This window comes from Cricetulus griseus, assembly GCF_003668045.3.
Source record: "Cricetulus griseus strain 17A/GY chromosome 1 unlocalized genomic scaffold, alternate assembly CriGri-PICRH-1.0 chr1_1, whole genome shotgun sequence".
Lineage (NCBI taxonomy): Eukaryota > Metazoa > Chordata > Mammalia > Rodentia > Cricetidae > Cricetulus > Cricetulus griseus.
Window position 1 is genome coordinate 91,547,879 of NW_023276807.1, and position 576,716 is coordinate 92,124,594.

A 576,716-nucleotide genomic window follows, 5' to 3' on the forward strand; every position below is an offset into this window, starting at 1 on the left:
GAAGCTCTTTAAGTACAAGCATTAATAAAATCAAACATTTGAAAAACTGGTTTTAAAAAGAAATTTAAATTCCCTTAAGGTCTTTCTGTAATATATAGAAGCATTAACATTTTAAATCTTAACTGAAAAACTTGTTTCTAAGATGGTACCTCTAATTTCCATGCGGTCACCTTTAGTCAAGATGGCGGTTTAAGTATCCTTTTTTTAACTTCAGCAAAATGGCTACCAGGAAACAGAACATTTTAAAACAAGCATACATAAATTACTTGAGCAACTTTAGGATATGAGGCTTTCCCCATGCATTCCAGGCCTCCAAGCAGTGTTGAGTAAGATGTGTGGCCTTTTCCCCTGTCTAAGACTGGGAAAGCCATCTGTAATTTTCTCCACTCCTCTAATGGTAAAAAGGAGACGGTACCAAATTTTTGTTGTAACTCATATAATGGGGGTGCTGATGGAAGTACACCCGCTGGATTAACAGGCGATGGCCTCATATTTGCTTTCACTTTTGGCAGCCGATATCTATCAGGGTGGTGTCTGTCTTGCTCTAGCTCTGTTTCCTCGCTAGAGTCTAAAATCTCAGAGTCGGAGTTGCTCAGCTCCAAGGCCTCTAGTTTCACCGTAGGGTAGAGGCTAGGTTTTGAGTCTTTATTTCTCTTAAATTTACCGGGCTGTGACTGGTTATTCCTTATTTTCTCTCCCCCTTTTTTTGTATCCTGGGGAGGGCCTTTTTCCTTAGACATGTCTTTTCTTTTTTGAGCTCCTAATCTCTCATCTCGTTTGGTTTCTGATATATTATCCTGTACCTCTTTAAGCGTTTTTTGACTCTCTGCTACCATGGGACGGCAAGCCTTATCCTCTAGACAGTTTTTAATTAGGTCTCTCTGTTTTGAAGAGCCCATTATGCTGGAGGCTACCTGGGGTAAGCTTGGTCGCAAACTGGAACACCAGCCATGGTGGGCACAATATAAGACCAATGTGAACAAAAGAAGAATAAAGACTAGAATTAAGGCTTTTACTGATCCATCCCATAGTGGTGACAAATTAAAAACAAAGTCAAAAAAGAAGGTGTCAGAATAAAGCATACCTCTCCGAACTTACCACCCTGCAATTCTGAATCCGCCCCGTCCGAGGGGTCTCCGCAGTGCCGGCGATGTTAACAAGTTCCCGGGTTTCGGCACCAGATGTCCCGCGCAATAGTCTTACCGGCAAGAACCACACAGGACATTCGGATCCTTCTGCAGTAAAGCTTTAATGCGTCTTGAGAGGAGAGCATAAGCTTACCAGAGCGGAGACCCTGAGCCAAGAATCCCGTCCCCTAATAAAGGCTCACAAACTCTGAGCGATGTGTGTACAGCTGGGATAGGTGGATGACTCGTCACCCTATATGACGCCATGGAGTAGGCGGGGCTAGGCAGTGGAAAAACACTGAGCACATGGATACCAACGTTGTTTACTTGATCCGGCAACAGATGTCAGCGCCATCTTGTAATGGCAAATGTGAGTGCAGCTCCTCACACCCTCTCCCTCCCATCCCCCCATTCCCCACACTATCTCCCCATCCCACTCCCCATCCACTCCTCAGAGGGGTGAGGCCTCCCATGGGGGATCATAAAAGTGTCACATCATTTGGGGTATGATGGCATACAACTTTTGTCCCAACAGTCATGAAGCAGAGGCAAGCAGATCTCTGTGTGCTCGAGGCCAGCCTGTTCTACAGAGCTAGGTTCTGGACAGCCAGGGCTACAAAGAGAAACCCTGTCTCGAAAAACCAAAAAATGAAAGAAAAAAGAAATTCATATAGTGTCTTTTGATTATATCTACACACTTCAACTCCTCTCATATCCATTCCTTTTACTTATAACTGTCCTAATCATTTAACTTTGAGTTTTTTTAATTCCCATCTAGTCCAATTTTTTGTGGTTCAACTACTGTTGAGAGTGGTGCCAGTCCTGTAGTGTTGTTGACCTATCAGTGGAGCAACATAAAACTTCATGCCCATATTCTCCAACACTACTTGCTGATATTTTGTCTGGCTTTAGTTTGTGTGAATATCTGGTATCCTGTCACAATCCCTGTGAGTTCAAATGTTCAACTGTTCATTTTGTCTGAAAACCATGTTTTCTTGTGGTTACCCTCCAGTTCTGCCTCTTGCAATTTTTCTGCCAAGTCACATACAAAGGCATGCCTATGCAAATAACACCTGACTGCTCAATGGAAAACTTTAAAACTAGAAGGGCCTGGAGAGATGTTCTATAAGATTTGAAGTACCACATGTGCCAGATTAGAACTACTATAATCAGCAAAATTATCAGTCCTAATTGAAAGAGAAAATAAAAACTTTCTATGTTAAAAAATTAAGGAATTTATGTCCATGCCAGCTCTACAGAGGACACTAGAAGAGAATATTAAACAAAGCAAGAGGGATATATAATTAATGCCAGAATGGTTAAACAAAGGAAAATAAGAAAACAATGTCACAACAAGCTAGCAAGACTTTAATATAGATTTTAATGGCAGCTGTTGGGAAGGGAACTGGAAGAGGTTGAAGGACAGAGAGAGGGACAAATAAATGCTTATGGATAGTAGCATCCACTTGGGGATTTGAGACTCTCAATAGATTTCTTAAATAATGTTTAAAATACTGTATATGTCATCTCATTCTTCTGATGATTATGGTCCCACAGTGATAATTCTAAAACAATAATGTAGAACTCATGCCACTGTAAAATGTCACACGCTGGCAGATGTAAGGAAAATGTTAGGATCTTTGTAGTCACCCCTGTGATTTCAGACTTCATATGGGTGTTGACACCAAACCAGCTGCTTCCAAATTAACCAGACAGGCTACCCTCAGTGTACCATATCTTCAGGAGAGTCTTTATTTAAAACAAACAAACAAACAAACAAACAAACAAACAAAAAATACATTCTCCCTTCTCTCAGGTCCAAAACTCAATGTAACAGCAGTTCTTTATTTCTAACTTAAAGAAGTTCATAGACTCTACAGATAAAAGGAAATGAATTATGCCAACATCATATAAGCTAGGAAGTAGTCCCTGACTCTCAAAGAAGTTTGTAACCCCTCTCTGGTTCTTCACAACATTTTAAGCCTGACTAACCTGGCTGGGAAAGCAAGGCATGCTCTGTTATGACAACAAAAAGGGATAAATATAAGTATGCTTTAGTTAACCCTCTACCTAGGTTGTCATAATTAGTTACCTGGAAAAAGTATAGAATACTTCTTTGTCTTGTTTTTTACAAATTAAGAATTTTTAGAAGACATAATTTCTTTTCAGTTTAAATGATAAATTATTTCCAGGATCAGAAATGGATGGGTAATAGTTAGCACAAGGTCTCATAGACTCCAAAATTTTTCTTCTCTGTTGATGAAACTCTCTTCCCTCCCCATTTCCCTCATAGACTATTTCGACTGTCTCCAGAGTGCAATCCACTAGAATCCACATATTCTAACAATACAATTCAGGCAGTTTGGTCACACTTTTCACTTTAAGAGCATACAGCAAGAGCTCTACTTTGATTCATCAACATTTAGAAAAGTATAAGAAATGAATGTCAATACCTGGGATTTACCAAATTTATGTGAGCCATGGGGTTAGGGTACCTACTTATTTCCTCAGGCAATCTACAGGAAATGATGGTGGAGAGCTCACAGCTTCCTGTTTCAAACCCACCGGACACAACAAAATTCGCATTATGGATACTAAACCTGTTGGAATAAAACTTTTCACAAATTTAATTTTGTTTCTTCAAAATCAAGAACTGAATTACCTCATGAGTTTTATTACCTCATAGCTTTAAAACTTTAGTTCTCTTTAAAACATTTCTTTTAAGTAAGTGATATTTTCAATCATATGTAGTCTGATCATTTTCATGCTTTTTTATTTATCATTCTGAGCAATTCTGAGACTATGTTCTCTCTTTTCATTTGCCTCATTGTACTTGAAAGTTTTCTGCCAAGATACATTTTATTCTAATCTTTTCTCTTCAAAAATAAGCTACCATTAGGCAATGATATCAGCACAGAATGCAACTAGTTTTTCCCATTTATAGATGAGTTCTTGCTGCTATATAAACAATAATAGAATAATTTGCTGCCAAGCAGAACTGGGTTTGACTACTGAGGGGCTTGGGACTTAACCAGTAACTTGACTCTCAGCATATACTCCTACTTCTCACTCTTACTTTCCTCCTACCTAACGTGAAATAATAACAACTATCCTGCAGAGTGAATGAAGGATGGAAATGTTAATGTATAATTCATTTACTTCTGTTGATCCTTTGTTTGTTTGATTGAAAATTTTGAGAGATACAACCCTGTCAAAACAATACCCAGTGTTCAATGATTATTTAGTTACGAAATGAAGAAAGAAGAAGCCTTAGGATGCCATATTTCTCTCCTCACAATACTCACAGGTTAACTACAATCAGAAACATCTCTGCCTTCATTATGCCATAGTCCAAAAGTACTCTCACTGGTCCTAGGCTTTCACATTTCACAAATTCTTCTTACTTGTTTTGCCATTTTCTCATATGTACTCTGTATAACAACTCCCAAACTCATTTACAGCCATGCAGACTGTAGCTTCAACTTCTGGGCACTTCAGCCTGCTACTGTTCTGATAGTGATCACCTTTGTGGATATCATCTATCATCTATAAGTATTGCACTTCTTAGTGGTTTTAAACCAATGCTGGGTGCCTACTGTTCCCCTTTACCCATCCCTCCCCTTCTTTCTCCTTTCCACCACTATTCTAATCTTAGTTTCTAGGAGACAGTCTCTTTTTATATTGCTTATTCAAGGTCAGAGCATGAAGCAACTTTAGTAGACATATCAATCAGCTATGGACTTTCTGCACATACTCCCCAAGATCAAGGTTCAGCCAACTAACTGTTTATTAAGTCCTGAATTTTAATGTCACTTTCTGTCTGAGAACCCTGACCACTCAGAGATACTTGCTTACTTTACTCACTGGCTGGTCAACATGACCTTCCTAGCCTGAGAGAAACTGTTCATCAGTTTGGCTCTGTTTATTATTGTTTATTCAAGAAAATCTGTGTGCCCCTGAAAATGTGATTCATATTTGTCAATAGGTTTCGGCTGTGAGAAGAAGCAGGTGAGATGTAGGGGGAAGTCGGAGAGAAATGTGACAGAGAAATGTGTGTGTGTGTGTGTGTGTGTGTGTGTGTGTGTGTGTGTGTGTGTTGGTAGGAAGATGTAGCTAACTGTAAACAGAGATAAGTTTGAGGGAGGAGTAAGATAGATATGAGATGTGTGTGTGTGTGTGTGTGTGTGTGTGTGTGTGTGTGTGTGTGTGTGTGTGAATTTGCAGAGAGAGAGAATTGTGGAGAAAGAGCTGAGTGGGTAGAGAGATATAGAAGATGAAGCTGTACAGAAGAGAGATGTGTGTGCAGTAGAGATGATGTGAAGAAAGAAGTATGTGGCTGCGTGGAGAAAGATGTGCCTTTGTAACGATGAAGAAGTATGAAGGAATGTAGAAGTGTAAAGAATGTGACTGTGAAAATAGATGTAACTCTCTGTAGCTATGTGTGGCTGTGTAGAAGGTAGATGTAGCTGGGGAGAGAGATTTAACTGCGTGAAAAGAGATGTAACTTTATGTAAAGATGTACAGCTGTGTAGAAGAGAGATACATGTGTGTACAGAGAAACGTGCAAATGTGTGTAAGGTGATATAACTGTGTATGGAGTTGTGAAGAAAAATTACTCAAGATAAAGTGAAAGAGAAGGTTACCATCTGGAAAGCATTGCTTTTTCCCTTTTCTATAAGTTACCATCAGATAGCATGCGTTTCCTTATTTACCTTCAGTTAGAAAAAGTCTAGCTCTCAGATAGAGAAGAAATTTTCTTAAGTTCCTCACTGATCTGAGAAGGCTTTCTGTTCACTATTCGGAGTGCAGCCCTGGGAGCTGGCCTCCTGGGCTATAACACCTAAGAAAACACTGGTCAAGCAAGCAAAGGAAGTGGGTAGTTGATACTCAGATCTTCACATCCCCTATCTGCTCTAAATGCATTTCCCATTTCATTCCCATATCTGCAGCAGAACACTGCTGTGATTGTTCCTCCCTCTTAGCCTTCATTCAAAGAGGAATAAATAGATATTGGTGGCACACTGTGCTTCCCTCGCACCTATGTATCTGCTAATCCACTCTTATATCTAATTTCCATTCTTTTAGGGGGTGGGGGGGTTGCCACAGGGTTTCTTTTTGGCTTTGGAGGTTGTTCTGGAAGTAGATCTTGTAGAGCAGGCCTGTCTCAAACTCACAGATATCCACCTGCCTCTGCCTCCTGAGTGCTGGGATTAAAGATGTGCCCCACCACAACCCAGCTAAAAGTAACTGTTCTTATAGTATCTAGAAACACAAACTAACAAGACCCCCAGTGGGCACACTAGGAAGGACCCCAGAAGCATTTCCTTACCAGGCATCCCATAGTCACCACACTCTCCAAGAATCAGAGAGGGCAAAGTGAACCAAGAAACAAAAAATCAAGCCCAATAGACAAGATCTGTTATCAGCATCTAGAATTTCATTCGTATGAAACCCAGATGACTAAATGCCAGGCTAAACACACAATCAATAGCAACCATGACAATATGTCTACACTGAAGCCCAATAAACACACTACAGTAAGCACTGAGAAATTGAATATGCCTGAAGAACAAGAAATTACCCCAAAATAACCTTTAAGAATAAATATATTAGATAGATATTCTTACAGAGGAAGAGAATAAGTCTCTTGAATATAACTAGGAAAACAAAAACAAGCAGTGATATGAAAGAAAAAAACCAGTTAAAGACTTGCAAATGGACATAGAATAATGAAGAAAGACTTAAACTTAGGGATAATTATAAATGAAATATGTTTGTACTCTCAAACACAATACTCAGAGATAAACCTCATCAACAGAATCCAAAGATGGAAAAGATAATGTCAGGCATTGAAGACAAGATAGAAGAAATTGATACCTTGGTCAAGGAAGATATTAATCTTGATGTAGATTGATTCACAGTTTTCTGAGAAGCTGCCATATTTATTTCCAAAGTGGTTATGCAAATTTGTACTCCCATCAGCAATGGAAGAGTGTTCTCCTTGCTCTTCATCCTCTCCAGCATGAACTGTCATCTGTGGTTTTAACCTTAGCCATTCTGAGAGGTATAAGATGAAATCTCAAATTTGTTTTGATTTGTATTTGACTGATGGCTAAGGATGTTCAATATTTATTTAAGCATTTCTAGACCACTGGAGGTTCTTATGCTGAGAATTCTATGTTTCCATTTGTACCTCACTTTTAAAAACTTGGATTATTCGGTTTTATGTTGTCTAAGATTCTTGAGTTCTGTGTATATTTTAGAAATCCTCCTTCTGTCAGGTGAGGAGTTGGCAATCTTTCCCATTCTGTAGACTTCTGTTTTGCCTTATTGACAGGGCCCTTGCCTTACATAACTTTTTCAGTTTCATGCAATCCTATTTACTAGTTATAGATCTTAGTGTCTGTGCTACTGGTATCCTATCCAGGAGGATATATTCTGTGCCAATGATTTCAAACCTATTTCCGACTTTCTCTCTATCAGGTTCAGTGTGTCTGGATTTATGTTGAGCTCTTTGATTCACTTGGACTTGAGTTTTTGAAGTATGATATATATGTCTCTATTTACATTCTTCTACATACCAACATCCAGATATGTCAGAACAATTTGCTGAAGATGCTTTCCTTTCTCCATTGTATAATTTTGGCTTCTTTGTCAAAAACCATGTGTTCAAAGGTGTATTGATTTACATGTGGGTCTTCTATTAGATTCCTTTGATCAGATCTGTCCCTTTCCTCTTCTACAGGGGACCATGTATGTCTCTCTTAGGGTCCTCATTGTTTACTAGCTTCTCTGGCTGTGTGGGTTGTAGGCTGGATTTTAGACATAGGCAGGGGTGGTACATGCCTTTAATCAAAGTACTCGGGAGACATAGGCAGGCAAGCCTGGACTACAGAGTTTGAGGCCAGCCTGTAATACATAGTGAGTGCCAGGAGAGGCTTCAAAGGTACCTGGAGAAACCCTGTCTCAAAGAACAAACAAACAAAAAGCTTCAATTTAAGGCCAGATAAACTGAATATGAAGTGGGGAACAAAAAGACACTTTCAGAACAGAACATCAATATGCACAGGTGCTAAAATCAACAATTAGTGTATGGGACAGCATGAAACTAAATACTTTCTATAAGACAAAGGACACCATCTAGGAGAAAGTAGCATCTGGGAAAATTATCAACTACATATCCAATTTACAATACTATTCAAAATAAATAAAAAGCTTAAGGAAATGGGCATGAAAAATAACCCAATTTAAAAATGAGGTGCAGAGACATTGATATCTGAAATTAATTAATAGGACGTCCTGAAACTGAGAAGCTTCTGTAAAGCAAAGGACACAGTTAGTAAGACAAAATGACAGCCCACAGAATGGGAAAAGATCTTTACTAACCCCACATCTGAAAGAGGGCTGATTTCTGAAATATACAATGAACTCAAGAAGCTAGCCACCAAAACACCAAACAATGAAATTAAAAAGTGGGGTGCAGAACTAAATAGAGAATTCTTAACAGAGGAATCTAAAATGACTGAAAGACACTTAAGAATGTGCTCAAAATCCTTGGCCAGAGAAATGCAACTCAAAACAACTCTGAGATATCATTTTACACCGGCCAGAATGGCTAAAATAAAAAAAACACCTATGACAATCTATGCTGGAGAAGATGTGGACAAAAAGGAACACACTCCTCCATTGCTGGTGGGAGTGCAAACTTGTAAGACCACTTTGGAAATCAGTATGGTGGTTGCTCAAAAAAAAAAAATAGGAATCAGTCTACCTCAAGATCCAGCAAAAAATGTACTTTCATACAACAAGGACATAGGTTCCACCATGATCATATTTGTAATAGCCAGAACCTGGAAGCAACCTAGATGTCCCTCAACTGAAGAATGGATAGAGAAAATGTGGTAAATTTATACAATGGAGTACTACTCAGCAGAAAAAAGCAATGTAATCTTGAAATTTGCAGGCAAATGGATGGAACTAGAAGAAACCATCCTGAGTGAGGTAACCCACTCACAAAAAGACAAATATGGTATGTACTCACTAATATATGAATTTTAGACATAGAGCTAAGGATTGCCAGCTCTCAATCATCTTCACCAAAGAAACTAGAAATCAAGAAGGATTCTAATGGAAAAATGCATGGATTCCTGAGAATGGGAAGGGGCAGGATCTCCTGAGCTAATTGGGAGCATGAGGGTAGGGGAAAGGGAGCTGCCAGAATGAGAGCATGAGAAGAGGAGAGGAGGAAATGGAGTAGCAGAAATGTTGAGTTGGGCGAAGACTAGAGGAGAACAGGATGAGAGATACCATATCAGAGGGAGCCATTATAAGTCCTAGGAGAGACCTGGCACTAGGGAGATTTCCAGAGATCTATAAGTATGACAGTAACTGACAATCTAGGCAATGGTGGAGAGGATAGCCTAAATGCCCTTCCCCTATGAGGAGACTGATAACTACTTTTTATGCCATCCTAGAGCCCTCATCCAGTGGCTGATGGAAGCAGAAGCAGACACCCACAGATATGCACTGAACTGAACTCTGGATTCTAGTTGCAGAGAGGAGGGAATGAAGATCAAAGGGGTTGGTACCAGGCTGGTGAAACCCACAGAAACAGCTGGCCTGAACAAGGGGGAGCACTTCCTTCCACCCCAGACTGCTGTCTGGGAGGCCAGCACAGGACTGATCCAGACCCCTGAACATGGATGTCAATGACGAGGCCTCTGTACTCTAGAGGGCCCCTGGTAGTGGATTAGTATTTTCCCCTGTGTAAGAAGGGACTTTGAGAGCCCATCCCTTTTCTCAGCCTGGACACATAGGTGAGGGCCTATGCCTGGCCCAGGATGATGTTGTGGATTTTGGGGAGCCCCCCTCAAGGGCCCTACCCTGCCTGGGGAGTGGAGGAAGGATGGGGTGGGGTGCAGGTGGGAGGTTGGGGGAGTTTGGGGGATGAGGGGAGAGAAAGGGAGAAGGGATTGACATGTGAAGCAAGCTTGTTCCTAATTTGAACTAATTAAAAAATTACAAGGAAATGAGTTGCAGATCTGAATAGAAAATTTTAAAAGAGGAAAGTGAAATGCCTAAGAAACACATAAGAACTCATCAAAATCATTCATCATCACTGAAATGCAAATCAAAACTTCTTTGAGATTTCATCTTACATCAGACAGAATGGCCAAGATCAATAAACCAAATGACAGCTCATTCTTCGGAGGATGTGGAGTAATGGGAGCACGGGTCCATTATTGGCAGAAGTACATCCTTGAATAGGCACTATGGAAATCAGTGTGGTGGTTCCTCAGGAGGGTAGGAATCTACCTACCCTCAGATCCAGCTATGTTGCTCTTCTACTTACACTTCATTCTGCTAAGAGACACTTGCTCAACCATGTTCTTTGCTGCTTTGGTAATAATAGCCAGAAGTTGGAAACGACCCATATGTCCATCAATGGATTATGGATAAAAAAATCTGGTACCTTTACACATGGAATATTTATATTTAAAATATATTTACAGTGGACTATTACTCAGCCAAAATAAACAAAAAAGAAACAAATTAATAAAATTCACAGGTAAATGGATGGAACTGGTTAAAATCATTCTAAATGAGGTAACCTAGATCCAGAAATGGTTAATTTGGTATATATTTGCTTACATGCGAACTTTAGATGTTAAGTCATTGATAAGTAAGATATAATCTGTATAGCTTCAGAGGTGAAGTAGAGAGTAAGGTACTATTAGGGTGGAATTGATCACCCTAGAAAGGGAAAATGAATGTGGGTTTAATGCCAAGGTAGGATCAAATAGAAAAAGTGAGGGAAGAGGGTTGGAAAAGAAGGATAATGGGAGGGGCAAATAAAACTAAGGACCATTTGAGGAGTCATATGGAAACCTAATAAAGCAGAAGCTTCCTAAATTATGTACATATATGAATGCAATCAAATAATATTACCAAGTAGTGGGGGAGAGAGAGCCCTAATTAGGAATCTCTCATCACCAAATGAAGTGATACAGGTAATAAGAATGGATCACTTCTAATGGCATAATCAATAGCCTTGGAAATCCCCAAGCAACCCAAGCCATTTCCAAGGTGATTGATTGCTCTATACAAATTGACAATAAGGCCCTATCACTGAAGAATACACAATTCACTAAATATGGAGAGGCCATGCTATTAAACTTCCTAGAACCTTCACCCCTACGGACTACTGTTCATGCTATTGTAACATAACTCTGCAAACTAAAAAATGTAAAGCCAACCCAGCTACAATCCTTCAATCTACAATCATGACCTGTCTGCAATATTCACTTGTGAAGTAGTGGCACAAAGCTTGTGGGACTAGCAGAACAATATCTGATTGAATTTATGGCACACTTCATGATATAGGACCTATATCCAACAATGCTTTTTTGGCCAATAACATGAGGTTTGATAGGCCAGGGACCTAAGGAAAATCAAATACTACTGTTCTGCTGAAGGAACATATCAATAGAATGACTTCCATAAAATTTCTGCTACACTCACAGATGCATGCCTTGCTCAGTCATCATCTGAGATGTTTCCTCCTGATGTAGCTTGGAACAAATAGAGACCCAAAGAACATGAAGAAAGTGAGAAATAGAGACCTTGGAACACTCAGCTCTAAATGGGATGTCTTTCTAAATTTCTTCTCCTAGGGCTCAGGGAATTCTGCAGAAGAGGAGGAAGAAAGAGTGGAAGAGTTTGTTGCAGGGGTGGGGGACAGAAATCACCAAGGAAACAAGGCTATCTAAAAAAATATTCCTGGTGCACATATAAATTCATAGAGACTTTAGGAACATGCACAGGTCCTACAAAGGTCTGCACTAGGTGGAGTCCTAGACACTCATCTCAATCCCTAAACCAAAGACTATCTCCTATTGACAGTCACTTGCAAACAAAAGCTTGGTTTTCTACAAGGGAGTCTTAGTGGATAAACAAACCATTTTTAAAAGTAGGCCCATGCTAACACAAAATGAATTCCACCACATCTTTGGAGGTTCTTTGTTTCAGAATATTTAGTCTGTTTTCCTTCCTTCTTTCCTTTCTCCTTTCTTTTTTTTCTTTATTTCTTTTTTTCATTATTTCTGTCTCTTTGCTCTTTCTCTCTTCCTTCCTTCCTTATCTCCCTCCCTCCCTCTCTCCCTCCCTCCCTCCTTCCTTCTCTCTCTCTCTCTCTCTCTCTCCTCTCTTCTCTCTCTCTCTCTCTCTGTTTCTTTTTTCTTACTTTACAAGGGCCTTTCCATACAAATTATAGCTTCTAGTGTTTAGCCTTTCTGAAATTGTAATGTGTACAAATATATGTATTTATATTTGTTTCTTAGGTTTCTTCTGTTTCATTTGTCCTATTCTGAATTGTTTATTTTTGTTTTATAATACTTTATTTCATTATTATTCCTTAAATACCTGGGTAGTGTTTGTTTGTTTTGTTTTATTTTTTTCTAAGAGAGACCAAAGGAGGTAGATCTGGGTGGAAAGGGGGTGTTAAGGAACTGGGGGTACTGGTGAAAGGGAAACCATAATAAGAATTTTGGATAAAAATGATCTATTTCTACTATAAAGAATATGTAGAGCTATGTTTTGAAATATGTTTAAAGAAGAGTGACTTGATAAACATTGGAAGCAAAACATATACTTATTAAAACTTTTTGGTAAATAAATCCATTTACTTTACACCTATCACTGTTAACCTTAGACAAAGGCCAAGAATTTAATTAATTGAATTAATTTTAAAGTACAATACTTTGGAAAATCATTAATAATAATTGGTTCCTAAAGCAAGAGAAAAGTTATCAAGGACCACAGAAACTTTACCAGTGACTGAATTGTTCTAGGTCTGACCTCAGCCTTTTATGTCATTGCTCCTTTTGCACAGGGTTGTCATGATATGACACATACACCTTCAGATGCCAGCACTTCTCTGTATTCCCTAGAAACAGCACTTGGCCCTGAAGTGCCACTTGCACAGTATTGCCCTGAACCACCATGAGGTTGGCTTTCCCTGATCATGTACCGTACATAGGCTAGGACATTCCACTGACTAAAAGAAAAGGTCATTGGAGGACATAGGATCATATCACCTATGACAGAAATTTCTATCATATTTTCAGTGAGAAGCTTGAGCAAGGAGTTGATTAATCATCGTTCCATGTTCATTCAACAAACAAACTGCTGGATACAAACATGAGGTACTCAGACTGGGTTTTCCTTACTTGTTGTGTTTTTCTTGTTCTCTCTCATGAACATGGATGCCATATCTCAATCTAACACACTGGTTCTCAGACATGACCACTAGTACTGTTAACTACCAAGAGTGAGAGTAATGCTATGGTAGGTGACTACTACAGTTGTACTGCACTCATAAAGTTCAGCTTATAATTTTATAACAAAATAACTATATGTAATTGGAATTTGTAGTACTAAAAAACATAATTAAAGATATTTTATAGAATTTCTGAGTTTGTGGCTGAAAAATGACTGAAGTCATTTTTTTTTTAATTTCAGAGTTTTCTGATTCCAATATGATATTCCTGCTATAAAATATTAATGAGTCTTTAAAAATCACTCACAAATCCAATTAAAGAATAAAATTCCCAGCACAGCTAGTAAGGGAGGTAATTCTCAGAGAGAGAATAAAAGTAAATCTTTTTTTTAAACACAATTTTAATGGTAGATCTCAACCCAGAAGCTATAAATATCCAAAAGTTGGATATTTCTTTGTCTGTCTACCACCTCCCCTAAATTACCACAAAGGTGTACATTTTATAAGATGTGGACCCTGTCGATATATGTATTTCAGAAGTCTCAAAAACAATCACTTGATTCATTTTTTTTTTTTTTTTTTGCTTTTCACAACGCCATTGACATTTCCAGATTTTCTAAGATAGAGTTAAGTAAAATGTGAGCAGAATTGCTCTGACATTTGAAGTAATTAACACTGGATGAACTCTTGCAAACAAAGAAAATCATGTGAATTCCTTTTCTTTCTGTTTTTGTTTAAAAGCATCAAACTAGATTTTTTTTTCACAAGGGAAAGTTAAAAGATGTTCAAATTCTAGGACCCGGTGCTTTCTCTTTGTTGTCTATGAATTCATAACAACTCAAATGAATCAAACAAATGCTTTTCCTGAACTTGTTTACTGTCTCTGTGTAGCATGACGTGACATTCACTTCTAGAATTGCTAGAGAATAATGGACCTGGCTTAGTAGATTTACTAAAACAGTGAAATGGTTCAGTGTCTTTGCCCCAGGTGATTTTTGCACAAAGAATCTCACATATATAGCATGAATTTAGATGAAATAGAAATGGTTAATCATTGTTAAGTTGAACGCATTTTCTTTATATGAGTTATCATGATGCTTAAGTAGCAAGACTTTATAATGATACAGTTTTTTACCTATCATATAATCCATTCTACTTATTTAATATATGTAAGTTAATACTGTTTGACATGGATTTACATCCATGGAAATAGCAGCACATCTGCTACTCAGAATGTTTCCTTGTCCATTTTACCAATTCTTTCTGCTACATTACAAGGTCACTGTACTAGTAAGGGGTCTCTAGATGTACAGTACTGAGAGGATATATATATATATATATATATATATATATATATATATATATGGGATTAGAATGATTTATAGGCTAGTGTTTCACCTAGACCAACAATAACTACTTACCAGTCGAAAGTCCAACAATCAAGTCAACAAGTTTTTATTTTTCAGCTGGTCTTCAGTATATGTCAGAATACTGAAACAGCAGGTTCTTATGCCACTGAATGAAGGAACTTGCCAGGTGGAGTGAGGACAAACAGGCAAAGAGTACGAGCTTCCTTTTTTCAGTGTCCTTTATATAGACTGCCAGCAGATGATGAGGTACAGATTACAGGTGGATTTTCCCACCTCAAAATATGCATATTTAGGTTGGGTCTTCTCACTTCAAGTCATTTAATCAAGAAAAAAATCCCTCACAAGTATACCTAGTTGCTTTAGCTTTAGTTAATCCCAGATGTAGCCAAATGGACAACAAAAGCTAGCCATCACAGTCACCATAAATTAATTATTTAATTCTGTTACTGTATTTTGGTATAGTATATTATATTACATTTTAGTATAGCTAGTATTTTTGAAGGTTATATATATTTTAGTATTGCTTTTTTACTATTCTGCCTTGTGTACATATATCAACATGTTGATACATTTACATGCTAATGGGCATTTAGGATTGTTTACATGTTTCCTCAGTGTGGTTAATGCTGATATAGATATGTTTGTTCAAGTCAGTGAACTAATTTATGCTTTCATTTATCTTGAGTAAAATATCTTGGAGGGGAAAGCCTAGATAATCTTTTTGGTTAATAAGTAATGCTTTCAGACACAAGATATTTTTCCAAGGTATTTAACATTTGATATAACCATTTACAACATATACCTATTACAATCAATCCATTTTTATATTTTTGCTTATTCCATTGGATGTATGGTTTTATCTAACTGAAGCCTTAGTCCACATTTTAAAGAGGAACAGTGATCTTTTCAGGTTTTTAGATGCCATTTTTGCTCAAATATTTTCATAAACCTTATTTTCAATATTTTTGAATTTTGAGAACTTAGCATGTGTTCTAGGTACAGTCCTTGTCTGATTCTTGTTTTGCAACAATTTCTTCCATCCTACAATTTTAATTACTACATTTAAGTAAACTATGCTTTTAAAGATCAGAAGGCCTTAATTTGGATGCATTCCACATACAAGTCTGTCATCTTGAATCATGCTTCAGCTGTTATTGCTCAGAATTCTTTGCTTAATCTATGATCAGAGAGATTTTATTACTAAAATTTTATAGTTTTATGTTTTACATTTAGGTCTGTGACATTTATTAAGTTAATGTTTCTTCACCTTGCAAGGTATATATCAATTTATAAATGCATATGAAATTTTATACATAACTTGTAGAAAAAATCCTCTCTTTTCTGTGATGGATTACTTTATAACTTTGTAAAAAACAGTTCTACTAATGTGTTCATTCATTGTTTGCATTTTCTGTTTCATTGATTCAGTTTTATATTTTTTTCTAATGGGATATTCTTGATAATTGCATAATTATGTCTTGAAATAAGATTACCTTATTTATTCAAACTTGTTCTGATTTCACAAGTTGTACAGCTAACAAGAGTTCTTTTGTATTTCTATGGGTACTTGAACTAAGTTCCTAGGACTAAATTCTGTTGCTCTGTATATCATGAAAGCTGTGTATTAGTTTTGTGAGAATGGATGGTTTAGTTATTCTGAATCACATTCTTGCAAGCATGTGCTTCTCTGTCATTTATAGCTTGCACATTTCATTGAAATGTTTCCCTGTTAGCCTTTTCACTTTCTGCATTACAGAGCTTGCAGTTTATGTTCACAACCCTAAGTATTTCATAGTGTCATAGGAATGCAAATGACAAGAAAAATTCAGTAGTCAATTATTAAGTGTTAACATATTATAAAGCTGTGAAGGGGAAATCCTCAAAGGCCCCCATACCTAGGAAATAACTCCAAGGAAGCAATGATGGCTGAGAGTGAGATAATGACTTATTCCTAGGAATGAATCTCTTAATTAGTTATGTAATATATAATGATCAGACCTAAAATTATATACAGGTAAGTACAACTAACTGCACTCAGAATGCTCTACTAATTTGTAATTTGTGCATGTGTGTGTTTGTAACAAAAATAAATTAAGAAAAAAAACATGAATTTGAGAGTGAAAAAGGAAGTGATAGAAAGAATTGGAAGTGGGGAATGATGTGCTTATATTTATTTGTAAATGTTCCTGTGGACTTTAACATATTTAATTAATCATGGAAACTCAGGAGCAATTTGTCTATGAAGAAAAGCAGTTTCTCATTTTTTCATAGTGCTAATTTGAACAAAGGGAAATATATATATCCCAACATAAATGCTAGCTTAAGAGCTACCTTTTCCTTTAGCATAATTTTTTATTAATTCATTTTTATTAATTAATTTATATCCACACTGCAGCCTCTTCTCCCTCCTCTCTTCCCCCTTTTTCCCCTCCACCCCCCTCAATCCACCCCTCTTCCTCTGTAATCTCTCAGAAAGGAGCAGGCCTCACATGTGATCCAGCAAAGCATGACATATCAAGCTGCCATAATACCAAGCACCTCCCCCTGTATTCACTAACAAGTCATTCTAGCCTTAGGAGTAGGCTCCTAAGAGCCAGTCAAAGCACCAGGGGCAGACTTTGCATTCCATTGTTAGGAATCCCCCATATAGACTGGCTACACAACTGTCAAATGTGGGCAGGGAGCCTAGGTCTGTCCTATGCAGGCCCCCTGGTTGTTGATTTAGACTCTGTGAGTTAACATGAACCAGGCCTATAAGTTTTCCTGCATTGTTCCTGACCTCCCTGCTTCCTATCATCCCTCTGCCCTCTCCTCAACAGGACTCCCTAAGAGAGCCAAGCATGGCCCAATGCTTGGCTATGGGTCTCTGAGTCTGCATCCATCAGCAGAGCTTTCATCCATACAAACAAATGAAATAAAAATATTATTTTAGATCCCTGCAGAGCATCCTGCCACTACCTAAAGTCATCAATAATGTGCATGGGCTTGCAGCTCTTAACATAATAACCCTAGACCTAAGACTACAATGCTTAGGCATTGTTTTAGAATAGTTTAAATATTTGTGCAAGAGTGCCCTGTACACTGCATCTCAGAAGTGTTCATCAGAAATGCCCAGAGACACTCACTTTCTATATGGACCAAATATCCTGTGTATGCAACACACATCAACTGTGCTGGAATTTGCCCATCTCTGTGAATCACTCAAATGGACACTGAGCACCCTCATTCCTAATATGTTCTTATTGAGATTAATACATGACAGGACTAGCAATACATAATAACGGTGTTCAATATATGGACCTTCTGTTTCAGATTTCTAAGAGTATTGAACCAGCAATCAGTAGTTAACGTGGCCTCTTTTTTTAAAGCTGAGACTAAACTACAGTTTCTCATTTAAATTCTAGGCACAACATTTAGCTACTGCCAAGCATAAAATAATCTTTTTAAAAAAAAGGAAAGAAAAGCATCATAAATATGGCAGCAAAAGAGTGGTTATTGCCAGCATGAAAAGCCAAAAAGCAGACCCTGTGGTCCATAAACAAAAGCTCCCATCCAAGGTCGTGAGTACTTCAGGCTGTTTTGTGTGTATTTGTTGCCACAATTCAGAAGCTGACAGCCACATTCACTCGCATTTTTATTATGGCTCCTTTCATCTTGTTCACTGACTTCTATTTTTCAATACAAGAAGGGAAAGTATCCAGAAACATTTTTTAATTATTTTTCTTCCATAACACCAAGCAAAAAACAAGTTTGTTTTACCAACATGTATTGATTGGAATGTCCTTACACTTAAATTTTTCAGAAGTAAAGTAACTTAACATAGAGTAATGTCATGTCTTACTGAGCCACTTATTTTTCGTACATGTATGTAGACTTAAAGGAAGAACTACAGATAAACTCAGGGTGAAAACTACTTACATCTCCATTTCCCTGCAACTAAAATACACATGAGCATATTTCACTGTACTGTAACTACCCATCACACTTCATTACTTACATATATTTTCAGGAAATATTCATATCTTGTAATTAAAATATATTTAAAAGTTATTTTGGAACAGGACACCTTTAATATGGTACAAACACAATCTCTTAGAAATCAAAATTTTAAGATATAGATATACAAATCCTTTAAATATATGTATTTATTCAAGAACACATATGTATGTTAACAGATTTATGTGTAAATATATGTGTTTGTCATTGCATAATAAGTTAATGGTATATATAGTATTATATTGTGGCTATTGGATCATGAGTTAGACTTCTTACAATATTAGCAATTTTTACAAAGATGTATGGCATTCTATTTACAGAATTCCTTCATTTGTTAGCTGTTCCTATACAATTTAATATTGGTACAATATAACCATAGTTTTGAATTATGACTATGTACATTATTGGTATGTTTAGCATAAATCCTTTTATCTGACATTGCTACATTATGTTAACTTTGTTGAAAAAACTATTTTTCAGCTATCTTTATTATTGATGTCTATAAGTAAATGAGGGTAATGCTATTAGACCTCATAGTGATACTTTCTCTGAAGAGCAGAGAGCAGAAAAATGAAGAAGTGCTTACACCCCTACCTTCCTGTAATACTCTGACCTATCTTTGTGCTATAGCACAGATTAGTAAGCATGCAGATCACAGAAAATACCATCAACCATGTGACTGCAACAATAGAATGTACTTTTCACAAACTCAAGGCTGAAAAGTCTCCACATTGACATTTAGAAAGATTTTATTGCTGGCAAAAGATCTTCTAGCTTACAAACAGCAGGAACCTCCTCAGTCGCTGTAATCTGATGAAGATCCCACTCTCAGAGCCTCATTGAACCTTTTACTCTAATTTTGTTCTTTGTATATATGTTCTATATTTAGTAGATTTATGTGTACTTACATGTGATTTTCATTCTATAAAAGGCTGATGGTTTATACAATATGATCTTATATTTTAGGCATTGGAAAAAGTCTAAGTCATTTTAATATAATGAAGATACCACACTTAGAGACTCATTGAATTTTTTTCTCATTTTGTTCTTTGAGCATATGTTTTATATTTTGTGTTGTATGTGGCCACTGCATATGAGTGTATGAGCAGGAAGAACTGTGTATGCACATTTAGATGTCAGCGTAGGACTTGGAGTTTCTTCCTTTATGGTTCCTTTTTACTACCTTGTGATGGGGTCTTCAATTGAACTGAAAGCTCAATGTTTGGGCTAGCCTGGCTCATCAGAGAGCTCTCCAAAGTATCTCAGTGTTTTCCAACTTCAGAGATTACATCTACACACAGCCATGCCTGACCTTTTAATGTGGGTTCTAGAGATTTGAACACAAGTCCTCATGCTTTTAGAGCAAATCCTCAGTGAGCCATCTCCCACAACTCATTGGACTTGAAATATCTTTAAATGCTCTATTTATAGATACCTTTATTGTTTTAGCATTGAACAACATCTGCCTGTGAATCTATTGTGGTTTCAGCTACTGACTCTGGCTCTCCAATCACTGCCCCACTGCTCAGGCTGAGGCCTGGATGGACTTCTTCATCCCACTAGAACCATCTCTGTGACTTCATCTATATGTAGTTTGTAACTAAGTATTTTTCTATTTTACCAATAAAGATGTGGGAATCAGTTACTGGGGTGAAAACTTGCTAGGTCAGAGAGGCAGAGAAGCAACCAGCTGACCTTCCTCCTTAGCCAGCCACCCAGCCAGAGAGATCCAATTCCCCCATTGCAAACTAAAAAGGACCACTAAACTCAAATTACCTCCCTTCTACTTCTCTATCCATTTTCTGAACACCATATAACTCTCCATAGCTACTTCCTGTCAACTAGTTCCTGCCTCTGCCTCTTGGCTCAGGTTTTATTTGATTAACACAAACTCGGGGTTCACAGTGTGATCAAAACTCCTGCAACATACACTGAAGTAGAATAAATTTTTTCAAAAGACCAATTATTAGATACTTATTTATTGATTTATTTGGTGATTTATTTAAAGCACTATTTATGCTGCCTATTTGTCAAGAAGGATTCCATTTGCTTTCTGAAACAGAATGGCCTCGAGAAATAGCTAAAACAATGGGTTATTGCCCTTAACAATGCTCTGATTGCAATGTTTGATTCTGTAAAAACTTACTTGTTTGCCTTCCTCATCTTCTGCTTTTATAGTACAGAATGAGAATGAGAATACAAATTGGGTAAGCCTGAAGCCTTTCAGGAGCTATGCTTGCTTCCACGCTCCCTTCCATAAATATTGGAAAGTTTATTCCAGAAAAATTCTTGCAATGCTTCTGGAAGCCACAACAAGATCACTTTCACCAAGAACTGAGTTTAAACAGACAGACTACTGCTCCTGGGCCTCCCATCTTAGTGAAATTTCTAGAACTTGGAAGTGTACTTTCAGACAGTATTCCAGAGTCTCTTTCTGGTGACCAAAAGAACTTGATGAGAGTCTTTGAGTGAAAGAGGATGATCTAGGCTGGACATCCAGTTCAGGTAAGGACCCTGAAGCCTCAATGGAATGTGGAGTTAGCACTTGCCTCCAAGTAAAACTTTGAGGGGATATCAATGTTATGATAATTGTCTCCAGAGAAATAGAATAGAACTTTAAAAATGGGAGGGTTACTTCTGAATGTATGGTGAACAATTGTATAAACACTTGCAGTGGTACCACAGTTCTGATTATGGGATCTAATTGGGTCTCAACCTGATGTTCCTCTGAGATCATTTCACTTGAACAGGCACACATCTCCAATAACAGGAGGTTACAGTAAGACCTTTAAGTTATCATGAGGCAGCCAGAAAGCACCTGCTTGAGGGAAATGTTAGTCATCTCCATTCCACCCTAGACACAACATGGTATAAGCCACCTACAAACTCTCCCAACTCCTAGTTATGAAACTCTTCTCATCTTGGAGTCTTCGTGGTCCAGATAAGAGACCATGTTTGACAACTCTAAAAGAGAATTTACAACAGACAAAGGAGTAAAGATGGAGGCCTCTGAATGAAAGATTCCGTGAAATCATTGACCTTCCCTGTATGGCTTCTGGACATCTGAAGGAACTCTAGATTTGACCGTGGTGAAAAAGGGTCTCAGAAGTCTGTATGGGACCAACTGGTCACCCAAGCCAGTTACTATATATTTATCTATGTTGGCACAATCCTACAGAATGTATTTGCTACCAGAGCCTTCTCTGCTTCAGAACATATTGGTTATGAGGACTGTTAATCCTGAAACCAAAAAGTTCACCCTCATTAGCTTCCCCATAGGATGATATTTTGCTCATTATGCTGCCTCCCCACTGGCTCCAATGGAGTTTTCAGTATCACTTGATCCTGCTCCTCCAGGGGCATCTGCCCTAATTGCAATGATGATCAGCTTCATCTGGCTTGCCAGCTCTGCCAGACTCTCATCCACTGCATTTCAAGTATGAGCCCATTCCAATGTGTCAACTAATGGAAACATCACAATCTTTACTCATCTAAGAAGAGGGCAGCTAGGCTATCTGTCCAAATACTTGCTTGAAGAGGAGGGAAAGCTCCCTCATGATTGCACAGAAATTACAAAAGATGTTTACTTATGGTTATATTTAAAGGATGAGTCACTCTCCATTACTAATGGGAACTGAATTCAACAGGAAAATCAAGGCATTCAAGTAGAGATATGTTGATAAAGATGTCTGCTTATTTCAGAGGGCAAAGAAACTGAAACAGCATCCAAGTCCTCTAGATCCTGGAAGCTGTCTGGGGTCCTGACTGTAGCAGTAATGCTCTGCAAGGCTCACAAGAAGAGATCAAGTCAAACATGTCAGGAAAATTAATTGGAAGACCAGGCAGGCAAACAAGGTACCCTTGATGAAAACATACTTTGCAGTACCCTACATTACCCCAAGAAGGTATGTTTATACTGCCCATGTTCCCAGATCTTCTTCATATAAGCCATAAAAAGAAAAAGACCAACTTAAGAAGAGGCAACTAAAAATCAAGACAAGAGAAGTAATTACTACAGATTTGAAAACAATCACAGAGATGAGAACTCTCAGCCTAGTCCAGCTCATGAAGTAACCCTTCTGGGAAAAAATGCCCACATGAATTGTTACAAATATATTTGATGTTACTGAGTTTGCTAACACTGACAGAACATGCTAGAAAACCTGTCTCCATTGTGTTTGGAGCAATCTCAAGCAGATATGCAAGTCTCCCACACTACACAAAAACAGGAGTATTATGTATTTAGACATATAGAAGTCGTATGTACAGACAGTCAATGCAGCAAAGAGTACTGATACTTTCTGGGATTGAAGTGCACATTTCAGGGTAAGTAGAAGCTTTTCCCACTTACATAAACAAACACTTGCAACTTGTACACAGGGTACCACCTCAAATCTTCAGGCCTTGTTGAAAAGAATAAATAGGATTTTTAAAATAGCATTTAAAACACCACATTTTAAAATGGCCAAACTTTTCAAAGAAATAAACCTCCCTTCGTCAAAGTATCTGTTACTTGTACCATTTGGGGAACAATATATACCCCATAAATGTGGTTAGTCTCCTTTTGACGTTGTATTTGGCCACGCACCTACATTCACAAGACTCAGGGAACATTTTGAGAATATGGACACACCTGCCTCCAGGAATTCTTTAAACAATTGCTGGCACTGCACAGAAAATTGCTTGAGGTTGCAGGTATTAAACAATGGATAAACCATACCCACCTTAAGGCTGCCATGGACTTCAGCCAGGAATGGACTCACCTAGACTAGCCTCAGAAATTGACTATCTCAAAATGACCTCAGAATGGAGAAAACAGTTCAATTCCTACTCTGCACCCTCCTGATCCTATGAATGGATTCATGCATGCATTCAGTTCTCACTCATAATCTCTGACACTGTGACATAAATTAGTCTGGAGTGCAGAGTTGTTCCAGGGCAGCTCCTATTCCTATATGATCATCAATATAACTAACTGCACATGAAAAGAGATCTGCCTTATCTCCTTCGGGTGGGCATTCTACTGATAAACAGGCCAGCCACAGATCATCTCTCAGGACTCATCATGCTGCCATGAAACTGCCCACACTAAGAAAACAGCCTGTGATTCATTTCACAGATAGCTACAGATAATGATAGCCAGAGGAAAAATAGCAATTACCGTTTGTGTGGCAACACATTGGACTTATCTTAAATGCTGTTAATATGTGGACTTCACCAGGATAGTCTTGGAAAGGAACTCCAAAAAAAGGGACATGGAATTAAGGTCATAACTGGCCTTTGAATGGAGGGAATGGGAGGAGGGAATGGTATGAGAACTAATCCATAAAGAAGCCCTACATGTGAAAATGGCATATCTTAAAATTCTGGCTTTAGTAAATGCTAACCATGAGCTCATTCATCTTGGTTAGGATTGCTGAATGTGATTACATACAAACCAGTTTACTTACACTGGAGGAGGAATGACTAACCAAAATCTAACAAAAAAGAAACATGTTTAACTAGGCTTCCTGTTCAAGTGTTGGAACGATCTAATATGTGAGAGGGAAAAGGCTCTTTCCTACTAGATAAGAGTTGTAGTTCCCAAAGGTGCATACTTTGCCTGTCACAAAGGCATTTATACCTGCTGCTCAAATACAGTTGTAGACTGGAATTATTTGCTTCCATCTTAGATGTGTTCCCAGGAAGCAAGACACAACAGTATATACATTCCTTAGATGCACAGAATTATAGAACTCCTGTATTTTTACTAGTCTTGCTAAGAATGATCCTGACAAGGTAAATGAACACCAGTGCTACTGCAATAGCCATTCAATAAGTTCACCATAGCCAGCTCTCTACTTAGATCAAGAAAAAAATAATTATTGTTTAGGAAAATGTAGCCACTTTTGAAAATTAAAAAAAAAAAAAGATTCTTTGACAGCAATGGCCCTCCAAAATCCTACAGAATTAGACTTGATTGCTGCTAAATAGATATACAGAATTCTTTATAAAGAAGAGTTTTCTTTTAATGATAAAGTAAGCCATAAGAGAAAATGCCAAAATTTATTAAAAAGGATTAAGGCTAGAAGTGCAAGTGAGAGCCAATTGATGACAATGCAAAAACAAACAAACAAACAAAAAAAAACCCAAAAAACAGGAGTACTAGCCTATTTCTTCAAGATAGTCTTAAGTTGTTCTGAAGGGGGGTGGGTGGTGGAGGCACACGCCTTTAATCCCAACATTCAGGAGGCAGAGGTAGATGGATCTCTGTGAGTTTGAGACCAGCCTGTTCTACAAGAGCTAGTTCCAGGACATCTTCCAAAGCCATAGAAAAACCCTTTCTGGAAAAAGATGTTCTGAAGGTTTACAGGATAGAATGATAGAGAATGCTGTATGTAGTACAAGTTCTAATATGTCTTAATAATAAAAGCCTGAAGTCAGATATACAGGAAAATTGCTGAAAGATCAGAGAGATGAAGCAGTAAGCCACAGCCACACCTTACCTCACTAACTTCCCAGCTGAAAAGACACTGAGCGTCTTATCACTTCCACTCTCTGCCCAGCCATATCACTTCCTGTCTGTCTGCACATACCTCCAGACTTCTATGGTTAACTAGTGGCTATCTCTGATCTTCAGGCAAGCTTTATTTGTTATAGTATATGCAAGACATCACTACAATGGTAGAAAATATCACGGTAGAAAAAGTATTAGATACTAATATATTGATTTATTTAGTGATTTACTGAAAGGACTCCTTGTACTGTTAATTTGCCAAGAATTACTTCACTTGCTACCTAGAACACAATAACCAGGATAAATAGTTAAAACAATAGGTCTTTAACTTTAAAAACCTGCTGAATGCCACATCCATCTGTAAAATTTTGCTTGATGCGAGCCAAACCTTTTGGTTTTAGAGTATGATATGAGAGTACAAGCTGAATCTGGCACTGAAGCTCTTCAGGAGCTGTCTTGACTTCCGTCTACCAGTGATACATCGTCTCTTCCACTCTCATTGCTGGGAGTGCTTATTCCATGATGAATCCTAAAACAACATCTCACCATAGTAGCTAAGACTTCAATGTGGGAATTTTGAAGAGCACATATATCAGAATACAAATTCTTCCACTCATCTGAAAACTCAGGTCCTTTTTATAGGCAACACACTTTAATCATGGCATCAACTCGCTGCTTAAGTAAAAAAAAAATCTCATTGAAATATTATTCAAATTATATATGCATAGGATTCAGTAGAAATTGTCTTCTGATATGACCCTCAACAGGTAAGTTATGTATGTTCAAAATATAATGGTGTGACTTTCATAATAGGATATATAGCTCCCCTTCCAACTGGGATATTAGAAAGACGAGAGACATACTACGTGAACTAACACTGATAAATAAAATCATTTGTAGGTCAGTGTCTGGTATGGATGCATTAAGTTATTTTTTTTTTATTTAAAGACACTGCCACAGGGTGCCTGGCCCCATAGCCTTTGATTAAATGTGGCTTGTTAAATTTGAGACAATTGCTCTATCTTCTTTAGAGAAGAAAACCTAATGATAAACAACTAGCTATGACAGTCATTACTTTGCACAAAGAATAACACATGCTTCGGTAGAAGAACTCTATGATCTAGTCTTGCATGTGTTATTCTTTAAGTAAAGTAATGTCACCCAGAAAGAATTACAGAACTCTAGATATTGGAGATTTAAGTAAGATTTTGGTGAGACATATATGTGATATAGATATTTTTGTATTTTTGCTCTCTTCATCTCAAAAATTTGTTATTTGATCTCTCTCTCTCTCTCTCTCTCTGTGTGTGTGTGTGTGTGTGTGTGTGTGTGTGTGTGTGTGTGTGTGTAGTGGGACATGCAAGTGTCCGTGCACAACAGAAAAGTATGGAAGATCCTCTGTCTTTGTAGTCAAAGGAGCTAATGGACTACTTGATATAGGTGCTATGAACACAATTCTCGGCTCTTCTGAAAGAACAACAATAACTGCTAACTGTAGGGAAAGCTGTAGCCACGCCTTCTTAGGGGCTGGCTACAGGTGTGCCTGACCAGGCTTATGAGGGTGTGGTCAGAGTGACATAGTGGGACTGCGTTTTCGGTTTCGGTTTCTCTTTGCTTCTTGCTGTACAGACCTCTACCACGCCAGCTGGCTAGGTTGCTCTGTAAGTAAGGCTTTTCCCTATTAAATACCCTTATATTTCTACCTGACTCCGTATTGGTAATTTCTCACAATAGCTAACCACTGAGACATTGCTCCATTCCCTGTATCTTTCAATTGAAACCCACTATTGTTTTCTCAATTTCACCTCAATGACTAAGAACACAAGTCAGACTCAAATTATTATCCCCACTGCTCATAAAGTGTAGTTACAAAATAATAACTCATCAACAAATATCTCAAAATTGATAGCATCATACTCAGATACTATGAAGAAACTCACATGTGACAGTTACGAATTTTTTACCTAGTTATTCTATTTTTGAAGAAATAAACTTTGTTTTAGATTTCATGCACATATAGTTTCTTTTGGTAATTTTATTATCTACCTTTTTAGACATAAAAATTACATAATTAATTAGGGCACAGTTGAAATTTGTTTATTCCAGGATTTGTTCACTGCCACATGTAAACCATACCCTTTCTAAACTTAGAAACAAACTCAAGGAAATACAGAAATATAAATGATCCCATTTAATGAAAACTTTTAGTACTACTTTAGATTTAAGCATAATAAATTATGAAAAGTGTATTAAAATATTTGAATCATTTATTTGAGTCAGTTTTGTTTGGTTATAAAACCGAAAATTCTAGATTCTGAGATATAGTTCCCATGTGTCATGTAATCTCTGATTTCAGAGTTGTCTTAACTGCCTAAAGTTACTAATGAGCTGTTAATCAAAGGCTACTAGAGATCTTGATGAAACCTACAGAGGAGAAAATGTTTGTGTACACTTTTCTAGGAAGCTTCCTGGAATAATTACAGATAGTATTTTTGCTATGACTTGTATTGCTGAAACAAAACACCATTACCAAAGCAACTTGATGAAAAAAGGCTTTATGTGGATGACAGTTTAGCATCACTGTTAATCATTGAAGGAAGCCAGAACAGGAACTCAAAACAAGGCAGGAACCTGGATGCCAGATGTAAATTTTTCCATCAGCACAAAATTGGCACTTTGCATTACTGCTGTTTTAGCCAGAAAATGTGGCTCTGCAGTTACTGACTTTCTTCTCTGTCAGTGGCCCAGCCTCTGAGGCCATGGTATGGCAGAAATTCTGTTCCCACAGGTACGAGATATGTCACTGCTGTCACGTATACCTTTTTAATTAAATATCTATCATTCTATTTATTAATAAGAATGGGTAGTCAAAGGCTGTAGTGAAAACCAGCTAGCCCAGAGAGATTGAGTAGCAAGTAGCTGACCTCTCTGTTGGTGTCTCAAAAGAAAAAAGTGTGCTTCCACTCTGCCAAAACAAAGAACCCATGCTACACTAAGTCTATCCCTACTACCTCCTGTGAATCTCTCTAATGAGAAAGGTGTCTTACAGACACCTTATGACTCTCTGTGGTTACTTTCTGTCAACTAGTTGCTAACCCAGCCTCCTGACTCAAGGTTGATTTTATTTAATTAACACAAACACAACTCAGGGTTCGAATATGAATATCCCCCAATGGCAGGTGCAGATACAGGGGACATGGAGAGGTGCTGTTTACTGGCTTTCTTCCTATGGTTTCAGTACCCTGCTTTCTTATAGAACCCAGGATGATAAACCCGAGTATGGCATGAGTCATAATAGGATGGGCCTTCCCAGTTAATCACTAATTAAGAAAATGCCCTATAGACTTGACTGCAGCCTAATATTATGGAGGCATCTTCTTAATTTAGGTTTCTTCCTCTCTGGTGACTTTAGCTTCCTTCAGGTTGGCATAAAATATTCAGCACAGATGAAAAGACTGTCAGTGTTCTATGAAAATTTCTCCTACTGATAGAATGGTGGAACAGGAAGTATGTGGGGAAGTGCATGGCCTAGACAGACATTCTAAATCACATAAGAATTGATAGAAAACTAAGATTAATTAAAGTACTATAATTTATACCAGTCAACATCTTATGCCAAACACAGTAACTTGATGCTGTTTATAGTCCTATGGGCCAGCAACAGACCTCAACTGGGCCAGAGAGCCTATCTATATTTGTCTGTTGTAGAATAATGTTTTAATTAGGCAAAGAAATGTTACATTTGTTTACACTGTAGAATATTACTTTAATTATGTGAAGATGTGTTAAGTTTGTTTCTGCTGTATTTATTAATGATGTAAAGATGTGTTATATTTGTTTATGTTGTATTTGTTTCGTTATGTAAATATGCATTGTTGTTTCACCCTGCCTTCCTAAGGTACCTGATAGCTAGGCAGAGAAAGGCTAAGGGAGCTCAAGTGAAGACAGAATAAGTAGGAAGAGAAATCTAGGAAAATGAGGCAACTAAGGGAGAGGATTTGGGAGAAAAAGAGGGAGACACCCAAGGCTAAGCAGGCAACAGCCAGCCAACAGACAAAGAGGAAGACATACAAAAAGAAAGGAGAGGTTGGTAAACAAGGAGCACCCTAAGAGAGACATATATGATCCCCTGGAGAAGGGGAAAGGGACAAGATATCCTGAGAAAATTGGGAGCATGGGGGGAGGGGGATAGAATTAGGAGAAAGAGAAGGGGAGAGAGGAGAAATGAGGAGGACATGATGGGGCAAGGAGGTTGAGTTGGGGGAAGAACAGAAGACAGCAAGATAAGAGATAATATAGAGGGAGACATTATAAGTTTAAAGAGAAATCAGGCACTAGGGAAATGTCTGGAGAGCTACAAAGATGAAACCAACTAACAATCTAAGCAACAGAGGAGATACTACCTTAAATGCCTTCTCCTGATAATGAGATTGATTACTAATTCATATGCCATCACATAGCCCTCATCCAGCAGCTGGTGGAAGTAGAAGCAGACACCCACAGCTAAACCTTCAACTGAACTGAAATCCAGATGCTGAGAAGGAGGACTGATGAGCAAAGGTGTCCAGATCCCCTGAATATGGGTGTCAGTGTGGAGACCTTGGAAATCTATTGGGCCTCTTGTAGTGGATCAGTACTTAATTCTGCCATAGGAATGGACTTTAGGAGCCCATCCCACATGGAGGGATACTCCCTGAGCCTAGACACAGGGGGTTGGCCTAGGCCCTATGCCAAAGACTATAACAGACTTTGAAGACCCCCATATGGAAGGCCTCACCCTTCCTGGGGAACAGAGATGGAATAGGATGGGTAGGGAATTAGTTGGTGGGGCAGGAGAGGAGGGGAGGGAGAGGGACCTGGGATTGACATGTAAAATAATTTTCTTGCTAATAAAAATAAGAAAGGTAAAAAGCCCTAGGCAAAACAGATAGAGAAACAAATTAAAATAAGAGCTAAGATAAGGAAGAACATTCACAAGTAATACTAAGTCTCCATGTCATGATGTGGAAGATGATTGGCACCCCCTCTCCACAAAGAAGCCTGATACATTTCCTTTGTCAGCTAGCACACCAGTGGTTTGCTATCCTGAGACTACTTATAAGACTAGTCGTTTGTGAGGACAGTGGAAGAAGATGAATTCAAGCATCAAATGGGGCTGTTACCATGTGGTGAAAGATTTATTAAAGGCAACAAGTTAGAGCTCAAACCACAGCAAGAGGTATTTTATGTCTCTCTTGCATCACATTGGCTTACTTTCCATTGGGCAAAGTGAATCATTAATCCAAGCACAAATGCATTGTGGCATAGGAGGAAATAAGTCCCAGTGTCCTGGGTAGAGACTATGGGAAGGTGAGGATAGACATAATTGTGGTTTATAAAGACAATCTAGTGAACTGTGTTCTTTATGATGTATGTGTGGTTTCCTTAAAAAAAATTCTCATAATCATAAAGGGAAGAATATATTTTCCACGGAGTATGTAGTTGGTAAATTAATAGAAACAATATTACGATAAATTTGCAATAAATGAGTAACTAGCTGATTAAAATGTAAATTGATGATTTGTTCTAACGCTAGTCTACCTCAATGGCAGAAGGAAAGAATTGTGAAGGAGAGAAGGCTGGAAAGGAAGGGGCTAAGAGGATAGGAAAGAATGCAAAGGTAGGGAAATAGAGGGGAGGGAAGGAAGGAGGAGAGAAGAGAAAAGAACAGTTAAGCATTCTAGAAATCTATGTGATTAGATATGGATATCATGAGAAGAAGGTACAGTTTTAGTGGTACTTGGAACCAAACCCTTCAACGATAAATTTTAGCTTAGAACAGTTGATGATGATGCTGAATTTAAATCTTCAAGATGAAAAAAGAATAAAACTACTATAATCACCCATGTAAATCTTATGATTTACATAATAAAAACCTGTGACCAAAATGTTTCACTGATGTTAAATCAAATTATCCCTTTATTTCTATGAACTAAGTTAATTATAATAACCTGGCAGGAGTCACCATTTGTGTGTGTGTGTATGTGTGTGTGTGTGTGTGTCTGTGTACTAGATGAGAGTAATCTCAGTCCTATTCATTTATGTTTCAGATGAGATTATAAAACATAAATTAATATATATTGGAGGGCAGAGAATGCTTGATATACACTTTTTACATGAAGATGTGTGCCAAGTGGTCACAATTAAAATAGTAAGACAAAAGCAAACAAACCTGAATTACCCAAAGTAGTTAGTTGTGTAACCAGGATGTCATACTTATTCACAGTGCATGCTGGAAACTACAGGCCACACCAGAAAAATACAATTTAAATTATCTTTGTCTAAATTGCTCAACATCAACAAACAACTTCACTGAACAACCAATGTGAGTGGATGATACATCTGACAAAAGGGCTCAGCAATAGGTATGGAGGCAGATTCACTCTAGACATGGTGATTTATTTTCCAATAGACCATGGTTGATAATACATGGGCAGTCTCTCTTCCTCACAATGAGTCCCAAGGTCAGTGCAAAAGAGTAATCTCCATTCTTTTATTTATTTATTTATTTATTTATTTATTTATTTATTTATTTATTGGTTTTTCTTTTTTGGTTTTTCGAGACAGGTTTTCTCTGTATAGCTTTGCAGCCTATCATGGCACTTGCTTTGGAGATCAGGCTGGCTTGAACTCACAGAGATCTGCCTGCCTCTGCCTCCCAATTGCTGGGATTAAAGGCGTGAGCCACCAATACCAGGCAAGTCATCTCCATTCTTGACACCACATCTAGAAAACCAACATAAAGCATCTTGCCTCTGAATCTCAGCTTCTTTATTTTTATAAAGGTTGAAACAGGGATTTATCTCACTGTATTGATTGGAAAATTAAGTAGAATTTCCTGGAATGTACAGAGCCTGAAACATATAGAGAAAAACCCTATAAAATCTGGCTGGATTGAGTGCAATTATTTATGTTACTGTATGAATTTGTTATGTGGCCCCTTGAATCTGGGGGCACTGCCAAAGTATCTTAAATAGTAACATTTACAGGAGAGTATCTTCCTTGTAGTTAGAGCACACTTCTGAAATCCTGCCCTTGAATAAAAATGTAATATTTCTTTAAGTCAGATGTACAAATCAAAAGTTCTACATACTTTAATGAGCACTTTTGGTCCCTTGTGTACACAGCTGGGCTCATTATTGACTTATTTGCTGATATTCTTGGTATAAGATTTTCACAAGAGGGTTTCTTCTTCAGTTGCTCAAACAATTGGGCTCACAAGAAAACAGTAATCTTGACCTTGCTATTTGAATTTCCTTTTACGAATAAACTGTGTTGTGAGTCCTGTGTTTGTTTTTTTCTCCTTTCTGAGTGGGTGAAATCCCATTTGTCTTCAGATTTTGAGTTACAATCTACCTTGTTTCTTTTCTCATAAGATTTTGAGTAAAATGAAGTACATATTTAAACCAAGTCTTTAGTTTGATGGGACTTTTGGCCTCACAACACTTCACAGACCACCTTTCAAATATCCATATATACACACTTAAAGACTTGCTGGCTGATTCTAGAAAAACACATTTTCTTTCCTTCTTCCCTCCTCTCCCTTCCTTCCTTTAGACCCTGTGGAACTTTTACATAATTTAATGCTGTTGTTTTTCGATCCTCTTCTTACAATTTCATGTTGATAAATTAATCAGATTTCTCGACTTTATTCACTTGCATTTGACTGGTTGTTTCTTTGGGGACTTTGTATTTAAAACTACAAGAGTGAAGCAATCCAGTGGGAAGTCTAAATCAAGTTGTCAAGATAGTGTGCCATTTTTCTTGAGAGTGATTGTGCTAGAAACACACACACACACACACACACACAACATTTTCACAAGTATAGTTCTACAATAGAAGAATACTGAGTATCTATTTTATTGTCACTATTAATGTGAAGTAGACGACAGTCCAAGAATAACACTTATGAGTTGTCTCCTTCCTGTCTTCTTACCTCTATCCGTTCTTTCATAGGAAAATGTTGCTCAGTGACCTCTAATGCTGTGCAGAAGAAGCATTGTGGCCAGCATCTCTCTAGGTACCTAAGGAAAGCTGAAAACTAAGCCCTGACCACTGAAAGTAGGGAGTTCATCTCCTTCTATCACCGTCTAAAAATATCTGCAGTCCTCTTCTTCTATGCTTTTAACTATGATATATATATATATATTATATGATTATATATATGATATATGATATATATGATATATATGATATATATAATATATATGATATATATGATATATATGATATATGACATATGTGATATATGATATATATGACACATATGACATATATGATATATGATATATATATCATGATATATATATATATATATATCATGTATATATAATGTAAATCTGTTTGATTTACATTTAAAAGTGGACTGAAATTCAAGAACATCTAGGATGAAATTCTAATCTTAAATTTGCTACTGTTATTTTATGCAAGACTATATGAATTTGAAATACCAAGCATGGGTAGTGGGTGCAAACATGTGTGATGTCATCATTTGGGATATGGAGATAGGAGGAACACAATTTTGTGAGCACCTGACCCAGAGGAAAAGTAGATAAATTTAAGTAAATTAATACACTAAAATGAATTTGAAATATTTACAGAATGTATAGGATTATAGTGATAATTTAATGACCGCAAGAAAAAACCTACTTGGGGAAGTTAGAACTTTATCCATTAATAAAATAGTAATTTAGCTTGTTAAACTAGTAGTCATTTTGACTGTCAACATGGAATGTGACAATTTTTGATACTTATTCGTTAGCTATACATATTTTTAAAAACCAACCTTAAAGACAACTGTCCTTAAAAACTACGGTAATAGCATATTAATATGGAGAACATCCAAGGACACTCAATATCAAGGTGAAAAAAATTTCTATATCTTTAGGGGTGATTCTAAACTCACCTAGTACATTTTGGGTGGGTCCACTTTTATCCTTTGCACAAATCCAGCACAGTGGAACACTTCTATATAAGAAGTCACATGAAATACTGTTATTCCTTACAAGTGGAAGGCAAGCAACAGAAACCAAGAATTGACAAGCTGGTTTGACATCCAAAGCACAGTAAAGCTGATCAAGGTGGAAAGTCCTTTGCACCAGAGCTAGGGTGAATATCTGTGGTGAGAAGAACCCAGGCAAGTCCTATCTGTTCTTTATCTCAGCATGCTGCATTTCCAGCATAGTCTTCTTAAAGATATGTATTTTAGAGGTATGACTGATCTGTATGACATGCATTCCAGAGAGAACTAAGGATCACATTATAGATGACTGTGAGCCAGTATGTGGTTGCTTTCAATTGAACTCAGGATGTTTGGAAGAGGAGTCTGTGCTCTTAACTGATTAGACATTTCTCCATCCCCTTCCAGCACGTTCTATACTTGTTCATAAGAACTAAAAATAAGAAGCGAAAAACTGGTCCAGTCCGGGCTGTCTAAATGGCTTCTAATTAATACACAACCAGTTTTTGCCCTTATTTACAGCATTCTCTTTTTTTAACATTTATTGATTCTTTGTGGATTTCACATCATATGTTCTGATTTCACTTATTTCTCTCCTCACATCTTCGGTCTGTCCTTGCTATCTCCCACACAAAATCAAAACCAAATTTAAAAGAAAACCAAAAACCAAACCAAACAAACAAAAAAAGAAATAAATAAAAAGAAGAATCTTGTAGTGGCAGCTGTAATGTAGCCTGTTCAGTCACACAGTTTACCTTTTAGTCTATTCATCTTTAGTTGCAGGTGTTCATTGCTAGGAGTCATAGCTCTGGCTCTAGTCTGTTTTCTGCTACACCACTGATAGTGGGCTCTCACTGGTGGTTCATCTCAGATATCCTTTTGTCCTGTGTCTTAGAGATACTGCTGTTTTGGATCTGTAGGTTTGTCCCCTTCACGTACTCGAACAGTTCATAGATTCAGTGGATGTTTTAGTGGGCAACCCATTGCTCTGATTCTGTTCCTGGGAGACAGCTGGCTTGGTCATCTCACTAGCTTTCCCTCTTCATCACTACCTGGGTAAGTTCTCCAGTACTGCCTTGGCTAGATGACTCAATACAGCATACTGTAAGGAGTGGCACTCATATCCAGGTCTCCCTCACTCATATTATCAGGACCAACTCTACTGTTTTACCCAGGCAAGTTGCATGGTCTCCTCTCCTGATTGCTGTAGGAGAAATATGAAGCAGCATGGATACCTGAAGCCCACATGGTCCCAGGTAGCTAATCAGACCTTGAGGATCTGAAAGAGCCCTCAGTGGCAACTGGAGCCACAGAAACTACCCCAGACTCCAGCCTCTGCAGAAACAGACACAGACATGGCCCAAGTCAGTGGCCCATGCCATGATGTCTCCATGGATCCAGGTTGCAGCATCAGACACCCACACCAGTATGGCCCTAGGTAAATCAGGATCTTCAGATACCAGATTCCAGGCATCTGTGTAGTCTGTGGTGGCAAGATGGACCAGGTACATCAACACATACTATCTGCCCCAATCACAAGGAATGGTATGGAGCTGTTGCCTTTTCTCTTTCCTGTGCCCAGGACTAGAGACCTGCAGCTCTTGTTAGAATGGCACCTGATCACCTTGTGCCAGAGGCACTGAGCAGGATCCTGATTAATTGTGACTATCCCAAAAAGTCTGGGGAGGAGCAAAACCTGTGTCCTCTGACGATTCTGCTGCAATATTTTTTTTATCACTGATATTTTTGCTATTGTTTGTCATCTCTGAGTTATTTAATTTTTATATTGTTTTATTCATTTTTATGAATTATACTGTTCTGAAAGTCAGTGTGTCATTTTTGTAGGATTTCTAGAATATTTAGATTCTGGGGTTGAATGTAGTTATATATACTTACAAATGCCCACACATGTATTTGTTTATTTATTTACAGTGTGTCAAGACAGAAATTTTCTGTGTAGCAATGGATGTGGTGGAACTCACTCTGGTTTGGTACTCAGAGATAAATCTGCCTCAGCCTCCCAGGTCTTTAGATTTAAGGCATGTGCCACTACTACCCAGACTTATTTTTCTTTCTTTTATTTTTAAGGTTTCTGTGTGAAACTTTTGATTCACCATGATATAGGCTTTCTTTTTTAAGGTATAAAGAAGGTATTCATTGTCAAAACTATACATAGACCAGTGTGAGTGGTTTTTGCTTTTGTTTTGTTTATTTGTTGTTGATTTTTATTTTGTTCTTTGTTTATATTTTATGCATTCTCTTTTTTTCAACAGCCAAGCTCCACCCCCTGCCATATATTATTTTTATTTCTTTCATTTTGTTTTGTTTTGGTTTTGTTTTTTCGAGACAGCGTTTCTCTGTGTAGCTTTGGAGCCTATCCTGGCACTCGCTCTGGAGACCAGGCTGGCCTCAAACTCAAATAGATCCGCCTGCCTCTGTCTCTCAAGTGCTGGGATTAAAGGCATGCACCATCAATGCCCTACTATTTTTATTTCTTCAAGAGTTTTGTATAACAAGTTTTAACCATATTCTTCTCCCCCCCTTTATCCATTCAGCTTCTTGTCCTTTCTTTTTCTAAATTATATTATAACAACGTTTCTCCCCTTTTCTCTTTCCAAACACCCTCATGACCCTATTTTACTTTTACATATTCATCACCTCCTTTTCATTGGTATTGCATGTATATACATATATTTTCCTACTTATAACCTGTTCAGTCTGCATAATGTTACTGGTATCTATGTCTTCTGGGATCACCATTTGGTACTGGAAGATGAAGTGCTCTTCCCTAGTTTTTTAGTTTCCTCTAGTTACGTGTGTAGTGTTGGCGACTCATGGGCTTCCTCCATCTATTTTGGCTTAGCTATTGTCCTTTTCAACCCTTGTTTAGGCAGTAATGCTGGTGAGATTTTATGGATGGAGATTCTGACAATACTAAGAGACCCAGCCCAGCATGACCACAAACTTGCTGTTCCTTTGGCTCTTACAATCATTCTGCCCTCTCTTTCACTATGTTCCCTGAGCTGTATGTATAAGAGCTGCACTGTAGATGGATCCATTCAGGCTGAGTTCCCCAACTCTGCATTTTGATTGGTGCGTTTCATTTGTATGGGTCTCCATCTGTTGCAAATAGAAATTTCTCTGATGAGGAGCGAGGACCACAATTCCATGTGGGTGTATTCACAGATGTTAAGAGTATAGTCAAGAATTATGTTAGTATATTAAATTCATGGTTTTAATTTCTGCCACATGATAATTTTATCTAATAATTCATTCAATCTTCTTTCAAGTTTACCATCCTAACTGTGTTTTCTTGATATTCTTAGATATAGTTCAGTTAATTTTATAATTTTTAAAACTTTAAATTTCACAAAAGCACTCTAAGGCTCTTATAATTATGATAAAATAAAATTACTTAGAAAAAATATATATATCCATCAGCACCTTTTCCTCACACATTTAGTTAAAATCTGATGGCAGGTGTGCATCTCTAAAAAAAGAAATCTCAAAGTAATTTTAAATGATTTAAGTAAATGCTTAGAAAATATGTTTTTAAGAGAAGTTTCTATATGTCATAATATTGATTCCTTTGTTTGGTTTTGCTGCTGCCATAGCTTTCTGTTTTACTTCATAAATATCCTTAAAAAAAAAAACTACCAGTTGCTTGCAAATTCACTGCCTTATTACCCCAATTTCTTGGTCTTCTGAATTTAGTAAAAATATTTCTAAGTATAGAAAAAGTGATATACATAGTCATTCTTACCCTTTTTTTCTTACAATAAATTTTCATTATGCACTAATTTTCACATATAAAATAGTCCATGCACATTCCTTGTAGGCTAGAAAGACACTGGGAGGCACAGCGTGTTCTTTCTCTAAGATTGGGCATTTTCCATTTTCCATGATGTGATATGTAATCCTCCCTTGTAGCACCTTTCTTTTCTGTTCTGTTCTTTTCTTTCCTTTTTTTTTCAAGACAAGGTTTCTCTTTGGAGCTTTGGAGCCTATCCTGGCACTCGCTCTGGAGACCAGGCTGGCCTCGAACTCCCAGAGATCCACCTGCCTCTGCCTTCCGAGTGCTGGGATTAAAGGCGTGCGCCACAATGCCTTTTTTATTTTTCCATCTTTTTTATTTAAATTAGACACAAGATTGTTTTACATGTCAATCTCAGTTCCCACTCCCTCTCAGCCTCCCCTACCACCTCCCCCAACTAAAACCCAAACTATCACATATCCTTTCTCCTCCCCAGGGAGGGTGAGGCCTTCCATAGGGGGTCATCAGAGTCTTTCATATCCTTTGGGATAGGACCTAGGCACACCCCCATGTGTCTTGGCTCAGGGAGTATCCCTCTATGTGGATTGGGCTCCCAAAGTCCATACCTATGCTAGGGATAAGTACTGCACTACTACAGGCGGTCCCATAGATTTCCGATGTCTCCTCATTGAAACCCAAGTTCCTGGGGTCTGGATCAGTCCCATGCTGGTATCCTAGATATCTGTCTGGGGATCAAGAGCTTTTTCTCATCACTCTTCTTCTCTGCAACTGGATTCCAGTTCAGTTCAGTGATTAGCTGTGGTGCTTTGCTTCTACTTCCACAAGCTGTTGTATGAAGGCTAAAGGATGGCATATAAGACAGTCATCAATCTCATTATCAGGGGAGGTATTATCAGGGGATGCCTCTCCTCTGTTGATTAGATTGTTAGCTGGTATCATCTTTGTAGATCTCCAGATCTTTCCCTAGTGCCTAGTGATTTCTGTGTAAACCTAAAATGTCTCACTCTATTATGGTATCTCCTTTTTTGTTTTCTTCTGTTCTTCCTCCGACTCAAACTTTCTGTTCCCTGATGTCCTCCTCACCCCTTCTCTTCTCCCCTTCTCATTCTCCTACCTCCCTCACCCTCATCCCTTGCTGGAAATTTGCTCAGGAGATCTTGTCCCTTTCACCTTCTCCACCGAATGTCTGTCTATCTTAGGGTCCTCCTTGTTTATTAGCTTTTCTGGCAGTGTGGAGTGTAGGCTGGTAATCCCTTGCTCTATATCTAAAATCCACATATGAGTGAGTATATACCATATTTGGCTTTTTGTGATTGGGTTACCTCAATCAGAATGGTTTCTTCTGTCCCATCCACTTTCATGCAAATTTCAAGATTCCTTTTTTTTTTTTTTCTGCTGAGTAGTACTCCTTTGTGTAAATGTACCACATTTTCTCTATACATTCTTCAGTTGAGGTATATCTAGGTTGCTTCCAGGTTCAGGATATTGTAAGTAGTGCTGCTATGAACAGAGTTGAACAGATGTCCTTGTTGTATGAATGTGCTTCTTTTCAGTATATGCCTAAAAGTGGGATTGCTGGATCTTGTGGTAGACTGATTCCCATTTTTCCTGAGGAGTCCACATACTGATTTCCAAAGTGCTGTACAAGTTGGCACTCCCACCAACAGTGGAGGAGTGGTCCCCTTTCTCCACATCGTCTCCTGCATAAACTATCATTGGTGTTTTTGATTTTAGCCATTCTAACTGGAGTAAGATGGTAACTCAGAGTTGTTTTGATTTGCATTTCCCTGATGGCTAAGAATGTTGAACACTTCCTTATGAGTCTTTCATCCATTTTTGGTTCCTCTATTATTTGGTTCTTCTATATATTTCTGTACCCCAATTTTAATTGGATTGCTTGGTGTTTTGGAGACTGGCTTCGTGAGTTCTTTGAATATTTTGGAGATAAGCCCTCTGTCAGATGTGGGGGTGGTGAATAACTTTTCCCATTCTGTGGGCTGCTGTTTTGTCTTACAGACTGCATCTGAAGCTTCTCAATTAAAGGAGATACCATTTATTAATTGTTGATCTCAGTGTCTGTGCTACTGGTATAATGTTCCAGAATCAGTTTCCTGTACTAAGTAATTCAACTGTATTTCCTAATTTCTCTTCTAATAGGTTCAGTATCGCTGGATTGATGTTGAGGTCTTATATCCATTTGGACTTAAGTTTTCTGAATGGTGATAGACATGGATCTATGTGTAGTCTTCTAAATTGAAGCATCCAGTTATGCCATCATCATATGTTGTAGATGCTGTCTTTATTCCATTGTATATATTTAGCTTCTTTGTCAAAAATCAAGGGTTTGTATGTGTGTTGTTTAATATCAGGGTTTTTAACTGTCCCGCGCGATAGTCTTGCCGGCAAGAACCACACAGGACATTCGGATCCTTCTGCAGTAAAGCTTTAATGCGTCTTGAGAGGAGAGCATAAGCTTACCAGAGCGGAGACCCCGAGCCAAGAATCCTGTCCCCTAATAAAGGCTGGCAACCACCGCCTGGGACGTGTCACCCTCTTATTGGCTGCAGCTCATCGGATCATATGACGCCACGGAATAGGCAGAGATCAAGAAATGGAAAGTTACCCAGCACCTGCGTGCATTAACTTGTTTACATTCGGTGCCTGCTGGATGCAGGCGCCATCTTGTAATGGAGAATGCAGGGACGGCTCCCTACATCTCCCCCTTTTTTATTAATTAATGATAAGGCTTTATATTTTTACAAGCAAATAGGTCACCCAAATGTTGAGGGATAGAGGCAGAGGTTGTACCTTCCCAATCAAACATTAAGACTGTGTACAAGAGTCGCCATCAGGCTGTTAGCTTGACCCGAAGCGCTCTCGACCTGTCCTCTGCCGTTTTTCTGGGAAAGGGAGACTAGGGCAGGCAACCCTTATGCAGGACAACATGCCTCCCAGTGAAGCCTGCATACTGGGCAACTCTCTGTGTGATGCCTTGCTCAACATCCCTCATGGGCTGCTCAAGCCAGACATTCCACCCTGTGCAATGAGCCTAGGCTCCGGGTGTGCAAGAGCTGTCTGGCCGGCGGCCTATTGCTTAAGCATAGTTAGCCAAATATCAGTGGAAGCCCCTTGTTCCAAAGCTACAAGCGCTTGGGCGATAACCATTTTGTCTCTCTTAGTTTGAGCCCTGAGCCTACAGACCAGCCAGAGAAGCAACACCAATCCGCAGCAAACGGCTGCACCAAACAATCCCATCCCACCCATTCCTTAAAATAGGAGACAGCTGAAGCGATCCATGATGACAATCCCTCCGTCAAGGACAGGAGTTAATCTGGATAATAGTGGCTCTCAACTCCTGGGGAGAGGGTGGAGTTCCGACTTTTGAAGGTCCGAAGGGGCTCTTCGGGTGAGTCTTTCTGGGATCCACAGGGGATTCTCTTCATCCTGTGGAAAAACACATATAGCTCCCCTGGATCTTATGAGAATAGGATCCGGACCTCTCCAAAGACCAGTTAAGATATCTTTCCATTTTACCATTTCCTTTGGCCTTTCAGGTTCTGAGGTCTGGCACTCGGCCGCAGTATGGCCCTGAGCGTCAATGTTTAGAAAATTAAGGGTAAAGAGTGCCATGGATATTGCAACTCTTGGCACCGAGGGTAAGGATGCTCCCATTCCCTGCTTTTGTTTGGTTTTCCCCTGTCAAAGACTGGGAAAGCCATCTGTAGTTTCCTCTGCTCCTCTAATGGTAAAAAGGAGTCAGTAACAAATAATGGGGGTGCTGATGGAAGTACACCCGCTGCATTAACAGGCGATGGCCTCATATTTGCTTTCACTTTTGGCAGCCGATATCTATCAGGGTGGTGTCTGTCTTGCTCTAGCTCTGTTTCCTCGCTAGAGTCTAAAATCTCAGAGTCTGAGTTGCTCAGCTCCAAGGCCTCTAGTTTCACCGTAGGGTAGAGGCTAGGTTTTGAGTCTTTATTTCTCTTAAATTTACCGGGGTGTGACCGGTTATTCCTTATTTTCTCTCCCCCTTTTTTTTGTATCTTGGGGAGGGCCTTTTTCCTTAGACATGTCCTTTTTTGAGCTCCTAATCTCTCATCTCTTTCGGTTTTTGATATATTATCCTGTACCTCTTTAAGCGTTTTTTGACTCTCTGCTACCGTGGGACAGTAAGCCTCAATCTCTAGACAGTTTTTAATTAGGTCTCTCTGTTTTGAAGAGCCCATTATGCTGGAGGCTACCTGGGGTAAGCTTGGTCGCAAACTGGAACACCAGCCATGGTGGGCACAATATAAGACCAATGTAATAAAGACTAGAATTAAGGCTTTTATTGATCCATCCCATAGTGGTGACAAATTAAAAGCAAAGTCAAAAAAGAAGGTGTCAGAATAAAGCATACCTCTCTGAACTTACCACCCTCCAGTTCTGAATCTGCCCCGGCCGAGGGGTCTCCGCAGTGCCGGCGATGTTAACAAGTTCCCGGGTTTCGGCACCAGATGTCCCGCGCAATAGTCTTACCGGCAAGAACCACACAGGACATTCGGATCCTTCTGCAGTAAAGCTTTAATGCGTCTTGAGAGGAGAGCATAAGCTTACCAGAGCGGAGACCCCGAGCCAAGAATCCTGTCCCCTAATAAAGGCTGGCAACCACCGCCTGGGACGTGTCACCCTCTTATTGGCTGCAGCTCATCGGACCATATGACGCCACGGAATAGGCAGAGATCAAGGAATGGAAAGTTACCCAGCACCTGCGTGCATTAACTTGTTTACATTCGGTGCCTGCTGGATGCAGGCGCCATCTTGTAATGGAGAATGCATGGACGGCTCCCTACATTTAACTCTATTCCATTTGTCTACCTGTCTATTTTTGTGCCCATACCAAGCTGTTTTCAGGACTATAGCTCAGTAATAGAGCATGAAGTCACGGGAGGTGATGCCTCCAGAAGTTCCTTTATTGTACAGGGTTGTTTTGGCTATCCTGGGTCTTTTGTTTCTCCATGTAAAGTTGATAATTTTTTCTTTCAAGATCTGTGAAGAATTGTGTTGGGATTTTGATGGGGATTGCATTGAATCTGCAGATTGTTTTTGGCAAGATTGGCATTTTTACTATGTTGATCCTACTTATCCAAGAACATGGGAGATCCTTTCATTGTCTAGTATCTTCTTTAATTTTTTTCTTTACAGACTCAAAATTCTTACAATACAGGTCTTTCACTTTTTTGGTTAATGTTACCCCAAGGTATTTCATGTTGTTTGTGGCAATTGTTTTTTTTTTTTTTTATTTGAGTTACAAACATGATTGAATTACATGACAATCCAGTTCCCTTCTCCCTCCCTCCTCTCCTCCCCTACCATCCTGCCAACTAAAATCCGACCAATAGAATATCCTTCTTCTATACCTGACTCAAACTTTCTGCTCCCTTATGACCTCTGCCCTCATCCTCTTCTTCCCTTCTCATTCTTGTAGCTCCCTCCGCCCTCTTCCCATGCAATCAATTTGCTCAGGGGATCGTGACCCTTTCCTCTTCTCCAGGGGACAGTTTGTCTCTTTTAGGGTCCTCCTTGTTTACTAGTTTCTCTGGCAGTGTGTATTGTATGCTGGTAATCCCTTACTCTATGTTTAAAATCCACATATGAGTAAGTACATATGTTTGTCTTTTTTGTGATTAGGTTACCTCGCTCAGAATGGTTTCTTTGAGTTCCATCCATTTTCCTGCAAATTCCAAGATTGCATTGTTTTTTTTTTTTTTTCTGAATAGTATACCATTGTGTAAATGTACCACATTTTCTCTATCCATTCTTCAGTTGATGGGCATCTAGGCTCCTTTCAGTTTCTGGCTATTACAAATAGTGCTGCTATGAGCATTGTTGAACATATGTCCTAGTTGTATGAATGTGCTTCTTTTGGGTATGTGCCTAGGAGTGGAATTGCTGGATCTTTTGGTAGACTGACTCCCCTTTTCTTGAGGAGTCACCCTACTGATAACCAAAGTGGTTGCATATTTGGCACTCCCACCAGCAGTGGAGAAGTGTTCCCCTTTCTCCACATACTCTCCAACATGAACTGTCATTGATGGTTTTGATTTTGGCCATTCTGACTGGAGTAAGATGATATCTCAGAGTTATTTTGACTTGCATTTCCCTGATGGCTAAGGATGTTAAACACTTTCTTATGTGTCTTTCAGCCATTTTAGATTTCTCTATTGAGAACTGTCTATTTAGTTCTGTACCCCTCTTTTTAATTGGATAGTTGGTTTTTTGGAGACTAGCTTCTTCATTTCTTTGTATATTTTGGAGATCAGCCCTCTGTCAGATGTAGGGTTGGTGAATATCTTTTCCCAGTCTGTGGGCTGCCATTTTGTCTTGCTGACTGTGTTCTTTGCCTTATAGAAGCTTCTCAGTTTCAGGAGGTCCCATTTATTAATTGTTGATCTCAGTGTCTGTGCTACTGGTATTTTGTTCAGGAAGCAGTCTCCTATACCAAGTAATTCAAGTGTATTTCCTAATTTATCTTCTAATAGGTTCAGTGTGGCTGGGTTTATGTTGAGGTCTTTGATCCATTTTGACTTAAGTTTTGTGCAGAGCAAAATCCTTGGGTCTATCTGTAGTCTTCTACATGTTTGCATCCAGTTATGCCAGCACCATTTGTTGAAGATGCTCTCTTTGTTCCAGCGTATATATTTGGATTGTTTGTCAAAAATCAGGTGTTTGTAGGTGTGTGGGTTAATATCAGGGTTTTCAATTCTAATGCATTGGTCTACCTGTCTATTTTGCTCCAATACCAAGCTGTTTTCAGGACTATAGCTCCATAATAGAGCTTGAAGTCAGGGATGGTGATGCCTCCAGAAGTTTCTCTATTGTACAGGGTTGTTTTGGCTATCCTGGATCTTTTCTTTCTCCATATAAAGTTGAGGATTGTTCTTTCAAGGTCAGTGACTAATTGTGTTGGGATTTTGATGGGGATTGCATTGTATTTGTAGATTGCTTTTGGCAAGATTGGCATTTTTACTATGTTGATCCTGCCTTTCCAAGAGCATGGGAGATCTTTCCATTTTATGGTATCTTCTTCTTTTTCTTTCTTTAGAGACTCAATATTCTTATGTTACACCTCTTTCACTTTTTTGGTTAGTGTTACCCCAAGGTATTTATGTTGTTTTTGGCATTTGTAAAGGGTGATGTTTCTTTGATTTCTTTCTCCACCTATATGTCATCCATATATAGTAGGGCTACAGATTTTTTTGAGTTAATCTTGTATCCTGCCACTTTGATGAAGGTGTTTATCAGCTGTAGGAGTTCCCTGGTAGAGTTTTTTGGGTAACTTATGTAGACTATCATATCATCTGCATATAGTGAGAGTTTGACTTCTTCCTTTCTGATTTGTATTCCCTTAATCTCCTTTTGTTGTCTTATTGCTCTATCTAGAACTTCAAGGACAATACTGAAGAGGTATGGAGAGAGTGGACAGCCTTGCCTTGTTCCTGAATTTAGAGGAATTGCATTGAGTTTCTCACCATTTAATTTGATGTTGGCTGTTGGCTTGCTGTATATTGCTTTTATTATGTTGAGGTATGTTCCTGTTATCCCTGATTTCTCCAGGACCTTTATCATGAAGGGGTGAGATGATCATGTGATTTTTCCCTCAGTCTGTTTATATGGTGGATTACAATGATGGATTTTCATATGTTGAACCATCCTTGTATCCCTGGGATGAAGACTACTTCATCAGGATGGATGATTTCTCTGATGTGTTCTTGGATTCGATTTGTCAGTATTTTATTGAGAATTTTTGCTTCAATGTTCCTGAGGGATATTGATCTGTAGTTCTCTTTTTTACTTGTGTCCTTGTGTGGCTTAGTTATAAAGGATATTGAAGCCTCATAAAAAGAGTTTGGTAATGACCCTTCTGCTTCTATTGTGTGGAATACTTTGAGGAGAATTGGTATTAGCTGTACTTTGAATTTCTGGTAGAATTCTGCAATGAAGCCATATGGCCCTGGGCTTTTTGTGGTTGAGAGACTTCTGATGACTGCTTCAATTTCATTAGGGGTTATAGGTCTATTTAAGTTGCTTATCTTTTCTTGATTTAATTTTGGTAAATGAAATCTGTCCAGAAAATTGTCCATTTCCTGTAGATTTTTTGAATTTTGAGAAATATGTTTTCAAAGTGTGACCTGATGATTCTCTGGATTTCCTCTGTGACCGTTGTTATGTCCCCCTTTTCATTCCTGATTTTATTAATTTGCATGATCAATCTTTGTTGTTTGGTAACTTTAGATAAAGGTTTGTCTATCTTGTTGATTTTCACAATGAACCAACTCTTTGTTATATTGATTCTTTGTATTGTTCTCCTATTTTCCATTTTATTGATTTCAGCCCTCAATTTGATTATTTCCTGGTATCTGCTTCTCGGGGATTTATTGGCTTCTTTTTTTCTAAAGCTTTCAGTTGTGCTCTTAATTCTCTTGTGTGATTATTCTCCTGTTTCCTCATGTGTGCATACAGCGCTATTAACTTTCCTCTTAGCATCGCTTTCAAAGTATCTCATAGGTTTAGATATGTTGTGTCCACATTCTCATTGAATTTTAGGAAGTCTTTAATTTCTTTTTTATTTCTTCCTGGACCCATGTATTGTGCAATAATGTGTTACTTAATTTCCATGAGTTTGTAGGTTTTTTGGAGTTTGTGTTGTTTTGGAATTCTAATTTTAAAGCATGGTTGTCTGATTAGACACTGGGGGTTATTTCAATTTTTTTGTATCTGTTGAGGTTTGCTATATTGTCAAGTATGTGGTTGATTTTAGAGAAGGTTCCATGTGGCACTGAGAAGAAGGTAAATTGTTTTTTATTTGCATGGAATGTTCTATAGATATCTGTTAAGTACAACTGTGCCATAACTTCTATTATTTCTTTTGTTTCTTTGTTAAGTTTCTGTCTTGTGTTCCTGTCCAGTGGTGAGAGTGGGGTGTTAAAGTCTCCCACTATAAGTCTGAGTGGTTTTATGTGTGATTTGTGGTTTAGTAATGTTTCTTTTACAAATGTGGATGCCTTTGTATTTGGGGCATAAATGTTCAGAATTGAGAATTCATACTGACAGATTTCTCCTGTGATGAGTAGGAAGTGACCTTCTTCATCTCTTTTGATTGATTTTAGTTTAAAGTCCAAATTTGTTGGATATTAGGATTGCTACCCCCGCTTATTTCTTGGGTCCTTTTGATTGGAAAATCTTTTCCCACCCTTTAATTCTTAGGTACCGTCTGTCTTTGAAGTTGAGGTGTGTTTCTTGTATGCACCAGAAGGATGGATTCTGTCTTCTTTTTCATTCTGCTAATTTGCATCTTTTTATTGGGGAGCTAAGACCATTAATGTTGATGAATATTAATGACAATTGATTGCTAATTTTTGTTTGCTTTTGATTTGGTGATGGTGCAAGATTATTTGTGGGATTCTATCCCTTTTTCTTTTAGAATGTTGGTAAAGTGAGGTTATCTATTTTCCTATGTTTTTCTGATTGTAGTTAATTTCCTTTGGTTGTAGTTTTCCTTCCAGAACTTTCTGTAGGGCTGGATTGGTGGATATGTATTGTTTAAATCTGGTTTTGTCATGGAATATCTTGTTTTCTCCATCTATATTGATTGAAAGCTTTGCTGGGTATAGTAATCTGGGCTGGCATCCATGTTCTCTTGGTGTAGGTAGAATATCTATCCAGGACCTTCTGGATTTCAGAGTTTCCAAGGAAAAGTCAGGTGTGATTCTGATAGGTTTACCTTTATGGGTTACTTGGCATTTTCCTTTGCTGCTCTCAATATTTTCTCTTTGTTCTGTATGTTTGGTGTTTTGAGTTTTACGTGGCAAGGAGACCATTTTTTTTTTGTTCAGTCTATTTGGTGTTCTATAGGCTTGTTGTATTTTCATTGGCCTGTCTTTCTTAAGGTTGGGAAAGTTTTTGTCTATGATTTTGTTTAATATGTTTTCTGTACCTTTGAGTTGGATTTCTTCACCTTATTCTATGCCTATTCTTAGGTTTGGTCTTTTCACAGTATTCCATATTTCCTGGATAATTTGTGTTAAGGATTTTTTGGATTTCAGATTTTCTTTGGTTGATGAATCTATTTCTGCTAGAGTGTCTTCAACTCCTGAGAATCTTCCATCTCTTGTATTCTGTTGGTTATGTTTCTTACATCTGTAGTTCCTGATCATTTATCCAGCTTTTCTATTTCCAGCATTCCCTCAGATTGTGCTTTTTTACTATCTCTATTTCAGTTTTTAGGTCTTGAAGTGTTTCCTTGAAAGAGTTGTTGATATCTTATATTTTTTGGTTTGTTTATTCTTCCATTTCTTTAAGGGATTTTCTCATATCCTCTTTGAGACCCTCTATCATTTTCATGACGGTGTTTTTAGGTCATTATCTTCTGATTCATCTGCATTGTGATGTTCTGGTCTGGCTGGTGTATGGTCCCAATCTCCGGTGGCATCCTGTTGGTTTTTCTGTTGTTGAATGTGCTTCTATAGTGTCTTCTTCCCCTCCTTTCTTCCAGTGGATGAGGCAGGAATCTCTTCCTCTCCTGTTGGTATGGGACCAAGGTTCCCTTCTGGTACATGAGATGCAAACAGTTCCAATACTCTGATGTCTCTCCTCTTCTCCTGGATGGAGGCAGGACTGTTACCAGGGCCTTAGTTGTCTCTGGGTGTTCCTGAGCCTGCTGGCTGAGCTCAGATCCAATGAGAGGACCTCTGGGGTCAGTTGCCCCCAACAAGGGCATGTGAACCCTAAACAGAAGCCCATTTTTATCCTTTGTATGTAGAATTCCCCAAAGGTCTATGTCTTAAATACTTAGTCTCAATAGTGGCACTTTCAGAAGATGGCACAATGCTCAAGATGTGGAGAATTTTAAAAAAGATTCTCATGTCATAAACAGAGTAATTATTATGTTCAATTGTCAACTCAACAAGATCTAGATTCCCCTGGAAAATAGGCTTTTGTATATTTCAGCAGAGTAAAATCTTAATGGTGTTAATTTCAGGGAAGGCCTGCCTAGTTGCATGGGCAGGAGAATCCTATAATATCCTTGAACAGAGAAATCAAACAAAACAGTTGCATGTACCAATCCATTGTACTCTGCTTTTCATTGTGGACATAAGGTGATCAGTGTTGTCAAGCACCCCAACTGTGACTTCTCTGACATTATGGACCATGACCTGGAAATATGAGCCAAATAAACCATTTCTCTTTACAGTTGCTTTTTCTTTCCACAGCATTTTATCTAACAAAAATCGGAAAAAAAAAAACACCAGCAACATAAAATTAAGATATAGTTTTACATTCTGACTGATGAGAATCTCATACTCAATGATTGCATGAATGCCCTTACCAGGGGCTCAAAACATCACCAAACAATCATCAAGAAAAAAGAAACTTTTTACTTTATGAGTTAATTGTCTTAGATATGTTGCTGTAATAGCAGAAACACAATGAAAAGAAAAATTTGTGTAACAATTCTTTATCTATCTTAAAGGGATAACTTTCTTTTTTCCCATTTTTATTTGAATTGGAAACAAGATTGTTTTACATGGCAATCCCTGTTCCCTTCTCCCATCTGTCTTCCCCCAGCACCTGCCCCAACTAAAACCCTATCTATCACATAACCTATCTGCTCCCCCTGGGAAGGTGAGGCCTTCCATAGGTGGACTTCAGAGTCTGTCATATCCTTTCGGATAGAGCCTAGTGTGTCTTGGCTCAGAGAGTATCCATCTATGTGAAATGGGCTCCCAAAGTCCACACCTATGCTAGGGATAAGTACTGATCTACTACAGGAGACCCCATGGATGTGAGTGAGGAGACCTCGGAAAGGGGATAATTTTCAACTTCAGATCCTCCATCTCTTTTCAGCTGCTATGGACAATGTTAAAGTACATAAAATTTGTCCTGGTTACAGCCCTTTCCTGTTTGTGTCTTTCTTGTCTACAGTACATGTCTCATGCTTGCCTCAGCAAATTCCCTCTCTTGAAATCAAGCCACATAGTCCTAGAGCATATTATTATTCAGAACTCACATACCTCTCAGTTTTCCAAATAACTTCTTATACTTATTTGGTCATGTCAATAAAAATTCCTGAGACAAATTTAAGTGACTGTTGATAAAGAAATATTATCAATCCTTTGCTCAGTTGTAGCAAAGAAAATTCAGCTATTTTTCGGTCACATTTTCCTTAACTCCTGTGTTCTGTGGAAGCAAATTAACAAAGTTTCTAATCAGCAGCATGCAATTCATGGCATTGGGATATGTTGGCACTATGTCAACCTCCAAAAGACAGGAAAAGAAGCTACTGTTTCCCTTTAGAGGTTCATGGGTTAGAGCTGTGCTTTTCAAGAATCAGAGTGAATTGTGTTTATATTTACTTTAATGAAATAATACTGATACCAATTTATGATGGTCAGGTAGTCAGGTGTGCTCTTTGATTTTAACCTGCTGATTTTTCTTCCTGCTTGTGTTGCAATCTGTGAGTAGTGACACCAGTGTTATAATCGGCCACATAAGGGAAGAAAAGGTAATAGAATTGAAAAAGGAAACAGCAGAGAGCTCAATTCATTCTTTGGTAAACAATTCCAGTCATCCATCCCTACCTTCATTTAATAGATACAGCTTAGTTCCTATTAGCCAGAGTAGGATACTGAGAGCATATTGAACATTCTTGATTTTGTGAAATAGGTGATTTTTGTTATCAAATTTTGAAATAAAGTAATAAAATAATCCACAAAATATGGGATATCTCTAAAAAAGGCAATTGATTGATAGGAATAAGACAATATTACTAAGTATAATGAATCAAACATTAATAATGATAGTAATATTTTAATAGTTTAAATTAAAATTGGAAATGGATTTACATTTCTTATGTTTACCTAGAATACCAGTACATTAATATTAGAAAAATTTGAAAGTGTATGTTTACAAAATAAGTTCCTAAATCTCAAGTAATTAATTTCTTAAATTGTTGTATAGATTGAATTGTGTGATGTGTCTGTCTGCAGCCTCTTTGTTTCTTTCAATAAGTCTCCAGAAGTCTGAGGTTGTTTCCCTTTAGATTGTCCTTAGGAAGCCCTTAACTCCCTGAGACACATTTTTTTTTCATTAGTAGCTTTATCCAACTATAAGTGACAGGAAACACAAAGGCAATACTCCACAACATAACTGCAATGATTATGAGAATATTTTGGATCTGCATCACCCTTCTTGTAAGCTCTTCTGGGGTGTTTCAAGAGGGATAAAGTGTGGTGAGTACATGGGAGAGAATGGAAGGAGGGAGAAAAAAGGAAAAGGGGAAGATTATATAATTACATTTTGATTTAAAAATTAAAATTAACTGAGATATACACAATGTCACCCTTTTTAATTTTATGTTTACAAATGATTTACAACACATTTAATTTATAATTTGTCCTCATCTATTTCTGGTTTGGAATGATCCTTTACCTGAGAAGAAATTTCCATGTTAAACTCAGTCCTGTCTAAAACAATTTCCCCATTTCCCTTCCTTTCAGCTTTATTCATAGATTTTAGAGTTGTATCTTACCCAGGCTTGATAACTTTGAAAACCTATTTTTCAAAAGCATCAATACAGACAAAGATATTTCTAAAATCTACTCTGTTTTTTATCTTACTATGCCTTATTCAGTAGATATTCCTTTTCTGGAGGGAAACTGAGGAGGAGTACATCTGGGGAAGAAGGCAGATGAGGAAGAACTAGGAGTAGAGAGAGAGGAAACTGCAGTCAGGATGTACTGTATACAAAAAGAATAAATAAAAACACATATCACACATGCCAAGAATCATAATATTATGAAATAATCACACATTTTGTTATTTAGTTATTTCTAGCAATTTTAGGGACAGGTGAGATTTTCCATGCATAAAATGTTCCCTGATCTTCAATGGTATTGCTTTATTTTATACATGACAATCCTGATTGGCTCAAATGATTAGTGTTGGAGGAAATATATAACAGTTATCTTAAATTCAATTATTTGTTTAAATTTTTAATTGTTATAAATTGAATTATTATAATCACTACCCATAAGACCATCTGGAATACCAAATGGCAGTTTTAAAAATATACTTTCTGCTGGGTGTTGGTGGTGCACGCCTTTAATCCCAGCACTCAGGACAAAGAAGCAGGCAGATCTCTGTGAGTTTGAGGCCAGCCTGGTCTACAGAGTGAGTGCCAGGATAGGCTCCAAAGCTACACAGAGAAACCCTGTCTCGAAAAACCTATATATATATATATATATATATATATATATATATATATATATACACACATACACTTTCTACATCTTTGAGTTATGTACTGGAGGAGTGTGAGGGAAAAGTAATGAAATTAAGAATTTTAATATTCTGCAAACAACAACAAAATAAGCAAAATGTTCTGTTTCCTAAAAAGGATATAGGACAAATAGTATTTGAATAACCAAATTAGTTTAAAACCATAGACTACTGACCAAACCATAGGAGGAATTCCAGAAAGAATTCGTCAACATTCACCTCAGTAAATGGCCAGCATTCCATGGCTGGGCAGGAGAAGCCAACACTGCTACACAGGACTACACTGATGCAGCAGATCTATCCAGTGAAAGTGGATCACTCCTAGGGCCCCACTTTTAGGTATCAAGAATAATTGGTGGAAAATGCAGCTATTATTTCAAAGAAAAGATAAAACAATTTATTGCAGAGTCAAATGTGATATACAATATTTCTCATGAGGTAATAGTTCTATAAACATTTTTCTGCTAGGAACAGAACCCAGGAAGTTATAAATTTGTTAAAAAAATTAAGATGCTTATATTTTTTTATTGTGAGCCTAGCCTTTAATGGCTGAGCAATCTCTCCAGTCCAAACCCTGTCTGGAAATACAAACAAACAAAAAATTAAATGTTGTCTTCTGATTTCTATCACTGTAAAGAAACACCATGACCATGCCAAAGGCAGCTCTCTTAAAGTAAAATATTTAATTGTGGTGGCAGTTTATAGTTTCAGAGATTTAGTTCATTATCATTTGAAGAGCAACAATAATGGAACCCGAGAAAGGTTATTAACTGGTAATTCATTGGGAAATATACACCAACAGGAGGAATCAGTAACCAGATTTGGCACTATGAGCAGTTCGGTCTTAGATGCTTCTCAAAGCTTGCTAAACCTGGAGAGACAGTGAGCCCGGCTCAGCGTTGCCCTTTATCCTATCCTTTGATAGGATAAAAAAAAAAAAAGTGCAAAGTTCAAAGTCTCTTCTGAGATTCATACAATCTATTAACTATAATTACTTGAAAAAATCAAAATAAAAAGTAGATGTGACAGTTTCAACACACAGAGAAACAGAAAATACATTACTGAGAGGGCCAGACAAAATATCATGATCCACTCCTAATAACTCAGTTAAGAACTAGGGAGGGATCACAAAGGTTAATCAATCACCAACTTCCCTCCCCTGACACTGGACAAGGCTCATATGCCTGGGCCAACACACACCCAAATGATGACCAAATAAGGACAAAGCCTTGGACTTGTCCAGACTTGCCCAAGAACGGAAAAACTATAGCCTTAGCCCACCCCTGCTAGTCTTAACCAATTAAAAAATTTACTATAATGATTCCTAATTGGATAAACCAATCCTAAGTAGAATGGTCACAATGCTTTAAAATTTTCTGTAGCTGTACTTAAAAGGAGTGTACAAGTTCCTCTTAGGGACATTATTGCCATGTACAGGTGTGTGCAAACCCACTTACATGTGGTATAATAAAAATGCTCTTGCTGATTGCATTGTGACTGGTAGTCTTTGGGGGGGCTTCTCATAGACCCCAACAATTACCATTCCAAAGCATAGGTAAGGGGGCATAGTAGAAGAATACTGGAACAAGACTGAAAATCAGTTAGGCAAACTCCAAACTCCCGATTCTACACACTTGGTGTCAAAATGCTCTTTAAGTTGATAATTCTGTTCAGCCTTGATGACTGCAACACACTTCTTTCTCTTGGGCTGTTTCCACTCCCTCTTAGCAGCTCTTCTCAGCAGGTATCCCATGATTCTGGCATCTCTCATACCCCGATGTCTCCAACACAATCCAGCTTTCAAGTTCACGGCTTCAAAAAGGCCTTTCTAGGCCTCCATTCACGAACACCGCTTTTACATGTGTGGCCTCCATGGCTTTCCTTAGGCACAGAAGCAAATTCCATGACCTGTTTCTTCTATCCTTAACTTTAAAACAGAACCATGTGGCCAAATCTGCCAAGTTCTGCTGCATACTGTGGCTGGGACATGGTTACATATTTCAATTACATCTTCACTAGCTTTGTGTTTTATTATTGTTGCCTTTGCTGCCTAAGCTTGGCTGTCCCTGAACTTGCTCTGTAAACTGGCCTCAAATTCAGAGACCTATCAACCTCTGTCTTCCCAGTGCCAGAATTAAAGGTGTGTACCACCACTTCCAACTCTAAGCTTTTCTTTAACTCCTTTTCACAAATTGGAAACTTAGCTGGGTGGGTTCTTGCCCTGAGGTCACCACTCCCTTTATTCGATTTCTTCCTTTTTGACTTCATTTAGATTTTTTATTTCATTTTACATTCCAACCACAGTTTTCCCGCCAATGCTTCTTCCTAACCCCCACATTCCCCTTAGCCCACCCCTAATCCACTACTCATGGATAAGGTCTCCCATGAGAAGTCAACATAGTCTGGCACAATATGTTGGGGCAGGTCCAGGCCTTCTCCCATGTATTAAGTTTAAGCATGGCATCCAATCATGAGGAGTGGGCACCAACAAGCTAGGTCATGTACTGCAATAATATAATCATCCTACTGCCACTAGGCATGAATCCCCTCTAAGGAATGGTCTCCAAATAGCTAGCTCTTGTACCAAGTTTGTATTTTGGTCCTACAGCCAGGGGCCATCGTAATCTACTTATCTCCTTGAATACATGATGTAGCTTTGCTCCACTTCCTGGTGCCCCTTTTCTCAATCTGCACATTTTGTACTTTTATTTGCTCAGCTTGCTCCTTTTCATTATAAATCTTCAGTAGAGTTATCAATAATAACCACAGGACAAAGTCTGTGTTGAGATTTCTTCTGCAAAAAAAAAAAAAAAATTAATCCAAAGCAACTCACACTGTGCAGGTCTTGGAGGCCAAGAAAAATGTCACAGAGGATAAGCAATAAGACCACCAAATGAAACAGTGGAAATGAAATTATGGAACAACAAGGAATGAATTAGCTAGTTGAAAATGATTCATTACCATAGGACAAAATGACACATATGTACCTCATTAATAACTACAAGTGATGAACAATAGACTTAAAGTATACAAGTGAATGATGCCTGTGTTTATAATGACACTGTGTACATGATTAGTATTGTGATTTTCTTTATTGATATTTTAGTTGGCAAATAATATTGAATGCTTTTCTAGTACACAAAATAATGTTTTGAAATAGGTATATATTGTATGTCTATATCAAGTCAACTTGCATATTAAAATATTAAATTATATAAAGATTTTTGTTATCTCTACTAATTTTACTATGCAATAATCTCTTAAATTTATTCCTCCTGAACAACCTCATGATATAGCACAACCTTGTCTTAAACTCCAGATTTTCTGTGATAGCCTCTAGAGTGCTTATTTCACAGGAGAATGCCAACACACTCAACTGTTGGTTAAAAAGTTTCTCCTTTTGTCCTGAATGTGTCCTCCACCAAAACTACCATCCTACTCTCAACTTCTATAATATCAACTTTTAGTGTTTGAACATGTAAATGATATTACCTAGGGACTAAATGTGTCCAGCTTATTCCATATGAAAGAATGTTAGATGGTACATTAAAGTGTGGTAGGTACTTAATAGGATATACAATACATCCTTAATTTTTATGCCATGGTCACCAAAGTACTTAAAGGAAACAGCTTAGGGGCTGGGAGGTATATTGGCTCTAGTTGTTTCTCTGTGATGGGAGTATGTCAGAGGGAAAAAACAGAAGTGACTAACTCACATTGCTTTAGGTCCATTTCATTTATGATCTCCTAAAGGGTCTATACTATAAATTTGAAATGATACCATAAATTGGAGGCTTGGCATTCCCAATACTGCATTCACAAGGACGTTTCAGATTCAAAATATTTCAGTGCTTTTGGGGACATATTAAAGAATTCATTCCCTGGGCCAATGTCACAAGTACTTCTGTACGACCTATTGATAATTTTGTCATTTCAAGTCTTATGCTTACATCCTTAGGCATTTTTAAGTTGAGTTTTGGACATGGTGTGAAGTAAAGATCTAATATTACCATTATGCCTATCAATATGCAATTTATACACTATTATTTATTTAAGAGACTATTCATTCTATCTCATGTATTCTTAGAATTGTTGAAAATCAATTGTCCAGAAGTGAAGGTGTTTCTGAACTCAAGTGTGTTTTAATAACCTGTCTGGTTTTTATATTAGTGTTATATTCTATTAAATATTTGCATTTTCACCACTTACTTTTATAACTTAGTGTTTGAAAGACAAGTTGTTATGATAACCCATTCTTGATTTTGCATACTTAGCATTTTAAACACATTCACAAAAAATGGTAAACACATGCTCATAGCAACTTTATTGAGGATTGCTAGAATCCGTTTACCCAAGCACCCTTCAGCAGACACAACTATGCTCAGGTAACTTCACAAGACAGAATTCTGCAGACATAAAAGGTGAAAACTATAACATACATATCCAGAATAGATGGGTCAAAAAGATATTGCATTGACTAGTTGATTATAGTCAGTATTTTAAAAGGTGACAATGGTTTACAGTTGTTTAAATATTTCTTATTTAATTTTATTAGTTTTCATTCAACTAAGGTTTCATTTAAGAAATAGATCAAAGGCACAACGGCAGGGAAAGAAGGTCACAACAATGGAAAGATCTTCTACTTTGTGTTGGTTCTTACTCATTTCTTAAATTTTGGAGGTTTTTCAAAGAACATGATGCCCTATTGTCCAGCCATTGCAACAAATATTCCAAAGGATAAAATAATGTTTCCTTCTTTTTTTCCTCAAGATATTGTGGGAAATAAGACAAACTGTTTTGAGCTTTTCTCAGGCCTGATCTCAGTTTGCACCAGCTGCCTGTATCTTATTTATCTCACCTGGAACAAAGCAGTCTTGACCTTCTCTTCCAGAAAGCTTCATGGCTCACATTGTTGCTGGTGATGTAGAGCTCAGGACTGGATTTCTGAAAGTAGAGATCTCTCCATGTCATGCACATGAGTGTTCTGTTGTTTTTTTTTTATTATCAAACTAGTTATTGTTACTGAGGCTTAGAAACGAAGGGGGAGATTTTAAGAGTGTGGTTATTGATGCAGTATATAATGAGGCTATATAATTTTCTGCTCACAGTTCTAAATAAAGAATTGCTTCTTAGTCACAAGTATATTTTCAGCATATTTATTCTTTGGAAAGAATCAGAAAAAATTGTTCTCATTGTTAATTCAGAGAATTCCTTCCATTTCTCTGGTGTCTCAAGTATATCAAGAGAACTATAAATCTGTGAATTTCTATTTGGATTCTTAGACTGAGAATGTTGACGCTCTTTGCATGCACTGACAGTGTATCACATCTTAGCCTCAGGATAAACATTGCCTGTTTGCTTTTTCCCAGATATTAGTGTGGCAAAGTCCGAAGAAGTAGCCTGATAAATTTGACTTAGTATAGAGGCTTGTACTTATAGTTCTCGTATTTACAAAGAGTAATTTTCACATTTGGAATTGATTTTCTTGTTAGTGTCGTGATGCACTACCTGCTCTTGGTGATGGTCTTAGATGATGGACAACATGGTCATTTTGCTGTCTAGGGTGATGTCTAGCTTCTTGTCAAGACACAGTATGTTCTAGCCAATGAAACTTGAGCATAGCAGCTTGGTATCTGCATAAGTTCAGGCCATTTAACTGTCAATTGAAGAGTCTTTACTCTGTCTTAATTACAAGAGACTATTTATAAGTTTCTATCTTTAAAACTTGGACTCCATAGTTAGGAAATGTGAGCTAGACTAATGTGTTAATATCCTCCTATGTCATTTCATGAATTAATCTACTATTGCTCATGTAGAAATCATGATGCACAAAAGATGCTGCCTCAGCCAGACTTGAAGAGACACAAGAATACTTGGTACTCTTATCATTAATTAGAAACCCCATAAATGGCTTCAAGAAACTGTCCTTAAAAGTTGAAGTACAGTGGCCCACACTTTTGCTAAGTTTTTGATAATAAACTATTCAAAATATTCAGTAAAAATAAAACTAAATTGGAATTTATGCAACAACTTAAGACAATTATGAGAGATTTTGCAGTGAGGAGCAGGCGCAGTTTAGCTACTTGTATTGTGCAAGATATGCCTGTAAAGAAAAACTAATAAATTTTCCAATATTTAAGGATAAGGTTTGGAATATTCAAAAGGCAAATGTGAGAAGGTGAAGCAAGCTTCAGTGGGAGACAAGATATTTATTAACACATTTCCAGCAGGTCATTAAAACAACAGCATTTCCAACAAATATATAAGCATCCCTACAAAAAGAATTTTCAAAGGGGCATAAAAGCATGCAATAAGCCTTCTAGTCTATTGAGCAGATAAAATTGTCTTATGGACACAGTAACATGAGCTATATTCCAGAATGGCAGAAAAAAGACAAAAGAATTCAAAGGCTATAAGTGATTCCTGTTGAAAGTAAATCTCACAAAAGATTGGTAAAAATCAATATTTGATGCCATTGGTTGAGGAAATGGCAGTGTTAGTAGTAATATAATAAATTATAAAGTCAATTAAAATACCTTCGTATGTTTAATATGCATGAAAATATTTGTTAATGTAATAATGTCACAGCAATACTAGAAAGGTTTCCTGGTCAGCATATGAATGGATTAAGACATTACATTCACACAAAAAATAAATACAGGAAAGTAAAATGTGTGATCTAGAGAGGTTCCAATGTGCTTTTTAAAAATTTTGATTAAAAAAGAAATACAAAATAGGAGATTGCATGGTTTATTAACACTTGAATAAGTGTCACAAACAAGCGGAACTTACCTATGGTAATAGAACTGACAAGAGAATATATAACAGAAAGGAACATTAGGGTACTGGAGATACATAGAGTCTCAAAGTGCATGGTCATTCAAACATACCCTTCAATCAATTGTCTAATCATGAACCTATGCATTTTGATTTTTAATAAGTATTGTTAAAAAGAAGCCTTATTTCGACAAGTTCAACTGAAAGAGAAAAATAGTATACCTGTTGTTTTTGCTTGATAACTTTTCATATAGCATGATTATAGGTCTATCACTTTGGAAACAAAATGGAGATTTTAGTATAGCTTTTAGTTGACTACCTTGAATAATAACTATTTCTGCATTTTATTCTTTCTTAATGGGCTGTCAATAAAATAATAAAGAACAACAGTTTATGTTTAATGCAATGTGTAATATTCTTCCAGGTCTGGTGACACATGCCTGTAAACCCACCACTCAGGTTTGAGGTCAGCCTGAACTACAAAGTGTTCAAAATATCATTATTTTTTTAAATGACACAAACGTATTTTGTTGCTAGAATTAGCATCTATAATTAGTTGACTTTTAGAAAACTTACATTTTATGTACATCTTTTGAAATGTAATGTGAAGTATAACATGTTAATGATGTTTTTAAATGGTATCTTGACATACTTTATATGTATTATTGTTGGAATCTTTATCATTCCCTGTAAATTATTACTATGAAAGGTTCTAAAAGTTAAAAATAAAATTGAGTCACTAAGAATGATGCAATGGGAAACTTGATCATCAATACTTCATCATCCCTTGATGTTTTAATTGAGCTCTCTAAAACATTTCAGCATCTTTCAATAAGATGTAAAATAAATGTGAAAAAATAATCTTATATATTTCTCAGAATTACTACCAATTAAGCACATTTGAGAAAACAGGATTTTAAGAAAAAAAATCTCACTTTATCAAAATAGCAAAGAGTAGTAGAAGAGGTTGCTCAGTGATTCATTTATGTGTCAGCAAGTGTGAAGACAGTCACTTCCTCAGAGATTTTGAATTTTGGTGGTTGTTACACCCATCTTCAGATTTCCTTTGGTAGGTTGGCCATCATTTTGTTGATGTGTTTGTTTGGTTGGTTGGTTTGGTATTTCAAGACAGGGTTTCTTCATGTAGCCCTGGCTGTCCTGGTACTAGCTCTATAGACCAGGCTGGCTTGGAACTCACAAAGATCCTCCTGCCTCTGCCTCCCTGTGTGCTGGGATTAAATATATACATCACCACTGACCAGCTTGGATGGCCAAATTAAGAATATTATTTCTGCAAATATCTGAGCATTGTATATCTTCCCATCTTTTAGTTTCTTCAGTTTCTTTTTGCAGTCATTTAAAGTTCCCTTGTCAAGACTTTTCTCCTTCTTATGTTTATTCCCAGGTATTGCATGTGTGATTGAGCTTTCTTTTCATCTTCCTTTCCTTTCATTCTCTTTTCTTCTTATTTCTTTACTTCTTCTTTTCTGTGAAAGCCATAGGGATATATACTCCTGACTTGGTATATATCCAAGGAGGATATTGCCCTCCTCCTTGATGAAAATTTTCATTATATCTAAGTGTTTTCTGGTGACAGATTTAGAATCTTTTAAGTATAGAATCATGGTGTCTGCAAGTAGGACTACTTTGCTTTCTTTATTGCCTACTTGATCCCCTGCTGTTTCTTTGCTGTGCTTTATAATTCCTGCTAAAACTTCAAGCACTCTATTGAGTAAGAATGGAAATAATGGATACCTTCATTTCATTCCTTATATTATAAGAAATGCTTTAAAATTTCCCAGTTAGAGTAACATGGGCATGGATTAGTCATCCATAGGCTTTGTTCTGTTGAGTTATGTTCCTTTTGTCCCTAGTTTCTTCTAAAATTTTATTATGAAGATATGTTGAACTTTATCAAGAGCCTTTTTGTGTCAATAACAATGAATATATTTCTCTACATCCAACTATTTTATTCACATGCCTATATCTGTAGAGTGCTGTGATTAATGATGCATGCGAACATACTCAACACCCTCTCTTTATATGGTGCACTAAGTTATTATGCTTAATAAATTTATAGGTTGAACTATCCTTCTGCCACTGGAATTAAGGCAATTACAAAATTGTCTACATTTTTATGTATACTTGTGTGTTTATTTGATATTGTTGAGACAGTATCTCATATTGTCCAGGCTCAGCCTGAATTCCTGACCATCCTGTTTTCATTCTTAATATGCTGTTATCATGAGTTTGTGTCATCATGCCTGTTTTTGTAAACTAGTTGTTTTTAAATAGAAAATTTTATTAATTCATGGATAATTCTATATATGCATGTAGTATATTTGAATAATATTTGTCACTTACTTTTCCCTCTAACTCTTCCCAGACACATTCCGATTCCCAACCTCTTCATAACTTCATGTAATTTTTCTTTCTAAAAACCACTTAATCAAATTTATGCTTCCCATGTGCTCCTGGGTCTGGGGTAGGAGATCATGAGCTAAGCTTGAACTCTTGTGAAGGCTTATGCAGACAACCACAACTATTGTGACATTATAAATACCATGAATTTGTCATACCATTAAAGCTCTGTTTCACACTAGTTCTCCCTGGCCTCTGAATCTTACAATCTTCCTACACCCTCTTCTTGATGGTCCATGAATCCTGGGGAGAGGGTGTGTGCTATAGATGTCCTGTCTATAGCTGATAACTATGCAAACATATTCTCTGAATGGCCTCTGACCAATAGTGAACTTTTCTGTTAACCTCCATCAACTGCACAAACAAACTTCTTTGGTGAGTTGTTAAAATTTTACTAATCTATTGGTATTAAAAGTAATGACTTAAAAGACAATTTGTCACTTGAGCAAAATGCCCATTTAGCTAAATAATACTGGTAAGTTTAAACCTAAGACCTATAAGATCACCAAATATAGTTTTGTTTTATTTTACTTGGATTTTATTTATTTATTTTTACCAGGTCTTCAGTACTAGGAAGTGTTTCCTCAAATCTAATTAAAAAACACTGGTTACCCACAAAAATTTGTGTCACTACTGCACCCATGATCATATCTTGCCATTCAAGCCAATACTGTAGCTCACAGAAGTCATAAATGACTAATAATGTTGACCACTTGCTTTCTCCAGTAATCTGTATATCACCTCTTGCTACTATGAATGGTAAATAGCAAGGAAGAAGTATGTTGGGCAGTATCAATTTCATTTTCCATTTCCTATTAGCAAAGTGTGTATTATCTTCAATAATAGGTCTCTCACCAAGTTATGATCAGCAACCAAGAGCAATAGCAATAGCACATATTGTTTTGGGATCTCTCACGTGACACCCTTGACCAACAATTCAATAGGCTGTGTCTGACATCTTTTCCACTGAGTTTTTTATTTGACAACCAATAGCCTCTCAACTAATTAGTAGTATCTCCTGTGGTTATAACAATTAGTTTAATAACAATTAAACTATCTTATGCCTATAACACACACATATATTTACAAAATAATAAGTACCCATAAAGTTTTTTCAAGCATTCATATTGGTAATTTCCCCTTTCCCTACCCCCTCTTCTGTCCTATTTTCTCAATCCCTGTTCCTACTTTAACCTACCTTTCCTTATTACCCTTTCCTATTCCTATTCATGTCATAGCTTATTCATATAATGGTCTTTTTATTGTGCTGTGAATACAGTTTTCAAGGGTTCATGAGGGATATCGGTTTACACTTTTATTTTGGGGTTATGAGACAATTGGTTCTAGTATTAGGGTAATATTGGCTTTGCAGAATGAATTTAGTAGAATTAATTTCATCCATGCTTTATAAATAAGATGGAGAGACACTGATATTAGATTTTATTTACAAGTCTGGTAGAATTTTAGAATGAATCCATCCAATTCTTGGCACTCCTTTCCTGATATTTTGTTGTTATCAATTTGATATAGTTTTTAATTACGGTTCTATTTAAGTTGCATATATGTTCCTGATTCAACTTTTGTAAATCATATATCTGAAAATGTATCAATTTCTTTTATATTGCCAACTCATTGGAAAACAGATTTTCAAATTATTCCTCAGTGATCCTCTGGAAATCCATTGCGATGTCCACATTTCCAAATTTAATTAATCTTGTCTTCTGTTTCCAGTTTATTTAGAGCTCTTTTTTAGTGGGTAGATTCTTTTTGAGGGCTCCATCTCTGATACCACTCAGAAAATAAGGAAAAATACATCTGTGGATCTATGTCTGCTTCCCTTGTCCACAGGGAATCTGTGCTGTCTAGAGGCTGGCCTATTATCTCCTTTCAGGGACCTCAACTGTGTGTTCCTCTGATTTTCTCTGATGCCCTGTCACCTACTTATGATTTGCCATGCTCTTCCACAATAGATTGTTTTCTGTTATCCTGGTTCTTTAAATTCACCACACCACACAGAAGTAACTTATAATCGCCAATGACTGCAAGAGATATTAGATGAATGTATCCTAGATAAATTCCCTCAGTCAAGAATCAATGAATGGTCAATATCTTTCTAAAACTAATAGACAAATACAATGTTTTGACAGAAATCATTTGATACTTTATAGATTGATGTAATAACTACAACCTAGACTAACATGAACTTGGTAGTAGCATTTGGAAAAAAAACAGTATGCACAGTCAATGGAAAATCTGATAATTAAATTTTGTGATTTGTAGGAGATAGTTCCAAGGAAATACAAGGCAAGTGAAAATATTTGGGGATGTCATATTTGATAAAGGACTGCTATCTAAATCTGTACAGAATGCACAACACTCAATTTTGAGAAAATAAACAGCTCAATTAAAAAGTGAATCAACAACCTGAACAGATAATTCATCAGAAATAATATGAAGACTGCAAATAAGCATGTGAAAGCATACTCCATAGCACAAATTATCAGAAAATATGAATTAGTATAAGAAGATAGCACTACATTTCTATCTTAATGACTAAATTCCACAGCATAGACAACAAATTGTATAGAAGATGTGAAATCACAGAAACTTTCATTTTTTGTTGATGACTATCAATCCTTGTAATAGCCATTTTGGAAGCTATTTGTAACATAAAACTAAGCAACTCTTATAATAGGTGATATAAAGAATTATATATTTTCCCATTAAATTCCCTCTTCAGGTGAGACTAGTCTGGAACCCTGGCTCCAAAACGTATGCTGGTATACTACAAAAAGACTTTTCTCACAGTTCTGACTAACTTATCTCACAGCTATATCTGTATGAAGATTTAAAAAGAAACTATTTTAAAAACTGAGACATGCTGTATAATTCCAACACATGACACCAATAAAGGGAAAGCAATGAAAACAGTAATGATATGGTTAAATGTGAGAATGAGATGGCATAGCAAAGGCAAGGATGAAACTGAAAACATTCTGAATGATGGTATAATGGTATAATGGTATAATGGTTGGTACATTTCACAACTCCATTTCAAAACCATACAATTGTGAAGAAAAAGAGTGAAAACTAGTGTAAACTATGGACTTCCATTTTAATGTCTCAAAATGTGTTAATTAACTTCAACAAATGATCACTCTAATAGGGAATATTGATCAAAGTGGAGGCTGTGAATGATGGAGGCACTAGGTACATGGGAAGTCGCTATATTTTGCCCTCAATTAAACTCTGCACATAAAACTACTGTGGCAAATAGCCTTTAAAATAAAAAGTAATTTATAGGAAGGAAATATATAATGACAGAATCTATATTGTTAATTATTCTACTTGATATTTACATATCTAAAATCAAGAAACATTTTGTAATTGTTATCAAAGGTGATGATGACCACACCACAAAAAACTAATACTCTTTAAGAGTTTAAAAATTACTGCATTTGATAAAGCAAGATAAATGTGAATTGAAATCTACTTGAATATTCAAGAGGAAAAATCAGTAGCAGCAGGTTCTTTGCTGTGAATTCATGAGCACTGACCTGTATCTGGAACATGTTCAACTATAGGCATATGGCCTCATCAAGAATCTATACATGTTTTATATTTAAATTCTCATTTAAAATGTAATACTTATTTTTAATACTCCTTTTATCCTGAAATTATTCATGAAGTTATTTTAAAGGCTTTCAGAAATGTATACATGACAAAATTATTCAGACAGCTAATGTTAATGCTTGCTTTTCTTATTGTAGTAGAGGTCAAGATGGTCCTTGTAAATAATTTTTGAACAAAATTACTCAAGAAATAGAGGACAAAGGTCCTATTCTCCCTATGGAGACTGATATACTCAAAACAAATGATATGAACAAAGACAGAGGGGCATGTCTTACACAAATTGGCCAAGGAGTTCACTGGAATGAAAGATAAGAAACAGGCTATGTTTGCTAAGCAATTGTACAGCCAAAATTTCTTTGTGTCCACATTTTAAAAAGTGTCTAGCTTGTTGGTGTTAAATCAAGTAAGGCTCATCACTGAGGTCACTGAGTAAGATATTGATATTATTTCTCTGACAACATCCTGAATGCCAACTTTTAGCGTCATAAAACTAGCCAGAAAGGAAGAGGTCTAACAATCAGTTACAAGGTAATTTCTCTATATTCTGAAAACATGGTGTGTGGCATTTTCAGTAATAGAACCTTAACTTCTAGTTATGATGGGCCACCAAGAACAATGGCATTAGCTTGTGTTACTATGACTGCTTCTGGAGTCTCTCTGATGAATAAATGACAAGGATGCATTCCATACTTTGCAATGGGATTTTATTTCAATAATCAATTTCTCTGGGTACAGCATTGACCAATCATCCAGGGACCTCTATGAAATATCCACTCTTAGCTGACTGACTATAGGCAGCTGATGGTTGCTACAAGAGACAGTCACCTTTTCAGTGTTGGTATGTTGCTATGACTCATTGTATAACTACATTCATGAGCATACTAACAGGAATAATTTATTAAATTGGTCCTATGAATGTAAGAAGTGATCATGCATGTTCTGGGGAGGCTGAAGTGTTAGAAGTGAGTTGGGGATTTTTATTATAAAATATATTATATGCACATATGAAGTACTCAAACAATCGGAAAAATGGTTTTTATTATATAACAGTTCATGTGGCTATTAGGACATACTGTCCTTTGGATTGAATCACACAAAAACTTCTCTTGTTTTCCACAGAACTAAAATATCAGTTAAAAAAGTGTCCAGAAAATAAAAATAACAGAAAGGCTGAGTACAATGTTCTGTGTAGGTCCATTGAGAACTTTGGACTATGAAGTCCAACCTAAGGAGCGAACAGACCCAGACAAGGAAGACATGATGAGGAATTCCATCACTGCTACCTAATCAGTGATTTCAATGAGTTTATCTTTCTACTCTTCACCAATGAACTCTGGGCTCATTTAAGCTATGATTCTGACTCAGTAGTCTCTAAGCAAAGATGTATCACATTTGAATGTGATGAAGTTGAGAGATACAAAATGCCACAGTATGTCTACACATGGGGCCTTAGGGTGAGAGGTTATAAATACAGTTCATTGCTCCTTCCAAAAAATGACACAAATATTTGTCAATCAGAATTGCACACATTGATACAGTTCACTACACTTCACATGTTAAGTAAGGTAGCTCTTGATCATCTTGATGATCAAGATCATCTGGATGATGATCAAGATCATCTGGATGATGAAAGCTGTGCCTAATGACACCTATCATTGTAGAAGGCAAACACATAGCTGCTATTTAAAGCCTGTCACAGTTCTTCCCTTCTGTTTGAGTCACAAGCAAGATTTCAAAATGTGGATGTTCTGTCGATCTTAGTTTGAAGTAATCCGTGAGGCAACCTGATGTCCTATATCATTTTTTTGTAAACTCTAACATATTTTCACCCCTCTCTGAGGGCTTTGTCTTTATTTTTGTTTGTTGACTCATTTTCCCTAACTAAGATATATAATAGTACCTAGTCTCTCTATTTTTCCTACCTATAGTCTACCCTTGGAATATCTTAAGAGAACAGGCATCATACAGTACCTGGTAGACAGACAGACAGATTCTTGGTAGATTAATGCACTTCATGTAAAATTTAAGATGACTATTTCCTGATTGCTTTTTAGCTACAAGTCAAAGACTAGGAGGATGTGATCAGCTTTTGCCTGCTGGAGGGAATTAGTCTATGGGTCATAAGATATCCTACAAGAGGGTTTTACAATGCAAGAGCTAATCAGCTTCCCTTTCTTTATTTGAATTATCCACTCCCTTGCATTAGCCAATCTATCCACTTCTGAGAGACAAATAACACCCCTTTTATCCACAAACCTATAAAATTTTGGTTTTGACAGACTCACTATAGGTTCCTCCCTCATTGGGTTAGCCAGTCTCTTTGTGTGCCTTATTGTGTATGAGTATGTGTATGCTTCTGCTTTCAACGATACTTATGTGAGTGTTGGCATGTACTTTTTCTGCCCTTTTATTCTTTAAATTAGGGAGGAAAATCTATTCTTGCCACCCTAGATAATGTCATCGTGAAGTTATCAATCTTATTCTTTCTAATGTCTCATAGTGTCATCGAAACATGGAGAAATCCACATTTATGTTCCCATTGAGGATTACAGAATCCCCTTATGATTCATTCACTCAGCATACATCATGAATTTATTGTAGGCATCACATCTATTGACCTTGTACCAGAACTTTGAGCACACCTGTAAGAAGGTCCCTCTCCCATTTCTCTCACCAGTGAATATGTTACTTATACTGCCTTTCATACTTTAAATATACCAAAAATCAATAATTATTTTGACCTCTCTATTTCACTAACCACAGGTGTTCAACACATCACTTGCACCTTAGATATTTTCTTTCTATTTTATATTAAATATGCCACTAGTGTGATAGAAACTTCCCTCACCTTAGAGTTCTTGCCATCTTTTACAAGAATTCCATAGATGCTCCTGACAGTTTTCTCTGTATTTTTCATTTTCCAAGTACACACAAAAATAGAATGACTTAAGAAACAAAACCTAGCCATGAGGTGAGATTTTTCTGGACTTTGATGTTTTTTCATCAAATTTCTCAATGGCTTTACTTTGACCTCAAAACAAAGCCACCTTCTCTACCTTGAAGCTGCCCTATAGTGCAGAACCATATCAGGTCCCATTCTCCTGTTTACTGACTCCCAATATCATGGCTTTGTACCTTCAGGAAAAACACAGAAATAGTCACAACCTTGATTACCATCTGGAGTCTCATGTAGCTTGTCCTTTACTTCTTATCCTTCTCTATGTTCCACTCCAGTTCTTACCTTTCTATTAGAAGTAATTAAATAACTTATTAAACATAAGTTTTAATCATTCTTTGGGTTTTTCACATCATGAACTCCAATCCCATTCATTTCCCAGTCCTTCCATGTCTACATTCCACACTTGTAGCCTTCACACCCAATGAAAAATTTTAAAATAATGATTAAAAACAAAAGAATACTTTTCTCTTCCATATCCCCTGCCTGCCTCTCTATCACATATTCATTTGTCTTAGTGCCTTCAGTGTGCCATGGACATCAGGACATCAACACAGACCCCAGCAGCAAGTAGGGCCATGAACCCAGATATGGGTCTTGGCTACTGCACAGACTTGGCCATTACATGGCCCCATGTGGAAGCTTATACCCCTCATATCACCTTATTCTTCATTGTCATAGTATCTTCAAAGTCACTTCTCCTTCTCTCCCATTTCTGTACAACAAACCTGTTAATTATGAAGGTGCCTGCCCACCCCAGCCTCAGAGTTCCAGGCCTGTTGCTGGCTTCCACCTACCTGGGTCATCCAATTGTTTTCTTTTTATAAGCTTCTGATATATATATATATTATATATATATATATATATATATATATGTGTGTGTGTGTGTGTGTGTGTGTGTGTGTGTGTGTGTGTGTGTTTAATCTTAGTCTTAAAGTCATCACAAATTTTTTCATAGTGCTTGTGATTGAACCCAAAGTTTTGTTAGGCAAGTGCTCTAACATTGGTTATTACCCTTAGCCTTCATCAAACAGTTTTTTTGGTTTTCCAAGATAGGGTTTCCCTGAGTAGATTTGGAACCGGTCCTGTAACTAGCTCTTGTAGACCAGGCTGGTCTCAAACTCACAGAGATCTTCCTCCTTCTGCCTCCCAAGTGCTGGGATTAAAGGCATGAGCCACTGCTACCTGGTCCCATCACATAATTTTTAGCAGCTCTCTTGGATATAATTGAAAAAATTATATATATTATTATATATATATATATATATATATATATATATATATCTCATATATTCAAAATGCTACCAGCATAATCTACATAATTTATACAACTATATCATCATTACTTTACTTTGTCTTTGACTTTGTAATAACATTAATCCCTCCTTTCTGCTCTTCCTACCATTTTATTTATTATACTTATTTTATTGAACAAAATTCAGACACAGACACACACATACAGTACCACATAGGTCAAAAAGTTTTCAGAAAGGCATCGCACCATTTCTGTCACTCAATACTATAAAAGGAAAATTTGCAATGTTCAAAGAAACCCCCCTCCTGCTTCCTTTCTTTAACAATAGCCTCCTTTCTTCCTGATGGTAAGTACTACAATTTTTCCATTTGACCACTCCTGTTGGAGCTTTATTGTATAAGGCCTATGGATATATTTCTAAACTACCTAGGGACTGAATTAATGATTACTTAGGAGTGTCCAAATAAATGCTACCATATAACTACCCATTTCAGCTTCCACATCTCCATGATGTGGAAGTGTTTTCTATCCACTTACTCTCAAACAAAGTCTTTTAAAATCTTTCATTGTATATTCATACTGCAGTCTTCTGTTATACCTCTTCCCTTCATGGATAATAGGCTTATAAGAATTTCATTTCATTACTCTCATCATCTTCATCATCTTTTCATTCAATGTCATGTCAAGTTCATGAGAATTTGGACAGACTGACTCTTCTTCCCTTTTTCTATTACCCAGAGTCAGAAAGTTGATTATAAAGCTGCTGCAAAAGGAATACCTGTGGAGTGGACATATGTGTTCACTTCAACTATTTTCCTTTGTTTGGCTACATTTATTTGCAATTGAGAACTAAGGAAATGTGAGGCACCATTCTCTTTGTTGAAGAGAAATGGATATTCTCAATAGTAAAGATTATAAAGTCAATTTCCCCCTGATACAAGAAAAAATCCTAATGTTTCTGCCAAAATGCTAGAAATATATTAGTTTACCTGCTTTCCTTCTCTTATCCAATACATAGAAAAAACTGCTAATGCTGTATCTTAACAGAATTGCTGTAAATTCCTCAATTTGAAGATTCTAAAATAAATTTTAGAATTTTTTTTATGTTTTTAGACTGGACATCAGGAAAATAAATAAATAAATAAATAAATAAATAAATAAATAAATAGAAGAAATACACAACTAAAGAATAGATGTGAAAATGTTTGTATGGCATAAAAAAATCAGGACTGGGTACAAGATAAGTGAGAATAGAGGGCACTTACCAGTCTGACCTCCCTCTGCAGGAGATGGCACTTAACAAGAAAAGCTTATTTGTCTGCTGCATTGTAATTCTCTGCATTCGTTTACCACCCACTTGTAGTAGCAAGAGCAGGCACATCCATAAAGTATATGATTTAACACAACGTCACTTTTATTCCTTCTAAAATGCAAACATAAGGAAAGTGCAATAAACATTTTCTAAATTATGTGTGAATGTATAAAAAATAGCTTGTAAATCTCTCAGCTTGTGCAGGAATTGTGTTCATATTTCCCATTCTACAAACTTTAAGACCTGTGCCTACCTTTCTTTATTAATCCATATGATTTACATGACTAAGGTATTAGGAAGTTGGAACAATGCCTTTACAAAATAAAATTAGCCAGTTCATATGTATATAACATTTTTGTTGTTGCTATGAATTACAAAAAAAAATGTGCCAACCTTCAGATAGGCCTGTATTCTTGTGAAGTTTTCTTAATGACTTTATCCCCTTAATCTCCTTTTAAAGGAGCTGTAGATGGTGAAAGCCCCACAGGGTATTCCAACATTTGAGTACATCATTTTCCCATCATTCATTTTTATCACCTTGGCATTTATTTCTTTCTCATAATTTTCTTTCATCTTTTGGAAGGCTTTTTGTCCTTCCATTTCTTACTCCACTTGTTTCATTTAAGTTATATAGGTATGATGAAAGTTTCACATCAAATCTTTACTTTCTTCTGGACTTACCTAGATATAAAATTCTCAAGTCATAATTTTCATTTATCTTTTCTTTTTTCAGAATTTCATCCTCAAATATTATATTTACATCATTTATAAACATGTCTCTCACCACTCCAAGTCTTCTAGTGCCTCTTACTCCCTCTCATCCTTATAACATCTGTTTTAATTATTATTGTTAAGTATGCATACATATGGATACACACACACACACCTACTAAGTTAATTTAATGTTGTTCATGTATCAAGGCTGATCTCTTGGGATTGGATAATCTATCAGTGAGCTTCTCTCTAGAGAAAAAAATGATATAAAAAAGCAAAAGATTGCAAGAGCTATAAGATGATGAACAGACGTTCATCAGTATGATCTAAACATGATAGTGTAGTGCCCATGAAATATCAACAACATGGCTGTATAAACAAGACCTGAACAATGATGACAGCAATTGACACAACAACACAGACAAGAGAAATTTCATAAGGTCCTACCTCTAAAGGAAGAGCTGCTGGCAATCAAAGGCTACTGATAGAAGAATTGGATTTTTATTACTAACCATGTTTCTGGACTCTGTCATTGAGTTGGAAACTGGTGCCTCATTGTTTTACAAATGTAAAACAACTTTTTTCTCCTTTTTCTTGCATATTTATATATATAGTCTTAAGTTTTGTTAGTTTTCAACTAAAATACATCGAGAAATTCCAGATTTTTTTAGTAATTATTAAGACTATTCAAAATGCACCTGTGAAGATTTTTTTCCACAAAGTACCCTTCTTTGATCCATTGTTAATCTTAAGTGCAGAGTTTTTACAATCCACTACCTTTTCAGACACTATTGATCATCTGTGTGTTTCTGGATTTGAGCTGGGGATAATTTTATCTTCTGTGGGTTTACTTATTTATGAGCTGTCCTTGTGCTGTGGTAAGAAATTGATGATATGGTCAAGGCTGGTTGTGTCTAGTTTAAAACCTGTCTAGGTGTTGGGCAGGAGGGCACTGGAATACCTGTGATATAAAGTCAGAAAGGAGGCTACTAGAAGTAGGTAGACAGAAGGAGCTTGGCAGGCAGACTGGGGGAAAGCAGAGAGAAAAGGCTCAATTAAAAATTTAAGTTAATATTTCTGTTCCTCCATTTCCTCCTCTCCTCTCTTCTTCTCCTATTCTCATTCTGGCAGCTCCCTTGAGTTGGGGGAAGAATAGAGAGAAGGATGAGAGATACCATATTAGAGGGAGCCATTTTAGGTCCAAGGAGAGATCTGGCACTAGGGAGATTTCCAGAGACCTACAGGGATAAAACGAATGGACAATGCAGGCAATGGTGGAGAGGATAACCTAAATGCCCCTCCCCTAACATGAGATTGATGACTACTTTTTTTATTCCATCCTAGAGTCCTCATTCAGCTGCTGATGGAAGCAGAGGCAGACATCCACAGATATTCACTGAACTGACCTCCAGAACTTACTTGCAAAGAGGGAGGAATGAAGATCGAAGGGGTCAGTACCAGGCTGGTGAAACCCACAGAAACAGCTGGCCTGTACAAGGGGGAGCACATCAACCCCAGATGCTGTCTGGGAGGCCAGTACAAGACTAATCCAGATCCCTGAACATAGATGTCAATGAGGAGGCCTCTGCACTCTAGGGGGCCCCTGGTGGTGGATTAGTGTATTTCCCTGGTGTAAGAAGGGACTTTGAGAGCCAATCCCACGTGAAGGAATGCACTCTTGCACTGGACACAAGGGGAAGGGACTAAGCCCAGCCTAGGATGATGTGCTGGAATTTGCTGAGCCCCTGTGAACGGCCCTACCCTTCCTGGGGAGTGGAGGGTGGATGGACTGGGGGGCAGGTCCGGGTGGGGTAGAAGGGTTGTGGGTGATGGGAGTGAGAAGCAGAAGGGATTGACATGTGAAACAAGCTTGTTCCTAATTTGAGCTAATAAAAAAAATTTAACTTAAAAATTTATATCCAAAATTGTTGCTTTGTAGGTTGATTTAAAACATAAAAATATTACAAAAATACTGTCATTTAGTCTTTATATCATTCCTGTCCTGTAAGTAGAAACTAATATTTTGATTTTCAAAGAAGACTTTCAAATGTTCTATTCAACCTGTAACTTCTGGTGTCAAACACAATTTTAGGCACAGTGGAAGCATGCATGAAATCATAAAAAAGCAATATCTGCCCAGCATTCTGTAGTCAAGATGAGCCAGGAATAATAGTAAATACAGTATACAGAGTATAGTAGATAATAAATGCTAAATAGGGTAACTGTTGATCTCTAACACAGTCAGAGAATTGGGACATTGGCTTATGCTATGACAGGCAGGCTACTGCATAGCTTTTGCAGTCTGAACAAAGAGAAAATACGCCTCACAAACAAACTCCCTTGTTTCAAAGATCACTATGACCACTATGTTAAAATGAAATGGAAGGAGTTAAGGCTGAGTATTGCTTACAGAGATAATCACTGTAAGGATTCCCAAGGTGTTTTAACACCTTAACAGATGCTGGTTGTGAGTCGCTAGTCATAGTTGAAGGCAATTAGTTTAGAGTTGACTGAATAACTAAAAACTAGATTATGACAATAATATAATAATACAAAAATAAACATTTGGAAAAAGGCAAAAGTAAGAATATAGATGTGGGAATACCCTTTAGGTGGGCTTCATATCTGGAGCAATTTTTTAACCTGTTTTCTTTTGCCCCATTTGGAAAGATAGATGGTGTTCATGGCACTAAAGTGTTGTAAGGGAATGGGTTAACTGGCTCTCTGTCACTGAATTTGTAAGCTTACCATAGTGGCAAATGTTTCTATTTGACCTTTACCCAGCACTCAGTGACAAGCATAAACATTGGACCAGTAGAGGCTAGAAAGGAGAAATTACAGGAAAATACTGTGATCTCCATGAAATTAGATATTACAAGTAACACACGTTTTGCCAGTATGTTTCTGAGTTCCCTTGATTCTTTAAAGATCTCTAAAGATTCATCTCAGCACTTCAAAGGCAAAGCAATTTCCTTTGGTGTAGTGCAAATTGTATTTTGTTTCAGTGGAGGTTTTTTTTTTTTGGATCGAGGATATTAGGGATCAAACTCAGGGATCTCCCCATAGTGAGCAAGAAATCTACCTACAACTCTGGGGTGTTATGTTTATTTCTGATGACAAATACACTTTGGAAAATATTTGGAGCACTTCATATCTTCGTACAAATGCTTCCAAAGAATTCAGTTTAGAAACTCTTTGGTTCTGTAGACTCTCTCATCAGTGTAGCAAGATGGGGCTAATCCTTCATCTGTCAGAGCACAACTCTGCCTCCTAACTTTTCTGCTTAAAGATGTCCCAGCATATGCTTTCTAAACTGCCTGGGACAGCAAGGAAGTTGGAGCCTTTGTCAACCTGACTTAAGCAGAATATTTACGGTTCACAAAATAAATATGTTAGATAATACCACCCTAGAAAATTTCATGAAAGTTACCCCCTGTATTTCATCATGTAAGAAATTAAACTTCAGTACAAAAAATTGCAGCAATATTTTAAGAACCCATAGTAAAATGTAAAGACCACATCTTAGTTATTTTTCTATTGCCATGACAAAGCTCTATAACCACAGCAACTTACAGAAGAAAAATTTCATAATTACAGAGGGTTAGAGTCCATGACCATCATGATGGGGAACAGACAATCAGGCACGGCACTGGAGCAGTAGCTGGGAGCTCACATCCTGATACACAAACATTAGGCAGAAAGAGAGCTAACTTGAAATGGCATGGGCTCTTGAAACCTCAAAACACACCCCCACTAATATACCTTCTCCAACAAAGCCAAAACTCCTAATCCTTCCTTAATACTTCCATCCACTATGGACCAAGTACTCTAATATGTGAGCCTATGGGTCCATTCTCATTCCAAGCACCGTACTTCAATATCTACTGAATTAACATTCCATGTAGTGTATTGTACATGGAGAGAAGGTCACATTTTCAACCACTCTGGTAAGTTCTGAGACCAAAATTTGGATAAGTACAAGCTTTGAAACTATTTCATTTGTGACACAGTAGTAGAGAATTTTGGATTGATATATTGTTGAGAAAAAATCTAGTTTGAGTGGGAAATGTAAAATGGTATTTAGTGTAGGAAAGAGTTTATTCATGGCTTTAGCATCATATTTTGTCTTATATTTCAATGTCAGGCCACATAATGTTAGCCCTGAGTAGCCTATCAAGGTATTTGAAATAATTATTAATTTTACCTCCATTGACTGAAGATCCTGAAATACTTTTCTGAGTCTCAGATCTTTTGGCAATTCTACCCATTTTCTTTTACTTGAGCCTTCTACAATTTAAGTTATTATCACTTTTCTAGCACAAAGACATCTGAGAAATGATGATACTGTTATTAAGTGACATGTGCCAAAGTTGTTTCTCTCTCAATCAGGAAATATGTTATCTCCTAACAAGGTAGCTCAGCTAGCATGTACTTAAATGTTTAGCTAGGAGTGGTGATTTATCACAAATCCTGATCAAGACACTAAATCCTGGCAAATGTAATAGGCATTTTGCTAGCAGGTTGCTCTATTGGAGACAAACATTAAAAAGAAGCAGAACACAAGAGAAGTCCTCACTGAAATTTAACTTGAAATCTATCATATACAACTGAAAAGTTGATTAGAGATATACAATGGATTGTAATTCCAAGAGTCACTAAAGAAAGCATAAAGCTGCTCATACAAAAGGGCAGATTAACTATTAAAACATGAGCAATGAAATCTTGAAATTCACAGGGAAATAGAAAGAACTGGAATAAACCAATCCAAGTGAGGTAACCCAATCACAGAAAGACAAGCAGGGTATGTACTCACTCATATATGGATATTACACATAGAGCAAAGGATTACCATCCTACAATCCACACCAACAGAGAAACTAGGAAACATGGAGGACCCCAAGAGAAGAACACATGGTCCGCTGAAGAAGGGGGGGCAAGAACCCTTCAGCAAATTAGGAGCACGGGGGAGAGAAGAGGGAGGTGTGAAACAGAGAGGAGGAGAAGGGGAGGGGGAGGAGAAAAAGAGGACTGAGACAGGGGAGGAATAGATGAGGGCAAGCAAGGAGATGCCTTGATAGAGGGAGACAGTACAGGCATGAAGAGAGGTCTGGCACTGGCAAAATGATGGGAATTCACAGGGATGACCCCATCTAAGAATCTAGGCTGTGGTGGAGAGGATGCCTTTGATGCCCTTCCCCTATAATGAGATTGATGACTGCCTTGGTTGCCATCCTTAGATCCTTCATACAGTAGCTTATAGAAGCAGAAACAGGCACCCACAGCCAAACACTGAGCCATAATCCTGGAATGCAGTAGTGGAGACCGAGGACGGATGAGCAAAGGAGCCACGATGGTGCTGGAGAAACCCGCAGAAACAGTTGACTTGACCTAGTGATAGTGCAGAGACCCTAGTCATAAAGCTGGGGAACCAGCATTGGACCGAACCAAGCCCTCTGGATGTGAGTGCCCGCTATGAGGTCAGGGCAGTCTATGGGAACTCTAACAGTGGAGCCAGTGTTTATCGCCAGAGCACAAATGGACTTTGGGAGCCCATTCCCTATAGAGGGACACTATTGTAGCCCAGATATAGCAAGGAGGGCTTGGGCCCTTCCACAAATGATGTGATAGACTTTGATGGTTCCCTGTGAAGGACCTAGTTGGGGAGTGGGTGGGGGTGGGTTTGGGGGGTCGGCTTGGGGCATGGGAGGATGAGAGAGCAAGGGAATGGGTGTTTTTGATATATAAAATAAGAATAATAAAAAACTGTCTGCATTATGGAAATTAGAGATAAATTAGTATATGAATACATCTTTAAAGTTGTCCAAGTTTCATGTGCTGTACTTAGAGGGAAATGACTGATTTGTGATCAAAGTCACTTTCACTGTTCAGAAAAGAGTGAGCATGTGAAAATCACATGTATGACTGATTTTCTAATTCTTTATATGATTACACTTTATACACCTGGACTTTTATGTTGTATGAGAACATGCTGGTTCTTACACCTTGGCAATGATCAGAATGTGTTTGTTGGTTCACTGAGAGCTTTCAAAGCAACCCATTTAATTCTACAACATACAGTGCAGTACAGAGTCACATCAGTTCTATTCTGACTTTGCCATCAGGGTTTTGAGCATCTTTTGTACATATAGTCTGGTGTGTCTAGACATTTATAATTTTGTGACTAGTGTTCATTACACCTGGAGTTACACTACTGTGATTCCCAGCCCTGTGGATCTATTGTTAGCTGTTTGAGCCACAAAAGTATTATACAAACTTTGGATCAGCTAATTTCTTTGTTTTGATTGAATTGTGATGCAAATGTAATATAGATGAAATAGAATACCAATTCATAGATTACCAAGAGATGGTGTAACAATCCATCAGAAATATAGGTGACAAGTAGAAATGCAAAGGTTTGATTATCAACACTAATGGAACCTATTATGACATACACACTCAACTTACAAGGATACATAAACACACAAACACATACACAGGTGCACACAAATACACAAATATATGTATATTCACACACTAACATCAGCATATAGACAAATAAATATGAATGAAAAGGAAGAAGCATTTGGAAAAGAAAGGATTAATGGGAATGAAAAGGGGACAGAATAAATTAAATTGGTAAATACAACAAAAATAAATATGTAAGTATGATGTAATGAATCAAGCCATTAATTATAATTAGTTTGCTTGCTAGTTTCTTCACAACTTGACACAATCTAGAACAGTGGTTATCAACCTGTGGGTTGCAAACCCTTTGTGGGTTGAAGAACTTTTCACAGGGGTCTACTACAACCAATGAAAAACACAGATATTTGCATTACGATTTATAACACTAGCAAGATTATATGCTTGAAGTAGCAACAAAAGTAATTTTGTGGTTGGGACTCAACACAACATGAGGAACTCTATTAAAAAGGGATGAAGCATGAGGAGGCTGAGAAGCACTTATCAAGAGGCACCTGAGAAGAAGTAAACACAGATGAGAGAATGCCCCCATCAGATTGGCCAGTAAGCAAACCCATAGGCCTATGGGAGATTTACTTGATTGATGATTGATAAGGATTGATAAGTGATGATAGATCATTGATGAATGATGTAGGAGGGACCAGACTACTGTGAGTAGTGTCACCTCTAGGTAGATGACCTTAGGAAGTAACATAAAGCAACCTGAGTGAGCCAGAATGAACAAGCCAATAAGCAGGGTTCATGCACGGCTTCTGCTTCAGTTCCTATCCCTACCAGGCTCTCTTCCGTAAGTCTCTAACCTGACTTCCCTCAGTGATGGATTGTGACCCCAGAGGTGAAAAAAATCCTTCTTACCCAAGTAGCTTTTGTTCATGAAGCTTATTGCAAAAATAGAAACCAAAATTAAGTCAATTAGTACATTCTAATACAATGTTTGACATGTAAAATAATCTAGTTTCTAATTTAAATAAAAAATGTAAAGAAGGAAAAATTAAAATTAAAAATATTTAGATTACAAAAAAATGGTCAGGAGAAAAAAGAAAAAATAAAGAAAACTAAAATGAAATCAGCTTTGCTTCCTTAGGTAAATTATATCTACCCACAAGGATTAATGAAACAGAAAGGCTAAAAGCAGATATTTTGTCCCTCTCATTTTAAGTCGCATGTCCTTAGTATTAATATATGCCCTCCTAGAGCCTCTGTTCCCTCCTCTGTGAAATGGTGACAGTTACAGAATTTACAGAATTTAACTATAGAATTGTGGCAAACAGGAAAAATACATAGTTAAAATACATAAGTCTTTCAGCAGCTAGCTGCCACTGGGTTATGACCTCAGCTTCTATTTATGTTATTACTTAGTGGACAGCACACTGGCTGTTCACAGTAACAAGCTCCCATAATCTTGGTATTGCAGATCAATGGAAAATATTTCAAACTATTCTGAAAAGCACAAATAGATAAAAAACATAAACTTGACCAAGAGTCCACCTTTTGCTTTGTTCTGAGACTATTAAAACACCCTGGGATGATTATAACATTTTGATGCTGTAAAATCCCACCTTTAGATGTTTGAATTATATGAAGTATCTGGGTATGTGAACGTGAATGTAGCCCAGCAGAAGACAAAGACATTGATCCTCCTGAAGCTAGACTTACAGACAATAACAAAGAACTCATGTGGATACTGAAATCCTTACTCCGATCCTAGGAAAGAGCAGTACACACTCTTAGTTGCTGAGCAATGTCTCCACACCTATGTCAGATTTATTATCTAACATAAATTTTGAACAACTTTTAAGACCACACAGCTCTGAGCCCTGAAAATACTGAGACACTGGATCTTTGCAAAATAGTTCACAATCCCTGGAATTAATTTTTTGTTTTCTGTGTTTTGGAGACAGAGTTTCTCTGTGTAGCTTTGGAGCCTATCCTGGCATTAGCTCTGGAAACCAGGCTGGCCTCGAACTCATAGAAATCTGCTTGCCTCTGCCTCCCAAGTGCTGGGAATAAAGGTGAGCGCCACCAACACCAAGCACCTGGAATTAATTTTATTTACCCATTTGAATACAGATTATATTGCGCTCATTGGCTGCTTTCAGGTAGCTTCCTACATTTTGTTCCAGGTTCTGGGAATCAAGAACTGATCAGGAACAGTTACTTTGCCTATACAAGTAAGATTATATAATCAGAATTTCTACACAGACTTGGAGAAGCCAAGAAACCACAGCTGTATATCATGCCATTTGAAAACACTCTTGTATTTAAATGTTGAAAATGTTCTTCCTGCTATAACAGGAACTAAGAAACTAAGTAAGGGTTGTCCTGTACATAACAGAAGCACACTGTAAAAGTACTGATCTCAATAGACCGGATGCATTATGTCACTAGTGTTGCAGTTCTGAGAGACCCCTTGTGCTTTATGTGCTCTTCAGGAAAACTGTGTGAAGGAATGCCCCAAAAGCAAGACCTAGTTTATCATTATTTTGGAGAGTGAAATAGGTCACTTACCTCATGAATGTACCACCTTCCTTATTAATATACATAATATACATTAATATACAAAAATAAGGACCACAAGGTTTCCTGGTGCTTCCTGCTTGTCTCTGTAGCCTCAATGGCTCCTTTGGATTGTACTTGGACACCATTTGTGGCAATATCTCTGTCTTTCTGTGTTCCTCCCTGCATCTACCATTGAACTTTCTGCTGGGTAAACCCAGACTCTCTTGAACTACTGGGTCCAGTGACATGAGAAACAAGGAAGAAATCTTAATTCTACTTGTCAATATAGAACATCCTTGTAGAGCAAATTCTAATTGGTTTTAATAATAAAAACCTGGAGTCAGATTTAGAAGTTAATGCTGAAAGATCAGACAAGCAGAGCAGAGAGTCACTAGTTCTTACTTCTACTGAATCTTCAGACAAAAGGGTGATCCTGTCCCTGGGAATCCTCAGAATGAATGTGCAATCATGCAAACAGACTGAATACAATAAGCTTTTGTCTCCTCCTCTCTCTGCCAAGCTATATCACTCCTATCTCCACCTCCCTAGTGTGTGAGATTAAAAGAATGAGACTCTCAAATACTGGGATTATAGGTATGAGCCACTGTCGCGTTTACCCTTGACCAGCAAGAACGACGAAACATGGAGGAATCTTCTTCTCACAGTTTATTCGGGAACCTTGCTTTACAGGAAGTGGCCCCGAACCCAGGAAGGCGGGGCTTTATATATCCAGCAACTACCAATCATCTACGCCCAGGTGGCATGCTAGGATAGTTTGTCACCAAGCAGATTTAGAAGGATATGTGGCCTCTCTCCTAATAAGGAGTTGTTTATCACAGAGAGCACTCGCCGTTGGGCTGGCGGAAGGCGGAAACCAGCGCCATCTTTTAGGCACAGTACTCTGCAGCTCCCAACAAGCCACCACAGCCTGGCTCTGTTTCTCATTTAGACTGGTTTGATATCCTGTAGCCCAAGGTGGCCTTGAACTCACAGAGAGATTCTGCCTTTGCCTCTCAAGTACTGTGATTAAAGGTTCATGCCACATTTGCCTGACCTCTATGACTAACTTGTGACTAGCTCTGAAGCTTTATTTGTTAAAGCACAAACAAAATATCACCACAATCCTTGTCCACTCAGATTTTGAACATGATCTGGCAATCAATCTGGTATTCCAGAAATGCAAATAAATAGTAGAGGAATATTTATGTGGAAGTTTTTTTTTATCGATTTCAGTCACCATTTTATTATATTTTTCATAAAATTCAAGTCAAGTTTTCTTCTGAAGAAATTAACCACGAGTTTCAATGTCCTGGAAGTCACACAAAGTCTGATTGTAGAACATGTGCCCCAACCCAGAATGTCAGCTAATTGCACACTTTAGCATAGACTCCTGTAACTTACTGTTCCACTCTATACAATGAGCATACCACCACTTACCTCATGCCTTCGTTTGTTTTCTTTGTTTCTGTGATAAAACATAGACCAAAAACAACCTGTGAAAGGAAAAGATTTATTTGGCTTTCAAGTCCTGATCATTGTCCATCAGCTCTAAGCAAGAACTGAAGCAGAGACCTCATCAAATTGTTTGTAGTAATATATCCTTCACATTGTGCATATGTGTTAATATATTAAATAATACCTATAGATATATCTTCATGTTTTCATAGCCTTGATAGCATTCCTTAATCCATACTAAATGCAGAAGGATACTAGCTGAAAACACAGTTATGTCCATCTTACACTATAACAATGTTACAGATGATTTGAAGGGAAATAGGCATTGAGAAGCATATCTCAGATGCTGTGTCTAACAATGGGAAAAAAACAGCAGTTTGTTATATTTTCTTAGACCCAAATTGCCTGATAAGCATGTAGAGCTGAAACTATTGATGGTTGTATAATAATGGGAACTTGCACTATAATAAAATTTCAAAACACATATTTCAAATTAGTCTGACTCTTTAAAGCTTGACTCTGAAACTTTACATGATAGCATTATTTCCTACATATAATTTTTAGCAGTAAAAATAGCAATAACCACATGACAGAACTATTTGCATCATCTTATTTTGCCCAGAATAATTTTGAACAAAAAGCATTAGGAAATTAAGGATGTGCTAGATGGGGTCAGTTCTGCAAAACCTATCCTCTACCCAATTTCATTTCTTCTTTTAAAAACATGCTAGTAATAATCCTGAATCCAATTAATGTAGACCACACATTGATGGGTGTGTGACTTGGACAAACTGCCAGCAGCCATGTCCCTAAAGGAGAGTGATTCTCCCTTCTTCATTAACAATCCAACCTCAATAGTGTGTCTGATACTGAATATAAAATAATAAATATGACATACAATGAAAGGAGGAAATATTCAAGATTAAAGGTTTAAGTGGGATAAGGGAATTGCAAAGAGCAGAGTGGCAGGCATGGATTAACAAGAATTAAGTATACATGAAGAAACCTTATGCAAATCCACTGATTTGTAAGATGATTTAAAAAATACTGCATGGCTGTTTTTGAAGGACTCATTTGAGTTTTATAAGGCTCCTGCTACACAGGGATTTCAGAGTATGGGAAGCTGCTGTTAGAGAATGAGACTCATAACTCAAAACCAGTGCTTCCATGGCAGCCAATGTCCATTCATAAATGCACAATGACCACATCCTTTTCCACAGATTTGAAACCACTACCTTGCCCATTTCTCCATTAGAACCCACAGTAAAGAGATCCAGGAAGATGTAAGATTTTAGCATTGTGAAGTGAATCTACACTGCCCCCTGTCTTATTTCATTCTTTGCATTAATGACAAGTCCAACCACAGCCCTGCAGGCAGCAAGTAGCCAGGGGGAGTGTGGTCCACATAAAATTGTAAACTCAAACTATTATGAGATTTATGTTTTTCAAATGTGTAGCTGGATCATATAGTCCTTTAGTAAACTTTGTAGAATGCTATGTTGTGTGACAATGTCAAAAAGTTTCACATCAGGTTAGCCCATGCATTTCTACCTTTATGGTGAAGAAACTTAAGCTTATGTCAAACAAGAAAGAACCATTTTCATGCATGACCTAGATATGTCTTACATAAAGGAAATTTACTGATGGTACTGAACAATTTAATGTGTGCAATATCATATTGTATTCAGATGACTGTTTCACTTTATATAAAATTCAATCTATTTACTATATAAATAACACTAGAATTATATAAATGTGTGCTAGAATTCTATAAAATGCTGTGTGTGGCAAGGGTGGGGGAGAACTTCAGGTGTACTATTCCCTCCCCAAATACTCAACAGTGAGCACTCAGATAGCTTCAGATCCTTATTTGTAGTGAAGATATAGTTGTGTAACATATAAATTGCTTAAAATCTTTATGCTGATTAACTAGATATATTAGTAAGAAAGCTTATTATTTTGTTTCAAATTTTGGTATTAGTTCTGTATGCAGAACAAACATAGCTTTGAGGCAACAAAGGTACATAAGGTTCTACTGACATAAAACCTATTTTTAGGTATGTAAAAGTCAAGGATAAAAGGAAAGTTAATGCTATGGAGAAAGTTAATGCAGAGATAGGGAAACGGAGCTACTCTGCACTTGAGAATGTCTCCTGCAGAATACTTTAGTCCTTCTGGGACTGGGGCTCCAGAGCTATTGAACTCAGGATCTGAGAAATGACAGAAATAGTAATTCCATTATATTTCCAAGTTAATATCTTCAGCATAGTGTAATTATTACTATAATTATTCCTGCTAGAGTTGGCAGTTTTATATAATTTTTAATTTGATCATTTTCTAAATTAAAAGCTGTTACAGTATTTTTCCTCCTGTACTAAATGCAATTCTTAAACACATTCTTAGCCATACTTTTAAAACTCATTAAATATTTCATTTAAGGGATACTATTTCATTACACAGTGAAATATAATACTTTTTTAACTTTAATGCACCTTACAAATTCTTCTCTTTGGAGAACTCTCAATACAGCTTAGATGTTTGCCTCAATTATGACACAAATAATGAAGCATAGAAGTTGATAGAATGTATTCTGTTGTCTGTTCAGTTTATAACCTCGTACATAGCAAATAAAAATAAAACTTATTGCATTAATTGATTAGTTGAGTTCTCTATAATACATCATCTATTGGGTAGTTTTAAAAGAAAAGAAAATTCTCTGCAAGTGTTTCTTTGTGAAACAACCATTATTTCTGAGTTCTATGATTAAAAGAGGGTCATCCAAGTAGATGTCTCACTGGGGATCAGCAGTTGAAGCAGAAGCCTGATGATAACCGCTACATCTCAAGAACACAAGTGAAAGTACTGCGATTTGTGATAGGAAAACTGCAATAGGGGAGCCCCCAGAAACTCCTGTGTCTTATACAGTTGCAGAAATAAGGGAGAGTCCTTTCCTTTAAAACCAGGAAGAAGGAGACAACACCTTAAATGTTGTCTTTCAATCTCTGCCTATACACCATGAAGACAGGCATCTGCACAGACAATGAACAAATAAAAGTAATAAAAATGAGAAAACCTAAGAGGTAATATTTGTGTGTGCTCCTCTTCAGGAAAAGTCAAAGTAAAGCTTCAACTGGAAGAGTACTTTAAATGTAGCAGCGTGTTCCTGCCATTGAATATGGACATGGTCACAGATGTAGATGGATCAATTAAGAATGAAGTGCTCCCAGTTCCCAAGATGGAGATGTGCCATGCTGCACCGTGTAGAGTCACAGAGAAACACGAGCACAGCTCAGGAGAAAGAATTGTTACAGAGCCAACGAGGTTTTATGGGAAAGAACGGTAAAGGCACAGGGTTTGTAGTAAGAAAGCTTGGATTTTGGAGCACCAATAAATTCAATGGTTGTGGGCCACAGGGATTTTCTCTGAGAGCCTTGATATCTTCCTTTCAAGTGCTTTGGGAAAGAACAATACTGGCTTGATACAATCGAGTTAAATAAAGAATGCATCTGGGTAAATCTCTATAGTATCAATGTACTTCAGGTTGTGTTTTATCTACAGGGATTGCCTACCTGAGTGGGAGAGTTAACTCCTTAAGCCCATAGGGGCTTGGGTGCCAAAGCTAAAAAAAGAAAGAAAAAGAAAAGAAAAAAGAAGCAACAACAACAAATCCTCCCCAAAACTATCCTGATGCATCAAAAGTAAGAACCCAGAGAGAGGTAGAAAGCTTTCCCGCCTTTCCTAGGTTTTGCTGGGTTATTACCTTTAGAACAATCACATCACTTAAGAAGGTATTTTGAAATGTTCACAGAATAACTCTTACCTGTAAGAGACTTGGTTTTCAGAACCTACCTGACTTGGCAGAAAGAAAAGAGCCATGCCACACCCACCTAGTTCCCCGCTACACTTAAGAAAGAGAATGCACTAAGAAATACATGTGAATGTCACTATCTGACACATACATGGTAAGTACAACCAGGAACGACAACTAAAGATTCAAAACCACAGAACTCCCTTATACGGAGCGAACTCAAATACCAACGGGAGAAAGATGAGAATGTTCACAACAGTGTATGCACAGAATCACAGCTTAGAAACACAGTATTTTGAGAAGAGTGAACACTACAGATGCTGCCACTGAGAGCTTGGGCTTCCACACGTTATAAACCATGAGAGAAACAAATCTGTACCTTCATGTATTCTGTAGTCTTGAGTTTTTTACTACAGAAACAAAAAATAAACTAAGAAACACTGTCCAATTCCTTAGAAAACCATGAATCCTCACAGTTGGGACCAGTTTGTTTCTCTTCTTTCAGGTTAGGGCCACATGTTCAGCTTTCAACAAAAAAATAATCATCAATAAATTAAAGAATAAAAACCTGTATGAAGATTAAGGAAAACTTCTGAATTAGACAGATAGGGCATATCAACTTGAAATGACAAAACAGCTCTAAATTTTATATGAGAGGCACATAACATTAAAATATGTTAAAAATATAACATAAAATATACATGTATATATATATATAATATATATATATAGAGAGAGAGAGAGAGAGAGAAGGGATGTCTGTGAGTGATGGAAAGTATGAATAAAAGCAGTTGTAGAAACAAGAAGCATAAAATTGTGCTCATGAAAGAATGTACACAGCTTGAGAAACATTCATTGCAGTAGATGCAAAGAGCAAAAAGAAAATAAGCTTCAACATAGAATATTCAAGAACCAAAGGACAACCACAAAAGCTGGTATCCATACCATAGCTATATCAGGAGAAGAAAGGATCCTGTGGAATAATGGCACCAACAAACAAGAATTAACCAGGAATAATTATAGACACCAACCTACAGTTCTAAGAATTGAAGATAATGCAAAGACAAGTAAATTTAAGCAATAACAACAAAACATAGTTGTAAGCCATTAAAATGTTAGAAAATCAAATGCAAGAAAAAAATCTTTAAAGGCAAATGATGGAGGTTTCCTTATTTATGCCAAAGCAAGTCTAAGAATTATAGAAGCCTTTGCTTTATAAACCAGGCAAGTATGAAGAGAGCCTACAGATAAACTTTGGTAAGAAAGAATCTTTGGTGACAAAAATTTTCTATGCAGGGAAATCATATGTTATGAATGAGGGAGAATATGAATATTTCCCAAGGCAAGGGAAACATAGGAGTGCTTCTCAGAGAAGCACTGTGCAATGAATTAGAAAGATTTTAGAAATAAGAAAACTGATGTACAGCAGATATTTGACTCTACATAAAGGGAGACCATTAAAAAGGAAATAAAAGAAATGAAATAACACTTTACTCTTCTTATCCTTAATTGATTTAACAGATAGTTGAATCTATACTTACCTTAAAAAAGATGTATTCTTAAATTATAGCTTATGGAAATGGTATGGATTACAACCATGTTCTAAGGAACAGATGAGAAGAACCAGCAATCTCTGTTCTGAGGAACATCTGTCCTCCATTTACTAGTGACAGTCTATCTGAAAAAGGTTTGTATTAATTGCAAGTCATATTGCAAATCCATGAACCACTAAAGAAACTAAACATAAAAACAGCACATATGCTAAAAAATGAGAAATTTGAATCATGTAAATGAAATCCTACAAGATAATTAAAAGAAAAGAAGGCAATAAAATTGGAAACTAGGAGGCTGAACAGGTATATCAGTCAGTAATAAATGCTTGTTGTGCATGCAAGGTCTGAGTGTGAGTCCCAGCAACTGTCCAACAATCTGAAGACAGCAGTATACAACTCCCACTCAGTGCTGGGGAGGCGGAGAAAAGAGACTACTTAGATCTTGCTGTATGTACAGCACATGTGCACACACACACACACACACACACACACACACACACACACACACACACACAAACACACAGATAACACAAATGACAGTCAGAGGACAACTTTCTGGAGTCAGTATTTTCCTACTTTCATGGGTTTCACAGATCCAGCTAGGGTCATCAGGCTTGGCAGTATGTGTCTTACCCCACTGAGCCATCTTACTACCTCAGTGTCTTATTCCCACTACCTTATTATCTTAATATTTGAATAATTTTAATTGGTAAAATCTGCATCAATCCCAGTTTACCATTTTGCATCATATGTGATTTGCCTAATGTGATTTCCCAGTAATAGTAGCATAGTATTTTTTCCAGCTACATCAACAATTTCAGGGATGTTGAGTAGACTCTGGGATCAAATATCACCTATGCTCTTACATCACCTGTGAGTTGTAGCTCCCATTATTTGATACACATAAAACCAAGACACTTGTTTCTGTGTAAGAATAAATACTTGCTTCACAGTAAAATAGCCAACTTTCATACCATCAGTTCATTTTCTTGTCTGGTATTTGGTAGGTATTCATAATGGACTTAATAAAAGCATCACGTGTTTCAAACAAATAGCTATAGAAAACAAACTGTATGGCAGAAACACTATCTACCTTTTGAATAATGATACACATAGATCAGATGGTTGTTACAAGGAATAAGATTATTAATCTGAGAACAGCCTGGATTCAGGACAATGAAGAAATATCTCTTACAGCTAAAAGAAGGGAGAAGCCAAAACTTGGGCTGAACAGAATGAGTGGATAAGGAAGGTGTTGATTACTGCAGTTGTCTGGAGCTTGCTTATAAATGTGCTTCACTTGTCTTCCATCAGTGACCAAGGGAGAACCAGTATGATCTAGAAAGGCAAATGGTGCTAAAGTTCCAGCTAGAACAGTAATGACTTAAGACATAGATCAGTTTAATGTATAATCAGGCTCTGTAGAGAAAGTCATGTTTCAGATCCTAACACAACTTGTTTCAGATTTTTTCCTCTATGCACTGTTTGTAAGTACATTTTCACTCTAAGGATCCACTCTAAAAGACTTGAAGACAGAATCAATGCAGATGGTTGACTCAGAACCTCACCAGGGAACGTCTTTTTTAGCATGAGGCTTCTACTATCTCTTCATACTTGATAGGTGATTTAGACTCCCATGGTACCCCAGCTTTGGAGAGTTTAGAACAACATAAACAAAACATTTCCATAAAAGACAGGGTATTTGGGGAAAACATTTCCCCCAAGATTAAGCACTTTGTTTTCTCTATTGCAGAGAAGTCCTGTTTGTTTCAGATATTTCCTCCAAATCTCATTCTCCATTTCTACAAAAGAAGAATACATCAAGTTTTACTATTGCTGGTTATTTTTTAGGTTAGTGCTGTGATTCAGGAACAGAGGAAATAAGAAGCCATTTGTATTTACTCATCAAAAGGAGCTTCCTTTCTGCTGTTGCAGACTGGGGAATTATTCCCCACAGCTTGGAATGCTGCCATTCTTCACCACATATACGATTTAATATTATTTAATAAAATAATAATATAATTAATATTATATGATTATACTCCATTAAACGCTGCATTTCTCATTTCTGAATTCTTTCTGTAGATAATGGCATGGATCCAGCGAAAAAGCTAACATTTTAGGATAAATGTATGATACATTGAAGGTATTAGGGCCAAATAATTAACTCACTTGTAACTATGTATTCTGTTTGATAATATGAAACATCTAAAATTTTAAAAGTAAACTTTTGTCACATGTGTAGTTCAGTAATTATTTGAAGTCTTCAGTATATTTCTGTGATAAAAAAACTTTCCAATTACCTAAGACCTGAGGACATAAAATAAATGGTATGATTTTACTTGTATATGATACTTGATATATCTAAGTTTCTAGATAGATTTCCAACTTACACTTTGCTTGAGGCCTATTTTTATGAAATGAAAGGTGGAGACCAAATGTGATATCATCATAAAACTTCATATTTTCTATTCCTTTATGGGAAACCTATGGAAATAAATGTTGCACATGTAAAGAATTAAAGTTTGTTTTTAGAGAAATATCTGAAAATTTTCATCTCTGCATCTCAAATGGCAACACTACTTAATAACTTTCTACGTCATTTTAGGATTAGGCAAAGGTTATGATATACTCCTCCTGACAATAGCTGCCATTTTAAAAATGCAGACAGAGTGCTGTATAATCCCAAATCATCCTACCTTTGCTTCTTAAGGAATGAAACATAACCATGTGTAACCATGCCTGGCACTTAAATATTAGCCTTTTCAAATTCAGTAATTCACATAGGTTAGCAGTTTTTCTAACAAAAATTTCTGTAGAAAACAATATGCACCTATTAATTTAATATAAGACATGTCAGTAAACTTTTGAAAATTCATTAAATTTTAAAATATTTTGTCTTAACTAAGCAATATAGACCAATACAACAAAAATCAAAGCAAAATTGTGTGATAATGGAAAAGAATGTCTTTTGGACCCTGCCTCTAGGTTCCCTCATTAGCATATTATGTATAGTACATTTGCTGTAATTGATAAAAAAATAGTTTTGTTTTTTTTCTGTCCTTTTTTTTTTTTTTGCTTCTTTTGGAGACAGGGTCTTACTCTGTGGCCCAGCCTGGATTCGAAATAGTGACTATTTTCCTCTACCTGCCAAGTGCTGGGATAGAAATGTGATGCGGCACTAGTTTCCAATTAATTTTTATTCGTGAAGTGAAATTCATAATGGCATAAAAGCATATCTACTTTTCAGTAGACTTCCCAGCATTCCAGGTATATTTGATGACTGAATCTCCTTAGGCATCTTTGATTGGTGACACTTGGTGAGAATATTGTTTGGATGATCTTGAATGTTTTGTGATGCAGTTTTAGGCTATTTTCTTTCCTGACCATCTGCTGGAATTTGAAGTTTTCCTCATGCATGCTTAAGCATGATCATTCCATGAGTGTAAGGGAAGAAGACAGTCCTTTTTCATTACTTCATGTCAATGGAGGATAGTATCAAGATCTTTTACCATGGCAACATGAATGAGGAAAAAGTAGACTCTCCATTCTGTACTCTATGGAATGAAGTCACTGGGCAGTCTACAAGCAAGAGGGCCTTGGATCCATCTTACTGGGTGTAACTCATTTCCTAAATGAATATTGGCAGGTACATTTGTCTGTTTTTTATTTAGTCATTCATCCCATCATTTACATCATTTTACCTGAGTTATAATCATATACTATCTTACTTTTCCACCAAAATTAATCTAGATTTAGCTGCTGGAATTTCTTAAAATTGTGTCTGTATCCCTGCCACATACCAGGTTCCCTGACTGTAAAGGCCATGTTTATTATTTGAGTTGTTTTGATCATTTAATTACTTTGCTACTACATGATGTCATAAGCTCATTTTAGATGTCCATTGCCCAATCCTAGAATGAGATGTTTGTCCATAGCATCTTTTATTACTAAATGTACCGAAGGCAAGGTATAGTCATTAACTAATATTATTACTGAGATGTGTTTGATCCTGGCATTCCAGTGCTAACAAACCCATAAATTAGTGGATGTATTAATATTAGTGTCCAGATACACATAGCTATCAGTATTTCTAAACCTATTGATCTGTTCATGTCACTATCTAAATCTACATATCTTAAAGAGAATAATGAGGCCTGTTGAATTCTCCAGCAAAAATCCACACTATACAACTTTAGGGGACAGTAAGCCATGCCTGTTAGAGGCTGGCTACAGGTGTGCCTGACCACGCTTGATAAGGTGTGGTCAAGGTGAGGTCAGGATGACACAGGATGGGCTCTTAAGGGGTTGCAGAGCACTTCTCTCTGGCCTTGCTGCTTGGCTGCCCTAGGCACACTCTGGCTTGTGTTGGGCTGGTATTTATCTGAGTAAAGATATCTTAAACTTACAGGCTCACGTTTCACCTGGCGCCCAACTGGAAATCCATGACCCAATAGATGTCTTTCACTTTACAGAATTTTGAAATTTGAAATATGTGAAATACGTTTCATTCAACCTTCTCATCTAAAGGTTGACTTAAAAATGTTACTTATGCCTTCTCTTCTGAGAAATAGAATGAGAAACAGAATCATTGTAATCCTCAGTATTGGCTGCAGTATACAAACAAAGCCAATGGGAAAGGAGTTCAATTATCAACAGATCTACTCAGGTTCTGGATTTCTGTTTAAGTGACCCTTAATTGTGTAGTGAATTTTGTCAACCATAGCTAATTGGTCAACTTTTAGGGCAGAATAATTTCTAGTATGTTTTTTATTAATTTTTTACTATTTGTGGTATGGAGAGAGACCACTGCTCTGTCATCTCACTGTTGATGGAGTGTGTCTTGTGTATGTTTTCCTTGGTTAATGTAGGCAAATGCCTATCATTTAGTTGGTATTAGTGAACTATCTTTGGTCTATATTAGTTTTTGTCCTATAGATTTCTGTGTGCAATTGTATGGATTTCTGCTGTCATCTGGGCACTCCTTTTCACTTTCTGACTAAGGCATAAATTGTTCTCCTTTCTCTAGGTGGAAGCTTAAACTATGGAATTTGAGTTTCTGTTTAGGCAACACAGGTACTGCTACCCCAAATTAGCCTGTAAGTATTAACATCGCTCCATCCTATAAATGCCCTTAAGGCATATTTTCAATTAGTTCAGAATATTTCAATTTGTCTTCTCATTTTTGTAACCATGTATGATATAAAGAAGAGATAATTTCTTGAAAAAATGGCTTTTTGAGATATCTTTTTATTGATTTCTACCTGAATTCTGCTGTTATCCATGAACTGCTTCCTATTACTTATATCACTTTAAATTTGTTAACATGTGTTTTGTATCCGTAAACATCATCTGTCCTATTGGCTATTGCATGTGAGTTTAGGAAGAATCTATGTTCTAATTCTAGTGGATTGACTACTCCTTGATGTCAGTTAAATGTAGTTCATTGATAAGACTGTTCACTTCAGCTCTATCCTTCCTGATTTTTCTATATGCTTTGTCTTTCAGCTACTAAAAAATGGTTTGTGGTTGTCAGTGAGACCTTACTTTAGCCCCTGATCCCTAACTGTGATTTCTGTGGGAAGAATTAGAAGAGATACACAGTACAGATTATATGCAGAGTATAGGATTGAGAACAGACAGATCTCAACAAAACCATTGGCTAATTTACATTCTTGGCAAGCTTTATACTATTTTAAAAGTATCTGTAAAGAGACAGCTTCTTAAGGGGCTTTTTATTTCCTGTCCAAGTGATTGACAAGTACTTTTGAATTGACTCTCACTGGAAGGGGTAAGGGCATATGCAGCTTCCTGCTCCACAGTTATCTTTGGATCCTGATACTGGGTTTTTATAGACACAAGGTAGTTATAAGGATATCTGATTAAGTCAGAAAGTCCTACACCTTCCCAGACCAGACATGTGACTCAGATGCCATTTCTCTGCCTAGCAGTTAGACTACTGTTTCTGTCTTTGGATTTATCAGCTGTTGACTGTGGGGGAGTAGTCCAACTGAGCATCTGTTTACCTTACTCATGGGATGCTTTTGACTCTAGCAGATGATATTTTTAATTTCCTTGTTCCCTTCGGTTGGCTTTGTCTCACATCTTCCTTCATACTATTTCAACATTCATACATATTTGGTAATTTTTATGTACCTTGGAGAACTGACCTTGTTATTGTTAACGGATTTCTTATTTAACTCTCTTCTTTTTCCTTGTTTTGAACTACCAAATTTGAAAGCAATACAGAATCCCAGCTTTAGTATGATGCACTGCTGTATTTTAAGTCATCAATCAGAATCTGTCTTGAAATTAGTGTCTTTATACTGCACACATTAAGACATACTATTTGTACAGTTTCATTATCAACTTTCATGAATATGATTTTCTTTTGTAGCACATGATCTTTATTTACTCTTCCTTTGCTGACTTCTTTGATTTTAATTCAGAATTTATTATTATTTCATTTATCTCTACATTTAGCAGATTGATTTTATTTAAAACAATAGTAGAGGAGATGTTCCAGTGTTTCCAGGAAATGTTAAACCAAGGTCCATCTTCAGTTAAAAATTCACTATATATTTGTTTGTATGTATTTTATAAGAAATTCCCAGCTTGTCTCTCACGTATGTCTGAATTGAATGGTACCTGTTTCTTTGATCCTTATCTGCTAGACAGTCAGTGCACTGTTACTATAATTATTTTAATGGAATGTCTCTCTTTTAGGTAAAACATAAATACTAAAGGCTTTATTTTAACTCTACATAGGCCCTCTGCAGTTTGTTTTCTTCTACCATTGAAAACTAAGCTCATGACAAATTCCACCTGTTTTTCTCCCTCAATGAATTTCCTCCCTTGCATAGCATTTTTTTATTGAGAGCAAATTATTTTCTTTGGATTTTAAAAGACAATGTTTCTGATATGGGGATAGAGATTTATGGGCTTTGATCAACAATTTAATATCTGGATCCTGATAACTTGCTTGCATGTTCAGTGTTGAAAATCTGGTGCAGTTTATATCCTCATTTCTCAATAGAGACATGAAAATAATTACAGGCATACATGGGAGAGCTTAGAAGCCAACAACAGAGCTTTGATATGCTTTTGCTTCCATAGCATTTGACAACTTCAGAGATGTGATATTGATTTGTTTTTGACCATCATCTGATTACATAGCATGGTAGGTGTTTATGTGTACATGTATTTCTCTGTCATTTTACCTCAAATATTACATTTCTGCTCTGTATCTTTCTTAATTAATGGGATATGTTTACATTTTAATGTATGGATTTTCTTGTGGCATGTATACAGAATGGAATAAAATTCAGCCATAAAAATAAGACATTCTGCAGTCAAATGCCCCTGAGCTATTCTCCCAAGACATTCTGTCCTTTACAGCAAAATGAATGTAAACTGTGCATTATATTTGTTATGATAAGTCTTTACTCCAAAGCTGCTCGAGTCTCACTGCCATGTTGTGCTTTCTGCCAGGCCACCCAAGTTCTGTTTGCTGCCACTTTAAGGTCCCAAGTAAGACACAGAGACTTATATTAGGTACAAATGCTGCTTAGCCAATGACTAGGATTTCTCATCTGCTAGCTCAGTCTTAATTATCACAAATCCATATATTTTATAAGACTTATCTCATGGAGGATGCCTTTCCCTGGAGTCCTTATTCTGGGATCGTATGGCGGCTTAGAGCAGAGAGCAGGAAGAAGAGAGAAAGAAAAACTTCCTTCTTGCCCTTGCTTATATATGAGTCTCCCTCCTATGTCACTTCCTGCCTGGATCACAGCACTTCTTTACTACATTTCCCAGAATCCTCATTGACTCCTAGTCCCGCCTAACTTGCTGCATCATTGTCCAAATAGTACTTTATTAATCATCCAATTAGACAAACACATACACAGATGCACTTCTTCCATCATATATTAAGTAAAAGGATTGTGTGTTAAAAAAATACTCATATTCTCAAAGGAAGTAGCTGCAAGTTTCCTCACAGAAGAGCCAAATGGTGAAGACCAGAGGCCAGGAGTTGTGTTGGTTGGCAGAGGGTTGGATTTGTTGGTAAAGACATCCTCAATTAGCACTTCTGCACAGCTAATCATCAAGCTTTTCTTGGCCATGAGTGTTCATGCTTCCTGAGATCCTACAAGCCACAAACTTTTCAGGATGACCAGTTGTGACTCCACAGAGCAGCTGATTTGAATACTTGGACTGTTATTCTTAATGTAAGCCCACCAGGAAAACTGTAGATCACTAGCTTGGTTCATATTTATAAATGAAAGCACAAAACCACCAAGAAAAAAGATAAAATTCCTTTATCACAGAAGCCAAAACCAGAAAGAAATCTTTGGCTCAGTGAAAATGTATCTGACAGTCTTAATGAAAGAACCATGCTGCCTGTGATGTTGTTTTCCGCTAAAGTCTCTTCTGTGAGATTGCTTTTATTTGTATGAAACCTTCATTTTACCCCTGTTTCTTTGTATTTTAATGCAGTTCTTTTACCTGTCAAGTTCAGGCCTGTAATGACAGAGAGGAGCATAACTTCTATAATTTCCAATTTCCTTGAGGTGTGCTCTTGAGGCAGAGATTTATTAAAGGACTATCAGATAGCTTTTTAGATTAAAAAAATTGTCAAAATGACCTTTCTGTCCTCAGTTGTAGAAGTTTACTAACGAGTTTGAAGAAATGCAATTATGCACTGTAGATCAAACAAATGTTAGAGTGGGAAATATTATAAATCAGAAGTGATGTATTACATGTCAGTCAAAGGCCTTTTATTTATGTGTTTTCATTCGCTATAAATAACACAATATTCAACCCTCTTTTGAGAGGCTACATCAGCAAAGCTGAGCTGGAAACCACTCCTTCCTCCCACCACAAAATGCTTTTGACTTTTCCTTTTATTTTTTACTTTTCTTTTCATTTTTCTCCCCCACATAGGTTGTTTTCCCTCTATAAGTCAAGTTAAGTTGGTTTCTTTGGATCTTCTAGTTTCTTGTACAAGGTCAGATCCTACTCCTAACAGTTGTCATTATTCAGTCATTAAATAGAATCATCAATGTTACTTATCTAGAATTTCACTCACATGCTCTTTCACACGATTATATATTCAGCATCCATGACTTAACAAATTATTAGCTGAATGAATGGTTGACTGAAATCAGCCACCCACTGCTCCTTCTCTGCCTCTGTGACTCACTCTGTCCCCACCAAAGATAGTTGGTCATCCTCATATGAAATTCCTCCTTCCATCCTTGCTCCTTATCCTTCAGAAAAGAAGGCAAGGTAAAAAGACACTCCGCATATCAGAATAAGTACTCTTTCTGAGTTTATGGTATAATTTCAGCTTCATCTTCCATTTTGAACCCTTGGTTGTGTTCTTGGAAATTTCCACTTAGTGTTGTCCTTGTGCAAAGTTTTCTAACTGTATACAAGTCATAATAAATGAAATTCTTCCCCTTTTGGTCTCTTGTCCAAGAAGTCATTTTAATATCACAGTCTAGATGAGATCATTAAATATGACACCTGCTGGATTTAGGGGAACACACAGAACTGTCATCTCACTAAATGCCTGCCTCACAAAGCCTTCTAAAATCCTGCAGTCTGATTCTTTTGCTCCCCCAAGTAAACCAGCCTAGTCATAGCTTCCCTCCAAACTGATCTACCAAGTCAGTTAAAGCAAAAAAGAACAAGGCCTCAGTTGATTTGGGGTTTGTTATTAATCTATTAAATAGACTTCTTAATAGAACAATTTCAGATAAAGTCAGATATCAGATAAAAGATAGTAAGCAAAAAATTTAGAGTTGATTTTGTAACATGAAAAATAAAAGATTCAGAGACAGATACTGGGGTTCAAACTTCAAGCAGCAAAGAAAGCTTTGATAAATCATAAATAATGTTTTACCATTTGTTTCTTCTTCGATTCTCTTATAAAGTTTTTCTTTGAGATTCTAAAATATTTACATTAATTCCCCCATCCTTATCCTCCTTTAAAAGGCTCCCATGCACCCTCCCTTGCTTGCTCTGTTTCAATTTCATGGCCTCTTTGTCCCTTAATCGTTGTTGTATGCATATGTGTATATAAATATGTCCTTAAATACATATATACAAGTTGCTCAGTCTGGAAAATATTGTCAAATGGATGAATCTTTTACACTTATAAATGAAGTTCTCTGACACAATGGGAAGCCTAGGAAGAACTGTCTGCAGCATTCCTAGCTAATTGCCAACTCGAAGGAACAAGACAACATTGAGGCACCAAGCTAGAATATAGCTTCAGAGGCATATATTGGATGGACTGCTACCATATACTTGATTATTACTGTAGTGCTCTACTCTAATTGTCAGGACTATTAGGGACTAAGGCCAAGATACTGTAATGTAACATACTAAGGAAAAAGTTCCTATACAACACCTTATTCTTATTCATTTCTAATATAAGAGCCTAATTAATAGTTGTTTTTGAAAAAATATCTGAGCTATGTTTCAAAATGACTTAAAAGTAGGATTAATAACTTTCTCAGAAGTCTTTAAATTTGGTAGTATTTCTGAACTCCATCAAGAAACTGTGTCATAATAGTGAAGAGATCTGTTTGGTCTGACAAAACATTTTTAAAAGAATAAGAATCCATATAAGAATATATATACATGTACATATATTCTCCAGATAGCCATGACTATTGTGTTCTAGGTAATATAATATTAAGAGATTTTAAAATTTCCCAAGTAGTTGGTCTCTAAAGAAATGCATACGTATGAATTACCCCCAGGAATGGGTTTATTATAGTGAAAGAGTACCTGAGCATCAATATGAGCATTCCAGATTAGAGCAAAAGAATTAAATAGGAACAATAAAATATGGATACCTAAACATAACAGGGCTTTACAGCTTAGAGGGTATCTCCGTTAAAAGTGAAAATGGTAAACACAAAGAATAACAGCAAAACAGGGAGAGTGTGATACATGAGAGGGATAGTGGGGGAGAATCCACTGGAGCCTCTGAAGAGAGCAGCCTTTGTGTCTTAACCAAATGCTTCACAGTTTTCCTTGGTGACACTCAGACTAAGCAGCACAACAAAGGAAGACTCTGATTTCTACAGCCTTGTAGGCATGGTGGGCATATTATATGATTTAGTTTACCATAACATATTTGACAAGAACATGCAGGAGCCAGGTGCCATAAAATGAGAACTGCCAAGTTACTGCAAAATTGCTTCTTTGTTTTTTCCAATTTTTTTAATTTGAATTAGAAACAGGATTATTTTACATGACAATCCCATTTCCCTTCTCCCACCCATCCTCCCCTCCCTGACCCCCCAACTAAAACCTTATCTGTCACATATCTTTTCTGCTCCCCCTGGATGGTGAGGCCTTCCATAGGGTGTCATCAGAGTCTTTCATTTCCTTTGGGGTAGGGCCTAGGCTCACCCCCGTGTGTCTTGGCTCAGGGAGTATTCCTTTATATGGACTGGGCTCCCAAAGTCCACACCTATGCTAGGGATAAATACTGGACTTCTACAGGAGGTCCCATAGATTTCTGAGGTTTCCTCACAGAAACCCATGTTCCTTGGGTCTGGATCACTCCCATGCTGGTATTCCACGTATCAGACTGGGGAGCAAGAGTTCCTGGATGTTCAGGTCAGCTGTTTCTGTGTGTTTCACCAGCGTGGTCTGGACCTCTGTGCTCTTCACTGGTCCTTCTCTGCATCTGGGTTCCAGTTCAGATTGGTGATTAGTTATGGGTGTTTGCTTCTACTTCTACCAGCTGCTGGATAAAGGCATATAAGTCAGTCATCAATCTCATAATCAGGGGAGGGCATTTAAGGTAGTCTCTCCTCCATTGCTGAGATAGCTGGTGTCATCTTTGTAGACTCCAGACATTTCCCTAGTGCCTGATTTCTCTGTAAACCAAAAATGTCTCCCTCTATTATGGTATCTCCATTCTTGTTATCGTGTATCCTTCCCCTGACTCATATTTTCTGCTCCCTTATGTCCTCGGCATCTCTCTTCCTCTCCCCTTCTCATTCTCCTAGCTCCCTCCCCCCTCTTCCCATGCTCCCAATTTGCTCAGATCTTGAACCTCTCCCCTTCTCCATGGGACCATGTATGTCTCTCTTAGAGACCTCCATGGAGTACTACTCAGCACAGAAAAACAATGGAAAATTGAAATTTGCAGGAAAATGGATGGATCTAGAAGAAACCATTCTGAGCGAGGTAAGCCAATCACAAAAAGACAAACATGGTATGTACTCATTCATTTGCGGATTTTAGACATAGAGTAAGGATTACCAGCCTACAATCCACACTGCCAAAGAAGCTAATAAACAAAATTATTTCTTAACTCTGTCTTAGAGAGAACTACAAAGCAGAACAGACTGATTCATACTATGAAATAAGGCTAAAGGTTCAGGCCCATATTCTAACATAAAATGCTTATTTTTTTAATTGTCTGACAACCTTGGGTTTTACATTTTTAATCAACTTAAAATTTTCTTAGCAACATTGGGAGATGGTGTAAGATAAACAATGTTAATTGCAAATTTGCTTAAGGATAAAGCTTATTTGTATAGAAATACATGTATGATTTTTGAGAAGTAGTCTTGTATATCATGATCTGGAGAGTATCTTACATACTACACATGCTGATGTCTAATGATTTATAAAATGTGTGAGGGTCAACCAATGAAACATGCTGTGGTATCTGAGCCATTTATCATCATTATATATGAATAGGGCATATTTATGTTTCTTTCCAGCTTCATTGACAGCCCCATATGTCATAAGGCGTGAATTAAAATTTTCTGCTTTCATAGGAATGCCAAGCCCATAGGTCTGAATAGAGTGTACATCTGCTGAATGGCCTGAGAGGCATTACCACCGCAATGTAATATGCACTGAGATTCAGTGGCTCAAGGGTCACCATGCTGATCTTTCAGCATAACTATGCTCTGCCACCACTTCCATCTTGCTCCCTAACACAACTCATGTTTGTACATACAACAGCAGCCATTAAATTTCTAGCAGTATAGAGAGTATAATATTGTAAGGACTGTTTGTGCTCACACACTACTCACATTTAATGACAGACATATATGTAGTAAATATATTGTACATTCAAATACAAATGCCCTCATCTTCAAGTAACCAGAAGTAAAGCAGGCTCTGAGGAGTCCAGAGGTCCAGTGTTTAATCTTCCACAGCTGTAAAGGGCTTCTAAAAGCTCAGAAAATTCAGAACTGCTTTGTATTAGAAGCTTTGGTTTCTGGTAAAATAATACATTTGAGGAAGTTATACATATGTGTATTTTCACCAGAATCTTCTTTATAGATGAATTATATAAACTGGATTATAGATGGTTGCAATGACTGTGGCAACTGTTTTTATTTTTAGAGGGTCTATTAGCTAATTATTAGAAAACTACTTTTGACCACATTTAATTATCTATCATAACTTTAAAATCAGTAATCAACACTACAGAAACACACCTTAATAGCATTTCACTACTTATTTTGATAATTGCCAGAGTTGAAAATATTTTAGTATTTTAATAACTGCAAAAAAGTTAAGTAAGTCATTGTTATGTTTAATGATTATTCCTTTCTCACCAAAACAGAATACACACCTGAATTTTAATAATTTCCTTAAGTGCTATGTAGAAAAAAATAAAATATAAAATAGATGAATAAAGACGCATAGAAAAATGAAACTGAGAGTTTATCAAAATTGGTTAGCATATTGGAACAAAGAAAATAAATTTAAATATTTGGGAATGTGTTAAGACTCTTTCTTATTTAAAAGCAATTTGTACAATTAACCACTTCTCTGGCATCAAAAATGTTTCATTCCTGATAGTTTCTCTAACTAGGGTGACACTTTCTGTCTCATAAAATAAAGTGAATGTGACCAAGATCAAAGCCATGACTTTTATGGAAGAAACTTCAAGGTTTCCATCACTTGCCTCAGTTGTATATACCAGAAAACTAGGATGAAGATTTATTATCCTCTCCCTTAAGAATGCCATAAGACCATTTTAGAATTTGATTCCAATGCCCTCCTGTGCTGACATTTTAAAATTCCCTCTTTTTCATAGCAACAAGAACATCTAATTCCCCAAATCATAAGTGGTTCTCTTCAGTTTTCCCAAATCTTCCCCAATGATTGCTAGCTCCTCCATCTGATCAGTTATCTCCACTTATCCTTGATCCTTTTGTTCATGTTTTCATTTTGTTCCCTTTCAAATCAATGGCAAAAAAAATAGTATTCATTAGATAGGTACCTGACAGTGTCTCTGATGCATTACTCTCAACAGATTTCCAATTTTCCTGGGATGAAGACACACACTATAAGATCGTGACTGGTCCTAATCATAAAAAAAAACTGTATTCATTCTGAGCAGATTTTTGTTTTCCTCACAAGTACAGCAACTTTCTCTCTTTTATATTTAGTTAGAGTTCCTTCTTCTGCATCCCCCAACCGCATTAATATCTCTCTCATTTTTGGTTGTTGATTGTTTCTTTTTACAGTTCAATGCCTCTGTTCCATTATTGAATATATTTTCTCACATATCTTGATTACAGTTTCCCCTCCCTCTACCTCTCCCAGTTTCTTTCCACCTTCCCTCCCATCCCAATCCAACCCTTTTCTGTCTCTCTTAGGAAAAGAAACAGGTTTCTAAGTAAATATAACATAATATAACATAAATAATAATATAAATATCAAACAAAAAGTAAGGCATTAGAATTGGACAAGACAAACCAACAGAAGAAAAGAGCCAAAGAGATGGCTCACAAGACCCCATGAATGTGAGTGTCAGTATGGAGACTTTGGAAATCAATAGGGCCTCATTTAGTGGACCAGTACTTATTGCTACCATAAGAATGGACTTTAGAGCCCATCCCACATGGTGGGACACTCCTTGAGCCTAGACACAAGGGGGTTGGCCTAGGCTCTATTCCAAAGAATATGACAGAAGGCCTCACCCTTCCTGAGGAGCAGAAAAGAAATAAGATGCTTAGGGCATTAGTTGGGGGGGCAGGGAGGAGAGGAAGGAAAGCGACCTGGGATTGGCATGTAAAGTAATTTTCTTTCTAATAATAAAATCAAAAAAGAAAAAAAAACAAAAAAAGAAAAACAGAATTAAAGCCCTATTTGTTGCTGCTTATTTTTTATTCTATGCTGTTATTCTTTTGCTCTTTGCTCTTCTGGCTTTTTTGTGCCTTGGGTGAAGGTGGGGAAGCTGCTACCCAGTGACCCCAAAATACACACTGGAGTGTTTTTCTTTTTTCTTTTCTTACTTGTAAATTCCTTGCCTTATCTTGGCTTCTTTCTTGACAGATTTTCTTAAATTACATTATCCTGACTACATTTTGCCTCTGGAATTTTTCTTTTCTTACTTCTGCATATCCTACTTTCACTCTTACTCCATGGCTGAATAAGTGGGTGGTTGGCTGAGTGGCTTTGTTGCTGGATGATTGACCCCCACACCCAGAATCCGTCTCCTTGTTTTTATCTTGCTCTTTCTTCTCTTCTTTCAGATTTCTCCTTCTATTTATACTCTCTGCCTTCTATTCCCTATGTATCCTTTCTCCTGCCCTGCTATTGGCTGTTCAGTTCTTTATTAGACCATCAGATGTTTTAGACAGGCAAAGAATCACAGCTTCACAGAGTTAAGCAAATTAAGTATAAACAAAAGCAACATGTCTTTACATCATTTAACACATATTCCAAAGCAGAAACAAATGTAGCACACCTTAAAATAATATTCTACAACACCCACTCATTTACACATTCAGAAGTCCTATAAAAACACTAATCTACAAGCCATACCATATGCATAAAGGACACTTGGAATAAAAAAGAAAAATTCAATAAAATAGAAGAGAAATTTAAAAAGAAATAAAGCACTGGCATGCAATTATGAGCTGAAGAACCTTGAAATGTGCCCCTGAGTTTTCTGCTGCCTGTCTACTGCTGGCCATGAAGCTCCATGTAAAGGCACCAGGAGTACATTGTCCACAGGATCAACTAAGGAGGGCTCACAGAGAGTCAAAGAGCAATCATGGAGCTTTCATGGATGTGCAATAGGTCCTCTGCATATAAATTCTGTTTTTTTCGGAGGGGGATCCCAACAGTGTAATTGAGACTGTTTCTGACTCTTTTGCCTGATCTTGAGACACTTTCCCTCCTACTTGGTTACTTTTTCCAGGCTAGTCTTACTGTAACTTGTTATACTGTGTTAGAAAAAAGCATGTTTCCCAGGTTTAACAACTGAACAATGCTTAAAAAGTTACAATAAGACTAGGCAAATACCCTTGCATGCAGAAGCAAGGGCAGACAGTCACAAATATGCATGCATATTTTCACACAAAAGAACATACCCTATTATCAACAGGAGAATATAAATATGGTCAAAGTTTACTGTAAAAAGTTCTTTAAAATCTTAAGTCAAAAAAAAAATCCCTAACACAAAATATCCAGGAAAAATGGGATAGTGTGAAAAGATCAAACCTAAGAATAAGAGTTATAGAAGAATTTGAAGAAATCCAAGTCAAAGGCCCAGAAAACATATTCAACAAAATCATAGAAGAAAACTTTCCCAACCTAAAGAAAGACATGCCAATGAAACTGTAAAAAGCCTACAGAAAACCAAAAAGACTGGACCAAAAAAATAGCTTTCCTCTTCACATAATAATCAAAACCCCAAACATACAGAATAAAGAGAAAATATTAAGAGCAGCAAAGGAAAAAGGTCAAGTAACATATAAAGGCAAACCTATCAGAATTACACCTGACTTTTCCATGGAAACTCTGAAAGCCAGAAGGCCTGGATAGATATTCTACCTTGACTAAGAGACCACAGATGTCAGCCCAGACGACTATAACAAGCAACGCTTTCAATCAATATAGATGGAGAAAACAAGATATTCCATGACAAAACCAGATTCAAACAATACATATCCACTAATCCAGCCTTATAGAAAGTTCTGGAAGGAAAACTGCAACCCAAGGAATTTAACTACAACCAGAAAAATATAGGCAATAGGTAATCCCACTTTACCAACAGCCTAAAAGAAAAAGGGATAGAATCCCACAAATAATCTTTCACCATCACCAAATCAAAAGAAAACAAGAATGAAAAATAAATGGTCACGAATATCCCTCAATATTAATGGTCTTAACTCGCCTATAAAAAGACACAGCTTAGCAGAATGGATAAGAAGACAGAATCCATCCTTCTGCAAGAAGGATACAAGAAACACACCTCAACTTCAAAGACAGGCACTACCTAAGAATTAAGGGTTGGGAAAAAATTTTCCAATCAAATCGACCCAAGAAACAAGCATGTGTAGCAATCTTAATATCCAACAAATTTAGACTTTAAACTAAAATCAATCAAAAGAGATGAAGGAGGTCACTTTCTACTCATCATAGGAGAAATCCATCATGAGGAAGTCTCACTTCTGAACATTTATGCCTCAAATACAAAGGCATCCAGGTTCGTAAAAGAAAGATTACTAAAACACAAATCATACCTAAAACAGCACACATGTATAGTGGGAGATTTCAACACCCCATTTTCACTACTGAATAAGAACACCAGACAGAAACTTAACAAAGAAACAAAGGAACTAATAGAAGTTATGGCCAAATTGGGTTTAACAGACATCTATAAAACATTCCATCCAAATACAAAAGAATATACCTTCTTCTCAGCGCCACTTGGAACATTCTATAAAATTGACCACATACTTGGCATCATGGCAAAGTTCAACAGGTACAAAAACATTGAAATAACCCCCTGTATGCTATAAAGTTATAATTCAACAACATGAATTGCAGAAAACCTACAAACACATGGAAATTAAGTAACTCCCAATTGTACAATTCCTGGGTCGAGGAAGAAATAAAAAAGGAAATTAAAGATTTCCTAGAATTCAAAGAGAATGCAGACACAACATACCCACACTTTGAAAGCAGTGCTAAGAAGGAAGTTCATTGCACTAAGTGCCCACATGAAGAAACAGGAGAATAATCACACTAGAGAATTAACAGCACAACTGAAAGCTCTAGAACACAAAGAAGCCAATACACCCCAGAGGAGTAGATGCCAGGAAATAACCAAATTGAGGGCTTTAATCAGCAAACTGATAACTAGGAGAACAATATAAAGAATCAAGGAAACAAAGAGATGGTTCTTTGAGAAGACCAACAAGATAGACAAACCTTTATCTAAACTTACCAAATGGCAGTGAGTGAGCATGCAAATTAATAAAATCAGGAATGAAAAGGGGGTCATAACAACAGACACAGAGAAAATCCAGAGAATCATCAGGTCATACTTCTGAAACCTGTATTCTTCAAAGTTCGAAAATCTACAGGAAATGGACAATTTTCTGGACAGATTTCACTTACTAAAATTAAATCAAGAACAGACAATCAACTTAAATAGACCTATAACCCCTAATGAAATAGAAGCAGTCATCAAAAGTCTCCCAACCAAAAAAAAGCCCAGGACTAGATGGCTTCAATGCAGAAATTCAAGGAACAGCTAACACCAATTCTCCTCAAAGCATTACACAAAACAGAAGCAGAAGGGTCATTGCCAAGCTCTTTTTAAGAGGCTTCAATAACCTTGATACCCAAGGCACACAAAGAAACAACTAAGAAATAGAACTACAGACCAATACAAATATTTTAAATGAGAAATTTATATATCTGAAGTTGAAAATTATGGAAGGAATTTATCAATACTTTCTAAGTTTATTCATTCAATTATTGGATGAAAATGCAGGTAAATGTGCATGAATATATCAATATCCCTGGGTGACTTGCTCTTTTCTGAAGGGAAATGAAGGATTGGTGGTAGATATGAGGGGCATAGGAGATGGGATTCACGGGAACATGGAGGAGTGGAGAGAGGGGAAGCTGAGGTCCAGATGTATTGTATGAGAGAAGAATAAACAAACATATAAACAAAAAATAATGGATTTTTTTCTCCAGAGAGACTCCCTCAGAAAAATTCGAATTTTCATTTGTGGGCCTATATTAAACATAGCCTTTAGATTAGAGATGAGGGCGTGTATCTACTTTTTTTTCACATCTAGCATCCCATCTGGTGTAGATATATTATGACTTGTGCATGCCACTTTAGCCTCTAGGATTTCTTAAATCTATGGATTCTATTGGTTTAGAAGGCCTGGTTTCCTTGGTGTCCTCCATTCCCTTTGGCTCTTACACTCTTGCTGCCTCCTTTTCTATAAGGTTTCCCTACCTCTGAGGGGAGGGATTCTATGTAGACAAACTTCTTACAGCTGAGTGTTCAGAGATCTCTCACTCTCCACATATTGTCTCGTAAATGATATTGTTAGGGGATATTGGAAGTGGCAAGATTTTGTCTCTTCATACATTTACACTAGCTGTGAAGATCCATTAAGGGAAAACTTGTCTAAGATATCAAAATCTCTGGTCTGTTTGAAGAAATAACAATCAGTTGGACCTAGGGAATCACTTGGCTAAGGGACCCATGCCAGGAATGGCAGATTCATCTTGAACCATAATAAAGAAATAAGTAAAATAATTTCAGCTTTAATGATATAATGCACATATCTCCCCAAATTTCCACCCTCTAGCCTAGTCTCTTATAGAGTACAGACATAAAAATTTGCAAGTCTATCAGCTTTTATGAATTAATCAGCAAAGCATAACTCCCCCCCTCTTTCTTTTCTTAGTGGTCTTTCTCTGTACAGACTTCATTATTTCTCTAAGGCAACCCTGCCAACCAAGTGCCTGCCTGTTGCCACATGGCTGACATTTGTGTTAGCATAATTCAAGACTCATGGCTTTTTGTCTTTTCTCTCCTCCAGCTCTGAGATTTATAGCTTTCCTGGCCTGGAGTGTTTTTCTTTGAAACTCTAATAAAATTGCCCTAGAACTTCAGTTAAAGTCCTTTTTTAAGTTTCTTTATTAATGAGACCAATAATCCCAATAGGGGAACCATAATTTTCCTACCATCTGGCAAACACTTAGGAACTCCTGCAAATCCCAGTGACAACAGTCATATATGTTTATATTGAATTCATTAATTGATATCAAGCAGAAGTCAGTTCAGATAATGATGGTTGTTATTTTTATTTTACTTTCTTTTTTTGTACTATAGATTGAAATGGGCACAAATATCTTTGGACCCTAGAAAAGGAAAACTGAGCTGCTTTGAACACTACTGTAGAAAAGAAAGGGTTCAGGGGATAGTTTTGTTCCTAAAGTGCTTGCCACACAATGAGCACTTGCATCTGACCCCCTATTAAAACTCTTAATCGTAGTGCAGGGGAGACTGATACCAAAGCATTCTTGTGCTCCCTTCACAGTCAGACTAATCAATTGAGAGACCCTATCTGAAACTACAAATCTGACCTCCACAACTCCACACACATACACACAAAAAATACAAACTCACAAATGGGCACACAGAAACAAATATGCATGCATATTTTCACACATAAGAACATACCTCATTACAGACAGGAAGATGTAAATATGGTCAAAACTTACTGTAAGAATTTCTTAAATGACTAGTAAAAGTATTTTGGAAGTGAGAAATTGATTATTTTGAAAATGAATATGATAAAAGGTACTTATCAATACTTTCTAGGTTTATTCATTGAATTATTGGATGAAATACTTCTAAACATGCATGAACTATAAAACAGCACAAACAAAATTAATTTAAGCAGAGTGTAACATTGAGTCAGTTATTGGAAAAATAGAAGTTGAGTCAAAGAAAGGAAGGAGTTTCATATGTAAAATTGCTTTAGATTGGCCTATATGAAAATATTGGAAACAACTTTAAGCTTTTCAGTGAATTAAACAGAGATCTCTGATACTGCAGAGAGCATAAAACTCACAAGTCACTTAAGTCAAGCAGTGGTGGTTTTATTCTTGATGGCAAGCTAGTAAATTCTATATTTAGTCTTAGAGATATTGTTATTATATAGGAAAGTAATATTAGCCTACAAAATTAACATGAAAGAAATTTTGAAAAAAAAAATCCTAAAAACTAAATTGAGGCTGAGTGAAACTTTTTAAAGCATAAGTCCCATGTGAGATTCTCTGTGACAAGAACATTTCCTGGACTACCTAGTTTACCTTTTTTGTTTTTGCAGAGCTTTGCGCTAAGGCATTGTTATACGAAGAAGAGATGAGATGTATATAGCCCTATAAAGTGTCTGATTTGAAAAGAAAATGTATTTAATGACTCCTGTGATATGATTTTTTGTTAGGAAAGACTAACACAAAGGAAAAGAAGGAGTCAGAAATAGCCAGAATGCAGGAAAGAGGATGAGAAGGGAGAAGAGAATAAAACGCAAAGGGTTTTCAGAGCATAAAACTATTCTGATGGTCATACATGTCACTATAATTATGTGGAGATTCATAGGCTGCATGATAGTAGCAGACAAACCTGAGGCAAACTATGGAATTGGTGTGGTACATAGTGTCAATGACAGTATATCAGGTACAATAAATATTCTACTGTGAAGGATATAAATTAGTGAGATTGAGACCTAAGGACAGGGTTATAAAAGACCGTTAAGTTTTATTTTCTTAGCTTTGTTCAGTATATGAAATAGTCTTCTAAAACACTCCATGAAAATATGTGGCTATAAATATGTAGGATCTCTTTATTAGTGTTATATATGTACATATATATGTATATAAGACAATTAATAAAAAATGTTAAAATTTCACACATATCACATGGGTTAAACACATTTCCTCCTATTATTTCCTAGCTGAGAACAATAATAAATCTTTAGAAATAATATGAGAAACTGCCAAAGCATTCCTCTGGGACAGAAAAGGGAAAAGTGAATTTTTCAGATTATGGTAATTGAGATAAAGGAGAGTGTACTGGTTAATTTTTTCAAATTGACATAAACTAGAATTACTTAGGAAGAAAGAATTTCACATGAGGAATTGCCTGTATCAGATTGGCCTGTAGATTCATCTGTGGTGCATTTTGTTAATGATCAATGTGGGAGGGTGAGCCCACTGTGGGCGTTGACACTCTGGGCAGTTGGTCCTGTGTTGCAGAAAAAAGTCAAGCCAGCCTTGAGGAAAATGCCAATAAACTTTGTTAATTCAAAGTTTCTACTTGGAGCTCCAGGCTTGAGTTTCCATCTATAATTTGAATGATGGACAATAATGTGTAAGCCAAATAAACCTTTTTCTTTCCCCTAGTTGCTTTTGTCATAGGGCCTTGTCACAGCAACATGAAGTAAATTAGGAAAGTGGATAATAGAAAACTGACCTTCCCATGAAAGCATAGAACATGCCCAGACACGTTATAGCCACTCAAGGTAACAGAAGAGAGTTCATTCCTTCTTACTGAATGAACTTCCCACAATGAACACAAAGTAAGTTTAGCTGAGGAGCATTTCCAGAAGAGCTCAGAGGAATAGCTGATGACACAGATCAGCTACTCTAAAGGTGTTTCAATAATTAAAATTTGTACAACTTATTAAAAGCAAACTGTGCATACAAGAGGGCACAGCATTTACCTTGATGGAAAGAAATATTCTGAATAAGCTTTTCAGTTTTCTGTGAGTTTCTCAAGGATGTCTTCTCAAAGTGTTCTGAGGAAGGGTATTCTATTGGGGTATACACAGTAACTTTTATTGCAGTATACGATATAAGTCACTGGTGTTTTTAAAATATTTTCTTTTACCATCTCTGTAACCTGTGTGTTACAGAGAAACAATGAGAAAAATATCAGGGATTGCTGCCACCTTCTCTTTAGCCAGGAGAAGCACTGTGTGGGGCAGTGTCTATCACACACACATTAGCTCATGTTTAGTGCAAGAAAACTTAGAAACAGTTTTCAAAATGCAAAAGCATTTTGAGAAATGTTTTTAAGACACTATAACAGCTGGGCAGTGGTGGCACACGCCTTTAATCCCAGAACTCCGGAGGCAGAGGCAGGTGGATCTCTGTGAGTTCAAGACCAGCCTGGTCTACAAGAGCTAGTTCCAGGACAGCCTCTAAAGCCACAGAGAAACCCTGTCTCAAAAAACCAAAAAGACACTATAACAGTTGTGCAAGGCACAGGGCCTCTAGTGCTTGAAGGTAAGACTGGTTACAACTGATTTTCAGAACCATAATTTTATTAGGAGGATATTTACATTATCAGTGTTCTATTAAATCCTAACTCACTGAGTCAGTGATTCTATCCCCAGAGCAGTATCAATTTCATCACCCAAACTATTTCCAAACATGATATATTTTGATAGGCATGATGTATGCTAAGGCATAAAGGTATAATTACAATGAATTCACTCATTCTATATTGCTTAGCCTAGGAACCCATTTAGAATATATGATGGTCCATCTCTTACTATAAGTAGGATTCTTCTACCTTTGCCAAGTATCTAGGTCTTTTTCTCCTTTCATTTCTTTTTGATGAATATCTATATCTATCTACTTGCAAAAAATTTCTGCTAGTGACCACCTTCCAGGGAAACACCTGGACATAATCTCACAGACTCACTCTGAATTAATTGCATGTAATTACCTCACAATCTCAGCAAAAATTCATTATACATTTACTTGTCTTTTCTAAATCTCATCTATTACAATTGTTGATGGATAGCCAGCTCTGGTAACTACTTGGACCTTAGTAAAGTCTTTGGTACATAGATCTACCGCTCCTACTTTGTTTCACATTTGTTGAGCAAGCCTATCCTTGATGAATTCCAGCTTTCTGTAAGTCATTCAAGCATGCCCCTTTATACTTTGAAATATTGTTTAAGTGTAACTTGAAATTATCTAGAGATTTTTCTTGTCTCTGGAGTCTTTGTGGTACTGAGGTAACACACAACTTCCTGTCCATAACTGTTCTAAACTCCAGCTGAAAAATGTCACCTGGCTGATTGGGTGCTACTGTGGAGAATCTTACTGGCAACAGAGATCAGTGTGTGTGTGTGTGTGTGTGTGTGTGTGTGTGTGTGTGTGTGTGATTTTCTAAGTTGTAATCCCCACACTGCATTGATTTTCACAGACATTCTAGGTCAGTAGGTACTGTTACTATTGTCATTTACAATATCTACAGATCTCTAGATTAAGCTAACTTCTGGACTTAATGTGTGAGAGATTCTCTTGATTAGGTTAATTGAAGTAGAAAGTCCTTACCTAAAACTGTGAGCTAAAATAGCACTTGCTTCTTTAATCTGTTTTTGTCAGGGTATTTTGCCTCATGGTGATGCTGACCCAACCACAGTACACCTTCCACCAATTGCAGGGATAGCACCACAAGAGCTGATGAGAGTGTGCAGACTGTGGAAAATCGACTGGCAGCTTGGTAAGGTTTTCCTAGAGCACAGGCTGGGGCAAAGTGGGCAAAGCATGTGTAGTAAAAGTGTGGAGTGGAACCTGAAAGCTGAGACTGGAGGATATTCACCAGAAAAAAATGCATCCCTCTTTAACTATTCCTCTGTTAAGATCTCTATAAGCATGTCACAGAATGCAGCACAATCTTCTAACAGTGCACAGAGATGGTATTGTTGGCAGACCTTCCTCACCCATCAAAATTTTGGATGAGGAAGTCCTGTGTGAGGAAAGACTGATCCCCAGAGTGTAAGAGACGTGAATGTGATTTTCAGGTTCATGGTTGTTGACCAAGAAATGCTGGGAGAATCTCAATTTGGTCACATCTCAATTCAAAGGACACACTGTCATAACTTGTCTGAATTACTGAGCCTAGAAGCTCTACTCTGATCAATGGAGACTGGAGTAAATAACCATCTAATGAAGGAGAAACCCTATCATCCCTATGAAGAAGAATTGCTGACCAAGTGCAGAGTACTTTCATTTCATGCTCCTGTTAATTTCTATCATTTAATAAAATAACTCTTTATTAGCTAAAGAAGTAATGCTGACCAAGTGCAGAGTACTTCCATTTTATGCTCTTGTTAATTTCTATCAAAATTTTAAAAAATAACCCTTTATTAGCTTATTGTGTTCTAACTCAAGGCACTGTGAAAAAAAGCTTTCACGACAGTAATGTTTTTCTACATATCTAGCTCCTGTGCTAACCCTTCTTCCTCTAACCCCTATGTCTTGCTATTTTTACTTTACTCCCAATTTCCACCATTCACATTACTTCCTCATTTTACTGCATATATATGGATACTTTTACATATGAAAAATTATTAACATTTATTTCCACAAGCGGTGCCTTTGTGTTGATGTTCTGTGTTTAGCCAAAGACAAAGAAAACATTAATATGAAAGGGTTTTTATGTAAGTCAAACACAAAGGCTTACTTTAAACAATGGAGTATTTTACTGCAAATATCTTTCCTCAAGCTAGCAACAGGAAACATGATTCCAAGTGATGACAAATTGAGTCACATGAAATACAATGCATGAAAACTAGGTAGAAATAAAACCCAGAAAACATATCTATGCCAACCAATGCACAAAACACAACAAAGAAATACAAAGAATATGAAAATCACCTGTGACACTTCCTTGGTATCTCAACTCAGTATCGATAATGAGATAGATGAAATTTCAGAATATTCAGAGACTCGTGGTTTTGTTTATTGTATTTATTTATTTATTTATTTATTTTAATTTATTTATTGAGATGGGGTTTCTCTGTGCCTTTGGAGGCTCTCCTGGAACTAGCTCTTGTAGACCAGGCTGGTCTCAAACTCACAGAGATCCACCTGCCTGTGCCTCCGGAGTTCTGGGATTAAAGGCATGCACCACCACCACCTGGCCTCAGAGACTCATGTTTTAAAAGGGTCAAATTTATAAATCAAGTGGATATATATATGACATAAACAAACTAAAGAGCTAGACAAGAAAAATTTATAGTGTTAGAAAAAAAATTGAGAAATATAAACTGAAGTAAGACTACCATATTTATTCTTTAAACCAATGTTACCCTGATACCAAAACTAGACATGTATGCAACAAAGAAACCCAACACCAAATCTGTGACCCAAATATCCTCAGTAAAATAGGCATCAACTGATTTTAAGAACACATAGAGACTATCATAAACCATCAAGTTGGATTTATTCCAGTTGTTTCCACACATGGAAGTTGCATATTATAAATGTAATGTACCATACTTTTAGACCTAGGGACAGAAACCAGATGATCATCTCAATAGAGGGAAAAGAATTGGATAAATATCAACATTCCCTCATAATAAAAATTATGAAGAAAGTAAAAATAAAAGAGATGTTTCTCAATATGATAACGGTTATATACAAAATATACCATTATGTCATGGAAAACTAAAATTATTTACTTGAAGATCTGTAATGATGAGAGGTTATATCCTCTCTGTACTCTTATTTAATAGAGTGTTTAAACCATTACATAGCACAATAAAAGAAGAGAAACAAAAGGCATACAATTAGGAAAGGAAGGAGTTAATTATCCATGTTTTCAGATGACATTATCTCTGCTTTAACAGACCCCATAGATTTGTTCAGAAAATGTCTAGATCTGATAAATAGTTTTAGCAAAGTTCCAGGATTTGAAGTCAATAAAAAAAATTCAGTAACTTTCCATGTTACCTATATCAAACTTGTTGACAAGAACTTGAAGACAAATATTTCACTCACAATAGTTTGAAAACTATCTAAGGATAAACCTAACAAAAGATTAAAAGATCAATGTAATCCACATCACAATTAAAGTGACATTATACAGAAATAGAAAAATATAAAGCAACCTTACAGCACACATGAAAAAGCAAAGCAATAGTGTGTGGAAATAACAGTGCACGGGTTACCACAATATCTGTCTTCAAAATAAATTAGATAATTAGAGTGACAAAGACAGCATGATATTGGCACACAAACAGACATGGTGACTGATGGAACAGAATACAGGGCCCAGGATTATGTTAAAACTGTTGTAGACTTTATAATATTTTTCTAAATTTATTTATTTGTGAGAGGGTTACATGCTCACCATGGTGTATATGTGCAAATCTCTCTTTACCGTGTGAGCTTCAAGGATCAAATACAGGTCATGAGGCTTGGCAAACTCTTTTTTCCTCTGAACTATTTTTCTATCCCTCGAACATCAATCACTAATTAAAAAACATTTCCCCAGTTTTGCCTACAGGCCAATCTTATGCAGTGTGCTTTCAATTGTGGTTCCTTCTTCTCAGATAACTTTAGCTAGTGTCAGGTTAACAGAAAACTAGTCAGCACAGGATGACAAATGGGGTTACATGAATCCCATGACCTTATGCACAGAGAGGAAAACATTTCAGAAATAAACAAGGTCTGTGTAATGTGAAGAAACATTTTAAACAGATATTGCAGCCAGGAGAATACTTATCCAGTATATAAAGAAATAGTGAACTTAAACCCACAAATAAAAGCAAAGAGAAAATAAAAGAAACTCAAATGGTCATTAAATATTTGTAAACATATTCAACACCATTAGCCATTATGGACATAAAAATTAAAACTATTTAATGTTTCACCTTACTGTAGTCTGAATGACTAACATCAAAAGAGGAAATGACAATTGCTGCTGAAGATTTGGGGAAAGTACAACCCTTATTCACATCTAGTGGAATCAAAATTGTGCCATGAAAAATCAGGGTGGAAGTTTCTCAAAATATAAAAATACAATGCCCAATGACCCAGTCATATCTACCTCTAATTCAGCATATCCAAAAGTTTCTAAGTCACACTACTGAGTGACTGACACCTTGATTTCTGTGCCTTCAATATTCACAATAGCTAGGGAATGGAAGAACTCTAAATGTTTATCAGTAAGTAGGTAAAGAGAATGTGGTACACAAGGTCCTGGGGAATCAGGATTCATTTCAGTGGGTTCTTATCCTCATTGATAAAATCATTTTATATAGACTCAATGTGGCCATTGGAGATTATTTCCTTAATGTTTGAGAGTAGAATTAGAGGACAGGCAAACTGCTAATCTTGCTGCTGCCAGGAGTGGGAGATAGAGCAAAAGAGAAGAGAAAACCTGGCTTTTGAGTGAGTCAGCAAGGGGGTTCTGCCAGCAGGTGCAGAAGGGGCTGCAGATCTCCAGAGAAAACATTAAGAGGCCTGCAGCATTCATCCCAACTCAGTGTTAATGAAACCTTCTTTAGCTGTTGGTTGGTATCCAAATAAAAGGTAGAAATGTGAAAAATGAAAAGTTGTACTTGTTCCATTAGAACTCAGACAAATGAGTAGACTTGGCAGTGATGACCTGAAAGCAACAGCAACTTTATCAAGAGAGGGACTCCTGGTGTGCCTAATCACATCACCTCCTTAAGAGCTGATTGGGGAGGGTGAGTCACAAGGGATGAGGAGGGAAATGAGGCAGGAGGATTGATAAATCAAAGTATGCATTAAAATGTCAAAATGAAGCTCACTAGTTTACATGTTAATTAAAAAATAAAAAGTACTAAACAATGTTTAGATGTAAGTGCCAATACATTTGAGGGAGAAAAGACACAAAAGTGTGCTTTTTGTATAACGTGTTATTCAAACCACTTACTTTCAATTTCTAGTAAATATAATTTTGAAAACACAATAAAGTAGACTTCTTTGATTTGATGAAATTCTCTTCATACTGACTGTCTTTTCACTGAAATTGACTGACAGGTGTAAGTATGAAATTAATTTTGGCCAATATTACTAAAATACATTTCTTCTTTTTCATTTAAATTAGAAACAATCTTTTTTACATGTCAATCCCAGTTTCTTCTCCCTCCCCTCCTACCCCATACCCCACTAACTTCCTCTCCCATCCTCTTTCTGCTCCCCAGGAAGGGTGAAGCCTTCTATGAGATACCTTCAAAATCTGTCATATCATTTGGAGCAGGGTCTAGACCCTCCCCCATGTGTCTAAGCTGAGAGAGTATCCCTCTATGTGGAATCTCCAAAATACATGTTTTAAAATATACGTTGGTTGCATAAATATATCATAGAAATGGTCAGAACATAAATTGAGGGGTTTCTGCTTTTTCTTTTTTAATATAATTGTCTAAAATTATTTCATAGATGATCTTAGTTCTAATATTTTTAGCACTGATTAGAATTTTATTGACCTTTACACACATTATAATCTACTAGTCTTAATGTCTTATCATTCTTAAAATTATCAAAGTATGATACTTGATAATTCTCCTGACAATATTGTATGCAGACTCATTAAGTTTGAGGGAGAAAGGTTACAATTTAACACCAATAAAAATATCCTAAAGACAAAATAGATATGCTTTCACGTTCCATGCATTTATGTAGTTTTGGATAAGTGGGTATGCATGTACTTGAGCTATAACTGAGACATCATGACTGGGAAATTAATTTTGCTCTCTGAATGTGAAATCACAATTTTTCACCAGAAAGACTTACTTGGTCAGAATTACATTGTATTAGTCAGGTTTCTCTAAAACAGTAGAATTAAACTTACAGAATGATTAAAAACCTACTAAGACATGAGGAGAAATAGAGGATTCTGGAGTTTCTAGTCTACAAGATGGAATGTCTCAGTAATCATATACAGGCATTAGAAGTACAGAGGATTCCCTGAGCACTGCTGGTCTTCAGTCTGTATTGGAAGCCTGAAGAAGTTAATTCTAATAGCAACAGCAGCAGGAGGATAGATAAGCTTGCCAATAACAGTGAGGGGCAGCCGTGGGTTGGAGAATTGTTGAAAATCCAGGAACACTTGGCTGCTCTTGCAGAAATCTGGGTTTGTTTCCAAGCACACAAATGATGCATGATATCTTTCAACTGTACATAACTCCTGTTCCAGGATTCTGAGAACCTTCTGGCTTCTAAGGGTAACAGATATCCTCACAATGCATAACATTCATGTAGGCAAACACCCATACACATAAAAAAATATTGAAGGCAAGTAGGCAAATAGCATGCCCAGAAGGTACTGCCCACATTTAGAACATGGTTAAGGAAATTAAAGAACTGCATATACTGCTTTTTTTATTGGTGCCAGATGCAATTAAATTGACAATCAAGATTTAGTGTTACCCCCACTCACACACACACACCAAACAAATAAAATGGCATAAAGAATCCCAAGTCAGCAAGAGTGAAGCTAGAAATGAGTTACAGGAATGATATGAAGGAAGGTATAATTTGAGATTATCTTCTCTTCCACTCTAAGTAAAGGTGTGGCTTTAACTGCCTTGAATATGCCCTGCACAATTATAGTCCTTCTGTACATGTGGCCATTTCCATACTGAACATCTGTTCTGTTCTCACACTTTTCTCAGGGATTGGTCCCTTCTGTATCATTGTAATCCAAATACATTAAATCAGCATCTCAAAGGGGGAGGAATTTCTTTTTCCCTTACAGTTTTAAATCCCTATAGTTAGCAAAACACCATGTGGTAGAATCCTGTGGCAGAGAAGTACAGATAGGAGTCAGAATTGGAGATGGGAAAGTCCGTTACAAGACAGTCCTAAGACCTGTGTCTAGTGACCTTCCTCCAGTAGGCTACACCTCAGTTGTCTCCACAACCTCCTTAAATTGGTGCCAACATCTAGACACCAAATTACCAATATGAGGGCCTCTGGGGTCTTTACAGATACAATAATATCACTCAGCTACTTCTTGCCAGTTGTTCATACCAACAGCATAAGAATTTTTTTTACTATCATTCCCTCTTTCCAATTTATTCATGTTTCAACAATAAAATTATGGCAAGAGTGTACTTTGAAATTACTTTCCTAATAGTGATTGAAGTAAAACACATAATATTCATCCTTGACTCTTTTGTCTGGGTTTGTAGCAAATCATTGTTTGGGTTACATGTTTGTGTGTTATTATATGAAGTAAGCTAACATGAGCATTATATAAAGATAACATTTTCTTTGTATTTCTCTAAATCCTTTCCTATCTGCTTTAAACATTCCTACTTTGTCAACCCCTACTATTTTCTCTTGATCAGTATGGTTTGCCTTAGTATATTTTCTTTCTTTCCTTCTTTCTTCCTTCCTTTCTTTTCCCTCTTCCTCCTCCTCTCCATTTTTTTTTGTTCTTCTTCATTACTGCAACCTTTAACCTGAAACCTGGAGCATAATCCATGAAGTTGCTCTACCTTTGCACTTTATCATTGTAACACAAAAAATAAAAGACCCAGAGACAGATACTGGGGTTCCAGCTTCAAGCTGAAGATCAGAAAAAAAAGCAGCTGATCACTCACTCTTACTCTACCTCAGACTGAAAGGCTCCTCCAAAACACAGACTGTAACCTCTGCTCAGCATGGATGGAGAATCCTGAGACTTCAATATCTTCCAATCCTCAATGTGGCTGGAGAATGAATGCCTAATACTGACTACTAAAGACCCTGCTCCTATCTTTTATACTTCTCTAGTGCTGGGTTTAAAGACATGTGATTCAAGATGCTATGATCATCTTTGTATGAGCTGTTTCTATTTATGACTGGATTAATCTTGTGTAGATCTGGGTGGCCTTGGACTCACAGAGTTCTGTCTACCTCTTAATCCTGAGTCCTAGAATTAAAAATGTTTACCACCAACTCATAGCTTCTGGGATTAAAGGTGTGTACATGGCTTCTATGGCTTGTGGCTGATTTGATATCTGAATCCTCAGGCAAGCTTTAAGAAATCATAAATAATATATCACCATGTACTACCAAGAAATATCATTAGCTCTTTTAGTGTCTTTCAGAAGAAATTTAAGAAAAGACCTGGGCAAGAGAATGAATTATAATAAATTACACACTATTGCAATTTAGATTCTTTAAGCACTAAGAGAGAAGTGATATCTTTGGTTAGAAATTATGGCCAAAGTTACACATTTTAAGTGAAAAAATAGAAGCTAATAGAATTTAAACTAAATTTGTAATTTCAGTATTTTCAGGAATGTTTTTCTTTCTGACATACTCAATAAAGAACTCCAAATTTGTTTATAGCAATAACTAACTGCTGTTTGAATTTAGAACTTTAAGTCAAGGGGAGCTATAATTGTCAATAACACCAATACACTATCATTGCCCCTACATCTTTTGTCATTTATACATATGTTTGTGACAATTCTTGAATGTTTCTGGAAGGGGGCATGAACTGAGCAGGTATGTTGGTGGTTTATTGTCCTGATGCTACATCTACACTCAGTACATTTGCTGTCCTGAGTTGTGTGCATTTTGCATTGCATGAGAAATACAATGGTAGAAATCATGGAACAGTCAGAAATAAGAGTGATCCTCAGTATTCTGAACCAAGGGTCATTCTTCATGAAGTAATCACAGTCATATTTGTTTTGTTACTGATAACAAAACAATTTTAGTACTGAAAATCCTTAGTAATAAAGTTCACTGACCTGTGTTAACTCTGGGATTCTAACACCCCAATTTACTATGATTCTTTTTTTTNGTCTCGTCTTTTAACAACTGAAAAATACAGAGAAAATACTCCTGATCTCTCCTATCTTGGTGAGTCCAAATATTTGTACCTAATTGACTACCTATTCTTGCTTGCATTACCAAGACTAACTTTTTTTTTTTTTTTTCAAGACAGGGTTTCTCTGTGGCTTTGGAGGCTGTCCTGGAACTAGCTCTTGTAGACCAGGCTGGTCTCAAACTCACAGAGATACACCTGATTCTGCCTCCTGAGTGCTGGGATTAAAGGCGTGTGCCACCAACGCCCAGCAATTTACTATGATTCTATGAAATGTTTGTAGACAAATTTGGACACTGTCTTGATGATGTAGATTAAAACAAATAAACAAGTTATCTTGCCTTCAAAGGAAGACTGATGATGAAAGTTATGAATTCTTCTCACTTATTATTTCTTGCTCACTTTCTTGGCAGTCTCATACACAGTCCACAATAATTTCAAACTTATAACATTGAACTCCTGATGCTCCTGCCTCCATCTCCCAACAGCTTGAACTGCAGTTTTGTGACACCATTCTTAACTGAGATATTGTTGCCTGGAGAACCAGCCTCTGACAGCACAGGGCTCAATGGGACATTCACTTTTTTATTTGAGGGTGTTAGAGAGAAAGACCCTCACACTCTCTTGATGGCTTCCATCTTCTTTCTTATGTATGCTTCTACCATATACTTTCTCTCTACATCTTATATACCCAACAAAGTTTTTCAAACTACATAGAAATTACAATGTGATTACATTCTTTTATTCCAAGTGAATTATTATAATGAACACTGGTAAAAACATGTTTTTCATCTCCATTATATGATTAAACTTTTTATGTATTACTTATAAAAAAAATCCCAAGAACCCATGTACATTCATGCCCCCAATCAACTTGTTTTAGATTAACTATGTAGGAAGGCAAGATATTCTACTCTGTCAGGTCTCTTACTGGCACGTTGCATTTTGCAGTTAAGAAAGGGCCAATTTGTTACTTATCTCGAAAGGCAATCTTATAATAATCTTAAAGGAATCACAAATCTAAACTTTCATATATGAAAAAGAATCAGTTAGATCTATTTTAAACCTTTAGGGTGCATACCCACTCATAAATAGTTTTTTTTTTTTTTTTCCAGGAGCTTGAGGACAGAAATGGGTATAAGGGATTAATCATCACCTTTGATCATCAACCAACCCTAGTAAGGGAAGCATTTCAGCTAGTAGCAATTGGGCTGCTTTTTTTTTTTTTACCTCAGCTATGTGTCTTTATGTTAACTTTAGTTTGTTTTGGGGGAGTGTTTCATCTCAAAGCTATTATCAAACATCTGTCTAAACTAAAATAATTATAAGGCTTTTCTTTCAGCTAATGATGCACCCTGAAATCTGTGAACACATCTCCCAATGTTTAGATTAGAAGAATTTAAACTAGTTGGGCTACTTGGACTCAATTGTTTTTCTTAGTTATTAATCTAAGCCATATTCTATATGGCTCCTCAGTAGAAACTCATGCATTCTAGCAATGACATTTACTTGTTTTATTTATCCTCAAAATTCTACTTAAACTAACATGATTATTATCAATTAGAAAATATAGCTTCAGAAGTAATCATCTTCATAATAATCCACAGGTAATAATGCTCAGTAGAACAGGATATTTCCACGAGATAAACATACCACATTACAGGCAGTGGGGATCTCCTTATACATATTCACAACATGCCAGATACTAGAAAAATATGGCAGTGATAAGCATGTAAAGGCAGAGCAGAAACAAAGACATGCTAGAGTTTGTGGCCTTAGGTGCCTTGCCTAAAGGAAATTCACCCATCAGGGAATTGTCTCCTGGTGGGCTGATATTTTTGAATTCCAATTGCCACCCCTTGCTCCTCTGCCAAGGAAATTGGCACTGAGAATATGTAACTTTGTTAAGGGTTATTAAGGACAGAATTCTTTTACAATTTCAGGTACAAGATATTTGAAAACCAAGCAACATATGTACTCTGTATTATATAACTTGATTAGGAAATAGAGACTTTCAGAATTTGAATGAATTTCTTAAAACCGTACACAATATAAAAAAATTAATTTGGAAATTAAAGTGCCTTTTCTACTTTAAATGATATATAAAGCAGAGATGTATCTTCAATGCTAACTAGCATTTTGATGTTTGTTGTTTTCTATCTTCATTCATGAGAAGCACTGTAAAACTAATTAACACACATTTCTATTTCTTAAAAATCTCAGAAGTTCAGATTCCAGTGGACACTGACCCAAGTTTTTGGATCTATTTGCTCATCCCACAGATTTGAGAAATCAATTCTATGAGCCTTTATGTCTCAACTATGCAATTCAAACACAGTTATGCTGTCTGTCTACCAGAGATCCAGTATTTCATAGTACATACATTATTTATCATAATCAATGTGATACTGTGAACCTCTCCAATTTGGTTTAGCTTTATCCCTGAGTCTAGTGAAATACTGAATATCAATCAATACCTCAAAATGAGACCATTGGGGGTGGGGGAAAAAAGTAAATTTCTACTGTCACAATTTTCACCAGTCAGAAAAGCTTTGCAACCTCAAATACTGATAGTCTAGAATGGCTTTTCATAAGAAAAAGCATGTGTGAGTGATAACAGGAAGAAATTTATTCTCCGTGTTGAGAACAATGTGTTTCATATAAATGAAGTCATTGGTGCTAGAAACATTGGTGTTTCAGTGAAACATAGAGGTCTATTTTATTCTTGAATATATACAAATAGAAAGTATGAAAACATGAAAAGGTAATCCTCTCCATGTTTCATATGTGGAATATTAATTAACAATATAAAATCACAACCTACTAGTTAGAATGATGAGCACTTCCATGTTGACAGAAATTTTTGTTCTTCCTGGTCCCTAAGCCATTTAAACCCAAATAAACTCAAAGAGGCTTATATTAACTATATACTGTTTAGCCAATGGTTCAGGCTTCTTTTTGGCTAGCTCTCTCTTAATTATTAACTCATGTCCATTAATCTATATATCCCCACATGTTTCTGGCTTGCCAAGTATCTTGCATTCTATGCAGCTATTTAGAGTCTTTCTCAAGACTCACTCTCTGTCTTCTTCTTCCCAGAATCCTCCTAAACCACTTTCCCTGCCTATATTTCCTGCATGGATACATCCTGCCTGTCAATTGGCCAAAACAGCTTTATTCATCTGCTGATAAAAGAAACATATATTCACAGCATACAGAAGGTCATCTCCATCACTGAGATTTTTATCAAAATGAGTTGAAGATTCTGTGTACAGAGAAATGCTGATAATACCATTATTCATTACAGGATAATCTTAGAGACAAGCATGCCCTTCAGTAGGTGAATAAATTACACTGTTCCCAGATACAAGGATATTAATTATTTAGTGATACAGAGAAACAATGTGTGAAGGCATGCAAACTCTTGGCTGAACATTAACTACACCCTGCTAGTAAAAATAACCAATTTTCAAAAGCTTTGTTTAGAAGGGAATCCAATTAAAGATATTCTGCAAAAGAAGAGATAAAATGAATGAAGGAATCAATGATTTGAAAGGGGAAAGCACAGAGGTGGCTGGACATTCATTTTTTTTTTGCCAAGGCACAGCATTACATTCATCCTGAGCTGAGTACACCCTGACACTGAAGGCTAGAAACAAGAAGAAGGATATGTTTATGTACTTTATCTGTAAGAACAGAAATAAACCCTAATTGGTGTTGCTAACAGTCCTCGGAGATTGAGTGGAGGATATGGGAATTTTGCACCCTCACTCAGGGTGTTCAACAAAAACATTGTGAAACATATTTCAGTAAATAACATCCTGTGTTCTAAGAAATTCACAATAACTAAAATAGTTTAAGAGACACAATGTGTGCTGCCACAGAAAACACTTTTTAAAACACCACAAAAGGAAACATACTATCTTACTGAGGAGTCTCGCTATTTCTAACTTTACCACTCTTAGTTATGTTCACTTGTCAATAAATCTCCAAATATTATGATTAACAGAAATTATAATTCAAATAGATATAAGTTCCTAGGAACATTGCACTGGGCAATATGTTTTTTAATTACTCTTGAAAGACCCCCTGAAGAGGCACTTTCGTAGAGGGAGACCCACACACCCAGGAATCAGCGAAGCCACAAACTGGATGCAAAAAACAAGAGGCTTTATTGGAGACGCGGGTACCCGGGGCGACTTAGCCTTTGTGTGGCTAAGCGCCCCGAGCCAAGGGAAAGGGGTCCTTATATAGGGAAAAAGGCGCAAGCTAGGAGCAGGGATTCTATTGGATAATTCTAATGAGGCATTATACAGAGCTATTCCCATTGGTCAATGTATATGAGACGCTATACAGGGTTATTCAAATAAGGCAAAGTACAGAGTTATTCAAATGAGGTGAAACACAGAGTCTTTCAAATGAGGCGAAATACAGAATTATTTCTATTGGATGGTTCAAATGAGACACAGAGTCATTCCAGATCAGCATATTCTCAAGGTCTGGTGTCTGGTACAGCAGACTCAATTCCCCCCCCTTTCCTGATGGCTGACCTTGGGGGCGGAGACCTTGGGACGGAGTGTTTCTCTTCGGGCGGGGCGGGGGCTCAGGGGCAGAGCTCCAGGCCGGCTCACTCGGTGTTTGTTCTCGTGCTGACCCACCTGGTGCTCGCCCTCGTGCCGGCCCACCCGGTGCTCGCTCATTCTCGGGCTGGCCCACCTGGTGCTCATTCTCGGGCCGGCCCCACCCGGTGCTTGTTCTCGGGCCGGGCGGGGAAAGGCCACCGGGGGTGGGGATCGGGGAAGCCGCCGACAGGAGGAAGAGGAGACAAACTTGAGAAAGAAAGGGCTAAGGGACAGGGGTCTTTCACTCTCTATCATGTGCCTAGAAACCTGGGATCATTCATTGTCTTATCACATTTACCAAGGAGTCACTCTGTCACACTTAGGAGTAGGAGAGTGCTTAAGGACTCTTATGTACCTCTTGTTATGTATGATTTTGCTGGGAAAAAACACTGCTGTTCCTGATTAGCATAGCATATTAACATAGCATATATGTTCATGACCAAACCCTGTAATATCTAGGAAAGAAGAGGAAAGAAAATAAGAACTTCTCTCTGTTGATCATTTACTGTCCTGGAGATAGCAGTCCAAGAGTTGAATTGCACAATATACCTCAGCCTTGGAAGGAAGCTTTCTTCTCTCATTCAGTCTGTACATAAGGAAAGTGCAATTGCATAGAGTTTAAGTGATGCATATATTTGCATTAGAAAAGAGCCACACCTCCATGAGTCAAGTTCATAAACACAGTCTCAAGCACCCACCCTTTCATATTGCTTTTCCTTGTAATAAATTTCAGAAATTTCTGGGCTTATACTCCTCCTGAATCTAGGTGTTTTATCCCTTAGAAAAGTCTGCTTAGCAGGACATCAGGGGGCTCAGAATACAGCAGATTCGTTAGAATACAATTTTTGTGGCATTTGAATATTTAACACCTAATATTAGTAAAAAGACATATAAAACTCTTGTACTTAAGATTTCCTAAGCCCTCAACAGTGGAAAGATTCATACTGAAGGAAACATCTAGAATTGTCAAGGTTTAACATAATCAGCCAAGAAGGATGCATCTGTGTCAGGATTGCATTTCAAGTAGCTAAAGAAAACATGTGGTGCTTGTATCAAAGGACCACTCACTCACCTTAGCCAAGGTGGACAAGTAGGAGTGTCCAGCTACTGAATGATTGTAAGATTGTAATTGTGATAAATCCATGACCGACATACATACTAACTATACCTCAGTGAAGAGCTCTGTAACAGGAAGAAGTTGATCACCAGTGTGCCCACTGTATCTTCCTGGGAGATAATGAGTGAATGGCCATGCTTCTGACAAGAAGGGCTTTGAGAATTCAGTTAGGTCATGGAAAAAGAGAGGAAATTTAGATATATCCCCACATATCCCCCTTTTGTGTTCAAAACTGCTCCTTCTGCTAAGTGTTGTGCTCTGTCCCTCTGTATCTGAATCACTCCCATGATTAATGACTCATCGAAGAGAAGTCAAATGTTCTCAATCCAATTGCCTCTCTCAAGGACATAGAGGTCAATTGCTTCTCCTTCTCCATAAATATCTAAGTGTAACAAAGACCATTTCTTGGATTTTATTTCTAAATGCCTTCAGAAAGATTAAAAGTTCCACAGTGAGCCGATGACTAGTGACAACAATCCATTCTGAGCTCATTACACAAACAAAGTCCATACAGAAAAAGTACATGTTCTGAAAAGACCAATGATGGGCTGGAGGAGAAGGGTCCCTCAGGAGCTGCAGGTAAGAGGGATTTACAGAGAATCCAGGAAGAAATAGAAAAGGCTGTTGCCTCTGTCAATGTTTGTTGATGGTTCTCATAATATAAAGCACTGTGTTAGCCAAGGCTAATTGCAAGGCCTGCTGTGTAGTAACACAGTGAATGATTGATCTGGATTGTTTAAGAGAACAATGGTACAGGCCAGCAGGCATACCTCCTTTGTTCTCTAGTGGTTTTCTCTTCAAAATGCATAGCTAGCTCAGACTGAAGACATGATGTGAACTGTGTACCACTGTAATTGTGATCATTTGTAACATGACACACATTTTTTTTTGTTTCTTTTTCAAACAGTTTTCCATTATCTGTTCTTGACAGAGGACATACTTTCTCTTAGTCTCAGATTTGGAAACATACTGACATGAGTTACATAGTTCTCTGAGCAGCTCGTAGGGTTATCTACTTTTGATACTTTAAGCCTTAAGGTTGCTTGAGATGGTTCCTGAGTTAGTAATGGAGGTCAAAAGGGAGGAAAAATTTCTCGAGGAGAGATTAAGAGGTCCAAAACAAACATTGTGTTTTTAATTATGATTATTTTTAATAATATTATATATGTGATATATTCTCTGTCCATGGAGTTTATTTTCTTGGAAAGCTTTTTGTTTGTTTTCCATTGACTATGTGGCATATTTCCACATTTGCATTTATGTTTATAAATGGTTACCAAAAAATAGCAATTTTACTCATTGCTTCATTCTCATTTAGTCTCATTCCTGTTATTGTTTTGTTTAAAAAGAAGAAAAGAGAAATATTGCTGAGACAGACATGTTGACTATAAGTTTATTATAAGGGCCGGTAGAATGGGGAGACTAAGAGGAGGAACAGGGTAATGGCTGACCACCATGGCCGGTCGCCATAGAGAGAGAGAGCAAGAGCATAGGTGGGGGACAGAATAACACACACACACAGAGAGAGAGAGAGAGAGAGAGAGAGAGAGAGAGAGAGAGAGCGTAAAGGGGCAGGGGCTTATCTTTTAAAGGGGTCCTCTGCACCTGCGTGCAGACTTCTTTCCCATGGAACCTTGGGTTGACCAGGGTATTGCCTGAGTGGATTCCACCAGGTAACAGGGGCAGGCCAGCATAATGCCTGAACCTTTCATTCCCACCTCTACTTATTATTAAAAAAAAAGGTGGGGTGTTTAGACATGCAGGTTAAGGAATAAGGGCGTCGAATTCTTAAGACTGCTTCCTGCTGACGTGGGGGGCATTGACCATCTTTGGGGGACCCGAGAAGGTTGGGGTGCTGTGACGTCCTGGGGAAGCTGGTTGTTTCATTGCAGTCCAGGCTGTATGGAACTCCCTGGTGCCTCTTAGACCTGGCAAGATGTTGACAGAGCAGAAGACAAGGTTGAGTTCAGAAAAATATTTTTTCTTAGGTCCTGTCACTTGAGGGGAAGATTGTAAGATGAGGGAGGGGTTCCCGAGGTGTCCCAAGATGAGTGAAGGGAATTTGGGACCAGGGAAAGATTGAATATTACCTGGAGTGAACCTGACCTGTTTGGATCTGATTCGGCTCCCTGGACCTTACAAGAATCCTTAGAGTTTGTGGAAACATAAGTATTAGACATGTTAGAGGCATATTTATGTTAGAAGCAACTTGGCTGAAAGTATTACCATTTTAAAATAGACAGATTTTTTTGACAATGAAAAGCATCTTAATCTTGACCTTGTAGTTATGATCCTATAGTGGTATTGGTGAACTTTATTATGAACAGTAGCATGAGAAATAGAGAAATCAGGAACATTTTTTATTCTTTTTAATGTCTCAACTCATTTTATCATCATTTAAGCCTTTTTATCCTCAGGCCTTTATAACTACATTCTCAGACCTTTATACATCTTAGACTTTTTTATATTCACATAGATAAACCCTAAAATACCTGTTACTGGAATCTGTTTTGCTTTAAGCTGGCAAGACTATCAGTCGTCAAAAGCATCAGAGTTCTTGAGAAGGATAAGATTTTACCTGAATTAATGATTAAAGAATAACAGAGACTTGCCAGCAGGCTGCATGGACAGCCATCCCCAAGGTCCTCCATCCATAGTAGCAGGCTGCAGGACACCTGCCTTCTTGCTGATAACTTGTGACCTGTGGATTAGAGACTTTGGGAAGACTCGCCTACCGTTGGCCCAAGCAACGCCGGGAAAGTCGATTCCGTTGTCCTCTTGTCCATGGTCTGGAATACTTTGTACCAGTTGAGGTGAAGGGCAGGGTTGCTCAGTGACCAGTGTTGTCACTGACTGGAGATGAAGTTTCTTCAGTGCCCATCAGTCTTTTTGGAGGAAATGGGGTGGGGCCAGCAGCTGGCCTATCTCTCTGTTATAAAAAGCTTTCTAACAAAACATTTTAAATGCCATATTTTCTAGATCTCTGAGCATTTGAGGGCTGTCTGCTTAGTATCTTAGCAGTTAAGTTTGCCTTTAGTTAGAGAAAAATCCCTTTTTGTAATAAAAGCTGTACCTTTGTAAATGGCTTATAGGATAGACTGAGTGGTATAAATATTTTGTTAATTTGAAATAGACCTTTGTGATTTTAAACTTTATAATCATTTAAAGATACATGAGTTAAATTTAAGTTGTATAGACTTAACTTATATTTTAAATTAGACCTTTAAATTATAGTTAAATTAGACCTTTATGACCATAAATGTTTACCATCATTTAAAGATATATAGCAATTTAGAAATATGAGACTTAGTATAGTTTAATTTAAATTGTATATAGAGCTAGATAAGTGTAAAGTTAAATTACAGGTACAAAGACAAGCAGGACTGGATAATAGTAAAGGAGAACCAGAATGTAATCTCTGATCCGTACATTGTAGCAAACAGACAGGAGATTTAAAGGGACAGAGTAGATTTAAAAACAGGGCCCTGGAAAGGCATAGTATTTAGTAAACAAGCCATGAACAACAGAGCCAGTGAAAGAAGAAAAAGACAAAAAATAAAATGAGAAGAAAGACAAAAATAAAATAAAAAGCAAAAAGATCTGGCTGACAGACAGGTTTGCTGGCAAAGAACATTGGAGCTGGGCGTGCCTACAGGTAGGTCACATGACCAAAACGGCGGCAAACGTAAGCCGCTTGTCTGTTTACCTGCTTGTTGGATGAAACCAGAAAGGTTCCTCTATGCATTTCCCATGGGTGAGGCAAGTTGAAAACTGGCAAAAAGCTCCTCTACGGATGCACGTCTGCCCGTGGGAGTTGCCAGGGGCCTGGCCCCAAAGGGGACACAGCTGTCCCGAAACCGAAAAAGGACCCAGCGGTCCGAAGTGAAAAAAGCAAAAAAGCACCACTCCTGGAGCGGGATCCCATGCCTGACCTTCAGGAAATGCATCCAACAAGTGAAAGAAGAAATAAAAAGCAAGATGTCAGGTGGCAGTGCTTGCCCGTGGAAGTCACTGAACTGAGTTGGTAGGCCTAAGCTAGGTCACGTGGTTATGACCAAGATGGCGGCCCCCAGGTTAGCACACGTGGTCGAGGTGGCGACCCCCGTAAGCACATTCTCAATTGCCAGAAAAGTTTCAAACCTCATTCATGTGGAAAAATGAAAACCAGCAGACAAACAAAACTCTCAGAGCATCTCAAGCAGACATTGCCAACCAAAAAGAAACAGTCAGAGAAAGAACTAACAGAACAATGAGGGACATTCCCAGGTGGAAGAAAGTTCCCACTGGAGGCAGAACTCCGCTAATTTACCTACTCGCTGCCAGGAACCGAAAGATCCCGTAAAAATGTGTTTCCCGTGGGCAAGGCCAAAAAATGACACAGATTGCCCTGTCTGAGAGCACCCGGCCCGAAACCGAAAAATGGACCCAGAGTGAATAGCGCTGGGTTTGCCCCATGGAAGTGGTCTGGGTATCTTACCGGATTGTAGCGAATAGGCAGATCAGTGAGTTCCAGAAATACTTAGTTGGAAAATCGGCAAGTTGAGTTCCGGCATCTCAGGCTGCTGCAGGCAGGAGGGAGTACCAGGAAAAGCGGAGATGAAAGTGGATTGTAAGGTTACCCTTGCCTAACATGCGCCCGCCAGCAGGTTGCAGAAGGTATAAGGGCAGAGCCTTTCCACGTCTGGGCGCCAAAATGTTATTGTTTTGTTTAAAAAGAAGAAAAGAGAAATATTGCTGAGACAGACATGTTGACTATAAGTTTATTATAAGGGCCGGTAGAATGGGGAGACTAAGAGGAGGAACAGGGTAATGGCTGACCGCCATGGCCGGTCGCCATAGAGAGAGAGCGAGAGCATAGGTGGGGGACAGAATAACACACACACACACACACACACACACACACACAGAGAGAGAGAGAGAGAGAGAGAGAGAGAGAGCGTAAAGGGGCAGGGGCTTATCTTTTAAAGGGGTCCTCTGCACCTGCGTGCAGACTTCTTTCCCATGAAACCTTGGGTTGACCAGGGTATTGCCTGAGTGGATTCCACCAGGTAACAGGGGCAGGCCAGCATAATGCCTGAACCTTTCAATTCCTTATCAAATACTGGAGTACTGTATAGAGTCTCACAAAACAAATGACAGCACTTTATACTTGCAATAGAGAAATGTCACAGAATGAAAATTGTAACCAAGAGAACACTACACAAATATTTTTACTGTAAAAATTTACCTAGAAGGAATGCTGTGTGGGAAACAGTGATATCTGCACTCAGCAAAGAGCTAACAGTTAACTTAGGCCACTGCCTTCTAAAGCATGTCAGGGAACTCAGGCAATACCTGTCTGTTTGCTGGGCTTTCCTGAATTACTCATTGGAGACCAGGGCAAGCTAGCCTAGTCATTCTAGCTGTCCCTTGGCCATGTCCTACAAATTCATTTACCTGGTAATTCTGTTACTAGAAAATTTGGGAGCCACATCTGGGTTGCCACATATAACCAGCAAAACAGAAGTCTCTTCAAGGTGTTCTTAGTTTGCTTAATAAAAGAATTTAAGAATGGGTTTGGAGAAAGTCTCAAGGACAATTTTGTTAGTATTTAAAAGAAAATCAGAAGCAAAGAAGTTGCAAATATTGGCAGTTGTTTGGAGGCAAGCAACTCCTCTTGGAGGCAAGATGAAGGGAAGAAAGACAAGTCATTTGTAAACAGCTGCATAGTGGATGAGGGTTGGGAAATAACTCAGAAAAACAGTCAGATAGCCTAGAGTTTCTGGGAAAGCATACTAAGGCTTTGGCAAATGTTTAAACGCATGAGAAAGATGTAAAAAGAAGAAACACAAAATGGTAAGAAAGTCCTTACTTCTGAGTAAGGACTCAGAAGTGCTAAGGAGGCTTAACACAGCTACATAGCTGTAACTCCACTGCAGATAGCAGGAATTCTGGGAAGGAAGTTACATTATCTCATCTTCTTAGAGTGGCTTATGGTGAATTAGCTTGCCAGGTTGACATAACTGGATTAATTCTTAAGGGAGGAGACAAAGGTATGCCTTTACCATGGAGTAGATTCTGTTCTTGAGAGAATGTGCATGCAATGCTCCTGCAACAATTATAACTTTTTAGTTTCTCTGAACTAAAACTGCAGTAGGATCACCAGGCACATTGGATTCAAACATTATTAAGGTTCTCAGTAGACAAACATATTAATTAAAGGCAAAATTAATCTTGGAAAACACCAAATTGGTATTCACCAGTGTTCTGTTAAAATCACGTGTTTGTTCTATAATTAAAATTTAAAGGCGGCTATTAAGGCTGTCAACATAGCTACAGTAGCCCTTGGAGACAGCTTGCAGATATCCCACAACTCTTAACATTGATCCCGTTCAGGCAAACATAAAAGTGAAAGACAGTGAGAATGTGTTCATACTTGCAGATCAGCCTAAATACTAGGTCAGGTAAAGGTAATCAATTTCCTTCCTTTGACTTGGCAGGTTAGCCTAGAGTGCTGTCCTATCTCACACCCATTTCCTGCCCTAGGTCAGAGCCCTTCCTGGAGGTCAGCCAAGTGGGTTGGACCATGCAGCTTGCAGCAGAGACAACACAGAACACTAGGGTCTATAACTTAAAACCAAGATCATCTGTAAACCAAAAATGTCTCCCTCTATTATGGTATCTCCTATCTTGTTTTCTTCTATTCTTCCCCCAATTCAACCTTTCTGCTCCCTCATGTTCTCCTCACCCCTACTCTTCTCCCCTTCTCATTCTACTACCTCCCTCCCCCTTCCTTGCTTGCTTCCAATTCAAACACAGTAATTTAGACACAAGGTGTTGCCAATTATCAGTGAAGACAACTATTCAGGAATAATAGTTTTATCCACAGAATACTGCAACAAGTAATATCACCATCACATAACATAAAAATTTTCAAAAGTGTAAATGGATTTAAGATGTTTATGTTGATTTTACTTATGAAATGTAGAGTAAATAACTGAAATACTGGATATTTACTGGATACATTGTGATATTTTAGTATATTTATGCAGTTTGTGTTGCTCTAGTCAATGTGAATTTGCTAGAGAACAATGTTAAGTGGTGCAAGCCAGTCAACAAAAGATAACACCACCCACTATCTCCTCTATGTAGAATGTAGATGATGATCTAAAAGCAGGAATGTGTTACTAGGTAGAGAATAGGAAAGCAGGAAAATTTTGTTTATTATTTTTTTCCTTCTCACTGTTATAGACAACTGAACAATCATTACACAAAGCTTCTTTCTAAAGATATTATTATAGTTAAGCCTGGCCCAGGTATGTAAAACACACGCACAAAGAGTTGCAGTATAGAGCACTTATAAGTTTTCACTAGCCTGAAGAGGTATTAAATTCCTAGCATCTCCAATGGGGCCTCCAGCTTCAGGATGATAAAACAACCAATGCTTTAGGAGTATGTACAGAGAGTAGGTTTTCTTTCTTTTATGTGGACTAGAATTCCTGTCCAGACTTCTGAAAGCTAAGGGCCCTGCCTTAGGGAATGAGGATTCCTTTGAACCATAAATGTGAATTGAAACAACTGTTCCCTTCAGGACCATTTGAGATTCCCTAGCAATTCAGGGATGTCAGCAGTGGCCACAGCCATAGCATCTTGACCTTGAAGATGTCCTAGTTCCTTGCAAAGGCCCCTGAAGACTTGCCTCAGAACTTATATTTTGTTACATGTCACAGACTGCTGTGAAACTTCAGAAGGATGTGTGTGTGTGTGTGTGTGTGTGTGTGTGTGTTTAAATAAAAAATATGCAAAGTTAAAGTCAATCTGTAGTTTAAATCGACCAATAACCCCTAATGAAATAGAAGCATCATCAAAAGACTCACATCCAAAAAACAAAAAAAAAACAAAAAAAAAAAACCCAGGGCCAGATGGCTTCACTGCAGAATTCTACCAGAAATTCAAACAAGAGTTAATACCAGTACTCCTCAAATTGTTCCACACAATAGAAGCAGAACGGACATTGCCAAACTCTTTTTACGAGGTTACAATCACTTTGATACTCAAGCCACACAAAGATTCAACCAAAAAAAAGAGAACTACAGACCAATATGCCTCATGAACATCAATGCAAAAATACTCAACAAAATATTGGTGAATTAAATACAAGAACACATCAGAATAATCATTCACTATCATCAAGTAGGTTTCATCACATGGATGCAAGAATGGTTCAACATATGAAAATCCATCAATGTAATCCACCATATAAACAAACTGAAAAAGAAAACCAAGATGATCATCTCACTAGATGCTAAAAAAGCTTTGACAAAATCCAACATCCCTTCATGATAAAGATCTTGAGAGAACAGGAATAACAGGAACATATCTAAACATGATAAAAGCAATATACACAAAGCCAACTGCCAACATCAAACTTAATGGAGAGAAACACAAAGAAATTCCTCTAAAATCTGGAACAAGTCAAGGCTGTCCACTCTATCCATATCTCTTCAATATTGTTCTTCAAGTTCTAGCTAGAGCAATAAGACAAGAAAAGGAGATCAAAAGGTTACAAATTGGAAGGAAGAAGTCAAACTTTCACTATTTGCAGATGATGTGATTGTCTATGTAAGTGACCTGAAAAACTCTACCAGGGGACTCCTACAGCTGATAAAGACCTTCAGCAGAAGAACAGGATACAAAATTAACTTAAAAAAAATCAGTAGCCCTACTATATACAGATGATAAATGCAATGAAAAAGAAATCAGAGAAACATCACCCTTCGCAATATCCACAACAACATAAAATATCTTGGGGTAACTCTAACCAAAAAAGTGAAAGACCTGTACAGTAAGAACTTTGAGTCGTTAAAGAAAAAAGTTAAAGAAGATACCAGAAAATGGAAAGATCTCCCATGTTCTTGGATAGGTAGAATCAACATAGTAAAAATGTCAATCTTGCACAAAGTACTCTATGGATTCAATGCAAACCCCATCAAAATCCCAACACAGTTCTTCACAGATCTTGAAAGAACAATACTTAACTTTATATGGAAAAAAAACCAGGATTGCCAAAACAACTCTGTACAATAAAGGGTCTTCTGGAGGCATCACCATCCCTGACTTCAAATTCTATTATAGAGCCATAGTTCTGAAAACAGCTTGGTATTGGCACAAAACTAGACAGATAGACTAATTGAATTGAAATGAAAACCTTGATATGAGCCCACAGACCTATGAACAGCTTATGGAAAAAAAAAAAGAGCATCTTCAACAAATGGTGCTGCCACAACTGGATTCAGACATGCAGAAGATTCCAGATAGATCCATATCTGTTACCATGCACAAAACATAAGTGCAAATGGATCAAAGATCTCAACATAAATCCAGCCACATTGAATCTTCTAGAAGAGAAAGTGGGAGATACCCTCAAACAAATTGGCACAGGAGACTGCTTCTTTAACATTACATCAGTAGCACAGACATTGAGATCTTCAATTAATGAATGGGACCTCCAGAAACTGAGAGGCTTCCATAAGGCAAAGGACACAGTCAGTAAGACAAATCAACAGCCCACCGAATGGGAAATGATCTTTACCAACCACACATCTGACAGAGGGCTGATTTCTAAAATATACAATGAACTCAAGAAGCCAGCCACCACAACACAAACAATGAAATTAAAAATTGGGGTGCATAACTAAATAGAGAATCTCAACAGAGGAATCAGAAATGGCTGAAAGACCTTAAGGAAATGCTCAAAATCCTTGGCCATTAGAGAAATGCAACTCAAAACAACTCTGAGATACCATCTTACACCGGCCACAATGACAATCTATGCTGGAGAGGATGTGGAGAAAAAGGAACACTCCTCCATTGCTGATGGGAGTGCAAACTTTTAAGACAACTTTGGAAATCAGTATGTTGGTTGCTCAGAAAAATGGAAATCAGTCTACCTCAAGATCCAGCAATTCCTCTCTTGGGCTTATCCCCAAATAATGCACGTTCATACAACAAGGACATATGTTCAAACATTCATAGCAGCATTGTTTGCAATATAGCCAGAACATGGAATCAACCTAGATGCCCCTCAACTGAAGAATGAATAGAGAAAATGTGGTACATTTACACAATGAAGTATTACTCTGCAGAAAAAAGCAAAGGAATCTTGAAATTCACAGGCAAATGGATGGAACTAGAAGAAACCATCCTGAGTGAGGTAACCCAGTCACAAAAAGACAAACATGATATGTACTCACTCCTATATGAATTTTATACATAGAGCAAAGGATTACCAGCTTACAATCCTCTTCACCAAAGAACATAGGAAACAAGAAGAACTCTAAGGTAAAAATGCATGGAACCCTGAGAATGGGAAGGGGCAGGATCTCCTGAGCTAATTGGGAGGGTAGGGGAGAGGGAGCTGCCAGAATGAGAGGAGAAGATCAGGGGAGAGGAGGAAATGGAGTAGCAGAAATATTGATTTGGGGGAAGAATAGAGGAGAGCAGGATGAGAGATTCCATATGAGAGAGAGCCATTATAGGTCTGAGGAGAGATCTGGCACTAGAGAGATTTCTAGAGATCTACAAGAATGACACAAACTGACAGTCTAGGCAATGGTGGAGAGGATAGCCTAAATGCCCTTCCCCTATGATGAGACTGATGACTGCTTTTTATGCCATCCTAGAGCCCTCATCCAGTGGCTGATGGAAGCAATGTCAAACACCCACAGATATGCACTGAACTGAACTCTGGAACCTAGTTGCAGAGAGGGAGGAATGAAGATCAAAGGGGTCGGTACCAGGCTGGTGAAACCCACAGAAACAGCTGGCCTGAACAAGGGGGAGCACATTGACCCCAGACTGCTGTCTGTGAGGCCAGCAAGGGACTGATCCAGACCCCTGAACATGAATGTCAATTAGGAGGCCTCTGCACTCTAGGGGCCCCTGGTAGTTGATTAGTATTTTCCCTGGTGTAAGAATGGACTTTGAGGGCCCATCCCACGTCATGGCCTGGACACAGGGGGGAGGGCTATGCCTGACTGAGCATGATGTGGTGGACTTTAGGGAGACCCTGTCATGGGCCCTACCCAGCTTGGGGAGTGGAGTGTGGATGGGGTGGGGTCTGGTGGGAGGTCAGGGGGGGGAAGAGAAGAAGAAAGTATTGACATGTGAAACAAACTTGTTCCTAATTTGAACTAATAAAAAATTACAAAAAATATATAGAAATTAAAAGACAAATGCCTATCAGAAGTTTTCTCCTATTGCAGCAATTTGGGAAAATAAATAAAATTTAAAGAAGAAAATAAATATTTAAAATTTAATTATACTTATGTAAACTGGATTGCTACATAGCATTGTTTACATTCATGAGGCTAAGAAATGATCTTTGTATACATTAAACAGGGATCAACCCAATGTAGCCAGTATATTAATCACTTTAAGTTTCTATCATTTTCTTATGACAAGAGCATTCATATCTCAAATCATATGCTTCTGGATATTGTGAGATATGTAATTATATTTATCACTGTTGTTTATATTCACTCTGCTATGTTCCAGCACCTGAGAATTGAGTCATTAATACTGTAGCAGTTGATCACCAGCCCCACATTATCCTGAGGTGCTGGTATCCATCAACTATTGAAGGTTAAAGACTCAAATATTTATTTTATAATAACAACACAACTTTATACAATATTTTATTTTAATGTTTCCTTTAATATTTTTGTTTGAGACAATGTTTCATGTATCTCAACTGACCTCAAAATTTCCTATGCAGCTGAAGATGATTTTGAAACTCTGATAAACCTTGTGCCTCATTCTAAGATTGGGACTCGTTACAACCCTTCCCAGTATGTACAGTGCTGGGAGTCAAACCCATGGCTTCCTGCTTTTGAGACAAGCACACTATCAACTAAACTATGTGCGTAGTTCCTAGACTTCATATACATTAGAATTAATTTTTGATACTTACAAGTAAACCTTCCATATATGTTAAAAGGATGACTTAGAATTTATGGGCTCAAAATTGTGCTTTAAAGGAAAGAACATATTAACACTGATATTAGTACTCACAGAAATGGCAAGGAAGGAAGCAGGGATTTGGCATAATAGAATCAAATTTGTTATTGCTGAAAGAGACACACATTGGTTTCCTTCCTTTTCTGTGGCAGGTTATGAAGGGGATCTAGAATATTCTGAGTGGTCATAAACAGTGAAAGCTGAATCAGAAGTATTCACTGCAGGTTTACTTTGGTGATAATTAAGTATTTCTGAATGACATTCAGCTAGTAGATACATAGAAACACTCCCTGCCTCCACATGCACCCAATGCTGACTGAGTTAATCACCCAGGAAATTCAATAAAGCTTCAGAAATAAATTCTCCTCCTTATGTCATTTATCACAGCAAAAATGTGCAAAGCAATTTTGCAGTCATTGCTGTGATGGGAAAGCCTTATCTCAGATGTGTCTCTCTAAGGGAATTTCACATCCCACTGCAAGCATCTATATTAGAAGCCTAGAACTTGATGCATATTGGCAATCTCAACCACACATTAATTAATAATATTAATCAGTCAGATGCTGAAAAATATATTAGGGTTCAGAAGTGAATTACTGCTATTAATTTTACTTAAAACAACTGTCACATATCAAATGGACTAATGTGAAGCAACATAAAACATTAAGTCTGATGATGTCCTGTCCACATATGCTTACATTGATAAAACTAAGAGCAGTTATAAGAGAATGCCTGCAGTCAGTGACAAAAAGAGAAGTGAATCAACACAGCTGTGCTCCCCTATTTACAGGGGATGAATTCTCAGACCCCAGGTTATCAATGAAATTGCATATGGTAGTGAATTAGGAAAAACAACTGTTGGGCCAGAGAGGTGGCTCAGCTGGTAGCCGCACTTGCTGCCAAGCCTGGGGATCTGGACTGAATCCTAGAGCCCCATATGGTGGAAAGAGAACAAACTTCTGAAAGTTGTTCTCTTATCTCCACATGTGTGGACTGTGCATACATATACCAATGAATGGAGGGAGTAATGGAAGCTTTGAGTGAGTGAAGTACTGAACAAACATTTGATGTTGACATAGGCATGATCATGGCAAGAACAGCAAAACCTCAGGCATTTGGACTAATAGAAAAGTCTTCCATTCTGGTTTGAGTGTGATTGTTGACAGGGTGTGCAGAAAATGTCCACCATGTGTTTTTATCATTTGATATTCATGCATACAGACTGCTCCTCTACAGAGATTGCCCCTAACAAGATTAGCTAAACCTGTCTTCTTGATCCAGCTGCTTACCACAAACACTGCCTCCTTGTTTATTTGTAGGTAATAACCCCCTCCTTGTCCAGCTATATTCAAAAACCTGTCAATCAGTTCAAGGTACATGATACATAAGATGAGCTTCCAGGGTGCTGCAGTTTCACCATCAGAGAGAACAATTCACCCAGATACAATGTTTCTGTGAGTCTCTGTATTTGCCTTTTCTTCATTACCTTATCTCCCATAGTCAGACCTAAGTCTTTAGAGTTGTACAAAGACATGACAAATAAATAGATAAATATTATTAAAATGTTATAAAGAACATTAATGCCTGATAAGGTATAACAACTATGATATAATAGTTAGAAAAATGTTGATTTTATTTATGAAAATATTGTGTTTTATTGTTCTACACTTATCTTTCTTTTATGATTGTATGAACCCACCAAAATCAGGCACATGATTGACAGTAATGGTAGAAACACTAAAATCAAACCATATTTTAAATAAGGTGAAATTATGTTATTTTTTGTTTATCACAATTGGAAAAGATAATTTTGAACTATGATACTGACTTAAAAGACTTAAAAATGTGTGTGTGTGTGTGTGTGTGTGTGTGTGTGTGTGTGTGTGTGCCTGTATGAGTGCAGGTATCCATAGAAGCAACAAGTGGATGCAAGATCCCATGGAGTTGGAGGTAGGGGCTTTGTTAGCTGTTTGTCATGGGTGCTGGGAACCCAACTGTGGTCCACAGGAAGAGAGAGAAGAGCTCTTAACTAATCAGCCCCTGTAATGGCTTTGGAGCAGAGAAAACAAGGAATGTGAGACTGTGGAAACTAGTTACTCTGAAGTCATACGCCAGCCAATGAGTTGTTTAATCATCTTTCCCAAGATTATTTGCCAAACTTTGCATATATATCTCACTGCAGGCACTCAGCCACACTGCTAGTACTTATGACTTAAATTGATATTTTTCTTTGATCTTGGCAATTTTCCTATAAAATCAGGAAAAGATTCCACATAATCATCTTCAAATTTTTGTTTGTGATAAAGAGAAAACAAATCAAAGTAGCCAATGCATCTTAATAGATTTTGTGAAAGTATATACTACTCTTAAAAGAAGAGTATTTTATGCACAGCTTCTACAAGAAGCTGACCACAGATTAGCATTAATATATAATCTTGGGTAAAGGACACCAAACAAATTTTTGTGTCTTGCCAAATGTTCTAAGGTAAAATAAGAGAATCAGTGGTGCTTTCCAGCTGAGACTGACAATAGAGAGCTTTATGAAAAATGAATCTATTCTGTAAGAGAATAAATCACAAAGTTTACCCAGAATTACTTATTTTATTATAGTAGCACCACTGAGGTTCTAGGAGGTAGAATTTCTCCTTAGTCTACCCAATAGATACAGTGGTTCCCAGGGTTGCAACTGCTTGTTGCTCCCCAGATAATGAATCACCCTTCAATTTCTATTACAGTTCTCCTCTCATAGGAGACTAGGACTGCTTGCAGCCAGAATGGGTTCTGAAGATGCTAGGATATCAGTGGGTTATGATTAAGATTCTTGCCCCCTATTTCTGGAATTCCACAAAGCAAAGATGTATGTGCTCTGCATCTCTTTTCAGATTCAAAAGCGTGTTTGATACAACTAATGAAATTTCTTCACATCAGTCACATGACTCAAAATATGCTCACTTTGAAAAGGTGCATACCAAGTAGCTGGAAAGTCAATTCTAAAATTTAACTCTCATTTTATTTGTGTTTCTCACTTATTGCAATTTTATGTCTAGAATGTTTTGTAAAGTAATTTGGTCTCTGATTTAAGAGAAGGAATATAATGTTTTACAATACAGTTCTTTTTAATATAAATTTAATATCGAGGGAAAGGAATGTTCTTCTGTTTTGAAACTGTACCTATAAAAAGTATTTTGGTGTTAGCACATATATACAAGTAAATGTTCATAAATACTATATATATATCTATATATATCTGCATATATATATGTGCATATATATATATATATATATATATATATATATATATATATTTGTTTGGGAAAATATTAGATTATCAGAACATCAACTAAATTACCTAACAACTATTGAAAGCAAGTTAAGCAAAATAGGATAGAATTTTGTAACTAAAAATGTTCATAGCAGCAACTTTTAGAAGATGATTTTATTAAAGTCATTGTTCATTAGGATCATTAAATTATAACACTTCTTATTCCTAATTTTAACTGATTTTGTTCATACACTTTAAGTTTAAACACAGCATAACATATTTCTCAGAAATCTATGGAGCAAAGATCATGAAGCTATTAACAGCAATTATTCCTAGTCTTCTGGGTGGAAAAGTGATGTAAATCGCTTCCACTGAAGAGAAAAGTATGAGAATTTAACACTCCTGGCTTCTCTAGTGCATGTGAACACAGTCTATAGGTCTGGTGAATCAACTCCAGTTGTCAGGGTTGTTGGTAAATACCTTTTTGCATTGGGCCATCTCACCAGCCCCATTATTATAAATTTTGAACATTGTGCAGAAAGAACAAATTAAATTCCAAACAATTAGATTTACATTTTAAGGTTCTTTTTGCATGTGTGTGATTACAACTTTGAGATTTTTCTTAGTAGTATTTAAATGTACAGTACTCAACTCTCAGCTGTATCCACTAAGAATGCCGAGCCTTGGTGGCGCATGCCTTTAATCCCAGAACTGGGGAGGCAGAGGCAGGCAGATCTCTGTGAGTTCGAGACCTGGTCTACAAGAGCTAGTCCAGGACAGCCTCCAAAGCCACAGAGATACCCTGTCTCAAAACAAACAAACAAACAAACAAACAAAACAACAACAACAACAAAAACAGATCTCAGAGACAGAAAAACAAATCAGTCAAACCCTTGAAGTGAAGACCCATGAATCAGAGATCCACTCATTCACACAATCCGGAGTCCCATACAAACACTAAACTGAAAGCCAAAACACTTATTCAGAGGACCTGTAGGCCATGTTCTTACTGCTTCAGTCTCTGTGAGTCAATAGAAACTTTGTTCAGTTTATCTAGATGCCATTGTTCCAGAGTCCTCCACCCTCTGTGACTCTTACACTCTTTTTGCCTCCTCTTCCACATGGTTCGCTGTGCTTTGATGAAGACATCACATTTAGAGCTGTTACTCTCTGTGTCTCTGTCTCTGTCTCTGTCTCTCTCTCTCTCTCTCTCTCTCTCTCTCTCTCTCTGCATAATGTCTGACTGTGGGTCTCTATTTTTCCCATCTACTTGCAGGGCAAGGTAGCTCTCTGATGATGGCTGAATATGGGACTAATGTAGGACTAATGTATAAATGTAGCAGAATAACAGAGGTCATTTTATCACTATTTTCTATTAAGATCAGTAGTATTTGATTTTATTCAAGGTCTCTCGTCTATTTAGATTCTGGTACTTGGTCACAAGCAGAGTCAACTATGATTTCCAACTCACGGAGTATGTCTTATGTAAAAACAGACATTGGTTGGTCACTCCCAAAGTTTTGTGCCCCCATTGCCCTAGCATATTTTACAGGCAGGACAATATTATAGATCTAAGGGTTTTTGGCTGGGTGGGTATTTAACTTTCTCTTTTGGTACCTAGCAGAGTACCTTTCAGTACTAAAGACACTAGCATATAGGGGTGAAAGTTTTACATAGGCACCAGCTTGACTCCTTCCCATTCACTGAGTTACAAGGGTTTTGTCTTCAGCAATGGGGCCTTAGTGTCAGTATTTGGACACCAATCTGACATGGTAACTGCCTGAGTTATTTTGTGGATTTCCATGGGACTATGATGGCCAAAACTTAACTGACAGTAACCCAGTCCAGGTACAGGAAACTTCATTTAGTGTCAAGAGAATTCCAGTTTGGATTCTATTTCCCCCATTATTTGGAGACTTCATTAGTGCTGTCTTCCTATTGTATGATGTTTCCACTGCACTAGGTTTCCATACCTGTGCTCAAATGGCCCTCAGTTCTAGCAGTCTCTCCCTGCATTCCCTCCCTCAACCCCATTTCCCCTCTCCTGATCCACCCATTCCTGCCTGATCTGTCCCCAGTTCACCCATAAAATTTGCCAGTAGTACAGGCACTAAGATCAATTATTAGTACAAGGCAGTAAAGCTCAGTAGTAGACTACTTTCCTAGTGTTTGTCAGAAATAAATGAACCAGATTGAGGGTTTGCAGCAAGTAAATGGAGGTCTGAGTTTGAGCCTAATTGTGTGGTCAGTGACACTTCTAAATGTCAAAAACTTGAAATAATTTTAAGCCTTTATTGCAAAAGTTAATTTTTAAAAATGTTTTCTGTGTCCTCCTTGCTTTGCTGGAAGAGCTGATTTTCAGACCTGACTCAGAAACTAAGTTATTCTTGTTTTGTGAAGTCTTCAGCAGGTGGACTAGATACACTTTGACAGAGCATAGAGTGTGGCATCTGTTTCTGCCATGGTGCTTAAATCTGTACCTACTCTCTGCTGCATTCCTTCTGCAAGGAAAACACTTCTCCTAGATGACACATACAGTCTCTTAAATTCAACATTAGGAGAGGAAGATTCCATTCTCAACTCTCATACTGACAATTTTCCTGTTCTTGCTGTTGCTTGTTTTGAAGGTACTTTACCATATAATTTGTTTGGTAATGTATGCCATCTTCATCTCTCTTCCAATATGAAATCTCCATTAGCAGGGGTTATTCCTACTTTGGTTCTGTATGTTTATACTTATCCCTGGGTCACAGCAGCACATGACATCATTAGAACATTTAATTTTAGTCGATAAAGCCATAATAGTTGGCTGACTATGTCTTTCTCTTATAAATATTTAATGAAGTACATCATTGCATTTGCCCTCCAGCCTTTACTTTTAAAAAGCATTTATGACACCACCAAGTCCTTTTCTGATACAGGTTTTCAAAAGGAAGGTTTTCTATAAGATTCATAATTTGGTTAAAAGTTTAAACCTCTATTTTAGCAATCAAAAAAAAACAAGACTCTAAAGCATTTTGACAAATTTCTATTAAATCAAATTCCTAAGGAATTACAATTACAGTAACCTGAAACTGTGTGATTTTCGACACATGGGCAGAAATGGAATTTCTTCCTAATTTTCTCAAACATGCTCTTCTATCCCTCTTCTCTTGTTGTATTTGAATAAAAGATAATTTATCATGTTCTCTATTAATAGATTTGAATATTTACTACTACTACTAGTACTACTACCACTATTACTACTTTTTTTATACTAGAGATTGTGTCTCATATACAACAAGCTGACTTGTAATGAGCTTTGAAGGTAAAAATCAACTGGAATTCCTGATTCTCTCAGCTTTGCCTCCTAAGTTCTGGAATGACAGATTTGAGCATCAGTGTGCCTGGCTTTGAATTTCTGTATTCATACAAATTTTGAAATAACACAATAGATATTGTTTTTTATTTTGTTGGAAAACCAAGTGTTTTACTCTGAAATCAAATATTAAATGCAAAAATTAATACAGTTTTGAAAATACTTTCTGCCATGTTTTATGTGCCAAAATAACATTTATTATTTCATTTCCTTAGTGTTAAGCCTTATCATATTAACTAAAGACAATGGGTTATATTTGTTGGGGCACCAGTGCTTCATGTGGAACAGAACAGGTTCCCAGGGACATCTGTTCAAAAACCTATCAAGATGTCCTGTTTAAAATCAAATGCATACATCATAATTTGAAGCATTTCCAGAGGTGGCAATTGTCGTCTCCAACATTTGAAGAAGGGTGTAGCTGAAACAAACTGCTTTAGAAGGCATCTGAGTAAAAAGATGGATATGAGAATGGTTTGTGTTAAACACTGGGAAAGCATAGTGTAGGAGTGTTCCTCTCTCCTCTGGTCTGATACCTAAGTGCAAAGGTATCTGAATCTGGCCAGAAACATAAAAATGGTCCACTCAACAAACAGTGTTATAAACATAGTAATTATGATTAATTTAATTTCAAATGCCCTGCCTTGAGCTGTTATGTCTTATACACTTTCTTTGGTCATAAAAACATGATTATATTCCTCCTACAGATAACTCATCCACTGAGAAGGAAAAAGAGAGCAACAGGTGCACAGTCCACTCAAGCCTTGCCAGCTGCAGTGGTCAGGAAAGAAGTACAGCAAGGTAGTGCTGATCATTCTGTAACAATACTAATGGCAGCCATTGGTAGAAAGATAAATAGTATTTGCTGGTCCACATCACCTAAGCATCGCACTATTGGGATGAGTGTCAGATTGACAAGAAAGCGCATAGTCAGACTCTTTCCTGATGACTCTGTGCCTTGTGTTTGCTTATGTTCTTTAGCTTCTGTGCATTATTTGTGCAGCTTGGTACTAAATGTGATCCCTAATTCTTGTTAGTCCTATTTAACCATGTGACATGTCACACTGATTTATATACTCTTCCTGTGTTTATTGACTAAAATCCATTTTCCTATTTAACACTTTAAAGAAATTCATGATAATGCTGAATTCAAATTAGTATATTGCTATTTTTATTATAGATATTTTGACCCACAGATAATACTGTAATCTACACTGTGACCATAACATCTCTCAAGCACAGCTTTTGATTTTCCAACAGCTCTAAAGAAAACAAATGAGCTGCCAGTTGGGCTACACTGAAGGCTCACAGAATAAGAGCTCATGATTATCTTGCAAAACACCTGAGTTCAGTTCCAAGAACCCACATCAGGCAACTCAACCATCTGTATGTAAGTCTCCACTTTGAGAAGACATCACCTTTTGTGTATACAGTCACAGCCCTCAGTGTGATCAAGAGCTTCTTCATCTCCAGTGCAGCTAAGATTTTGTTCTAGTCACTCCTGCCTGTATAAGCCATTTCAAAAGGGCAGTAGGAGAAAAAGGAAGTTAGGAGAGGAGGGGGGAGGAGACCATGAGGCACCAGGAACATGGAGTTGGGTAAAAACAGAGAAGGAGAGCAAGGAAATAAATACCTTGATAGAGAGATCCATTATGAGCTTAAGGTGAAACCTGCCACTAGGGAGATTCCCAAGAATCTACAAGGATAATCCCAACTAAGAATCTAAGCAATAGTGAAGAGGCTACCTTCTGTGGGATTGTAGGTTGTAGGCTGGTTATCCTTTTCTCTATATCTAATATCCACTTATGATTAAGTACATACCATGTTTATCTTTCTTTGTCTGGGTTACCTCACTCAGAATGGTTTCTTCCAGTTTCATTCATTTGCCTTAAAATTTCAAGATGTCATTTTTTTTTACCTCTGAGTACTATGCTGTTGTGTAAATATATCATATTCTCTTCATCCATTCTTTGGTTGAGGGGCATTTAGGTTACTTCCAGGTTCTGGCTATTACAAATAATACTGCTATAAACATAGTTGAACATATGTCCTTGTGGTGTGAATTTCATCCTTTGGGTATATACCTAAGAATGGAATTTCTGGGTCTTGAGCTAGATAGATTCCAATTTTCCTGTGAAACTGCCATACTGATTTCCAAAGTGGCTGTAAGAGTTTGTATTCCCACCAGCAATGGTGGAGTGTTCTCTTTTCTCCACATCTTCTCCAGTAACTTGCCCTCTGAGGGGAGACAAGTATAAGGGTAACTTGTCTGTTGTTATTTCTTCTACTGACAGTAATATGAAGAGAAATAGTGTCCTGTGAATCTTCCCAAAGTCAAAATGTTCATCTATGTGTCTGAACAAGGACATTGGATAGGGTATGCAAATAGTGATTTCTGTGTCTTCACTATTGCTGTGGACTGGGGATAAAGGCTTGGTTCCAAACAAGACTAGGAAAAGAAGTAAAATGAGAAAATAGGTTATTAGAAATGATATCATCAGGGGAGATTGTATATAAAACTGTGTATATATATATTACATATAAACAAATAAGTACATGATCATGTAAGTGATTTATCTATATTATATAAAACATTATATATACATATGTCTCAAATTCTGAAAACATGCATGAGCGGCATGTGCATTCTGAGATCTGTGCATGAACATGCATTTTTAAAGATTTGACTGTTTCTCTTCAGTATTAATTCTTTTTAACCATTACATATCAATGGCTTTAAGCTACCATGTGACAACCAAACTCTTTGGACACACTAGACACTGCAAGTTCCCACAAGGAAGGGAAAGACAAAGAACAGGAAGTAGTCAGTGTATTCAATAAGTGGATGTCTTAATTCTTGTGACTTCAAGCCTTATTTCTAATATTTCTGAGTAGTAGTTTCTTTTCTTGCTGCTTTCACAAAATACTTGAAGAAACTACTTTTAAAAATGAGTATTTAATGGTGGTTAAGTATATATTATCATGAAGAGGAAAGCATGGGTGGCCAAGACATCCCAGACAATGTTTGGGGGAGCTTGTAGCAGGTTTGTTCATGTTATGTGGATCATGAAGAAGAGTATGGAAGAAGTAAGACTGGTATGTAGCCATTTAGTCTTGTTGCCTCTAACCATGTCCATCAGCCTAGATCTATGTCTAAATGGGACCACAGCCTCCCAAAGTATCATCAGCTGAGGAACAAGTCCTCAAATACATGAGCATTAAGGTTACATTTCAATTGCAAATTTTAAAACTCTGTCATTCTGTGCTAGAGCACTGGCTAAACAAGGAAAGTATGGAAGTCTCCATTTTGAAGAATCATCATTTTTTGTGTATGCAGTCACAGCCCTCAGTGTAGTCATGGGCTTCTTCATCTCCAGTTGGGCTGAGTTTTTGTTCCAGTCACTCCTGCCTGTATGTCATTTCAATAGTAAGAGGTGAAATTCTTGGGTCTGGACATTAGCAAATAGTTTTATCTTCTGTTCATTATTGTTGCCAGAGGCATCAAATGAAGGACCAATCCCTAGGTGTCCCTAACAGAACAAGGATTCCAAAGAACTGGCTGCTACATGCCCCCAACCTACATACATTTTAGTAACTACTATAAAGACTTGGGTATAACAGTGTAAAACAATAGCAAAAGTAGTTTGGGGGATGAGGGGACAGTTTCTTATCCAAGATCGTAAGGAGGCTGATTGCAACTTTAAGGCTATCCTGGATACAGAGCTTACTCAAGGCCAACCTGGGCAACTTGTGAGCCAGGTTTCCAAACAAAACATGAAACAGAGGGCTGGGAGTATTGCTCAGTGGTAGAGTACTTTGTTAGGAGGTGTGGGACCCTCACTTCAGTCTTAAAGACTGAAGCACTCAGGGTAACAAAAGCAATAATAAAGCAAAAACAGTGTTGAATGCAGTGAAGCCATGATGCAATGGGAAGCACCACAAAGTTTGCAGTTCTATTTAGAAGCAGCTCAGAAAGTCCCAGGGGAGCAAGCACATCAGGTGAGATAGATCTATGCTGCACCTATTCAGCAAGGGCACTTCATGCAAACACTTATACAATTCAATGTCAATATCTGAAATATTAAGTTTGTTAATAGATCCAAAATGCCTCAAACATGCATTACCCAGCATTCGACTGACTTAGTAACTGCCTAATAATTTTATTGACATGGTCTAGTTAAATTTTAAGTAAAAAATAATACATTTGATTTATCATCTGATATCTGGTTCCTCAACTGAAATCTAGCATGCTTGATACCCACCCCCCTCTCTCACTGTTCCTACATCTCTGCATTTCTGATTCTCTCCTTGTCTCTTTCATTCTAACATGAGGGTTTTAATTAAATATAGTATGGTGAAAGCTGCCAAGTTATACCGAAAGCATCTACATTAGGTTAGGGGATAGTGTATCTGAAAGTAGTTTGTTCTAACAATGATTTGCATCATATCTTTGTGGAATAAATCATGTATCATTCTGTACCACAAATTCCCTGTATGTAAAATGAAGGTTTTAGTCAAGACAAATGTTTAGTCTGCTTTAACTTTCAGGCTTTCACGATTTTTCATTTTTATTTCTACTCACCTAGCATTCAGATATTATCATGTTACCCACAGAGTTCATAAGGACATTTGACCATGGTATCATTTTTTGGTTCCTAAATAAGAAGTTCCAATGATTTGAAAGTAAAATCAGAAACTAGAAAACTCACTCCCATGAATCAGACTATGCACAATTCCCAGTGAGATAGGTGGTTGAACAATATAAATGGAGATACCAAACGTTTTGGAAAAGAAAACCTAAAAATTAAGCCAAATATAGAAGTTTTGGTGTCTGTCTGATCAATTTTTAACCTTTTTTGTTAGATGTATTTTCCTTTAAGCTTTGTATTTGAAGTAAATATGTTATGCAGGTGAAGAAAATGACACAGGTGGAGTTTGCTGCCTCCTTGTCACATAAAGGCATCATATAGAGCAAGTGAGCCTTGCTAATCTCTGCTGGGCTATGAGCTATCGAGTGTTTGTGTCTTTTGAATATTATTTCTCTTTAAATTCTTCCATATGATGAATGTCTTCTGATTGGAGATAAAACAAATGTCTTAAATACAGAAGAGAACATTCTAGTCTATTTCTACAGTGGCAACTCAAGAGGTTTCAGACAATCCCAGCACCCATACACTGCTACTGCAGCTTTAAACCAGCGGCGAGCATTAAGGATATTGGAATCCAATTTTGCATCATGCTAAAGTACAGCAACTTTCAAAGACCCTCAAGGCTATTTCACATGATTAGGAAAAAAATGATGCATTAAATGAGCAAAGCATGTAATCCTTTAGCAGGAAAACATTTCACCTGAGGTTTTCTTAGTACCTGGATAACTTGGTGAGGCACCAGCAGTGGAAAGGCCATGTTGCGCATCAGAGGGAAAGTTGGTGTTTGTGGCCTTTGGTCTGTCTTCACTCACAGATGCTGAACTTGATATTCTTGGAAGCACTGTAGAGACAGGTGGCAGATATCAGGAACTGTTCACCTTGGGCTACTAATGTTATTGTGGCTTCATTCCTGAGGTACTAACATCCTAATATCAGCATGATTCTGTATCATTTCTTCTGAACATTGCTTCTTTGTTCAAAAAAACTTTTCTGTGGCTTAGATTTTAAACTTCCCTTTAAGCATCCTTGAACACTAAGGAACCCACACAACTATTTTTCATATTATTTCACAAAATGTTATAATCCCATAAAGACCCAGAAGCCTCTTTTCCAGTGTGCCAACCTTGGAAATGGTATTAAACAATGATTGGTGTTAAAGATCTGACATCAAAAATTTACTTTACTCAAGAAAGCATGATGTCAGAAAACAGAATATGTGGCAGAGCAATGAAAAAGAAGCATTTTTCTCTGGATTAGGTAAGAGGTACTTATAGAACTAGGTCCTTAGGGAAATTATTTTTATACATATTTCTTCTGAAATACTACGTTAGATTTCTGCTTAAATAAGAAAAAAAAAGTGCAAGATGAGACATAAGAACAAGAGATACATTAACCATAGTTTATTATAGGCAGGCAGAGCAGAGACAGTAAGAGAGAAGAGAGACAGAGAGTAAGTAAGATACAGCATAAAAGAAAAGAAGGGAGGAAGAGAGAAGAGGCAGAGAATTCGAACTTTATAAGAGAAGACTGCACATGCGCACTGAGGTGTTTTCATGAATGATGAGTGATGAGTGCATATCCTGCCTGAACTCAGGGGGCAGAGTCAGACTGGTTGTCCATCCTAACAATCCTGATTATTGTTTATCTTAAAATGGTGGGGAGTTGGGTGTGGCAGGTTAGGGAGTGGAGATGGAGAGTTCTCGAGGCTGCTTTCTGCTGACTGGTGGGGGCATTGTCCATGTTTGGGGGACCTGAGAAAGCTGGGGTTCTGCCACATCTTGGGGTAGCTGATTGTTTCATTGTAATCCAGGCTGTTTGGAACTCTGGCACCTCTTTAGACCTGGCAAGATATTGGCAGAGAAGAGGACAAGGTTAAGTTTAGGAAAAAATTTATTCTTCTTAGGTCCTGGTACTTGAGGGGAGGATTGTAAGATGAGAGTGGGGATCTTGCTGAGTCCCAACATGAGGGAAGGGAGTCCTGAGACAATGGAAAGATTGAATAATATTTTTTGGGAGTAAATCTGACCCATATGTTTGGATCCAATTCAGCTCCCTGGAACTTCAAGAATCCTTAGAATATGTAGAAATATAAGTATTAGACACATTACTAGCTATTCATGTTAGAAGTGACTTGCCTGAAAACATTATGACTATGAACAGTAGCATGAGAAAAAGAGAAATCTGGAACATATTTTATTCTTTCTAATGTCTCAACTCATTTTATTTGTCATTACTTAGCCTTTTTATTCTCAGACCTTCATAACTTTAATTCATATATCTTACATCACCACTTTAGACTTTCCATTCTAAGACCTTTATACCTTATGTCCTCAGACTCTTCATAATTTGCATTTATCCACATTGTTAGACCTTTCCATCCTCAGACCATTGTCTTATACATTCCATTCTCGGACTTTATACATTCCATTCTCCTATCTTCACATAGATAAACCCCAAAATACCTGTACCTGGAATCTATTTTGCTTTAACTGGCAAGACTACCAGTCTTCAAAAGGATCAGAGTTCTTAAGAAGGATAAGATTTTACCTGAATTAATGATTAAAGAATAACAGACTTGGCAGAATGCTGCATGGACATCCACCCGGAAGGTCCTGCATACATGGCTGTGGGCTGCAGGACACCCACCTTCTTGCTGATAGCATGGGGACTGTGGATTGGAAGACTCACCTACTGTTGACACAAGCAACACAGGGAAAGTCCCCTCCGTCTATACCTATTATTCTTAGGTTTGGGCTTTTCAGTTTCTCTTATTTCCTGGATATTTTGTGTTAGAGATTTCTTGGATTTGAGATTTTCTTTGGTCAATGACAGTATATCATCTAGCAAGTCTTCAACAACCGAGATTCTCTCTTCCATCTCATGTATTCTATTGGTTATACTCACATCCTTACTTCCTGATCATTTATCCAGCATTTTTATTTCCAGAATCCTATCATTCTGTGTTTTCTTGGCTTTCTTTAGATTATTCAATAGAATTACTTAATTCTTTATTTTTTTTCTTCTATTTCTTTGTCATGTCTATCTCGACCAGCAAGAGAAACATGACCACGACTCTTCTTCAAGCAGTTTATTCAGAAACCCTGTACATCAGCTTCTCTTTCTCCCCCCCCACCCCCCCCACCGGCAAGCCCTTAAAAGCAAGTTCATTACCCAATTAGCTCACGCCACCTGGCAATCCCAGATAGGTCACAGCTGGAGGAGGTACACCAGATCCATTAAGTGCTTCCAAATAAGGCTTGTTTACAGCTAAACTCCGTCTCCCTGGCATCCAGCCAGGCTCCATCTTGGGGCTGTGGCTCCCCACATTTCTTCAAGAGATTTTCTTGTTTCCTCTTTAAGGGTCTCAAACATCTTCATAAAGTAGATATTTAGGTCTGTCTCTTCTTCCTCTGTATTATGATTTTCACATCTTGCTGATGTGGAGTCCCTAGATTCTGGTGGTATCTTATTGATCTTTCTGTTGTTGAGTGTGTTCTGATGCTATTTTATTCCCATCTCTTTTTCCAGTGGGTGCAGATGGGCTCTCTCTATCTCCTCTTGTCACCTGGTGGTATGTGTGGGCCAAGACTTCAATGTCTGCATCTCTGGATGATCTTGCCTCTCCTGGTAGTCTCCTCACTCAGCAGAGGTTGGTGCAGTGGAGGAGGAAGGAAGAGTAAGGTGTTTCCGGACTCAGGGAGGTCCTCCCTGTCTGGGAAGGCCCACTCTATGGTAGGCACATGACCAGAGTGATCCAGGAGGTGTTGGGGGCATTGGGCAGGAGTCAGGCAGTAGCAGAGGGTACACTCTGTTACAATAAATCTTTCTGCCAAAAGTGGCCCAAGTTCTGCCTACCGCGTTGATTTACAAAATAATACACAGACTTATATTAGGTACAAATGCTGCTTGGCCAATGACTAGGATTCTCATCTGTTAGCTCAGTCTTAATTATCATAAGTCTATATATTTTATAAGACTCATCTTATCGGACAACTTCCATTGTTGTCCCTCCTTGCCAGTGGATCACATTGTGTGACTGGAGGAAGAGCAGAGGGGAAAGGGACACTTCCTGTTTCTCCTTGCTTAAATATGAATCTCCTTGCTATGTCACTTCCTGCCTGGATCACCACTTCTCTACTACATTTCCCAGCATCCTCTTTGATTCCTAATCCTGCCTAACTTGCTGCCTCATTGGCCAAACAATATTTTATTTATCATACAGTAAAACAAACACATACACAGAAGCACTTCCCCCATTAACACTAAACTTAGAGGAGGTCAGGCAGGTGGAGGGTAAGGAAGAGTGAGGTGTTTCTGGTTTCAGGGAGGTCCTCCCTGTCTGGGCAGGTCCACTTTATGGCAGGCACTGTCCCAGAGAGATCTGGGAGGTGATGGGGGCATTGGGCAGGAGATGGACAGGAACAGAGGATACACTCATCTCAGGAGAGGTGAGCCGGCAGAGGGGGAAGGTAAAAATCATTTTAATGCCATGTTCTCTATGTCTCTGAGCATTTGAGGTTTGTCTGTCTGTTTATTATCTCAACAGTCAAAAATTCGCCTTTAGTTAGAGAAAAATCCCCTTTTGTAACAAAAAGCTATACCTTTTTAAATGGCTTACAGGATGGACTGTGGGGTATAAATAATTTGTTAATTTGAAATAGACCTTTATGATGTTAAATATTTACCATCATTTAGAGACACATAACAATTTAAAAATATGAGACTCAGCACAGTCAAATTTAAGTTGCATATGGAGTTAAATTTAAATTACATGTACAAGCATGACTGGATAAGAGTAAAAGTGGGAACCAGAATGCAATTTGTGATCTGTACATTGTAGCAAACAAACAGGAAATTTAAAGGGACAGAGTAGAATTTTCCAGTAACAAGAAGACAGGTCTGCAGCAGGAAAAAACAGTGGATCATGGAAAGGCACAGTATTCCATAAACAAGCTATGCACAACAGAGCCAGTGAAAGAGGAAATCAGAGACAAAAATAAAATGAAAATCAAAAAACGATCTGACATCCAGTTCTGCTGGCTCAAGAGGCTAGAGTTGGCATGCCTACAGCTAGGTCACATAGTCAAGATGGCAGCCTCCAGCTCAGACCACATGGTCAAGATGGTAGCCACCATAAGCACATTCTTGACTGCCAGAAGAAGTGACTTTTTCTTCATGCGTGAGCCAGAAAAAAATGTGTGAAACCAACAGGACACTGGAGTACAAGAAGCACAAAATCCAAAAAGGCCACTGTAGGTCTGGGAAATGAATACACCAGTCTGTGGACAGTGCTAGGGAACAAAACCCAAAATATCCCTCGTGTATCTGCACCAAAAACCTCAAACCTCATTCATGTTGAAAAATAAAAACTAAAGTAACTCTAACAAACAGAAGATTAGGGGACATTCCCAGGTGAAAGAAAGTTCCCACACAGAGGTAGAAGAACTCCTCTCATTTACCTCCTCACAGGTAGTAACAGGAAAAGGTCCCATAAATGTATTTCCCATGGGTGAGGCCAAAAATGGCACAGATTGCTGTATCTGAGAGAACACCCAACAGAAAGCCCAAATGAGACTCAGCAGTCCTGATACCGAAGATGACCCAGCAATCCAAAACTGAAACGAAGGGTTAATGCCAATATGTGCTGCTCCAGCAGTGGTGTGCTGGACCTGACCCATGGGAAATGCACCCAACTAGAAGGTTTGTCTTACTTGATTGCAGTGAACAGGCAGATGAGTGGGTTCCAGAGATCCTTAGTTTAAAAAGCTGTAAGTTGAAGTGTACATAGTTCTGGCATCTCAGTCGATTTTGGGCAGGAGAAAAGGCTGGGAAAAACCAAGAGATCAAAAGTGGGTATTGCGTTTGTATTCTAGGATGCCCAAAATTTCCTGCACCACTGGCTGGAGGAGTTCCAGGCAGAGCCTAACACTATATACTTATAATTACATTGTTGAAAAAATAACTAAAATTACTAAACATATTTTTAAATCTCAAAAGTAAACACTAATTTAAGAGTCTTCCCATGACCCTACATTTAGAATTCAGAATAATCATGTCCAGTGATAAAATCTGTTTGGTGATTTCTTAGTTCTCCAATTTGACATCACTATCAGTATCAACTTCAAAGAAAAATATTATGACATCATGACTCAATAACCCTTTTGCCTTAAAATTCATTTACTGTCCCATATCTTCAGGTGCTATATATAGAAACATTAAGAGAAATCTATCCTCTTGTTATCAAAACTGTTGCTTAAAACATGACAGTGTTTAGGTTCTGAAAAGTGTTTTGGTATATCCTGTCAGTCTATTAAATAGAACCTAATCAATTAGATTGTTCAGTTACTCACTACATCTTCAAGTTAAGAGCTAATGCAGAGTGTATTGTCAGTAGTGTTTATAAGATCCAATAAATATTGAGTTGAAGTGGTGACCCCAAAGGTGAAATCTGCAGATATTTCTCATGCCACCCACCCTCAGTGTCTTTCCTCTTTGGTACTGGGTTACCTTATTAACTGTTGCCATAATGTACTCAAGTACAGAGACCAAATCTATATTGATTTGAACCAGGAGTTCACAATATACTGAAAGGTTAGACCCTTGAGGGTCAGAAGAACATATTACCTTTATTTATATAAAAAAAAAGATGTTCATGCAGCACACACAGAAGAATGTGGAGCACAATGAGGCTTATATTTCTTAATGTGGTGATTAAAAATGGTGTCTATAAAGTGATTCATGTAGAGTTAAAAAGAAATGCTATTAAAGACTTGTGCATAAATGTTCTCTTTTCTACAAAGTCACAGGGAAAGACTGACCTCTGGAGGAGGAAGGAAAGGCAAGGGGTGGCTGATAGTTTCCTACAAAGACCATTAGCCAGTTCTCTCAAATTCATTTTAATCATGTCTTATGGCAAACAAAATCTAAAGCTACAAAGACCATTTTGTTACCAGAAGAGGTGAAAGCTCATACTGACTGGGGCATACGAGTCAACACTTGAACATGACCTTGCACTTGCTTGTATGGGATTTCCTCTCTAAGTAGGTTCCCTTTTGGTGTTATAGCATAATGCACTGCTAATCTGCACCAAGTGCAGTTTCAGAATTAAGAATAAGTCCATATTCTTAGAGGTGGGAAGCCCATGGAGAGATTATTACTCTGTATGCTTAGTCTTCATATGCATTAATCTTCAAAGCATTATTTCAGACTATCGACTGTTCATGGCTAAAGAATAAACAGAGAACAAGTAACAACCACAAACAATTAGCTTAAGAACACTGTCTTTTTTGGAGACCTAAATCTGGTGATCCATTTCTCCTAGTTGGTCTAAAGCAGGCAGTTTGTCACATAAAATTTTCTCTTCCTGGAAGCCTCTCAAGCCAGGAAAAATTGAACAGTTGTTCACTCCCAGATGTCAACTTTCTATAAGTAATGGTCAAATCTTGCAGTAACTCAGTGGGGAATAAGTCAAGAGGTAGAACCCAACAAACAGAGAGCCTTGAGACAGAAGCTGCAATGAGCAAGATTTGATTGGTGATGTGAACTTGTCAGATTTCTCCAAGAAACAGGGTTTATTTTCTATAAGGGAATCCCTGCTGTCAATTATATTGTATGCAAGCCTGGAAGACTTACTGCTATATTGTATTATGTGAAACTTACCCTCAGGAAAACACCAGGAATATGGTTCCTAGCCAGCACATATTATTTTTATCTTATTGTATTGTGTGCTAAACCCATTGTATCAGAGACAAATGGCATCTCATTGTTATTTTCCCTCGGCTCTAAGATGTTAAAGATGGGCAATGCCGAGCATCTTTTAAATAGGAGGAGTAGGGTGAATTTTATATGATGTAAATTTCAGTAAAAGTTAAAGTGCTGCTCGATGTTGAAGAGCTTATATAAATGATTGTTTGTAAATTTCATGCTACGTCCATTTTACTAAAAATAAAAATTTTTGAAGAAAATAGAATGAAAGCATAAGAGGAAATATGAATCAGAAGTATGAAGAAGTAGATCAAAGACCTTCATAATGTACTTTAAGTACCCTGGCATGAAGGAAGATACCAAAAGTACACTTGTAACCCCCCATTTCACATTTCAAACTATTGAAACAATTACCACTAAAGAATGGGAATTTGCTTTAGAATCACATTCTGCATGAAGGCAAAAAGTCTGAAAATTTATAGGAAAAGTTTCTTGCCCAGCAAGAGGGTTTGTACAAATATGACAACCTGTCAGACCCGCTTCAAGGATAGTGAAGTGGATGAAGAAGGGTCAAGGATAGAAGGATCACACCTAGAGTAGGACTGAATATGTGTTCTCCATCTAAACTTAAACCTCATGTCAGAACTCTTAAAAACGACTTTTGGGAGAATCACTGGACATTTTGTTCCTTCTTCCCAATGTGGTTATATTGAATACACACCTTTTATTTTCTCTTTAGTCTTTCTTGTGTCTTTAATAGGCCCATTGAGGGGAAACCAGTTTAGGTTATTAGGGAAGACAGGGCTAACCTCTAACCTCTCTAGTAACAATACCCCAAAGCCAGACAACTTTGGGTCTCTAAAATAAATGAAATGTCTTCTCATTTGAAACTGAGTATGGGTATTGTTGAATGTGAGAGGAGAGAACTAAAAATTAAAGCAATCTTCTACATTAGGGATTCAATACCCAAGGACAATGCTGTAATCCAGATATCTGGTTGTTAGACCCCCAGAAAACTCAGGCCTCCAGGGTCTCAGCCCAGGACCACGGTCACCCCAATCACCAGGCGGATTCGAAAGCTTGCTGCAAAATGCATGAGTCTTTATTGCTGTTTAATGAGCTAACCCTATGTTAGCTCAGGTCTTTCACACCCGCCCCCTGCCATGGCGGATGGCTGGCAAAGACAACTCGAAGGAGCTGCATAGAGATCTTGTAGGGCAGTGTAAGGGGAGTGTGTATGGGTACACAGAAGCTCAGAATTGGTGTTTCTCCAGGCTTAGAGGGCTTGCACTGTGTTGATTGGCCAACTGGTTGTTATGGCCCATAGGCCCTCCCAAGGTGGTTGCTATGCTCTGCGTGTCATTGCTGTGCACTTGTCCGTAAAGCACACCCAGAGCTGTAAAGCATAGTGCCACCAGCTAACTTCTGATTGGTTCCTTACCACGAGTCAGGGATCTGACTTTATAGTGACTAGGGCAAGTTCAGACAAGCACGTGTTTAGCTGTTATAGCTGCTGACAGGGGCAGGCATCTGACCTTAGTGACTAAGACAAGGGCAGACAAGCTTTTATGGCTGCTGAAATGGCAAGCTGGTCCATTCACTGTAAATGCAACAAAAGAATGGCTCAAGAGATTTAAAATTAAATCTTTACCTACTTATTCTTAATGTATTTTATGTCTGTAACTCTAGAAATTTTCAAAGAATGACTATAGTAAGTGAAGCTTTTAAGAAAACTACATTTAGTAAAATTCTTGTCTAACAAATTAATAGTTTTATCCTAGTGAGATCAAGAAGGTCATTTCACATTGTAACCAACTTCTATGTGAACATGTCAAGTGTGGATGACTGTTCCCTACTTTGCTTTCTCTATCCTGGAAAGAAGGATGGTTAAGGCACTTTGCAAAGTAAAATAATTGAGAATAATGTGGTGCCATAGTCCCTTTAAACTGACATTCAGAGACTAATATAAAATGCTTTAATACAAGTTCTTGACATTGTAAAATGATGAAGCTGAAATAATTTATTTTGTTCACACTATTGTCAGGGGCCTAAATATCAATTATGATATTTTGAATGCAAGCCTCAGCTAGATTCCATGAGCTCCAATCTCCCTTTGTTTTTCAGATGCCAGTTGATTACTTCCAGATGCCTGGCCTTTGTGTGGAATGTTTCCTAATTTGTGTAACAATAGACCTACACCCCTAGTTGGACACAAACCTATCCTGGGGACTGGTGGAAAGTGCCTTGAGACTAATAAGGGACTAATGAAACAGGGCCTTGTAGAATGCCTGAGGGCATGTGTATGTGCCTTCGAGAACTGTCTTGAGGTTTAAAGGAAATATTTGATAATATATGTCTTCTACCATCCCCACTTTTGGAAAGCTATTTAAGAGGATGCTTCAATAAACCATGGACTCCAGCATGGCCTGAGAGCCCACCTGAGATGACAAGATGTCTCTGTCTCATCCTTAACACCTCTGGGTAGCTAGGAGTTTCCCAATCAATACTTCCCCACTCAGGGTCAGACCAGGGGCTGTTCAGCTGATTCCAATTGTAGGCCCAAGGGCATAAGTCCATAAGATGGCCTCTGTAGTGTGTGACTGATACAGGGCAGATCCCGGCACACTTTCAATACAAAAGTAAACCTGTAATACAAAGTATGCTTTGCCTTTGTTTTTGACAGAAAACTTTAGGTAATTATGATTGTTTGGTTTTATTATTACTTTTTTAATAGATTAACCCTAGGGGCAAATGTGCACATCATCATGTTGCTAGTTCATAAAAAACAAACCTGTTTAGTTCTTAACACTTGATTTTATCCTAACTTTTAGTACTCCTTTATATGTTGTACCTTGATAAAATACCTTTTACTTAAGTATGTGACTATGTCTATATGAGCCATAAAACACTAAATGAATTGATCTTTTCTGGAGATTGTTGAACTGGTGATATTTGTATCATTGCTTATGTTTTAAGTGTCACCACTGTAATTAGAAGTGGATTTCTTCTCAACATGAAGAAGAGGCCTTGGAAAACAGTAAAGGAGGAAGGCATGGATAATATGTTTAAGTGGGAAACATGAGAATGATTCAGTTAAAACAAAGGTTACACAAAGGGGTGTGAGAAACTACACTGGCCAATACAGTAGCAACTAGATCTATAATGTTTGGAAGTACTGGGAAGCTCACTAGCTCATTTATTCTTTCCAACTTGCAAACATAATATAAGATTTCAAAGAATAAAATTTTAAAGATACCTCTCTTGTACTATTGATTGCATCAACAATATGATAGTGTCTTGGACATATGGTATTATAATTTGACAGAAAATCATATCAACATTTTTGCAATGCATTTATCATGAGACAAATTACCTCTCTTACCTTGCTGCTCTGGACAATGCTACTTTTGAGAAAGAGGTGTTGGGAAATTCATCAAGGAGAAATATCACAAAGAGAATCAAGAAAAATAGGTGTAACCTTCCACAGTAGTCTCCTACAACTTCTCTCACTTTCAAGGGCACACCACTATTGAACACACTGACCTTATCATTTATTATCAAATGGTGGCCATATTGTGGCTTTAGGATGTTGCTCTTATTTAGTCAGTGGTTACAATGCCAACTCTAAGGTTTAGAGGAAGTGAAGAAATACTTCCATTCCCACAGAGATGCCTAATCTAGCCTGCTCTAGCCTAGTGGAATTTCAGCATGTCCTCATTTGATGTTTTCTACTCTAGTCCTTTTACATATGCTCTTCCACTCCATGGGATATATCAGTGACCCCCCCATTTGTCTGCTTATTTCAAACATACCAAACCTTCATTGGCCACTCCATATAATTTAGTGTCCTCCTTCTGTATACTTTAGAGAAGCAAATATCTTTCCTTTATAAAGTCATGTAAATGTTCACTTTTGTCTTCTCTATTAAAATGAAAAGAGTAGAAACAGCATCTGCCCACATCTGTAGTTTTAAGTTGTACCATATGCTGAGTGATGCTGTTATAAGAAATGTTTGCATGCATGTATGAGTGATCCTTATATACTTGATGAACAGACAAATTTCTGAATACTCATTTAATCTTTCCAAATAATTGTCATAGTACTTTGAGTATATTTTTATTTTCCATAAATATTTTTATTTGAACATCATTTAAACAAATAAAAAAGCACAGATGCAATTGTTATTTTAAAATGTTAAAACTAGACTCATTGTTCTTTATGGATTCTGTCTGAGATAATATATGTTTATGCACTGAGGGTAAATAAATTCTCAATCTTTTGCTTATTATAATTATTATTATTAAAATGAAACAGGAAATTCAAAAGAATCATAATGTCTCCATATGAGATGTGGTGTGAGGGTGTATTCAGAAGTTTTTGACCTTTAATTTCCAATGAGTAATTATAAGTATATGATGTCTCATGATATACACAGAGGTCATAGAAAGGAACCTTCATGAAGGAATTGGTCTTTTTTTGTTTTGACTGACTTATAAATTGTAGTGCTAAAAGTCTCACCTCTCACTCTCCTTCTACTTTCCACTTTGAGTTGGAATAGCAAGGTAGCATTCCTCATTTCTTTCCCTCATCTTTGATTTGCCATTCAAATTATAACTCTTGATAAATTACAGCATTAGGACAGAATTGGGAGAACATGACTCTTCATTTGGACTTAATCCATTGAAAATCAAATAAGCCATAGCATAAAATACATTCAACACATTGTCTTGGTAAGTTGTCCAGGTGAGATTTTATTTGAAATAAGCTGCCCTGTCCCTTAGTGAAGTGTTTCCTAACTGGAAACAGCTCAGAAGAAAAAACACCTTCACTGAGAACAAAGTCACACAAATTAAAAGAATCTTAATCTTTAAATTTATATTGTTTTGAAAAAGTAGATCCCTAATGTCCTCTAATAGGAATGCATTTCCAGTATGAAACAGGAATAGTCAGTTGTTCAAAAAGGAGATTTGAAATGTTAACTTCATGCATGAATTACTATCTTTTTTGTTTTAGAATTTGTTTTTTGGTCATTACAGAATAAAGACTGGTACAGCACATGGATAATTATAGAAGATGCTGCAAAATATATGACTTGTCTTTATCATTATCATTCTTTAAAAAATGAACAAAATATACTGATCTGGATAAAAACATATCAGTCCCTAAGAAGTGATATTGTTTTATTTTTTTAATTTAATATATACATACATACAATGTATTTTTTGTAATATCTACCATCTACATCCCATCTACTTAGATTCCTCCCCTTTCTTCCCCCACTATAACCTCCCAAGAACCTGTGTTGCTTTTTTTTAATAACACAAAGAATCTACTGAGTGATGCCTGTATGCATAGCAGATCATCTACTCTTTCACAGCTAGCTTCTTTGGATCAATATCCTTTAAGTGAACTGATTCTTCCTTTCCCCAAAGCCAACAATTGCCAATAGCTCCTTACCTAGGTGTAGAACTTTGTGACTGTCTCCCCTACCATGATAGGATTTTGGCTGCCCCCCCTTTTTTTTACAGGATTTGCAAATGTTCCTACAATTACCATGAATGAATATGTGCAACTCTCTTGTTCTATCTATAAAATAGTTTTATTATAGCTGTCAACTGCCTCAAGGTCTTACCTTTCTCCCCAGTCTTTCATGATAATAGCTGTACTTTGAGAGAGTGAGTGTGATATAGATGTCCCATTTAAGACTCAACACTCCTCACTTCTTTGTTCTGGGTGTTTACAGTTGTGGATCTCTATGTTAGCTACGAACTACTGTAAAAGGAAGCTTCTCTGATGAAGGGGAAAAGATGCACTACTCTATGGGTATAAAGATAGGTGATTAGGAGCCAGTTTAATATTGCCCATTTTAATAGAAAAATGGTAGTAGATTGTTGCTTCAGACCTTTGACCTACTTAGTCACAGATTCTTGGCTCTATTAACAGTGGCAGTTATGTTTCATGCCTCAACTCCAATCAAGAAGTGGTTGGTTACTACCATAACATTCATGTCATTATTGCATCAATGGACATATCATGCCAAGGCAGTCATTATTGGAGCTGGTAACACTCACCCCTGAGTAAAACCATGTTTTCAGAGTGCTACAAAACATGTGTGCATAGACTGAATCCCTGTGAGGAGGCCCTGAAAAAACACTGTGTAAACCTATGAAACTGAACCTTAGGTCCTAATTAAGATCCAGTCACATTGGAAGACCAGAACCATTAGATGCCCAAGGAAGAAAGAATCCTACATGAAATGGACAGAGCCCAAGAGGAACATTTGCTATTGGCAACAGAGCTAGAGAGTCAGCAGTCCACAGCCCTTTGAAATTCAAATGATTTTATTATTATGGGTTTCATATGTTGGTCATAGAGCCATAGGGTATGGTGCTTTACCACTTCTTTGCTATACCCCATTCCTCCATTTTGGGAAGGGAATGTATATTTTTGTCATTGTATGCTGGAAATTGTTGTTGTCATAATTTATAGTGGGTCACAGTCACAGCTAAGAAATTGCTTTCAGGCTAGAATTTTGAGAAGTATTGAGACTGATAATGATCATGAAAATTCATACAATATTGAATTCATTTTGCATCAAGGGATGGTCATGAACCTATTGGTGCCAGAGAACCAACAAGCAGTGTAACATCCAACTGCTCCAAGTGCATTTGATTACAATGGCCCCACTGCTTTATGTAGCTCACTTGAATTGCCACCCATGCATCCATCTCTCCACTCACGAAAATATTTGCACATCTTTATCTCGTCCTCCATGTCTGTCTCTGAGGTTAGGCTTGAGCTTCTGTTCTACTTTCTGACTTAGGTCCACAGGCCTTAATCACTTCAACTGGGTTCATTATATAGTCACTTGCAGCATCTCCATTTCTATGTTAGTTATTTCCACTCATGTATTCAAGAAGCCACTTTGAAGTCTGCCTCCTCTTTTATACTTTTAGCCATTATGTAACCCCTTCCCCACATAAACCCCTTGTGAAGTCTCAGATATGATCTGAGAGTTAACATTAGTAATTAAGATGAGTAAAGAACCTGTGATTGTTGACAGCCAGTTCTCTTCGAAAGGAGGACTTCTGTGGAACTGTAGCCAATGAAACAGAAAGAGATTGTGAATTTACTCTTATTTTATAAGTTCTGACATTGAATAAAGACATATACATCTCTGTTTGTGGTATATCGAAGATAGTACAATAAGGTGAAAGAGAAAAGCGGGATAATTCATGTGCTTTATGTGTGATGAACCTAAGAAGGTAATCTCTTTTGTCCTGAACTGAACTGAACTGTAGTTCACAGGAAAACAATAAGCTACACTTGTGTTAAACATTCTGTAAGGCTAATTGACTATTAGAATGTCAATGGCTAAGAAGTAGAAACGTTGCAAAACCAGTTCCAAATTATATTGGGCTATTATTTGTTATGATAAATCTTTCTTCCAAAAGCTGCCTGAGCCTCACTGCCACGTGTGAGCTTTTCACCAGCCACCTGCCCAAGTTAGGCCAAAATGAATACGTAAAAACTTGTATTAGGTTCAATGCTCCTTGGCCAATGGCTAGGATTTGCATCTGTTAGTTCAGTCTTAGCTATCATAAATCTATATATTTTATAAGACTTATCTTATTGGACACCTTATTGGTGTTCCTCCTTGCTGATGGATCACATTGTGCTGCTGGAGCAGGAGCGGAGGGAAAAAGAGAGCCCTTCCTGTTTCTCCTTCACTTAAATATGAGTCTCCTTGCTATGTCACTTCCTGCCTGGATCACCACTTCTCTACTACATTTCCCAGAATCCTCTTTGACTCCTAGTCCTGTCTCGCTTGCTGTCTCATTGGCCAAAACAGTATGTTATTTAACAATCAATAAGATAAACATACACAGTACATTCCCCATCATCTCCTCGTTTTTGTCTAAATCAAAGAAGGATAACTTATATTTTATAATAACTGAAGAAAACTAAAACCATAACTATCTGTCTTTAACTCTATCAAAGAACATAGAAGGATAATATATAAACTCTAGAATTGACAGGACATCTTGCTACCTGAACAGTCACCCAATGTTCCTCTGTTTCTGACGTAATTGGTTTGCCAGGAGCAGTTGTGTCTTACTGCCAAGAAAAGCCCTAAACCATTTAAATGCCATATTTCTCTAGGTCTTTGAAAGGTTTGAAGAATATTTAACCATATCAAATACATCTCTGTAAATCTAGAAAACCTAACTAACCTTATTATAAGTTCTGACTATTGTAGGTAACTATATAACCTGTATTTAATTATGCATATCATTTAAAAATATCTGTATAAACACAATACCTAAACAAGAGGAGACATATACCTATCATAAAATTGACCTTAATCAAATGTATTTTAGCAGTAGTAAGTCTTTCCTCGGCAATTAAACAATTTAAGGCAACAGTATGGCATTTAGTATCCAGATTCACTGTGTATTTTTCATCTTTAGGTGGCTTTTTTACAATTCTGCTTTTACTTCCTTTTGTTTCTTTTTTTTGGGGGAGGATAGGATTTCTCTGTGGAAATCTGCCTGCCTCTGCTTCTGCTTCCTTCTCTCATAAGCCTACATATATTTTTAAACACGGTGTAAACCTTTAGAGGTTTTTCTTTATCTGGATCTGTCTTTATCATCTTGGGAGTGCCAACTCTAAACTCCAGAAGCGCCAGGACGGCGAGAGCATATGGAAGCTGCTCCAATGCCTCTCAGCAGCCTGACAGGGTAGACTGCGGTGACAGGTTTCCCTTTTTTCTGGGAACCTTGGAGTCTGGGGCCATCCCACTTCTGACACCATTCTGTTATGATAAATCTTTCTGCCAAAAGCTGCCTGAGCCCCACCGCCACGTGTGACCTTTACGCCAGCCACCTGCCCAAGTTAGGCCAAAATGAGTACACAGAAACTTTTATTAGGTTCAATGCTGCTTGGCCAATGACTAGGATTCTCATCTGTTAGTTCAGTCTTAACTATGATAAACCTAAATATTTTATAAGACTTATCTTATCGGATTCCTTATTGGCGTAGCCTCCTTGCTGGTGGAGCAAGAGCAAAGGGGAAAAGAGAGCCCTTCCGGTTTCTCCTTCAATTAAATCTGAGTCTCTTTACTATGTCACTTCCTGCCTGGATCACCACTTCTCTACTACATTTCCCAGAATCCTCTTTGACTCCTAGTCTTGTCTAACTTGCTGTCTCATTGGCCAAACAGTATTTTATTTAACAATCAATAAGATCAACATACACAGTACATTCCCCATCAATTATTAGCACCATGAATAACCACTCATTTCCCACTACTAAAAGTAACCTAACAGCATTCTGATTATGAGGAAAGTTTCTTTGGAATATACAAACAAATCACTACTTTCCTACAACTCAAAGGCTAAGACTTTCATTAGACAACATCTGAATCTGAATCCTACAGCTGTTATTTGCCTGCTTTGAAAAAAAAATGCTCAGCTGATGTTTCGATCAATATATTTTAAATAATTTGATTTTCTTGGTTCTATTATTATATATCTTCCTAAAACAGTGGTCATAATAGAATACATTTTGCGTGAATATGACCATTCATATTTTTCTCCAAATTAGCTTTCTTCTTCCCTCTGTGTGGAGAGTTTGCTTTGTGTTGATATGCCCAAAGGTCCTGATATCTATTTTAAAGTCTCTAAGATGTTCTTCTAAGTTTCTAAGTTAGTCTCTTTCATTCTCTTTATTATGCCCTCATAATACTGCTCTCATATTGTAAATGTAAAGTATGATTTTTTTCCAGTATATTTTCATATATGAGTTATTCTTTACTGAAGTTACAATTTTGATGAGATTAAATAAAGTCTGTATTCCACAGAAGCATTGTGGGTTCTGATTAGGTAGAAAGTGAATTGACAAATAACCTAAAGGGTATATTCTGATATTGGGAGTGAGTACACCAACTTAGAACAGTTCAAATAGTACAATGCAACTGCATCAACTTAATTTTCTGTACATTGTAATGTTTGATATATTTTGAATGGTCATTGGCAAAGACTGTCCTTCTAATTCTTAATGACACAGGGAATTCAACATGGAGTCTTCAAATACAAACCAACAAACTGAAAACTAAGCCTCGCTATCTTCCTAGGAGGCATTATTTGCCCATCTTTACATGGCCAGTCATGTGCTGATCCAGTGTTGATAAGGATTTGAGCCTGCATGGTATACTTCTCTTTTTTTTTTAAAGCTATCTGATAATCAATCTATTGATCCCCAACTCTTTTACTTCTCTTTCTTTTATGTGTACTTTATCAGCTACTGAAAATTATCTAAAGCCTATATAAATTATTCATAAGTTTTGGCAGATATTGAAGTTTACCTTACAAAATCTCTGAAGATATACTTACCAAAGATCAAAAGTGCCTCCATCAAAATGATCACATCTTTTTTTTTTAATTATAATGTTGGCAGATGGTAGGTGTGTTGATTACTTATCAATGATTAAACATCTAAACAAAAATGTGTGTTGTATATCAGATAAGCTCAGTATCCTCTTTGTATCTGAAATAGAACATGTGATATGCATGGGATGGATAAAGGTGACTGGGATGAAAGCTTCAAAGAAGAAGAAATTCACTGTGTCACTGACAATGGTGTCCAAATGTTTCATGTTTAAGAGGAGGCCACATAGCTTCTTCACCTTTCCCAGAATTTTACGCAGCTCTTTTATGTCACCATGACTATTACCTTTGTAGGTAACTCAGTGCTTTTACTGCATGACTTTATAGGTCATCTCAACGACTGTAATTTACACAAACTGACTATATATATTTTTCTTTTCCCAGTATTATCTTATTCATCATAATGTATTACAGGTCCATCCTAATTGCATTTGTCTTTTGTGTTTCACCCCTTAACACTGTTTCATTGTATACACACACACACACACTGGTATACAAACACAATGCATGTTTCTTTCCATGTATCTGTCATTACTATTTACTTTTTCATGTTTCTAATTATTATAAATACTGCTATGATTCATAAAATAGTCCTTGAGATTTTGGTTTCATTTTCTTGTGATATGATATGTAAGTTAAAAGGACCCTGAAATTGCTCTGTTTAGTGTTTGAATACTTCCAATGTCATTTTTCTTCTGTGTATATTACATAATACTTACCTTTCATCTTTCTGATATTAGCTTCTCTATCTTGTGTGAGGTAACACTTCATTAATTCAAGATTGAATCAAGTTGGTAACCAAGAATAGCCATCACAAACTGCTTAGTGTATTTTTGTTTTATTGAAAATTTTGATTTCTAAACTTAAACAGATTTAGGTAACTCCATAAGACAGAATGGCAGCACTGTCTAATCTCCTACCCCCCACAACCTCACAGTTCACTATGTCTTTCTCAAGGTTCTGAATTAAAACTATGACCAGAACTGAATGCCACAGTTTCTGCTGGTACTCCAAACTTACATCTTTTTGACTTAGATTTTTGGCCTACCTACATTACTGCTTCTCCAAACATGGAGAATCCTGATTGTCTTTTTAACAACTATGGGGCAAAAACATTTCAGGTTTAACTCATAGTCAAGAAAAGACACACACAAACTGGCTATCAATATGTACATCACTGGGTTCAATCATACAGAGGTCCAAACATCTTTGGGGGTATGTTTAATATTGGAAAATTATTTCATGTTCTGCTGTACTCTGAAATCTGACTCTATAGTTATATTTTGGCACAGCTGTCAAAGACGAATGCATGTTTGTTTAAAAGTTCCCCCCAAAGTCTCTGTCTTGGGTCAGGGTGCCCACCTAACTCTGCTAAAGAAAAAAAGAGAGAAAACATATCATATCAGGAATAGACACTTGACTCAAGAACAACTAAAATATACTTGCCGTAGAGGTTACAAATGTCAAGGTGTTCAACTCTCTGAATTACACCCCTCACACACACACCTTTTGAAATTGTTTTTGCTTACTATCTTTAAAGATTTTGTTGAAATTTTTACTTTCTGTACTTTAGGGTTTGTGAATTTATTGAGTTGGATTAATATAAAAATGATGGATAGATAATATTAATTTGCTATAGCGTATCATGTAGGTCTCTTTGTTTCAATTCTTTTTGAGGAAAAATGTATGTGCCTGATGAGCTTCCTTCAGAGTACCAAGTGACTTACTACTATCGTGAATGATAATCTGGGCCCACTATGGAGTAAATAAAAACCATGTTGCTTGTTGCCATCTCAACAGCCATATGGCCCAGGCACATCTTTACTAAGATTAAAGAAAGAGCATTTCATATGACTCTGTGCCATATTGGTTAATGTGACCAGATAGTATAATCAACTAAGGCACTATGCATAGAGCAATTGGACCCACTCAGCCCTCTGTTTATCATTGTATCTTCCTTTCATTAGACTAAGGATACACCACCAGGCTGGCAATATGGTTTGTTTGGAAAATGAGTCACATAAAAACAACTGGCATTTTATAAAAGTTCCTTATAAAAGGATCAGAAATTTGAGGTTCTCAGTCTCTCTGTGGACTATATTCAGAATTTAAACTTTGTTTTACTATTAATTCAAAATTATAATAGTGTTGAGAGGTAGTAGGTATGTATATTGTTTACGAATATTTAAACAAAATCAGAAACAAAAATATATAGGGAAAAAATAAAACAGCCACACAAAGCATTGTAAGACAAAAACCTTCCAAAATACCATTGGGTAATTTTTTGTTGATTATCTACTGCTAAGCATTAAGGGCCTGCACTTAAATGTTGTTTGTATACCCAGTGAAACTCCAATGTAGAAGACAAAATTTGCTTTTCAACCTGTAATCAGTTGGAAATAGCTTCTAGTTAGGAATGGAAGCTGTGTATACTTCCCTTTTTAGTCCTGGGGCTCCATCTGGCTTATACCTATGACAACCCTGTGATTGGCACCACAGTTCCTGTGACTGTGTGTGCATCAGTTCTGTTGTATCTAGAAAGATTTGTTTCCATTATATCTTCCATTCTGTTTGGATCTTACAACCCTTCTGCCTCCTCTTCTGAAATGTTCCCTATGCTCTGAAGGGAAGAATTAGATGAAGAAATCCCATTTAGGACTGAGGATTCCAAGGACTCTCACTCTGTGACTACTATCTAGCTGTGGATCTCTGTATTTGTTCCCATCTACTGCAGGAGGTGGAATTTTCACCTGGCAAGAATAAGACCTCTACTGCAATGTTTGATCCAAATTTGAAGTAAGATTGATTTTTTTTTTTTATGTTCAACAGAGAGCTGGCCAGTTACTGCCTGATAAGACTTATTGGAGAGAAAGCAGTGCTGAGTCCATTTCTGCAGGACTTTTAAGGAGTAAAAATAGCAGTAGTTGAAAAGCAGGCTTATAGAAGCAAGACAGGGGGCAGTTAGGAAGAACAGAAAGTTTTTTAAAAAAGGCTTAATCATGTGGTCATTGGTTAGGGAAAGCAGAGTGTTCTCAAAAACATGTCAAGGTAATTTATTGGGGATGGGTCAGTTTCCAGGAAACAGAAACTCAGTGCTTTTAAAAAATAGAATAATACAACAAAATGGCTCCTGCCATCAAAATGGAGTCAGTCAGGTTCATTCCCCTCTTCATTTGTGTGTCCCTGTCAAATCTTTGATAGGGGACTCTCTTTACATTACTAACAGAAACACAGCTATAACATTTAAAACATTAGTGGGGGCATGATCTGTTTTGTCTTCCCTTATGCTTTTGTAATTTTCATATGAAACCCCTTTTGCATACAAGCTTCTTTTCAAGCAACTGGCTATAGAGGGCTCTGCTCTGACACAGAAGTAGTTTTCTTGTTGGCTTTCTAGTGCTAGATGGAGCCAGAGTTTATGCAAGGCATTATTAGTTAAAAGCTGGGTTACTCTGGATGTGTTAAGATCAATTGAAGTAATTAATGCATTTTTCCTTCCCCTTCTTATTTTAGCACAACTGTAATTTCCATTAATAGAACATTTTAAAGAATATTTGATTATGCTGAAGTCTCTGTTATTATGTTGGGAGTGGTCAGTTAGATTACTCCATTCTAAGTACCCTCCACCCATCTGGCTAAAGACAGTATGTTCCCCTTCTTTTGTCCAAACTATGTGCCCTCATGGATAAAAGTAATCTTCTTTATGTCAAGACAATATCAGGGTGTTTACTTTGGTAAGGGTACCTTTCATTTCTTCGGTTAAAATGCATTTAGGTTCAATTTGCATAGCTTGAACATAAGAACCTCCTCTCCTGCAGGATTTTCAGTTGCCTTCTTGAGGTGTGATGAATCTGGCATTAGGCATCTAGAAAATCACAAAGGAATATCCTTTCTATCTAGCATCAAGCTAGTCAGTTTTGAACATGCAGATCAATACAGCATATCTGGGTTGGAATAGGTGTTCAGATGCCCTGTACCGAAAAGTTTGAGCAGCCTGAGCCTGAGGGAAAATCTTATCTCAGATTATTTGCAATAATTTTAAAGACTCAAGAGACTGGAGTAAAGCAATCTGGTAAGAGTCCCTCATGTAACCCAGGGATCATGGGAGGTGGTCACACCTATACTACTTCATATGAGGTAAACTTTTCTCAGTATGGGGTACAACAGACCCTGAGAAGTACATAAGGCAAGAGGTCAACCCAGTTACCACCAGTCTCAAGAGTGTATTTAGTTCAAAATCTCCTTCACTGTTCTATTAATCCTTTCTACCTTTCCTTAACTCTGAGGATGATACATAGAATAAAGTTTCCAGTTAATGTTTAGAGGCTTGGAGAGCAATTGAGTCAACTTGGCTGTGAAGGACAGGCTACCGTAGAACCACAGAGATATGAGGAAGCCATATCTGGTAATATTTTCCATGATTAATTTGTAAGATATCATCTGGATTGTCCCTGTTCTAGATGGAAAGGTCTCTATCCAGTCCAAGATGGTGTACAAATATCTGAAGATATTTGTAACTACGTAGTCCTGGCTTGTCTTCAATAAAAATATAATTCCCCAAACTCACCAGATATAGTAACTTAACTCCAGTGCTCTGGGGGAAGAATGTCATTCTTGACATTTGACAGGGCATAGGTCAGGCATTGATCTGAAATGCTCTGAAGTTTTTCTCAGTCTCCACATAGAAGAGATGACAAGTACACCAGGCCATACAAGACAATTAGTCAGTTTTGACCCACTGCTTTCCACACACAGATTCTTCCAATCAGCAAGACAAACCTTCCATTACAGCTACCTTGAGCCCCAAAGTAACAATATGATGCGATTTCATCTGTATTTTATTCAGGAACATTGTCACTGAGGTAGAGTGGAGGCTTGGGTACAGCCGAGATTTCAAGCGTGGTGTGGGGCTTGGGTTCCCTGAGCAGCCTCTTGGTAATTTGACATGTCTAGTTGTTACCTTGAGTTTGGGGACATTTGTCTTCTTGACATAATATACCAAGAGTGTAATATGGTCAGTCCAGTTGGAAGCCAGATGGCCTTCAGCAACTAGACAATTTTATGTTTTTTGTTTGTTTGTTTGTTTGTTTTTTAATAGTCTTTCTCTCTGAGGTGAGCAAGCACTTCTGTTTTTTTTATTTAAATTAGAAACAATCTTGTTTTATATGTCAATCCCAGTTCCCTCACTCTCCCATCCTCCCGTGCCCCGCAATGACCCCCTATCCCATCTCCTTTCTTCTCCCCATGGAGGGTGAGGGCTTCCATGGGGGATCTTCAATGTCTGTTACATTATTTGGGTTTTACAGCTGTTCATGAACAGAAGATATCCCAACAGCAGATTGATTGTCTTTTTAGAAATTCATTGTTTCATCCTTCAGCCCATTTTACAGCCTTGTCAGACCAATTGGTTTTGCTTTCTGGTGGATATGCTCCACCAAATGACCTCCTTTTAGCCTATGATCCCCACTGTTTTCACATATTCGTTGCCTTATTGAAAAAAGCTGCTGCTGCTCTCTGCTGAGATTGCTGGGCCAGTCTGTCCCCCACAGAGTGCAGAGAGTCCAGAGTTGAGCTGACTCGGCCCCTAACTTGGGCCCAACTTCAGCCTGCCTGCCCTGGCAAATCCTGCCCCAGGAAATGTAGGCAGACTGAATCAGTCCCTGAGGACACTGGGATCCTGTCTCTGCTGAGATCGATGGGCCAGTGGAGAAAAAAAAAAGACCAAGGATACCCAAAACATCCCTATACAATAAAGGAACTTCAGGAGGTATCACCATCCCTGACTTCAAGCTCTATTACAGAGCTATCATCCTGAAAACAGCTTGGTATTGGCACAAGAATACACAGGTAGACCAATGGAATAGAATTGAAAATGCTGATATTATGCCACACACCTATGAACACCTGATTTTTGATGAACAATCCAAATTTATATGATGGAACAAAGAGAATATCTTCAACAAATGGTGCTGGCATAACTGGTTGCAGACATATAGAAGACTGCAGTTAGACCCAAGCCTATTGCTTTGCACAAAACTGAAGTCAAAATGGATCAAAGATCTCAAGATAAATTCAGCTACACTGAACCTATTAGAAGACAAAGTGGGAAATACCCTTGAATTAATCGGAACAGGAGACCACTTTCTGAACATTACACCAGTAGCACAGATTCTGAGGTCAAATATTGATAAGTGGGACCTCCTGAAACTGAGAAGCTTTTGTAAGGCAAAGGAGACAGTCAGCAAGACAAAACAGCAGTGCACAGACTGGGAAAAGATATTCACCAACCCCACTTCTGACAGAGGGCTGATCTCCAAAATATAAAAAGAACTCAAGAAGCTAGTCCCCCAAACACCAAACAACCCAATTAAAAAGTGGGGTACAGAACTAAATAGACCATTCTCAATAGAGGAATCTAAAATGGCTGAAAGACACATGAGAAAGTGTTCAACATCCTTAGTCATCAGGGAAATGCAAATCAAAACAATTCTGAGATACCATCTTACTCCTGTCAGAATGGCTAAAATCAAAAATACCAATGACAGTTTATGCTGGAGAGGATGTGGAAAAAGAGGAACACTCGTCCACTGCTGGTGGGAGTGCCAACTTGTACAGCCACTGTGGAAATCATCATGGCAACTCCTCAAGAAAATGGGAATGATCTACCACAAGAACCAGCAATTCCACTCCTAGGAATATAGCCAAAAGAAGCACATTCATATAACAAGGACATATGTTCAACCATGTTCATAGCAGCATTATTTGTAATAGCTAGAAACTGGAAGCAGCCTAGATGCCCCTCAACCAAAGAATGGATAGAGAAATTGTGGTACATTTACAAAATGGAGTACTACTCAGCAGAAAAAAACAATGGAATCTTGAAATTTGCAGGAAAATGGATGGAACTTGAGAAACCGTTATGAGCGAGTTAGCCCAATCACAAAAAGACACACATATATGTACTCACTTTTATGTGGACCTGCTTTATGATACATAGTAGTGACCATGCTTTATCAGAGCTGTTTTTAATGATGTTGCTCTGAATGGTTTCCTCCCAGATGATGGCTGAGAAGCTAATTAAAAAAAATGGTGCCAATTACCACTAGAGTTAACAGAACTATGCTGTTTTCTGGGATTTTGTTTTTTACTTTTTTGTTGTTGTTGTTTGTATTTTTGTTTATGTGTTTTTGTTTTTCATTTTTTTTTAAATGGAGTGTGCTGGATGTCTCTACAATTTTGTTCAAATGACTGCAGAACCTGGAAAACCTATTGCTGCTATTGATGCATAACATATTGCCATTATTTCTCTCTCTCTCTTTCTCTCTCTCTCTCTCTCTCTCTCTCTCTATATATATATATATATATATATATATATATGCTAATTGAAACTCAAATATGTGATGAATCCAAGGTGTTTCAGTGAGTGCTCACCTGTGCATGCAAATTTGATTTCATCTTTAGTAAGTAGTAAAGTTATATGCTTGCCAAAATAATAATAAGTGACACACTGGAAGACAAATGTCACACAATTTCAATTGTATGTGTAACCTAGAAATGATGAACTTATGGGAACAGAGAGCAGAATTGTGGCTATTAGGCTTCAATGTGGGTCTTTTAACAATGGGGAAATGATTGGTTTAAGGTTATAAAACTGCAGTTGGACAAGAGGCATGGACTCTGTGAAGTCTTGAGGTCTACTGGGAGCATGATAAATATGGTTGATAACAATATGCTATATTTTAAAAGTTGTGAGATAGTATCCTTTAAGTGTTCTCAAAACAAAAATGATGAATATGTGTGATATAACATGTTAATTGGCTTAATTTAGCCATGCCATTGTGAACATAATGTAGTGTGTATCATAATTGTGCATGACTTTATTTATGACCTAAATAAATGAATGAAAAAAATAAATAAAAATAGAAAAAAGCTGCTGTCATCTCTGTAGAGATCCACATGTCTGGTGGTGAAAGGAATGTCTGTCTTGCTAAGTTGTGCACCCTGTTTGATGATGAGCATCTCCCGGAGGTCAAAGATGGGCTAATTGAGGTCATTAACAGAACCAGGTTGGCAGGATTCATGGCCAAGGATTTAATCAAAGGTCAGTCTTTCTTTATGTAGAAGACAGGCTTGGTACTGATTCAGACAGGCATTCAAACTATATGAGTTTGTGACATTCAGCATCAGGGTTTCCACCCTGTCTGTAGCTTTTACAATTAGTCTGTAGCAATTTGAACTTGTCAGCTTGTTTTTACAATATTTGCAGGAGCTGTGATGGCTCTTAAACAATGAGGGCATCAAGAAGCTATAGGTTCTGGTGTCTCTGAAATGTAAGTTATGGACCTTTTCCAGGGATCCAGAGTCTTATTCAGGACCCCCTTTGCAATGCCAATCCTTTAATTTATATAAAGATGAAAGGTGTTGGAGATATCAGGAAGACTGCAAATAGGGTTTGTACAGGGGCCTCTTTTAGGTACTAAACATCCTGTTAATGTTCCCCAAACAATTCCAAAGTACAAAGATTTGACAAACTCAGCAAATCTGGTATCTGAAGAGAGCAATACCCAACAGTTCCCAGAAACTCCCTAACTTACTTCCCTAACAAACTGGGATTTAAACTACAGTCACTATTCATGTCTGGGACAGAGGTCATTTCCATTCTCTCCATTCATATCCCAAGTGTCATTTGCTCACCTGTAGTGAGCAAATTTGGTATTTCTTTTTAGAAACTCTATACCCTAACTGGGCTACAGGTTCCAAATGGCCCCAGGTGGCTCTTAAATACTCCTCCTCATCCTTTATAGCCAGTAACAAATAATCTGTATATGAAAACAAGGTTATCTGAGGGTACTTACTACAGAAGAGACTTCCATCCTAGGTGAGTGCTTCATTGAAGGTGATGGGAGAGTTTTTGAACCATCTAGGCAGTCCAGTCTACTTTATTGTCCCAATGTCAATATCCCCAGTTCAGGGTTGGCTCATTCAAATTCCAATATGGGCTAGCTTAATTTTGACAGGGGATGGAAACAAATGCATCTTTTGAATCCAATACAGTATAAATGTTGTACTCTGGTGATAATAGACTGAGCAAAGATTAGGGATTACAAGAGACAGGTGAGTGGTTTCTAGATGTTTGTTCAATTCCTGCAAGTCTTGTACTTTTATATTATCTTGAGTTCCAAAATGCCAGACAACACAGGGGGGGTTGTTATTCCAAACTGACTGGCAAGGAGTAAGCATGCCTTTGTTAAGGAGCTACCTTAGGTGAACCTTAATCCACTCCCTGTCTTGTTAGCTGATGGGGTATTTCTTGATTCCAATGGGCATAGCACCAGTTGTAATATTATGGATGACCATGCTTGGCCAAGCCAGGAAAATTCCCCTTCTGGGGAATGGTTTGAAATTTGGAGGAACAAATATTTTTCACTTATTGGGCAGGTTATAATTAAAGCCTTAGCACAACCTCCCAATTGCAACTCCTGTTTACTGTCTCTTAAGAATGATAGTGTTGCCTGGAGCTTGTTCAAGATGTTTGATCCTAGTAATGGGTGGGGCATTCATGAATAATGATAAAGAATGAGTTGCCATCCCTTGTCCTCAATTAACTGTCTGGTGAGTGGCCCATTTATATTCTTCCATATACTCCATCGACCCTTGTATTTCTGATGTTTGTTTGATAAGGGGTTTCAGGGGCTCTCATAATAACAATGGGTAGTCCCTGTGTCCTTCAGAAGTCTTACAGGTTAATCCTTTATGGTGAGGGTTACCATAGGCTCTTAGAGGCCTTGTTTGAAGAAGCCTTGATCTTAGCAATCCTCCATAGCTAGGACTGGTGTGGGTTTGGGCATGCTGCCTACTTCCATTTTGGGCAGTCATTCTGCTATTGACAGAATGAAGTAGGTTCATAGGTCATTTTGTAAAGGTTGTTTGCTCTGAATGGGAAGAATTGAAAGTGGCTGGGCCTTGTAGTATAGCAATGATGGCCTGCTCCATCTTCTTTGCCCAAAGATCTTAGCTGCCTCTGCCATTAGATACCTTTTGAACTATTTCTAGTAACAATTTCTAATAATTCTGATCTGTTCTTTCTTGCAAAGTCACCCATGTTTTGTATCTTTCTGCATATACAATTGAATAACAAAGTCAAGGTTAATTACCTTGAGATTTTCCAAGTCCTCTGAGTTTATAGGAAGCACTGCAAAAAAGGTGAAGGAGATTCATCTGGTTCCTGTTTCAAATCATAAGTTAGTAGGCTTTCAGACTGTCCATTTCATGCCTTTTAACACAACCTGGTAGAAATCACCAAATGACCTCCTACTTCCTTCTTTGTGGTAGCACATTGAGGTCTTCAACTTGGAAGAATGTGTCAGTTGCCTCTACCTTCTGGTTATTAGCCAATGAAGCTATGCCAAGGAGTGCTTCAGCAACTTTCATTAGAATCCATTCAGTCCTGAAGATGGTACAGAGAATCTGCTGATAGCCACCCCACATACAGAAGTCATTGAAAAAGATGCTATCAATTAGAAAAATTAAGGAATGAAGGCTAGTGCCGAAAGGGAGGTTCCGGTTCTTCCAGTTGTAAAGATCCGTAGTGGAGAAAGACACTTATACCTATCAATTGTCAGGAAACTGCCACAGTGAATCAAGGATGGAAGGAGGTGCTGTACCAGAATCAGGATCATAGGAGTCATAAGTGCCTAAATTGGCACTTGGAGGGGAAAAGACAGACATAGTAGGTAGGGAAAAGATAGAAGAGAATACAGGAGCAAGTAGGGGAGAAAACATGGGGAGGTAGAAAAACTAGGTGTCAGGATAGAAGTTGAAACAGACAGAGGGGCAGAGTCAAGAGTAGTTAAAGCAGATGGAGGAGCAGAGTGAGCCTGCAGAGATGGGGACCAGAATTGAAAATGTGGAGGCTGAGGTGAAGAGTTAGGTGGGGAAAGGTAAGGATATAGAGAGAGGAGGTATTCTTTTTCCTATGAGTCCTGCAGAATAGGTTTGAAAGGGTGGGGGTACTCAGTCTCTGATGTAGGCCCTCAAAGGCATGTAGCTGACAATCGGGACTTTGTCACCTAGATTATTGCAGACAATATAAAACTTCATCCAGTGGATTGCGTTGGAAGTTCCTTCAACCCAAGGAAAGATGTATTCAATATGATCTTAGTGGTAAGGCTTACTGAGGGTGATATTCACCACTGCCCATGCTATCTGAGAATCAAAATGCCCTTGAGCAACCCAGTGAACCCTGAATGTGAGCCATTCAGTGTTTAGAGGTGACTTCTGGTGATAGGACATTAATAATCTTTTTTCAATACATATAGGGGATAAAATTTGTCAAAATTTATTAGAACACATGCTAGAGAACTGTAAGTCTTGCTAGTATAATTACTCATACTGTTCATCTGTTCAGTTATTCTAAGTCCAAGGTAAACCAATAAACACAGAATACAGAAATGGAGACAGTAAAAACAAGGCCAAAGACATCATGCAAAGACAAGACAAACAAGACACAAACCCAGACCAAGAACCTTTCTTGTGAGCAGTGTGACATCTGGCTTTCTAGCTTTTTTCCCTTGACTGGAGAATATTGGATCTCATCAGACCCCTCCATGTTCCATCCAGATCTCACTCCCAACAGATCTAGATGTCACAGAAAGTTATTACTATCAGCAGAGGCATTCACACATGTTCTCTCTTTTTCTCAGCATGGCAGGTTAGTCTAATAGTCCATGGAACTGCAAGCATGCCTCAGTGTTAGAAAATCTAAGATAGACAACCACTGTGGTAGGTCTTCAGCCCTGTAGTCCCACAGTAAAGGTCAAGCTTTAGAATTTGAGTGGATGTCTGGACATTTCCCTATTGCCAGATTTCTCTTTAAACCTATAATGGCTCCCTCTATTATGGTATCTCTTTTTTTTTCTCTCTATTCTTCCTGGACTCAAACTTGTTATGACAAATCTTTCCACCAAAGGCTGACTGAGCCCTACCACCACATGGGAAGTCTCTGCCAGCCACCTGAGATCTGCACACTGACTTAGAGCCCCAATTAATGCACAGAGACTTATATTAGGTACAAATGCTGCATGGCTAATGACTAGGATTCTTATCTGATAGCTCAGTCTTAATGAATCATAAATCTATATATTTTATAAGACTTATCTTATAGGATACCTTCCATTGTTGTCCTCCCTTGCCGGTGGATCACATGGCAAATCTGGAGGAAGAGAGGGCCCACTTCCTTCTTCCCTTGTTTATGTATGAGTCTCCCTGCTATGTCATTTCCTGCCTGGATCATCAGTTCTTTACTAAATTTCCCAGAATCCTTTTTGACTCCAAGTCCCATTTCACTTGTTGTCTCATTGGCCAAACAGTACTTTTTTCAACAATTAATAAAATGAACATACACAGAAGTACATTCCCCATCACAAACTTCCTGCTCATTCATGTCCTCCTCTCCCATCTTCTTTTCCCCTTCTCTTTCTCCTAACTTCCTCTCCCCATGCCCCGCATTTCCCAATTTGCTCAAGATATCTTGTCCCTTTCCCCTTCTCCAGAGAACCACTTAGGGTCCTCCATGATTCCTAGCTTCTCTGGTGGTGAGAAATCTACAAGGATAACACAGCTAATAATATAAACAATAGTGTAGAGGGATACTCTCTCAGCTTAGACAGGCCTAGGCCCTGCTCCAAATGATATGACAGACTTTGAAGATCCACCATGGAATGTCTACCCTTCCAGGGGAGCAGAAATGGGGTGTGATAAGGGTTTGATGGGCAGGGGAGGAGAGGAGGGAAAGAGAACTAAAATTTTCATGTAAAACAAGCTTGTTTCCAATTTAAATTTGAAAAAAGGGAAAGATTGGGTGGATGATCTGATCTCACTGGGGTCCCAAGAAAATTTAAATCCTGCTGGGAGATAATAAGACAACTACAACAATTTTTGAACAACATTGATTTTTTGGGGGGGGTGGTTGGTTGGAGTGGATCCTCCAGCAGAGAACTGTCCAGTTATTTCCTCCTTAGTCAGCTTTGAGAGAGAGCATGGCTGAGTCCATTCCTCAATGCTCTTTTGAGGAATAAAACCAGGAGCAGTTGCACAGCAAGCTTATAGAAGTGAGACAGTTAGGAAGTACAGAAAAATCTCCATCCGCAAAAAAGTATTAATCATGTAGTCACTCATTTGTGGGTCAAAAATTTTTAAAAAGGGTGTTCTCAAAAACAAGTAAAAAACATGGGTTGGGGCAAGGTAGGTTCCAGGAAACAGAAACTCATCTCTTATTGTAAATGGGACAATACAACAAAATGGCTCCTGCTTTCAAAGTGGAGTCAGATCGGCTCCTCAAATGAGGCTCCTCTGATGATTGCTGAGTAAGGCACAGAGCTAAGCCAGATGTCATTTGGTATCATTTTATTGCTATGTGTCATTTGAACAACAGTAGGATTTGGTTTTCATCTACATCTCTTGTCTATCTCATCTCACTTCAGGTTCTTAGCTACCTAAGAAGTTTCAGGGATGGGTTCCATCTCATAGAGTGGTAGTTAAAGTCAATCAAAAATTGGTTGTTTAATCTCATAAGCTTTGTGCCACTATTGCACTAACATGTCTTGCAGACAAGTCATCATTGTATACTGAGGGGCTTGTACTTCCATTTGTGTTTACCTTTCTCCTTTGGTAGCATGCAGAGTACCTTCTAGTACCATGAACACTAATAAGTAATGGTGAATGCTCTATGTAGGTACCAGCTTGATGTCTCCATGGTTAGGACGGACAATCAGACTGACCCTGACCCCTGACGACAGGTGGGGCAAACACAGGGACATGCTCCATCACTAGTCAAACATTACAGCTTATGTGAGGACTCTGCACATCCATGGAACCTCAGTGAACATTCATGGTCTTCCGTTTAAAAGTTCCAGCTTCTCCCCACCTCTCTCTGCCTCTTCTTGGGTTGGTTGCCAATCCACCCCCACCTTCCCCCCTTTTATCAATAAAACTCCATGTGGGTTCCTGACATGTATTTTCATATTTCTTCACAATAGCTGCAGCAGAAATCTAACAGTTTGGTTCCAGAATGTGGATAAGCTCTCCCTTTGACTTTTTCCCCACTGCCTACTGGAGGGCAGCCAGGACATCACAGGGACCCTAACACATGGATCAACAGCCCACCCTCTATCTTGCATGGGTGGCCCCATCAGTAGCTATTTGCTCCCTTGGTGGCTAGCTTCTTTGGGGAATGCTGGGTTATTTCTTTTTCTTTATGCTTTTTGGGACAGCTGAGTCCCCAATTAGACTGCTGGTTCTTCCGGCCTGGGCCCCTGACACCCCCCTGGGCTGACAAGATTTTGGAGAGGGGATGTTCCTGCTTTTTGCCTTGTTTCACCCATGGGAAATAAACCAGCAAAGAAAATAAGCCCATCCACTCCACTAGGATGTCTTCTAGAAATTTAAAACCCCTACATTTAATACCATTCGTTAGGGCATCCAGACTCTCTTATCTCAGTAATAAAAAAAGTAATGGCCTAGGTATTCCTTAGACAACCAGTCTCACTGGCCCCCAAAACTCTAGACCCTGAAAATCTTTGGGATTTATCTAACTTTTGTCAGCGAACCAGAAGATGGAAGGAGTTACCCTATGTTCAGGCTTTTTTCTATCTCTCTGCTAAGCACTATCTCTCCCCCTTACCATTCCCAGTCCTTCTGTTTATGGAATCTAAGCCCAATGAAAACTCTGTTGGCTTAGATCCTGCCAAAGAACCTCCACTGATTTGTCTCCAGCCTCTGACCAAGCCCTCTGAAGTCTCTGCTAAGACCCTGACCCTTCTAACTTGTCTTCTACTTCATCCGTTCCTGTTCCAGATCACTCTTCCTCCGATTCTGGCTCCTCCAAATGCCCAACTCTCAAGCCCACCTATACCCACCCCCACCCACTTTTAAATGTGATCCCAAACTACCAAAGCCCACCCAGCTACAATCCTCCCCTTGTGGGAGGTGGCCGGGGTAGATGGGGTAGTAAGCGCACACGTTCCTTTCCCACTTTTGGAACTCTCTCAGATACAGCAATGATTAGGATCTTACACTTCTAACCACACTGCCTTCATTAAGGAGATTCAATATATTGCAGTCTTATAGTCTTACTTTTCATTATATTTTCACGATTTTAAGTAATGATCAATACCTGACGAACACTGGCGAGTATGGGACCACTCGAAGGTGTATGCTGATGAGGTACATCAAACCCACTGTTCCAGAGCAGGAGCCCCACTGAGATTACAACACCCCAGGGAGGATTTTATCTAGAGATCACTTTATAACCTACCTTTGGCTGGTCTATGTAAGGCTGCCCTAAAGCCAATAAATTGTAATAAGCTTCTAGATGTAATTCAGGGCAAAACAGAGTATCCCTCTCAGTCTCTGGACCGCCTTTCACGGGCCTTTTTGCAGTATACTAACTTAGACTCTGAGGGATCACAGGGAAGACAACTTCTTATGACATATTTTTTTTTCTGAGTTACTCTGACATTAGGGATAAACTTAAGAATCAAGAAAGGGGACCAATAACTCCACAGGATGAGGCACTGAGGGTAGCATTTAAGGTGTACCACGGGAGAGATAACAAGGCCCTTAAGCACAAGTGCCAGATGCTAGCCTAAGCTGTCCAACTGGCCTCAATGTCTGCCTTGGATCCCTTGCTTTTCAGGGCTTGAGGAACACAGCATCCATGCTTCAAATGAGGTCAAGAAAGGCATTGGGTCCTGGGTTGTCCTAATCCCTGTGAGCCACACAAACCATGTCCAAGATGCCAAGAAGAGGGCCATTGGTCAATGGACTGTTCCCATGTCCCACGTGACAAGAGGACATCAAACACAGACTACCATCCAGCTGACTTCCTAGCCCTGGTCATTAATGTGGACAATGAATGATGGGGCCCGGTCTCTCTTAACCCTATCACTGTTATCTTTGAAAGGGAGCTCTGGGTAGACATTAAAGCATCAGGGCAATTGATCTCATTCCTTTTGGACACTGATGCCACATACTCATTCCTAAGGGAGTTTTGGGGAACCACCTCTCCTTCCTGTCACCCTATTGTCGGGGTAGGAGGACAGACTTACCTCATCAGACTCCACTTAGTTGCATTTTCAGGGGAATTCCCCCCACTCACTCATTTTTAGTTATACCAACTTGTCCTGTGCCCTTACTCAGGAGGGATCTTTTAGCCAAGGTAGGAGCTTCTATTTCTTTTGCTCCCCACATTCGCCTAACTCCAGTGACTCCCCTCCTTCTCCTAGCTACTTACCCTGTAGGTTCCAGTATGTCATTTCCTTCACCAGCCTCTCAGGTGGACCCCAAGGTATGGGACACTCAGAACCCTTCTCAGTGTAGACACCATCCCCCCTTGTCATTCGGCTACAGGACCACTCAAGGTACGTTGCTCAATTCCAGGACCCACTCCCATTAAGCCTTAAGAGACTTAAACCTATTATCTCTGACCTCCTGAGGAAAAAGTTACTTTGTCCTACCTCCTCCCCCTTTAACACCCCTATACTGGCAGTAAAGAAACCTAATGGGACTTATTGCCTAGTTCAGGAACTCCAGCTCATTAACTCTGTTGTGGTGCCCCTCCATCCTGTTGTCCCTAACCCTTACATACTTCTCTCCACTATTCCCCCAGGGACATCTCACTTTTCAGTTTTAGATCTTAAGGATTCCTTTTCTCTCCACACCTGGTCTCAAAACATCTTTAATTTCACCTGGACTGACCCTGACACTCATGCCTCCACTCAGCTCACCTGGACTGTCCTACCTCAGGGCTTCCGGGACAGCCCACACCTATTTGGCCTGGCTCTGCTTTCTATACTGCTTTCTCTGTCTTTCCCCAAATCAAGTTCATGCAATATATAGATGATATTTTACTTTGCAGCCTTTCCTTGGATGCTAGCCAGACTGACAACACTGCTCTTCTAAATTTCCTGTCTAGCCGGGGTTACAGAGTCTCACCTTCTAAAGTTCAATTGTCTACTCCTCAGGTCACCTACTTGGGACTAACCATTACCCCAACCCACAAAGCTATTACTTTAGACAGAAAAAGAATAGTCCAGTCTCTTGCAGTTCCTTCTACTAAAGAGGAGATTTTATCGTTTCTAGGAATAGCTGGCTTCTTACACTCCTGGATCCCCTCTCACTCTCTCCTTGCTTGTCCCCTATATGAGGCAGTTCTTGGCTCTCCATATGAACTTCTCCTTAACTCTGTTACTAAACCCTTTCAGAAACTTAAACAGGTTCTTCTCCAGGCCCCAGCCCTTCATCTTCCAGACCTAACTCGTCCTTTGTCCCTCTATGTAACAGAAAAAGAAGGTTATGACCTGGAGTTCTGGTTCAAGAGCTAAAACCATCCTTTGAACCTGTAGAATATCTGTAGAAGAAGCTAGACCTGACTACTCAAGGATGGGCATCTTTAATACATGCTTTAGCAGCTGCTGAGCTCCTTATCCATGAGTCAAATAATTTACCTTTGGGTAATCCATCACCATCTTCTCATATCCACAACCTGTCTCATCTACTAACTTACAGATGCTTACAGACTCTACCTCCTTCCCAAGTTCTTTCCCTCCAGGTGACACTGGTAGAAGATGCCACACTTACTTTCCAATCCTGTCCACCCCTCAATATCTCCAGTCTTCTACCTCAACCTAATACTAACTATTCTCCGGTTCATTCCTGCATTGAAACCTTATAGGAATTATTGTCCCATCATTCACACATACAGGAGGGCACTACCTCAGGCCACCTATACCTGGTACTCAGATCCTTTTTACATGAGAAGACACATAGAGCAGGCTATGGCATCATGTCAGATACTAGGGTGGTGGAAGCATGGGTACTCCCTGCCCACACTAACCAACAGGCTGAATTAATAGCCCTCATTGGTGCCTTCCAATTAGCAGAGGGACATTCTGCAAATGTTTACACAGACTTTAAATATGCATTTCATGTCCTTCTGTCCCATGCAGCTATCTGGAAAGAGTGTGGGCTACTTACTACAAAAGGAGGATCCATAGCTAACTCAGGATTTATTATGGCCATGCTAAAGGCCTCTCACCTACCCAAAGCTATAAGAATTACTCACTGCCTGTCTTATCAGAGTGACAGCTCCATTATCTCTAGGGGCAACAACCAATCTGATGAAGCATCTAGGGCTGCAGCCCTCGGAGACCCAGATCTACCTCACCCACAACAGGGAGTTCATACGCTACAACCCATGTACTCACAGTCACCTGATGACACTCAACAAATTCTGTCCTATTTACACCAGCTCTTCCACCCCAACAGTCAGGCTCTGTCTCGTTTTGTCAAGGCTCACCTCTATCCCACTTCTGAGAACTTACATTTCTTTAAAAATCACTGCCTCTTGTAAAACCTGTCAGACCCTAATTCCAGGTATCATAAACCCCCTTTTCCCACCCACCAGGCCATGGGATCTCTCCCAGGACTGACTGGCAACTTGACTTCACCCACATGCCCACAGTCAGGTGAGTTAAATATCTCCTGGTACTAGTTGGTAACTTCTTGGGGTGGGTAGAGGCGTTTCCTACTAACAAGAAAGCCCAGACAGTCTCTTACATCCTTCCCAGGGAAATTATTACCCAGTTTGGGATTTCAGCCTCTCTTCATCAGACAATGGTCCTGAGTTTACTTCTCAGATCTCCCAAACCCTGTCTAAAGATCTCAATATTCCTTGGAGTTTTCATATTCCATATCACCCACAGTCCTCAGGGAAGGTAGAGCAAACTAACTGTCTTTTAAAGAATGATCTTGTTAAAAAGTCACAGGAACTTCATCTTGAATGGTGAAGCTCTTGCCTGTGACCCTCTTCAGGCTTTGGGCTCTCCCCAAACAACCTCTTTTCACCTCACTCGTGACACATTATGGCCTGTGTGAGGACTCTGCAAATGTGTGGAACCTCAGTGCACATGTGCTGTTTTCCCTTTAAAAGTTCCAGCTTCTCCCTTCCCACCTCTTCTTGCCAATCCCCATCTATCTTCCCCCTTTTTATCAATAAAACTCCACATGGGATGTTGATCCCCAGTTTCATATGTCTTCACCAACAGCTATAGCAGAAATCTAACATCCATGCTCAATGAATTGTTAGGTGTTGTCTTCAAAAACAGGACCTTAACACTAGTTTTTGGAGAGCTACCAGTAATGTTTGCAATAGTCTATATTTTGGTGGTTTCCCTAAGGTACCTTTGGTTAAAAAGTCATTTAGATGCAGTTCATTATCAGTGTGTGTGTGAGTGTGTGTGTTTGTGTGTGTCTGTGTGTGTGTGTGTGTGTGTGTGTGTGTGTCTGTGTGTGTGTGTGTGTGTTTCTGTGTGTGTACACTTGCCATTCCTGCTATTTTCTGGGGCTGGAACACTGCTAAATTGTTCAATTTCATGTTTACCAGCTTTTTGTTTTCAATATTTTTTTTCATTGATTAACCTTGGCTGTCCTGAAACTTGATCTGTAGACCAGGGTGGGCATGATCTCAGATATCCACCAGCCTCAGCCTTCTGAATGCTAGATTTAAAGGCTTGCACCATCACATTCCATTCTAAGATTTTCTTTAATGCCACTTTACAAGTTAGAAAATTGGCTGGGTGGGATCTTTCCCTGAGGTCACCATTTTCTTTATTCCATTTCTTATTCTATTTACAGTCTTGAATACTGGACTTATCTCCACTCCACTTCCTGGTACTCCTTTTCTCCTCAAATTGTACATTTTATATTTTTACTTTTTCAGCATAATTCTTTTCATGATTAATCTTCATTAGCATTAACACTTATAACCATATGACAAACTGTATAATAGGGTGTTTTGAAATTTTCTCTACTAACAGAATTAATTAAAATCTCCACACTTTGTCTTCAGGCACACTCTTTGGACAAGGACAAAGAGGAGCCACATTCTTTATTAAAATACCATAAAAATGATCTCTAGGCAACATACTAACTTTCTTCTCCTCTGAAACCACTTTCTTGATGTAGACCCCCACAGTTCAAGTCACCCTCAGCTTCTATTCAGATGGCCCATTAATCAATGTTTAAAACATTCTGCTTTCCTAACCCAATGCACCAAAGTCCAAATTCCTACAAAGAAAAAATATGATCAGACCTATCACAACAGTAGCCTAGTTCCTGGCACCAACTTGTGTTAATTAAGTTTTCTTTTGCTGTGAAGAGATACAATAATCACAGCAAATCTTGTGAAAGAAAACATTTAATTGGAGATAACTCATACTTTTAGAATTTTTGTCTTATCATCTTGGCCATCTGTCTTTTATACTAAAGCTTAGGGCCACATGAGAAACCTGTGAGTGAGTCAACATTTCCAAACCAACCTTGTCTATGTCCCTGTAAAGAAGACAATGACCACCTCTGTTCTTCCATGTACATTGACAATGGGCATAGTCATCCTATATAAGCTTGTAAGCGAATTTGTTCCAAGAGTCCAGAAAATAAATATTCTGGCAATAATTGTGGGACCCAAAATGTGAAACTACACAAAGGACATGGCTAAACCATACTTCAGGTGAGTTTATAATAACATAGATGCTAAATTATTTTAAATCATTAATTTATGATTTATCATGTATAGATTCAGTAGAATCATTGGGTTTAAATAAAGATGGCCTTGCAATCAGTGGGATAAGAAATTATTATCAGTAAAAGTGGGAATCTATACTACAAAAAGGAAATGAAAAAAATGCTCTCAAGTTTGTGGCATATATAATTCCAGTGAGACATCCTCCAAAAGAAGGGGAACAGAAAGCAAATATCTGAGACATGAGGTATACTCATCACTGCTTACAATGATGGGAATGTCCCAATGACCCAAAGTCCCTAATCACAATAGAAAATGTACATGAGTTCTTTGCTCAAGTTCTACTCATAAACCAGAAGCCAGAGGAAAAGGCATAGATTGGAAGAAAATATTTGTATGTAATGGAGGAGAAAAAGAGTTAATGATGGAATCTCATAAATCAACAAGGAAAGACAGAGTACTCCTTAGAAATAGAGGCAAAGGCTGTAAAGGAAAATTCCTCTACAAAAATACAAACTAAGGATCAATAACTGTTTGACACAGTGCTCAATCTCTTCTCTAATCATGGAAATACTAAACCAAATCACATGAGGGTGTCAATATTTGCTCCCTGTAATAACTCAAGAAATATGAAGTATCAATCCTATGGGTAGAGAGAGAATTTGCTTGTTGTCTGCTTCAGGAGAAGATGATAATTTGCACATCATGTACATAGGAGTGGCTAAGAGAGCAAAGAATGAGCCCCACTCATAGTGCTTATGGCTTTTTGCCAGAGTCAGGGAATCACTGCAGAGAGATTTGTTGAAATGTCACTGTTGTGTTTGTTTACTGGGTTTGTGGTTACAGATTTTGCTTTCTGATGAAGTATTAAGTGTTCCACTGTTGTTCTATCCTCTTCTTTATGGTCTTGTACTATTTTATAATTAAGCATCAAAGGCATGGTGTATGTGGAAGGTTCAGGCATGCTGGCCTACCCCTCTTAAACTGGCAGAATCCACTCAGGCAGTACCCTGGTCAGCCCAGGGTTCCATGGGAACTAAGTCTGCATGCAGGTGTAAATGACCCCTTTAAAAGACAGATCCCTGCTCACTTACACTCTCTTCTCTCTCTTCTCCTCTCTCACTGCCTCTTCTCCTCCTCTCTCCAATTTCTCTCTCACTTGCTCTCTGTGACATAATAAACTGGTTAATAGTCTTATCTTACACCCCTTCTTTATAATTTAAGCAAAATCTAACATTTTGACACCCAATGTGATTTTAGGCTCTCTCTGTAAGCTCTCTCAGCACTCATTGTTGGGATAGGCTTTCTCTGCCACCTCTTCTGCCAGGGGTATGGGAAATTTCAGGGATCCTAGAATCTGAACTCATGACCCACTTTCCATCTCTTGGTTTTCCCGGCCTTTCCTTCTGCCTCTGGCAGCCTGAGATGCCAGGACTCTGTACATTTCAACTTGCTGCTTTTCAAATTAACTGGAATCCACTCATCTGCTGCAATTCGGTAAGATACTCCTTAAATTTCCCCCTGGTCAGATTTGGAATGCCACTCCAGAAGTGGTGGTTTTTTTTTTTTTTTTTTTTTTTTTTTGCTTTTCAGTTCAGATTACTGGGTCCTTTTTGGTTTCAGGACAGCTGAGTCCCCTTCAGGGCCAGTCCCCTGGCAACAACCCCACCTACTCCCACCCACCCTCCGCCACACCCACCCACCCACCCACACCCCACCCACCGCTACCCACGCATCCCCATGGGCTGATGGGCTTCTGGAGAGTGGTTTTTGTGAGTTTTATCACTTGCCTCACCCAAGGGAAATACATTTATGGGGCCTTTCCAGTTACTGCCAGTGAAGAGATAAATGGGAGAAGATTTTCTACCACTCTGTGGGAACCTCCTTTCACCTGAGAATGTCCTATTTTGCTAAAATTCTTACGTACTATCCAAGCTTTCTTCTAACTCTCTTTGGGAACTTTCACCTGGGGGATGCCATTTTGGCCATGTGGTCTGACCCTGGGGTTCACCATCTTGTCCACATTTCCTAGCTGCAGTCAAGCCCACTCCAGCCACTTGGTGCTGGCAAACCCCTGGCTGCCAGAATGTTTTTGCTTTTTATTTTTGTCTCTAATTTCTTCTTTCACTGGCCCTGTTGCTCATGGCTTGTTTATGGAATACTGTGTCTTTCCAGGGTCCTCTGTTTAAGTCTACTCTGTCCCTTTATATCTCCTGTCTGTTTGCTACAATGTATGGATTAGAGATTGCATTCTGGTTCCTCCTTTTACTTTTATCCAGTCGTGCTTGTTTCTGTACATGTAATTTAACTTTATACTTATATAATTCTATATACAACTAAAACTGTGCTAAGTCTCATATTTCTAAATTAATGTATATCTTTAAATGATGGTAAACATTTAAAGCCATAAAGGTCTAATTTAACTATATTTAAAATATAAGCTAACTCTATATAACTTAAATTTATCTGTTGTATCTTTAAATGATGATGAACATTTAAAATCCTAAAGGTCTATTTCAAGTTAACAAAATATTTATACCATTCAGTCCATCCTGTAAGTCATTTACAAAGTTACAACTTTTTAATACAAAGGGGATATTTCTCTAACTCAAGGCAAATTTTTGACTGCTGAGATACTAAACAGACAGCCAGCTCTCAAATGCTCAGAGATCTAGGGAACATGGCATTTAAAATGTTTTGTTGCAAAGCTTTTTATGACAGAAAAGATAGGCCAGCTGTTGGCTCTACTCCATTTTCTCCAAGAAGACTGGTGGGCACTGAAGAACCCTGCCCTTCATTTCAACTGCTACAAAATACTCCAGACCTTGGATAAGAGGACAGTAGAATTGATATTCCCTGCTAGTCTTGTGTCAACGGTAGGAGAGTCTTCCTATAGTTCCCAATCCACAGTCCCCATGCTATCCACAAAAGGTGGGTATCCTGTGGCCCACAACCATGGATGTAGGACCTTTGGGATGGCTGTTCATGAGGTCTTCTTTTAAGTCTCTTTTATTCTTTAATCATTAATTCAGGTAAAATCTTATCCTTCTCAAGAACACTGATGTTTTTAATGACTGGTAGTCTTTCCAGCTTAAAGCAAAACAGATTTCAGGAACAGGTATTTTAGGGTTTATCTATGTGAAGATAGGAAAGTGTAAGGTGTATGAAGGTCTGGGAATGTAGTTACAAAGGTCTGAGGATGGAAAGTTCTAATGCAGTGGATAAATGCAACTTATGAATGTCTGAGAATGGAAGGTCTTAAAATGGTAATGTAAGGTATATGAATTAAAGTTATGAAGCTCTGAGGATAAAAAGACTTAAGTGAAGATAAAGTGAGTTGAGACATTAAAAAGAATGAAATATGTTCCAGATTTCTCTCTTTCTCATGCTACTGTTCATAGTAATGTTTTCAGCCAAGTTGTTTTTAATATAAATATGCTGCAAATATGTCTAAAATTTATATTTTCACAAACTCAAAAGATTCTTGTAAGGTCCAGGGAGCTGATTGGTCCCAGACTCTCTTCCCTCATGTTGAGAACCCCTCAGAAACCCCTCCCTCATCTTACAATCTTCCCCTCAAGTGGCAGGCCCTAAGAAAAAATGTTTTTCCTAATCTTAACCTTATCCTCTGCTCTGCCAACATTTTGCCAGGTCAAAGAGGTGCCAGAGTTCCATACAGCCTAGTCTTCGATGGAGCAACCAGCTATCCCAGGATGTGGCAGCACCCCAGGTTTCTCAGGTCCACCAAAGATGGTCAACACCCCCCACATGAGCAGGAAGCAGTCTTGAGAATTTGATGCCCTTATTCCTTATTCTGCCATGTATAACACCCCACCTTTTTAATAAGTAAAGGTGGGATTGAAAGGTTCAGGCATGCTGGCCTGCCCCTGTTATCTGGCAGAATCCACTCAGGTAGTTCCCTGGTTAGCCCAGGGTTCCATGGGAACTAAGTCTGCAAGTATAAAGGACCCCTTTAAAAGACAGAACTCTGCCCACTTACACTCTCTTCTCTTTGCTTCTCCTCTCTCTCTGCCTCTTCTCCTCCTCTCTTCTATTTATCTCTCACTTTCTGTGATGTAATAAACTGGTTATTAGTCTCATGTCTCCCCTTGTGCCCTTCTTTCTTTCTAATTTAAGCAAAAGTCTAACAGCATGAATGGTGAAAACACTTGGAAGTTCATTTGTGCTAATTCATCTCAAAATAAAATTAGAGAATGTGGCATCAATTAGAAGATAATATCATGTGCATTTCACCTCCAACTAGGGGGCCTTTCAATGTTTGTGGCAAGCTTTGCTCAGGAGTCAGTTACTAATCAAGGTCTTGCTTTTTGAAAAAAGGCTGACTGACCTACAACCTGCAGACTTCTGGTGAGATGTTGAGAAAGTCAATTAGGGGCCTAGGTTCCTGGCTTGGGTTCAAGTTCAAGAAATGAACACTATTTACCCCACAATAAATTTTTCTCTTCAGTTTCTAAGAGGACAGATAATTACAGTCAAGGTAGCTTTCACTAGCTCTCTGTAAACTGTGATGCTATTCAAGATACCATCACATTATATTGTTTATGGAGAATTTGGTCAATTGCATCTTATAAAAGACATTTTTGAAAGAACTTCTTGGAGAAATATGTGAACACTTACCTTGTCAACTGACAAACTAAAAGAGCTTTATTTTCGGATTATTCATAATCTCTGATTCAGGAGCAGCCTATACTGTACAAAAAAGGACAGCGCCTCACACTTGGCAGTGTGAGAATGGGCTTTGTAATCCTAAGGAAAGAAACATAACTAAATGTCTATGATTTAGCCAAGTCCTGGACAGACTGGCTTAGAGCCACCCACACTGATATGAGTCTTCCTTACGTTTTCAGGGACCCAGAAACACCCTCATAGTTGTACTCAGAATTAACTACCAAAATCCACATAGACAAATCGATGCCTTCAATTCCAATTACATATTAGTCATTGGTTGGTCACTCCCTCAATCTCTAGACCACCTGTACCCTAGCATATTCCATAGGCAGGACAGAATGTAGGCTGAAATTTGCACAGTGGAGCTGGTTTCAGACACTCTTTTTGCCTGGTCACAGGAGTTGGCCAGTTTAGACTACATGTCCACTATTGCTAGGAGTCTTATAGAAAATCCAAAAACATATAAACATGAAATTCAATTATTAGTATACCAATAAACAGTTTACAGTCCCTCTTCTTTTTGCTTCAGAAGTAGAAATAAATATTACCATTTTCTCTGTATTTCATCTAGTCACCACTTTCTCTTCTGAGCATTCTTTAACTTGTATAACTCCTTCATTTTCATGACAATATAATAGTCTACATTATAATTTAATCATTTGTGTTAATGTGATGGAGATGTGATATATTTCCAATGTGAAGAACTATTTAGACTGTTTCTGTGACTCATCTTATTCATGCATTATTCTGGACATAAACATAGTGCAAGGCCTACTTCCTGCATTGATATATCTATACATAGCCTAGAGATGCCTTGAATCAGTAAGCAATGACATACTGTTTGTAAAAGTGGTTGCAATGATTTATTCTCTAAGTAGCAATGTACAGCAGTTTCTGGTTTTCTGAATCATCATCCTCATTGATATTGCCTAATATTAACATATTTACCACTCCAAAAGTGTTGTAGTGCTATTTATGGTTTTACTTTTTTAAATCTGTGATTAATGTAGGATTTATATGCTCATTAATCATTTTGGTCTCATTTTTATGAAGTGCATATTTAGTTTGATTTTATGTGGGGTCTGCAAAACTTTTATACTCAGTTGTGAAAATTCCCATTACATATTGTATATGAGCTATCATTAGCTTCATACATTGCATATCTAGTGTACAATGAGTACATTACCTTTTCACTTTACTTTTGCTATTTTATATAGTCATTCTTAATTGTCATTAATGTATCTGTAGTATATTTTAAATCATTTATATTTAAAAAATGTTTCTAACCTGGGGCAGATGATTCAGTGCCTTCATCCCTGCTACATAGAAAGCTGATGCATGGAGATCAAAACTCAAGGACTGTCTGAGCCACACAAAGGTTTTGAGAACTGACTGGAGAATTTACTCAGCCAGCTAGAGAAGTTGCTGAGATGGTTGGAAAATAAACAGGAAAGAAACAAAAATAAAAAATAAAAGGATATATGAGCATACAGTTCAATTGTAGAGCTCTTGCCTAGCCTGGGAGAAGTTCTTGGTTCAGTCTTAAGTATAGTGTTTAAAAATACAAAAGGAGCCTCTTCCCTTTCCACTGACTCATCACAGACCAGACCAGGTGAGCGACCCCCTGCTTTTACCCAACTTCTGTCCTAAGCACCATTCACCCAGATCCCTCCAGGCTTATCCCTGCTTGAAACAGACACGCCCAGGCAGGGAGGAGGTCCCTGATTCTGTGTACAGACTACTCTTCCTTCTCTTTCTGCCGACTCATCACAGACCAGACCAGGTGAGCGACCCCCTGCTTTTACCCAACTTCTGTCCAAAGCGCCATTCACCCAGATCCCTCCAGGCTTGTCACTGCTTGAAACAGACATGCCCAGGCAGGGAAGAGCTCTCTGAATCTTGGTACAGGCCACTCTTCCTTCCCTTTTTGCTGTCTCATCACAGACCAGATGAGTGACCCCCTGCTTTTACCCAACCCCTGTCCAAAGCCCTATTCACCCAGATCCCCCTAGGCTTGTCCCTGCTTGAAACAGACACGCCCAGGCAGGGAGGAGCTCCCTGAATCTGGGTACAGGACACTCTTCCTTCCATTCTCAGTGACCGATCCGCCAGATGAGTGAGGAGACTACGAGGAGAGGCAAGACCATCCAGAGCTTTGGACATTGAATTCCTGGCCCACACATACTACAGAGTAACAAGAGGAGATAGAGAGATCCTACCGGCACTCACTGGAAAAAGATATGAGAAGAAGACAGAATAAAAACTCGCTCAACAATAGAAAGACCAATATGACACCACCAGAATCTAGGGACTCCAATCCAGCAAGACCTGAAAAGCCCAACATAGTGCATGAAGATGAGATGGACCTCAAAAATTATCTCAGCAAGATGATAGAGACCTTCAAAGAGGAAAAAAAGAAAATCCCTTAAAGAAATAGAAGAAAAAGCAAGCAAAAAATTACAGGAAACAGAGGAAAAGACAAACCAAAAAATTCAAGAAATAAACAAATCTCTTAAAGAAGCTAAAGAAACCCAAGATAAAACAGCCAAACAAGTGAAGGAAGCTCTTGAAACAGTTCAAAGCATGAAAGCTGAATTAGACACAATAAAGAAAACACAGAATGAGGCAATGCTGGAAATGGAAAGACTGGATAAACGATCAGGATCTAAAGACATAAGTATAATTAATAGAATCCAAGAGACAGAAGAGAGAAACTCAGCTATTGAAGACTCGCTAGAGGATATACATTCATCAACCAAAGAAAACCTCAAATCCAACAAATCCCTAACACAAAATATCCAGGAAATATGTGACACTGTGAAAAGACCAAACCTAAGAATAACAGCTGTAGAAGAAGGTGAAGAAACACTGCTCAAAGGTACAGAAAACATATTCAACAAAATCATAGAAGAAAACTTCCCCAACCTACAGAAAGATATGCCTATGAAAGTACAAGAAGCTTATAGGACACCAAACAGACTGGACCACAAAAAGAAGTCCCCCTGACACATAATAATCAAAACTCCAAATCTACAGAATAAAGAGAAAATATTAAGAGCTGCAAAGGAAAAAGGCCAAGTAACATATAAAGGCAAACCAATTAGAATCACACCTGACTTCTCAATGGAAACTCTGAAAGCCAGAAGGTCTTGGATAGATACCCTACAAGCACTAAGGGAGCATGGATGTCAACCCAGACTACTGTACCCAGCAAAACTTTCAATCATTATAGATGGAGAAAACAAGATATTCCATGACAAAAACAGATTTAAACAATACATATCCACAAATCCAGCACTACAGAAGGTTCTGGAAGGAAAACTCCAACCCAAGGAACATAACTACATGCACAAAAACACAGGCAATAGATAATCTAATTTTGCCAAACACAAAAAGAAGCAGGAGGGCAAAATCCACACACAATGACACCACCAACAATAAATCCAAAACAAACAAGAAGCAACGAACAATGGACATTAATATCCCTAAATGTCAATGATCTTAACTTACCCATAAAAAGATATAGGCTAACAGAATTGATACAAAGACAGAATCCATCCTTCTGCTGTTTACAAGAAACACACCTCAACTTCAAAGACAGGCGATACCTCAGAGTAAAAGGATGGGAAAAGATTTTCCAATCAAATGGCCTCAAGAAACAAGCAGGTGTAGCAATCCTAATATCTAACAAATTGGACTTTAAACTAAAATCAATCAAAAGAGATGAAGAAGGGCATTTCTTACTCATCACAGGAAAAGTCCATCAAGATGAAATCTCAATCCTGAACATCTATGCTCCAAATACAAAGGCACCTACATTTGTGAAAGAAACATTACTAAAGCTCAAACCACACATAAAACCACATACACTTGTAGTAGGAGACATCAACACCCCCCTTACGCCACTAGACAGGACCACCAGACAGAAACTTAACAAAGAAACAAAGGACCTGAAAGAAGTTATGACCCAACTGGGGTTAACGGATATCTATAGAGCATTCCATCCAAACTCAAAAGAATATACCTTCTTCTCAGCACCACATGGCACCTTCTCTAAAATTGACCACATAGTAGGCAACAAATCAAACCTCCATAGATACAAAAGAATTGAAATAACCCCCTGTATCTTCTCAGACCACCACACATTAAAGCTAGAATTCAGCAACAATACAAATGGCAGAAAACCTGCAAACTTTTGGAAAATGAATAACACCCAATTGCACCATTCCTGGGTTGAGGAAGAAATAAAAAAAACAAATTAAAGACTTCCTAGAATCTAATGAGAATGCAGACACAACATACCCAAACTTATGGGACACTCTGAAAGCAGTGCTAAGAGGGAAGTTCATAGCACTAAGTGCCCACATGAAGAAACTAGAGAAAAGTCACATTAGAGAACTGACAGAACAACTGAAAGCACTAGAGCAAAAAGAAGCAAACTCACCAAGGAGGAGTAGATGCCAGGAAATAATCAACCTGAGAGCTGAAATCAATAAAGTAGAAACTAGGAAAACATTACAAAGAATCAATGAAACAAAGAGTTGGTTCTTTGAGAAGATCAACAAGATAGACAAACCTCTAGCCAAACTAACGAAAAGGCAGAAAGAGAGCACACTAATTAACAAAATCAGAAATGAAAAGGGGGATATAACAGCAGACACTGGAAATCCAGAGAATGTTTAGGTCATACTTTGAAAATCTGTACTCCACAAAATTTGAAAACCTAATGGAAATGGACAGTTTCCTGGATAAATATCACTTACCAAAATTAAATCAAGATCAGATAAACAGTTTAAATCGACCCATAACCCCTCACTGAAATAGAAGCAGTCATCAAAAGCCTCCCAACCAAAAGAAGTCCAGGACCAGATGGCTTCACTGCAGAATTCTACCAGAAATTCAAACAAGAGCTGATACCAGTACTCCTCAAACTGTTCCGCACAATAGAAGCAGATGGGATATTGCCAAACTCTTTCTACGAGGCTACAATCACTTTGATACCCAAGCCACACAAAGATAAGACTAAGAAAGAGAACTACAGACCAATATCCCTCATGAACATCGATGCTAAAATACTCAATAAAATATTGGCTAATCGAATCCAAGAATATATCAGAAAAATCATCCACCATGATCAAGTAGGCTTCATCCCAGGGATGCAAGGATGGTTCAACATATGAAAAACCATTAATGTAATCCACCATATAAACAAAGTGAAAAAGAAAAACCACATGATCATCTCACTAGATGCTGAAAAAGCCTTTGACAAAATCCAACATCCCTTCATGATAAAGATCTTGGAGAGAACAGTAATAACAGGAACATATCTAAACATGATAAATGCGATATACACCAAACCAATAGCCAACATCAAACTAAATGGAGAGAAACTCGAAGCTTTTCCTCTAAAATCAGGAACAAGACAAGGATGCCCACTCTCCCCATACCTCTTCAATATTGTACTTGAAATTCTAGCTAGAGCAATAAGACAAGAACAGGGGATCAAATGGATACAAATTGGAAAGGACGAAGTCAAACTTTCACTATTTGCAGATGACACGATTGTCTACATAAGTGACCTGAAAAACTCTACCAGGAAACTCCTACAGCTGATAAACACCTCCAGCAAGGAAGCAGGATACAAAATTAACTCAAAAAAATCTGTAGCCCTACTGTATACAGATGATAAACTCAATGAGAAAGAAATCATGGAAACATCACCTTTCACAATATCCACAAGCAACATAAAATATCTGGGGGTAACACTAACCAAAAAAGTGAAAGACCTGTACAATAAGAACTTTGAGACTTTAAAGAAAGAAATTAAAGAAGATACCAGAAAGTGGAAAGATCTCCCATTCTCTTGGATAGGCAGAATTAAGATAGTAAAAATGGCAATCCTACCAAAAGCAATCTACAGATTCAATGCAATCCCCATCAAAATCCCAACACAGTTTTTCACAGACATTGAAAGAACAATACTCAACTTTATATGGAAAAATAAAAAACCCAGGATAGCCAAAACAACTCTTTACAATAAAAGATCTTCTGGAGGCATCACCATCCCTGACTTCAAGCTCTACTATAGAGCCATAGTTCTGAAAACAGCTTGGTATTGGCACAAGAATAGACAGATACACCAATGGAATCGAATTGAAGAACCAGATATAAACCCACGTACCTACGAACACCTTATTTTTGACAAAGGTGCTAAATCCACACGATGGAAAAAAGATAGCATCTTCAACAAATGGTGCTGGCACAATTGGATTCGGACATGCAGAAAATTGCAGATTGATCCATACCTGTCACCATGCACGAAACTTAAGTGCAAATAGATCAAAGATCTCTCCATAAATCCAGCCACACTGAATCTTCTAGAAGAGAAAGTGGGAATAACCCTTGAACAAATTGGCACAGGAGAACGATTCCTGAACATCATGCCAGAAGCACAGACACTGAGGTCTGCAATCAATAAATGGGACCTCCTGAAACTGAGAAGCTTCTGTAAGGCAAAGGACACAGTCAGTAAGACAAAACGACCACCCACAGAATGGGAAAAGATCTTCACCAGCCCCACATCTGACAGAGGACTGATTTCCAAAATATACAAGGAGCTCAAGAAGCTAGCCACCAAAACACCATACAATGAAATTAAAAAGTGGGGTGCAGAACTAAACAGAGATTTTTCAACAGAGGAATCTGAAATGGCTGAAAGACACTTAAGAAAGTGCTCAAAATCCTTGGCCATCAGAGAAATGCAACTCAAAACAACTCTGAGATACTACCTCACACCTGTCAGAATGGCTAAAATCAAAAATACCAATGACAACCTATGCTGGAGAGGTTGTGGAGAAGAAAGAACACTCCTCCATTGCTGGTGGGAGAGTGAACTTGTAAGACCACTTTGGAAATCAGTATGGTGGTTCAGAAAATGGGAATCAGTCTACCTCAAGATCCAGCCATTCCTCTCTTGGGTATATACCCAAATACTGCATGTCCATACAACAAGGACATATGTTCAACCATGTTCATAGCAGTATTGTTTGTAATAGCCAGAACCTGGAAGCAACCTAGATGCCCCTCAACTGAAGAATGGAAAGAGAAAATGTGGTACATTTATACAATGGAGTACTATTCAGCAGAAAAATGCAATGGAATCTTGAAATTCCCAGGCAAATGGATGGAACTAGAAGAAACCATCCTGAGTGAGGTAACCCAATCACAAAAAGACAAACATGGTATGTACTCACTCATATATGATTTTTAGACATAGAGCAAAGGTTTACCAGCCTATAATCCTCTTCCCCAAAGAAACTAGAAATCATGAATGACTCTAAGGGATAAATGGACCCCAGGAATGGGAAGTGGCATGAACTCCCGAGCTAATTGAGAGCATGAGGGTAGGGGAGTGGGTGCTGCCACAATAAGAGCACAAGAAGAAGAGTAGAGGAGAAGAAATGGAGGAGCAGATATATTGAGTTGGGGGAAGAATAGAGGAGAGAGAGCAGGATGAGAGATACCATATCAGAGGGAGCCACTATAGGTCCTAGAAGAGATCTGGAACTAGGAAGATCTCCAGAGACCTACAAGGATGACATGATCTGACAGTCTGGGCAGTGGAGGAGAGGATGGCCTAGAAGCCCTTCCCCTAGAATGAGATTGATGACTACTCTCTATGCTATCCTAGAGTCCTCATCCAGTGGCTGATGGAAGCAGAGACAGACATCCACAGAAATACACTGAGCTGAAATCTGGAACCTAGTTGAAGAGAGGGAGGAATGAAGATCAAAGGGGTCTGTACCAGGTTGGAGAAACCCACAGAAACAGTTGGCCTGAAAAAGGGAAAGCATATCGACCCCAGACACTCTTTGGGAGACCAGTACGGGACTAATCCAGCCCCCTGATCATGGATGCCAATGGGGAGGCCCCTGCACTCCTGGGAGCCTCCGGAGGTGGACTGGCATTTACCCTGGTGTGTGTGTGGGACTTTGAGAGCCCATCCCACTTGAAGGGATGCACTCTGTCTCTGAACACATGGGGAGCGACCTAGGCCCAGCAGAGGAAGATTTGGTGAACTTGGTGGAGCCCCAGTTGGGGGCCCTACCCTGCCTGGGGAGTGGTGGGTGGATGGGGTGGGTGGTAGGTTGGAGGTGGGGGAGAAGGAATGGGGGTGAGGGGAGGGAGAGGGAGAGGGGAATTACATGTGAAACAAGCCTGTTCCCTAACTTGAATTAATAATAATAATAATAATAATAATAATAATAATAATAATAATAGAAAAAATACAAAAGGAAAAAGGAAGGTAAAGAAAAATCTGTTTCATTGAGTGGTCAAGAATTCACGGTAAAATATTTCTTGGCAAACATTTTGTTGACTTCTGCTTCCAGGAGCATTATTTAAATATACTTTGTCTTGTTATGAAGCAAGACACAACAACTTAGAAAATACATGTTCAGTGGAGATAAAGAAAACAAGTACTGGACCTCAAGACTTTAAGGATACAATGTGTGCTGTGATCCCTCAGTATTCCTTTGCTTCATGAATCTCTACTCCAAGCTGAAGAAGCCACCCCATATAGTCACAGTTATAGGCCATACTGAAAACACCCCAACACCACCTCTGGGTTCTGAAAAAGGAATGCAGATGGACTTTACCATACAGGTCTTCTATCCATCTGAATGCCATAAAAGTAACTCCCATATCATGCACAAGCATGGAAAGGTTGTGTATCCCATTTCTTCAGGCAGCTCTCCAGTCTGGGTGGTCAGAGACTGAGAAGGATCCCAGGACTACATTCCTTGTGCACACCAGGGACCATGGCCATAGCCAGCTATGAAACTCTAAGAAAGCCCAGGCTTTTACTCTGCAAGAAAAGGTTCAGAATTCTGTCCTACCAGGATGTGAAGATCTCCCACATATGTAGGCAATTTCACTAGAGAATTCAATGAAGAGTTTGCACTTCTCACAGAACAGCCACTAATCATGTGCATACTCAAATATACTAAGACACACATTCTTTCAAGGACTCTCTCTCTCTCTCTCTCTCTCTCTCTCTCTCTCTCACACACACACACACACACACACACACAAACACACACACACACAAACTTAAGCACACATACTCTTTAACATAAGCTGTCATGTATACACTGGCTACATACACATACATATGCTACATACACATAAACTCAGTCACACACATTCGCACCCTTATGTGACCTATATCACACATGCACACACACACACACACACACACACACACACACACACACACACACAAACATACACACACACACACTACACACACAGACACACAAACACACATACACGTATATATGTATGTATGTATGTATGTATGTTTGTATGTATGTATGTATGTATGTATGTATAAGCACATGTAGGCAAACACCTTGAGATGCAGTTACTCTCTGTTTTCATTCTCTATGCTGAATTTTATCGAAAAGATTGGATAAAACACACCATATCTTTCATATGAATAGATCTGGTTAGCTCACTATTTTCAAAATCATTAGAAATATTTACTGTCAACTTCACATAAAGCTGCTAAGCCAACACAATTTTCCTTTGTTCCTGTTATCCAGGACCCTCCTGGTTACTATAATGGATTAAGCCAAGTTTTCACATATTTGAGCCTTGCTGAATATTTTCTTTCTCAGCTGCACTGAACTACTTCAAATTCCCTAAAGCTGAAATAAACTTTCTCACTTTGGTACCTTTGTTTAAACATCTGCCCAACTGACTGACCCTTCTTAGCAAGAATCAACACAGCTCTTGTTACCTTAATATTTACTTTCTGTTGCTTCTATTAAACAATGCAACTATCTTCTTTAAGATATGATTGAAGTTCTGGAAATACATGTATAGAATAAGTAAAATATCTTAAAACATAAGATTCTGGTTGCATTTTATTTCTATATGTACTATAGAATGAGTCTTTATGAACCTTTTCTATTTTTCTCTTATTGAAAATATATTTTTTCATGTAATACATTCTGCTTACTATACTCTTCACAGTTTATCCTCACTTCCCCTTCCTTGTGATCCACATTCTTTCTGTCTCTCCTTACAAAACAATCAAGCATCTAAGGAATAATAAAAAAATACAATAAGATAAAACAAAATAAAACATAATAGGACAAAACAAGCAGAGAGAAGAAAAAGAGCCAAAATGTGTGTGTGAGGGCTGGAGTAGGGAGATATCCACCCTGCCCATACCTGTAGCCCTGACCACACCTGTGGTCAGCCTGGGTGAATCCTTGGAGCTGGAACTTGCAGCAATCACCTGATTCTGTGAATCTTGATCAGTACATCCACAGTGGGGATCACTAGAAACACATATACATAGAGATATACATGTTACCATACACAGAGAATACTATGAGAAAAAAAGGAAGCCAGAGGAGGAGGAGAGGAAGAGGGAGGAGGAGGAGGAAAAGGAGGAGGAGGAGGAAGAGGAGGAGGAGGAGGGAGAAGCTGCAGCTCCAAAGATACCCTTGAGTTTGTTTTCTTTGGGGAATCTACTATTGGGCCTAGGACCTACACTTAAGACTGGTTTGTTTCCCCAGTAGACTCCTTTGCAGAAAGCTAAATTTTTATTTCCAAGTGGTTATGAATGGCTTCTGGGTGTGTGATGAGTTATTGTTGCTTGTGTATTTCTCTGTTATCGATTGCAATTACAAGTTTGATTATTTCTTTTCTCCTTTTTGGGTGTGATTTTACTTTTTGTTCTAGAGCTTTCATATGTTCTGTTATTACTATGATGGCTCTGTAATTTTTTATGTAGATACATATTGATGTTATGAACTTGTCTCCTAGGACTGCCTTTTTGTGTCCCATAAGATTAGGTTTGTTGTATATTCATTTTTATTCATTTCTAGATAGTTTTCAGTTTCTTTCAAATTTCTATCTTAATTTATTTTTCATTTAGTAGTGAGTTGTTTGATTCTTATTAATTTGCAAGCTTTTTCCTTGTTTTTTTCTTTTCTGATGATATCAAGATTAATCTGTGATTCTCAGATAGGATGCAGGATATGATTTCAATTTTCTTGCATTTGTTGTGACTTACTTTGTGCATGAATATGTGGTAAATTATAGAAAAAGTCCCATGAGCTGCTGAGAAGAAGTTATGTTATTTTTTTGGTGAAATATTCTAAACATTTATTAGTTTCATTCAGTTTATGATGACACAAACTCCAGCATTTCTCTGTTTAATTTTTGTCTTGATGATCAGTTTATTGATGAGAGCTGGGTATTGAAGTCACTGATTGTCACTCTATTGTTACTTTTATCAACTTGAGTGCCCTTGTGTTTTGAGCATAAATGTTAACTGAAATGTCAAGTCCCCATTGCTAGAGGCAAGCCACTGAACATGACGATATTAAGCTGGTGCCTACATGGAGCCTTCACTCCTACATCCAAGTCTCTCTTGTGTAAGAAGGTATTCTGCATGCCATCAAAAGAGAAATGCAAACACCTAGACAGTCCCAAAGTCTTTATCTACAGTAGTGTACTACCTGCAACATATGCTATGGCAGTGATAGCACCAAGTTTGTGGGAGTAATCAACCAATAAATAATTTGACTTAAGACGAAATGCAGAAGATAGAGCTTACATCGAACACTGCTTGTGTAACCAAGACCTGAGACTAGATAGTCCAAGGATCTAAGGTAAAATCACATAATACTGCTCTGAAAAATGGAATAATACATAGTAATGAATTAATTCCTAGTGACATTCTGCTATATTCCTAGACTACTGTTTTTCTTCAGCCATCATCAGAGAAGCTTCTTCTTGAAACATATGGGAACAAATACAGAGACCAACCAAGGCTAGGCATTGAGTGAGAGAGCTTGGAGCACTCATGTTTAAATGAGATGTTTCCATCAAATCCTTCCCATCAGAGTTCTGGGAAGCCTCATAAGATGAGGAAAAAAAGAGTATAAGAGCCAGAGAGGGTGAAAGACACCAAGAACACAAGACCTCTAAATCAACAACAGCAAAGTTTGTGGTGATATATTATTTATTATCTAATAAAGCTTGCTTGGACATCAGAGTACAAAGCTAACTACAGCCATGGATGCCACGAAGTGATGGCACACAGCTTTAATCCCAGTGCTCAGGAGACAGAGGCAGATGGATCACTATGAGTTCAAGGCCACCCAGGGCTAGATGAGAGTGAATCAGCCTAAAAGAGAAACAAAGCTCATGCCTTTAATCTCAGTGCTGGGAAGGTATATAAGATAGAAGCAGGGTTTGAGAGCTGTCATTCAGCCTCAGGCTATTCAATATTCAGTATTTGGCATTCAGTCTCAGGTCAATTAGTCTCCAGCCAAGGAGAGGACAAAAGTGTCCCCACCTTGGTAGAGTTAAGAGCTCTTTGGTGGCTTTGCAGCTTTGATTTTCTGATCTGCAGCTTTAACAACAATATCTGTCTCTTGGTTTATATTATTTACACTACAAAAATTCATATGAACTCACCGAGACTGAAGCAGACGTTCACAGGTCTGCACCTTGTTCTCTGCATTCATATTATGTCTTCCAGTTGAGGGTTTTATGGCATTCTTGAATGTGCAAGTAAGTGGGTCTCTTATTCTTATAGTTTCTCTTTGTCTCTTTTTCTTCTTCTGATTTATTTTGTCCAACTTTGATGTTGTAGTTTTTGTTTATCTTATTATCTTCTATTTTTATATTAAAAAGAATATTAGCCACTGAATATTAACAAATGAAAGCTAACAACTGAACTGCCATTTATACCTGCTGGGAGAAAGAAAATCAGTTTTCTCCAGTGAAGAGACACTTGGTATATCAACCATGCCAGGACAGGCCTCATGTTCAGAAGTAGTTGATCAACACAGTCTATTTTGATTGCATTTTGGAATTTAATTGTTTTGTTTTTCTCTTTTGGATGGTGTTTTGTTTTGATTTCTTGATTTGGGGGGGTTGCTGTTGCAGTCGATTCTTGTTTGATTTTTGTAAAATAACTTAAGTTTGGGTAGGTGGGGAGATGGGAATATGGAAGTTTTTGGGAAAGGGGAATAATATGATGAGAATACAAATAACAAAAACTATATGTATAAAGAACTCTAATGTCTCCCTAGTGATTCTTTCCTTGGATAGTATTTAGTGCCCTTCCCTATGTCTTTTGCTTTGTTTTGGTTTAAAATTTTATGAGATAGTAAAATGAATACATAGGCTTCCTTCTTAGGTTCATTTGCTTGGGGTATTTTTCAAACTCTATCCTGAAGTTAAACCTACCCTTGATACTCAGGTCTGTTTATTGGATGTAGAAGCTGGATGGATCTTGTTTTCTAATCTATTCTGATAATCTGTTTTATTATTAATAATTTTATTATTACTATTATTATTATCTCATACAATACACCCCAACTTCAACCTTCCACCTGTTCTCTCCTTCTCCTCCTCCCAGTTCCTCCAACTTCTTCCTTCCCTGAGAGTCACTGTTCCTCCATTTTGCTTGAGAAACAAGCAGGCCTCCTGAGGATCTTAACCAAATACTATATAGCCAGATGGAACAAACTCTCTTATCAAGGCTGAAATAGACAACCCAGTAGGAGAAAACATGTCCCAAAATCAGGAGAAAGAGTTAGAGACACCCCCATCATTAGAATTCTCACAAAACCCCCAAGCTAAACAACCATAAAATACATGCAAAGGACCTAGTGCAGATTCAAGTAGGCTCCATGATTAACTTTCAGTCTCAGTAGGCCCCTATAATCCCTGCTTAGTTCATTCTGTGGATCATGTTCTGCTGGTATCTTTGACCCCTCTTCCTCCAGTGGTCCTTCTTCCTCCTCCTCCATGAGATTCTCCAAGCTCTACCCAATGTTTGGGTGTGGGTATCTGCATGTGATGATACCAGATATTGGAGAAAGTACTTTAATGACAATTGAGATAGAAACTGATCTATAAGTGTAGAGAAAATCATTAAGGATCATTTCATTTACTATTTACTTTTTTCCAGTTCTGTTTGTTTCTAAACATGGTCCCTGGCACATTCAGCTTTGGTTTCTGGCCCTCCAGGCAGTGTTAGGTATGGGCTCCTTCTCATGTCATGGGCCTGAAGGTAGACAAGTCATTGGATATTCTGGTTTATTGTTTGTTTGTTTTTAATTTAAGGACTTTAGACCATTGATGATCAGAGTTATCAAGCAGCAGTGTTTGTTTATTACCATTATTTTGTTGTTGTGTGGCTTCCCACCCTCCCCACTTTTGATTTGTTCATGTTATATTATTTATTCCCTGTGTTTTCTTGGTTGTTGGTAACCTATTTAGGTTGCAATTTCCATTCTAGAACCATCTGTAGGTCTGGTTGTCTATACAGATGCTGTTTAAATTTGGTTTATATCATGGGACATTTTTTTATCCATGTATTATGGTTGTAGGTTTGGTTGGGTATAGTAGTTTGAGCTGCCCTACATGGTTTCTTAGAGTTTGTAGAACATTTGTGCAGGTTTGAAATGACTTTTAGAGTCACTATTAAAATGTGCTGTATAATTCTAATTGTTCTGTGTCTATATATTGTTTGGTCATTTATCCTTGAAGCTTTTAATATTCATCATTTGTTCTCTACATTTAGCATTATGATTATTAAGTGACATGGAGATTTTGTTTTCTGGTCTACTCTCTTCTATGCTCTGTGTGATACTTTTAGCTTTATAGGCCTTCTTTGTTAGGTTAGGGAAATTTTCTTCTATGATTTTGTTAAAAATATATTCTGTGCATTTGTGTTTCTTCTTCCTCTATTCCCATATTTTATAGTTTTGGTCTGTTCAGGTGTCCCTAATTTTTTAATGTTTGGTGTCTGTGTATGTGTTTTTTAGATTAAACATTTTCTTTGATAGAAGTATAAATTTCTTCAATCTTATCTTCAATGGCAAAGATTCTCTCTTCTATCTCCTGTATTCTATTCATAAGGCCTGTCTTTGATTTACTTGTTCAAGTTCCTAAGTGTATCATTTTCAATTTTTTCTCAGTTTGGATTGTTTTTTGTTGATTCCTTTTCCACTTTCATGCATTAAACTGTGTTCTTCAGTTCAGTCCACTCTGTGTGTTTTCTTAGATTTCTTTAATTTATTTATACATTTCTTCTTTAAGGACCTCTAGCATATTCACAAAGCCTATTTTGAAGGCATTGATTCTGCTTTAGGTATGTTTCATTTCTCATGGTCTACTCTAGTATCTTTGATGGGCTTCAGTGGAGACCTATTGTCCTTGATATTGCTTGTGTTTTTATACTGGCATCTCAGCATCTGGATTTGCAGTGATTGTAAGTATGGATGCTGATATCTGGTTTTGTCTTTCTAGAGTGGGGTATTCCATTTATGGTTTATGTTTCCCTTGCTGGTTCTTGTGAGAGTTTGGTGCTGGTTGTTCCCTGGTTCAGAGAATTTCTGAGATCCTGACAGTTATGGCCACTAGAGATTTCTGGAAGAATATATTTCTCAATATTGGGAGTTGACACTTATGATTGGTGATGGGTTAGAAAGGGGTGTGTGTTGGATGAGGGCCTCCAGAGGAGGAAGGGTATACTACCACAATCTGCTTAGTCCCCTGGGAATGGGAGCAGAGAGGGAGAAGCCACAGCAGGCATTTTGCTACTGAGTTGGGGTTAAGAATAGGGATTTGGATTTGGAGAAGAGGAGGGAGAATGAAAATCTGAAGATCATCCACCAGATTCTCAGACCTGCCTGTTTCTTTTGCTGGCTTGGTCAGCAGTTTCTTAAGGAATGCCTTCTGGATTTGACATTTAAGACAAAGGGATTATGTGGTAGGGAAGCCTATAGGAGAAGATCTGAATGATCTACTGGGGATGGAAGCAGAGAGGAAAGGGAAACCACAGCAAGTGGACTGCTATAGTGCTGAAGATGCTATAGAGCTGGGGCAATTGAGTTTGGAGGAGAAGAGAGACAGTAATGATCAGAAGATAACCTACCTGATTCTCTGGTCAATGTGACCAGAACATTCCCAGGGAATATAAATTTCTTCTTAAACAGAAGGTATAGAAGAATATCTGTCTGTCTATCTATCTATCTATCTATCTATCTATCATCTATTGATACATACATACACACATACATATATACAAAACATAGGAACAAACCAGACAAGTACAAAGTTACACTTTTACCATGAATGAAAACCTGGAAAGGCAAAGACATCTACATAGGGAAATATCTGTTTTTATCTCAGTCATTTGCCCCATTTGTGAGTTTTTAAGAGGCAAATATTTTCTTCTATTACAAAGATGAAAGAAATTATCTCAGAGATGTCAGGTATGGAGTTGTATCCCAGTTTTGGGAAAGTTTACACTGGGACATTGTCCTAAGAGACAGACAGAGAGAGAGAGAGAGAGAGAGAGAGAGAGAGAGAGAGAGAGAGAGAGAGATTTGTATTCAAACATTATCTGAAGATTTGTAATTCTAGAAGGTTTGGAGATTCAGGTCATTCTTTGCTAATCCTACTGTAGGACAAACAAAGGTTTACCAGGTATGTATGATAGGATACTGGAGCTGAAGAATCCCCTAGCATGTTTTTAATTGTAGCAAAACAGACCTTCTGGATTATTCAACCCACGTCTTCTGAGACCTCTGCAAGTAGGAAAAGTGTTGCCTCTGTCTTTCTTTGTAGGGTTTCCCTGTAGAGTACAATATCAAGATGTGGAATAAATTTGATATTGAGGAAAGTAGGATCTTATTTTACTAATATAATGCTAGATCACAGTACAGAGTGGGTGATAACAGTGTTGGCCAAAGAAAAAGGGGGCTATTCTTTGTCCTGTTATTTCTTCTATGAATAATGAGAAACCAAGGATCTGGAATAAAGTTAGGAGACAAACAAATGGATAATTTTCTAAGGTTCTATTAATCATTTTTCCAGGTCACACACTCTCCCAGGTCTGGAAATCTCTCCAGGCAATATAACATTTCATCAGGGACTATGGAAGTGGGATGAGGTAAAAAGCCTCTACTAGATGGTAAGACCAGAGAGGGGTTAAGGAAGGAAATCTGAGCCTATTAATCAACACACTAGATAGTACCTCTCGAAAATTAAAACTACTTTCCTCTCTCTTCTGCAATTTAACATGTGAACCAGAAAAAGCTGTTGCATGTATCTTTCTTTTATTAACTCTCATTTGTCCCTTATTACACCTTAAAGACACAGATATGCAAATAGTTTACTTTCACTTTTTGCAAGAAATATGTTCTTATTAAACATAACTGTGGCATTTATGTTCAGGTCCAATGCTTTCAAGTGTCATTTTGTATCTAAACAGCAACAGGCAACACTCAATCTGTCTTAAGGAAAAGACTGATTGGGAAAATGCATGAGACTGAAATTTTTACATTTTTATCATAGTGTATGAATAATTTACTATTCTTGACATGCCTAATTTAAGGTGTGTATAAGCAGACATACTCAATTCTAACAATATTTTTGAGCTTGCAGTTGTGACATTGAGGTATGAAAACTATTGCCTATCTGTCTCTATGTTCTTCAATGTCCTTCTTTTTGTCAGTTTGGAAATAATGCAAAAAGATTATTTTAAAACCAAGTGCCCACTTCTTGTTCAGATTGCTTAAGACTCACAAAAAACAAAAACAATTGTTTTCTTCTGACTGAAGACGGTTATGTGTATAAGTGAAAAAACAATCAAAAGGAAAACAGATAGATACTAGACCACCTCCAACACTCCAATTTAACTTTTTTATTTGGCTGTTGCACCTTTCTGAAACTAAAAGGCCAAAGAAATATCAGTATAGACAGAAGACCATATTCTATCTCAACTCTGGGAATCATGTATTTTGATAGGCAGAAGCTAATATGTTACCTCAGAGAAATTTCAGGTATTCTAAGCAAACAATGACTGCCATTCCACAGCTACAGAAAACAAGGGAGAGAACAGCATTTAATCAGGCTCTGAATAAAATGCCCCTTCACACTTATATATTTGAAATTTTTGTCTCTTCGTTGGTGGCAATATATTGGGAGGTTATGGAATTTGCTGGAAGAAGTATGTCACTGGGCAGGTTTTGACTACAAGATCCCTGGCTAAATAAACCCCTATAGTAATGACTATGGGTTGGAACTCTCAAACACCAAAGGTATTACTATTGTTATCCCAATCAATGGGAAATGTCATATCTGTGAACTAATGACAAGATCTAAAGTGGGAGTTTTTACCTGTAACTTAGATGACATTCCTAGATGCATAGCCCACTTCTCCAAGTCAATGTAGTTATCTAAGATATTTATATGCCACAGAACCTATAGCAATGCTAATAAAGAAAACTGTAAAATTAGCTCAAGAACTCAAAGGGTACAAATGAATCAATTGCTTCAAACAGAACAATAAGAAATTATGGAGGAGTGCTTTGTTTCATGGAATCTTAAAAAACAAAGGCAATAATTGTTTTAGTCACCCATGCTTTGGGGTGGAGAAGAACTAGAAAATATTTTATTAATAACTGGGGTGGAGAAGAACTATAATATGTATTATTAATAACTGAAATACCTTTCCAATTTTTGGCATAATATTTCAGATACAACTAAGCCAACATATTTCCTTAAACTACTAAAAAAGACAGAACTTTATTGGCAGTAAGATTTGATCAACTATTTCTCTATCAGAGGCAGAAATATCTCATGATATTTACTGACCTGTTATGATGGATAGAAGATTTCTTCTCATGAAGGATGGAAGCATCCCCAAACAAACTGAAAAAAAAAATGATTGAGAAAAGATTTTCTAAAACAAAGATTTTTGAACTATCAGTAGCATCCCCTTTCGGGGTCAAATAGACCTTTCACAGAGTCACACATCAAGTTCCCTGCATGTCAGATATTTACATTATGATTCATAACAATAGCAAAGTTAGAGTTATGAAATAGCAATAAAATGATTATGGTTGTGGCTCACCACAACTTGAGGAACTATATTAAAGGGTCTCAACATTAGGAAGGTTGAGAAACTCTTATTGGTGGTTTCATTTTACTCCTTTGTTCTTTGAGGGATCACCAATTAAGTCCCAAATAAATACACACAGACTTTTTCTTACTTAAAAATGCCCAGCCTTAGACTGGCTTGTTTCCTGTCAGCTTTTCTTAAATTCAATTATTCCTCTATCCTTTGCTGAAAGGCACAGGAACCAGTTAAAGATGGCACTGAGGGGAAGTCAGGAGGGTGAGTCCTGAGAAGTTGACAAATAAGGATGATTAGTTGCCAAGATCAAACCAGATGAGGTCACTGCATGAATGGCTCATGTTCACTAAGTAAAGCATACGGTACCTAGGCATAGAATATGCTGACCTTTAAAACCATTGCCTGGCTGTTTTCCTTCTGCAGTTTTTTTGCATTAAAAGATGCTTGCTGTGGGACAATAAATGAATTTCTGCTTGACTATACTCCCTGCTGCATCTGATTATCTCTGGGATCCTGGGAGGCTGTGGAACTGGCAAACAATGCACTTACCCTTCCTGGGACCCAGGTCAGCCTCCCATGGTTGGGCTAAAAACCTGCATTTTGCCTTTGGGCTCTTATCTTTTCTTTAAATTTATGTATAATTTTTCTTTGTTTGTTTGTTTGTTTTTCTTTCTCTGTGGCTTGCTGTACTAGCTGGCTTCTCTTGTCTTTCTCTCCTCTTTCTCACTCCTCAAACTTCTTTCTTTCCTTTTCTCTTTCCATTTATTCTTTCTGCCTGTGAGCTGCCTATTCTTTCTCCTGCCTTGCTATTGGACATTCAACTCTTTATTAGACAAATTAGGTGTTTCAGACAGACAAAATAGCCCAGCTTCACAGAGTTAAGTGCAACATAAAAGAATACTTGTAACTTTATCTAATGTCTTGGTCTTCTTTGTTACTTTTCCTCTAGTGCTATTGATATAATATGTATTTGATGGTTATAACTTCATGTTATTTTTCTTTTGTTTTATTCTACTATTGGGTTCCTACTTATAAGTATTATATTCTGTTTAGTCACATTCTCAATAAATCACCACCAGGATGGTTTTGTTTGTTTCATTTATTACTTGAGAGGGTTTACCCCCCACCCAGGAACCAGCTATATGAGTGTGAATCACCTGAAGAATTATATGGTCATGGCTTTCTAGGTTCTTTCCTTTGAGGGAACTTTGGGTGGTGTAATCATGTAATTCCTTTTTGGATCTTATGTTTTCAACTGTGTTCTAAAATTTTTGTCTTTTAGGATACAGCAATTCTAGACAAAAATGTTGATGACAGGATTCCAGCCAAATCCTACCTCAGGATTCTTGTCTCCAAGTGATAAGTACAATAAGGAGAGGTTTTGTGGTTTCCCTAAGGCAGAAGTCACAATCCTCAACAGCAGAAAATAATTATGAGAGGAGGGATCATCTTGCAGCTCCTCTAAAATTTTTCTAGGACCACAAAGTAGGGACACTGAAGCAAGAGATACAGATAGACAACCATCTCAAAAGCCTTTTGCAAAACTTGGAAATTAATGTTTGAGAAAAGCCTCTTGGTAGAGGAAGGGGTACAGAAAATCCATGGAATGGTGGGTTAGAATTAGGTGTGCCTGTTGATGCAGGTACATGGTACTCCAGGATGTCTGAAAGTGAGCCATGGCTCACTATGAACTACTTGGAATAAACTGCATGCAAAAGAAAAACCCACAGTACGCATAGATGACTGAGGAAATCACAATACTGCTTCATAAAAGGCCCCATCTTTGTATAGCATTATTACTGTTTGAGCTTTGGAATTTCCTCCCTGATGTGGCCCATTTCCCCCCTTAGAAGTATATTTGAGCTTAATAAGTTCTCTCACTTTACTTTCTAGCATATTGTATCAAATTGTTCTGTTTTTTAAGGCAAAAGAACCTTGAATTCTAGTGGCTGCTACTCTATCCCAACAGCCACAGATATTTAAGGCTACTCAGATGAAGATAGTACTCAGTCATATCCTACAGACCAAGAGATTTGCAAAACAATAATTCATTGAGTGATAACAATTGCAAACTATCAAGAAAGGGCTGGCATGGAACAAACTGCCCAAGGTTGTAGCCAAGCTAGGTACCAGCTACAAAATTGTTCTTGGGAACTCAAGTACTGAATAGCTAATATAACTGGCTTTCTCCTCTACATATATTTAAGAACAAGAGGATGACTGGCAGTGGAAAAGCACTTAGAGTTTTAAAGGCCAGAAACATTATACAAAACATGGGTATTAAATATTTTGTAAGTAAATAAATGTAAAAGGCAATTTAAAATTGGAAGGAATATATTTATTAAACTCAGAAGACCATTATTTTTAATTATGACTGACCTCTTAGTTTTTTCATTTCATTCCAGGCTATTAAATGTAGTTTAGCAAAGCATTAGTTAAAGATAAAATAACCAAAACAACATTAGCCAGGTAAAGTTTTGAGTGAGAAAAAAAGTCTTAGTACATTCTTGGATCATATAAATTGTAAATGAAAAGGGAAGATGCCTTGAGTCTCCTGAAATGGAGTCATAAATTTCATAACTCACTCACAGATATGAAATAAGAAGATTTTTTAGGGGAGGGTTGCCTTTCTCTGGTCTCAAAGCTCATAGCTGAATTGCTCTCCTCTATCCTATGGACTGTAAATATACTTAGGCCTTCCAAAAATATTTATTTCAGTGGTTAAGTGTTCCAAAAGAGTCATACATGGAATCAGAAATTAAAAGATAAGAATGATGTGGTGAGGAAAGTATATCAGAGCTTTGGCTAAAAGGTGACAGAGCAACCTAGTTCTAATGGGCATTAGGGCCTCCTGAGTATTTCAGTGTTCACTTTCAGGGCACGTTGCTAAGGTAGGTCAGGGCAGAAGTGTGGTGCCACTGACTTCTTCCCATCTATTTTTGTAAGAATACTTTGATAAGCACTCAGAGTTATCAAGAACAGTCAGTATTACAGGAACATGGGCACTTGGAAATAGTTTGTAAAATGAATAAAACTGAGAAATATTCTTTGTAAAATAAACTCTGAAGTATGTTTTCTTTTTTAGTTTTTATTTTCATTAAAACATGATTTTATCATGTCTCCTCTTACCTTGCTCAATGCATCTCAGATCCATGGGCTCATTTTATTTTATTATTAATATTACAAACATATATATATATATATATATATATATATATATATATATATCTTGCTAAGTCCACTTAGTGTTGCTTGTATGTACATGATTTGGGGTTGTCCATTTGGTAGTGGATATCCAATTAAGAGCTCATCTCTAGAGGACTATTTCCCTCACTTTCTGGGTGGTCATTAGTTACCTTAGTTCTTTTTCTAGGGATCTGACCTAGAAAAGTGAGATTTCTCCCTTTCATGGTAACATTACCTCCTATCAAAATGAGACTGACTGGCCCACCCCAGGAACATATATCGCCCACACAGTTTAGTATATTGATTTCAGTTCATGTCAGCATCAGCAATTGGATGACTTTTCATTTCAGTATTCATTACATCCTGACATAGAGAATGAAGCTTATCTCCTTACAGTTTGTAAATCCTCACCTGCTTTTATAGGTGACATGTGTGGCCTGGTGAAAGTAGACTCATGACAAGAAGAATTGTCACAGAGAAACTAGTTTTTCCAGCACTAATGGAATCAGTCTCTCTTATCAGGAAATATAGCTTCTCCAGTTAGCATTCCATTTTATCATTTTTTTATTTTAATTCAATGAATGTGTGTAATGCATAGGTGATGTAATATCTACAACACATATCAGTCAAATCTGTTTAATCACTATCTTGTTTTAAACTTTTATTACTACTTTTATCTATTCCTTTGCAGGTGTATGACAAAAGATTAAATATCAGAAGTCAGAACATAAGTTACTGGGTTTGGTTCTCTCCCAAGTATCTAGCCCAGTTCTTGAAGCTTGTTGGCAAGCATCATTACCTACTGAGCCATGTCAGCCACACTTTATGGTGTGTTTTAGTGTCTCATGTAACTCAAGTTGGTCTCAAACTCATTATCCAGCTAACTATGAACTCTGGATCCCACTTCCTCAACTTCCTATCTGCTTTGCATGCAGTTATGTGCCATGGTGCTGTACTGCAACATTTCCATCTCCTAGTCACTGCAATGTGTTTGGTGCCCTGGGATGCATTCTTCCAGATGTTCATGCACTACAGTTTTGTGCTACAGTCTCCAAACTGATGGAACCTGAGTTCTTGGTTCATCAGGGAGTGCAGCTTTTAGGTTGTGCCTATGCCATACATCTCTAGAATCCAAGGGCCTGTGCCTGCTGTCCTCCCCTAAGAAAATTGTGGACAGGGCTAGGTTAAGGAAAGGAGCTCTTGGTAGTTTCATCAGAACTGGGGAGGGAAAAGTTCTTAGTGTCTCTCCTATCTTATTTGAAGCAGTGTTAAAATATAGAAAAAAATGAAATGTACCTGGTAATATGCACATGAAGATCTATCTATTAAGTAACAAGGATTGGGAGATGACAGCTCCACCCAAAGACAGCTTGTTCTCTGGCTCCAGAGTGAACCACCAATATTGACCTTACTGGAGATGGTTAGATGTCAGATGTTTAGATCCAGTATCATAAGGCATCCAATTCATCTGTTGGAAGGCACCAGCTGCTTTTCTTAGACTGCTAGTAATTAGAATAGTCACTTAAATAGGTCATGTCTAGGAAAGCCCACGTTGTGGTCATTTTTCTGTGGACAGATTTTCATTTCCTACTCCCCTATTAAACGATGTGATTAGATTTGATTCAGCTGATTCTAATGTTATAGGATGTATAACATAATTTATGACCTACTTTATTGCCATATCCTGTGTCCCTACTTCTAAAGACTCTGGAAGCTTGAAACCACTTGTTGACTCAGATAACAGACCTATTCTTGGGATGGTCAGCAAGAGAGTCAAGGATGCTGTGGCTCATGATCCAATTTCAGTATAGATCCTTCTGAAAATGCACCAGGGAGAGAAAGACAGAGATAGTGAGACAGAGTAAGAGAGATACAGAAACAGATAGACAGTGTAAAAGAAATATAGAAAGGCAGAGACAGAGACACAGAATAAGAGAAATATACAGACAGAGGGACATAGTAGGAGAAATAGACACACACACACACACACACACACACACACACACACACACACACACACACAAGTTCTTTTTGTTTTATTCAAATCATATCAAGTAAAAATACATCCAGGGCTTATCAAGTCTCCTAGTGGGTCTTATACCTCCTTTAAAGTCCACAAATACAACATACATTATTTGTCAGATACAGAAAAATCTTTCATTTCAGTCTTCATTGCTTCGAAAACTACCTTATGACTTTCTTTCTCTCCTTGTCTTCTTTCCCAACTTGTTTTGCCAGCATCGACAGTTTTTCATATTGAGAATCTCCTTCTAATTATGCAGATATATTTAATATGAGTAGACAAATACCTAATAAAATCATCTATAACTTTAAGAAAGCAGTTGTGGATATTCTGACAAAAGGAAAAACAACAAAGTTAATTATTACTACACATGGGACTATCAGAACGACTTATCGCCTATGGTCCCACCCCAGCTCAAGCCACTGCCTAAGCTCAGAGTCACACTCACGTCTCTAGAATACGTCCATTCCCATTTGTGACAATATGACTTCACTCATGTCATTGCTCATTACACTGATGTTTCCTCATCAGAGCCTCCTGATATCCACATCAACCTGGATGTCACTAAAGTCAACAGCTTCTGTGCTCAGGATCTTCAGTCTATAAACTGATTAAAAACCTTTGGCCACTATAGAGCAGGTTGGCTGTCCCTGCCTTTGTTCTGTTAATTTATCTTTATCTTTTCAGCCTTTCATTCCTATTTTGTTGTTGATGATGTTATTGCTGTTCGGCAAACTTCTCAAGGTTTTGTTAGTTGAAAGCATTTCTATTTGTATTGACTTCCTGGGTTATTTACAGGATCATTAAGTATCAATTGTGATGTGAATTCTAATAACTCCTGCTCAAAATGACTTGAAAGATTTTAATGATCTCTCATGGAAGGCCTCACCCTCCATGGGGAGTAGATGGGGGTGGTCTTTGGGGATATTGAAGAATGGGAGGGAGAGGGACCTGGGAATGATATGTAAAATAAGATTGTTTCTAATTAATAAAATTTATATAAAATTATTTGACATTGTCTCAAGCTTCTTCTGTGTTCTGGGAAGTTAAATCTAGATAACAATCCACAATCTCCACTTAAATATCTGAAAATTTGGTGTTCTTTGAAGTCACCATGACGACAATTCATCATTTTTTCACCCCTTTCAATTCCATCATTTTGGCTCCTTTCTCAGGGTTGTTCTTCAAAGCCAGTTCATCTCACCACCCATGTACCATTCATATTCCAAACTCTCCCTTGCCTCCTCATAACCATTCAAATGGATCAAAAGGAAAGGAAATGTGTGGATTTTGCTTTAATATATTAATCTTTAAATTTTTAATTTGAAAAATAAAATGACTCTTATTTAGGATGCACAAAATAATCTTTTATACTCTCATATACAATAGAATAGTTTGATCAAGGAAATTACCATAGTTTATCGTGTGTGTGTGTGTGTGTGTGTGTGTGTGTGTGTGTGTGTGTGTATGTGTGTGTGTTTGTGTAGGACAGAACATGGTTGTTTGCAAGAGTCACTCTACTGTACAGTAGATTTTTTACATTTAATCTTCCTATGGAACTGAAATGCAGTACATTTCTACCACGGTCTCTGCACTGCAATCCAATCATCACCCTTGGTCCTCTCCATTTGGTTTGCCATGTCATCACTTACAGATTCCACATGTAAATGAAGCCCTGCAGTGTCCATCTGTCTGGGTTAGGCCTATTTGTCATTGTAAATGAGAACTTCTTTGTGTATTCAGAACCTGCACAACACTGTCTATGCTCCACAACAAACAGCAATGTTTTTCATGATTACATTGACCCTTTTCGAAGATAATCTATACTTTGGAATTAAAAAGTATCTTTTGACTACAACTTGGAGCATTGAAGCAGTACCAACTGCATTGTTTCTAAAGCACTACTAATGTACATTGTGATCCCAGTTAGTAGCATGACAAAGATGATTGTATGATAGGAGCTTGTCCTGGGTCTTAAGCCTCTTCATGCTTCCCAGATACCCAGACCATTGATTAACCAGGTAGTCGTCTAATATGAAGATGCATTACCTGATCCCATGTAAAGTCTTTGCTGTAATGCTTTTCACACATAGTTTCATTCTGATGCCTTCCCACTCATTTGCTTCACCACTGCCTTTACACTTTAGACTGCACATGTTTTTATTCACAAGCACTGCTTTGTGCTATTTGAGGGACACCAGCTCATTACAGATTGCTTAAAGTGCATTGCTATTCAGTGTCCTTATTTGGTGTTTAGTTTTTAACTTCAGTGAAACTTTTTAAGTATTTTACTTGGAAATAATTCCCCAATTATAGAAATTTGATCATAAAAGGATGGTAGGAAGATTACTTTTTGACCTTGTGACAAACATCCAGTGTTAACATTTCATTATTTGCGTATATAATGTTTTTGTGAAGCATTCATTTAAAAAAATGTACTGCCTGACTCAAGTTTTTTTTTGTATATATACACTGAGTGAATTTCTTAAGAATAGAAACATTCTCTTACATAACCACAGTGTACTAATCAGTTAGCATTGATACAGCACTGCTTCTAATTTAATCAAATGTGACAGCAGCTTCTTAAATTTAATTTCTCTTCAGTACAGGATCATTCTAAGATCAAGCATTTCTTTGATAGTCAGAACTTTTTAGTATCCTCTACAGTAATCTGACTTTTATTTTCTCATTTTTTCCTTACTTCTCACCTCCTCATCTTTTTCTTTCTTCCTATCTCCCTTCCCTTCCTTTTCCATCCATTCACTTCCTTTTTTCCCATTCATTTATTTTTATCCTTTCTCTCCATCTCTTTTTTCTTCCCTTTCCTTTTTTCTCTGCATTACTGATATTGACTTTTAAAACAAATAGTTACCCATGTCAATGTGCATGCCTCATATTAAATTGTCTATGACCCTAATTAGACCATTGCAATTAAATATTACCACTTAAATATAATAAGACTGTTTAGCATGAAATCTTCTTCTCAAAACAAGATCTAAATCTTAATCATTTGCTCTTAATCATTTGCTCAATTATAGCTGCTACATGTCCTGGAACAGTAACTCTCAATTTTATTCTCATCTAGGGGAAGTCTAACCACTACTCAACAATATATCCCAGTGTGTATGGCAAACAATAACACTTGTCATAAGAAGAACAACAGAATTTATTCTTCCGTGGTTGACTCAATTCACTAGGAATTATGCCCTCAAGACTCAGCTATGGATCCATACATTGCAAGATTTACCCTTTAAAACATAACATATTTTTGTTGAGTCCATATAATAATTATTATATGCAGTTCTGCAATGAACATAGGATTATTAAAAGTATCTCCTCAAAATACTAATTTTGTTCTTTTTTTTTTGCAGTCGCAGTTTTTTTATCACACATATTCATCATTTTTATTTTGAGAACACTTAAAGTATACTATGTCACAACTTTTAAAATATAGCACATTGTTTTCAACCATATTTATCATGCTCTCAATAGACCTCAAGACTTCACAGAGTCCATGCCTCTTGTCCAACTGCAGTTTTATAGCCTTAAACCAATCGTTTCCCCATTGTTAAAAGACCCACATTGTAGCCTAATAGCCACAATTCTGCTCTCTGTTCCCATAAGTTCATCATTTCTAGGTTACACATACAATTGAAATTGTGTGACATTTGTCTTGCAGTGTGTCACTTATTATTTTTTTTGGCAAGCATATAACTTTACTACTTACTAAAGATGAAATCAAATTTGCATGCACAGGTGAGCACTCACTGAAACACCTTGGATTCATCACATATTTGAGTTTCAATTAGCATATATATATATATATATATATATATATCAATAATGGCAATATGTTATGCATCAATAGCAGCAACAGGTTTTCCAGGTTCTGCAGTCATTTGAACAAAATTGTAGAGACATCCAGGACACTCCATTAAAAAAAAAACAAAAAAACAAAAAAACACGAAAAAAAACCCAACAACAACAAAAAAGTAAAAAACAAAATCCCGGAAAACAGCACAGTTATGATTCTCTTGTGGTACTTGGCAACATTTTTTTTTTAAATTAGCTTCTCAGTCATCATCTGGGAGGAAACCATTCTGAGCAACATCATTAAAAACAGCTCTGATAAAGCATGGTCACTACTATGTATCATAAAGCAGGTTTTTTTTAATTTAGTTATTTTATTTCATATATGTGTATGGTAGTTATGTCATTTTCCACTCCTCTCCTACCTCAGACTCTACCTGAAACTTTTTCTCCCACTCCATCACAAATTTATGGGAAATTTTCTTTAACTTAATATATACATGCCCACATATATATGAATACCACCTGCTGATAATGTTTGCTGTTGCTTGGGTTTGTGTGTGTGTGTGTGTGTGTGTGTGTGTGTGTGTGTGTGTGTGTGTGTGTGCACATGTGCATATGTGTGAGTGTGTTCAGGGCTGACCACTTGGAATTGATTAACAAATAATGGGACTTATCCTTGGGGAACACTGATTCTCCCTCTCTGAGTAGTTATTAGTTACCCAGAGCTCTTCATCTAAGGGTGGAAGCTTGTGAGATTTTCCACATCCATTTTAGCATGTCTACTGGTGTTGATGTTATCCATGGTCTGTTTAGGCAACTATAAGATTTTGTAAGTACAGATTCCTTATTTTATACAGAAGACACAATCTTACAGCACATATCTTGCTCCTATGGCTCTTAAAATCTTTCATTCACTCTTCTGCTTTGTTGCCTGAGCCTTAGGTATATGGCACACAAACATCACAAACACACACACACACACACACACACACACACACACACACACACACATTTAGATATAGATTAATACTGGGAATTCCATTGTCAGTTTTTCTCTGCATTTTGAACAATTGTAGGTTTTGTAGAAGTCTTACACCTGCTCCCAAAGAAGCTTTTTTGAAGAGGGTTGGAAGTTTTAATAGCCAGTGGATATAAGAATCAGTATTTAGAATTCAACTTGCTATTGAGCAGGCTTCAAGTCCAATTTGTTGCAGCTATTGGTTACTGCTAAAAGTGCCACTATTTTCACTTTTGGGCATTTAATTTTTGTAGCTCTTGGTGTAATAGGTGGGTAAGAGTATTGATTGATTTCCCCCCTGGCAGTTTGTTTATCATCTTTTGGTACTGTCTGACTCATTAAAGGCAGTCATAAGAATAAAAATTATGACTCGATGTGTCTAGATTAAGAAATCAAGAGATACCGCAAACAAATAGATTAATAGTGCCCTATAATACTAAAGAAAACAGAAACAAACAACTGGAGAAACCAAAATCCAGAAGAGAAATTAACAAAACAGAAACATTAAGCCATCAAAAATGGGCACAAAACAAAAAACAATGAATTTCTCATGTCTTTACATTTTGGCTTTTACTTGTGTTTCAATTTAATTATTTATTTTCATCATTTTGTGTTTCAATGATGAAGCAGAACTCTCTCTTACATTTTGACTTTTGGGAAAACATTTATTTCTCCTTCTCCTGAAGGACAGTTCAATCAGGTACTGCATGTTTCATTTGGTTTTATTCACCTTGGGTATATCATTCCATTTCTTTCTGGCCTACAAACTTTTTGCTGATAAATATGTTGACAGCTTTAAGAAAGTTATGGTGTTTGTGACAAGTCATTTCTCTCCGTTTGTTCTAAAATCTCTCATCTTTGTTTGCTGGATGATATGCTATTATTATTCAGTGAGTATTGGCTTAGTCTTATCTTTGGGAGAATCAACTGTACTTTGTAGACCTTTGTGTGCTTACCTTCCCTGTATCTTAGAAGGCTTTTGTTGAAATTTCTGAGATTAAATATTCTCTTCTTGACTTACTCCATTAACTTCAGTTTTTGTCTATTGGTAGGGTCCATAAATACTTTAATATTTCTACTCAGTTTGTCAATCCTCACTTATGTTTTTCTTCAATTTTGCTGTCTTTTCAGTTGATGTTGTTTTCTATTAGATCATCTAGTGAATTTTTTAATTTTCTGACTAATTCTTCATAGCTTTGATTTCAGTTTCTTCCTTTAGATTATTTGTTTGTAGTGAATTTTGAGGATGTCATACAATGTGAAATATTTTTGTCATATCTTCCCTCCCATTTGAAATTCTTCCAGTGTGTCCTATTACTCTTCCAAAATTCATATCAGTTTTCTCTATAATGACATAACATAACACACACACACACACACACACACACACACACACACACACACAAACAAACACACACACTCAGTTTTAGTTCCACAGGTAATATATCATATGGATTGCCATAGGTTCTTGGATAATTTACAATACCAGTGAACTCATATTCCCGCTTATTGTGCAAGACTTAGTCCAATTACACAGACATTGACTGCCTCCAAGGTATTAGCTACTGTTGTACATAGTCTTGATGGGCTAGTCATCATTGTAATTCACATGATTTATATTTGGACAGGGCTTACTCACTTTTCTTCCTCAAACCCTGTCATCCTTTAACTTTCATGTCAAGTTCTAATATTAGTATTGTTGCACATCAGGAAGTAGTCTTCCAAGTCAGTTCTGTCAAATTTCTCTAATTTCGGTGACTGAACTGTGATCCTATTGTGCAATTAAGGTCTTGCCTTAAAGTTCTAAAACACAGCCAATAAAGAGCAATATCAATTCTCTGCATTGTTTTCCAAGTCTCCTCTATTGCCCTGACTAACATATTACTAGCTTGGCACTGTGCTTTTTCTTGACTAGTATGGCTATTGCAGAGAAAATTATCCCCTTGTGTGTGGTAACTCCAATTAAATAAATGAATAAAATATAAACATATTTATTTAACTGTTTAAGTATATTATGTAAATTAAATATGTATGTATGTATATGTCTTTTTGAATATAATAATTGGTTTTCTATGAATTTTGCAAATATTTTTATATTTTTAACCTTTTCCCTGAACTTAACTTTGCTTTACCTTCTCCTTCATCTCCCAATTAAGTCTACCTCCCTCATTTTTCTCCTTTCCACCTTCTTTGCACTTGTATTCTACCATCTCCTGCACTATATAATTCTTTCTAGTCACATCCTGAATTTTCCTTTTCTACTTACCTGGGTTCTACAATTCCCACAAGTTACACAATGATAGCTTAAGATTTGGAGGTAGTATCCACATGGCAGAGAGGTCTAGAGTTGTTTATCTTTCTGGGTCTGGGTTATTTCACTCAGTAACATAATTTCAGTACCATCCATTTACTTGAAATTTCATATTTTTCTTCCCGGCTGTACAGAATTGCTTTGAATATTTGTACCAGATTTTCATTATCTGTTCATTAGCTGATGAACATCTTGGTTGACTGCATTTTCTAGCTATTGTGAATAGAGTGATAATAGGGTAATTGACATAGCCAAAAAGTATCTCTATAGCAAGAGTTGGAGTCCTTTGTTTTTATGCCTGGGAGTGATCATATGGTGGATATATACATAGCTTTCTGGGGGAATTTCCATGCTGATTTCTATAATAGTAAATGGATGGAACTGAAAATTATTATACTGGATGACATAAACCAAATCCCAAGGGCAAAAACACTACATGTTCTCTGTCATGGGTGGGTCCTAGCTTTAAACTTGTAGTTTTATGGGTTTGACTTGAAGTACCTACAGAAAACAGAACACTCTAGATAGACCACATAGGGACTCCCTTTACTGGAGTGGGGCAGGTTTAGAATTTAGGTAATATGAAAATAAAGGAGGACAATGGTAATAGAAATGCTTAAACAGTAAGGTGAATAGAGAAAATGAGAGAAAAGAGGGGAATGTGCTAGGGCTAACCAAATGAATATATGAAGAAATAATATGTTTTATTGATAATCCAAATTAAAATGTCTAATTTTCATACATATGATTTGAACTCAATTTACAATATTTGACTTTAATATTATATGTTATTTTAGTATTTTATTATCTAAAAGAAAAAAAGTATTTTATTATCTAAAAGAAAAAAAGGCCTTCTAAGACTCATCTAGACTGCTCCTAGAAGTCATGGCTTATTAAACACAAAATCCCAGTGTCAGGTGTGGTATGTTTTCTTCTGAGTTGTTCAAGGAGACCACAGAGAACCTTCCAAGAAGTGTGGTCTCTGTGGAACTGAGTTGGAAGCTTCCTCCCTGCTGGCTGTTTTTCACAATGCCAGAGGTGTTCTGAAGGCTTCTGTAAAACAAAACAAAACAAAAAAGGGCATCAGTGGTTTCATTCATCTGTAAACTCTAACAACTATTTCAGTATACCAGGCAAGATGGTATGAGTTTAAAGGTCTGTTTAAGAGTTTCCTGACTCTGAGGGAGGGTCTTTTAGGGGGGCAGCCATCTTCTATTTGGTTGGACTTGAGGCCTGCTCCAAAAGAGAAAAATCCATTTCTTGTACTATAAATTCTAGGCAAAATCCATGCTTGGGAAAGTAACACACATTAGCAGGAACTTACTGAGACTTAGGTAAATTGTCATAGGGTCAAACTACCTTCTAGCTATTTATGTCTGTACCATAGATAAATACTACTCTCAGCCTTAACCACAGAAGCCTCTCTTTGCTATCAAAGGCTGTGACTGTAGGTACATATAACCACACGTAGTGCTGAGAATAAGTGAATGTAGGAAGAAATGCTCCAAGATCCATCTTCTTGGCATAATACAGCCATTCTGATCACAAAAGTTCAATGCAACTATGCTTGTCTGCATTGAGCATGCACAAAAATTAGGCTGTCAACAGCTAAGTATGAGTTAGGGATGGTCTTGAGTGGCCCTGACTCCCCAGCTGATGTAGTAGCCACTGATTGATGATAGATTCTGGGAAATAAATCACTAGCATCAGATATATAATCGCTAGTGAGCCCACCAAGCTTCAGTGAGTGTTCCAAGTCCAGAGTCTCACAGATGGCCCTGGTTCAACTCGGTGAGTTTCAAACAAAACAAAAACACATGAATATGGAAAAGGGATTTTTAGGGAGGGTAGGGAATTGATAGATGCAGGAAGGACATACGGGAGGAGGTCAGAAAAAGAATAATCAAAATGCATTGTATATGTGCATGCAAATGTCAATGAACAAATTTAATTAAAAAGAGTAACAAACACAATTTACATACAGTATAAAAAATCCTTAACTTTGGAAACAGGTAAGAAATTCTGGTTGGTCCATTCATATCAATGGGGCAAAGAGGTAGGGCTGCAGATGTGTGATTGCTATGGAGGGGAGAGGCTAGGATAGTGAAATGGTGGACACATTAAAAGACTGAGAAAGGACTATCAATTTCTTTAGAATTCTTCTATAGGAAATTCTTTCATTTTGACATCTATAAAAATTTTACATTTTCAGACATTGGGTTTTCTTTTTTTCTTTGAATTAGAAACAAGATTCTTTTACATGTCAATCTCAGTTGCCTCTCACTCCCCTTCTCCCTTGCCCCTAACCAAGTCCCCTATCCCAACAACTTTCTGCTCCCCTGGTAGGGTGAGGACTTCCATGGGGGAATCTTCTAAGTCTGTCTTATCATCTGGGGCAGGGTCTAGACCTTCTCCAGCATGTCGAGGCTGAGAGAATATCCCTCTATGTGGAGAGGGCTCCCAAAATTCAATTATGTTATAGGATTCAATAATGATCCAATACCATTGGGCCCATAGATTGTCCAGACCTCCAAACTGACTTTCTCCTTCAGAGGGTCTAGAACAGTCAAATGATGGTTTCCCAGCTATCAGTTTAGGATCCAGGAGCAACCCCTTGTTCAGGTCAGCTGTTTCTGTGGGTTTCTCCAGTCTGGTCTTGACAGCTTTGCTCATCACTCCTCCCTCTTTGAACCTGGATTCCAGAGTTCAGCTGTGGGTATCTGCTTCTGCATCCATCAGCTACTAGATGAAGGCACTTGATAGCATATAAGGTAGTCATCAATCTCATTATCAAAGAAGGGCTTTTGAGGTAGCCTCTTGACTATTGCCTTGATTGTTAGTTGTGGTCAAACTTGTAGATCTCTGGACATTTCCCTACTGCCAGATTTCTCTTTAAAACTATAATGGCTCCCTCTATAATGATAACTCTTTTCTTGCTCTCCTCCATTCTTCCCCTGACTAGATCTTCCTGTTCTCACATGTCCTCCTCTCCCTTCCTCTTCTCCACTTCTCTTTCTTCTAATTCCATGTCCCCTACCCCCATGTTCCCAATTATCTCAGGAGATCTTCTCCCTTTCCCCTTCTCCTGGGAACCATGTATGTCTCTCTTAGGGCCCTCCTTGTTTCCTAGCTTCTCTGGTGATGTGGAATGTTGGTCTGTAATGCTTTGCTCTATGTCTAAAATCCAGATATGTGTGAGTACATGCCATGTTTCTCTTTTGTGATTGGGTTACCTCAAGCAAAATGGTTTCTTCTAGTTCCATCCATTTTCCTGCAAATTTCAAGATTCCATTGTTTTTTTTTTCTGCTGATTAGAAGTCGATTGTGTAAAATGTACCATATTTTCTCCATCCATTCTTCAGTTGACAGGCATCTAGGTTGCTTCCAGTCTATGACTTTCACAATTAATGCTGCTATGAACATGGGTGAACAGATCCCTTGTTGTATGAATGTGTGTCTTTTGGGTATATGCCTAAGATTGGAATTGATGGATCTTGTGGTAGATTGTTTCCCATTTTTCTAAGTAACACATACTGATTTCCAAAGTGGATGTATGAGTTGACACTTCCACTAGCAATGGAGGAATGATCCCCATTCTTCACATCCTCTCAATCATAAACTGTCATTGACCTTTTTTATTTCAGCCATTCTGACAGGAGTTAGATGGTATCTCAGGGTTGTTTTGATTTACATTACCATGATGGGTAAGGATGTTGAAAAGTTTCTTATGTGTCTTTCAGCTATTTTAAAATCCTCTCTTGAGAATTGTCTATTTAGTTCTGTATCCCACTTTTTAATTGGATTAGTTGGTGTTTTTGAGACTATCTTCTTGACTTCTTTGTATATTTTGGAAATCAGCCCTCTGTCAGATGTGGGGTTTGTGCATATTTTTCACATTATATAGACTGTCATTTTGTCTTATTGACTGTATCCTTTGCCTTACAGAAACTTTTCAGTTTCAGGATGTCCCATTATTAATTGTCAATCTCATTGTCTGTGCTAATGGTGTTATGTTCAGGAAGCATCCTCTTATACAAATTCGTTCGAGGTTATCATCTACCTTCTCTTCTAAGAGGTTAAGTGTGGTTGGATTTACGTTGAAGTCTTTCATCCATTTGCACTCAAGTTTTTGAATGGTGATTAGACATGGTTCTATCTGCAGTCTTCTGTATGACAGCATCCAGTTATGCCAGCACCATTTGTTGAAGATGCTTTTTTTCCCATTGTATAATTTGAGCTTCTTTGTCAAAAATCCGGTATTTGTAGGCTTTTGGGTTAATATCATGGTTTTCAATTTGATTCCATTGGTCTACCGGTCTATCTTGTGCCAATACAAAAGCTGCTTTCAAGAGTATAGCTCTATAATAGAGCTTAAAGCCAGGGATGGTGGTGCCTCTGGAATTTCCTTTATTTTAAAGGGTTGTTTTGGCTATCCTGGGTCTTTTTTATTTCCATATAAAGTTGACAATTTTTCTTTCAAGGTGTGAGAAGAACTGCGCTGGAATTTTTATGGGTAGCACTAACCAAAAATGTGAAAGACCAGTATTGTAAGAATTTTGAGTCTTTTATTTTTTTTGCCATACCACATTGGTTTATTTGATAATTAATACAGCAGTTAATTGACTGGTAATCTCATTATGTATATAGTGTGAATGCAGAATGATCGTGCTGGAGGTTATCAGGCAAATCAGGATGATGTACACACTCAAATGTATTAATTGATTATATTGCCAGTTCTGATTATATAATTTTGAAATTTATTTGACAATGGGTAATTAAATCATGAAGAGCAACATTGTGAATGAGTGGTTTACCACTCACATGGGTGATTTAAGACAGAGGTGAGACAGTATGTTGGTATATCTAGACTTTAGAAAGATTAAGAGAGGCCAGGTTTTGGTGGTACATGCCTTTAATCCCAGGGAGATGAAGAAAATATTGCTCAGCCTCTTTTCCTGATGAGAATGCAACAAGGTAACATGTTAAAAGCCATGAAATGGTGAAATATCTGGACATCTCAAGAACCATTTGGTGTGTTTGTTTATAAGAGTTTTCCATAGATGTTCTAGGCATTAAATACCAATTAATTGTTCTTTCTCAATACTGGGAAGAAGCAATGTATCATGGAGACACTGGTGGTGAGAAGGAAAAACAAATGGATAAGGTTATTATTTGGTTTTATTCAAGCAACAGCACCTAACTTAGACTGTCACTTTGATGGATTAATTCTAACCAATAAGCTAATATGTTTAATCATCTTTCAGCTTAATGCTCATAATAATATTAGTATTATACCATATATTAAGCCATGGATATTTGGTGTGTTCATATTTTAGCTGCTGTAAATGTTGATGCTATGAACTTGAGCCATAGACATAATTTTTAAAGACAATAATGTATGTACTTAGAAACTTTTATTTAAATTTTGTAAATTTTATTATATTAAGTGTTTATTTCTTTCAAGTATTACTCTCTTAAATTATCCAATTCATATAGTGCCTGCAGACATGGTTTTGATATGAATCCTATGAGAAAAACAAAGCAGTGTTTGATGTAATAAGAAGCCTTGGAAACTTCATTAATGAAATATTTTATATTAGAAACCCTGCCTTTCCAGGTGAATGAAGGTGACATAACATGAATTTTCATATTGTTAATACATGATAAAATAAGGTGATGAGATGGAACCATTACCTCTGCAATGGGTTTTCCCAAACTACCCTATTCTAATCATGAGAGAACATCAGTGAAACCTGCTTTGCAGGAACTTCTACAAAATAACTCTTTAGTGATCTTCAGTATGCTGGGGTCCCAAGAGAGCTCTTATAAACTGATGTACAATAAGGCAAGGAAGAAGACTAAATAGATCTTGATAATCAACAAGGACCCCAGACTGGAGTTGCAGGTGAAGCTACTCCTTAAGAACTGATTAATTGAGCCAGTGAGATGGCTCACTAGGTAAAGGTACTTTCTGCTGAGGTTAATAATTGAGTTCAATGCCCCAGATACACATGATGGAAACAGAAAACTGACTTCCACAAACTGTCCTCTGACCTTCATACATACACCATAACACACACATACAGATATGAAGATAAGCTACAATAAAAGGATTTACTATCAACAAAATGAGGCAATTAAAAATTGAAAATACACTGATCAAAAATTTCAAATTCAAGCAATCAGTTGTTCTATCATTCTGCTCTTACTGTGCTACAGAGGCTGGTTGGCCTTCAATTACTTATCCTGTCACCACAGTCTCTTGGAGAGTTAAGGATACAGAGAACAGCAGAATCCATATTGTCATTATTTCAAATGTAGCATGGATTAATGAACATCCTCAAGGCACAATACAGGGAGGTGTCTTATCAAAAATAATTGGCTCAAAACAATAGTTCTACAAAACAAGTAAACCCCTCCCCTCAATCTTAGGTCATATATGAGGAAAATATACCTGTTTTGTTTTGTTTTGTTTTAGGTCTGATGTTTTACACAAAATGTTTTTCCACAGTCTTTCTGTTACTTTTATGAAAAATATATATGCAAGACATAAATTCTGTTAGAATTGCTATTCCACATAAAGAAACCAAGGAGGAATTCTATGTGGTATGAGGTGATATAATTAGTATGAGGATGGCAGCACAAAGCTATGTTTAAACTATTAATATAGATCTTCTTCTACCAATAGTTGCTTCTCCCAAGGATTAAATTTGGATTACAGTATTATTTGTGAAATTAGTTAACACTATTATGATTATTCATGTATGGGTTTTAAAAAAGTTCACAATTCAAATAAATAAATAGCCTCTGTTCCAAAAGTGAAGTAGCGAATAACCTCAAGTTCCTGAAAGCATAGTGTAATGACTTCTGTGTGCTGAGTATGGATGGTCATTTTCATACTTGTGCTTCAATCAGAATTCTTCAAAATTCTCTGAGTTTCAAACTGCCTGTGTTAGAAATGCTTGTCTGCTTCCTTCCCATGTCCAATTAGATTCACACATGTGATTCTAATGTAAATACAGATAAGCCAATATTATGTGTAAAATGCCACCTTGTAGGATAAACCATAAGGTAAATGTGTGTGCAATTTTATTTTTCTAAAATAAAATAGAACTTCTCCTACTCCTTGTATTTTTGTTAACAGTCATGGTCATTCACAGTACTGGAGTCTTATCTTTGTCCATCTTAGCAGCCAAATTGATTCATGTTAACAGATTCTCTGATTGATTTCAAAGAGATTGCTGGAGACAGCCAAAAGAACAAAGTTGGCCTTGTGAAATCAGGCCATAAAGTCTGATCAGAACAGATGAGAAGTACTGAGTTCCCAGGCTCTTTTTCTCATGTTTAGTGAAATGAAACCATGTTGGTTTCCCTACCAAGGTTAGCTATAGCTACATTGATATGTCACCAAAACAGTGGCTAAAAAATTAACATACTCCTATAATTATAAAAAAAAACATTTATAGTTTTTTGGTCCTTCTGTTATTTTTACTTGTCTTCTGAATGATGTCATGGGTCTTCATGTGTTTGTCTTTAACAAGAAGTCTGGAGAGACTAAAGCTGCAGGGTTGCAAAGTTGCTTCAACAGCACCTCAAAAAGAACTCCTCATTTTCTCCAGTTCTCAGACATTCTACTGATTATGATGGTGATGAGTTTAGCCCTAATTCTTTTCACAGTCACTCTTCTTTGCTACTACTAGAGTGCACTCAATTCCTGTGGCATTATTAAATAAAACATCTATTCCTCCTTCAATTGTTGCCCTGTTTTCACTTGACTAGTAGTTCGTGTTCCTCTTCATTCTTCCTTTCATAGTCACTAGTGAAAGGTAATTGTTTTCATAAATATAAAAACCATTTTCTTGAATGTGTCTGCAGGTTCTATATCTCATTACTGAAATACATGCTTTGTCTTCTCATTTTGTAAGTATAAGTTTCCTCAAGCATATATATTCTTACTTTATGGAGCTCACATTCTATATTCTTAAGAATAATTGATCTTCAAATTATTAAGCAATGGAAATGATATCAATCCCCAACCAAGTGGATAAGACATAAAGAAAGTGAAATAGAAATCTGACCAGAGAAAGAATTTTGAATAAATTTTTTCCTGTATGATAAAAACTCAAAATAACTTTTAAATAACTGGCAGATATGAAGTCATTTGCAAGCAAAATTATTCTTTAGCTGTTGTTGTCTATAACACAAAACACATATTGAAAGTTCTAGCCTCAAAATAAGGTATCTTATGTCAATATGCCTTTTAATTTTGAAGTTTAATTACAAAAAAAATTATAAATAATTTGTGTATGCACATTGGTAATATCAGAAGTTTTATATTTAGTTATTTTCATGTTTAACAAGAAAAATCATAGAAATGAATCATCTAGAAACATGTATGGATAATCTGATGCCTGGGTTACCTCTTCCATACATAGCCCACTTTTGTCTTTGGTTCATTTTTATCTTCAACAAGAAAAGACATTTGTATCTCTAAATAGACCTGAGATAACTTTTATCCTTTGTTACACACCTTGTGTTTTAAAATATAACTACAGTTTAATTTTGTGTGTAGGAAACTATGGTTTACAGTTTATATATTAGTATGATATTGGAAGAAGTGTGTTCATTGACAGAGATGAAGAATTCAGATGAAATTTTTCAAATGATATTTGGTGAAATATATATTTTACATTTGCCTTTCACACATATAACATACTAAAATTTTTAATATATTATGAACATGTATGGAAATACATATTCATTTATAATAAGAAAGTTTTAAAAGTGCTATAACAGGCAGACCCAGGAAAAGTAATATTTATGATGAGGTAGAAATTCTAACCTAAATCCAGTATCTTGAATGAGTGTTTTCTGGATGATGGCTCTAATTTGCCATCACACCTAGTTTTGGCTCTTCTCTCACATTGGTTTTTGGTCACTGATCTTGGCATACTACATCACCCACTGCTGTAGTCACAGTTCACAGAGAAGTAAGATGAAAACTTCAGTTGTTTCAACTGGTCAAACAAGATTTAACAGGTTGCCCGGATGTTAAAGGAGGTAGGAGGAAAGAGTCACTCTAGGTGTTCATCAACTGACAAATGGATAATAAAATGTGCACATGTAACAGATTTGCACTCAACTGTAAAAAAACTAAAATTATGACATTTTCAGGGTATGCATAAAACTGAAACTGAAAAATATTATTGAACAAAGTAAATTAAGCATAGAAATGTGAATAGCACATGTTCTATCTTATGTAAGGATCTGGACCTCTAATAATTACAAGTCTATACTTGTATAAGATTGAGTGTGTGTAGTGTCAGGGAACCGAAAAAGAGGTCCACAAGAGGGAAATAAGAGGCTTAAGGTTTGTAGAATTGAGGGCTATGAATCTCATGTGATATGAAAGTGGAGGAGGATATGCTGGTGGTATAAAGTGTTAATAGAGACATGGGGGAAGATGGGGACATGGGGGAGGACATCCAAAATCAAGAATGTGCAAAATGGTAATAAGCATGTCTGACACTTTACAAACTAATTGAGTTTCTAAATAAGACACATGAGTTTGAATGGAAGTACCCAATGTAGTTTGATAAATTCACCTCCAAAGCCATCGTTTATTAAGTGAAACCACCAGTGACATAAGTGGGCCAGATTTCTGTCATCTTTTGCAACAAATTCAGGGTAGTGCCTGTTTTTGTTTACCAGCTACAATGATATAAGATTTTGTTGCTGAAAACAGTGGCAGAACATGGACAAATCAAGCTTGAGCTAAGCTGGAAGAACCTTCCACATTGGGCACTCATCACTGAGCCAAAAGGTGTTTGCAGGCTGCTGAAGGAGAGCTGTTATCATTTTTTCTTATTCAGCTTTGTACATTGTGTGATATACAGTAGTCTAGTCATGAACAGTGTGCCTAATTATGTGATTGTGACATATCCACTCTGCGGATGTACAACCACTTGCCTACTAGAATTGAGGCATGCAGTACAGAAAGGATTCATGCATGGTACTGTGAACCTGTTGAAAAGCCTGCGACATTTGGGGTCATAGAGCATAGTGGGAAAGCCACAGTCAAATTGCTGTTCTTTGTTAAAAATTGCTTTTTAACCATCTTAGTTTATGCCATCAGCCTTATTTTTGCACTGGCCATTGCAGAGATGCTAAATGGACAATGTGCTGAAAATAAATGGCTGTTGAAAGAGGAGCGATAAGTTTCACATCTATATCATCCCTTCTAAGTCCCAGGAAACACTGCAGAGTAATAGAATCAGGTAAAAGCACTCCTGAACTCACAGCATCTATGATTACCTGTATAAGAGATGAAAAAGAGTGTGCCATCAACACCCTGTGATAGAAAGGGAGGGTCTCATGTCTCCAAAATGTTCTGAGACAATAAATGAAGGTAATATTAAAAGAAAGGTGTTTTCTTCAGAAACTTAGCCAGATGCCATGCTACTGCATACAAACCCCCAACCATGCTCATTTTAGAAATCCTAATTAAACAAGTTTCACAAAAGTAGAGAAAGCAAAGAAGACAGAAAGGACTGAGAGAGAGAGAGAGAGAGAGAGAGAGAGAGAGAGAGAGAGAGAGAGAAAGAATGAGAAAGAGAGAGAGAGCATGGCAGTTGAAGAACTGGCTGGTAGACTAGGGAGATTATCAACAGAAAGGGGCACAACCATTCCACATAAAGGAGCCAAGACAGATGGGGGTGGGCCTAGGCCCTATCCCAAAGGATATGATAGACTCTGATGACCTTCTATGGAAGGCCTCACCCTTCCTGGGGAGCAGAAACGATATGTAATATGTAGGGTTTTAGTTGGAGGGGTGGTGGGAGGGACATAAGGGAGGGAGAGGGAACTGGGATTGACATTTTAAACAATCTTGTTTGTAATTCAAATTTTAAAAAAGTAAATAAAAAAGGGGCACAAAATTGTTATGGGGGTGGATATGGCCCAATATATTAGATACATGGTTGGAAATGTCACAATTCAAATCATTTATTATAATTAATACGTGCTCTCAAAAAATCGAGTAAAAAACACAAAATGTTTGCAAAGTGAAATTATACAATGATTGAAAAGTAACTGCTACTCTCACTTTTATGTAATATTTACTTCACAATACTTATTGTAAATATTCTAATGACAATTTCCCTGTACAATGAGTATTCAGACTTTACTATCGAACTGTCTGAGTGTTTTTTTGTGTCACAAAGGATTGTTTGATGACTATAATTATCATAAAATTCAATTTCATTAATAATCCCTCAAATATTTGATCAATTCTAGCTTTTGAATAATTAGAAAACTTACAATACGAACAATCACCTTTAATTATGTTTGGGTGAATAAAAGTTGTCTTTGAAAATATTAGTTAACCAGCTACCGATGTATTAAACAAAGTCCAAAACATTGAGCTCAATTTCCTACTCTTAGGTTCAAGTTTAGTCCTCTCAGGAAGGCTTAACAAACTGACTTAGTGTATGGAGGGATACCCTAGACACAGTGCTGTGGGGATGGAGAGGTGCCTTGGTCCTGCCTAAACAAAATGATGGGACAGATTTATTAGACTTCCTAGGGGAAAGACTTAACTTCTCTGAGGAGCATATGGGAGGTGTTAGGGAGCGAGTGGGAGGAGAGAAGGGAGAGGGAAGTGGGATTGGAATGTAAAAAGTAAATTAACAACAACAAAAAATGTCTGATCAAGAGGGAGAGCTAGGATTACAGCAAGACCCCACTCACAGGAGGAGAGTTGCAGAGAGAGAGGAGTGATAAGCAAAGGGGTCAAAATCAGGCTGGTGAAACCCACAGGAACAGCTGATGTGAACAAGTGAGAGCTCATGGACCCCAGCATGATGGTTGAGAGTCCAGCGTGGGACTGATCCAGAAGCCCTGAACATGCATGTCAGTTAGGAGGCCACAGCAGTCATTGGGGCCTCAGGTAGTTGATCAGTATTTATTCCTGGCATATGAATGGACTTTGGGAGACCATTCCACATGGAGAGATGCTCTCTCCATGCCTGGACACATGGGAGAAGGCCTAGGGCTGGATGATATGACAGACTTTGGAGATACCCCATGGAGGGCCTTACTGTCCCTGGGGAGCGGAGGGGGGTTGTGGTTGTGGTTTGGTGGGTTGATGGGGATGGGGAAGGAGAGGAGGGAGATGAGGTTGACATGTGAAGCAAGCTTGTTTCTAATTTAAATAAATAAATATAAAAGAACTCCTTCCCCACTCACAGAAATAAAAGCATATAATGATCCACAAATTTTATGATACTAATTCTCTTTTAAAGATATAGGTGATGCTTTTAAAATTTAAAAGTTGTTCTGCTCAATGATTGTCTTCTGGGTTAATGGGCCTGACATTAAAGTCTAAATATGGCACATGATAACTAAGAATATGTAGCTATTTTTGCCATCTCTTTGAGTCTCAGAAAGCCCATAAGAACGTATTTATGTCTTAACTTTATGGATGATGAATTAAATGAGACAATGTGGTAAACAACTTAGCAAAGTTGTGCAGCTGTTGGGTATATGTAAATCAATAGCTACTACATTTGTCATTATGCTTCTGTCTCAGCCATATTTTCATCTTACCACATAAATCTGTATAATGAAACAAAAAGTGAGTTACAAAACAGTGGTTTTCATATTGAACAATTTCTCCTTCAGTTCTGCCCTTATCCTAGCCCTTTCATGGTACTAGGGAAGCTTTCATAGTCACAAGTCAAATTGATAAAATGGATGTCTCCTGGATAGGAAGGAAGGAGTGATGCATGTCCCCACCCCAGACCCATGTTTTGTTCATCGTGTGTCTCTAGCACATGAGAGAAGAAATCATCCCCATTTAACCGTGAAATCTTCCAATCTTCCTCCCCCTTTTCCTCCTCCTCCTCCTTCTTCTTCCTCTTCTTCTTGACTGAAAATTGAGCCTATTCACCCTACTAGCTAAAAAGCCTTTTAGAAAACAATTTTCTTGAATTGTAAATACTTTGTCCCACTGTCTTTTTGAGTTGAAAAGAAGAGGTTATTTATATTAGCAAGTTTTTATCATGGAACAGTATTTAGGGATAAGAGTTAGTGTGTTACAACTATCTTCCCTCATTACTCATCATGTGACCCTGTCGTTCTTTTCCTTACCTTCACATTAATTCATGAATGTTGGTGTCACTTAGAATGCCTGTTTTTGCTTGTTTCTATTGTTTAAAACATTTTAGTAATACAGGGATCTCAGTTTTCAAACAAGGCCAGATACCAGTTAATAGTTACCAGCTGGTAAAATGGGCAGGATTATGGCCTTTTAGTGTATAGAGGTTTCATTTGAGAAAAAAGCATCATAGTATAAAACTCTTTGCCAAGGAACTGCTTAGCTTGCAGTAAATATGTAGGATCTGGGAAGAAAATTCATCATGTGTTTGACTCATGTTGAGTAGAAATACCATTAATCCATTCAAACAAGAGAGCAGAAACTAAATTTTGCATTAGGAAATGCTTATTTCCATGATGTTTCAAAATCAAATTTTTTTAGAAAACAAAACTTTCACATGCCTATTCTGTCTAAGACTTTAACACATAGTGAGGGCTCAATAAGACTTACTGAATAAAAGAATTTTGACATGAAATTGTTTTCTTCAAGCTGAGCATAGTAACAAATATCCATAAATCCTCAGACTCAGGAGGCTGAGGGGTGATAGTGAGCTGGAGTCTCTCTTGGTAACATTATAATATCCTGGCTCAAAAAAAAAAAAGAAAAAAAAAAACAAGTAAGGAGCAAGCAAGCATGTGGAACAAAGCAACAACACAGCTGTAATTTTCAATACTTACTAGTTGTTCTAAGAAAGATGGAGGAGTGTGATTGCCTCATGGTGACATGTGAGATTTCCAGTATATGTAATATCTGAAGGTTAGTCTTTAAAAGGTAATTTTTCTGTAAAATACGCAAGAGATGTTAAATCAGAACTTCTTAAGTTGCTTTGCAATTTAGACTTCACTTTAGAGTGCTATTTACTGATTAAACCAGGTAATGAGGAGAAGTAAAGGACAAGGAGGACAGAAGACTTTGAACATCTCTAAAATCTTAAACAAAAACATCTTCGGTTTTCTGCCTATGCTGTCACTAGGCATCATTCTGTAAAGACCCAGGACTCTAACACTGTAGCTGTCATGATTTTGTGACAATCCTGGCAGATACTTGTGCACCTCCTATGAGCTCTCAGACCTGTCTGACAGTGAACATCATGGAACTCAATTACTCCAGGACAAAAAAAAAATTCTCTGTACAATTGCATAGTAATCTACCAAAGGTTTGAAATTGTAAGTACCAGAAAGATGTAATAAAAGAAATAGTAAGAAATAGTTAATACTATTTTGGCACCACTGCCCATGATGTAGTCAACTTGGGTTATTTCTTTCTAGCCATAGAGGGACAATACACTCACTGGATTTGGGATTACGCTGTATTTAGGTTCCATAATTCTGAAGTATTTAAAACAAATATTAGCATTTCAATATTTATTTAATATGGATTTTTGCATTATTTAGAGGCCAAGTGGTTTACATATTTTTCACCCCTGATACCTGGAGCACCTTGACCCAAATGCTTAGTGGCTCAGAGATGAGGATAGAACCAAACACAACTGGCAGAAAATAAATGTCAGTGCAATGATGCCTAATGATACTCTGGTATACTCATAGATTGCTGCCTAACCCAATACGTCATTAGAAAGGCTTTGTTAAGCAACTGGTGGAAATAGATTCAGAGCTCCATAGTCAATCATTTGACTGAGCTGAGGGAATCCAGCCGAAAAGGAGGAATGATTGTAGGAGCCAGAGGGGTCAAAGACATAACAGAAAAAGCAGTAGTATCAGCTAAGCTGGGCCCATGGGAGCTCACAGAGACTAAATTTAAAACCAAGCAACCTGCCTGTGATGAACCTAGGCCTGCTGCATATATGTGACAGTCATATAGCTTGGTCCTTCTTGTGGAATTCCTAACACTAGGAACAGGCTCTATCTCTGACTCTGATACATACTTTGGAGACCCTATTCCTCCTAATAGGTTGCCTCATCCAGCCTTAATAAGAGAGGTAGTGCCTTCTCACACTGAAATTTGATATGCCATGGCTAGCTGATATTCATGGGAGGATTGCCCTTTACTAAATAGAAATGGTAGAGGAGTAGGTGCAGGGGAGGGAAGCAGAGGGGAGGAGGGAGAAAGAAATGAGACCAGAGGATCAAGGGGAAATTGTGTTTGGGATGTAAATTGAATAAATACTTTTTAAAAAAGAAATGCTTAGCACATCTAACATTTTAAAACAGAAGCTATAATTGAACGATTTTCAGTATTGCTGGTTTTAGTCATATGTCTAGTCAATTTATTTGACATATGACTTATGGACCATACATTCATTTTGTAAACCTTGGTAATGATAAGGATGTTCATGAGTAGCTCCTACTGAATCTAAGTCTAGAAAGATAGGTGGGGCTTTAGGGAAAGTCAAACTTCAGAGGTTCATGAGTAGTATAGTGTCATAGTTCTTCTGCTTTTCTTTTATGTTGGCATCATTCTTTCAGAAAATATATTTTATTTATTCTTTGAGAACTTTACAATAAAGTGTTCTTTGATCTAATCTAACATCCTCACCTACTTTTCGTTCAAACTCCTTCAAACAAACAACCACCTCTCTCAACTTATTTACTTTTATAAATTTAATTCAGAATCAATCTGATTTTGCATATCAATCCCAGTTCCATATCCCTCCCATAATCCCATGCCCCTCACTGACCCCCCCATTCCATCCCTCATCCACTCCCTGGGGAATATGAGGCCTTCCATGGGGGTAATCAAAATCTGTCACATCATTTCGGGGAGGGCCTAGGCCGTACTCCTTGTATCTGCCCTGAGAGAGTATCCATCCATGGGAATCAAGTTTCAGAGAGGGAGGAGGGATGAGCAAATGAGTCAAGATCATGCTGAAGAAACCCACAGCAACAGCTGACCTGACCAAGTGAGAGTATACAGACCCCAGGTGTAAAGCTGGAGAACCAGCGTTGGACTGAACCAAGCCCTCTGAATGTGGGTGCCAGTTAGGAAGCCTGGGACCTCTGACGTGGATCCAGTATTTATCCCTAGTGCACAAATGGAGTTTATGTATTTTTTTAAAAAATCAAACAAACAAAAACAATGTAGAACACCAGTTCATTCATAGCCAGTGTAGGGCCATTGTTTTAGCATGAGCAGCCAACCCAGAGATGGACATCTGAAGAAAAATGGCACTCTTTCCCACAGTAACCATCAACTACTATTAGTTTGATTTTGTTATTGTTATTATGAGACAATAAATTTAAACAATATATTTTCCGTTAAACAATAATGACTTGACATTCTTGTTTCAGATCAATATTTCAAACAAAATAGGTAACAAAAACTATCTTGATGTGTAGAAATAATGTCAGAGTATCTATAGGAGACCCCTTTCCTTCACACTGACTGCTTCATCTCATATGTCAGTTGAGTACAGAGTATGCAGACAGTGCCGAGATGGTTCCATGAGACAATTCAGTGAGCTACATGTTTTCCTCCCAGGCTACATGAAATCCTAATTTTATGATTATGAGTTGTGTTGGCAGCATTCTATCTAGTATGCAAACACACTTCTTTATTTGCAGAAGAAGAGGCTCTGAATTGTCTGTTCTATTGTTGTTTTCTGATGGAAACAACTATTGATCAAAGAGCCTGCAAGTAAAAAATTTCAGAATCAGACTTTCCCAGAGCAGGCTAAAGTCACTTGCTCAAAGCTTCTAAATCAATGACAGGAGAGTCACTTTGGTGAGAACAAGCCTGTCAGACGTGGTTCAAATAAATAATCAGTAGAATAGTAGCCCCTACCACTGTCCAACTCACTAACTCCTTGTAGCTATGAGGAGACAAATAGCCCAGGATAATATGCAAAAAAAAAAAAACCAAAAAAAAAACAAAAAACCTGAAGAAAGAGGGGGAAAAAGGAGCCAGAAAAACAGGGCAAAAAGCTCATGCCTGATATAAGGCATTCATTACATTTGGGAAGGCAGCCAAGTGATTTATACTCTGCACTCGACAGTGAGACCAGAGAGAATAAACAGAAATGCCAGTAAAAGCCTGCATGAGAGCACTGTTGATCAGGGCATGGTAAAAGGAGGTTTTGATTGAGACATTTCAAACAAACTAATTATGAATTAAGGTACTAAAAATGTATGTGATTTCACTTCAGAGGCAACAGCTGAATTTTTATTTCTAGAAGCAGTATTTGGATACTCATCACAGTATGATTGGGACAATATAACTTTATTGTGTAAGTGATTTTGTGCCAACAATGTGAAAACTGAATATCAGAGCTTGCTTATAGAGAAAATGAAACTCATTTAATATATTGGTTAGACTTTTTAGGGTTTTTAGCATTTAGAAACAAATCAGATGAAAACTAGTTTTGTTATGTTTTTCCAAAATTATTATTTGTAGAGAATATCACTCTCACAAAAGTATACATTCTGATAATGGCTATATGGGCATACTGTACTGTCTAAATTCAGTGCCTTTTTTATGTGAAATTATAACCAGCAAGCAGGACTGTGTGTCAAACATAGAAATGATAGATGCTAAAGTTATTATATTAATTTATATCTTACTTTTGTATTTATTTGTATCAAGCTTAGCTGAAACATAATGCATGCTTACATAGCATATGTATATAGCTGTATATGGCACTTGTATTGGTGGGGGTAAACTCATCTGTGTGTTTGAGTTGCTATGATTATGGCTATGCCATGATATCATTCCACATCAAATTTTATCTCATTACATTAAGACAAAATGAAACCAAGTTCTGTTCTTCTTCAAACAAATTAAACACAACTCTAAAAAGTGGTTTAGGATGTTAATCTGAATACTTCTTTGCCCCTAATGGAAAATAGTTAACATCAAACTATTTTGTAGAATGAGGTCACACCCAAATAAAATTCCATTGCCCATGGGTCCCATGTTAACAGAAAGAAAATATGGATTGTGTTCTAATAAGAAAGAATAACATTGAAAAAATTACCACATTAATGATCATTTCTTTTTAAAATAATAAAGACTTTAGATAACTCAATTGTTGGGGTATTTGCAAACATATTTATAATGTCAAAATGAAATCATATGTGTAGAAGTGATCAGTTATTGTGCTTTCAAAGGGCCTAAATTTGGTCCCCAGTACCCACATCATACTTCACAAGCATATATAACTCCAGTTGTAGGAATCCTACATCTTCATCTGACATCCATGTGTAACAGACACACAAATACATCCAGGTAAAACACTCTTGCACATAAAAAATAAATCTGAAAACAGTTTATGTTATAGAGGTTTCTCATTCATTTTTCAATATGAATTAGGGATATCTAAGCATGCATGTTACATAGCTAGCTATAACCATATATTTATGTACCATAATTTCGTAGGACAAAACTGAATTACAATATAATATTCTCTTTGAAAAATAAATCACCATATCTACGTTCGTATAGATCTTTGAACCTTATCAATTTGATCATATTTTAAAGATTTGTTTAAAAAAACAAGCACACAGTGTATCATGAATATTTCTCAACGACTGCTTATTACAAAATGCTGTTTTTCCCTGGTGGACCAAGCAACGAGTTGTCTGCTGATATCACTGGGCTACTCCCACTCCCACTCAGGGGAGAGGTAAAATTAGGCCCCTGTCTAGGCTTGACTTCTGCTTGTCCACACTAGGATCTCCTGGCATGGAGACTGCAGGCAGGTAGACTCACCCCCAACAAACCAAGCAACCAAGAGTCAGCTGACATTGCTGTTCTAGTCCCAGTCCAACCCACCATGAGAGGGAGTGCCTAAGAATGGCCTGTAACTACCATGAGATCCATCAGCGTATTGGACCTGTTTGCACCCACCAGAAGAGAACCTTGGACCCCTACCCACTAGGTGAGGAAGAGAACCCACCTACACCCACTGGAAGAAGGGATAAGAAGACAACAATATAATAACACATTCAACAACAGAAAGAAAATGACGCCACTAGAGTTCAGGCACTCTACACCAGCAAGGCCAGAGCATCCCAACATAGATGAAGCAGAAGAGACCAACCTTAAAAACAACTTCATGCTGATGATACAGATCATAAAAGAGGAAATGAGAAAATCTTTTAAGAAATGGAAGAAAAGACAAGCCAAAAATTGCAAGAAACAATTCAAATAGTGTAAGGTTTGAAGCTGAAATAGAAACAATAAAAAAAAAGCTCAACACATTCTTAGGAAATTCTGGAATTAGAAAAGGTGTATAAACAACCAGGATATACAGATGCAAGCATAACCAACAGAATGAAAGAGATGGAAGAGAGAATCTGAGGTAATGAAGATACACTAGGAGAAGTGGATTCATCAACCAAAAAAAAATCTTAAGTGCAACAAATCACTAACACAAAATATCCAGGAAACATGGGAAACTGTGAAAGGCCAAACCTAAGAATAATAGGTATAGAAGAAGGTACAGAAACCCAATTCAAAGGAACAGAAAATATTCATTAAAATCATACAAGAAATCTTTTCCAACCTAAAAAGACATGCCAATGAAAGTAAAAGAAGCCTACAAAATACCAAATAGAATGGACAACAACAAATATTCTCCTCATCACATAATAATAAAAACACCAAACACACAGAATAAAGAAAGAATGTTAAGAACAGCAAAGGAAAAAGGCCAAGTAACATATAAAGGCAAACATATAAGAATTACATCTGACTTCTCCATGGAAATGCTAAAAGACAGAAGGCACTGGATAGATATTCTACCAACTCTAAGAGAACATGGATGCCAACCCAGACTACTATACCCAGCAAAGCTATCAATCATATTAGATGGATAAAACAAGATATTCCATGGGGAAAAACAGATTTAAACAATACAAATCCATTAACCCATCCCTACAGATAGTACTGTAAGGAAAATTCCAACCTAAGTAAGGAAGTTAACTAACTGGACAAAAACATAGGTGACAGATAATCCCACTTTACCAAACACCAAAAGAAAAATCAGGATAAATCCACACACAATATCACCACCAACAATAAATCCAAAACAAACAAGAATTAGCAATTAATGGTTCTTAATTTCCATCATCATTAATGGTCTTAACTTGTCTATAAAAAGACACAGGCTAGCAGAATGGTTACGAAGACAGAATCCATCTGTCTTATACATAAAAGGAACACAACTCAACATCAAAAATAGATGGTACCTCAGAGTAAAGGGTTGGGAAACTATTTTCCAATCAATTGGACCCCAAAACAAGCAGGGGTAGTAATCCTAGTATCAACAAATTAGAGTTTAAACTAAAATCAATCAAAATAGATGAAGGAGGTTGCTTCCTACTTCACAGGAGAAATCCATGAAGATGAAGTCTCAATTCTGAACATCTATGCCCCAAATACAAAGCACCCACTTTTGTAAAAGAAACATTACTAAAACTCCAATCACACATAAAATCTCACACAGTTATAGTGGGAGATTTCAACACCCCAATCTCATTACTACACAGGATGAGCAGACAGAAAGTTAACAAGGAAACAAACATACTAATAGAAGTTATGATCCAATTTGGTTCAAGAGACATCTATAGAACATTCCATAACTAACACAAAAGAATATACATTCTTCCCATCTCCACATGGAAACTTCTCTGGGTCAAAGAGAAATAAGAAAATTAAAGACTTACTAGAATTCAATGAAAATGAAGACACAACAAACAAAAACATATGAGACATTTTGAAAGCCTTACTAAGAGGAAAGTTCAAAGCACTAAGTGCCCACATGAAGAAAATGGAGAATAGTCAGACTAGAGAATTAACAGCACAACTGAAAGCTTTAGAACAAAAAGAAGCAAACTCACCAAGGAGGAGTGTCCCGCCCTACCGTCTCACCAGCAAAAATGATGCGGCACACTCAGGATCCTTCTGCAGTAAAGCTTTAATGCGTCTTGAAAGGGAGAGCATAAGATTACAGAGCGGAGACCCCGAACTCCCAAAAACCCATCCCTTTTTAGGCTGGCAACCGCCGCCTCGGACTGTCACCCCCTGATTGGCTGCAACTCATAGGACCATATGACGTCACAGGAGAGGCGGAGACCAAGGGATGGAAAGTTACAAAGTTACCTAGTGCGCATGCGCACTAGTCTGTAACGGCTCCTTACAGAGGAGTAGATGCCAGAAAATAATCAAACTGGGGGCTGATATCAATAAAATAGAAACAAAGAAAACAATACAAAGATTCAATATGACAAAGAGTTGGTTCTTCAAGAAAATAAGTAAGGATGACATTTATGCATACCAACCAAAGAGCAGAGAGAGAACATTCAATTTAACAAAATCAGATATGAAAGGGGGGATATAACAACAGACTCTGAGGAAATCCAGAGAATCTTCAGGTCATACTTTGAAAACCTGTATTCGTCAAAATTTGAAAATTTAGAGGAAATGGACAATTTTCTGGATAGATATCACTTACCAAAATTAAATCAAGAAGAGATAACCAATTTAAACAGACTCATAAGCTCTAATGAAATATAAGCAGTCATCCAAAGTCTCCCAACCAAAGAAAGCCTCAGGCCAGATAGCTGCCGTGCAGAATTCTACCAAAAATTCCAAGGTGAGCTGATTACCTTGGTACACAAGGCACATAAAAACACAACTATGAAAGAGAACTTCAGACCAATATCTATCATGAACACTGATGCAAAATACTCAATAAAGCACTGCCAAAATTATTCCAAGAATACATCAGAGAAATCATCCACCATGATCAAGTAAGCTTAATGCCAGGGATGCAGGGATGGTTCCTCAAAGGAAAATCCACCAATATACTACACCACATAAAAAACTGCAAAAGAAAAACCACATGATCATCTCACGGGATGCTGAAAAGCCTTTGACAAATCCAGCACCCCTTCATGACAAAGGTCCTGGAGAGATCAGGGATAACAGACAACAAGAATAAACCTTAACATAATAAAAACAATATACAGTAAACCAACAACAAACAACAAACTAAATGGGGATAAACTCAATGAGATTCCTCTAAAATCAGGAACAAGAGAAAGCTGGTCAATCTCTCCATATCTCTTCAATAGTGTACTTGAAGTTCTAGCTAGAGCAATAAGATAACAAAGGAGATGACGGGGATATAAATTGAAAGCAAAAAGGCAAACATTCACTATTTTGAGAGGATATGATAGTTTACATAAGTGACCCAAAAACTCTACAAGGGTCCTCTTACAGTTGATAAACACCTTCAGCAAAGTGGCAGGATACCAGATTAACTAAAAAAAAAAAAAGAAGCAGCCCTACTGAAATCAGATAAATGTCACAGTTTACAATAGCCACAAACAACATAAAATGCTTTGGGGTAGCACTATCCAGACAAGGGAAATAGCTGTATAGCAAGAATTTTGAGACTTTAAAGAAAGGAATTAAAGAAAACACCAGAAAATGGAAAGGTATCCCATGCTCTTGGATAGGTAGGACCAACAGAGTAAAAATGACAGTCTTGCCAAAAGCAATCTACAGATTCATTGCAATTCCCATCAAAATGCCTGCACAATACTTCGTAGACCATGAAAGAACAATAATGAAATTAAACAGAAAAACAAAAGTCCTAGGATAGCCAAAACAACCATGTACAATAATCAAATTTCCAGAGGCATCACTATCCCTGACTTCAAGCTCTATTATAGAGCTATAATCCTGAAAACTGTTTGGTATTGGCAGAAAAATAGACAGGTAGACCAATGGATTGGTCTCATGAGCAAATGGTGATCATGAGGGGAGGGGAGAGGGAACTAGGAGAAAGTGAAGGAAGAGGAGAGGAGGACATGAGGTAGCAGGAAGATTGAGTGGGGGAAGAATATAGGAGAACAAGTAAGGAGATGTCATAATAGAGGGAGCCATCATAGGTTTAAAGTGAAATGTGGCACTAGGGAAATGTCTACAGATCTCCAATGGAGACACCAACTAACAATCTAAACAATAGTGGAGAGGCTACCTTAAATGCCCTTCCCAGATAATGAGATTGATGACTACCATATATGCCATCCTAGAGCCTTTATCCAGGGGTTGATGGAAGCAGAAGCAGACAACCATAGCTAAACACTGAACTGAACTCCTGGAATATACTTTCAGAGATTGAGTATTGATGAGCAAAGGGGTGAAGATCAGTCTGGTGAAAACCACAGGAACAGCTGTCCTAAACAAGGGGGGGCTCATGGAAATCAGATTGATAACTGGGAAACCAGCATGGACTGATCCAGGCCCCTGAACATGGGTGTCAGGGAGGAGGCCTAGCAATCTATGGGGCTTCTGGTAGTAGATCAGTATTTTCCCTAGTATATGAATGGAATTTGGGATGCCGTTCCACTTAGAGGGATACTCTCTCAGCCTAGAAACATGGGGGAGGGCCTATGTCCTGCTCCAAATGATATAACTGACTTTTAGGATTCCCCATGGAAAGCCTCACTCTCCCTGGGGAGCAGAAAGGGGATGAGATAGGGGGTTAGTGGGAGGAAGGAGAGATGAAGCAGGAGAGAACTAAAATTTTTATGACATTGAAAAAGAAATATTGTTTTTTTCTCCATTCATTTATTTAGCTCATAAAGTCATGCACAATTGTGATATACAATACAGTATGTTCACAATGGCATGACTAAATTAAACCAATTAACATGTTGTATCACATATATTAATCATTTTTTATTCGAGAACACTTAAAGTATACTATCTCACAACTTTTAAAATATAGCATATTGTTATCAACTATATTTATCATGCTCTCAGTAAACCTCAGGACTTCACAGAGTCTATGCCTCTTCTCCAACTGCCACAATTCTGTTCTCTGTTCCCATAAGTTCATCATTTCCAGGTTACACATAAAATTGAAATTGTGTGACATTTGTCTTCCAGTGTGTCACTTTTTTTTTTTTTGGCAAGCATATAACTTTAATACTTACTAAAGATGAAATCAAATTTGCATGCACAGGTGAGAACTCACTGAAACACCTTGGATTCATCACATATTTGAGTTTCAATTAACATATAAAATATATACATAGATAGATAGATAGATAGATAGATAGATAGATAGAGAGATAGAGAGAGAGAGAAAGAGAGCAATAATGGCAATATGTTATGCATCAATAGCAGCAACAGCTTTTCCAGGTTTTGCAGTCATTTGAACAAAATTGTAGACACATCTAGCACACCCCATTTCAAAAAAACAAAAAACAAAAACAAAAACAAAAACAAAAACATAAAACAAGTAACAACAAAAAAGTAAAAAACAAAATCCCAGAAAACAGCACAGTTCTGTTACTCTTGTGGTACTTGGCACCATTTTTTTTTCAAATTAGCTTCTTAGTCATCATCTGGGAGGAAACCATTCTGAGAAACATTATTAAAAACAGCTCTGATAAAGCATGGTCACTACTATGTATCATAAAGCAGGTCCACATATGAGTGAGTACATACCATGTTTGTCTTTTTGTGATTGAGTTACCTCACTCATAATGGTTTCCTCAAGTTCCATCCATTTTCCTGCAAATTTCAAGATTCCATTGTTTTTTTCTGCTGAGTAGTACTCCATTGTGTAAATGTACCACAATTTCTCTATCCATTCTTCGGTTGAGGGGCATCTAGGCTGCTTCCAGTTTCTGGCTATTACAAATAATGCTGCTATGAACATGGTTGAACATATGTCCTTGTTATATGAATGTGTTTCTTTTGTGTATATGCCTAGGAGTGGAATTGCTGGATCTTGTGGTAGACTCATTCCCATTTTCTTGAGGAGTCACCATGCTGATTTCCACAGTGGCTGTACAAGTTGGCACTCCCACCAGCAGTGGAGGAGTGTTCCTCTTTCTCCACATCTTCTCCAGCCTAAACTGTCATTGGTATTTTTGATTTTAGCCATTCTGACAGGAGTAAGATGGTATCTCAGAGTTGTTTTGATTTTCATTTCTCTAATGACTAAGGATGTTGGTGTCTTTCAGCCATTTTAAATTCTTCCATTGAGAATTGTCTATTTAGTTCTGTACCCCACTTTTTAATTGGGTTGTTTGGTGTTTGGGAGACTAGCTTCTTGAGTTCTTTGTATATTTTGGCGATCAGTCCTTTGTCAGATGTGGGGTTGGTGAATATCTTTTCCCAGTCTGTGGGCTGCCATTTTGTCTTGCTGTCTCTTTTGCCTTACAGAAGCTTCTCAGTTTCAGGAGGTCCCATTTATCAATTGTTGACCTCAGTGTCTGTGCTACTGGTGTAATGTTCCGGAAGCGGTCTCCTGTACCTATTAATTCAAGGGTATTTCCCACTTTGTCTTCTAATAGGTTCAGTGTAGCTGGATTTATGGTGAGATCTTTGATCCATTTTGACTTAAGTTTTGTGCAAAGCGATACGCTTGGGTCTAACTGCAGTCTTCTACATGTCTACAACCAGTTATGCCAGCACCATTTGTTGAAGATGTTCTCTTTGTTCCATCATATAGATGGTGGTCATAGGTGTGTGGGGTAATATCAGGGTTTTCAATTCTATTCCATTGGTCTACCAGTCTAATTTTGTGCCAATACCAAGCTGTTTTCAGGATGATAGCTCTGTAATAAAGCTTGAAATCAGGGATGGTAATGCCTCCAGAATTTCCTTTATTGTATAGGAATGTTTTGGCTATCCTGGGTCTTTTGTTCCTCCATATAATATTGAGAATTGTTCTTTCAAGGTCTGTGAAGAATTGTGTTGGGATTTTGATGAGAATTGCATTGAATCTGTAGATTGTTTTTGGCAAGATTGCCATTTTTACTATGTTGATCCTACCTATCCAAGAGCATGGGAGATCTTTCCATTTTCTGGTATCTTCTTTTTCTTTCTTTAGAGACTCAAAATTCTTATGGTACAGGTCTTTCACATTTTTGGTTAGTGTTACCCCAAGGTATTTTATGTTGTTTGTGGCAATTTTAAAGGTGATGTTTCTCTGATTTCTTTCTCCACCAATGTATCATCAGTGTATAGTAGGGCTACAGATTTTTTTGAGTTAATCTTGTATCCTGCCACTTTGCTGAAGGTGCTTATCAGCTGTAGGAGTTCCCTGGTAGAGTTTTTCAGGTCACTAATGTAGACTATCATATCATCTGCAAATAATGAGGGTTTGACTTCTTCCTTTCCGATTTGTATTCCCTTGATCTCCTTTTGTTGTCTTATTGCTCTAGCTAGGAACTTCAAAGACAGTATTGAAAGGTATGGAGAGAGTGGCAGCCCTGTCTTGTCCCCTATTTTAGAGGAATTGGATTGAGTTTCTCCCCATTTAATTTGATGTTGGCTGTTGGCTTGCTGTATGTTGCTTTTATTATGTTGAGGTATGTTCCTGTTATCCCTGATTTCTCTAAGACCTTTATCATGAAGGGGTGTTGGATTTTGTCAAAGGCTTTTTCAGCATCTAGTGAGATGATCATGTGATTTTGTTTTTTTTTTTTTCTCAGTCTGTTTATATGGTGGATTACATTGATAGATTTTCGTATGTTGAACCATCCTTGCATCCCTGGGATGAAGCCGACTTTATCATGGTGCATGATTTCTCTGATATGATCTTGTATTCAATTTGCTAGCATTTTATTGAGAATTTCTGCATCAATGTTCATGAGGGATATTGGTCTGTGGTTCTCTTTCTTAGTTGTGTCTTTGTGTGGTTTGGGTATCAAGGTTATGGTAGCCTCTTAAAAAGAGTTTGGCAATGTCCCTTCTGTTTCTATTTTGTGGAAAAATTTGAGGAGTATTGGTATTAGCACTTCTTTGAATTTCTGGTAGAATTCTTCTGTGAATCCATCTGGCCCTGGACTTTTTTGGTTGGGAGAATTTGATGACTGCTTCTATTTCCTTAGAGGTTATAGGTCTGTTTAAGTTGCTTATCTGTTCTTGATTCAATTTTGGTAAGTGATAACTGTCCAGAAAATTGTCCATTTCCTTTAAATTTTCCAATTTTGTGGAGTACAGGTTTTCAAAGTATGACCTGAAGATTTTCTGGATTTCTTCAGTGGCCGTTGTTATATTCCCCTTTTCATTTCTGATTTTGTTAATTTGCATGCTCTCTCTCTGTCTTTTGGTTAATTTGGATAACGGTTTGTCTATTTTGTTGATTTTCTCAAAGAACCAACTATTTGTTATATTGATTCTTTGAATTGTTTTCTTTGTTTCGACTTTATTGATTTCTGCCCTCAGTTTGATTATTTCCTGGTGTCTGCTCCTCTGGGGTGAATTTGCTTCCATTTTTTCTAAAGCTTTCAGGTGTGATGTCAGATCTCTGGTGTGGCTATTCTCTAGTTTCTTCATGTGAGCACTTAGAGCTATGAACTTTCCTCTTAGTCCTGCTTTCAAAGTGTCCCAAAAGTTTGGATATGTTGTGTCAACATTTTCATTGAATTCTAGGAAGTCTTTCATTTCTTTCTTTATTTCTTCCTTGACCCAGGAATATTGCAAATGCGTGTTGTTCAATTTCCATGAGTTGGTAGGTTTTTTGCACTTTGATATGTTTTTGATTTCTATCTTTAAAGCATGGTGATCTGATAAGACATAGGGGATTATTCCAATTTTTTGTACCTGTTGAGGTTTGTTATGTTGCTGAGAATGTGGTCAATTTTTGAGAAGGTTCCATGTGATGCTGAAAAGAAGGTATATTCTTTTGTATTTGGATAGAAAGTTCTATAAATGTCTGTTAATCCTAATTGGGTCATAACTTCTGTTAGTTCCTTTGTGTCTTTGTTAAGTTTCTGTCTGGTGTTCCTGTCCAGTGGTGAGAGTGGGGTGTTGAAGTCTCCCACTATAACTGTGTGAGGCCTTATTTGTGATTTGAGTTTTAATAATGTTTCTTTTACGAATGTTGGTGCCTTTGTATTTGGGGCATAGATGTTTAGAATTGAGACTTCTTCCTGATGGATTTTTCCTGTGATGAATATGAAATGACCTTCTTCATCTCATTTGATTGATTTTAGGTTGAAGTTTATCTTGTTAAATACAAGGATAGCTACCCCAGCTCATTTCTTAGATCCATTTGATTGAAGTATCTTATCCCAACCATCTACTCTGAGGTAATGTCTGTCTTTAAATTCAAGGTGTGTTTCTTGTATGCAGCAGAAGGATGGATTCTGTCTTTGTATCTAATCTGTTAGCCTGTGTCTTTTTATAGGCGAGTTGAGACCATTAATATTGAGGGAAATTAAGTTCCATTCAGTGTTTATTCTTGTTTGTTTTTGGTTTGTTGTTGGTACTGGTATTGTATGTGGATTTACCCTGCCTTTTATTTTGTGTTCTTGTAGAGTGGGATTATCTATTGCCTATGTTTATGCGAGTGTAGTTAATTTCCTTAGGTTGGAGTTTTCCTTCCAGTACTTTCTGTAGTGCTGGATTAGTGATTACATATTGTTTAAATCTGGTTTTGTCGTGGAATATCTTGTTTTCTCCATTTATAGTGATTGAAAGGTTTGCTAGTTATAGTAGTCTGTCTGGGCTAGCATCCATGTTCTCTCAGAGTCTGGTAGAATATCTATCCAGGTCCTTCTAGCTTTCAGAGTTTCCATGGAGAAGTCTGGTATAATTCTGATAGGTTTGCCTTTATATGTCACTTAGCCTTTTTCCCTTGCTGCTCTTAATATTTTTTCTTTATTCTGTATGTTTGGTGTTTTAATTATTATGTGACAAGGGGGCTTTCTTTTGTGGTCCACTCTGTTTGGCATTCTGTAGGCTTCTTTTACTTACATTGGCATGTCTTTTTTTAGGTTGGGAAAGTTTTCTTCTATGATTTTGTTTTATATGTTTTGTGTACCTTTGAGTTGGGTTTCTTCACCTTCTTCTATACCTATTATCCTTAGGTTTGATCTTTTCACGGTGTCCCAAATTTCCTGAATATTTCGTGTTATGGATTTGTTAGACTTCAGATTTTCTTTGCTTGACGAGTTTATGTCCTCTAGTTTGTCTTCTTCATCTGAGATTCTGTCTTCCTTCTCTTGTATTCTATTGGTTATGCTTGCATCTGTGGTTCCTGATTGTTTACTAAGCTTTTCCACTTCCAGCATTCCCTCAGTTTGTGTTTTCTTTATTGTCTCTAATTCAGTTTTCAGGTCCTTAACTGTTTTCTTCAGCTGTTTAATTGTATTTTCTTGGCTTTTTTGGCTTTCCTTGATTTCTTGCATCTTTTGGTTTGTCTTTTCTTCCATTTCTCTGAAGGATTTTCTGATTTCCTCTCTTAGATTCTCTGTCATTTCCATGAAGTTGTTTTTAAGGTTGCTCTCTTCTGCTTCTTCTGTGTTGGGATGTTCATGTCTTGCTGGTGTAGAGTCCCTAGGCTCTGGTGGTATCATATTGGTTTTCCTGTTGTTGGATGTGTTCTTACATTGTCATCTCTTGTTCCAGTGGGTACAGTTGGTGTCACTTCCTTTCCTGGCATGTATGGGTCTGGTGTTCTCTTCAGGTGTGTACAATTGACTTTGATTCTCTGATGGGTTTCAAGTTGGGTGCGGGTAGGTCTGAGGCACTCACTCTTCAGGTGGGTGAGAGCAGCACTGGCACAGAGATGTCAGCAGACTCTGGGTTACTTGTTCCTCAGGGATCCAGTCATCCTCTCGAAGATTCCTCTGGACTCTCTGCACTCTGTGGGGGCCCAGAATGGCCCAGCAAACTCAGCAGAGACATGATCCCAGGGTACTCAGGGACCGATTCTGTCTTCAGATCCTGGGGCGGGATTTGCCAGGGCAGTCAGGAAGCTAGGCCCAAGTTAGGGGCAGCATTAGCTCACCTCTGGACTCTCTGCACTCTCTGGACTCTCTGCACTCTGTGGGGGCCCAGAATATCCCAGCAAACTCAGGGGAGACAGGAAGGAACATCTGGTGTATGCTGGGGCTGGAGCATTCTTCTTATCAGCGGAACATCTTGTGGTCTTCTCTGGAACATCGAATAGGAAAGCCCCATGGCCCTTTCTCAGAACAGAAGCAGTTAGCAATTCTATTCGGCCAAACCTTCTAATTACAGGTTACAGGAGGTTCACAGAGCTGGCTTTAAGCTGCAGACTTAAAGGTCATGAAAAGGCTTACAAAAGGTGGGCTTTAAAGCGCATGGCTTTGGGGCCCATGGCCCTTTACACTCTTCCTCTCTGTCCTTCCCACAACTCCACCTTCCAGATCCTTCATGTTCTCTTCCCTCTTCCCTTCTCCCCTCCCAACTCCCCTATAACTCTCCCCTCCCCTTATGCTACCAATTTACACAGGAGATCTTGTTCATTTCCCAGTCTTATGGGGACCATGTATATCTCTCTTAGGGTCCTCCTTGTTTCCTGGTTTCTCTGGGGTTGTGGATTGTGGGATGGTTATCTTTTGCCTTATGTCTAATATCTACTTAGAAGTGAGTACATACCATGTTTGCCTTTCTGTGTCTGGATTACCTCACTCAGGATGTTGTTTTTTTTTTTTTCTAGTTCCATCCTTTTCCTAAAAATTTCAAGATGTCATTTTTTTTTTCTGCTAAGTAGTATTGCATTGTGTACATGTAACACATTTTCTTTATCCCTTCTTCAGTTGAGGGTATCTACATTATCTAAATTGCTTTCAGGTTCTGGCTATCACAAATAATGAACACTCATAACATAAAGCATTTACTCAGCTTTGTTTGTAACAGCATTATTTGTATTTGACAGAACCTGGATACAACCTAGAAGCCCTTCTCAGGATTTTTAATCCAAACAAATCACAACCATCTATGTAGATTACATGTGTACCAGGAAACGATCTGGGCCTAATGAATTTAGTACTGTGTGATGGGTTCATTCCTATTGGCTGGCCCTCATGAATGCAATTAGAAAACACCTAAGGTGTCCCACTTGTCCTAGTAGACAGACATGCTATATTTTCCTTACAGAACAGTAGATCATATATTGTTCTGTGTAGAGCAAGGTATCATATATTTGTACTTGTGGGATTGGATGCCTCTTCTACTTACCCAAGAAGAGGAAGTGTTTGAGGAACATAAACTTTATTTTACTATAATGAAAAATAGACACTGCCCATTTTGTTGTGAAAGACCCGCTCGAAATGCCCCTGAGCCCCCTGCCCCGAAGCTGCCGGGGCCTCCCAAGCCTTCACCCCGGCAGGGCTCGCGCCCCCGGCCCGCCCCGCCTGGCACCGCGCCTCGGGGCTGGGGCCGAGCAACGAGCACCAGGTGAACGAGCACCAGGTAGGCTGGGCCGAGCAACGAGCACCAGGTGGGCAGGCCCGAGAATGAGCACCGGGTGGGCCGGCACGAGGGCGAGCACCAGGTGGGTCGGCACGAGAACAAACACCGAGTGAGCCGGCCTGGAGCCCTGCCCCTGAGCCCCCGCCCGATGAGAAACACTCCGTCCCAAGGTCTCCGCCCCCAAGGTCAGCCATCAGGAAGGGGGGGGGAATTGAGTCTGCTGTACCAGACACCAGACACCAGACCTTGAGAATATGCTGATCTGGAATGGCTCTGTGTCTCATTTGAACCATCCAATGGAAATGATTCTGTATTTCGCCTTATTTGAAAGACTCTGTGTTTCACCTCATTTGAATAACTCTGTACTTTGCCTTATTTGAATAACCCTGTATAGCGCCTCATATACATTGACCAATGGGAATAGCTCTGTATAATGCCTCATTAGAATTATCCAATAGAATCCCTGCTCCTAGCTTGCGCCTTTTTCCCTATATAAGGACCCCTTTCCCTTGGCTCGGCGCTTAGCCACACAAAGGCTAAGTCGCCCCGGCTACCCGCGTCTCCAATAAAGCCTCTTGTTTTTTGCATCCAGTTCGTGGCCTCGCTGATTCCTGGGTGTGTGGGTCTCCCTCTACGAAAGTGCCTCTTCGGGGGTCTTTCAGTTGGGTTTCTTCTTAAAAGTTTGATTTGTTTGATTTGTATTGCTATTATCTCTTAGAAGACTGTCTTCTAATGAGAGATAGAAAGAGAGTGGATATGGACGGGAGAGGAGCTAGCAAGGAACTAGGAGGAATAGGGGGAGAAGAAACCATACTCAGAAAATATGTGAGAAAAATATATTATTAATGAAAGACTTTGTAATCTATTAAAATTTGATGGGCAAATTTGGCATTGTGAGGACATGAGTTTTGAAGGGACAATGTGAAAACCTATGATTTGGTGTATTTTGCCATTCCCAGATTTAAGCAATAGAATCTTCCACTTTTGTAGGATGATCCTGGACCACTGTAATATATATGTCCTGGACTGTGGTTAAGGAAAAGGCACCTAGACTTCAAATGGAAATAGTGCTAAACTCAGCCATCTACAAGCTAGGGAAGAGGCCTCAGAATAATTCAGAAAACACTATAATCTAAAGCATGCAATCTCTGCAACTGTGAAAAAAAATATGTTCCATAGACTATTCAGTCTGGAGTACTTGTTCACACTGCTTTGAAATCTAATGTAGTTAGATATCAAACCTCTACATTTAAACTATGTGACAGAAAAATGTCATTGCAATCTGTTGAAAGTATATTTTTGAGTTTTTCAGTTAGGGACAGTAGACCCAAATAAACTTCACACACACACACACACACACACACACACACACACACACACACACACACAAATGTTATATAGTTTTTCAAAAGAAAGTCAAAGACAAAGTAAAATTATACTCAAATAATGAGGGAAAATGCCTTCCACAATAGGAATTTGTTTTAGTTGCATTAAGATTAGAGTTTTGCAGCAGTAACACATTTTTATGTCTGCCAATTTTTCAAGGTCTTCTGGAGGAAATAATCTACCAAACCTTTGGTTCAATAGGAGAAATACATCATAGCTATGCAACACAAGTTCTATATTCATTGTCCTCTGGCCAAAGGTAAGTTTATTTGTCAGGCTGGATTTTGAAGAATAGCAAGACTGTTTGTTGTTGGTGAGCAAAAGAAAACTCTGTGTGGTGTTTAAAATAGTTTCCAAGTCATAGCTGTCACCACTAAGCAATCAAAGCAGTTCCCATCCAGTTTTGTTGAATACAAGCTGTGATTATGACTAGTTAGATTATTTTAATTGATTGGATATTTAGTCATCCTCTAAGCTCCCTTTGTGAGATTCACTTACAAATGTGTGATTAGTGTAATGCTCCACTTCCATTATAATGTTTTTTTTAGTATTTCTATCTCCTAACTTGTGTTTTGTTAATGAAGCCAAAGGAATGAGAAGATCCATCAAGTGGCCGGGTGTGATCACACAGACTTAGCCTTGGGCTACAGAAAGCAGGTGGCAGAGCAGAGTCTGTGCATGAAGATTATGGGCTACAGCAGGAGAACCAACAGAAAACATTACTATATGCAGGGTCAAAGTCCTCTTCAGTCAAAAAATAATGATAGATTCTAAACCACAAACTCCTAATCTTAAAAATACAAATTATTTTTAGCAACCGTGACATTTGTTTGCAAATAATATTATATTGGAATATTCTCTGAAGCTACAAAAATAAATCCATAAACACAGATTTGTAATATGTAAGAATATTAAAAACTACTTCCATAACTTCCTTAATCTTTTTAAAAGATTTGTTTATTTTTATGTTTTTGAATGTTTTTGCTTAGGTGTACTTATGTGGATGATAAAAGGTGACAGAACTCATAAACCTGGGGTTACAAAAAGTTGAGAACTCCATGTGGGTACTGGGAAAATTGTACCTAAATTCTTTGAAAGAGCAGCAAATGCTCTTAACTGATACCTTTTCTAGAAACCCCATTTTCATGACCAATAAAAGCTACAGAAAATACAGCAACAGTATTAAAACATGATTTACAATTTGGCATTTAAATTGAAGAACAGATTTCATGAAGAGTTAAATAATTTCAGAAAAATTCCATAAGTTGTAAATAAATTTTTATCTGAAACAATTTAATAAAATATACCAATGTCCTTAATAGGCTTTAACATTCATTTTCAATGCATCAGTTCATCAAAGAAAATCATTTTACAAAATTAAGTTATCAGAACTTATGATGATTTCATATTTTTTAAAAATTTCCCTGATGCCAGTTTATACAATGTTGATTTAAAATGAAGATTATATAGACTCAATTTATTTTACCTGAAATAATTTAAATAAATTATCAAAGTAATGCTTAACCAAAATCTCATATTAACAGCTGTAACATGTATGCTGAGTGCCTAGGTAAGTCCTATGCAGGCTTCTTAACTGTTGGCTCAGTCTCTATGAGACGCTAAGAGCACATGTTAGTTGATTCTGTGGGTTTTCTTTGGGTGTCATTGATCCTTCTGGCTCCTACAATCCTTTTTCCTCCTAAACTCCACCAAATGTTTGGCTGTAGGAATACATCTGTTTCCATTGGCTCCTGCATGACACCTCTAATAACAGTGGGCTAGGCACCAATGTAGTTCCAGGAGATGGCCAGTTCAGGCTACTTATCTGCTATTGCCAGGTGTCTTAGCTAGGGAAATCCTTATAGACTCCTCAGAGATTCTCTTGTGGCAGGTTTTTATCTGACCCCAAATTGTCTGCCTTTTCCAGGAGTCTCTTTCAGTATTCTCAATGTCTGCCCACGCTGATTGCTCATAGTCCCATCCCCACACACCCTCTCAGTCTACTCATAAAATTTTTTATATTTCTCCTTCCCAGGCAGATCTGGGTATCTTTCTGTAAACCATCCTTGTTACTTAGTCTCTCTGGGTCTATGAATTGCAGCATAGTTATCCTTTATTTTATATCTAATATTCACTTATTATGAGAGATGTCCTAGAGGAATTTTGGGTAACTGTGCAGGCAGTGAGATATCTCTGTCAGTTCTAGAGTTTATAAATTATCCTTCTGAGGTCTTTGATGGAGTTGAAGATAGATGGTTATGGCTATGGTTTTCCTTAGTTATAATAAAATTAAGTTACATGTAGTACTTTAGACTCACAATGATAGGATAGTTGATAGAATATATTCTTTAAATTTTGCCAAATGTTGATGGACTAAATTTTGTTAACTATATATAGTTCTTCCTTGATAACTGTTTTGTTATATATAATTTTACCATTTTAAAGTTAAAACATTCTAGACAGAAAAGATGGGATGATGGGGAATGTCCTTCTCTATATTTGTTTCTTTTATTGGTTAGTGAATAAAACACTGATTGGCCAATGGAGGAAGGAAGATAGGTGGGGCTAAGACATTAGAAGAATTCTGGAGAGAGAGGAGCAGAAAGAGGGAGGTCACTGAAAGAGACAAGGCGGGAAAGAAACTCCAGCAACACACTTATGAAAGAGTACTTACAATGTTTGCCTTTCTCAGTCTGGGCTACCTCACTCAGGATGATTTTTCAAGTTCCATCCACTTGACTCCCAATTTCATGATGTTACATTTTTAACAGTTGAGAATACTCCATTTTCTAAATGCACTACATTTTCTTTATTCATTCTTTGCTTGAGGGACAACTAGGGTGTTTCCAGATTCTGGCCATTACAAATAAACCTGCTATAAACATAGTTGAGTAAGTGTCCTTGTGGTGTGAGTGTGCATCCTTTGGGTATATGCCTAAAAGTCATATTGCTAGGTCTTGTGGTAGATTATTTCCAAGTTTTATGAGAAATTCCCCTACTGACTTCCAAGGTGGCTATACAATTTTGCACTCACACATGCAATGGAGGATTGCCCACCTTGCTCCAAATCCCTCCATGAGCTTGTCACTTGTGTTTTCAATCTTAGACATTCTGACAGGTGAAAGATGGTATCAAAGAGTCGATTTCATTTGCATTTCCCTGATCAATAAGGATGTTGAACATTTCCTTAATTTTTTTTATTTGAGCTTCTTTTGTTAAGAATTCTGTTTAGTTTTGTGACCCCTTTCTGAATTGGATTATTTGGTTTCTTGATATCTAATTTCTATTCTTGTTTATATATTTTTGAAATTAATCTTCTGTCATATTTAGCTTGGCCCTATTGTACAACTCCTACAGTAGGAACAGGGGCTAACTATGACTCTTTTATGGGTCTTTGGGACTATACTCTTCATACTGGGTCCACTTGGCTAACCTTAATACATAGGAAGGTGGGTTAGTCTTACTGCAATTTGATATACTGGGTTTTGTTGCTACACATGGGAGGTTTGCTACTTTTTTGAACAGACACAGAAGAGAAGTGGATGGGGGAGAAAAGATAGGTGGAGGGAATGGGAAGAAAGGGTGGAGAAACTGCAGCTGGGATGTAAAATGAATAAATAAATTAATTTTTAAAAACAATACAAACAGGTATCTAAAACTAGTAATAAAATAAAGGCTAGCAGTACCTTGAAAGAAATGTCATATTAACAGGTAGTATTATTTTGCATTGTTTTACATGTGAATGCTAGAGACATTATTTCTCCTAATTTGCATATTTGTCATTACCATTTTATGATGATTACTGCTATCTAAAAGTAGTAACAATCCTTTAAAGAAATAAAAAAAAACTCACTTTAGTTTCATGGGTGTTATTTTCCATGTTGTTCCAAAAGGTTTTGAGTTTTCCTCTTTCACAGAAATTATAGGTCAGACTTACTCTAGTTTCCAGAGCAAATAAACAAAGACCTTGGTAAACTAGAATCTCACTTTCCAGTCACAAGCTAATAAGTGCATATCTGTATAACCAGAGACACAGTAATTTCAACAATTTGATCAACAGTAGGAATTCCATTAGTGATAGATTGAATACCTCTGGCACAGGAGTAAGTAACTTCTGTAAGAATGACAGGGCATTTTTTGTTTTCTTCCATTGCAAGTTTTTCATTTTTATATACCTCACTTTGATGAAAACTTAAGTTGAAAATAACAGTACATAACAGAAAGGATGAGGAAAAATAGTAACTGAAGTGGAATAAGAGGTTAATGGAGGTGACTATAGTCACAATACATTGTATGCAGTCATGAAATAGTAAAAAGCTAAATAAAGAAAAATATGTAGATATTTAAAGAAGTATAGACAACTTAACTCTCAAACAAGACTCATATTGGCAGCCAGAGATACAAGTGGAAATGCAAGATATTCAGTGACTATTCATCCAAAATAAATAATTCAGAATTTATCTATCATTATTGTTCATAACCTTTTCATTCAAAATGTTATATTCTCCCTAAATTTGCATGTACAAAGCCTCAGTGCTACATCTTTCAATTCTACAGCACCCCTCCCCCAAAACTATCTCAATGGTTGTTCAAGGGCCTGGAAGAGTTCCTCAGCACAGAGAGCTCACATTCATACCTGGTAAATTACTTTCCAGTTGCCATGACTAAGTGCTGACAACAAACAACTTAAGAGAGATGGGAATTTGGGGGTGCTGGTAGTCTGAGGGGACAGGATTCTTGGTGGTAAGGAAATCATGGCAGCAGAAGAGGAATGGATATATTTCTGCCACAACCAGAAAGCAGGAAATTAAGTTATTCTCTGTGTCCCCTTCTCCTGTCAGCATCTACCACATTACAACCTACAAGGGAATGGAGTACTCTAAGGTGGGAGACCACATGAGGCATTTCACATTCAATACACAGCATATGGGCACCTGGGTATAACATGTGTAAAGAGATCCAGGTCAGAAGATGTTGTGAAAGAAGCTATGGAGGAACATTTGATCCATAGATCACTGAAGACAAGAACAATGGACTTCCCTTCAGAAACAATGGGAAGAAAGAAAAGAAGTCAATTATCTACAGTGTTAAGATAAAAGACAGACAGACAGATAGACAGACAGATGAACAGACACACACACAGACAGACACACACGGGAGTGGGGTCTATGTCTAGTGAATATATCCTTTAAATGTAAATAATTATGAAAAATTTCTCAAACTGAGAAAGTTGACTATAGTACATAGAAATATATATTGAGTAATCATTTCATATGAATGTAATTTTTGGAATCAATGCAAGATGCAATAAAGAACAGAAGGCAATAAGAACAGTTGTCAAGTTTCTATAGTGCATGAAAACAGTAAAATGTTATTTGAAAGAGAACTTAAATGACAAAGAATATATAATTGGAATTCCCAGAAGTAAGTAACTTTTTTTTAAAGCATATGATGAAGAGAAAGGAAAAGGGAAGCATATAAAAAAGCTCAGATATAAGCAAAGTAGAAAATGAAAATACTAGTGACTGCAAAAAAGAGAATGTTTTGAATATGCTACACAGCAAATTCATTAGTGAATTATATATTTATGGTAGATTGTGGCTAGATTTTATATATCCATTAATAGGTTAAGAGTCTAAGAAGCTAATAAAAGTAGTAAGACCAAAGTATAGATTTTCAATAGAAAACTCACATTAAACCTAAATGTATGTGGAAAGAAGGAAAAATTTATTTACTTCATAAATTCAAACAAATATTCTTAGAAATTATCAGTGACACTGAAAGTATGTTACAAAGTGAAAAAATGTCAAAACTCAATGGTCACATACAAGCTCACTTGATTTTTATTGTATTCATGGTCAACACTGTTGTGGAAAAAAGTGAAGCAAAATATATTAAATGTAAGCAAAACAGACAACTTGGTTATTATAATAAGAGACAATAAGACTATTATTTTAGTTATTAAACTCCTATATTTTAAATTGATAGTGGCTCCTTCTCTTCTCAGTGTCAGCTAGGGACAAAAAAATTATTTGTTCAGTATACGGAAGACTAAGTATAGACATTTAAATGGACATATGATCTGTCTATAAAAAATTTAATATTTATATTTGGAACAATTAAGCTTCCTCTCTGTTGGCTAGCTTTCAAAGTGCTAAATGGTGATGTGTAGCTTGAGAGGAGAGGAAAGCCATGAAAAATCTTACTCAATGATAGATGCTGTGTGCTGCGCCAGCAAATTACTAGAAATCATGGTACCATTGTAGTAGCATGACATTAAGGGGTAGTCTATAATTTTCTGATAGGATTTGGGGACTGCTCCACAAGGACTCTATTCCTGCCTTGTGTTGTAAACCTTGATATAGTTCATATCTGGGGGCAGGCATAATTACTAGAAGGGAACTTACTACTGTTGTTTTGTTGAATGGACATGACCCTACGACACTGCATTCTAAATATTTATTCTTATGCCCATAGACTGGTTCTACTCTCAACTTTGGTCAGAGAAGCTTCCTTTTTCAAAGCATGATAGTTGCTTTACAGAATCATATCTAATTTTTAAAAAGTGAAGACAATAAGTGACTACTGAGTCCTCAGTCATAAATGGAACATCTATATCACACCATCCAATGCTAGGACAACATCACAGAAGAAGGGGCATAAAGGATGTAAGAGCAGTGAATGGAAAAGAATTCAATGGAGAGTTGTCTTGAGGACATGACATGACCATTACATCCATGGACTCACAGCAGCTGTGGTATCTGTACAAGACCTATGCTATGGAATAATCCTCCTCTATACTGTATTGCTCGCATTGGTTAATAAAAATGCTCACAGGCTGGTAGTCAGGTAGGAAGTCTAGGTGGGATAGTAAGACACAGAGGATGCTAGGAGGAGGAAGGGTGGAGTTGGGACAGACCCCAGCCATCCACTGAGCAAGCAGGACATATAGAAAATGAGGTAACAAACCATGAGCCACATGGCAAAGTATAGATAAGAAATATGGGTTAATTTAAGTGTTACGATTCAGCTAGTAACAGGCCTTCACTACTAGCTGAGCATTCATAAGTAATATTAAAACTCTGTGTTTGTTATATGGGAGCAGGAATTCTAGACAGAAAAACTCTACCTATAGAGCTGTACAAAATTTGTTCTGCCAACATTGTGTCATGGATAGTTGAGAGCTCATGAGTCTATATTCATCTATGAGTGGCAAATTGTTGGTCACACTGGGAAGAGAAGACATTTTCTTCAGTGGCTATGCCTAAATTCAAACTTATAAGAAACAGGAAGGACCAAGTGCAATAACTCCATTGGTTTGCACCTCCTAACAAAGTGGGAATTCTTTCATTGTTCCAAAGCACGCTCCCTATTTTCTACTGACATGTCAGAACAATGACTTTACTGTCCATGTTCTCTACAACACTCTGATAATGACCATGAAGTTTCTCTCTATGAAGACTCAGCATCTCTTAAGAAACTCTGCTCTCCCAATCTTACTAGCTTTCCCTTTATTCTACAAGAGCAATTGAGGCATTTTACAGCAAGCCCATTAAAATTCCCTGGCCTCATTCTATCACTTTCCAAGGTGCTACCTTGGTTTTTGCAGGAACATATGGTACATCACAGCATTAATTTTCTGACATATTCAATTCAGGATATTATAACAAAATCTCACCAACTAGGCAGCTTGAACCTAAAAGAAATACATTGTTTGCAGTTCTGAATGTGGACAGGTCTACCTTCATTCAGAGTTTAAGCAATTCAGGGTCCATGAAATGCAAGGGTGTACTAAGAAGCCCCTGGTGGATTTAACTACTCTAACTATATTGCTCCCATGATGAGAGCAATTGAGTTTGCTCTTCTAGCAAATTCTGAGTGTATAACTCATTGTTATAAATGGTAGCCACAGACTACTTATTAGTTATTCAATTATGACTCATTGTATAACAAGGTTTTGTAAGCACAGGTAAGGAATAGCCCCAGGAGAAGAGGCAGAATCTCAAGGAGGCAGCAATTAGTGCCAGAATTTCTGCAAACAATCTTCAGACTGCTTATTACTTATACGAATATGAACCACAATAACAGCTTGGGGCTTTACACTGGGCAAAAAGCTAATGGGTAAACTGATTGCTGTGAAAACAATTGGCTGTTCCTTCCTGGCCCAAAGCTAGCAAAAGCTAAAAGGTAAATAAATATATGGTAATGAATTCAGTTAGCTACATTCTGTCTCAAACCCCATCCTGAAATTTTAATCATGTGAATAGCCTTTAACTGACTATAGCATTAAAACCAATACTACCGTCATGCAATTTATATTTCTATGTTGGCTGGAGAGGATAGATCTCAATATTTCCTCTTTTCTTCTGTATTCTGGCAAACAGTTTGCATGGTCACCTAGATAAAAGCCTCAAGAGAGACAACTAATGTGAGCAATCTTGTGCTTACTTCCTTTACCACTTGTCACAAGGGCTTCTATCTATCCCTGTTGTCTTGGTTTCCTCAAAAGACTTTGTAGCTTTTCACCTCATTCTCACTGGGTCATTTTAGAAAGTGATCTAGAGGCAAAAATCCCTAAACTTTGTCAGCCCCATTCAAGGAGCTAGATGATTTTCTAGTTGTATGGTGACAGACTGCACTTCTCAGTCCTGACTGCCTCCCTGCAGAATCATTCATAATCAGTTTATGCCCATCCATGATTTTACATTTTGGAATATACATGCCAGTGAATTCAGGCAGCATTTCTCTCTCTGGGTCTGTTTCATTTCACTGAGCTTATCATCTAGCAAATTAATTTATTCTATTGAAAATAATGACCCAAACCCAAAGCCATGAATAGGCTAGGTACAGTTTCTGCCACATGATAAATAACCCTATCTTCAATGGAGGATTAAATTTACTGTTTTCAACATGGGCTGTATTTATAAACAAAAAATACTACACTGTTTCACTCCCAGTTTTTAATTTATTTTGATAGTTGATAGCTTCTTGGCATTGTAGAGAATTCTGAAACATACATTCAAAATTAGTCTATTTGGGAATTTCATATCTCAGCTGAAATTTATCAACAGAAGACTTGTTAATAAAAAAATCTCAACTTTTTATGATAATTTATTGAAATATAGAATTATTTAATTCCCTTCTGTCTGTTTTCATTATTTCTTTTCATTTTTTACATTACATGATCTCTCTTTGTGTTTCTCTATTTATCCCCTTGTGTTATTTTCACTGATTTTGATGATAAAGCCTTCCCAGCACACTTTTTATTTACTTTTTTTTTGAGACAAGGTCTCCCATTGCTCTGGATCTCACCAAATATGATAGACTGACAGGTCAGTGAACCTCAGGGATACATCTATTTCTACCACTATAGCCATAGGGTGAGTGTCACTGTTTCAAGTGGACAGTAGGGAACAAACTCAGGACCACATGCTCACAGGGTAATCACATTACTGACTGAACTATTCTGCTTGGTCTTCACAGACTGATAATTTTGAAGTTAAAGAAATGCTCAGATTTCACTTGTTTACTCACTACAGAAGTGCTCTTACTTATTCCTTTTGTTATTTACATTCAAACGGTGATAATCACCCCAAATATTTCTCTGACTAATATCTCATGTATAATCATCAAGTTTTTAAAATTTCATAATCCAAAGTATGCTAAGTGTTTTTTTTTTTTTTACAATGAATCTAATCAATAGAGGAATGCCATTATCCAGTAGTGTCTTCCTTTTTGTGTTGCTTTAGGTCAAAGTTTCAATATAGCCTTTCATGCTCCACAGGGTTCATGGCCAGGTTTTTCATATTTCAGTTTAATGACATTTCTAACACGTCATGATACGCAACTGTTGTCAGAGTTACTATTTGTTTCTGTCAAAATGAAAACTGTCTTTATTGTTCCTACTCATAATCCTGGATGCCAAGATGTGATTCTTTAGTAAGAATGATTATTTTCAAAATCTTGTCAGAGATAGTACTTTCCTAATTAAATTCTTGCATGGGCTCTGTTCACACAGAGAAAGAAACATCCTTACAGTGACTTCTCAAGCTTATATTACTGCTTCTGTGGCTTCCAAAATACTGTCCCCTACTGTATCCACCATACATTTACCTGCTTGCTGGTAAAGCATGTTGACTAATAACAACCTGTGACACTGTCTAATATCTATTTCGTGATGTTCTCCACTTAGTCTCAAATAGTTGATTTTAATGATATTATATTATTTGTGCTTTTGTTTAAAATATTTTTTAAAAAAATGCAATCCTACACAAAACATTACAGTATGAGAAAATACTTGAACTGAACAGAAATATCGAAGGAACTGTTGATTTTTGTTGAGGAGAGCAAGAAGCAATGAAAGGTACTATCAGTGATAGAGTCCATACCTAACCCTCTGTTTAAGAACATCCAATTTAACTTGGCAGATTTTCAAAGAAGAAAAAATGCCAGTATTCTTCAAATTATTCCAAAAAAATAGAAACAGAAGGAATATTATCAAAATCACTTTATGAGGCCACAGTCATCCTGCTAATTTTTACAACAAAGAAAGAATTGTAAACCAATTTCCTTCGTGAACATTGATGCAAAAATAATAAATTAGAATTCAATACAAGAATATATAAAATAGACCATCCATTATGATCAACTAGGACTTATCCCAGAGATGTAGGGATGGTTGAAAACATGGAAATCTATCAAAACAATCTACAATATATACAAACTGAAAGAAAAAACATAACAATCTCATTAGATGCTGAAAATGCCTTTGACAAAATCCAAAACTCCTTCATGATAAAAGTCTTGAAGCAATTAGAGATCCAAGAGATATAACTAAACAAAATAAAGGCAACTTGTGGGGAGCGTATATCCAACATCAAATTAAATGGAGATAAATTCAAAACAATTCTTCTAAAAGTAGGAACAAGAAAGGGCTGTCCACTCACTCTATTTCTATTCAATATAGTATTTAAGGTTCTAGCTAGGACAATAACACAACTGAAGGAGATCAAAAGGTTACAATTTGAAAAGGAAGAAGTCAAAGTAGTGTTATTTACAGATGATAGTGATCCCAAGATTTCTATCATGGAATTCCAAAAGTTGATAAAAATCTTCAGTGAAGTATTTAGATAAAGATTATGTAAAAGAAAATCAGTAGTACTCATATATGCAAATGACAAACAGGGTGAGAAAGAAATCATGGAAGTAACACCCTTTACAGCAGCCATAAATAATATAAAATATTACATTGAAGTAATTCTAACTGAGCAAGTGAGGGACTTGTATGACCATAACTTCAAATCTTTGAAGAAAGTTATCAGAAGATGGAAAGTTTTCCTATGCTCATGGATTGCTTAGATTAACATAGAAAAAATAACCATCTTACCAAAAGCAATCTACTGATACAGCACAATGCCTGTAAAAATGCCAACACACTTCTTTAGCAAATCTGAAAGAAAAATACTCAGCTTCAAATGGAAACCCCAAAATTCTGAGATAGCTAAAACAATCCTGAACAATAAAAGGACTTCAGGAGTTATCATCCTCATTGATTCAAGCTTTCCTACCGAAATTTAGTAACAAAAACTACATGGTACTGACATAAAAGCAGACAGATGGATCAATGCAATATAATGGAAGACCCAGATATAATTATACACACCTATGGAGACCTGATTTTTTTTTCTTTTGGTTTTTCAAGACAGAGTTTCTCTGCGTAGCTTTGGAGCCTATCCTTGCACTCGCTCTGGAGACCAGGCTGTCCTCGAACTCACAGAGATCTGCCTGCCTCTGCCTCCCAAGTACTGATATTAAAGACGTACACCAACAATGCTAGGCAACACCTGATTTTTGATAAAAAAGCTAGAAATATACAATGGGAAAAAAAAAGCACTCTCAACAATTGATGTTTGTCTAACCACATATAGGAAGACAGAAGTATGCACATAGGTCCGTCTCTAGCACAAAAACTCAAATCCAAGTGGCTCAATAATTTAAATATAAAAACCAGATACACTGATTCTGATAGAAAAGAATATGTGTGATAGCCTTGAATGCAATGGCACAGCCGACAACATTCTGAACAGAACACTGACGGCACAGGTACTAAGAATGACAATTAATAGATGGGATCTCATGCAACACAAAAGCTTCAGTATGTCAAAGGAAAAAGAAAGGCACATCACAGAATGGGAACATATTTTTACCAATTTCAAATCTGACAGAGGACTGATGTAATATATATATATATATATATATATATATATATATATATAAAGAACTCAAGAAACTAGACATAAACAAACCAAATAATCCAATTTAAACATGGCATAGAGTTCTAAACAGGGTATTCACTACCTAAGAGTCTCAAATGGCTGAGAAACACTTAAAGAAATTTTCAACATTTTTAACTATCAGAGAAATGAAAACCAAAATGGCGTTGAGATTCTATCAGAATAAGTAAGAACAAAAGCACAAGTGACAGCTCATCCTAGTGATGATGCGGAACAAGGGGACTATTTCTTCAATATCAGTGGGAGTGCAAAATGTACAGCAGCTTTGGAGATGAATTTTGCAATTCCTCAGAAAAGTGGGAATTGATTTGAATCAAGACCCACCTATATTTCTCTTGGGCACATACCCAAAGAAAGCTTCATCCTACCCCAAGGATACTTACTCACTTACATTCATGATAGCCAGAAACTGGAAACATCCTTGATGTTCCTCATCCAAAGAATGGATAAAGAAACTATGGTACATTTATTTACTCAATGGAGTTTTACTGAGCTGCTAAAAAATAACATCATGAAATTGAAAAGCAAATAGATGAAACTTGAAAAATATCATCCCTAGTAAGGTAGTTCAGACTCAAAAAGAAAAACATGGCATGTACTCACTTACAAGTGGATATTAGCTATAAAGTAAAAAATAATCATGCTACAATCCACAGACCCAGAGGTTAGAAAAAAAAAAAAGGCTCAAGGTGGGAGATTTGGATTTCCCCGAGAAGATGAAGTACAATGGATTTTTTTTAGGTGGAATGAAGGCAGCTGGGAATGGGAGAATGAGAGATCAGGAGGGTAATAGAGGTGGAAATACTGGGAGGAATAAGTAGAATTGAGGGAAAACATGAAAATCCAGTATAATGGAAACTTCCTAGAATCTACAAGGGTGATCCAAAGAAAGACTCCTAGCAATGGGAGATAGAGAGCCTAAGTGAGCCACCTTTTGTAACCAGGGAAGTCTTCTAGTGGTGGGACTGGGACATCAACTCAGTCACAAAAACATCAAACTAAAATACATCCTGGCTGTAAGATGTGCTGGGGGTAGTCGTGGTTCATAACTTGTGGGAGAACAACTGGTCCAACCTGAAGTCCATACCATGTGAAGGAATCCATGCCTTGCACTGCATGGATGGCCAGGAGCCAGAGGCTGGATAGAAAAGAGACCTATGAGAAAACAAATATGACTGCCCTCCCCAAAACTCAATCAAATCATCATTACTCCTAATGATATTCTGCTACACTCATAGACTGGAGCACAGCATAATCATCATCAGAGAGGCTTCATGAAGCAACTGATAGTAGCCATTACAAAGACCCACAGCAAAATATTAGGCAGAGCTCAGGGAATGCCACATAAGAAGGGAAGCAAGAATTGTAGGAGCACCTGTGGTGGATGACAACATTAGAACATGGCCCACATAATCAATTAAGCATGGTTCATAGGGGCTGACAGAGACTGAAGAATGTATGGGTCTGAGCTAGGTTCTCTATACATACATTATAGTTCTGTAGCTTGGTGTTCTTGTGAAACTCCTAACAGTGGGAATGGAAGTTGTCTCTTATTCTTTTGCCTGTTATGCAAAACCTTTCCCCCCTACTGTGTTGTCTTGCCTACCCTTGATATAGATGTCTGTGTCCACTCTCATTGTAACTTGTGCCATGTTTGGTTGATATCCCTGGGAAGCCTGATGTTTTCTGAATGGAAATAGAGAAAAAGTAGATCTGGGGGAGAGGGACAAAAAGTGGGACTGGGATGAGTGATTGAGTGGAAACTGTGGTCAGCATGTAATGAATGAGAGAAGAAGAAGAAAAATTCTAAAAGAAAAAATATCCAATTTACAGCACCATTAATCTTGGTAATACTTCTCATTAATTCAAATCTGTTTCTTCAAGAAATCTCTAAGTAGATGGTGGTGACAGTGTTTTTGTTGGTGTGTATATGTATATCTAGGTGATTATTACACAAGGATCAATCTGAAAGAAGCAACCTACAGTATGTTTGAAATTTATGAAACTGAAATAGTTAACTTATAAAGCAAGAAATCTGGTAGAAAGCATGATTCTTAAAAGCTACAAACTACTTTGAGGGCAGAATTATATATATATATATATATATATATATATATATATATATAATAAATATATGCACAAGATAAACTATATAGTTTATAAATATGTAATTATATAAATACATTTACATATAGCTATCAAGTTGAAATGAAATTTGCCAGATAAACTATGAATATTTCTATATTGTTTTAAAAAATGCTAAATTATTCAATAACATAAAATGAATGGATATTTGAAAATGTATGCTCCATTACTAGTTACTTATAAGATACCTTCCATCCATTATTTGATGGTTCATATCCCTCAGGCTTGGGAATTAGGAATGAAGCCATTTTTTAGAATTATACCATTCTGTTTCATAAATACAAATATAAAAGTTTTCCTTCAGTTTAAGATGCAACCTAGTACAGAAGAACAAAGTATTTGAGCTATGACTGTAACCATTGAATTTTATGTTATTGATGAGTGACTTCTATAACATGAGAACACACAGAAAACCACCCTCTTGAAGGGCATGGATGTGAAGAAGGCAGAATGTTCCAAATGGCATTCATTTTAAAACAAAGCATTAGTATCTCTCCATAGGGAATGGTCTCCAAAAGTCCACTTGTGCACTAGGGATGAATACTGGCTCCACCGCCCAGATATATGAAAAATGGTCTAGGCCTTCCTTCAAATGATGTGACATGCTTTGATGATCTCTTGTGGAAGGCCTTATTATCCTTGGGGAGCTATTGGGGGTGCGTTGAGAGGTTGGGGGGACATGAGAGGGTGGGAGGGCAATGGCTTGGGGTGATTGATATGTAAAATAAGATTGTTTCTAAAATCAAATGATAAAATCCATAAAACAAAGCATTAGTAAACATAGTTATTTATACTTAGCTTTTATGCATTTTAAAGAAATTTTATGTGGAATGTACTAGCATCAGTTGTTTTTGGATCTTTTGAATACTGGTTACATCATATATCCCTAGCCTATTGTAGAAAACAAAGACAATACATTAGTGAACAAATCATTGTCACTGAAATTTAAGTGTCTTTTCTGAGAGTGACAACCATCTTCTAAACCAGCTGGCAAACCCTTCATATTCTAAAACTCTACATTGTAATATTATGGGAGTTCCAAAATGAACTAATTCATATAAGGAAAATGCCCTATACTAAAGGCATGCTAAGTGGAAAGTGATGTATGTTTTTTTGTTTGTTTGTTTTTATTTTTATTTTTTCTGCTGTTGTTAAATTCTAAAACCATTTTCTCCTACTACAGCTCTGACATCCTTAAGACATGATGAGATTTTCTTCTCCCCTAAACTGGAGACATTGTCTGGGTGGCCTGAGATGATGATGTATTGCCTACCTTAATCACCTTTCCTAATATGTAGCTGCCAAAGCCCTTCCAAATCTGTCTTAGTTTCCAGTTTCTGTAAGAAAAACCTGAGATCACTACCTGAAAGGAAATAAGGTTTACTTAACAGTGTTAGTGTTTTCAATCCAGGATGGTTTGGCTATCTTCTTCTGGATTGGTGGTGGCACATGACAGAGGGAATGCATGAAAGAGCAGAAGGCTGGAACTTGAAGGAGAAGAACAGAAAAAAGAGACCAGGGTAATGCAGCTCCTTTCTTGGGTAGGCCTTTTGCTGGCAGGTCCTCTTAACTATCTCCAATTTTCCACAGCCTCAAGCTGGATAGCAAATTTGTTTTTAACATACGGGCTTGCAAGTTCTGCAATTCTCCAGCTTATTCACAAGTCCTTATTTCCTTCTGTTTTTCTTAGTCTCTTATCAATAAAGAAAACTAGTATTTACTTCCTGATCATTGTTCTTTCCACCATTTCATAGTCATATCATGCAGGGCATTTAATTTCCAGTTCCAATTTTCTTTATCTTAACTTTATTTTTGTTCTTCAGAGATGCCAGAGTGGCTTCAGATCACTTTCCATTGAGTCATTTCCCTAACCCTGCTAGTTTTTACTACAATGAGTATCATTTTAGACTACTAACGGAGTATACACACAAATGTTGCCAGATGCCTCTTATAGATTAATGCTACATGGTCTTGAATAATTGTTTCTCATATTCAGAGGAGCAATAGACCAGAGAATAGAGCATCGTGTCTTACAATCCCAGAAACAATTAGCACACTCATGGTAGCAAATATTTTCTCTCCACTAGACTTACCTACTTGGCAGGGCTACTGTTCTGAATTTGATCTTATGCAGGGGGAGACAAATTTCATTCTCCCAATTTATGTAGTATATGTAAAAGAAGAAACAATATTAGAAAGTATGTTCTCATGGATTTAAAGATTCATAACTTATTTTTATTTAAATTCCTGCAGGGAGGACCTGTATTATCTGAGCTTTATAGAAAATATACCTATGATTTATTTAAACAGTTGATATCTAGGTTGATGTCTTTTTACTATGTGAACTAATTCTGCAGAGAACTTGCACTAAATGGTTTTTCTGCATAGTGATTAAAACAGTCATGGAGAGACAATGAGGGAGGGCAAGCAAGCCTTTCATTGCATGGAAATCACTCTGATGTCAATGTCACTCTACTTACTAACACACACTCTTCTAACAATCTTTTTAAATGTAAACTTACATAGTATATTTTAAAAGCCTTATTCATTTCTATTTTTCATCTCATTTTATAGAAAAGAGAAATAAGATGCAAATTTATAGTAAAATTCCCTAGAGTCAACCAGGCAGAAAGGACCAGGTACAAATTTAAGATTTGGCCTATATGTACACAATTAGAACCAATTGCAATGACTTCAAAAAGAAGTACAGTATCAGTTGCATCCATCTTGATTTCTTACATCCCTGAATACTTCTCAGCATTTTCTTTGCTATCATGATTAGAAATGTGTCTATGTTGATGGGATGAAATAAGCATGGGCCTGTTTCTGTCTTGCCTTCTGATATTCTACCAACACTGAGACCATGGATGCCAGCACAGACTACTATACCCAGGAAATCTTTCAATCACTATAGATGGAGAAAACAAGATATTCCATTCCAAAACAAGAAACTTCCTCAGAGTTAAGGGTTGGAAAACAAATTTCCAATCAAATGAACCCAAAAAACAAGCAGTGGTAAGAATCCTAATATCTAACAAATTAGACTGTAAACTAAAATTAATTAAAAGATATGAAGAAGGTTATTTCATTCTCATCACAGGAGAAATCCATCAAGATGAAGTCTCAGTTCTGAACATCTATGCCCCAAATACAAAGGCATCTATGTCCGTTAAAGAATATTACTAAAACTCAAATGACACATAAAACCTCACACACTTGTAGTGGGAGACTTCAACACTCCACTCTCCATACTAGACAGGATGACCAGAAAGAATCTTAACAAAGAAACATAGGAAGTAACAGAAGTCATAACCCAATTAGTTCTAACAAACATCTGTAGAACATTACATCCAAACACAAAAGAATATACCTTCTTTTCAGCACCACATGGAACCTTCTCTAAAATAGCCCACATACTTGGCCACATAGCAAATCTCAACAGGTATAAAAAATTGCAATAATCCCTGTATCTTATTAGACCACCAATCTCTCTCTCTCTCTCTCTCTCTCTCTCTCTCTCTCTCTCTCTCTCTCTCTCTCTCCCTCCCTCCCTCTCTCTCTCTTTTATTTTGTTTTTTTCAAGGCAGGGTTTGTCTGTGTATCTTTGGAGCCTATCCTGGCACTCGCTCTGGAGACCAGGCTGGCCTTGAATTCACAGAGATCTGCCTGCCTCTGCCTCCTGAATGCTGGAATTAAAAGGGTGCATCACCAACTCTCAGCCAAACTACCATGCTTTAAATTTAGAATTCAACAACAACATAAATTTCAGAATTATCTTTAAATTTATAATAGCTCCCTCTATTGTGGTATCTTTTCTTTCAATCTTGCCAAATGCAATATATAGATTCAATGCAATCCACATCAAAGTCCCAGCAAAATCTTCACAGACCCTTGAAAGAACAATTCTCAAATGTATATGGAAAACAAAAGACCCAGGATAGTCAAAAACAACCCTGTACAATAAAGGAGTCAACATCCCTGACTTCAAGTTCTATTACAGAGCTATAGCCCTGAAAACAGTTTGGTATTGGCACAAAAATAGACAGGTAAATCAATTGAATTGAACTGAAAAACCAGATATGGACCCACACACCTACAAACATCTGACTTTTGACAAGAAGCTAAAATTATACAAATGAAAAAAGAAAGCATCTTCAATGAATGGTGCTGGCATAATTGGATGCTGGCATGTAGAAGACTGCAGATAGATCCATATCTATCATCATGTACAAAACTTAAGTCCAAAAGGATCACAGTCATCAAAATAAATCCAGCCTCACTAAACATCTCAGAAGAGAAAGTAGGTGCTATCCTGGAATGAATTGGTACAGGAGACCCCTTCTTGAACATAATACCAGTAGCATAGACACTAAGATTGATAATTAATACATGGCACCTCCTGAAACTGAAAAGCTTCTGTAAGGCAAAGGACACAGTCAGCAAGAAAAAACAGCAGTCCACAGAATGGGAAAAGGTATCCACCTAACCCACATTTGACAGAGGACTGATTTCCAAAATATACAAAGAACTCAAGAAGATAGTCACCAAAACACTTAATAATCCAGTTTAAAAAATGGAGTACAGAACTAAATAGAGAATTCTCAATAGAGAAATCTACAATGGTTGAAAAACACATAATCAAGTGTTCAAAATCCTTAGCCATCAGGGAAATGCAAATCAAAACAACTCTGATATACCATCTTATTCCTATCAGAATGGCTAAAATAAAATAAAATAAAAAAAACAAAGACAGTTTATGCTGGAAAGGATAGGGAAAACTCCTCCACTGCCTTTGGAAATCAGTATGGAAGTTCCTCAGGAAAATGGCAATCAGTCTACCACAAGATTCAGCAATTCCACTCTTAGGCATATACCCAAAAGATGCACGTTCATACAACAATGACATCAGTTCAACCATGTTCTTAGCAGCACTATTTGTAATAGGCAGAATCTGGAAGCAACCTAGATGCCACCCAACTGAAGAATGGATCAAGAAAATATGGTAAGTTTGCACAATGGAGTACTACTCAGCCGAAAAAAATAACAATGGAATCTTGAAATTTGCAGACAAATGGATGGAACTAGAAGAAGCCATCCTGAATGAGGTAACCCAGTCACAAAGACAAACATGGTATGTACTCACTCATATGGATTTTAGACATAGAGCAAAGGATTACCAACCTACAATCCACACTGCCAGAGGAGCTAGGAAACAAGAAGGACACTAAGCGTGTCATACATGTTTCCCAGGAGAAGGGGCAAGGGACAAGATTTCCTGAGCTAATTTGGAGGATGGGAGGAGGGGAGTGGGCAAAGGGAATGGGAGAAAAGGAGGGGGGAGGACATGAAAGCAGGAAGATCGACTGAAGGGAAGAATAGAGGAGAGCAATAAAAGAGATACCATGGTAGAGGGAGCCATTAGAGGTTTAAAGAGAAATCTGGCATTAGGAAAATTTCCAGAGGTCTACAATGTTGACCCCAACTAACAATCTAATCAATAATAGAAAGTCTGCCTTAAATGCTCTTCTCTGATAATGAAACTCATGACTACCTTATATGGCATCCTCCAGCCTTCATCCAGTAGCCAATGGAAGCAGAAGCAGACACCCACAGCTAAACACTGAAATGAACTGGAATTTAGTTTCAGAGATGGAGGAGTGATGAGCAAAGGAGTCAAGACCAGGCTGGAGAAACCCACAAAAACAAATGACCTGAAAAAGGTAGGGCTTATGGTCCCCAGACTGATAGGTGGGAAGCCAGCCTAGGACTGTTCCAGGCCCCTCAATGAGGAGGTCAGTTTGGAAGTTTTGATAATTTATGGATCCTCTGATAGTGGATCAGTATTTATCCCTAGTACATACATGGACTTTGGGAGCCCACTCCATATAGAGGGATATTCTCTCAGCCTAGACACACAGAGGAGGGCCTAGGCCCTGCTCTAAATGATGTGACAGACTTTTAAGACCCCAGTGGAAGGCCTCCCTATCCCTGGGGAGCAGAAAGGCGATGATGGAATAGGGAGATTGTGGAGGGCATGGAAGGAGGGAGGAGAGAGAACTGGGATTGACATGTAAAATAAGTTTGTTTCTAATTTAAATAAAAAAGGAAAATAGTAAATATGTCTATGTCATGGCATTTGGTATCTGTAATTCAGTGACATGTATTTCATTTCCTCCTGTCAAATATAACTCTTGTTTACCATACTGATGGGTGAAATATGTCTACCTAGTTTGATTTTTGAACTTCTGTAACACTGCTGCATTGCTGCTAGAGAATTTTCATTTCATTAAAACAATAACAATAGCAAAAAGATGAAAAGGCTTGCTCTACCTTGCTTTATTATGAGATGGCTTCTTCCTAAAAGTGAACTTTTATTTGGACCTATAAACTCTAAAAGATACTTAGTTCACCCAACCTTTCTGGCTGACACGAAATGGAATTCTCAACCCTTGGAATTGCAATCTTCGAAGATAACAGTCTCCCTCTGTGTGCTTTGTACTGTGATTGATTTTCAGATGCTAGTCAGCAATCTGCTTGGCACTTAATTGAAAAAAGAAGAAATCCTCCATCCCTTCAGTGTCTGCACGGAACAAACATAGAGGAAGAGTATGCTTTCTCCTGGTTAGACAAAATCTAAATGCATTCCACAGCTAATCTAGCAAGAGGTGATGACTAAACTTAGGAAACTCGTTCCTCATGTAGTAAAGAATGAAAGAATTTACTTTTATGTTGTGCCAAATATATCCGAATTGAGGTTTGCAATGACCAGTTCTTTGAATAAATATGCAGGGTCTTGTATATGGTCGACTTTTCATTTCCTAGAACACTTGGATGCATACAAATTAGGAGTCTACCCATGGCTATCACCACAGAATGTGCATACTGCCTCCATTTACTGTGAATGTCCTTTCTCATGAAGCAGAGCATTCTAAACTAATAAGCCACCTTGAGGCCAGGCAGTGGTGGCACAAGCCTTTAATCCTAGCACTCAGGAGCCAGAGGCATGTAGATGTCTCTGAGTTCAAGGCCATTCTAGTCTACAGAGTTAGCTCTAGGACAGCCAGGACAGTTTCACAGAAAAAAGTCTACCTCAAAAAACAAAACAAACCAACAAAAAACAAAACAAAACAAAAACAACTAAAAAACAAAAAAGCAACCCAAAGCACATTCCTTCTGAGATCAAATGTGTTGTATAGAGTAATACAAGTTCACTAAATGACACTAAAATGTTCTGACTTTTTTATTTTTCTATGAATACAGGACAGATTTAGCCAAACAATAGTTATCAAAAGAAAGGTTCTTTTGTTGACCATAAAGATGCATAGTTTTTGGAAATGTGATGAATCGTTCCCAATCCAACATCTAATCCATTAGAACATCTCAGAAAGCTAGATATTTGAACATTCATGCATCAAAAAAGATTTTTAATATTTCTACTGTGCATCAAAATTTTGTGTCTTAGCCAAGAGTAGTCAACTTCAGAAAAATGCGATATTATATATACTGTATAGATACATGCAGAACACATATATTCCATGATTTTTGTGGCTTTCATTACAAAAACAGCTATATGAAGAAAATATCTGTAATACATTTGACAAATCTTAGGTATTTTGTATTTAACTATAGCCCTATGGTAATACTGAGATCCAGGAGAAAGTCTAAGGAAAGATGATCAAAGAAAGATATTATATCATATAGCAGAATCATATAACATGAGGGTTCCAGCGCTGGGACATCAAAGTACAGAGTATTCTGTTAGATTTATTAGGTATTACAGAGCTGATGCAACTACTTATAACAACTAAGATGATAGGAAGTACTGTTCAAAAGTAGCCCATCAGTGTGGTTTAGCCCATCAGAGATGGTTTAGCAAATCCACTGTTAGGTCAAAAATAAGAGTAGGAGTGTTTACTTTTAGTACACATGCACTTCTGTAGAAAGAATTCTACTGGTTATCAACAGATATTAATTCTTGTACCAGATGTCATATTAACCTGTCGCAGTTTCCCTTTTTGCATATAAAAGTATGTGTTAGTTTCATCTATACCTCTGGTACACCATGTTAATAAAAATAGTTTGCTACCAAATTATGACCAAATACATACATAGACATCAGTTAGTTCTGTGCCCAGAGCAGACACAACTTATCTTATTTGAACACTCAGGCTGGATGGTGATTTTCTCTGGAAGCATCATATTAGGAGGCAACTCAGAGCATAACCAGCTAGTCATTAGCTTTGAATAGGTTCATTGTGGCATAAAAGCCACCTGCTCTGAACTTATCTTTCCACCCAACAATCAAACAAACTGGTGTAAAGATTTCACAGACTGACTAACAGATAAATCTTCATTTTTGTGGTATGTTTGCTCCAGATCTAGAGCTGAATCATGCAGGCCTATTTTTTAATTCCACAGACTTTAATCATCACTCCTTGCTTACTTTTATCTATGACCTAACATCCTCGTTACCCTCAGGTAAATCTCTATTGAATATATTACCTGAACAGACCACTGGCTTTCTCCAAGGCAAATGCTAAGAATGCCGTAATTTAAGAGTCTGAGATGTATAGTTGGGAATTTCCCACTTTACTGTAACTCACCTATGTTGTTTCAACAATATATTTGATTTTTTTAAAAAATTTTCTTGTTAGAAATTATAAACTTCATGAAACCATTTTCACATTAGGTAGGGTAAGCTGAATCTTTTCCCAAGCCACACTCATTCTTATTTGGCTTAAGGATAAACTATCTCCAATTCCCTGGGGATAAAAGGTATGATTTAAATTCCCACCAGAGTAACACTGACAGAGGTTCAGTATGGTATTCTTATTTATAAAATTCACACTATTATTTCCAAATATTTTGATTATTTGTATTTTCTTTTGGTTATAACATCTGTTATAACCATGGCTTTAAAAAGGATATGGTAAAATTTGTTATCTATTCAAACTTATTTCTCAGTGGTTCTTTTAACCCCCTTCTAAAGACTTAATGAGAAAACTAACAATGTTGCTATGGGCAACTCAACAAAATTACTTCTATTGTGTGTGAAACAGTGTTTCTCCTTAAAAGGGCTGTCAAAATGACTTACTGTGTGGACATGTCCAGCAAGTAGATAGTGACTCACTAACAAACAGCTTTATCTTATCTGTTTCCAGTCTCAGTTTTCACCCATTTTAACCAGCTATGTCTCCTAGCTCAGCACTGATAATTATACAAGCAATTGCAAATTAGTCTCTTAGATACAAATATGAAGAGACTGACTTCACAGGGCAAGTGTGTGAAGCAGAATCTGCTTTCATCTTCACATTATGGAGATAAGTGGAAAAAATAGCAGTTTTATTTGCCTGAGTTTGCATGATTGGTGGTTAGAAGAGCCAAAGGCAAACCAGGCACTCACTCCAGGTGAGGTGTGTATGACCACTGCCCAAGGTAGGGGCATTTAGAACAACAAAATTAAAATGCATCCAATTGTATTGTAAAGCTATTCCAAATACCTGAGGGTGTACATTTCCATATGCGCTTAACTTTAATTTTAGACTAAGCCTTTCATTTTTGCTATAATTTTATGGCAACAATATCCAGCTGGAATTGAATTGATTGCAAAAAGCCCAGGCATGGGAAGACCAGAACCTCACAGCCCTACAATGCCCCTGCTATCTACCATGCCATGCCTCCATTTCCACAACAGCTTGTAACTAAATCAATAATAAGCTGGCATTACAGCTGTAAACTGATGAAGGTCACTGAGGCATGTCTATGACTAATGACAGACAGGAAGCTTCTCATCCTGGCCTCCTAACATGGGAGTTGATACCTCCGTGCCTTGTCTGCATGCTGCTGTTTAATTGTGCAGAAGGAGTAGAGTTTCTTTCCCCAGCTCTCACGCTGATGTCTGCTCTGGCTTCGCTGGGACTGAGGTTTATTTGTTGGAATTAGAGGTAGAGATGCTGTGCCATTTGTTTACTTCAAGAAAACTCTGATCAAAAGCCCCTAACATAAGCTAAAAAGATAGCTTAGTGGAGCCAACATCTGGCAGATAATACTTAAATTCCTTGCAATCCTACTTTTACACCCTACTAGGATAAAATCAATCTCCTGTTTAGTGGGAAAAACAAAATAACAATAACTTTCTTGCTGTGAGTTTAAGTCTGAAGTTTTAAAATCCAATTCCTGCTTGTTTTTCATAGAGACAACTGTAGCTTTTGTAGTGATTTGAGTCTTCAGACAAAACAAGTACTTAATAGGAGTTATAGATACTTTTCAGGATGACTTGACCAAAACAAGTACTAACTAGAGAACAAAGAAGCAGTTTATTATTTGTGAGTTTTTTAATTTCTTTTTTTCTGAGTGTGTGAGTAGTTAATGTGTGTCAGAAAAAGAATGTGTGTATGTGTTTGTGAGTGTGTGTGTGTGTGTGTGTGTGTGTGTGTGTGTGTATGTGTGCGCATGCACAAATGCCCACAGAAGTCAGAAGATTGTGTCAGATCAGTTGGAGCTATAGTCATAGAAAATTTTGAGCTGACCAATCTGAGCACAGGTATCAAACAGCTCCTCTGGAAGGGCAGTGAGCACTTTGAACCACTGAGACATCTCTCCAGCACTGAGAAAGAGTATCTTAATAAACACTTACGTTTAAACATGGAAAGTATATTTTTAGGAAACTAATGACATAAAATGTTAAAGTAAAGCAGAATTCATTCCTTAGCACAGAAATAAAAATTATCAATGTTTAAGGTTATAAATGGTGATGATAAAATGATAATGAAAATTGTATGGTATAAGTATATTTATTTGTATAACGTAGTGACTTAAGGTAAGTTTTGCTTTCAACCATATGGATCTAAACTTTCTAACTCAAAATGAGTGTAGAGGATTGGGAATTATCTCCATGGTGAATCTCCATCACTGAGTAGCTGGGCTAATTCTAGACAAATACCAATGTGGACAGTGTATGTCTGCATAATAGACTATGTGCATAACTTTATTCAGATAGGATAGAGATACCAATAATTAGAGAAATTATACATTATGGTTTTCTATTAAAAGTCTTCATACTTAGAAGGGTTCAATAAGACAGATGGAAATACAGCCTTGGATATAAGATGAGACCCCCACATCTCATCCACAGTACAATAAATGGTAGAAATAAGGATTTTACTAATGACATATATCATCATATATATGTATATACATACGTGTGTGTGTGTGTGTGTGTGTGTGTGTGTGTGTGTGTGTGTATGTGTATAATCTGAAGTTCATGTTCCCAAAAGATAGGAAAGCAAATATGCTTAAGATACAGCTGTTGAAACTGATGTAGCATAAATGCTAAGTTACGGCTATATTGCTAATACATGAATGGTTTCTCTCATTAAATGAGCCTTAAGTCCACTTAGGCAACTGTTGGGTTTCACCAACATATGACAGCCACTATTGTACCTTTATGGAAATGTTACTATACTGGCCATTAATGTGGTTTATAAATGTCACAGCTCGGTTGGACTATTAATTGTTTCCATCTCTTGGCAGTATGCCTAGTACTTTCTGGCAATATGGCAAATAGACAGCAGAATGGTCCTTTCAGGTTAAATCTAGATCTAATTATCTAAGTTCTGAAATCTAAGTGTGCAGTGCTTTCAGCAATAGGAACTTACCTTCAAATTCTGAGAGGCAACCAAGGGCTACATCAATAGTCCATCATGTTTTAGGAATCACTTGGTCTACACTGACTATCAATTGGTCTATCATTGGTCAATCAATGACTCAAAAGTTGGTTTCTTTTTCGGGGTAATAGAGCTTTTGTTATTTTATGGTTCTTAAAGAAGAGCACTGTCTTCCTTAAAGTCATAATTTCATTTAAATATATTTTTACAAATATAGAAGCATTCATTTATGTGTACCATATATAATTTTTATCTATCATATCTCATCAAGAAGTTTCTCTCTTCAGCCTGATACCTGTAAAGCCAGCATGGGACTGATCCAGACCCCAGGAACATGGGTTTTATTGAGGAAATCTCTGAAATTAACCTCGGAAATCAGACCTCGGAATTGAGACCATTACAAAAATCCATAAGTAGACACAATCAAAGATCAGTGGATTATGGTACCCCACAATGCAATGGGTTCACTTACTTCACAACATCTGCATCTATGGCTCAGGGAACTTCACATAAGAAGGGGACAGAAAAAGTATAAGAGCCAAGTACAAGGAAGTCTGATTTGTGATTTATTCGTTTTTAATTTCTTTTATTTGAATTAGAAATAGGATGGTTTTACATGACATACCAGTTCCCTTTTCCCTCTTGTCGTCCCCTACCACGACCCCCCAACTAAAACCCTACCTATCACATATCCTTTCTGCTCCCCCTGAATGGTGAGGCCTTCCATAGGGTGTCATCAGAGTCTATGGTTTCCTTTGGAATAGGGCCTAGGCCCACCCCCGTGTGTCTCGGCTCAGGGAGTATTCCTCTATGTGGAATGGGCTCCCAAAATCCACACCTATGCAAGGGATAAGTACTGAACTACTACAGGAGGTTCCGTAGATTTCCGAGGTTAATTTCAGAGATTTCCTCAATAAAACCCATGTTCCTGGGGTCTGGATCAGTCCCATGCTGGCTTTCCAGGTATCAGTCTGGGGAGCAAGAGTTCCCAGATGGTCAGATCAGTTGTTTCTATGGGTTTAACCAGCCTGGTCTGGACCCCGTTGTTCTTCACTCGTCCTTCTCTGCATCTGGGTTTCAGTTCAGTTCGGTGATTAGATGTGGGTATTTGTTCTACTTCCACCAGCTGCTGGATGAGGGCTATCGGGTGGTATATAAGTCAGTCAGAAATCTCATTATCTGGGGAGGGCATTTAAGGTAGCCTCTCCTCTGTTGCTCAGATTGTTAGCTAGTGCCATCTTTGTAGCTTTCCAGACATTTTCCTAGTGCCTGATTTCTCTGTAAACCTAAAATGTCTCCCTGTATTAGGTATCTTGTTGTCTTCTATTCTTCCCCTGACTCAACCTTTCTGCTCCCTCATGTCCTCTACATCCCTCCTCTTCTTGCCTTCTCATTCACCTAGCTCCCTCCCCCCTCTTCCTGTGCTCCCAATTTGCTCAGTGGATCTTGACCCTTTCCCCTTCTCCAGGGGACCATGTATGTCTTTCTTAGGGTCCTCCTTGTTTACTAGTTGCTCTGGAAGTGTGGATTGTAGGCTGGTAATCCTTTACTCTATGTCTAAAATCCACATATGAGTAAGTACATACCATGTTTGTCTTTTTGCGACTGGGCTACCTGACTCAGAATGGTTTCTTCTATTTCCATCCATTTTCCTGCAAATTTCAAGATTCCATTGTTTTTTGTTTTGTTTTGTTTTGGTTTTGTTTTTCCGCTGAGTAGTACTCCATTGTATAAATGTACCACATTTTCTCTATCCATTCTTCAGTTCAGGGGCATCTAGCCTGCTTTCACTTTGTAGCTATTACAAATAGTGCTGCTATGAACAACGTTGAACTGATGTCCTTGTTGTATGAATGTGCTTCTTTTGGGTATATGCCTAAGAGTGGAATTGCTGGATCTTGTGTGTGATTGCTTCTTTTATAAATAGCTGTAGAAACAAGAATAGAAAATGGCACTATCAGTATACATACTAAGTCAGTAAGGGTAAAGACTCAGGGAGTGTCAACCCTAGACAAAGAACTACAGGAATTCTGAGACACAGAGACACAGTTTCTCCAAGGATTGGGTTACCTATTTGGTTATCCAGTGCAAAGAGGTCAGCCCTAACATGAAAAAAACATGGATTCAGCAGACTACATTTATATATTTGCCCATATGTATATGTGTGTAGCATTAACAATCAAAGTAAAAGAAGAAGGAGCATGTGGGGAGCTGGAGGGAGAGTCTGGAGAGAGCAAAGTGAGAGAAGGAAGATATTTAATTATATTTTAATTTAAAATATAAGAGGAGTTAAAATAATATTAAAAAATTTTAAGCTTCATTTATGAACAAAGGTTAGTTGAATTCTCATAACAATGCAGCATATCTCTCCTTACACTGTTGACTCAAAACTCATCATCTATATCTTCCCAGACATTCTGCAAGAAAACGCTCTTAGGATAACAACATTGCCACACCCTAGGCATGTACATTTAGGGTATATCATGTGCATCTGTAATTCTACAACTATGCAACCATAATGCAACCTCTGCAGGAGATAATATAAAGCTTAGAAAGATTAAGTGACCACAGCCAGTGCTTCTTTATCAAAATTCTATCAGTTCAGTCACTTGCAATTTTATACAGAAACTTTACTTGTGATTAATTTGTGTAAAGGAATGAGAAATTATAAAATTATCTCAAAAATAAGAGAAATAATTTTTAAAAATCAATGTAATACAGTAAGCCAAGTAAGTGTTGCTCTGTTTATATATCTAGGACAGATAGTAATGTATTCAATAAATCTGCAAAAGATTTTTTTTACCATAAAGTGAGGGAAAAATAAATGAAAAAAATTATAGCATGAGGATTTTATTGATTTCTATGCTTCAAGAAAGTGAAAATATTTAAAATGCTAATATAATCAAAATTAACCAAATGTACAGAATAATATATGAAGCATTCATTCAAGACAAGCTATGGAAACATTATGTAAACCATAAACACAGTGCTGTTTCATTTTCGGCTTTCCTTAAGCCTCACGATGGGTTATTAAGAGGTGTGTCTAAGGACCATTGCCTATACTTCTAGAGTCCCAGAGGCCCAGTTGCAATAACGCAACAAGCTTTAACTCTTAGCATCCTAGCTATCATAATCCTGAAATTAGAGATTATCAGTAATATACAAATTACATATTAAAATGATATAGTAATTTGAGTATCTGCAATATTAGCTGAAATGAAAATTTACTATATCCACTAAATAGAATATGGAATTAAGGATAACAGACATTACAAACATGAAGATGAGATGTAGAGAAAAGCCATAGAAGTAAGTGAATAAAAGTTGAAAATTTCTGAGGCATAGTCAAAAGTTAATAAAATAAGTCTTAAAAATTTGTACATAGTATCAAACACAACAATGAGCACGTAATGGGTATTTTAGGGAATGAGAGAAAACAATGTCTAGAAACAGTATTGGAAAAATAATGGCTAAATGGCCTATATTTGATTTAAAAATAAATTAACTTATATTTCCAAATAGTATAACAACATCAAAGTGCATAGATTCAAAGCAACCAACAACTAGAAACAGAAAAGCAAAGTGGTCAAATCAAACTAAAGGGATATACTTTAAATATAGCTAGATAAAAGAAATCCCACAATCAGTTGTCTTAGCAGTAGTTAAGGAACTGGATTCTGAAAGATAATTCATTAGCCAGTACTCCATGTATATCCAAATTTTTTTTAAAAAATGAAGACAAAGATTGATGGTATTACAAATAAAGAAATTAATGAAGTAGCTGCATCTGTCACCAGTGCACCTAAAGTAGGAGAAATAATAAATGACAATGGGTTGAAAAAAGTGGCATAATTTATTGTTGAGTTATGATACATAAAGAAAAACACAGTGAAGAATTATTTGAGATTTCTTATTTATTAGAAGTAGTTTGTTTCAATGTGGTGAGATTTTTAGTATATTGTACTTATTTGGAAAATAAGAAAAAAATTAATGTTAACACTAGAACATATTGACTTAACAAAAAAGGTGAGAATAACAAAGTAGTATTTGACATTAGAATTTCAGAAAGAAAACTTTAAATCTAATACATGAACAATAAAATTAAATATTAAGTTAATAAATATTAAGTATAAAGGGATATCTATTCTAAACAAAGACAGTCTCAAATTAGATGAAAACAGATTAAATATGCAGGCTTACAATTAAGAAACACTTTATAGACATAAAGAAAGAAATACTACAAAAGATACAATAGAAGAATTATATATCATGTAAGTAACAACAGGAGAGCTAAGTAATTGCTATTAATATATGAAAGAAATCAGTTTTGAGACAAAATACATACTGCAATAATATTCACAGACAAAGAGGGCTATTCTACTATAGGGATCCCTTGCACTCAGCAGAAAGCAATGGAAAACAAAATAGAGCACTAACAATATAAATGTGAACCAGAGAAATTTAGCAAGAGTAAAACAGAATTATTATTAATGTTTGAATGCTTCAGTATCATGATATACATAAATAATAAAACATTTAGCTATAGAAAATGAAGAGGACTGGAAACAATTGGTTAATTGTCCAAACACACCATATAATATCCTATTATAGCAGAGAATGAATTGTATTCTAGAGTACTTGGGATGCCCAAAGTTCAGTTCAGACAAGGTACCATATTAATAGAATACAGAATAAAATTACATGGCTGTAGGGAGACACCCTAGCCCCGCCCAATAGTCCTGGGACAGGTACCAGGTGGACCCGGGACTTGCCCATAAGGGCGTGGTGAAGGAAAGCTGGGGTGACATAAGAGAGCTTAAGGGGCTGTACGTGGGGACCCTGGCGCCTTTTGTTCTGGCCGCGCTGGCTGGGTTCTATAACCTAGCTGTGGCCTGTGTTTTACCTTGGTGTCTTCTGGAATAAAGAGACCTTAATCTTACACATGGCGCCCAAGAACTTTACGACCCTGAAGAGCCAACGGGCACCCAGATAATCCAGTGAGTTTCACCCGTGCGTGCGGGGCACATCCCCTCCCCCGCCCTCTCCTACCCTGGCCCGGGTGCAGCGCTGACTCCCGCCGTGGGGTCCGCCCGCCCACCCACCGGCTTTCGGTCCGGACTCCTCCGCTTCCCTCGGGTGCCGTTGCAGGCCGCGGCTCAGCCGCGAACAGCAGCGCCCGCGCCTAATTGCACCACTGGGACTTCTGATTCCCGCCACTTGAGAGCTGCCCACCCGCAGGAGACCCGGCCTGGCTTTGTCTGGCCCTTCGGCTACCTGGGAGAATTCTCCCGGGCACTCACTTTAGCTTGCTACCTATGTGCGCTTAGGGCCTGAACGCAGAGCTCCTGCGTGCACAGAGGCGGGTTTTCAGCTTTCATCCACAGGGAAAACACCCGCTTCATGCTGCTACTATTCCCCCTGTTCCCGCTTGCCTGTCTATACCTGCTGCTGCCGTCTGCGGCCAGACCCTGGCAGGGTAAGCCTTTCAACTCTAGCCGTGGGCACAGCCACCTGCCTGACGCAGGTAAGTTCTAAAGATTTCCTTAGCGGCAAAAGCAGGTTTCTGTGAGTCAGATCCTACCCTAGCTAGACGCTGCGCCATCTGCTGGCCGGCACATGGTTACTACAACCAAAATTGAAATTACCAATAAATATGGCTGCATTTCCTTTACAGTTAGACATGTATAACATATCTTATGCTTACATGCATTCACTGCTGGAGGAGCAGGCTGACTTGCAAAATATTGGCTTATATGTTTTGTTAGCTGTGACTTTCTTGATTCACGTGTTGTTGTTCCTCAAGAACAGAAGGAAGTTTGATCTCTCTACCCACTTGCAGGATATACAAGCCTTATGTAGCCAGGCTCAAAATGAATCAAAACTTACCTATTCATTGCTTCTTGAGCTGGTAGAACAAAAACTGGATGCTGGGCTTCGTTCAATGTTCTATACGATACAGGCAGATCTGTCTAATACTCAAGCTGAAGTACAGCACATTTATAACAACATAAAAATAGACAGATGCTCCATCTTAGAGTCTTTACAAGCTGATTGGGCAAAGGACTGTGATGAGATTCAGGAACTTATTCAGACCTTACAGATCAAACAGGCTACAGACCATGATGCCTTAATGGCTAAGCAGGCAGCAGACTGTGAATCGTTAGAGATGGCATGCAGCCACTTAGAAACTCAGCTAGGCTCTCTCTCCTATTCCTTTGTCACTAAGGTACAAGAGACCCAGAATAGGCTTCAACAATCAGATAATGCCACTAAGTCAATAGCTGGGAAATGTGAGAGGGACTATAATGAACTTAGAACTGAGCTTCAAAGCTTACAGGAGGAGTTACAGACCAGGGTTGCCAAACTGGAAATGTCTACCGAGTTCATGGCAGAGATTAATCGCAACCTTGATTCTAAATTTCAATCTCTGGATGGCTATTTCCAGGCCACCCAAATGCTAGCTGGGGACGAACGTATTACTCGTCTAGAAAATCTTACAGGAGAATTGTCGAAGCAAATCGCGGATTCCACATCACGCCTTGAATCCTTTATGGTGGATGAGATTAAAGCCTCTCGTGAGGAAATTCTGACCCGGCTGACATATCTTGAACAAGAAGACACTGACTCACTCCGATCTGAGATGCACAATTCGAGAAGGTATTTCAATCATACCTAAAGCGGTTACACACACACCTTTAGTATACCCGGCCATGGTGGTGGACAGGCAACCATCTAAAAACACTCCCAGGGGCAGACAGCATATACATGGCAGCCAACCCAATGAAAGGATCTTAGGCATATTAAGGAATCGGTTGTTTCATATGGTCTTCATAGCCCATATGTAAAACAGCTATTACATTCATGGGCCACCTTTAACAGGGTGACGACCACAGATTGGATAGGATTAGCATCAGCTGTCCTCGATAATTCCTGCTTAATTGAATGGAGAGCATTGTTCAGGGAGGAAGGAGGAATCCTAGAAAGGAAAGCCGCCAGGGACAGGGTTGATGCACCCCTCCAAAAAATCCTAGGAGAAGGTATTTATTCTGACCCACAGATTCAGGCTAAATATGACGACCATACTCTGTCCCTATGCAGAACAGCAGCACTAAATGCATGGGACAAGGTTCATGAATCAGGAGAACAGCTAGAAGCTTTTACAAAAATAGAACAGGGACAAACAGAACAATTTAAAGACTTCTTAGACAGATTGACCAGAGCAGTAGACAAACAGGTAACAGATCCAACAATAAGACATCCAATTGTGTATAGTTTAGTTTATCACAGTGCAAACCCAATGTGCAAAAGAATACTTTTGCCTCTAAAGATCAGATCAGCTCCACTAGAAGAATGGGTTTTGCATACTGCCCATATTGACTGTAACATACAAGATACTGGAATCTGGGCAGAAGAAGCTGTCCCAAGAGGTTTCAACAAACAAAAGGAGATTAGAAAAGATAGTAACAGAAGGACTTGGGAAGGAAGAGCACCTTACAGGGGCTCACACAGGTACCGTGAGGCCAGTGCTCATCGCCACCTTGACCCAGAGCCTCGCATAGGAAGAGCACGCTCCAGAAGTCCATGGAGGCGTCAGGAGAATAGATGTTTCAGCTGTGGTAAAATAGGGCATACAAAGAAAAATTGTAGACAGAGAAATTCTAACAATTCCGCATGCGACAGGTCGTTGCCCTCTGGGTTATGTAGGAGATATGGTAAGGACAAACACTGGACTAATGAATGCAGATCAACTAGGGATGTTCAGGGGAACTTATTGGCGCCGGGAAACTCGGAAAGGGACCTCAAGTAGGCCCTTGCTCCGAGAACAGTTCGATCATTCCCAGTAACAGTAGAAGACAATCTCTCGCAGGACGAATAGATAATTCCTTGCCTATGGTGGAAAATGATACTGCTCTAGAGGGTAGTTTAAATAGTGATGAAGAATCACATGTGACTGGTGAAAATGACAAACGCATATTTTGACAAGCTTCTATTAATGACAAAAGGCCTCAGTTAAAAATTAAAATTAACAATAAAGTTATTTCTGGTTTAGTGGACACTGGAGCTGATGTGACTATTATCACTCAGAAATGTTGGCCTAAGAATTGGCCACTTAAAGAGGCCAATATACAATTTTTAGGAATTGGAACTCTATCTAGAGTTCGACGGAGTGTTAACTCGATGGCTTGTATTGGACCGGAAGGACAAAAAGGAATATTGAAACCTTACGTAGCAGATATTGCTATAAATTTATGGGGTCGTGATTTATTGCAGCAGTGGAATACTCAAATTAACATCCCTCCAGTGTCAGATACGAATTCTAGACAATCGCTAGATAGTAGAAAAGATCGGGTAAGATGCCATGGAAAATGGTTACCAACTATCCGGGCTGTACAGACACTAAATACAAATGACAGGCCTTCAGAGGAACAAAAGGCCCTGCCATTAAAATGGCTTACAGACGATAGGGCAATGGCCTTTGACCTCTGAAAAGCTTGAGGCTCTAGAAAAGTTAGTACAGAAACAGCTAGAGGCTGGTCACATAGAGCAATCTACCAGCCCTTGGAATTCTCCTGTATTTGTCATCAAGAAGAAGTCAGGTAACTGGAGAATGCTGACAGACCTGAGAGTGCTGAATAAGGTAATTCAGCCTATGGGTGCTCTGCAGCCTGGAATGCCATTGCCTTCCTTAATACCTAAAGGATGGCCGATCATAGTAATTGACCTTAAAGACTGCTTTTTCACTATACCATTACAAGAAAGTGATAGAGAAAAGTTCGCATTTACGGTGACAACTCTTAATAACTCACAACCAGTTCGGAGATACCAATGGAAGGTTTTACCTCAGGGGATGCTAAATAGCCCTACCTTGTGTCAACAATTTGTACAACAACCTTTGGAAATAATTCATAAACAATTTCCACAATCTCTTGTTTATCATTATATGGATGATATTCTTTTAGCAGATTCTAGTGAGGAAACTTTAGAACGTATGTTTAAAATGGTGAAGGAGGTTCTGCCTAGATGGGGTTTACAAATTGCCCCAGAAAAGATACAAAGAGGAGATTCTATTAACTATTTAGGATATAAGATAGACTTACAAAAAATCAGACCTCAAAAGGTACAAATTAGAAGGGACCGTTATCAAACTCTTAACAGTCTTCAGAAGCTACTGGGAGAAATATCTCAATTACAGACGATTATTGGTGTGGAAGGACATGACTTAAAGCATTTAAAAATGGCACTAAGAGGTGATAAGGACTTAAACAGTCCACGAATATTATCGGCTGAAGCAGAAAGAGAGCTACAATGGGTAGAAAACAGAATATTGGATGCGCATGTAGATCGGATAAACCTTGATCTAGACTGCATTCTGGTCATCTTGCCATCCAGAGAATACCCTTCTGGGATTCTGATGCAGAGGGAAGACACTATATTGGAATGGATATTCCTGCCACATAAGCAGAACAAAAAGTTAAAGACATATATAGAAAAGATTTCTGATTTGATTTTAAAGGGCAAATTAAGATTTGGTCAGTTGACTGGGAAAGAACCAGCCGAGATTATAATACCTTTAACTAATGATGAGATTTCCTCCTTATGGAAGGATAATGAATATTGGCAAATAGCTCTCACCGACTTTTTGGGAACAATTAGTAACAACTATCCCAAAACCGACAGAATTAAATTCATAAAAAAGACAGTTTGGATTCTTCCACACATTGTAAGACAAACTCCCATTTCTGGAGTTCTTACCTTCTACACTGATGCTAGCAAAACAGGTAAGGCTGGTTATAAAACAGGTGAGGTAAGTAAAGTAGTTCAAAGTCCATATACATCTGTACAGAAAGCAGAATTATATGCAATTCTTATGGTGCTTATGGATTTTACGGAACTTCTTAATATAGTTACTGATTCCCAATATGCAGAAAGAGTTGTCTTGCACATAGAGACTGCAGAATTTGTCCCTGATAATACTGAACTAACCTCGTTGTTCTTACAGTTACAGGAAACAATCAGAAACAAAAGTAACCCACTGTACATTACACATATTAGATCCCATATGGGTCTGCCAGGCCCACTGGCACAAGACAATGATGAGATCGATTGTTTATTGATTGGCACTGTGCTAGAAGCCTCGGAATTTCATAAAAAGCATCATGTAAATAGCAAGGGTTTAAAGAAGGGCTTCTCCATCACTTGGCAACAACCCAAGGAGATAGTGAGAAACTGTCCTACTTGTTCCTTTTATAACCAAACTCCACTGCCAGCAGGATGCAATCCCAAAGGCCTTCGGAGGAATGAGATCTGGCAAATGGTTGTCTTTCACTTTACAGAATTTGGAAATTTTAAATATGTGCATCATACCATTGACACATTCTCAGGTTTCCAATGGGCTACTGCTCTCAACTCTGAAAAGGCTGATTCCGTTATTACACACCTACTGGAGGTGATGGCAGTTATGGGCATACCGGCGCAGATAAAAACTGACAATGCTCCAACATATGTCTCCACAAAAATGGAACATTTTTTCAAATATTATAACATTAAGCATGTCATAGGTATACCACACAACACTACAGGACAAGCAGTCATCAAAAGGTCTAACAGGACACTTAAGGAGATGCTCCATAGGCAAGCTGGTAAGTCAAAACCCCCCAAACATAGATTGCATAATGCTTTATTAACGCTATACTTTCTTAATGCCAATGACAATGGGCAGACAGCTGGGAAAAGACACTGGACTATGAAAAAAACTGCTAAACTAAACCAACCAGTGTATTACAAAGATGTGCTGACCTCGATATGGAAACCTGGACATGTATTACGTTGGGGTAGGGGTTTTGCATTTGTCTCCGCAGGAGAAGAAAATCTTTGGATACCATCAAAATTGATCAAGATTCGAGTTGAGGGAAACAACCCCCTCGACAAGGATGACTGACAGGTATTTTCTGAGGAACCCCCCTCTATAAGTCAAAGTACACTACATGTTATATCAAGAAGCCAATTGCTATAATACAGAATAAATGCAGAATAAGAGGACTATCTTTGTTTTTTCTTGGCTTTTTCTTTCACACCCTCTCATAATCGTTGTTGATCAAGGTTCGTCAAGGTTCGTCAAGGTACCTTTCCCGGTACACATACATAAACAAGCGAACATTTCTCTGATAACACTTATGTTTGAGTCCCATACAGCCAACAAGACCCAGCCTGACAACAATCCCTACATGCTCCGGAAAAGGAATTGGACTACACCTCCCCGACTACACTGGATTCAACTCATTCCATTTCAACTGAAACTCCAACCTGAACCTCGAGTAACGACTTCAATCAAGTTGAGGATTTCAACATAGATCTTCAATCAAACAAATCTCATCTAACATGGACTAGACATAACTCATTAGAGACTTTCCCTGTACTGGCATTTTTTTTCCACAGGGCCCCCACATGACTACCATCATCCCATTTCAGCAGGAAGTAACCTAGAAGATGCTATACCCCCGTTCCCCATTATTGTGTATTAGGCTAGTGTAAGTCTAGTTAAGAATGACCTTCTTATTGTTTAGAGTTGGGATTGGAAGAAGGTGTTCAACTTAGACACTTTTTCCACATGACTTTAAGACTTAGCTAGAATAGACATAGGATGTAGCATAGCAGATTATTCTATCTTCTTGTATTTCACCCTTATGATTGTTAGTTTTGGATATTTTACACTATTAAGTTTTAATCCTCTTTTAGACTAAAAGGGGAATTGTAGGGAGACACCCTAGCCCCCGCCCAATATTCCTGGGACAGGTACCAGGTGGACCCGGGACTCGCCCATAAGGGCGTGGTGAAGGAAAGCCAGGGTGACGTAAGAGAGCTTCTTAAGGGGCTGCACGTGGGGACCCTGGCGCCTTTTGTTCTGGCCACGCTGGCTGGGTTCTATAACCTAGCTCTGGCCTGTGTTTTACCTTGGTGTCTTCTGGAATAAAGAGACCTTAATCTTACACATGGCAATTATGCAAACATTTAAATATTTAGAAAACTCCAAAAACTGCTTATGCTTTAATGCTTTCAATCAACTTTGTGTAGAATGCAGGTATCAAACACTTTCAATGAACATTGGGCTTAAGAATGTAAAACTGATTTTTTGCAGCAAATCTCTTCTAATATAAGATTATCATTTTTTCCATTGACACTTAATGTACAAGGAATACCTAAGCAATGTAACCGGACAATAAAAATAAGCAAGCTGCATGTAATTTGGAAAGAAAGGTAAAGGTGTTTCTTCATAGACATGATCTGCATTGTAAGCTAAGTAATCTAAAGAAATTACTAAAAGTGCCAAATGTGAAGGCATAGTTTTTTTAGATAGTAGGTCAAAATAAAAAATATATATATTTTGATTTATGAACCATGACCAGTAAGAAAATCAAATTAAAGCCACAAATTCTTTTGACTCCCTAAGAAAGAATAAACTACTATTACATAATTTTACAAGAAGTGTGAATCTTCCTTGATGAAAATTGTTATTGTACTGTGAAAGGAAAGAAAGGGATCAAAGTAAAGAAATATACTGTGATTTTTGGATTGAATAATTTCACATTGTTAATGCATCATTTCTGTTTGACTTGTGCATTTAAGTAGGCACTAAGTTATTAGTAGATTTTGGCATGAACTTTGAAAATGTTGAAATTTACATGACAATTTGACATTCCCAGAGAATAAATGACTCTGATATTTGGATGGAGAGGAGCAAAAACTGCAGTGTACAGCCTTCACAAAGGATTCTATGGCCAGAATGATAGACCGAGAGAGTCAAGTTCAAACCTCATTTCATATATTGTAGATATTATAGAAGTTGAATGGAGTTCTAAATTTTTTGAGTAATATTAAAAATTTACAGCCATGGCTATCTTAACTCTCTAGGAGCACACTGTTGGGAATTCTTGTAGAGACTGTCATATTTTCCATCACACACTACATCATGATACAATAGTGTCTATAAAATCTAAATGAATTCTGAGTACAACTCACCGAGTATTCATTATTCAGTTTAGTCGGACTCTAGCACTGAGGACATAAGGAATATTCCCAGAGATTTTTAGTATATGAACTATTGGTACTTTCTCTTAATAGTCCATTGGTTTAAAAAAAAAACCTGAATGGGAATATCCTTTATGGTTATTTTGCTATTATTTACCTCACAATAGACCATTGTAACCCAAAGACTTTTTATTCCAGGTATATAAATGTATCTATAACATATACTACATATTGTATGATATGTATTATAAACTACAATATACAATGTATTATAAACTATAATATATGTTGTACTGTTATAGGAAACAGAAAGATATTGACCCAATAGACTCATGTGTGATTATTTACCCAGAGTTGGTGGAAGTATTTGGGAAGAGTAGGAGGTGTGACCTTATTGCATGATGTGTCATTGGGGGTGGGCTTTGAGGTTTGAAAAGGCTACACCATTCTATATCCAGTTAGCTCCCCCATTATTAACCTTTTGTTGTATCTCGCCATGCAAATTTTCAGCAAAATCTTCAGTGCCCTGACTGCCTGCCTGCTGTTATGCTGTGCTCCATGACATGATCACTGATTCACCCAAGAAAACTGAAAGCCCACAATATCTCTTTCTTGTGCAAGTCACCTTGGTCATGTTGCTTTGAGCAGCAATTAAAAAGGAACTAAGACAATTTTTATGTACAACCTAAACACAATATTTTACATTATATATAGTATATTATACACATATGCATACATATATATTGTGTGTGAATAAGACATCATCACTAAAATATACATCTTAGCAGAGCAGTGGTGGTGCACGCCTTTAATCCCAGCACTCTGGAGGCAGAGGCAAGTGCGTCTCTGTGAGTTTGAGACCAGCTTGGTCTACAAAACTAGTTACAGGACAGCCTCCAAAGCCACAGAGAAACCCTGCCTCATAAACTCTGCCCCCACAAAAAATATGTCTTATGCTTAGAATTAAAAAGCTGTTTCCATATATTTGGCACATTATTAAGAAATAGTGACAGCCTAAAATAAAACACAAGATTCTTTCCTTTTCCCCATCCAAAGAAAAAGAACATCAATACAGCCAAAGGCTTTGTGCAGGTATTCCTAATCAAATAGTGACTGAATCTGTGGAATAGGCTATGTTGCTGTCTTGCCAACGCTTCTCAAATTCTTTTGGCAGGCCCACCAGCAAACAGCATCTCTGAAGAATAGCGTGGTTTAAGATGAAGGCAAACCAGAGAAAGCTTATCTGTCGTGTTTTGGGGCTAAAATTATGTTTCTAGGCACCAGTCAGCGCATGCAGGGCTTTAAGCTCTTTAGACTTACACAAGTTGTTTTTGAGGAAAACCTTTGTTCTTCAACATTGAAAGAATTTTAAGATAATATTGTCAGAACTTCTTTAAAATTATAACCCAATACCTAAAATTCTCAGTTTAAGTAGCAATGCAGACACTCAAGTTCAAGCTTGAAGATCTTTAACTAATAAAAGAAAAATGTTCACTGTTTAAATGAAAGTAATAAAAATAAAATAGCTCCATTTCTAGATTAATCTTAAGAGAAAACATTCCCAGAGAGGAATCCACTGCCTAGAATGTGCCCACTGGCCAATTCTGGTCAAGACAAACCTTCCAGGATCAGCACAGCAAAGTCTTTCACAGTAATTTGAGGGAAGAAATTCTTCTGTTAAATTCTACAAATGCTGTGATTGTTTTCTATTGACATTCATTTTAATGACATTAGTCTTTGTTATATGAAAATGTAAATTGAACACTGGGGACAATATTCTTTCATCATTAAAAATGGTTTGTCCTGGACTGGCCTTCACCTGCAATGAGACTGTTGAATACTCCAACTGTGATCATAGAGCCTTCATACAGTAAATGATGGTACCAGATGTAGAAATCCATAATGAAGCACAAGGTTGAGCTTCGGGAATCCAATTGAAGAGAGTGAGGATAGAATACATGAGCAATAGAGGTCAAGTTCATGCAGGAGAAATCTACAGAGACAGCTGAACCAAATGTAATAGAATTCAAAAACTCTAGACTGACAACCTCGTAGCCTCTAAGGGACCAAACTAGGCCCTGTGCATGTGAGAGACAGTTGTGTACATGGATATTTCTGAGGGGCCCCTGAAAACAGGAATAATATATATCTCTGGTACATGATCTAGCTTGTTGGAGGCCATTCCCTAGGGTGGCAAGTCATGCTCAGCCTTAAAGCAGAGGGGTAGAGAGACTTGGTCCTGCATCAATTTAATGGACCAAGTTTTGTCAACCTACCACCCCCCACTGTGTGAGCCCTTATCAAGTGGGAGGTGTGGGTGAGAGGTGGGCTGATAGTGGAACTGAGGGGGTTGGGAAGAGGGGTGTGGGAACAGGTGTGGGAGGGAGAAATATGGTTGGAATGGAAAATGAAATTTTATAAAATAAATTTAATTTTTTAAAAAGACTGAAAAATGTTTTGACATTGAGTGTTGTGGACAGGCTCTGAAGTTTTGTTAGGAATGAGGATTGCTTATATACATATGGCCTTATAGACCGTCAAAAGTCAGAGATATGTTTTATGCTCATATTCCCTTAAGGTAGTACATCTCTTTGTTTGATATGGCACTGCATACAATACTAGCTAAAAGAAAACCACAGGTGCTGCTGAAACTAGGAATACATAAACTTTTTATAAGAGATCCCAAGTATACAAATTAGATGGAATAATTGAAGGCGATAAGTTATGATAACAAGAAATACAAATGACCAAGGCTCCAGAAGGTAAAGTAATAGAAACACAAATGCTAAACACATGTATGTATGTGTACAAACAAATGCACACACACATGCATACACACAAATACTGTGAGAAGCAGCTCACAAAATTATAGAGGGAAGCAGGCCCCATGATATGATATGTGCAAGCTGACAAAAATGAGGAACAATAGTGTAACTGATTCTATAACTATTATACTGAGGCTCAGAAAGCCAATGAGACAGTTCATATCCAGAGAGATAAAGCCCAAGGGTTGAAAGACCCCAAAACATGGGATGTTGAGGTATTATGGCAAGACAACATGGATGTATTCAAAATAGGAAATGGATAATTCACTTCTCCTACCCCTATTTCTTCTCATGGTTCTTCTTTTTCTTTTTTAACTTAAATTAGAAAAAAGCTTGTTTTACATGTCAATACCAGTTACCTCTCTATCCCCTCTTCCCTTTCCCCCACTGACCCCTATGCCATCAACTTTCTGATCCACAGGGACGGTGAGGCTTTCCATGGAGGATCTTCAAAGTTAGACACATAATTTGAAGCAGGGACTAGGCCCTCCCCCATGGATCTAGGCTGAGAGAATATCCCTCTATGGAGTGAGCACTCAAACTCCATTCCTGTACTAAGGGTAAGTACTAATCCATTACCAAAGGCCCCCTAGATTGAACAGACCTCCAAATTGACATCCATATTCAGGTAGTCTGGAATAGTCCTATGCTGGTTTCCCAGCTATCAATCTGGGGTCCATGAGCAACCCCTTGTTCAGGTCAGCTGTTTCTGTGATTGTCTGCATCCTCGTCCTGACCCCTTTGCTCATCACTACTCCCTCTCTGCAACTGGATTGATTCCAGGAATTCAACTAAGTGTTTTGATGAGGGTGTCTGCTTCTGCTTCAATCAGCTACTAGATGAAGGCTCAAAGATTGCATATAAGGAAGTCATCAATCTCATTATCGGAGGACATTTAAGGGAGTCTCTCCACTTTTGCTTAGATTGTTACTTGGTGTCAACCTTGTAGAACTCTGGACATTTTCCTAGTGCCAGATTTCTCTTTAAACCTATAATGCCTCCATCTATTATGGTATCTTTTCTTTATATCCTCTATTCTTCGCCTGACTCAATCTTCATGTTCCCTCATGTCGTTGTCTCCCTTCCTCTTCTCCCCTTCTCTTTCTCCTAACTCCATCTCCCCTCTCCAATGCTCCCAATGGCATCAGATCTTGTCACTTTCCCCTTCTCCCCTTCTCTCTCAGGGTCCTCCTTGTTTCCTAGCTTCTCTGGTGGTGTGGACTATAGGCTGATAATCCTTTGCTCTATGTCTAAAATCCATATTTGAGTGAGTACATACCATATTTGCCTTTTTGTGACTGGGTTACCTCACTCAGGATGGTTTCTTCTAGTTCAATCCATTTGCCTGTGAATTACAATATTCCATTGATTTTTTGTTTTTCCACTGAAAGGAACTCCATTGTGTAAATGTACCACATTTTCTGTATCCATTCTTCAGTTGAGGGGCATCTAGGTTACTTGCAAGCTCTGGCTATTACCAATAATGATGCTATGATCATAGTTGAACAGATGTTCTTGTTGTATGAATGTGCATCTGTTGGGTATATGCCTAAGAGTGTGATTGCTGGATCTTTTGGGAGATGGATTCCCATTTTTCTGAGGAACTACCATACTGATTTCCAAAGTGGTTGTACTAGCTTGCACTCCCACCAGCAGTGGAAGGGTATTCTCTTTCTCCACACCTACTCCAGCATAAACTGTCATTGGTGATTTTGATTTTAGCCATTCTATCAAGAGCAAGATGGTATCTCAGCACTGTTTTGATTTGCATTATCCTCATGGCTAAGGATGTTATGTGTCTTTCAGCCATTTAGATTCTTCTATTGAGAATTCTATATTTAGTTCTGTAGCCCACTTATAATTGGATTATTTGGTATTTTGGTGACCTGCTTCTTGTGTTCTTTATATATTTTGGAAATCAGCCCTCTGTCAGATGTGGGGATGGTAAATATTATTTCCCATTCTGTGGGCTGCCATTTTGCTTTGTTGACTGTGTCCTTTGCCTTCAAAAGCTTCTCATTTTCAGGAGGTCCCATTTATTAATTGTTGATCTCAGTGTCTGTGCTAGTGGTTTTATGTTCAGGAAGCAGTCTCTTGTACCAAATCATTTGAGGATAGCTCCTGGTTTCTCTTAGAAGAGGTTCATTGTGGTTGGATTTATGTTGAGATATGTGATCCATTTGGATTTATTTTTGTGCATGGCTATAGATATGGATCCATCTTCAGTCTTCAATTCATTAGCATTCAGTTTTTCCAGTACCATTTGTTGAAGATGCTTTCTTTTTTCCATTGTATCTTTTTAGCTTTGTCAAAATCAGGTGTTTGTAGGTGTGTGGGTCCATGTCATGGTTTTTAATTTGATTCCATTGGTCTACCTGTCTATTTGTGTGCCAATAACAAAGCTGTCTTCAGGAGTATAGCTCTATAATAGAGCTTGAAATCAAGGATGGTGATGCCTTTTGCAGTTCCTTTATTGTAGAGGGTTGTTTTGGCTACCCTGGGTCTTTTGTTTTTCCATATAAAGTTGAGTATTGTTCTTTCAAGGTTTTTGAAGAATTGTGCTGGGATTTTGATGGGGATTTCATTGAATCTGTAGATTGATTTTGGCAAGATTTCCATTTTTACTATTTGATCCTACCTTCCAAGAGCATGGGAGATCTTTCTCTGGTATCTTTCTTAATTTCTTTCCTTAGAGACTCAAAGTTCTTACTATACATGTCTTTCACTTGTTTGGTTAGTGTCATTCCAATGCATTTTTGTTGTTTGTGGCAATTGCAAAGGGTGGTATTTCCCTGCTTTCTTTCTCATCACATTTTTGGTCCGTATATAATAGGGCTACTCATTTTTTTTTTCATTTAATCTTGTATCCTGCCACTTTGCTGAAGGTGTTTATTGGCTGTAGAAGTTCCTGTGTAGGGTTTTTTAGGTCACTTATGTAAACTATCATATCCTCTGAAAATAGTGAAAATTTGAATTCTTCTTTTCCAATTTGTATCCTCTTGATCAGCTTTTGTTATCTTATTGCTGTAGCAAGAACTTCCAGTAATATTGAAGAGGTATGGAGAGAGTGGTCAGCCTTATTTTGTTCCTGATTTTAGAGGAATTAGGCAGTTTCTCTCCATCTAGTTTGATGTTGGCTGTTGGTTTGCTGTAAATTGCTTTTATTGTGTTTAGGTATGTTTCTCTTCTCATGGTTCTTGATGTAATGAGTGATGCCTACACACATTGTGACAGTTATTTTGTTCTACCTATGACTCTAGTGTAAGTCATATGTGAAAGCAACCAAATAGTGCAAATACACAGCCAAAAGCAATCTTCTCTCAGGAAACCTTGTCATCACTTAGTACATTCAATTTGACATCTGAAAAGAACAACTGATTTGGGCTATCAGGGGAAACATTACAATTCCTGTGGTGACTATCTTGCTTCAATGTTTCTGGTATGCATTATTTTTCTTCTGTTTACATAATAGTTTTATACTGTTAATACTTTGAATTTTTATTTTATTTATCTTTATATTTTAATTGTGTGTATGTATGTACACTGCATATGTGTGTGGGACTTGTGGAAGTCTGAAAATGTTGTCAGATCTCTTGGAACCAGAGTTACAGGTGGCTGTGATTCACTGCTTGGATGCTTGAAAATGAACACAGGGTCTTTGCAACAGCAATATCTACTTTTTACTACTTTTTACCACTCCATTCTCAGTTTAGTATTGAAAAGTTATTTTTAAGAATTTTATATCGTGTATTGTAATCATATTCATCCATATCCTAACTCTTTCTAGATATGCCATCCCTTTGCAACCTGCCCAACTTTGTTTCCTCTCTTCTTCCTTTTCTTTCAAAATCAGTGAAATCTAGTTATACTATATCCTTGTATACAAATACTCATGAGAAAAGCACCAACCATTGAGGTATGGTTAATCTACCATGGGGCACATCTTTAAAGAAATCTTGGGGCTTTATACACACTTCCATGATTGGATTTTGTCTGGTTGAGTTTCCATAGGTCTTGTGCATGCCATCATAGCTATTGTGAGTTCATATGTGCAATTGTCTTATATTGGGAAAACACTAACTGTACATCTGTCTCCAAGGGCTATCTCAACCCCTCTCTTCTCTCTTCTGAAATGACACCTGAGCCATGACAGGAGAGGGTGTAATTTGTGCTTAATAAGATTCAGTTTATTAAGACTTTATGGGTGTTACATTTATTTAGACTAATTTGGAATTTTTGTTTTTAAATACCATATAATACAAGAAAACTTAGAGAATGTTTTAACATGTTCAATGCAGACATGCATTAAATATTTAACTCAGTTTCAAGTTTAATTTATATTTAATATCAACATACATTTTTAAATTACATTGATTAGCTGGGCAGTGGTGATGCAAGCCTTTACTCCCAGCAATTTGGAGGCAGAGGCAGGTGGATCTCTGTGAGTTGGAGACCATCCTGGTTTACAAGAGCTAGTTCCAGGACATCATCCAAAGCCACAAAAAATTCTGTCTCAAAATACCAGAAAAAAATCACATTGATGTATTTGACACAAAAATATCATGAAGTGAACTATCCATTTGGATATTAACTATATCTGAGGAGTTGAGGAAATTTTAAAAATAATTTAAATCTTCTTAGTAAGTTATAAATTTTCCTTTCACTGTTTTGTTTCTATTTTTATTTTTTTAGTAACTCTTGGGCTCATTTGCTTAACCATGATGGATACAGTGTTGCTGACTTTTCCATTTACTTATTAGTCTAAAAATGACTCAATTGTAAAACTATAAATACCAACTCCTTTTTTCAACAGTGTTTTTTCATTTTTCTTTTTCATATTGTAAATTAATCACAATGTTTCTATCTCTAAAATGTCCTCTATACCCCTCTGCTCTCCTTCAAATTCATACCTTCTTTTTCACTAATTGCCATTGCCTGCATATGTGAATCTGGATATGCATATATACATATATTCCTAAGTATATTCTGTTAGGCCCATACAGTGTTGCTTGGCTGAATGTTTTCAGAGATGATCATTTGACATTATTGTTTTCTAATTCTTCCTTGTAACATTGACCTTTGTGTTATTCAGCATTTGAGTTTCCTACTTCTGTACTATGCCTTCCAACCCTACATAATTCAAGGTTCCTCCTATCAGCATCTGTCTTAGAAGACAATTGCTAATTTAGCCACAGGGAAATATTATAGAATATAGGTCAAATAAAGCAAAAACTGAGATCTTTAAATTCTGACTACTCTCAAAATTATTTCAATGGATTCTTAGGAAGAATTTCTCACTAGAATCCAAGATGAGAAACAATATGTTATCTGTTGATAGCTTCTATAAATAATCTGGAAATCACAGTAGCTGAGCCAGAGAGAGAACAGTTAATATTTCTTACTCATGTGTGGCTGAAACTCATTCTCAGCTCATGGGCAATTTTCTCCAATCTCTGTTCTGCTCTCTTTATATTCTTCCTTACCAGTGTTGAGAAAAAACACAATAGAGATTTGTCTACTTTATACAAATCTGTCCACAAATGAAATACAATGTTTCACATTTACTGCTTTGTAAAATATATACTATGATCCTACAGACACCATAGTGGAGAAAGAAAATGAGTTTTGGTGGCTAGATGCTGTTTAAGCTATAGAGAGGAAACATTTTAAACTCCCTAACTTCTTTGTGTGATAATGTTTTCACTTGCTTATGATAGTTTCATACATGCATAATATGTGTTTTGATCATGGCCACTCTCCAATTCTTTCTCCTCCAATTTCTCATATATCCTCTCTATCACATTTCACTCTAAAAGTTTGTACTACTTTTATTATCATACACTGAATCCATTTAATGCTGTTTTGATATGCATGAGAGTAACGCAATCTAATGGCATGCAGGAAGCCTCTTAGGGACCACTGCTTCTCTAAGCAATTATCAATTGCCAACAGCTCCTTAGCTTGTGGTGGAACCTAATAAGCCTCTCCAACATCCATCTTGAGATTATTTTTTATGACTTGATCTTATGCAGTCATAGTTATTATGATTGCATATATGTCCAGACACTGCCACATCTAGCAAATATTTTTTCTCTGTAGATCTAGTTTTTACCCTGTTTGTATTCCCATTTCAGCCATGATCTGTGAGCCTTGAGGTAGGATATATAATATATATATATATATATATATATATATATATATATATATATTGAACTGAACTTCAATCCAGTTGCAGAGAAGGATGAGTGATGAGCAAAGTGATCCAGACAAGGCTGGTAAAAGTCAAAGGAAAAGCTGACCTGAACAAGGGAGAGCTCTTGGTCCCCAGACTGATAGCTGCAAAACCAGCATGAGACTGATCCAGACCCCACGAATATGGATATCAGTGAGGAGACCTCAGAAATCTATGGGGCCCCGTGCAGTGGATCAGTATATCCCTAGCATAGGAGTGGATTTTGGGAGCCCATACTACACAGAGGGATACTCCCTGTGCCTAGGCACACAGAATGGATCTAGGTCCTATCCCAAAGAATATGATATACTCTGAAGACCCATATGGAAGGCCTCACCCTCCTTTGGGAGCAGGAAGGGTACAGTATAAGTAGGGTGTTAGTTGGGGGGGCAGTGGAGGAGGGGAGGGAGAAGGAACTGGGATTAACATGTAAACAACCTTGTTTCTAATTCAAATTTAAAAATAGAGGAAAAAATGTCTAAAAAAGAAATTGTCATTACAGGGCTTTTTAAAGTTTCTAATCCCATTTTAGTGCTATTGTATATTTTATGCTTTCTAATGTAATTATATTTACTGTTGATATATCAGATAACTTTATGGAAGACACAATAATCAGAATTCTACCAAATCTTGAAATAATGACTAAAGAACAAGGGAATCAAATTGAACATAATTCAAACAAGTTGTTTGTTTGATACAGCCAGAAATTTTCAAAATGATCTACATATACTAGGAGATAGCAAAAAATAGATAGTTGCTAAGAAAAATCACATATTTCTCCACTTGATAAGTATCTCCAATAGAAAAGGTCTTATGAATATGGAAAATACAACAAAAATGATTTTAAAAATGTATCTTTACATAATCTAAGCAAATTTCCTCATGCCAAGCTAGGAAACACAGAAGACCTCTCCCTCAAGCCTCTATAAACACTTGCAATTCTCTGCAGAATGCCAACTGCAGCTAACATATGGTATATCAGTGAAGGAGTCCAAAATGACTGCCCACACAGATAAATTCACTTTCAGCTGTCTTGTTATTCCATTTTAATGATGTAGAGTTGGATAACTCCTCTGGTATCAACCAACAGGGAAAAAATGTTCCAGCTTTAGAAATCTCATGATAAGCATTTTCTTTTGAATTTTAATATTTTTTTAAATTTTTGAAACTGCAATAGAATTATACCATCTCCCCTTCCATTTCTAATCCCATGCTCTATTTCAAATGCATTACCTCTTTTTTTCCCTTTAACTGTTGTTACATGTGTCTGTGTTACCTTGATAAATGCAATCTCCTCAATCTTTATGACATTACTTGTATGTATACATTTTCAAGGATTACCATTAGATTTTAGATAACTACTTATGACATTCTTAGTAAAGAAGATCACATCATAACGTGCATGGATACTGTGATGTTATCCTCTTAGGATATTAGTTTTAGTTAGTTCTCAAGCATGATTTCTCTATTGGTTATTGATTCTATTTGAGTGAGTATTCTGTAGAAACATCATCTGCAGATGGCTGGGAAAAAAAAACACCCATTTAGGAAAGATAAGAAACTCAAGTCTACATCTGACATAGGAAAAACACAACTTTCTCTGCCATAGACAGTGGATTCCTTTTTCCTTTTTAAAATAAATTTAATTAGTTTTTAATTCAAATTAAAAACAACTTGATTTTACATTCCAATCCAAATTCCCTCCTCTCCACTCACTCACCCAACATCTCCCCATTCCATTCTCCATCCACTCCTCAGAGAGGGTGAGGCCTCCCATGGGGAATCATAAAAGTCTGTCACATTATTTTGGGCAAGACCAAGGTTGTGTCCTCTGTATCTAGGCTGAGAGAATATCCCTCCATAGAATATGGGCTCCAAAGAGCCAGTTCATGCACTAGGGATAAATACTGGTTCAACTGCCAGCAGTCTTACAGACTGCCCAAGCTACCCAACTGGCATCCTCATTGTGGGGGCCTACTTCAGTCTTATGCAGATTCTCCAGCTGTCAGTCTAGACTCTGTAAGCTCCCACTTGGACAGTTCAGCTGTTTCTGTGTGTTTCTCCAAAGTGGCCTTGACCCCTTAGTAATCACTCTTTCCTCTCTGCTACTGGATTTCAGTTCATTGCTTATCTGTGAATCTCTGCTTCTGCTTCCATCAGCTACTGGATGAAGTCTCAAGGATGACATTTATGGTAGTCATCAATCTGCTTACAGGGGAAGGGCATTTAAGGTAGTGTCTTCACTATTGCTTATATTCATAGCTGGGGTCATCCTTGTGGATTCCTGTGCGTTGCCCAAGTTGCCAGAGTTTTCCATAAACCCATAATGGCTCTCACTATCAAGGTATCTCTTTCCTTAGTCTCCTTCTCTGTCCTTCCCACAAGTCCCCCTCCTGATCCCTTTTTCTTCCCCTTTCCCTTCTTTCTCTCCTACATTCCTCCCCCCAGCACACTTCCAAATTACCCAGTAGAACTTGATCCTTTCTTCTTCTGATGGGTCCATGTATGTCACTCTTAGGGTCCTCCTTGTTTTCTAACTTCTCTGGGGTTGTAGATTGTAGGCTGGCTACCTTTTGCTCTATGTCTAATATCTACATATAAGTGAGTACATACCATTTTTTGTCTTTCGGTGTCTGGGTTACCTCACTCAGGATGGTTTCTTCTATTTCCATTAATTTACCTGTGAATTTTAAGATTTCATAATTTTTTTTGGTTTTTCCATTGAGTGGTACTCCATTGTGTATATGTATGACATTTTCTTTATCAATTCTTCAGTTGAGGGACATCTAGGTTGCTTCCAGGTTCTGACTATTACAAATAATGCTGCTATGAACATAGTTGAACAGATGTCCTTGTAGTATAAGTGTTCATTCTTTGGGTATATGCTGAAGTGTGGAATTCCTCTTTTCAAATAATTTATTACAGCATTTTCATAATTATAAAATTAATAAACTGTGTACAATGTTAATAGAATCTTAGAAATAAGTATTCTGTGTGGTAATATACCTCTGTAATTATATTACTAGGAAGATTGTTAAGAGTTTGAGACCAGTGCTTCCCAATGAGTTATATACCACTGTAGGTTTGATAAACCAAAACAAGAAAGTGATACCAAATATTTCGCTATTTGTTAGAAGAAAAATGATTGTTTATATAATGTTGCACCATGCTTAATTAAAGAGAACTGCAACAAAAATGTTACCATGTGGCTTGTCTCTGAGCTAGATTGTGAGCACAGAGCTTATTGTATAAACATACTCAACTTTACAAAAGAACAACCCTTTAAATCACCTGCTACAATTTGCCCTCTTCTTTTTCTATTTTATTACTGAAGACATTGAATTCAAATTTACCAAATTTATGTACCTGGCAATGAATTAAACTACATCTATATGCCACTATAAATATACATGTATGTTTAGCTATGCATCAGTACTAGTCATGTATTGTCCCGCGCAATCGTCTCGCCAGCAAGAACGACACAGGACACTCGGATCCTTCTGCAGTAAAGCTTTAATGCATCTTGAGAGACAGATGATCAGCTTCTGATTTGGGAGACCCCGAGCCAAGAATCCCGTCCCCTTATAAAGGCTCATAAGCTCCGAGCAGTGCGTGTACAGCTAGGATAGGTGGAGGACTCATCACCCTATAGGCAAGACTAGGCAAGTGGAAAAACACTTGGCACATGCGCACCAACGTTGTTTACTTGATCCGGCAGCGGATGTCAGCGCCATCTTGTAATGGCGAATGTGAGTGCGGCTCCTCACAATGTATGATACGTGAATGTCATTCATATATATGCATAATATATTGTAATTGCTTACTATTTATCTATACTCTATTAGCATGTATCCTGTTGTCAATCTATACTGTAATATAATATGTTGTCATTTAGAATCCTAAGTATAATTTAACTCACTACTTTTTCTTTAAGCTCCTTTAATATACAATTTGAAAAATAATCCCTTAATCACAACTTTTGAAACAAACTAAAGCATATTAGTATTTATAGTCCTGTTGATACTATAGGGAAAGAGATGGTATTTCTAGAATATATGCTCTACCAGCAGTTTACCTTGGCTTTATTCATTTCTACAATATGTGATATAGTGTGCAACATACAATATTAGATTACCATGATTTGAATTTATATTTACTATTACATCTAAACATCCCTCTTTTACCACAGAGGGAAAATACAAATTGATAAATCAAAGGTGAATTCAAATGTGCCTTTTATAAAAATACATATCATAGGGGAGTGTCTGTGATGGCAACAGGAGAGCCCTGCTCTCTAGGTCCTAGCCTCCACCACTCCCCAACACACAACACTCCCAGCAACCAGGCAGGAGTACCTGTTCAGCCAACACCAAGCCCCCTGCCCTAGTATTTGAAATCCCTGTTGGATAGTCCTTTTCTCTAGGCCCTAGTCACCACCCCTCATACATGCATGGTATATGCAGCAAACAGGCAGCAGCACCTGCTCCACCAACCATCCAGAGTTGCCTCATAGGGATCACTAGAATTTTGCCCACACATGGAAGGAAAGCAGCCACCAGAGCTATGGCCACAAACTGCACCAGGAGGAAGAGAACGCCAACTGCACCTGGAGGAAGAGTGACCACCAGAGCTACAGGCCCCACCTGTAGCAATTGAAGGAAGAGATGGGTAGAAGGCAGTGTAAGAACATGTTTAACAACACAAAGAGCAATATGACACCACCAGAAATCAGTATTCTTATATCAGCAAAACTGCAGAAGGAAATGAACTAAATGTAACTTTATAAAGATGATAGAGGCCCTTAAAGAAGAAATTAAAAATTCCTTTAAAGAAATGGAGAAAAAGACAAACAAAAAAATGGAAGACAAACAATAAATCACTTAAAGAAAGCCAAGAAAACCAAGGGAAAAAATCAAACTGAAATAGAGGGAGTAAAAGAAAATGAATTCTGGAAATGAAAAAGTCTAGTAAACAAACAGGAAATAATGATTCAACATTATGCAAAAGAGGGAAAAGAGAATCTCAGGCATTGAAGATACAATAAAGGAAAAATATTCATTTTACAAAGAAAATGTTAAGTCCAGCAAAATCTTAACACAAAACATTAAGGAAATTTGGGACCCATTGAAAAGACCAAATGTAAGAATAATAGGGATAGAAGGAGAAGTCCAGCTCAAAGGCACAGAAAATATCTTCAACAAGATCATAGAAGAAAACTTTCCCAACCTAAAGAAGGATATGCCCATGAATGTACAAGCTTACAGAACACCAAATATACTGGACCAAAACTAAAGTACTCTTGGCATATAATAATAAAAACATTAAACATAAGGAATAAACAAAGAATACTAAGCGCTGCAAAAGAAAAAGGCAAAGTAACATATAAAGGCATACCTATTAGAATTATACCTGGCTTCTCAATGCAAACTCTGAAAGCCACATTAAGTGAAAACAGATGCCAGCCCAGACTACTATACCCAGCAAATCTGTCAATCACCATAGAGAGAGCAAACAAGATATTTCATGACAAAATAAGATTTAAACAATTCCTATACACCCATTTAGATCTACAGAAATGCTAGAAGAAAAACTGCAACACAAGGAAGTTAGCCATACCCATAAAAACACAGGCAATAGATGACCTCACACCATCAGGCACCAAAGAAGGCAAACACACAAACACTGCCACCACCACCACCACCAACACCACAAACAACAAGTAACCCAAATATACCAGGAGTTAACAATCACTGGTCATTAGTATCTCTTAAGATCAATGGTCTTAATTAACCTACAAAAAATAGGTTCTCAAAATGGATAAGAAAGCAATTTCTATTCTTCTGCCGCATATGAGAAACACACCTCAACCTCAAAGACAGGCATTACCTCAAAGTATAGGGTCAGGAAAACATTTTCTAATCAAATGTACTTAAGAAACAAGCAGGTGTAGCTATCCTAATATTTATCAAAATAGAACTTCAAACTAAAATTATTCAAAAGAGATGAAGGTCATTTCATACCCACCATAGGAAAAATACATCAAGATGTAGTCTCAATTCAAAACATCTATGTATCAAATCAAGGGCATACAAATTTGTAAAACCAACATTGCTAAAGCTTAAAACACACATCAAAATCCACACACTACTAGTGTCAGTCTTCAACATCCCACTCTCACAGCTAGACAGCTCTGTCAGATAGAAACTTACCAGAAAATTTTGGAACTAAAAGATATTATTTCTCAAATGAACGTAACAGACATCTATAGACCATTCCACCTAATCACAAAGGAATGTACTTTTTCTCAGCCCCTCATAAAACTGTCCCTAAAACCAAACACATATGGTAACAAAGGAAACCTCAACAGATACAAAAGAAGAAAAAGAAGAAGAAGAAGAAGAAGAAGAAGAAGAAGAAGAAGAAGAAGAAGAAGAAGAAGAAGAAAAGAAGAAGAGGAATAATCCCTGTATCTTACAGATCACCTTGGCTTACACTTAGAAGTCAACAACAACAACAACATCTATTTTCAAAAGCCCACAAGCTCATGAAAATTGAATAATATTCAACTGAATCATCACTGGGTCAAGGAAGAAATAAAGAAATTAAAGGCTTCCTAGAATTCAACAAAATGAAAGCACTACATACACAAACTATGGGACACTATGAAAGCAGTGCTAAGAGGAAAGTTCATAGCACTAATTGCCTACATAAAGAATGTGTAGAAATCTCACACAAAGCACTTAGTATCACAGCTGAAATCTCTAGAACAAAAAGATGCAAACTCACATAGGAGGAGTAGATAATAGAAAATAATCAAATTGGGGGCTAAAAGCAATAAAATAGAAACAAAGAGAATACAAAGAATCAATGAAACAAAGATTTGGTTCTGGTCCCATGAAAAAATCAACAAGACAGACAAACCCTTAACCAAAGTAAACTAAAGGCAGAGAGAGGATATCCAAATTAACAAAATCAGAATGAAAAGGGGGACATAATAGACACGGAAGAAATCCAGAGAATCAGTAGGTCACACTTCAAAAAACCTATACTCCACAAAATTGGAATATGTAAAAGAAGTAAGTACCACATACTAAAATTAAATCAAGACCAGATAAATAATTTGAATAGACTCATAACTCCCAAGGACAAAAAATCAGTCATCAAAAGTCCTACAACCACTAAAAGCCCAGTGCCAGACAGTTTCAATGCAGAATTTTACCAGCACTTCAAAAAAGAGCTAATACCAACACTCCTCAAGTTGTTCTACACAATAGAAACAGAAGAAACACTGCCCAAATATTTTTATGAGGCTACAGTTACTATGATACCAAATCCACACAAAGACACAAATAAGAAAGAGAATTTCAGACCTATATCCCTCATGAACATTGATATAAAAATACTCAATAAAATACTGGAAAACAAGATCCAAGAACACATCAAAAAATCCACCATAATCAAATAGGCTTCATTCCAGAGATGCAGGAATGCTTCAACATATGAAAATCTGTCAGTGTAATCCACCATATAAATAAGCTGAAAGAAAAAAAAACACATGGTAATCTCTTTAGATGCTCAAAAAGCCTTCCACAAAATCCAAAACTCTTATATGATAAAGGTTTTGGAGAGATCAGGAATACAAGGAACTTTCCTAAACATAATAAATGCAACATACAACAAGACAACATATAACATCAGACTAAAATGAGAGAAACTCAAAGCCATCCAACTGAAATCAATATTGTATTGAAAATCCTAGCTAGAGAAATAAGACAACAAAAGTAAATCAATGGGATATTAATTAGAAGGGAAGAAGTCAAATTTTCACTACGTACAGATGATATGAAGCACACATAAGTGACCCCAAAAATTCCACCAGAAAACTTCTACAGCTTATAAACACCTTCTTTAATGTGGCAGTATGCATGATTAACCTAAAAAAGTCAGCAGCCCTCCTATATTCAACTGATACATTGGTTGAGAAATAAATCACATAAACACTTCACAATAGCCACAAACAACATAAAATATCTTGGGAAAGTATAGAAATGAATGAAAAACATGTATAACAAGAACTATAAGTCTTGAAGAAAGAAATTGAAGAAGATATTAGAAAGTGGAAAGATCTCTCATGCTCTTGAATAGGTAGGATTAACATAATAAAAATGGCAATCCTACCTAAAGCAATCTACAGATTTAATGCAATCTCCATTAAAATCTCAACACAATTCTTCACAGACCTTGGAAGAACAATATGCAACTTCATATGGAAAACCAAAAAACTCAGGATAGCCAAAACAATCCTGTATGATAAGTGAACATCTAGGGGCATCTCCATCCATCAATTCAAGCTCTACTACATAGAGCCAGAGCAAGAAAGAAAGAGAGCCTTCCCCCTGTCCAGCTTATCAGTTGTCATGTAACAAACAAGACTAAACCCTACGGCTGGTACTGCAAAGCTACAGGCAGAATGAGTTGCCATAACATTGCAAAGGAAAAAGATCAAGGCACATATAAAGGAAGATCCATTAGAAAAACACTGAATTTCTCAAGGAATACCCTGAAAGCTATACACTGAGAGACCTCATATTCAAGCCTAGAATATTATACCCAACAAAACTACTAATGGCAGTCAACAGAAAAAGAAAAAGTTTCTATAACAAAAGAATATTTGCACAATTTCTGTTTATCAGTACAGTACTAAAAAAAGGCACTACTAGGAAAGCTTCACCCCAAAGAATTTAACTCCATACAAAACGATACAAATATTAGAACAATCAATTATCCTAGAACAATAAAATATCCTAGACTAATAAATCAAGAGAGGGGGAGAAAAAACTATAACAACAAAATAACAGGAATCAATAAATACTACTCAATGGTAAATCTCAATATTAATGAACTTAATCCCACAATAAAAAGACACAGACTAACAGACTGCATTAGAAAACAAAATCCATATTGCTTCTGACTGTATGAAACACACCTTAAAAATAAAGGATAGATATAACCTCAAGTTAAAAGGGTAGAAACACTCATTCCATAAAATGGACAAATGAAGGAAGCAGATATAGCCATTTTAATATCTGAGAAAATAAATTCAAATCAAAACAAATCAGGAAAGGGATGGAAGGATACTACATACTTATCAAAGGAAAAATCTACCAAGAGGAAACTGTAATCCTACACATTTAAGCATCAAACAAAAGGCACATGAATTCATAAAAAAAAATACTTCCACTACTAAGTTCATGTATTAACCTTCAAACAGTGATACTGGGTGACTTTACCATGTAACTCTGGTTAATATACAGGTCATCCACACACAAAAAAAAATAACAAAGAAATGAAGGCGTTAAATAGCATCAAAATCAAATGGACTTAGAAGAACTCTATAGATCATTCCACTAAAACATTGAAAATATATTTTTTTTCCTCAGCACCTCAAGGAACTATTTGAAAATTGACTTAAGCAAGTCTCAACAGACATAAGAAATTTTAAATAACTCCTGAATTTTACCTGACCACCAAGGATTAAAGATGTATATCAACAACAGAAAGAACAAAAAGTTTATATACTCATGAAAAATAAAAGACTCAACAATGCATGAAAACAAAATGAGCTAATGGAGGAATGAAAAAAATTAAAAACTATTTAGAATTGAATGGAAGTGAAAATAAAACATACCCAAGCCTATGTAACACAATGACTGAAGTTCTAATAGACAAGTTCAGAGCACTGGCTGCTTGTGTGTGTGTGAGAGAGAGAGAGAGAGAGAGAGAGAGAGAGAGAGAGAGAGAGAGAGAGAGAGAGAGAGAGAGAGAGAGCAGATATTTATTGCTAAGCAAATCATCTTAAAGGTGTAGAACAAAAAAAATTAAACAAAAAATACCAAAAGAGTAGAAGACAAGAAATAAATTAAGGGCTAAAAATCAAAGAAATATAAATAAAACAATAAAAACCATGTAAAGAATCAATGAAACAAGGAGTTATTTCTTTAAGAAAATTAACAAGATTGACAAACCCACAGCCAATTAACTGAGATACAAAGTGAAAAATACGGAAATTAGTAAAATCCAAGGTATAAGGGCAGTCTTTAAAACAGACACCAGGAAAACACATAGAATCATAAGGCATACTTTATTCCACAAAACTGGAAAACCTAAAACAATTGGATGATATTCTTGGTATATATGACTTAAGAAAGTTAAACTGATAACAGATAAGCAACTTAAGCAGACCCATAAAACCTAATGCAGTACAAGCAGTAATTATCTCCACTCTGCAAAAAGCCTAAGGCCAGATGAATTCAGTACAGAATTATATCTCACCTTCAATGAAGAATCAACACAAACACTCCAAAATTATTCTGCAAAATTGAAACTGAAGAAACATTAGTAATTGTTTTAATGAAGCCAGTATTGTCATGATACCAATCTTTTCACAAAGGTCCAACAAAAGGAGATTATTATAATCAACATGCCTTATGAACATAGATATAAATTCTCAATTAGGTATTTGAAAAACTAATGCATAAACACAGCAAAAAGATTATGTACCATCATCAATTTGGGTTCATTTCACAGATGCATACATGGTACAGCATATGTAAATGGATAAATATAATCCACAGAAACAGTATTAAAGACAATTTTTTTAAAAAAGATCACCCATTTGATGCAGAAAAGGCCTTTGCCAAAATCAACGTCCTACCATTATTCACGTCCTAGAGAACCTAGGGATGAAAGGGATATTCTTCAACATAATAAAGGCAATTTATAGTATTCCCACAGTCAGCATTAACCTAATTGGAGAGGAACTCAAGCCATTTCCACTAAAATAAGGAAAAAAACAAGGAAGCCAACTTCCCCATACCTATTAAATATAGCTTGATGTCTTAGCTAGTGCAATATGATATCTGAAGGAGATCAAGGGGAGACAAATAGGAAAGAGTCAAAGTAATTTTATTTGCAGATAATGTGATTCTATAAATAAAAGACCCTAAAACTCCACCAGATAATTACTGCATTTGATAAATATTTCAAATAAAATAGCAGGTTACAGAATTAACATGCAAAAATCAGTATCCTTCCAACAAACGTATCACACACATACTGAGAATAAAATTAGGGAAACAGTTTCTTTCACAACAGATTAAAATACAGTAAATTATCTTGTGATATTCTAACCAAGTAAAATACTTTTATGTTGTGGTGAAAGACCCCCGAAGAGGTACTTTCGTAGAAGGAGACCCGTACCCAAGAATCAGCGAGACCACGAACTTGGATGCAAATAGCAAGAGGCTTTATTGGATACACGGGTACCCGGGGAAACTTAGCTTCTGTGAGGCCAAGCGCGCTGGGCCAAGGGAGAGGGGTCCTTATATAGCAAAAAGCGCAAGCGAGAAGCAGGGATTCTATTGGATAATTCAAATGAGGCGCAGTACAGAGCTATTCCCATTGGTCAATGTAAATGAGGCGCTACTCAGGGTTATTCAAATGAGGTGAAATACAGAGTCATTCAAATGAGGTGAAATACAGAGTCATTCAAATGAGGCAAAGTACAGAGTCATTTCTATTGGATGGTTCAAATGAGGCACAGAGCCATTCCAGACCAGCATATTCTCAAGGTCTGGTGTCTGGTACAACAGACTCAATTTCCCCCTCCTCGTCCAGATGGCTGACCTTGGGGGCGGAGACCGAGTGTTCCCCATCGGGCGGGGGCTCGGGGGCAGAGCCCCAGGCCGGCTCACTTGTTGTTCGCTCTCGTGCCAGCCCACCTGGTGCTCGCCCTCGGGCCTCCTCGCGGGCTCCTTGCTGGGCCCCAGCCCCGGGGCGCGGTGTCAGGCGGGCGGGCAGGGGGCACGGGGCCCCCGCCGGGGTGGACCAGCTTTGGAGGGAACCGGCGGACGTGCGGCGGCGGGGGAAGTGGAGGCCGGCGGGGGTGGAGATCGGGGAGGCACAGGAGCGAGGCATCCGCCGCGCGCCCCATCAGCTGCCGACCGGAGGAGGAGGCAAACTTAAGAGCTAAGGGGCAGGGGTCTTTCAGTGGTATTTTTGTTTTGTTTTGTTTTGTTTTGTTTTGTTTTTCAAAACGGGGTTTCTCTGTGGCTTTGGAAGCTGTCCTCGAACTAGATCTTGTAGACCAGGCTAGTCTCAAACTCATAGAGATCAGCCTACCTCTGCCTCCCGAGTGCTGGGATTAAAAACATGCACCACCAATGCCCAGGTATGTTTCCTTTTTTTTTTTTTCTTAATTCTGGGGACTATATCTTTAACTGCATAAATGTGTATTATTTTGTTTCTCTTGTCTATGTTAACAATGTAAAGATGTGTTACTATTATTCATGATGCATTTGTTTAATTATGTGAAGATGTGTTGCATGTTTTTCACCTTGCGTGCCTAAGGCAACTGATTTTACTAATAAAGAGCTGACTGTCCAGTAGCTAGGGAGGAGAAAGAATAGGCAGGACTGGTGGGCAAAAAAAATAAATAGAAGTAGAAGAGAATGAGGGAGAAAGAGAGGGACATGCTCAGGGTCAATCAGAAACCAGGCATCTGTCAGACAAACACTGGAGGAATCAGGAAAGTAAGACATACAGAAAGAAAAATAAAAAGTTCCAAGGCAAAATATAGATAAAGGAAAACAGATTACAAGTTAAATGAACTAGACAGAAATAAGCCTAAGCTAGGCCGAGCATTCATAACTAATAGCAATTCTCAGTGTCATGATTTGGGAGTTGGTTGGTGGCCTAAAAGAAAAAGTCTGCTATACTTGTATAATTAAAAAATATAAAGCATTTTGAAAGAAATTAAAGAAGACTCCAAATGATAGAAAGATTTCCCATGCTCATGGATTAGTAGGATGAATATTATGAAAATGATCATCATACCAAAAGCAATCTACAGACTAGAAAGCTATGGACCTGGGGGAAAGCCTATGGTTATTATTCTTCTAAAGGAATATATTCATAAAATTGCTTCTAATATTATACGCATAGATGACTGAATTGCTTAACCCCCATTAAAGATGCCTCTTCTTGCAAGTAGATGGGAGTTAACACCGAGAATCAAAATTGAACAATGTGCCAAGAGTCAGATACTTTGGATCACACAGTGCTAAAACAGATGTTTTCATTAAACCACTCCCCTTAAGGCTTAGGGATTTATGTGGAAGAAGAGGTGCAAAGATAGTAAAGGTCAGAGGTGATAGGAACTACAAGGAAATAGTGTACTCCAGATAAAACAGGACCAATGCATATATGAACTTACAGAGATTGTGACAACATGAACAAGACCTGCACAGGTTCAAGACAGATGTCTGAGCACAGAGAAGAGAAATCAGACAAGGGGTCCCTCCTATATCCTAGAAGCTATCTTCAAGTGGTACCCACTGACAAAGGGAAAATCAGTTATCTCCAATGAAGCTTCACTGGTCACTGGGTATATGAAACATACTTTAGTTTGGGCCAATACTTAGGATTACTTGTACAAAAACAAAACAATTAAACCATTATAAACCCTCAATGGTATTTTTATTTTTGTAGATTTTTTTGTTTCATTTTGCTTTGTTTTCAGTTTTATTTTGTCTTTTTGTTCTATTGCTTATTTGACTTGATTTTAAACTTGGAGCAGTTTATGTTTCTTGGTTTTTAAATTTGCAGGCTTATTTGAACTAGAAAAAAAAACCATAAAACTGGGTGGGTAGTGATATGTGGAGGAGAATGTGGAATTGGGTGAGGAAAAACATGATCAAATACATTCTATGAAAATTTTGAATAAAATGCTTTAAGAAATATGAACACATCCATTAATGGCCACATGTTAAGTTAAAGCTCAAAAAGATAGATTAATTTCAGCTCATGGGGCACCAGATGTATTAATATGGTGGTTGAAACTCACATAGCAGCCTTGAGTTAATAATTGTAAACAGAGATTACAACAGAAGGATTATTCTCATATGCTAACATTTGAATTTTGCATCTTCCTCAAATTCATATCCAAGCTGAAACCTCAGTGTGGTGATATTGGAGTGTGGGTCTTGAGCAGTGTTACCAGGTCCTGAGAGTGAAGTCCTGAAAATGATATCAGTATAACTTTTAGAAGATAGAAATTTGAGATTTCTGTCCTTTGGTGATAAAACAGATGACAGGCATCTACAAGCCAGTAGGAGCCTTATTAAATCCTACACTACAATGACTAATTTTAGATGTTTGACCTCCAGGTCTGAGAAAAATAAAACATTTTATGGTTAATCTACAAAGTCTATGGTATTTTGATTTAGCAAGTGAGGGAGAATGATGTCATAAAGCTAATGAGGTCAAGTTATATTCTCCCTCACCTAAAACAAGATGTTTCAACAGAGTGCCATGGGCCTTAACTGTGTGTGATAGGTAGACCTGATATTCATTTTCTTAAAAAGATTCCCCACAGTAATTACATGAACTTAAAAGATCACAAATTATGGGCTGAAAGCATAGCTCAGCAGTTAAGAACACTCACTGCTTTTGCAGAAGAACTGGTGTTCTATTTCCAGCCAAAGCAGCAAGTGGCTAACAATTGCAATTCCAGTTCCACAAGGACACCATCCTTTGACCTCTATGATAGTCCAGCATGCACATGGTGCACAAACATATGTGAAGGTCCTCACCCATAAACTAAAAATAAATAAGGCAAATTGTGGATGCACACCTGATCCTATGGTAATCCAAATCAATGCCTTAATACTACAAGCCTCACAAACCCTCAAATTCCAGAGAAAAGGGTAAGTTACAAAATAAACTTCATTCTCTCTCTCTCTCTCTCTCTCTCTCTCTCTCTCTCTCTCTCTGTCTCTCTCTCTCTCTCTGCTCTCTCTCTCTCTCTCTCTCTCTCTCTCTCTCTCTCTCTACACACACACACACACACACACACACACACACACACACACACACACACCACACAGAGTCAGTCACTCAATTAGGATAAAAATATATACTGCTCATTTAGCAGAGGCTCAAACAGTTCCATGTTCATGCTGTTTCATGCAGAGAATTTAAAGACTTAATTGTGAGCCCCAACTATTGCTGTAATACTTGAGAAGAGAGTATAAAAAACTTATAGTATTCTAAAAAGTTTCAACTTGTTTAGGTTAAATTTATGTTATTATGTCACTTATTACTATTTGAAAATTTTTGACTGTTTCTGGATGCATTGCTTACTTCTTTTCTGAGATGACTTTTGTTTTTAATAAGGGTCTTATAAGTAAAAGCTAGCCTAGAATTAAATGTACCAAATTTTCCCAAATCATATAAATTTTAAAGATAGGTATATAGCCCAGGCAGGACTCAGGAAATCCATTCCAGTTTCCCAAGTGTTGGGACTATAGAGATAAGCCACGATACCTAGTGCTGCTGTTGTTTTGATTCATATTCTCACTCTGTAGCATGGGCTGGCCTCAACCCCACATCCTCCTGAAATGATGTGCTGTGTTTACAGATGCATATCACCAAGATCCCCAGCAAATAATTGCAATTAATGATTCCAGCATTTTGTATCCTAATTTGGAAACAGTATATAACTGCATACTAATATTTTTACATGAAAGCTTATTGCCTTCACAAAACTAACTTCAAATCAATTATGTAATTCCATTATAAAAGAACATTTGTTAGGCTAACATTCTTTTCAATTGCTATAATACTATTCTACAGAGCATTTTCAGTTTCAGTTTTAACTCTTTAGTAAGTTAAATCCATCTGTTACTTGAATTGTCTTAAGGAATTTATTCTCTTTAAATAACGTTTAACTGTGATTAGTGAAAATTATATTGATTTCACAATCTATTTGTATAGTGCCAACAATAACAAGAAAGAAATCTTGCTTAAAAGCTATAATTAGGTAAGAGAATATGAAGCAAAGGCACCTGCAAGATTAATAATTATAGTCTTGACAGGAATAATGACTGTACAGAATTCCCCCCATGGTTTATGTTTAAGTAGAACTCCCCCCAGCCTTTGGCTGTTAGTCAGCCCTCCCCCATCATGAAAAATAGCAAGCATGCACAGCTGTTTTATGTGGTCTCCAATTATAAAGAGAAAGGCAGCCATGTGGAACTATCTAAAAACAAATAAATCGTTGTAGAAACCCAAAGGATCACAAATTTACAAATCATGGGTACACCCTTGCCTATTGGTGTTCCAATTCAATGTCTTAATGAGCTTATATGCCCTCAAATTCTGGGCAAACTTGGTGAATTAAAAAAATAACCTCTCTCTCTCTCTCTCTCTCTCTCTCTCTCTCTCTCTCTCTCTCTCTCACACACACACACACACACACACACACACACACACACACACACACTTTAAAGTTAAATAGTGAGTCATAAAATTTCCAAGCAACATGTTTTGCCTAAGAATCTTTCAGCTGTAGCATTTAGACCTATCATTAACACACACCTAGCTCTAGTTCTAAGAATCCCCACTGCAGCTCTGAGAGAATATTGGAGGAGAGACATCTAGTCTATGTCTGAATCCCTACAGTGAAGAATGAAAAATAGAAAATAGAGTTGAAATAGCCATCTGTTTTCTGAACTTGGAATGCTGCACTGCATTTGTAATGGGATAAACAACATGCCTTCAGTTGGAGCATCCCTGTGTTAAGCACTGGAACACACTATGTAATTTTCTTTTTCAGTGATAGATGTGTGAGTGAATTTAAAACTTTCCCGAGGAATCAGTTATGTATGCCCACAGTGAAAGGGCATGTTATTAATTGTGGAAATAATGTTACAAACTTATTTTTTGTTAGCGTTGTTGGACAAGAGGAGAACAGAGTAATGTGATGCTGGGTTGCCCTCATAACATGAACATGTGTGGTACTCTGGGTTTTGTTCATTACTTTTAAATAATTTGTGTTAAATTTGGTTTTTGTTATTTATTCTTCTGTTGATGGGCATGTAGGTTGAACCAATATTACATTTTGTGAAAAAAGTAGTAACAAATATAGATATTCAATTGGATGTAAAGGACTTAGTTTAGATATTTGGTAGTGTATGGCACGTCTCAATGGAAGTATACTTATTGCTTATAATTATAAATTGATAGAGAGGTTATAGGCCTCAGAATAGAACTTTGCTATTAGTATTTTGGTAGATTTTCTTGCTGTCAATTCCTTTTTACATTTTATGCTTTTACACATAATCTAGAGATGTTTTCAACTTTAGTCAAAAAGAAGTTTCTATTTTGTAGTGGTGATCAAAGTGCAAAGAGGACGAAACTGACTGCTCTGTCCTAAATTGGATACTTTTATCAACCCCCAACCCCTACCAAAGATCAGGGACCATGACAGAGAAGATAGAATATAAGAGTTTGAGAATGGGAAGGAGTGCTGTGAAATGTGGAGTATCCAGGGAAAGATACAACCTCCATCAGATGATGATAATATGTTTGCTGAGAAAACAGACTGTCTTAGCTATGCTGGTGATGATGAAAACCATAGCAAGTCCTTGGTTAAGTAGCAGAATTTAAAGAGTCTGTACACTTTCCTTAAGAGACAGTAAAAGGCTTCTAAGATGGCTGCTAGTAAAGGAATCCTGCTGCCAAGGTTGATGAACTGAGTTCTATCCCTAAGATTCACACAATGGGAGATAAGGGACTCCTGAAATTTGCCCTCTCACCTCCAAATGATGGTTGTGACACACACATACAAAACCTACACACAACACACACATACCACACAATACACACAAACACACACACACACCAACATAACATACAACATAAGTAAATAAACGAATAAATACAATGTTAATATAATAAAGATGTAAAAGAAATCACAAGAACAGGAGAGTGAATATTAATGTTTTCTGGTTATCTTGTTAATGAAGCACAGACTAGGCTTTGGGTGGGGAGAGCATTACACTCATTCTTTGTTTGTCTTTCTTGAGAATGTCTTGAACAGCACTATTTTATTTGTACAAATTTTCTGGACCAGGATACCAGATTGGGCTCTTATGCCGGTAAACACATTAATAATTACACAGTGACGACTCCATGTTTCTTTTTATGTTCTTCTGTCAATTCTAGTGACAGGAGCACATTCTCCTAGCCTCTAAAGAGATCATTAATTAGAGCGTGAATTTTTAATGAGGCAAACAAATGAATGTGTGGAAATCAATCACTGCAGCCAGAGAAGCACAGAGCAACCAGTTCCCTGCCTCTATTTATTTGCCATGTTATGTAAGTCTCCTTACTTCTAGACATTTCCCAAGAGTGAACATTTTCAACAATGCAACCAGAAAACTGTTTTGGAACTTCAGTGATCTTTGTACTTTTAGTACAAAAAATCTACCTTACCTCCTCTATTATCATTCAAGTGAGATGTTAAAATTTTCACTATGGTTCTAATGGTTCCTCTCTGACTTTGCTTCTTCTTTCTTTTTTATTTTCTTTTTAAGCCATGATAAATAGGGCAGAATTGTTTCAATCTTTAAATTCTCATTTTTTAACTGTTTGTGAAGAAAGTTCCTCCAGGTACCTGCAGTTGAATATGTTGACTGGATTATTTCCCATGTTTGTTCTCATACTTCTTTCTCAATGTATTCTACTTTGACTGCCCACTTGACATCACCTGTCCCTCATCCTATCAATCCTTCATTAACTTTCTTCCTGAGGGTAAAAACTTTTATTGGTTTGATATTATTGTAGCTCTCCTGTCCAAAAACAACTTTTACTATACTTCATAAAAGCTCAATAAATTTCTACTTAATTAGTAAAATTTTAATTACAAAAGAGACATTCAAGCTGATATTAACTGCATATTGATCAAATGTAAAGGTATTTTTGTCAATTACTCAATAATGCAGAAAAGTATTGGCCATGGCTTCAACTTTGAGGACAATTTTGGTGCATTCCTTATAGGCAATGTATAAAAATTAAGTGCACAAATAATACAAAGCCTGGAAGAATATGTGTCCCTGAAAAGTAGTTGAATACTGAGCATGCTAATCTTCAAATGATAATGCAGAAATGAATGGAGGACCATTGACATCCAAAAAGAAGAAATGCTTAAGGATTATCACTTTCCAGGTTCAGAATGTTGAGGATAGGACTTAGTAACAGCAAAAACATTGAAAAGAAAATTATCAACATTTTAGTGATAGCATAAGAAATAGTATAGTATTTTAGCCATAAATAAAGCAAAGACAATAAGTCAACAGGCTATAAGTAGTGGAAATGTTGTAATTAAAGCTTACAATGAGGTCAGAGCAAGGTTAAAGCTTATAGGAAACGAGGATGCAGTGCCATATGGCCCATATTAAAAAATGTATCTCAGCAGGGCATTGGTGGCACACACCTTTAATCCCAGCACACAGAAGGCAGAGGCAGGTGGATCTCTATGAGGCCAGCCTGGTCTCCAGAGCGAGTGCCAGGATAGGCTCCAAAGCTACACAGAGAAACCCTGTCTCGAAAAACCAAAAAATAAATGTATCTCAGTGAATTCTATTAAAATAGTAAGAAGGCAAAATTGTTAAGCAAAGGAAAACCCAGTTTTTGTCTAAAGCCAATAGGGATTAGATGCCCAACATATGCTTTATTATTGATGAAAGTAAGATCTTCCCTTGAATACTGATCCCCACAAGCAAAAAAAAAAGAAAAAAAAAACTAAGCACTATTTGTGGGTTGGTGTGCTTAATATGAAAGTAGAAGAATGAAAATAAAAACTCAAAAGATAATGTTTAGCCGAGTGTCTGAAAATAGCTTGGAAGTAAGTAGGACATTGTGAGGACTAAGAAAGAATCCACTTAGCTGAAATGAAGTTATATGAAATGAAAATGTCCACATCCATTGTGGCAGTTGTTGCTGTTTTAAAAAGATATATTCTAGTAAGGACAGTGAACCAAACTACAATATTAACTGAGAAAACTATGTTCAGAGACACGAGCTCAATATAATGATTCTTTCAGGGTAATTGATAAGCAATACATTTTCTAGATGTCAGAGATAATGTATTCATAGAAAATATTTTTGTGAATTAATGAAGAATTACCCATTTCTCTATCAAAGCTAGATATGTTCTTAATGGCTAATCTCAGGCAAAAATGCAGGTCTAAAATAATAATTATCATGCTATCTATCATTCTCGTGTCCACAATGGAAAATTTTGATGCATCTTTAATGTGGATGAAATACTTTGAAAAATAAACAAAGTAGATACTCAATAAAGAACTTCTGTATATTGTATACTTGAGGCACTGAATTTTGGTTATTTTCTCTGATTTTGGAGAAAATGAATCGTTCTTCCATGTACAGATGATCAGCATGTGGGATTAACAGTCTTACCATAATAATACATACTTCTAATACCAGGGGGGACTCAGGAGAATAAGGCAGAAGAATTGTTATACCCTGACACTAAGATACACTATCTCAAAAATACAAAAGGAAAAAGAAAAGTGTAATGTGCAGAAATGCTACCAGAAATATTTTATATATGAAAATATACTTACATAGTAAATATTGTGCTATGTTCCTACTTGGGGAAGTGAATACTTGTGTAATGGCTTTACTAAACAAAATATATGCTAGTACATAAAAAGATGCATTTGCAAGACAGGGGAATGTTGATATAACCTCCTTCTGGTTGTGGCTTTTTACTCAGCTGTGAATATAATGTGAGTGAGTTTATTGACAGTCATGTAAAATGGAGTATCTTTCCACATTTGTTGGAATACTGAGTTTTGTGCCTCTAGCAAATCCTGGCATTTCTGAGAGAATATTTAGTTTATACTTATTCCATGAATTAAGGGAATTTCTTCTCTAAATTCCAGATAATGTTGTGCATCTCTTGTACATTATAGCCTAATAAGCTTTGACACACCTACAGAAATACCTCATGCTAATTTTTATGGCAACACAGATAATGGGTAGGTTATGTTAGGATACTAAATAATTTAAACTGTAACTAATGTCTTTAAAGTTCACATTAAAAGTGGTTAAGCACACACACAGCATTCATTTAAAAATATTTTATAGCCAATTAATGCCCAGGTATTTGAATATTATATCCCACACAAACCAGAAACAGAGAATGCCCTCTTTCTGGGGCCTGGCACTTTTTGACCATGGTCTTTAAACTCCTAAGCAGAAATTCCTTACTTTTCCTTTTTCAAAGTAACAAAATCTCTTTTCCAGATGACAGCATTCATATTGATGTAACCACCTATATAATTATTCTGGGCAAGAAATTTGGCACCTAAAATCTTCAGGGCCCCCTCTTTTAAAATGGCAACTCTAGTATGAATATTATGAAAGTGTCTTTAGAATACATGAGTTTAGTGCCGCAGACTGACCTGGAACTAGGTGAGTGAGCTCCTGCCCGCTCCCGACCCCAGACCAGAACACCCCACCACCCCCATCCCACCACCCCTGCCTGAGCCTGCCGGCTTGGGCCAGACACGCCCAGAGAGGGAGGAGCCCCCTGCCCCACCAATCTGCTAGCACCCCATTCTTACATTCCGCCGCCGCAGACTGACCTGGAACTAGGTGAGTGAGCTCCTGCCCGCTCCCGACCCCAGACCAGAACACCCCACCACCCCCATCCCACCACCCCCGCCTGAGCCTGCCGGCTTGGGCCAGACACGCCCAGAGAGGGAGGAGCCCCCTGCCCCACCAATCTGCTAGCACCCCATTCTTACATTCCGCCGCCGCAGACTGACCTGGAACTAGGTGAGTGAGCTCCTGCCCGCTCCCGACTCCAGGCCAGAACACCCCACCACCCCCATCCCACCACCCCCTCCTGAGCCTGCCGGCTTGGGCCAGACAAGCCCAGGCAGGGAGGAGCTCCCTGTGCCCCAAATCTGGTAGCACCCCACTCTTCCATTCCGCCGAACGACCAAGAAACTAGGAACTAGCGAGGAGACCACCAGGAGCGTCGAGATCATCTAGAGTTGTGGACATCGAATTCCTAGCCCCCACACACCACTGGGCCACAAGAGGAGATAGAGAGAACCCACCCGCACCCACTAAAAGGATATGGGGAGAAGACAGAATAAGATTTCACTCAACAACACAAAGACCAACATGACACCACCAGAACCTAGGGACTCCACTCCGGCAAGAGCTGAAAAGCCCAACACAGAGCATGAAGATGAGATGGACCTCAAAAATTATCTCAGCAAGTTGATAGAGACCTTTAAAGAGGAAACAAGAAAATCCCTTAAAGAAATAGAAGAGAAAACAAACAAAAAATTAAATGAATTGGAGGAAAAGACAAACCAAAAAATTCAAGAAATAAATAAATCTCTTAAAGAATCCAAAGAAAGCCAAGAAAAAACATCCAAGCAAGTGAAGGAAGCTCTTGAAATAGTTCAAAACATGAAAGCTGAAATACACACAATAAAGAAAACACAGAATGAGACCATGTTGGAAATGGAAAGGTTGGATAAACGATCAGGAACTAAAGATGTAAGTGTATCCAACAGGATTCAAGAGATGGAAGAGAGAATCTCAGCCACTGAAGACTCGCTAGAGGATATACATTCATCCACCAAAGAGAACCTCAAGTCCAACAAAACCCTAACACAAAATATCCAGGAAATATGGGACACCGTAAAAAGGCCAAACCTAAGAATAATAGGTGTAGAAGAAGGTGAAGAAATACTGCTCAAAGGTACAGAAAACATATTCAACAAAATCATAGAAGAAAACTTCCCCAACCTACAGAAGGATATGCCTATGAAAGTACAAGAAGCTTACAGGACACCAAACAGACTGGACCACAAAAAGAAGTCGCCCCGACACATAATAATCAAAACACCAAATCTACAGAATAAAGAGAAAATATTAAGAGCAGCAAAGGAAAAAGGCCAAGTAACATATAAAGGCAAACCAATCAGAATCACACCCGACTTCTCAATGGAAACTCTGAAAGCCAGAAGGTCTTGGATAGATACCCTACAAGCACTAAGGGAGCATGGATGTCAACCCAGACTACTGTACCCAGCAAAACTTTCAATCACTATAGATGGAGAAAACAAGATATTCCACGACAAAAACAGATTTAAACAATACATATCAACAAATCCAGCACTACAGAAGGCTCTGGAAGGAAAACTCCAACCCAACGAACATAACTACACTCACAAAAACACTGTCAGTAGTTAATCGAATTTCACCAAACACAAAAAGAAACAGAAGGGCAAAATCCACACGCAATGATACCACCAACAATAAATCCAAAACTAAGAAGAACCAATGAACAATGGACATTAATATCCCTGAATGTCAATGGTCTTAACTTACCCATAAAAAGATACAGGCTAACAGAATGGATACGAAGACAGAATCCATCCTTCTGCTGTTTACAAGAAACACACCTCAAATTCAAAGACAGGCGATACCTCAGAGTAAAAGGATGGGAAAAGATTTTCCAATCAAATGGGCTCAAGAAACAAGCTGGGGTAGCAATACTAATATCTAACAAATTAGACTTTAAACTGAAAGCAATCAAAAGAGATAAAGAAGGGCATTTCATACTCATCACAGGAAAAGTCCATCAAGACGAAGTCTCAATCCTGAACATCTATGCCCCTAATACAAAAGCATCCACTTTTGTAAAAGAAACATTACTAAAGCTCAAACCACACATAAAACCACACACACTTATAGTAGGAGACTTCAACACCCCCCTTATACCACTGGACAGAACTACTAGACAGAAACTTAACAAAGAAACAAAGGATCTGAAAGAAGTTATGACACAACTGGGTTTAACAGATATCTATAGAACATTCCATCCAAACACAAAAGAATATACCTTCTTCTCAGCGCCACATGGAACCTTCTCAAAAATTGACCACATAGTTGGCAGCAAAGCAAACCTCCACAGGTACAAAAGTATTGAAATAACCCCCTGTATCTTATCAGACCACCATGCATTAAAGCTAGAATTCAACAGCAATACGAATTGCAGAAAACCTACATTTACGTGGAAAATGAATAACTCCCAATTGCACCATTCCTTGGTTGAGGAAGAAATAAAAAAAGAAATCAAAGACTTTCTAGAATTTAATGAGAATGTAGACACAACATACCCGAACTTATGGGACACCCTGAAAGCAGTGCTAAGAGGGAAGTTCATAGCACTAAGTGCTCACATGAAGAAACTGGAGGAAAGTCACATTAGAGAATTGACAGAACAACTGAAAGCTTTAGAGCAAGAGGAAGCAAACTCACCAAGGAGGAGTAGACGCCAGGAAATAATCAACCTGAGAGCCGAAATCAACAAAGTAGAAACTAGGAAAACAGTACAAAGAATCAATGAAACAAAGAGTTGGTTCTTTGAGAAGATCAACAAGATAGACAAGCCTCTAGCCAAACTAACCAAAAGGCAGAGAGAGAGCATGCTAATTAACAAAATCAGAAATGAAAAGGGAGACATAACAACGGACACTGAGGAAATCCAGAGAATCTTTAGGTCATACTTTGAAAACCTGTATTCCACAAAATTGGAAAACCTAAAGGAAATGGACAACTTTCTGGATAAATATCACTTACCAAAATTAAATCAAGATCAGATAAACAGTTTAAATCGAACTATAACCCCTAATGAGATAGAAGCAGTAATCAAAAGCCTCCCAACCAAAAAAAGCCCAGGGCCAGATGGCTTCACTGCAGAATTCTACCAGAAATTCAAACAAGAGCTAATTCCAGTACTCCTCAAACTGTTCCACACAATAGAAGCAGATGGGATATTGCCAAACTCTTTCTATGAGGCTACAATCACTTTGATACCCAAGCCTCACAAAGATATGACTAAGAAAGAGAACTACAGACCGATATCCCTCATGAACATCGATGCTAAAATACTCAATAAAATATTGGCCAACCGAATACAAGAACATATCAGAAAAATCATCCACCATGATCAAGTAGGCTTTATCCCAGGGATGCAAGGATGGTTCAACATACGAAAATCCATCAATGTAATCCACTATATAAACAAACTAAAAAGAAAAACCACATGATCATCTCACTAGATGCTGAAAAAGCCTTTGACAAAATCCAACATCCCTTCATGATAAAGATCTTGGAGAGAACAGGAATAACAGGAACATATCTAAACATGATCAAGGCAATATATACCAAACCAATAGCCAACATCAAAGTAAATGGAGAGAAACTCAAAGCGTTTCCTCTAAAATCAGGAACAAGACAAGGCTGTCCACTCTCTCCATATCTCTTCAATATTGTACTTGAAGTTCTGGCTATAGCAATAAGACAAGAAAAGGGGATCAAAGGGATACAAATTGGAAAGGATGAAGTAAAACTTTCACTATTTGCAGACGACATGATAGTCTACATTAGTGACCCGAAAAACTCTACCAGGGAACTCCTACGGCTGATAAACACCTTCAGCAAGGTAGCAGGATACAAAATTAACTCAAAAAAATCAGTAGCCCTACTATACACAGATGATAAATCCAATGAGAAAGAAATCAGGGAAACATCACCTTTCACAATATCCACAAGCAACATAAAATACCTGGGGGTAACACTAACCAAAAAAGTGAAAGACCTGTACAATAAGAACTTTGAGACTTTAAAGAAAGAAATTAAAGAAGATACCAGAAAATGGAAAGATCTCCCATGCTCATGGATAGGTAGAATTAACATAGTAAAAATGGCAATCCTGCCAAAAGCAATCTACAGATTCAATGCAATCCCCATCAAAATCCCAACACAGTTTTTCACAGACATTGAAAGAACAATACTCAACTTTATATGGAAAAATAAAAAGCCCAGGATAGCCAAAACAACTCTTTACAATAAAGGATCTTCTGGAGGCATCACCATCCCCGACTTCAAGCTCTACTATAGAGCCATAGTTCTGAAAACAGCTTGGTATTGGCACAAAAATAGACTGATAGACCAATGGAATCGAATTGAAAACCCTGATATCGACCCACGCACCTATGGATACCTTATTTTTGACAAAGGTGCTAAATCTATACAATGGAAAAAAGACAGCATCTTCAACAAATGGTGCTGGTACAATTGGATTCGGACATGCAGAAAATTACAGATAGATCCATACCTGTCACCATGCACAAAACTTAAGTGCAAATGGATCAAAGATCTCAGCATAAATCCAACCACACTGAATCTTCTAGAAGAGAAAGTGGGAACTACCCTTGAACAAATTGGCACAGGAGACCACTTCCTGAACATTACGCCAGAAGCACAGACATTGAGGTCTGCAATTAATAAATGGGACCTCCTGAAACTGAGAAGCTTCTGCAAGGCAAAGGAAACAGTCAGTAGGATAAAACGACCACCCACAGAATGGGAAAAGATCTTCACCGATCCCACATCTGACAGAGGACTGATTTCCAAAATATATAAGGAGCTCAAGAAGCTAGCCACCAAAACACCAAACAACGAAATTAAAAAGTGGGGTGCAGAACTAAATAGGGAATTCTCAACAGAGGAATCTGAAATGGCTGAAAGACACTTAAAAAAGTGCTCAAAATCATTGGCCATCAGAGAAATGCAACTCAAAACAACTCTGAGATACCATCTCACGCCTGTCAGAATGGCTAAAATAAAAAACACCAATGACAATCTATGCTGGAGAGGATGTGGAGAAAAAGGAACACTCCTCCATTGCTGGTGGGAGTGCGATCTTGTAAGACCACTCTGGAAATCAGTATGGCGGTTGCTCAGAAAAATGGGAATCAGTGTACCTCAAGATCCAGCCATTCCTCTCTTGGGTATATACCCAAATAGGGCATGTACTTACAACAAGGACATATGTTCAACCATGTTCATAGCAGCATTGTTTGTAATAGCCAGAACCTGGAAACAACCTAGATGCCCCTCTATTGAAGAATGGATTGAGAAAATGTGGTACATTTATACAATGGAGTACTACTCAGCAGAAAAAAGCAATGGAATCTTGAAATTCGCAGGCAAATGGATGGAACTAGAGGAAACCATCCTGAGTGAGGTAACCCAGTCACAAAAAGACAAGCAAGGTATGTACTCACTGATATATGAATTTTAGACATAGAACAAAAGACTACCAGTATATAATGCTCTTCACCAAAGAAACTAGGAAACATGAAGGACTCTAAGGGTTAAATGGTCCCCAGGAATGGAAATGGCATGAACTCCCGAACTAATTGGGGGCATGAGGGTGGGGGGGGAAGGAGCTGCTACAATAAGAGCAAGAGAAGAGGAGAAGAGGAGAGGAAATGGAGGGGCAGAAACATTGAGTTGGGGGAAGAATAGAGGAAAGAGAGCAAGATGAGAGAAACGATATCAGAGGGAGCCACTGTAGGCCCGAGAAGGGATCAGGAACCAGGGAGATCTCCAGAGACCTACAAGGATGACACGATCTGACAATCCAGGCAATGGTGGAGAGGATAACCTAAAAACCCTCCCCCTAAAATGAGATTGATGACTTCTCTTTATGCCATCCTAGAGCCCTCACCCAGTGGCTGATGGAAACAGAGACAGACATCCACAGATATACAATGAGCCGAAATCGGGAATTTAGTTGAAGAGAGGGAGGAATGAAGAACGAAGGGGTCTGTACTAGGATGGAGAAACCCACAGGAACTGTTGGCCTGAACAAGGGAGAGCACATCGACCCCAGATGCTGTCCAGGAGGCCTGTACAAGACTGATCCAGACCCCAGAACATAGATGTCAATAAGGAGGCCTCTGCACTCCAGGGAGCCTCTGGTAGTGGATTAGTATTTTTCCCTGGTGCAAGAAGGGACTTTGAGAGCCCATCCCATATGAAGGGTTACACTCTGGCCCTGGACACATGGGGAAGGGCCCAGGATCAGCATAGGAAGACTTGGTGGACTTTGCTGAGCTCCCGTTGAGGGCCCTACCCTGCCTGGGGAGTAGTGGGTGGATGGGGTTGGGGGGATGGGCTGGGGGTGGGGGAGAAAGTTTGGGGGTGAGGGGAGGGAGAGGGAGAAGGGACTTGAAATAAGCTTGTTCCCTAACTAGAACTAATAAAATAAAATAAAATTTAAAAAAAAAGAATACATGAGTTTAATTATATAAAGCAATTAGCAATGCACAGTGAAATGACTGAATGTTCACCATTATTTTTACTCCAAATGACATCAAGCCACCTGCTCACTGTGTGGGAATGTCCATGCTGTTCTATGTTTCTGCTTCTGATTGTCATGATGCTTCATTTATATAAAATGGTAACATGTATGTGGTACTGTTCAGGTTTTAAGGAGGTGACAATGCTAATAATTATATAAGAATAACTCTATTCTACAGAGGGTCTGAACGATACTTTCCTAAACATCTCCCCAACAGAAAAAAAAAAAAAAAAACCTAGTTCCTAAATGCTTTTCATTTCCCACTGTTGGAAACATTTGCTTTCCACAGTCAGAAAATCTGACTCTCTGCAACTGCAGGGAACCCCAAAACTCTCCCAGCAATTAGATGGAAAATGAAGAACTCAGCAGTGCCTTTCAGTGACATCATTGTACCTTACATGCAGAATAGGTCTACTATGCATAGCTGCTATTTTCTAGGTGTCTCAGGTGACCAGAAGGAGAAGACTGGCTCTCCAACATCTGTGGAAATGAACTGTGTAGGACTTGGGGACAGAGAGTGGGCAGATAACCATCTTTGCTTTAGGCTTATGAGCACTGTTAATTCTTAGGCTTCTGTAAATATTTTCATTTTTCATATTTTTTAACCTAGCAGCAATGTATTCTTTGGAAACTTATAGAAGTATTTGTTTGATTTCAATTTGGAAAATGAAATTTGCATTGCTGGGAGAAAAAAATTAGCACCCCCATGATGCAGCTGTCTCAAACTTCTGTGAATGATGTAGATCTCTGCCCACTCACTGTTAGGGAAGAATGAAACTCCTACAACAGAAGCATTATCTCATTTTCTTTTCTATATATTCATTATTTCAATATTTGCCTATATTCACCTAGGAAAAGGGTATGAAATCCTCAAAAACTGAAAGAATGTTATCTCCTTAACAATGGTCTGTAAATGAAAACTCACCCAAAATGCCTTCAAGAAGTAAAGGTTGTTGTGAATATAATCTGGACCCCCGAAATTGAGTGATAAAGTATGTCTGCTGGAAAATCTGATGGTCTAAGTTCAACCCCCAGGCCCACAGAGTAGAGAGAAAGAGCTGAATCTCCAAAGATGCCGATGCAGGCAATGTGCACATGTGCAACTACACACCCTTATGCATACCCCACAATAAATTTATAAATGCAACTTTCAATATTAGAAAGCATACTATGTTTCTTTTTTTCAAGAGAGTATTTTTAGATGACACATTTTCTTATTTAGCGCATTATTCTAAAATCAAAACAAAACTAAAACATTATTTTTAAGTTAATTATAGTGAAAGTTAGCACCACTGGGGCCATGCTGGTATCATAGTCACAATGCCACTGGGGCTATGCCAATCTGAGTGGCCTGCCTCCTGGAGTTATGGTGACATCCAGACCTGGGCTGCTGCCAAGGATAAAGTGTGGATGTGTGGTTCTGCAGCAGCAGGCATCTGTATTGATTTTTATGGCTCATGTTACCAAAGGGGGCCGTAGAAACCATGTGCAATGAAATCAGATGGCCACACAGGCACACAGCCAGGCCTTGGGTTGACCCACTCTAATATCTACCACATCCATGACCTGCTGAAGCTCCTCAAGGGACTGGTTCTATGGAACAATATCTGCAGAGTCTCTATGAGTGGGGTGTCAGAGAGGAATTTTGGTGAGGTTCCAATGATGATGGAGTACCAGAAACCAGAGACCTTGAACTAGACCAATGACTCATTGAAATGGACATTTTCAAATGAAGTTGATTGGACAAAAGAATATACTGTGTGATAGATACACCTGCATTTTGTTGCTTTTATTTTACAATTTGGCTCTTTGCTCTTTGGGCTGCCTACTACCCAGCTCCCAGGAAAATCACACACATGGAGCTGTATTCTTACCTATAAAAGCCTGGCCTTAGCTTGGTTTGTTTCTAGCCAGCTTTTCTTAATTTAAATTATCCCATATATCTTGTGACTCTGGGCTTTTACCTTTCTATATTTCTGTATTTCTTTCTTTACTTCTTATTCTGTGTCTTGCTGTGTAACTGGGTAGCTGGCCACTGGAATTTTCCTATCCTTCTCCTCTCCTCCAAGATCTCTGCTCCTATTTATTCTCTGCCTGCCAGTCCCACATGTCCTTTCTCCTGCCTTGCTATTGGCAGTTCATGTCTTTCTTAGACCAACAAGTGTTTTAGACAGGCAAAGAATCACAACTTCACAGAGTTTATCAAATGCAACATAAAAGAATGTAGGAGGTTTATTATTATTTTTTTGTTTTTTGTTTTGGTTTTTGGCTTTTTGTTGTTGTTGTTATACTTGGGTTTTTTTTTTTTGCTTGTTTGTTATTGTTTGGTTATTTTTTAAAATTTCCTTTGGCTACAAGGGTGAGAGTCAGATAAGGGTGAACTGGGAGGTGCACAGAATTGTGGTACATGAAGTGAAATTCTCAAGAATCAACAAAAAATATATAAATTTTCAAAAGAAGCCCTGAAAAATAATTTGGAGGCCATGAATATGCTCAGTCAAATGGCTTGTGGTCATTTTTTTTCTTTTCTCTGGTGACAAAGAAGCCTGGTGTCCCTCTCAATCCCTTCAACTTGTCATTTTGTGCCAGTGAAACTTTACTGGATCTTTTGTAAAAAGAAAAGCTAAAGTTAGATCAGAAATATGTGATAAGAATATAGCATGTATAGATTATAGATTTGAATCCTAGTCTGTGCTTAATATTTTCAGAAGTATTTCTGCATTTGTTTACTAAGGCTTTGACAACAATGTATGATAATACTCATCGTGCCCTATACATCAGGAGTGTATTATTTCAGTTGCAGAGTTTGAAACCAAGCTATCAGTAGAATTGGTGTCAACTGAAACTTGTCTATATGTCATGCAGGTAGCCATTTTCATACAGTATCCTCACATATGTTTTTCTTCAATGGGCATCTGCATCCTAATATCTTGTTTTTATAATTTTAATTTAAATATTATTCTTTGACAAGTACATACACATATAATATATTCTGTTCACAAATATCTCTCAAGAATCTCTCATCCTGCCTCCACCAACACACATCAACTACCTTTACCATTTTTGTTTTCCTTTGTGGTCAGCTGAGTTTAACAAGGGCCACTTATATGGGCACAGGTATGAAGCTCACCAAGTGTCATATTACTGAAGATCATGACTTCCTCTCTTCTACCAATCTCTACTTCCATTGATTTCCTTGGATAGGGATGGTCCCAAGAGCCTCTCCCTCATCTATAGTTGATGTTACCTTCTCAGTCTTCTTTAGACCCTGTGCAGACAACTTCAGGTATGGAGAATGTGATAGCCATGTCATGTCCATGAGACATTGTTTCAGTTCGTTCCTGTTTTTTTTCAGCTCTTACATCCTTTCCACCCCTTCTTCGCACAGGGTCCTGAAGCCTTGGAGGGGAGCGACACCATTTTTTCTGAATCATATGAATCCATCCATATAACCTGGTTTTAAATTGACCACCCTTATAGAAATTAAGTATTATAATAGAGCCACACTGTGAGGTACTGGGCATTCAGTGTTAGCAAAGTAACTATATAGAAGGAACAAACATATCCCAAGACAGGTACAAATATGTAAAACTTAAAACAAAGCAGGCATACCATTTCTTGTCCAGTCCTCTTTATAATTTAGAGGATTAATAGGACTTCTTGTCCCTCAGTCACCTGTCTCTATCTTATTTCCACACTGTAGTTGGTTTATGGTCCAATCATGCTGAGGACATGAGTCCCTTGGCCTGATTTCTTGCTTTTCATTATGGACTTTACAGAGTGTTGCTGAAAAATCTGTACCTCATCCTCATCCTGTCACCTGCCATGTATCATGGAAAAGCTGGCATCAGCACATTGGAAGGTAAGCCTTCTCCAAGATGCCTATAATGCTGCAGAAAGGCAGAATGTCTGAGAAAAGATGATGTGAGATTGTCACCCGATGAAGGCAGGGATAGGCTCTACAATTGGTGTCTTTGCAGGTTATTGCATTTGGTGCTTTGTGCTGGTTGCTGAATCCATAGCATGTGATTAGAGAAAATGTGGCAGCTGGCCTGACTGGCTGATGCAAGATGATTAAGCATATGATTAGCACTTCAGCTGCCTCTTATGTATGATAGCTCTGGCAACTCAATAGTCAGATTCAGACTATAGTGCTCACATATTAAAGATTGTTATTTTATTCTTAAAGTATAATACATTCTTTAGGTTATATTGAGTGTTTTTTTAATCTAATAAAATTCTTGTTTTTAATATCCATATGAATATATAATTTATGCATCTTTGTATGATGAATATGGCTTCCATTTCCAGTTTTGTATTTCTATAACTATAAATGATAGGCAGGCCTATGTTGTAATGTTATTTAGCTGTCTCATTTTGTCAAAGAAATAAATAAGAGACAGCAGTAATTTACTGGGAAGACTCTAGTCTTATAATTTGATGTCATAATTCTCTCTTCATAGAAGAAATTCCAAAAGAGTTCCTTCACATATGCTTTAAGTTACAGATAAGCTATCAAAACTTTTCATTTTCCTTTGAGTGAGAGTGAACAGGATCAAAGTTCAGATCAAATTCAGCCACGCTGGGTAGTTTTGAGTGTGATTTTGAATGCTATATACTCTATAATTTTCTTTATATTTTTGAAGATTTTATTTGTATAAGTGTTTGCATACATGAATATATCTGTATCAAACACACTTCTTATGCCTCAGAGACCTGAATAAGGGGTTAGATCTCCTGAAAGAGAGTAACAGACAGTTTGAACTTCCAAGTGGGTGCTGGAAACAGAACCTGATCCATCTGCTGTTTCATCTCTAGCCTATCATGTGATTCCTATTATAGTCACTGAAAAGAATTTAATTTTCATTAGGGTTCTTATTATTTACTGGTGGTATATTTTTTCTCAAGGATACTTGGTACATTTGCTTATTATGGAACTCAAAATTCACTCAATCCATAAAAGACATCCCATAAATATCTGCTCACTACCTGATTAACACATGTGATTTTCCTGAAGCCCCATAGTTATTCTTTATTATTTCAATTATGAAACAGATAATGAAGAAGTATTTTGTGAGCCAGACAAAAATGCCTCTGAACAGTGGTCAGTTACAAACCCTCCAATGATTGACCAAAACATGATGACATGATTATAGGTGTTATATACGGAAAAGTGAATTTCATGTTTTAAAGAAAGCATGATGTTTCATTTAATGTGAAGGGTCATAGTTGTGTAACCCACTGCAAAGAGAATAAACAATTATAATCTGTAGTAGAAATGTAAGGACTGAATCATATATTTAAGCATTCATATTTAGGATTTAGAAAGATCTGCAGTATTCAAAGTTCAGATATTAACCACTGAGTCTTTATGTAGTAGGCAATGAATTAAGCTGAGGATTTCATATCTTAATACTTTGGAATCATGACCCTTGCTTGAAAATCTATGAGATCCCAAGGATTCTACCAGAAGTAGCAAGAAAATGTTAATAGTATGAGAAGCATGAATCATCCAGACACCAAATGGAGATCATAGTTTCTGCTCCATGAACTTTAGCCAACAATGGACAAACTCATCAAATTCTAGTGTGAGGCATGGGGAGGGGTGCTCACACAGTTGTGTGAAGACCACAGGACACTCTGGAATATCATTCCTTAGGAACTGTACAGTTTCCCCTTTTCTTCATTTTCTTCCACTGGCATTTCACCACATAACTAAGCTGGCAGCCCAGTAAGCCCCAAAATCTGCCTTTTTCTCTCTCACTCTGATTACCAGTGTGTGCCATCATATTTGGCTGTTCTATATGTGTCCTGGGTAGCAGACTTAGTTCTTTTGCTTGCAAGGCAAACACTTTACTAGTTGAGCCAACTTTATAGATTCGGCAAGCCTCATTCTGGGTCTGCCTTTCCACTGAATGTTTTGGAAATATGTAAAAGCAAGTTGCATTCAAGAAATGTTTGAGTGGGGCCGGGGTTTGGTGGCACACGCCTTTAATCCCAGCACTCAGGAGGCAGAGGCAGGCGGATATCTGTGAGTTCAATGCCAACCCGGTCTCCAGAGCAAGTGCCAGGATAGGCTTTCAGGATAGGAAGGTTTGAGTTTATAAATGATTATAAATGATTTCTTTAATATTATTAAAAATAGAAAGATACTGATTTTATACCATAAATCAGCCACCATTATCTGGTTTAAATCAGGATATGAGATACCACTGTAATAGGTAAAGAATGATAAAAATGAAATTGTAGCCAAACATAGTATCAGAGAACAAAATTTCTCATGACCTTTTTTTATTTTTCCTAATTTAAAAAATTGGCAATATGTGCCATTAAGGAAAAATCAAATATATAATATGACTTCTTTTTGCCTAACACATAAAAACATAAATTTGTACCTAACAAGTGTCTTTGGGAATGAATAGGAATTAAATATATCCCTGGCTGAATAATATACAGATAGGGGATTGTGGCTCTCGTAGACCAATATATTTCCACTTAAACATTTAAGATGACTGAATTCCTGTTTTCTGTCTCTTTCCAAGGTCCCACCAGATGGTTTCTTTCAGTGAGATTTTCAAACTTCCCAGGGGCTGGAGCTCTTGCTGCCCTGCAAAAGCCCAAACCAGACAATTCTGAAGAAAAAAAGGGAACTAACCTTATCCTCAAATGCATGTTTTCTTCTTAGCCAAACAGCTCCATTTCCATCAGAGGGTCCCTGCTTTAGTTTGGGGAGCTTCTGTTTGTAAACCATCTGCATTAGGAAGCCTAAACATAACTTTGAAAAAGACTATAGCAAACAGTATATATCCTAACAGAGAAGGGGGAAAGCTCATGATGCCTCAACCCAGGATAAAGGACTAATGAAAAGGAGACCATGGATTTAAAAGAGATCAGTGGGAGGCCTTTGATTGTGGAAGGAGGGATTGATATATTTATAGTGTAATTTCAAAACCTATTTACAATATACAAACTGGAAAAAGTTAGCTTAGTGCTGAGACCTTGCTTTTCTTGCATTTTTTTATTTAAATCATCAAAGAAAAAGTATGTTCCTGTAACCTGATTAGCCCTCACCATATCAGCATATGCATAGCCCTAGAAAGAGACACTTCATATGCACTAAAATTAGGAAACTTTGAGCAAAATGAAGAGCACAGTATGTGAAACTCACAGATGTCTACATTGTGGAAAGCATCAATATTTAGAGGATGTTTAATAATACGTCTATGGTTATTTTTTTTTGTCAACTTAACACAAGCTAGAGCCATCTAAGTAAAAGAAAACTTTTGAGAAACTGCCCCATGGAAATTGCCTGTTGACAACCCTATGGGGTATTTTCTTGATTATGATTGCTGCAGAAAGGACTAGCTCATTGTGGGGAGGGCAATTCCAGAGCAGTGGGTTCAGTCCTCTATTAGAAAGCAAAATGAGCAAAAAAGCTGGAAGAGCAAGCCAATAAGTGATATACTTTCATGGCCTGTGCTTCAGCTCCTGCCTCCAGCTTCTGGTCTTGACTCCAATACATGATGGACTGTATAGTGAAATATACATGTTTTACCAAAGATTTCTTTTACTCATATGTTTATCACAGAAGTAGAAAAGCATGCTGATACAGTAAACACATTTAAAATGGAGAAATGTTCATAGAAATAGGAGGAAATAATATGAAAAGAATACATCTTTTAATATAGGATTTGAATGAGCAATTTTAAGAAAGAAATGAATACAACTAAAAGACTAGAAGACAGATGTTCAAATTCCCAATATTTAAAATCCAGAGGTCAGTGTTCACCATCTTCTGTGAGAAAATGTTCCAGTATCCATGATTTACTAGAGTGCTCTATAGTTTGTGTGGCTACTGATTATCATTTGAAATATTTGCAACAAGTCCCAGCCACATTTTAATGGTGGAAATGGAAAAACTGGCCAGTAAAATATATTTTCCTGGCATGCATGCTGGAGACACCTGTAATTCTAGCAATTGGGATCCTGAGGAAGAGGGATCACAAGTTCAAGGCCATCTTGTAACACATCATGAGATATTTTCCCTGAAAAAAATCAACCAATCAACAAATCAATCAATAAAAACATACCAAGTCAAGGAATATCACATTGAATATTTCCTTAAAAATTTGTTAGGAAATTGTTTTCCCCAATTATATTTGTGAAATAGTCACCTATATTTTGTGATTTAACATGTTAGCAAATTAAGTATGCTAAATTCTGTAGTCAATGAACTGTTTACTTGTTTACTTGATCCTTAGATCACAATTCATTGGAGTAACTCCTCAGGACATCTATGGGAGCAAGTTTGGAAAAGTCCCTTAGAAGCTCCAACTACTAATACTTTGAAAACTAACCAAAAATGAAAATTAATTCAAGAATATTTTTTCTTCTTTTCTGGGAAAGAAAAAAATTAAATGTGATTGCTGTATAAGTAAGCATAGAGAATTACTCTGAAGCAGATCTCTTTGAAGATTTTTTTTACTAATAACCCTTTTTTGCCCCCCCATTATAAAACCCTAGAAAGTTGTATATTCTGGTCAGGATATATGTATCTATATTATTATTATTTTATATATTTTTTGGTTTTTCAAGACAGGTTTTCTCTGTGTAGCTTTGGAGCCTATCCTGGCACTCTCTCTGGACACCAGGCTGGCCTAGAACTCACAGAGATCTGCCTGCCTCTGCCTCCCAAGTGCTGGGATTAAAGGCATGTGCCACCAACGCCTGGCTCAGGCGTTATATAATATATATATATACATATATATATATATGTATATATATATATATATTTACTTAATTTCACATAATTAAACCAAAGGTAAATATTTGATGCTGTAGGTTGTTCAACAGTTTTCAGAATTGATGAATATTTTTATTTTTGCTTATTAGATTAAATTTATCTTATATAATATGCTTTGATCATACTCTTTCCCTTCCTCCAACTCCTAGCAGATCCTACATACCTCCCTACCATTCCAAATTCATGTTTTTCTTCTCTTAATAAATCAAAACATGCAAGGCATTGGTGGCACACACCTTTAATCCCAGCACTAGGAGGGCAGAGGCTGGCAGATCTCTGTGAGTTCAAGGCCAGGTTCGTCTACAGGGCTACTTCCAGGACAGGCTCCAAATCAATACAGAGAAACCCTGTCTTGATAAACAAAAAACAAAAATAAAAAAATCAAAACATTTTAATTAAAAAAACAAAGACAAAAGCAATAACAAAACAAAGTACAAAAATCAAAACAGAACAACAACATAAAAAAAACTGCATGGAGTCCATTTTGTGTTCCTAAACATGGAGTGTGGTTAATATATCCATTGTCACTTGTTTGGAGATACTTGATTTTCTTTTCTCAGCAGGTACTAATCACAACTGTCTTTTTATATAAGACTTTGTGCTGCCTTTCCCTTCACTGGATAGGGATGTTATTTGGCTTGGACTTGTCCAGTTCTTGTAAGTGCTGTCCACCACGTTCCATGAGTTCATATGTCTTAGCATTCCTGGAAGATACTGTTTCATGAGTTATTCACAATCTCTGTCTCTTACAGTCATTCCACATCCTCTTCAGATCCCTGAGCCTTGAGGTGAAGAGTTTAATAAAGATGTCACATTTAAGACGAAGTTTGCCAATATCTCTTACACTCTGCACATTGCCTCGCTTTAGATTTGAGTTGTTGTTTTTGTTTGTTTGTTTGTTTGTTTGTTTTTTGTTTGTTTGTTTTTTCCAGACAGGGTTTCTCTCTGTAGCTTTGGAGCCTATCCTGGCACTCGCTCTGGAGACCAGGCTGGCCTCGAACTCACAGAGATCCGCCTGCCTCTGCCTCCTGAGTGCTGGGATTAAAGGCATGCACCGCCAATACCAGGCTAGATTTGAGTTTTAATTATCATCTACTTCAAGCAAAAACATCTCTAACATGAGTTGAGTGAGTCATTGATCTGTTGATATAATAATATGTCATTAGCTGTCATTTCTATTGGTCCTTAAGCAGAAAAATACTAGAATATTTTTCTCAAGGGCTCCTAGCCTATCTAGTCTCAGGTTCTTGGCCACTTTAGGACTGTCAAGTATGAGTTCCATCTAATGGAATGGTCATTAAATCTAATTTAAAAATCATTAGTTATTCTTATATTTGTGCTACTATTATACCAATATATCTTACTGTCAGTTTAATATTATAGGTCATTGTGTTCATAGCTGGGTGATAGGAATATTTTATTTTTCTTTTCTAGTAGTATGTACAGTGCCTTTCACACCAAAAAAATCTGCTTAATAGGAGAGAAACCACTACTTGTCCATCAGCTACATTACTTGATTGTCTAAGTAAGTGGTGACTTCAAGAACAGGGTTTAGTGACAGGTTGGGAAGGTAAAAAATAGCATTGTCAGTACTTTGTGATGTTTAAGGAAGTCTATGGGACCTTTTGGACAAGACTCAATAAGATGTAACTCATTCCTCATTCTAGATATCAGGTTGAAGCCTTATTTGTCCTGTTATACAGTAACTCCACTTAAATTCTGCTCCTATGTGTTTGTATTTTAGTAAGCCTCTACAGTAGTAGGCTTTCATATACTGCTTTTCAAAATGCATGTAGTGTTTGTTATAGCTCTCTACATTCCTTCCTGAAACTTGCACAAATCATCGATGCAGCTGCTACTTGTGTGTGTATATGTGTGTGTGTGTGTGTGTGTGTGTGTGTGTGTGTGTGTGATGTATATCAATGCATGCAGAAGTATGCTTAGAGTTATTTCAGAAATTTGTGTAAATCTGTAAATCTAATACAAATTAATTTAATGAATTTTTGGTAAGATTAAATCAATAACTGGATTTTTTGTTTGTTTACTTATTTTTGTTTTTGTTTTGTGACAGGTTTTTTCTGTACAATTATGTTTTTCCTGGAAGTTGCTTTGTAGACCATGATAGATTTAAATCACATAAATCTGCCTGCCTTTGACTCCTGAGTACTGGAACAAAAGGCATGGGCCCACATGCCCAGATACTTCAACCTTTTAAATTAAGCATTCTTATATAGTACAATCCAAAATTTTACTAATCTGAAAGCCCTATGCATAGAGGTGATGGCAAAATAGATGTTAATATCTTTTTCTTCACATGTAACCATGCTTCACCTACACTAGAAAAATTTGTATGCACAATTTTTTTCATTCATTTATTTAGCTCATAATGTCATGCACAATTATGATACACAATACAGTATGTTCACAATGGCATGGCTAAATAAAACCAATTAACATGTTATATCACACTTATTCATCTTTTTTTTGTTTTGAGAACACTTAAAGTATACTATCTTACAACTTTTAAAATATAGCATATTGTTATCAACCATATTTATCATGCTCTCAGTAGACCTCAAGACTTCACAGAGTCCATGTCTCTTGTCCAACTGCACTTTTATATCCTTAAAACATTCGTTTCCCCATTGTTAAAAGACAGACATTGAAGCCTAATAGCCACAATTCTGTTCTCTGTTCCCATGAGTTCATCATTTCTAGGTTACACATAAAGTTGAAATTGTGTGACATTTGTCTTCCAGTGTGTCACTTATTTTTTTTTTTTGGCAAGCATATAACTTTACTACTTACTAAAGATGAAATCAAATTTGCATGCACAGGTGAGCATTCACTGAAACACCTTGGATTCATCTCATATTTGAGTTTTAATTAGCATATATATATATATATATTCATATATATATGTTCATATAAAAAGAGCAATAATGGCAATATGTTATACTTCAATAGCAGCAACAGCTTTTCCAGGTTCTGCAGTCATTTGAACAAAATTGTAGAGACATCCAACACACTCCATTTAAAAAAAAACACACAACAACAACAACAACAAAAAGTAAAAAACAAAATCCCAGAAAACAGAGCAGTTCTGTTACTCTTGTGGTACTTGGCACCATTTTTTTTTTTTCAAATTAGCTTCCCAGTCATCATCTGGGAGGAAACCATTCTGAGTAACATCATTAAAAACAGCTATGATAAAGCATGGTCACTACTACCCACTGTGGATATCAGTATGGCAACTCCTCAAGAAAATGGGAATGAGTCTACCACAAGATCCAGCAATTCCACTCCTAGTCATATACCCAAAAGAAGCACATTCATATAACAAGGACATATTTTCAACATGTTCATAGCAGCATTATTTGTAATAGCCAGAAACTGGAAGCAGCCTAGATGCCCCTCAACCAAAGAATGGATAGAGAAATTGTGGTACATTTACACAATGGAGTACTACTCAGCAGAAAAAAACAATGGAATCTTGAAATTTGCAGGAAAATGGATGGAACTCGAAGAAACCATTATGAGCGAGGTAACCCAATCACAAAAAGACAAACATGATATGTACTCACTCATATGTGGACCTGCTTTATGATACATAGTTGTGACCATGTATTCGCAATTAAAACACTGAAATTTTAAACATACTCATGTATCATTGTAGGGGAAATGTTAGGCAATCCCTCTTTGGGGCTGGCACAGGTGATGCAGACCCTGCACAATAGGGTGTGGTCAGTGTGATGTAGCAAGACCTTAAATATGAGTGTGGCAGGCAGGCGGCTCTCCATGGTTCACCTGGTTGTAGGGGAATGACTTGCTCGCATGAGTACTCTTCTATTAAAACATCCGTTCTTAAAACTTGCTCTGACTCCTTTGCAGTAAACATTAATTATGCCCCACTATATTTTGGTGTTTGCAGTGCGATTTTTATTCTGAACCCATGGGATTTGTTCCCTTGCTGCATCAGCGCCCAGGTAATTTTTCATCTTTGCCTGTGCACTAACCACCAGAGTATTTCTGGCACCGTTTGTGCTGAGAGGAGCCACATTATCCTCTACCTGCTCCTCCAGGCAGCTTCAGTGCCTGCTGCCCTTGCCACCTAGAGGTTTCATTTCTCTGTGTGCAGTCTCTGCCCCAGTGTCCAGCAAGCCAGAATTATTATTAATTCTTACTTTCAGCTGAAGCCTCTATCATTAATATCATTAAACTTGTATCATTAATACAAGTTTGCCAAAAAAAAACAACCTTTTTCCCTTCATCCTGCTCTCTGCTATAGAGTTGCCATGTGATCCCCCGGCAAGAGATGGCTCCAGAGGAAGGCATCCTCGATAAGATAAGTCTCATAAAATATATAGATTTAAGACATTTAAGACTGAGCTAGCAGATGAGAAATTCTAGTCATTGGCCCATCAGCATTTGTACCTAGGATAAGTCTCTGTGTGTTACTTGGGACAATAATGTGGCAGCAGGCAGAACTCAGGCGGCCTGGCAAAAAGTACCCATGTGGAAGCAGGGCATGAGTGGATGCGGTTTAAAGACTTATCATTACATATCATATGTTGGCTTTGCATGTTGTGATGGTATGTTCACTACAAGTTCAGAACGCAGCTCTGAAAAAATTATATAATACTGCATGTGGAAGTGCTAATAAAGATAGCTTGAATTCACCACATTTGATTTTGAATTGTTTTTCATAGCTGCATATTCAGTAATATTTTCCTTCTATCAAATTCTTCATGATCTTATGCTCAGTTATAAGACTACATATGGGCTTCTATCACACACTCTAAAACTCTTGGCTTTTAATACTTGCCATAATGATTGGTGCTCTTTTTCCTACAGTCCCAGAACAGATGTATATATATGAAAACATTTCTGAAAGTTGGCTACAATTGAAAACATTTGTGCATATGATGTTTTAGTAATAGGAATAGATAAGCACATGTCTCCAATAGGTTGAGGCTCATTATTTCTCATTAATGTTAAATGTGAAATATATTTTTGGAAAAGACTAACTACTCTATCATACTAGATAGATAGAATATCTACTCCATTTAGATGTATAAATATTCAGTGTTTCACATGTCATTTACCACAGTAGACCACAACTTAGATTACTATCTTTTACTTTAGGAAAGTAATTTTTATTTCTCATTTCTTGATTTTATGTAGGTTATTTCTTCCCAAGTTTCTTTTCCATTGTGAATTCTGAATCTCTCTCTCTCTCTCTCTCTCTCTCTCTCTCTCTCTCTCTCTCTCTCTCACTCACACACACACACACACATGAATATATATAATACATAATTTATATTTTACTAAAGTACTCTCATGAAAAATTACAGGTGTCTGCCCTATATTTCCTTGAAAACCCAGACTGCACAGAGCTCAACTACTGGATTTTATGGATCACTACAGCAAAACTTGGGGACATCCTCGACTTTGTATGAATCCAATTTTTAAAGCAAAATACTGAGTGAAGAGATACCGAGGCCTTATTAAAATGTATGAATCTATGAATTGAAATCAAGACAGGCTAAAGAAGATAAACTAAATCTCAAGTAACCCATACTTTTCAAGTCCCTAGACTGTCTTTTGGGTAATGTACTTTGAGGTATCTAAATTGAAACAAAGCTTTTCTGTATCTTAAGCTTAGAGTAAACAAAAGTGACAAAAAGTTGATTTCACTACATGGTTAAAGGGATTCCATTTAATGCTGTACTTCTAGGAGTATATTTACAGAATGTTTATTGTTCTGGAGGAAGAGACAATCAGTAGTTTCTTCCTCCCTCCCTCCCTCCTTTCATTCATTCTTTCTTTCTTCCTTTCATGTCCTGACTGCAGTTCCCCTCCTCCCATTCCCCCTTTTCTCTCCCCTGACCTCTCCTCTGCAGATTATCAATCCAATCCTCCTGTTTCTATTCAGAAAGGGACAGGCCCCCAGTGGATATCAACAAAGCATGGCATATCAAGCTGCAGTGAGACTCAGACTAAGCATCTCCCCTTGTGTTTAGGCTGGACAAGCCAATCCAGTATGAGAGTTACCCTATTCATGTTTCTGTGATGCTGCCCCATCAGGCTGCTTCAGTGTGCCTCACTCCACAAGGTGTTTGTACCATTCTTTCTCCTTTTGCAGCTGAATTTTCCTCAACTTGTAAGCCAATTATTGATACAACCAACTCACTGGCCAGTAAAAAGTACCTCCTTTCCCAGCACAACCCTTCAGGTTATGGCCAGTGGGATCCTTCCCCCTGACCTCTGGAAACATCCTCCTCCATGCCATTCCATCTTGACAATGTAACAGTTCTATGTACATTAGAAGAGTTGAAATTCATTAATGAACTCCCCATTGTCATGTAATTAACAAGCAATCAATTAGGCCTCCCTGCCACATGGCAGACAAGTAGTGGGGATCATCTCCCCTGCCTCTCTAACCATAGGTTCAGCTCTCCTGTGCTGCCTCTGTGAATAAGGTGAACACCTGTGGGGAGGGATAGGGTCATGTTTCCCACTTTCTCAGTTTCTGGGAGGGGCAGCTCTCCCTTGAGGGATGGACCTCCTTTCCTGCTTCTGTACCCAATGAGGGAAGCACAGCTATTCTGGGGCCTTTAAATGGATGAGCTGGAAAGTTCTCCCTCATTGATATCCTGTGGGAGAAGGCCAGGCTGCCTGCTTTCTTCTCTTCCCAGGATTATCTCCCAATTCTGCCTCATTTCTTTGGCAGAAATTATTGTGGGACAGGAGTGGCATGGTTGTTGAGCTCTTCACCTCATGACAGCTGAGAAACAAACAACAAAAAACACAGAAGAAAGATCTGTACCCTAACACTGACAAATCACCTTTAAGTATACACTTCAATCATTCATTAGTCCCCAACTCTTATAGAATCTACTGTCCCCAAAATGATTCTCTAGAGAATCATGGGACTGAGCCCTTAACTAAAATTCTGTGATAAAAGTAAAGGTCAAAGTGTGTTCTTTTACCATGAAAATTTTTCTAATTTTATGCCATAATTATAAGTTATAGAGTAATCCAATCAAGCCACTCAACATACATATATGCCAAGAATTTCTAATATGTGATTATGGGTGCTTGAAAAATGTTTCATAAGCAGCAGTAGAAGACAGAAAATGAAACATCAAGTGTTCTGTAATAACAATCCCTTCTAACACAGTTATTCTGGTTCTTATGTGTATGAATTCACCCAAAGGTTGTATGGCTAAAATGTTTTCCCATAGGTCAGACTTCCTGTCAGGGCATGTGGCAAAAGCTTGCTGCATCTGCTTCCCAGGCAGTGGAAACAGAGTATAAGCATCCTGCCTGGCGGGACAGGAGAACTTCTAAGGAGGCTAGTAGAAAGATTGGACGACCCTGAGATTGTAGTTTCCCCAGGAATCTCCTTCTGGGACAGGAATTGGTTGAAAGATTAGAGGCTTCCAAAAAGAAACTTCACAGCCAGAGAAGGAATTTGTTTCCTTGAAAAGGGCTTCAATATGTCAGATGAACTTTCAGGAGACTTGGAGCTGAGACAAGGTGGGGGGAGGCATACACCATGGCAGGATGCTTCATCATGCATGTCAGCCAGATGAGACCATGCTGACATCTGAGGACTATGCTGCCACTGGGGCCATACTGATCTGGGTAGCCTGGGGTGTCACCAAAGCCATAATAACATCTAGGACTGAATTGATGCCAAGAGTCATGTCTAGTCTATTGTCCTCCTGAAGCTGGGGCCTATGAAAATGTGTGTAGCCCATGTTAGCACAGGGGTCACTGGAACCATGCTGTGCTGAGCCAGCTCATCCATTTAAAGGCCCCAGAATAACTGTGCTTCCCTCACTGGGTACAGAAGCAGGAAAGGAGGTCCATCCCTCAAGGGAGAGCTGCCCCTCCCAGAAACTGAGAAAGTGGGAAACACGTCCCTATCCCTCCCCACAGGTGTTCACCTTATTCACAGAGGCAGCACAGGAGAGCTGAACCTATGGTTAGAGAGGCAGGGGAGATGACCCCCACCACTTGTCTGCCATGTGGTAGTGTGGGCAAGGGAAACATGCTCTCCCCCTTCATTCCTTGCTACCTGTGGCAGGAGCGAGCTGGTCCTGAGTTAGGAGAGTGAGAAAAGTAGCCCCACACTTCCCCAGCTGCAACCCACAGGAGAATATGCCATGCATCCCACCTGGGAAGCACACTAGAGCTGACCCATTGTTGGGGGGGTGCAGGTGAGCCAGCCCAGATGGAAGGATCGCAGGAGAGCTAACCTCACCACCACCACCACCCATTTTCCCTATAGTAATCAGGAAAGAGGGCTCTATACATTGCCTGGGCAAAACAGTAGAGCTGTCCCTGATGGTTTGAGTGTGAGTGATTCTGACCTGAGGATCTGACAGCAGGAAAACTTGCCCTACTCCTTTAAGCATTCCATATTGTGTGAGCTAGCCAAGGCAGTGCTGGAGAACTCACTGGGGTGGTGATGATAAGGGAAAGGTGGAGGGCTGATGAACCCAATTACTCCCCAAGCCCTAAACCAGGGCTATGAGTTGGCCATCCCCAACATCCACCCCATCTAAGAACTGTGGAGCATGTGAATGGGGATGAACCTACAGATCTAAAACAGAAAGATGTTGTTTTTCTGTCAGCACCATGGAAACACCTGAATTTACTTCTCTTTTAACCATTAATTGTGTCTGACTGTAGAGTTACTGGAATATTTCATAGGAAATAACCAGTGGGACTATTATGTTCCCCTGGATCTGCCTCCAGCTCCTGCCAGTAGAAAAATTTCAGTAAATATCCATGATTCTGCTTATCAATAAGACTCCAGAGTCAGAGGCTGGTGGGAAAACTTGCTAGATCAGAGAGGTTGAGGAGCAATTAACTGACCTATGAAGTATCTCAGAAAGAGAGTCTCCTTCAGCTCTGCCCAAACAAAAAATACACCCACACTTGATGTCTCTACCACTTCCTGTACTTTCTTATACTTGGTTTCCAGACTCCCTCTGTCTCTCTATGATTACTTTCTCTCAACCAGTTATTGGTCTGCCTCCAAAACAAGATTGATTTTATTTAAATAATGCAAATGCAAACTGGGGGTTCACAGAGTGTTGGAATATCCCACATCAGCAAGATCTCTGTTATACAAGACATTAACAGGATATCCAACACAAGCCCCACTGAGCTCCCATTATCAATTGCTTAGCAGAAGCCAGAGGCCTTGAGACAGACCAATGAACATTTATAAGTAAAGATGAATACATGAATGAACTAAATCATAAACTATTGATCCAAAGGACCACACTACAGTTTCCATGACAAGATTCTTTATTGTTGTTTCCCTTTTATTTTGTTGTTGTTTCTGTTTTATTTTGTTTCATTATATTGTTTAGTTTTTGGTTTTTCTTTTAAACTTAGGGTTTTGGGGGGGGTTGCAAGGGCAGAGGGCAGTTGTAAAGGGACAAGGATATAAGTGGGATTGGAATGAATGATGTGAAACTCACAAAGAATCAATAAAAGTTTTAAAAATGTAAATTCCCTTACTTTAAAACTATTCCAGTGCAACTTCTATCAATACTTATCAAAGTGTTGTTCAAAATAAAAGCCAATAGATGAATATCCATCTTCTCTTACATCTCAACATTTCTTTTAAAACAATAAGTGAGCTTCTACATATCAAATGTTATTTATACTAAATGTAAGGGAAGCCAAATTTTGCCTATGAAACAATTTTGGATATGCTGATAGGAGAAGAAACATGTCCATTATAATGTATTTAGAATATGCAGGGAAAGTAATCTTAAGTATTCTTACTTCCTTGAAGGCAGAGTCAATTTCTCCTAATATTTCTGAATTTTAGTTTAATAATAGTTTGTTACCTGGCATTAGCATTAAAAATCTACTTCTCTCCATATATGGGTTTGCAAGAAAAAAGGAAAATATCTATTTCTCCTTAATGCATGAATTATTATGAAATACATTTCTAGTCCAGTCACGTATGATAAAGCTTAATATCTCTTAGACTGAATACTTGTTTACTAGCCTTAATTTTTTTGTTTTTGAGACAGGCTTTCTCTATTTTGGAGCCTATTTTGGCACTCATTCTGGAGAACAGGCTGGCCTCGAACTCACAGAGATCCGCCTGCCTCTGCCTCCCGAGTGCTGGGATTAAAGGTATGCACCACCAACATCCGGCAAACTAGCCTTAAACATTGACAGAGATATTTAACATCTCTGTACTTTCTTTTTCATATTGGCAAAACAAGACTAGGTGTCACTACACCACACAGTGGATACTATTAGGGCAAATTTGAATTCCCAGGAAAATAACATTTCTCCCTCATATATACTGGAGTTATTATTGCTAAGCAGTTAAAAACCAGTCCATGATCCAGGCACATGTTAAAGACTCAGTTCCTTCCTCCCTGTACTACAGGCACAACCTTATAGATATGACACAGGATGTAAACTAATAGTCAGTATCCCATGTTCTGCCTTTCCAGTTTCCAGTGTTTGTAAAGCAGAATTCTCCCATGAGATATCCAAATATGTCCCATTAGCATGAATTTCATCAAGTGACTCCATGTGGACACAGTTCCGAGATAATTGGAAAAATACTATTCTTGACATTTCTGTGAAGATGACTGTTAGATGAGATTGACAATTTAAACTGTTTTGAATTAAGGACATTAATCTGTATATTGTGGGTGTGACCTATCTGATCACTATAAGGACTAAAGCAGACTGACTCCCCCTGAACAAGAGGCCATGCTGCCTGAACAAGTATACAAGTATATCAATTTCTTAATCTCTCTCTCTCTCTCTCTCTCTCTCTCTCTCTCTCTCTCTCTCTCTCTCTCTCTCTCTTTCCCATTTCCACATGAGTTCTGTTTATCTGGAGATACCTTTCTCATATGATGAGGGAACCAATCTACCTATCTTGAGTGTCAAAAAGCTCAAATTAATGTCCAAGGATCCATAAGAATGACCCCAACTAAGAATCTAAGCAATAGTGGAGAGGAGACCTTAAATGCCATCCTAGAGCCTTCTTCCAGTAGTTTATGGAAGCAGAAGCAGAGATTCACAGCCAAGCACCCAGGAGTTGAACTTCTGTAATCTAGTTGTAGAGAGGGAGGAGTGATAAAAGAAGAGGTGAAGACCATGCTGGGGAACCCACAGAAACAGCTGACTTGAGTAAGTGGGAGCTCAAGGACCCCAATCTGACAGCTGGGGAACCAGCATAGGACCGAACCAGCCCCATGAAGATGAGTATTATTTGGGAAGCTGGGTACTCTATAGGGCCTCTGGCAGCAAAACCAGTATAAACCAGTATTTATCCCAAGTACATGGATGGGATTTTGGTCCACATTCCCTGTGGAGAAATAGTCTTTCAGACTAGATACACAGAGGAGGAAGTAGGTCTACCCTCAAAAGATGTGACAGACATTGATGATCCCCCAAGGAATGTCTCACCATCCCTGAGGAGTGGAAGAGGGGTAGGATGGGGATTTGGGGTCATGGGAGGATTGAAGGGGGAGAAGGAACTGAGTTTTGTATGTAAAATAAGATTTTTTAATTTAAATAAAAATTATTTTAAAAATCTCAAACTATGTTCATTCATTTACATGTAGCTATTCAATTTCAGTAGGACCATTTGTTTCAAGAATCTGTCCTTTCTCCAGCATATACTGTCAGTTTCCATGGCAAAAATCAGATGGTTATAAGAGTGTTGCTCATATGTGGGTCCTTAATTCTATTCCATTGCATAATGGATCTTTTTTGTGTGTGCCAGCACTATAGTTCCATTATTTGACTTGAGATCTGAGGTTGTGATATCTCCAGAAGCTCTTTCATTCTTTAGCATTGTTGTGCCTACCCTGATTCTTTTTTGTTTCCATACTAGTTTAAGTCTTTTTTCAGTTTCTGTGAAAAAAATATAATTAGATCTATAGAGATTATTTTGAATCTATAGATTGTTTTTGGTAGGATGTCTAATTTCTCAATATTAATTCTACTTAAATGAAAAAGGGGTTCTTTCTATCGTACTTGCATCTTTTTGACTATGTATGTGTATGTCTTAAGATTTTCATTGTACAAGTCTTTAGTTTCCTTAACAAAATTTATTCCAAGATATTTTTTGAGACTACTAAGAATGATAATTATTTCCCCAATATCCTTCTATGCACGTTGTAATTTGTATACAGGAACACTACTGAGTTTTGTGTGTTAACTTTTTTGTGTGTGTGTGTGTGTGTGTGAGTGTGTGTGAGTGTGTGTGTGTGTGTGTGTGTGTGTGTGTGTGTGTGTGTGTGTGTTTTAACTTTTTATCCTACTAATTTGTTGAATGTATTCATCAGCTATAGAAAGAAGCTGGTCTCTTTCTGCTTTGGGGTCTTGTTAAGTATACAATCATAGTATCTAAAAATAAGTATACTTAGACTTCCTCCCCTCTTATTTTGTATTCTCTTAGTATCCTTTACTTGTCTTACTGTTTTAGCTAAGAGTTTCCTATACTGAAAAGGAGAAGGAAAGAGTGAGCATCCTGTTCTTGTTCCAAATTTTAGTGTAAAGGCCTTGGGTTTTTTTCTCTGTTTAGCAAGATGCTGGCTGTGGGCTTGCTGCATAAGTTTTCTAATACTTTTATTGTGAAGTGATACCAGGTCTTTTCATAGTCATATTCCCAACATGGGGATGGAAAGGGAGGACTTACCCCCTCCAAACCTTACCCAAGGAGCTATTGGTAATTCATTGCTACTGGGGAGAGGGATGTCTGTTTTCTTCAAGAGTATACTCATTTGCAAGTTGACTTTAGTGGGTCAAAGCTAAATAAAGAGGATACCCATAAAGTTTTGTATTTATGAGTATTAAGGATGGATCTGGTTGTGTTAGAGTAAAAACAAACAAAAACAAATCACATAAAAACAAACAAACAAAAAACACCCCACAAACCTCTGGCCTGGGTAGAGATTTAACACCCTAGCTATGCTGGTTCGGTCACCTTTGCCTAAAGGACTACCCCTAGGAAGCTGGGATCACTTAAGCCATGCTAAAGAGATAACAAATAATTAGTTCTTTAATGAGATTCTACACATTTCCTTTCCAGAACCCCTATCTCTAGTGCAGTACCTTAGAGGCCATTGCATCTCAAGGTCCTAAGTGTGCTCTTTTCTGAAGGATTCAGAAAAGTGTAACATCCTCTTTTCTCATTTCTCTCTTTTCTGAGCAGGCTTTCCTTAACAGTTTGGGATTTTTCCATAACCTGTTGGGCTTTCTTACTCTTTCTTTAAAGCCTCCCTCCCATGTGGCTGACCTCCCATGCTTGCTTAAATGACTCAGATTTTCCCTTTGCTCCTCCCATCCCTTTGCAGCAGGTGAGATTTTGTAGTTTGCTTGCCTTGAGATTTCTCTTTTAAGTTGTAATAAAATTGTCTGTGTGCTTCCATTTGAGTACTGTTCTGAATTATTTTACTAGTGAAACCAACGACCTCATAGGGACCCTGACTTTCCCTGTATCAAAAGAAATTTGGGGGAGTGAGTGAATATGATGAAAGCCACATTGTACAAAATTCCAAAGGAAGCAACATTATTTTTAAATATAAAAAAAAACTAATTTGAAAAACAACAAAGCTCTAACTAGATCAATGTTTTAAACATTTAGCATGTTTACAGCTATAGGATTTCTGTTTATGATACAGGTATACAGTGAATGTTCAGATGGTGGTAAAGATATATTAGGCTAGATACTGAAAGAGTCTTGCTTGGGTGTGAGCATTTTCATTAAATATAAGCCCATTTCTCTAAAGCAGATATCTGAGGATCAAAATACATTTAGCATCAAGAGAACAGTCATCAGTGTAGGAAATAATAAGTTTGAATCTTTTCTATCAAATACAGTAAAACCTGTGTTTAGAACAAGGGATTCAAGCCTCTTTATTCCACCACCTTTCAAGACTTTTGTGAAAATTTTGAAATTGCTCTTGCCCAGAAAAAAATCTTTGTTTATACAAAGGTCCACTGTTGTATTCTGGGAATTTGATGAGTCTTTTCACTTTGGAGTTGTGACAGAATTCCTTTTCCTCATTCATTTCCTGTGTGCCAATTCTTTTAATACTGCCCAATCAAATAAAAAGTGAGATGTCACTGCATCCAATGGGTGGGGCAACAGTTACCACCTGAGTTAGAATAAAAATCAAGTGCACTTCTGTGCCTGTATTTTCTATTCACTGGGTGCTCTCTTGACCAACAGTAAAGTTGGCCATGTCCAGACACTTCAGCTGGGGTAGAGGTCTCTTTCTTTGGGACCACAAACTTCTTTCTACCACCACCACTAAAGAGTCTCCTTATCATATCTTCAGAGGAAGCATTTACAATGCTCACAGAAAAATTAATATGATTGTAAAGTTGTTCAGGAGCTTGATAGAGTTATCAGGGAAAACCCTAGGTCTGGCTCTGGCACCACATAAGCATTCATCCATTTATCTGAGCATTAAGACTAGTTGTATTTCTCCACTACATGGATATATCCTATGTTTTTCAATCAACAAACATTGCATGTTTATGTTACTAAAATTGCTAAACCTAAAGAAGCAGTGACAGTCTGTCTTCTGTTGATACATATGATTTCTGCTTTGCAAAGTATAAGACATGTATTTGTTTACCAGTGCAAACCTTCCCTTCAGAAAGAAATAAGGTCACTCTTACAGAATGGCCCAAAATCACAACACATGGTGTGGGTCAGCAGGCACTAACTTTCCTCCCTGACACTCACTTTCCCTTCTCATCTCTGTTCTTCTGTTTTTTTCTCTTCTTGTACTCTTCCTTTTCTTTGCTTTCTTGTTTCTTCATAGTGCTGGAGATTGAACCCATTACCTTACAAATGCCTCTTGGAGGCCAGTACTCTGCAACTCAGCTTCTTCTTCCAGCAAAGCACTTCCTTTCATGCTGCTGCTCCTTTTTTCTGTGGCTGTTATTCTTGGACAGCTCAAAGATATCAGCTCACTTAGCAAAGTACATTGGAATGCAGAATATCTTTATTATAAAGAAATGTTGTTAGCACTGAGCTCACAATTTCAGTTTGGGTTAATTTTAGAAGGAATGTATTCCAAACACCTTTAAAGAAAGTGTTGTATATAGTTATTGAACAACTTGTGTTCCCATGTCATAGAATTACTTATTTAAAATGGTATCACAAAATTAATAATGGTATTTTTAAGTGTGTTTAACTTTAAAAATATGTATATGTACAAAATCTTTCATATCTAGAAACAGCTCTTACTATTGGGGGTTATTACAAATTCAGGAATACAATTGCTTATTATTTGGCTTCACAATAGATACCTCTGTAAAATATACTTTCATCTCAGATCCCTGAAGCATGTTTGTTAGGAAGTCAGTATGAATAGAAGTGTATTGTGAATAGTGTGTATTGTGAATAGAAGTGAATAGTGTGTTGTCCTTTCCTCACAGCTTAAACCAATCAGATTGCAGAATGGAGGTGGGACACTCAGTATCCTAAGTGCTGTTTATTCCTCATGTTGACTAATAGAATTTATTGAAGAGCTATATAGATTTGAAGGGAAAGGAATAGGAGGACATTCCTTACTGGGCAGTACCTCAAGCATAAAGGAGAATAAACTGATACTATATGATAAAAAAGCACAAGAAAAACCAAGCCAGATTGATGGTATCAGACCAAAGGGAATTACTGTATTGTTGCAAGAAGACATTGAAGAAGAGGAGGCCAATCAAACCACAGTTTCTAAGTTGAAGAATGATATGTGTCTTTCCAGGTTGCAGAGATATGGAAACTGTAGGTAATAAGGGTTTGTCAGCATTTAATTCAATGCCAAGTCTACAGGAGCATTAGAGAAATTGGGATAGGAAAACCAGAAAGCAACACTGGCTCAGGGACAGATATTTGTCACATGGTATTTTACAGCATAAAGCCAAACTCTAAGTAAGCAGACAATTCCCACTCTGCTTGAAATAGTAGCAGACATTTGTGCCTGTCAAACAATAATCTTAGGGCAAGGGAGTTGTGAGGGCTTTGTTGTAAATCTGTTTTTGCTAGCAAAACATCTTTTCATCTCTAATAATGGAAACAAAGAAAAATGACATCAAAATATCCAAGATTACAAGTGGAGCAGTTTTCCCCAGAAAACAAAGATACTGAGGAGAGGTTCAAGGTTATTTCTGTCTATCAATATTTGGTATTCAAACAACTAAACCAGGGAGATATTCCCTAAGTTAGAAAGCACAGTGATAAATGTCTTGCAAAAGGAGGATTGGCATCTAGAAGGTATTGCTTTCTGATACCAGCAGGACTTTTCCACTGCTCACATTGTAGCAGGAGAAAACTTCCTCTCATTATGTGATGAGGTTATGGTGGACAGTGGATTGCAAAATGCATGCAATGTCTACACTGTCTTCCATTTGTATCACACTACACCATATCTCAAGAGGTTCTTGTTTATCAGTAGCCTACTGTGAACAGTACATTTAAAACTATATTCTGGTAAGTGAGATAAATTCCTCCTGCAATGTTGTTTGTCCTCCTGTACAACCAAAACATCCATGGAAGATTTTTCATCCCCTGCCTTCCCATCCAGTGTTGACAGCTTTCAAGTATCTCCCTAAGTGTTAATTCTTCCAGAACTCCTAAAGCTGCTAGAAATTGGCAATTATTTTTGCTCTTTCCCTTACTTAGCACTTACATGTGGAGGCTTATTTCTCTTGCCATTGGCCAGAGCAGGAACACCACAGATCAATATATATCTATGAGTGCACAGGCAGTGCTCTTTCTATCAGCATGAGACTTTTCTACAGCAGCTATCTGGCATCATCTACATAATTTACAGATTTTCTGTCACCACCCACTGACTTCTCTAAAGTAAAACACTCATTCTATGGCTCAAACTCCATCTGAGTTTTTCACAAGGATCATACAGAATGATCCTTACAAATCTGCATTTGATACACACCTTTACCTTCCATTCTCATCCCATGCATCTTGTGTTTTAAACCAAACTAAGATTTTTTTTTTGAAGATGAACTTCACCCATGACCAGCAGAGGTAATGATAATCACTCTCACACCGCCTTTTTCTGAATAAAGTTATGTAGTGTTTCATCTGAACCTACTATAAGAAGGACAAACACTTGGCCTCCAGGAGTCTATATATAAATTTACAGGTTTTAAAATCATGTTAGCAATTGCTATTTTATTATTCATAATTTACCTGAACCACTAAGAAATGCATACTTTTCCAATTTGTGTCCACATGCATGTGGAAAAGTTTTTAAAATGGCTTAGAGATTTATTGTACAATATTAGTTCAATGTAAATAAATAAATAAGCTGGAGCTACCTGATCCCAATGGAGTAAGTGGTCTCTAAATCCAAATGCCTGACAATAGGAAGAGCTAGTAGTTAGTTCCAGTCCTAGGCTGGCTGCCAATGACTTAGTAACTTTTCAATAGCTGTGATAAAACACCATGACCATGGAAACTTATAAAAGAAAGTGCTTAATCTGCAACTCTTTGTTCCAGAACATTGTATATAGACATCATGTAGAGGAAGATGGCAACAGGTAAGCATGGTGTTGGAAGAGTAGCCAGGGGAAAGGGTGAGGCAGAGAGAGAGAGAGAGAGAGAGAGAGAGAGAGAGAGAGAGAGAGAGAGAGAGAGAGAGAGAATTTGGAGTATGTAGTCTTTTGAAGCCTCAAAGCCTCCCACCATGATACATATCCTCCAACAAGGCCATACCTCCTAATCCTTCACAATATATTCACCAACTTGGGACAAGAATTTAATATGCTGCTGTCCTTGCAGGAATGTCTGAGGTTTGATGGAGAGATTTTGCATTTCATCAACAGAAATCAAGATCCCTGGAACATACTTCTTCCTCTCCATACTTCTGACCACAGACTTTTGTGGCTGACATACATGGATAAGAGAATGAAGCCACACTCTTTCCTGAAATGGTTCCATTAATGGAATTTACATCCCATGACCCTCAGTGAGAACAGGTTTGGCCCTCCCATCCATTTACTACTACTTTTGATAAATCTGTTCATCACACCTATGGGAATAGGTTGAAGCTATTGCCTCATGATTCAGGCAGGTGTAGGCAATGATTTTTTTCATAGAAATACTTAGTAATGAAGATATCCTCTTTCTGATACTAGCCTTGGAATCATGAAAATTACCTTAGGCTGCTTGGTCAAATATCTTGTAATTGAATTTCTGATAATTGCTTACACCTTTCCTAATAAATTGTAACTGTACTGAATTTCTATTTGTAAATTGGTTTTATTTCTAATTTTACTTGAGTCTTGTGAGGACACACAGATGTTTTTATTTGAATTTTTTATTTTCTTTTACAGGATTTAATGTGATGAAAATGGCTCAAGCTTTGGTACTGTGAACATATGTTGTGTCTCACAAGCCCATGAGTATGAGAAACCCTACACTCTGGCACGGTTTGAAGATGCCTGATGCTCCCAAGTAGATCAAGGACTGCAAAACAGAGTTTACTTCTACTTTGCTCTCTATTACTTCACACATTACTAGATGTGCAAAGTGAATGTTCTCATAATCCCACTTAAGATAGGAGCAATTACCAGTTATGGCATTATAAATGTCAGAGTATTTCTCTTTGCACTCTGGCCCAGTCTCCATACTTCACACACACTCTCAGAATAGTTTTGGCCTTGTAACAATGTGGAAACTAGTTGAGTTTAGAATGTTAAGAGGTATAAGGGACATTAAAATTTATCCAATTTTATACCTCATTTCACAGTTTGCTGCAAGCATAAAAAATCAGTCACAGAAGGAATTAAGTTTCTAAATTTAGTCTTTCAGAAATTATGGAAAAATACAGTTTTGTTTTTATAAAGAGAATGGGCACAGGTTTACATACAAATAGGGATATGAGTTTTTGTGTAACCCTCTATTGATATACAGTTGTTGGTTTTTGACTAGGATCACTAAAATAGGAATATGCCTCCTAAGCTAATGTACAGGTAAAATTGAAAGTGGTTCAGAAAAGTATTCAGGGAAGATATCACTGGAAGAACACAAGTGTTGAGTGAAGAAGGTTTGACAGGTTTTAGCCAGCAGATGGGACAGATGGTAATAGAACTAAGAACTGTGTGATAGAACTAAGCTCAAACTATCAAGTGAGAAGTGCAGACCTGACAGCTGTGCAGGAAGGAAACAACTAGTCTCATTGTGCTTTAGGTTGTTGACACCCTGAGAACATGTAAAATCTAATGAGTTCAAGGTGCTTCAAAGGTATTATGACAGCTAGAGTTGTTGCCCAGCAGTTTAAGACTGCATTCTTCTCTTTAGGAAGATATGAGTTTGATTCACAGCACACTCCTTGAGCAATAACTCTATCTCCAGGGCATTCAGTACCCTGTTCTGGAGTCCAACCACTTCTAGGCATATACACATAATTTAAAAATCTGAAAACAGTATTATGAAATTTCAAAGGTAGATAATTGGCATAGTAGATGAAGGACAAAGTGTGAAATGAGTATTATAAAGGGAGAAGTGTTCATGGTGGTTGCAGTGTAGAGGGTGGAAGAGGAATGATTGAGATGAATGGTCCTGTACAGGTGTCATATAGTGACTACTGTTTAACCAAATAAAACATATAAGCCTTGAGTGATTTCTATGGCTGTCAGTTATATAATAACAAAATTATAATTATAACAAGAAATGTTGGTTTACCTTAGCAGAAGGTTTTTATTAAAAGTCATGTTTCTTTTTTCTCACTTTTAGAGAAAATAATCAGGGTCCCCAAAACATTGCTTAGCCACAAAATGTTTGCCATATCAACCCACAAATTAATTGGTATGGTAGTGCATGCCTGTAAACCTAGCACTGGAAAGGCAGAAACAGGAAGATACCCAGAGCTCACTAGCCAGAAAATTCTGCCAAATTGGTGAGTATTGGGTTTAGAAAGAGTTAGTGTCTCAAGAGGAAAAGGTAAAGAACAAACCAAAAATGTACCCAACATGCATCTATGGTTTCCCTTGCACATGTGTACATGTAGACACATAACTGAACATACATGCATAGATATGCTAGAAAGAGGGAATAGGAGGAAGAAGAGGAAGAGGAGAAGGATGATAAAAAAGATGAGAACCAAAGTGAATTTTGTTCCCTTCGGATAAGTCAAGTAATTAGATATTCTCTTATTCAAGATCCTCTGTAATACTCTTGGATATCCATAGAAAAATGATTCACTTAAGTGTTAATTTTATGTGTGTCCAGCTATTCTGTGAAAAAAAAACAACAACCCTGATTCTATCTCAACTTTCACATTATTCAACTCCTTTAACCTTATTAGGTCCCTGAGAGCACTGAAGGAGTAACATAACATTGATCTCCCTGAGATATAAGCATGAAAAATAGAGACAGCATAATAATCTGTACAGTGCAGCCCCTTGTATATGTCCATAATGTGTACATTAAACGTAACATCTCACTAAACATATCTACTAAACTATGAGGTGGATACGTAATTATTTTATGTGTTTGTTTGTTTTTAATGGCAAAGACTGACTTGAACTCTCCAAACTCAGAAGGCAGGGGTGTAAATATTTCACTAGACACTAGATAAATGATAAATGGGTGTTTATTTGGGAACACTTACACAAATAATAATAAAGAACCAGAGGAACACTTCTCTGACCTTCCTATCTGATCAGCTGACCCAAGAGAAAGAGAGTAGTGTGACAGAGACCATACCTTACACTTCCCTCTTTCCCCTTTCTTTCACCTGAAGTCACACCAATAGGGGTGTGGCCACTGTTACAAGTTCACAGGCAAGACACAGCTACAAGTCTCAGCATATGTTTTCAAATGAGAATTTATTGATAAAAGTAAATATATCAAAATATCCTTATAGAATAACACAAAAATTAAGTCTTAATGGTAAAAAGAATACTTTTCTTTTTTCTGAACCTAAAATCTAATTCTGAGTATGTGCTGAAAATCAGACAGGCTGTTTTGTCTGTTATTTCTTTTGTTGTTTGTTGGTTAGTTTGTCTGTTCTGTTTGGGAAATAGATGGCATCCTACTAAGGATGGAAACTGCCTCAGAAACGATCACATCTTTTCTCTCATTAAGTTTTAAGCACTTCAGATATTTTTATTAGGAACACCTGGATAATTTTGATATATAGAACACCATACTTCTACATCCCATTTTAGATTTGAATTCTGAGGTAGCGATTGGTCATTCATACTTCCATTTGATTACCTCTGCTTTCCCCATTTAATAACTGCCATAGTGTAAGCATAGGAGAGGTATTGTGCAATTTGGAGTAAACCATAATTCACTGTAGCTTTCTTGCTTTTTTGTCAGTTAGAAAACCCAGTCTATTTAAATGTTTTCATTGAGTTCTTTAAGTTTGGATGTTTAATTTTTGGATCTTGGTAATTATATTGACATACCATATTTATTTAGAACAAAATGGGATTCTTTTTGTATTAATGAATACATAGTACCTGTTGTATGAGATAATAAGATGTATTCAAGATGAAAATTTACAAAACTACTATAGTTTTAATTTTGTTGAGCTTAACAAGTCCAGAATATTCTATATATTTTAAGATATCACATTATATAGAAATGCAAATAATGAAGTTTTTAATCACATCTTTATAATCAACTTTCACCTCTTTTCTATTTGTGTATTATTTCCATACCAATAGCAATTTGCTCTCTCTCTTCTTGTCTCAGTCTCTCCCTCCACCTCGTCTGACCACCCCATCCACTCCTCCTAGGTTTCTCTTCTGAAAAAGACAGGCCTCCCATGGATATCAACCAAAATGGCATATCAAACTGCAGTTAAGACTAGGCAACTCCTTCTTTATTAATTCTGGATTTGTAACCCAGTATGAGGAAAAGGGTCCAAAAAGTCAGGAGAACAGTCATAGACAGCCCCTGCTCCCACTATTGGGAGTCACACAAGAAGACGAAGCTACACAACTCTAACACATATGCAGAGGACCTAGGTCAGTCCCATGTAGCTTCTCTGGTTGTTGGTTCAGTAATGGTGAGACCCTATGAGACCAGATCAGTTGATTCTGTCCATTTCTTTGTGGTGTCCTTGACTCCTCTAACTCCTATAATCCTTCTTCTTCCTTGTGCAAGATTCCCTGTCTAATGGTTGTTTGTGGGTCTCTGAATTAGTTTATTTCAGTTGATGGATGAAGCCTCTCTGATGACAATTGGACTAGGCACCAATCCAAACTATAAGTTAAGCAGAATATCACTAGGAATGATTTAATATCCAGCCTCTGGGTCATAGCCCTCCAGGAATTATCAGGGGTGGGCTCCCTCTTGTGATGTGGTTCTCAACCTGGACTAGTCTACAATGTCTGGGCTACATTTACTTACCATTTTTCTAAATAAGAGATTTAGTAATGTGTTCTCTGTTTAAGTTGAAATAATCAATACTCAATATTATTCACTGAATACAAAGATTTTAGGAGAAAAAATAGAGGAGGAGGAAGCAATTTAATATTCATGTTGACATCAATTACTATACTTCCATTTAAATCACAGCTTGATAATGAATCCAGAGTAGGTGTTGCTGAAAAAAATTGAAAGGCACAGATATTATCAGTGTGAAAAGATAACAATGAAAGTTGTAATAAGCAACAGTAATTTGAAAACATAATTAATAATGCAAATTGAATGAGGATTTTCCAATTTTCTCTTTTTTTGTGCAGTAGAGAATTTCTGCTACAAGTACTCAGTAGGTTATGGTGTGAAATGACTTGGTGAATACTTTCATTTGTGGATGGTGATTGGCAGAATCACATTGATAAGAATGGGCACCTGTACCTAATCAGACAAATCCATGATTCCTTCAATGCAAATCAGTGGTGACTCACTACCTAACATTTGATATTCTGGCTTAGCATTTTGTCAAGAGAAATGAGTATTATATAAATACTAATGACAATAAAAATGAAATACTAAATATCAATAGTTTAGTAACCAAGTGTTGAAAGATTAAAAGCAACTCCAAATGATAAATGAATAAAAAATGGATCAATAAAAACTAATAAAATATGAGAAAAAACATACTAGAAGAGACTGGCAAAGTAAATATAATTTCCCATTTTTACCAACAAATAACTGAGAATCATTTGGAAATTGAACAGAAGAAAAAGGATAAATAATGAAAGGAAGAAAGACATAATGTAAAATTGACAGAGGGAATATAACTACAGTGTGAGTATTAACTACAGTGTGAGGATTCTGTGTACCAAACTATCATTGTAGATTCAAAAACTTAGGGGATAAAAACTTTAATTTCCAGTATTATAAGACCCAATAATCAAAAGTAATGATAAACTAGAATAACCAGGGATGTCACCAGATTTCTAAAATCAAACTCTCCCCATAGAAGTTATGCTGCTCACCAAATCTTCATTAGTTCTATCAAATGGTCAAGCAAATAGCCGTGCAGGTACATTATAGAATGTCTTAGAAAATCCATTCGTATTCTAATACCGAAATAAGCCATGGGTGTCAGCTCTTAAAAGGATAATTGTAAAATAAAATTTCTAATAAAAAGTTGTCAGCCATTTCTAATTTGAAAATATTTTTATTTGCATATATACATATGTTTTAGATTTCAAAAGGCACAGCAATTTATCTGCAATATTATAGTTATGTTTTTCAAAAGAAAATGATTTTCTAAATAGAAGAAAATATTCATTGTTATATAGCTTATATTCCTGATATCAATACCAAAAACAAGTACAAAAGAGAATTTTTTAAATGGCACTGAACTTCTCATGTAATGTATAGCATGTAATCATATTACACAATATTAAATTATTTCTTAGAGGATCTAAAACTATAGGTTTGATTTATCTTACCAAAAGTTTGGATTTTGTGTTGTCCAGAAAGTAAAATAATATTAAAAGAGCAAAAAATGTAAATTGTTAAACAACAAACATTTATTTGTATTGGTGAACCTGCTGTATCCATGCATATGCAAAATAATTATCAATTAACAAATGTAGTTAGTTGTATATAATGCAAAATGCAACTATGGAGCAATCTCACAAGGCCAAGGACAAAGTGAATTAAATGACCACCACAATAAGTACCATATTTATGCTAAAACAAATAACAAAGTTGTATTGCTGTATTTTAGGTTACCACCTATATTCTAAAATATATAATTTATATTAATTATTTGAACTTTAAGATACTAAACACAATAGAAGTAGCAAAATTCAGGGGACAATTAAGTGACCAGGGTCATGGCATAATGTGTGAAATTAAGGAATAAGTCCCTCAATGTAACACATTTCTGCACAAAACGTGAACACTATAATGAAAGCAAAACAAAAGTAGGCTGTAAAATTATGTCAAACAGAAACAAATGAACTACAGGATGATATCCGAGTTGAGCAAACAGCTATTACTAGTAAGAATGTGAAAGAAGGTGACTATTGATAAGAGGACTAAGGAAAAATCAAAGGGTGCAATGGTCAAAAGTACAAGGGCAATGCACCTGAAACTTCCCAGATCTTTTGGAAGTTGCTATTTATCTAGTAGGCAACAAAGATCCAGGGGAGGCATTTGAGCAGGCGAAGGACTTCATCTAACATCACAGTGAAAGGATCAATGAAGGTGGTAACAGGAAGAACAAAAAGCTTTATCAGAATCAAACAGAGGGAGGGAAATGTTGCCTGGGGTTTGTTAACCGCAGATAAATGGAGAAAAATATTAGAATTGAAGTCCATGCAATTTCTTGGTACATTAGGTATGTCTATAAAAAAGGACCTGAGTCAATCATAAATTGTAAACTCATACTGTAGTAATTTGATTTTGAAATTTTGTATACATGGGTCAATTAAAGTTTTATGCATCCAAAATAAGAACAAAGTAATACAATATATGATTTCACACAAAGAAGTTTAAATTAACAAGTATATATTTCCTAAATATAAATAAATAGAAATTTAAGATGCTCTTATGTTACGGTCTTTGCCATGCAATTGTGAGGACCAGATTTTTGATCTCTAACACTTATATAAAATGCTGGGCCAAGCTGTCATCTCAGTGCTAGGGAGATTAAGACAAGAACCCTGTAAAGCACTACACAGTCTTCCAGAATCAGCAAGTCTTATGTTCAGAGAAGAATTTATGTTAAAAATATAAAGTGCAGAGTACTTAAAGAAGGAATGCAAAGATGACTTCTGGCCTCTATATGCACAATCACAGTAAAGTGTGCCTGAGGGCATATGGTCACTCATGTCGTGTGTGTGTGTGTGTGTGTGTGTGTGTGTGTGTGTGTGTAGACACACACACACACACACACACACACTCACCGAGAGAGAGAGAGAGAGAGAGAGAGAGAGAGAGAGAGAGAGAGAAAGACTGAGAAAAAGGAGAGAGGCAGAGATAAATTAATGTTATTAATTTTATAGAAGATGAAGTTCAGATAGTCAGTAAAAAAAAAAAAAAGAGCCATCAGGGATAAATACTGATCCACTACCAGAGGCCCCATAGTTTAACCAGAACTCCAAACTGACATCCTTGTTAAGGTGGTCTGGAACAGTCCTATGCCTGTTTCCCAGATATCAGTCTGGGATCTGTGAGCAACCTGTCTAGGCCCTGCTCCAAATGATGTGACAGACTTTGAAGATCTCCCATGGAAGTCCTCACCATCCCTAGGAGAAGAAAGGGGATGGCATGGGGGGTTGGTGGGGGACTAGTTAGGAGGGGAGGGTGAGGAAACTGGGAGAGATCAGGATAAGTGCACAGAGAGGTTAAATGTTTTTAAAGGTAAATTTGGCCAAAATTAATCAATCTACTCACTGTTGTTTCATGAAAAATCACTAGAGATTCTTTGGTAAAATAGAAATTATCAGACAAGCTGCTTTATATTTGTACTGTTGGAGGCCATGGTGTTGCAGCAGGTGTCAACCCACAGAGGAATGATTCAATGATGGAGGAGAATACCCTCCAAGCAGAGCCTGTGGGACCACTGACTCTGCAAACTGTTGCTCTTGTCTATAATTTCACATTTGCAAAGCAGATATGGTGTTTCCCCAGTACCTGCACTGTAGTCTGTAATCTCACATGATTTGTATATAGAATCTAATGATTGTATTTCAATCTTATGGGCACATATATCTGTGGTTTGTCAGTAAAATTCCTTCTCATTCATTGTATAATTGTAAAATAAAGTAGGATATGCTAGATCTATTGTCCCATGAGGACTGTAAGACTCTTAAAAACTCCTTTGTTCCTTTTATTCAAACTATACACAATATGCTCATTTTCACTTCAGAGCAAGTTCAAACTAGACTGGATATTTCTGTAAATGGGTCATAAGTTAAAAACTGCACATATACACAAGGTTATTGACTCAAAGCAACCTTAAAAATCATGCAAATTCTTCAATTGCCAAGTCTGGAGATAAAGACCTATGTCTTGCAGCTTGTATCACCATGCACTGTACCCCCAGTGTCTGATCACAGTCTTAAAACAGAAACCTTAAAAGCTTGTGTTGCCATGGTAAATGGCTCTGCCCTTATTGTTTACTCAAGGAATGTGCTATGACCAATGAGATCTAATTCTTTATGTTTTTTTTTCTTATTGCCTCAAGTCTCCTGTAAATGATTCATTTAATCAATGAGAAAAAAGAAGCAAAGTAGAGCTGAAACAGAATTGGAACTAAATAGAATTAAAGGAAATTCGAGCAGCAGAATAATAAAAGAAAATAGCCCTCAAATTGTGTATGTCTGTATTCACCCATCAGTTAGAAAGCTCTTAAATTCAGTTTTGCTACCCTTTGTGAAGCTTTTCTTTGAACCCTAGAGGTAGCCTTGAGACCTGGTCTTTTAGGCTACTAATATTATTCCTAAAAGACTAACACAGTCAATTATTTCAAGAGAGAAACGTAAGGTAGGGAAGAGCTTTATGTAATGAAGAGAATCATGTGGCTACACAAATCTGTTACATAATGGATAAACTCCATCTGCAGATAAGCAAATAAGTTATTGGAACAGAGCAGTTGGCATGAAAGAAAAGAAGAATAATGTGGAAGTTAATTTATGCTAAAGTTAGTGCTAAAGACTGGAAGAAAGTAAGAGCTATGAGGAAGTTGGCAGTTAAGTTTTCTAGTGTGGATTTTAACCAACACTACATTGTCCTTTCAAGTCAGAGAGATGTTAGTTAAGAGATTTACTAGTGCCCTGAACAGACATACAGACAGGCATTAGCATGATGGGGATTCTGAGGACCATTCTGAACCATGAGACAGGGTGGAAGCCCTTATGGGTCTCAGAGGAAGGGGGGAATCATGTAATGTGATTCATGGGTGGTCCAAGGCATAGCACTGTTGCAACCAAGCCATCCCTGATTTCCAGTGTTGCAGGAAGATGAGGGAATTCCAGAGAAATTATGTGTGATTATTATAATAAGGGGGAAATTTTGTTAAAGTGTACCTACTATCCAGCTTAGGGATATGATCCCAAGGGAGGTTATCTGAGGTTATGGAGTCTGGCTAGGTGAACCTGTAAACTTGCTGGGGGAAGTGAGAAAGCACCAGGTATTCTCTTAGAATCTAGGACATTGGGGGCTGTGAAGCATTAGAGATTCCTTTGTACTGGCAGTCACTGAACAAGGGGAAGCTCCTGGACCCCAGACTGACAGCTGGGAAACAAGCATAGGACTGATCCAGACCCCCCTGAACAAGGATGACATTTTGGAGGTCTGGTTAATCTATGGGGCCTCTGGTAATGTATCAGTATTCATCCCTAGTACACGAATGGACTTTGGGAGCCCACTCGACATAGAGGGATACTCTCTCAGCCTAGACACTCAGGACAGCCTACGCCCTGCTCCAAATGATATGACACACTTTGAAGATTCCCCCATGGAGGGTCACACCCTCCCTGTGGAGCAGAATGGGCATAGTATAGGGATTGGTGGAGGGCAGGGGAGGAGGGGAAGGAGAGGGAACTGGTACTGACATCTGAAACAAGATAGTTTCTAATTTAAATAAAAAATAGAAGCAAAAGAGATGACAGATTAAAGAAACAAGCTGAGTACGAAGTAGGGCAGCAGTCTTAAATCTTAAGTTTATGTCATTAATTTTATTTCAACAAAATTGTTTTTGTACTAAGTTTTAATAAAACATAAATTGATTAATTGATAAAAAGAAACAAGTTTCTGTTGGTGACATGGCCTAATTAGCTAAAAACTCAGCATTCAGAACAATTAGCTTTTAATATGAGAAGTGAATTAAGTCTTATGGTAGTTTGAGAAAAATTGGCTCCCATAAGCTCATAGAGAATGGCACTATTAGGAATTGCGGCCTTGTTGAAGTAGGCACAGCCTGGTTGAAAGAAGTGTATCATCAAGTCATGTGGGAGTGGGCTTTGTCATCTCTATTGCTCAAGCTTCCCTTTCTATGATTTGCAGATCAATTGTTGTTTCCTGCAAGATGTAGGACTCTCAGCTACTTCCCCAGAACCATGTCTGTCTACACACTGCCATGCTCTGTGCCATGACGATAATGGACTGAACCTCTGAATTCTAAGCCACAACCTCACATAAATGTTTTCTTTTATAAGCATTTCATTGGTCCTGGTGTCTTTTCACAGCAATAGAAACCCCAATTAAGACAGAAATCTGAACTCTATTATATGAAACATGAAATAAATTCAAAGTGGATTTATAGAAATGCCCAATGGTATTCCAAATTGCATTCCCTTTATACCTTTTATTAAAAATATATTTTTCTTGTATACTATATCCTGATCATTGATTGCTCCCCATCTCTCTTCCTTGGCTGCGTGTCTCTGTATTTATTTCAACCTGCTTAGTCAGGGTTTCTATTGCTGTGAAGAACTACCATGACTAAAAGCAAGATGGGGTGGAAAGGCTCATACTTTCCATATCATAGTCCATCATTGAAGAAAGCTGGGACAGGTACCCCAAAAAGACAGGAACCTAGATGCAACAGTTGATGCAGAGGCAATGGAGGGGTGCTGCTTACTGGCTTGCTCCTCATGGCATGCTCAGCCTACTTTCTTATAGAACTGAGGACTTCAGATGTAGCCTTGTCAGCAATGGGCTGGGTCTTCCTCCATCAATCACTAATTAAGAAAATGCTCTACAGGTTTACCTATATCCAAATCTTATAAAGGTTTTATCTAAATTGAGTTTCCCTTCTCTCGGATGACTTCAACTTGGGTCTATTTAACATAAAACTATCCAAGATGACTTTGATTTCAGAAGGAAGCCTCTCTAATGATTGCAGAGTAAGTTTCTGAACTATGAGTATAATAGGATGTCATTAGGAGTTATTTTATTGTTATTTTCTTATAGTAAAACAGTTGTGTTTGGTTTTGCCCTAGATTCCTGGGGTATCTAGTCTCAAGTTGTTGGTTTTCCAAGTAGTGTTTGAAAGGTTCAGGCATTGTGCTGGCCTGCCCCTGTTACCTGGCAGAATGCATTCAGGCAGTACCCTGGTCAGCCCAGGGTTCCATGAGAGCTAGGAGCAAAATACCCATTTAAGAGACAAAACCCACCCCCTGACAATGGGTGGGTGTGGCCACATCATCACTAAGGGAGTTGCATAAGGTCTCAGTACAAATATTCGAGCTCCCCCTTTTAAGTGAGCACCTCCGTGTGGTCCCCCCTTCCCCATCCTCTTCCTCTTTGCTCTCTGCTCTTCACTTTTACCTTCTCTCTGTTTCTTCCTCTCTTACTTTCCCTCTCCCGCCCTGTAATAGACTGGTTTCTGTTCCACCTCAATGGATCCATGTAGTGCCCTTCTAATTTTTAAATTTAAACAAAAGAACAACAGTATTGGTTATGGGTTCCATCTCATGGATGAACCATAAGTCAAATAAGATAGTGATTGGTACTACAACAAACTTTGTGCCACCATTGCACTAGAATATATTGCAGGCAGGGCACCATTTTAGATCAAATAGTTTGTGTCTGTGTTAGTGCATCTGTTTCTCCACTGGCAGTGTGCAGAGAACTTTTCTGCACCAAATATTCAAGCACATAGGAGTGAAGGCTCTACATAGGTACCAGCTCCATTTCACAATGTTCAATAAGTTAAGTAGGTGTAGTCTTCAGCAACAAACTGCTTTCTTATATTCCCATACTGGAATAAAAAGAAAAGCTTCAAGGAAGAAATGTATGTCATTTGCCATCAAATAAATAACATTTATTGAATAATACCAGAGAATGGAATAGTAGTAAATTCAACTCCATAAAATTAAGTACTATTACTGATTAAAATTCACCACTGTAGCAGAGGATATACCTCAGAGGCAAGCTATTTTTAGGCTTTGGATGTGAGAGATGGTAGTTCAAGAGACACCAAGATGGATTACTGGATTGGGGATTTATTAGAAGAGTTATTAACACCATGGACAGACAGAGAGAGATAGAGACAACAGCATGGTGGAGACACTAAGGAGAGCTCCAACACCAAAAGACACACAGCATGGCTGACTCTCTGAAGAGAAATAAGAACTCCAATAGCAAAAGAGGGGCTTCTGTTTTTATACCATTTGAGAATGGGCTGTGGTACACAGCAAGGGCCTGCAGCAGGATCTCAGAATCCCAGATATGAAGCATGGAAAGGAAATGAGAAGTACGTGTGTGGCCCTTATACTGACTAGTCTTATGTCAACTTGACACACAAATAAAAGAGTTATCTGAAAGGAAATAACCTCAATTGAGAAAATGCCTCCATAAGATACAGCTCTAGGGTATTTTCCTAACTAGTGATTGATGGGGGAGCAGTTCCCCCACATGGCCCCTTCAGGAGCTTTTGCTACCCAGAACAGGCCCTCTTTGAGTTACCATCCCAACTACCTTCAATTATGAACAGTATTATGGAAGTGTAAGCCAAATTGACTCCTTCCACCACAAATTGATATTTTTATTTAAATTAGAAACAAGCTTGTTCTACATGTCAATCCCAGTTCCCTCTCCCTCCCTCCCAAAATGCTCCCCACTGACCCCTTATCCTATGCCCTTTCTGTTCCCCAGTGTGCGTGAGGCCTTCCATGGGGATCTTCAAAATCTTTCATATAATATAGAGCAGGGCCTAGGCCCAGACACAAATTATCTAGGATGAAAGATTATACCTCTATGTGGAGTGGGCTCCCAAAGTCCATTCGTGTACTAGGGATAAATACCGAACCATTACCAGAGGCCCCATAGATTGCCAAGACCTCCAAATGTCCCAGCTATCAGGATGGAGTCCATGAGCACCTCCTTGTTCAGATCACCTGTTTTTCTGGGTCTTTCCAGCCTTGTCTTAACCCTTTGCTCATCACTCATCACTCTCTGCAACTGGATTCCAGGACTTCAGCTCAGTGTTTAGCTGTGGATGTCTGCTTCTGCTTTAATTAGCTACTGTATAAAGGCACTAGGATGGCATATAAGGTAATAATCAATCTGATAATCAGAGAAGGGCATTTAAGGTAGCCTCTCCACTATTGCTTTGATTGTTAGTTGGGGTCAAACTTGTAGGTCTCTATACATTTCCCTATGCCAGGTTTATTTTTAGACCTATAATTACTCCCTCTATGATGGTATTTCTTTTCTTTCTCTCCTCTATTCTTCCTCTGACTCAATCTTACTGCTCCCTAATGTCTTTCTCTCCCATCCTCTTCTTCCCTTCTGTTTCTTCTAACTCCCTCTCCCCTCCATCCATGCTGGCAATTACCTCAGGAGATCTTGTTCCTTATCCCCCTCTTCTGGGGATCATGTATGTCTCTCTTAGGGTACTGTTAGTTTACTCCTTGTCTCCTAGCTTCTCCGGCAGTATGAATTTTAGGGTGGTAATCCTTTGTTCTATGTCTAACTTCCATATATTAGTGAGTATATACTATGTTTGTCTTTTTGTGACTGGGTTACCTCACTCAGAATGGTTTCTTCTATTTCCATCCATTTGCCTGCAAATTTCAAGATTCCATTGATTTGTTTTCCACTGAGTGGTACTCCATTGTGTAAATGTAACACATTTTCTTTATCCGTTGTTCAGTTGAGGGGCAACTAGGTTGTTTCTATGTTCTGGTTATTAGAAATAATGCTGCTATGAACATAGTAGAGAAGACATCCTTGTTGTATGAATGTGTATCCTTTAGATATATGCCTAAGAGTGTAATTGCTGGATCTTGTGACAGACTGATTCCCATTTTCCTGAAGAACCACAATACTGATTTCCAAAGTGGCAGTATGAGTTTGGACTCTGACCAGCAGTGGAAGAGTGTTCCCTTTCTCAACATCCCCTCAAGCATACACTGTTGTGGTGGTTTTGATTTTAGCTATTCTGACAGGAGAAGATTTGCCCCTGTTGTTTTGATTTGCATTTTCCTGAGGGCTAAGGATGTTGACTACCTTCTGCCATTTTAGATTCCTCTATTGAGAAGTATCTATTTAGTTCTGTACCCCACTTTTAATTGGATTATTTGGTGTTTTGGTGATTAGCTTCATGAGTTCTTTGTATATTTTAGAAATCAGACCTCTGTCAGATGTGGAGATGGTCAATATCTTTTCCCATTCTGTGAGCTTCTGTTTTATCTTGTTAACTGTACCCTTTCCCTTACAGAAGCTTCTCAGGTTCAGGAGGTCCCATGTATTAATTGCAAGTCTTAGTGTCTGTGCTACTGGTGTAACCTTCAGGACAGAGTCTCCAGTACCAATTTGCTTGAAGGTAACTCCAACATTCTGTTCTAAGAGGTTTAGTGTGCCTGGATTTATGTTGAAGTGTTTGATCCCTTTGGACTTAATTTTTGTGCATGGTGATAGATACAGATCTATCCCCAGTCTTCTCATTATCATCCAGTTATGCCAGAACCATTTGTTGAAGATGCTTTTTGGCCATTGCATAATTTTAGATTCTTTGATAAAAATCAGGAGTTTGTAGATGTGTGTGTGTCCATATAAGAATTTGCAATTTGATTACTTGGGTCTACCTGCCTAATTTTTGTTAATACCAATCTGTTTTCAGGACTATATCTCTATAATAGAGCTTGAAGCCAGGGATGGTGTTTCCTTCTGAAGTTCCTTTATTGTATAGGGTTGTTTTGGCTACCCTGGGTCTTTTGTTTTTCCATGTAAAGTTGAGTGTTGTTATTTCAAGTTCTGTGAAGAATTGTGTTGGGATTTTGATGGGGATTCCATTGAATCTGTAGATTGCTTTTGTCATTTTTACTATGTTGAACCTGCTTATCCAAGAGCATGTGAGATCTTTCCATTTTCTGATATTTTCTTTAATTTCTTTCTTCAAAGACTTCCCAGTCTTGCTATGAAGACCCTTCACTTGTTTGGTTAGCCTTACCCCAATGTATTACATCTTTTTCTTGGGAAATGTAAAGGATGATGTTTCTTTGATGTCTTTCTCAGCCCATTTATCTTATGTATATAATAGGGCTACTGATTTTTTTGAGTAAATTTTGTATTCTGCCATTTTGTGAAGGTGTTTTTCTGCTCTAGTTCCCTGGTAGAGTTTTTCAGATCACTTATGTTAACTACCATATCAGTTGCAAATAGTGAAAGTATGACTATTCCGATTTGTATCCCCTTGGTCTCCTTTTATTGTCTTATTGCTCTAGATAGAATTTCAAGTACAGTATTCAGGAAGCATGGAGAGAGTAGACAACTTTGTCTTGTTCCTGATTTTAGAGAAATCGCTTTGAGTTTCTCTCCTTTTAGTTTAATGTTGGCTGTATTTTGCTTTTATTATGTCTAGGTATGTTCCTGTTTCTCCTGTTCTCTCCAGGACCTTTATCATGAAAGGGTGTTGGATTTTGACAAAGGCTTTTTCAGGATCTAGTGGGATGATCCTGTCATTTTATTTTTTTGCAGTTTGTTTATATGGTGGAACACATTGATGGATTTTTGTATGTTGAACCATCCATGCTTCCTTTGGATAAAGCCTACTTGATCATGTTGGATGATTTTTCTGATCTATTCTTGGATTTGATTTTCCAGTATTTTATTGAGTCTTTTTGCATCAATGTTAATGAGGGATATTTTTCTGTAGTTCTCTTAATTGTCTTTGTGCTTTGGGTACCAAGGTTATTGAAGCCTTCTAAAAAGAATTTGGCAATGACCCTTCCACTTCAGTTGTGGGGAATATTTGAGGAGAATTGGTATTAGCTCTTTTTTGAATTTCTGGTAGTATTTTGCACTGAAATCATATGCCCCTGGGCTTTTTATTTGTTGGTATACTTTTGATGACTGCTTTTATTTCTTTAGGGGTTATAGGTATATTTAAATTGTGTATGTATTCTTGATTTATTTTGGTGAGTGATGTCTGTCCAGAAAAAAAAAATGTCCATTTCCTTTAGATTTTCAAATTTTGTGGAGTACAGGTTTTTAAAATATGACCTTATGATTCTCTGGATTTCCTCAGTGTCCATTGATATGACCTTCCTTTCATTTCTGATTCTCTCAATTTGCATGTTCTCTCTCTCTGCCTTTTGGCAAGTTTGAATAAAGGTTTGTCTATCTTATTATTTTTCTTTCACTGATTGTATTGTTTTCCTAGTTTCTACTTTATGGATTTCAGTCAAAAATTTGATTATTTCCTGGCATCCATTATGTGTTTGCTTCTCTTTGTTCTAGAGATTTCAGTTGTTCTGTTAATTTTCTAGTGTGACTGTCTCCAGTTTCTTCATGTGGCTACTTAGTGATATGAACTTTCCTATCTTTAAAGTGTCCCATAAGTTTACATATATTTTATTTTCATTTGCATTGAATTCTAGGAAGTCTTTCATTTCTTTATTTTTTCCTTGACCCAGTGATGATTCAGTTGAACATCGTCAATTTTCATGAGTTTGTAGTTTTCTGCAATTTGTGTTGTTGCTGAATTCTAACTTTAAAGCATGGTCATCTGATAAGTTATGGGGCTTATTCCATTTATTTTTGTACCTATTGAAATTTTATATGTTGACAAGTATGTGGTTGATTATAGAGAAGGTTCCATATGGTGCTGAGAAAAATGTATTTTCCTTTGTATTTGGATGGAATGTTCTATAGGTGCCTGTTAAAACCTATTGGGTCATAACTTCTATTTGTTTCTTTTTTCCTTTGCTAAGTTTCTCTCTAGTGGTCCTGTCTAGTAGTAAGAGTGTGGTGTTGGAATCTCTATAAGTGTTAGGTTTTATGTGTGATTTGAATTTTAGTAATGATTTTTATATGAATTTGGATGCCATTGTATTTGGGGCATAGATGTTCTGAATTGTGATTCACCTTAATGGATTTCTCTTGTGATGAATATGAAATGACCTCTTTCACCGCATTTGGTTGTTTTTAGTTTTAATTCTAATTTGTCAGATATTAGGATTGCTGCACCAACTTGTTTCTTTGGTCCATTTGATTGGATTTTTTCCCAACCCTTATCTCTGAGGTACCCTATGTTTTTTAAGTCGAGGTGTGTTTCTTACATGCAGCAAAAGGATGGATTCTTTCTTCATGTACATTGTGCTAAACTGATTCTTTTTATAGTTGAGTTAACCACATTAATATTGAGAGATATTAATGGCCATTGATTGTTTGTAATGATAAGTGTTTACTCCACAGCCTCCCGAGTTCTGCCGGCACATGGGTGCCTTCCTTCAGCTGCCCAAGTTCCACCCACTGCCACATTCAGGTCCGAAGTAACACACAGAGATTTATATTAGGTACAAATGCTCCTTGGCCAATCAACTATAGGGATTTCTTATATGCTAGCTCAGTCTTAATTATCATAAATCTATATATTTTATAAGGCTTATCTTATTGAGGATGCCTTCTGCTGGTGCCCTCAATTGCTGGCAGGTCACATGGTGACTTCAGAGCAGAGACCAGGAGGAAGAAAGAGAAAAGTGACCACTTCCTGTTTGTCTCTGCTCATATATGAGTCTGCCTGCTATGTCACTTCCTTCTTGTATCACAAGAATTTTTATCACATTTCCCAGAATCCTCCTCATCTCCTAGTCCCATCTAACTTCCTGCCTCATTGACCAAACAGTACTTTATTCAACAATAAATAAGATGAACATACACAGTAGGACCTCCTCCATCAATTGTTCATTTTTTTGTTTGTTTGGATTTGTTGTTGGTGATGGTATTGTGTTACGATAAATCTTTCCACCAAAAGCCCCTGAGCCCCACCACCACGTGTATGCTTTATAACAGCCACCCGCCGGAATTAGGCCCAAATAAATACACAGAAACTTGTATTAGGTACAATGCTGCTTGGCCAATGACTAGGATTCTCATCTGTTAGCTCAATTATCATACACCTATATATTTTATAAGACTTATCTTATCGAATGCCTTATTGGTGTCCCTCCTAGCTGATAGATCACATCGTGCCGCTGGAGCAGTAGCCAAGGGGAAAGGAGTGAGAAACTTCCTGTTTCCTCACTTAGATGTCAGAGTCTTTGCTATGTCACTTCCTGCCTGGATCACCACTATCTACTGCATTTCCCAGAATCCTCTTTGACTCCTAGTTTCATCTAACTTGCTGCCATTGGCCAAACAGTGTTTTATTAAACAATCAATAAGATAAACATACACAGAAGTGCATTCCTCATCATCTCCTCTTTTCTGTCTAAATAAAAAGAACGATAAATTATCTTTTATAATAACTGAAGAAAACTATAACCATAACTGTCTTCAACTCTATCAAAGACCACAGAAGGAAAATACGGAAACTCTAGAATTGACAGAGACATCTCGCTACCTGTACAGTCACCCAAAGTTCCTCTGTAACATTGGGGCATCCATCTTCAGCCTAAGACTTTTTAATTAACTTTCAAAGACTGATATTACAAACCTGATGTTAGAACTTCGGACTTTGAGCAAGTGATAGAAAAGTTTGAAGGAGCATTGAGTCCCAGGCAGGGAATAAAGAAAAAAAAATTAGAATTGTGAAATTGTTCACACCCCACAGATTGTGAGAATATCTAATTGTCTTTTGATTGCTTTGTAACTTACCCTAATGTATGTTCATGATGGAATTGTTAATGTTTGTAATCCTTCTATGTGTGTTATGCCAATGTTATTAGAAACTAGAAGTCAAAGTTCATTCTTACAGAAATGTAACATGCAGTTTACAAGCTGTAGGATGGAAGTATGTTTTAGGGAGCAAACTTTAATAAGGTCTGTGTCAGAGGCACTAGAGGCATTGCCACAGAGATTTTAAAAAGGCCATTTTAAACCTTTACTTGTCTTCATTCTCAGGAGAAGGTTTGCAGCCAAACTGAGATGATATTCTCCTGGAGGTTTCTTGCTGATTCAGAACGCTTGGAGCTGGACTATGGCCCATCCCCCACTAACCTTATTTGTTTTACAGAGACTGGTTCCAGCCAAAGATGGGTATGGTTTTCCTTGCCTTCAGGGAATCCTAAGACAGAACAGGCATGATGGAATTCGTGATTCCATGACAGGCACCCCTGGTAGGTTGAAGGGAGCCTCCTAAACCAGGCACAGTCATCAGCCCTGATGCAGAAGCACAGGTTTCTTTTTATTAATTTAAGAGAGAGGAATTGTGGGGGACCAAAGTGTTTCCACTATGGAATATTTTGAGATTCAGCCTTGGGTCTCACTAAACATGGAGCACCAGAAAGCTCCAGCCCACTATCGTATTGTTAATGTCAGTAGGGCTACTTTTGTTTACCATAGTCTCAGGGTAATATGCCTCTTATTTGCATCTGTATGTGCCTAAGCATCTGAATATGCCCTCACCTGGGTGGAGGAGTGAGAGGTATAAGTAACTTGGGAGGACAGAAGCTTAGGAGCTAAGAGGCGAGCGGCCAGAGTAGCGAGAAAACAAAGAGAGAAATGGTTGCCTCGTGATATTAGCAGGATGGTTAAGAAACACCAGAAAAGATGACTAATAAAGAAATTACTCTAGTTCCACAACATGGAACTGAGAGCTCTCTGAAGAGGACAAGATGCCTGTGTTTGGTCTTTATCACCGTGGTTTCCCTTGATTTCTTTAAGAGATTTATTGATTTCTTGTATTTTGTTTGTTTGTTTTTTCTTCCATTTCTTTCAGGGATTTTTCCTTGTCCTATTTGAGCGTCTCTACCATTTTCATGAAGTTGTTTTTAAGGTCATTCTCTTCTGTTTCATTTGCATTGAGATGTTCTGGTCTTGCTGGTGTAGATTCCCTAGACTCTGGTGTTTTCATATTGTTTTTTCTGTTGTTGAATTTGTTTCTAGATTTTATTCTTCTCATCCATCTTTCAGTGGGTGCAGGTGGAGTTTCTTCCTCTCCTTGTGGGTATGGGTCCAATGTTCCCTTCTGTTGGGTGCAATCAGTTTCAATACTCCAATGGTTCTCCTCTTCCCATGGGTGAAGGCAGGACTAATAGTGGAAAGTTGGCAGACCCTGGATGGTCTGTTCTACTGGAATGTGTTCCCCTGGGTGCAGGCCCCAAGCCTCAGGAGTCTCTGAGCAGGGTACTGGAAGGTAGGTTGGAAACAGACCTATGCTTATCTACTTCCATGGGTGGAGGTGGGACCAGGACACTGGCAATCACTTGATTGGCTGGACTTCCTGTCTGGGTTTCCAATTGAAAAGTCCCTAGGCCTCAGGAAGCTCCCAGCAGGGCACCCCACAAATTGATTTTTGTTTTATTGCAGCAACAGAATTCCTAACTAGGACACGCCCATAGTACCAATTACATCAATACACTTTAATGTTGATTTACTTCCAAGATTCTACATCTGCAATGTCTCAGTTCATGACTGTCAGTCAGTATCTGTGATGGACAGAGCTGTGGCAAAGCAGCTGCTTGATTCTGACACTGGATTCTTATATAGGCCTGCATCTTGGTGAGTGTATCAATGTCTTGTTCCACACCAAGAAACAAACAAGCAAACAAAAATCCACAATAAATATGATAGATGTAAGGCACATTCCAGAAGAGTGGCTCTATAAAGCAGAAGTAACTAGTATCTAAGATACAGAATAGCACCAAAAATTAAGAACCAAACAATCCAATGGAACAGAAGTGATCAGGCATTTCACATATTTTTTATTATAATATATAAAGAAGCCCCATTTAAACACTGGTTTATATCCATAAAATCTGTAAAAGAATAAAAACATAATATTTTAGATGACAGTGATTTTACATCTTATGAAAGGCTGATGAAAATGTAAAAACCCTATTTGGAAAACTTTTCACTTTTTCACAAAGCTGAGAGCCCTATATTTGTATTTTACAACCTGAAGAAATTTAGCCCTTAGGTATTCACTTTAAATGAAGGGTCACAACAGTAGCAAATAGACACTTTTGGCAGGAAAATTCTGCAATGGTAGTTGTAGGATATTTAGCAATATATGTGTCTTTTTTCAAGACATATAAATAAAATTCTCCAGGGTAGAATACAGTATTTCTCCATGTATTATGAAATACCAAGGTAAACTTTCCACAGAGTGAGAGTCAAAGTTCTGCAAATCATTCAAATAGTAACCAGGACATGAAGACAAAGTTGTTCCTATAAACAGCATTACTCAGAAGACCTCAAGCCCCTAAACAAAATAACTGTCTTTTATAGATTAAATAAAAAAATTGTGTTATATTCACAATGTCTTCTATGGAAAAATTTAAAAGGCTAAACTATCACCACTTGTCACATAGTTAAGATTTAGGAAAATAATATTACATGATCAAAGTCATAGGATAGTTTTTATATTTTTGTACTGATTTTATATGGTTATAATAGATAATTTTAAATATATGTAATTTGTCTTTAATTATGATTTAATTATAAAAGCATACTTCAAATATCAATATATTATTTACAAATTATGGAGAAAAAGAAATTTACTAAAATTTACTTTTGTTATTCCAGATATAATAATTGTACAAATATATGGAGATGAATGTGATTATACAATTATTGAGCATATTACTTGGATGCCCCCATTACCTCTACTAAAACCCAAGATTGAAGAGGGCATTCACAATGCTTCCCAGAGAAATCAGAGCATTGTATCTATGCCAAAGCACAAATTCTATGTTTAAATCTGAATATCAGCAGGTACATACAGAGGCAAGGGCAGGCAAGCATCAATGTGGTCTCCACAGAAAGAGTCACTAACAAAAGTGCTTTAAACCATTAGTTTAAAAAAATGCCATTCATGATTTATAAAACTTTTTAAAAAGTACCTCAAGATATTCCTATACTAATTAATCTGCAGCAAACTATTTGAGATCTTGAAGCAGGCAAAATATTCCACTAGGAGTTGTCATGCCCTATAAGCACAGTAAAAGACATTGACATATGTGATGAGAGATAAGCTAACACTATCTGGGGCAGTTGTTGAAGGCCACAAAGCTATCAAATTTAAACGAATATGTCTCTATGATATCACAGAACTTTAGGAAAAGTTTTATTTTATTTTTTCAAAGTATGGCAGAAAAAATCCTCTGATATCTCATTATTTGGCTTGTGTAATTTAATGTTTACTTGAAGTTAATAAAATTATATATTAATGTTATTAATTATTAAAGATTACAATGTGTATTTGGTTAAATAAATCATTCTTTATAAGTTAAAAAACTGTACATAATACTGCATATTAAATCAAATTGTGTGTTTTTAAAAAGAAAGTGATTAAGGTTTCCTCTAGGAATTATAAAAACTGTGTCTATGTGATATTTCATATGGGGGGAAACACCATGAAGTTAGACAAGCAGCTGTCTTTGTTGTTTTGTTTTGTTTTTTATTTTGTTTTTGTTTTTTTCTGAGATTGTAGTTTTGGGCCAAAAGCAAGGTCCAAACAAGTACTAAGCCATATTCAAGCCCTTTAGGCGCTCCCTGCAGCCCAGGCTGCTCTTGAACATCAGATCTTTGTGTTTCATTTTCAGACAGCCTGGGTCAAAGCCATGAAGAGGATTCTTCTTCTTCACTAGTCAGGCACTGAGGTGCTACCATGTGCTTAACATATTTTCACACTGACTTATGAGAGATGTAATCTGTTCCCAGAAGTTACACTGGATTCTCAAGAGTAATGCAATATATTTTATCATTTTTACATTTTATCAAATATATTTGTTTCCTGAGAAGTATTTCATCATACATCTTTAGCACTGAAAGCAAATGGAAGTCCTTGATTGGAATTTCTACATGAATCTTCCAATGGCATCTGCCTGATCAGGTCACATGATGGTCTATGACCAGAAGTTACTGATACAGTTTTTTCAGTCAGGGAAGTTAAGAATGTAACAAATAAAAAGAATGACCAAACAAAGAAACAAACACACACACACATACACACACACACACACACACACACACACACACACACACACACACACAGAGAGAGAGAGAGAGAGAGAGAGAGAGAGAGAGAGAGAGAAAGCTTTCATACAATAAGAAAGAAAGAAAGAAAGAAAGAAAGAAAGAAAGAAAGAAAGAAAGGAAGGAAGGAAGGAAGAAGGAAGAACAGGTGTGAATGAGAGGCTTTTATCATAGAAAATGTAAGCAGATGTGTCGCAGTCAGTAGGTATGTGAGGACTGACCACTGAGTGCATGATCTGTCAGCCTGAAGCTCATACCATCACATGAGAAGTTTGGCACAAGGAAACTGCCAGCAGCCCTAATAGTCGGAGCTATTAGAAAGCAATCAGGAACATGATTAGCCCTCACTCAGAACAAAGCTTGGACTTCAGATGCTTTTCAAATTCTGATTCTTCTGAAATAGAATTGCTGTCTGCATCATCTTATCAGACCAGCTCTGTCCTTTGGCCTCTGTGCTCAAGAAGCAGGTTCTGTAGCAGGTCAACCTTTTAAGAATGCCTTATATATTAACCAATCTTGTTTACTGGGGAAGGCCTGTTCAGTCACCTACTCCACTATTACTAATAATACAATAGTAATAATAGTTACTATTATTATCTGCAGTCATTCTGTGGATTCTTGGGAATTTCCCTAGCACCAGCTTTCTTCCTAACCACATAGTGGCTCTGTATATTAAGATATCTCTTCCTTGCACTCCCTCTCTGTCACTACTCTCCTCCACCATCCCATTACCTCATGGTCTCATCCCCCATTTCCTCCCCTTTACCGACTCCCTTGCCCCCAGTTTACCCAGGACATCTCATCTAATTCCCCTTCTTAAAGTGATCCATGTATCCCTCTTAGTGGTCTCCTTGTGAACTAGCTTCTCTGGAGCTGTAGATTATAGTCTGATTATCCTTTGCTTTGCATACAATATTTGAAGGGAAATTGGAAGAATCTACCTCTAGTTATATATTAATTTTATTGTCATTGTAGCTGAATATCTAAGAGATAATCTAAAAGAAGGAGGGATTTATTTTGGGAAACAATCTCAGAATCCAGTTTACTGTTGTTTGGTCCTCTGATATAAAAACATCATATCAGTGGGATGGTGTAGTATCAGCATCAAGTAACTTCAGCACATTCCAGATAGTAAGCAAAGAGTGAGCCAGGGGCATGAGAGCAGATAACCTTTATAGGCCTACTTACTCTAGCTGCTTTGCACCCTCCCCGGTTTCTGTTTCCTCATAAAGTAGCAACTTGCTGAGGACTATCCATTCAACATGGAAGTCTTAATGGGGAAAATTTCTCATTCAAACCATAACAACTTAAATTTTATAGAAGTATTCATATTCAAAGTTTCATATGTCACCTCTTGTCTACAGAACAAGCCTATTAAACATCAAAATAATAGCATGGTATCCACAGGACTCATGACATCTAATTATATTGTTACCATCCAAATATGAACAATCACAAAATATTTTTATGTTTATTATCTTCTCTGTTCTGTGGCCTAGATTAAGCCAAGTTTGACTCTACATAGGCTACTAAAGCGGTATGGCACCACACAATCAACAAGGTGTCAACTTATTCATGTGAAGTGAATTTATTAGCCTTAATAAAAGACAATGTCTGAGCTGCTATTGGATGCCAGTCAGAATGATATTACATCATATTCCTGGCTTTGACTGACAGTTATTCTCTGTAACTCATCATGCAAAGATACCTTGTCCTGTTCAACATTCTGCACACAGAAACATCCTGCAATGTCTCAGAGTGGGCATCTCAGGCTTCTTTTTTTCATAGACAATCACACATAACCAAGCATCTATACCTCACTTCTGCACTCACTAAGGAGTTTTCTCTCTGATATAAATTCAGTGATTCATCAAACTCCTAAAGAATTTTAGTGAGCTCAGAAGAATGTAAAGAAAGGTATGAAAGTCCTGTCATTTTTCTGCCTCTATATTACAGTCTCTCAGCCATATGTATGAAAATTTCTACAGTGTTCTCCAAAGCTCCTCATAATGTTCCATCTGTACTTTACATGAAGTTTTGCTTCTGTCCTAGGATTATGTTGTGGTAGCATTTTCTAGCTCAGTGAATTATGTAATAAATAGGAAATCAGTGATTTCTACTTTCATGTGAGGCTAGATTTTGATCCTCTAAGTATAATTTCCTTTGAAGCATACAATCCACATAGGAATAATACATCTATATTCTAGACTGTTTTGTTGAGACAGTGTCTTATTCTTTCATGCTGTGAGTCAGGCACACAAGAGCTCACTATGTAGCCCATGAACATGAAGGACTTTCATTTATATCAGAGTAAGTAAGAAACAATGAAAGCAATGTGCTACATGATCTGGATGTAAGGAATATGCTTCAGTAAAAATACAAAACCATGGTCTTTTATGTACTAGATATTTTCTCTTTCCTACCAATCAAACTGTGAAGGGTGCAGAAGGACATATGTAGAGTTGTTAGCTATATTGTTTCAGACAACATTGCAAATTGATTTCCAAAGCCAATGTTACTGTTTTAATGTGTATCAATGAGAAGTTCCTATAAATCTCTATGGAAGTCATACAAATAGGCATTTCCTATGGTTGAAGAAAGGACCAGAATATATCACATAGGCTATCCGATTGAAAATGTTAAAGAAACCAAGAAGATATTTGTTTTGTTAGCCAAGTGCAGAGATAAAGTCAGTTGATCAAGATCACAAATTAGTGGTTATTGAGTAGCACTTAGCTGCAGCATGGCTATCAATGCAAAATCCTCAACTATTAGCCCATTTTACCATTCATTCTTATATGCATTGAAAATTACATTCATCTATAGCATATAGAATGTTCTGAAAAAATGTCAACATTAAAACATCACTTATATCTATTTGTCTTTCTGCTGCAGGAGAAGAAACGATAGGTCACAGACCTTACTCACATGCTACTATCTTTCCAGTGCTGGTAGCAATGCCTGAGTCACATTTCAGTGAAAGCTAAAATTACATGTGGGTTGAACTCAAGAGTGAACTAATGAGGGGCATGTCATGTTCCAGCAGGTGTCCATGAGTTTGGTAGTCATTAGACACAGACTTTGCAGAAATGAGCTTCATGAGAGGTCAGATTTCTATCAACCAAATTATTTCTGTCACCCAACCCAGAAGTCAAAATTTATACCAAACTCTTATATGTGGATAAAAGGTAAATTATTTAAAATGTATTAATGTTCTCTAAGTTATGCTATCACTATTGACTGATAGGAGTAGGAAGAAAATTTCATAGTAAACCAGATAGGCATTTTTCTGCAAAAAAAAGAAAAAAATCCCAGGGGCTTGTATTTGTCACTGAAAACAAGTATTGTGTATATATGAAAATACTCCTTATTTTGTTGTGAAATATTTCTTAGTTTTCAAGCTTACTTAGATTTACATATTTTTCTTTGATTATGATTCTTCTTCTAGAATAAAAGTTTTACATCATAAACATAATTATCTTTCTATGATTATATATTTATTTCATTTGAAGAGTTTTTATTACTATTATTTATGCTTTTCTCATTATTTTTCTTTCTTGTAAGTGTATCTGATAAGGATTTATTTTTAAAAGAACTTGAAAGCGTCATTTAAAATAAGACTATTAAAACCTAGTTAAAGTACAAAAGCATTTAAGAGAAAAGAAAGCAATAAGATGAAGTAAAATGATATTAAAAGCTATGTGATAAAGATGGTATATATCACTTATAAAATAGTGATAATTATAAGTTAAGCTAGTTTAATGAATAAAAATTTAAAAATAATGAATATTCTTTAAAGAGACAATGGAAGTATTTTAGAACATGCACCCATATTTTTTCCAATAGAAAAAAAAAACCTCATGCATATATTTTAGAAAGTAAAACATAAGCATATCTATTCCCGAAATTATAATTTGACATCATGTTATGAGGTTTGATTCCTTCTTTAAGAATTGAGTAAAAATGATGTGTCTATTATCACTGGTATTTACTGTGTGTAAGATATGGATATGTCATTTGTTTTGTAGCCCTGCTTCTGTTGATAAACATTTCTATAGTTGTAAATTGTGCTATCATAACTAAAGATAGATATGTGTCCTACATGTAATTGGACACTTATTATTGCTCAGGATTAATTTAAACAAGTAGAATTGCTAACTCAATATGTATAGACAGATTTTGATGGTGGAAGTCCTTCTGTGTATATGTTTGTCTTATTGGTTGAAAATAAAGCACTGTTGGCCAACAGGAAAGCAAGATAGGTGGGCCTAGGAGTCGAGGAAGATTCTGGGTAATGTAGTAAAGAAGAGAGTCGTGATGTTATCCCAGGAAGAGAGGACGTATGCGGCTGGCATCCTCGATAAGTCTTTATAAAATATATAGATTAGTAGTTATAGTTGATAATTAAGACTGAGCTAGCAAATAAGAAATCCTAGTCATTGGCTAACAGCATTGAAACTAATATAAGACTCTGTTTGTTATTTGGGTGACCTAATGTGGTGGCAGAACTCAGGCAGCTGGCAGAAAGAGTTATTGTTACAAGTTTTGGTTCTTTTTATACATGCAATGAAATTTATCAGAGGCAACCATGGTAAATCAAAAGCCCATAGAATTTTAGGGTGGAAGATCTCACTATTTTGTACTCTCTTGTTTGCTATTCTGCCTGTTGCATTCTCTAATAAAGAGGTGGCCTGAATGTTTGTGTCCTTCGAACATGCACACACTAAAATCCCAACTCCTGAACTAATGATGATGAGATGTGGCCTTTGTGAAGTCATGAGGTCATGAGAGCTCTGCCCTTGTAAATAAAATCACTTTCCTTATGAATCAGCTTGCTAGATTACTTGGCCATATAGAAAAAAAGACAGCTATTGTGAAGGAAGTCACTTTCTCTGAACACCAGTAACATTGGAATGTTTGATGGGTTGAATGAAAGTGCCTTCATAGCAGCATGTGTTTTAAAGCTTCCTTCTCGGTTGATGGACTGTTTGGAAGAATTAGGAGGTGTGGCCTTGTTGGAGAAGGTGTTTCACTGAAAGTGAGCTTTGATGTTTCAAAATTCTAAACCAGACCCAGTTTTTATCTCTCCTGTCCCTCTCTCTCTCTCTCTCTCTCTATCTCTCTCTCTCTCTCTCTCTCTCTCTCTCTTTCTACCTCTCTCCCCATGTGTCTGTATGTGCATGTCTGTCTGTCAGCCTGTCTGCCTCCTGTCTCCTCTCTCTCTTTCTGCCTGATGCCATTGATCAGGATATAAAGTTCTCAGATACTTTTCCAGCACCACCCAGGTCTGTATGTCACCAGGCTCTCTACTGTAAAGATAATGGACAAACTCTCTGAAACTGTAAGCAAGCCCACACTTAAACCCTTCCTTTATAATTATTTCCTCGGTCATGATATCTTTTCATAATGATAGAAGTATAATTAACAGAATATAATTTTCTTGATCCTCAAAGCCTTCAGTGCTGACTGGGATTAACTTCTGAGGTTTATAGGCAATTGCTTTTAGTGTATTTGGCATTTCAGCCTGAATTAACTAAACCAAATATTAGGATTTTTCAGAAAGAAAATAGGTGTATTCAGCTAGACTCTTGACATGAGTTTGTGTTTCCTTCTGGTCATTATATTGGGACTTTTCAAAGTAACAAAATAACTTATGCTGATTGATGCATAATAAATATATTTGAATACAGTCAACCTCTCATTTATCCTGTCACCATCCCTTGCTACTCTTCTCTAGGATAATGTTTTTATGGGATCTCACTAAGTGTTCTGTAGTAATTTCAAGTGCAAGCTGAAGACCTGACCTGCTTTAATGTCTTTGACTAAATGAGCTTCAGAGGCATCCTACAGAGAATGAACCATTAGAAGTCTGTGCAAACAATGATCTGTGTGAGTTGACTCACACATTTTTCTGTGCATGTTGCCTCTAAAACTTGAGCTTTCATCAGAATCCTCTGCAGACTTTTTTAAAAAACAAAGTAATGCAAACCCCACCAACTTCTGGGCTCATTTCCAGAATTCTGTATTCAGTAAACATTGGCTAGGCTAGAAAATTAGTGAATTTAACATACTCCCAGGTAATGTTGATACTGCCTATTAGTCACCTCCTTTGAGGACCATTGTGCTAAACCTTATTGTTCCTATCTTATATAGGCATTGACATTCTTCCAGGGTGTTCTCTGCTAACTTGCTAGAAAAGCTGCTATTTACCTAATAAAGAAAAAGAGGACTTCCTTGTGGTGCAGTTGAAAGCATCATCTCAGTCTCTGAGAATTTTATTCATTTTTGTCTTGACAAATTTAATGAGGTTCTGAAATAACAGATGACTGTGTTCAAGACACTTTCACACAGATAGGCATTTCTCACCTAATACAAACTTTGTTAAAACTCATTAAATTCTACCTTATCATTAATCTTATCAAAGAGAATGTCAAACAAAGTTAATAATTGACTTATAGCAAATTTGATTGGTAAGGACTTAATATTCTTATAAAAAAATAGTCTATTCTTATTTACTAAGAAATTAAAAAGTGACAACTAATGGAAAGAAAATTGATTTGGCCATGCACTCCAGTGTTTCACAGTTGGTTTAACCAAACACTCCCAATGTATCATAGTTGTTCTGTTCATAATCCTGATGATTTAAGGTTGAATTCATCACATACCTTTAGCTGTTTTCCTTGTGAAACTTCTAGTTTTGATTTGATAGCAACTTTTAGTTCTCCTGATTTTGATAGCTTCTACCAAGTCCATTGTTAGAATGTTGGTACATACCTATTCATTATGTTGTATATAAAATCAAATAATTTTACTCCCCAAATATTTTATTAATATGCAGAGAAATATTTTCATGTAAATTTATAATCAATAGTGTAAGAGAGAGACAGACACAGACACAGACACAGACACACACACAGACACACACACACACACACACACACACACACACAGAATGAATTCATTTTTCCTAGAAATGACACATTTGATGAGTTATTGAATCCTAATTAGTCAACCCTAGATACATGCACATACATGCAACACTAAATGGACTCAGTAGGCTTTGTGTGTGAGTATTTATTGCATGTGGTGTGTGTTTGTGTGTGTGTGTGTGTGTGTGTGTGTGTGTGTGTGTGTGTGTGTGTGACAATAACAATTAAGGAAACAGTCATGTATTTGAGGAAGAGTTTGGAGGCAAATGGGAGGAGTTGGTAAAGGTTAGATGTCGTGGCGATGATGTAAATACAGTACTAATATGAAATTCTTGCAAAATAAAGACATTATAAATCTCATAAAAGTCATATTCAATTTTTCAAATCTAGAAAATCAGATATAAGAACACAAGCCTAATATTTTAATTGTGAATATTTGTTGTAGTATGATACTCATGAATGTATATGGAGGGATGCTTGGGGGAAGTCTTTCTGTATATTTCTTTCTCTTATTGGTTAATGAATAAGACACTGATTGGCTGATTGGTCAGACAAGAAGTGACATAGCTTGGCAGAATCAGGATATAAGTAGGGGACAAACAGGAAATCACTCTCTTCTCATGGAGATGCTGAGTAGTCATCTTGAAGCAGGCAAAGGTGTTGCAGGTCCAGCATTCTCAGGTAAGATAAGACAACTTGGAAATACATGGAATAGTAGTTATGGGTTAATAATTAAGACAGAGCCAATAGCCAACAGCTTAACAACTAATATAGTGTTCACATGTTCATTTGGGTTTGAAGTGATGGCAGATGGCAATTGAATACAGTAATGTATGTTCAATTCTTAGTGTTTAGGAGATGTCACATATGTCACAGTGAGATTCTGTTTTAAATAATTCAGAAAGCCGTGTGTTCTAATTAAAGTGAAATACAGTGACACCAAAGATGCAAAGCAACTACGCCATTTGCAAACCACAAATTATCATTCTTAATGCACATGAAGAATTTTTTTATTCCTCTCAAAAATGAAAAAAAAGGTTGATATTTTTATTTGTGAATAGAGATTCCCAGATAAATTAGTCTCAATTATATGAGCTCTGTTAAAATATTTAACCATATTTCTTACTACTTAAATTTGTTCTGAGATGACTTCATAACACCTTTGCAATGCATTCTTATTAGTTTGGAGCAGGTAAGATATTCTAGTATAGAGTATAATAAAACTGAATCCTTGTGGCTATTCTATGTCTCAAACATCCCATTCTTAGGCATTTTCTCAAGTGAGCAGTAACTCTGTCCATACAAAGATTTCGATGAAATATTCAATGGCTCTATTTTTAGTTCAACAAGCTTTGTAAACAATTGAAATGTTTATGAAGTGTTGAGATGAAAATCAAATTGTAACACATCTAGAGCTGTGCTGCTAGACATATAAATGTGCAAGCACTCATCTTCCTGCTACCAACACAACTCAAACAAAAAAATAATGTGTTAATATGCAAGGTCTATCATCACTACAACTTCATCTTCCATAGACACATCTAAGAAAGATACAACTTTAAACACAATACTGGATCATTTGTACAGAACTTCAAGAAAGACACAGACAGCCATTGGAGGTAGAATTGAAAATGGATATACAGAATCTAGGGGCCATGTGCTCACTCTGTTTTAACATACATGCAGACAAAGTAGGAGAGAAGGAATTAGAGAAAATTCACTGTTAACAGATTTAGGGAAGTAGAGAAAGAAATTGCCCATGCAAGGAATGTAATCACTTTTTGCCTATATGGTGAGTTAAGGCAATTGCAGAATGTATGGATGAAAACATTAAGCAGGAAGTAGGATGTAAAGCAGCAATCAAAAACTCTGCAATATTGATGAAAATGAAGATTTAATTATAAGCCTATGTGTTATTTATAAAAGAACACATTTAAAAAGATCTTCCATGAAGACTGTAGGAGAGAAAATATCCAACTATGGAAGGAGTATATGAAGGATTTTTAAAATAAAAAGCGTTAGCAAATAGCTATTATTTTTGTTGTTGTTACTGAGTATGTGGGGAGAAACCCAGTTTGTCAAAATGTTCTAAGACCTCAATGTAATCCCCAGAAGGCATAGGTAGATCCTTGGAGCTCATTAGACAGACACCATAGTCTAATCAATGAGTTTCAAGACAGTAGGAATTCTTATCATGAAATAGTGTGTATGGCATCTGACAGTGAAGTTTCAATTCAGTAGTCCCTGTTATCACTACATTCCAAAGGCTGGGCCTGAACTCTGCATGTATTTCTCTCATTCTTCACCCTCTGTGAATTAACCACAGTGATGCAATATAAAATACAGCAGTCATAGTCCCACAAGTTTTGGGTTTTCACTGGGATTTTCCTGGAAGTGTCAGCTCTGAGATCTCACCAGCTCTCTTGAGCCATTTTCACAATCAATTGTTTAACATCAGGTTGCCCAAAATAAAATATTTGTGAAGATATGCATAAGTATCTTTGTTGGGGTGGAGAGTTTGATAGAGAAGAATATCCATAAAGAAGTAGAGAACAAAATGTCTCTGGGAGAAGTAGAAGTAGCAGCTGTCCTTGATGGAAACCAGAGGATGTACTTTCTATCTAAATCATCTATTGGTTCAAAAGAAAAAATGCAGAATTTAATATGTATGAAAGTCTTTTTCTTTCAATTTTGCTAGTATTTCCTACACATAAAGTGAGTTCTAACTGGATTTTATTTAAAAGTGTTAAGACTCAAAATGAACAAAATTAATTTGAAAGAATATGTAACCCATGAAGTTATGTTCAAAGCATGTCAAGGGACAGAAAGAAATTATTCTCCTATTGACTCGGTTAACTAATTGTATTGGGATCTAATCTCACTCACTACTAACTTTAGTAGATCTTGATTTTTTTTTACATGTTGTTTTTGAACTTGTGAGCGTTACTAGTCAGGAATATTCATACAAAAATCTCTTCAATCTAAGAATTCCCACAGAAAAGGATAATGTAGGACTTAATTTCTCATTAAATAAAGTATTTCCACAATTTGACTTATTGTCCCCAAAATGGTTTATGGTAAAATATAGAAACAATATTAAACATTTAGATTCATGGAATAAAAGGCATTTTTCTTAAAGATCTTCCAGATTTTTCTAGACATGTTCTTTTACTTTTATACTACCCAACATTTGTCTCTCTGTATTGCTTCAGAATTGGTAGGGGTGGCAGGGCAAGTTATCTATGGGTACTACATCAAAGGTAAAAGTTTTGTTGTAATGATGTATGAAATGGTTATCAAATACAACAAAGATGAACTGTATCTTTTGAAAAGCAGCATAAAAGAATTTAATGTTTCCACCATAAATGATAAATGTTCAGTGAGACAGACTTATTTATCCTGAATTTGTATAATATAACAAACACACACAAGGCTGAAAACATCAAATGGCACTTAGTAATATGTGCAATTTTTAAAGCTTTACAAATCATTAGAAACAAAAATAATGAATAAATAAATAAGCCAACATCCTGCCAAAAACAAACAAGAATATCTCTAAATACACTTGGATATTTTCCTCCTTTTGTATACTGACAGAAAATTTAAATGCTGAATGAGACATGTGCAGACTTTTGTCTGGAACAGCTTATTGCTGTCTGACACTGCAGACCTTACTCATCTGATATTTACTGAAAATCCCGTGTACTTAACCCAGGCATAAGGACAAAGGCCAGCACATGTAGAAGGTATGCTGATTCTGTTCACTGCTGTGTTGTTTCCATGCAGGCTGCCAAATGGTTTCCTATTTCTAATCTCTTAACCACTGCACATGGTGACATACAATTCCAGACATAATCAGCACAGAGACACACTAGACAGGAAGCATGGTGGCCAGCCTCCTCCCACCCTTGGTGAATCCTGTGTTTTAGACAAACACACAGAATGTTAGCATCCCATACCCAGGAAGCATTCATTGTATTCCTTTCCCTTTTTATCAGAATGGTGTTGTAATTCTAAAATTTCAGATTGTCAAAAATGTTGACCTGATGCTTACCCAGGCAGAAAAACTTCAGACCAGATGTCAAAGTGATGCAGTCTCTGTGGGAAGTTTGGTCAATATGACAGGTCCAGATGAGCAAAGCTCAACTGTGACACAAGAAAATGTTTGTGCATCTGGTACCCCCACTGTCTTTGACATCCATAGAAAATGTGTTGCTTCCACCATGTTTAATTTGGATCTTATTTTTAATGGTAATTTACTGTAGCCTAAAAATGCATAAATTAAAGATATTAACTAAATTCTGTAAATTATGTGTTTTGTTGTCTTCTTCTACCTGTCTATAAAAATATGGTTTACTTTAAGTTCTGAGGGAAGAGAGTTATAGTCAGACAAAATCAACACTTAGGACTACTCTGTCTTGTATATTAGACTATTTGCTGACCCGGATCACTGATTAATGGTCTTTGTTTTTCTAGGATTTTATTGTTAATATTTACCTATTGTTATTCTTTTTATTTTTGATGTCTTATCACAACATTGTTTTAATATTGCCTGATATTTTGGCAACATGGTGAAAGTGGCTGATTTATACTATTGTTGGGGAAGGGTTCTCTCATATTAAACTGATTGCATTCAGGTATCTATGATTGTCATCTATAACTGTCAATATAAAAGACAGAAATAAAAGACAATAGAAGAGGAAGAAAAATCCAAAAAACTAAATCTTCAAAGATATTCAAAATAGATAGTTTATGCTGGAAAAAATGTGGAGAAAGGGGAACATGCCTCCACTGCTGGTGGGAGTGCCAACTAGTATAGCCACTTTGGAAATCATATGGCAGTTGCTCAGGAAAATGGGAAGAAGTCTACTACAAGATCCAGAAATTCCACTCTTAGGCATATACACAAAAGATGCACATTCATACAACAAGGACATCATTTCAACCATGTTCAAAGCAGCATTATTTGTAATAGCCAGAACCTGTAATTAATCTAGATGCCCCTAACTGAAGAATGGATGGAGAAAATGTGGTGCATTACACAATGGAGTACTACTCAGCAAAAAACAGAACAAAACAAGACAAAAAAATAAAAAACAATGGAATCTTGAAATTAGCAGGCAGATGGATGGAACTAGAAGAAACCATGCTGAGTCAAGTAACCGAGTCACAAAAAGACAAACATGAGACTTCATCCAGCATCTGATGGAAGCATAAGCAGACACCCACAGCTAAACACTGAACTGAACTCTGGAATTAAGTTGCAGAGAGGGAGGAGTGATGAGCAAAGTGGTGAAGACCAGGCTGGAGAAACCAACAAAAAGAGCTGACCTAAACAAGGGGGAGCTCATGGACACCAGACTGATAGCCTGGTAACTAGCATAGGACTGATCCAGACCCTCTGAATGCGGATGTCAGTTTGGAACTCTGGTTAATCTATGGAGCCTCTAGTAGTAGAACAGAATTTATCCCTAGTATATGAATGGAATTTGTGAGTCCAATACACACAGGGGTATTCTTTTCACCAAACACAGTGGGGAGGGTCTAGATCCTGCCCCAAATGACTTTGAAGATTCCCCTGTGGAAGGCCTAGCCCTCGCTGGGGAACAGAAAGTGGATGGTATAGGGGTTCAGTGCAGGGCAGGGGAGGAGGAGAGAAGAGGGAACTTGGATTGACATGTAAAACAACCTTGTTTATAATTTAAAAAAGGAAAAAAATTTTCAAAATAACTACAGATTATCACCATGATGAAATACTACTTCAAGGGACCAGAATCCTTTCTGTTGTAACAACACTGATGCAACTGGAGAACCTTAAATGAATTAAGTGAAGCCAGGCATAAAAATTTCAACAAATGACACATATTGTCTTTTAAGGAAGTCAATACATCAATGTTGTATATGCATGTGTTGGAATAGTGGTCCCAAGAGACACAGAAGGTCAAGGAAGATGGAGAGAAGGAAATGATTAAGTTTTATGAACTTAGAGTTCATAGAGTTCATAGAGTTTTATGAACTGGAAAGAGTCCTAAGGGGGAAGAGCGTTCTGGGTATGTCAAAGAGGACAGACATGATGAATGCCTTATTTGTACATCTATGGTGATTTCACAATAAATTCATGTTAGATTGTACAATTAATATTCAAGAAAGAATATGAAAAATGGAAGTGAAAATTTTAGTGACATGAATTATATGGAGTAGGTTTTAAAAACGGGAAAGAAAGAAAGAACTAAGTTTTTACAGGAAGATTGTTACCATAGCGTGAAAATGCATTTCTATCTAATATCATAAATTCAAATATACATCAATAAAGCAGAGTCAGTCTGTGAGATGCTGAGATCTGATCTATGTCTAGGAGACTGACAGTTCCACTTTGCACACTTACAGAGGACATGAAAAATGTGTGAACTTTCCCCAGCCAGTCTATCCTAAGTACACCTACAGCAAGCTTGGCAGTGAAAACTCTTCCTCCAAACTCTTCCTCCATTTCACCATTTAATCAAACAGATTGTTTCTTAGTCATAGCCAGTGAATTCTTAATGATCGCTAACATGGTTGCCTTCCCATCCTAGCAAATAATTATAGCTAAAGGGAACAACATCATATCTTCAACAAAAAATAGTGAGTTATCAAATTTATGAGGGGAAATGTTAATAAATACAGATAGCATATTCATAATATAAAAATGCTAATGGAAACCATGAGGAAATTCAATGTGGAAAAATTAACTCATGTGTTCTAGAATATGTCCTGACATACAGCATATACTCAAGCAATGCCTGCATAGCCTTTTGTGTATATTTAACACAGTAACATGAAGCAGGTATACAACAATATAAACATTAGTTTCCTAAAGGAAAACAGTATTGATAATTTTGATTTATTTGAAACCTTTAGAATCAACTCATCTTTTGCTAGTTTCTTACATGCATTCATACATATATACACACTCACATACACAAGGGTAATTATAAGCAGTATTCTGCTTTTAGGTGTTAACTGTCACATAAATGTGATATGCATGATATTTTTATTGATTTACCCTCAAGCTGTGATGTTCTTCTGATTTAATATTGCCGATATATGAAGTAGTTGTGTACATACCTACTTTTCTCTCTGGCATTGCCTCTTGAGGCTTTTGGCAGTTCATACATTTATCTCCATTTTTTTGACAGATTGTGTTTTGCAAACACCTTGAGATGACTTTTGTTTTCCTGTAGTGAAATTCTATGTATATGTCATCATTAATATGTTGAGTGTTTCCCCTTCTGTATGCTGACAAACATGGTATACGCTCACTCATATATGGATTTTACACATAGAGCAAATATTACCAGCCCACAATCCACACCACTAGAGAAGTTAGGCAACTAGGAGGACAATTTGAGAGACATACATCATCCCACAGAGGAGAAAGGGACAAGATCTCCTGAGCAAGTTGGGAGCATGGGGGAAAGGGAGAGGGAGCTAGGAGAATGAAAAGGGGAGAAGAGGACATAAAGGAGCAGGAAGGTTGTGTAGGGGGGGAAGAATAGAGGAGAGCAAAATTAGAGATACCATCAGAGAGGGAGTCAGTATAGGTGTAAAGAGAAATCAGGCATTAGGGGAATGTACAGAGATCTGAGGATGACACCAACTAACCATCTAAGCAACAGTGAAGAGGCTACCTTAAATGTCCTCCCCTGATAAAGAGATTGATGACTAACGTATATGCCATCCTAGAGCCTTTATCCAGCCGCTGATGGAAGTTGAAGGAGATACTAACAGCTAAATATTAAAATCAACTGGAATCCAGTTGCAGAGAAGGAGGAATGATGAGCAAAGTAAATAAGACCAGCCAGGCTGGTGAAACCCACAGAAACACCTGACTTGAACAAGAGGGCGCTCTTGGCCCCCAGACTGATCACTGGGAAACCAGCATGGAAATGATCCCGACCCCATGAAAGTGGGTGTCATTGAGGAGGTCTCTGAAATCTATGGGACCTCTTGTAGTAGATGAGTGTGTATTCCTAGCATAGGAATGGACTTTGGGAGCCCATTTCACATAGGTGGATACTCCCTCAGCCTAGACACATGTGGCAGTGCCTAGGTTCTATCACAAAGGATATGACAGACTCTGGAGACTACCCATGGAAGACCTCAATCTCCTTGAGGAGCAGAAAGGTTATGGGACAGGTAGGGTGTTAGTGGGGGTGGGCAGGGAAAGAGGGGAGGGAGAAGGAACTGGGATTGACATGTAAAACAATCTTGTTTCTAATTTAAATTTAAAAATGTAGGAAGAAAAAAAAAAGAACCTTAAAACATTGCAAGAGCTAGTTAATTATATAAAAAAGAAATCCTTGAATCACAGATTTCATAATTTCAATCTGTTTAAAAATACCACTTTTACCACAGTGGGTGTGTCAATTTCCATTTTAAAGGAAGTCTGCACTAGCCCTTAATTTCCTGTTATTCCTGGAATGTATTTCATACTTCAACTTTAGATAATTTTCATTCATGTAGATAATATTTAGCTTCCATTTAATTTGCTTATATTGTTAAGAAGCCTTTTACATTATTGAAAAGTTTATTTTTTCTGATCTCTTAATTGTGTTTGTGTGTTTCCCTTATGTTTTCATATTGTAGTTCATGGTTTGTGTGTATTCAAAATCATGCCAAAATATTGTAGAAAGATAACATAAACCATAATAATAAGACAAAATAAAATGATATTTTCTTATTGCTGATCATTTGTGAAAAAATTAGTTTTTTTTTAAATAATCAGAGTAATGTATCTCTTTTCCTGAGGTGTCCACACAGGTTCTTCTACAGAACCAAATGATTTAACTGTTTTGATTTAACCATAATAATTCACATTTAAATACTAAGAAATTTAACTACCTTCATTACAGCTAACACATGAAATCTAAATGTTTATAATTTCCAGTTTACATTTCTATCTTAGCATATATGTGGTTTATTTTCTGTATGTTCATTTTAGGTAATATTTGATAATTTGCATAAAGTTAATATGTGTACTATTTGTTGCATAATCCGTTGATTAATAGTCTTCTCAATTTTTAGTAACCACTACTTATGATATAGCCTTATAGCAAAATGTGATTTTGAGGAATAGTTGCAATTTGTCTGCTTCTAAAATGATAGTTTAAATAACCTATTAGACAAAAATATTAATTGTAATATCTAATTAAGTCTCACAAAAACAATGTCTGAGGTTTTTTACGGGCACTTATTATCCTGCTAACAAGATCACAGTTTTTAACCAAAAGTATTGTCCCCCTCCTTGCTTCAATTTGTTTGGAGTTTCTGCTTGTTTGTTTGTTTTTGTTTTTTGTTTTGTTATTTTGTTTGTGGAAAAGGAGTTTCTCTGTAGCTTTGAAGCCTTTCCTGTAACTTGCTCCATAGACCAGGCTGGCCTGTAACTTACAGAGATCTGCCTGTCTCTGCCTCCGAGTGCTGGGATTATACATATGTGACACTACCTTCCAGCTTCAAATTGTGTTTTAAAAATTAAGTTTAGGCAACATGGGCCATAGATGTTAACAGACCCCAATGTTCAACAACAATAGAAATATGGACCTAGATATGGTGCTCAGTGGCAGTCCAGGCCAGATGCCAATTGGTTCTGGAACACAAAATAAGCCACTCAGATCAGCTTTGTCCCTGTTTCAGGGACACCATCAAGTCACTAGGTAGCAGTCCAGACCTTGGGCATTCATTGGGCCTTCGATGGTAAGAGGATTCACGGATATGAACCCAGACATGGTCCTAGGCTGCAGCTGGAGGCTAGACTTCACTATGGCCCTGGGTGGTAACACAGGTTACTCATATCAGCATTATTCCAGCTTCGTGGTGGCCCTCTCACATGAGCATGGGTATTCTGCATGACCTTTGGTGTGAAAAGGCCTGAAGATTCCAGGCAAATTAACACAGACTCTGTATAAGTTAGGGTTGTGGGCCCAGACATGGCCCTCAGCTGCAACTTGCGCCTTGATGTCTCCAATGAGTGGCAGTTCAGATCAAAATGGCCCCTGTGATGAATGGCCGTTGGATACCAACATTGCCACATGTGGCAGCCTGGACTGCCGGCATCGTCAAGGCCTTTGGTGGTAACAGGAGTCAAAGACATCAACACAGACTACAGTAGCAGGAGGGCCCTTGGCAGCAGCCTGGGACCAAATATCACTATGGCCCCAGGTTAGTTCCTCACCACATTTGCCTCTTCAGATCTGCCTTTGTCCACAGGACATGAAACATTCTCCCTTTCTCTGTCTCTCCTTCCCCACACTCCATCATATATATGCTCAATATAATGGTGCTTACCCATTTAGCAGGGCCATGGTTTCTCCGACCCACCTACCTTGCAGACTCACAGCTGAACTTACCTCTAGTTCAAGGGTCTTCTGGTCTTTTGGGGCACTGCATGTACCTGATAGCCTTATATACATGCAGATAAAATAGTCATACACACAAAATGAAAAGAAATAAATACTTAAAAACTCAATTATAAAGGTAACTTCTTTACTCAATAAAATATTTTATAAGATGTTTTAAACTCTCCTCATAGTCCTGCTACTATAATAAAATTAGCTTTGAAAGCATGATAGTTCCTGCTATTAACCAACATACCTGGTATCTTAGTCCACTTAATTGTCAAAGTTTTACAACCTGAAGTACCTTAAAAAGAGTAATTAAATAATATCTTTATGAAGTTGTTCTGTAGGCATGATTATGAGGGGTTGTCTTGAGTATTATTTGGTGTAGGAGGTCTCAGCCCATTGCTAGTAGTGCTGTTCCCTTGGCAGATGATTCTGGGAGGTAAGAAAGCTAAGTAAAAACACAGGAATGCCAACAAGCAATGCCCCTCCTTGAGTTTCTACTTCAACCTCCTGCTTGAATTGCTGCCTTGTCCAACAATGATGGACAGTTATCTGGAAGTGTAAGCCAAATAAACCCTTTCCTCCCCTTTTTTTCTGCTGTGACTATGGTATGTCAGAAACCAAGAAAAGCATGACTGTCTTCCCATGATTTCAAAATTTAGTAAATAACAATTGATTCCCACTGTACGGTGGTTTGCAATATGGCAACAATATGACAGATGCTGCTGCTTTCCACAGTAACTATGGCCAGGTGAATACAGTCCTTTTTCTACAATTTTATTTAATATTTACTTTAAGGTCATATGTATACATATCCAGTTCCAGGTCAGGTACATAGTAGTTTATATCTACATATTCAAACTGTAAACAAAAGAATGTTTGCAACTGTGGCTTTGGATTTTACATTTTAAAAATGTTATTGAATTGGCAAACACTTTGTGATTTATTTTTATATGGTCTCTCTTTGAGTCATTTTGGAGAGAGAGAGAGGGGGGGAGAAAGTTTTTCTTTAGGGTGTATTTAATTTTTAAAATAAAAATTTATGCAGCTCAGTGATATAAATGTGATCCTGAGAGTCATCATTGGTTGCACAAAGAAAAGAAAAGAGTAAAGAAAAAAGTACAGAAATTATGAATAAAAGTCCTTTCTGATCTGTGTTCTAGGCTTCTTTATCTCTATCTTCAGAATTTCTCCCTTAGTCATTGGGATGTTCTTGCTAATTTGTTTCTTTTACCAAAGAACTAACTTGTGATTTTTCTGATGCAATCTGATGCAATTGAATTATCTTGTTGATGTCACTTGTGATTCTCTACTTACTGAGATACTTTACCTTCATATCCCTATTAGAATCACTGTTTTGTTTTATTATACATATATGGGAGGTTTGCCATCGAGTGTTCACAGTGTCTCATATCCCTATATTCTACATATATGGGAGGTTTGCCATCGAGTGTTCATTCAATTATAAATTCTATTGTGAAATGTATTTTCTTCCTTTGTTTTGTAGTTTTAAGAGGTATTACATGTTTTAGTGTGTTTTCACTACAATTGCTTTGAGTGTAGCTAATAATATAACTAATAGATTTCCTTTATATGAAGATGGTTTAAAACTTGTTTGCTTACCATTGATTTTGTTCCCTTCTTAGAATTCTATGACTTTCCTTCATCAAATCACTCCTGTTCAGGAAGTCATTTCACTTCTATTGTCCTCCTTCAACTGGTCTCAACACTGTAAAGAAAAGTTAAGAGTAGGGGAAAGTTGTTTCTAAACAATTGCTTTTGGGTTCTTTGATAATATTCATTGAAAACTAATCAATTTCTATCTGGCAAGGAGTCAGTTTACTCTCTTGTTTATCATCAAAGTGTTTGTTTAACTTTGGAGGCCATCCATCTTTTCTTTCTCTTTATTTCTAAGACATTTTTTTTTCCTTTTTATGTTCTGTAGTTTCTCTCTGATGATTTAATTCAATTTAAGTAGCCTTTCTTTGCTCATTACTCAAAATTTGGAGATCATAACTTTATTGGACTTGCAAAAATTACCCTTTCTGTCTGTTGTATGGTATGTCAGAAATTGAGAAAACATGTCTGTCTTCCCATGATATCATTAATTTATTCAAAAACTATAAATACCCACAGTACAGTGTTTTGTAATCAAATGACAGCAAATTGACAGACATTGGTGCTTTCTTTGTAACTTTGGACAAGTGAATACAGGTCCTTTTCCTCCACTGTTATTTAATATTTACTTTAAGGTCATGTATGCACATGACATAGTAAATTTGTCTGTGTGCATTTGTGGTCATATGCTATAGAATGCCCGAAATGGTTTCACAGCTTTTCACACACTACTGAGAACCTGAATCTGTGAATCTGATGTTAAAGTCTTTGCACTGAGGGGCAAATTAATTGAACAAAGCAAGGGAGAAATCTGGGGAACCTGGGGCTGCTTCATTCAGACATCTGCAGGTCCCAGGGTTGAGAATGAATCCAAGAGCAGAGTTCAGCTGCAGGGGAGAAAGGGGAAAGCAAATAGAATTTTCAGATGGGTCTGAGGATATACATAAGCTTTCAATTTCTTGAAATTCAGTGTCTTGCTAAGAAATCATTTAAAGGTTTTCATTCTTGGTTAAATCTTAAAAATGTGTGTAGTTTTCCCTGATCTGAAAACCTGCTGCAAAAAGGGCTAGAAAAGCTAATTAACACCTTTTTCTTTTCCTTTTATTCATCTTTTTATTAGTTTTTAATTAAATTAAAACAATCTTATTTTATATACCATTCCCAGTTCTCTCCCCTTCCTGTCCTCCAACTCTCCTTACCATCTCCCCATCCCACCCCCATCTAATCTTCAGGGAGGTTGAGGCCTCCACTGGGGGATCGACAAAGTTTGTCACATCATTTGGGGCAGGAAAAAGGTGCTCCACACTGTATCTAGGCTGAGAGAGTATTCCTCCCAAGGGAATGTGCCCAAAAATGTTCACACAGTAGGGATGCCAGCTGTTTCATAGACTTCCCAAGCCACCAACTGACATCTATGTTCAGGGGGCCTGGTTCTGTCTTTTTATTTTTTTTTTATTTTTTGAATTATAAACAAGAATATTTTACATGTCAATCCCAGTTCCCTCAAACTCCCCTCCTCCCCTGCCTTCCCCAACTAACACCCTACCTATCACATATGCTTTCTGCTCCCCAGAGAGTGTGACACCATCCATAGTGGGTATTCAGAGTCTGTCATAACCTTTGGGGATAGGGCCTAGAATCCATCCCCATGTGTCTAGGCTGAGAGAGTATCCCTCTATGTGGGATAGGACCCCAAAGACCATTCCAATGCTAGGGGTAAGTACTGATTTACTACAAGAGGCTACATAGATAGCTGAGGTCTCCTCACTGACAGACACATTCAGGGGGTCTGGATCAGTCCCATGCTGGTTTCCCAGCTATCAGTCTGGGTACCAAGAGCTCTCCCTTGTTCAGTTCAGCTGTTTCTGTGGGTTTCACCAGCCTGGTCGGGACCATTTTGCTCATCTCTCATCCTTCTCTGCAACTGGATTGAAGTTCAGTTCAGTGTTTAGCTGTTGGTATCTGCTTCTACATCCACCAGCTGCTGGATTAAGATTATACGATGGCTTATAAGTTACTCATCAATCTCATTATCAGGGGAGGCATTTAAGGTAGCCTTTCCTCTGTTGCTTAGTTAGTTTATGTCATCTTTGTAGGTCTCCAGACATTTCCCTAGTGCCTGATTTCTCTTTAAACCCATAATGTCTCCCTCTATTATGGTATCTCTTATCTTGTTCTCCTCTATTCTTTCCCGACTCAACCTTCCTGCTCCCTCATGTCCTCATAACCCCTCCTCTTCTACACTTCTCATTCTGCCTGTTCCCTCTTCCCTCCCCCCATGCTCACAATTTCCCCAAGAGATCATTTCCCTGTCCCCTTCTTCAGGGGACGATGTATGTCTCTTTTAGACACTTTCTTGTTTCCTAGGTTCTCTGGAGGTATGAATTGTAGGCTGGTAATCCTTTACTCTAAGTCTAGAATCCATATATGAGTGAGTACATATCTTATTTGTCTTTTTGTGACTGGGTTACCTCACTCAGAATGGTTTCTTATAGTTCCATCCATCTGTCTGCTAATTTCATGATTCCATTTTTTTTTCTGCTAAGTAGTACTCCAGTGTGTAAATACCACATTTTCTTTACCCATTCTTCAGTTGAGGGGCATCTAGGTTGCTGCCAGTTTCTGGCTATTACAAATAATGTGGCTATGAACATGGTTGAACATATGCCCTTGTATGAATGTGTATTTTTTGGGTATACACTAAGAGTGGAACTGCTGGATCTTATCATAGACTGATTCCCATTTTCCTGAGGAATCGGTATACTAATTACAAAAGTTGCAGTATGAGTTGGCACTCCCACCAGAAGTGGAGGAGTGTTCCCCTTTCTCCTCATCCACTCCAGCATAAACTGTCATTGGTGTTTTTTATTTTAGCCATTCTTCATGGAGTAAGATATTATCACAGAGTTCTTTTGATTTGCATTTCCCTAATGGCTAAGGATATTGAACACTTTCCTATGTGCCTTTTAGCCATTTTAGATTCCTCTATTGAGAATTGTCTATTTAGTTCTGTACCCCACTTTTTAATTGGATTAGTTGGTGTTTTGGAGACTAACTTCTTGTGTTCTTTGTAAATTTTGGAAATCAGCCTTCAGTAGGATGTGGGGTGGTAAATATTTTTCCCAATCTGAGGGCTGCCATTTTTCTTGTGTACTGTGTCCTTTTTGTTACAGAAGCTTCTCAGATTCAGGAGGTCCCATTTAGTAATTGTCAATCTCAGTGTCTGTGCTACAGGTGTAATGTTCTGGAAGGAAGTTGTCTTCTGTACCAATTCTTTCAAGGGTATTTCCTATCTGTTTATTTTTGTGCCATTAGTATGCTGCATTCAGGAAAAAAAAGCTCTATAATAGAGCTTGAAGTCAGGGATGGTGATGCCTCCAGAAGATCCTTTATTGTTCAGGGTTGTTTTGGCTATCCTGGGTTTTTGCAATTTTTACTATGTTGATCCTATGTATCCAAGAACATGGGTGAACCTTCCATTTTCTGGTAACTACTTTAATTTCTTTCTTTACAACTCAAAATTCTTATGAAACAAGTCTTTCACTTTTTTGGTTAGTGTTACAACAGTGTATTTTATGTTGATTGTGTCAATTGTTAGGGGTGATGTTTCTCTGATGTCTTTCTCAGTCCATTTATCTTCTGTATATAGTAGGGCTACTGATTTTTTGAGTTAATCTTGTATCCTGCCACTTTGCTAGAGGTGTTTATCATATATAGGAGTTCTCCTGGTAGAGTTTTTTGTGTCACTTATGTAGACTATCAGATCATCTACAAATAGTGAAAGATTGACTTTTTCCTTTCCAATTTTTATCCCCTTGATATCCTTTTTTATTGCTCTACCTATAACTTCAAGGACAATATTGAAGAGATATGGAGAGAGTGGACAGCCTTGTATTATTGTTTCTGATTTTAGGGGAAACACATTGAGTTTCTCTCCATTTATTTTTTTTTCAACTTTTTTATTTGAATTAGAAACAGGATTGATTTACATGACAATCCCTTCTCCCACCCGTCTTCCCCTACCACCACCCCTCCCCCAAGTAAAACCCTATCTATCACATATCCTTTCTGCTCCCTCTGGATGGTGAGGCCTTCCATAGGGGGTCATCAGAGTCTATGGTATCTTTGGGATAGGGTCTAGGCCCACCCCTGTGTGTGTTGGCTCAGAAAGTCTTCCTCTATATGGACTGGGCTCCCAAAGACCACACATATGCTAGGGATAAGTACTGAACTTCCACAGGAGGTCCCATAGATTTCCGAGGTTTCCTCACAGAAACCCATGTTCCTGGGGTCTGGATCAGTTCCATGTTGCTAGTTCAGCTATCAGTCTCGGGAGCAAGAGTTCCCCGATGTTCAGGTCAGCTGTTTCTGTCCATTGCACCAGCCTGGTCTGGAGCCTTGTGCTCTTCACTTGTCCTTCTCTGAATCTGGGTTCCACTTCAGGTCAGTGATTAGGTGTGGGTGTCTGCTTCTACTTCCACCAGCTGCTGGATAAGGGCTATCACATTGCATATAAGTCAGTCATCAATCACTTTATCATGGGAGGACATTTAAGGTAGCCTCTCCTCTGTTGCTTAGATTGTTAGGTGGTGCCATCTTTGTAGATGTCCAGACATTTCCCTAGTTCCTGATTTCTCGGTAAACCAAAAGTGTCTCCCTCTATTATGATATCTCCATTCTTGTTATCATCTATTCGTCCCCTGACTCTAACTTTCTGTTCCCTCATGTCCTCTGCATCCTTCCTCTTATCTCCTTCTCATCCTCATAGCTCCCTTCCCCCTCTTCCCGGGCTCCCAATTTGCTAAGCAGATCTTGATCCTTTCCCCTTTTGCAGGTGACCATGATGTCTCTCTTAGGGTTCTCCTTGTTTATTAACTTCTTTGGAAGTGTGGATTGTAGGCTGGTAATCATTTACTCTATGTCGAAAATCTGCCTATGAGTGAGTACATACCAGGTTTGTCTTTTTGTGGTTGGGTTACCTCACTCAGAATGGTTTCTTCTAGTCCCATCCACTTTCCTGCAGATTTCAAGATTCATTGTTTTTTCCCCTGAGCAGTAATCCATTGTGTAAATGTACCACATTTTTTCTATCCATTTTTCAGTTGAGGAGCATTTTGGCAGCATCCAGTTTCTGGCTATTACAAATATTACTGTTATGAACATCATACAACAGATGTCCTTGTTGTATGAATGTGCTTCTTTTGGGTATATGCCTAAAAGTGGAATTGCTAGATCTTGTGGTAGAGTGATTCCCATTTTCTTGAGGAGTCACCATACTGATTTCCAAAGTGGGTGTACAAGTTGGCACTCCCACCAGCAGTGGAGAACTGTTCCCCTTTCTCCACATCCTCTCCAGCATGAAATGTCATTGGTGTTTTTTATTTTGGTCATTTTGACAGGAGTAAGATGGTATCTCAGAGTTGTTTTGATTTGCATTTCCCTGATGGCTAAGGATGTTGAATACTTTCTCATGTGTCTTTCAGCCATTTTAGATTCCTCTATTGAGAATTGACTGTTTAGTTCTGTACCCCACTTTTTAATTGGATTGTTTGGTGTTTTGGAGACTAGCTTCTTGAGTTCTTTGTGTAATTTGTAGATCAGCCCTCTGTCAGATTTGGGGTTGGTTAATATCTTCTCCCAGTCTGTGGGCTGCCATTCAGCCTTTTGGCTAAGATCCAGTGTAGTGTCTCTCCATTTATTTTGATGTTGGCCGTGAGCTTGCTGTAAATTGATTTTATTATGTTTAGGTATCTTCATATTATCACTAATGTCTCCAAGACCTTCATCATGAAGTGGTGTTGGATTTTGTCAATGGCTTTTTCAGTGTCTAGTGAGATGATCATGTGGTTTTCCTTTCTCTGTCTGTTTATATGGTGGATTACATTGATGGATTTTCATATGTATAACCATCCTTGCATCCCTGGGATGAAGTCTACTTGATCATGGTGGATGACTTCTCTGATGTGTTCCTGGATTCGATTTCCCAAGATTTTATTTTACTTTTTTTTTCATTTTTTATTTGAATTAGAAACAAGATTGTTTTACATGTCAATCCCAGTTCATTCTCCCTCTCCTCCTCCCCTACCACACCCCAGCAAATCCCTAAATATCACATACCCTTTCTGCTCCCCAGGGAGGTTGTGGCCTTCTATAGGGGGTCTCCGGAGTCTGTCATATCCTTTGTGATATGGCCTAGGCCCTTCCCCATGTGTCTTTGTTCACTGAGTATCCCTCTATTTGGAATGGCCTCCAAAGTCCACACCTGTGCTAGGGAAAATTACTGATGTACTACAGAAGGTCCCATGATTTCCAAGGGCTGCTCAGTGACCCCCAGGTTCCTGGGGTCTGGATCAGTCCCATGCTTGTTTCCCAGCTATCAGTATGGGGACCGAGATTTCTCCATTGTTCATGTCAACTGTTTTTGTGAATTTCACCAGCCTTGTCTGGACCCCTCATCACTCCTTCTCTGCAACTGATTCCAGTTCAGTTCAGTGATTAGTGGTGGGTGTCCGCTTCTACTTCCACCAGCTGCTGGATGAAGGCTATAGGATTATTTGCCAAGTTTTTATTGAATATTTTTGCATTGATGTTCATGAAGGATATTTGTCTATAGTTCTCTTTCTTAGTTGTGTCTTTGTGTGGCTTGGGTACTGAGTATCATGAAGCCTCATAAAAAGAGTTTGGCAATGACCCTTCTGCATCAATTATGTGGAATTCTTTGAGAAGATTTGGTATTAGCTGTTCCTTGAATTTCTGGTAGATTTCTGCACTAAATCCAACTGGCCCTGGACATTTTTTTTTGGTTGGGAGACTTTTGATGAATGCTTCTATTTCATTAGGGGTTATAGGTCTATTTAAATTGCATATCTGTTCTTGATTTAATTTTGGTAAGTAAAATCTATATAGAAAATTTCCATTTTCTTTAGATTTTCATAAATTTGAGAAATACAGGTTTTCAAAGTATTATCTGATGATTCTCTAGATTTCCTCAATGTCTGTTGTCATGTCTTTTCATTTCTGAATTTATTAATTTGCATGTTTACTCTATGCCGTTTGGTAAGATTGGATAAAGGTTTGTCTATCTTGCTGATTTTGTCAAAGAAACACTCTTCATTATATTGATTCTTTGTATTATTTTCCTAGGTTCCAGTTCATTGATATCAGCCCTCAATTTGATTATTTCCTGGCATCTACTCCTCTGGGGTGTGTTGGTTTCTTTGTGTTCTAGAGCTTTCAGTTATGCTGAAATTCTCTAATGTGACTATTCTCCAGTTACTTCATGTGGGCACTTAGTGTTATGATCTTTCCTCTTAGAACTGCATTCAAAGTGTCCCACAATTTTGAGTATGTTGTTTCTTTATTTTCATTGAATTCTTGGAAATCTTCAATTTCTTTTTATTAAGTTTCCATGTGTTTGTAGATTTTCTGCTATTTGTCTTGTTGTTGAATTCTAACATTAAACATGGTGGTGCATGATAAGATACAGGGGGTTATTTTAATGTTTTTGTACCTATTGATGTTTGCTATGGTTCCTAGTATGTGCTCAATTTTAGAGAAGGTTCCATGTGGTGCAGATAAGAAGGTATATTCTTTTGTGTTTCGATGGAATGTTCTGTAGATGTCTGTTAAACCCAATTGGGTCATAACTTCTATTAGTTCCTTTGTTTCTTTGTTAAGTTTTTGTCTGGTGTTCCTGTCCAGTGGTGAGAGTGGGGTGTTGAGATCTCCCACTATAAGTGTGTGAGGTTTTATGTGTGATTTAACTTTAAGTAATGTTTCTTTTAAGAATGTGGTCGCCTTTGTATTTGGGGCATAGACGTTCAGAATTGAGACTTCATCCTGATGGATTTCTACTGCGGTGAGTAGGATGTGACCAACTTCATCTCTTTTGATTGATTTTAATTTAATATCTTGTTTAATAGATATTAGGATTGCTACACCTTCTTTTGTCTTGGGTCCATTTGATGGGAAATCTTTTCCCACCCCTGTTACTCTGAGGTACCATTTGTCTTTGAAGTTGAGGTGTGTTTTTTGTGTTTAGCAGAAGATTGGATTCTGTCTTCTTATACATTCTGCTAGCCTGTTTCTTTTAAAAGTGAGTTAAGACTATTAATATTGAGGGATATTAATGTCCATTGATTGTTCATTGTTTTTTGTTTTGTATTAGGTGGTGGTGGTAGAATTGTGTGGATTTCCATCCCATTTGTCTTTGACTGTTGGTAAAGTGGGATTATCTATTTCATATGATTTTCTGGTTGTAGTTAACTTCCTTGTGTTGGAGTTTTCCTTCCAGAACTTTCTATAGGGCTTGATTGGTGGATATGTATTGTTTAAATTTGGTTTTGTCATGGGATAGCTTATTTTGTCCATCTATGTTGATGGAAAGCTTTGCTGGATACAATAGTCTGGGCTGGTATCCATGGTTTCTTTGTGTAGAATATCTATCCAGGACCTTCTGGATTTCAGAGTTTCCATGGAAAATTCAGGTGTAATTCTGATAGGTTTGCCTTTATATGTGACTTGGCCTTTTTCCTTTGCTGTTCTTAATATTCTTTCTTTATTCTGTATGTTTGGGGTTTTGATTATTTTGTGGCAAGAGATTCTTTTTGTGGTCTATTCTATTTGATGTTCTGTAGACTTCTTGTACTTTCATTGGCATATCCTTCTGTAGGTTGGGAAAGTTTTCTTCTGTGATTTTGTTGAATATGTTTTCTGCACCTTTGAGTTGGTTTTCTTCACTTTCTTCTGTACATATTATTCTTTGGTTTGCTCTTTTCATAGTGTCCCATATTTCCTGGATATTTTGTGTTAGGGATTTTTGGACTTAAGAATTTCTTTGTTCAATAAGTCTATTTCTCCTAGTGTTTCTTCAACTCTTGAGTTTCTCTCTTCCATCTCTTCTATTTTGTTTGTTATGCTTGCATCTGTAGTTCCTGTTCATTTACTCTACTTTTCTTTTTCCAGCATTCAGTTTGTGTTTTCTTTATTGTCTCTATTTCAGTTTTCAGATCTTGAACTGTCTGAATTGTTTCCTTCAGCTGTTTGATTGTATTTCTTTGGCATTCCTTAAAAGATTTTATTGATTTCTAATATTTTTTTGTTTTTTTCTTCCAACCCTTTAAGGGATTTTTCTCATATCCTCTTTTAGGCCCTCTATCACTTTCATGAAGATGTTTTTTAAGGTTATAGTCTTCTGCATCATCTGTGTTGTGATGTTCAGGTCTTGCTGGTGTAGGGTCCCTAGACTCTTGTGGTGTCATATTTGTTTTTCTCTTGTTGAATGTGTTTTTATGTTGCCTTCTTCTGTATGTGCAGAAGGAGTCACTTCCTCTCCTGATGGGTGCAGGACCAAGGTTCCCTTCTGGTAGGTGCAAACTGATTCAATACTCTGATGTCTCTCCTCTCTTGTGGATGGAGGCACGACTGGTATAAGGACCTTGGCAGTCTCTGGATATGCTGTATCCCACCAAACTGGGATCCGCTATGAGCCCCTCCCTGCCCCCGGCCCCAGGTGTCCCAGAGCTGGGCAGAGGAAGAAGTGCCAGAAACAGCCGCAAATCTACTCAGTCAGGTGGATGGAGGCAGGACTGGCACCAGGGACGCAGAAGTGTCTGGATGTGGTGGATCCAGCTGAACTGGGATCTGCCATGAGCTTCCCCCCACACCCAGGTGTCTCTGAGCAAGGCAGAGAACCCTGGTTAAGTCTTATGTGGCTTCCCTAGCTGTCAGTCTGGAGTCCATGGGCTCCCACTTGCTCAAGTCAGCTGTCTCTTTGGGTTTACCCAACACGGTCTTAACCCCTTTGCTCATCACTCCTCTCTCTCTATAATTGGATTCCAGGAGTTCAGCTCAGTGCTTATTTGGGAATCTTTGAATCTGCTTCCATTATCTACTGGATGAAAACTCTTTGATTGCATATAAGGTAATCATCAGTGTCATTATAGGGGAAGGGCATTTAAGGTAGCCTCTCCACTATTGCTTAGATTCTTAGTTGTGGTCATCCTTGTGGATTCCTGGAGAATTGCCTAGTGCCAGGTTTCTTGTCACCCATAGTGGCTCCCTCTATCAAGGAATCTCTTTCCTTGCTCTTCTTCTTTTCCTTCTCCTAACCTAAATTTCCTGATTGACCTTGTTCTCCCCTAACTCTGTTTTACCTGCCCTCCCTCTTTACCAGAAGATACATGGGCTGTTTATATTTATCTGGTTTTACTTTAATAAATATGTGAGGTGTATGTATCTAGAATATTTTAAATGTTTCTGTCCACTGATGCTAGAAGCCAGAATCTCCAGCTGCTTCAGAAAAAAAAAGGGGCTTTGCAATCTTACATCCTTCTCCCTCAGCCCTTATAGAATTGAATCACCCCCAACAACCTTTCATTCAGGGGCCAGAAAAGCTTGAATGTGGAGACATGCTATCCAAGTCACATTCCTCTATCCAGTGTTTCATATCCCAAAGACAGACTCCATTATCTCTGTTGTATTGTATGGTCACCTTTTAACTAAGCCCACTTATTCATAGTTAATGCTCTTGAGACCCCTCAGAAAATGTAAGAATAGATACCTTGCTTTGTCAGACTGAACTGAAACTTCTTACTTCAGAACTCCATGAGGCTATACTGCCTGCCTACTGATATTTATAAATCTCTTGACATAGGATCTTCTTGACCTAATGCCTTTCCTTCTTAAACATGCTCTCTCATCCCTCCCTGATGTCAATTTGTCAGAATCTAGAAAAACATAATAGGTGGACCTGGGAGATGCCCTTGGGAGAAAGATTTTAACTATGTCAACTGACATGGGAAGGTACCATAACTTTGAGCAAGATCACTACCACACATGCATTCAACCCTCTCTATTTCCTGATCCAGATATAATGTGATATGATGTGATATCATCTGCTTCACCCTCTTCTTGGTTTTATTTCCCTAACAGAATGGACTGTTCTAAGTTGCTTTTATAAGGGAGGTTTTATCACAGCAACAAGAAAATGAAATTAAACTTAACATTGTTACTGAGAAATGGGGCTATCTCTGTAACATATGCCATCATGTAGTTCTTAGGTCTTTGAAGCTGTTTCATGGTTATAAGTGGAAGAATTTAGCACTTTGAGGTAGAAACGGCCTTGATTGCTCTAAGCAAAGCTTATTCATCCATCTTCAGGAGATTAGGAGACAAGAACACTGAGAAATGTAGACAGTAATGGCTGGCTCATTAACTATTAGAAGACAAAAAAATATCTGAAAATGGGAGAATGGCCATTTGTGTGATATTTTGACCAATAATCTAGTTTTACTATACCTATATCCTTAGAACTTGAGTAAATTGAACTTGAAAATAATGTAATAATTTGCTTGGTTGAGGGCATTTCAAGACGGACAATAATCTAAGCTCAGCACCACTGAAAAGAAGCACTGGGAAAATAGGAAAATATTCTAAGATCCACTGCATCCGTCAGAAGTTACATCACATAAAGGTCCTAATGCAGTCTAAGGAAGAAGGTCTAAACTCAGAGGTTCCCTCCTCCTTGAAGGAAACTCCTAAAGAAGCATTTTCTAAGAGTCAACTTAAGGAATAGAAGTAGCTATAGTCCAGGGCCAGGTAGGAAGCTACCTGGGCAAGGGACTCTGAGCTATCTACATCAGAGAAAATGAGTTCAACACTAGCATGCATTAATTGTCCTGCTTTCCTTGGCTGTGACTAAGCACTTAGTTCTGTGAAGTTTTTTCCATTTTGAGTTGTAAATAGCTAATCACCTTGAATCTGCATTTATTTTCACGGTTCCCTGAAAGACACTCTCAAAACTACTTTTAAAGAAAAAAAAATAAAGTAATATTAAAGGTCACACTAAGATTGAACACAGGCTGACTTCCTTCACCATATATTTTAATCTTTTGATGGTGTAGTTATTCTAGGATAGATATAGCATTAGAAACTCATCTAAATCTTATGTTTCTAAAGGATACTCTCACAGAATATTGACTTTGTGGCTTCATTCAGAATAAGTCTCTGTTATCCTTTGTATGATGCCTCAGTATGTTTGGATGAATGGAATTTATAATATGAAAATGAGTTAAAGATTCCACAAGAATTGAGAACACTTTTCTCATCTTACAGGCAATTTATAAAAAAGAAATCAATATTCAATGAAAAAAACCACTGCTTTTTGTATCATTATTCTTAGGCTAACACTTGTCAAAGTTTTTATTGCTCACAATAATTGGTTAGCTTTAATATTCTGACTTTAGAAAACATATTTTTTCTGACATTAAATATGCTCTTGGGAATGTTTAGCATGTAAACCATCTAGATCTAGGCCATTATAAAAAGAAGAATTTTTCTCTTCTACAGAATCAGTGCTTTTGTCTGAGTTTAATTTCAACACACACACACACACACACACACACACACACACACACAATCTTGAATGCATCCGTGTTTATTTTTAGTTTATGTGATAGATTTGCAATGGGGCTGTGTTTGGATTAGAACCCCAAAATTTGCATGAAAAACAACTTTGCACCTGCAGGCTTTCCTAGAGTAATTTAATGTTACAGTTTTTGACAAGATAATTCCATCTTGACTTGAGTTGAGTTTGTGAGAGCTACTGGGAGAAAAATAAATGGAGCCTATATTGGTATATATTTAACTGAACTTCATACATAGCTCAGAGACCTCAAATTGGAAAAGAACAAGATGAGACACAGAATACAAATCTTGCTTTTGTTTGGCTTCACTTCCCCAAGTCTGTAACTGTTCAGTAAGATTTTATGAGTACAGTTGTTATGTCACATATCCTCTAGCTACCTCACTATGTTCCCCCAATCAGGCCATATCCTTCTTAATTTTGTTGCTTAGAACAAAGAACTAACAGAAGTTACTAAGTCAGAAAGAACATTCATATCTCAGCAGGAAAATTCCCTCCTCCTTCCAATTGAGAGATACATTTATGGACCAACCTGGCTCTCTTCCTGTTTGGCACATTATCTAGGCCCGGCTAAATTACAAGGTGTGTGACTTCTCACTGCCTCCTAATAAATCTCTTCTGGAAGGGTCTTCTCACTTCAATTGCATACAGAACCTTCTATCTGTTTCTAAAGAACCATGAATCTGCATGTGTGCTCAGGTTCTTCAGCTCATTTTGTAAAAGGTGACTTGCTTTTAGGGAGACCATTGCATAGTAGCACACTTACAAGTTAGGACAAGAAGGAAACATTACGCATTTCTTCCTGAGAGCACTGTGTAATAATGGCACTAGGGAATATGGGATATGGTTGATAATTTAGAATTTCTTTGTTCAAGCAAAAGATGGGACAGAGATACAGGGAAAGGCAAAAACGGGAAGAGACAGAGACAGAGAGAGGGAATTTCGGTGCCAATGCAACAATAGCAGAATCACCATCTGTTGTTCTGCGTCATGAGTCTGTTCATGACAGTTTCATAAAGTGCAAATACATTTTGTTTTTCTCTCATGTGTATTTGTAAAACTTTCAGTAGAATCCCAGTCCAATCAGGAAAGCTACTACAGAAAGTTTGGGGAAAATATTTTTCAGCAATGAATTCATATTTTTTTTTTTTCTGTTCAGGAGCTGCCTTCAGCTAACCTAAGTGAGCAGGAGCATAGTCTCTTTTCTTATAGAGGGCTTTCATTTTTCACTTGAAGAGACTGATCCCTAATATATCTCCTTTCACTTTTCTGCTCTGTGACTTTGCTTCCATATAACCATCTTTGTGGCAATTCCTATAATGGAAAAAGGGATCTGTGCAGTTTTATATTTTCTTGAGCCATCTAATTTTGAATGTACAAGCTTTTGCTAGTTTGTGAAGGAGACACATCATCTAAGTAAGATTAAGGAAATGAGGGAAATACTATCCTTGGATATCCCAAAGATATTCCATTTTAATTTCTTTTCTTTCCTCCAGAGATATGCATATACTTAGTTATGATTAAATTGGGTCAAATCAGTTCTACTTTAAGAATTGCAAGTGTGCAAGTTAAAGATTTATCTAACAACCTATGCATCTCATTGAAGAGATATTTGAAACTGCATGGATGAGATATATTATTGTCTCTCTAAACTTTAAAATTGCATGAGCTAATTTCCACCACCCCCCAGAGCAGAAAATTTGCTCAGGAATGTATACTTTATGTTTACATGGATTTACATTATATTTAATTCTTATTAGAATCACAAAATCATGATCATTGATAAAATTTTTGTAATTATTTCATCCATTTCTTCAAGAATTATAAGCTTATGTTCCTCTAGCAGTTAGCTGCTTGGGACAATCCTTTACACTATAGGATGTCTTCATGATTGTAATAATGATATTATAAAGTCCAAGAATCACAATAAAGAACAATTCTACAAAATAATGAATTTGATATATGGAATTCAAATTTGAAAAAATAAAGAACAATTCTACAAAATAATGAATTTGATATATGGAATTCAAATTTGAAAATTATTTGCTGATAATAAATTCACAACAATAAAGGGGGATGAAAGAATTTAGGACAGGGCCCTATGGATCACACTTATAGTTCTAGCATATGAGAGACTGACACAAAAGGATCATGAATTCAAGGATGACCTGAGCTACAGAGTAAAACCTTGAAGCTAAAATTAACACACAAAACATAATAGAAACTCTAGTTAAAACAAATGTATGCCTGGTAGTCTCTGTATATAATCCCACTGGTGGTCAGTGTCTAGACTTGGTGTTTCTAGGTTCTTGCCTTCTTTTTCAATGAATTGAAATGAAGCACTCATATTTTGCAAAGTATGAAGGAAAGTTTACTACAAAGCAAAGGCATAGTAAGATACATGCTACAAGTGAACACTTGAGTGAGAGAATGCTCAAGGTCCCAATTACTGTCCAGATCACACTCTTATGAGACTAGATGGAAGGACAAGTTTAGTTACTACAGAGCAGAGTGTCATTAGTTTTCAGGTTTGATCAATAGGCTTGAATTATATAAATGTTTGATCACTGCACATTTCCTTTTTCTTGATGCAACTTATATTGATCTTACGCATTTCCAATTATGCAAGGCATGGGAAGGTAATAGGGTATTCTACCTAAAATTTCATTAAGAGGATGTAGTTTTTCACATTGTGCTCTCACCCAAGATCAAAACTAGTCTAGGCCAGATCACACTCCAAATATCTGGATATATCAGGGAATGGGTTTGAATAGAAATTGCCCATGGAAGAGGAGGCATTAATTGTTACTAGCAACATAGTTATGTTTTCTATCCTTTGAAGTAGAATTTGTGTTCTGTTAGATGTATGAGGGAGTACGAGGTTTTCAAGAGAATGTTACTTGTATTTCTAGGATGGACTTATATATGCATAGTGCATTTAGATGATTTTTTTCTCAGTTTTCATGTGCATTTTCAGAAGAGGTGTGAATGGATAGTTGAAATCAAATGAAGTTTCAAGCTGTTAGGTTACTCTCTTTGTTCCCTTACCTCACTATATTATTGTTATTGCAGGGCAACAGAGATTATGTTTATGAATAAACTAACCTCATTAGAAGAAATTTATCCAAGACTAGATTATCTGCTTGTCCTGAAAGTTATGTATATAGACATTGAAGAAAGAAATAGAAGAGAGGATGGGAGATTAAGAATACACTAACATACAGACACATGTACAAAGAGTTCATGTGGATGGTCCATGCTGTCTCCAGAAAACAGATGAAAGTCCATGATCCATCCTCCCACTGACTGTAAGGAACACAAATGCTTCTTTTATAGTGCTATTGATGACTACAAACTCACAGTTGAGAATGAGATACATAGAAGGCTTCTGTGACAGACAATCTGTCCTGCCAATCTCCATATCTCCATAAAAATAAAAACAAAAAGCAACAGCATAGACATGAAGCCATTGGAGAGAACTCTTAAAAATTGTGATAAGGATGCTGAAGTGAAGCTCAGTTTTCTTTAAGGGTCTGGCCACTAAGACTGTGACCATGATCCACTGGGAATATGGAAACACAAATTGTACTTATTTGTGGGGGTCACAATGGAGAATAGATATGGGAGGATTGGTAAGTAACTATAACTAAGCTGAATTGTGTAAAATTCCCAAATAACATATCAATAAAATATGATGTTAGGGAAGAACAGATAGAATAGATCTTAGAAACAATAGAAGTAATCATAAGCCGCAAAGCCCAGACTGCAGGTAAGAGTTGTGAAAGGGGACATCTTCTAGAAAATTTGGATTAGCTCAGAAGGCATCAAAGACAAAGAAACACACTATTCTGGAGGCATCAAGGAGAAGCACAACTCTGCTAGCATACTGATTGTAGTGAAGTGAGGTCCACAACATACTTAAGACTTCTACAATGTAAGAAAACAGATTTGTATTGTTGTATTCTATATTTTTATAAAAAATGCTAAAATCATAATCAAAGCACATGATGAATAAATAAGAATTTTCATTTAAAATTTTTTAAATATCTATTTTTCTTCTGTATGGGTCTACTCACTATAGGATGACCAAGGAAGCAGGGCTATGACTTAACAGACTAAAATCATACCAAACTTGAACAGAAATTGAACAATACCAACATAGTGGCTGATGTGCTAATTGACTCATTCTTGTGATAAAGCACCCAACAAGAAGCAAACCTGAAGTAGGGTGGCTTATTTTGACTAACATTCCAAGGTACAGTTTCTCATAGCAGGATGTCGTCGTAGAAGGGGATTGAGGCAGCTGGTCACTTGGTGATTGTTATTCTAGAACTTGTCAAGTTGAAAATTACTCTTAAAAACAGAATGAATAAAATATAAGTTCACTTAAGTCTTAGTTATAGTGTTTGAGGAGAAGGCAGAAGAGGTGAATTTGAAAATGACATTGATAGGGGAGATGGAGGATGAGGTACAGACATCAACAGTACTTGTAAAAGAAGAGATCCCAACACCAACTATGAAAAATGATTACTACAAAGTGAGGAATTAACACTGTGCTAAAGGAAGCCCCCAACCAGGAAAATAATAGAATAGTATACCTGGTGGAAATACCAGATCTGAACTAAACAGAGAGAGATGAAGGCAACTATCAGAGTGAAGGCAAGAAAGAACTTGGTTGTGAAATAGTCAGTGGCAGTGAGGGAGGAATGGCTTTTTTATGGACATGACAGCAAATTCAACAAAGATTTTTTTATTTAGAAATAATATTTTTTACTTACTGAGATTTATCTCTTAAGATTAGTATTGAAACATGAAGTCAGTTTGAGTCTTTCTGTTGGTACTAACAGCAGTTTTAGCTTACAAAAACAGCTGTGTATTTTTCAAAACAAAACAAAAAAAATGGAACTTCCACAAATCAAAGGTGTCTGCATATCAGCCTATCTTCATTGGCTGTGTTTATTTCCCCATCGTGGTTAAGCCAGGAAGGAGGGGTGAGTTAATAAGGTCTCATGAACTTGCCAAATCCATCAAAATGAAGTGCATTTTTGAAACCTGTTGATGTTTCATGTAGCAAAGAATAAAAAGCTTTATTGTTGACCACACCAACTATGTGAAATGTTCCAAAGGATGAAGCATAGGCCACTAAGGGAGGAATGCATGACGAAGCCATGCAGCAATTACTGTGCAAAACAACCAGATCTTTGGCCTATGGTCAGAAGAGAAGGAATTCTGCTTCAAATTTGTTTTTCATTGCTTTAATGGGAAGAATATAGATATAGGTAAACCGCATAGATACAGATGGCATTTGTGACTACAAGCCAGTTAAGATTGTTTGTCATCTGAAATAAGTTATCAACATTATCTTTCAGACCAGGCTGACCATAGAAACACAAGGATTATAGAATATTTATAGAATGTAACTTCTTCAAGAGTAAACAAACTAGTTAATATAAATGATTAGGAATATATTGATGATTACACATCTATTCCAATTTGCTGAGCATATAGCTCAGCACAATATTCCATTCCATGTTTATATTGTTACCAAATGGGCACACATTTTTGTATTTTCATTAACATGTTGTGTCTATTTAATATCCCTAGTATTCTAAGATGGACTTGTGGCTAATTTGAACTTTTGATAGGAAATTATATCAATGATTTTTGATGAAGGTGAGTATGGCTTATAAATATCACACACCTGTTTCTCTGTAGTTATTTGCCCTGGAAGAATCTAGGTCAAATTTAAAAATTTAAAAGTTCTAACATTGTTACAATAAATCTTTCCACCAAAAGCTGTCTCGCCCCACCGCCACGGGTGCACTCTGTGCCAGCCGCCTGCCCGAGTTAGACCCAAATGAATACACAGAAACTTGTATTAGGTTCAAAGCTGCTTGGCCAATGACTAGGACTTCTCATCTGCTAACTCAGTCTTAACTATCATAATCCTATATATTTTATAAGACTTATCTTATCAGACACGTTATTGGCGTCCCTCCTTGCTGGGATCATATCTTGCCGTTGGAGCAGGTGCAGAGGGGAAAAGAGTGCATACTTCATGTTTCCTCTTCTTAAATGAGTCTCCTTGCTATGTCATTTCCTGCCTGGAACACCATTTCTCTACTACATTTCCCAGAATCCTCTTTGACTCCTAGTCCAGTCTAACTTGCTGTCTCATTGGCCAAACAGTATTTTATTTAACAATCAATAAGATAAACATACACAGTACATTCCCCATTATAACATCATTGTGATTGCTTTTGTGCCTGTATCCTTAAGCAGTTCCTCACTCTCCACTCAGGCAACCTCAAGCTATCAGGAAGCATCATTTGCCTGCCACATAGGAGAGACATCTTGGCCATACTTACCAGACTGTGAAATGAGAGACATAAGAAACAAGAATGCCCCATTTTAGCCCTTCATTGATGGTACTGTCATATTCAAAACAAAACAGTTATTTCAAAGCTGTTTTTTAAATAAGAACCATGTTGCATTTATACAGAAGTTTATTTGTTTGCATTTCTGATGTGGTTGAAAGAAGATAAATAAACAGAGAAGTACCCAAATTCATCTTTTACTCCTTAACAGCACAGTTTTGAATAGATGGCTTAATCGGGGACTTCATTTCACTATCTTCAAAAGGGAATTCATATTAATAAGCAACTTTGGTAGTTTTCATAAGAAAAATCCAATAGGGCAGAAGAAAAATTCTTACAATGTCAAATGCCCATGCTACAAAATTGACGTGAGAAGTGATTCAGGACTCTGTCATGTCCCCACTATATGCTCAGCAAATTGGGGCTTTACATTTAGAAAGAGAGGAAGCAGTTTGCTTTTAATATTTCTTCTCATGCTGAGATGTAAACTCCCATGTTGTCTACAGGAGCATGGCTCAATGCTCTTTGATTTGGATGAATAAGGAAGAAATAGAAAATTCTTGGTTACCTATTATTTTTATATTCATTAATGTAGTTGCTGAGGATGGTGACCTTAAAACATTTCCCTTCACCAGTGGAGAGAGTCTCTCTTTTTTAACATTTTTTAACATGAGAGCATTGCTTTTGGTATGTATTTAGTATAAAGCTTTCTAACATAGATAAGCAATTAACAATATTCTTTGCTATCAGAAATTCAATTTTCTATTCTATATATGGTTTTCTAGTATTTTCACTCAGAGGAAAATAAGATTCTCTCCTATCCCCACCCACACTACACACACACACACACACACACACACACACACACACACACACACACACACACAAAGAGAAGACAAAAACAGAATAAACAGAATCAAAGGTAAAAGTTATACTTATTTGTTTAAAGAAAAATTTTTATTGTGTTTTTCAGATTTTAATCCCCAGTTCCATCTCAATTTGCTATAACATAGCTTCAGTATTTTAAGCAAGTAAAAATAGGTCACATGTCAGTTTTCTTATGACTGTACTAGTAATTCACAGAAACAGGTTTTGTTTTATTTCTCCTGTGATATTGTCTGAAGTAACCTTGTATATCAAGTATAGAAGATACACTCTCAAAAGGTCAAACCAATAGCAAAACATATTTTTTTTGCCAATGGAATGTTTTAATGCACCACGTACTTCCAAAATGCTAGTGATAAGAACAGATACGTATTTACATGTGTGTTTTTGAAGCCAATACCATCTTTTAAAACTTCTTGTAGATGACTACTTATTAGCACTGACCAGGAATGTAATATGGGCACAGTCTCTCAGAACCAGATGCTTTAAGTTTTTCTTGGAGAGTACAAAGGAATATAGAAAACCACAGAGTGTGCAGAGCTTAGTAAAACAGAACAATCCTCATAAAGATAATGAATTTCCTCAAAGAATACAAAACCACAGCAATACCTATAAAGAAAATGTCCACCTGGTCTCCTTTTTTAATCATACAAACCATGCTTCTTTAGTAATTATAAAAATCAAATGTAGAACCAGCTTACAAGGACCTTATAATTTAAAAGGTTAAGCATAAATTTGAGTAAGAGTTCACTCATCTGATTTAAAATTTTATGTGCTGTTGTGTTAAGAATTAAATTAGCAACTGAACTGATATAGATCTATTTAAGAATGTGTACAAATTTATTTAGCACTTGGTGCATTCTCAGTGTTTAAACTGTCAGACCAAGCTTTCTAGAGAAGGTAATTGGTATTCAAGGCTCTAAATCAAGTCCACACATAGCTCTCTGAGGATTTTTGATGTTCATCTTATACAGACAAAGCTTTCAGTGCAGTTGGATTGAGCCAATTATATGTCCATTATTTTATTTTTAATGATTATAATAGACTTTTTTGTTTGTGTTGAGATCAGTTCATCCTAAAATAGCTTATCTTGAAAAATCTATCTGTTCTCCAAAGCTTGTTTTTCTGTTTAAATCATGAACTATGCAACGTGGATTTTTTTTTTATCTCCCTTGACTAAGTCCCCAATAATCCTAATTCTATAGACAAAGTGAAACTCTTTTACATATAGCATGTAGCATGAAAATGTCCCCAGATTAAAATGATTTATATCAGAACAATTACTTTTGTCATACTAGTGTTTCGTCATTGCAACAAGTTAGATTAAGGAGAGTAACTGTAACTTAGATTAGTAGACAGGCAAAAAGAACATGCACCCTGAATGTGCAGCTGGAGATGAGAGCTCAAAGACCACATTCACACAAAGTGGCAGGGACATGACAAGTGGGTAGACACTGATGATCTGTAGTTATCTCAGAATCAAGATAGTTCAGCAAGAAAATAACATCGTGGATCGGTCCACTTGTATTATGCATTAAAACTTTTGCTTTTGAGATTGAACAAGGCCAAAATGATTGATATTCTTATATCAGTGTGACTCTTGCTAATTTTAGCTCCCATGTCATTATTTTAGAAGGAAAATAAAGGAATTCTTTTAATGAAAACTATTGCATGAAGTAAGAAAATAGAAGATGAATCAAAGTACTTATGACAACTGCTGTTAATGGATGAATATAAGAGCACATATACTTAATACTATAATGTGCTCTGAAATAAAAAAGCAATATGAGGAAAAGACACTTAATCGTGACAATAGGCAACTGCTTGGAATAATAACACAGGCTTGTATATACTTTAGATAAAAGTGTACAATGTTTTCAACAGACAAAACAAGACATTAGTGATGTAGTTATAAAGAATCAGAAATTCTATGATAATGGACAGAAAGGAAGAGACAAGGAGAAACTAGTGGACTAGCCAAATCATTACATTATAAGTTTCTGGATTTACCCCATGTCTGACTATGTATTAAACTGCATGACTTGAATAAAATTGTTCATTATTATTTTTCTTGTTTAAAGCAGTTCAAAAAATCCCCACATGTTTATCTGAGAAATTGAAATAACTTGAATAAAATAATACAATTATTAACTATTAATTAACAAAGTGTTAGTCCTGTATATATAATATTAATATTTACATGTATGTATATGTATGCATATTTATGTTTGTATTTATGTATATTTGACTCCCAAAGATGCAGATCTATATATATATATATTCACAAAATATAGTCAATTCATCCATAGAATTCATGTTTCAATACCAGGATTTGAATATTTTCTCTACAGGTATCCAGTTATTTTACAAAATTATTTTCTCTATGTTCTGATTTTTAAATTATTGGAGAAAGTATTCTTTTCTCCTTATAATATTTCTCTGAGGATGAGGAGCACTAAAAATGGCATAAGTAGAAAAATTATTTAGACAGAAAATGTATTTTATTCTGTATTTTAATATATCAGTAGATTTAGATAGAGTTTATACATTTATTTGAATTTCCACATTTTAAACTGATGTAACATTTCCTGCAAGACAGAAATCACCTAATATGACTCTATTTTAATCTTATAAAGGATGTGTCTGTGGGTCCATTGCTTCTTGGATTTCAGAACCATCTCCCCTTTGTGTATACTATAAACTCAAAAATTTGCAAAGAAAGCATATAATAATATTAATTTATCCCTCACTTGCTTACATATCCTGAAGCTCTCTGCAGACTCAGCCTGAATATTTTAATTCTCTGCATTCCACCAAATGAGAAGTAAACATGCAAAGGCTTTCACATTATTTTAGAATAGGTAGGTAAACAGGACAAATGAAACGCATTCTTTGGAAACAGTGGAGATAAATGCTGCTGGAATGGACAAATAAAACACCTCAGATGGACCTTGGCATGATGTTTCTTTCTGCTGTATGTGGTGCAGGTCTTTTAATCCATAGGCATTTACAGGGGACTTTTTTCTTGGACTCACATCCACTAGAAGAAGTGAGTGCTGGGCCTTCTCCTGCCCACTTTTCCTTGTTAGAAATGACAATAATCATCAGTGATAATACTTTCAGCTCTAAATTTTGCATATAAAACTTATGATAAGTTCAGAGGTAGAATTTCAGAAAAGCAAAGATTGATAATATGAATACAGAACATATATGGCATTATGTATAAATATTTATGCGTTAAATAACAGCTTAAAATATTATAATGTGAAAACACAGCATTAAAAGGAAAATAGCAACAGATTTATTCACAACTACACTAGGAATTGCAGTAAATGAAAATAAAATCAAAACAGAGTAAAGAGGGATTTGTCAAATGACTTTTTTTGTTTGTTTGTTTTTCGAGACAGGATTTCTCTGTGTAGCTTTGCAGCCTATCCTGGCACTTGCTCTGGAAATCAGGCTGGCCTTGAACTCAGAGACATCCCCCTGCCTCTGCCTCCCAAGTGCTGGGATTAAAGGCGTGCAATACCAACACCTGGCACCAAATGATGTTTCTTATGTCCAATTAAATATAAATGTACACTAATACCAATACACTGAAAATGAAAAAAGAGAATTCTATATTATGGCCCTATCAAGCAAGATTAACTTTTAAAGCAAGTGGTTATAATGAAAAAATAAGCTCATTGTAATATCTATTCATTATACCATAACTTAAAATGTAAATAAATAGTTATGTAATTAACAGAGAACTAGAAACAGTTGATATAGCAAATAACAAGAAGGTAACACAAAATTCAGAATTATATAGATGATAGGAAAATTTTAAATCTGAAAACAACTTGATGTTATTTCTAAATACAGAGCTGAATTTAGAAGCAGGTACAGTCTTCATTCTGATTTTTGCACTGGGAAATTTTTGAAAGAAAATATCATATTCTTGGCAAGAAAGCAAATTTCACCTAAAGCAAAAGCGTTAAATAATGTACCATTTATTTCTGATGTGTATTAAATGAAAATAGAAATTGATGTCTTAAAAAGAAATATTTTCTAAACATGTGCAAAATGATCTTTACCTTTCTCTTTAAACCACAGATAAATTAGAGTATCATAAAAGATTCACAAAAGTTTTAGTAACTGGCAATTAAAATAAAATATTATTATTTGTGAAACAGCAGTACTTTTTGAGAAAGGATTGATTAAAGAATATATATATATAATCAAAAAAGTGTAAAATTTAACAATTTTGATTTATCTCATAATGCCAGTCAAAGAAGTTAAACTCCATTAGAAGAAACATGTATAACAGTACCTTAAAAATAATAAATAATAAATATTAAAATAGAGACATTATATATATTGTAAAATATATAAAAATAAAAAGGTTTTGTCATTTGATAAGAAGAGCCAAATTGAGAAGATTTTTATCAAGAATGAAAAAACAAAACAGAAAACAATGACCAATGTCAAAAAGAGTTTCTAAGGATCAGTACAAATGTCACAACAGTATGAAAATAGTAAGACGATTCTGTGAAAAACTGTGATTTTAGATGAAATTGACAACTTCATTGAAAATGTAACTTCCTGAAATTGACACCAGTTAGAAAAGATCAAATAAATTGATTCGGTAGCAAAAAAGAAACTGTTCACACAATTAATTCCTGTCCAGTTGGCTTCTTTGGTGAAGTCCTCCAAACAAAATATAGAATGAAGTAATAATCTTATCCACATTCCACAGAGAATAAAAGAAAAAAATGAGAAGAGTTTTCCAGTTTGTATAATAGACTAAGTGAATGTATATACCCGACATGGATATCACATAACAGTTATGTTGCAATATACACTTATAAAATTAAAATGCAAGAAATTGAAGTTTCCATGACGAGTCAATAAAACTATGTTCCAAGAATTGATGTTTGCTATCACATGACATAAATATTTATTTCTACATAGGACCACATTCAAATCAGTGTGTTCACAAATTTTCACATTATAAAATGTCTCATATTTATTTAAAAAACCCACAAACTATGAGTAAAAGAAAATGTGTTAAAACTTGTAAATACAAAATATTCCAGACCTGAAATTACACAAAAATTAAAATAGTTAACACTTCTTTTGTTTAGTTTGTGAAGAAATCTTAGTACCCACTATCACTAAATGTTGATACAGGGAAATGCTTAATTTCATGTATTTCCCACAGATGATTCTATCACACAAGTGGAACAACAACAACATAAAAGTCTACACAATACTGTACTCAAGTGATTTTATATACATTTGATGACTTCTGAGCAATAATCTGGAGGAGGGTTTAGTATGTTAGCTGCAGAAAACTGAACAATGCATGTTTAAAAATAGTATTCACAGCAATATGAAAATTTTTCTGCTATTGATAAATAAATCTAACATAAAATTTCCAAGCTCACTAGAGAAGACCCGGAAATATCACCCAGAAAAGTTGAATACGGATACAAGTTCAGCACATTTATTCTCACACATTCAAAATGGAGTACTGAAAATCTGGAGTCGCCTGGAGTTCACTATCAGTTCACATTGATTTCTAGTCAGTCTCCCACGGGTTGATTCCCTAAAATACATGAAAATGAGGATGATGCATAAGAAGAAAAGCCAAAGAAGAAATCTGTCTAATGATAAACGCATGCCCATCACCACTTATTGCAAAGCAGAAATATTGAAGTCAGCTTGATACTGGTGCAAATTAGACAAAATGGCCAGTGAAACAGAATAAGTGATGCCAAGATGAACCCATTATTGTTTGATTTCCCGATTTAAGGCAGACACTTCACTGAATTTCAATGCAATCTTTAAAGTGCTGAGTCCATGGAAAAAGAACAAGCTGTGGCTTTGATTCTAAGCATACAAAATTACCAGATAAATCACAGACCTCAAGAACTTTAAAATATGACATTTGAAATAGGATCTTAAGTAAATATTTAAAAAGCAAACAAACATTAAAATTGTAATTTTTACTGAATTAAAATTAAGACTTCTTTCAACAAATATTATTAGGATAATAATATAATCTATGATCTGAAGACCATGTGAACACTTGATTGAACTGAAACCTATATAGGACTCCTACAAATAAAATGCTTGAACATACAACACACAAATAATAAAATAAAGTAAAACCCATGGGCTAGGAAGACATCAGCAGTTAAGATAATGTACTGTCTGTTCAGGTAACCCAAGTCCAATCCTACTACCCATGTCAGGCAACTGAGTGTTGCCTGTCCCTTCAGCTTCTGGGACTGTGTGCACCTGCATTCCTGAGCATATATCCACACAGAGACACAGACATTATTAAAAGAAAAAAGGTTTTTATTTAGCAAGCAAAATGAATAAAGACTTCACTAGCCACTTCACAATTGTGGAAGATGTCCACATATTGAGTATACAAAGCAAAAGATGTTCCTCAGATTTAGTTGTTACAGAAAAGCAAAAGAAAGTGTAGACCATCACCTACAAAGGCCAAGCACCTATCAAGTGTTAATTATGTGTGCAGTTCTTGGGTTACTCCTGCTTTTCCAATAGAGTTATACCTGAAAATATCTTACAGTATGTAGAATATATATATATATATAGCACCGGAAAGCTCCGGCCCACTATTGTATTGTTAATGTCAGTAAGGCTACTACTGTTTACCATATTCTGAGGGTAATATGCCTCTTATTTGCATCTGTATGTGCCTCAGCATCTGAATAGGCCCTCACTTGGGAAGAGGGGAGAGGGGTGTGAATAACTTGTGAATATAGAAGTTTAGGAAGAGAGGCGAGCAGCCAGAGCAGCAAGGGAACAAAGAGAGAAATGGTTGCTTCTGGTTGCTTCGTGGCATTAGCAGGAGGGTTAAGAAACACCAGAAAAGATGGCCAATAAAGAAATGACTCTAGTTCCACAACATGGAACTGAGAGCTCTCTGAAGATGACAATATGACTGTGTTTGGTCTTTATCGCCATTGGGTTGCTTGGAGCTTCCAGGTCCACACACCCCCACTCAGTTAGAACCTCATGGACTGAGGCTGATATATGCTGGGCCACGACATTTTATGTAGAAATTTATAACTAACTACTCAATTTGCAAATGTTTTTATCCATGTACTCATGTACTAGCTGGTATTTGTCATCTTTCTAAACATATACTTTAGAATATGCTTTTTTTGTGCTCAATATCCTCAGCCTTCAGAGAAATGCAGCTTAAAACAACTCTGAGATACCATCTTAGACTGGCAAGAATGGCTAAAATAAAAAACATCAATGACAGTCTCTGCTGGAGAGGATATGGAAAAACAAGAACACGACCACCTTGGAAATCAGTATGATGGTTTCTCAGGAAAATGGGAATCTAGCAATTCCTCTCTTAAGCAAATACCCAAAGAATGCACATTCATAAACAAGGACATATGTTCAGCTTTGTTCATAGCAGCATTGTCCCCTGAATAAAGGGAGGGGGACAAGAACCCCTGTGCAACATGGGAGCATGGGGGTGAGAGGAGAGAGGTGGGAAGGGGAGAGGGGGAAGAGGGGAGGGAGAGGAGAACAGGAGAGATCAGGAGGTCTGAGACAGGGAAGGAATAGAGGAGGATAAGACAGGAGATGCCTTGATAGAGGGAGTTATTATATGTTTGGAGAGAGGTCTGGCACTGGGGAAATGTTAGGGAATCCACATGCATGACCCCAACTAAGAATCTTGGCAATGGTGGAAAGGGTGCCTTTGATGCCTTCCCCTATAATGAGATTGATGACTACCTTGGTTGCCAGTCCTAGAGCCTTCATTGAGTAGCTGATTGAAGCAGAAACAGGCACCCACAGCAAAACACTTAGCCATACTCCTGGAATCCAGTTGTGGAGAGGGAGGATGGATGAGTGAAGGAGCCAAGACTATGATGGAGAAACACACAGAAGCAGTTCACCTGACCTATTGAGAGCATGGAGTGGAGCCAGTGTTTATCCCTAGTGCACAAGTGGACACTGGGTGTCCATTCCCTATGGAGGGATACCATTGTAGCCCAGATACACGAAAGAGAGCCTAGGCCCTACCACAAATGATGTGAATGACTTTGGTGGTCTCCCATGGAGGGCCTCACTATTCTTGGGGAGTGGTTGTGGGAGGATTGGGGGGGTTAGTGGGGGACATGGGAGGTTAAGAGGGTGGGGGAATGGGGGATTGATATGTAAAATAAGAGTGCTTCTAAAATAAAAAATAAAAAGCATATGCTAGTTTTATTTTTAACTGGGCTTACAAAGAGAAAAATGGGGATTTTCCCTTAGGTTAAATGTTAATCAGAAAAAGTAAAAAACATTATATCCTTTGGAATACCATGCCATTACAAATTATTTTTGTCTAAATTAGAATTTTACCACATAACCACCAGGAGTTACTTTACAGTAAAACAGGAGATATTTAGCAATTAGGAGTTATTTTGAGACAGACAGCAATGCAAAATTATTTACATGGTTGCCTTATCTAATCCTCACTGTTGATATTAACAAGCAAATCATTCTGAAAATTAGATATAATTATTAAATTGCTGTGATTTCTTAAGAGAAGAGATGTAGTTTAAAGTTTCAACCTATGAAATATTCAGAAGCTGCTACTATTCAAATATAATTTACTGGAGAGGTAAAAGTTAAAATATAATTAACAATTTGAACATGATAGAGAAGTTATTAGAACCTGAGAAGCTGAAGGAGGATGATCAAAGTTTGAGGCCATCTGTTATACACACCAAGGTCATGACTCAAAAGAAATGAAACAACTAACATAACTGAAATATTGTGACAAAGATAGATAGCTATCACTCATATTCACAGAACAGCATGTGTATTTCCTGTATTATTATCATTGTTATTATTATTAAGAAAATGTCTTATTAAAAAGAATACTGTGACTTCATCAATGATAGTAATGGTAATTCCTAAATGAGTGGTTTAGGGGAATTATAATATTTATTGACAGATTAAGTTGGCTTTGATTCTGCAGTCAGCACTGTTGATAAGAAGAGATAGTCATCAGTCCTGTAAATAAATTAATGAATGCCAGAATTGCTTGATACAAAGACCTTAATTCTCTTTTAATCTTAAATGATATATAAAGCATACTCTGTTCTTCAGCATAGCAGACAAGAGAACAGAAGTTGTTAGTCATTCTCAATTTACAGCAGTAACCATCACAAATTTCACCTTCCTTTAAATAGCTTCTCAGACAGTTATTTTTTCTAAATTAATTCTGGTTCTGGTGGGGGCCGGAGAGATGGCTCAGCAGTTCCAAATTGTTCTTTCTCTTTCAGAGGAGTCAAGCGTGGTTCTCAGTAACCATGTAAGGTGGCTTATGCTGCTTATAACTCCAGGTAATCTGGCACCCTCTTCTAGCTTAAGTGGGCAACTGCAAACACATTCAGTACATTACACGCCCCATACACACAAAACACTGTGTAATTAAAAATAAAATGAATATGAAAGAAAAATAAAGATTTTCTGGAAAAACATTTCTTGAAAATATTAAATAATTACATCTAGTAAAAGGTGTACAAAAGGGAGTTCTATAACTTCAGAGTTTGAATCATATTACAATATTGATCTTTTTTTTCACTAATCAAGGTTACCTTATTTATTTGGGTCATAGTTTTAAACAAGGTCATTCAGCAGTTCCATTTGGATTGCAACTCAAGGTCTATTTCTTCATTATCCAATAAATGTCTTTGGTGAAACAGTCGGCACAAGAATGGCAATATCCCTCAAAGACAAAAAGCATTTGGGAAGCAAAGGCCCCACTGGATTCTCCAACTGGACTTTTCTTTGCAAAGATGAGTTACCTAAAGGCATAGTCCTATAGTTCAGGCAAAAGTGGGCAGGATAAAGTGATGGTCATACTTAGTTGTGCTTAAAATCATTAGTATCATCTCTTGACTGATTTTGTTATGTTATTTTTCAGGAAGAGGTACATGAATATTTATTGTGTGTCAATACTGAGATGTTGCATTTTTTATAGAGGCTGCAAGCAAGAGCACAAGTGAATGACCCGTGTGTTGGCTTTGGAGATACCAATTTAATCAACTAATTCATAAAAATCAAAATACTTGAGTTTTTGTAGTTCATTAATTTTCATTAAGGGACATAAATAGCCCCTTCATGGAGGCAGATAGACACAGAAGCCTAATTAAAATTGCCAAGGTTTCTTGCTACATTTGTATGTGTGTGGGTATGGGTGTGACTATGTATATGTGTGAGTGAAAGAGAAACACTAAAAAAACTTTTAAAGAACTATGGTTTTCTGTTTTGCCAGGTAGTATTATCTATGTGAAATATCTGATAAAGCTGATGGAATTGGACCTGAATTTTTCATGATTCTGCATTAATTCAATTTCTCTTTTCTAGTTGACACTGTGATATTACTTGCAAGCAAAAATAACTAAATTTAAATAAAAATATGGAATTTTGTAACGTGTGCAACTTATTGAAATATGATTGTTTTCTTGTATGATATCCAACATGTAGTATTATTTATTACATGGATTCATCCATTACAGCATGGATTCCATTGACTACTGTCATCTCTGTGACTCTGTACCTTCACAGCAGCCAAGTCCCCTTATGGTGGTTTGAATGGGAATGTTCCCCACAGTATTGGATACTTGAATATGTGTTTCTCAGTTTGTGTCACTGTTTAGGAGGGTTTACAAGGGTTGGCATTGCTGAAGAAAACATTAGAAGATAATATGGGGCAGACTATGAGGTTTCAAATGTCACACAACCATAACCAATTTTCTCTCTCGGCTACCTGCTTATAGTTTGAGATGTCAGCTCTCTGCTGTGCTAGCTGCCATGATTCTGGGCTTCAATGTTGATAGGTATGCTTCTAGAACCATAAGCCAAAATAAACTCTTCCTTTTAAAAGTAGCCTTGGTCAAGTTGTTTAATAAAAAAATAAAAAAATTAAATATGACCCTCTAATGGTGTAGTCACATGAGTATTGTTGTCATTTACCCATTTTATTGCCATGTTACTGAGGTGAGAGATAGCTTCTTTCTTCAAGTTATCCACTCATGCTTATCTTTCTGATGTGGCCTATATGAATTTCCTTTTAGTATGTGTATTTCTGATTTTATGTTTCAGATCTCAAGGGCCTCTCTTATCTCCTAACTCCCTTTGGGCCTTAGATATAGTTGATGAACACCTGCTGAAACACCCAGTGCAGCTTAGTTCCCATGAGAACAGACACAGAACCTAGCTGCCATGATAGTAAGACCATGTTATTGTGCCAGGGAACTTTCCAGTTAATTATTCTTTTAAAATGTCAAATCGTTATAATTACCCGTACATTATTCCCCCAAAAGATATCATAAGCCTTTATTAAAACATACATGATCTAATTTATTCTTCTGAAAAATTTTTGAGAGGGGCATTGCCAGCACATTTTGCTGATAATAAACTGTGGGCAGAAATGTTCTGAGAGATGGTAGCATACCCTTCTTATAAGCATTTGAAGTAAATCTGGAGTCATCTCGGGATTGTCAATTTTTTTATAAGAATGAAGGATAATATGATATATAATATGTTGGCAACACTTATTACAGTATATCCATAGAATGCCTACCCTATATATTCAAACAGATAATTGTCAGTAGCACACACTGCATGTATGATAAATCCATTAATGGCCTCATCAAACCAAGCATATTATCCTAAGAAACACCATGAAATGATAAAACTCAGTACATTTGGCAATAAAATAAAAGTGCATTGTACTCAAAGTCCTTTATTAAGTGAAACATGTTGTTGTTTCAAACATTTAAAATTTAGAGTCAATATTAAGTAGTTCTTTGAAAGTTATATATTAAAGGCCCTAATATAATTAACAAGTCCTTTGATGCATCATTCAATCTGAATTATCCCACGATGAGGATGTTCCAAGTTCAACTGACTGTTTTCATTAACTTTGTTAATGACCCTGCTCCTAAATTTCTGCAGATATTGCAGTGCTGATGAGCAGTGACATCAGTGTGGCCTCCCAAAAGTGATTTTATGAGGGTTTGGTAGATTTGTAAGGTCATCCAACTACTTTCAAATGGCTTACTTTTTGTTTGCATTAAAAGTATCTTATAAACAAATCATTCCCAACCACACAACCGATTAGAATTTGTCTGGCCTTTATTGAATTTACAATCAATCCATTCTGACAATCCATTTGCATAATCTGCTTGATTTAAATTTGTAAATATCACAGTAATATATTTTCTATACAGTTCTACCTACAGAAGGAGAAGGGTTTCTGTCCTTTGATGTTTTCCTAAGCATTGCCTGGAAAATGTTAAAATTTTTAGACTAAAAAATGTATTTTGTGAGCCTAGCCTTTAATGGCTGAGCCATCTCTCCAGGGGGTTGGCCTAGTCCCTATCTCAAAGGATATGGCAGACTTTGAAGACCCCCTATGTAAGGCCTCACCCTCCCTGGGGAACAGATAGGGTATGGGATAGGTAGGGTATTAGTAGGTGGGGCAGGGAGGATGGGAGGGAGAGGGACCTGGAATTAACATGTAAAATAATCTTCTTTCTAATAAAAAATGTATCTTTGTTTATAGTAATTGAATAAAAATGTTTCTTCTTTTATAAACAATTTTTGAAAGATAAGTATCATGTACAATAAGAAAGGCAGTCTAAGGACAGATTTCAAAATATGGGCTGAATATAGTAGGGAGATATTTTTAAAAACTCATTTGTGGTCTACAGAATTTAAAATCATAATTAAATGGCATTTATCATACTGAAAAATAAGTAATTCTAGCATACTGCATTTATGAATACATTATACCCAATGCTGTTTCTATTAAACTTGTCAGCATTAGACTTCCATGAAATTCATGGCTATATATGTGTAAGTTACTTTTAAGATAATCATTTATTAGGCAACATAATCATGCTAGGAAAATAATACATTTGGGGATGTTTCTCCTATGGCTCACATAATTTTAATTTTCAATGTAGAGATTAGTTTCTAAGAGAAGCTCTTGAAAATTTAATGCAGTGGGTATGACTAATCAAACAGATAGCTTTTCTCCTTCTGGAAAAAGTCTATTATTCATCTTTCTGATATGAGAAATTACCTACTTCATTCCCAGAGGATACCCTTTTGCTGAATCCAAGGTGTGAAAAGGTCCTTGAATTTCAATCAGCAAGAAATTCTCTACAAACCATTAATCCATGAAATAAAAGCAAAGCTAGGTAGCAAGGAGAACCCTAAGATCCACCTGAGAAGAAGAAATAGACAAGATCTCTTGAGAAAAAAGGCAGAAGGGGAGGGGTAGGTGGATGGAGAACATAAGGGAATGGGATGGTTGAGATATGTGTGGGACCAGGATTTATCCCCAGTGCTTCAACAGGCTTTTTGGAGCCTAGTCTCTTGAAGGATACCTTGCTCAGCCTAGATATAGGAAGAAGGCTTGTTTCTGCCTCAAAGAGATGTGCAAGATTTCTTTGACTCCCCACTTACCCTCTCTGAGGAGTGGATAGGAGGTGGGGTGGGGGAAATTTGGGGAGAGCAGGAGTGGAGTGAGAATGGGGATTGGTAAGTAAAACAAGAAAGGTTGTTTTAAAATAAAAAAATGATTTTAAAAGAGATAAAAAGAAGTCAGGAAAGGTAGAAATATGGGAGTGGGGAGGATACAATCTAGGAATAGAAACTCAGCCCAGCTGACAGAACACAGACAGGGCTTCAAGAGGGAGCTGGTGGTAATGCACCTACCTAGAGTAAAGAATGATGTTTTAACTAGCTTAGAAGGGGGAAAGTTTTCTAAGAGATGCCTGTACCCCTCAACTAACCAGATTATTGAACAAATTGACCACAGGGAACTGGAAACCTACACAGATTCACAGTATAGTAGAAGGAAAAGGCTTGGCACCAGCCAGAGGGGAAACTTCTTACCCCAAAAGGAGATTTCACACAGCACGGTTCTGATGATTTGCTAGACTCCCTTGATAGATGAGGCTAGAGCCCACAAAATAGCGGGTCCCTGGTGGATTGCTTAAATGCTCCTGGCCTTCTATTTCAACTTTTATTCTATTTCAGTACCTAGAAATATGTGCTGTATGTAACCACTAAATCTCTTTGTCCCTTTTCCCAATATGACCATACTTAATAAATCTTTTTCTGCTTTTGAATATTTATTTGCTATTTTAATTGGCCTCTGGAGAACAGGTGACTGAACTTAACTTCTTGAGCTACAGATTTCAAAATCAAGTTTGGTAGGAAAAGTGCTGCCAAGAAATTATTCATTAACACTCATGCTATGAATAAAGTAAAAAATGTATATTGTTTGGTATATAAAAATAATGAAAAGGACTCAGAGTAATTCACTGAAACAATAAAATAAAATAAAAAAATAGAACATTGTTATAAAATAACTCATCAAATTTGGTACTTTAATAAACTTAAGAAAAATTAAGTTTTGGCTCCCATTGTTGTTAGGAGCCAAATCTCAGGGCTTGGCATGAGATCCTAGGCCATACTTGGCAGGCCAGATAGTTAACTTTTACACAGTAGCTCCTTAGAACCTCAGCTCAAGAAAAGAAACACCTTGACACAGTCCTCCACCCACAGGCTCAATCACCTAGGCAACCCCTTCCTGGACCTCTTACTCATGAACTCTTTGCCCTGCCAAGCATCCTCTTTGTGGCATCCTAATTTCCTGCCTATAATAACACCTGGTGTGCACAAACAACCCATTCTGCCCCTCCCCATATCCTGATTATATAAGCTAGCCTGAGAAAAGTAAAGTTTGCCACTTGATCAGAATCCTGTCTTGTGTTCATTCTATCTGCATCTCTTGTCCCCATTCCCTATTCCTGACTCTCTTGCCCCAGGTTGACATACTGCAGGATGGGACACATTGTCACAGGGATATTAAAAGCTTATGAGTAAAACAAATATTAACACTCATCTGCTATGCATTTGTCAGTGACAATACTGATTCTGTAACTCTGAAAGAATCCTGAAAATTTGTAAAAATATTATTAGGAATGAAAGGTTTCAGTATAAAAGTAAAGAACCACAGAAATAAAAATATAAATACTTTCTGGGAATTACATGTGTATGCATGTGAAGCTGATGAATATATACATGTTCATATATATATGAATAAATTCTACATACACATGTTTATATATACATATTCAAAATTTCAAAATATTACATTGAAATTAGAAAAAGGAGCATGAGGGTTTTATAATACATACTCCTAAGAGGACGATAACATTACATACATGTAAACCCAACAGTCAAGAAGCATGATATTAATATTAGCCTGAACTCCCAAATAAAACAGTGTTTCTAAATAGTGTCTGCATATATACGTCTGTGTAAATGTGCACGTGTGCATGTGTGCGTGCATGTGCACATATGTGTTTGTACATGTTGTAAGGAACTTCATGATTTTGTGGAACCTGGGAAGTGAAGTTTTAACTCTTTATATTCAATTTAGCCTTTGGACAGAAAAGGACTGTAAAATCTGTAACTCCCAAAGTCATCAAACCTATGTGATAACAACCTAAGTGTTAAAATTAAGCCACCTGGTTTCCTTAACCCAGTACAAAATACAGGCGGACTCCAAAACTGACAATTAGAAATGAGTCAAGCGCTTCCCTGCTAAGGATTTAAATATCTTCTAATGCTTTCTTCTCAGGATAGATAGGGTCCTACCCAACCCACACTGAGAACCTGAGCAGATATTCTGGAGAATAAGCTAGCCTTTTCTGAATCTTTACAGCTTTCTGGGACATAGAGATTCTTAAAGGTGTAAAGTGCTCCGTTTTCTTTTTAAGCTGAAAATATCTCTGCAAGCAAACAAGAATGCTTTCTATAATATGAGTATAAGTACTGTTTTGAATCTGTCAAATATTTCAACTTCTCTTTGTGCTTTGGCTTCCTCCATTCTGTCTCCTATCGACACTGCTGGTAGAATACATACTCAAACTGTTTCTTTTACATCTGCCCTAACATTGGATTGCTTCTGGCAATTGTTATTTTCTATGTTGTCACACTCTCATTACATACTCTCTTGTATGCTTTAAGTATATTTCATTCTGTTTCTTTTTTTCCCCAACCAAAAAAATCTTACTACTAAACTCAAATATTTAGATGGAGAGGACAGCAATGCTCTAAGATATGGTACACCTTAAAATTCTGACAGTACCAAAAGGAAATTTATGCCATGTATAGAGTGCATTGTATTTATACCTGACCACTGTGGTGATGGACCTTCAGTTGTCCAAGATTTGTAAACCAAATTAAACCTATGCCAATTTATGACTTATGCTTTAATAATTCACTAACATTATGATTCTTAGGAACCTTATAATAAAAGGTACTGATAACCTTGCGATTAGATTTCTCTATGCTCTATTATTTATATGATGGGTTATCTTAAGTGGTTTCATCATATTGTCCACATTCCTATCAAGTAATAATCCTTAATCCTCAAGCTTTACTTTCCTTATGTTTCCATTGGAGACTTTTGATTCTTGATAGATATCTATGCTCCTAGTCTTCACTGAAGAAGCAGTATAGAGTGGATCTTCAGCTTTAATTAACTCTTAATATTAAGGATTCAAAATCCTAGAAGGTGAAACTGATACAAACAAAAAGAAAATTTTACAGGATATGGAAAGGGGGACTGGACTCCTATTCAAGAGCATAGTGTAACCTCTTACCAGCTGAGTCAAGAATAATGAAGTAATTAATAATGTCTCTGAAGGCTTTTTAAACCCAGAAAGGATAACATTTTTATATAATGATTTTTCAAATAAGAATGTTAAATTAATAATTACTCTATGTTATAGCCTAAATGTGCAAGTTTTTCTTTTGTTCCTGTGGTAAACATGTCATTTTCAGAAATCTTGCCAGACATTCCATTTACAGTAAAAATATTTTAAATCCTTGTGTAACCATTGCAGCTTATAACTCAAGTTTAGCACATTGTAATCACATCCAAGGACCTCTGAAGCCACTCTATAATCTGACTTATAAACATATATTTCTAATTATATAGGAGTTCATTGAATTGTGTAGACATTGGACATGGTTAATCTTGGAGTAATAAAGATCATGAAAATTATATGGGGAAATTCTGAGCTTTAGCTTCAGAACCACTAAAATGCTATACCTAGCTCTTGCTAAAATGGTTAAATGTGATTTACCTTTGATAAACCTACCCCCACACTTATACAGAAGAAGCAATGCTGCCAATTAGTTCACTTTCTATGTGTACCCAGTTGGTTTTCTTATACAACCGAGGATCACCTGATTAGGCGTAGTACCACCCACAGTAGGTTAGACACTTCTAAGTCAATCATTAATCAAGAAAATGTCCCATAGACCATCTGGCTTAATGGAGGTAATCATTCAGATTGTATTCTGTCTTTCCAGGTGACACTAGTTTATTTCAAGTAGACAAAAACTAACTACTACAGAAGGTCCTATAACTTAATTTTAAGATATAGTTATCAAGCCATGAGGGTAGCCTCAAATCATTCTTGGAAGCTGTTATAGTTTGTAAATATTCTGATTATCTTTGTAATAGCATCTGTTTGATATCTGTGAGTGAGAAAAGTATTTATTCATCATGATGCATGGGGGCATTAGGTTACAAATAAATAGCTAGGCACATTGTTTTGAAACACATTATTTTGTGTGTTCAAATTATCCACAATCATAGTAGGAACTGAAGGTCCATACTAAATTCAGAGTTTGGACATCACCCCTTATAGTGATTTCCAACTTAGCAAAGGGGGTTAGGATTGTTTCTTAGAATCCCAGGAAATCAGATATCTTACAGTGTTCTTGTTTTCCAAAACTGTAGCAATTATTGTCCCCTTTGTATTCCTCTTTGATTATTCAGGGATATCATGAGATAAAATGTTATCAGACCTTTCTATTTGTTCCTACAACAACATGGCCTTATTAATTAAATTCTCTCTGGCATTCATTATTGCTTTGTCTTATTAATTCATATATTGGGAATGACGTCAAAGTATAGTCTATTAGAGATGGCAAAGCTGGCACTCTGGGAACTCCAGTCCTGGGGTCTGCAGGCAGGTCAACTCAGCCCCTGAGGACAAAGCAACTCTGAGTCTGCTGAGATAACTGGGCTACTACCACCCCCACTAAGGGCAGAGGTGAGCTGCTTCAGCCCCTGCCTTGGGCAAAACTTCCATCTCCACACTCTCGGAACACTCCTCCTGGGGTCTTCAGGTAGGACGACTTGGTCCCTGAGGACCCACCAACCCAGAGTCTACTGACATCTCTGTGCCAGTCCCATTCCCACCCAGCTGAAGAGCAAGTGCCTCATACCTTGAGACCCATCAGTGTATCTTACCCTCTTGCACCCATCAGAAGAGAACCATGGAAACATACACACCAGGAAAGGAAGAGTCACCACCTTAACTGACGAGAAGAAGAGATGGAAAGACGACAATATAAAAACACATCCAACAGCAGAAAAACCAATATGATGCTAGCAGAGTCTAGGGACTCTATGCCAGCAATACCTGAACATCCCAACAAAGATGAAGCAGAAGAAAACAACCTTAAAAACAACTTCATGCAGATGATACAGACCATAAGAGAGGAAATGAGAAAATCCTTCAGAGAAATGGAAGGAAACATAAACAAAGAGATGCAAGAAATCAACAAATCTTTTAAGGAAAGCCAAGAAAACACAATCAAACAGCTGAGGGAAACAATTCAGACAGTTCAAGACCTGAAAACTGAAGTAGAGAAGAAAGAAATCACAAACTGAAGGAATTCTGGAAGTAGAAAAGCTGAGTAAACAATCAGGAACCACAGATGCAAGTATAACCAACAGAATACAAGAGATAGAAGACAGAATCTCAGATGCTGAATTTAAACTAGAGGAAATAGATTCATCAAGCAAAGAAAATCTTAAGTCCAACAAATCCTTAACACAAAATATCCAGGAAATGTGGGACACCATGAAAAGGTCAAACCTAAGAATAATAGGTATAGAAGAAGTTGAAGAAACCCAGTACAAAGGTGTAGAAAACATATTCAACAAAATTATAGAAGAAAACTTACCCAACCTAAAGAAAGGCATGCAGAACATACAGAACTCCAAATAGAGTGGACCACAAAAGTAAGTTCCCTAGTCACATAATAATTAAAACACCAATCATACAGAACAAAGAAAAAATATTAAGAGCAGCAAAGGAAAAAGGCCGAGTAACATATGAAAGAAAACCTATCAGAATTACACCAGACTTCTCCATGGAAACTCTGAAAGCCAGAAGGACCTACATAGATGTTCTACCAACTCTAAGAGAACACAGATGCCAGCCCAGTCTACTATACCCAGCAAAGCGTTCAATCAGTATAAATGGAGCAAACAAGATATTCCAAAACAAAGCCAGATTTAAAAAATATGTAACCACAAAACCAGCCCTACAAAAAGTACTGGAAGGAAAAGTTGAACCTTTGGAATTTAAATACACTCACAAAAACATAGGTAATAGATAATCCCACTTTACCAAAACCAAAATCGGGGTAAATCCACATACAATACCACTACCAACAACAAATCAAAAACAAACAAGAATAAGCACTAAATGTGTCTTAATTTCCCTCATTATTAAAATTCCTAACTTGCCTATTAAAAGACACAGGCTAACAGAATGGATATGAAGACAGAATCCATCCTTCTGCTGCATACAAGAAACACACCTCAACTTCAAAGACAGACATTACCTCAGAGTAAAGGGTTGGGTTAAGATATTCCAATCAAATGGACACAAGAAACAGCTGGGGTAGCTATCCTAGTATCTACCAAATTAGATTTCAAACTAAAATCAAATAAAAGAGATGGTGAAGGCCACTTCATATTCATCACAGGAAAACTCCTTCAGGAGGAAGTCTCAATTCTAAACATCTATGCCAATAACACAAAGGCACCAACATTCGTAAATAAACATTATTAAAATTCAAATCACAAATAAAACCACACTCAGTTATAGTGGGAGATTTAAAAAATCCCACTGTCACGAACAGACAAGAGCACCATACAGAAATTTTACAAAGAGACAAAGGAAGTTATGACCCAATTGAGATTAACAGACATCTATAGAACATTCCATCCAAATACAAAGGAATATACCTTCTTTTCAGCACCACATGGAACCTTCTCTAAAATTGACCACATACTCCTCAACATAGCAAACCTCAACAGATACAAATAAAATGTAATATCCCCCTGGGTCTTATCAGACCACCATGTTTTAAAGTTAGATTTCAAAAACAACACAAGTTGCAGAAAACCTACCAGCTCATGGAAATTGAACAACACACAATTGTACCATTCCTGAGTCAATGAAAAAATAAAGAAAAAAATTAAAGACAACCTAGAATTGAATGAAAATAAAGTCACAACATACCCAAACATATGGAACAAGTTGAATGCAGTACTAAGAGGAAAGTTCATAGCTCTCAGTGCTCACATGAAGAAACTAGAGAATAGTTATCCCAGAGAGTTGACATCACAACTGAAAGCTCTAGAACAAATAGAAGCACATTCACCCCAGAGGGGTAGATAACAGTAAATAATCAAACAGAGGGCAGAAATCAATGAAGTCAAAACAAAGAAAACCATTCAAAGAATCAATGTAACAAAGAGTTTGTTCTTTGAGAAAATCAACAAGATAGAAAATCATTTATCCAAACTAACCAAAAGGAAGAGAGAGCACATGCAAATTAACAAAGTTAGAAATGAAAAGAGGGACATAAAAACAGATACTGAGGAAATCCAGAGAATTTTCAGGTCATACTTTGAAAACCTGTACTCCACAAAATGGAAAATTTAAATGAAATGGACAATTTTCTGGGCAGATATCACTTACCAAAATAGAATCAAGAACATACCCCTAAGGAAATAGAAGCAGGCATCAAAAGTCTCCCAACCAAAAACAGCCCAGGAACAAAAGGCTTCAGTGCAAAATTCTACCAGAAATTCAAAGAAGAGCTAATACCAATATTCCGCAAATTGTTCCAAACAATAGAAGCATGAGGTTCATCTGCAAACACTTTTTAGGAGGCTACATTTACCTTGATACCCAAGCCACACAAAGACACAACTAAGAAAGAGATCTACAGAACAATATCTCTCATGAACATTGACATAAGAATACTCAATAAAATACTGACAAACTGAATCCAGAAACATATCAGAAAAAGCATCCACCATGATCAGGTAGGCCTCATTCATAGGATGCAAGGTTGATTCAACATATGAAAATCCATCAATGTAATCCACCATATGAACAATCTGAAAAAGATAAATTACATGATCATCTCACAAGTTGCTGAAAAAACCTTTGACAAAATCCAAGACCACTTCATGATAAAGGTCCTGGAATTGATCAGGGATAACAGGAACATACCTGAACATGATAAAAACAATATACATTAAACCAACAGCCAACATCAAACTAAATGGAGAGACACTCAAAGTGATTCCTCTAAAATCAGGAACAAGACAAGGCTGTCCACTCTCTCAATATCTCTCTATCATTGCACTTGAAGTGGTAGTTAGAGCAATAAGACAACAAAAGGAGATCAAGGGGATACAAATTAGAAAGGAAGAAGTCAAACTTTTACTGTTTGCAGATGATATGATAGTTTACATGAGGGACCTGTAAAACTATCAGAGAGCTCCTACAGCTGATAAACACATTTAGCAAAGTTGTAGGATTCAAGATTACCTAAAAATTCATTAGCCCTACTATATACAGACAATAAGAAGGCTGAGAGAGAAAACAGAAAAACATCTCCCATTACAATAGCCACAAATAACATAAAATATGTTGGGGTAACACTAACCAAACAAGTGACAGACCTGTACAGCAAGAACTTATAGTCTTTAAAGAAATAAATTAAAGAAGATACCAGAAAATGGAAAGATATCCCAAGCACTTGAATAGGTAGGATCAACATAGTAAAAATGGCAATCTTGCCAAAAGCAATCTACAGATTCAATGCTACCCCAACAAATCCCATACAATTCTTCACAGACTTTGAAAGAACAATGCTTACCTTTATTTGGAGAAACGAAAGACTCAGGATAGCCAAAACAACCCTGTACAATAAAGGAACTTCTGCCTGACTTCAAGTTCAATTACAGAGCTATAGTCCTGAAAACAGCTTGGTATTGGCACAAAAATAGACAGGTAGACCAATGGAATAGAACTGAAAACCCTGATATTAACCCTCACACCTACGAATACCTGAATTTGACAAAGAAGGTAAAGATATACAATGGAATAAGGAGAGCATCTTCAACAAATGGTGCTGGCATAATTTGATCCTGGCAAGTAGAAGACTGTAGATAGTTCCATGTCTATCAACATGCCCAAAACTTATGTCCAAATGGATCAAAAACCTCAACAGCAATCCAGCCACACTGAATGTCTTAGAACAAAAAGTCTCAAGTACTCTTGAACAAATTGGTACAGCAGTCACCTTCCTGAATGTTACACCTGTAGCACAGACACTGAAATCAAAATTAATACATGGGGTCTTTTGAAACTTATAAGTTTCTGTAAGGCAAAGGACACAGTCAGCAAGACAAAATGGCAGCCCACAGAATGTAAATGATATTCGCCAACCCCATATTCGACACAAGGCCGAACTCCAAAATTGACAAAGAACTCAAGAAGCTCCATTCCAAAAGACCAAATAATCCAATTAAAAAGTGGGATATGATCTAAATAGTGAATTCTCAACAAAGGAATAAATAATGGCTGAAAAAGACTCTGAAATACCATCTTACTCCCATCAAAATTGCTAAAACAAAAACACCAATGATAACTCATGCTAGAGAGGATGTGGATAAAGGGAAACACTCCTCCACTGCTGGTGGGAGTGCACACTTATACAGCCATTTTGGAAATCAATATGGTGATTCCTCTGGAAAATGGGAATCAGTATAACACAAGACCCTGCAATCCCACTCTTAGGCATATACCCAAAAGAAGCACATTCATACAACAAAGGCATCTGCATAGCAGCATTATTTATAATAGCCAGAAACTGCAAGCACCCTAAATGCCCCTCAACTGAAGAATGGATACACAAAATGTGGTACATTTACACAATGGAGTATTATTTAGTGGGAAAAGAATGGAATCTTGCAATTCACAGGCAAATGGATGGAACTAGAAGAAACCATTCTGAGACAGGTAACCCAGTCACAAAAAGACAAACATTGCATGCTGCCACTTATTTATGGATTTTACACATAGAGCAAATGATTACAAGTCTACAATCCACTAGAGAAGTTAGGCAACAAGGAGAAATCTAAGAGAGACATACATGGTACCAGAGACAAGGAGAAATGCACAAGTTCTCCTGAGCAAGTTGGGAGCATGGAGAGAGTGGAGAGGGAGCTAGGAGAATGAGAAGGGAAGAAGAGGAGAAGTTAGGAGTACACAAAGGAGGAGGAAGGTTGTGTAGGGGGAAGAATAGAGGAAAGCAAAAATAAGAGAGACCATCAGAGAGGGAGCCAGTATAAGTTCAAAGAGAAATCAGGCACTAGGGTAGATCCAGAGTTCTACAAGGATGACACCACCTATCCATCTACTCAACAGTGTAGAGGCTACCTTAAATGCCATTCCCTGATAATGAGATTGATGACTAACTTATAGGCCATCCTAGAGCCTTCATCCAGCAGCTGCTGGAAGTAGAATCAGATACCCACAGCTAAACACTGAGCTGAACTGGAAGTCAGTTGCAGAGAAGAAGGAGTGATGAGCAAAGTGGACAAGAGCAGGCTGTTGAAACCCACAGAAACAGCTGACCTGAACAAGTGGGAGCTCTTGGCCCCCAGACTGATCACTGGGAAACCAACATGGAACTGCCCCAGACCCCATGAATATGCATGTCAGTGGGGAGGCCTTAGAAATCTATGGGGCCTCTTGTAGTAGATCAGTACGTATCCCTAGAATAGGAATGGACTTTGGGAGCCCATTTCACATAGAGGGATACTCCCTCAAACTAGACACAGGGGAGGTCCTAGAACCTAACCCAATGGATATGACAGACTCTGAAGACCTCCAATGGAAGTTCTCACTCTCCCTGGGGAGCAGAAATGGTATGGGATAAGTAGGGTATTAGTGGGGGTTAAAGGACCAGGGGAGGGAGAGGGAAATGGGATTGACATGTAAAACAATCTTGTGTCCAATTTCAATTAAAAAGTTACACAAATAATATTTAAGTTAAAAAAGCAAAAAAAAGAGGTGACAAAACTGGGACGTTTTATATTAAATGTCTACTTGCACTGAACTAAATGCCATTTGGCAAATTTAATTAACTTATATGAATATACATTCAATATGTATTTGATACGTGTGTGTGTTTACATATGTGGACAAAAGTATGAGTGCCGACGCTTGTGCATGTAGGTTCATGCTTGTTGGGAGGCCGGAGGTTGACATGGAGTGTCTTCCTAGAGCATGTTCCATATTATATTTTGAGCCAAGGTTCTTTCTTGATACTAGAGCTCACTGTTTCAGCTACTCTGGTAGTCAGCTTGTTCTTGGATTCTCTGTCTCCACCTTCAGTGTGTTGTATTTCACACCGAACTCCAGCACTCCCACTATCTTTAATGTAGTTTATGAGAGTCTGAGTTCCAATTGTCATTCTAGTTCAGCAATAACGTAAATCACTACACCTTCTCCCCAGCCCACATTTACTGTCATATGAGCCAATTTAAGGTCATGTAAAAAATATGAAAGCAAACCCAACAATGCATATAGAAGATACATTGAGATAGATTAGGACACAAAGTTTTTGTAACTTTCCTATAGATTTCTAATTTAGCTATGTTTTAGATGACTACTGTTATTATTTCCTGCATAGCACTAATTAATACTCAATCAAAATCTATACTTCTAAAGGCATGACTCAATAGAACAAAAATGTAGATCTGAAAGACATTGATCACAAACTAATGGTGCAGATTTAGTTATTTTTAAAACCATTTTAAAAACTAAATGCCAGCTAAAGAGATGGCCTTACAGATGGCCTTGCAGATTTCTTCTGCAATGTCATTTTAATTTGAATAGCTGTTTCACAGTGAAGCTAAATTATAGTCTTGTTGCTACCATAAACACCAAAAAAAGGGAACAATAGACAACATACGGATTTCTACAGCTTTTCACTGTACTTTGAGTTCCCCCCAGGACAAGATATCATAAGAGGTATGATATTCATTGGTCATAAATGGCCTGATAGGCACAGAGCAACCAGGTAAATTGAAACCTATGAAATTTAAATTTGCCTGCCTTAATTTTGGAAGCTCTTCCCCCAAACAATCATCAAAGGAGAATCCAGATATAAAAAAAAAAAAAACTATAAGGAAGCTTACCAAAAGACCAGATAGTCTACTCACAGATATTCTCAGCTCTTTGTTCCTCCAGTGGACCCAATCCATCAAGATGAACCCTATCACTGAAACTGAACAACATCTGTACACTGACCCTATAATTTCCCATGCCTATGTTGGAATTACAGACCATCCTCAACTGGTTTCCTTTCCTGCCTCCTACTGGTGTCTCTGACCCAAGTGCAAGCAAACACTACCTAATAAAAACTGGCCAGGACTGCAAGAATCATGTGGGCTTCCTACAGATATTCTCAGCACACTTTTATCCCAACAGACAAAATCCCTCAGGCTCTGAAATTGCAGCTTCCCTTCCCATTGTACATACTGCATATGGATCCCACAAAGAGTCTACTCATAATCAACAATTGATAATGGTACCTCCTGAAACTGAGAAGCTTTTGTAAGGTAAAGAAACAGTCAGCAAGATAAAAGAACAGCCCACAGACTGGGAAAAGATATTCACCAATCTGATAGAAGGCTGATTTCCAAATATACAAAGAACTCAAGAAGCTATTCTCCAAAACACCAAACAATCCTATTAAAAAGTGGGGTACAGAACTAAATAGACAATTCTCAATAGAGGAGTCTAAAATAGCTGATAGACACTTAAGTGCTCAACATCCTTAGCCATCAGAGAAATGCAAATCAAAACAACTCTGAGATACCATCTTACTCCTTTCAGAATGTATAAAATCAAAACATCAATGACAGTTTATGCTGGAGAGGATGTGGAGAAAGGGGAACTTTACTCCACTGTTGGTGGGAGTGCAACTTGTACAGCCACTTTGGAATCAGTATGGCAACTCCTCAGGAAAATGGAAATCAGTCTACCACAAGATCCTGCAATTCCACTCTTAGGCATATACCCAAAAGAAGCACATTCATACAAGAAAGCCCTCTGTTCAACCATGTTCATAGTAGCATTATTTGTAACAGCCAGAACCTGGAAGCTTCCTAGATGCCCTTCAACTGAAGAATGGATAGAAAAAATGTGGTACATTTACACAATGGAGTACTACTCAGCACAAAAAACAATGGAATCTTGAAATTCACAGACAAATGGAAGGAACTAGAAGAAACCATTCTGAGAGAGGTAACCCAATCACAAAAAGAAAAACACAGTATGTAGCACCTCATATATGGATTTTAGACATAGAGCAAAAGATTACTAGCCCAAAATTCAGACCACCAGAGAATCTAGGTAACAAGGAGGACTCTAAGAGAGACATACATGGTACCATAGAGAAGGGAAAAAGGACAAGATCTCCTGAGCAAATTGGGAGCATGGGGGAGGGGAGAGGGAGCTAGGGGAATGAGGAGGGGAGAAGAGGAGTGGTGAGAAGGACATGAGGGAGCAGAAAGTTTGAGTTGAGGGAAGAATAGAAGAAAACAAGAAAGGAGATACCATAATAGAGGGAGACATTTTAGTTTTAAAGAGAAATCAGGCATTAGGGAAATGTCTGGAGATCTACAAAGATGACACCAACTAACAATCTAAGCAACAGAGGAAAGGCTACCTTAAATGCCCTCCCCTGATAATGAGATTGATGCCTGACTTATATGCCATTACTATAGCCTTCATCCAGCAGCTGGAGTAAGTAGAAGCAGACAACCACAGCTAACCACTGAAGTGAACTGCAATCCAGTTGCAGAGATGGACTAGTCATGAGCAAAGGGGTCCAGACCAGGCTGGTGAAACCCAAGGAAGCAGATGATCTGAACAATGGGGAGCTCTTGGTCTCCAGACTTATAGCTGGGAAATCCAGACCCCAGGAATGTGGGTGTCAGTGAAGAGATCTCAGAAATGCATGAGGTTCCTGTAGTATATTACTATTTATCCCTAGCATAGGTGTGGACTTTGGGAGTCCATTCCACATATAGGGATATTCCCTGAGCCAAGACACATGGGAATGGTCCTAGGCCCTTTCCCAAAGGATATGACAGAACCTGATGACCCCCTGTGGAAGGCATCACCCTCCCTGGGGAGTAGAAATGTTATTAATAATTTGGGTTTTAGTTGGGGGGAGTGGTAGGGGAGGGGAGGAGAATGAACTGGGATTGACATGTAAAACAATCTTGTTTCTAATTCAAATTAAAAATGGAAAAAAAAGAAATCAGCACCTACACCAGTAATTACCTGAAACCAAGATGCCTAGCAGACAATGTAAAACCTCAATGAACAACAGCCAGGATGCATGTCTCCACTAGAGCCTAGCTATGCTACCACAGCAGGCTCTGGGCAATCCAATATAACAGAATTACACACAAAGAAAGAAAAGACAAGACTTTAAATATTCAAAACTATATGATGACAAGAGATGTTAAAGAGGAGATGAATAAATCCCTTAAAGAAATCCAGGAAAACACAAACAATTGGAGAAAATGTAAAAAAAAAAAAAAAAAAAACATTCAAGAAAGAAAAAGAAAACAGTTGAAGGGAATGAAAAAAATAGTGCAAGACCTTAAAATAGAAATAAAAAATAAAAGCATTAAAAAATCTGAGGGAATTATGGACATAAAAATTTATGCCACATAAAGATGGAAAAAAAATAGGAGTCTGAATCCTGTATGTTTTTATGTTGTCTTTAAATTTTTGACTGTTGATGAGCAAGTGATAACTGCTAATAGATATTTGATTATGAAAGCTGCTAGATTAAAATGAACTATATATTTTAAAAAATACTTTAACTTCAAAATTTACATCTAGTGCTGTGCTGATTTGGGTGAGAAATTATGCTTTCATTTCCACAGGAAATGAGAGTATAGATTCATTCCAGAATGATATTGATCAGGTTTGGAAAGGGAAGAGCCCTTGAACATCCTGATTACAGGCATAAAGAAGCAAACCCAGAAAAACTGCAAAACATACAATAAATATTTTATCTGCTCAAACATAAAACAAAATATCATCTTTGGATAACTTGTGTACAACACACAGTCTACAATTATATCAATACAAAAAAGTATGTAACCTTTAAATTTTTCTGTATTTTCAGAACCAGAAGACCAGAAACCATTGAAAATGACTGGTCCAGGTGATCATGTGATTACAGAAGAACTTAGGGTGACTGACCAGGCATACAGGTGTCCCTGTTGTTAGGGAACATTACACCCTTCTGGAGACTTTGATGAAATTACATTCTAAATAATGAGACTTAAAGTTTTCCTTAGTTATAATAAAAGGTATATTAAACATAAAACTTTAGACTCACAAAGATAAATTTTCTCTAGTTTTGCCAAATAAAAATTGACTGGATACTGTAAATGTAATTATTACTTGATAACTTTATGTTGTATATAATTTTACTATGTTAAAGTTAAAAACTCCCTTTTTAATTAGATAAATGTGGAAATGTTGTGCAGTAACCCTTCTGTACACTGTGAATTTGTGTTTCTTTCATAATTAATAAAAATCTGATTGCCTGCTGGCTAGGCAGGTTTTGGGGGCAGAGACAGTTCTGGGGAGAAGAAAGGTGGTGTTGGAAGGGATGCCATGAGATACAGAGTGAGCAGGATGGAAGTATATATGTAAGAAAAATAACCCTTGGTTTGGAACATAGATTAATAGGAATTGGTTAATTTAAGTTATAAGAGTTAGCTATTGTACCAAGCATTTATAATTAACAATAAGTCTCTTTGTGGTTATTGGGGAGTGACTGGGGGGACAGAGGTGATCACTGTCCAAATGCAAAATTCTGCCTACACAATATAAATCAAATGGTCATAATAGATATCTACAGGACATTTCACCCAAACACAAAATAATATAATTTCTTTTTAGCACCTCATGGAACTTCCCCCAAAATTGACCACATATTTGGATGCAAAGTAAGTCTAAACAGATGTAACAAAATTGAAATAACTCTCTGTATCTTATCAGATCTCCATGGATCAAATCTGGATTTCAGGAATAATGAAAAAAAAACAGAAAGCTTACAAATCCATGGAAACTGAACAGCACTCTACTAAAAGAAGAAAATGGGTCAGGAAGGAAAACAAAATACTTTCTAGAATCCAATGGAAATGAATTCATACCCCAGTTTATGGAACTCAATGAGGTTGGTGCTAAGAGGAGAATTCATAGAACTAAGAACGTTAAAAAAATCATGGGTTAAGGCAGAGATCTCATTCTAGCAATTAAACAGCACATTTGAGATCTCTAGAACAAAAAGAATTCACATTCTCAGGAGGACTAGACAATAAGTGATAATCAAATTGAGTGATGAAATCAATAAATTAGAAACAAAGAAAAATATAAAGAATCAACAAAAAAAGAGCTGACTCTTTGAGAAAATCTAGAAGGTAGACAAACACTATTCACACTAAAAGACAGAGAAAGACTATTCACATAAGCAAAATCAGAAACCAAAAAGGGGAGATAATAATAGATGTTAGAAATCTAGAAAATCCTAAGGACACATATTTTTAAAAAGCTGTACTCCATCAGATTGGAAAATCTAAAAGGAATGGATAATTTCCTTGATAGCTACCACTTACCAAATTTAAATAAAGGACCAAAAAATAGTAATTAAAATAGACCCATAAATAGAACAGTCTTTAAAAGTCTCCCAATATAAAGGACCCAGCGCCAGAACACTTAGCTTAGAATTCTACCAGACATTCAAAAAAGAGTTAATGCCAATTCTCCTCAAATTATTCTACAATATAAAATCAGGAAAAATACTGCCCAATTATTTTATAAGGCTACAGATACCATAACACCAAAATGACATAAAATTCAACAAAGATAGATATTTACAGGCCAACTACTCTTATGAACTTAGATCCAAAATACTCAGTAAAATATTTGCAAACTGAATCCATGAAATCATAAAAAAAAATCATCACCCATGATCAAGTAGGTTTTATCACCGTGGATCCAGGAATGGTTGAACATGGGAAATTAAATGAGGTGAACATGGGAAATAAAATAAATGTAAGCTACCATATAAACAAACTGAGAGGAAAAAACACATGACCATCCCATTAGATGCAAAAAAATCCTTTGACAAAATCCAACACTCCTTCATGATAAAAGTCTTGGAGAGATTATGTGTATAAAGGACATACCTAAACCTAACAAAGGTAATTTACAGAAAACCTATAGCCTATATCAAATTAAATGGAGAGAAACTCAAAGCAATTCCACTAAAATCAAAAACAAGCCAATGTTTTTCAGTCTCTAAATATATATTTAATATAGTACTTGAAGTCTAGCTAAAGCAATAAGACAACTGTATGAGATCAAGGATCTATAAATTACAAAGAAGGAAGTTAAAGTACGATTATTGGCAGATGATATGATTATATAGAAAAGTGGCCCTAAAAATTCTGTCAGGTAACTGCTATAGCTGATAAATGTTTTTGGCAGAGAGGGTGGACACAAGATTAGCTGAAAGAAATCAGTAGCTGTCCTATATACAAAGGACAAAAAGATGGGGAAAGAAATCAGTGAAACAACACCTTTCATAATAGCCTCAAATAATATGTGTTATCTTGGGGTAACTCTAACCAAGAAAGTGGAATAGTTGCATGATTAAAAACTTCAAATCTCTGAAGAATTTTAAGATAATGAAAAGATCCCGCTTACTCAGTGATCAGTAGGATTAATATAGTAAAAATGGCCACCCAGCCAAACACAATGAACAGATTCAACACAATCCCTATCAAAAATCCAAAACTGTTTTTTACAGACATTCCAATTACAATTATCACCTTCATATAGAAAAACAAAAACCCAGTCTAGCCAAAACAATCCTGAACAATAAAAGCATAGCTGGAGGTATCACCGTCTCTTATTCGAAATTTTATTACAGAGCTATAGTAAGTACTAAAAACATATGTGGTATTGATATCAAAACAGATGTGGTGATCAATTTCATTGAATTGAAGACCCAAACATAAATCTACATACCTACAGACACCTGATTTTTTTATAAAGAATCCAGCAATAGACAGCATCTTCAACAAATGGTACAGGTCAAACAGCATATCTGTATGTAGAAGAATACAAGTAGATCCATACTTATCACCTTGCATAAAAAATCAAATATATATATATATATATATATATATATATATATATATATATTCACAACATAATACCAAATACACTTAACCTGTTCACAGAAAAATTGAGGAATAGACTTGACAGCATTGACACTGGAGATGACTTTCTGAACAAAACACCAGTTGCACTGGCTCTAAGATCAACAATTAATAAATGAGACTTCATGAAATTGAAAAGTTTCTATAGCCAAGAACACCAATAATAGGACAAAAAAAGCAGCCTACACTGTAGTGAGGGAAGATTTTTACCAAATCCATGTCTAATAAAGGACTTTTTTTCCTAATATATAAAATGCTCAAGAGGCTACATATCAGAAAAATTCAATTAAAAAACTGGAGTATAGATCTAAATAGAGAATTTTCAATAGAGAAATCTCAAATGGCCAAGAAGAAATTAAAGAATGTACAATATCCTTATCCATCAGGAAAGTGCAAATCAAAATGACTCTGAGATGATCTCTTACACGTGTCAAAATGATTAAAATCAATAACACAAGTGACTTGTGGCAGGAGTAAGATGGATCAGGTAAGGGGTGGGATGAAGGAAAAGAGTACATTGAAAGAATACTGGAAACAGAGGTGTTCTGGGTGCATTGTGGAAACTTCATGTAGTGGAAACTTCCTGCATTCTAAGAAAGGTGATACTAGTGAGTACTTTTACTAATGGGGAATATGGAATATGAGCTGGCTATTGATTATAGTTGGGTAATACCCCCAATGCTGGGACTGGATTGCATTCAATTCAGTTTATGGCCAAGAATTTCCTGTAAAAAATAAAAAAGCCAGTCTGAAGCAGGGACAGATGATGGCTCTCTTCAAAATTACAGTGGGTCCCATTGCTGAAGGCAACATCCACATAGCTCATTGAAATTGGAGAGATCAACCTTGTGCCTTCAAGAAGCCCTTCAATCCCAAGTTCTAGTCTTAATGGTGATGCAATGTATTCTTCAGGATTGGAAACAGAAGCCTTGACACCAACCAAGCCATAAAACCTTTGACTTACACTCTTCCTGCCTGAAATATGTGCTGGGGCAATGGTGGCATAGCACTTATTGGAGTATCCAACAAATATCTGATTTAACTTGAGGCCAACCCCATGAGTGGGAGACCATGGCCAACAATGCTTGGATGCCAGGAACTGGAGGCTGGATAACCTGGAGACAGAGGGTATAACAAACTCAACTGGTTGAAAAAATAAAATAAATGAAATGATTCTTAATGATATCCTTTTATACTCATAGATTGGTGCCTTGTCCAGTTATCAGAGCAGATGAAAGGAGATTCAGGGACCCATAGTGAGACATTATGTGGAAATAAAAACTATAAATTGCAGGTCTGCATCTGGTTTCTCCCTTAGGAGCTCAGGAACTCCCGAGGAAGCCGGGGGATGATGAATGGGGGCTCAGGTGGTTGTAGGCATCAGATTTGATAAAGGATACCAGAAGAACTTAGCTGATTAAGTTAATTCAACTAATGCCCACTTGATCAGCTAAGCAGGAATCATGTGGGCTCACAGAGACTGAATTGGCAAGCCTGGGACATGCAGTGGTCTGTACCAGGTCCTTTGTGTGTATATTGTGGCTGTTAGGTTAGTGATTTTGTGGGACTCATAAGTGGGAGTCATGTGTGTTTGACTCATTTGCCTGCTCTTGGGACTATTTTCCTCCTGTTGGGTTGCTTTGTCTAAGCTTAGTGTGAGTGCTTTTGTCTTGTCTTATTGTATTTGGTTTTGTTGCATTTGATTATTATCTTTTGGAAGCCTTCTCTTTTCTGAAAGGAGACAAAGGGGGAATGTGTCCAGGGAAGAGAGTAAGTTGTGTGCAGAGGGCTGTGAGGAACAAAGGGAGGGGAAGCTGTTTTGGGGATGTAATGTATAAGAGAAGAATCAACTTTCTATTAAAAGAAACAGAAGGGTTTCACAAACAGAAAATTTTGAGGTTATGAAAGCAACCTTGGAATACAGTATTTCAGGGGTCTGCAAACTTCCTTTCCCAGATCCTCCCATTTTCAGAGAAATCAGATGCAGTAGAACTGTAGGCCACACCCACAGTATTTAATGATCAAATGAGAGTAGAGAAGTGCTAAGTATTTTCTTTGGGTTCAGAATGTTTTGTTCAATGAATTAGTTTCAGTGTGTACTACCTCACAGTGTAGTAATTTCAACAGAGTCCAGGCTACTCTTTTGGAGCCAAGAGAGGCTTCAGACATTGGCCAATCATTCCTTATGGGGATTATGGTCACAGTTAAGCTATATACTGTTCTTTCTGCCCTAGAATGAGTTACAAAAAAATCTTTATATGGTCTTTCTCCTTTGGTCCCTGTGACACTTATTTAATATTGTAGAAATCTATGATCAGAAGGCAAAAGAGAAGAGAAATAAAGAAAGCATAAGACAAAAAATTAAAATTGAACTGCTGAGTTTCATTTGGGCAAAAGTAAAAATGATTTCTTAGATGTGTGGGAGGAACCCTGAAAGATGCCAGTGGTGTTGCAGCTACAGACACAGACCAGAACTGCTAGAAACTGTCAGAAGAAGCCTGAGAATTTCACCTTTTAGGGATCTCCACTTAGGTAAAAGACATCCATGACTTTGCTACATAAAACAACATAAGATTGAATTTGTTTTCAGAGTTGCAAAGTACAAAGTACACCTATAAAGTAGAGGCACATCAGGACAATGACTACGGAGATATCAAGATGCTTATATTTGATTGTCATAGATACAGAACTATATATGCAATTTTGGTGCCTCTCAAGTTACAACTCAAAGTGTATCCAAGAATCTTCATCTCCTCTTTGTTTCAGTGAGACTCTAGAGTAGCTTGGATGATATAAAATCAAACTAGGGGACATGAAGTTTACACAATAATTTTAAGAAGTTAATGCATACTGTTTGCTGTAAATGGTATGCTTGGTGAGTTTCCTAGAAAACAGCAGCATGTTACAGCAAGAAAATAAGAAAAGTTATAAACATCTAGGTTTTAAGCCTGGCAAAGTTATCTTAGCATTCTCCTTTAAAATGTCATAATAAAGAAGGAACATGGGAGGAGGGGTTAGGAGAAGAACTGTGGTTGGAATGTAAAATGTAATTAATTAATTAATTAAGAAGGAATATTGTTTCTAAGTTGGAAATCTTCACAGCAAATGCCATAATTTTTGTTGGAATTATTGACTATTAGATGCAGATGAATTTCAATCATATTATAGGATGGCAGGGTCTTATTTCTTTTCAGGTTCTTAAATTTTTCCCTGTATGTTTTATCCTACCACACAGTCACTGAATTTAGTTTACAGCAATGATATTTGTCAATGTCAAAGACTAATTCTTCTGTTTTTAAGAGGATAAGATAATAGGCTTTTTCCTTTCATCTTTTTCTTCTTTGTTGTTTTTAATGAGTGTCCATGGCCCAATGACATTATCAATTCCAGTTTTCTTAAATGGTATGTTCCATAAATTAGAGATTCATGAAGAGACATGATAACATGTATCATTGCTGTCTAACAGTTTCCCAATTTATTTTAGATATTTCTGCTCATTATTTGATGCTAATTTCAAAAATTTGAATATGTAGATTGTTACATCTTTTGAAGACTCAACTATTTGGTTAATAAAATTATACTTCATTTTTCATCTCACTTTTGAGCTTATTTTCTCTACCTTAACACTTAGTTTCATTCATTCCTTGTGTTGGTATTTGACTTATAACTCTCATGATCTATTGCTTTATCAATCAAAAGTCTACTGTGATATGCATCAAACAAGAGTCCCACAGATATGTTATGATACATTCTTATATTTACTATAACTCTCTTCTGTAAATTTCCTGTCTTTGCACTCTAACTTCCTCCCAATTAAGATGCCTTTTACACCATTTTGTACCTCTTCTGCATGTAATTCCAATAACATTCATATAAAGGATTTTCTATTTACATCATGTATGTTTGTCACATTGAATATTTGCCCTGTATAAAACGACAATCTTAATCAGCACAATTGCTAATTATTTTTGCTCCCTTGTTCATGTGGTGGTCAGCAAATCTATTGAGATTGTTAAATGAAGTTATTATATTTATGATATAATTTTATATTTGTTCAACAAACACCATTAACTACAATTGTACAGAGTTTTGAAAGATATAAATGCTAATCAGACCACAGTCATCTTCTAATTCATTATCACCTCTTTTCTTCATGTGTTAGCTCTTAACTTTTTAAGTTCTCTCCCTGAATTCAACCCACTGAGTTGCTGGTGACATGCTGGTATCTTTCAAGTACCTGTTTGTAAATCACTTTTCAGTCTTCATCAGTCATTGTCTCTTCCCAGCATTTGTCATTTAGAGGCAAAGCAGATTATTTTCACTTCTTTTTTTTTTCTGGGACAACAAACTCTCTACTTCCTTTGAGGCATGAACACTCTTTGCATGTATAATCCCTGAATGACTTGTGTATACTTCAATTAAATGCAAACTGAAAGGACTCCATTGAGCTTCAATGTGTGCAGAAGCTGACAGTCCTCTACAGTAAACTGATGTTCTTTTTTCAAAGGTTGCCCTCAATATCTTTTACCTTTGAGCTCATCACTTCATGTTCTTACTCCAGTAATCACAGGACATATTTCTACATTTCTTTAAAAATTCTATATTAGCAACTTTGATATTTTTGCTGTTTCCTCATCAAACATAATGCCTTCTACCTTCTGCCTTAATTAATGCCTCAGATACAAATAATGCACAAATTTTAAAGTATATAAAAAAGATTCAAAGATGTTGATTGGTTTCTTCCATTTTTTTCTGATAGAAAAACTAAAACTCTCCATGAAATTAGGAAACAATACAATATTGAGGGGTAAATAGTTCCAATCTGACTCAAGGACATACATTACTATATTTATGTGTACAAAACCATAAATCATATAGTCTTGGATTGGGAATGACTTTAAGTATATTTTTAAATGGATTCAAATGCCAACATCATTAAAATATATAAATCTAGAAGTTTAAGTGTGATGTTCCCTACCTTTTTGAGAACTTGAAATGATGCAATTATGAAACAATTTATTAAAATAATTTTTGAGAGATTGTCACAGGGAAAAATCCTTAAGAAAGCATGGCAGAGGCTATTCTTGAGTCCAATTACATGGTAATACCAATTACTTCAAGTTCAAATTATAACTCTTGAATATGGAATGTTATATTGATTATTTCTGCATGACTCTCGCCAAACTATCGTAGGCAGTGACTTAAAGGAAGAAACAGCTGTTTTGATTTTAATTCAGAGTTCTATGTCTTTGGCCACATTGATTATGGTCCAGTATCTTAAAGTGGAATATGATTCTGTCAAAATATTCTGGTAGAGAAGCTTCAGCCCATGATGAATCTGAAGCAAAGTGTGAGTAAGATCGTTAGGTACCCTGAGTTTTACTATTTAATACTACAATAGTCAAAATCATGGTTCCAAGTATCCTTCTCCAGGCATGCCTCTATAACCTAAAATTTCTACTATCTTCCAAAATAGCACTATAAGCTGGAGAAAAAACAATGAAAAATACTAACATATTGGGAGGTTATTCCATAATGAAATATTAACAAATAAGAAATGCTTTTCAGTATTTTACTAGGAACAACTGAATTAGGGGAAATACATTCAAAACTGAATTCCACTTCAAAGAATGCATGTTCATGGTATCACTCTGCAATGATCTCCAGAGCTGTTTATGCTAAAGGATTTTTATAAAACAGGGTTTTCTTTCTTTGTTTTGCTTTTACTGACTCAAAATTGTGGGAAAATGTGAATTCTTTTAAAGATATGTTTTTAATATATAAGGCAGATGCTAAGAAAATGAGTTCCGGTAAGGCCCAGTACTCAATTTACAGCATCTGGACCCTGCCTGGCTCTTCATTCATGTAGCCTTTTAGTATCTAGAGCAGTCAGCAAATATATTGAAAACTATCAAAGATGTATATGCTTACTACATATATGCTTACTAGCTCTGGAGATTACAAAATTCAAAAGTGTTAAATAAGCCAAAATTTCCTGACAGAGTAGACAATGGACATATAATTAAATGTGCTTGATGAATGTTAGGGGTACTATGAAACATCCACTTTCCAAAAGATTATGGATTAGAGCAGATAGCATTCTCAGCTGCATGACTCAAGATGTGGACAGTCAATAAAGAACCCCAACCCCATGTCACAGAGGTAATTTCTTATAAATAATTTTGGAATTCAAAGAACATTCTGTGTGACTTGATTAATTACCAACTTTCTTTATGAATTCTCCAATCTTCAGAAACATCTATCATAAAACAAAGCTTTTCCACAAAATGCAATAATTGCCAGGGTTGATTTGCCATGAAGAAATTGAAAAGCATATCTTCAGTTTACTGTATGGCTTTCTTCTTATTTCCAACTAAAGTCAGCCAAGGTTTATATCCATTTTCACTAGAAGCCTAAGAAAACATATCTTTTAAATGTTTCCCCACATTCATCTTACTTCTATGTATCTGTGCATACAATGTGTATACAAAGAGCCACCAAGATTATATAAGTCAAGCACAAATATGTGGGGAAGATAGATGAAATCAATTATTTCACTCATCTACACAATAAGTGCTACTAAGTGCCTCATTTCTTTCTCCTACTCTCTCTTTCTCTCTCTCTCTTTCTCTATCTATCTATCTATCTATCTATCTATCTATCTATCTATCTCTAGCTCTAGACAAGTCTTGCTACATTTCCTCAGAGTATAACCAAACTTGTGATCCTCCTGTTTCAGACTTCAGACTGCCTGGATTACAGTGAGGCTGCACTGGACCCAGCTTATAAAGGGTCTTAATAGCAATGCCTGGAGGTAGGTTTGGGAATGAACTGAACTCTATAAACCCATATGTACAATATCTGATTTATGACATCAAGTAGCACACAGGTAGTAAACCTATTTCAGTTCCCCTTCCTATGGTTGTGGACCTGACAAAAAGTACTTGATGAAGGAAAGGCTAATTGTACTCACTGTTTCTGAGTGTCTACTCTATGGATGTCTAGCTCCATGCTCTTGGGCATGGTGACTAGAGTGTTCAGAGGGAAAGCCTTTAACTTTAGTAGCAACCAGGAAGGGGAAGAGACCTAGAATGGTCTAGGAAAAGACCCAGCCCCAAAGGAGTGCTACAAAGACCTAGATCCTCTAGGTAAACCTACCTCTGAGATATCTGTAAAGAGACACATCTGTTGGGAAGCACCCTCTCATTTTAGAAGCTGTTAAAGGAACTCACCTTCCCTTACAAGGAACAGCCTTTAGTTCCTCTCAGAACATCAAATTTGATTAAATATTCTGTGTTCTAAGCTGACATTCATACAATTTTGACTTCTTGTCAATAAATTTAAAAAGAAAAAATGATATGAAACACACACAGTACTTTCTTTTTCATTCCATTGAGTAATATTTCTTCTAATCACAGTGAATATATTTTGTAAAAAAAGAAAAATTGAATAATAAATAACAAGATATGACAGTAGAATGAATAAATAGACTCTGATATGTTTTTAAAATAGAAAACCAAATAGCAATGTGAATAAATGAATGATTATTATGCATAGTAGCATGAATGGATCTCTTAAATACAACATAGAATGAAAGAAGACAACCAAAAAGGATGCATAATTACATTCTGTATGTTTTCCTTCATATGATGATGACAAATATTCATAAAAATCTGTGATTTTAGAAGTCAGAAGGTAAGTACTCTGTAGGCAGCAATGCGACTTGGTGAAGTTTTATTCATCTCCACCTGGAAGTCAAAGATGAACATGCGGACTCTATGAAAACCATTTCACTATAATCTTAAATGGGAAAATTAAATTAATAATTTTAAAATGTCATTAAAATTAAAGACCAGAGAGTAACAGAATTGGAATAAGAATAACTGCAAACTGTGAGATACCAAGAAACCTGCTTCAGAAGAGCAAATGACCATACCTCACCAAACACTTCCTCTCAGGATAGAATTGGAGATACATATGGAGATCAGCCAGAATACTACTTTAAATGAGTTATGAAAACAATTAGAGAAGAAGTAACAGTGGCCAAATCATTGTTACTGGAGGGTTCACCGTAAAGGAGACTCATTATATCCAGTATTTAAATTTAGAAGTTAATAAAGATTGTTCAAAAGTGTTGAAAAACAGAAGTGTAGGTTCTGCTGAACACTTCAAAGAAGTTTAAGTTGTTTGGAAATATAGAGATATTTATTAACTTTATGTAACATGAATGATATCTGAAAATATAAAGAGATCTAAATAGTAGAAACATGACTATTTGTGATAAAATGGAATGGAAAAGTAACCTGCCCATTGTTATTTTATAAGAAGTCGGGGATAAGATAAAAGTTAACTTTTAAAAACAAAAGCAAAAAAAATACAAATAAAAATAGAGAAATGTGGTCTAAGCACAAATTTACTATTAGTATAGAATACTTGAAAACACAGACTTTCAGTTTGGATGGGTGAAAGTGTATTATAAGTTTCTTTTAAGGAAATTGAACACACTGTGTCAGTAATGCTAGGAAAATAATATATATCAAATGAATAGAAAGAAAATGAAAGAAATGTTCTGTCTAAGAGAATTCACAGAGAAAATACATTGCCTCTGTGGAAACAAATTTTTTAAAAATCCATTACTATGCTAAACATATAACTCAAAATTTATAGCACAGTCATTCAAAATGTACCATGCACCTAAATTACAATCCCAAAATCTATAATAAAAATATTTCAATGACATTGATAAAATTTAGCATATAATAGAAAATTTTATATTATTCTAGAATAAATCAAAAGATCAGAAAACAAACTGAGTTCTTCAAAGTGTATGTCTGGTTACTGCATTAGAATTTGATGATAATCATCAATAAGGAATACTTGAAATGTAAACAGAATCCTTCTAGGTGCTTTGAGTTTCACTTTCAACTGTTACTCATACGGATGTCATGAGAACTATTATTGTTGCCAGCATTTTACATATAATAAATATGAGTCACTGAGTCCAAATGATTAAGTGCTATGCCCATGGCGGTCACGCCGGTGTAGCAGAAGATGCCACTAAGGTGGGCTAAGGCCGATGGGTTGGGGTCTGCGCTCCCTGGAGATGAGCCCCAGGCGGTTCCCTAGTAATCAGCTGCCTTCATGAGGCCCGATGAGCCAACTCGAAGCTGCTGTCCTTGGTGCCACTGCAGCCTCTTCTTCCTTGTCTTTTTGTTCTGTATACTTCTTGTATCTTGCCAGCAAACTGCGCTGATGTTAAAGGAACATCTGAGGACATGCTGAACTCTGCCCCACCGTTTATCAAAGCCTTTGTTGAAGTGGCCAGTTTAGGGAATAGATGGGTGAATCATGAGGGAAAAAGACCGCTTTGGAAAGACTTGCCTTTTCTGGAAAGATTAGCTAGATCTAGAAAGCCCTGGTGTATATTGGATAAAGAAGAGAGAAAAGAAGTATTAGAAAACATGAAGCCAGCATTAAAATACTGGGTGACTTTATAGAAAGAATTTGATCGATTTCATGATATAGAAGAATTTTATGAGGCTTGTTTTACAGGAGACTTAGACCCTGGGACCTAAAGATATCTAGGTCCTGAGAATAAGGAAATGGGTAGAGATGTGGTTGATGGTATGAGACAGATTTTAGAGAACTCTTAGATCATGTCCTTGGGCAATGACCACACTCTGATGCTTAGAATAGATCATCTATAAACAATTATGCTGTTCTTTTTCTTTCTGTTTTATGATCTGGTGATGTAGCCCCCTTGCCAAGTTCCCTGATTGTAATAGTATATAAGCACTGCTTGAGATGAAGTAAAGTTGCAGCAGCATATTCAACTACATTGAGTGTGTCTGTCTGTCATTTCCTCACCGATTCCTGATTTCTCCTTGAGCCTTCTCCCTTGTTCTCCCTCGGTCGATGGTCTCCAAGAGAGGTGGTCCGTGACAATTAAGATTGAGTACTGACAGTTTAGTGTTAAAAACGATTTGTGATAAACTTAATTGATTAATATCAAACCTCCTGAGTGAGCATGGTGTAGTATTATTCAATTGAGTACCATTGCAAACAGCATGCAAAACTGCTTCCTAAGTAAGTGTTCAGCAGTATTGAAGCCTGAGTGTCTTGTTGAAACAGCTGGTACTCAGATGAACAGGGTACCAATATGCCAATATAAAATAAACTTGTAAATATCAACCAGTGTCCCAAATGCACACACACAGTTATCCCACCAGTGTGTGTGTGCGTGTCTGTGTCTGTGTGTCTGTGTTTGTGTGTATTCAATGTCTTCTGCCAAAGGAAAGGTACATGCAAAAGATGAGTCAACCTGATAGCAAAGTTATATTTGCATGAACAAAATACATGATACTGCATATAATTATAACTCAAATAAAATTATTCTGAAAATACAATGCCATAAAAAAGATGACTTGAAAAATAAGTAAATATGAGAGAAAAAACATTGCTTCCTTTTTATGTAATTCCACATGATATAGGTCATTCCCTCTCAGTGGGGAGATAACCCTTCCTCTCTTCCCAGGATTGTAGGCTAAATTTGGCAACTCACTTCTAAAACAAAGTGGAAAAAAAAGAGGTTGGACTTCAGATACCTAGCAGGCCATTTTCACTAAGGCAAATAGCGACATTTGTTGCATGTTCCACTACTGTTGTACACCTCCTCAGACCAGACACTGCTCTCATAATCCATCATTGCCTTAAACATGAGAAAACAACCAGTAATTCCAAACTGAGGGGCAATCTACAAAATACCTGAGTTGTATTCAACCAAAGAATTAAGGTAGCAAAAGGTGAAAGAAAACTGAGAAACAAGGATTCTTGATTCATGGTGATTGGTGTGATGTGGAGTCTGACATTGGTCAAAATCCAGAAAAGGAACATGAGGTCAAATCCAAATAGAATGCAGAATTAATTTTCCAGTGATGTCCTTACATTTTTGTCTCAGTTTTGCAACATGTTTATAAACCAAAGATTTTATAGTAAAAGAAGCAGAGTAGAACAATGCTAATGTCTATATCCTAGCGACATACACCATATTTCAGCAAAGTCAATACTTTAAATACAAAATCATGGCAATGTTCCATATGTAGTAGTGAAAAGTTACATCCCAAAGAGAAACAAAGTATTTTCAAGCATATATAACCAAACAGAAAATTATAACACAAATGAATGAAATCTAATAAATGTGAGGAAAGCACTACTAAATACTTGAAAAACAAAGAAAAGCCAAGGGTTGGGTAAAATATTAGACAAAATAATAAATCTCACTAGATAGAATAGTTTTAAATGATACAAAGCAATAACATAGCTCTAGCTTATAGAACAATGAGCAAAGGATATTAGGTACAAAATTAAGTAAAGTGTGCTATAACATGTAAAGAAATCACCTCACCAGACTAAACGTCATTTAACTGTTATTTAAATGGGATGATATCTTTAATTAACTGGAATATATCTAAAGATACATGGTGGTATGGTTGTAGGAGTTTGGACATTTTTTTTTCTGTTTGGTAGGTGTTTAAATGGAATTATGTGTTTTTGAAATTAAATGTCTCTACATAGTCTCCTGATGGCTGTTCTTTTAGCAGTGAGCAGTGACCTCAGCTAAGTAGACATAATGGGACTCTTACCTAAGAGCACAAAGAAAGTATGTGTTTTACTCATTATTCTTCCCATTCAAAAGCAACATTCAAGCTATACTGTAGCTCAGAAACAGAGGTCATTTTTTTCTGCTTCATTTATAGTTTATTAGTTGAAAACCATTTTGAAATGTCTATACAATAATATTTTAGAAACAAACACAGTGAATTAGTGATGAAGTGATGATATTCATTTACATTCACTACAAAAATATTAATCATAATCTTTTTTTCATTTTTTATTAGAAACAACCTTTTATACATGCAAATCCCAGTTCCCTTTTCCTCTCGCCATGCTCTGTTTCCCCACATTCCCATCCAAACCCCTTTATCCTCCCCATGGAGGATGAGGCCTTCCATAGGGGATCTTAAAAGTCTGTCATATAATTTGAAGCAGGGCCTAGACCCTCCCTTGTGTGTCTAGGCTGAGAGAGTATCCCTCCTTGTGGAGAGGGATCCCAAAGTCCATTCGTATACTAGGGATAAATACTGATACACTACCAGAGGCCCTATAGATTAACCAGAAATTCCTAACTGATGCCATTGTTCAGGATGTCTGTAACAGTCCTAGGGTGGTTTCCCAGCTATCAGTCTGGGGTCCATAAGCTCTGCCTTGTTCAGGTCAGCTACTTCTGTGGGTTTCACCAGCCTGCTCTTTTTTTTTTTTTTTTCGGTTTTTCAAGACAGGGTTTCTCTGTGGCTTTTAGAGGCTGTCCTGGAACTAGCTCTTGTAGACCAGGATGGTCTCGAACTCACAGAGATCCTCCTGCCTCTGCCTCCCGAGTGCTGGGATTAAAGGCCTGTGCCATCAACGACCGGCCACCAGCCTGCTCTTAACCCCTTTGCTCATCACTACTCCCTCTATGCAACTGGATTCCAGAGTTCAGCTCAGTGTTTAGCTGTGGGTGTCTGCCTCTGTTTCGATCAGCTACTGGATGAAGGCTCTAGCATGATGTATAAGATAGTCATCAATCTTGTTAACAGAGAAGGTCATTTAAAGCAGCCTCTCCACTATTGCTTAGATTGTTAGTTGGTGTCATCCTTGTAGACCTCTGGACATTTCACTACTGGCAGAACTCTCTTTAAACCTATAATGGCTCCCTGTATTGTGGTATATTTTTTCTTGCAATCTTGCCAAAAGCAATCTATAGATTCAATGCAATCCTCATCAAAATCCCATCACAATTCTTCACAGTCCTTTAAAGAACAATTCTCAACTTTATATGGAAAACCAAAAGACTCAGGACAGAAAAAAAAAACCTGTACAATAAAGGAACATCCAGGGAACATCCAGAGACATCACCATCCCTGATGTCAAGCTCTGTTATAGAATTATAGTCCTGAAAACAGCTTGGTATTGGAGCAACAATAGACTAGTAGACCAATGGAATCGAATTGAAAAACCCACACATCTATCAACATCAGATTTTTTACCAAGAAGCTAAAATGATACAATGGAAAAAAGAAAGAATCTTCAACAAATGGTGCTGGCATAACTGGATGCTGGCATGTAGAATACTTAAGATAGATCAATATCTATCACCATGCACAAAAGTTAAATTCAAATGGATCAAATACTCAAATACATCAACATAAATCCAGCCAAACTGAACCTCTTGGAAGAGAAAGTAGGTAGTACCCTCAAACTAATTTGTACAGGAGACCACATCCTGAACATCACACCAGTAGCACAGACAATGAAATCCACAATTAAGAAGTGGGACCTCCTGAAACTGAGAAGCTTTTGTAAGGCAAAGGACAGTCAACAAAACAAAACAGGTGCCCACAAAATGGGAAAAATATTCAGCAACCTCACATCTGAAAGAAGGCTGATTTCCAAAATATACAAAGAACACAAGAAGCTATTCACCAAAAAACAACTAATCCAATTAAAAAGTAGGGTACAGAACTAAATAGACAATTATCCATGGAGTAATCTAAAATGTCTGAAAGACACATAAGAAAGCCCTCAACATCCTTAGCCATCAAGTAAATGCAAATCAAAACAACTCTGAGAAATCATCTTACACCTTCAGAATGGCTAAAATCAAAAGCACCAATGATAACTTATGCTAGAGAGGATGTGCAGAAAGGGGAACTACTGCTGTTAGAATGGCTAAAATCAAAAACACCAATGATAACTTATGCTAGAGAGGATGTGAAGAAAGGGGAACACTCCTCCAATGCTGTTGAGATTGCCAACTCTTGCAGCCACTTTGGAAATCAGTATGGCAGTTCCTCAGGAAAATTGGAATCAGTCTGTCACAAGATCCAGCAATTCCACTCTTAGGCATATACCCCAAAGATACACATTCACACAAGGACATCTGCTCAACCATGTCCATAGCAGCATTATTTATAATAGCCAGAACCTAGAAGCAGCCTAGATGCCTCTAAACTGAAGAATGGATGGGAAAAAAATGTGGTACATTTACACATTTACTCAGCAGAAAATAAAAGAATGGAATCTTGAAATTCACAGGCAAATGGATGGAATTAGAAGAATCCATCCTGAGTGAGGTAACCCAGTCACAAAAAGAGAAACATAGTATCAACTCACTCATATATGGATTTTAGAAAAAGGAGTACCAGCCTAAAACCCACACTGCCAGAGAAGATAGGAAACAAGGACAAACCTAAGAGAGGCATACATGGTCCCCCAGAGAAAAGGAAAGGGACAAGATCTACTGAGCTAATTTGGACCAAGGGTGGAGGGAAGAGGAAGCTAGAAGAAAGAGATGGGGAGAACAGGAGGTGAGAAAATGACATGAGAGATCTGGAAGATTTAGTCAACAAAAGAGACCTTGCTTAGCACAAGAAAGGACCTGGGCTCTACTCCTAGCACTACAAATTACTAGTGATGATGAATGTAAAAGAAAAGAGAGAGGAAGAGGAAAGGAGAGGGAAAAGAAGAGTACAAGACTAATAAGGAGGAGGAAAAATAATCAGTATCAAAGGTATGTGGAGAAAAGTTAAATTCTCTTGCTATGTTCACATAAAAAAGTATAGTCTGTGGAATATACACAGATGTAAATCACTGATCAATGATTAAAATACTATATATAATATATATATATATATATATATTAGTAGTACAGACATTTGAGAAGTAGTAAAATTTTATTAATAAGCCAAATGGTAAAAGTATTATTTCTTTAAAAGATAGCAAAGTAGATGCTTAAGAAAATAATTGATACTATTTCTATGATCAGTTCAGGTTGTTTTCAACTTAGTTGTGAAAATTTGCACATGTGAAATGTTTCAAATATTCAGCGGTGTGTTTTGTGCCTATTTACAGAGTTTGCCTGTCTGGGAATCAGAAGATCAATTACAGAAACAGAAAGACAAAATTAGAACAGGACATTCCATCTTGATTTCACATAAAACACAAACTATTTCTTTGTACAGTTTAATCTTTAAGTTAAATAAACACAGAAACCAACACTCACCACACAATAACCAACTGCCAACACATCCAAAGACATATACTTACTACTTGTATTTTTTATAATATTCAAAGGAGGTATCTCTAAATTCTCAAATGGCCTATTATTTATTGCAAACATTTTAAATACACATTTCTCTCAGTTATGGATCAATAAAACTTGTTATAAAATATAACCAATTATAATATCTCTTTTGTTTCTATAACATATAGGTAAGTTAATATATAAAAATAAGACTTTATTTTGCATAAGTATTTGCTAGTATGTTTTATTTGAAGAGAGTTTTTGATTCTTCCATTATATTACTGTTCATAAAACTTCAGGGATTTTCTCACCATTTATATTTTGGTTCTCTGCCAGCAGGTGATGAATTATCTTGGTTGCTATGGTAAAATTCTTGCCCACAAGATCATTTGAAGCTCAGTGATGCCATTCATGATAATTTTAAACCCATTCTACTTAACATTGTACATGTGAATGCCATTTCTTGACTTTGGACATAAATGACAATGATGACCATAGTAATAGTAAACAAATGAGACAATGGAAAGGCAGACAATTATAAAAGTGACCTTGCAAACACATGGTCCTAGAAATCAAAGAAAATTGACTATATAGAGTTTACATTTTCACTGTTACAGGATATATTATCTCTACCAGTCATTCTTAACAGTGGAACCGGTATACACGATAGATACCAAACAGGAATTGTTTTCTACCAGCTGTCGATAAAAACAAACAAACTAAACAAACTCATAATTCTCACCTTAAAGGGAATGAGAAACATTTTATTCTGGAGGTATTTTGAATGACTATGTCCTGGAAACACATATTTTGATCACCCCAAATTCCATGTTCCAACTCAGATACAGTTTCATGGAATTTTATAGTTTTACAGAAGAAAGAAGTTTATAAATCAATGCAAGTTTAAAACATGTTGTTGGCTACATCAGAGAGACCACTATAGCAACACAAGGGAAGTTTGTCTATAGGACCAAGATAATGTCTGATGGCATTCTTAGCCTTCGGTTGTTAGAAGCCAGTGGATCTGCTAAGTTAATAGATTCTGATTTTTATCTACTAGTCACAGGATATTGATGGGAAAGGTAGGCACACAAAGCTTCTTTCCAAGGGTTCTAGCTTACACAGGTACAGCAGTTTTTCAGTTGCTGATAATGTTCATAATTTCTAGAAGGGATATCACAATGGAGCTGGAGATTATGATTTGAATTTCAACGGTCCCAACTGTGACTCTTGTGGCTTTGAGCAAGATAATCACATTGAAGGGTCTGCTTCTCTGATACCCAAGACCATGTGGAGATTTGGTTCTTAACTGTTATTCTTTCTACATATAATTATGTGGGACCACCTGCACAGTAAATTAATTAAATGAATATGTGTGAGAAATGAAAGTAGCTAATAGTTATTGACCTATAAACATTCTTAGCCTTCCAAAGTGACAGTCTTCAAACATCTGTCTACCTAGACAGAATTATCCTTTATACTATAGATGAATATAAATACACAATCTTTTTAAGTATCTGTCTATCATCTATCTATTTATTACCATCACCTGACAATCAATTTCATTTATATAATCTATCATATTTTGAAGCAAAATCTTTACAAACCAACACTCCGCCTTACTATTTATGAAAAATTGGGGTTGGTTCAATTATAATTTGCCTTAATTAAAATAACACTTTGCTGCACTCAGCTAAGCTGCACTCATCACCCTCTAGTTTGAAAGAGGTAATTTCAGAGTCCCTGATCTCCAGGACCAAGGTTTGAGCTCAGTTTTATACATACATACATACACACCACACACACACACACACACACATACACACACACACACACACACACACACCACACACACACACATATATATATATATATATATATATATATATATATATATATATATTGTTTCTGAGTCTGCAACCTTTTCTAACTCACATATTTAGGCAGATACATACATACTCACAAGAGAAAGAGAAAAAGTCATATAAAATAATTAACTCTTTTATATGTATATATTTTTAATACCAGCAAATTGATAATGACTATTTCCTTTTTATTTTTATTAAAAAAGTAGCTTATTACTTAATCATCACTCAAGGCCCTCTTCAATCCACTTCTCTATTCCTCTGCCCAGACCCACTAATCTTCATTGCTTTCATTCACTTGAAACTGTGCTGAATAATAATGAACCAGTGTTTGATTACTGAGTCTTCAGGGATGAGAGAGTTAACTCAATCTGACTCTAGGCCACACTAACTAGGCAGTGTGGCAATCAATATGACAAAATATTGGTTATTACAAGTCAAGTGTATTGATGAAGAGGAGATTATTATACATGGATAGTTACTAACAAAAATAAAGAATCTAATGACTGCTTTTCAAAAAACATAGAAGACTTACAACTCCACAAAGAACACTTGATGGTCAAATGTTTAAGATAATCTAGGTCAATTATTTCATTTGTAAATGTGTTATTAAGGCTTACTAATTGTGAATGGCTCAAAATAATGAATGATAAAAATGTATTATATTGATGATGGCACCGCTCAGAACAGTATTTCTATTCATTACAATGATAAAATTGGTGAGAAAATAACTTTGAATATTGGCCAGGCATTGGTGGCGCACACCTTTAAACCCAGCACTCAGGAGGCAGAGGCAGCTGGATCTCTGTGAGTTCCAGACCACTCTGGTCTACAAGAGCTAGTTTCAGTATGGCCTCCAAAGCCACAGAGAAACCCTGTCTCGAAAAACCAAAATAATAATAATAATAATAATAATAATAATAATAATAATAATAATAATAGCATTGACATTTACTATCTTCATATGAAAGACAGAGAAAACAGGCAAATGGATATCCTCAATTCAATCTACCATTTGATTCTGTAGCCTGGAGTGACCTGTATCCATTTTCTAGACTTCTGTCTTATCCTCTTGCATTGTGGAAAAGCTATTAAGAAGTATGTATAATAGAGGAGGGCAAGAAAGGAGATGCCTTGATAGAGGGAGACAGTACAGTTTTTAGAGAGGTCTGGCACAGAGGAAATGGTAGGAGATCCACAGGGATGACCCCACCTAAGAATCCAAGCAGTGGTGGAGAAGATGCCATTGATGCCCTTTCCCTATAATGAGATTGATGTCTATCTTGCTTACCATTCCTTCATTCAGTAGCTGTTCGAAATAGAAACAGGCACCCACAGCTAAGCACTAAACCATACTCCTGGAATCCAGTTGTGGAGAGGAAGGAGGGATGAGCAAATGAGCCAAGACAGTGCTGCAGAAACCGGAAGAAACAGTAGATCTGACCTAGTAAGAGCATGGAGACCCTAGTCATAAAGCTGGGAAAACAGCATTGGACTGAACCAAGCCCTCTGAATGTGGGTGCCACCTAGGAGGCTAAGATCAACTATAGGACCTCTAACAGTGGAGTCAGTCTTTAACCCTAGAGCACAAATGGACTTATGGATCCCATTCCCTATGGAGGGATACTATTGCAGCCCAGATACAGCAAATGATATGACAGTTCCTTGGTGGAGGGCCTCACTATCCTTGGGGATGAGTTGGGGGATGGGTTGGAAGGTTGGTGTGGAATTGGGAGGATGAGAGGGGGATGGAATGGGGTGATGGATATGTAAATATGAGTAGTAATTAAAAAATTTAAATAAAAATGAAAATACACAGGAAGCAAAATAATTGAATAATTGACTATGAAAGATAATCTAAGCAACATCGATAGATTCTAGGTTTATTACTGTCACTCTAGAGCTCTGTGTTTGGGGGTTTCAGTGTGTGTCCCAACAAACCTAAGGAAATTTTCTTATAAGACATCATGATAGAGGGGTCCATTATGGGGTTAAGGAGAAACCTGATGGTAGGGAAATTGCCAGGAATCTATAATGGTGACTCCAGCTAAGAATACTAGCAATAGTGGAGAGGGTGCCTGCATTGGCCTTGTCCTATAATCAGAATAGTGACTATCCTAATTGTCATCATAAAAACCATATCTAGTAATTGCATGAAGCAGATGCAGTGGTTCTCAGCCAAGTATTGGACTGAGCTTCTGAGGTACGGTTGAAGAGAGGGAGGATGGATGTTGCGAGCAAGGGGGTGGGTCAAGAGCATGATTGTAAAAACCACTGAAACAGCTGACCGAAGATAGTGGGAGCTCACAAACTCTGAACTCATGGCTGGGGAACCTACATGGGACCAGACTAGGTCCTCTGAATGAGGGTGACAGTTATATGGCTTGATCTGTTGTTGGGGGGATCCCTGGCAGTGGCAACAGGAACTATCCAGGTGAATGAATTGGCTTTTTTGGAGCCCATGCCTTATGGTGGGATACCTTGCTCAGCCTTAATACAGGGGTAGGGGGCTTGGTCCTGCCTCAACTTGGTATGTCATACATTGTTGATTCTCCAAGGGATTGACATACCTCCTCTGTGGAAAGGATGGGAGTGAAGATTGGGGTAGCAGGAGAAGGGGAGGAAAGGGAACAGGGGTTAGTATGGGAACTGGGGTTGGTATGTAAAGTGAAAAAATAATTTTTAAATAATAAATAAATGAATAAATAAATATGTATCCTTTTAAAAAATGAATCAGTGACAGTAGTATGCATACTTTTAAACACATGTCATGGGAATCTGAGACCTGAACATAAGTTCAATTGACAGCTTCATCTTTACTGTATACTGAGTATTCCTGGCCTATACAAGGCCCTCTCTGAAAAGCAGAACATGAAAAACAGAACAAAATGAGAGAGAGAAAGAGAGAGAGAGAGAGAGAGAGAGAGAGAGAGAGAGACAGAGAGACAGAGAGACAGAGAGACAGAGAGGAGGGAGGGAGGAAAGGAAGAGAAGTAAATGTTTTAACTTAGCCAAAAAGTTCAGTAAGACATGAATTGAAAGTGTCTAATTCACATACCATCATTGGTAAGGAGCAATTCATGTCAGAATTCCCTATTAAATGACAAAATTATAGACTAAAAATATATTTTTCTCCTCATTGCCTCTGTGCTTTACCCATTCTTAAGCCAGATTAACCACAGTAATTATAATGGGGTCCAAATATAGTGTATTGAGAATTACCCACTTAAGATGGAATCTCTCTACTTGTCATCATTGTAATGTAATGAATATAAGAACATACTAAGAACAATGTTTTAGTTTCATGTGCCATTCTGAAATCAAATGTCATTTTTTATCACAGTGGCTGTTTTGTCATATCATATGTAAAGGATTGATGATCAAATGACTAAGAACTCATTAAATTTGCTCTCACCCCCAATATCAAATTTGAGATTTGAAAAGATACTTCTTTCACATAACAACAAAAATCTGATCAGAAGCTTCATGTCTGTTCCTGCTTATTATTGATTCAGTACCACATTGTCTGCCGTCATTAGCTCCCCTAGAGCTTGGTCCAGGTGAGATCATCTTTGACAAGCCTTTTCTCTCTTCTATTTGCTGCAATGGAGGATAATAAATGATATATTCTCTATCTGTCTTTCATCTGTACAACCGTCATTTTAAATTTTGGGAATAGCATTCCTTTTATAGACACCACTTTTTACCATACCCCAAATTTCTATTTTAGCCAGAGTCCCATGAATTTTTCTCTTTGGGTTGTGTGCTGAATTACCTGCACAGTTCATAGTCATACAAAATTGTCAATGGCTTTCCATTAGGATCCTGAATATTTGAGCAGGTTAATTAGTAAGTCCTTGAAGAGGAGGTTAATCAAATGAAATGTCAGAGTCTTCTTGATTGCTATGATTGATTTATGTATTTCAGTGTCCCTCAGCTTAGAATTGGGCTGTCAATGGGCAAGAATAATAAGCCACTGACTCCTGTCACAGGTGGCACTTGTGGGATTCCATTAATTTCTGTTGCACTGAATTACACAGAACACAGAGAAATTGCTATTTAAAATCCCATCCATAATGCAAATGTCACTTTAGTACTAAGTCTCAGTCACAATTTTTCTTTAATAACCTTCCTAGTTATTCTGTAGCTGTAAAAGACACAAATGACAAGTAAAGGAAGGACGTGCTTCTACCATTGACAAGTATAAAGGCAGATGCTCTGTGGTTTCCTTTACCTTGAGAAAACTGGTCAGAGCCTCAGAAAATGGATTGTAGAAAGTCAGTGTGGCTTTAAAAATTATCAGCCATCACAAACAAGCAAACAAATAACAAAAGAATGACAAAATTGTACCTCAGTATGCCCAGTCATTTAGATGGGTCAGATGTTGCATGAGTCCATACTGGCCCCAGGAACTCAAAGATTTAGCTGCATTTGACAGAAGATATCTCTAATTGAGTTAGCAAATTTGTAAATGGAAAATTATCTTCTGTTATCCAAGAAGATTCTAACTCTAATGGCAAGTGTTCCTATGAGTCACAGATAACCCGAAAAGTCTGTGGAGATGAGAGATAAATCAACAACCTAATAAATAGTAGATATTTTCCCATGGGGGAAAGTGATATTTGCCTTCATGGCCTCTGAAGGAAAGGAGGCTAGGTGCACCACCACCTTTTAAAACTTGATAAGATGCTTTCCACCTTATGAATTAAAGAATCTACAATCACTGACAATGCAAACTTCCAGGGAAGGATTGCCTAGATTAGGTTAGCCTACTGGCATGACTCTTGGTATTCTCAATTATGTTAAGTGAAGTGGGAGGACCCATTCTTAATGTGAATGGAAGCAAAGGGTGTGAGAGGAAGCTTTTCCTTTTTTTGGCTGCTTCTTTTACCCCTACTGCCTGTTATTGGTGACTGTTTTGCTGCCACATTGTTGATATCAGGTAATCACTATTTTTAGACTGGTTTGTGTTGAATAGCAGGTGCCCTCCAGGAATCCTCCAGGCCTTTGGCACCAGACTGGAATTGTCAAGGAATCAAGCATTCTGAATTGAGCCACATTCTCAGCCCCTCCAGTGTCAGATACATACATTATTGAAATACTCAGACTCACTTATGTAAGCCAATCTAATAAATCTCCTTATGCTATACATTGTATCTATCAGGTTTTTTCCTCTAGTGAACCTCACTAACATACTATGTCAATAACTGCCTGTTTCTCATTGTAGACCAGAGTGATACCATCTTCATTAAAGCAGACAAAGCAAGGGCTGTTTGTAGACGTTTGAGGTTTTACAGACACAAAAAGGAACTTTATATGTGAGGAGCAAAACTTATGACAATATACATTTGTTACCCACCACTTCATACTTATTATGAATGTCCCATTCTGGGCAACAACATCAGTAGCCATCACATTCAAAAAAGCTAAAACATGGAGCCACTGTCTACTTATTATTCATTACTCTGTCTCATTCTAAATAACTTGAAGAAATATGCACATTTGCTTACCTCCTCAATTTCCTCTACATTTATTATTCTACACTATTACAATACTCTGGAGCAAAGCATTTAATTTCCTTAGTATAGTGTAGCAAAATCTACTTTAGATAAATATATGCACCAATTGCAGTCCACCTACCTTCTTTTGTAGTGCTCTTTTCCTTTTTAAAATCAAGAAACAATGAAACTGGTCAATAGAAGTCCTGAAGTGTACTTAAGATCTTTTGGTCCAATATGGAGTGAACTATTTCCTTTGCTACCTGCAATCATCTCAGATATGCATTTGCTGGTAGATCATTTCTTGCCACCCCTCACCAGTACAGTGCTTCTCATCAGCCACATCTCAACTCAGTCTCCCTTTGAAAAGAAGCCACTTAAGACTTACAATGTGTGGGCTTCCCTGTCATGCAATCACATTGCACTTGTGAAGGCTACACAAGTCAATTAAAGATGGTGCAGGAAGGTGAGTCCAGAGATGTTTACAAAAAAAAGGGTGATTGGTTGCCAAGATCAAACAAGTTGAGGTCACTGCATGAATGGCTCGTGTTCACTAGGTAAAGCATAGGGTGCCTAGGTGCATGATAGGCTGACCTTTAAAGCCATTGACTGACTGTTTTTCTTCTTTGTGGATTTTTGCTCTAAAATATGCTTGCTGTAGGGCAATAAATGAGTTCCTGCTTGACTAGACTCTCTTCTGAGTGTGATTGACTCAGAATCCTGGGATCCTGGGAGCAGGAGAACAGGCAAGCAGCTTATTTATCCTTCCTCAGACCCAGCTCAGCTTTCCATGGTTGGGATAAGACTCTGCACACTTGTTTTTTTGTTTCTTTGTTTGGTTTGGTTTTGGTTTTGGAGACATTATTTCTCTGTTTAGCTTTGGTGTCTATCCTGGAAATAGCTCTTGTAGACCAGATTGGCCTCAGAGTCGCAGAGATGGACATGTGTCTGCCTCCTGAGTGCTGGGATGAAAGGTATGCACCACCATTGCCCAGCTCTGCCCTTTCGTTTTGATCACGTGTCCCTTAAAGTTGTTCCTTATTGCATATGTAGTTTCCATGCAGTACTATTATACCACACATTCTCATCAAGTTATTTATTTGTGTATTTATTATTTGTGTATTTATTTACCTTAAGACAGAGTTACAACATGCTACTCAGCTGATTTGGAAATTACAGAAGTCCACTTGTCTCTGCCACCTGACACAGTTCTCCATAACTTTTAAGAATAAAGTGAAAGGTTTCTTTTGATCTTCATAACATTCTCAGTGTCTAAGGAAAATCAATATTTATCCAATAATTATTGCAAATTAATGTATCCCATAATAATTGTTACAAATAAAGCAATACTGTGTTCCTATCCCTCTATGTTAAGCACTAATGCCATCCTGTTCATGATTATTTGTAGCCTGCACATGTCTTAATTTTGTTTATAATTATTCCCTCAACTCTATACATTCCTATTGGTGTTTGTTGGCACCAATCTTAAGTTAATGTAGAAGAGTGGTAATCAACACTAGCTAGCATCAAAGATAGAAATGGTTTCATCCACACTTTCATGGTATTTATTTAGTAATCTCCATCTTCTTTTTCTCTATGACTCACTATTTCCCTTCCTCCTGCTGTCTCTATCATATATGTATATATATATATATATATATATATATATATACATAATATGTATCAAGTCGAAGAAAGACTGAGGAAATATAATCTTAAGATATTGAAGGTATTATATTCACTGTTTTATTTTGAGGTAGAAGAGAGTGGAATCAAGACACAATGCAAATGTAAACAGAATGCAAGCGTAACGAAACAGAAGTAAAAGCAACTTCAATTTGTTACTTCAACACTTCACTAAGTTTACTTTATATTATTTAGGTATTGCCTTATATGCTCAGCTACTCCCAAAGTAAACTTAAGTAGATTATTCTTTTCCATAGTGTTTTTACAATTAGTGTAAAATCAAAGAGTATTGTAGGGGAAGTTGTAGCCATGCCTACTTAGGGGCTGGCTACAGGTGTGCCTTATCACGCTTTCGAGGGCGTGGTCAGGGTGATACTTGCATGGGACTGCATTTTCTCTTTCAGTTTCTCTTTTGTACTTGCTGGACAGATTGCTGCCACACCGGTTGGCTAGGTTGCTCTGTAAGTAAGGCTTTTCCCTATTAAATACCCTTATATTTCTTTGATTCCGTATTGGTAATTTCCCACTATAGAGTATTTTTTTGAAAACTTGGCAAATGTCTCAATAAATTTTATGAAGAATGAAATTATTTGTATTTAAGTTTTACTAATATTCTTCCAACATAATTTGCAAAGCTTCATAATCTCCCTTTTAGATTCAGAGGTAAAAATGATTAGGTGAAAATACTTTCAGCCATTAATATACTCTCCTGACTCTGCTCTCCAGTTGTGTAGAATGAGGCTGCAATGATTTCCATATAATGCTTCAGGGTGAGTCATAACACAAACAAAACAAAAATTAAAATGAACAAATTGTATTTTTGTAACATGAGGTATTATAGATGCTTTGAAAGGGTAGTTAAATACCACAAACAAATGGTCTTCACATAACTTGATAAGAGAAAAGGACAAGGAGACAGTCCACTTTATCATTTTTAGGATAACAGAGCCCAGATTCTTTCATTAATTGTGTTCTCAAACATTGTCTGATATTTTTGATTGCTATAATCACAAGGGAAAAATAAAATCCAAATCACATTTAAAAACAATTCAAGTCAATCTCTAGTGAATTGGAATTTGAGCTTTCTAAATGGACAAAAGCAGCTGCTATATATTTCAAAGAACTATTGGTAATATAGTTTTAATAAATGAAGACATAGTAAATTTCTTTAGAAACAGAGAACCTACAACAATAATCCCAGCACTAATCAGCCAGAGGAAGGATATCTGGTCTATAATTAAAAAAAAAAAAAACAGTAGAAAGAGTAGGAGGAAGAGGAGTAATAGTGTATGTGAAGACCTCATGAAGCATTTACATTCAAGATAAGAAAGAATTTTATATACCTTAAAAATTTACATGATATCCCACAACACAGGGCCTCAGCATCCTATGATTGATGTTCATCTTAGAGGTTGAAAAAGCATGAGCATGAACCTGTATGCAAGACAAGCCATGCAAGGCATTTGCATTTGACATTCCAGCTTCTAAGGATATGAGTATAGGAAAGACAGAGAAACAGCAAATCTGTGCTCACTAAAGAACACACTGACACCTGTGGCAACAATGTGAGACAAGGAAAATGGAAAGGAGAGCACTGAGCAGGAAAATATATTCCACATTCATCTTCAGCTGATCTCAGAGAAGGTAGATCTTGAACTTTGATTCCTTTTAGAAAGGATTAGAAAACACTGGAGAGTTTTGCAATCACCACAATCACAAAAATAAGTTTTCTCTGGGAGAATCTGATCAGGCAATAATTCAGACCCTTAAAATGAGAATCAGATTTTTTTCTATGAGGATAACAAAATACAAAATTTTTTGAATATCATACAAGAGTACTTTACCATAGTTACTGTCCCCTCCAACACCTCATCTGCCCTTTTGATTCCTTCAAAGTCCATGATCTCTTCTGTAATTCTCTCTGTGTGTCTCTGCCTCTCTCTATGCATAACTCTGTCTCTCTATCTCTCTGTCTCTGTCTCTGTCTCTGTCTCTGTCTCTCTCTCTCTCTCTCTCTCTCTCTCTCTCTCACACACACACACACACACACACACACACACACACACACACACATACACACACACACACACATTCTACTGAGTTTCCTGGGTGTTAGCCCTATATGCATGTGCTTAGTGGTGACAACCTGGCATTGTATAACTGGATAACATATCAGAATATTCCTGTAGAAAACTGATTCCCCCTCTCTCACCAGCCACTGGTGGCCTGTAGCTCATCTTCCATGTGGAGCCTTGTGAAATGTCTCTCATTTTTCTTGATATGTCACCTGCTACTGTCATTGTAAAGGTTGTTTAGGCAACTGCATTGTTGAGATTTCATGGGTGAAGCTTCTTTCTCTTATCTTAAAGATATCATTTTACAAAAAAATTCCAGGTCCAATAAGTAGCAAAATATTTGGTTGATGTCAATCTTCAGAAATATTATTTAGGCTATACAATTTAATGAATGCCTCGGAACAAGTGGAAGGTCTTAATATAAGGAGGTTAGTCACAGTGCAATGTGGACTAAGCAATGTTGATGAGGATCTCCATGACTGAGCTGTCTGAATGCCATGTGTAGAGTTAAGCCTTGTATCTTTGCCTCAAAAGCTGATCTGACATTGAAGAATGTCAAATTGTCAATAATGTCAAGATCTGTATCTTATGGTCATCACTTGAATCCTAAAGAAATCTTTATCTAATAGCCATCACCTGGCTAAATAACCAAGAGCTGGAAGGTAGACCAGATATCATACAGGCATTGTCACAAGGCTCCTAAATGTATTCTTTCTACACTTCTTACTTAGTGGTTGTACAAATATTAATTATGAATATTATCAAACATTCTATCATTTTAATTTTGTGTTTTCTAAAATACCAGGCAAAGAGTATAGCCTGAAATCCCCTTGGAGTTGATTCTTGATTCTTAGAATGTCACTGATTTCAGGAGAATTCATATCAACATTTGAGCTACAGATTTGTGATAATACAGCTCTATCTGTTTTTGGATATTCCAAACACATTATTAAAGAAAAGACTGTCTGAAAAATGCATATTCAATGTATATAATGTGATATTATAGATGAATATTTACCCAAGCAAAATAATCAAGTCCTGCTTCACATGTTGAGTTTGCTCTTCATTGGCTATAATGGCTGAGGCTTACATATAGCTAACATTATTTTAAGACTTTCAATTTTGGCTGCAATCCACAAATATGTCTCTTTAATAATTTATAATTGGTAAAACTCCTATCCTTAAACTACAAATGTTTAAATAAATATATTAAGCCTAATCTTTGCCTTTAAGTTGAAGGGTTGGTACTTTCTGAGCCAGTTTACTCTCATGTAGAATCATTTAAGTATGGTTCCAACTATATCAGCACATGATATTCAAGGTTTTGTTATAGAATTAATCCAAGATCCACAAATAATATAGTAATACATCTCAAGCCACAGTTTACAAAGTGGGAAAAATACCTCTTGTTTACCAATATTGCACTTAGATTCTCATCGAGAATTTGACCTGAGTATAAAAGGAATCCAATTTTTGGTCCCTAATGAAATCATGAACATTACAAAAAAGCAGGATGTGCAATGCTGGTTGTTGACTAAGCAGAGAATCAAGCTAAAGTTATAGACTGATGCTATATTATGTAACTGATGTTGTACTCTGTCTGTCTCCATGTTCTCTTCTTGATGTCATGCTCATTACCTACTAAATGTGTAGGGTAATAATAGTTCAAACCCTGGTAAATAACTTAGAGCAGCGGTGACCTAATACACATTTGTGACAATAAGTTAATGGCACACAGATGTCACGAGGCCAAAGCCTGGAACTAACTGAATGCTGTTATGACCTTCAGCTGTTTGTAAATTTAGTGGAACATGCTTGGCAATCCAACTTCCAACAGACTGAAGAAAGAGGACTGGAAATTCAAGGCCAGCCTAGGCTACATAGCAGGGCACTATACAGCAAAGTCATTAATGGGAAATATAGAGGCTGATAAAGGTTAAGGATACTCTTGTCTTTGAAGATACTCTGAAAAAGCAGAGAATGTCCTAGATAAATCCAAGAGCCACCTCTCTTGGATGCATTTTGATCTGCTGTTTCCAGACATGGAGGTAGAAAGTATCTTTACACTAAATGTTGAGAGCTGACACAATTAGGATTTCTATTGCTGTGAAGAGACACCATGGCCATGGCAGCACTTATAAAGTGTTTAATTGAGGTGGCATCTTACAGTTTCAGAGGTTTATTCCATTGTCATCATGGCAGGGAGCATAGCAGTGTGCAGGTAGAAATGTTGCTGTAGAAGCAGCTGCTATATGTTGATATCCAGGAAACAAGAAGTAGACTGAGACACTAGGCATTATCTTGAATATATATGAGACCACAAAGCCTACACCCACACTTTCTCCAACAAGGCTGTATCTCCTAACATACCACTCCATTTGGATGCCATTTTCTTTCAAACCTCCACAAGAGGTCAAAGGAAAAATCTTTGTAGACATCCACAGTTTAATTACTCATTGTTTTCATCAAAATGACCTTGAAGTCCATTGGCTATCATAACCTGCTCCATGAAGATGCTGTCTACAGCAAGCTAGAAGGAAGCTATTCTTGTGTTTTCTAGATACATGGACTCCTAACAATGACTTTATGGTAAAAAAAAAAAAAAGCATATGAAGCTAAAATGTGTATTGAGGTTTTCTTTCATTAACACAGGGATGGGCATTGTTAAACTTATTCTGAAAATGACCTCCTATAAGAATCAACCTCAGAAACATTAGTTAATTAAAGATGAGACTTTTAAAAGGAGCATTGTCTTTTTTTGGTGATAAATGTTAAGCTTTAATCACTTGCAAAGGAATTTGGATTACAAGTATAAGGATTACATTGCTAACATATTCACTTACCAAAAGATTACAGTTTTTGAATCAAACAATTGGCTCTTCTAGTCTTGTGGTAACAAAAATAAAATTCATAAAATTCACCCAGCTAAAGGCAATTCATTTACTTAGTGCAACAATGTGAAGAATGAGCTCTTGGGCCATATTAGACAGAATACAGAATGTTGCAATGTAAAGAACTATCTTGGTGCAATTTTAGTTTTATTTTAATGTTTGAATTTCTAAGGATTTATGTTGATGGATAATGAGGAAAATATTTCAGTAAGGTAACTTTAGCAACTGTGTAGTTAATTAAGTTTCTAAGGCTAGCACTCAATTATATCTGACAATTCTGATTATAGTTTTAAGGCTGAAGTTAGTGGTCAATAACTGAGAAGTATGACTGCTTATGGCTACCTGCCTGGTCACAAGGCGTCTTCCCATAGTCTTAAACACTAGAATTTTACTCTTTGGTCTCACTTTAAAGCCCTAACAATTGTGATAAATTTACTTTTCAAAATAATGACTGATGTCTATCATTGTAACTTTAATATCCAAATTCTTACATTATTTATAAAACTTACTTAAAGAGAAATTCAAGGTTTCATTAGTTCCAAAAATTATGTAGCAAAAGAGATATTAATGAGCAGTTACCAGAAAACTTAATCCTTCCAGTAACTGATAGTGCTATAGAGAGACAATAATCAGTTCTTCCAGGAAGAACTAGATCTCTGTCTTTGTGTTCCTTTATATTAACTTATATCCCCATCTCCCAATTGCTCCTCCCACTAAGCCCTCTTCCCCACATTCAAAACAATGAGCACAATGGTTTGCGTATTAGAATAAAAAAGAGACCCACATAACCCTCAAGAGTAGGGAACTTTTGAGTGGGCAGAGTAGCACATCCCTGGAATCCCAGCTATTGGGAGTCTGGGCAGGAAATTAAGAGGTCGAGACTAGCCTGTGCTGTTGCAAATGTTACAGTAAGTATCTTTGGTTATAATTTTTTAAAAAAATATTTCTTTTCTAATCCAGTATATTTTGTCCTGTATTTTGATAGGTGCCTCATTCTTTCTTCTTTAGGATAGGAAATTTTTCTTTTATATTTTGTTGAAAATATTTTTTGTGCCCTTGACCTAAGTTTCCTCTTTATGTCTTCTAATTATTCAAAAATGTGGTATTTTCATAGGACTCCAGATTTCCTCGGTATTTTAGATTTAATATTTTCTTTGTTTGTAGTATCTAGTTCTTCTTCTTTATCTTTTATTCTGTTGGCCACTCTTACCTCCAAGCACATTTTATTTCAAGTTTTTAATCTAAGTTTGTTTTTTCTTGTGTGATTCTTTTTCTAATTTTATGTTTGAAACTGTTTTCATTGTTCTATTCCACCATTTGTGTTTTAACTTTCTTCCTTCAGGTATTTACTCATAGTTTCTTTAAATGTTTTTGAACATATCACAATAGTTATTTGAAGTACTTGCCTTCTACTTCAGCTATGTTGCATTTCTCAGACCTATTATAATGGGTTTCTGGATTCTGATGGAGACATATTGCTTTGTTAATGATTGTGGTTTTGCACTGGTGTCTAGACATCTAGGGTTAGGATTATTGTAACTCTCCTTTTCTGTTCTGTTTTTTGTTTGTTTGATTCTTTGCTTGTTATTGTTGTTTTCTAAGTAGAGATAGAAAGACTGCCAGGAGTTGGATGCCTGGGGAAGTAGGGAGTTCAGGAGGAGATATGTGTGTGGAGGGAGTATGATCAAAATATGTTATATAAAAATAAATCTATTTTCAATAAAAAGAAAAGAATACAGAAAGTTTTAGAATTAACAATGTTTTCAAATATGAAATTTTTCGTAAAAAATGTGTTTTCTTCATTCCTAAGATGAAAAGACAGTTACTCTGTGGTAAATTACATGCTAATATTATTGAATTTTATTTCCAGGCATTCATTTTTATAAAAATTGAACTTTTCCTAATTAATTCAAATGCATAAGCATGTGGTAATATGATTTTTAATAATGGATTGACTATCAGAACATATTAAGCACTTTTATATATTTGAGTTATATCTTCTGTTACATAAAGTTGGACCCAAAGCTGTCATTCCACTTTTATAAAAATAATGAACTGTATGTCTACTCTAAGTAACTTTAATTAGCCATTGGCTTAACAGACAACTCTTTAAAGCAATTAGATAGTAAATGAAATAAATGATTAATAATAAAAACCAATGAAGCCAGAAAGAACAGCCCTTGATGGATGGCATTTCCACTGTAACCAGTGTCTTAGAGGTTCCTGTGAGGTGATGTGCAGGAGTCTGAATCATTCGCACTGTCTACATTTAAGTCCATGATGCAGAGAGATGAAAAATCCCTATCACACCAGTCATTCTGGAAAAAACATTCAGAGAGTGTTCTCACCCTATGTTCTGCCATTCTTCCCTCAGCTCCAGTTCACTGGTAATGGTAAATAGTAGGGAGCCATGTATTGGCTAGACCATGCATATTTTCATGACTAACCAACAATAGGCTTTTCTGACTGTCAGATACTTTTTACCCCACTTCTACAGAAATACTCTCAGGGGATGCACAGCCATTTCTCTAAATTGTTGGAGAGGCATATTCTGTATTGTGGTCAACTGCATATCCTCACAGGACCATGTGCAGGATAATGTTTTCAGATCCTAAATCCTGTCAAGGTCATGCAGTGATTAAAGTCAGGCTATACTTGTGAAAAATATAACCAGGGAAGAAAGAGCTTTGCTGTAAAGAAAATGTCATGTTTGAAGATTCCTCAGAGGGGAAGTTTTCTACATCTCATCTCTTGATATAAGACAAAAGGAGAAAAGTGTTAGAAGAGCCATTAAAAGTGTTCAAGGCACTGATGTGGGAATTGAACACAGACAAGCAAGAGGAGCATGATATAAAAACTTGTGTCCCGACTGGGAACAGGGTTCCTGACTTCATTCTTCCAATGAATGAGATGCTAGGTAGGAAGAAGAAGTTTTGAAACAGGAGGAAACACATAACTAAGAAAAGGTTATTTGCTGATATTAAAAGGTCATCAATAAAATTCATATCAGTATTACATATAGCTTTAATATTATATGGTCACACAAAAAAAGGAAATACTATGACATAAAATGCTTGTGTGGAAAAGCTTCAGTGTAGTGTAGCTGCATTTACTACAGAACCATAATGATTCTTATTAGCTGGTGTCATTGTGATCTCAGCTAGCTCAAAGATGAAGTGACTATAGTCATGGTCTACAGTAATAACAGTAACTCAATATTTATTAGTCTCTTACTTTCATTGCAGCAGGTGCCAGGTAATTGCTTCAAAGGCATTAGTCAATCTCCAGGAGCTCAGAGAGCTACCTGCCCTTATAATGTACAAATGCAGATTAGGTCTTGAAGTGCAGCTGAGTGGCATCCACTAAAGTTTTAATTGGCAGAGAAAGTGAACCTAATATCATAGTTGAGATTCTATGCTCTTGGTAGTATTTCAGAATATTTTCTTGGCCAAACAGTGACAAATAACATGTGATTCATGTCTTTTTTTTTATTATGTGGTTTCTGTTTTTCTGAAGTCTGTGTGAGACATATGTTATTTTTAAATAACATTTTTTTCATTTATTGTACATACCAACTAAAGTTTCTCCTCTCTCCTCTCCTACTGCACCCACTCCCGTTGTGCTTCCCATCTATCCTCCTCCCTTTCCACTCCTCTGTCTCCATTCAGAAAGGGGCAGGCCTCCTATGAGCTTGAGCAAAACATGGCAAATCAAATTGAGGAAGGACAAAGCTCCTCCCCTTGTGTCAAGGCTGGGCAAGGTAATCCAGCACAGGGAACAGGTTCTCATAAGTCAGTCGTGCTCCAGAGTCAGGTCCTGATCTCACTGCTAAAAGCCCTACAAAGAGACCAGTCTGCATTATTCTTAATAGAACCTGGAAAAAAGTAAGATGCCCCTCAACTGAAGAATAGATAAGGAAAATGTGGTATATTTATACAATGGAGTATTACTCGTCTATAAAAAAAACCCAATGACCTCATGTGAGATTTATATTCTTTAGGAAAAGAAACTTGTAATTGTCAGTCAGATTTTGGGAGTCACTTGAGGGGAACCTCCACTAAGAAATTGCACCAGAGGTTAAGCTTGAAGATAGTAGGAAAGCATATCTATTTGTTGCTTCAGGGTCAAACATTACTACATTTAGGAATACAAAGGTATGTATGGGAAATATCAAATATATTGAAATTATAGTTGCATTAAAGTGAATTCTTGGTGTATAATAATGATTTTCAGAACAGAGTTGAATTTGCAACAATTTTCAAAAAACTACCTGCTGTTAATTTTCCTGTGAGTACTTAACATCTTCTGTGGTTGTTATTATGCTCTTAGGTTGTAAAATGATCCCAGGAGGATGTGATGACATCACACAAATAGCACAATCACTTCTGAAGTTTATGACACTATTTCAAGGCATGCTTCACATAATTTTAAGAGCTCATTAATGAGGGCTCTCAGAAGTCTCAGAAATTATTATTTCTGGTAATCTCAGAAACATAATTGTAATTTTTTCTAATTTGTAATTTTTCATGAGTGTTACTAAGACTTCTTGGCCTCTTATATTACCTGTCATCACTGTCTCGATGAATTTTCCCATATTATGTCATCTTTTCATTATGATTTGCAAGGGAACAAACAGACTTTGAAAGTCCACCTTCATTTTACAAGTCAACATAGGCTGTGTAAATCACCTGTTGAATCTTTGTAAGAAATGTGTATGGATTCCTAATGTTTCAGAATGATGGCTAAGAATTAGAAAAGCAGCCCCCAAAGTGACAAAAATATGGATTTTCTAGCTGACACCCTTCCATATAGCTTCCTGAGCCTTTTTTTTATGAACTTCTGATATGAACAGATTTAGGACATTGTCTTCTACCAGCCTACTCTCTTAACATTCTTCTGTTAAGGCTCAGGCCTTCAATGTGACTCAATTTGGAGACATGGTTTTTACCAGTAAATAGGGTTAAGGGATATCCTGGAGTAAGGCCTTATTTCATTGGTTTGCTGTCCTTATAAGAAAAACTAGAGCTAGATCTGGATTGAGCTGGGTCTGGACCCTGTCCTTCCCTTCTCCTTTTCCTCACATATGTTCCTCCTCTTCCTCTGCCCTGCTGTCTATCTTATCTCCTTTGCCCTCCCATCTGCCCCTTTTTGCCTGCCTCCTCCTTTGCATTTGGAGGTCTTCTGGTGTCACAGAGAGAAGGTAGAACCATGTACCTTCCTTTGTTATGACAACCCTAGAATACAAATGACTCCCTTTTGGACCACTAAAATGCCAAACTTCTGTATCTATCTGGAAGACTTTGAAACTCCCTGTTTTCTCCTTTCATTACTTATAAACTGTTTTCTAGCCTCTTTCTGTTTCTGCCTCTTTCCTTAGAGTGTTTTGAACAAAAGATGTTACAATTTTAGGATGTTTAACAAACAGCACAGAAAACAGAAAGGTAAATAATCATCCTGCCTTTTTTCCCCAGCTGTACAAAAACTGTCTCAATCTACAACACAAAAGGTGGTTTGCTTTCTCCCATTCACCACCCTATATAAAAGAGGCGCAAAGCTGTTCCTCCTCTCCCCTGCTCCTTCTCCTCCTCTTTCATTTATCTGGTACCAGTTTACTCATTTTTATAAGATACTTTTCCCCAACAGCTCAAGAAGTTGTTAATTAAGCATGCACTGTCTTGAATGATCCTTTGTGGACAAACTTCACAGGCCAAAGCTCATTTTGGGAGATTGTATTAACTGCACAGTGTGCTTACATGAAAGTTTTAGGAGAAACCATCCTTTGGGAATGGTACAAAGAACATCCATTAGGTTAGACACAGGAAGTTTATTACTGAACTGGAATATTTTTGAGGATTTCAGTTTGTGGAGTCCCACATACCTCAGTGAAATACTTTACTGTTTGAAACAATGTTTGAAAAAGATTTTTTTCTGAGATTTTTTTCATCCTGATAGTTTATCTCATATGGTAATCAGATCAAAAAGTGTCTAATTTGGCAAGTTAAAAGCAACCAAATTTAGTATTCTTAAATAATTATGCTTCAGAATTGGTTCATTGAAGGGTCATGCTTTCCTTGAACTAGTATTCAAACCAGTCACCCAATATATAAGCTCCTGTAAGATCAAACTCAAAACTAATAAAATACTTGACATACTGAGAGAAGAAAGACTAGGCAGGGTAGCACCCTCTACCTTTTTGTCTGAACTAGGAGAATACTGATTGCTGGCAAATACTAAATATATATGTATAATATATATATATATATATATTATATATATATATGTGTGTGTATAAAATACTCTCTATAAATAAAGTTATATATATATATATATATATATATATAATATATATATATATATATATATATATATAATTTATTTCAAATCACTGGAATCTTCATCACCATAACATGAACTTACCAGATTTTCATGTCGAAAATTATTTTCTTCATGTACACTGAATGAATTTTCATAACTATAATTTCTTAGACTTTTCGGTCAAATTAATCCAATCAAGCAATTACTTGTAGAATTTCCAAGGAAACCTCTGAAACATATGTTGGGACATAGAAAATAAGCTATCAAACTTAGGTTGCTATAGCTTAGAGATTGACAGCAATGTCAATTACTAAAATGTGAAATGGATTTTCCTAATAAGATGCATGTTAATAGATAGGGAAAAACAGTGTGTTTACTTTAGCTGTCCATTTAAAATAAAAAATACAAGGTACAAAAATGAACCCAATAGAACACAGATGCCCCATGATTTGGTGTAGGTCTAGTAACAGGACTTCTTGTGTATATCATGTGCTATAGTGCTTTAGTGGCATAGTGACTAATGTTTGCAATCTTAGCACAAAGGAGGCTCTGTTAGGTGACTATCTTGGGTTTGAGGACAACCTAGCTACAGAGCAAGACACTACTTTAAAATCAAACAAAAAATGAAATAAAACCTGATATTTTAATCTTAATTGAAAAAAGTAACAACAACAACAAAAACAAAAACAAACAAGTACAAAAATAAAAACTACTGGTAACAAAGAAAGTTCACTTCAGAATTGTGTAATGAAGACATCCCCAAAACTCAAAGAAACATAAACCTTTGTAACTGTATTCAGCACATTCAGAAAAAAAGTTTAGATATCATATTAACAGAGTCCAACAACTTATTTAATTAATATATTGATTATCTCAATAATCTTATTCAAAGATTTCTCCTAGGAAACCCAAGTATTTTTATGTCATATAAATTGTCTGCTCATATACACCGACATATCTTTTTACATGTATAAATCATTGTATGACATTTTTATTATGGAGTAACTTCCTCTGAGAAAGAAAGCATGATCACGAAAAAGAAAACTAAATTTGAAACAGTATCATAGAGAAAAGTTCAAGAATAACAAAATTGGAAATGTATTCCATGAGCAGCAAGCATTATCATATGCAAAACTATGCAATGAGGGGAAAAGAGACTATGAACCTTTACTCAGCTTTAAGTGTAGGGGGGCTAAATAGGATGTTCTAATGCGATATAGATAAAAGGGAAAAGAGAGAGGGTTTGATTCAGTAAAATTCAATAAGAATATGTTCTAAAAGAAAACATTATTGAGGCTGTGTCTCTCTCCCACTCTCACAGCCAATTCAGTATATTGAGTTCCATAGTGACAGCGCCAGGGGATGAGCACTGGGTGACTCTGTGCCTCACAGAAGAAAATCAAATAAACATGGACAAAGGAGATCCTAAGAAGTTGAAATGCAAAATGTCCTCATATGCATTCTTTGTGCTTCTATCGAGTTGTCGAAGAAGTGCTCAGAAAGTTGGAGGACCATGTCTGATAAAGAAAAAGGGAAATTTGAAGATATGAAAAAGGCTTACAAGACTCATTATGAAAGAGAAATTAAGCCCTCTCCAAAGAGGAGACCAAAAAGAAGTTCAAGGCCTCCTTTGGCCTTCTTGTTCTGTTCTAAATATCCCCCCAAAACCAAAGGAGAACACCCAAGCTTGTGCATTGATGATGTTGCAAAGAAACTGGGAGTGATGTGAAACAACACGGCTGCCTATGGCAAGCAGACCTACTAAAAGAAGGCTGCCAAGTTGAAGGAGAAGTACAAAAAGGATATTGCTGCTTACAGAGCTAAAGGAAAACCCAATGCAGGAAAAATGGGGTGGTCATGGGAGAAAGGAGCAAGTTTTCTTCTTTTAAGAAGGAAGAGGAAGTTGATGAGGAGGATGAAGAGGATGAGGATGTGGAGGAAGAAAAAGACAAACATGACGCCGGCGTTGGTGGCGCACACCTTTAATCCCAGCACTCGGGAGGCAGAGACAGGCGGATCTCTGTGAGTTCGAGGCCAGCCTGGTCTACGAGAGCTAGTTCCAGGATAGGCTCCAAAGCCACAGAGAAACCCTGTCTCGAAAAACCAAAAAAAAAAAAAAAATGACAAACATGATGATGATGATGATGATGATGAATAAATTGGTTCTAGCACAGATTTTTTTCTGTCTATAAAGCATTTAACCCCCCTTTACAGAACTTATTCCTTTTAAAGAAAAAATTGAAATGTAAGGCTGTGTAAGATTTGTTTTTAAATGTACAGTGTCCTTTTTTTCTCTATAGTTAACACACCAGCCCTATCATGGTGGTATTTTCAATAATCACTAGCATTGCCTGCTACAGTCTTGGGGTTGTAAATTGGCATGGAAATTTAAAACAGGATCTTGTTGGTGCACAGGACAAATAAGTTTTATATGGGGATGGTAGGCTTTCTAGGTTTTTGTGTGATTTATTTTTTTTTGTCTTCAATTGTCTCTGATGCAGCTTATACGAAGATAATCATTCTGTTAACTGAATACCACTCTGTAATTGCAAAAAACAAAAATTGCAACTGTTTTTTGACAATCTGAATGCTTCTCAGTAAATACAATTTTTATTAAAAAAGAAAACATTATAGATAGTTTAAAGTATATCTATTAAAGACAAATGTAAATCTTGAAAATTAGCCTATATGTGAAAGTCTAATCAGTTCTCTAAAAACACAAATATACTAGGAAAATCTCTGAAAATGTGCAAAATAGGAGTACAACAGTAAGGAAATATAAGGGTATAACAATTTGTTAAAATTAATAAAGAATCTAAGAGTGTACTTAAAATTAGGACAATGCCTTTTGAAATATAAGCAAATACATTAGGAAAGTTTAAAGAACATGTAAAATATATAAATAAAAGGTTGCAAAATAGGCTTCAAAATGTTTAAAACCAAAATTAATAAATTAAAATGCACTATAAAATTAACATTGTGAAAGAGTGAATGTGCACATGTAATAAGATATGCCATTGCATATAAGCAGGCAATTTATATGATATAAACATACTTCTGTTTCACAGAGGAAGTCTTTTGAAAAAGATTAATAAGCTTCTGAATATATTAATGAAAAAAGTTTTAGGACAGTGTTAAAGAACATGATATCAAAAGATGTTCAATAAATAGAGGAATGCTTTTGAAATATTTTAACACATTGCTGAATAATATCTTTAACCAAGAAATGAAAGACAAGATCATAGGACTATTTGAAAGACTATTAAAGAGTTAAGATGTGATGGACAATTCAATACAACAAAAGTACAAATTATCATCTATATAGGAAAGTGCTTCTTGGATATTTCCTCGGGAAAATGAGAATCAGTCTACCACAAGATCCAGCAATTCCACTCTTAGGCATATACACAAAAGAAGCACATTCATAAAATAAGGACATCTGTTCAACAATGGTCATTGCAGCATTATTTGTAATAGCCAGAATCTGGAAACAACCTGAACTGAAGAATGAACAGAGAAAATGTGGTACACTTATACAATGGAGTACTACTCAGCTGGGCAAAAAACAAAACAAAACAAAACAAAACAACCAATGAAATCTTGAAGTTTGCAGGCAATTGGATGGAACTAGAAGAAACTATTCTGAGTGAGGTAACCCAGTCACAAAAAGACAAACATAGTATGTACTCATTTATATGTGGATTTTAGACATAGAGTGAAGGATTACCAGCTTACAATCCATATTCCAGAGAAGCTAGGAAATAAGGAGGACCCTAAGAGTGACATACATGGTACCCTGGAGAAGGGGAAAGGGACAAGATCTCCTGAGCAAATTGGGAGCATCAGGGGAGGGGAGAGGGTACTAGGAGAATGAGAAGGGGAGAAGAAGAGGGGTAAGGAAGACATGATTGGGCAGGGAGGTTGAGTTTGGGGAAGAACAGTAGAGAGAAAGATAAGAGGTAATATAATAGGAGACATTATAGATTTAAAGAGAAATCAGGCACTAGGGAAGTGTCTGGAGAGCTACAAAGATGATACCAACTAACAATCTAAGCAACAGAGGAGAGGCTACCTTAAATGCCCTCCCCTAAAAATGAGATTGATGACTACTTCATGTGCCATCCTATAGCCTTCATCAAGGAGCTGGTGTAAGTACAAGCAGACACCCACAGCTAAATCCAGTTGCAGAGAAGGAGGACAGATGAGCATAGGAGTCCACACCAAGATGATGAAACCCACAGAAACAACTGACCTGAACAAGGGAGATTTCTTGGTCCCCAGAATGATAGCTGGGAAACCAGCATGGGACTGATCCAGACTCCCTGAATGTGGGTGTCTTGGAAATCTATGGGGCCCCTTGTAGTGGATAATTACTTATCCCTAGCATAGGAATGGACTCTAGGAGCCCATCCCACATGGAGGGATACTCCCTGAGCCTAGACCCAAGGGGGTTGGTCTAGGCCAAATCCCAAAGGCTATGTCAGACTTTGAAGACCCCCTATGGAAGGCCTCACCCTCCTTGGGGAGCAGATAGGGTATGAGATAGGTAGGGTATTAGTTGTGGGGGGCAGCGGAGGAAGGGATGGAAAGGGACCTGGGATTAACATGTAAAATAATCTTCTTTCTAATTAAAATAAAAAAGTAACCAAAAAAAATAAAGTCTCTGATTAGTTGCCCCACTATTTTAATTGGGTTGGTTATGTTCTTGACACTTTGGATTTTAGTTCTTTTTGTATTCTATCAGATATGTAGATGATGAATATCTTTTCCCATATGTAGGCTATGTCTTCACTTGAATTATAGTGTCCTTTGCTATATAGAACATTTTAGTTTCATGAGGTCACCTATTATTTGTTGGTATTGATGCCTCTGCCACCAGGATCTTATCCAGCAAGTCATTTTCTGTGCCCATGAGTTCAAATGTTACTTGATTTCTGTTCTGTCACATTCAGTATATCAGCTCTTCTCATGAAGTCATTGGTCCTTTTGAGGATTAGTTTATGCAGGGTGAGAGATAAGGATTAATTTCATTTTTGTATATAAATAATGAGTATGACCAGTACCATTTGTAAAAATTGTTGTCTGTCTCCAGTGTGCATTATCATCATCATTATCAACATTCAGATGAAGATAACAGTGTAGGTATACATGGGATAATTGACTTACTCCATAAATCAATGGGTCTGTTTTTATCTCAGAGCATATGATATTTGTATTACTACAGTACTGCATTATAATTTGAAATAAGGGATGTAGACATTTTTCTCTAGCCATTATTTTATTATTCAGAATTATTTTATATATTCTAAGTCTTTCATGTTTCCAATTGAAATTTAAGGCTTTTTTTCAATTTCTGTGAAGAATTCCAGTGGAATTTTGATGAGAATCGAATCTGTAGATTACTTTTGATAGGATGGATATTTTCACACTATTAATCCTGCCAATTCATGAGCATGGAAAGTCTTTTCATCTGGTATCCTCTTCATTTTTTTTCAGTGTCTTAAATTTTTCACAGTATAAATCTTTAACTTCCTTTACTGCAGTTAAACCAAGAGACAGAGATAGAGATAAAGATGAATAGATAGATAAATAGATAGGCCGATAGATAGATCTTAGAAAACTATTGTGAATGCAATTGTTTCCCTGATTCATTTCTTTGTGTATAGGGTTGCTATTGACTTTTGTGTTGAGTCATGAGATTTTACTGAATTTGTTTATTTTATATAGTAGTTATCTGGTAGAGGCTTTATGGTATTTAATATTTAGAATCATTTCATCAGCAAATAAGGATAAATAAAAATAAGGGTAGCTAATTTTATATGTCATATTTGTATGCTGTGTGGTTCTAAGAAGTGATATCAAAAGTAAGAAATTAAAGATAATTGCTGAGTCTGGAAGGGTGGGAGGACTTCAAGTGCTACTGATGCCCTGACATCAGATGTAGAGAGAGGGTAAGCCTCAACCTTAGCATCTAGTTACAGCATCAGGAAATATTTTCTCTCAATTTTGTGAAGAAATTATTTCCAGAGAGAAGATAAGAGCTTCAGTATCCACTCATGTGGGTACAGACTTGGCATTAAGCTAACATGTACCTGTTAACCAAAGCAAGTGAATTAGCTTGTTGATTCATAGAGTTGGAAAAAGGACAACAAAAGAAATAAATTTTGCTAAACAAAATACTTAAAAATCAATAAGAATGCTATAATATTTTAGACTGTGTATCTTATGAATGTGAAGACAATGTAATGAAACCATACATAGACATATTTCCTGCAGAAACATGTGAACCCATTTCACAAGGTATACTTCTTCAATTTCCACACATTTACATAAGGTTTAGGATCTACTGTTTTAGCAATTTTATCTCTGCTAATTATACTATAGCAATCAAAAGAGAAGCACATAGTAGAACAATTAAGAAGTATCAGTGTGCAATTACAAAACACAAGTTCAGAAGTAGAATTTCTGTCAAATAATATGTTAAGAGTTACCTTATTATCTAGGGTATGCAGTGAGTACCACAAATTTTTCATAGTGAGCATACTTCCCTAAGTCCAACATAGAAAGAATGTTGTAGAATAATGCTGTGTAACAGTCACAAAAAAGTACCTACTATGGGAATGAACAAGTGTTGCATTTTAACAAAAGGGGGAAGGCAACTGTTAATATTATTTACAAAAGTCAGAATGTGTATACTAGCAAAGAGTTTGAAATAAAGGAACACTTTGAAACTACTAGATTAAATCAACTGCTGCCAAATTTAAAAGTAACCATTATTGAAAAGGATAATTAAACAACTTTGTTGAAAATCACAGATTAAAAACCTTAAATATAATGTACTTATGAGGTCTCAAAAAATAGAGGGAAATCATTGCATACATAACTATAAACTGAAGTTCTCAAAAAGGGGTGAGATGAATAATTACAGAAAGAACAAAGCAACAATCCAATTAAAGATTTGACAGTGCCAAATGACTAAACTTCAAGACCATGGATAGTTAAAATACTGGAGATCAGAGCCAACTTATCTTGGATTGTCTTGAACCCATTAGAAGCTGTATTTGCCCATACCTGCGTTTGACCTAACATCCCCAAGAAATACTTAGAATGTATTCTTATCAGAAATACAGTTTTTAATAATATAAAGCTAAGAATGTCATCAGATAACATCTAAATATATAGTGCAGGGTTCCCTGTTTTATTGCATACCTATGTATACCACTCAACAACACATTTGGTAAATGCTGTGATCTATTCCTTTCTTTATTCTGTAACTAATAAAAGCTCATATGTAAAAACATCCCCAGTAAAGCACCATATTAAGAGATACTTGAAAAAGTGTTCCTCTATATCATTTATGTGAACACTTGGTCTTCATTGGTGGCATTGTATGGAAAGATTATGGGATCATTAGGAGGTAGATACTTGGCTGGAGAAATTTTAAAATAAAAACCTACAAAGAAGTAGTAGAAAGTGGAATGGGCAAATTTTCTAAAGTAAGGATGAATTTTAAGCATTATGTAAGTTGGTCAGTTGGTCAGTTTTCACTTTTGTACATTTCCAGGTAAAGATACACATGAAGGTAGGAATCCTTTTCTTTTTCTTAGAGGTATTATATTTTATGTATTTTGCCTGCATGTATGTATATACAATACTTGTATGCATTCTGCCTACACAACTCAGAAGGTGAACATATCTCCAGAAACTAGAGGCAGGGATGCTCCAGTATGTGATGCTGGGACATAAACCCAGGTACTCAGCAAGAATAGCAAGTACTCCTAACTTCTGGGTCATAACTCCAGCCATGAAGGTAGGATTCTTTGTGGTATTAGTTACCTGATTTTGTTGTAAGATTCATGGTGTATGTCTTCACACAAGAGCTTTATAATATGAAGAATAGTATAAAATAACAAATACAAGAGAAAAAGCATGTTTGAAGAAATAATATAGAGATACAGGAAAATTTGAAGGAACCAATCAATCACCAAATAAATTCCAACACATTCACATTCTACTAATAGGTAAACAAAAGAGCACTAAGAGCAAATTTTGCAGTAACCAGAAAAGCATAAATGAAACCATAAGTAAAAGAAAAGACAAATTCAAAATGGCAAAACAAATAGAAGCTCCAAACAGGTGTATATAAATCCTGTAAATATAAGTCAAAATTCAACAATATTAACCCAGTCATAAAAGTACAAAAATGGTATGTACTCACTCATATATGGACTTAAGACCTAGAGGAAAGGAGATGCAGCCTACAATCCACACCGTCAGAGAAGCTAGGAAACAAGGAGGACCCTAAGAGAGACATATATGGTGCCCTGGAGAAGGGGAAAGGGACAAGATCTCCTGAGCTAATTGGGAGCATGGGGGAGGAGAGAGGAAGTTAGAAGATAGAGAAGGGGAGATGAGGAGGCGAGAGGAGGACAAGAGAGAGCAGGAAGATTGAGTCAGGTGAAGAATAAAGGAGAGCAAGAAAAGAGATACCATAATACAGGGAAGCATTATAGTTAAAAAAAAATCTGGCACTAGGGAAATATCCAAAGACTTACAAGGTTGACTCCAACTAACAAAGCAATAGTTGAGGGGCTACCTTAAAACCCCTTCTCTAATAATGAGATTGATGACTACCTAACATTCCATCCTAGAGCCTTCATCCAGTAGCTGATGGAAGCAGAAGTGGATAACCACAGCTAAACACTGAGCTGAACCCTGGAACCCAGTTGCAGAGAGGGAGGATTGATGAACAAAGGGATCAAGACCAGGCTTGGAAAACCCACAGAAACAGCTGATCTGAACAAGGGGTTGCTCATCTAATAGCTGGGAAACCAGCATAGAACTGATCCAGACCCCCTGAAAGAGGATGCCACTTTGGAGGTCTGGTTAATCTATTGGACCTCTGGTAGTGGATCAGTATTTATCCCTAGTACAGGAATGGATTTTGGGAGCCCAATCCACATAGAGGGATACTCTCTCAGCCTAGACACACTGGGGCAAGTCTAGGCCCTGCTTCAAATGATATGACAGACTTTGAAGATTCCCCCATGGAAGGTGTCACGCTCCCTAGGGAGCAGAAAGGGGATGGGATATAGGGTAGGTGGGGAGCAGGGAAGGAGGAGAGGGAGAGGGAACTGGGATTGACATGTACATGAAGCTTGTTTCTAATTTAAATATAAGAAGAAAAAATAAAGAATGAAAATCATGACATAAATTGAAGCTCTTATACATGGCATGACCACAAATAATTACTGCACATCTAAATATATTTTAAAATTGAGCTGAAATGGAAAAGTCCATTTAAATAATCAAATGTATTCTTCCAGATGTATGTGTCAACCACCCAATGCTATTTTAGAAACACCAAGGCCCAAATGCTATTAATGATGCATATGCTACATATTTAAGGAAAAGTAAGACATGAAACACATCTAAGCATCACCATCAACTTTCTATGATGGCATCTCTTTTCTTGCTCTCCTCTATGCTTCCCATGACTAGATCTTCCTGTTCCCTCATGTCCTCCTCTCCCCTCCTCTTCTCCCCTTCTCTGTCTTCTAATTCCGTCTCCCTTCCCTGTGTGCTCCCCATTAGGTTAGGAGATCTTGCCCCTTTCCCCTTCTCCAGGGGACCATGTACGTGTGTTTTAGTTAGCTTCTTGTTTCCTAGCTTCTCTGGTATTATGGATTGTCGGCTGCTACTTCTTTGATCTAGAACTAAAATCCATATATGAGTGAGTACATACATTTTTGTCTTTTTGCGACTGGGTTACCTCACTCAGGATGGTTTCCTCTAGTTCCATCTGTTTGCCTGAAAATTTCAAGATTCCATTTTTTTTCCACTGAGTAGTACTTCATTGTGTAAATGTACCATATTTTTTCATCCATTCTTCAGTTGAGGGGCATCTAGATTGCTTCCACTTTCTGGCTATTACAAATAATGCAGCTATGAACATGGTTGACCAGATGTGCTTGTATGAATGTGCATCTTTGGATATATGCCACTAGAGACTTTTTCTTTTCATGGGAACATTATAAATCTAATAGATTCAAATAAAGATTTCAATATTTGTTTACAAAGTCAAGACTTAAGAACCAGCTCTCTATATGTCCTTATAAAATGTGAATGTAGATAGTTTAATGATCAAGAGATAATGAAGCATTTAGTGTATTAACTCTAACCAAAAGAAGACTAGATCAGTGACATTGTCTTCAGTCTACACTACTATATAAAAAATGGCAGTATCATTGTTAAAATATAGCAGAGCTTAATAATGTTAAAGTAAAAGATTAATTATCTTACAAAATAAGCAATTATGAATATGTATGCACGTAGCAGAGGAATATGGAAATCCATGAGTTAAAATTAAGAAAACTGGTAAGAGAAACAGTCAAATCTATTATTAGAGTTGAAATCTTCAACAGCCTTGTTTAAGTAATTGATGAACCAGGCAAGAAGAAAATCAATAATGTTACATGGTTTGACCTTCATTGACAATCCACTTGGTCTAATTGACATTTAACGTATTTGCCATTCAGCAATAGTGGAAATCAGGTTTTTCTCAAGTACACATGCTATACTTTTCAAAAGACTGTTTCCTCATATGTTAAATATATTTGAAGACATTTAAGGGGATAGCAAGCTTAAAAAGTATAAACTCAGACCATCATAAAACAATATCAAAAGGAAAATTCCATGTGCTTTAACATGAAAAAATAACTTTTCCATGAGTCAAAGAACACAGTCTCCAGAATTTTTAATTAACTAAAGATACCATCAAAATTATGGATTATGAATATGAACAGTGATTAAAGGGAAATTGTGCTATGCCAGGACTATGGTTGTACAAACCTGTGAGAGTAAACAGACAATACATGATTTGACAGGAGGCCCAATCCATGAGATGGAATTCATATCTGGCACAGCTTGGGTGACTGAGAATCTGAGACAGAGAGCCAATGGACCTGGACTTTAAACCAAATATTACTGTTCTGGACAGAGAGAGAGAGAGAGAGAGAGAGAGAGAGAGAGAGAGAGAGAGAGTAACAAAATTACTACTAATGACATTCTGTTATACTTACCAATGCCTTGCTTAACGATCAGTAAAGAATCTTCCTCCAGCAACAGATTGGAACAAATGCTTATAATGAAAGCCAGATATTCTACAGATAGTGCAAAAGTTTGGAACACTGAGACCGAAACTTGATGTCTCCATCAGATCCCTCTTCTTGGGGCTCAGGGAACCCTGTAGAAGAGAAGGGATAAAGAGTAGAGGAACCAGAGATGGTAAAGGACACCAAGAAAACAAGATCCTCTAAGTAAACAGTATTAAAGTACATATGAACTCATAGAGACTGAGGGAGCATGCACAGAGCATGCATGGGTCTGCACCAGGTCCTCTATACAAATATTATAGCTACCAGTTCAGTATCTTTATGGGACTGCTGAGTTCCAAAACAAGTGGGTCTCTGCTTTTGTGTCTTCTCTTGGGCTTTCCTAACTCTATTTGGTTGTTTTATTCAATATCAATTTATTAGTTTTTGTTTTATCTAACCATATTAACTATATTAAAATGTATATCACATCTTATTATGTTGTCTGTCACTTAGAAGACTGTTTTCTTATAAAAAACAAAAAGAGAGTAGATGCAGAGTGGAGGAAAAGTAGGAAGGAAGTGGGAGGAGTAATAGGGGAAACTGTAGTGAGAATATATGAGATAAAATCTATTTTTAATAACAGGGAGAGAATTGGTCCAATAAGAAAGCAGGCCATGATCACCTAGGGGATATAAGGAAGACCAATAACTGAGAGACATTTTTAACATCAATGGAAATTTGGCAAATGCAAGAGAAAATTTATCAGATAACAGCACCTACCAACCAATCTGCAAAATTTAACGGAATAAACATAAAACCAGTATTGAGCGTAGAGAAACTGAGATTGTCTCTCACATCTCATATGACCACAGATAATTAAGGTCTGTAGGTGCAGTTGGTGGATGAATGAAGCCTGCTCTACAGCAGTTTCTTCAGCTGCGAGGGGTAATTGTCTGTGCTTTGTGTTTGTACCCGAGCCTTGGGCCACACCACAAAGGTGCTATAGGAAGGCAGGGCTGTTTGGAAGCCAGAATTTGAATGTCAGAAATTGTGGGCATGACTACCACAGGTGTGATAGGACCTCATCAGATTTCAGCAGTTGCTGATGATTTGTTGTCTGGAAACCTGGGATGCAGGGAACAAGATGGGCATCCCAGAATGACATCTAATGCAGGTGAAGGTGAAGGGGAAAGAAAAGCAGTCTCCAGAGTCAAATGATTTGTTTATTCTTGTTCTTAGGCCCAGATGGAATTCCCTTGCAGAATTTTTAAGTGTCAAAAGCACATGATAGGCTTTTTCCACAGGATGCCCTCCAGAGAATAGTGTTTGTTTTGTTCTCTAGCTGCCATGCCTGCCACCTTGCCACCAGGGACTTCTAGGTTTCACTTCAGCCCACACTGTGGAAAATAGGCAAGAAAATGCCACTCAAGAGAAATATTTTATTAGGTCTAATGCTAGAATACCAGGGAAGTAACATAGGGACATGTCAATACCTACTTACCCAATGCTACTCAACCACCTATTATGTAGCATGAGGTGTGTTGGAACCATTACAGCCAGTTGTTTGGCCAGTCTCATCTTTTCCTCTAGCTTCAATCACAGTTATTAGGACCTATCTGTTGGTGCAATCATAGCTGTCCCACCCATCAAAGTTTCTCCTTTGACAAAGGAAGTGCTCCTCCTCTGGCCAGGGTGGGGCTGGTTAGGAATCTGAAAATATCATGGTGTTAGGGGTTATTTTGAATAACCCTGGTTGGGCTGCTCCTGGGTAAGTAAGGCACTCAATTGTGATCTTGCAGATTTCTATCAAAGCACCATGTATGGTTCCAGACTACTGTTGCTGGCATTAGGATGGTTAAGGGGCCTATTTGTCTGCAAGTCCCTTTGTTCAAGCCTGCTCCAGCAGCACAAGATGGAAAAAGACCTATCTTAAAAAATAGTAAATTTTTCCTTTCCTGTATTCTTGCTTACTTATAAAAAAATGAACATTAGGAAGAGTAGTTATAATAGAAGATTATGAAATTTATCATTTATACTATGCAATTGTAAACAGTGTTTTAAGTGCTTTCAACTATCCTGATACACAGGAAGAGGGGGAACCTTGGATATGACTCAAAGACACTCCTCTCCTTTTGTTCCAAATCAGGAAATGCATTTTCCTGTGGTTTCAGGTAGCATTCTAAATAGCCCCTGTCACTCAACTAGGAATGAAATTCAATATGCCTTTCTTAATGTATACCATCCCTAGAACTCATGTAAGTTCTCTTCATTGTGTAAGATATATATTTGTGTCTTGTGTTCAAAATATTTCCACTGAAACTATTATTGCCAAGGAAATATATTGTGCAAAACACTAACAATAATGACTTATCCTCTTTGTAATGTGATAAATCATGTTAAAAATGAAATTATACATAGAGTTCACTATATAAAACAGGCAGTAAAGCAGAACCCTTCTAGCAAGAATGGATCCAAAGCCAGAATCTCCATGTTTTAGCTTCAAACCTGTTAAATGATATAAAATTTCCCATGTGGTAGTCTGAATGTAATTGGTCCCTACAAGTTCATAGAAAGTGGCACTACTATAAGTTATGGCTTTGTTGGAATAGGTACGTCCTTGTTGGAGGAAATGAGTCACTGTGGGGAGCAAGCTATGAGGTTTCCTTTGCACAGTATACTGTTCAGTGTCTCAGTCAACTTCCTGTTGCCAGGAAGATGTAGGACACTCAGATCCTATTCTAATACAACTGTCTGCATGCTTCCATACGCCCCATTATGATGATAATGGATTGAACCTAGGAAAATATAAACAAGCCACTCTAATTAAATGTTCTCCTGTATACAAGTTGTCTTTGTCATGGTGTTTCCTCACAGCAATAGAATGCTTAAAGAAGGGAGGGGTATAGTAGAAGGAGACATGAAGCCTCAAGATGGCCTGAAATTGGGGGAGAGGCGGAGAAAGGGAGCAATGAAAGAGATATCTTGATAGAGTGAGCCTTTAGGGTATTAGGGAGAAACTGGGTGCTAGGGAAATTTCCAGGAACATATAAGGATGACCCCAGCTAAGACTCTAAGCAACTGTAGAAAAGATGCCTGAACTGGCCATTCCCTCTAATCAGATTAATGACTGTCCTAATTGTCATCATAGAACTTACATCTAGTAACTGATAAAAGCACATACAATGACCCACAGCCAAGCATTTGACTGAGCTCCTGGAGTTCAGTTGAAGAGAGGGAGGAGGGTTCATATGAGCAAGGGGTCTCAAGATCTTGACTGTGATAACCATAGAGACAGCTTTCCTGAGCTATTGGGAGCTCGTGGACTGTGGACTGACATCTGGGGATCCTCTATGGGACCAAACTAATCCCTCTGAATGTAGATAACAGTTATGTGGCTTGACTAGATGTGGGGACTGACAGTGGGACCAGAACTTATCCTGGATACATATAGCAGCTTTTTGGAGCCCATTCCCTAAGGTAGGATACCTTGGTCAACCTGGAGAGAGGGGATAGGTCCCCTCTCAACTTGGTACACCAGAATTTTTTGACTGCTCAAAGGAGGCCTTATACTTAATTTCTAAGGACTGGATAGGAGATGTTAGGGGAGGGAGAAGAAGGGGGAGAGGGAACTGGAGCTACTATGTAAATGAAAACTAATTTAAATTTTAAAAAGAAGAATAGAATGACCCAGACATGGTGGTAAAATCCAATAAGCCCAGTGCTTGGGAAACTCTGGCAAGAGTATCTCAGGTTTGAAGCCAGCCTGGACTGCATAATGAGAGCTTTCTCAAACAACCCAACATAATGAATACAGAAAATAGTCTTTTCTTTGCCTTAATGTTGAATGTCTCTCTTATGGCCTTTGCACTTTCTGTGTCAATTGGTTTATTTTGGATTTGGGGCAATTGGACTGATAGACAGTATGGGAAATATGACTAGCAAGCCTAACAGCCTTCTAACCTGTGTTCCAAAGAATTTTGATAAATTTCCCCCCTATAGTCAAGGAGAATCATGATCATCTTATCACCAAGAGTCACCTCCAAACATTCTGTGAAATTGAATGACCCATATTCAGTATTAACTAGCCCTACCAGGAGAGTTTTGCTTCTCAGATGGCCTGGGCAGTAGTAAATGTCACCCTCAGTAAGACTGGACTGTAGGGGACTGTGAAAGCCACGCCTGCTAGAAGCTGGCTACATGTGTGCCTGACCATGCCCATCATGATGTGGTCAAGGTGATGTCTGGGTGACAGGAGATAGGGTGTAAAGGGACAGAAAAGGCACATGGGGCCCCTTCTGTCTGGCCTTCTTTCCTTATAACCCTGGCACACTCTGACTTGCATTTGGCTGGAGTTTATCTAATAAAAGATATCTTAACCTCACAGATTATGAATCTCCCTTAATAGCGAGTGCCCATCGTGGGGCACAAACCCAAAACCCTGAGATTAAGAGTCTCATGCTCTTCAGAGTAAGGATGCAGAGGTCATAAGGGAGCAGAAAGGTTGAGTCAGGTGAAGAATAGAAGAAAGGTTATGTGATAGGTAGGGTTTTAGTTGGGGGGTGGTAGGGGAGAACAGGAGGGAGAAGGGAACTGGGATTGTCATGTAAATCAATCTTTTTTCTAATTTAAATAAAAAATGATTAAAAAAAAAAGAGTCTCATGCTCTACCAACTGAACTAGCCAGGCCAAGACAAAATTGCACCCAACATGCCTTGAGCTGGATGAAGGTCTGTTTTTTCCACAAGGAAGGTGGTCAAGCCCTGGTTGTCTGCAGACAGACCTTTCAAGGGCTATAGCAGAGATCAACAAGCTCCCCACCCCCCAAAAAAAACAAAACAAAACAAAAAAAAAACTTTCTGCAGGACTCACAGGAGGAAGAATCTTTCCTCCATCCATATAACCATCTTTACCCCCGTCTCCCTCCTCTCTATCCAAGTCCCCAGCACAAGGACTTCCCTCTGCTCCCTGGCTTTTCCTTCATCTACCACACCATCTAGTGTTCTCTTACCTTCATCTATTTTATCCCTCTCTGCTCATCACTATCTCCCCTCTGTCTTCCTCTCCCATGCCCACCAAGGTATCCCATATGGACCTCTTGACTCCTCCTCTGGTATGGTTCTGGGATTGCACCTCCTTCAGTCCTTGTTCCCCTTGGTCATTTCCTGTGGTTCTTTTCTCAACCACAGATCACCACAATTGGAAGAAGCAGAAACCGCCTCTTATCACTAAACCCGATTCCTTACTTTCTCTAATTGGTTCTATTTTTTTTTCAATTATCTTCCCAAATGAGATGACTGTCACCAGATCCTCCATACACTCCTCACTACCAATGAAAAAGAATGAATTTTCAAGAAGGCAATTAAGTACTCCTGAAACAGCTTCAATGGCTGATGTCAGAAGGTAGAGGAAATTGATGATGCTTCACAAAAAAAGAAACCCCAATGGGACTATAACACAGTGAAACGTAGGAGGTCACTCAGCTAGTAGCACCAGGTTCTGATAGGAGGGGTGAAATAGGCATCCCAAAAGCCCAATAACCTAGCTGTGGTAGTTTGAATATAATTGGGCACCATAAGCTCATAGGGAGTGGCCCTATTTGGGGGCATGGCTTCATTGGAGTAGGTTTGGCCTTGTTGGAGGAAAAGCGTCACTCTGGGAATAGCCTCTGTGATTTTCTATGCTCGAGATACCACTCAGTGTCCCGGCATCCTTCCTGTTACCTTCTTATTAAGATGTAGCCAGTGCCACATCTGTCTGAATTCAGCCATGCTCCATGCAATGATGATAATTCACTGAACCACTGAAACTGAAAGTGAGGTACCCAATTAAATGTTTTCTTTATAAAAGTTGCTGTGGTCATGGTATTTTTCATAGAAATACTAAATAAGAAAGAAGTTGAGACCAATGACTGGGGTATTGTTGTAATAAACCTAACTATGTTTTTTGTTTGGATGGATTTGGTCTTTGGTACTTTGTGTTAGGAAAACAGTGGAATGCTTTAAGCACTGCTTAATTGCCCATACTATTCAGATCATGGAAGAGACTGGTTCCAAAAGTTATTTGAACTGTTTAGGACTGGATCAAGAGGTTACAGAGACAAATATTAATATGTGGCCTAGAGATTACTCTTGTGATATTTTGGTGAAGAATGTGGGGCTTTTCCCTTGTTCAAAGAGTCTGTCTGTGGCTAAAGTCAAGGGTATTGAGTTCCATTGGCAGAAGAAATCTCAAAACAGCCTAGATTCTCATGTGGTTACAATACAAATGCTTATAAAGATTTATTATGAAAAGGAGCATGCTGAGCAGATACAAATACATAGTTTATAGATTGAGAAATGAAGCAACAAGAATTGGAATAGAGGTAAATCATGTGTTCAAGGAGATAAATGGAATAAAGGGAGTAGCAACATCAGGTAAGATCCTACTCAGCTAAGTTTCTATTTTTTTGAAAAGGAACTAAAGAAAAGTTTAGAGCCAAATTTGGTGGTGCAAGTCTTTAATCCCAGTACTCAGAAGGTAGAGGCTTGCAGATCTCTGAGTTTGAGGCCAGCCTGGTCTACAGAGCAAGTTAAAGGGCAACCAAGCTTACATGTAAATGTAACAATCAAAACCAAAAAGCTGATGAAGATATAATTGAATGAGGGGCCATGTTCCAGCCCCAGCAAAAAGCAGAGCTTGACAGCTTTGGCCACATGATTCTGGCTTTAGAGTTAAGGATAGAAGAAATGAGTTGTGGAAGTAATTTACCAAATGTAAATCATGGTTATTTTTTATGATATATCACCTTTGGGTTATTTCTTGTTTTGTTCCTTCTAGTTTTGTTTCTTCTTTGTCTGGTTCTGTTACTAAACTCTGACACACTTAAATTATTGGTAATATAAATGGATTATAAAAATAGCATTCTCGATCATATGACTTGTTCATACAAATTTCATCAAAGAAAGATCCCTTGTGTCAAATAGGAGCAGATTTTGTTGTTATTGTTGTTTATTAGGCTTTGGAGAAAAGTTAGCAAAGGGTCTTCTCTACTAGAACATCAAAGAGTAAAACAAAATCAAAAGTGAAGTCAAGATATATAACACAAAAGTAAGCAACAGCTTCAGCGGGACCCAAGGAAGACAGATAGCACTGCCTTATAGAAAAATTGGAAGAGCCAATTTAAATAAAGGGAGGAAATAAATTATCCTGTGGTGGCTTTTCTGTGAACAATGAAAAAGAGGTGTCCAGAGAAGAATAGGAAAGGTGTAGGCCATTTGAAACTACGACCCATAGGAAGTGTGATGCATGTGAAAACTATTATATTTGAATCTATGCAGATTTAAGAGGTCATGAGGGTCAGACTTGATAGGTAAAAAAAAAAATCTCAATGCTTATACACAAGAGATTTTATAAATAGGGGAAAATGTCATTTGAAAAGTATTAAGCAACAGAAGATCAAATCAGTATTACATTAACAGACTGATGTATGGATAACGTATTAGAGAACTCAAGAATAGAACTTCAGAAGTTTAGAGAAAAAATGAAGATGGCCCAGGTGAATGCAGAGATTCTTCTCATACCAGACAAGTGCTGAAGAGATGCTTACTGACAGAATTTACCCGAAGTAGCAGAGGATAAGAAGGAATGGGATTTTCCCTTCAGGCTCTATTTTGATTGACTTTGTGGTGACACTCAGAGTTGAGAAACAAAATGGTTTGTGGAGGAAGAGAACAAAGAAAAGGAAGAAAAAAAAGAATAAGAATGAGAATAAGATTAATAATACTAATAATAATAAAGAAGATGAAGAATAAGACAGAGGAATAAACAATGCAATAATATATGTGACTGGAGACTGAATGTGACTGACAATAGCAAGAAATTTTTAAAAAATTGAGTTTAACAAGAGTGTCTGAGCCTTGAGAAGGATATTGGAGAGGAACATGAGCTGAAAAATTATCAGAAACATGTAATTGTGTGTCATTCTCAAGATGTACATCTTATTTTTCACTGATTTTATTGATATAAAATGATAGGCACAGAGGACATAGCTAGCAGTCTCTGGCCACAAAATTTTTTTCTTCTTTCACTCCATGCTTTGATAAAAGCAGTCCTCAAAGAGACTTATGCAACTCTCATTTAGCTAGTCATTTTTGACAGATGGAGTCTTCAACCAAGGCAGGCACAGAAGGTGTCTGCCCAAGAACATCCAATCCATAAGTGCCTTTCCACAAAGAGTAATGAATGGCATTGAGAAGTGCACTGCTCAGTATGCCTTCATTCACTATCCTTGGAGTACGAAGGGTAAGTGGATGTTTATTCATTCATGAAAACTCATTTATTTTATGATGAATTCCAAAAGAGTTCTTTTCATAGCCAACAGTTTCTGATGATGAGTATGTGATTTTTATTTTCTTTTTGGCACCCCAATATTCAGCAAAGTACAGAAAGCCCAGAGAGCAGAGCTCCTGACCTTCACAGTCTGATCTTAGAAGATGAAAGCTCTGAAGATGTGAATCTTAAAACATAACCCCACTTTCCCCCATAGCTTCCCTTCTCTTTAATGTATCTAAAAGTACTTTTAAAAGAATTATAAAGCTTTACTGCTAAACAACAAACTAAATGTAAGATGCACACAAGAACAATGAGTAGTGTTTGCTGCCACATGCTAGCTCAGTTCTTAAACATGACTTAACTTACCAATAAGGAATAACTACTAATATAAAATAAGGTATTTTAGAGTAAAATAATTCTTGACATATGTACATAGGGAAACTGTCATTATGAAATGAAGTGGAGTGTTGAAATACATGTAAATGTTTTTACTTGGTAAATTTTGTCATTTTCCCATTTTGCTCACTTGGCTATTTTCCTAATTTTAGTGTTTGCCCTGTGTTCTTCAACATTAACTAACTTAAGTGCTATATAACTGAAGAAAGTGTCCTAAGAAAGGCATTCATGATAATCAAGCAGAAAGCCAAGCATTCTAAGCATACAATTCCGGCTTACTCACACACCTTGCCTTTAGACAACAAGAATGTATAAAACATGGACCCAGGAAATAATGTTCAAGATCATGACAAGTAAACCCACAGAGACAGCTGACTTGAGCTTATGGGAGCTCATGGACTCTAGACCAACAGCTGAGGAGCATGTATGGGACCAAACTTGTCCCTCTGCAAGTGGGCAACAGTTGTATAGCTAGGTATGTGTTGCAGCTACTCTGGAATATATGAACTAATATAGATTTTTTCAAACAAATGGTTAAAAAGAACTCCATTTAAAAATGGAAAGAAGACTCTTGGAAGAACTTCAAAATCCTCCAGGGTCACCAAGTCTTTGAAATCTAAATATACACTCAAGTTCCATTTCTCCCTAGACTCTATGCCATTCTGTACCAAGGCCCCTTTGCATTAGAAATAAAGCACACAAATGGATCTTAAGAGCCTGTTTGGAGGGATCACAGCTATGTATATGCCCTTCAATAATACCATGGAACTGTTAGGGAGGAAGTCCCTGCCTGGATGGCCAGAAACCAAAAGCTGAATGGCCCAGAGACCTATAGTAGAACCAAACACAAATGGCAGAAAGGAAAATCAATGAAATGATTCATAATGACTTGATTTTCTGTTGTACTCATAGATCAGTGCCTGGCTTAAGCATCATATGAGAGGCTTCCTCTGGCAGTTGATGGGAGCTGATGAAATATTAGGCAGAGCTCAGGGAACCCCATGCAAGAGGAAGGCTTGTAGGAGCCAGAACGGTCAAGGAGACCAGGGTAACACAGCCTACAAAATCATGTAAGCAGGTCTCAGGTGGCTCCAAGAGATTAGGAAACCTGAATGGGGATGAGATAGAGCCTAAGTAAACATGTGGTGGTTCTATAGCTTGGGGTTTTTGTGGGAGTCTGAACAGTGGGAATGGAGATGTCTCTGACTCTTTTCCCTGTCCCTGGGACCTTTTCCTCTTAGTGGGTTTGCTAATCCAGCCTTGATATGACAGTTTATGCCTAGTTTTAATGCATATTGTTATACCATGTTCAATTTCCCACTCTCTTCTGAAGGGAAACAGAGAAGCAGTGGATCTAGGAGAGAAAGGAGGGGGCAGGGGAACTATAAGGAGTGCAGGGAGGGGATGATGTGGTCAGGATGTATTGTATGAAAGAGGAATAAATAAAAAGATAAAACTAGCTTTTTTCCTGATCTGCTGGCCTGACCCCTCCTGAGGAGAGTGTACCCTCTGCTCTTACTCAACTCCTGTCCAAATTCCCATTCACCCCAGATCTCTCTGGGACTGAACCTGCTTGGAGTGGACCCTCCCAGCCAGGGAGGAGCTCCCTGAGTCTGGAAACACCTCACTTTTCCTTCCTGCTCTGCCAGCCTGACCCCTACTGAGGTGAGTGACCCTTACTCTTGCCCAACTCCTGTCTGACCCCAACCTAGGCCTAACCCCTACCTAGTGAGGAGACTACCAGGAGAGGCAAGACCATCCAGAGCCATGGACATTGAGTCCGGGCCCAAAAACATACCAGTGGATCACAAGAGGAGATAGAGAGATCCCAACTGCACCCACTAGAAGAAAAGATGGGAAGAAGAAAGAATAAGAACACAGTCAACATTAGAAAAAACAATACAACACCAGCTGAATCTAGGGATTCCACACCACCAAGATGTGAAAAGCCCAACACAGAGGATGAAGAAGAGATGTATCTCAAAATTATATTGGGAAGATAATAGAGACCTTTAAAGAGGAAACAAGAATATCCCTTAAAGAAATAGAAGAAAAAATAAGCAAAAAATTACATGAAATGGAGAAGACAAACTAAAAAAATTCAAGAAATGAACAAATCTCTTAAAGAATCTAAAGAAAGTCAAGAAAACACAACCACACAAGTGAAGGAAGCAATTGAAACAGTTCAAGGAATAAAAGCTGAAATAGACACAATAAAGAAAACACAGAATGAGGTGATGCTGGAAATAAAAGGCAGGATAAATGATCAGAAAGTAAAGTTGTGAGTATAACAAATAGAATTCAAGAGATGGAAGAAACAATCTCAGTTATTGAAGATTTGCTAGAGGATATACATTCATCAACCAAAGAAAACCTCAAGTCCAACAAATCCCTAACACAAAATATCCAGGAAATATGGGACACCATGAAAAGGCCAAACCTAAGAATAATAGGTATAGAAGAAGGCGAAGAAATACTGCTCAAAGTACAGAAAATATATTCAACAAAATCATAGATGAAAACTTCCCCAACCTACAGAAGGATATGCCTTTGAAAGTACAAAAAGCTTACAGAACACCAAACAGACTGGACCACAAAAAGAAGTCTCCCTGACACATATAATCAAAACACCAAATCTACAGAATAAAGAGAAAATATTAAGAGAATCAAAGGAAAAAGCCAAGTAACATAAAAAGGCAGACCTATCAGAATCACACCTGATTTCTCAATGGAAACTTTGAAAGCCAGAAGGTCCTGGGTAGATATCCTATGAACACTAAGGGAGCATGGATGTAAACCCAGACTACTGTACCCAGCAAAACTTTCAATTACTATAGATGGAGAAAACAAGATATTCCATGACAAAAACAAATTTAAACAGTACATATCTACAAATCCACCACGACAGAAAGTTCTGGAAGGAAAACTCCAACATAATGAGGAAAACTACACTCACAAAAGCATAGGAAAGAGATAATCAAATTTTACCAAACACAAAAATAAACAGGAGGGTGAAAACCACACACAATGACACCACCAACAATAAATCCAAACCAAACAAGAGCCAACAATCAATAGACATTAATATCCATAAATGATAACAGTCTTAACATGCCCATAAAATAAAAGATACAGGATAACAGAATGGATCCGAAGACAAAATCCATCATTCTGCTGTATACGTTAAACATTCATCCACTATAAAGACAGTCGTTACCTCAGAGTAAATGGTTGGGAAAAGATTTTCCAATCAAATGGGCCCAAGAAACAAGCTGGTATAGCAATCCAAATATCTAACAAATTAGACTACAAACTAAAATCAATCAAAAGAGGTGAAGAAGGGCATTTCATACTCAACACAGGAAAAGTCCATCATGATGAAGTCTCAAACCTGAACATCTATGCCTCAAATACAAAGGCAGCCACGTTTGTAAAAGAAACATTCTAAAGCATAAACCACCCATAAAACTAAATACACTTATCATAGAAGACTTCAACAACACCCATTCACCACTAGATAGGAACACCAGACAGAAAGTTAACAGAGAAACAAAGAATCTAACAGAAGTTATGACCCAACTGGGTTTAACAGATATCTATAGAACATTCCATCCAAACACAAAATAATATGCCTTCTTCTTAGCACCACATGGTACCTTCTCTAAAATTGACCACATAGTTGGCAACAAAGCAAATCTCCACAGTTACAAAAGAATTGAAATAACGCCCTGTATGTTATCAGATCACCACACTTTAAAGTTAGAATTCAAGAGCAATAGAAATCACAGAACCCTACAAACTTGTGGAAATTGAATAACACCCAATTGCACAAATCCTGGGTTAAGGAAGAAATAAAAAAAGAAATTAGAACTTACTAGAATGTAATGAGAATGTAGACACAACATAAACAAACTTATGGGACACTCTGAAAACCGTGCTAAGAGGAAAGTTCATAGCATTAAGTGCCCACATGAAGGAAATGGAGAAAAGTCACACTAGAGAATTGATGCAACAACTGAAAGCTTTAGAGCAAAAAGAAGCAAACTCACCACAAAGGAGTAGATGCCAGGAAATAATAAAACTGAGGGCTGGTATCAATAAAGTAGAAACTGGGAAAACATTACAAAGAATCAATGAAACAAAAAGTTGCTTCTTTGAGAAGGTCAACAAGATAGACAAACCTCTAGCCAAACTAACCAAAAGGCAGAGAGAGAGCATGCAAATTAACAAAATCTGAAACAAAAGGGGATATAACAACAGACACTGAGGAAATCCAGAGAATCTTCAGGTCATACTTTGAAAATCTGTACTCCACAAAATTCAAATATCTAAAGGAAATTGACAGTTTTCTGGATAGATGCCACTTACCAAAATTAAACCAAGAACAGATAAGTGTGGGGGTCCAAATAATTCTGTAATGAAATATTTTGGGGCCCAGCCTCCAGCTTCAGCAAACATGGGGCACCAGAAAACTCCAGCTCACCATTGTATTGTTAATTGCCAGTAGGGCTACTATTGTTTCCCTCAGGGTAAAATGCCTCAGGGTAAAATGCCTCCTATTTGCATCTCTGTGGGCCTAAGCATCTGAATAGGCCCTCACCTGGGCAGAGGTACATGGTGTGTGAATGACCAGGAAAGACAAGATTTAGGGGCGAGAGACCAGAGAGGAGAGAAGAAAAAGACAGAAATGGTTCCCTCATGGTAATGGCAGGATGGTTAAGAAACAGCAGAAAAGATGGCTAATAAAGAAGTGACTCAAGTTCTACAACATGGAACTAAGAGCTCTCTAAAGATGACAAGATGCCTATGTTTGGTCTTTATCGCTGCTGGGTTGCTAGGAGCTTCAAGGTCCACACACCCCCACTTAGCCCAAACCTCATGGACTAAGGCTGAGACATGCTGGGTCATGCCAAAATGGCACCCAACGTGAGGCCCGAGAACGGGGGAAGAAGCCATGGACACCACGAAGAAACGGACAAGGCAGAGGCTTGGACAATTCGAAGAAATAGTTGTCTCGGGTGAACTGGTTGGAGAAGAAGCACGAGCAGGAAAAAGAAGAAAGAAGTGGCCGAATGTGGTGAGTGAACAGCATTAAGTCAGGAATAAAACTGTATATAATTGTAGCAATAGGAAACATATATGTAATATAAAATAGGAAGACGTCAGCCAGCAGCTGACAAAGAAGATAAATCGGGTTATTCAACCCTTAAGGCAGAAATGTGCACAAAATATATAATACAAAAATGTCAGCCAGCAGCTGACAAGAAAGGTAAGGCGGGTTATTTAACCCTTAAAGTAAGTGAAAATGCACTAAGATGTGAGACTGAAATGTCAGTCAGGTGATAAAGTAGTAAAATGTAATGTGTTAAACTCCGGAATGAAAAATGCAGGTAATTGTAAATATGAAACTGGAATATTAGCCAGATGGTAAAGAGGAATAAGTTAGCCTTGAAAGTAAAAATGTATATAGTTAGAAAAATCAGGCAGCTAATTGTTAGTCAGATGATTGTATATTTATTTACTTGGGTATAGTTTAATAGCCAGGAGAGCTAAAACAAAGTGAAAGCAAGTACAGTAGATTTTAGACTTTTAAGAGTTTTAAAAGGATCCTTCCCGCTTGCAAAAGCCACCGCCATGATGCAGCATTTGGAGTTGTACAGGGGCTTGGGAAGACATAAATGTGGCCTCGCATAGACCCTCAGGAGATATCTAAGAATGTAATGGAGAACAGAGAACTCCAAGCCTCCTTAGGGGTGGCTGAATGGTAAAGAATATACAGGACCAATGATTGGGATCAGCAGGGAGAGAGAGTTAATAAGTAACAAGATGGAAGGAGCCTTCACCTCCTTCCTTCATTTTAAACTGGGAATACAGAAAGGCAAATACTCAATGATAAAATTCAGCAAGAGCTAAGAGAATTGGAAATTTTAGAGAAATTGCTTACAGGAGATAAGAAATTTACAGGTTTCCTTGGATCAAAGAGAGTGGCTCAGGGGAGCATAGCAGGATGCATGTGCCAAAACCATTCAAACAGCTCTAGGAACTAAAAATGGCTTGTGTCCAGTATGAACCAACAGAGGCTGATAGGGAATATTGCTGTAGAAGCCTCACCCCTAGGAACTTGAAAGTGGGTAACCAAGGCCTGCCTATCAGGAGGAGGATATTTGTTAGAGAGAACAGGCAGGGACCTAGGGAGTTAGTTCAGAATTGTTTTCTAGGCCTGTGTGGACATGATCCTAAAATGTTAGAGACACAGGTATTGGAGCTTTGATTGTGAAATAGCTAGCTTATGAGAATGTTGGTACTGCATGCCAGACCTCCCTAAGGCCTCATAGGAAAAGGACTGACATAGGCGAGTTCATTAAAAATTTTTCAGATATGGACCTAGCTTACACTCAGGGATTAGCAATGGTGGCTGCCTTATAGGAACTTCAGTTAATAATATGTTATTCCTACAGAGAAAGGAAGGCATATGGAGGAAGAAATGCACAGAGCCTTGTAGAGGTTGCTTTGGACATGCTTAGGAAGGGCACCAGGTCAGACAGAGTTCCAACAAAAGAGAAAATAGGGGATCAGGCTTGTGCCCAAAATACAGCCACAGATTTTTCAGTGGCCCAGAGGCATAATCGAGTTAAGGCCAAGGTCAGCCGTGGCAGTGGCCTCAGTCTGCTGACCCTTAGCCAGCGGCTTGGTGCCACCTTGTACTGGTATCTATGGCAGGCTAGACAAAATGGCTGACCGGGCGGTGGACATCCAAGGGGTAACTTAAAGCCTTGGGAGATGCCCACCATGGCTGATGGCTAGTCAATGTATATAAATGCTATTGATACAGAAAGACAGAAACTGTTTTGATACTTATAGAGATAAAAGGGCAACATATTTAAGCTTAGATTTGTTCAAATTTTGGATGCTCATATTTCAAGGGTTGACTATAACTACTATGTTAGGAGAAATAAGCAGTTTAAATTGACACCTAATAAAATAGAAGAGTCATCAAAAGCCTCCCAACCACAAAAAGCCCAGGGCCAGTTGGCTTCACTACAGAATTGTACCAGAAATTCAAAGAAGAGCTAATACCAGTACTCCTCAAATTGTTCCACACAAAAGAAGCCGAAGAGACATTGCCAATCTCTTTTTACCAGGATACAATCACTTTCATACCCAAGCCACACAAAGATACAAATAAAAAAGAGAACTACAGACCAATATCCCTCATGAACCTCCATGGAAAAATACTCAACAAAATATTGGTGAATCACATCCAAGAACACATCAGAAAAATCTTCCACTATGATCAAGTAAGCTTCATTCCAGGGATGCAAGGATAGTTCAACATATAAAAATCCATCAATGTAATCTACCATATAAACAAACTGAAAAAGAAAAACCATATGAATATCTCACTCAAAGCTGAAAAGCTTTTGACAAAATCCAAGAACCCCCTCATGATAAAGATCTTGGAGAGAACAGGAATAACAGGAACATACATAAATATGATAAAAGCAATATACACCAAACCAACAGCCAACATTAAACTAAATGGGGAGAAACTCAAAGAGATTCCTCTAAAATCAGGAACAAGATAAGGCTGTACACTCTCTCCATATCTCTTCAATATTTTACTTATAGTTCTAGCTAGAGCAATAAGACAAGAAAAGGAGATCAATGGGATATAAATTGGAAAAGAAGAAGTCAAACTTTCACTGCTTGCAGATGATAGGATAGTCTACATCTGACCCGAAAAACTCTAACAGGGAACTCTTCAGCTGATAAACACGTTCAGCAAAGTAGCAGGATACAAAATTAACTCAAAGAAACTAGTAGCCCTACTATATACACATGATAAATGCAATGAGAAAGAAATCAGAGAAACATCACCCTTCACATTACCCACAAGCAACATAAAATAACTTGGGGTAACACTAACCAAAAACATGAAAGACCTGTAGAGTAAGAACTTTGAGTCTTTAAAGAAAGAAATTAAAGAAGATACCAGAAAATGGAAAGATCTCCCATGGTCTTGGATAGGTAGAATCAACTTAGTAAAAATGGCAATCTTGCCAAAAGCACTCTACAGATTCAATGCAATCCTCATCAAAATCCCAACACAGTTCTTCACAGAACTTGAAAGAACAATATTGAATTCTATGTGGAAAAATAAAAACCCAGGATAGCCAAAAATCTCTGTACAATACAGGATATTCTGGAGGCATCACCATCCCTGACTTCAAGCTCTATTATAGAGCCACAGTTCTGAAAACAGCTTGGTATTGGCACAAAACTAGACAGACAGACCAATGAAATTTAATTGAAAACCCTGATATTAACCCACACACCTATGAACACCTTATTTTTGACAAAGATACTAAATCTATAAAATGGAAAAAAGATAGCATCTTCAACAAATTGTGCTGGCATATTCGGACATGCAGAAGATTGCAGACAGATCCATATTTGTCACCATGTACACAACTCAAGGGCAAATGGATCAAAAATCTCAACATAAATTCAGCCACACTGAATCTTCTAGAAGAAAAAGTGGGAGATACCCTTGAACAAATTGGCACAGGAGACCACTTCCTGAACATTATGCCAGTAGCACATACATTGAGGTCTGCAATTAATAAATGGGACCTCTGAAACTGAGAAGCTTCTGTAAGGCAAAGGACATATTCAGCAAGACAAAATGATAGCTCACACAGACTGGGAAAAGATATTCACTAACCCCACATCTGACAGAGTACTGATTTCCAAAATATACAAGGAACTCAAGAAGCTAGCCACCAAAACACCAAACTATGAAATCAAAAAGTGGGGTGCAGAACTAAATAGAGAATTCTCAATAGAGGAATCTAAAATGGCTGAAAGACACTTAAGAAAGTGCTCAAAATCCTTGGCCATCAGAAAAATGCAACCCAAAACTACTCTGAGATACCATCTTACAATGGCCAGGATCGCTAAAATCAAAAACACCAGTGACAATCTATGCTGGAGAGGATGTAGAGACAAAGGAACACTCCTCCATTGTTGGTGGGGGTCCAAACTTGTAAGACCACTTTGGAAATCGGTATGGCATTTCCTCAGAAAAATGGGAATCAGTCTACCTGAAGATCCAGCAATTCCTCTCTTGGACATATACCCAAATAATGCACGTTCATACAACAAGGACATATGTTCAGCCATGTTCATAGCAGCATCGTTTGTAATAGTCAGAACTTGTAAGCAATGTAGATGCCCCTCAATTGAAGAATGGACAGAGAAAATGTGGTAAATGTATACAATGGAGTACTACTCAGCAGAAAAAAGCAAGGGAATCTTGAAATTCACAGGCAAATGGATGGAACTAGAAGAAACCTTCCTGAATGAGGTAACCCAATCACAAAAAGACAAACATGGTATGTATTCACTCATATATGAATTTTAGACATAGAGCAAAGGATTACCAGCCTACACTCCTCTTCACCAAAGAAACTAGGAAACAAGAAAGACTCTAAGGGAAAAATGCATGGACCCCAGAGAATGATAATAGGCAGGACCTGAGCTAATTTGGAGCATGAGGGTAGGGGAAAGGGAGCTGCCAGAATGAGAGGAGGAGAAGAGGAGGGAAGAGGAGGAGATGTAGGAGCAGAAATGTTGAGTTGGGGGAAGAATAGAGGAGAGCAGGATGAGAGAGATACCATATCAGAAGGAGCCATTATAGGTCAAAGGAGAGATCTGGCACTAGGGAGATTTCCAGATATCTATAAGAATGACACAAACTGACAATCTAGGCAATGATGGAGAGGATAACTTAAATGACCTTCCCCTAAAATGAGACTGATGACTACTTTTTTTGCCATCCTAGAGCCCTCATCCAGTGGCTAATGGAAGCAGAGGCAGACACCCACAGATATACACTGAACTGAACTCTAACATGTAGTTGCAGATGGAGAAATGAAGATCAAATGGTCGGTACCAGGCTGATGAAACCCACAAAAACAGCTGGCCTGAACAAGGGGAAGCACATGAACCCCAGACTGCTGTCTAGGAGGCCAGCACAGAACTTATCCAGACCCCTGAACATGGATGTCAATTAGGTGGCCTCTGCACTCTAGTGGGCCCCTGGTAGTGTATTAGTATTTTTCCCTATTGTAACAAGGGACTTTAAGAGCCCATCCTATGTTAAGGGATGCACTCTTGGCCTGTACACATGGGGGAGGGCGTAGGCCCGTCCCAGGATCAAGTGGTGGACGTTGGGGAACCACCATCAAGGGCCCTACCCTGCCTGCTTAGTGGAGGATGGATGGGTTTGGAAGAAGGTGGGGGTTGGGCAGGAGGGTTGGGGGAACAAAGAGAGAGGGAGAGGGAGAGGGAGAAGGGATTGACATGCGAATCAAGCTTGTTCCTAATTTGAACTAAAAAAAAAGAGAGTTGATTTTTTTAAAAAAAGATAAAACTAAAAAACACTGCAAGGCATGCAAAGGATTGCTTCCTTAAGCTTTTCTATACACCCTTCTGCAGTAATAAATTTTGTTTGCCTTGCCAAAATACTTTGTACTATTTAGTCATTCTTGAGAACCCAGCTCCATTCATACTACTACCCATGAGATTCCAGTGGCCAGTAACAAAAATGTACAGAGAATTGTTGGGGCTGAAGGAATAGAACATTCACAAAGCATGTGTACATTTTCATGGTGTCAGGCATACTTGTAATTCTAGGTTACTCATGAACACATGTGGAATTTGTCATTTCTTCATTTGTTTTCATCATTATCTGAATAAGGATGTTAAAGAAAATTTTCCTTGAGAAAGGCTAATTCCAGTAAAGATTTCTTTACTGAGTTATTCTGAAACTTGTGTGTATATTTTATTCTCTAATGCTTACAATACTGGATATTGATTTTTTTCATATTAAACATGCACTTCTGTGTACGATTTCCCAGATTCAGAGTGAGAGTAGAGTTATTGTGTGTAGCTCATCCTTGGGCTGGAGTAGCTTGCTCCTCTGTGAGTGCCATAAGTCTAATCAGCATTGAAAGGGCAGGAGATTACAATGGTTTCCACACTCAGATTTATCTAGATTTCTAATGTAATTAGTACATATTGTACTAGAGAATGAATAGATAAGACTACTATGTGGGTACACAAGCAAAAAGGACTAAATCTGACTTCATGATATGTGTCAGTGACACTAGAGAACTGAGGACAGTTTTGTGGGATTTAGTTCATAGCAAAATAAGTCCCTTCTTATTCAATTCAACTAGGAGAAATTTCTTCATGGAGCTCCAGTTTAACAAGTGGCTTGTGGTGCTAAAAATGGAGTGAGTAACTTGGATTCTAGTTCACTCTAGTGAACTCTCAGGAAACTTGCTTCCCCAGGATGAGCAACCAGTGTTCTTTAAACTCTGAGCCATCTCTAGAGCACCTAATGTGACTACATTTATCTTAGAGTTTAAAAATATAATCAAGGCAACTGAGTACACAGTGTCCCAAGTATAGCCCATTAGTAGTGGGGATGATGTTAATTTTTTTTCTGTTCCACACATCAAAATTCAGTGTCATCTGGTATACCTACCAAGGACTGCATGACAATGACCCAGTCAGTATATTCTCTATAGTCCAGCCTCTCATACATTGGATATTTCATAGTTTATTTACTCTCTCCAGCACAGCTAGAAGGAAGATAATTTTAACCTATTTTTTGAGAATAAAAGCTAAAGACATAAAATTAAGGTTGATGATTTCCTTAATATTGAAAGCTGACAAATAACACACATCTCAGTCATTTTATAGACAATATTGTAACAGAAGACAGAAGGAAGAAGACAATTTTAGTAATGGACAAGTGTCCATCTTAAGAAGAACTAATTACTATTTTACTTAATATTTTGAAGACTTAATTATTTTTGTTTTATGTGTGCCTGTGTTTTTTATTTTAATTTTGGCATATGTACCTGTGCACCAGTTAAATAACCGTGGAGACCAGAAGTGGACACTGGGTCTCTTGGAACTGGAGTTTCAGTCATTTGTAAACTTCATGTGGTTGATAGGAATAGAACCCTAGTCCTCATAATGAGTGGCCAACGCACTAAGGGCTGATAAAGCTCTACAGCCCCTACTATGTGCATTTTTGTTGTTGTTATTGATATTGTTATGTTTTTTGAAACAAGGATATCTCTATATAGCCTTGAATTACTCGGAACTTGCTGGGAAGACCTGGTTGACCTCAACTATAGAGAACTGCCTAACTTTGTCTCTTGTCTTCCAGAATTAAAGGTTTGTGCCACTATACCACAAATTGCCTTATATATTTGTAAACTAGCTGCAAAATTTAGCAAAGTTTATGATTTAGAAAATGATTCAATGAATTATAAAGTGAACTTAATGAATTATATGCCCATTTAAAACATGAAAATATTAAAAACACAGTCATAAAATAAAATATATTAGAAGTAGACATATATTAGAAATTCAATATTTGTCCATTGTACAATATTCCACTACAAAGCTTGATTTCAACTGTCTGAAAAGGCTAGAAAACATGGGATGTTGTGTTTTAAACAGAAGCTTTTGTCTGTTAAAATTTGAATTTTATTTGAGGAGACAAGATCAAATTTTGGTTGGTTAAAGTCAAACCATTACTTGGATTATTCCCATGGATGGCCCCAGTGGGAGGTGATCTTGTAGTTTCTAGTGTTCATGGCTTATTTTGGTCTTAAGGTGAACCTGATACATAGTAGCCTTACCTATTTGGTGAGTTCAGAACCGTGAAAAGAAAAGGGTAGAAATAATAAAAATCTGAACACCATTTGAGAACAATAACCAAGGTTTTCCTTGACTTCACATATCCATGTATACACACACACATGCACGTTTATGAACATGCACACACACACACACACACACACACACACACACATTCACATGCACAAAAACACTTAAATACATGCACAAAAATTTTGTTAAAAGGAAATACTGTCTTTAGATTAAGAGAAAGTCCATGTTCCAGTCCTGATGGAGAAACTGTCATGGGAATGAACACTACTATTACTAATACATCCAGACTAGGATGTGTTAAAAATGATACATGGAGAGTTCATGTCAATTATTTCTTAAATACTATATTTTTACAACTTCAGATGGTTTTGAAACAGTCATAAATTAAATGAAGAAAATGATGTATCTTTCTAACTTGGGGATTAGTTAAAAATGTAGTTTTAAAGGCACTGTGCAGAAAGTTTCATACCATCACCAGCTGACTACTGAGGTACTCTGAAAATCTTTGTTCAAGAATCCTAAGAATTTCTTAGTATCCTAAACTGTGTGTTTTCTTGTTTTAATGATGAGGAAAACCAACCCCCAAAACAGTGTCTTATTATTTTAGATATATGCTAATTTTAATTCTATGATTTAAGTGTTATATTGACGATATTTAAATAACATACAGTGTTAATTATGCCCATTTTTAGCAAGTGAAACACTGGGAAAAGAGAACTGTGGGTCCCCAGATGCTGTCGGGGAGGCCAGTACAAGACTGATCCAGACCCCTGAACATAGATGTCAAAAAGGAGGCCTCTGCACTCCAAGGAGCCTCTGGTGGTGGATTAGTATTTTTCCCTGGTGCAAGAAGGGAATTTGAGAGCCCATCCCACATGAATGGTTACATTCTGTCCCTGGACACATGGGGAAGGGCCCAAGACCAGCACAGGAAGGTTTGGTGGACTTTGCAGAGCCCCCGTTGAGGGCCCTACCCTGCCTAGGGAGTGGTGGGTGGACAGGGTGGGGGTTAGTTGGGGTGGGGAGGAGGGATGTGGATGAGGGGAGGGAGAGGGAAAAGGGACTTACATATGAAACAACCTTGTTCCCTAACTAGAACTAATAAATAAATTAAATAAATAAATAAATAAATAAATAAATAAATAAATAAATAAAGGGAACTGTGGGTCAAGTTCACTGTAGAATTGATGAGGGAATCTAAGTTGAGTGTGATGGCTAGAAAGAAAGCTAGACTTCAGCCTCTCTCTATACATTAGTATTAGGCAGTGTTTTTTGGCATGGTCTTTTTAATGACTGTTAATATGAGAAACCATGAGGCTGTCTCCTCTATGTTTCTAAACAGAAAAATGTGAGTGACTTGCAGTAGCTGAAAGGCTATACTGAATTGAGAAATATATGTGCCAATCTAAGAAATTTATTCCTTCCAGCACAACAGAGCAAAGCTGAAATGAAGGAAGCAATGCAAAGTGCCCTGATCCAGTCGGAAGCCTGCGAGAGTTGCATAGGAGGCCAATCAATGGCAAGTGGCCTCCTCAGCCTCTGATGGCACTTACACACCCAGTAAGCTTCTACCTGGTCCTCAAACACCGTGTTGATGAAATGTCAAGTGTTCTCAATGATAGAGACGAGTGCACAGGCTTAGTGCGGCATCTGTGCCATCCCAGGGTACGTATTGTAGGAGAGCTTTATCTGAAATGCCACATTTTGCAAATGCAGTCTTGAAGGTTTATAAGGCATGAGAATGTTCAGCAAATTTGAGAGACCTAGGGCAATGATAATCCAAAAATTATTAATAATTCATGTACTTTGCAATGAAGTTCACTGTTTTGTTGAACTCAAAACATTACTTTTCTGGTCTCTGCATATCCCTAACTTATAAGCAACAGTTGTAACACAGCCCAAAGTGCTGCATGCTCTCCCCAAAGGAAACATGTGTACATAAATCCCTACAAACAGCTGGAAACAAGGCTCATATCTTGATTTATTTTCTGGGTGATATAAAACTTTTGTCATTAGCTACCAGTGTTTCAAAATAATTGACACTCTTGAGAAATGTTATCTAATATTCATCTTATAAAACACAACACTTTCAGAAGGTTAGATTTAATTAAAGTTGTATGGTCTTGAATTTTTACAATAATCAGTCACCTAGAGAGATAAAATTTGATATCTTGTCTGGCAAAATAGTTCAGACTGTGATAATAAATGCAGCTGTAACCCATACTAAGTGTTAACAATGCACAGAATACAGATTTCGTTTTTAGTAGAAAGTTCATATCACTTTAAAAAATCAATGCTTATTTTGTAATCTTTTGTATTTGCCATTTGGCTGCTTTTGGATACCAAGGTAAATAACATATTTTCTTAAAAGGAATCTTGTCATATGCCTGATAGTAATCATGGCAATGATACAATGCAGTTTCCCATTCAGAATCTGGAGTTGCTGATCTTTCTTCTGTGCTTTATCAATTGTGTGTATTAAAAGCACTATGAGAGAAATCTTTTTTTTTATTTTGGTTTTTCGAGACAGGGTATCACTGTGTAGCTTTGGAGCCTATCCTGGCACTTGCTCTGCAGACCAGGCTGGCCTCGGACTCACAGAGGTCTGCCTGCCTCTACCTCCTTAGTGCTGGGATTAAAGGTGTGTGCCACCAAATCCCACCGAGAGAAATCTTAAAGCAAGACATATATATAATTTTGCAGGAGACTAACAGGTGCCTATACTTTATGACTATGATTAATTATGCTGCAGAGAAAGCAATCCTCTCCTGTCTGTGTACCCTATCATGACACTTAGTCCTATATTTTACAAGTTAAAGCACTGGAGTGTACAGGTACAGAGTTGAAAGCCATGTGATCAGAGTCACAATACTAAATGATAAGTGCTTATTCCAATCAAATGACAGAAGATTATTTCAGTAAGATAATGTATTGGGGAGGCTGAATGTATCCACCATGTGTATATTCTGATTAAACTTATGATAGACAATTAAAGGATGAACAAATACATAAGCATATTAAATACAATAAGCTCAGGTAGAGTTAGACAGAGAATTTAAAATAGAGAGTAAACTGCTCTGATGGAGGATCTAAGCGAAGAAATTGTCAATCTGCCTGCCATTATTTTATTTATCTTTGTGCTTGTTTTGTTATCAGCTTGACATAGACTTAGACATATCTGGAAATTAAAATGCTGCCCTGGGCAGGTGGATTTGGATGGTTAAGTATATATGCTGTTCAAGTCCTGAGAGCCTACTAAGTAAACAGTTCTCCTCCATGGCTTCTAGCTCCGGGATCCTGTTGGGCTTGAGTTTCTGCCTTGACTTCACTGGATGGTGAACTCTAAAATATAAGATAAAGTCAAATGTTCTCTCCCCAAGTTACTTTCCAATGTGGTGTTTGATGACAAAAATAAAAACTGTAACTGTGAGAGTGAGTGGTGCCATTATTGCTCTGACTGATGTGACCACATTGGTTGAGGAGAGGATTTTAAAGTGTTCTTAACTTTGGGCTAGAAAAGACATTGAGTGTTCAGAGCTCAATGGATAGTTGTGGTAACTGCAATCCTAATTGTGACAGTAGTGCAGATGATAGAGGGCATGTTTGTAAAGTTTCAGAAGGAAAAAATTAGCTTTGAGGGATGCTGTTAAATATTTTGAATTAAGAATCTGTGGTTCCGATCAGCTGGGGCTGAAGAATTGATTGTGATTAACAAGAGACCAGCACCATTAAAGTGAAACCTTTACTTTGCTGGGACAGTCAGTGCTGGTCATCTGGAGCTGAAAAATTAACAGTGATTAAAAAGATACCAGCATAATTGAGGTGAAATCTTCTGGAAAGTTGTTTCTTCAGAGTCAGCACACAGCAACTTTGGTACAGAATGGGCCAAGGCTGTACCTTGTGCTGGCAGCCAAACTTCTTATTATGTAAGAGTTCCTTAGATGCTCCTGGCTTTGAATGGAAGAGTGATCTTGGTGAGTAGCTTTGGCATGGCCTCATGACATGTCAGGAGAGGCCAATGGTGAAAGTGCAGCCTCAGTTGAAATGGAAGCCCCAGGATTAAATAGGTTATGAATAGAAGTTGAGGCATGGCGTCATGTGACAAGGATACTAGAAGAGAGTTGAAGAGAATCCTTTTGGTGAAGGCATAGTCTGCCTGGAGTAGAGATCCCAATATTTTGGGGATGCCAGTACCAGGGGATGAACATCAGTGACAGCAGTAGCTATGGAGAACAGCAAGTCAGAGGCTATGGAGTAAGCTGTTGTGCTGTGAATATCAGAGCTTGGAAAATGGAGCACTTCAGAGCCCAGAGGCAAGAATTGTGAGTGGGTTTTTCTTATTTTATTGTGGGATAATAACATGTGTAAAATTGTTTATTTTATAGGATCCCATAGTTGAAAACTGTGAGGTTTTTAAAGTTACCTGTGTTTCTGAGCTTTGAGGAATGAACAAGAAAGTAGAATATATGAATTAATAAGTTTCATGTTTGTGTAGTAACTTGATAAGCAGTCATTGTGTTGGGTTTTTGTTAACTTGACACATACCTAGACATATCTGTGAAGAGGCATCATAAATGAGAAAATTCCTCTATAAAATTGTCCTGTAGACATGTCTTTAGGGGTCTTTCCTTAATTAATGATCAAAGTGGGAAGGTCCAATCCATTGTGGGCAGTGCTACCTTTGGGGAGGTGATCCAGAATGGTATAGAAAAGAGGAGATTAGCCAATAAGTAGCACTCCTCCATGGTTTCTGCTTCAGTCCTAGCGTCTGCCTTCCAGAGCTGCATGAATTCCTGCTCTGACTTCCCTGGATAATGTACTCAACCAGTTCCTTCCCAAGTGGTGCTCCACATGGTGGTTTACAGCAACAGAAAGCATAAAATAATCTGCTTTGTATTCATGTTTTCTTTGTAATTGTGTGTATGGGACTGAACATTTTCTTTAAAGACCAAGATTTTACTGGAGACCTTCACTTTTCATTTCAGTCTCAGTAAACACTAGTGGATGAGAGTTATGAAAGTAGCCTATCTTCAGTTCTGTCCCAAATAATCTTCTTCTGGATTTCATAGGACACTTACAGAATGATTTTCATTTAATCACTTGTGATTCTAAAATTTCTTGTTTTTAGCCATTCTGACAGGAGAAGGATGGTAGGTATCTCAGAGTTGTTTTGATTTGCATTTCCCTGTTGGCTAAGGATGTTAAGCACTTTCTTATGTGTCTTTCATCCATTGCAGATTCCTCCATTAAGAATTCTCTATTTAGTTTTGTACTTCACTTTTTAATTAGATTAATTGGTGTCTTGGTGACTAGCTTCTAGAGATCTTTGTATATTTTGGAAATAAGCCCTCTGTCAGATGTGGGGTTGGTGAATATCTTTTCCCTTTCTGAGGGCTGCTGTTTGTACTTGTTGGCTGTGCCCTTTGCCTTACAAAAGATTTTCAGTTTCAGGAGGTCCCATTTGTTAATTGTAGATCTCAGTGTCTGTGCTACTGGAATTATGTTCAGAAAGTTTTCTCCTGTACCAATTCATTCCAGGGTACCACCTACTTTCTCTTCTAAGAGGTTCAATATGGCTGGATTCATGTTAAGCTCTTCAATCCATGAGGACTTAAGTTTTTAGAATAGGGATAGATATGGATCTATCTGAACTCTTCTACATGCCACTATCCACTTATACCAGCACCATATGTTAAAGATACTTTCTTTTTTCCACTGTATATTTTTAACTTCTTTGTGAAAAATCAGATGCTTATAGTGTGTGAGTTAATATCATGGTTTTCAATTAAATTCCATTGGTCTAATTGTGTATGTTTGTGCAATATCAAGCTGTTTTAGGGACTTTAGCTCTAAAATAGAGCTTGAAGTCAGGGATAGTGATGCCTCCAGAAGTTCCTTTATTGTACAGGTTTTTTGGCTGTCCTGGGTCTTTTATTTTTCTATATAAAGTTGAGAATTGTTCTTTCAAAGCCTGTGAAGAATTGTGCTGGGATTTTGATGGGAATTGCATTGAATCTATAGATTGCTTTTTGCAAGACTGCCATTTTTACTATGTTGATCCTACCTATCCAAGAGCATGGGTGATCTTTCCATTTTCTGGTATCTTCTTTAATTTCTTTCTTTAAAGACTCAAAGTTCTTACTATACAGGTCTTTCACATGTTTGGTTAGTGTTGCTCAAGATATTTTGTGTTGTTTGTTGTATTGTAAAGGGTGATTTTCACTGCATCCTTTCTCATCCCATTTATCATCTGTATATAGTAGGGCTACTGATTTTTTTAGTTAATCTTGTATCCTGCTACTTTGCTGAAAGTGTTTATCAGCTATAGGAGTTCCAGTGTAGAATTTTTCTGGTCACTTATGCAAACTATCATATCATCTGCAAATAGTGAAAGTTTGACTTCTTATTTTCCAATTTGTATACCCTTGATCTCAGATTGTTGTCTAATTGCTCTAGCTAGAACTTCCAGAACAATATTGAAGAGGTATGAAGAGAGTGGACAGCCTTGTCTTGTTCCTGATTTGAGAGCAATCACTTTGAGTTTCTCTCCATTTATTTTGATGTTGACTGTTGGTTTACTATATATTGCTTTTATTATGTTTAGGAATGTTCCTGTTATCCCTGATCTCTCCAACACCTTTATCATAAAAGGGTGTTGGATTTTGTCAAAGGCTTTTTCAGCATCTAGTGAGATAATCATGTGTGTGTGTGTTTTTTTTTCAGGTTTTTATATGGTGGATTACTTTGATGGATTTTCATGTTGACCCATCTCTGCATTCCTGGGATGAAGCCTACATGAAAATGATGGATGAATTTTCTGATGTTCTTGCATTTGATTTGCCAGTATTTTACTCCCTTTAGAATGGCTAAAGTAAAAAACACACCAATGACAGCCTATGCTGGATAGCATGTGGAGAAAAGGGAACATTTCTTCACTGTTGGTGGGAGTGCCAACTCATACAGTCACTTTGGAAATCAATTTAGAGTTTCCTCAGGAAAATGGGAATCAGTCTACCAGAAGATCTAGCAATTCTAATCTTAGGCATATACCCAAAAGATGCAAATTCAAAAACAAGGACATCTGTTCAACCATGTTCATAGCAGCATTATTTGTAATAGACAAAAACTGGGGGCAAACTAGATGCCTCTCAACTGAAGAATGGATGGAGAAAATGTGGTACATTTACACAATGGAGAACTATTCAGTGGGAAAAAAAATGAAATCTTGAAATTTGCAGGAAAATGGATGGGATTAGAAGAAACCATTGTGAGTGAGGTAACCCAGTCACCAAAAGACAAAAATGGTATGTATTTACTCATATGTGGATTTTAAACATAGAGCAAATGATTACCTGCCTACAATCCACACTGCCAAAGGAGTTAGGGAACAAGGAGGACCCCAAGAGAGGCATACATGTTCCCCTGGAGAAGGGGAAAGGGACAAGATCTCCTGAGGTAATTGGGAGAATGGAAGAGGGGAGAGGTGCTACAAGAAAGAGAAGAGGAGGGGAGAGAAGTACATGAGAGAGCAGAAAGATCTAGTCAGCGGAAGAATAGAGAAGAGCAAGAAAGAAGATACCATAATAGAGGGAGCCATTATACATTTAAAGAGAAGTCTGTCTCTAGGGAAATTTCCAGATATCTACATGTTTGACCCCTACTAACAATCTAAGCAATAGAGGAGAGGCTACCTTAAATGCCCTTCTCTGATAATGAGATTGATTACCACCTTTTGTGCTATTCTAAAGCCTTCATCCAGTAGCTGATGGAATCAGAAGCAGACACCCATACCTAAACACTGAGCTGAACTCTGGAATCCAGTTTCAGAAAGGGAGGAGTTATGAGCAAAGGGGTCAATACCAGGCTGTAGAAACCCACAGAAACAGCTTACCTGAACAAGGGGTTGCTCAGGGACTCCAAACTGATAGAGGGGGATACCAGCATAGGACTTATCCAGACCCCTTGAATGAGGTTGTCAGTTTGGATTTCTAGGCAATCTATGGGGCCTCTTGTAGTGGATCTGTATTTAACCCTAATACAGGAATGGACTTTGGGAACCCAATTCACATAGCCTAGACACACTGGGGAGGGTCTTGACCCTGCTCCATATGATATGACAGACTTTGAAGATCCCCATGGAAGGCTTCTCCCTCCCTGGGGAACTGAAAGGGTTTGGGATGGGGGAAGCAGGGGAAGAGGGGAGGGAGAGGAACTGGGAGGGAGATGTAAATGAAGCTTGTTTTTAATTTAAAATTGGTCTAATTGCAATTATAAAAATAAAAATTAAAATATATTAAATAATATAAAACTCCTGAAAAAAAATATTCAAAGAAATCAGAAAATGCCTGTAAATGGCTTGGTTCTGTTTCTGATTCCACGTTCTCCTGTATTGCCTTATCTGCTGACACTTTAACATTGTGTTAATCATCCTTGGGGCCCTCAACCTCCTGTTTTGTCCTCCAAGCAGTCTGGTGATTCCTGTAGACCAGTGGTTCTCAACCTATGAGTTGTGATCCCTTTGGGGATCACTTATCAGATATCCTGCATTATGGTTCATTAGAGTAGGAAAATTACCATTTTGAAGTAACAATGACATAATTTTATGGTATGTCACCACAACATGAGGACCTGTATTAAAGTGTTTCAACATTAGAAATGTTGAGAATCACTTCTGTAGACCAAACCTCTTCTACCATGGAAGCTCTCCTGGTTTGACATGGCTTTGCTGACTACATGTCTCCTATAACCCCTATTGAGTCTCTGTTAATATTACTCTACCAGTATGCTATTGAGTTTGCTTTCTTTGCATAGACAAAAATTGTTTAGAATTACTGGATTATCATTGATTTTCAATTTATTATGTATAAAAATGTAAAAAAAATATGTAAAGTCATTCAGGTTTTTGAAGTTCAAACTTTGAAATTACTATATCATTTATTTAAATCTATTTGAAAAAGAAAAGACATCTTTATTTGTGCTTGTAATAATGTTCAGTTAACCTAAGATGAACATATCAAATTACTTTTAAAGACATGTCAAACTTGGTAACAAAATTTCTTTAAATTATTTAACTGTAGTTATAAATTTAAGTAGTTTTATTACTGGTATCACATAAATAACCAATTAAATTTTTATATACTAAACCTCTCAATCTTCAAACACTTAAATAGCTTTTGTAAGTGTAATGTGACTTACTTATTTTGATTTTTATAAAATGAACTCTATATACATTGAAATATACAGCTCAAAGGCATTCATTTTAGTAAGGCTTTGGCAAAGGTAATTTATGCCATACATCAAACAAGACATAAAACTCTTTTTAAACCCTAGCATGTCACTTTGTAGTAAGCTCCTTAAAGGAATAAAATTAACTAATGATTCAGAAATGACATGCAGCTCTGTCATTAAATATTTGTTAAATCTATGCTTACTTGTCTATATATGAAAAAAGAATCACTTATGCTTTAACTTAAGTGACTTACTCTTCTCATCCAAAGTAATTTCACCCTCAAGCTTAAGTTTGGCAAAAGATGGGCATATTTTAGGGTAACATGACCACAGCAATACTATTTGGATCCTAGCTAGGCAAGGACAACAGTGTTATTAAGCATCATATAACACACAAGAATACATTGTTCAGTGTATGGATGAAGGGCCCAAGCTAATGGGGTTAGCTTGTTAAACAACTACAGAAAAAGTCTCTTTGCTTTTGCATCAGGAAAAAAAGTACATTTTTACCCAAAGAAAGCAATGTCAACCCAAATATTTATGCTTCTGATACTGAAAAAATATCTACTTTAGAAGATATCAATTAACCATCTCAAAATGAATTGACTGGGACAAAATTAGTCTCTATGTTAATATTTTTTACCAAACATAAAAGTTAGCATGACTTTAGAAATTAAATATGTATATGTTACTTCTAGAACAAGTATTATAATTTAGATATTGAATGTTCCCCAAGTTCCATATTTTAACTGGTTAATCCCCAAAGTAGTACCCTTGTTAGGTGGTCCAAATTCTGTGAATGAAAATAAATATTTTCTTTTGTATGTTGTTTTAGGAATTATGTCATAGTGATGGAAAGTCAAGTAATACACTGCCCTCACAAATCTGTGTTATGCTTTTATATTGTGAATGTATAAGGATGTCTGCCTCCTCTTGTACATAAATGTATCTGGAATTGTTCTCAAACTGCATCTCTGATGATGGTGCTACAAGAAAAATTCAACAACTTGACTCAGCTTTCTCAAAGATTTGAAAGAGATTCTAAATCTCATTCTTTAATCTTGAATGAATGATTTTCAATGTGTTTTAAAGCCACACACTTTCAAGTCATTATTATTATAACTGTGGTAGTATAATTTAATATATGCCTGTCTTTGAGCATGATCTACAATTTGTTCTTCCTTCTACTGCCTCCATTTACTACTCTAATATTCCTTCATGACAATCACATCATAGTTTCCATAGTGATATAAACCACAGTTGACATACTACTGACAATGCATCCTATGAAAATTATGCCAAGATCAGATTGCTGTAGCACTCAGATGCTCCTCAAGTCCTTGCTTGGGTCTCTATACCTGTATGTCCAATTAATTCCATACCATCCTTGTCCAGAGACTAGTGATCTATTGCACAATCTCCCTATCTAGTCTTTCTATATTTTCACTGCAAATTTTATCAAAATTTATTTTGCACAAGTGAAAAATATTTGTATTTGTTTTAATTCAAGGCCTTCAGTTTTAGACCTTGAATGTTAGATTTGCAGCAAGCTATGACCTCAGACTGTGCCAGTACTAAAGAAGGATAAAATATACTTACCTATACTCCTTTGGTATTTAACTAATGTCGTGTGTATTGGCTGAATGGACTCGATTGAGCTTGCTCTTTTTGCTCATGTTTATTCAAGTGAGCAACTTGCCTTTGAACTTCATCACTATGTCAGAGTCTTTTGCAAGTGGGCTGCTCCAAGGCAGCTCAGCGGGTAGAAACCAATGGAAACATCTGCTCCCCAACACACTCCTTTATCCTTTACACCCACATATATCAGAGTCTTACCTTTCTTGGGAATTTTATCATAGATTTAGAGTACAAGAAGAAAGATTCAGGACTTCCTATGGTACAGTTTGAGATACTGGTACAAATTTATTTCTCTTTATTCTACTAGCTCCTGCAATAGACAAAGATTGTGTATTGTTGTAATAGACAAACTGCACCCAAGTGAGTGGGTGCAGCAAAATCACAGACAAAGGAAAGCCACATAGTCACCCTGACAAACACAACTTTTCCATGTTTTCCAAGCTTGCCTCACAGATCTGATTCCATGAATATTTTTCAATCCTTTTCTCCCATCTTATTCAGGAAAAAACTTAATTTTTAGATTATCAAATTTAACATTGTCTCTAATTTGTGTCCCTATGCCTTTCCTTTCCTAGGATCAAAAGTTCATATCCTGCATTAATCTGCATATTCTCAATTACTAAGTATACATCTCATTTATTTTAAGAATGTCAATGCAAAGGCATAGTATGATAAGAATTTCCCTGATTTAGTTTTATCATTCCTGGCATTTTCCTCACATACTTACATATACTTGTTCTGCTAAAATTTTTCTCTTTAATGCACCATAAAACTTATAGCCAAAGCTATATGATTGTAATTTTATTATTCTGTCCCGCACTATGGCCTCGCCAGCAAGAACCACACAGGACATTCGGATCCTTCTGCAGGAAAGCTTTAATGCGTCTTGAGAGGAGAGCATAAGCTTACCAGAGCGGAGACCCCGAGCCAAGAATCCCGTCCCCTAATAAAGGCTGGCAGCCGCTGCCTGGGACGTGTCACCCTATGATTGGCTTCAGCTCATCAGGCCATATGATGCCACGGAATAGGCAGAGATCAAGGAAATGGAAAATTACCCAGCGCCTGCGCAATAATTTACATTCAGTGCCTTCAGGCGCCATCATTGTAATGGAGAATGCAGGGATGGCTCCCTACATTATTCAATTATTTTGATACAACTGCCTTCAAATATTGATTATTTGCATATCCTTTATTGTTTGTATTTTCTATCATCTATTTTCAGAAGGAATTTTGTCTCATGAAAAGAAAAATATTATATTTATTTGATGCCTATAACATATTAAACTGTTTCTGTACAAAATATTTAATTGTCCTGGTGAGTCTTACTCTAATGTAATTGATTTTAAGTGTGATATTGACATTAAATCACCAAATTAATTAACAGGCTTACAAAATAAGCCAGATTTAAATGATATATTACTGCAAATTTATTTTTTTCTTTTATCAAAATATCCTGCAGTTATTCTTTCAGCTTCCAGTCTCAAATGTATAAATTTTCACTCAAAGTTTTATTTTTATTTTATTTATTTATTTATTTATTTATTTATTTATTTATTTATTTGGTTTTTTGAGACAGTGGCTTTGGTGGCTGTCCTGGAACTAGCTCTTGTAGACCAGGCTGGTCTCGAACTCACAGAGATCTGCCTGCCTCTGCCTCCCGAGTGCTTGTGCCATCAACACCCTGCTCAAAGTTTTATTTTTAATCCTACAGTGTTCTTACACAATTGATTGAGTCATCTTTTACCCTTTAAGAAATTGTATGCATTAGTTATAATTAAATGATGATTTTAAGCTAACTATAGGAAAAGGAGAAACAGTAGTCTCCAAAAGTGGCATATACATTTCCATTAATTAACAAAATTCTCTCAGTATTGTTGAAGGAAAAGAAGATAATTTGAGGGCCTTCAAGTAACAGTCAGGTGATCAATATTCATAATTCAGTTTATCAGGTTTTTAATTAATTTTCAGCTCAATAGGGTTTTGGGCTATAAGGAGAATATAAAACAGGTTTCCCAGTTCTCCAATGGGATGAAATACATATATTAGTGAGGAGACAGTAAGACGGCATAGCTCCTTCTCAAAGAGTACTGGGGTAACATCAAAGCTCTGGTGGCTTTCTATAACCTTCCCATCTGCTGCAGAATTTCAGAGCCAGAACACCTCTCAAGGCATGACTCTACTATTTTTGAATGCCTAATAAATAAGGGAGAAAGCTATGGCCATGATCTATTGTCTAAACCTAGACAAAGGGACTCCTCACAAGGAGACCATCATTAGTGATAGAGTTTAGTATTCTTCTCAGATGACTGCATGCCAAAACTCAGGAAATTCCTCCCCCTCCCTGCTTCCACTCCCTTCCCCCTTTGCTCTCATCCCCTCTCTCTGCTTTTGTCTCCCCTTCCCCTTTGAAGTTGCAGCAGCTTCAGAGACATCATGTATGCAATTGTCGGTAAGCACTAACTACATTTCTGAACAACCCTTACTGACCTGCTTTTTAGCATTGATTTTTTTTTTTGAGAACCCTTTGGGAGTTGGAACAACCCTTTCACAGGGGTGGCAGATGAACACATGGAAAAACACAGATACTTACATTATGATTCATAACAGTAGAAAAATTAGAGTTGTGAGGTGACAATGAAAATAATTTTATGTTTAAAGTCACCACAACATGAGGAACTGTATTAAAGGGTCACAGCATTAGGAAGGTTGAGAGGCACTGTTCTAGAGTGTTCCTTAAAAGAAAGATTCCCCCATTCTTACACATGTGCCTGACACAATGTGCCTCATTTGAACTTATGGTATGACTTCTTCAAAACAACTAATAAGCTAAATATGTATACATAAGAAAAATATATTCCTTTCTCATTAGTTAGATTTATATACATTCTGCTTATTGTCTCTCTTTTATTATTATGTGGATACAAACATCAAAACAGAAAAATGTTTTACAGAAATACTTGCTGGTATATGCCTGCCATCTCAGTTACAATACCTGCCATTAAAGAGGCTAAGGTAGGATTGTGAATTGGGGGCAAGTATAAATAACTTAAGCAAATCATGTGACTATTTTATAAAGAAAAAGTGTACAGATGTAGTTTTATGGTAAATAGATGTCTAGCATGTGTGAGGCCCTGGAATCAGTTCCCAGTACAGAATATGATTAGGAAGAGAACTATGTATGTTAAAATAATTAAAAGAACTTGATGGCTCAGCAGTTAAGAATGCATATGAGTCAACAGGCATTGGTGGCACATGCCTTTAATCCCAGCACTTGTGAGGCAGAGGCAGGCTGATCTCTGTGAGTTCGAGGCCAGCCTGGTCTCCAGAGCGAGTGCCAGGATAGACTCCAAAGCTACACAGAGAAATCCTGTCTCAAAAAAACCAAAAAAAAAAAAATAAAGAAAGAAAGAAAGAAAAGAAAAGAATGCATATGACTCTTGCAAAAGACTCAGGAAAGACTCAGGTTTGATTTTCAGTATCCATGTCAGTCACAATTGAATGCTATTCCATCTTCAGGAAATTCTAACACCTCTGACCGCTACAGACACCTATGCTCATATTCCAACACACGGTCAAATAATTTGATTTTTTTAAAAATATAATTGAATAAACAGCTTTAATAGGACCTTTGGACTTTAAAGTTGAAATTATGTATTTCTTTATCAAGAAAGTGGTAGTAAATCTCACTCAGTGCTTCTTACATAAATGCTATTAAATGTGGGATTGTAACATTGGAGATATTATTACCCTATCCAAGAACATGTATGAAGAATTGAAAGTTTTTGAAAAATGAGACCAATGTAGAAATCAGAAAGAGTAATGGAAGGTTTCATGTCATTCTAGCAGACACACAATCCTTGACATTTAGAATGGAGTAGGAGTCAGTTGTTAGTGAAGAGATCATATAAACTAATCATTTATTGAGCTTCTGTTTTCTTACCTTCGTATATAGTTATGAATTGTAGGATAATTCTTGACAATTTGGGAATCTTTGGACTATAATTTGAGCGAGGTAACCCAATCACAAAAAGACAAACATGGGATGTATTCACACATATGTGGATTTTAGACATAGAGTAAGGGATTATAAACCTACAATCCACACTGCCAGAGAAGCTAGAAAACAAGGAGAACCCTAAGAGGCATATAGTCTCCTGGAGAAGAGGAAAGGGACAAGATCTCCTGAGCAATTTGGGAGCATGAGAGGAGGGGGGAGGGAGCTATGAGAATGAGAAGGGGAGAAGAGGAGGGGTGAGGAGGACATGAGGGAGCAGAAAGGTTGAGCCTGGGGAAGAATAGAAGAAAACAAGAAAGGAGATACCATAATAGAGGGAGACATTTTAGGTTTACAGAGAAATTAGGAACTAGGGAAAGGTCTGGAGATCTACAAAGATGACACCAGGTAACAATCTAAGCAACAGAGGCGAGGCTACCTTAAATGCCCTCCCCTGATAATGAGATTGATAACTAACTTATATGGCATCTTATAGCCTTCATCAAGTAGGTGGTGGAAGTAGAAGTAGATACCCACAACTAATCACTGAACTGAACTGAACTGGAATCCAGTTGCAGAAAAGGATGAGTGATGAGCAAAAGTGTCCAGACCAGGCTGGTAAAACCCACAGAATCAGCTGACCTGAACACCCAGGAGCTATTTGTCCCCAGACTGATAACTGGGATACCAGCATGGGACTCATCCAGACCCCAGGAATATAGGTATCAGTGAGGTGACCTCAGAAATCTACAGGACCTCCTATAGTAGTAATTCAGTACTTACCCTAGCATAGGTGTGGACTTTGGGAGCCCATTCCACATAGAGGGATACTGCCTGAGCCAAGACACACTGGGGTGGGCCTAGGGCCTATCCCAAAGGATATGATAGACTCTGATGACCCCCTAGGGAAGGCCTCACCCTTCCTGATCATCCAGAGTGGGATAGGATTATATTGTGGAAATTTCACGAAAAGAAATGGTCTGTGTTCATTCTTAAAGTTATACAATCAGGAAGGGTTCATGCAATATAAAATAAAATTTAAAGTGAAATATAGGGGATATGGAATAGCTCAAAGACAAACTCTTGTTATGCAAGTATGAGGACCTAAGTAAAATCTATAGAATCTGTATAAATATGCTAGACTGTATTTGTAATCTTAGCACTTGGAAGGCAGAGACTTGAGAAGCCCTAGTATTGCTAGATACTAACTCTAGTTAGGGGGAGATGAGGTCATTCTCTGACTTCCATGGGCATGAAACATTCACATGATACACAGATGTACAAGTAGGCAAAACACCCTACCCAAGAAATAATAATGTGAAATATATTGTAGTTACTTTTAATGTTGCCCTTCATTCAGAGCACAGACTAATAAAGACTTATAATTAAAAGTAGATAATTAAAAGTTCATTTGTGCCGGGTGTTGGTGGCATATGCCTTTAATCCCAGCACTCAGGAGGCAGAGGCAGGTGGATCTCTGTGAGTTCGAGGCCAGCCTGGTCTCCAGAGTGAGTGCCAGGATAGGCTCCAAAGCTACACAGAGAAACCCTGTCTCGATAAAACAAGAAAAAAAAGTTCATTTGTGAAGAAGATTAATTTACATTTTCTTTCTGACTTTTAGGTAATGAATTTATATAGTTTGTTATTAGAACAATGAATATCAAGTATATATGCTTTTCTGTTCTGCATCACTATAGAGCAAACTGTTACACAAAATTAGTGCAACAAGCTAACTGTACTATTTTATTATAGTGTCTCTTTAGCATTTTAATGAGTCATCTAAAGATCAAATATCCAAAGCAAATAGTTTGTAGGCACCAGAATAATTACTTCATATTTTGAGAAACAAATTATGATAGGAATCACCAGTGGTCAAGTGTAGCTTATTTGCCCCAACAGCTCCAAACTTTCTTCATTTATTTTGAAGGCCATTTAGTCAAATTTACACAATTGTCCTTGTCATATATTGTAGGTTTCCACCTCAGGGCTTGCACTTTACTAGGTTACAGTGAAATTGAAGTTTCATGAGAAACCAAGCCCCTCTCTGCTACAGGGTAATGTCCTTGTTCCTTTGATTCCAGGACAGAGCTGATGTAAGCTGCCACCAGAAGATATTTTCCCCTCTTAAGATATGGACTGGTGTTGCAAATGCCTCATCTATGCAGGAAAGTCTCTGCAGCTTCCTGTAAGTGATATGGGCCTCTTCTACGTGTACTTTTACCACACAATAGAGACAGATGCATTTTTCTATCACATTATCAACAACTGAATTCATTATAAATACATTTTTGGTTTTTCAAGACAGGCTGTCTCTGTGTAGCTTTGGAGCCTATCCTGGCACTCACTCTAGAGACCAGGCTGGTCACTAACTCACATAGATATCAGCCTGCCTCTGCCTCCCGAGTGCTTGGATTAAAGGTATGTGCCACCAATGCCCAGCATAAATACATTTATTTATTTTTATTAATTCTTCTTAGGAATTATATTACATCCATACCTCAGTTTCCCCTTCCTCCATTCCCCCCAGATTCTCTACCTCCCCTCTCCTCTAGATCCACACTTCCTCAATTTCCCTTCAGAAAAGAGCAGGCCTCCCACAAATATAAATCAAACATGTCATAACAAGTTATAATAAGACTAGGCAATACTCTCATATCAAGGCTGGACAAGGCAACCCAGCAGAAAGAATAGGATCCCAAAACTGGCAAAAAGAGTCAAAGACAAATACCACTCCCACTGTTAGGAGTCCAACAGAATACCAAGCTATACAACCACAACATATATGCAGAGGACCTAGGTCTGACCCACACAGGGTCTCTGTGAGTCCCTATGAGATCTGCTAATTTGATTCTGTGGGCCATGTTCTTATGATGCCTCAACCCCTCTGGCTCCTTCAATCCTTTCTCCTACTCTTCTGCGAAGTTCCTGTGGCTCTGTCTAATGTTTTGTTGTGGGCCTCTACACTGCTCTCCTCAGATTCTAGATGAAGCCTCTCTGATGTTGATTACTTTATATTCTGGTCTACTAGTTTAGCAGAATATAATTAAGAATCATTTCACTGAGTTTTTTGGCCAGTTGTGTTTGGTTCTATCTTATATAGTTCCCTGGGCTATACAGTCTCTAGGTCATGGATATCTAGGCAGTGTCAAGCATGGGCATCCTCTCCCGGTATAGGCCTCAAGTTGAGCTAGGCATTGACTGGCTACACCCACAAATTTTGTAACACTGTGATCCTCACACATCTTGCAGGCATGACAAGTTGTAAGTGGAAGGTTTAATCCTATGTTTATGTCCTAGATCCAATGGTTACAGAAGATGGACAGTTCAAGCTCTGTATCTCCCATTACTAGAAGTCTTAATAGTTTGTACCACATGATGCTTTCTGTGAAATATATAATTCTATCTAGTAAGGTTTGCTTCTTTTCTTAGTAACCAGAGGTTGATTGATAAAGCTTTATAAAGAAATTTAAATTTAGGTTCACTACATGTTACTACATAAATTTGTTGGAGAGTAAATGTTTAACAATAATAGTATTGATTTCAATTTATAGTAAGATCCTGAAGTCAGGAGAAAGAACAAGAGAATGCAAGAGCAAGAAAGCAGGAGTGAGAGTGAGAGAGTAAGCAAGAAAGGGAGCAAGAGATAAAGGGTGATGGAAGAGGAGAGAAGAAAGGGGAATGGAAGAGAGTGATGATAAAGTAATGACAGCAACCACTCTATAAAGTGACAAAAGACTTGGATAAATTTACTCCTAGCATTGAGAAGTTAAATTATCAAACTATAATATTAGGTAAGATATATTCTGTGTAAGGTGTCCCAGGAAAAGCTGGTTTTATAGGTCTTGCTTGACAGTAAATATGAAAGGAGAGACTAAACTGATCAGACTCTTAAATTAAAAGAACCTGGATTTTGAACATTAAAAATCCTTTTTGAAACAAAATGGAAAGGTTGTTCTGGAAATAGGACAAAATTGTGGTTAGAGAGTCACTCCTTAAAGAGAATATCTTGATTAGTAGCCAGTCACTTGCACAGAAGCCAGCATTAAAGATGGCATTATAACAGCAGAAAACTACAACTTTGGACAGAAGAGATAATGTAGAATATTAAGGTGGTCACCTGGCAATGTGGCTTATTTTTCAGGTAAGGAAAAGAAGGACATTAAAATCAATCCAAAGGTCATCAGGGTCACCACTCTGACCACAGGCACTGGAGGACAGAATCAGTCTGTAGAGGGGCAAAGGCAGCAGCATCACCTAGTGGATGCAGGTTGGGAAAGTAAGATAAAAATGATAATTCTCCAGACCCAAGAGCTGATGGATCATGACTGTGTAGACTTTGGTCAGCATCAGAAGATTGGAAGCCTCTGTCCTTTCTGCTGACTATAGAAATGTACAGAATAGGTTTTTCATGCAAAAAGTTACACATTTTGAAAGGTACAGTAGAATTCTGACTGAATGTTCCCCATTGTCACAAAAGTGATATGTTAAACTCTAATGTAATGTAAGCCAGAGTAAAGTGATAAAGACAAGATCATCTGTTCACAAGAAAAATGCACTAATGATAAATAACACAAGAGATATCCACCCCTTCACATTGAGTGTACACTAAGGAATGACCATGTGACAGCAACTTGCCTGTCCATAATTAGGAAGAGATTCCACACAGTAAATCAAACCCTATCAAACCCTCAACATGGGACTTTATACACCAGACTGTGAAAAATAACTTTCCTGTTTATTAAACTACCCAATCTGTAGAACTTTGTTATGACATCATGTCAGATTCATACAGTTTATTGATGATAGAATATTCAAAATACCACTAGACATGGCATAATCAATTATGCTGTGGGATAATCCTTCTGTACAGTGTGAATATGTATTCCTCTCATTGGTTAATAAAGAAGCTACTTTGGGCTATAGAAAGGAAGAATGAGGCCAGGTGGGAAACCAAACTGGAAATATGAAAAAGAGAGGGGTGGAGTGTGGGGCACACACAAGACAGCGGTCCAAGAAGCTAGATGCCAGCAGACTGGTAACACCATGGACTTGTGGCAATAGATTAGTAGGAATGGGTTAATTTAAATGTAAGAACTAGATAGTAATAAGCCAGAAATATAGGACAGTTTGTAATTCATATAATTTTCTGTGTGATTATTTGGGACAGTGAGGTCTGGTCACAAAAGCTCTGCATCAATTTACACATTTATGTTATTATTATCATTGTAATGAACTACAAATAATTTAGTCAAAGCCAATATTTTTTCTGCACTTTGTAGGTAAATGACTGTATCTCCCAATTTGGAATTTTATTCCTTGGGTTTATTTGTTACATTTTTTTGAGACAGGGTTTCTTTCAATAATCCTGGCTACACAGGAACTCTGTAGACCAGGGTGGCCTCAAACTCACAGAGATCCACTAGCTTTAGCCTCTTGAGTGCTTAGATAAATATGTGAGCCACCACCACTCAGCTATTTGTTATATTTTCTATGATCAAACACTTCTGAATATTGCCTATAAAGGAAATAGCTAGGAGAGTGACCTAAGAAACAGGTAAATTCCAGGTTCTGGCTATTACAAGCAACACTGCTATGAACATGGTTGAACATATGTCCTTGTTGTATGAATGTGCATTATTTGGGTATATGCCCAAGAGAGGAAATGCTGGACCTTGAGGTAGACTGATTTTCATTTTCCTGAGCAACCACCATAATGATTTCTAAAGTGGTCTTACAAGTTTGGACTCCCACCAGCAATGGAGGAGTGACCCTTTTTTCTCCATATCCTCTCCAACATAGACTGGTGTTTTTTATTTTAGCCATTCTGGCCGGTGTTAGATGGTATCTCAGTGTTGTTTTGAATTGCATTTCTCTGGTGGCTAAGGATTTTGAGCAGTTTCTTAAGTGTCTTTTAGACATTTTAGATTCCTCTGATGAGAATTCTCGATTTAGTCCTGCACCCCAATTTTTAATTGCATTGATTGGTGTTTTGGTGGCTAGCTTCTTGAGTTAATTAGATGCCACTCAACTGAAGAATGGATAGAGAAAATGTGGTGCATTTACACAATGGAGTACTACTCAGCAAAAAAACCAATAGAATCTTGAAATTCACAGGCAAATGGATGGAACTAGAAGAACCATCCTCAGTGTGGTAACCCAGTCACAAAATTAGACAAACATGGTATGTACTCACTCATATATGAATTTTAGACATAGAGCAAAGGATTACCAGCCTACAATCCTAATCACCAAAGGAGCTAGGAAACAGGAAGGACTCTAAGAGAAAAATTCATGGATCCTGGAGAAGGGGAAGGGGCAGGATCTCCTGAGCTAATTGGGAGCATGAGGGTATGGGAGAGGGAGCTGGCAGAATGAGAGGAGAAGAGGAGGAGAGGAGAGGAGAGGAAGAAATGGAGGAGCAGAAAGGATAAGTAAGGGGAAGAATAGAGGAGAGCAAGATGAAAGATACCATATCAGAAGGAGCCATTATAGGTCTGAGTGATCTGGCACTAGGGAGATTTCCAGAGATCTATTGTCAGACACCAACTGACAATCTAGGCAATGGTGGAGAGGCTACTCTAAATGCCCTTCTCCTATAATGAGACTGATGACTACTTTATATGACATCCTAGAGTCCTCATCCATGCTTATGGAAACAGAGGCAGACACCCACAGTTATACACTGATTTGAATTCTGGAACCCAGTTGAAGAGAGGGAGGAATGAAGATCAAAGACGTTAGAACCAGGCTGGTGAAACCCACAGAAACAGCTGGCCTGAACAAGGGGGAGCACATGGACCCCAGACTGCTGTCTGGGATGCCATAATGGGACTGATACAGACCCCTGAATGTGGATGTCAATGAAGAGGCTTCATCACTCTTTGAGCCCCCTGGAATTGGATCAGTATTTTTCCCTGGTGTAAGAAGGGACTTTGAGAGCCCATCCCACGTGAAAGGTGAAGGGATACTCTCTCGGCCTGGACACATGGGGGCGGGCCTAGGCCCAGACCAGGATGATGTGGTGGACTTTGGGGAGCCCACATGGAGGACCCTACCCTCCCTGGGAAGCAGAGGGGGATGTGATGGGGAGCTGGTAGGGGTTGGAGGGGAGGGATGGGGAAGGAAAAAGGAGAAGGGATTGACAAGTGAAGCAAGTTTATTTCTAATTTGAACTAATAAAAAACAAAAAAGAAACAGCTATATTAAACTATATACATCTGAGACTACTATTCATTCATTCTACTACTTGCCTTCTCTTTTGCTGGAGCTACATACTGATAAATTAACACCAAGTACATCTCTCTGGCATTTGTTTGCCATTGTAGGACCACATTTTTGTAAATGGTTTGAATATGACATATCTGCATTGTGAAATGATAACTCAGACTGACCCTCTGAAATGCAAATACCCTGCTGCTTGTCAACAAAGATTACTATCCTGCTGTACTTCTAATTCAGACACATGAACATACACATACCACACCATCACCAACATAGGGTTTATAGATGGACCAATAATCATAGCTTAGAATATGTTTTTTGAAAATATGATGTTAAGAAGTGGACAGCAAATGTTTCTTATTTTCTGCAAAAAATAAACAGAATTACTAACTATAAAAATAGCTTCATGCAATATCTAAAATAGTAAATACATGTTGTTACTCTACCTATTGTTTCATGAAAAAATGGAGATAATCTAATTCAAAAGTGAGGTGATAATATGGTGAACGCTGTTTCAAGTGGACTCTGTCAGCAACGAAATGTTGGATCCATTTCTAGTGGGACCGTTCCACAGAATCAGTGTAAGAATGCTTGAAACAGCACACTCTAGTGATAAGATGTTGTTCATAACACAGTCACAATCCAAAGGAAAGGCTCATCAGTTCAGGTAAAACCTTGAATACTTATTTTCCATACACTTTCATGTCCAAATGGTCATACACTGAAAATAAAAATAAGAATGCACCAAAGGGTACTGTGAAGGACAGCAGATTTGTTGTGTCCACACCAAGGACCTCCTTTCTTGCTCAGGAAGATTGAATGTGGATCATATATATATGTCCATGTCACTACAAGGTATCTGCTCAGAAATTTCTTTTCTATTATAAATCATTTCAATACACACATAAATCTGGTTGGAAACTCAAGTATTTTGGTTTCCTCAGTTTGGTACAATAGATATCTTTTGGATGCCCCATGTCAGTGTTATAACACTGTGTAAAATCTAGGAAAAAAATGCCTTGTTTCTTTCCTTCAAAAAAGAGCCCTTTGAACATGTTAAAAAAAGATTTGGATTGTTTCAAAACATTGGGGAAAATGAAGTCTTCCTCTATCACATGTTTTGACATCATTAGATGAGAATGTTCCCATAATGAAAAGATGGGCTAAGCTCTTGATTGACATCTCTTGCACATGGTACTTTTCTTTATAAAACAATCTTTTTTGACATATTAACCAGTTTATTATAGGCCCAGCAGAGTAGAGAGACTAAGAGAGAAGAGGAACAGAGTCAATGGCTGACTGGCATGGCCAGTCACCATAGAGAGGCACCGAGAGTGTACGAAGGTGGGAGAAGAGAAGACCAGGGAGAAGAGTAGAGAGAGAGTGTAAGTCTATAAAACAATCTTATACTAGGTGTCAGAGTGATGTGTGACCCATCTTAATACTGAATATGGCCATCAAATTTCCCTTGGGACAACCTGAATAAACAAAACCAAACAAGAAGATATTTTGTATACTCACAGTTGTTAATGATATCACAATGAGTACAAAATCTACTACAGATATAAGAGCTGCAGATAAAAATCTCACAAATTCCAGGGAGAAAAGAATGACTCATGAAAATACTTGGACACTCAGGAGGCTCAGTATTCTGAAGCATTTTCCATGACTTTATGTTTTTAAATATTTTTAAAACATGAATATGTAGTGCATGGGTGTATATGAGAGTGAAAGAAATGGGTAGTTGAAACTTTTGATGTAACAAATTCAATCCAGTGGCTCTCTACTATATTTTTTGCAATACTTTTGATTTTTTTCTGTTTGTGCCTGCAGCTTTAACAGACCTCTCTATATTGTACATACTGTATAAGGTATGAAGTACTTATTTGGGGCTCTTTATGCTAAATGCCCCAAAGTACAACTCATATTTAAAATACATTAATATCCTTGAGCCCCACATTGGTAATTTTGATAGCAGCACCAGAGTAGGGTAACAGTTCTGCACACTGGATCACTCCATTCTCTTCAACTGCATATAAAGTAAGAGGCTCACTGAGCACATATTTTGAAGCACTCATTTACAGAAAAGTAAAAAGGAAGAAGTGCTTTTTGTAGTAATGCATTATGATGAACATATATTAATATTCAAAGAAACTGGAACTTTTGCTCTACTTCACAGTCAAAGGAAATAACAAACTTCAAGGACATATGAGACTTAAGACTGACATCCTGCTGAGAACTTTGCCTTTTGTTTAACCTGCCTTGAAGAGAACAATGTAGCAATGAACCTTTTCTTGTCTTTCCTCTGCAATCAACTTATACAACCTAAGATAATCATAGCTGTAATTTTAAGTACTCTTCCATTCCTGTGACCTATGAGTAATGCAAGTGTGTGTGTGTGTGTGTGTGTGTGTGTGTGTGTGTGTGTGTGTGTGTGTGTGTGTGTGTTTGTGGTGTGTGTATATATGCTATGATTAGAATTTGTTGCAAACAGAATAAGATAAAAGTGGCCTAATAAAACGAATACCCACAATAGTTGAATGCAACATATGAATATTACTCAACAGCTTTTGTTTATTTGTTATTAGGGTCAATTTGGGTTGACTGAAATCAATGCTTCAATCCCTTATAAAATTCCATTAAGGGTTTTATAAAGTACCCTTCCTTCCATTCCAAGGTGATAGTTTCTATGTTCTTCAGTAAATAGAGATCAAAGCCCTTGTAGAGACACAGACAGAGATGTGTGGACCAACATAGAGTTAGGGAGAGCTAAATTCATGAGATAGCATACATGCAGCTTCAAATTCAGACTCATATTAGCTACAGACAAAATTGGTGGAATGCATAGTGAGAGAGAAGTAGGGAATTCAAAATTAGGCTTGCTCTTGCTTAAATTGCACCATGGGGAGTGCCTCATAATTTATTTTCCTTGATGTAACTAACTCTAAGACACTTCAGGTACTCTTAGGTTATTATTAATGCATTTCAACCAATGCACTTGTTCTTATAAAATATAGGAAAAATTTTCAAGGTAAGGATGCCTATCATCTCCCAAATTAATCTCAGTTGTTTCATAAGAATTATATGTAGATAGATATATGATAGCAGCAGTGAGAACAAATGTTCAAAATTACTGACAAATCTCAGTAAAGCTTATGAGGTATGTATAGATGTTATATACTGTTATGCAAATGTATACTGTTTAAAAGTATATCTAAAGTAAAATTAAGCTGCTGACAGAATGCAACCATAGTAGGAACAGAAAACAGAACAGTAGAATTGCTACACTATGGTATAAACTTTCAATGTGATAGTACTTACTTCCATAAGGGAAACTAAGTTCTCCCTCCCTCCCTCCCTCCTCCCTCCTCCTCCCCCTCTCTCATGCATGCTCTCGCTCTCTCTCTCTCTCTCTCTCTCTCTCTCTCTCTCTCTCTCTTGTGTGTGTGTGTGTGTGTGTGTGTGTGTGTGTGTGTGTCTTCCTCTGTCTATCTCCATCTCTGTCTCTCCTGTTTGAGTGTGTGAGGGTGTCTTTCTGGCTTGCTTATCTTTGTGTAGAGGGACATTATGTGTTGGTTAACTACCTCTCAAACACTTAATCCCCAGCCCATGGAACTGATAGGAAGTGGCCATATACACCAGAGATGGGGGTTTAGAGAGCGATCTGGCCTGGGAGGAAATGCTCTTGATGAAATATTGAACCCTCGGAGTTGTATGCTTTTTTGTTTTGCCTGTACCCAAGATCAGTTCTTCCTCCAACATGCATTTCTAGCATGATGTCTTGACTCATTAGAGGTCCCAAAGCAAGTCATTAACTCTCCATAGACTGAAGCCTCCAAAACAGTGAGTCAAAACCAATCTTTCCTATTTTTCCATTGATTACCACAGATATTTTGTTATAAAATAAAGAGAATGTGTGTGTGTGTACACTCTCATGTGTAAGAGCCTTTAGCCATATGATTTTAAAGTTAGTGATTACTCTTTGTGTTTTAATCACATATACATATGTGCATATATACATACATATATACATATATACATATATATATATATATATATATATATATATTCATGCATGTAACATGTGCTAAGGCAGTCCCCGTTCATAAGATTATTACTTCATCCAGTGTAGGAGAAATTGCTGGCCAGCCTACCCAAGATGTATTTGCCCTCCTCAGATGCCCATGCCAGCCTTCATGAGCATGCACAGCAGGCATTTCATCCCTGAGCCAAGTCTGCCTTTATGCCTAGAGACTGCTAACAGAAGAAACATCTGACAGAAACACCAATGATTCAGCTGCCTGAGCCAATAGCTCCTTGGGAGGGGGTATAAAGGCAGGCCACACTTCCTTAATCAAGGAGTCTTCATTACACTCTGCAACTCACTCACAGTGCTGGTCTCTTTGGTGCTGCATCTTCTGACCCCTACACCAAGAGGTGTCCAAGCAGGGTAACCAGAAAAAATCCAGTGAAGATTAAATTTGCCCTTCTATATATTATAGCCTGCTTAGACTGCAATAATGAACTGGTGAATATAATGAACTGCTACAGTGAAATTCTTCGCTCATCAGAACATATTTTATTTTCATAGGCTGGAAATTTTAAGTTCAATTTGGCACCTGTTAAATTCTTCCTCATGAGGAATGTTTTTGTTTGTTTGTTTGTTTGTTTGTTTGTTTTGTATTGACAGTTTAGGAGAGGTGAGTTCCCCTTGCCCTCTTCTGTCACAGAACAAAAGATCATCAAGATTTTACCTTCATGATCTCATCACTAGCAGCCTCAACTCTGGGTGGATTGACTTTCAGTATATGAATTTTGGTGGGACACAACTTTCACAAAATATGAAATACAAACTCTGACTCCTGCTGATGGGTTAGCAAAGCAGGTCAGTGAAGAAATGAAATATGCCAGATCAAGTTATACAGTCATTTTAAGAAAGTAAATGCTGAAGAGCACATTATAAATGAGCAAGGCCAATCTGTATATCTGCATAGATATTGATATCAATAAATTCTGTTGAAGCTGTGGGTTTTGGTATATCCAATGTTACCCCTTAGAGAAAATTGTATTTCCGTTTCCTTGAAGTTATTGATTATAAATAGTTTCTGGGATAGGCATGGGGCTTTGTGGCCATTTCTCCTTCCCCATGCTTGGCTTTTCTTTGATTTAAACATGTTCATATCTTGTGTGTTCAATCACAGTGTATGTGAATTTGTGTATGTATCAGTCCTAATGTGTCTGGAGGATGCTTTTTCCTTGGAGATATCCCCTAATTCTGGCTCTTACAATCTTTCTGTCCCCTCCTTTTCCTCATAGATTCCTATACAGTTAGATTTGATAAAATGTTCTGTGTAGCGCTATGCATCCAAAGTTCCTCACTCAATGCACTTTGAACAGTTGTGGGTCTCTGTGTTAATTATGGTCTATTGCATATACTCTGATCCATGACTATAAATATATGTCATTAAGAGTCCTTTTATAACCAAGTCACTTTAATAAAGTAACAAGTCACACTACAGGACAAGCTGCATGCCTAGGAGGAGTTGGCCAACACAAAACTGACTCCCTTATTCAGATGTTTCTGTGGGTTTAACCAGGCAACACATGAGGTTTTAAACCCATTTTATGTCCCTGGTCCTCAAAGGCTTATGTCCATCACATAACATAAAATGCATTTAGAGACACTAAGAGTCCTTCAAGTCTTAACACTTCCTACTCTTCAAAAGTCCAAGATTCAAAGTACCTTTTGAGATTTAAAGCAATCTTTAAACAGTGAGCCTTTGTAAAATCAAAAAAAGAAAGATATGTATACTTCTATTATGTAATGTCAAAGGGGAAGCATTCCCATGGCAAAAGAACCAAGGAGGTGATAAGGAAGGACTTAGCAAAAGCCAGAGTAAAACTCTGCAAGGCAACACAAAACCTTGTTACTCCATGACAGGCATCTGGGCATCTTGGCCTCACAAGATGGGCCCCTAGGGCATCAAACAGCCCTTCCTCATGCAGCCCACATGAATTCTCTCTTTAGGTGACTCTACTTGTTTCCTCAATAAATGACCCACGTCCATGGGATCTCCAACATCATGGGTAAGAGTTTGGAGGGAGGCCATAGCTGGTGGAAGTAAACTTATAGAAATAGGCTTCTGATGATAATATGGGGTATCTGACTGCATTGCCCATGTCCTTTGAACAGTCTCTGTTCCACGCTACCATCTCCATACACAAACTGAACCACTCTTCCACATCCTCTGTCGATAATGGATTGAAAATCTGAATCTATGAGCCAAAATGAATATATATTTCCACAAGAAACTTCTGTCTGGAATGTTGTTTATGGTGAGACAAACATAATTAACACAAAGCCTTACTAAGGAAGTATTTCCTCCATTTTAGGATTTCTTATTTCTAAACCGTTATTCTTTAATATGAGTTTAATTTCAAATTAGGCCCCTAATTCTTAACTTTCAGTTTATAAGATTCTACCTGATAGAATTAAATATTTCTCTAGAGAAACTTGGGACTACATTAATTTTCTTCATATGTGCAGTATTTACTTTACCTATCTATACTTTTTTACTCTTTAAATTTATACCCATCAGTTAAAGATATATCTTAGTGATCATCAGAAGGTATTCATGAAACACAATATGCATGTTTAATTCTAATATCAAGTTTGATTCTTAGTATAAGAAAGGTTGAAACATATTATCTGTTCTTTCTCTTCTCTGAAAAGATGTCTCTTAAACATATGCTAGGATGCCAGTGATTTATTTGCATGCTGATATCCAGGAACAGGATAGGTAGAAGAAAATGGTGAATTTGTAAATTCAGAAAACACAATAAAATATTTGCTGATAAGTGGTTTTCAGTTTCTAGAAGACAGAGCTCAATCCTACTGGGAACTCTTAGAAGAAATATAAAAAATAGAAGGCTAGGTAAGACAAACATACACACACACACACACACACACACACACACACACACACACACACACACACACACACTCCTTTGTGTTTCTGAACATTGTTCTGAGTGTTTTACCTTTGCGGTGTGTCATTCATGCAGGTCTCTTTATTGCATCTTCATCTGTAATTAGGTCTCCACAACATTGCTCTCAAATGTATAAAACCAGGAGGTGAGACTCTTTTGTACTGAGAGAAACAACCCATGAACAGACTCTAAATAACATTCCAGGACAATATCAAACTTGCATATTCTTCTGAATTTCCTAGTGTGCATTACTCCTTTTACATTTGAAATCTCATCCGAATTAAATATTTAATAAATTGTGTTTTCACTTGTGCTCATATTCTGGGCTGCAGTCAATTGACTTTCCTACCTCATGTTTTAAGGTGTGGTTTTTGCCTTTACACCAGTAGTTACGCTGTACCTCATCTGATTCTATTTTGCCTATATTCTGTTAGGCTTCAAAGCTGTTAGCAATTTTATTTTCACCCCATGCACTTTTCCATTCTTAAGCTTTCAAATGCTATCAGAGTCCATCAGACCAGGGCTAAGAATTAAGTTAAAGAACACCCACTCCTTCGATATTATGATCTATTAATTCCTGTCCTTTCTAATCTCTCTACCTCATTTGGAGGATTACAGACAGTTGGGTTAAGCATGACATTGCTTTTTAGTTATTGGATTGGAAATCAGGCCTACATTACAGAGATTTTTTCCTTTCATTTCTTGAAAGGTTAGAGCACAATTGATAATTCAAAAACAAGTGCCTCTGCATCACTGGAGAAGGAAGTAAGGGCTTCAGAAAGAAATTGAAAAAACATTTGCTGAAATATTTGGCTAGGTACATGTTTGAGACAGCTAGAAAAATGGGGAAATATGATTAGAAAAATATAAATACAGATGTCTCAGAAAGGGGACAGAGACAGAAGAAATGAATGTGAGATAAAGAGAGCAAGGAGATCTGCAAGATTGTAACTTTGACACATACTTTGACTCAGACCTCTCTATTCATGGGTTACACTTTATGAGTTCAAGCAGTGTTAGAAAATTGTACATAATACTGAAGATAGGTATATCCAGTTATTCTTACTATCCCCTAAATAAATGGTGCCATAAATATGTTCATTGCATTTCTATTGTATTAGGTATTATAACTGTTAAGATAAGTTAAAATATTAACAGAATATTTTACATAAAAAAACAAGAGCATGAAGACACTTATGTATCTGTTAGGGTCCTAGAAGCCATCTTCCATAGATACCAAAGGATAACTACTCACTCAAATATCTATTATTTCCCAAGGTAGTAAATTAAAAATTACTATTTCATTGATTTCTCTCTAATTATTTCAATTCTAAATTTAATGCAATCTGTGGATCTTTGCCTCCTATAGCTCTGCCCCCACTAAGCCATGTTTTGTTTTTCTCTCAGAAGGAGACATAAGGTTGGATGAGCTTGTCTTACTTTCAGCAACCCATCCTTTGCTTTATTCTGGCTCAGTGAGGGGTTTTCTCTACAAACAATTCTTCCATGTTTGTTATTAAAGACAGGTATAATTTCAAAGGCAACCAGATGCTCCAATTAAATGGATATTTTGTGATCATTAAAGAAAGGAGTATCTTGTGTTTTCCACACAGCCATGCACACGCACAGGCGCACGCGTGCGCTCTCTCTCTCACACACACACACACACACACACACACACACACACACACACACACACATATGTATATATATACATATATATATGTATATATATAATTTCTGAGAAATGACTCGGTTAACCTTGAGTTCGGTGGGCAAGAGACACAGTGGTAGAGATTATAGATTATCAGAACAAGGGTATGATTTTACATTAACAAATTAGAAGAAAGATTAAAAACACATAGTGGATGAAAAATTAGGAGTCAGTTAGACAGTAGAGAGTAAAAGAATGGGAGATTTAAAAGAGATGGTGTGAGAACAAAGAATATGAAAAGATCCAGAAGACATGAGAAGGATTGTAGAGCTTGCACAGAATAAGGCTAAGCAATACTGTGGGCCTATGAAGTTAAGTAGGATGAAGTTTTAAACAGCTATCTCTCCCTGACTCACTTTCCTCTCAATATCCATTCTGAAAGGAGCTGAATGTAATAGTGAATATTGTGTACTGTCTCCTGCTGCTGTGCTCTGCAAATGTATGATTTGTAGCTGAAGGCAAGTTATCAAATGAAGATCATTGCAGGGCAATACTCAAGGCAGAAATCAGAAATCTCAAAGGAACTGTCTCTGGGAATGCCTAAGCTTCTTTTTAGGATAATAAGGCATTTGGTCTACAGTCATGACTCATAGCCCATTTGGGAGGCTCTGACTGCTTGGCCTCACAGGAGTAAGATTTTAAGAGAGTTTGATAGCTTGGAGGCTGAGGTCTTCATGACTAATGCATGCCATCTTGAACAAGCTGAAAGTAAATTTGCAAAGTCTAGAAAGCGGTCAGCATTTCAAACATGCAAATATCTATAGCCAGTGCTGCCTCAGAGAAAGCAAAATTCTATCCTGTATATGTGATGTAAGGGATCATGAATATGATAGAGTCCTGAACTGTACAAATCAACATCCACTGAACAGAACTGAAGCAGTGGTGACAAAAGCAGGGCTATGGTCATGTTTACAGAGTGCTGTAAATGAATTTAATAAAGCCATTTTCACCTAGAACTGCAGAGCATCAGCAGAACTAAAGAATAAATTGTTAAATAAACCCAACACAACATTGGACTCTTCGGGGATTTTCCTTCTGTTATTGAAATTAGCTTACTCATAGAAAGAATTGTTTCCTTAATAGGATTGCATCAACGTTTCAAACATCTCAATTTTCTCATACAGAATTAGGAATAAATGATAGTGAACATACTATAGCCACTCTTATATAACACATTTCATCATTTTTTTTAACAATTTTAGGGTAAAGTCTTGATATGTGCCATGATGGTTAGGTGTGATTGTCAGCTTAAGACAATCTAAAGCAATGGTTCTCAACTTTCCCAATGCTGTGACCTTTTAATACATTTCCTTCAAATTGTGGTGACTCTCAATCATAAAATTATTTTTGTTGCTACTTCATAACTGTAACTTTGCTACTATTAAGAATCTGATATACAGGACATCTGATATGTGACTATATGAAAGAGTCCCACAGCCCTCAAAGGGGCCATGACCCATAGGCTGAGAACAGCTAATCTAGAGGCTCAATGAGGTACTCTTTCACTAAAGTTTGTGTGTGGCACAATGTCTGGATTGCATTAATAGATTTAGAAAGACCCATGCCATTGTGGGCAGGATTTAGTCGTAGACTGTATAAGAAGAAAGTGAGTTAAGCTGTAGGCATACATGATTTCCATTTTTATCTGTTACTTTGACTGTGAATATGATGTGATTGGCTATTTTATATTCCTGCTGCTGAACTGTAACCTGGAAATATGAACCAAAGTTAATTCTGTCTCTCGCAAGTTGCTTTTGTCAGGGCATTTTATTACAGTAACAAAAATAAATCCAGAGCATATGACATTTAAAGGCAAATTTTACTATGGAACAAAATCATGGTTCATCAAGAAACAAGAAAATCATGGTTCATCAACCATAGCAACCAGATGACAATGGAGGTGATCTTGATGGTTATTCTAAGCAGGCTCAGGCAAATTGCACTTGCTGTTGTTGAAACATGTCCTGCAAACCCTTCCTGCTTACATCCTGCATCATTCTAGCCCTTGTCTTGCCTTATTTTAAGAAACAGACCTTCTGTTTCCTGGAAAGTGAGTACACTGACAGTTTCTATCCTTCTAATGGAATGAGAAGATTGCCTGTACTCATTCATGAGTCTGAAGCAGTGAACAGCTGCTTCAGAAAGATCTACCTACATTCCTATCAGCATCATCCACAGGACTGGATATCCTCATCTTTGGTCCTACTTGTTTCCCACTGAGTAATAATAAAAAAAATCTCTGAGCTTTTATATACCCAGCATTTTATTACCAATCAATGTGCATCCAGCCCATTGAACTACAGGTTCTTCTCTGAGGGGTCTTAGGGTCAAAGTGTATTTTATTTCATATAAATTTTAATCATCTGAGAGGATCCCCAGATAGTAAGTGCACACAGCAACAGAGAAATAATGGCTGTATTTTCATTGTCATGGCATCAGTCATGGAAGAGTGTAGCCTGATGAGTGATCATGATCTGAGTACAGATTCTAGTTCAGTGACTCAACTGTTATTTGGTGGAAATCATTTTATCCTACAGCATACATTTAATAACTTGTAAAGTATGGAATAATTTATATCATCATTAATATTGTTAGACTTTTAAAAATAGAAGTTAACCATCAACTGAATCTTACTGAATTTTACTAAACAGTAACAATTCTATGCTTTGCCATGTATTATTTTCCCTTGCCACATTTGTTAAATTATTTCATGTTCCTTCTTCCTTCACTACAAATAGATCTGATACAGAGAATCTTTACATAAGGAGAAATGCACAGTTAGTTAAAGTGAAGATTTTCAACTGTACACACACACACACACACACACACACACACACACACACACACACACACACAATGTAGTGTGGGGATTTAGCAACCTGAGAAATCTCAGCTTTCTTCTTTAAGCTGCCCTGTGCTTTATCTTTCATCCAGTGCTTGTTGTAATATTGCCTTATCTCAGGTCTTATTGAATTTTCTTTATGGGTAGATACAAATGCATAAACGAATTTATTTTTATTGAATTCCTATAACATTAAATAATATTTTGTTAGTGTCTCATGTTTTTAGTTGTGTGATATGTTTCCATCAAGGAAAGCCTAGAATTGGGTTCTTAAAGAATTGTAGGAATGATTCAGAGTACGAATGAGAAGACCAGTGAGTCTCATGCCAGAAGCTGCAACTGTGTTGGATTTACTTACATGATAAGTAAAGCTGAAAACAGAATTACATGTTCTAATCAATTGAATTTAAAGTGTACAAACTGTTGTTCCTTATCAAGATGAATCTAATATTTCAGCAGATGGTAGTGAAAGTAGAAGAAAGTGTAAGAACAATAGCAAAGATGAGATTTTGTGGTGTCTAAGACTTAGAGGACTTAGTGCAACTGTAACAAGTTGTGGTTCTCTGCCAGCTATGAATTTCATCTTGGATATTTGTGTTTGAGTTCTGATTTACAGAACTGTAAGAGAATATTCTTGTATGGTTACAAGCAGCTAAATTTGCAGTAATTTGAGAAGAAAACTAATTCATTGTTTCATCAGGAATTTCAGGAAACATAGTATTATTTTTTACTCCATGGCAGTGTTATTGACTAAGAAGACCTGTTACTTGTGAGAATTATTGATTTTATGCAGCAATGCCAGCCAAGAACCTGATCCACAGTTCACCAGATCTCTATGGATCTCCTATCTACTTACCTTGTCAGTAATGAATTTGTGCTTTCCTTATATCCCATATTTCCAAAATAAAATAAAAGAAGTTTTTCAAAAAATTATGATTAGAATGGATTTGTATACTGACTGAGAAGACATATAGAGAACTATATATATGTATATATATTTGCATGTTTACACATAAACAATTTACATTATGCTGCAAATTAGAATATAAAATTACATGTAATACAAATCTATAAATAATACCTATATAAAATCCATACAGTTATAGACATGTAATCATTACTATTCAATACAATTTCCAACATAATTTGCAGACTCTCTGTAAAAAGAAAATGGAACTCACCAAATGTAAAAAAATATACATTATCAAATAAATATCAAGCCTACATAATAATAATATTTTTCTGTTGAATATATTTCTAGCATTTTTGTCTAAAAATTGTTTTCATACTTGGAGATAATTTTAGAGAGAACAATTAAAATGCTGTGATATTGTGGTATTCATGACGCCTTTCAATGTAAGACCATTAAGCCAACTGTTCTATATATTTCATTTATAGAGTACTTAAATATTCATATACTTTAATTTTTAATATGGCAGTTTACATTAAGTATATACCTATGATAATATAATAAGAAAGAAGTTCCAATTTAATGGTATGATTCTAAGATAATAAACAGTCCTGTGTCTTAGCTTTTTGTAGCAAAGTGAAGACTATTTATGGAAATCATTACAATAAGAATAAGTACATCAAATCCTCAAAGTAACTTTTCCTGTCTGGTGTGTCATATTAAGATTGAAACTGCTTACCTTTCTGAGAAGTATGTGCATGTTTGCAACAGTAATGTATCAATCAGTTGGTGAAGTCTTTTCTGAATGTTATTCAATTTTCTATTTAATGGTATGAATTTAGTGCCAAGGAAGAAGATGTGAGTTTCCATAATTTCTATTAAAAGGTAATTACAATAAGTACTTTGGCATATATATATTACATTTTTTTGAGACAGGGTTTCTCTGTGTAGCTTTGGAGCCTATCCTGGCACTCGCTCTGGAGACCAGGCTGTTCTCGAACTCACAGAGATCTGCCTGCCTCTGCCTCCAGAAGTGCTGGGCTTAAAGGTGTGCACCACCAATGCCCAGCTTATATATTCATTTTTAGAAATGTGTTAATATTATCATAACATCATAACTTCTTAATTAACATACGATTTTTAAACACATTTGGGTTATTTTCTTTAAAAGAGAAAAACTATTGTAGACAACAGTGTAATAAGTCTTGTAGATAAATCTTCATCCTTACCAAGAGACTTGTTTATGACTAGACTGCAAAGATGCAATTGTTAAGGCAGGGAAAATGTGCAATTTATAAATTTTAATGTTAACTTCAAACTAATGCCTCTAGAAATATTTATGCATGTTCATATGTATATAAATCCAAGAACATTAAATTATCAGCATTAATTTTTCTTATTTTGAAAATTATATAAAATAACTTTTCCTGTTTTTCTATTGATAGTGTTTGCTTCCTGTCTGATATTTTAATATTAATGGATACTGCAAAGATTAAAATATGGAATATAGTTGGCAAAGCTCAAACTAAAATTCAACTAAAATTTTCTGGTGAATGAACTAGGAAAAGTGGAGAACAAAACTCTTGCAAGGTAGGGGTCAAAATCATTATTTTCAGTATCAAAGAAGAAAGCATGGAAGTACTCCAGAGTGCATTCAGCTTTGTGGAAAGGTCTCCTCCGAGTGCATGTGTGTGTGGTAGCAGAACTAGAGGGATACAAGACCATGTCTTCAGACATAACAACCCTCAAATTTATAGAACATTTTATGAATGAAAATAAGAGAAGGGGAGGAAAGAGAGAAAGAGATGGTGGGTAAGGAGTAATAGAAAGTGGAGAGCTAGACAAGTGTTCTTTTCTTGGCACAAGACTAGGACTCAATAACTCTAGAGACAAAGGTTCCTCTTGTGTGACTCATACTGGAAAATCAGGTTATTATCACAGAAGGGTGTTATCCTATGGGGGCACCAGAATTTTACTTGATAGAGGAGAAAAACTTGGAAAAGCATGTTGTATCAGGCGTATAGGCTAGAGTGAACCACATGCAGATACCATCGTCTACAACAGGCCTTGCATATAGGTGACTTGGCATTTGTGAGCCACTACCAGAAAACTCATATAATTTCTTGTATCTCTTTTGATCATAGTGAAACAAGATCAAAAGAAAATAGTTTATATTAGAGACATAGAGATTGAATAATATACTATTGAATGATAAATGGGTCTTCAAAGGTATCAGTTGGAAAATATTAAAAATTCATGTACTCAAATGAAGAAATAAAATGAACCCATAATAAACAAAACAGTTCTATGATGGAAATTAAAAGGCAAGGTTTAAATGGAGGCCCTGCTGTATTCTATCCGATACTTAAAGAATTAGCATCAGTGTTTCTAAAAGTTTTCCATTAATGGTAAAGGGAAGAGGTACCACTAAGCTGACACTACAAATTCATTATTCTTCTTAATGCAAAATTGAATAAGGACACACAAAAAATATTATAGCCCAATGCCCTTGACAAGCATACGTTGTCAATAAAATTTTTGAAAACCGAATTCAACAACACATCAAAAAATCATTCACTTTGATCATGCTGACTTCATTTCATAGATTCCAGGATGGTTCAATATATGTTTGTCAATAAATGCAATCCATCTCATAAGTAGAGTCAAGGACAGAAATACAAGATCAGCTCAACAGGAGCAGAAAAGTACCTATTATAAAAGTCTAACACTACTTCATGTTAAAATTCCCAAAGAAGATGAGATAAAACAAACATACCACTGAATTTACATGATAAACCTAGAGCCAACATTTTAATGAATGAAGAAAAAAACAAAACTACTTCCACTAAGATCAGAAAAGAGACAACGGGTTTCCCAGTTCTCCATAAAGATACAAATAAGGTTCCATAAAACTAAAAAAGCTGCTTCACAACCATAGAAATAATATTTAATAGTTTTTGGATTTTTAGCAAGAACAGTAAGAAAGGGAAGTAAATGGATATACCTAAGAAATCAAGAAGTTAATTTATCACTGTTTTGAAATATGATTGTAAAACCCTAGAGATTCCATTAAAACTTTTAAAGCTGATATATACTTTTTGCAAAGAGGAGGAACAAAAAATCAGCATCCAAAACCAGTTCTTATCTATTTGTCAGTAATTAAATATTTGAAAAAGAATTTATGAAAGCAATTTGAATTCACAATAGATTCAAAAATCAAATGCCTAGAATGAAATTTAGCCAAAGAAGGGAAAGACTTCTATAATGAAAATTTTCAAACACTGAGAAAAGCAATTGAAGAAGACAGTAGAAGATAAAAAGATCTTTTGTGCACATGAGTATTCAAAATTAATATTGTGAAAATGAGCATATTACCAAGAGTGATACATAGATTTGATGTAATCTATTCAAAATCGCAATGAAATACTTACAAAATTAGAAAAATCCCTGATATTCATCAGGAAATATGAAAGAACACAAATATTCAAAGAAATCCTGAGGGATGTTACAATGATAGTGGAATCACTATACCCAAATTACAGTACTTTGTACTATGTTAATATGCTATACCAATACTATACTATACTATATTAATCATTCCAAGTTATACAACAGAGCCCAAGTAAGGAAAACAACAGATGTTTGTACAAAAGCAGTTATGTACAACAGATGATAGTGTACAAGGCTTGGTATGCAATCTACTCAACCACAGCCACCTGAGCCTTGACAAAGATACCAAAAGTGTGCTTTGCAGAAAAGACATTAGTATTATAAGGGAATACTGATAATCACATGTGACCCCAGATCCTTATTTCTCACCCTATATAAAAATCAACTCAAAGTGGATCACAGACCTTGTTGTAATACCTGAATATCTGACATTCTTAGAGGGATAATTGGGGCTAATATTTTAATATATGATATGGGGAAGGATGTTCTGAAATGGATCCCAGTAGATGAGAAATATAAACATTTACAGAAGAGATTGCATGAAATTAGAAAGATTCCTCACAGGAAATTAAACTATGGTTAATTTGAACATAGACAGCCCACAGATTAGCCAAAAATTTTGATAGCTGTACACATGACAGAGAATTATTAACTAGAATATATAATGAACTCAATAAAAGTGAACACCCCCCAAAATAATCCAGTAACTAAATCTCCCCTCTAAATGACCCCTTCTTTCCTAAATGAGAAAGTGGAATGTGCAGATATTTCTCAAAAGATAAAGTATACATGACCAAGAAACATCTGAGAAAATGTTCAAAATCCTTGGCCAAAGGGGAAATGCAAACTAAAACTAAAATGCTACGAGAAAATTATATCTTATTTAGTTACAGTTAGCATACATACCTTCACAAAATATGAATAACTACAAATATCTGGGGATTGGGGGCATGTATATATTCTGGGATGGGGAGTGTACCTTAGTCTGGCCACTATGGAAATCAGTGTGGATATTCTTCACAATCTAAAAATATAACAACCTTATGATGCAGCTGCACCAATTCTGGTTACATACACAAAGGCCTACACCATGCCACATGACAGGTTTTGTTGGTTCCGCGTGAAATGAGTGCCCAAACTGTCTCTTCCTTTTACCTTCTCTCTCTTTCACACACACACACACACACACACACCACACACACACACACACACACACACACACACACACACCCTAAAAAATCAAAGAAAAAATGTGAATAACAGAAAACATAATTATCATACCTATGTTTATATAATGTTAATTTATATACTTTTAAAAACATCAAAACACACTCATAAGCTTACGTATATTTAATCCCTTTGTTTTATTAGTGTGCTTCCGTCATTCATGGTTCTGAGTTTTATAGACAACTTGTTTTACCAATTTCATGCATTTTGACAACATTTATCATGCTACCCTCCTTTTTCATCTGTCCCTCCACCTCATTCTCTATCTCCTCCATTCTCCCAATCTTCGTTTAGCTTTTGATTCAAAGGTGTAAATTTTATTTCCCTGTGTGTTTTGTCCACAGATTGTTTAGTTTACTTTTTTATTTTTAGGCTATTTTTAGAGTGTGTGGTTTTGTGTTTGGGGGGGCAGGTGGGTATTGTTTGGCTAGAACCTCCAGCTCACTTCTGCTCAATGGGGAAAGCCCAATTTCTCTCTCTCTCCAAACCCGGATCTTTCAGAGAAGTTCCAGCAAAGAAAAGCTTCAAAAAGCTTAGTTCCCTATTCTTGTTGACTATGGCAGACCCTCTCCTGGAGGTATGAGCAGCCCAAGACCTCACCTAAAGCGGTCAGCTTTTGACCATACTTGGGCACAAACCCAGCTTGTGGAGGATACATTATCACCTGTCACCTGCAGAGTATATACGCTTCCTGTTTTAGTTAGGTCTTGTGATTTCTAGGTCCCTGTCTCTGGGCTTGCAGGACTTGCTAGGGAGTTGCTTTGCTCAAATATGCCTGTTGTTTGTCTTTTTCAATTCAACTTGATCTGGCTTACTGTGTTGGCTGAGAAATCTATTATTGTGTTACAGAAAACTTATTAGTTATGTGCAAATGAGTGCTGATTCCTGTGGAGAACAGAGATGACAGTCTCCCTTGGTTGTTGTAGTTTGAGTACCAGGAACTGAACTCAGGTCTTCTACCAGAACAATACATGCTCTTAACTGCTGGACCATCTCTCCAGGCCAAATCTACTTTATTTCTGAAATTAATCAGGTAATGGACCTATATCATCTTGTCTCTTAAATTCTGCACTATTCCCCATTGTCAATATTGCTTGACTACTCAAATATTTACTCTTCACATGTTTTTCCACCCTGGGAGAGAAAAACTAATCCTGACACTAAAGTTTGATTGAAAAATTAACATAAAATGCATATCACAATTTTACTGGCCTGTTTCAATTAGTGACACTTCTATTAATTCAACTTTTTTTTGGTCCTTTCTAATATTCCATAGATTTTTATAGGATTATTTTTTCATTACTGTAATCAATCCTCTGCATGAAGCAAAGGGAAACCACTTAGCAAAAGAAAACCCTACAACTCTAAGTATGCACACCCACTTATTCCAAGCTTCTATCCACAACAGATGCTTCTGCAATGAGCCTATGCTGACACTACTCCCCCTCTTTCCTGGATAGAGCCTGCTGACCCTGAATCCAAGGCTCTGATGATTGCCTCTCCTTTTCTGCAGGTAGACTGCAATACTCTCACTTGCTCATGCTGCTGCCACTCACCTCCAGACCCATAAACTAATTTAGTGATATCCCAAGGTGGCCATCTCCATTATTAGCCTCCTCTATCCAAGCTTGCCATGCTTACAGAAAAATACTTCTTTTAGCTAGTTTCCCACAGCAAAGGGTATACTACCCTCACCACCAGGAGAGAGGTGGGGTGGGAATAAAGGCACTTAAGAAACCAGGAAGACAGAGCAGCTTCATTTTAAGTCCTCTTGGCTTTTTCTGCTTATGCCAAGGCTTTGAGCTCTAGTATGTCATGAGGCCTTCTTGTCTCTTCTTAACTTGTATAAGACACCCCCCAGCTTAATTCTATCTTAAAGAGAACTACATCCCATCACAGCAGCTCAGAGTTTTTAACTTCAACATTGGTCATAGGCAAAAGCCTCTGGATCCTTGGCCTAAATTAGTCACTCATAGTTTAGGTCTCCCTGTAATTAGTTACTGGCCACCAATTGTCCCATGTAGATAAACATTCAGATGTAAAAGTTAGAAAATCAGATTTCTTTTTCATGGAAATAACCTGCACTTCTGCCTATCTTACATTTTGTTAGTTCATGAGAATATAAACTCTTAGTGATAAGTGGATGTTACCCCACAGGATATAGTGATACAGCCTTATATCGTCTCTCAAGAATTAACTGCTCTTTTAAATGTGGCCATTTGATAATCCCATATTGATGGGCTTCATGTTCTTTCTTGTTCTTTATATGAAATCAGTATTTTAGAAATGTGAATTTTATACATTTAAATCCCTGTTGATGGAGTATATTTTAGTTTTCAAAGGATTGGTTTTGATTTCTATAAATGTTTGAAACTGCCTTCACCTAAAACCCTTCTGCCTATCTTCTGATTAACATGCAGTTATTTGCCAGACAGACACTAGAAAATTAGTATCTCATTAAAGCCATAATTTGCATTTCTCTTGTTATAAATGTTATAACTGATATTTTCATATTCAACAGGCATTTATAAATTTCTGTAAGCTATTGTTTATGCTCCTAGCCTGTTATGCTGAACTCTTACTTATTGTCTATAACCTCATAATTATGGAAACTTACAATTTGAGTTCCAGTTAAATATTCAAAAACTTCATAATTCATTATTTTAAAATTTAAAGGGTAACTGACCAATTATTTGCATCAATTGCTTTTTATTTTTACATGATAAATTTATTGACATTGGAATGTTTTTGACATTTGTGTCATGATAAAAATCAAGTTCTTCTATTTGGATAATTTAAACCATTTCATACTTACACTGTGAGAATATTTTTCTTATATAATGTAACTTCTAATTAACATTCCTGGCAAAGGCCAAAAGTCTATAACTCTCCCCCACTTTTAACCTTTAACTTTACTGATTGTAAAACTTTTAATTTATTCCTTTAATCTCCTACACCTGCTGAAACTTTTCATTACACAGAGCCCCTTCTCATTCCCTGGACTTGATGGCCTCAATTGGTTGAATCCATTCCCCTTTCTTTCATTTCTTTTGTACCTGTTCTTTTATTAATAGCCAATCATGAAAGAATGTGAGATTGAGCTACAGCAATTGGAGAAAAAAAGAGATAGGTGTCTCCTATCTCTTCGCTCTTGGCCTGACTTCTGTCTGTAATGGACTTGAACTTATAATATGCAAAAAATCTTTTTCTGCCTGAGATACTTTTGTTCAGTGTTTTATCACAGCAACAGAAAGCAAACTAAGACATAAGTTCTGGAAGAAAAAGCAAGAAAACTGGCATGCATTTCTTAGACAATAATTTTTCTCTGAATATTTGTAAGCTTGCTCACCATGGTGATAAACGAGTATAATTCCCATACTTTCAAAGATCTCAATTTCCCTGTGGGGTGCAGTGTGGGACTCAACATCACAAAAAGGCATTAAAAGACTTTTTAAAAAATCAAACAGGATGAATATGGCTGTATTTTATGTTTTTATGTATGTAGGAGTGTTTCCTGCCCTGGTGAGTGGAGATAAATTGACTTGTATATTTGTGTTTCTGTTGATAGACATTTTATGGAGAATTCAAAAACACAAACATGAAAACCTATCACTTTGTGTTGGGAACATTTACAATCTTCTCTATTGGGAATTTTGAAATACAGTATTTATTTTCCCAACTAAATTCATTCCACTGTGTAATAGAGTATTAGAATCATTTCTTCAACCAAACCCCATCCTATATCTTTTATGTAACATTTCCTGTGTCTCTATACCCTACACTGTTCTAAGAACCTAGTGCCACTTTCTGTCTAATTCAATGAGATCAACATTTTAACTTCTGTATATAAGGACATGTGGTCTTTGTCTTTCTTTCCTTAATTTATTAATACATTATGTCTGTAATTTTCAAATCCAAACTTCCACAAATCTTAGTGAGTACAAAATAAAATATTATATTTTAATGATGGTAATTGGCATAAGAAAACAAAAGGGATGTACTAAAATTTTAGGATGTTTTTGCCACTAACCTTGCCACAGTACTCCCTGGGCTTTGCCTGAAAGTCATGGAACACAATTTTATATCTTCTAAGTTTATATATATATATAACCAGGCAGGTCAAAAATACATCCAAATATGCTCTCCAAATTAAGTCACATCTTTGACAGGCTCATCGTTTTAAATTAGCACCTTCCTAAGAATAATTTAATCAAGCAATCAGATTGCCTAAATCTTAATTTAATTCTACCACTTGGTAAGAGCTAGAGGCAGGTCTTGAGCACTGGAAATTTCCAGAACAAGTTGATTCCCTGGGCTTACATAGAATTTTCTCAATGAAATATTGATGCTGGACTGCCAGGAAAAATGCTGCCAGATATTTCTGCAAACTGAGTCACAGGAGATTAGTTAGAGTAGGTTAAAGAAGACACACATTAGAATATATCCTACCCACTCTAATCATAAAGGTCATGCTTTTTATATTGGGAACGAACCAGGATGCCAATACAAGCCTAAAGGGGAACCAGGGATATGGAAAAGCTCTGATTTGAGGAAGAAGAAAGGACCCACTTTTTTCCTGTGTTCTGGTGCAAGTGCCTCTGAGAAAGGAAATAGCAGTGGATTTCATGTAGACATGCTAAAATTAAGAAGCCACTCCTAAGAAGCTGTCAAGCAGTTTGTGGCAAACTACATGTATAGCAAGGCCACTGCTTACAACTGTACATTTCTGGTCATTTCCAGGCTTTCCCAGACATACTCTTTCTTCTTTTCTAACATTTTCCAAATAAGTATGTTGCAATATGCTTGTTTCATTGAATTCTTACAAATTACATGATATATTTCAAATGTTACATAGAAATCAAAATAATTAATATAACTTCAAAAGCAAAGCTAATAATATAAAAGGTAAAATAATACTTCTATGCATATGTCTACAATTAAATGATTGAATGAATAAATAAGGAGGGCAGCCAGTTTCTCTTCTAAAACACACAATGTAGAATATTTCAAAGATAGATATAGAAAGTAAATATGACAATCATTTCATCAGTCTCAGGAGTAATGCTAAAACTAGTACGTTAAAAAAAATTTAAGAATAAACATTATCCCCCCTAAGACACAGATTATTGTTTTTGAGTAATTTTAAGACATAGAATTAGTTTTAAGAGATAGGCCTTACATCTTTGATATGCTTCCTGCCTGAGCTAGAGTTCAAATACCTCACTGATGAGTAAAGGTTGGACTTTCTAAAATCCCTATAGTCAAGAACCTAGCAGGTGACATGAAGAGGTAACAGTGAGCATTGAAATGTAAGATGAGTCTAAATGTCCTATTCTGTGGTGCAATAGGAAACTTGATTAATTCTGTAGCACTTATAAAAAGGTTTAATCTCAACTCAAGAGAAACTAAGGAAAACAAAGTTCTAAATGTGCTACAAAATATATAACTTGGAGTCTGGAATTACCTCACTCTTCCTTCCTCCACCTCCCTGACCTCTCCTGAGCCCTACTCCTCCCCAAGGTCCCCATCATCCCAGGATCTCTATGGGCCTGCAGCTGCCCAGAGTGGTCCCGTCTGCACAGAGTGGACCTCCCCAGACAGTAAGGACTCTGAGAGTCTAGAAATACCTCACTCTTCCTTCCCTCTCTGCCTTCCTGACCTCTATTGAGTCTACACCTGCCCAGAGAGATCACACCAGGATCTCTCTGGGCCTGCACAGATCCGCAGGCTCTCTCTGCAGAGAGCAAACCCTCCTTTATAGAGTGGACCCACCCAGATAGAAACGACCTCCTTGATTCTTGAAATACCTCACTCTCCTTTCCCCCTCTGCCACCCCAAACTCTCCTGAGTGAGGAGACTACTAGCAGAGGAAAGATCATCCATATCTGCAGACATTGATGTCTTGGCCCACACACACCAGCAGGTGACAAAAGGAGATAGAGAGACCCCCACCTGCACCCACTGGAAGAAGAGATGTGAAGAAGATAAAATAGGAACACACTCAACAGAAAGACCAATATGACACCAAAAGAATCTAGGGATTCCACACCAGCAAGATCTGAAAAGCACAACACAGAGGAAGAAGAGACAGACCTAAAAATCTACTTCATGAAGATGTTTGAGACCCTTAAAGAGGAAACAAGGAAATCTATTAAGGAAATAGAAGAAAAAACAAACAAACAAAATCAAGAAATAAGTAATTCTCTTAAAGAATCTAAAGAAAAAACAACCAAACAAATGAAGCAAGCACTGGAAACAGTTCAAGGCATGAAAGCTAAAATAGAAACAATAAAGAAAACACAGAATGAGCGGATGCTGGAAATACAAAGGCTGGATAAACAATCAGGATCTAAGGATGTGAGTATAACCAATAGAATACAAGAGATGGAAGAAAAAAATCTCATTTGATATACAGTTGATATACAGTAATCGACCAAGGAAAATCTCAAGTCCAACAAATCTCTAACACAAAATATCCAGGAAATATGGGATACCATGAAAGGCCAAATCTAAGAATAATAGATATAGAAGAAGGTGAAGAAATACAGCTCAAAGGTACAAAAAACATATTCAACAGAATGATAGAAGAAAACTTCCCCAACCTAAGTAAGGTTATGCCTATGAAATTACAAGAAGCTTACAGAGCACCAAATAGACTGGACCACAAAAAGAACTCCCCTCACTACATAATAATCAAAACACCAAACTTACAGAATAAAGAGAAAATATTAAGAGCAGCAAAGGAAAATGGTCAAGTAACAAATAAAGTCAGACCTATCAAAATCACATCTGACTTCTCAATGGAAGCATTGAAAGCCCAGAAGTTCCTAGATAGATGTCCTACAAACACTAAGGGAACAAGGATGCCAACCCAGACTACTGTACACAGCAAACTTTCAATCACTATAGATGGAGAAAACAAGATATTCATGACAAACCAGATTGAAACAATACATATCCACAAATCCAGCATTACAGAATGTCCTAGAGGCAAAACTCCAACCCAATGAAGATAACTACACTCACAAAAACATAGGTAATAGATAATCCAATTTTACCAAAGAGGAAAAGAAACAGGAGGGCGAAATCCACACACAATGTCACCACTGACAACAAATCCAAAACAAACAAGAACCAACAATCAATGGACATTAATATCCCTCAATGTCCATGGTCTTAACATGCCTATAAAATAATACAGGTTAACAGAATGGATACAAGAAACACAGCTCAACTCCAGAGACAGACGTTACCTCAGAGTAAAGGGTTGGGAAAAGATTTTCAAGTCAAATGGGCCCAAGAAACAAGCTGGTGTAGCAATCCTAATAGACTTCAAACTAAAATCAGCCAAAAGAGATGAATAAGGGCATTTCATACTCATCACAGGAAAAGTCCATCAAGATGAAGTCTCAAGCCTGAACATCTATGGCCCAAATAAGGAAGGCAGCCACGTTTGTAAAAGAATCATTGCTAAAGCAAAAATCACACATAAAACCACACACACTTATAGTAGGAGACTTCAACACCCCCTTCCACCACTAGACAGGACCACCAGACAGAAACTTAATAAAGAAACAAAGGATCTGACAGAAGTTATGACCCAACTGGGTTTAACAGATAATCTATAGAACATTCCATCTGAACACAAAAGAATATACCTTCTTCTCAGAAAACTTCATATGATCCCAGCTTCCTTGCAAATAGTGAACACCTCACATTAAGTTGTTTCTGCATTTTGAGTCCTTATGGTTTTCTGTAAAGGCCTTGATCATTTTATGGTGTTAAGGGAATCTGCAGATGTCAGCAGCTTCCTGGGACAAGCCTTCTTTCCTCTAAGTATGTCACAGCTTTTGAAGCTAGCATTGCTCCCAGGTAAGTTCAGGGGACCTGGTTGTGTCTTATGCAAGTTCCCCAACTGTCAGTCTGGAGTCCATGAGCTCCCACTTGCTCAGGTCAGCTGTTTCTGTGAGTTCCCCATCATGGTCTTGATGTCTTTGCTCATCATTCCGCCCTTGCTGCAACTGGATTCCAGAAGTTCTGCTCAGTGCTTAGCTGTGAATCTCTGCTTCTGCTTCCATAAGCTACTAGATGAAGGCCTTATGATGTCATTTAAGGCATTCATGAATCTCATTATAGGGAAAGAACATTTAATGTAGTCTCTCCACTATTGCTTAGATTCTTAGTTGGGGTCATCCTTCTGGATTCCTGGAAATGTCTCTGATGCCAGATTTCTTGTTAAGCTCACAATGGCTCCCTCTATTAAGGTATCTCTTTCTTTGTTCTCCTCTGTTCTTCCCCCAACTCCACATTCCTGATCCCTCATGTTCTCTTCCCCTCCCCTTCTCACCTCCTTTTTCTCCTACCTGCCTCCTCCCATCCTCCCATGCTCCCAATTTACTCAGGAGATGTTGTCCTTTTCCCTTCTTGGGGGTCCATGTATGTCTCTCCTAGGGTCCTCCTTGTTTCCTTGCTTCAGTGGTAAAAACAATGACATCTTGTAACTTGCAGGCAAATGGATGGAACTAGAAGAAACCATCCTGAGTGAGGTAACCCACACAGAAAGACAAACATGGTATGTACTCACTCATAAGTGGATAGTAGACATAGAGTGAAGGATAGCCAGCCTACAATCCACAACCCCAGAGAAGCTAATAATGATTTTTATGGAAAAAAAACACATGGACACATCACAATTGTTTTCCTTGTACATCAGACACATGCCAGATGATCCAGAATCATGATGAATTAAGTTTTCAATACCAATCTCCAGTTGTAGGCAGCTAAGACACTTGATTTCTCTAAGCAATAGCTCTTTTCTTTCACTGTTTTTAAAATAATTTTTGAGACTGAAATATAACTACATCATTTCTTCCCTTTTCCCAAACTTTCTCATGTACCCCACTTTCCAAGTGGCTGATCACTTATTTCCTTTCATTTCCTTTTCTCTTTTTTTGCTCTTACTTTATTTTCTACTTTACCTTTTTCTCCCCCATGTCCCTACCTTCTTCTGCGCCTTCTTTGCATTTTCTTTTGTGAAATTTTTCATTGATACTGGTATCATACAGGATATTGGGGGTTGGGTTGCAAACTGAAACAAAGTGACACCCAAGGAATAACCAAGAGCATTCTATGTAAACTATAGGAAATACAAGTAACAAATTGTGGATACTGAGCATGAAGTGAAAGGTATAAATTGGATCTATCTGTATTATCCTCCTTTGTTGGTTCATTTTACCTTAGAAGTTTACAAGAGGATTTATTACAGTGTATTAAAATGGACATGCATGAGAACAATAGCTTTTATATGGATCACACTGAGCAATTGTCATTTATATAACATACTACTTTATAAACAGAAGCCCTTGTGATAGCTAATATCCTTTCTGTCTAAGGAAAAAATCATTTGTATTCCTAGCACTAATCTTCAATATATTCTAAGTAATTTTTATTAATTGACACTGAAGGAGCTGATTAGTTGTTTCATTAGTCACCAATTTCCCAGGGTAGAGAAACGATTGAGACTTATAAAAAACCATCATTTATTAAAACAGAGAAAGCTTGGATTTGGAATAAGGCCAGGAACTGAGAGACCAGATAAAGTTCCCAAGTAGGACAAAGCCGCTCACAGCTGAGCAAGAAAGCCTGTGAATCTTGGACAACTAAAGAGAAAGGCTAGAACCAGAAGCAACATTGATCCATTTCAGTACGGACAATCTACAAGGAATTTTGAAAGACAAAGACTAGTTGAGTTTCATTCTGAACAGTTTTGGGGAGCACCACATAATCCTATTGCGTGACTGTTGTCACTGTAACTCCTGCCCAGGGGCTCAGACAACTCCCAGTTCCCTGGGTGAATAAATGAGTAGTAGATTGGAACAAGCAGGTGAAAACATACCCATGTAACAGTCACGTCTCTGTCTTCTTCTCTTCCAAGTTCTTTAGGAGTTCCTGTATGTTTGGATGGCAACTTTCCATACATTTTCTCTCAATCTACTCTATGATTGTCCCTACCTTACACTCACCTCAGGTCCCAGTGTCCATGTCCTTGTTCTTACTCTGTCTTCTACATTCTCCTATTGCCCAGAACACTGATTATTGTGCCTGTTGGAAGTCATGCCTTGTTCATTGGCTCCCAGTAGATGTCTATACAGAATACATCATTAAGTCAATGTGTCCTTACTGTCCATTCCATTCTGTGTAGAGCTTTCTTATAAATAGATGTATTATGTCCACTCTAATCTCTAGTAGCATTGATTTTTCATTCATAATTGTCTTATAAAGAAAGAGACCTTGTGTTACTCATCTGTGAAAATCCTATAGAATGAGCATGATCCTTGGCACATAGCCACAATCTGTGATTAATCCTGAAAGTAACTACAATGGCATGAACAATATTATACCTTCAAAATCATGTTTTTAAACCAGAATGACACTAGTATAAAAACAAATGTGAAAACCAATGGACTAGAAGATCCAGATAAAAATCCACATAGCTACAGTCACCTGAGTTTTGAGAAAAGATTATTTTTTTTAATAAAATTACATTGGAGAAAATACGAAGTATGCAATAAATGGTACTGGGAAAACTGGGCTATGGTATGCATAAAAGTCATCCCCCAGTGAAAAAAAAGACCTTAACAAAAGACATAAGATCAGAAAGTGGGCTAGAAAAAAACAACAGAGGAAAAGCTTCAAAATGAAGGCATAGCTAAAGCCTTTCTGAACAGGGGTCCAGTAGCTAAAGAAATAAGGCCAACCACAGACAAATGAGACAACATTAAATCAAATAAGAGCTTCTTTACAATAAATAAAACTGTTACTTGAGTACACAGTCTGTGCATCAGACCAAAGACTAGTATCTAGACCATGCAAAGAACTCAAACAACTGAACAACTAGAAAAGAAATGCAGTCACAAACATGGGATAATGAAATCAGCAGTCAGTTCTGAAAGAAGAAATACAAATGATCCATAAGTTCTTTACAAAAGCATGAATACCTTTAACTACCAAAAAAATCAAATCAAAATGATTTTAAGATCCCATCTCATGGGGCAGGGGAATGGCCCAGGGGGAAAAGCCATAGCATCTCACAGGGGACGACCTGACGCTGGCCCCAAATCCAGAAATCTGGTTGTGGGACTATACACATCTACAATGCCAGCAGTCCTACAGCTAGATGGGAGGTAGAAAATAAAGACTCTCAAGGCCTCAGAAACAAAAACAACTCTGCTTCCACAGAGTAGAAGGTTAAAAACTGACTACCTTACAGCGAATACCCACTTATGAGTGAACATATAACATGTTTGTCTTTCTGGGTCTGGGTTACCTCACTTAGGATGATTTTTTTCTAGTTGCATACATTTGCCAGCAAATTTCCTGATGTGTTTACTTTTTAGCAGCTAAATAATATTCCATTGTGTAAATGCACCATATTTTCATTATCCATTTTTTGGCTAAGCAGCATCTAGTTTGCTTCCAGGTTCTGGCTATTATAAATAATGCTGATATGAATATAGCTGAACAAATGTCCTTGTGGTATAAGTGAGCATCCTTTGGGTAGTGTAGCTGGGTCTTGGGGTTAATTGATTCACAATTTTCTGAGAAACTGCCATATTGATTCCAATTTGCATTCCCAACAATGGAGGAATGTTTCCCTTACTCCACTGCTGTCCAACATAAACTGTCATCAGTATTTTTGATCATAGCCATCTTACAAGTGTAAGACAGAATCTCAGAGTCATCTTAATTTGCATTTTCCTGATGGCTAAGGATATTAGCTGTAAAGTATAGGATAACCATAATATACACACACAGCCCTAGAAAGGCCAGATAACAAGGAAGGTCCAATGGAGAATTCATGGATCTCCCTTGGAAGGAGAAATAGAAGAGATCTCCTGGGTAGACTGGGGATGGCTGGAATGGGAACTTGAAGAATCAGGTAGGGGGTCAATGGAGGGGGAGAACATTGAAAAAGATGATTGTAAAGGGGAGACAGTTAGAAACCTGATACAAGGGAAACCCCAATGAATCTATAAAAATGACCCCTTCTAGCAATCCTAGCCATAGTGGATGATTAGCCTGAATTGGCCATTTCTTGTGATCAGATTGATAACAATCACAATTGTCATCAGAGAGCCTACATTCAGCAACAGACAGAAACAGATGCAGAGACCCACAACCAAACTTTAAGTGGGACAAAGGGGATCTTGGTGAAGAGCATGAGGTAGGATTTCGGGAGCCGGGGGATCAAGGACATCACAAGAAAATACACAGAATAAACTAACATGGGCTATAGGAACTCACAGAGTGTGAAACAATAACTAGGGAGCCTGCATGGGACCAGCCTAGCCCCTCCCATTTTTGTGACAGTTGTATAGCTTGGTCTACTTGTGGGACTCCTAACAGTGAGAGCAGGTGCTTTTCCTAACTCTTTGGCTGGCTTTAGAATACTAGAATTGCCTTGCCCAGCCTGACTACAAAGGGAAGTGATCAGTCTTTCTCAAACTTGAAGTGCCATGCTTTGTTGATACCCATGGTAAGCTTGCCATTTTCTGAAGAGAAATGGAAGAGGAGTAGATTGGGGGAGGGAAAGGGAGAAGGAATAGGAGGAGATGAAGGAGGGGAAACTGTGGATGTGATGTAAAATAAACTAGTTAATTATTTTTTTAAAAAAAACATCTAACTACCAAAAGTTGTTCTCTTACCTTCAATGAGTGACTTGGCACATGTGGGCATAAAGAAATAAACCAAGTTTCCATTTCACATCAGAAAAAATCATCATGAAAACAAACTCTGGTGAGGACAGAGGGAGAAAAACATTTTCACTACTTCAGGAGTATAAACTGGTGTAATTACTACAGAAATTTGTCTGGAGATTTATTAAGAATTAAAACTAGAACCATCAGTTAAACAAGCCATACCATGTGGGCATGTATCCTACCACAGAGATAGCTATGTACCCTTATATTATTGTTCAGTGGTTAATAATACAGCCTAAAGTAGATAAGAGAAAAAAGGAAAACATCTAGAAAGAGACTTTATTTTGATCATGATCAATACTTAGAATTATCTAAAACTAAATTTGCTCATAAATAAAGAACTTGAAGACTAGCTAACACATTGGACTTTATTCTACAAAAATCACTACACATTTTTGAATAAGGAAATGATGTGTAAGGAAACATGTGAGATGGAATGTTATTTAGCCTAAAATATGAAGTTCTGCAATGTGCTTCATAGTGAAGAACCTAAAAGACATTATGGTAAGTGAAACAAGCTAGCTAGTTACAAAAGGATGGATGCTGCATGATTGCCTTTGTGTAATGTATCTATAAGTAGTCCAACATACAGAGGGTAAAAAAGGAGAACAGTACATACCAGAGGTATGTATTGGAAGATAAAGAATGCAGATATAGGAATTCAGAAATGAAAAGCACAGTGATGTGAATGTAAGTACCATACTGAATCATACATGTCAATATATTTAAACTTTATATTATGGTAATAATTATTCCTTGCACTGAAATTTAAAATAATAACAAACTAAATGATTTTATTCAAAACTGAATGCAGGCAGTCTTTAGAGTTTGATAATTATAATGAATGCAACATGATGTACTCAATAGTAGGTGCCAAGCTATAAGCAAGTCAGCAAAATCTCACATCCTCAGTCTTCTAAGTACATTTATATTTTTGTTTTATAAGCATATATACGTGTGTGTGTGTGTGTGTGTGTGTGTGTGTGTGTGTGTGTGTGTGTGTGCTATCATTCTTTAAAAAAACATAATAGCAAGGTTTGTCCTGAGGCTACAGGCTCCATTTCCAAAATAGAAATCATTTAGTCATTTTGGAGCAGACTAGGTGATAATCATTATTCTAGGACTCAGGGAGAGAACATGCTGAAGAAAGATAGTATCTCACTTCATGATGACAGAGTGTGGCAGACATAGCTATAATGGAGAAGCCAATATTTCAGAAACATGTTTTCTAAGTTCCCATGCTATGACAGCTGGTGGATATTACCCCAGCATCTTTTATTACAGTATTCTTTAACTAATTCATCTCTAATAGGGCATTCCCCAAACACAGAGTCTTATTAGAGATCCCAGCTATTTTTTTGGTCTGTGACATGAAAACAGCTAGTGGTCTCATTTTCAGCTTCATCTGTATAGAATCCCCTGAGAAGCAGTTAACAACATTGGGATATCAATAGGCACCTGCCCTGAGTAAGCTACATACTAACACACACTCTTTTCCTGTAAACACTCTCAGAGCTTCTGGCATTATTGAAAATTCATCTATGTGCAAACTGTGGCTTACTGGATCAGCATTCTTTTTAGAAAGACCATAGATTCCCAAGCTACAGCTAGCTGCCCACAGAACATCAGTGCCCCAAACTGCAGTGACTACTGTGCCCTGCCTACAGAATACTAAACATCACATGTCTTTAATATGGACTCTCCTCAGAACTCATGGGAATTTTTGAAAACACTGCCCTACATGTCTCTTAGAGAACATATTCCTGGATCCCTGTGTACAATGGTCTGCTGCGGTGCCCCCTTAAAGAAAAAAGACACTGATCCCAAGGAGGATTTCTTTCTAATTTTTTCTTTTCTTTTCTTTTGTTTTTCATGGCAGATTTTTTTCTGTGTAGCACTGACTATGCTGGAACTCACACTGTAGACAAGGTTGACCTCAAACTCACAAAAATCTGCTTCCATGGTACTGGAATTAAAGGTGTACAATAAGACCACTTGGCTTTTCCTTCTACTTTTATAAGTTAACTGCTGTTGTATGACTTTTTCTTCTTTTATGAAGTTACTTATATAAATACCCTTGTTCATGATGTTGTACTCCCTTAATAGATACTCAGATACCAAAGTGAAATGGCTGTCCTTTGAAGTTAAATTGGCAAAATTGCCATGTTTAACTGAGAAAAATCAACACTGGAAAGTCCTTGCCTGGAACACAAAAGGAGTAACGTGTGTGTGTGTGTGTGTGTGTGTGTGTGTGTGTGTGTGTGTGTGTGAGCTCAAATGTAATGCAGTGACTTTGGATATTTACTTAATTGTATTATCTATATAAAACCAAGTGAGTTAGCCAGGCAGTGGTGGCGCATGCCTTAATCTCATCACTCAGGAGGCAGAGGCAGGTGGATCCCTGTGAGTTCAAGACCACCCTGGTCTACAAGAGCTAGTTCCAGAAAAGACTCCATAAACCACAGAGTAACCTTGCCTCAAAAAACAAAAACAAAACAAAAATTCAAGTGAGTTAGATAATGGAAGTAGAAGAAAATAGTAAGTATTGCTCTTATAAGTAAATTATCATGAAAAATGTGTGATGTGGGCAGACAACTTGCTTGAGTGAGGTCATCTGTCTTTATTTACAGGTTGCAATATGGAGATAGAACTGAAGGACTGGTGTTCTGTGACCAGAATGAAAGTTTATATGCTCAAATGATTTAATAAGTACAAAAGCAAAACCTTTAAATTCCCTTTCAATTGTATAATTTTAAAATGTTTAGGAGTGATTGTGAACTTAGAAAACATGCCAACATGCTGGGGTCTGAATGTTAGGGCTCTGAAGAGCTGTCTGGGCTCACCGTCATTAGACAGTAGAAGCCTACTTTGTCTGACGAAGAGAGATGCTGAATACATGGGCAAAATCACTTCTCACTTGTGCTTTAAGTTAACCTTTCTGGATTTTCTCAAAGAATTTCATAAGATTCTATAAAATCTTATTTTCATAAGATTTACTGTTCAACATGCTCTCTGTAACATCATTATTGATTAAACAAGTGAAAGAGAGAAGGAAAAGCTAGGAACACAAATACTTGGACAACAATTCATAGAACAAAAGGCTATTTAATATACAACGTGTGTGTGTGTGTGTGTGTGTGTGTGTGTGTGTGTGTGTGTGTGTGTGTGTGTAGTCCTGTGGTTGTGGCACATGCCTTTAATCCTATCACTTGGGAGGCAGAGGCTAGTGGATCTCTGAGTTCAAGACCAAACTAATTTACAGAGTGAATTCTGGAACAGCCAGTGTTACACAGAGAAACCCTTTCTCACAAAACAAACAAACAAACAAAGCACACATTTCTATGTGTATAGATGTTTTACCTACTGCTATTTGTTTATTATATACATGCAGTACCTGAAGGCACCAACAAAAAGCACTAGGTCCTCTATTGGAGTTAAAGATGGTGGTGTACTGCCTTGTGGGTTCTGGGAATCAAACCCAGGTCCTTTGGAAGAGCAGCCAATACTATTCACTGCTGAACCAATTCTAGCACCAATTCTAAAGACCAAGTGTCACTACATAACTCAACATAGGCTTGAATTTGGTTCTTTCAGTCTCAGCATCCTGAATGATGAAATTAAAGGTGGGTGCCAACATATTTAGCTAAAAGATCTCTCAGCCAATCACTCCCAAGGTAGAAATAGCAGCACTAGTGCTATGCTATTCGATGACTGGGAAGAGACTGATGACCTGAGTAATGAAGTCCATCTATGACCATGATAGCTACAGACCAGCTCCAGCACCAAGAGTATTCTAATTAACCAGGGGACACAATTTTCAAATCATGAGGCAAATACCTGCTCTGTGAACAATTTCATTTCATTTTTAAAGATCATGAAAATTCTGTAATTTCAACCAACTCCCTAGGTTAGTAAATGAACAAAAATATACAAAAACAAAAAAACAAAAAACAAAACAAAAATCAAAAAATCGAACTCATAGCATTTCTTCCATAGCATACAGAACGCATTCTAGAGGGTTTTTTTTTCTTT